Here is a 569694-nt window from a genome sequence, read left to right as displayed (position 1 = left end):
GCCAGATGTCTAAATAGAGAAGGGTTTTACTAGGATATCTGAAAGATGCAGTGAGCAAAAATAAATAACATAGATCCGATTGCTGCCCTCCAACAGAAACCAGACAGCTTTTAGCTCAAATTATCCCCAAAGGCAGTGATAGGAATATCGTTCTCTCCTGTACAACAGATTCTATCAGTTCCCAAATCTCAAAGTCAACCCCTCCTGCAATCGACAGACAAAGCCAGTATTTTTAGGAATGAAAATACAGATGCAAAAACAAAGGCCAGCTACCAGTCTTAATAAATTCACCATCAATTCCAAGAAAGCCTTTGGCTATGTATTGAATGGACGAAAATTAATACACTAGATTTGTCAATTGGTAGAAATTTAATACTGGATGTAAACCCCAAATCTGTTCACTGTACAGAGTTACTGATACAATGCAAGTGCCAGTTTCACACCCCACCGCATCAGTGACATTCCCATGGGCTTCAGAGACTTTGAATGAAACCAGATGTACTATAGTACTGTGGAAAAAAGAGTGAGGAAAAAGCTTGCTTGCTGTCATTCTTGAGATTCATTCCACAGCTGTAGCCAGGACTCAGTGTGTTTCTAGTGCCAAAACTTGGTCATATTTTCCAAATAAACAAATTGCTAGAATTTGGTGCAGTAGAAAAAGTATGGCTCTGAGGAAAAAATACAAAACAAAAGACATGCTTTCAGTGCTAGAAGCGTGAGGTAGAGCCAAAATTCCACTTCTTTCCACTTCCACTAGGTTTTCCTGATTATGTATGATGCTCTGGGCACAGGAGCACAGAACCTTCATTTTTTTAAAACTCAGGCTGAATTTGCAGGACCAGCAGTTTTGAAAAATATTACAAGACTGCGCAAATGTAATAGAGCTCATTGAGGAAAAAAAAGGTGGAACACTGTGGGATGATTTTTCTATTGCCTTTTTTTAAAAGAACTGCACACGATTATTTTCTTGTTTGATTTTTTTTTTTTCTCAACTGAATCTAATTCTTCTAATTTGGGATCATAAAATCTAGTGAAAAAAAAGAATTCTAAATTACCAAAGGCAAGAAAGAAACTTTATACTTAGCTGTACTGGTTATAGCAATTTCCATAGTAATTATGTTATGCACATCATCTAATACCTTGTCTGGAGTGAATTCTCTACTTCATTTTAGTACCATCCTAGGAACATATATTTAAGAAGTTATAAGAAGGAAACAATTGCCTTGGGGAGTCACACTTGCTACTGTGTTCTAAATTCTAAAACAATACTTCTAAGAAAGCAGATTTTCTTTTATGAGCAACATTATTAATTGAAAGCAGGAAACAAAATATGAAATCTTTTATTAGTCTCATCTCCTAAGAAGAGGCAGGTACTGTTTGTGCCCTCTGTCCGCCCACACCCAGGAATTATTGAACCTGTTGGCCAGTTTAATTTAAACTCAGCAAAAAGTGAGACATTCAAAAAGATGCTAAGTTCCTACAAGTTTGGCAAGAGTAAACATATATAGGAGACAGAGTCATACTAAGGCACACAAAGAAAAAGAGAAAGCACCACAAACTTTACTTAATAAGAGAAGATAATACATCTAGGGGGGGCAAAACCCCTCCTATTCCTATTCCTGTCCTATGCAGATCTCTATTGCCTAATGTAATTCAGGTAAGAAGTCAGTCAACCCAACACAAAAATTTGTTCACTATATCCATCTTGGCACCTGGTAAAGAATACAGAAAATGCGGGTTAAAGATGATCCATGCTCTCAAGCTTAGAATCTAGGACAATGATTTACTTAAGACAGTGTCATGGACCTTTTTCTGTCCCTAGGAATGCACAGGCCAAATGTGCGTGGCTTCTGCCGTGCTTTGTGGTGTTGTGTTCTTGAATAAGTCATCATTGCTTTCAGTCAGCCATTCCAAATATCAGTGACCATGTGGGATGTAAAGAAGTATCTTGGTGATTTCCATACTTAGAGCCTCCCAAGGGCTTGTCTGCAGTGCCTGCAATGGGACCTTCCGTGGAGAAACCTTTTCCTGTTCTGCCTAATGAACAAGGCATTGAAACAAGTAAGTTGTACTGAAATGCAAGCTGATTAGTAATGAATTAAGTTTGTGATCTCTGATTGTTGTATAGCACCTCTTAATTTCAGTGCACTTTCACAGATTTGTCAACAATTACTCCATCTAGGGAAAAAAATCCTCAAATAAAGTAAAAAAACATATAGCTTCATGAGGAAGCAAAGCTAGTCAAAGGGCACAAAGAGCTAGTCCCCCCTCGCTGCACACTGCTGAAAAATATTTTACTATGTTATTGAAACATACGTTGATACATTACCTACATAAATATGCAGCTGCCTGACATTTTAAATTATTAGCAGAAAGGACTTGCAGTGACATAAGGCTCTATCCTGCATTTCTGACAGATTTCCAGGTCTCCCTGTGATGTTAAAAGGTATTGGAACTCCATAAGAAATGCAGGATCAAGGGAGCGCTGGCTTTGTCTTTAGGATCTCAAGTCACATTATACACAACTAAGTCTGAGACAGAGTCCATACCATGGGCTCAGCCTTACTGTCATGCAATAAAAGCATCACTGGACTATTTGTGCTGATCACTCACCTGTTTTCCCAAGCCCTTTTTGTCTTCAATCTCTGTTCTCTGAAAGAGAAAAGAGAAACATGCCTCTAAAGACTGGTGGGAAAGAATCACAGCTGTGAACCACAAGCGAGTAACATTTCCACTATGCACACAATGTACCTATGCAGCAGTCGTTCCATGTTTCTGCCTTTTGCTATGAAAAACAGAAAACAGATCAGCATCCAAGGTGCTTGTTTGAAGTGCTGGACACCCAGCCTGAAGTCCAGCATGGCAGGGACTTGGACGTGAACCTGCCACCTTCTAGCCAAGCGCCACAGGTTCACCAGCTGCTTAGAGATGGACTTAGCTCTCTTCCAGAACCATGCTGTGGTTCTGAATAATCTGCTCCACCAAGTGCCTGTAAGAGACCTTAAGACCTATGCATTTGTCCAAAGCAGGCCATCAGATCCAGAACGTGGTGCCTGACTCCCAAACTCCTTCCACCGGAAGCAGGGATGGCACCGACTGCCTTGCTGTGACCTTTTGGAATATTAGAGCTGCTCATCATTACAGAGACTCATCCCCAGATCAAATCAAAACGACTCAAGGGTGGCATTTCTTCACCATCAGATATCATTACTGAACCTAAGAAATCTTTTAATAAGAAGCAAAGCCCCATTGTGTCAGGTGCTGTTCAAATACAGGGGACAGCATCTGCAGACGAAAGTCAACAATCTCAGCAGATGAAGCAGACAGGAGCCACAAGGAGAAATAACAGCATAAAGGTGAGTAACGTCCTTAGGGTTGCAGTAGAGAAGCTGGATACAGAACCCAGGTGTCCTGGCTCCCAGCCCTGCGCTTACAGCACCACATCACTACACCAGGCACACAGATGCTGCAGTTTTCAGCCTATCAGTCTTCATGTCAGGTGTTACCTCAACTAACATGAAGTAAAGCTGCCATGGTAACTTCTCCCAAATTTCTCTACTTTTTTTTGGCTTTGCCTGTCTCTTTAGAAAGCAGTCCACAAACACTGGTGCATTGGGACCTTTCTGTTTGCTCCTTTTCTCAGACCTTTTGCCTCATCTTATTTTACTACATACAAACAAACCTCATCCAATTACAGGTGAATATAAACGCACACACATAGCAGTTTTAGAGAGTGTTACACCTCCCCCATCGCTCCCAGCCTTGGGCTATCCATCAAGGACCATGCTAGATTGTTTCACACTCAGATAATTTAATTTAGTTCAAAACTGTCCTCACAGCAAAACATGACTTTGAAAAAACAGTCAGCACGCTGTTTTCAGGAAGCTTACCCGAAGTAACTTCTACTTCCAGGCTGCTCCCAAAAGTCTCTCTTGACTCTGACAGCCAGCTGTACACAAGAGGAAACCAGCATCCAGAGAACATGGCTAAAATCAGAGAGGAAGGTTAAGATGAAAAACAGCAGGAAAAAAAGATTAGTTTAACATCCTAGTCTTCAAAGGCACTACTGAGTTACAGGAGGTCTATAAAAGCTCTTAGATGCTCTCTGAGAGAATAGGTCACTGGGAGGTTAGGAAGAGGAAGAAAACCTGATGAAAGATCAGCAAAATGAAGGAGGGCTGTAATTTCACCTAAAAGAGGCACTCTGAATTTGATGGAGTTGCTGGGGCAGACACTACCACCCATCAGAACTTTTCTTCTTCCCTGCGGAGAACGAGCAGATTTGTAAAAGCTCCACAATCTTCAAAAATTGTCTCCTAATAAGGCACAACAATATCTGCTGCACAGCCAAGAAAGCAAGAGTTAAGGCTGTCACAGTAACCTCCTTCTGAGATGTTACGGTAGGGATTTTTCACAGGAGCTTGAAAGAGGAAGGGGCCCAAATCACACAGATAAAAAGCAACGGGAACTGAGTGCCTCACACCTCCCAGCTTTCCTTGAGGAAGGAATCCAATTAGCCATCCATAATAGGTTCATCTGGCCTTAGTCTATGAAGAGCCCCAGCCAACTATGTCTTGGCCTGAATCCTGCAAGGACTTTCCTGGTGGAGGCAGCAGCTGAGGGGCCTCTGAAATCTGCATGGATTTTTCTTCTGCGCCAGACTTTGCAAGCTTGGACTGCAAAGTTATATTCCTTCAACAAATGGACACAGCCCAAACTCTCAGGTAGGGGTATGGCACAGGGCCACCACTAAAAGAGGCCTGTAATTCTTCAGTACTTTAGGGTCTTTAGAAAGACCACGATTAACTTATGACCAGACACAAGACTCACCAAAGGCTCAGCTTCTTCCTCTCTTCACTGGCTACTGTATGGCTGACCCTTTAAGCAGGATCTTAATGAACTACAGAAACTCATTCCATCCCTCTTTCTCTAGAAGTTTGCTATACAATAAAATAAGTAGAAATCCAATTTAATTAACTCTTCTTCCCACCCTACTATTGCTTCTTTCTCACTCTTTTCTCAATTCTTTTTATTTTAATTAAGCATGTCTGATATAGAAAATGAGGATGAGGCTGGCAGAGAGGGACTGTGATGGAAACATGCTCAGGTGACAGAGAAGCTCTCTAAGACTCTTCCACACTCCACCAGAAGACAAAAATTCAATGCAGACACCTACATGTTCCATGTATTCCCAGGCTGAGACCTGCAGAGTACAAACTGCCTCCCCACTGGCCTTGTGGAGGTGAGATGCCACAGGGACTACTTACACTGTCTTGGCCCCACTTGAATTCTCCTTATCAGAGAAGACCTGTAACTGACCCCAGTGCCTGAGCTCTACAGAAGAGCAAACAGCTGAAGACTTAACCTGGCACATAATATTCCATAACATTCATTTATCCCTCACTCTGCATGTTGATCTGCACACAGCAATTCAGGCAAGAAGTAAAGGGTTTATTTCAGGTGTATTTAGTGGTCTATGAAGACCTCCTACCATCACACTATACTTTATACATGGGCAAGAGGGAGGTAAGAGTACAGAAAGAGTGGGAACAAGATGCAAGATCAGGACTTAAGCAGTGACAATAAAAGCTAAATGAGGTGAATGTGCCAGTGCAAAGAACATTTGCTTTACTCCAAGGCTGCAGTTCGGTACCTTCACAGCAGCACAGCATTAAGTTATTGTGGCCAACATCAAAACAAATTAAACCACAATTTTTTCTGACAAAATACTATTACCATGCTTCACTACACAAAGACCCAACTGTACATCCCCTAGACCTCTCCATACTCAAGAGGTCTGGATATAAATGAGGGCTTACGGTGAAGCCCCACACATCTACACAGGCACCATCATTTGAAGAAGTGATTCTCTGTTTTGATATTCTAACAAATGTTCTTCCCCTAAAGTGCAGGAAAGACACATGGTGAGGAACTTGTATAGAGCATATGGTGCTGAAATAGCAAGCTGATAAGTCTTTAACAGCTTTTGACAGTGGTAAAAGATCAATTATTGCACCATAAATATTAAAAAGTTCCTCCAGCCTTTTGCTGGAACGAATGTATATTTAAACATCAGTGTTTCCCTTTAATAGCAGCCAATTTGCCTCAGAATCTGAAAGTTATGCAGCCTCACAAAGTTAAATTAAATGCTTGATTTCTGTATATTTACATCTCCAGCTGCTAAAGAACAGGCCTAGCATTTGCAGCACAAACTCCTGAAGCCACTGAAGCTGCAGGCAACCTGAAAATGGCCCTTGACCCTTTGTTAAAACTAAAGGGTAAAATGGAATTGCCATTGCTTTCCCTTCCCTCCCTGTTTACATGGGTGTACAACAAAAATAACCAAAGATGCCCCTAGAGAGTATTAGGTAAGAGGGGCCGATCTCCCAGATTGTCTACTGTGCCAGCAGAGATGCATAAGTGCAATGGCTTTTATTCTCTGAATTTCTTGACCCATGAGATTTCTGCCTTGGATTAATATACATATGTGTGTATATATATATATATGTGAGTATATACATATGTGTGTGTGCATATAGACTCACACTCTTGCAAGCCTTAATTTTAATCATGAAGGAATTGGCAGCCCCCTTTCAACAGTTCTCTGTGGAAAGTCACTGAGGCTAAACAATGATGATATAGGTTTGCTGCTAAAATTAATATTATACATGGCATTTTTATGGAGATTTGATGACAGAAACACATGTAATGACCCTGGGGACCAGTTCAAAGCAGCAGTAAATGGAAGTTGACACTGAGCTGCACAACTTGGGTTTGGATCCAGAGCTAAACTGTCCTATTATGGTTCTGAAATTATTCATATGGATCCACTGTTATTACTTAAGGGCAACACACTCCAGTAGCACATCAACTTCTTGCTCTGGAAAGCTTCCCATCTAAGGCAAGGTATCTTACCATGCTTTGGGCTTTAAAAAAGTGCCTGTCTCTGCTGACTGCTGTAGGTAAGGATGTTAAAAACTGTATGCATTATTTATACCAGTGGGATCATACAGGGATAGCAGCGAAGGTCAAAGCTCTTTTGTGCACCAATGGACAGACACTCACTTGCTGTGTGAACAGACAAAACCAACAGAGAGAGGGAAAAGGATACAAAGGGTAATGAATTCGTAAGTCCCGGCACAGCACTGCTGAAAAACAGAGTGGACTTTCCTTACTCCCAGGCCAGTGCATCGCCTGCCAGGCCAAATCACTGCTCTGCTTCTCACACGTTTCAGTACCTACCCGTATTTGACCCTATATGATCCAGGTTCCCAACATGGCCTGAGGGCGTGGCCAACCCTACACACAGCAAATCACCTCAAGCACAGGTATTGTTTTCGGTGGAACATTTCTATCCACATTAGTGCTCTATATATGGCCACAAAAGTCCTATAGTTTAATTAAAGCCAAATAGGCCAACCAAAAATATTGTATTAAGAATAAAGAAAAAAAGCTTAGGTCAAATCCAGCATGGAACAGTGTGAAATCGCACCAAAAATGCCATGTGTGTCACTGACTCATACCTCTCCCACATGGGAATCGCCTACTTTCCTCTCTTGATTGTTCTAGCCGGAAAGACACACCATGTCTTCAGGTCTTGTCCCCTCTCCCTTTTCCACCCATACCTTCCCACTTTACACTAATTGAAGTTCTTCAGCCCACCTCATTTTCTGCCACATCCAAGGTGCAGTGCTCAGGGTGGTGGCCATTGTCAATTGGCTGGATTGTCTTATCTTGGATGAATAAATCTAGCTTCCCCTTTTCTCTGTGCTCTTTTGAGTACAGATCATTAGATAGCACAAGCACAATAGCTGTTGGCCTTTGCATCTTACCACCTAATGGCAGTCTTGTCCAGCAGTCTTAAGTGTTCTCCTTTCTTAGCAATTGTACTTCTCTTGGTGGGAAACGCCACTCTGACGTTAGATCTATCTGCTCCTAAGCATCCTTAGCTCTGCAGCCTTCTGTTCTTACCTTCAGGTCAGACCGGAGCCAAGATTCAGATATGTTCTAGCAGACTGCGATGATAACAATTTATATTGTTTTTTAATACCTTCAGCCAAACCTGCTGGGGAAATTAACCTGCAGGGCAAAGTCAGAGAGCACATGGTTAAAGGCAGAGCTACAGCAATCACTAGCAGGTGGTAAGCTGAACAAAAAAGGAACTTATGAAGAAAATTTAAAAATCATAATGGTGCCCTTGGGAATACAGTGGCATGAAAAAGCAGAGCTGACATCCTCCTTCCACATCCAACACATGTTGTCTATACCATTTGCATTAAATGACCCCTTCATTGCACAAGGGGCAATGCATGCCAGAAAGAACACCATCTGACTGATGGGCCGGTCAGCAGAAGAGAACAGAATGAAGCCAGCGATTGTCAACCTGCTCCAGCCTGGGATGACCTTCTCCATGAAGGGGCTACTCACAACTGGTTAGGGCTCAGCCAACCCAAAGATGAGAAGGGTGTTTGTAGCTAGCCTTCAGCAAATGACTGCTTGCAGCAACTACGGTGAGGTAGAGAAGAAGCCCTCCCTAGTTACCCAACAAAGCAAGAAACTGAATAACGTAGGGAAGGAAGAAGAGAGAATTCCCCAACCACATTCAGAACAGTGAGAGAGGCAGTCTGGAGGCAGGTAGCAAACATGGTATCCGTGAAGCTGCCTGGGACCATGCTTGGCTGAGCCTAAGTCTATTATCAGAGACCCTTAAGACGAATTCTCATTTCTTCAAAACTAGGCACTTTTTCCCCTTCTGTAACATTTGTGTCATTTTAAAAATGTTTATGCTTGTCTAACTCTGGGTAATTTATTTCCGCAACTTGGCTCTGCCTCAGTCCTAAGGGTATTTTTTTGTTTGTTTGGGATTTTTAAAGAGGATTTTGTGCTCACAAAATATCTCAGATTGACAACTCAAGGAAATAAAAGCTCCCATTGAGCAGAGTGCCTGTGTCAGCCATGACAAGGCAAGTACCCTGCACCATCTCGCCTCTGCTTCTCAAGGTGAGCCACAACATCCACCAGAACAGCAGCCCATGCTGTTTTCTGGTGTAGCAGACTACCGCTTTGCTAGCGTGAGCCAGGTCTACAAAGCGGGTGGCAGTGCCAAGGAAACCAAAGGGAGACCAGTCACTATGAACTGACATCCCAACCAGCAGACATGCTAACTGGCAACTGTGATCCCAAAAACCCAGAGGTGGAAAACATCTCACAAGTTTTGATGTCAATCAGACAGATCCTGTGTCGATTAATCACTTGCTATAATCTATTAGCAACACAGGTTAAACCTCAATTAAACCCTCCTTCATAGTTAGCCACAATACAATGGGAAGGGAATAGAAGAGCTCACAGAGTGGGACAGGTTCAGGGCTCAGGGCTTACAAAGCACTGGAGTCCCAGTTTTAATGGATTACAGGAATTTACCAAACATCAAACTCAACAGACAAAACAGACCACAGACTTATTAATTATGAATACTCTTTAGTCGGTGTTAACCAACAGGTTTGATAAGATGAGCCAAGAAGGAGAGAGAAAGACAACATCAGTTCAGGAACAATATTTCTTCGTTGTCCAAACGTTAACCTCCATTGAGTTTTATACCTTAATACTCTCATTCCATTTCATATCACTTCACACTGCTATATTTTTCTTTTATGTTCATTTTCTTTACCATTTTGGATACCTTCCAACTATTCGGGCTCACTATTAAACACTTCTGTCTGCACTGTATGTGTTTTTATTCCTAAAGCTGAAGAAATAGCAGGTATCTCTAACTGTGCAGAATGCAAAGCGTCCCCCCTACCCAGTGTCCCTGTTGGGGCTGGGGCCCAGGCCTGGGGAGCTGATGGAAAGAGCCAAGGAAATTCTTCCAGAAGGTAGGCAGTCAGAAGAATTTTTTATTCAGGACATTCCCAGTGTACCTAAAGAAAGTAACTGCAGGACCTGATGGAAAACACGTGCTTTGAAACTTACTTTAAAGCTAGAACCATCTTCAGACCAACTTCAGAGCAAAGAATTGCAACGTTCAACAAAAAGCCCCTTCTAGTGGGCCATCATCTTTTAAAACAGCATAGCACAGGGAGGGGAGCAACTTCTCAGATGGATGAGCTACAAGAACAAGGTCAATACCTTAAACCCCACCCAGAGAACTCTAGACAAGTAACACAGCTCATGGGCTATTAGTGTTGCATCAACCCAGCAGCACTGTTACCTATTCAGGTACTAATCCAGGTTAGATACTGATACCAAAAAGCCGGTTGAAGAAACTCTCTAAGACTCATTTTGGAGTTTTAGAAAGCAGGTATTCTTTATTGCAGCGCTGGATGCACGGGGGATAGTTCCACCTAGCATGCATACCACAGCTTTAGCACTAACAGGTTATATAGAATAACTAATTGCATATTAATCAGATTAGTATACATATACATAAAAATAATTGCAGCTGATTATCATAGTACTGCCTACATCCGATCATGCGCAATAAAGGACCCATTTGAGTCGAAGGGCTGCTTTTGTGACCACCAACCCATTTGAAGTTCTTGCTGGCTGTCCTTGAAGTCTTTATTCTTGTCCTTGTTCTTTGATCTTGAAGCTTAACGCAGTTTCAATCACATGTGGTTAGTTTCAACATTGTTCTCATCTGGCGTGCAGGAACATCTAGTCATAAGAGCAAAGAACTGCAAAACTTATGAGTAACTACCTCTATTAGTTAATTGCTTGGCTATACTTTTGTCTATTGTTTCAATCATAGTGTTAGTATAAGATTTCTAATAATTATTTACCAAATCTCACTTTTACAGTCACCTAGCAGCAAACCAGTTTCCACAGCTGGTACAAAATATTAAAACCATCAAAATATTTAGACATACCATACAGAATGTATGGAAATATGCTATCAATACCTGTGGTAACTCAGGACCTGGATGCAAAGCAGCAGTGGGGCTGATCAGCGCAAGCCCAAAGACACTTGAGTGTCTCAAGAGCCCCCACTCACAAGAGAAAAAAAGCACATACATCTTCAAATGAAAACAAGATCTGGGGTGGATTTTGTTGGTTTTCTTGGTTGTTTTGTGGTTGGTTTTTTTAAGGCTGACTCCAGCAAAAGGATGCCCACTACAGTGTTTAGAAGGATGGAGGGTTCACTAACGCAGTGCCACACTGTTACTTGCTTCAGTTTCTGGACTAACTTAGGCTGCAGACCAAAAAGTGAAGGCAGCAGCAGCATCTCCAACGAATGAAAATACAAATGATAGCAAGGAGCACATCCAAGGACATGGCTGCAAATTCCCGCACAGATCGAGCAACACCTGCTTAGCAAGAGCTACAACGACTCCACACAGCAAATTGTCATGTCCTATGGCAAGCGTCCATCTTTCATGGCAGGGCAGAGAGAAATCTTGCCATTTCTAGTCTTTTCCCCAGCCTCCCAACAACATTGCAGGATTATCTACATGACGCTCCAGCCAACTAGCTCTTACACCTTGCACACTGCCAACCTCTGGCGTTGGTTCAAACAAAGAGGAAACAGAGGTGAAGTAATCAGTCTTCTAGTGACTCAAACTGTTCTGTGCAGCTATGTAACTTCCTAGAAATACTCAGTGCTGAAACCGTTGGAAGGGGTTTTTTGTTGAAAAACACTACTTTGATCATTTAGGTAATTTCAATTGTGGCGGAACTACCAACTTTAGCAAATTGGAAAAAAATAGACAAATCCCAATTTTTATTTGGAAAAAATTCCCCATTTCATATCATTTACAGTACTCACAAAGTTATCACTTCCAGAATATGAGGTGTCATATTATAGTAAAGGAAATATTTTGATTTCACACCTTAAATCATTAGCAGCAATTTTGAAACACCTTATCAAGATAACAGTGTCTCCTCCTGGGAAGAGACTGACAATTAGTGAAGCATTAACAGGGACTATTACTAATGTGCCAGGCAACATTCTCTAACAAATAACAAAATGAAAAAGGAAAACAGAATAATGTGCAAAATACTATTTAATAACTCCTTTTCAATTATTTTTTTTAGTGATGAGTTAGTGCCTTCGGCATACACTGCAGGCCAGGCAGTTGGTGGCGTATGGTGGCAGCTGGGGATGGGTAGCATGTCTTGAGGTTGGCATTGGAATCCTTCAGTAACTTATGAGAATTTAAGTCAGCCTGCCATTATCTGCCAACCTGTGAACAGTTTCCTTGCTTTTTGTCATTGGCAGGGATGTCTTTCATTAAAGATTGAAGCTCATAACTTTTAGATTCCAAACCACTCAGCCAATATCATTAACATTGCATGAGCCAAAAGTAGTCAAGCACCACCACTTTAAGATGTTTTCTGGGTGTTTTTGTTGTTTGGGGTTTTTATTTGTTGTTTGTTTGGGGTTTTTTTAAATAAGCTGTGCAAGCATGTCCAGGAAAGTAAGAAATCAATATCTCTGCCTTGAACAAGTCAGGTGAAGTGCAGCACCTGTCTGTTCAGACATTTCAGTCTCAATTGCAGGGCTACAGTTCCTGACCTTCCCTTTAGCTCCAGCTGCAGTATGTGCCAGGCTGCACATTTCAGATGGGCACAAGTGGAGATGATAATTTCATGGAAACCAGACTTTGCAGGTCACCTAGCAAGATCAGGGCAACACCTACATTAATGAAAGCAGAACTGTTTGTACCACAACCTTTAATTCTTAAAGGAATCTAAAATATCGGTGGAAACATCCGAGCAAATAATATAAAGCAGAGAAGATGAACCCAAGGCTGAGACGAGAAGGGATTTCAAGGAAAAAGGTCCACTGGAAAGAAATTTTCCCAAAACTAGAGCAGGTTTGAAAGCAATACTAATACTAATCCTAGAAATGGCACACAGCGAGGTAGACAGAAACTTCCCGTAGAAACCAATTTCATCCAAAATACTACCAATGAAGTCAAAATATGGTTGTCAAAACAGGTTTGACTGACTTTGGACAACCCAGAAAGAAGATCTAGTGATTAAAGCTAGGCTGCAATTATTTGCAGAGGTACGAAGAACCTGCTCAGTGTAGTCGTGGCCACAGAAACCAAGGACCATGGCAAGGCAAGGTGACACTGAGTTTGCATGCAGAGGATGGGCCTACGTTCAGGAAACCAGAACTCGTTATCACAAAAAGGGGTCCTGAATGACAAATGGGCAAGACCAGAGCCAACCTGAGTAAACAAGGGGAGGAAGGGGAGCAGGGGAGGAGACGGAGCAGGGCAGCCTCAGCCAGCAGAGGCGCTGCCTTGACTCGTGCCCGGCAGACACCGAGGAGCCCGTGGGGCCCACGGCTCAGGGCATGTTGCACGGAACAAGCCCCAGATCATCAGACCCCCAACTACTCCTGCCTGTCTCATGACTTCTGTCAGCAGTGGTGATACCAAAAAAGAGAAATGCATTTTGCCCAAAAGCAGTGTGGGCCAAGAGGAGTAAATTTACAATGACATATTTCAGCATTTCCAAAATGATATTTTGCCAGGATATCCAGTTCACAAGAAGTGTCAAAATATTTGGTAGCAGTCTCATTCAAACTGACACAAAATATAATTAAAAAAAAAAGTTGTTTTACAACATGGAAAAATCTGCCTTTTGGCCAGCTCTAACTGATAGCCCAGTGTCAGCTCAAAAAAACTAGGCATGTGTTACTTCCTTCAATTTTTCCCTTATTACATTGCACAACTGTAAGAACAAGGGGGTAGCTTGCCTGTTAGATTTCATCTGGCTAATATGAATCTGTCCCCCATTTTCAATCAAGAGAATTAGCAGTCAATCGGTCAGGTTCTTTCCCAGCATCACTGCAGAAAATGCAAAAGGTTCGCATTTATTTTATAGTTTTACAGCAGCTAGGATACCTTTAGAAATTTATGTCTTGCTTTCATGCTTTACAGCACTCTTTGAAACATTAGTAATATCATCTAGGCAGGAGCAATAAAATGTCAGGACCCTTTACCACATGCAACTCTGTCTGACACCAAATCAAGTTTCTCAGGTGAACTACAGATTGAAGAAAGAAGTAGTGTGAGGAGCGGAATCCAATTCATCTCAGTTATACTCATGCCACTGATGTCAATATATTACATCCCTACCAGGCTAAACCAAGTGTTTCTTCTGAAAGATGCAAGAGTAGAAGTATGGCTTTGGATCTGAAACTAAACTGACACAGGGCTCTGCATCTATTTTTAATGTTACATAGTCTTATACATTCTAACTCTGGATCAGCCTTTTTTTAAAAATAATAATTTCTATCTTTTCTGTTCAAAGCCATCTAAAAGAAGATTTAATAAGACTGTACGAAATGTGTATAAAGGAGGAATAACAGATTGATTTTAATCCTACTATTAGTCAATTAAGAGATTCTAGATTAAAGGCTGCAGATAACCTAACAGTCTTTTCAGTCTCTTTCTCCAATTCCCCAGATCTTGTGGGAGAATTAAATGTGAACTGCAGCCACAGTCTGGTGATCACACTAGATATTAATTTTCCAGACACTGTTGAAAAGAAACATTTACTTCAGCAGACTTTACTTCTGTGGACCTCTGTGCACCAAGTTGCACCAAGAAAAGACCTTCTCCTCACTCAACCTAAGACACTTCATGTCATTCTGACAATACTAAGACCACTTAATATGAACACACTTTGTAGCCTCTGACATGCTGTCAAAGAAGGAGAAAATACTTTAGTGTAATTGAGAATCGAATTCACAGTGTATTAAAACAAACAAGAATGAAATCAAACCACCATCAGAAGAACGAGTCACATAAAATGCCTAACAGACAGAACTCAAACATTACTCAGAGTGCTGTTTGAATGCCGTGACGTACATGCCAATCTCCAGCCTTCGGGATGGACCAGCAGCAAAATATTTGCCGCGTTGCCCCTCTTGAAGATTGTTGCTTGATGGCAAACAGAATTTTAAGGCTTTTCCCCGTTACACTGTCCTTGACAGCTGTCAAATAGGAGCCACCTCCTGCCAAGAAGGCTGTCCGAAAGGACACACTGGTCAAAGCATTTTGTCCTTAGCTCACACTGCCACTTACTGCCTAGTGCTGTTCAGTTACTTGCTCTTGTAAACCCCTCTTCATTCTCACAAGTTAAATCACTTCTTCCTTAACACGTAGAAGTCCAGGGGACCAGAGCTCAGTGTGCCTCCAAACAAATACATTTATTAAGTCATACATTACTTCATTAACACCTAGGTTACAAATTACTGGTCATCTATACCAAAAACCGCACGGAAAGGGGGCCCCAGCCTTCCAGGAATGGTGCCTTCCAGACACTGAAATGACAACTTTATAATGCAGAATGAGGTCTGAAACACAAAAACTCCTGTCCGTAAGAGGCTCTGCTGTGCCCTAGCTGTAGGGCTGATGAACAGATCCAACACGTCGCATGCGTTGTGAGGCCAACCGCAGGTCCCTGGCTCCAGGGAGCTGTGTTTTAGTATTTAGTGAGGTTCACAACTGCACACTCTCCCCCAACCCAGAATATCTGACCAAAAGCCTGCCTTTCACACGTCCAACTGCCAGTGTCCCCTGTCACACTGGTCAAGTGATAATGAGCAACAGCACTTGGCTGTTGATGGAGGCATGTTCTAGGTGGGCTACGGTGTGCCCATCCCTTACGTGGTTAGGCATCTCACCACACATGCAGCACAGGGTAGAGGATATCAGTGTTTAGGAAGAGATATAGGCTGCCATGTAAGCATACCCCACTATGTGATTAACTGCAGCCACCAGGCAGGCTCCGCAGCACATTTCCCCCCTGAACAGGCTGTGAGCTGGCCCCACAGGCTGCCTTATGGCCAAGCCTTTCTGCAAACTGAGAAGCTCACCCAAAAGCGAATACTTCTGATGCTCGGGGCAAGGACTGACAAGGCAGACTACTCCCAAGAGACTTCACTTTGAACTCATGCATATGTAGGAATTATGTTTTGCCCTCTCTCTGTGCAGTGGAGATTGAGAGATCACAGTCAGCATGCATTGCTTTTTAGAGATCATCAGTGACAATGATTTATGCTTTAATAGCAAATTCCCCGTGAGTGCTTAATAATACAGATTAAGCCCTAATAAATGTGTTTCCTGCAGGTTTAAGTGACTAACTCTATGATCTATTAGACTTGTCTTATAATACATACAATTTTTCTTGGTAACCGTGGAAATTTCTAAAGAATTGGCAGCATCTGTGCCTGGAGTATTAAAGAAATCTATTTTTTACTGGAGGACTTTTGTACAAATTAATGCCAGCCTTGGATATAAAATGCTAAAATTCATATTCTCTGTGAATATCTGTTAGAAATATTCAGAACAAACACTTATAATCATTAAGAAAATTAACTGTTAAATACTCCTCAAACATTATAACGAATCATGTCAAGCCACAGTTTTATATTTTATTTTCTATCTATTTTGTCTGTTTCAGTTACACATTCACAGCACATAATATATTCTGTGTTATTCCTCCCAGTTCCTAGTACTTTTATGTGTTGATCACTAAAGGAAAAGTTTTAGCACACAGCTGCTTTTAGTTAACATCTGTCAGAAACCCAAAAGATTAATGAATCTGGTGCTGAGTAGCAGATCCAAACTTCACATAGCTCCACTAATGTTTTGATCAGTCTGGAGCAAAAGGGTATTTAAGAATCTCTCTGACAGCTAGAGGGAGGGAAATAATCACTTTGAATGAAAAATCCAAATTCACTCAACTGGTAATGAAATTGCACTGAATATTGATTCAGGGCTCTAATAAGCTCAGAAGTTCAAAGCAAGCACTGGAAGGCAAATATTCTCTCCTCTTCCTTCAGACAAATCTGTAGTAGTACCACAAGGTAGGATTTCACTTCGTTCTAAATATATAGGATTATAAAAGAGTTTTGAAAGCAGTCCTGCAATCTCTCCCTCTCCCCCCACCCCCTGCATTTTTAAGCTGACAAATTTAACAACAACTAAATTTCAACTGAGAGCAGCACTTTAAAGTGATTTACATCTAAATGAATAGGTTTCTGTCTCCCTTTGGTTTTCAGAAATTATGCAATTGCCTTTTTTTTTTTCACTAAACCAGACTAATCTGAGATTAATGTTCAGCTAAAGCTCATCCTTCATTCCTCCCAACCATGCCAGAGACATTAATGACAATGTTAGGAGTCGGCTTTGCAGAGGATTTCAGACACCACAGCACTGGAGGAGAGTTACTCGTGAGCAGTTGAAAGGGAAGTCTTCATATTTTTGTAAATCACTTACCAAATTGTCTTTCCCCAGCAGAGGGAGGGACAGGCTATACTAAGAAAGGGAAGGAAGAAAGTCTTTTGGTGAGAGTTTTGCCTAAGTAAGGAGTTGCACATATGACATGATGATCAGAATGGGGTTTCTAGTGGTTTGCTTTCCAGGTTGTAGCTCACAAGAGATGAGAGAGCACAGTGCCTCTATCTGCGTTAACTCTGGAGACTTCTTGGTGGCAGCAAGGAGACTGCCCCTCCGCCTGCTCAGACAACTACCATTTGTTGTGTGCAGCCTCACATTCTGCATGCTGGATAACCCAAGAGGATGCCATGCCCTTAAAACTGAACTGACCACCTATTTAGCAGTGCTGCCACCGGGGAAGTGCATGGGACCGGGTCTGTGGAGGTCAAGGCTATAACCTTGGCTATGTTGGTGACCAGGAAAAGCATCTTGCTGTTTGACATTTGAATTCTCTACCTGTAAAGTAGGCATGAAGTCCATTGCAAAGCGCTGACGAAAACACTAGGCACCACCTTGGAGTCTTCAGCTGCAGTTAAGTGCCACGCTGGCAGCTCACAGACTGATTTCAGGCTGCCTGTGCTCCTCTCCCTGACTCCCTGGTCATCATACAGTGGGGACTTCATGCTGCTTTAGATCTGCTGCTTTTTTAGTAAAGTGTGTATTTCAGGCCACCACTGCTTGAAGTCCAATTATCCTTACCTTTTACCAAACACCCACTCCCATCCCTCCAGCCTCTGATGTGACAGATACCAGCCTCAGCCACCCCATCCTCCCCAGAGGGCACACACGTCTCTCTTCATTCCACCCAGAAGTTGCCACTCTTCCTGAAGAGCAGGGCACTTGCTCTCTCCTCTTTGAGACCCCATCTCCACATACAAATCCCTCATCCTGCCCTGTCTGTTAGGGTGATGACCTGCCACTACTCAGATCAGCTGCCCCAACTCTGAAGTCTAAAATACTATTCGGCAAGGAAGATCCTCGAGGCAGGGTGTGAGGAGCACAGATACCACTTTGTAAGCAACAAAGCATGATGGAGCTCTTCATATCATTCAGGTCTCTGGCCATTAGGTGTAAAATAAATAAGAGCAACAATGCATGCCTCTAGCACCCTCTTTTCCTCCCACTTTCATGCTCTGTGAGGCTGTCTGCATCCATCATCCAACCAGAAAGTCAGTGTCCTGGAAAAGATAAGCTGGTGATTGAAGTGCATGGTGAGACCTTCCCTGATGACACTGAATGCCTGTCTCAGAATGAAGCCTCAGAAATGACTTCTCAGAATATACCAGATAATTGACAGGCAATTTAAAGCTTTTGCCCCTGTATCTTCCTTACGCTGGTGTAAAAGCTCTATGTGCTAACAATTGCTTCATTATTCTCTCTCACAAAGAAAAAAAACCTAAAGATTTCAAAGGGAAGACAAGTCCTCTTGTTACAGCTCTGCCCAATCCAGCCAGGTGTGACAAGGCCAGTATTTCAGCAGATCATCTGAGCATTGCAGAATTGCTGACTGTTGTCAGAATGCCTTTTTCTCCATTCTGCCTCCCTTTCTCTCCTGCGGTAAAAAGTCTGATTGTTTTCAATTGGCAAAATACTAAAACCTGCAGCTCAGTCTCTATGGGAGACTCATTATGGCTGTCATTAGATGGTCTTTGATCTTCAGGAAAGAGAGAGGAGAGCAGAAAATATCTGGACTTATGTGCTTGTCATTAGAGCATCATTGTTGCATGTTACCAAAAAGGAGGTCAGATTGGCTCTATTATTCTCTTCAGTTGAAATTCAGAAAACAAAATCCACACTAAGTGTGAATAAACGCTCCTTCCTTTGTTCTTTAAGGGACTGAACACATACACAGAAACGTATGTTCTTAACCTAGATCTCTCAAACAACGTCCTTCATACACCTCAAGGTAGTAACCCTGACAGGTGATCACTTCCAATTTTCCCATATCTGAACATCATATTGATCACTTCCTTGTGTACAAGTGCAGATCTGTATCCATATCTACACACACCTGAAAAAAGAAGGGAGAGGAAAGCACACATGACAGAGCAGCAGGAAGATTTCATTGGTACGCACTCAAAAGAGTCACATTATTTATAGGCAGCAGACCTGAGTGGATTCTCAGGAAATGTTTATAACATGCAACACCCTCATGTATTCTGCATTTGCATCTGTGTTGGCAAGAAGACGCATGCATGATGCGTCATACCAGTGCAGACAACCATGTCCCATGAACATTCCCTTGCAGGGTTAAATTTACTAATGCAGATAGAGACACTGTGGAGGGGCCACTGGCACCAGTGGAGTTGGAAGAAGGAAGCAGTAACCGGGTGAACTGCCGCACCACTACAACTGTGAAATGTCAGCAGCTCTGCCCAGAATAAAAGTTAGCAGAGGATCTGGGCTTGGGAGCAGCAAGTGCATCTCAGAGTGCAGCTAAACATTGTTCACATGGATAAAAAGGGCTGTCTCTTCCTCTCCACCAAGTTTTTATATGACAAGCAATCTGATTCCAAAAGCGCTCAAAACTCCATGACGAGCACATAGACCAGAGCCTCTTCAGGGAAGTTTTGTTATTTGCTGCTCAGAGCTGGCCAGATGTTCTTTGCAAAACATCTATTTAAACTCTGCCTAGCTGTTGCAGCACTATTAGGTTTCATGGTCACCAAGCTCATTCATGTGAGTCTGTTAGGCACGTTGGCTACTTTTCTGTCTGTGTGCAGAGCTGGGTGCTTTAACAAAGCATTCAACTATGAAAAAAAATCCAACTATTTCTTACTAGACCACAATCAGCAGAAAGATTGGCAGTAGATGGTTAAAGGTCCTCTGTCCCAAAGGATTTGGCCAATGTTTGTGACTCTGGGCTGGAGAGGGGGAAGCACTTTCCCACCATGGCATCCTTACTGTCTGGGAAGCTTTAGAGTTGACATGCGTGTCCAACTCCTGCTACCTTCTGTCCTCTCCTGGTAGTCACCATGTTTCACACTGCAGACTTCAAACAGACCCTGGTGATGCAGTGCAGTCACACCTTTAAATCCAGGAAGCATCAGGCTTGCCTCTGGCTGCCAGCATCTCCCTCTCTGCACAGCATGACATACCTTGCAGACCACCACATGGTTCCCAATGTCTATTATTATAAGTCACAGCCCTTTGTGCATCAAGGATGTCACAGGATAGAGCAAGTGAGGAGACTAGACTATTGAATTATGTTTTATGTCATGCACCGAAACAGGATATTAATTATTGTAGAAGACGCAGCAGGGACTGAGATAAAGGACTGAAAGGGACAGTTGGGTTATTGTGACCCATTCCCTGCTGCTACTGGTACCTTGTCACATCTCTTTCTTCATCTGGACAAGCTCTATCTCAAGAGTAATCAGACTCTGGGAGGGCTGAGATATTTTTTGGGTGCATTTGCCCAAATACACCAATACTGCATAGCACTGCCACGGCAAATTGACATCTATGGATGTGCCTTGTACCTGGTAAACAGCAAGGCACACAGCATGCTGCCAACCGCATATGCTTTCTCCGTATAGATCAATATAGTCATTGGGAAAAAATACTTGCCAACTCCCTGGATGCAGCATGAATATCAGGGTGAAAATGAGAGGGAAGCACTACCCACATAAGCCAGGCAGAAAGCATCCCCTTACATGTCTGTTAATAGACGTAAAAAAAAAATCTTACTGCTAGGGCTATCACAGGTTAAACCCTACATGCACATTGGACAATGACTGTGTCTTCAAGAGTTAGATGTTGTTTGGACAAATACAGACCTTGCTTCGTAATGTCTGCTTTACTCTTTCTCACAGTCTAGTTAGCTTCAGGATCCAGCCTCAGGCTTGAACTTCACAATCAGCAATTTCCAGTCTAAGTATCCTAGTAAACATTATGGTGCATGGAGCTTAGAGGAGGAAAAGGCATGTGTGGGCAGAGCCCAGGAACCAAACAATCCTGAAACTCAGTCTCAGCTCAGATTCATTTTCAGATTTTCCTTTACAATGTCTCATCTGCTCTATATTATGAGGGGTGGAGGAATCAATTTAGATAAGGTCCAGGATATGGATTAATTGCCCTTGATGATAGGCAGCATCTGGCATTTAAAGAACAGTAACTCCACCTATGAATTTGTAAAGCCCTGATTGAAAGGACACTATCTGAAACAAAAACTAAGCCATGGTGTAACAGTTGGGCATAGGAGCCAGAGATGTCTGTCATTACCACAGCAGGGGTTTTTTAATTTTAACTTCTTGAACATTTCATTCTTTGTTCCTGCCTTGCTTGAAACAACCACTTTCCTCTCTGTTTGTCCATCTGCAACTTTGCAGAGAAAGAAAAACGATGAGCAGCTTTTCTTCATCACATACTTCGCATGAAACTAACTTCTCTGAATTCTCCTAGCACATACAATGTCCCTGCTGCTGCAAGATAAAATGTGTCACTGCTCCATCTGCTACTCATTTGCTGATGAGTCTGTATGGCAACATGCTGCTAAGCAGAATATTCCAAAAAAGAAGAAACTGTGCAGCCCAACAGATCTGGCCTCAACAGAGCTAGGGCCAGGTCTCATTAATCATTTTGCTGTGCTGCTTACAGTACCTGGTGGAACATTAGGACTGCATCCCCAGTTCAGTATTTCATGGTACCATCATACACTAGTTAGACAACTCCTCATTTGGTGCAGGAATGGAGAAACAGAGACAGCGGGAGGTATTCAGTGCTAAACGATTCCTTATTTCAGTACTGCTCTGATATTCATAAGCAAAAGTCCTTAGTTTTGGGGCAAGGAGTGATGACAATCCAGGTGCAGAATGTACCCAGTTGTCACCCTCCTCCGTACTGCGTTAAAGCTATATCAGAAGATGCTGAAATTGTAAGACGCACAGTACTGAGGCATTGCCAGCTACTTTGGATTCCTGCCCAGTGCCTGCTTACCAAGGGGAAGTCTTACCCCATGTCTTGGAGAAACAAACTGCCCCTCAACATCAGCCACGGGGCAAAATTCAGAGGAACATGGCAAGAGATGTGCAACCTCTGGCCACTCTCAGTGGAGGCTTCCCACCATGCACAGAGATTGTGCAGGAGACTAGATGGATCTACCACTCTTCTAGCAACAGCCAGGGAAATCTCCTGGGGACCAGCTCTGCACCAGAGGAGAAATGTTTGCTGTCTCCTCTGGGCTTGCCCTGCTAGGGGCTTATTCACTAATGGGGGTAGGTATACCTAAAGAAGCTGGGGTGTCCCATCATCTCACAGTCAGGTACACAGGCCACATTAACATCACCTGGAATGTGAAACATCTCACATCACCCTAAATGTCCCCCACGGAAATCAGCCCCATCAATGTCCCATTGGCTCAGATTAAAAAAAATGACTACGACACCTGCATCTCCTCCCCTCTTCCCTCTCCCACCCTGTTCAGCACCAGGGAGGTGCAGGGTCCTGCCCTCCTCTGGCAGCCCAGCTCACTGCCCAGCAGTCCTCTTATTCCACCCTCCTTGTTCTCACCACAGCACCCCTCACCCTCACAGCCCCACCACCCCTGGGTGTCCCGAGATGTCTGAACCTACAGAGCCCTTACTCAGACCCAAGAAGTGTAGGAGAATCTCCTTCTCCTCCGAGGGCAGATTGGAGAAGCAAAATAAATAGTTTCTTCCATTCAGGTCATTCAAGTCTGACTGACTCTCCAGCCAGCTGCATCCCAGTAAAGACTGCTCCATTACTTAGGGCCTGGGGAGGCCTCTGGTATCCCAGGAACTCTTAACCTGTTTTTCCCTGCAAAGGCAGCAGTACACCCAGGACTGTGTCCTCTTTATATCGAATTAACCGGAAGCCACACATTTGAAAAAGTTTCTTAATAGCCATGTCTGTTTAAGTATATTTTTAAGATTTAAAAACAAAAAAGTCAATCTCTAAAACATAAATGTTATGCTATTTTTCAAAATAATTGAGGGGAGGAAATGATGATTATTTGCATTTCATTTTTCAAACCAGCTGCAATCAAAGAAATGCCTGATCTCTATTGAATTACAATCTGCCTTTGAACTCTTAATGTACAGCTCTTTCCTGTACTTTACATAAATAATGTTGTTATAGTACATGCCCAGTCACAAAGGATACACAGACAGACAGATACAAGCAAAGCGAAGAATCTGAAAGCAAGGTGATAAGATTTTCAAGGCAGAAACACATTTTTCTACTTATCATTGCCTAAGGATAACACTATTTGGAGCACAAAGACATGCAGCTCCTCATGTTTGATGAAAAGGTTACTAAAAAAGAAGAGAAGAAGAAATTATGACATTTCCCCCCACTCTTTCTGATTTGAGTCAGAGGAGAAACCAAACATGCCTAAAGGGGAAGCAAGGCAGTTGCCTTAAGATACTTTCTGAAATTCAAGCTTTTGCTGAACAACTATGTGGTAAAGTTATAGTCCAGGTTGAAGTTGATAACACAGGATCCTTAAATTTAAAAAGTCAGCTTTCTAAGATACCTGGGTAAAGAAAAGCCCTAAAGGGGAATTGTCAAAGAGAAGCTATTACAGTATACTACAATATCATTACAAACGTGACGATCTGACAAAGGCAAACATCCCTCACCAATAGAGAAGTGTGAATAACTGATCTTTTTACATCAGTAGTTCAGCTGGGAAGAGAAAAAATACTTTAGGTAGACCTGAAGCAATTTGTTAAAAAAAATATATATATATATTTTAATATATTTTTACATATATATAAATGTGTATGTGTATATATATTCAATAAATGGTAACAATTTGTTTTGGCTTGAACTGCTCATTTCAAGCCCAAATGATTTTGTTTCACTTTGCAGTATTTCAAATAACAGCAAAAGTAGAAGTTGCCAGCTGCACACTATCACAAAACCAGCAAGACATCATATCTGCTAATTCAGCTAGGGAAAGAAAAATCTAGAAAGAAATGAAAAATCTGGAGACATAGCCTTTTTCTACCCAGCTCAGAACAGGGTTTCAAATCTGTTTATCAGGATAGCTTTTTAAGCACCAAGATCTCTCCGGACCAACTCAGTTCTGTTGAAATTGGTCCATTTTGTAATCAACACTAGAAATCATTCCTCAAGTCTGCAACATTATCAGAACTTCCCAGCTTGAAAATTCTCTTTAGTTAAATTTAACTTGATTCAAAGCAAAATACCTATGTATAAATCCTGGGCTTTTGAAATGGCCCCACTGCTGTCACTATCCATGGAGTTACTGCAGGACAAACAAAGGAATCTCCATCTTGATCCAGAATCAGGACCACAAGCCTGTTTTGCAGGGCCTTGCCATCCCAAAAGCGACCTTGGCCACAGCTGGAAATTTAGCTCTACCCTCCAGTGAGGACTGATACCATAAAGTTAGTCTCCTTATCCTAGATCTCATGACTGCCTCACTGTGCTGCTTCCAGCTCTTCTGCAGTCATACTGTGATTTAATGAGCTCCTCCAAGGCAGCAAAAATCTAGCAGCAACTGCCTGAAAACTCCAAGACCCCATAACAAGGCAGGAGATAAGGCTAACCCTGGTACATTGGACGAACCAGGGCAAAGAAATAAAGCTGCTCTGCAACTCCAAATTGTTCATTACCAAGATGCAAAGGAGAGCAAATTTGGATGGCTGCAAGCAGAAATCTCTTGTTACTATTCCTCCAAGCAATCACCCTTAGTCTTACTCGTGGTCAGCAATTACCACATCATCCTCACCCCCTGTGACACTCCCCTGGGAACTCATGTACTAACCATGCTTTCAGCCACTTCTTAAAAACTGCAGATGGCAGCGAATTTTGTTGGCTGGCCACTTAGTGTTTTTTTACAGAGAAGGGAGATTCTGTAAAAGGAAGTCTTTCAAAAGTAGGAGAAATGAAGGGTGTTTATAAAAATAACCAGAATCCTTCCCCAAGGCGTTCTGAATAAGACATTCCCAACAGCCTTAAGGTTCAATGTAAGCAATGCAAGGGTCGATGAAGCATTGAAAAGGCACACCCCTCTCCATAATTTAAGGGTAACTTCATTTCTGATGACTTCAGTGAAGTGACAGTGAGTACGTGATTAACTCAATATCCAGAGAACAACACACACTCATAACATCCCAGAATAATCAAGTGCTGACAAGGTGGAATGAAGGTGAAGGAAATCCAACCCGCTGTTGAAAGGATGGAAAAGTTACTGACAATTGCAAGCAGAGTTATACAGTGAGAAAAGTTGGGCAACAGTAAAACCAGTGATAATACTAACCTGCCAGTGGATCTAAAAGCATTTTAGGTTGGGCGTGTGTTCTGGCACCAGCTAGTGAACCCCTTGGTCAGTGTACTGTTTCCCCCACACTCAGCATCTGCTATTTGTTTCTTCTCCCCATCCTCAACCACAAATAATTTCTGGAGACAAGCCTAATCAGTCTCTGCTGTCTTTCAAAACCCAGTGTCAGCTACAGACATCTCAATGGTTGGGATTTATAGCAAAGAAACACCTCACAAAGAACAAGATGGGCTTCTAAGGAATAAGGCAGAGATGCTGTGCTTTAGTTTAACAGATTTTTTGAGAACCCTATACAACATACAGTAGCCCCAGCATGAATCTGAGCTGCACGGGTTACTACTGGTATCAGGAGCCAGGCATAAATTTGGGAGACCTCTCTAAAAAAATACTGGTGAACAGCTGTTTTCACTCTGGAAGTTAGTGGTGGGGTCCTTTTGTACTCAACTGATGAGCAATCCCATCCAAGAACTTCCCCCAGCAAAAGATAAGTTATGTCTGTAGTGAAGGTTTTATTCTCTCAGATATTACAAGCCCAGGACAGTGAGAGTTCACCTCCATGGAGCCTGAGAACATCCCCTGCCTGACAGTGCTTAGGATCCTGCTGCTTGCCTGCAAAGTGCACATCAACATCCCAACTTCAGGCAGAGCTGGGCTGGAGAAAACCATTTCACAGGTAATGGACCCAGCCAGCCCTGTAGCTGTGTCCTTAAAGACTTCCTGCCCCAGCGGTGAAAAAACTGTCTCCTAGTAGCAGTACTGCATTCACAGAAAAGCGCTTTTTTTTTTTCTTCCCTCCAAGTCTTTCTAAAAGTTCAAATTCTCATCTAGTCCTCAATCAGAGCTATAAGAGCTTTACAAATCCAAGAGAGAAACTCTTGCTTTTATATCTAAGACAGATGGCTTCCAAACCTCACAAGACCACTCATGAGTCTATTTGTTTCTCATCCTCCCCAGCTGGGATACATCGACCTGCTAATCTTTCAAGCTTGCAACAGCCAAGGCAACACAACTGTACTTTCACCAAATTTAACACGCTCCTTTTGCCTTGGCCACAGCTTACATCAGCTTTCTTGCTTCCTTCCTGCTTTGTCCATGCGGTCCTTGAGCCATCCTCCCACAGGGTCTCACTAGCTTAATAACTTTAGAGCAAAAGAATTCTGTTCCTGCAGGTTTTGCTGAGTCTCCCTGGTTACACACAGACCTTGAAAGCCTGGACTCACAGAAGAAATCCCAGTCATGACATGGAGCTTCAGCTTAAATCAAGGAGAACAGCCAGTTGAATTAGGAACATGTTCTTTCTTTCCATACTAAACAGACTTTCGTCCAGGGCATCACACATTCCAGCTTTCCAGCAGGAATAGCTGTAGTTTAGGTCTGGATTTCAACCCCAGAGAGATCTCCAGCTCAGCCACCACACATCCACACATTCCTACCAGAGCCACTGAGCCATGTGCTAAGCTGTGCGGAATGCCCTGAAGTCCAGTCTTTTAGGAAGCCTCAACTTCTCCTCTGGGGTGACCACACGTCTGAACATCCACAGCTCAGACATCCCCATGCCTGCAGTACATGAGCACTCTGCTCTTGCATGTCAGGAAGTCTGTCAGGCCTCAAATTCTGCTCGCGGTACCCGCAGAGGATCTCCGTTCAAGAGAAATGCCTGCATCCTGATGCTACATGAAAATGCCACCCATGCTCTAATGCAAAACACAGGCTCTGGAGAGTCAGGGTCCCCTTGCTACTGTGGGGCTGAAAGGGCCTGTGCTCCACCAGGAGCTTTGGGCAACAGAGCAAGCGGAGTGGTCACCATCTGCTCCGCTCGCCTCCTGCCCTGGGCAACTGCACGCTGCGCCCACGCCTGGGGCCAGACCTCAGCAAGCCCCTTCCAGGTCTGGTTCTGTTCCTCCCTTCTCACAGGCTTGTGAGGAAATGAAATCTCAGCTGTCGGGGGGTTGGCGAGAGGAGCAGGGTTTCTAGGTGAGAAGAACAGGCCAAATGCTCTCTTTCTATCACCCTCCAATGTGCCAGCTTCACAAACCTGCTGACAGTCCTTGAGAGCTGATGACATTTCTCAAAACATTGACAAAAATAGACAAGCGCTTCCCCCCGCCATTGAAAAAACTCATCAACTATTTCCACAAGGCCCTTCTGCTCCCCACTCTCTCTTTGACCACCTTCACAGCCGGCTCTTCTCTATCAAAACATTTATGTAGACTCACCCCATTCCATAGTAAAAAAAACCTGTCTTCTAGGGAGCAACTGACACCCCAACCCCTTAAAAGATGCTAACAGTTTAATGGCAACTCCCATACTTTGTAAACTCTGGTCCTGTCCCCTTACACAAGAAGAACTCCTAGTGACTCCCCAAGAAAAGATTTGCTTAAGTGAGAGTTTAATGTAATGGTTTAACGTAATGTAAATTAAGCCATTAGTACCTGTAACTAACACTGGAAATAAAGTTAAGTGCTCATTGAGCTCATAATTTCAAATTAAAAGGAAAAACAAACATGTTTTTAAAAACATAATTTGTAACTTATTGCTTATATCTTAGCTTGCTGTTAAAATACTTTTGTGGTTTACGTCCATTTCAGTTTAGCAACACTAATAAATCAATATATTTCTGTAACCTGAGTACATACACTTGCTATATATACAGCATCCTTTGGCAATATGCAATAAATTGAACTGAATAAGTGTAATACCGACATTTTTTTTTCTTTTTAAAGATATATTTATTTCCACACTTCTTGTACTGATTCTTTAAAACCTATAATTAAGCCTCTGTTGGATGTAAATGTACCAAGATATTTATTGTATAGGGACAATCCAAATACTTTACATAAGCAGGGATTAATATGCTCAGTCTGAGCCATTAGTTGGCCTTGGAATAAACTTGCAAGATGGGAAGCATTTTGGCTCTTATTCAACTTGAATTTAATATACTTACATTCAGCATATGCCTAAGTCCCCTGCAGAACTAGAACCAAAGTTGTTGACCAGATTATGGGCATGAAATCCAGCATCTTGAAAGATCAAACTCTCACAGATAAACAATGTTCTTGTGGCAAGTACTGCAATATGCATGAATAATGAGATATCACAAGCAGAGTAAAACCACACAGTTCTACTAGAACCCAAAATCCAAAGCAATTGAAACTGAACTCTTACAGGGGCTAGGTCTGTTTCTGAAATACGGGCCTTCTTCCTAAAGTCCTCAGAAATTAGCTTTGCTTTGTGCGGTTCAGATCTTGAAGAATTCCTCCTGTTTCTTATGTCCCTCCATATCCAAGTAGCTCTGCTCAGGCAAGACCTAAGTGGTGTAAGACACACTCACTCCTTGTTCCCTTTGCTAACTAAAAGCTCACCATGCTAAGCCAGAGCTGTACAGAGCATAATTCTGTAGAATTTATTCAACACACATGAATCCTGCTGTCCCACTGAGGCAAATGAAGCTTTAGAAGCCTCCAAAGGCCTCATGTCCAAGCAAAGGATGATGTCAGCACTGCAAGAGTTACAGCTGAAGTGCAGTTCTGCAACCTGATAGTGTCTTTGCTTTCCTAGGATTAGCTCTATGTACTACCTCACCTGCTCCAACAAGTCCAAGAACATGCCTAAATCATTGACATCATTATCTGTCTTTAAAATAAAAGGTCACAAATAAAAGCTATCCATGCTGCAAGCTCATAAACCTCAAGGTAACATTTTTCAACTCCACATGAGCTGGTACCATATTCTGGAACTAGGGAAAATAAGGAAAGTCATGTTAGTGACTGAACAGTTACGAAGCTGGGTAGTCAAGGACAGCCAGGAATACACCAATATTGTCTTTTGGGCTAGAGAGCACTGGCTCCATTGGGATTCAGCTCTCAGTGCTTTATTTGGTCTCATTGATATTTTGGTAGGTTTCTCAATATCATTGTATTCAGCTTATGTTGAATTATATCTGCTATCACTCCCTGTTCGATTCATCTACAACTGAGCAACAGACTCAGAAGAAGGGAAAGAATAAAAGCAGAGAGCTGTGATGTAGGAACATTATGATGCACAAAGTGTCATCATATAATTATTACAAGAAATACTTGTAAAAAACAGTAAGTTAATATAAAGATTTTCTTAGTTGGAAAGAAACAGCATGAAGTTAACACCTGGTCTCATTAATATGCATGTCAACCTGCTTTCAAGATAAATAACAGCATTCATGTAAACCATTTAACATAAAAGCAATCACACAGAGACATACACGATCCAATTCATGCCGAGGTTTTAATTTAATGTTTAGATCACAATTTTCGCTGTTTAAATTGAGCATCAAAAATAAATAATAATCAAACATAAATGCTTACTTTAGATTGGGTTTCATCTTCAAGAGATATATGGCCTGGCAGAGGTGGTCAACAATTTGGGACACATGGCAAAAATACCCCCAAAATCCCAAGATTCTGTAATTTGAAGAACTGTCTCCTGTTTATTGGAAACTAGATTATGGCTTCCACTTCTTCCCTCTTTATACCAAAACTACCCATATTTTTGTGAATTTCTTAAACTTCCAGGATTAAGAAACTCTAAATATTCTTAGAAGTGGTACCCCAGGAAGAAAATTTAGAAAACTCAAGAGATAAATCATAAAGGAGGTCCCAGGTCTCAATCAAATAAAAGCTTCAGACATCTTCCACTATTCAGTTTGGACTGACATTCAGACTATTAAGACCATAGTCAAGATGGACATAGTACTGTAATGTAAGGCTCAGTCTGCCCCCAGCCAAGCAAGGACAGACATGGACAAGAAAGGAGACACTCCATCACTGAGACAGGGCTTGCACCAGACTTTGATTACAACTATAGATCTTATTGTTCCATCCTCAGGTAAATGCTGAGCATCAAGAACTGCCAGAAAATCCAGGTGAGACCTAGAGCTATGGGCTTTGTCTTCAGGTCCTTGGTAGTTCAACCCTCCATTCAAGGAGGGCTAATTTAATCAACCCAGTGGGCAGCCAGTGAGATGAGAGAGACAAGCGCTTCTGACTACTCGTGATATTCTGACTCAAGCAGAAGGGAAGCACTGTAGGTGTCAGGCATCCCTCCATTTCCAAGTCCTATCGTAATACGGCCTAAAACCACAGAGGATGGCAGTGACACTGAATTGGGTGGACCCACACCCTGCTTATATTTCTCTTTCTTACCTTCTTTAGGGATGCTACTTTCAGTATCATCTTACCCCTCTAGAGACTTTTCCATGGGAAGGACAACCAGTCAATAAAAAAGGAAAAAGAATACATGTTGGCTCAGCAGATACCTCCAGAAAGGCTATTCCTACTTCTACTCTCATCTCTTGGACTCCCATCTCCAGTGGTAACATCCCGACAGCCTCCTTCAGTTCTTTGAGAATAACCCCTATTTCCTGTAACTACATTGTTATTTCAACAGAGTAGAAATGAGTCCACTTTCATAGAATCATAGAATGGTTTGGGTTGGAAGGGACCTTAAAGATCACCTAGTTCCAACCCTCCTGCCATGGGCAGGGACACCTTCCACCAGACCAGGTTGCTCAAAGCCCCATCCAACCTGGCCTTGAACACTCCCAGGGATGGGGCATCCACAACCTCTCTGGGCAACCTGTTCCAGTGTCTCACCACCCTCACAGGGAAGAACTTCTTCCTTATATCTAATCTAAATCTACCCTCTTTCAGTTTAAAACCATTACCCCTTGTCCTATCACTACACTCCGTGATAAAGAGTCCCTCCCCATCCTTCCTGTCGGCCCCCTTTAAGTACTGGAAGGCCGCTATAAGGTCTCCCCGGAGCCTTCTCTTCTCCAGGCTGAACAATCCCAACTCCCTCAGTCTATCCTCATAGGAGAGGTGCTCCTTCCCCCTGATCATCTTCGTGGCCCTCCTCTGGACCCGCTCGAGCAGGTCCACGTCTTTCTCATGCTGGGGGCCCCAGAGCTGAACACAGTACTCCTGGTGGGGTCTCACGAGAGCAGCGCAGAGGGACAGAATCACCTCCCTTGACCTGCTGGCCACACTTCTTCTGATGCAGCCCAGAATGCAATAGGCTTTCTGGGCTGCAAGCGCACATTGCCGGCTTATATTCAGTTTTTCATCCACTAACACCTCCAATCCTTCTCTGCAGGACTGCTCTCAACCCACTCATCACTCAGCCTGTACTTGTGCTTGGGATTGCTCAGACCCATGTGCAGGACCTTGTACTTGGCCTTGTTGAACTTCATGACGTTCGTACTGGCCCACCTCTCAAGCCCATCAAGGTCCTTCTGGATGGCATCCCTTCCTTCCAGCGTGTCAGTTGCACCACACAGATTGGTGTCGTCACCAAACTTGCTGAGGGTGCACTCAATCCCACTGTCCATGTCACCAACAAAGATGTTAAACAGCACCAGTCCCAGTACCAACCCCTGAGGAATGCCACTTGTCACTGGGATCCACTCGGACATCGAGCCATTGACCACAACTCTTTGAGTGTGACCATCCAGCCAATTCCTTATCCACCGAGTGGTGCATCTGTCAAATCCACATCTCTCCAATTTAGAGACAAGGACGTCGTGTGGGACAGTGTCAAATGCTTTGCACAAGTCCAGGTAGTCCAATGATGTCCATTGTTCTTCCCTTATCCACCAACACTGTAACCCCATCGTAGAAGGCCACCAAATTTGTCAGGCATGATTTGCCCTTAGTGAACCAGTCACCTCCTTATTTTCCTAGCATAGTTTCCAGGAGGATCCGCTCCATGATCTTGCTGGGCACAGAGGTGAGACTGACTGGCCTGTACTTCCCCAGGTCTTCCTTTCTTCCCTTGAACTCCACCATTTCATGGTCACTGCACACCCAAGGCTGCCCTTGAGCTTCACATTCCTCACCAGCCCCTCCTTGTTGGTGAGAACAAGGTCCAGCATAGCACCTCTCCTCGCTGGCTCCTCTATCACTTGGAGAAGGAATTTATCATCAATGCATTCCAGGAACCTCCTGGATTGCCTATGGCCTGCTGTGTTGTCCCTCCAACAGATATCGGGGTGGTTGAAGTCCCCCATGAGGACCAGGACTTGTGAATGTGAGGCTGCTCCTATCTATAGATGGCCTCATCTGCTCGGTCTTCCTGGTCGGTAGCCTGCAGCAGACCCCCACTATAATGTCACCTGTCCCTGCCCTCCTTTTAATCCTGACCCATAGGCTCTCGGTCAGCTCCTCACCCATCCCCAGGCAGAGCTCCCTGCACTCCAGCTGGTCACTGACATAGAGGGTGACACCCCTCCTCATCTCCCCTGCCCGTCCTTCCTAAAGAGCCTGTATCCTTCCTTCCCTTCCAAAACTCCAGTCATAGGAGCCATCCCACCATGTCTCCATGATGCCGATAAGATCATAGCCCTGCAAGTGTGCACACATCTCTAACTCCTCTTGTTTATTCCCCATGCTACGAGCATTTGCATAGAGGCATTTAAGTTGGGCTGATGAAGCTGACTTACTGGCTGGAATTCCTTTGTGCTGCTCTTCAGGTGCTCTCCTGCTGACCTATGATCCCTCTCCAGGCTCTGAGCATCTATTGCTGGCACTGGCATCAAGCTGGTAGGAGTGGGATGGATTGAGGTCCCCCCACCCCTGGCAACTTTAGTTTAAAGCCCTCTTCACCAGCTTGGCAAGCCTATGACCGAAGATGCTCTTCCCCTTCTCTGACAGCTGGACCCCATCAGCCCCCAGTAGACCAGGTTTCTCAAACCACCTAGACCCTCTGCTTCTGCTATGAACTTTAGCTCACTACAACTTGAGACAACATCAGTGTCGTGGTTTAACCCCAGCCAGCAACTAAACACCACGCAGCCGCTCACTCACTCCCCCCGCATCCAGTGGGATGGGGGAGAAAATCAGGAAAAGAAGTAAAACTCCTGGGTTGAGATAAGAACGGTTTAATAGAACAGAAAAGAAGAAACTAATAATTATAATGATAACACTAATATAATGACAACAGTAGTAATAAAAGGATTGAAATGTACAAATGATGCGCAGGGCAATTGCTCACCACCCACCCACCGACACCCAGCCAGTCCCTGAGCGGCGAATCACTGCCCCCCCCTTCCCAGTTCCTAAACTAGATGGGACGTCCCATGGTATGGAATACACCGTTGGCCAGTTTGGGTCAGGTGCTCTGGCTGGGCATGAGAAGCTGAAAAATCCTTGACTATAGTCTAAACACTACTGAGCAACAACTGAAACCATCAGTGTTATCAGCATTCTTCACATACTGAACTCAAAACATAGCACTGTACCAGCTACTAGGAAGACAGTTAATTCTATCCCAGCTGAAACCAGGACAATCAGCCATATTTCAGTACAAAAACCAGTCATCTCCAACCTTTGGTTTTCTCATTTACTATGTTTTGACTACAACTGCGTGGATTTCCATGACAGAGTCAGTGAAGACATGCAGGAAAAGTCACAGCAGATATTAATCATGTCATACTTAGCAGTTCGTTATGATTAAAATTCTATATTAAAAAAACCTGTCCCACCTTAAGGCTTAATCAGAGGACAGATTTTATTTGCCTCCCCAAAAGGCACCTTGAATGCTTTTTCACAAATTCTGACTTTTTAGTAAAACAGCCTTCTCCCTCAAAATAAAAAAAAACCCTCTCTCATATAAATAAAGTTTATTTTCAGTGCTTTTGTGTTAAGTAACCTCAAATTAATGACTTGTATACTGGCATAACACTTAACTGTATCCTGCTCCTACATACCCTGGCTCTAATATTTCTATCCTGATGCTTACCATAAAATTCTTCTCTCCAGTTGAGTAACTCAACAAATTGCTGTGATGTACATAACACAGGTAATAAAGAGCTGGCAAACTTCACATTCACATTAAGGTAGCCAGCTATCTCATATGCTTTTGTTCAGCAATGATTGATAGACCATTATTAACAAGCAGAAAAAGATGCTGTAGCAAGTCATTTAGTCCAATTCCACTCATTGCTTATAGACATTGAGGAAAGATGAAGATCCATGGAGCACAGCTTGTCCATAAATAAGACTGCTTATATGAGATTAGAAAGCCCTCATTAACACAAAGCAAGCCATGTAATTCCAAAATGAGCAATCAGAAGAGAAACTTCTGTGTGTGTGTTCCTGCACTGGAATGTTTGCAAATGGAATGAAAATCATCCTTGAAACCTCAACTCACCCAAAAAGAGTCATAACTCACCACCTCCATGGAATATTTTTACAACTGTCCAGTTAGGTAAGACATTGCAATAAGGCCAGTCAATAACAGCTGCCATGACAACAAATGGCTGAACCTATTCAGAAAGTTTGGGTAGCTCTTCAACATTTTAATCGATTCTGTTTGATTAGCAAATGTATCACTTTCCCCTATTGACAAACTTGGCCTGTGCATGCTACCAATCTGCACTGGGAAAAACACCCCCATCTCCATGCAGAGGTGGAATGAAGCAAGCTGGAAACAACACTAACAGCACCAGCAGTAACTTAGAGGGGCCAGCCTGACAGAGGCACAAGTGGCTATGCATCCGATCTTCTTATGGCTCCTAATTCTCCTGTCATACTGTGCCTCATCATCACTAAACATCAAACACAGTCCTAGTATAAACACTTCTCATGTACGATCAGAGGCAAATGGTCTGCATTTGCGCACTGGGTTTTTATTTTCTTTTCCAGTTCCTTCACACCTCATTTCAGTACCACTTGTGTATTTCTGTTACTGCTCTTGGAGCGACATTGTCCCTGTGTGGTGCTATAGCATCTAAGAATGATCTGTTTGCTCAGCCTCAGGCCCTTAACTATGGGAAACAGTCAGATCCATTTGATGTACTAGCTAAACATTGTACTTCTGAAGTCTGCATTAAAAAAAATTTATGGAAATCCCATTACATTGGATACCTCGGAGTACTGCAATGTATTCAGTGCCAAGTGCTTATACACAGAAGAACAAGCAGATATTGGCCTAATTCTTGGCATTCTGAAAGCTGAGATACTCACATACATTCTGAGCATATGACACTGTGGATTTAGCTAGTGAGGAACAGCTCAGGAATAAGCTCATGAATTTAGGTCTTTTGCCTGGTCACAGTCGTAGTCAGGCACTATATTTCACTCTGCACAAACAAGTCCTTATTTGCTCACCCAGGAACTTGAAGAGAAAGTTTACTATACTGGATATTGCAGTCTATTTGACTAAAGTAGATTCATAGATTTCAGAGAAGCAGAGATCTTCTGTATTAGCTTTTTCTTACCAGTCTGTACTTGATTTGTGACGTGGACTACACAGAATTTTCACTGTTCTCACTATTTTTTCCTTCAAAATCGCAAGTTTTAATGAAAGATACAACATAAGAAAGGAAGTTTCCACTAAATTTCCTATCTAATTTTCTGCCCATTCTATTTCCCACCCAAAACATACCCAAACATAGTGTCAGAAAATAGTTGGAAAACATTATATGTTCACTGCTGAGAGGCTCAGAATTGTCTTGTGTAAGAGCACATCTTTATGTAGCAGACAGATGGATCTTGCCTTGCCCTCGAGTACGCAAGCGCTGTAACTGCTACCAGCCCAGCAGCTGGAGAACCTCAAGAGACAACAGAGGAAAACAGAGGAAGGCAGAAGAGAGCTCTGGAGGGTGGCTGCCTTCTTCATAAGTACTGTCAAAATCATTAACTACTGTGTTACACCACAGATAAGTTCTTTATTCAAGATTGCCAATACAGTCTGTAATCCATGGGCTAGGGCAGTCAGGCTAAAGACTGTGGCAGAGAGAAGGATGTATCCAGACCACATTAAAACTGCAACACCTTAGTTTTTGCTAGAATTTTGCCTTGGGTTAACAGTATTCCTGAAAAAAATAAGGCTGTGAGGAAAGGTACTCTCATCTAAGCTGTTCACAGTGATTCTTCAGGGAGATAGATAAATGCTTAGAAAGGGAGAACTAGAAAACAGCTGGTCCTTTTACTATAAAACATGGAATCAAAACTACTGCAGCTATGGCTGAGGAAGTAATACTGGAGGGCAGCGATCGTACCTTCTTTTGTGTGTACCTCCCAGCCAAGCATCTTATTCCTATGCCAGGATGGTTGGCCATAGATCCAGCCCGCTGTGCTCTTTACAGCTTTCTGCATCTCCACTGCCTAGGGACAGAACAGTCCCTGCTTCCCACAGAGAACAGAGTCTACAATTGTCTGTGCATAAATGGGACAAGGGAGAGCTCGCTTGTTTACTGCGGGCTAACGGGAGAATCAGGCTGATGCTGGCCCTAGTCTCACAGGCTGCCTTACATGTATAAATAGCGAAGCCCTCAGAAGATGCCCGTTATTGCTCAGTCTGGAAAGCAGCTAATTTTAGTCAGTAGCAGAGCTTTTAAAACAGTCACAACCCTTCACTGCTAGAAGATAACATCTCTTTCACCTCAAAGACAGACTTACATAGTTCTGTCTTTCTGGTGACACTAATGAGTTACTGCTCTGGGGATAGTTCACTCGGATCCCTCGAGCTGGCTTGCTTTAAGCTGTCAACTGCTGGCTGCACCGTAACTCCCTACGACTGAGTTAAATCCTCCAGGGTGGCACGTTCTCTATACACTATGCTTCCTGTATCTGCTTCCCCTCTCCTCAGATCTTAACTTTATTCTCTAAACTTAGACCCACCACAGATCAGGCCATGAAGTGTCAGAGAGATCCTTAAATATGAATTCCTTTTCTTCCTCCCACATAACCCTCACCTGCCATCACCTCCCTGAATATAGTTACCTTCACTCTGTCTTCTCAATCCTTTACTCACACTTTGGTCTTTTACAGGCTTAGTAAGATGCAGATCTACTTTGAAATGTGACTCCTGACATTTTTCATAAGATTCCATGCTTGCTGTCTCTGAGTGACTCCAGATCAGACATGTTCAGTTCATAACAGGGGTGGGGGGAAGATAACCAAACTCGGCAAAGTTTCTGCCAGCTCAAGAGTTTGGCTACTATCCTGCCTTCCTCAAAAGGCTCTGGAGGATGGAGTGTGCACTTTGAACAGCTCCCTGCAGCAAAAGTACAACTGTTCTCTAACCTTGTCCACAGGACTAGAAGGGCCAAAATCCAATCCAAATTGAGTGCATCGCTAATGCCATTGTATCTGATTCCATAGGCACAGCGAACAGATCCAGTGCAAATAATAGTCACATATTTACCAAAGTCCTCATGCTTTAAACTCGCAGGACCTAAGCCTTCTCTTTCACCCAGTGATTCTCTCACCTTGAGACTAGCTCCTAATCCCATCCGTCTTCCCAACCTTTCAATGATGTTACCAAAACCAGTGCTGATATTAAAAGCTGTCTATAGATAAACTCCCCTCTGGCTTCCATATCTGGTACCTACGTCTTGCTCAACCTGCTCCTTTCTCTCCTCTTCCTTATCTCCTGTGTGTCATCTTCCATCAGTGGAGGCTACTGTTTTAGTGGTACTGCCTGCTAAACTGCCTTCCAAGTCATTGAGCAAAGCTGTAGGAGAGCAGCAAACATACAAAGTTTTCATAGATCTTCACGTGAAAACTTAGCTCTTTTTTCTTTTGAGTAATGTCAAGACTTGGACATTGCATTTTTGCAATGCTAAGGGGTCAGTGGGCCATTCTGAACATGAGATCATGATCTTGTGAGATGCAAGTTCTTCATACTGCTAAGCTGAAAACAGTTTTCCAAGCCACTGAGAACTAACCAAATCGGATGGAAACAAGAACCGCACAAGACTCTCAGGGCAGACAGAGACAAGTGGCTTGCAGGTTCTGTGGTGTGCAACTATGTGCAAGAACTGTTTTGGGCTCAAAGGTAACGGCATAGAAGAAGGACAATACAGACTGACAGAAAGCTATAAAGAGCCCTAGAGGCATATGGACACTAAAACATCAGGCACTGATGACTGGCAAGACTGAAGTTATCAGCTGTGAACAAATGACAAGAAAAGCAAAGGGGTAAAATAAATAAAAGATAATGCAAGACGTTCAGACAAATAATAATAAAAAATTCAAGTCCAGAAAGCACATGGGGTGCTATGAGTGAAGCAGCCTGAATGGCTCAGAGGGATACAGCAGCCAGGCTAATTTATCGAGATAGCAAAATGACATTTTCTAAAACAAGCTAAATTAATTATTTGCCTCAGTGCTCCGGAAGGAGAAAAGAAGCTGACAGAAAATGACATGTCATATAATTCTCAGGGTGACAAGGAGGGGAAGTAGCAGAGATGCAAGGGTGGAGGCCTATATATCCCTCCTGTGCTACTTGGCTGCCTAGGGCAAACCCTTTAGTTGATGAATACAGACAACATACCAATGACATGCCAGCAGTGCTCTGTGATGGGGAAAGGTGCTGTCTGATCATTTTCATGAAGCTCAAGACAATCTCTAGGTCTGACCCTCCTTTGCCACAGCCTTCATGTCTTCATTTCTGCCTGCACAAAGTGACTATGAAATTCTTCCAAATAAGAATTCTCCTTTTTTCTTGGTGGCAGCTCAACACTCCCTGTTCACAGGTATAAATGTCTAGACAAAAAGTGCAACAAAAAACTTCAGGCATGAACTCATGTCACTATTCACAAAGGAAACAGGTCAGAAGCCTTTTCCAAAGTCATGTGAAATTAACAGTGGGGAGACCTGGCCCTTGTCAAGCTAGGTGGAGCCTGTGTAAGCTCTTGTTGCCTTGATGCAGGGTGAAGGGGTTGCTGGCTTCCTGACATCGAAGGGACCTCAATGTAAGATAGATTTCCAGAAAAAAATGAAATTTAGATCAGTCAGTTTTTCTCTCAGCATCAATGTTAGGTCCATTCTTTCCTTTTCATAACTTACTTCCATTACAAAATAGCTCCCCTTAGTGACTGAAGGCTCCCATGCACGTATCCTGTGCAATGTGTTATAACTACTGTTACATGAATACCTAGAGACTAGTGACTGCCTCCAAGGGCCTCACTCCATCCCCTAGCCTCCAACCAAGTCAACAGCAATACTCCCATTGCAGGAAATTGCACCTACAAGGACATGATATTAGAGGATTTACTTAAGTATAACCAACTGACCAGAACTAAAACTGGGGTAAATAAACTCAGTTTTATTAATAAAGAGGGACACATCAACCCACCAAAAAGCAGTTTGCGAAATTCTTTGTCGTGCTTTTCCAGATTTTAAGAACTACATTAATATTCAAGGCTTGAGATAAAAAACAGTAATTCAAGACCTATGTATACTCTTGGCATTACTGTTGTTTTACTTTCCATAAGCACAGAAAGACTTTTGGATACCACGGTACCATCGATATGAGATTGCAAGGTGTAATGTTTTTTAGAGTCATTAAGAAGTGGAATTACAGCCAAGCCTTATCAAGATCTGTTTAATAGCATAGGTAGAGAAATCTTGAAGAAGTGATAACATACTTGCAGTGAAGCTCTTCGAAGCTGTAATAATCCAGAAATTGTCTGTTATTCTTGCACAAATCTGACCAATTCATTTGTCAGCTGCACATTTTCTGCCTACAGTGAAGAAAAACACATTGCATAGTATTATCACCATACACAATGCAAGCAGGCATAGTTATATAGAGATAGATGAACTTAAGGCAGGGGAGGGGGGAGAATAACAGATAAGCTACAAAATTCCGTAAATACATTTAAGCAAAAAAGCCTGAAATGAGGCTGTTTGAATTCCCTCCTTTCAGATGTCAGTGAGTTGGAAGATCGTGGCAATTGCTCACTTTAGACACACTCGAGAAGGTAATCAATAGAGAAGAGAGAGTAATAATGCAATTTAATTTAATATAAATAGACTAGGATAATAAATCTCTCTCTCCAAGCTAAGAGATAAGTCCTTTCCCATTATGCTTCATTCTATGCTTCTAAAACAGCATGTGTGAGAGTCTCTGATGAGATATGAAAAGCGCAAAACTAAGCTACAGGGGTTATGTGTAGAAATACATGTGAAATGCTATAACTAAGCAAGAAGTCATGCATGGCAAGGACAAATTTTTCCTGTTGACATTTTATAGATGTTCTTTTAGCTTTGCAGAAGCTGAACTGCACTACAAGCTTCACACAGAAACCGACACACCTGAATCTGTGATATCTTAGAAAGATGCATTTTGGGGCATCTGTAGCAAACTAGTAGGAGACGAGGATGTCATTGTGATTCCAAGTGACTGGAAACAACCTAGATGAAAGCACTTGTGTCAGCATGTAAATAATTACTTACTCTGGCCTAGTCCAAAGACTGTTGTCTTCACTGGAGGACTCTTGTCAAGTCATGTTCTGTGAGTATCAACACAATTTCTAAATTCCTGTCCCAACATATCAAACACAAGTAACATTTTCTGGGCATGGTCTCTAATAATTATGGTTCTGGTCAAGAATAAACAAAGTGGGAATAATTGTAGTGCAATGCAGAAAAATCTATTGCTTGGGGGATAGGAAAAAGGAAACAAAGTATATCTTCAGTAGCCACAGGTTCCAAAATCCCTAAGTCATAAGTAACAAAGAATGTTTATATACATATTACATTTCAGATCTGTGCTTACACCAGAGGCAAGTGAAGCTGACTCCAATATGTATCAGAAGTTCGCAGGTATAGGAAGGGCTAGTGATCTCGAAAAAGAGATTACTCTTACTCTGAGGCAGGCTAAGGAAGCAAAGAAGCCACACTTCAACTGCACTATGTACAATGTAAATCATTCCAATACAAAAGGATCATTCAGGGATGAAGAAAGGACAAGAGACAGCCAGGGCATAATACAGGAACACTGAAGTTATTGTTGTTTTAAAAGGTTTTAGGAAATAAGAAATTAAAATTCTGCTCCAAAGAGATGCCAGGCCATCCTGGGGTCCAACATATCCAGGTACCCTACAAGATCAGCAAAGTTTTGCATGCTCCTGGCTGCTGCAGATGGTACCGAAAAATCATTGTCCAGGGAAGTGAGGTAGCTCTTTTTCCCAAAGAGCAAGAAGACTCTCTGAATTGATGTTTGTGCACAAAAATAGCTCTCAGCACAAGATCAGCTGGACCCCAGGCTAATCAATAATTTCAGGATGGCAGTATGTAAGGGCATGTTGTGCTGGAGAGAAGAGTTGATCAATGCTTCATTATACACTGGTACTTGACATCAGATGCTGCAGGATGCTCCTAGCTGCATGCATTAGAGCATGGTGCTTTTTGCCACAACACAAAACTCTCAGTAAAAGCCAAGAGGAAACAGGGTCCATGGGTAACCTACTGGTCTGTCAATGATTCTTGTCTTTGACATCTTCTCCGAGCCCTGTTGCTGTTTCAACTGTGCTAGCAGCTGCTTTGTGGCAAACCAACTCCTTAAAAACACACAGTGGCAAATTCTGGTCCTAATATTCCCCTCCAGCTCCGTCTTGTGGATGAGTGGAGCAAACAAGGAATAAAACACATTTTGGTTTTGTTCTAACCATCAGTGAGGAGTCATGAAGTTAAAACCTTGGGTTTCTTTCTCATACAAATTTAGAGCTCTGATTCATAAGCACTTTCAGGCGGGTTGTGGCAGCTGAAGAGGTCAGGTATAAACAAGCAAGTAAGGTTATCTCTACAGCTGTTGCAGCCAGTTCCACACAGACTGTGAATTGGAGGTTTTGGCCACTGCAGCTTCCATTGTAGCATGTTCACAGGCTGGAATCAGTGGTGGCTTAAGTTGCAAAACAGAGCTGTGAACAATGAGGGCTCAAGAATTGAACCATTGCCTGCTTTGCTACAAGTGATGCAATCTCTGCAGAGGAGCAAGGGCTGGCTGGAAGTATTATGTCACACCAACCAGCACAAATTGCTGGGGTCACGAGTCCTCAGCATCCTGGATTCCTGCAGCAAGTCAAAAGGATGATGAGATCTTGACTTCACCTTTGAAAATAAGCCGTGTCCTGAAATGCACAAGGATTTTTGAAAGTGGATTTGATACACATGCAAAGCCTCTTGTGCTATCTACAGCCAGATGCTTCTGGGATTCAGAAGTTATTTCCTACCCTTTGAGTCTGTTTGGTGGATGCCCAATGGGTTCACTCTCAGTGTAAGTTGTCACCCCTATAAGAGCTATTCACATGGTCCTGTTAAATTTTATGTAAGATTCACACCTGGATCCTACTAGACCAGTTATTTTTGCCTTTTTCCTCCTTGGACTTTCTGTAGAAACCAGGTAAAACATAGACTGAATAACAAGGTATTTAGATAGGGAAGGAAACAGAAGTTCCCTTCCTGTCCTCTGGGCATTTACTCCTGTTTTTTTCTTAGCTACAACGGATATATGATGTCTGAAACAAACTAATTTCAGCTGCTTTCCTGGGATGCTGCAGAAAACAGTAACAGAGTTTCTGGAGACTACTAAAGCTCCCACAATCACAAAAAAAAAGCAGGTGCACAGTAGCACCGATGATGATTTTTTTTTCTTTTTTTTTTTAACGCAGCCAAAATACAAACCTACCCGCAGAGCACCAAAAGCTCTGCAGCCGGGCGGGCTCCACAATTAAGAGGAGGTGGGCGCACGGGGGTCTCTCCCTCCTCCCTGTGGCACCGAGCGGCGGCGGCGGGCGACACCCCGCGGCCAGGGCAGGGAGACGGCGGCCCGCCGGGACGGGAGAGCCGAGCCGAACCGGGAGAGCCGGGAGAGCCGAGCCGGGAGAGCCGGGAGAGCCGAGCCGGGAGAGCCGAAGGCTGCGCTTCCCGCAGCTGGCAACGTGCCTCCTCAACAGCGGCGGTGGGGAGCTTGGGCTTTCTGAGGTCTCCGTCGCCTGCCTGCTGTCACCGGTTAATTCACGGGGAAATCCACACTGAGGTTTCGTTATCCATCGAAGCCCTGGTACTAAGCGAAGATCTCGCAGCTCTCCGGTGCTGGCATGGCGTTAGTGAGCTACAGAAAGCAATCGCCTGTGAGCACAGAGAATCCCACTCCAGCTCCCACCCTCCAGCCAGTATGACCCTTACCCTTTCACTCCACAGTGCCTCCTTAAAGTTGCCCAGCCTGGAAGTTAAAACAATTAAGAACTCCAGTTGCCCCATGGTATTAAAAAAGTAGGCGCTGATTTATTGCAACCCATTCTCTGCCAGGCCAACAAATGACCCAACCCATCAAGCACCTATTCAGGCCAACAATATTCAACAATATTTCTTCTTTTCCCTCCCCTTCTCCCATTACAGGAGAATTGGAGAGGGCTCTGCACTTTTATAGCTGTTTGACAACTAGAAGTAGCTGATCTGTGGCCATTGCCTTGGAAGTAAGAGTTTCCATGCCAGTCCTTGACTTTGTGTACCTCAAGGTTTACCCTGCACCTGGTTTGTTGCATTCAGGCTGTTAAATTCAGTCAGCTGAATTCAGCTGATCTCTGCCTTTACTGGTGAACAAAAGCATCCTCATATTCAACACTTTCATTAAATGCAATAGAATTCTCCAAGTTCAACTCCCTTTTCTATGCACTTTCACTATCTCAGAAACTATCTCAGTGTTGGTCTCAAACACCTGCAGGTAGTGTTACTAACATATGAGAGAGATGTTGTGTCTCTAGTAAACTTCTTAGGGCTTCCCTGAAACAGGAGCCCTGCCCCAGACAAACCTGATCCAGTTCTCCAGACCAGGACAACTATTAGCAAGCCCTGGAGAATCACAGTATAACAAGACTGGGCAGAGCAGGACAAGGGCCAAGATGAATGAAGGGCTCAGGCGATTGTGGACAGCTGCCCAAGCAAGAGGGAGAGAGGCTGTGGAGCCTGGGGAAGGGAGAAACCCTGCTTAAGACCACATGGAGCTCTCATCTGAAGGCAAAGGCTGTCCCACTCACCCCATGGAACAGTGCTAATGCATTGTCAGACCCAGGGGACAAAGGATCTTTATAACAGTGTGGTTGTGCTTGTTCAGCTGAAGATGGAGAGGTGCTGGCACTACCCACAACATACATGCCTAATCATGACAAGGAGGCAGGAGGGAAGGCAAAGGAAGCTGGAACACAGGCTGCGTTTGAATTGGGTTAGCTCAAAGCCTGTAACTATGTTAAAGAAAAGCCACACTGAAAATTCAACTGCATCCCTAAAATAAAAGATAAGAACTGCTAGAGTCTAACTCCAATTGCTGAACTTCAAAGCAAGGGGATTTCCACCTTGTTTTAAGTGAAAAGTTCAATAGGCTCAATCCAGCCACTTCCATAAACCAAGCAGTGGTTTAACCCATCTCACAGTGATGGATAAAGCTGGCTTCTAATGAATCGCTGTCCGGAGATCAACTGTCTCCAATCCTTGAACCCACAGTAAATGCTGAATGCTGCGTTGGAGCCCACAACCAAAGAAGTTCAGACAGTAAATCAAAAGGAGAAAGTTTAAACACATCTTTTATTTTTATCAGCCAGAGGTTCAGCAAAATTTCTTCAGTGACATTTAAAAAATGAGATCTTTGTCATCCCATCAGGGACTGCAGAAAAGTGCAAAAGCAGGTAATTCCCTGGGCACAGAGGCACGTGCCACCACCTGAGCAGGAAACGCCTGGCTCCCCTTAGGGTCTGTTCACTACATCTGCAAAGCAAGGACCAGCCCTACCCCTGGCCTGGCTGGTACCCTGTGTACACCTCCCAGGTAGGCATCAGGGAACTAACCCACCAGTGACACACACCCCATTTTCAGGGATTTCTTACTGGAGGAATGAGCTTTCCTTCTCCTGTACTACATACCCTGGGCAGGGGTGGCCTTTCAGGAAGTATTTTGATTTTGGGGTGGTTAGGTTTATGCCACGTATATCTCAGTGGTCACTCAGCTGGCAAAGGATGGCAGACGCCTGGCTACAAATCTCTGTAACGCGTCTGGAGTCAAGCCACAATGCTCAATAGAGGCAGGCTGGCTAGCGGATCAACTCCACTCACCTGGCGTGCAAGATGGGCACGTGCAGGGTGGGTTTCAGCCAGAAGCAAGTCATGTCTTCGAAGACATTCACTGTAATATTTATGTGTGCAAAGATTGTTCCAGCCCTCTGCCACTCTGTCCCTCCAGCTCCTGGACCTCCCCTGCACCCAAGCACAACTAAGCTGCTCAGGGTCACTGTGAGTCGATAGGACTGGGCAGCTGAGCACACGTTGCTGCTACCACCTCACAGCCCTTTGTGGGAATCTCTCAGCATCAGTACAATCTGGTTTGGGGAATCACTATTTGTGTGCTGGCTTGCTTCCCTCCCAAACATTGTTCCATTTCAGAGGAGAGGGTATGTTTTTGATGGAGGGGTGTAGTTGGATTCTCTCTTAAAATGCCTTTCTGTGCAGGAATTTATTCACCTTACTAATCTTGTAGAATAAAGTAGCCTCTACAACTCTTGCACCCATCTTATCAGTTGGCTCAAATAAAAAAAGTAAGCTTTGAGAACTTAAGCCCTTAATCATAGGGAACCCAAACAGCTTTTCAGGAAAATTCATTTTCTTGTCTATTTCAACAGAAAGTCTTCACATAACTGAAGTGACACATCTGTTTGATGGATGCTGCCACAACACTCAGCCCTTTCACACTGAAGATTGATTGCTCCTAGAAATAGGTAAATATCATTCACCTAAGAACTGGGACTCCAGCTTCAACGGATAAACAGACCTTTCCTGCATCTACTAACTGCTGAAGCATTTCCTGGGCACAACAGACTCCATCAGTGCCAAAGAGAGAAGGTCACTGCACAAAGAGAATCTCAGAGCAGCAGTGGGTACTCGCAGTAGTCAGCTTTACTCACAGAGGTAAAATGACACCTCCTAGAGAGAATCCCTTTAATTCCCTCAGGTCTGGGATGAATTTTAATTCAGAAGAATGGAGCAGTCTTTATAAAACAATCACAGCATTGAAATTAACGGGGTTGCTCCTACACACAGCAGATTTGCAGAATCAGAACCATAACCAGTGACTTACTTGGAGAGAGTTCTGAAAGGGGCAGGTTATTTTTCTTAGTGCCTGTCTCTCTGTTGTTAATCTGCCCCTCATGTCTCAGCACTACTTCTACATTCATCAGCAAGGCCAGTTAAAAATCGCCTGAACTGCCATTTGGCCAAGTGCTTATCTGCACAACTGCACAACCCATACCATCAGTTAGGGAAAAACAATTTCCCCTGGCTACTAGAGACAGCCTAATTACCTAATCTGACAGGTTATTAATGGTTCAAGTCAACAAAAAGTATAATGGATGCTGATAAGCACAAGCTGCCTGGACATTTGGCACGTACAACCCAGCTAGAAATCACTGCTGTGAAAAGCTGCCACTGGCCACAGAACTAAATTGTCTGATCTCTCAGGGTTTCATTTAACAGGTCTATCAACATGATAAAGAGACAAACTAGCAAGTTTAGTCCATTAATGAGGACTGTGAAACAGCTTAACAGGACAAAAGATATTTATGCTGCTGGTTAATATAAAAATAAATCTCTGCTTCATTTCTCTAATTACAGTACCCTCCCCTTTTACAATGCTGCTTTGGGGACAAAAATCTTGCTATTGTCCGTACTAGGAAGGAGAGCAGTACATCTAAGTGTTCACAAGGAAATGGGCAGCAAGAGTCAAACAGAGTCATTTTTTAAAGCATTGTCAACTCTCCCATAACTCACCAGAAGTGCTGCACTATTTCATGGGTCTGTTTTAAAGACCCAATTACTAGACTCACATGATCCCTTCAGAATCTCAGGTTTTCATTTTAAAGAGGAAAAAGAGACATATCCTTCGCAGTAACTGAGAGCAGTGCACATATGTGTATCCAGAACAGCTCCAAACCAGAAAGCATACAAAAAGTTATGCTATCAGTTATTTATTGTAATCTCAGGTTTTTCCCAGACACTCTTGTAACCATTTGGCACCTTTCTCCTGAGGTATAAATGCCTGGAGCTAGTAGGATTGAGTCCATTTAAGGATGAAGAGAAATAAACAGATTTGTCCCATAGGCTTCAACTTCCAGTTAGCACATTCCAACATTGACCGTCACTGGAACAACTGCACCACACTGGCAAATGGCAGCTCATACCTCCAGTGTCCACGAGATAGGTTTTTCACAGAAAACTATTTAACTTTAATCTGGTTCATTGGTTTGTTGGGTTTTTTTAAATTAAGTAGAACACTTTTCATTGTGTTTTGTTGTTCCAATTCCCTGTGAGGTCTTTCATCCACCACTTCTGCATGTAGTTCACTTCTCAGTGTAAGTATCCATCTTCTATTGTTCAAGCAATGAAAGGGCTTAAGGGGACTACTTGAGCAATCAATACTCCAGTAGATCTTATGTATGTTTTGAGACCTGTCCCATCATTAAGCAAAACTTTACATCACTGAAATATTTATCTCTGTTTCTCTGCAGATCCCCAGCAACATGAAAGCAACACCTTGGAAAAATGAGAGGAGACACCTACCAGCTTAAGTGCACCCTGGATAACATGTTTGACTGACACATAACATGAAGATATTTCAGTTCAGGATGTTCTACATTTACAACAGCTTGTACTCCCTGAAAATAAAAGTCCTGGTGGCTCATTTAGTGCTTGCATTGCTTACAGCATGTTAGGCCTAAAGCCCAGCTTCTAATCCAGATAAAGCAACTATTGATTTCCTTGGATTTTTTGTTTCTATGCCAGCAGTAAAACTACAGATATCTACATGCTCATTCTGCAGCAAACTCAAATTATTTAAACCACAGCAAAGGGAAATGCAAAGCAATTTTGATTGGAACTGCCAAGAGAACCACATCAAAATCAGAGCATTTCATTAATGTTTAAAATCTTTCACCACCTTCTCAAAATCACAATACATCTAGCCAACACCAATGGTTCGTATTGTCCACAAGACTATTGGTGATAGTGGAGGTTGCAGACATTGAAGGGATATAATTACAGCCAACAGAGAGGCCAAGTCATAATAACTTGCAGGATGTTACTAGCCTGGGATACTACTGTTTAGGCAGTGGCAAAGGTGGCTTCCCTGTTCTAACATCAGGCAAAACAAGATGCCTCCCTCCAAACACTCCATAGGAAGTTTGGAACTCAGAAGGCTCAAGGAAAATAGTCCACTGCTGCCAAGCAGGTCCATCTGGCCAAAACACTTCAAGCAGAACAGCTGCCTGTTGGGGAAACATGTTTTCACACCCTGGACCATACATTTGACCAGTGCAAAGGAGGCAGCTGACACTAAGGCAGTTCAAAGAGGGTCTTCCCCTACCACACAAGGCTGCAGGGTTTTTTTTTAGTTACATGAAAAAAATTAGGCAGGGATACTATCGTTGCTTAACACTTAAACTATTATTGGGCCAAAAAGGCAGTAATTCTGTTGTGTTAGATTCTGTATAAATGAGCTAGATCTGTCTCTCCTTTGTTATAACTGCATAACACAAGTCATCAGCTGTAACCGCTATGTAACTGCTCACCTGTCTGACATTCCTCACTTGCCTCTCAGTATCTTCAAGATTAGGCTTTGTATCAGTTCATTACTGCAGAGTATCTGGGGGTCTTGGAGGCTCTGGACACTCCCACATGTATGCATGCATGCAATAAGGCTGCAGCCCATGACGAAGACATGAAGCTTACTATGCACTGCCAGTGAAGTCCCCTTCAAACCAGGCTCCTGGCTCCACCGATGACACTGCATATTACTTCACTACAAAGAAAAAAAAAAAGTAAATTCTTCTATAAGCGCATAAACGTTTCCAGAAGAAGAAAACCCACCATCAAAAAATGGTATCACAAAGCCCAAGAAAACACAGCAACTCTACACAGCATACAGTAACCTGCAGTAATCTGGGGTCTTGTTCTCTATTGCTATTCCTTTTCTCATTTCTAGGGTAATAATGCACATAATTTCCACCAATGGGATAAGGATCTTTGAACTTCTATCCAAATGTTTTGTACACTCTAAGGTCAAGAAAGCTGACAGGGCACAAAATGAGCACATTTTCTACTACTGGATTACAAACCTACAGAAGACTCAAGACCATATAAAGGAAAAAAATACACCAAGTGGCATGAAGATCTGCAGGAGGTGGCATAAAAACTTTAACCAGTATTAGGCAAATAGCCCTAAGCTGTTCGTTGATGTGCATATGTAAAAATTGATCAACAGAGTACATACATAACTGTATTTCACCATTCTGCGTTCCCTGGCTGTTTGAAAGCTACAATACAGTATAGCATTTAGCCTTGCTTTAAAAAGCTGTTTGCTTCAGGGCTGTGTTCTGATCTCAGAAAACCTTTTACTTTCATGCCATTTGAGGTAATGTCAAAACTCTCATTTAATTCTGTCATAGGATGCTAAGGAAAACGTTGACGCTCAGCTTCTCTCAGTGTTACAGGCAGCTTTTCCCCAAATTTTTTTCACAGTTCTACATGTACCACAAGAGGGAGCAAAGAGTTCACCTTCCCTAAATTCTCCGTTCCAAAGAGAGGTAGAGATAAGCAGCTCGATGTTGTCATTACCTATGACCGAGTTCAGGCTAGGAATTTACAATGCTTTTGTAGAGCACGCAGGTCCTCAGACAATTAAAAGGGCCAGGTTTTTTGCCTTGAGAAAGGTGTTGCTTCACATTCACACTGTGCAGAGCTCTCTCCAAAGCCAGCAGATGCTGCAGAGCTCACCTAAGGAACAGAGACACACAGAGTGGTGCTACAGGCTGATAAAATCAAGACAATCCTGATGGAAAGAAACCTGCAGCTTCTTCACAGCAGTGTGAATAGCTTCTTTGCATGAAATTGATAAGCATTTCCAACCATATCAGATGGGGAGGGAGGGGGGCAGGGTACAGATGAGGAAAACTACACACTTCTAGCTGCATGTACTGCTTTTAACAGCAGTGTACTGTGATTTCTCATTAAAACACTATCAGAAAGTAGCTCCCTAAAAAAAAATCCCCCTAAACCTCTTCTTCTGCAGCATACACGACCACAGAGAGGAAACAAACTCTTTGTCTAGGAGGATATCCCTGGTCATTCCTTCCTTCTCTCTCTCTCTCCCCCTACCCTTACCAACCTCCCCCCAACCATCAAACTCTTTTTAGATTCTACTGTTATGAAACTGAATAGTTATAATGATTAGAAATTAATCTTAAATCCAGGCAGTTACAGGTTGCTGCTGAAATATTATGACACCACTGTTAAAAGCAACAGCTGATATCCCATTCCAGCACAGCAATCAAGCAGGTGCTTAAGGCCATTGACTTCCAATCTATAGCAGTTCTAACTATGCCATTGTTACCACTGGTATCAAACGTAGCAAGTAAAATATCCTTACACATTGCTGGATAAAGATGGACTAAATTTAGATGCAGATTTTCTAGGAGGAGTTGAAGAGAAGAAAACCAAGTCCTCTGCCTCACACTTACCTTCGTCTCAGATAAGGTTACTTGGCTGTAGCTATCCAACTCTCTGCTCGGATCGAGGCTGCATTTGTGCCATCATCCACAATTAGTTTCCAACATGCAGATGAGGAGTTTGCTCAGTTCAGGTCTTAGCCACTTAGTTGTTTCCTTTTGATAATTCAACTCCATTCCAATTCCACAAAGCTAATTACAGATTAATTTTATACAGCCTTTGCTGTTCAGAACTGGTTCATAAAATAAAGAAGCCAAGTGACTAATAAATGCCAATATCTCTTCCATGCTTTCAATCTGCGGAACCAAGTCAGACTCTTCACAATTTAAAACAACAAACAGGTGCCCTTTTGTTTCTAATATCCCTGTGGATTCCCAAAAGGTCAGCTTGGCTGTAGACCAGTTACCTCCCTTGATATTGACAGCAGCTGTGACAAACACCATCAGTAGCAGACTCCAGGTTCTTGCTATTACCAAGTGTGCTACAGTTCAAAATGGCGCATTTTCAGTTGAACACAGACCAAGCCTGATTCCCCTTGCACTTGCACCGTTAGAAGCAGAACTGCTGCAGTCAGAAAGGTGTGCAATAACCCCCCATGCCCACTCAGACTCCTTAATCCAGCAGAAAGAGTTCTCAAGTCACCCTGTTATCAAATGCGGGGCTCTCCGATCCTTAAAAAGACAAGAATGAGTTAGAGAAGCAATCCACAAAACAGTGCAGGAATGTCATTACAACTACATCTGTTTTGTAGTAAACTTCTCAGCTGTTAAGGAATAGCCATGAGCACACAAGCACACTAAAAGAAATGTACTACTACAGACTTACACCTATTGATAGGCTGCTTCACTTACAATTTTGTCAGGAGAACAGATGCAGACACTATGGATTCCTACAGTTATGCCTACTATAAAATTTTTAGTGTATTAAAGTGGGTGCATTAAAGGATAGTCTGATATTTCAGTCAATAAGGATGAACATGGGCAATCACTTTATATACACAGACTAGCCCACCACCTTTCCTACATCATTCCATCTCTCCATGCCTCAGCTCCCCATGTAAAACAATGGCAGCAGCAAAAAGTGTTACAAAGAAATAGGATGAAGCAGCAATCACTTACTCCAGTTGTGGAACAGTGAGACAGAAATAACACAGAGATTGTAGCAGAGCCTCCCTTGCACATTACTAGAGAGTTCACACTCTTCAAAGTTTAGTGACTTTGGTCCCTGTCTGTAAACACTGAAATGAAATATCTCCATGTCTGCATAAAGGTACCCTGGAGGACCTCAGACATACTGAAGAACATATCTGGTAAAGACTCATTTCTAAAGTTGTCATGATAATTAACTCACATAGAGGGGAAAAAAAAAACTCAGAAAGATTTTTCCGTGCTCATTTTGAAGCAAACCCAAGTTTATATTTAGGGGTTAAAAAGGTAAAATGCTAAGTGTATATTTCGTGGGTACAACCCATTTTACAATCATAAATGGGTAAACATCAACTATGAAGTATTTTAACCACACGCAGCTTTCCCAGAGATAATTTATTAGCAAAGTCCAATACTTAGCAAAGACAGTAAGACTATTCCAATTTTACACATGAATAAATGAGGCAGAGATATAATGATTTGTCCTGGTGGGCCAGCCGAGGAACCAGGAACGTGGTCTTCCAAGTCCAATATTCTGTCCAGTTAGCCCCTGTACAAAGTAATTTGGAAAAAAGAGAATAATTTTCACTCTAGGAATATGCAACCATGACAGAGGACTGACACCCCTCAGAAAGAGTCAAAAAGGAACCCTTAAACAGAGATACGAACTAGCTTGTTAATCTATTATCTGGGACTTTGTCTTAAGAATGGTAAGAAACAAAAAATTAATACTGAGTTGTTTTTATTTATCCTTGGACTTGCGGGCCCCTAGGCTCTACCAGGTTTTTAAGTTTTTCTCCATAAATGCAAAGTCTAGAAAATTTTAGAAGTTAAAACATACATTCTTTACCTTCTAGAAGAGACGAGAGCCTCATGTAATTGTGAGCCCAAAAGGGGTGGCTTTAGCAGACCCAGTAAATATTACAATATCATAACAGCACTGCCAGAGGTACCCATGCAGCAAAGAGCTCTTCACTTTTCACCTAGAGGGTTTGAGAAATAGTGCATTACAGCAGCTGCTGAAAGAACACTTAGTGCAGTATGTTTAGGTTGTTCAAGGTCTCTCTCACAATACTTTATCATATAATTTTCACAGGACCCTCTTACAACCTCTTACATGCCTGCCCTTCATGAACAATATCCTTCAAGAACCAAATGCACAAAGGGAAGACTGAGGCTCTTACTTTATTTGCCTGCATAAAATAAAAGGCCTACAAAGGGAGAAAAGAACAGATCTGAAATTAAGACTGCAAACAGATTTGCATGGGGACACAACAGAAGGGCATCTGCTCCATGCTGGTCGGTCAGAATGAGCACAATGACAGCAGTGTCTGCCATCTCAACACAATGGCTTCTCCAGTTAATCAGCAACACCCCAATTCTTATCTCATTTGTTTTCCAACTAATATTTTCTTGTGCTTTTGAATAATGCAGCACAGAAAGGGAAGCTGACTTGCCATGTATTGTACACACATTTTTTTCCAACCAGTCAGGTATGCCTAATCAGCAAAAAGCACTTACATTATTTTCAGAAGTTATTAACTGAAATGGGAAACCAGCATACTGTGATTCCATTACAAAAGAGTTACTGCACTCAAGTGCAGCTGGTATAATAAGTATCAATCGGCTTGAGAGAACCTAGCTATGCCAACTAAGGCTCTGTCCCACAACATTCAGTCTTGCAGTTCCCCAGTATTTACAGGATTGCCCCACATAACCTAGATCTAAACCCATAAAAAGAAAGAGAAGTGCTGATCTTCAAGTTCACCTAGATCTTCAGGCAGCTGCGTAAAACAGAAATAAAATGAGATACCAATTGTACTAATAAGAATATAAAACAATCTGGACAGCTACATGGGCATTAAAGATGTTCAGCACCTTTCCAGGATCTGGTTCCTAGAATATCAACCAAAGTTGACTCAGAGCTCTCATCAGAATCACTTCTACTTTATCCAAGTTCTGCACTTAAATCTCTAGTAAGCAGTCATCTTCTTTCTTCAAACCAATAAAGATCCATGCTGAGCTGTCAAACTAACTCCTTGGACTCTCTTCAAGAAATTTTTCCTGTTAACCTCATCACGTATTTTATCTCAGAACGTTGTTTCAATATAAATATAGACAGGCTTTGTTTTCTAAGCCTAAATATTAAACTTAATTAAAATATGTGTGTATTTAAAGCACTATAAAGAATGCTGATGCACATAATCAATGTGCCCTTAAAACAAACCAAGAAACATTTCAAGCACAGCAAACAGCAGTCCCCCTCATGCAGTTGCAATTCTGCTGTCATCCACAAACATATCATATGCTTCCTTTCATCTTTCAAACACTTTGTGAACAAGGTGAGCTTTATGATTCATCTGTCACATTTTACTTTGTATGGGAGCCAAAGAAAACCAAGAAAGCAGTAGCAACAAGGTTGGTTAAACATGATATGATGAAAATGTCATTTAGATCACACTCTTTTAGGGCATTTTTTCAATGGCATTAGGCAGCAACTACAACACAGGTTGTTCAGCTCATGACAAGGCACAATACAACGCCAAAATACAAAGTCCAAGTCAGTCAGCAGTGTAAGTGTGACTTGCCTGAGAACATCCAAAAAACACACATGTGTGGTGGGCTGACCTTGCATGGACACCAGGTGCCCACCAAGCTGCTCTACCACTCTCCTCCTCAGCAGGACAGGGAGGGGAAAAAGTAAGATGGAAAAAACTCGTGGGTCAAGATAAAGGCAGTTTAATAGAGCAAAAGCAAAAGCCATGCGTGGAAGCAAAGGAAAACAAAAGATTTATTCTCTACTTCCCATCAGCAGGCGATGTCTGGCCACTTCCTGGGAGGCAGGGCTTCACTGCGCATAACGGTTGCTCTGGAAGACAAATGTCATAATAACAAATGCCCTCCCCTCCTCCTCCTCCTTTCTCTTAGCTTTCATTGCTGAGCAGACACCATACTGTGTGGAATATCCCTTTGGTCAGTTTGGGTCAGCTGTCCTGGCTATGTCCCCTCCCAAGACCTTGCCCACTTCCAGCCTACTGGTGAGGGGGGAATGTTGGAGAGACAGCTTTGATGCTGTTGAGCACTGCTCAGCAGTAGGCAAAACACTGGTGTGTTATCAACACCTTTCTAGCTATCAATACAAAGCACAGCACTATGACAGCTGCTATGGGGAAAATTAACTCCATTTCAGTCAGACCCAATACAGTCTTCATCATTTGCATCATGCTCACACTCCACATAATTTAATACATACCTATATATCTTCTAACCATCTCATTGTATTTAATTCTCACTACTGAAATCTTATCTTAGCAACACTTACTTACCTTACAACTTATACTACATACTTAAAGCATCTTTATACCCAACATACAGATCTATACATTCTCATTAACTACTATCCCTTGTCCTTTAACAGATACATATTATTCTCCCATTCCATGGGCTTCCTCCACTCCTCCAAGAACAGGCTACAACTTGAGCCCCATCTGTTAAGGTGGGTGCTCAGGACAAGAGAAGCAGCATATTCGACTGTTGGGCACCAACACCGGCTTGGTTTGGGTCATCATTGCACTCATCCAGTTCCTTGAGAAACTCACTCTTTGTCAGTTCAGGTTGTTCCTGCTACATCATTTCCTACAACACAGAACTCACATCACATTATTTTTCTCCCCAAGGTTAAAACTCCTTGAGGCACACACCAGGTCTCCCCATCCTTCCACACTACCCACCAAGTACACCCAGGTCTTTGAGCGAAGACAGTCCCACAAATGGGTTTGCTTTTTCCCAAGGGAGCAGCAATCCACACCACCTTCCCCAGCCACTTCCCTATGTGCACTATGGGGACCTTATCTCCTCCCACAGTATATAGGGGTTTTGTCTGGGCAGCACCAGGATAGTTAGTAGATCCTCTGGTGTTAACCAGCCAAGTGGCTTCTGCTAAATTTATATCCCAATGCTTCCATGCCCCATTGCCCAATGCTCTCAACAGTCTTTAAAAATCCATTATATCTCTCAGTCTTTCCAGAAGCTTGTGGGTGGTAGGGGATGGGATACACCCACTCAATGCCATGTTTCTTTGCCCAGGAATTTATGAGGTTATTTCGGAAATAAGTCCCGGGTGGGACGTATTCCACACTTATTCCACACTTATTTCCAGTGTGGCCTGGGTGCCACACTGGGTGCTAAAAAAGGACTGTGGTGGGTTGACCCTGGCTAGACACCAGGTGCCCGCCAAAGCCACTCTATCACTCCCCTCCTCAGCTGGACAGGGGAGAGAAAACATAACAAAAGGCTTGTGGGTCGAGATAAGGACAGGGAGAGATCACTCGCCAATTACTGTCACAGGCAAAATTGACTCGACTTGGGGAAGTTAATTTAATTTATTACCAATCAAATCACAGTAGGATAATGAGAAAATAAAACCGAATCTTAAAGCACCTTCCCCCCACATCTCCTTTCTTCCCAGGCTCCTGATTTCTCTACCTCCTCCCCTCTCAGTGGTGCAGGGAGACAGGGAATGGGGGTTGGGGTCAGTTCATCACATGTCGTCTCTGCCGCTCCTTCCTCCTCAGGGGCAGAACTCCTCACTCTTCCCCTGCTCCAGCGTGGGGTCCCTCCCACAGGAGACAGTCCTCCACAAACTTCTCCAACATGAGTCCTTCCCAGAGGCTGCAGTTCTTCATGAACTGCTCCAGCATGGGTCCCTTCCACGGGCTGCAGTCCTTCAGGAGCACACTGCTCCAGCATGGGTCCCCCATGGGGTCACAAGTCCTGCCACAAAACCTGCTCCAGCATGAGCTCCTTTCTCCACAGGTCCACAGGTCCTGCCAGGAGCCTGCTCCAGCACAAGGTCTCCACAGGGTCACAGCCCCCTTCGGGCATCCACTTGCTCCGGCATGGGGTCCTCCCCTGGCTGCAGGCAGATATCTGCTCCACTGTGGACCTCCCTGGGCTGCAGGGGGACAGCCTGCCTCACCATGGTCTTCCCCACGGGCTGCAGGGGAATCTCTGCTCTGGCGCCTGGAGCATCTCCTCCCCTCCTTCTGCACTGACCTGGGGGTCTGCAGGGTTGTCTCTCTCACATCTTCTCACTCCTCTCTCCACTGCTGTTCTGATGCTGGGGGGGGGGGGGTGTGTGTCTGCCTTCTTAAATATGTTATCCCAGAGGTGCTACCACCGTCGCTGATGGGCTCAGCCTTGGCCAGCAGTGGGTCCGACTTAGAGCTGGCTGGCATCAGCTCTATCGGACATAGGGGAAGCTTCTGGCGTTTCTCACAGAAGCCACCCCTGTAGCCCCCCGCTACCAAAACCTTGCCATGCAAACCTAATACAAGATGAAAGGAAGACTACACTGTATCCTAGAAATAATGGTTATAATATATTAATCCTTGAGAATTTCCAGGTGTAATATTATTCACTTAATCATAAAACAGGAAGAGTCCTAGAAAACTGCCAACTAATAGAACGAAGCACCTTGGCGTGACGTGCAAAAACACAAAACAGGACTGACCTTTTCATCCAGCCATTTTTTGATTAAAAAAATGTATTTTTATCTCAGTTTCAAAAGAGGAAACACCAGTAAAACACAACTGTAGAAAGAAAAACAGCTTCCTAATAGACAGCTCTGCTGAGGGTGATGCAGGAAAATACTTTTTGCAAAAATCAGCCTGTGTGAGATGGCTGTTGCTGAACAACTAGCAAGGAGATAATGGTGCTTTATCTGCTGTTCGGGCTGTTCTTTGATTTGGTTCGTTTGGAATACAAAAGTAACAAAACTTAAGTCACTTTTGGCTCTGGGAGATCTCATTGGAGTTCCTGGGCCTGCTCTCCAAGATTCAGAGGCTCCTCTTCGGGCAAAGACACATGTGCAACTATAACCTGGGAAGGAAGCACATCACAGGGTATTCCACAACCAATAGATTCCTCGATAAGGTTCTGACAAAGCTTCTTGTGGCCAGAGGAAATTAGATCGCTCAAACCCTGTTTCCTGGAATTGAAAGAAACTGTATTACAGACATTTGGCCGGTAGTATGCATAGAACCACTGTTCTTTCCACCACAAGTTAGTCCCTAAGCCTTTGAACACAGGTAAGGTCTTCGGTACGTGAAGTCAAAAGCTGCTAAAAATACAATGGCAAGCAGAGAAAACCCTAAGATATTGAACAATCAGGGAACTTGTTAGAAAACAAGTGTCTAGAGAATTCTTGCAGGCACATAAGGGAGACCAGGCAGGGGACCAAAGACCAAAGGCCCATTTTGGTCAAGGAACATAGCATAGACAACCACACACACACATACCCCATGTCATTCTTTAAAAGACAGAACTGAGCATAGCTAGTAAATTTTAGTGACTTAACCTAGACTTGTGCAGGACTGGCCTATGACCTCTGTGCTGTACTACTCCCAGACTACACCCCAATGCTCCTGTGATACACTAGGAAATTTTTTCCAGTATCCATTATGGCTGAATTGCATCCCTCCATTATTGCAGGCGACTGTGCATAATCTGAAAAATATATCATTTAAAAATGCTAAGTTTATCTACTTTAGTTTTTTATAATTCCCAAATGTTCATTTCTTACTGTAAAAGCTAACACTTTTGAAGCACAAAACACACCTACCTTTACCAATGATTCAGAATGGTTTAGCAATAAACAGATCAGAAGCAAATGCAACAACTGAAGAAATGTCCTGGGATCCAAATTCAAAAACTTTTGCACCTAGCAAAAGCACTAGGGATACGATTCAGACAGGAGATTTTTCAGCCATTCTGTGGACAAGAAAGCCTTACAGTCACTCCCAAAAGGCAAAGGCAATACATGTACAATGCTTCCACTACTTATAGCACACACATCCTAGTTACCTGTTAGTAAAAGCAAATTTATGGTACGGTCACTTAAAACCATAGGAAACACACACCTGACTGAATGTGAACATGGAGAAATTAAGTATTTAATTTTGTTGGATCCGTATGGAAAAAACTCATGTATTAACATGAGCTCTTCTGTGTGAAGCAGTGTTGGGTTCTCTCAGCCAAAGGCCCACACCACCCAGGGAATTTATGCAGCAGGAAGCCTTTGTCCGTAACACAGGGTATGCTGTTTTCCTTCAGTATGCCAGGTAAACTCGTGGCAGATGGAGAAGACTAAAGATTTTCTCTCTCCAGTCTGAGTTTAAGGGGTGCACATGCCCAGCCCCCTGCTCCTCCAAAAGGCTACAGACGGACCTTGCGTTTTCCACACATATCTTGAAAAGGGACGATGACTTCCAAACCCTATTCCTCTAAAATGGCCCCAGCTGAAAACTACTGTCATGTTTGGGGATGCAGGAGGTCAGTTACATGACCTCTCTCTGCCTTCCTGGTCTCCCCTCAGCACTTACCACTACCTTATGGCTCTGCGACCCGAGTGCTCCTCTGGTGATGTGCTTCTACAAACGTAAGTAGGACCTTACAAAGCCAAAGAGAGAAAGGGCAATCTGAGGTTTGAAGCTAAGGCTCAGGATCTGAACAGCATCTGGAAACAGAATCTGGAAAAGGTCAAGAAAACTCTATGTAACAAAACACTTTCTGTAAATGTTACCCTTAAATATAGTCATCTCTCATAAAGGCAGCCTACTTTTTCAAGAGTTAGCATTGGTAAGTGCTTTCCCAAAGCTTCTCATGGAAGGTGCCGCAGGAATGGGTTCACGAAGGTATTGCTTCAGGCCAAAGGCAATTTTTGCATTGAAAGGAATAAAGTTGAGGGCTGGCTCAATGAAGAAAGAGCCTTGCAGCAGAGCAGGGAGACAGCAAGAAGGAGGTCTGTCAGTAACCAAAGATAGAAGCACTAAAGCACTCAGCCCCAGTGAGGTAAGAGGAGAGGAGGACAAAAGAAAAAAATCATTTTTTTGTGGACTACAATGCCAAAAGGAACCAAAAGATTATTCAGCCAGACATCTGGTATAAGACAGGTCACAGATTCAGGACGCAACTCCACACTGACAGCCTTTATGTCTTCAGTTAAAATGTAAACCATCCAGCCTTGATGCAAAGACAGACAGAGAACCCGGAACTTCACCAGCTATGTTGCTTCAAAGACTAGTCATACACACGCAGATTTTTAAATCTATTCCTCATTTCTAATCTAAATTTGTCTGGCTTCAGCTTTCAGCCACTGGTTTTTGGACTTTATGTTTCTAAGCCCTTTGCTGCTGCAGTCTTTGTAAGACTCTCTAGAAACTGTTATTTCATTCTCATCTCCCAAAATCTAGACCTCAGAATGAAGTCATTTTGTCGTCTAATTTATGTCAGTCTCTAGCAGTACACCATAGCAAGATCACAGAACTGCTGGAAGTCTCTCTGTGTAGGAAATAGTTTCCAGACCTCCCGTTGAGGAATCATTGCTGTAACAGCAGCGACAACAGAATTCTAGCAGGAGCGGAATTAAAGATCTCCAGGAAAAAAAGGCTCAATCTTGCACGGTTTTGTGCGTTTTCCCAGCACTTGTCGGCACAGAGCACTTTGCAAGGTCAGTCTTAAAGAGCTGAATTCAACAAGTTCAGCTAGAAGCAACAGAGAGCCAAACCCTAGCGACCCTTCTCCTTCTGTGCAAGGCAGCGAGCTCCCCCTCGCATTCCTTGAGCTCAGGCAGGTGCTGTCACGCCTTGCTCCCTTCTCCCCAGCAGCAGCGCGGGGGGGTAAACGCGAACCCCGACCCGACGCCGGCAGCAGCTCCCGACGAGCCGGGCGAGGCTCACCGGCATCCCGGCGGGCAGCGGCCCAATTTCAGCGCAGCCGCTCCAAACCCGCGCCCTCCAAGCGGGCTTTAAAAAGTTCTCACCGGCCGGCCAGCCCGCCTGCCGGCAGCGGGCGGCTTCGGCCCAAGAGCAGCGCCCGGCCCTGGGGCAACCCCGACCGGGGGAGGGGGGGGGGGAGAGACCGCCGCGGGCCCGGCCCCTGCCGCGGCGGAGCGGGGCCCGGCAGCGTCCCACCCCCGGCCTTGACGCCAGCGCGTTAATGAAATGCTAATGCCGGGGCGCGGAACCGGGCGCTGCCCGCGCCAATAAAACCCGGCGCGGCGCCGGGGCCCCTGCCCGCCGCCAGCCCCGCCGCTATGCAGAGCGCGACCCCCGCCGCCCCGCCGGCGCTGCACCTCCTCACCTCCTACTTCATCGACAGCATCCTGGGCCGGGGCACCGCCGCGGGGCGGCACGGTACGGTGAGGGCCGGCGGAGGGGGCGGCACGGTACGGGGAGGGCCGGCGGAGGCGGCGGCGGAGGCGCTTCCCCGCTCGCCCCCGGTAACTCCCCGCTTCTCTCCCCTCAGGCGAGGAGCGCGCGGCACCGCCAGCGCCGCCGCCGCCGCGGCCCGGCCGAGCGCGCGCCCCCGCGGAGGAACCGGTGGCGCCGGGGAGGGGGGAGCGCCCTCCCCCCGGTGAGGCGCCGGGGCCGGCGAAGAGGAAACAGCGGCGGTACCGCACCACGTTCAGCACCTTCCAGCTGGAGGAGCTGGAGCGCGCCTTCCGCAAGTCCCACTACCCCGACGTGTTCACCAGGTTAGCGGCCGCCGGCGGGAGCGGGGCGGGCGGAGAGGGGCGGAGGGCCGGGGGAGCCCCGCTGAGGCGGCGCGGACGGCTAACGGTGTGCTGCCCCCGCAGAGAGGAGCTGGCCGTGCGGCTGGACCTGACGGAGGCCCGCGTACAGGTGAGTGCCGGGGCGCGGCGCGGGGCTGCCCCCACCGTAGGGGCAGTGACAAGGGACACCCCCCCCCCGGCGGCCTCCCCGGGGGCCGTCAACCAGCCCACGAGGGCTGACAGCAACTGTTAGAAATTAACGATTTATCCCCCCCCCCTTCCTCAGCTGGGCGAGAAGTTAATAGCGGGGGGGGGGGGCCGTGTGCCGTTCGTTTCGGTTAGTTCTCAAAGGACGGAGAAATGGGCAAGTTACCGCAGCGACGGGAAAACAAACAGCGTCTTAGAAACGTTCCCGGATTGCACTTCGCCCTCACGTTTGCTGCCGTCTTCATGGGTCTAAAGGCAGGTACTGTCTCCTGAGTTTTGAGATTATAAAAACAGCATTAAAAAAAAAACAAATAACCGGTTGGTTTACAGCAAGTGAGGGGTTCTGCGGGGCATCCCAAGTTATTTACCCAGGCTTCAGAGGAGCTTACACCCTTTTCTTGCTCTAACTTAGCTCAATAAAGCAGTCACACTTCTAAATGACTGGTTAAAACAAATAAAAGATTACTTTGACATTCATAGGACAGTCAGGCGCTGCCCGGGAGAATTTTATGGCCTAGCTGGGCTGTAATAATAGCAACACCCGTAGAACTTCAGCATACAGAAACAGACACTAATCATCTTGTAGCCTGCAGTTTGCTTAAACTACAAATGACCCTAGTAGCTTTTCCTGACTCTAAGCACTCCTATTTAACAATACCTCTTCAGAAGCAGTTTCTTTAGATTCATCTCTTGTATAAGCTAGAAATCCTTTTTATACAGAAACGTTAGCTTTCAAAAAAAAAAAATGTTGTTTCAAAAGGTGTGATGGCTTTCAAAGTATTTTTAAGCTCAGAATGACAATTGGACTAAATTTGGCTTGTGCTGTACATCAGATATGACTGAACTACTGTTCCAGCACAGCTCTGGGTATGTGCATACTTGTGAGACTGAGAACTGGTGCAGCTGCTCAGTGTGACAGCCCTACTTACTGCTGCATAGCTTTGCTACTGTTGATGCCAGATCGTTGTTGGTATATGTTGTCATTACTTCAGTCACTGGATCTGCGATTGTTCACACTAGCTAACGTCTGTAAAGCTGTAAGTTTTTTAGCTTTTTATTTTAATATGCACTATCTTCAGAAAAGGCCTTAGAAGTATTAATGGTACTTCATAATTGACTCATCTGAGAACACCTAGATGCGCTTTTCATCTCCCTATTGTGGACTTTGAGGAAATTACATGCCCTCCCCTCTCCCCACCACCAACAATCACTAAAACCTCCGGTCACTGAAATGCCATATGTAACTGCCAGATATTGGGTATCTACCAGTGGAAAGGATATGGGCAAAAAGCTGTTAACTTACCTGTTACTGTCACATTCATTTTGTGGGGTGCTTGCTCTGTAGTCCATTTGACCTGTGAAGGAATGGCACAATGGTAGGTGGCAAAGAGGAACTCTTCTCCTAATGACTCATCTAAAAGAACTGTTTAGGTTTGATGGAGTCAAGAAGGAATTAATAAGCAAAATAGCTGAGTTGATGTATCCATAGTGGATGGAAGGAACAGCAGAGAGCTGTTTCTTCCACCTTCTTACTCCTTGTCAGATCCTAACACAAGTCTCCTGGGCATGAGCACACAGCACAGTTTGCTTAGGGTGAACTTCCAGTGCACAGTGCCTCTGCCTGTGTATGTGTCCTTGTCTTGTGGTAGATGCAGGACAACTTACCCCAGAGGGAAGAGGATGTAAAGGAACACCTATTATATAGATGGTGATGTACTGTACTTAACAAGCTATCTTGATTCTGAAATACTTGCCTCATATGCCCATGCTCATAGTTGCTCTGTATGGTGTCCTGTGTGAAATGAAGACTTCCATATCTCTCCCATGGTACCTGGCTAAACCAGCTGACATGAAAAGTGGTATCTTTTTATTTACTCATATGTAAACCCAGGAAACTAACCTTGCCAAATGCAATCAGTCCATTTCTTCACTTCAGTGTGTTTTCAAATTGAGGTCTGCTCCCCTGGGAGAACCCTCCGTCAACCAGCTGAAACGGGTACCAGCCACTACACTGTTCCTCAGTCTTGTATTTTGAGTCTTACATGAAAATGAACAAATAAGAAAAAAAATTGCCCATGAACATATTCTCATTTCAGCATCACTTCAAAGAGTTCCCCTCACCCAACCCTCATTATTTTCTTGTATAGAGGAAAGGAGATGGCAGCAAGAATCTTCGTATTCTTCCTTACCTTAGGAAAGGGGTAGTGTGAAAGTCTGCAAAACCTTGTCGTAATCTGAAGCCATGTTGGGATGCTCTTCAATAGCATTTACATCTGTTGTTGCCATTCTGCTTCTCATAATTCATATTGTTAGGGTGGGAGGAAAATAAGAAAAAGGTAATGGAATATTTTATTTTCTTAGTGTGAGGAGTAAAACATTACTTGGCCATTTCAGTACTATAAATGGCATCAGTGTTAAAACATCAGCTTACAAATATAACTGATTTAAGCATCCTTGTGATATTTTCTGATTATGATCCTGTATGCAGCTACAGCAGAAGCGTGATAGTTAGTCACACCTATGTGTCTTTTTATCATTGTTAGCTATTACATCAATTAAATAGGATACATTTTTAAAGAAAATTACAGCAAGAAAGCCATCAGATTTTACACGCTCACCTTTTTTTAAAAGACCTAAATCTCATTTTGGCAGATATGCGTGGTGCTAGTAATTACAAAAAAAATCTGGGTAGTATTTAGCATACAATTCAAACTTGATGGTTTAAAACTCATCATTGAGTATTAAGTAATGCATTTTTTCCAAAGTACTTTACCACCGATACAGTCATACCATAAAAATCTTAAGACTGGTATAGCAGTTTCTGTTATGTTTGGTTTGGCACTTCAAATGTGTCTGAAAATAGAGTAAAGGCAAGTTAATCCTTTTATTGGAAGCAAAGGAAAACTGCTTAACAAAAGGTTCAAGATGACTAATCTGAATGTTCATGACTATAATGTGCGCACTAAATTTTGAAAGCTGTTTGTCGTGTCAGTGTAAGGTATGAGGCACACCTTTGCTGCTTTTATCACTTGCATTGATGAGTTTGTACCAGTAGGGAACTGAAAGCCAGCTTTTTTCTGAAGATAATTATTAGATATCTATGCTGGTATTTCCTTCCAGTTTGAGAAATACAAAATCTGAGAGATGACTAAGTAAGTTTGGTTGTAAACCCAAAATCACCTGTAACAGTAAAAAAGTTATTTTGCCGTCAAAGTGCATGTCTGAGTGATCAAGTGGATTTGCTTTAGGACAGAGAAAGCAGAAAAGCAGACATCTCATTTTGTGTTAGGCTTCTTTATGAAGAACAGATTGAATAACAATGCTAAGATTTAGTAGGGAAATTAATACCTTTGCAGCACTTGTTTTATCCTTTTTAGGAAAGGCTTTATCTGTGTATCTGCAGTGTAAGACAGTTCACTGCCTTTTTAATCAGATTTTATTTTCATAGAAAACGCTAACACCTTTGAGTTGGTGGTCTTCTCCTGTGAGATCTCAGCTAAGCTCCACTTACAAATATTTGGGATTACTGGTTAACAGCAACTTAGTCATCTGATCCCATTAATTGAGTTCATTTTTCTTACCAGACCCCTGTCTTGGACTAACACAGACCAAGTGTCTGGTCTTCACTGTTGTGCAGGCATAGCCATCTGGTGTTTCACTGGTTCAGATATTCCTTTGTAAGACATCTGATCATTTAAAGCCTGTGGTTGCTGGGGAAATGGCCAAAGAATGAGTCAGAGCACTCAAGAATTTGGAGTACCAACTTCAAAATTTTGACGTTCTGACTTCTTCTAAGGGCACCTCCCTCTGCTGACTGCCTGTACAGTGAGACAATTCTGTGTTACGTACGTAACCTGAGGAGTATGAATCCCCCCTCCAGGAGGACAGCAACTTCCCAGTGTAAAGATAATATATGCAATGAAAGGAGTAGAGTAGTAATTATTCAGCTGGCTCCCAAGAACCCCATAGCAAGTGCTCTGAAAGAGTAAATTGTTACTGATGTATATAGGAACAACATCAAACTAAGGACAGCAAGGTTGTGGCAAGCTACAGCCTTCTGGTTTGGGTATCAGCACCCTAGTGTGTGGAGGACTTTCCTTTCAAACACACTTAATATTACTTAAGTACCTGAAGGTAAGTCACATCCCTGGAAATGGTTATATGGCATGTCTGAGATTAAAGCAAGCAGTGAAGCTGGGAACCTGCAAAACCTGCCTTTTAGATGTTACACAATAGAAATTTAAAACTCTCTGAAAACATTTTTTGATGGAAATATAATTGCAGATACAAAAAGCACCTATTTAAAAAAACATGCATCTTCTGCATCCAAAGATTTTGTCATAATACAGATTTCTATAGAATTTTACTATTTCAGAAATACTAATACCAAAAGAATAATTATTTTTAGCATCTGTTGTAGTTTTTTTGAGGCTTGAATTTTTGCAATTTAATTTTATTATTTTAGTTTGTTTTAGTGGCTTTCCTAGGTTCTTATTAAGAAGTTATCTACACTGTATGGTAAAAGAACTTCATATTTGAAGTTTACCTTTGTCCTAAATCAGAAGTAAATTTCAGGAAGTCGTAATTCCGTACAAGACAAAAGTTGGTCTTTCCAACGACTTTTGTTCCTTGTGTTACCACTCTCTACTAAATTTTCAATCCTGATTAGTGCATTCAAGTATCGTACATAGAACTTGCAAGTTCTATACATAGTGCTTGCAAGCAGCTCACTGAATTTCAACAGCAGTCATATACAAGACTGCTGAATGAGATTATGGGCCACAGCTAATGCCTTTCTTCCAAATCCAGATCCAGTTCAGAATCCACCTTCAATGGTCTCCACTGCAGAGGGGGCTAGAAGACCTGAGCAGCTGAGTACCTTCGGATGTTAAGTGTTCAACCTTGGCAGCATCCATTTTTAAATATCCTTGGTTTAGGTCCTTTCTCCCTTGTTTTAGAGCTGATGCTTTTCACTCTACTCTCTACTACCATCCCGGGTCTGAAAGTTTCTGCTCAGTGAATGCCAAAGAGTAACAGTGTGAAGAGTCAGTTTTCTGATCTGTAGATTCAATTGACTAAAGTCTTTAAAATATGTTTAATGGGCTAAAATAATGACTAGTCAGGCTTGAAGAGACAATATACTCAACAGCTTACTACACAAAACCAATACTAGCTAAAGCCCTTTTAGGAATAGCTTGATACCCTGTTCTAATACTGCTTACTAGATTTTTCTAGTTTAGTATTGGCTTTCACTGCAATTCAGTTAATCACTTTCATGTAACTATATGCTGTTTGCATTCATGGTAGATAACAAAAGCTTCTCATTTTACTTTTGAATCCTCTGTATAACAATGTATGCTCCAGCTATCAAGATAAAAAGCACACACCATACATTTGGCCTAGTTACTCTTACAGTCATGATTAAGTTGCTTCTTGACGTATCGGTACAGAAATAGCCACCTCTTGAATGGCTTTGTTGAAGTTTAATTTTCAATAAATAGCTTATGAAAGGAAGAATGATCACTTTTACTAGCTGATCATGAGTTCTCAGGTGATAGGTTTATATATTACAGTGGCTTTAAAACATATGGGACTATTCAGTCAGAGCTAGAGAGTAGTCAAGTTTACAGTATTTATAACTGATTTATTTCTTAATAAACCCACTAAGGCACTTATGAATGGATCTTTAATGTTAAAGAAGTGGTTTTTGGTTTAACAGTAAATATTTTGCCGCCTGTATCACTGCATGCAGTAGTAGCTGGTAAGACAAACTACAGAGTAAGTTCAGCTAATGCCTTTATAATTTCTTATTGAAGGTCTGGTTCCAAAACAGAAGGGCAAAGTGGAGGAAACGTGAAAAAAATGAAATTCTGGGGACTGTTCCAGGAATCTCCTTAACGCACCCACTTGGTCTATTTTTGGATGTTCCACTGAGTCATTCTCCCCTCCTAGATCACACGTGGAGGTCAATGCCTCTTTCAACATTGGCTGTGCCATCCATGTCTCCAGCCTTTAGTCCTTCAACCTTAGGGCCATTTGGCCTCAGCAGCCTTACCTGGACTTCTCTCTTCAGAAACCCTATTTTAAATCCACATTTTGGAAGGTATAGAATTAAATTTTTTTCTAAATCTCAAAACTGTTAAAAAATGCTGCATTTTTATTAGTTTGATACTCACATGTTCTCAATAAACGTGCTCCCATAGATAAATAAACTTACTAAAATGGGGTTAGTTCCTGTGTAGGATCACTTGACTAGGAACAGCAAGGTTTAGTTTTAAGTCTTGCTAGTAAAAACTTAACATATAATTGCTCTTTGAAGAACAATTGTGCATACTTACTGAAATTTAGGTCTCATTGAACTTTAGTCTTCATATAGACTGCTGTAATCTAGGTGGCTCCAGCTCCATCCTTATCTCACAGACTGACACAGATTATACTCCATAAAGATGTGACTGCAGACAGACATGGGTTGTAGATGATTTGACAGAATAAAGGTATTAGACATTTCTTCTCAGGAGACCAGGAGCCTGGCTACATATGAAAGAGTGACACAGCTCTAGAGAGAGACAGATTGAGAGAGAGAGAGAGATCTTCCTGATTCTCGCATGCCCTACTAAGAGCCAGTCCTTTTCCCTTGGCAGGTGATGTGCTCTCACCACATAGAACAAGCCCACAGCTAGCCTCCTTTTCTTTGTCTGTAGTCAGACACCTAGAACTCTGGGAATTCATTTCAGCTGAACCTGCTGTCTGGGCTTTCTTGCCTGGTAACGTGAAATTTATCAGCAGAATGCTGCTGCTGCTCTCGTGCAGCCCATAAGAGGAAAAAAGCATGTGCGTAGTGTGTGTGTGTGTGTATACATATAATAGGTGTGTAGATAGATATATATTTTAAAAAAGAAGGAAGGTAGCGCTCTCCTTCTGCTGAAATTAGAGCCTGTATCATAGTTCCACATTAACAGAAAGACAAATGCTGCTTTTCACATGGAATAAACTTGTCTGAACAAATCGGCTGCATAAACAGTCATATAAATTGGTCTTTTTATGAGGTGGTTTATTGCTTTCACAGAACAGGCTGATCTACAGCATCCAAGGTTTGTTTAGAAAAGATTCAGCATTAGGAGTTGCTGTTCTAGGCATCTGCATGCCATGTCTGATCATCTCACTTATTTTAGTTAAAAATGTTTGGATTTTTGTTTGGGGTGGAGTTTTTTGGGTTTTTTAGGGGCAAGACACTATACTGCAAAATAAAGCTAAAATACATTCTGGAAAACAATGTACCTTTGGAAGAAATTGGAAATTTTGGCACATTTTTTTCTAATACTTTGGGTGGGGGAAGCTGCAACTCAGTAAGTACTTGTTCTCCAAAACAATTCTTAATTTGGATAATATTGACTTCTTTCAAATACAGGTTTCTCAATGCTTTAAATCCTCTCATGACAACAGCTTCAGTACTAATGAAAGCTCCTGGACCCCCATCAGACCCTGCTCTTACTGCCTTCACTGATCCAGCAGCAGTTGAAAGGAAAACTTCAAGCATTGCAGCACTAAGACTCAAAGCGAAAGAACATTCAGCACAAATCCCTCAATTAAACCTCATCTCCAGTCTTACAAACACTAACAAAGAACTTTGTTAGGAGCTCTCCCACAGACTACAGCCATGGAGAGGAAAGTGAATGCCTTCTCCAGTAAGTAGCTCCTGTTAGAGACACACATTTAAAAAAGAAAGAAGAAACACACACAGAGCTGTAGTTCCTCCATCTTCAGCAACGGACTGAAAGGAAATAACCCTGCTAAAAATTGATTTCCTTCATTACAACATGAAATCAGGTAGTAAATTGGCTTGTATCATTTCTGACACGACAGAAATAGAAGCAGGAACTATCTCATCTTTGTAATTCAGGCTAACATGAATCTGAAGCTTTGAAATCCTCAAACTCACCAGATGCTAGTCCAAGGGTTCAAAATTCTTTGTAGGAATAACTTCAGTTTTCTAAGCAATTCTTAACTCGCTTCTCAGGAGGAACTCTTACATGCAGTACTTGAAACATAAGAATCAGTACATAGTTATTAACTTTGAGGCCATGCTTCATGTTGAAGTGCAAATGCCAGTGAAATCTCGCATTTTAGACGGACTTAGCAGGAACAAGATGGGGACTATTTTCAGTATAGGCTTTTGATTCAGAACTAGGTTTGTATAAAGAGTACCTTGTTTCAAACAAAAAAAAAAAAGTTTGGTTTATGTTCAGGGTGGCAATGTTTTAATAATTAAAAAAGTTTAACCTTTGTATATGAAAACTGTATCCTGTGAAACTAGGCTATCAATGTCCAGTAAATGGTGTGTAGTTCTCTGTGTATGTATATACGTATCAATAAGTAGCTCATAGCTGTAAATATGAGGTTGCTGAATACTTTTAGCATGATTACTGGCACATCTTACCAGACCAGTAAGTTAACAGATTACTTGTACATTTCCAGACATTTCATGCCTTGAGTAGATTCAGAATTTAAGTGAAAACTAAATGTGAAGTGTTAAATTTTTCCTTGGACTCATGTTGGAATGAGTGAAAACAGAGACCTTACTGAGCAGGAGTCTACAGTTCATCAAAATCCTGGACTCCCCTTCTGGCCTCAGGTCATTTTAAAAATTTTTGCTGAATTTCCCCCTCCAGGAAATGGGACTGAGAACAAGTGTCTCATCTATTAGGTCTGATGCTTTAGTGTAAAGTGAGGGTAAGTAGTATCCTCCTCTTGCAGCTCACTTGCCTACCTCACAGGGCTGTTGTGAGGATTGATTAAACAAACATGACGCTGTGCAAATGGTAGAGTTATACAAGTGCTAATTGTTGCTTAGCAATTACAAAAGAAAGGCCAACAGCTGACAACACATGAAGATTACCTTTCCCACATCTGTAGTGGTGGTCCAAGCAAGCTCTGTTTCTGTGGGTTCATGGGACAACATGGAGCTCTTCCACTGATGCTGCCTGGTTCCTCAAAACTATTCTCAAGCACTTACATTTACACTGAAAAGATTTTGTGTATTTTAGAACTTCTTTCTCAAGGCAGTTCTGGGACTCCTCTTAGGACTACACAAATGTTTCTGAGGCTAGAATTTTGAGTGCAGAGCTCCGGATACCTAACTGCTGCTTCTGTAGACTCCTCTGAGCTTGTACTTAGGTACATGACAGAGAAGACACTTTGCTGGATCAGACAGATTAGTTTCCTCTGAAATACTAACAGCTTTGACTGCTCTTAAATCATAGCCTACCGCAAGACTAGAAGTATTTCTGGGTTCATAGACCTCATTGTTAGCACAGCTAGAAGAAGGTGGTGGTATTTTACTGTTAGAAAAAGCAAGCTTTCTACCCAAGTTACACTAGGCCTGCACTGTGGGTCAAGCAGCAGGAAACTTGGGAAGTGATGTAACCAAGACCTCTCACACAAAGTTTGAGTGTGTTTCTTCCACAACAGCTATTTGATTCCACCAGTCCACTCTCATGGCCCAGGCTGCCAACTGGCAGCACAACACAGTATCCACTCAAGTGCTGAGTTTGTTCCAAATTAGCCTTTTAAGTAGGTTAATGGCTTGAAAACTATCATTACACAACTCATGTTCTATTCTGTACAAGCTTCTGTGGCATCTTTCCTTGCCATGAGTGTCTCTCTCTTGCAATGCAAGGAGGTTCTGCAGGAAAGGAGACTGTATCACTGTTTCATTTAAAGTAGCAGAAACTGTCTTCCATTTGCCATGAGCCATTCGGAAAACAACTGCAATAAAAATAAAACCTAGGTATTTTTGCCAAATTATATTCCTAGACAAATTCACCAGAAGCAGTATCTGCAAAATAACTGCTGAAGGCTGTTTTAATGCATTGCATGAAATAGTAGGCCCTATGTAATCACCAAAATCTTCATCATTGACCACAGGACCACAGAGATCTCACTTGGGGGGGGGGTGCTCACAACCTAAAATTCCCTTGATTTCAGCAGTTACATCAGAGATAACTTTCATCTATCAACAAAGTTTTTCCAATAGCTATGGACAGAAATCATTTCAGGAACAGCAATTAACATCACTCATTTGCACTATAGCTCATGCCAGAGCTAGGAGCTGTTACCTCTACCCAGCACACACAGCCTCTTCAAAGCTACTCTGGGAACTGTAGGGTTGGACAGCAGGGTTGGCTCTTAAACCCTTGTCAGATTGACCTGGTGTTGCTCTTTCTAATCCTCCTTACAAGAGGGCACCCTTCCTCCAAGACACCCTCCTCTCCTACTAAAACCACAGCCAAGCACCTGCTTGGTACCACTCCCCTGACACCGCAAGCCGTGTCCTCTGCGTCTGACATCACGCTGAGGCAGGGACAGTCTCCACTTTGGTGTATATTTATGCATGGCTCTGTGGCTTCAAGCTACTGTGTCCTATTTGATATATGACAGAATTGCAAAGTAAGTGCATTGCCTATTTTGTTACATTACTGATTAAATAGGAGCTGCCATTCCTGTGCCATTTGTGCGGAAGATGGTGTCTGCAATCATTAGCATTTCCCAATGGGTACAGGTAGAGAATGCAGCTTACTGATGTTTCATCTGGTTTTAGTTTGCAATGCAGAGAGGTTTTCTTTAAGCTGATTTCATTTTTTCTGCTTTAATGAGTCCTTCCAAGAAATTTTCATTCTTTCATGTGAATTGAAAAGCCAGCTGTGAGAGCTAATGATATTATGAAAATAAATATGCAGGACAACACTTGAAATCAGCTTAGGAATCAGAGTGCATCAGTAACCAAAACTCAACAAGCTTTTTATGTTAATTATTACTATCTTATAATGAAATATTACAACAAGGGAAGAAGATTTACTTATTCAGTCTATTTTAAATTTAAATAAAGGGGCTTAATTATAAGCTATTAGGGAGATAGTATTAAAATTACATTTAAAAAACGTAGGGGAGCATTTAACCGAAAACCCTTCAGCCCAGTTTCATAGCTACACATGGGTCAACACTCTCACCAGGAATCAAGCAGGGACATTTACTTTCCTAGCTTTTCTCAGGGGCAATGAGGAAAGCAGTATCCTACATTCTAAACAGGCCAGCCATTTTACAGAGTTTCTCACACTGAACATTGCAATTATTTCCCGACACTTTATCTTGCCTTATGCACTAAATTCTTTAGTCCTAATTTAGGCAAAGTGTGCACTGATCTGGATTAAGACTGCAGGATTTGACCCTATGCCTCTCTTCTGAATAAAGAACGGTTGCAGCCTAATTCTTCTCTGGGTGACATCAAGATGGTTTCCTGGCATAGGTTTCAACTGAAGCAGGTCTGGAGCCCTGTTTGTTTTCTTGGGTTTGTATGGTTTTCCTGAAAGCAAAAATGTAGGGGAGGATTTTCAAAGCAGCAGAGAAGATCTGAATACACCATCCCCATTCACTTTTTACAGCCCACTGTGAAAAAAACCTCAATCTCCAAATTAAACCTCTTGACATTACCCTACATGTCACAATTTTTTTGAGGTGTTTTATTGGAAGATTCTGCAGCATATTGGTATCTCTTCAAGAAATGTTCACAAATATTTCTATTGGACTGCTCACATTTGGCTAAATTGTCAGGTTTGTTCAGTTTGTTCTCTGCCCCAAGTTCAGTTCTGATAACATAGGACGTTGGGTAAATTTCTGTATTTCCAGTGACATAATATCATCAGAATCTTGCCTACAAAGAAAGAGCGATTTTGTTGGGGGGAAAAAAAGGAGAATAATAGGCCAGGTGTTTGAAGAAAAGACAAAGAAACAAGCACAGTAGGGTGTTCTGACTCACAAATCTGTATTGAGAAAGAAGTATTCATGAAGAAAATTAATTTAAGAAGTATGTAGTTCAGGTTTTGAGCCCATAAGTTCCTTTCAAAAACAGATTAGTGATTAAAAACTTTTTTAGTCTAGCAATCTCTTAAACAATTAGCACAGTAATTGGAAAGGGACTACAAATTCAAATCTAGATGGACATAAAAGAGTTTCCCCATAGAGCTTTGCCTTGGTTTTGTGGGTAACTGGCATGCACCTGCCTTTACCATCAGTGGGGTTGAAATACTGAAGAAGTGCTCTGAATAGGGATACAAATGCCCCAAACAGTAATGCCATACAAATTACTTAATTCATGTAAAGTAGAAGTAATTGTATTGATTATGAATGTGTGAGTGACTCCTTTATTTCAAGTTATATGAGATGTAAACCACCAGCTTGCAATGGGGTCCTCACTGCAAATTTGCCAGCTATAGGGTGGGATGTTACTTTTTTCCTTATTCTGAACAATAAATCTGAATGCACTGCCACATGGAAATAGAGACTTTATTCTAAACCAGGTAAATAAGAATTTCTCTCTAAAAATTCTTTTCTCCTCCAGCCAGGTAGTAATTTTGTTCCACTTGTTCATCCTGAAAAAGATGCCTGAAATCAAAGGAAAAGGCAGATACAGGAGAAACATCCTCAAACTTCAGATGTTTTTCCCCAAGGCAGAACTTCTTCTTTTTCTTTTTGCTATTACTGAGATTTTGAACAACTTGTTCATTTGCAACCCTGTCATTAAATGCCATGGATCATAACTAGATAAAGCCTAGACTGCCAAAAGAAAAGAAATAAAAAAGGAAGAGAGAGATTGTGCGTAGTGTATCTCTGGCAATGTAATTATACTTACCAGCCAATGTCCTGAGTTGTGGCTTCCCAGGAAGCTGTATGAACAAAATACACATAGGAAGAAGCATGTGACGATATGCATGCCACCTGTACGTCACTCACTTGAGCTATACAACCACCCAAATTGCATAAAAGGCAGTTAGGAACAGGGCATTTCTATAGACCTTATATTCAAGCAGCTCTACGTATGGATTACAAAGGAATCAAGGTCGTGGTTGTGTTACAGTCCGCATTGATCTACACAAAACCATCCCCTGCCCCGGCGTGGGCCCTCCATGGCTGCCGTTCCCCTCAGGAAAACCAGCCCCCGGCCCGGGGTCCCTCCACGGCCGCAGGGCCGTCCCTGGGGGGGCCTGGCGCGCCTCCCCCCACTCCTGCCCGGCCCTCGGTGCGGCGGGGCTGTTCCTCACACTTTGTCCCTCACCCCTCGCCGCCCGTCTTGCCCTTTCCTCAACACGCCTTCCCCTCACGGAGGGGCTCGGCTGTGCCCTGCGCTGGGGGAACCGGACGGAACCGGCTGGAACCGGCCGTGTCCGGCACGGGGCAGCCCCTCGGCTCTCCTCAGAGGGGAGCCCGCCGCCCCGCTGCCAGCGCCTGCGCGCGGTGATGAGTACTTACGAGAAGGGACATCTCACAAGCTCATCCTTGCGCCTAGAACTGCCCCATGGCTTCAGAAATACCTGACTTGAGCTGAGGCTGTTCCTTCTGCCCACGGAGAACCTGCCCGCTCGCTGCCTCTACGCCACCCCCAGGTTTGGACGCCATCCCGGACAGCCCTCCCACCCCATCCATCCCTGAGGATCGGGCCGTCCCCGCCGCAGATGAAGGAGGCGCAGCACAAAGCAGCTAACGCGTTACTTCGCAGCAGCGGCAGAGAGCCCGCGAGAAGCCAGCTCTCCCAGCTGCTTGTCCTCTCTTCAGCCCTTGGCCATGCTGTCCCCCAGCCCCTAATGTCCTCGGTTTACTAAAAAATGCGAGGTTAACCTTCAAGGATTGAAGATGTTCAGTCCAAGCAGTACGCCAAGGCACAATTCCTGGAAGGAACATAATATTCTCAATTAACTTCATTTGTTGGCTGCAGCAACGTTTCCAATATTCGAGTTGGAGAATTGCTCGGCGGTGGCTGGCGGGAAGATTGGGATGAGCTCACAGTCACACTGATGGAGTAACAAAACTTTTACATTAAAAATATATACTGAATGGGAGATTGTTGTTTGGTGGGTTTTTTTTATTTTTGAAAACCTACCTTATCAGTAACGATCTGCAGAAAAACTAGGACAAAATACCTGATGTAGCTGTTACAGATAAAAACTTAAGTCTTTGGTGTGAGCAGCATAGTGACATTATTGTGAACTAAAGCAGAAGCAGACAAGACAGCTTGAATTACAGTTTCATCTGGTTCAAAAGGGTGGGTGCTAGTAAAATGTATTTAGGTGATCTGCTAAAGAAAAGAATACATTGCATTTTGTAAGTACCCAGTCACAGCTAGAGATTTTGACAAAAGTTGACTTTCACACACAATTAAACAAAATAATTTCAGTTTTCTAGTTTCATAGAAGCTGATCCACAGACTGCCCTATCTCCAGGGTTATTTTGTACTGATAAAAAATCATGGGATTAATGTTTTTGAAAGAAGACAAGAAAGGACAGCATTATTATAGCCTTATTTTCTATATATCCCAAAGTGAATATAGGAAGAGAAGTGAAGCAGGCTGCAATGTTAATGTATGAGAAGAGCCTGGAGACACTCTCATCAGTAAGTTATCAGAACATCTAAGTCTTACCTCTGTTAGTGCTCTCTCAAACTGAACTAGTAGAGAAGTTGCTGACTGCAACAATAAAGTTTTCAGTTGATGTTTTAAGCAGTGGTACTGTAAGCATTCACCACCTTTGTATGGAGCTAAGCAAAGAGAGAGCAAAGGAGTGAGGGGGCTACATTTGGAGGACAGAGGAACAGATGGAAGACATTCATACTCAGTTCCCAGCTCCACGGCAGGGTTTCTGCTTTTGGACTGTGGTGAGCGCACTGCTCAGAGCCCAGCGCTGGACCTAAAATAAATAACCCTCCCCAAGCAGAGTGGATGGCAAGTGCTAAGGACTGCCAAGACATGGCCTTGAAGACAATAAAAGAGCAGCTCCAGGCATTAACAGAGCACGCACAAAATTCTCAATTTTAAAAAGAACTCAATCTCCATCTCAATTTCTCATCCCAAGTCCAAGAGAAGGCAGGAAAGAACCTCATTTATTGTTTCCAGCACAAACATGGCCATTACTAATGACTCTTACAGAACTTTACCTTATGAACAGTTATTCTTGAAAACGTTTAAGACAAAAATGCTTGTCTGTGCTGCAGTCAAATAAGTGAAATTATTCACAGCCTCAACACTGAAGCATTCAGCAGTTTTGCTTGTGGAAGAACACTTTGATCGGAGAAATAAAAAATAGTGACAGCCATTCAGATGTCTGTACAAATCCCAGATATGCATGTCTCACAGGACTAAGGATAACATACCTGACAATGAAAGGAAGCTTTGATTATTGTAGCAAATCTAAAAGCACCCTCAAAACACCCACTGTTACTACTTAAAAGCTAGTTATTCACACCCTGCATTTGACTAGGTGGTCTCCATTCACTGTTAAATCTTCTGGCATCCCCAGTAAAATAGTGCTTTTTATAGGAAGTTCCGATATACTAATAATGGTCTAAAAGGAAGACATATTTCTAGACTGGAAAACAAACAAACAAGAAAAACCAGAAAACACCTAGCTCCATGCATACCAGGCATCAAAGGCCTCAGCCCCCTGCTGAATAAGAGCCATGGATCACTTTAGTTAGAGCTAAACCAGCTCCATCTGTCAGCGAGAAGCACAAGAGAAGATCTAACCATACTGAAGTGAGTCTTTCCGGTCTCACTGATGTACACTGTTAGCAGTACAGGGTTCAGAGATGTTAATAGTTACCACCATACTTGTAGGAGCCACAAAGTTTGTTTCTTTAAATTAACATACTCCCCAAAATTTAGAAACTACTATTCACTGTAAATATCTGTTTCCCCTGGAAATGCCCTTGTATCAGGAGACTAAGCCATGCTAGAGAACTCAGAACATTACCCTTCACTTCCAGAGCTTGCCAGCATTATTTTGGGGTTCTGGTTGTTTGGGGTTTTTTAAGTCCATTATTAATCAGTTACATTATGCTTTGCAACATGTATTTTTGTAAGTTATTTTCATAAACACAACTCAAATGAAATCATGGCCGCATACTAATAATAAAACAAACCTGCAAAGCTACAGTCTTAGGTAATTCCTACATTACCTACAGGGGAGAAGGATGGGGGGTTGTAATAACAGAACATCATTTCTTCTCTCCCGTTAAAGTTTAAAAGGTGTTACATACAGACTTTGCAGTTTGGTGGCTATACATCAAAACAGACAGAAAATATTCTCTTCTCTGCTACTATTTCAATATGGAAAGGTCTCATACACAATGCAATAGATTCACAGCAGGTCCTTAGAAAATATTGTACCTTTAGTGCCTTTGAGTAAACAGGGGACTTTAGAAGGAGAAAAATGAATACAACAAGCAATCCAAACAAATTTTAAAATAATTTCACGAATGGTTTCCCTTTCAGTAGGATAAAAAACTCTGGCTACTCTCTAAAACACTCAACTGATAGCTTACTTATTAGACAAAAATTAGTGTCCACTCAACCATGAAAAAGACAAGCCATTATATGCTATAAGAGAGATCAAACTGACATCAGCTACTGTACATCTTGACACTTACTACATAATCAAAGTAAACTTTGCTATATGTGACTGATCTAATGTACCTGTCAGTTATCACTGTCTCTGCTCAGATGAGTTCGTGTGTCACCTATATACATGGGACAAAACAAATAAATAAATTGCAATGTTATCTCTTCAAGCTGCTCACACAGTAAGGGGAGAGTGCTTAGTATTCCGTAATGGAGTTAGGAGTAATTTACTGAGAGATAATTTCTTTTGGACCTAAAATCTCCTGCCTCCTGTAGAGCAGACAAATAGAACTATCTAACAGGAAATGGGGCATGATAATACTGCTCTTTAAATAGAACTAACAAAATGGAAATACAATAGGCATTACAAAATATACAGCTAACAGTTATCAAAACCTTTGATGTTTTTATAGCTACTTACTGCAAGAGACTGTATTAGCTGCTCCAGCCCATTTTAATACAAGAAAAGTTTAACACGTTTTTTTAAAACACTTTAAAAAAAAAAAATTAAACCTCTGAAGTAGTACTCTCACGTGTCTGGGGAAACTTAGTATGAGGAGGGAAAGCCACTTCGTTGGTGAAATAACAAAGATTTGGCAATCAGCTCCAACAGTGGTGTACACGATGGACTACAGTTGTAATAGCACTGATGGCTTAATCATCCAGAACTAACTTTCCTGTATCTGAACAGAGATGCAGTAGGGTGCGGAGGCCAGAACACTCACCTGGGACTTGAAAGACTAATTCTACTTCTGACTCTACCCCTGCAGCTCCACTCACCTTAGGCAAGACATTTCATCCTTTTGCCTCACTTTGCCATGTCTGCAAAGCACAGTCTCCTTAGGGAGAGCAGCATCGCTCACCCTGCCGCTCTAGTGTCACCAGGATCCTGAGCCTCAGCACTGCTGTAGCACAATCCCCAACATCAGTCATTTCAGCAGTGATTGCCTGGGCCCCCTTTCAACTTGTAGGACTGATCTTCCCTGGCAAAGCTGGGAGGGGCTGAGTCAGCAGAAACAGCAGAACCAAGACTCCAGGAACCCTTCTCACAGCAGTGTCGCTTATATATCATCTCTTTGCTGCTCTGTGTGAAAAGTCACAGATTTCAGAGAGCAGTAAGCTCTATCATGGCATTGCAAATCTGATTGCTAAAGAGATCCAGTTCAGCTCACTTCTTTTACTGCCCTTCCTGGCATCTTTGCAGGGGATGCAGTCCATCTGCTACTGCATAGCCAATAAATGACACAAGTAGGCATTAACGCAGTAGGTATCCTTACTGTAACAGGGGTCTTTTTTTTTTTTTTCTTACCTTCTCTTTAAGCCATACTTTTAGCACCAGTTCCTGAACTTTAAAAGGAACAAACCAAGTCTGGAGGACTGGGAAATTCACCATGGCTTCTTGCTCAGAGTAATGTTGTGTTTAGGTTTCTCCCTCATAAGAAGTCAGCTCTCTTCCAGTTTGCCAAACACAACCCTTCAGCATAGCGCGCCTCTGCCCCTTGCCTGCAGCCTCAAAGACAATAACCAAGGTCTTACTGGACAATTGAATTTGTCGAGCTGATTTTTTGGGATCATTTTACCTTTTTTTCTGCTTGAAACATATAAATTCCTTTCATTTTATTCCCTCTTGATTGCATCACTATACCAAAATCATCTTGGTTCTGGCCTTTCTTTTGTCTTTTCTTTTCTGTCCTGGGCCCAGTGATACCTCTCTAAACTGAAAAGATAAATTATCCAGGAACAAAACTGTTGCTATAGTACAAAGTGAAATGACTGCAGCTACCCAAACCCAGCTTCACTCTGCATCCTAGGGTCAAGTTGAATCTCCAGCCACTAAGAATGCTGCTTTATAACAAAATTTTCAGGGCATTCTGTGCTAAGCTTCTTTCTAGAGCATCTCTTTTGACCATTTGGTCGGTGCTGCTTCCCTCTCGGGGAACTTTTTCAGTACAACAAAATATTTATCAACGTTGAATTCTCTGTGAAGCAGAAGAAGTGGAAGGATTCTCTTCAGTGGAAGTTACTTTAAATATTTCACTTTCCAAGTAGCTTTGTGAATATAGGGGAGAAATACATAACTTAAACACAAGCAGTTACTGACCCAGAAGTGATTAGCATTAGTGTAAAGCTTTCAGACCCTTTTTCATCTTATTGATTCTAAGCAGAATAAATCCGTAAACGATAATAGGGCTCAATTTAAATTACCTACAGCAAGTGCTGCTTTTCAGCTCTCATCAGACAATCATGCTGTTCAATCAGCTCCATTCTGTATGTACAAAGCAAATTAATGTGTATAAAACAGTCGTAACTCAGGCCAGTTTTCAACAAAAGAATCTTTTATATAGCACACAACTGCCTTTTATTGACATGCTTTTAATTGAACCTATAATGCTATGTCCATATTCTACCTAATTATAGCAGAAAATACATACATCTCTGGAAATACTGACCATATCTTTCCCTTTGTAAAGTTTCCAGAACTTTACCAGGGTAGAGAATGATGATCTCGGTTAAGCCCAGATTTGTTTAGAAACACTAAACAGGCATGAGAAGACACTTCAAGCATATCGCAGCCAAGCAACATCTCAAGGACGATTACACTAGCACACTGAATCAGCAAGGCCAGTTCCTCACTCCTTGAAGCCAGTCTGTAAACATGCCTCTCAAAATCAAGTCAGAGGGCACTACAGTATGTGACATTGATAGAGAAGCCTGCAGTCTGGAAGAGTTGTTTAAGCAACTCATTTTTGTTTCAAAAGGGATCTTTAGTGTGTCTTTCTTACTTTATTTGTGTTGCTCAGTTTACCAGGGAACAAGCAAGTCCCAGGAAGCCAGGATACTACTTCTTTAAAGGATGAACTCCTGGGACAACAGAAGCAGCAATGGCAGAAAACAAAGAATTAAAGGTGAACCCTGGCAAATACTTCTGAGTCAATTCAAGACATTTGCCCAGTGGGATTATCTTTGTGAGGGCAGGGATGCCAGGGGCAGGGGAGGTTATCTGCACTTGTCTCTGCCATTTCAGCCAGGGTGGCTTAAAGAGAACTAGTGGGGGATTCTGCAGAGGTGAAGGAAGAGGACAGAGCACCGGCCTTTTATTTCCATTTTGACGTTGCCAAGTCCAGCCCTTGCTGTGGGTAGGAAAAATCCTGTTGACAACTTCCATAGCCTTTACAATAAAGCCTCAAGCTAAGACAAGAGCACATATTCTTCTTTAAGAACACGCATGCCATACCATGGTTACCAGCAGCAAAGAGCAAATAAACCCAAGGCTAAAATCAACTACACTGTTGGTGTCGATTTTAACATGGGTAGCACTCCATCTCAAGGATGTATATTGACAATTAGTCAATTTTATTGCCAGGCTCTTCTAACAGGTCCGTGCTTCATTGACACTATGCATGGGACTCCTATCTAACATTTTGCTTTAAATATTCTTCCTGTTAACCAGTCACCCCAAACATAGATTAAGGTGAATGACATGAATGCAGCCAGTCTTACATGCACAGACACAGCAAGTAGCTGGGAACACCACACAGAAAGGCAAGTTCTTTAGCAGTAGACAAATGCTCCTGATCAACACACACAAAAGAAATCTGTAGTGTAAATGATTCAGCTACGCTTCCTGCTGTATGAACACACCTGCCTGGCATTCAGATGAGCAACTGAAGTGTGCTAGCCAGTGCTCCCGCTCAGCGCAACAGCTCTCTACATGAGTGACCTTCCCTTCCTCTTTCTTCACTTTTTGTTTCCTGAGAAGTTTGTCAGGCACTGCAATTAAAAGTCTGTGAGCACTAGTGGAGTTAAAGTAAATGGATGTTTAACCTCTCTGGGGAATTATTTAAGAAGTGTACTGAGATGTATTTACTGAAGATTTCACTAATTCAAATAAATCAAGTTAAAATTACAGACTAGACTGCCTACTGTCAGTTTTCTGAAAACCCTTCCATTCAAAAAAAGCAAATAAAAATGGTAAGTTCATTTGTCCTTCGCTTTTTAACTGGAAGCAGAGCTGACATTGATGTTGTGGTGAAAGACATTAGTATTTAACTACTTGAAGAAATTCACATTACCACAGTGTCCTTTTAAATTGCTGTACTTATGTTCGCCACATAAGTTGCTATTAGCAACTGTAAAAAACAAAAAAAACCCCTTATATTACTGCCTTGAACATAGCAATGGTTTATTGTACTAAATTCTTTGGAGCTTTCTTTGCTCAATATTTGAAATAAAATTAAAATGCTATCCCTGAGAAAGAACTATTTCTTCCAAAGTATATATCTCATTCACTGTAAAAACAGACTTTAAAAACTAATGTAGCTGACAAGTAATCCCCAAGTTTTATGTCATGAAGTAAAACAAGTCCTTGTGAGAATATTGACTTGTCCCTTAAACTTCACTTTCCAGCTCTTAAGCTAAATAAAAGCACATTGCTAAAATCCTTATATTGAAGTGATTTTGATTTCTCTGAAGCAGATGATAATTCCTGTTTGCCCTCCAACTCTGGGTTGGTGGGGTTTTTTGCATATCACTTCCAAATTTGTATTACCATAAAGATCTAAAGGAGTAGGGTTTAGATGCTATATATTTAAAGGTAAAGCAAACATTTTATCTAGGACAGAACAAACACTTTAAGATATGCTGTCGTTAAATATTTAAGTAATGCTTCTCTAAGAATGAGTGAGTCCACTTGAAGTTTACAACAAAATTTTTAAAATGTCTGCTTTACTAACTAGAAAATGTGTCTAACGTTCAGATTTGGTGGACAGAGCTTTTCATTCAGTTAAACAACATACTACTGAAATACCAGACAAAATACTTGTTAATGATGAGTGTGACTGTTTCAGGAACAACACAGAGTGACAACATGGCTCAAATAAAAAACTGGCAACATGCCAGTAGATTCTCATTTACCATAGTCTGTCTTTATACAGGAGGATCAAATTAAGAACCCAAATGAAGAAGAAAAGGTCCAATCTGGTAGTACTGCAGTATTAGAGAAGGAATAGATAAATAATTAAGTCAGGAAGAAGGCTGGAGGGTCCTGCTTCCCATTCTGATCAACATGTGGCAGGATCCTGGCTAGGTCACAGCATCTTCTTCAGTTTTCCCCTCTATGAACTGGGCAATAACACCTCTCGAACTTGCAGGAACGAACACAGGATCAACCAGATTTGGTACAGAAGCAGCTTTAGTGCTCTATGTGTGCAACATACTTAAATACACCCACCTAACCCTATTTAAGTAACACCAGACAAACAAAAGCTTCAAAGGATGGAGTTCTTTCACTGATGTCATTAAGAAACACTTATCTCTCTCGCTGCCAATTTATATCTAAAATTTAACTAGTCTCAAAACTTCCCTTTATGAAGTTTAAAGTTTATTGCCCTGCACCAGCACAAAGACAGAATCCCTTGCACATGTTTCATTAGGCTCCAATATCAATAATATTCTTTATGGTATTTTAGTCAGTGGGACACAGCTCTTTAATAAATAACCATGGGTAAGGAACAAGGTAACAGTGACAAGAAAAGTCAGCTCTGAATGGCAGGAAGTTGTTCACATCATGTGCATCTAGCTAGGTGAGCTTATCAGTTTGGAAGGTACACTTCCCTCATCAGTGCCAATACACTTCACTAAAGAAATGGAGTTACATATGCCTTCAGGAATGGGCTGAAATATTGCTGAAGTGGGGCTTTCAGGTCTGACTTTAAAGCATCAGATCCTAATGTATGGCACTAAACAGGGACCAAAATGCTTTTTTTCTTCCACAAGCACTCTTACCTAGGCCACCTCCAAAAATATTAAAAAAAAAAATAAATTGTAGCTTGCCTCAGATTCTTCTTAACTTTTACTTATTTTCCTGGCAGCACTGAAAAAAAAAAAAAAAATCTGCCTAGATTACTCGATCTTCCTGCTTAAGTTAATTTTTCTTGTCTCAGCAGAACAGATCCTAGATTTTTGTGCTTTTCTGCTTGTAAAAACTGTTGTTTTCTTCCGGAACAGAGGACCTTGATTTAGTTCAGTCATTACATTCATTTTTCTAATGCATTCCAGGTCTCTGGAGACAGGTGGTTCAGGATGGAGAGAGATAAATATAGCTGCTTCTCCATGGAGCATTCTGTTGCCTCAGGTTTCCAAATCCAAATTAAGTAGTTAATGATTTGTGTATACACTGAGCATTAGCATCTTTGTGCCGCGTTAGTCTTCAGATCACAAGTGGCTCTAAAGAGGCTTTAGTCAAACAAATGAATATTAGGTTGAATGATTCAGCTTACTTCAGGTAAACAGTTCCAGCATGTTCACATTGATCATCACTAAACTGCACAGAGGCGGGCAGTCTCAGTTGTAAAGTTAAAGGAAAAAAGCACTACCACAGAAGCAGCAACGAGTCCTTGGCTCTTTTTTAAATTCAAGTTTTATCACACTGATATGCCCTTCTCCAGATGTATTATCCAAGGTTGCAAGCATTCACTGTAGGTAGTGTTTTTATTAAAGCTTCACTGATGCATTATGAAATTGCAAGACTGTGCCTCTTCCTTTAAAGATAACTTTCAGCTTCCATAGTCACAAGAAACCCTGAACACATACCCTCTAAATCCATAACCAGAGGTCAGCTGTATTTATGCATGCATGCAAGTATTAATGATTTTTTAAAAGTAATTTCCTGGTGCAGAGATCTAACTCAGACTTTTTAGACACTGAGTAGGCAATACAGGGCAGGTGTGAATTCTTCAGCCTCTCGAAACCTTCTAGTTGTACATATTGCTCTTTAAACCAAAGTTTCCTCTGACAGTTGTAGGGTCGTTTTTGTTTTGTGGTGGTTTTGGTTTTTTTCTTCTTCTTCTTTCTCAGATCTGATACTCAACATGAATCCTCTTATCACATTAGCAATATACACAGATCAGCAAAAATATCATTTTGGATAAGATAGCATCTAGCTATATCAGTGTTTGTAACTTAACCTTTTTCGACCTTCAGTTACAGAGGTGGCTTGCTCTGCATATGCCAGGTTTTGTTTTGCTAAGTATGTCTCTCTAGAGTCCCAAACAAAATCAACAATCTTTGTCTAACGAGCAATTACATTTTTTTCTTTTCAGTACTGCCCTACATTATGCAGCCTGTTATTTCATTTTGATATTTCCTACATGTCAGAAAACATGAATTATACTGTGCTTTCTGCCTGCTCTACTATGTGGCGCAAAAACAGCTTAATTATAGACTATATAGATATTTCCCCAATATTGGAATTATCATCAGTGCTACCTAATCAAGGCATATTTACCCCAGAAAAGCCTTTTGGGGCTTCTGTCACAAAACACAATATCCAGTTATTATAGCAGCAATCATCCAAGTCGAAGTTTTGTTTCACTGGGAACCTTTAAAACGTTTTGTATTCTTAACACCCCCATGCTTCTCCAGGCACATTCACAGCAGGCATTTCTATTATTGTGAAGCATGGCACAAGTACGACTCACCTTTGCCTTCAGTCTTCACTTTTGCTAACAAGCAAAGGCCCTGGTTAAGATTGTAGTGCTGCAGAGAGAAGTCTGAAGAAAGAAGATTCACTTTCAACACAACAGCTGAATAGTAAAGAGGAATAGCAACAAAGCACACTGTCAAGAGATAGAGCCAAAGAACAAGACATGAGCCATCAGATGTTATGCATCTCCTTTCCGTACCTAGTGCTCTCTTTGCTGCACCAAGGAGGCAGATGCTCGCCATTATGAAGAAAAACCCCAAAACCTAAACAACAAAAAACCCCAACAAAACCACAAAAAAAACCCCAAACTATAAAAAAAAAAAACCACTAACATGTTGATTCCTGTTCTTGAGCAATGCAAGTCTTAGCAAAGAACAGTATAGCTCCTTTTAGACTTTTTTCTCCTGGAGGAGGGGGTGCTGCAAGGGTTTACTGTTTCTTAACACAAACCAATTAATAAAAGTTTTCTTAGACAGTGACTATCACTTTCCATAAACACTCTTTAGCAGTGCATTTTTAGAAAACCATGCTGATGGCATCCAACTAGAAATACAGTGCTAACATGGCAAAGCCAAGCATTCTAGTAATGAGCAAGGGTTGGGTTTACTCTACAAAACGTATAGCAAAATTGTCTCAAAGTAGAGTTAAGAGTACTTGTTAGATTGCAGAGAGAGCCTTCAAAAGAAAAATTCAGAAGCAACTAGAATAATACTGATTTTCAAGGTTAAATTAGTTTTGGTTTGCAGACACAAGATCATTACTGCAAATGGTTTGGCTTGACCAAGTAGAATAATTAAGTTTCAAGGAAGGGAATGGTTACCAAAAAAAAAAAAAAATTTCTTTTTCTTTTTTTCTGTACTCTGCTTTAGGTAAACTGACATCATAAGTCCTTTAACAACAGTACTGTTCAGCTGTATTCCCAGTCCTGCATTGACAACAAGGCAATTCTCTGAATGCAGAGAAGATAAATGGAGTTAATGCCACTAAGCAAACATGACATTTTTGTTGTACTGTGATCACAGATGAGTCACTAAGTAAAATGATTAATCACAAATCAATGTTACTAGGCTCATTTAGAGATGATTCTCCCTTTGCAAAGCAGGTAGAAGCTCTAAATTTATAGGCTAATGCGTTTATTCTAGCTGTAGCAGTCTCGTTATTGGTCTTAAGCATCAGAGTCTGCAGGAAATTTGTGCGCAATTAAGCTAAAGTGATGACCTCCTTATACACATTTTGGCACTTTTTTATCTGATAGTCTGTTGTGCAAATATATAAATGAATTGAAGCATTACATAGAAATTACAGCTAATGCAATACTAAGAAAAATAGACATATACCAGAATTTTAATACATATGCCAATAAGGTATCTAGACCATAAATTACACTCATTTTATCAGTCTGCAAATGGGTTTATCAGTCCACAAATGGGTTTGTACGAAGATTTTAGACTGCTTCATTTTCGGTTGACTAACATTTGTAAGTTCTACAAACAGTTTTATGATCTAAATTGTTTCAGGAGGAAGTGCATAGATTTGTTGAGCAACATGTTTATAAGTCATACACACACTGTGAATACTTTCTATTTAGTAAATAAATTCACCTTATTTAAATATTAAGCAGAAAAAAATATTCTTTCAAACTTCATAAATGCTTGCTAGCACCATAATGCTTTTTTTCTCACCATTAATTTAATGAAATTAAATACTCACATAGACTCATGCACATATCTTTATCTGCCTACCTAATCTGCCAATACAAATTGTTTCTGGAGTGATCATTTCCAACCTAACCAACCCACAAAGGGTCATTTTACAGGGCAAAAGATTGTACCAGTCCTAGACATGATAGGCCCTGGATCCCTGTACTACCAGACAGGGACTATTTCAGAGCAGAGCTAGCTGAATATCAAACACGATTTAAAGAAGATTAAATAAATACATGACAATTTGATCAACTTTCAATTATGCTTTCAGAAGGGAGTCATCAGTTGAATATAATAAATATACTCTGACTGTATGGTGAAAGTCATATAGTCAGCAGCATAATTCACAAGTTTTTAGACCCTACTAACACACACAATGTTTTTGCTCCACTCAGCAGTATTTGTAATACTAGGAATCGCATAGCCATCTGGAAAACACAAGGTTTACACTGACACTGCAGTTAGATTCTCCACAATGTAGCAGTGTTAATGAAGGGATGTGTTGGCGAGGTCCCCAAGCTGGTCCACATTCTAGTAGAGCAGAGAGGAGCTGCCAAGTAGAACCATCCAAGAGTTGTGAGGTCCTAAGCAAAAATAATCTATAGTAACTGCTAAGCAGCTCACACTGCTCTTGTCAGAAAGTACCAGCCAGGTAGGGAACACACCACTGTGCTCTGGCTTAGGAAAAAGGTCAAGTACAAGATCTTCGGACATGCACAAAACTGTCCTGCATGTGGAGCATTTATTGCTCAAAGAATACACCTGTCATTAACAGTTCTTGTATCCTTCCAGTGCTCCTCAAGATAGTAATTGATGCATTACACCTTTAGAGATCTCTTGAATGCAGGAGATATCAAACCTACAAAGTGATCTAAACTATGTCTGAAAGAAGCTGTCCATACATGAAAATTGACCAGCTATTAAAATGAACTTGTCTCAGCTCTTCCTTTGCTCCTACTATGCACAATGGAAGGTGAAACAAAACCCTGTGACTAACCTATTTATTTCTGCGTTGAACAAAGAAAGCAAGGACTAAATCAACTGCCTTTTAACTAAGAATGGAAACAAATACCAAGAAATGAGAATTACCTAAATAAATACAAGGGTCTACAATGATTTACAAATATCTTTTCAGCAACTCCTATGATGAACTGCCATGTTGTACTTGCTACTTACTGTTTTCAGGAAGTATAGACAGAACTAGGCGACAAGAAAAACAAGTTAAGAAAGCTATGTAGACATTAACAGCTATATGTCACATTTTAAAGCTCTTTACTCTGCAATCATAATTTAAAACTTTAGTCCCTCCTTTCAAGATTATTTGGGCACACATTTTCCCTCAGGGAGATATCCTAGAATTAATGACGTAAGAATCTGCTACTGAGAGCCTGAGCAGGAAGCGTACCTTCACAGGAACCACGTTACAGACTAGCATCTATGCAGATGTTAAAGGGCTATTTTGAACTTGGCACTGCAGCTTTCAGACCATTTGCTCTGTATTTTTCCCCATTTACAAGCCAGCAATAAGGAGGGATAAGCAAAGCATTCACAAGAAACTTTATACCATGGTCACAGTGGAACTAACAACCCTTCAGATCAGTTCCCCATTTTCAAAGGAAAAGTGCATTTGAGCACTGAGCCATCTCAACTCTTCCACAGCAGAAGCAGCATACTGCTGCTAGACATAAGGCAACTCACATTCTGACGATATACTAGTATAATGCAGCTCATTAAACTCAGATGGCAATATTCAACCAACTGATATGGTTAGGAGCATGCTGTCTTCTTGCAAGGCCATGCTGTAGCAATCAGGAGAAACACAGCGCAGCTGATGAAGTCCAGAATTTCACAAGTACTAGGTCAATGACATCAGTTCTCCCAACACTGAAGAAACAGCAGCCAAGTATGCTACAAAGGTGAGCATTGCTGGGTCACAGGATTTGCATGACAATGCTTCTGTGAAAAGAACTTAGAAGATACTGCTTTTTCTAAGGGGAGTGTGGCTAATGCAAGGACCAGACACGCTGTTTCCAGCAAGCGCCTCAGATCACCCTGCAACCTGCCAGCATGCTCAAGGCCTGCCGACAGCAGTTTCCCAGCTGAACGTGAGAAAGTATCTCTCTACTATAGTAATGCGACAATTTTAAACCAAAGACCTTATAAGCCATACACTGAGCAAAGATTTGTCTAAATAAGTATTTCACTTGATGACTAGAACTTGTACATCGTGTTTTGTTTTTATGACAGCCACTGACACAGAGATAGAAGAGGATGAGTCACTAGTGTATCTGCACAATCACACATGAGTGCTCAAAGCCTTCCTAATTCTGCGCAGGACCATTAAAAGCTTAACTTCCAAGAATGAACCTGAGATTCCAGGGAGAACTCCTCACACGTTCTCTGTGGTTATAATATGCATTAGTAAGCTTTTTTTAAAGCTGGCAATAATTGTCGGACAAGGGGGGGGGGGGGAAGACTTAACTACAGAACAGCTCCCATTGAAGCAGTATTTTCCTTTGCTCCAAAGGAAGCCCCAAGCCCTATTCAGAAGTTATCACTCCAAAAAATAAAGGTAGTCAAGCTACATCTTCTCTCCCCTGCATCCCAAGGGACAGACAGGTGTCTACACCATGATACTTAGCACATTAAAAGCTGACTGCTTGTTCTCTATCATCACCTAATATTTTCAACTGCAAAATTCTCAGCCCACATTGAGGAAGGCTGAATTTGAAACAGACCAGGAAATTTAAAGCAGCAATACAGTATGCATACAAAAGTTAACATTAAACAGGAATATACTTCCATCTTTCAATTGCAATAAGTAGTACCAGGCAAGAATTGGCAATCACCATGAACAGAAAAAGCAATTTTCCTTAGTCACTGGAAATGTTATTATTGTAAACCTAACTCTTAACAGACACACTCCTCTTTCAAAAACAGCATAAGAGGAGAAGCAAATCCCCCTAATATTTTTTTAATAGGACATAACAGAATAAAGGAAAGTGTTTGTAGCAAAGCAACGTTGGCAGCTGTAATCTCAAAGGCGAGTAAAATGACTACAGTGCTCCCTCTAGTGGCAATATACATGGGAGACTGACTTGCCTTCCGTTAAAATCACAGCAAATCGGTGGTCAAACTAAGTTTCAAACTTTGTGGCAATGCAGCAGGTACTTCAACTGAAGTAGCATTAGACAGACTACAGCCCAGGTGAATTACTGCGCTTCAGCCTCAGGAATGTGGTCTACATTATGGGAAACAAGTTTTTACACTAATAATGCTGCCAAGTACAAGCCACTGCAGCATGCACAAAAGAGCATGAAATGAAGTCTCAGATCAGAAATGTGGATTTGAATTGAAATTCGATCTCAGACCAGAGAAACCATTTACAAGGAACGAATGTTCCAGAAGGAGATGAAAAAAAATGTTTTCTATCCAGTAGAACACAGGATACTTTGGAGCACATACAAAGCATCTCAGGTAACCAAATTGTAAATATTTCTGTACTGGGAAATGTTTGGATCAAGTGTACACTTCAGGCCAGTAGTTACGAGAGGGCTGAGGACAGCATGGTCATAGCCAATGACATACTTCCCTATCAATTTAGTAAAGGAAGTTTATCAAGTTGTTTTGCCAGTGTGGAAATTTTGGGTTGGCCTGTGCCCAAATAGTGTTTGGCCATCAAACAAGGCTTTCTCATTGCAGTGAAACTTGATACACTTGAGATAAATGAAGAAACACTTAAGGAGGCTTAGTAAGAGATCCATAACAAGCAGTGTTTAGTTGTGACCACATGACCTCACTTGACAGATAGGCAGCTGCTTGCCAGAAGGTTTAACAACTCATCCATGCAACTGTTACCTCAGTAATGAACTGCTGCAACAGGACTTACTGGGAAAGTTCAGAAGTCCAAAGCAGGGCAGACCAGCTCACTGAGCTCCTGTGATTCAGAAAGCATAAGCATCAACTTCCCTGCTCCTTCTAGGTGCTATCCAGGGAGCAGTAAGTCCTTACTACAAGCGACCACCACAACAGATCGAGGTTCTTGGCAACATTTCAATCTGTTTTGCTGCAAGAGACTCTGCACTGTCACTCACCTTTGGGTGAAAACGAACAAAAAACACAAGCAGGTTGCTGAAGTGAAGGCAAAGCATCCCAAGAGCAACAGCTTCTGCAGTTACATTCTGCAGCCTCCCAGTCACAGACTCCACAACAATTAAAGGTCTCTGACAGTTTGGCAAGACTTGCTGTGATATGCAGTGTTTCTGCCCTCACCTGTCCCTCTCCATCCCGCAGTATCTATAAAAACAGGCTGGGATGGTAACATTTGGTCACTTTTAACTTCCGTAAGCATTTGATGAGTCCTAGCTGGGATGAACAAGGCATTTTACATCCCTGAGGTGCTGCAGGAGACTTTCTGAACACTGAGGAATACATCCTTATGCCAGCTATTCTCTTCTCAGGTTTTCAGGATTTTTGTGCTGGATTCCAAGGGAAAAAAAGGAATTTTCATAATACTACACTTGAAACTTCAGTATTGCAGAAGGCAACAACACAGAATATACAGGCTGGCAACTGTCCTCACTGGAGCTTACTGAAAGAATGGTGATAGCAAAGCCACGGCCACTGCCGTGTCCTCACTGGTGCTGCATGTCTTGGTGTGCATTACTGCAACTTCTGGTATCCCCAAGCACACCTGCTTCTGCTGTAGCAAATGAGATCTGGATTTACAATAGTGCCACACAGGTGCCTGCATGATGAACTGTAAGAGCATGGTAGGTTGTCAGCTTGTTAGGGCTTTTAAACATCACGGTATAGGTCATGGTTTGATGGCTATGGGTACTGAGGGTGACAGCAGAAGAAGATTCAGAGTTATTGCTGGCAATAAAAGTGATTAGACTTCCTATGCCCACAGCAACATAGTATATAGCATATATATAAAAAAATCCCCTGGCACAGAAATAAAAATTAAGGACAGATGGTTTTCAGTACAAGATCTTGGGTTGTATCATTCACAACAAATAATTGTTTTCCTATGAAACAATTCTGATCAGATTTTGTGGATAACAAACCACACCGGTTAAAGAGGGACTGATTTGCTTTCTGTCAAAGAACAGTTAACGTGCCACTTTATTTGTACTTTCTACCTGAACAGTGAGTATGCAAGCCGTATATATGAATGCCCCTGCTCTGAAGAAGATGCCACATAGTTTCATCAGAATAACTTTGCTATGTCATCAATTTTAATTCCAACCTGTACTTCAATATGCACATAACTATTTTCAAGTACAATGAAAACTTAAGTCAACAGCATCAGTCACCAGCATTGCAGCTTTCAGTAAATCCCTCACAACTTCAGAAAAATCTCTATAAACATTGTGTAAAGTAGGTACAGAATGTACAGAGGACAGTTTTCTATACAAAAGTGCATTTTAGCAATACAATTAGCAGAGAACCTGGGAAAAAAACCACTCTCAATTTAAGCAGTACCATATGCTCTAATCTATACCTCCCATCTCTCCCCCAAAACAGAAAAAAAAAAAGAAAAAAAAAATTCACAAAACCCACTTTCCCCTTGCTTTGGTTATGAACTACGTTCAAGGCTTCAACATTACAATTATTTTTTTTTTAATTGAAGAATTTATTTGTAATTTGGAAATGTTTTAAAGTTAGCCAGATGAGAGAATGCAAGTATGATTAATCAGAGTTAAGAGTCAAAACAGACAAGCTTTGAATATTACTATGATTTTCCCTTGATAGATTAATAAACTATCTTTGCAAACCTTAAATGGAAAATCGCATGTTGACTTGTCTTTTCTATGCCCAAGAACTGCAAGATCAGTAAGCTACAGACCATTAAGCCAACAAATCTAACAACATTTTCCATGAAAATCTGGCTTATAAGAATGAACTTCAAGAGCCCCCAAAACAGTCAGGTTTATTAATATTTATAGACCAATGCATCGACTGATTTCAAAGCTGAAAAGACTGTTAGGAGAAAAGAAATGGCTTCAGGCCATTCAGTGTAGATGCACAGTAAATATTGCCATTTTTGTATATTTCTATATTGTATATGAGCTCTGATGTAAATGCGTATGAGTAAGTTCAAGCAGGCTGGTTGGTTTGTTTTTTCCCCAGAGAATGATCTTCACAGGTTTCAGACCACAAAATGAGAACTGAAAGTTAAGCCCAGGAAAGTCGTGCAAAGACTTCTCTTGCTCTTCTTAGTAAGCATCCCATACTGAGCATACTATAACCATCTTTTAATCAGTTTCCCAGATAAAGAAAAATAGATATTATCTTAACAGAGACAAAGGATGACATTAGATACACACACAAAAATTAGACAGGTTTGTCAGGAAGCTAGCTTTCTTCCTCATATTTAAAATCATATTAGAAAAGAATGTTCTCTATTGTTTACAGTCCTCTTGCAATCAGACTTTCAGTGCTCCTTCTAAGCCTTTTTAGTGAAAAAGTTACCATGGAAGCAAACCATTAATGTTACAGAGTGTAAATTGATTACATTCATATTACAGTGGGTACAAAGCACCTAGACATATAGCTTCAGTACTATGGAGCCATACAAGTATGAGCTTTTTCTTGTTTGTCTCTTATTTTGCTTTTAACCTTGACATTTTTTATCTATGAATAAAAAGCAGAGATTTGATTCTTTTTTGAAAAAGCACTAATAAGAATGCATGATTTTGGCAGTCTGCTACTCTTCTTTATCTATCTGAAGCCAATAATCTGTAGATAACTTCTGTAAAACAAAGTGGTAACCACAATGGCCAACACTCGAATCAGCAAGACCAGGTTTAATTAAAATTCCAACTGTTTGACTAATGACAAGGATATCCAATATAAATTCATAGAATCATAGAAACATTTAGGTTGGAAAATACCTTTAAGATCATCAAGTCCAACCGTTAACCTAACACTGCCAAGTCCACCACTAAACCACATCCCTAAGCACCGCATCTACACTTTTTAAATACCTCCAGAGATGGTGCCTCTACCACTTCCCTGAGTAAGCACACAGCATGTTGCAGGGAAAGACAAGAATCTGACAAAAACACCTGCCCCCTCCACAAAATGAGTGTGTCACTAGAACTCAGAAGGATGAGAAACAGGAAAAAAATGCAAACATGTAGAAGTATGTGGGAACTCTTGAATCCCACAGCTACTTCAGGCCTGAACCTCTGAGATGCCAAGTACTTGGCAAAGACAACATTCAGGTAAGCAAGATGTTATTCTGCAGTCTTATCAGAACATTCAGAGTTTCTTAGGTTATAAGCATCCTGGGACTACAAGATTACAAAGCTATAAATTATTACCGTGGAACCCCTGGAAATCCACTCTCTTCTATTGTTTTAACTGTCACACAAGTGACTGAAGTACCCAGCTGGAGATGACATACCACAATCAGCTACTGTGGCACCCAGGACTTTTTCATCCAATGTAACAGATAAGCAAATGGACCCATCTAACCACTTAGATTAATTTATACTTACATGCTCACGCTAAGATCAAGATGGAAATACTATCCTCCCTCATTTCATGACCTCTGGAAGCTAGTAGACAGGTGATCAAAAAGAACTGTACCTCATCAAAATGAGGGGGTCTTCTCTCAACAAAGCCTGAAAGATTTTAAACACTGAAGAGCTGCTGAAACAGAATAAAGCAACACGCTTTCATGTTCCACCACGCTGATATCACACCTTTCTTACAATTCATTTCAGTGTCTCAGTACTCTACAGTATTAAGTGTGCGTTTTTCATCAGTGTCCTGGTTTCAACTGGGATAGAGTTAATTTTCTTTCTAGTAGTTGGTATAGTGTTATGTTCTGGGTTTCAGTAAGTGACACACTTTCATGCTCCACCACGCTGATATCGCGCCTTTTTTACAATTCATTTCAGTGTCTCAGTTCTCTACGGTATTAAGTGTGTGTTTTTCATCAGTGTCCTGGTTTCAACTGGGACAGAGTTAATTTTCTTTCTAGCAGCTGGTATAGTGTCATGTTTTGGGTTCAGTACAAGAAGAATGTTGATAACACACTGACGTTTTCAGTTGTTGCTAAGTAGTGTTTAGACTTAAGTCAAGGATTTTTCGGCTTCTCATGCCCAGCCAGCGAGAAAGGTGGAGGGGCACAAGAAGTTGGGAGGGGACACAGCCAGGACAGCTGACCCAAACTGGCCAAAGGGGTATTCCATACCATGGGATGTCATGTCCAGTATATAAACTGGGGGATCACTGCTCGGGAATTAACTGGGCATTGGTCAGCAAGTAGTGGGCAATTACACTGTGCATCACTTGTTTCGTATATTCCAATCCTTTTATTATTTTTGTCATTTTATTATTCTTATTATCATCATTATTAGTTTCTTCCTTTCCGTTCTGTAAAACTGTTCTTATCTCAACCCATGAGTTTTACTATTTTTTTCCCCTGAATCTCTCCCCCATCCCACTGGGTGGGGGGGAAGCGAGTGAGCGGCTGCGTGGTGCTTAGTTGCTGGCTGGGGTTAAACCACGACACTGGGGGGAGGGGGGGGCAGGAATCACACTTCAAAGTCACTGCAAAAAATAAAGGTTGTACTGAACTGTGACAGTGTACACACAGCAAAATGTTTTATGATGAATTCATCCATTACAGCCATGGTAAGTTGCAAGAGTTCAACAGCTGCACCCTGAAATTAGCTGAACGGACAGCAATTCAATTTTTTCTTCCAAGATATTTAAAAGAAGCTCCCGATTTATGTCAATCTAAATCCTCAGTCACTTGTACACTGTTAAGAAGTTTGGGGTATTTCTTCTAGAAGGGAGAGCGCCATCAACCAGCTCTCATGCAGTACAACCAAATACTGACAGGCAACATTCACTTCTGGTTAGTGGCCAAATAACTGGTCATATGGGATAGCTAACACTCAAGTTTAAAACAACATTACATAGTTTTTTATCAGTCGATGGCCAAGTCTGGGTACCTGTTGTCTAGCAGCAGTAAGAGTGACTAAGTTCAGACATACTAGTTTGACTATGGACCTCATTTATTTCTTATTGAAACCCTTTCAGAGGCCATTCTTCAGATATTTTACTGGTCAGTTTAGTTTGAGGCTACAAGGAATGCCACTTCTGAAGGAAAAATACTTCAGCTGTCAGGGCTAAGTCTGTGCAGGACATGCAAAATGAATGTGAGGGGGCCTATATAAAGTTGATCATGCAATTCTGCAGGATTGGGCTATATCCTGCAATTACAGGCACCTGTGGCCCACACCAAACTGCCAAACTCCTTAATTCACAGGAGCAAAATGAAAGTAATGAAGGATCAAGACAAAGAAAAATTACTTCCTAAACTCAGAACTAGAAAATATTTTTATACTCCTTTAAGTTTCACACTGAAATTTAGAAGTATGATTTTTCTCAGCTGGGGGGGGAAGGAGTTCTGTAACAAGTAGTTCCAAGATAAAGACAAAAGCCACCTAACAGATTGTCAGAATTAGGAAACAGGTTAAAACTACTTTTACGTTCCTACATGAAAGCCACAATTTTACCTCATTTTCTTAGCAAGAGAAATTTCAAAAGCAGATAGACAACAAAAGCAGAATTCTGAAACATGTAATGGTGTAACAACCCACAGAGAAGACACATCCTCAGCTAAACATACAATTAAAAAGCACAGCTGCATTAATTAAGTTCTCCTGCCAACATGAATCTAGATATGATTCTGGGGAAAAAAACCACCAAAGTTGTGTGCCACTTGTTTTCACTTCTGTTTCCAGTAGCATTTTTAACTATTGTAGTGTCCTAGACAACTTAATTGCAGATTAGTGTACTTTCAATGCAAAATGATGTTTGTATTTGAATCTTTTCATAGCAATACTAGGGATGTACTGGTCAACCATTAGTAACAATCATACTATAAGATATTGAGCAGCAAAATAACTTTCTGAAGACTAAGCTTGCAAGTTGTTGGTTTTTTTGGTTTTTTTAATTCTGCTTCCTAAAGAACATTATTAGGTGTTATTTGTGTTACAGATTCCCTGCATGAGAAGTTCTGTTTCTTGTTTTCTATGTAGTTTGAGATAAGTCCTTTTCTAGAAGTTGCTCTTGGATCATACAAAATCAAAGTACTGTGATAAATCGCAAGACAAAGAAAGCGCTATAGAACTAAAAATTTTTTTCCTCATGCTAAACAATCTTCCTAATAATGGGAAAGGAAGACAGAACAAGCTAAATGTAACATTACAAGTTGGAAAAAACAAAAAAGCTGAAGCATAGTAATACATGTTTAGTGTCATCCAAATGCACCCCTAGACTTAGGCCTTGCAAGTAAGTTAGCATGTTAGACAAGTTCAACTTTCCTTAAAATTGTATCTGTTCAGCAGCTTTTCAGAAGACAATTAAGTTTCTGAAGTCTTTGTTGCAAAATTAGTCTCAAAAAGCTGAAGTTACTCAATACTTAAACCTTCTTACCAAAATTACACTTGAGAAAAGATCTGGTTTATATTGTTAACACTAATGAAATTTTGGTCAAGAAATATATGTAAACAATAAGGATAATACATTTAAGGCTTAGAAAGAACACTGATAAATTCACCCCTGTCACATCAAAACATCCACATCTCCTTCATGGTCCTCCTCAGTCACTTTTAAAGATAGCACTTCTTCATTAAGAAATAATCCACTCAGTCTTTCCTTACGAGCTTGTCTTTGTTCTTTCAGCTGTCTCTTGCGTAAGGCCTTTTGCTGTAGTTTCCGTTGCTTGGAACGTTTCTGTCAAAAGACAAAAGACACACACAAAAAAAAAAAAAAAAAAAGATTTTGTTCTGTAGATTAGAAACTACCTTTAAAGCTGGCAAATATAAGTTAACCTCTGAAATAATGTCTGCTCTGAAAAATAACTAAAACGAATTCTCAGAGGTGGTGCAAACATTAATCCAAAATCGTATCTAGTATTATCAAGACCATTTACCACGTCTGAGTTGTGAGGCACAACATCACCCTGTGATGTTGCATAGCTGAACCTTTGATCAGAAGAATCTTTATTGCAGGGGAAATATTACTGACTTACAATAACAAACTGAGATGTTTAAGAGCAAGCAGGAACTGCTCTTCTCCTCTACACCTGAAATTGAAATTATGGAGACAGGACAAGTGTCACAGTACTACTTTAATTGAAACATGCTTCGACAGGTCACTCCTCACCAAGTAATCTGATGAGACATGTTGGAAGAATAAACTGAAGAAGCTTCAAAAAGCCTGATGCAACTTCTGGTTGGGAAAAAAACCCCAAACCCAAGATAGTCTTTACCATCCAGAAATTATGCCTAGATTAGGTTGATCAATCTTAAATTTTGGGGGGGTAAAACTGTGTGTTCATTCAAAGAATTAAGTTAGATGCATAAGGCCATTTTCAACCCGCACTCACCGTATTCTAAACAAAAGTAATGAGAAGATCTACTACATACAAACATCAGGCTTTCACTTAGAAATAATGGGAAGAGCACAAGGTTAAATTCCTTATGGTCATGTCAGAGGAAACAGTCAGCATTGGTTTAGCTAGATAACTTCAGCAGATCCTCAGTTACTAACCATAGTCCTTCAGTACAGATATCCCAGTTAAGATCACATAAGCAACCTTAACAAGTTAGACAGCTTAATACACATGTACATAATGAGAAACTTTACTTTTGAATCCCGGATTCTTTCTGCAGCACTTGTGGACAAATTACTATCACTGTGCGCTCGACTCATGTTGGCACTCGAGTTTGAAGCGGAGTTAGCAACACTAGAACCACTGCTGCTTGCTGAGCTGACCATGCTGGCACTGCTGCTGCTGGCACTAGCACCGCTCACACCACTGGTACTTGCACAACTGTAGCTACTCCTCTTCCAGCCTTCCCTTGCAGACCGTTGACGAGGTCCATGTTCCTTGATATAGTTTCTCACCTTTAGAACAGAGGCAGCAGAATTACTAAAGCCTGATAAATACTGTACTGAGATACTCCTTTTCATGGAGTATTGCCTGTTAATAATGATCAAGTTATTGGATCAGTTGTCTTTTAAAACATTTTTCTGTGGCTGCTTAACTCCCAAGCCATCTGGCAGTCATCAAGAAAACTTAACTAAGAACTAAATTAATATTTACTTCATTATGGAAGGAAGAAAACTAAGTAATAAGCTTTGGGATTCCCCCCCCCCCCCCTGCCCCCCAAGTTTTCTACTACATAACAATAAGTTATACTAATAACATCAAACATACATACATATATAAATATATATCAGTCAAGTTCAACTGAACTAAGCTGTGTACCCAATGTATCAAAACCCTTTATTTTGCATATATATTCAAACAAAAGTGGGTGTAAGGCAAGCAGTACTCTTCTACTTTAAGAAGATACTTATAAAATGTTTGAAATATGAAATAGGCCAAGCCCGTAAAAACAGTGAATGTTTTCTGTTTTCAATCTTTATCTTCATCATAATCACAAATACAAAGTAACACTGAGGAGTTCAGTTTGGATACTGCATCTTTTCCCAACAACACACCACAATAGTACAAAGACTAAGACAACAGTAGCATATATCTACCGTACCAATCAGGTACCCTTCTTTGTTATAATCTGTATTTTGTACCACCTTTAAAACACATTTTTCTATATCCCTTTTTGAAATTTATGGTCTTCCCCAATGAACTCCAGTCCTTTAGGAGTTTTAAATACTAGTTTATATACAGTGAACAAATGAAGATGCTCAACCAGCTGATGGTCATGAAGTGGAATACACTTTGTCATAAGCAGTACTAGGCCCACAGCATAACTCATTACACGCACACCAGCTTAGGCTTAACGTGTATTGAGAATATATAACCAGTCTTTCATATAGAGGTTTAATACATACAACAACATGCTTTTGAACTGTTTTCCCTCATTGACAATATTATGCTCTAGTGTTATCTCCCTATATCTAATGATTATGTATAAAAATTGATCACAACTCCATAAGAGATTTTGCAAGACATATCAGATGCTGAAACCCTGAAGTCAAATGAACAAACCTTAACTCACCTGTTTCAGTTTTTCATCTGTGAGACAGTTCAATTCAATAATGAATTCACTATCTGTAGGCGATATCTGAGCAGTAGGATCAATAATTTTAATAATATCAAGTTGCTCTCGAAGGCCCATCTCTGTACTGACTTTGCGACTCAGATATTCAATATATTCAACCTAGGACCCGAAGAAAGGCAGGTCATTTTAAAGTATTATTGATTCTAAAGGAAAAAGGGTGGACCAACAGAATAAAACGTACTCAAATATCACATATCCTATGATTCTAGCCTCATTGTGTATCCTCAAAAACTCAGGGTGAAAGCTTGAGTACACGTTAAACTGCCTACTACAGATGCAAAAGACAAGAAGATTTAGTTTCAACAATCAAGTAGTACTGCATAGGTCTGCATTTACACCTACAGCAATCTGTATATCTTTTAAGATGTTGCACCGATTGACAGTTCTTCTGTATATTACAGTTCTCACATAGCAAAAAAGTCAATTTCACCTGTTCATCATTTGTCATTGCACTCCATGGAAGTTCATCGAGATTCCTGTGCTTGTTTTTCTTTTTTGGAAGCAGACAAGGAGAGCTTGGAATACTAGGTATAACATCAGAAAGTACATCACTCCCACTTGTAATGTCACTGCCAGGCAACTTGTAATATGCAAGAGAAAGAACAAAGCCTTAAAATACAGTAGGCAGATTTAAAATCATTCTAACACCATTAACAATTCAAAACACACCATCAAATTAGCAAAGCATTGCTTATCTATGTACTCTAACAACTTTTTAATAATTACTCATAACCCTGCAGTACTCCTTTGAACCTTCCAACAAACAGTAAATACAGCAAACTCAATTCACACTATTCTCTACTTATGAATCCTGTTTTTAAAAATTTGCATTTAAGAGAACAGCAGAATCATGTGGCATTTCAACTATTTCCTTTCTCCATCAGTGTAAATTGTCCATTACAATCCAAACCTAAATCTAAACCTCCCATTTTAAAGCATAAGTCTAAAGAAGATAATTTCAAAGCAGGTTTGCAATTCATACCACACCCCACAATTACACAAGACAATTCAATTAAAATCGCTGTCATTTTGCTAGAAGCAACTACAGAACTTTAGCTAGCTTCATTTATACAACTGACATGTAATTTCTGAGTGCACTTCCAGTTAAAGTGTGACAGTCGGATTACTCATGCTTAGATTCTGCCAGATAACACCATAAAAAGCTACAAAAAAGTCTTTCCAAAATTCTGCAAGTCCAATCAAGTATGTCTCTTAAGAAATGCTTGTTTTAAAAAACAAAGAATCATTTAAAAAAGCTAGTTACTAATCAAACATGCTGTCAGCTAACTAAGACATGGGAAATTGCTTCTTTTCAAAACAATCAATGAGTTTATCAGCCAATTAAAATTTCACAACTCAGTGAAGCTCTGAATCTTTGGGATCCAATGTGAGTTGTTCCTACAGGCTGTGTTATACAAATGCACTTGTAACTTCTGTGATATGATATACATAGCGACTAGCTGTTAGACTAAAACAGTAAGAAATTCAGAGCTAATCTCAGTCCATGTTATCTGAAGTTCATTTGCATCTTCTGGAACAGGATGGGAACAGGATGTGCGCATTCTTGAAATCAGTGTTTTCAGTCCTTATTCTGCATTTAGAAGACTCTGTACATGCTTTGACTAAGCTTTATGACAAAATTTAAAAGTATTCCTCTGTATATTCTGAAGCACCATGTTTCCTGTTTCAAAGTTATGTATACGTTCACAGTTGATTTAAGTCTATAACGTAAAAAGTCAGTTTAAGTCTATATATATAAAAAGATTTGCATATCACAATTGAAAAACTGCTGAACAAAGAAGACTACCACAAACTGGAGATACCTGACCAGGACTACATCCAATACAGACTAAGAAAAAGGAGGACGTGATTCACTTTCACACTTTTCCTGGTGAGACAAAGTGAGCTCTGTACTCTTACTTGGCCCAGAAAAAAAGATGGAAATAGGCTATGGCAAGAGCTTCTACACTTTACCTAGGTGCCAGCGCCATTCCAAAGGAAGATTTAATACAACCAAATCACGGGAAGCAGACATCTATAATCAGATTTCATTACCAGGGCAGATCCTCAGTACAAAGGATCTAAGCTCATGGCTACAAGACACATGCTGGTCACTAAAACCAAACTACCATGATATATAAGCATGTCTCTTTGAAGAGCTGACCTTCAGTGTCTCCTCCAGATTAAGAATACTGGAATAAAATGGAACAAAACATTTTCTTTATCGCTGAACATTCAGATATCTGCTCTTACATTCAGTACTTACCAAAAAACAAATGCCAAGGACTTTTCAATTAAAGCTAAATCCAGCACTTAATAGTCTATACAACATTTTACATTTACAGTGGAACTAGTTTACCTGCCATTCAAACTCGCTGTCTGACCAATCCCAGTACGTGCTGATAGAAGAGGAGACATCACTGCAGACGCTACCCTCGGGGAACAAATCAAAAGAGGTGAACTCCTGGTCATCCAATAGAGAGTAACAGTCATCTTGATCACCGACTGAAACCGATGAGAACAGCTCCTCACTGCACTCTGAGCTGGCTACGCTGGTTCCACAAGACGTCAAGTTCCACCTGCAAAACAGGACAAAACAAAGAGAAAGCAGCAAACATTGGCATCATGTGTCCTGAAAAATTCTTTTAAGCCTCATAAAACTATCTCCACTTTGCCTGTCAGTAACATTACACATTGATTTTATTGAACTAAGTTATAATTATGTAAATTGAAGTATTCCATTTTAAAATATTTTTAAAGGTCCATAAAGAACACCAAAGGGAATTCAGCATTAAAAACAGCAAGGTAAAAATGCATAAAAAGTTCATATAATTACACCTTTATTTTACTATATTAACAGTTTCCAACCCAGAGCCATGATTCCTGTAGTGTATACATTGCCTTTTTTTTCTTGTTGGTTGGTTGTTTTAAATACACTGAACTAAAAATATAATTTCCCATATGTTGGGATATTTAAAGTTCCATGTGAATTGAAATAAGCAAAACTAAGAAGTAAATCAATTGGACTTCAAGACAAATAGGAGTCAAAAATAAATTCGAGGTTGATAATCCCCCACAAAACTAAGGCTTAGTAAGGAAAGACATTATGTATATAACCAAGGCTCCATTATTCACTATTTTCAACTGTGAATGCCAAAAACATTGGACATGCTGTTGCAATAAGACAGTGCAAAATGGGAAAATTACCTGTGTGAAAATGCTACCATGCCAGAACTAAGCACTCTTTTCCCCTCAGAATTTCATTTAACAAGCTAGTTAATGCTGCTGCTAAAGGAAAGCAATTGAGGACTCAAACTTCACAGAACAGGTTTTTCTAATCTAATGAGAGTAAGCCAGAATTTAACAAGCTCATGAAATGAGTCTCCATATCTGGATTTATTTTACATATTGGTAAAAAGTAGGTCGAGACAACCATGAGTCAGCACAGCACTGCAATATGGCCAAAACAATTTGAAAAGGGCTTCTAAAATTCACCACACAAACCCACACAATCAACTCCTTTTCCACCAGCCTATCCACTTCAGCCTGGCAAAATTAGAAAAACATTCCTCTACCCAACTGCAAAAGCTGAGCAATGCCATTACCCAGAAAGGCTGGTCCTCACCGTCGTTATTTAAGCTGCACACCAGCTTGGCTAAATATGTTTGTGATGGACTCACTCCCACATTTATTTGGCCAGCAGTGAATTAATCCAATGTTAAATACATTTCAAAAACTTTTCCTTTAGCAGATTCAGGAGATCTTGCCCTCCCTCCCTTTCTGCATCCCTTATACACATGCGATGTTTTACTGGCACAGACTTTTGCGGGCAGGGCAATCAATCAGTACAGAGTAGAATATGGTGACACACACATGGCGACACAGCATGCCTTTGAACATTAACTGCAGCTTCAGTATTCATGAAATAACAATGAAAGGAAAGGTAGAGTAGACAAAAGTTTCCAGACCTATCAAAACACAGGATGAGGTACAGGGGCTTTACCAGCAGCCAAGTACGCACAGACACTCCAGGTATGCAGTATCATTGCAGGTATAGGCAGTCAGCCCTCACGTTCTCATACCTAGGGGGCCCTGCTGTACTTGTTGGGGTGAACTGGATTAACAAGAAGTGGAAACTACATTAAAATCACTCATAACTTTAAAAAACAGAAAGCCTTATGTGAACACCACAGATTGAACTGTGCATCTGCAATGGCTTCATCAGTACAAGACATGGCATGTCCTTGCCCAAAGGAGTGAAATACCCACTCAGGAAGCCTGGGTTACAAACCTGGGTTTATAAAATGAGCAAGCCTGGATAACACACTCGGGAGTAAAAGACAATACAAAGAGAAATGTATGATTTGGTGAATATCACACATTTATGTTACAGATATGCTACGAATACATCTTACTGTTTATGTCACAATTGGGTCTTAGGAGATAAGAACTAGATCATGGAAGCGTATCATATTTGATCGAGGCCCTTCATGCTGAATCATTTGAGAATCTATAAGTAAGGGCTTGCTCTTGTGAATGACACTTTTAAAGTGTAATATCCATAATTTCATACAAATTTAATTGAAAGATTACCTTATTATTCACTCTTCATTACCAGCAAAAGTATCTCGCAGCTCTGGAACAGGAACTAAAACTATCCCACACGTACGTTCGAGACTGAAATCTCGAAAACCATTCTCAAAAAAACCTATTGCTATATTCAAGTTCAATGCTGTGCATAAATAATAGCAGGAGTAGCTTTTTAGGTAAAAGCAGGACTGTAGTTTTAATTTTATAAGCACAACTGGAATTTCTTTGGAGAGCTGCACTTGCATTTTCAGAATAGGCCTTTCCTACAAATTACAGACAGAACAATTTGCCCTTAATTAGTAGCATGGGATGGAAATGTTTCTGCAAGAATCGCTGCAGTTACCAAGCCGCCTGACTCATTCCAAACCCCTACAGGTTTGCTTGGTGTCCACGCAAGGCCTGCTTTTTTTAATTACTGTAAACGCACCACTCTCCAGCTGCCCATCCTACGGCGCTCAAAGCTGCGTCTGAAGAAACTCGGAGAGGAATAAACGCATCTTAAAAAACAACCAATCTCACGCCAACAACCGTACCCTTACCAGCCAAGACCGGACCAAGCTCATACACAACCCTGCCAAAGCGAAGCGCAACCCAAGCCGGGGCGGGCGGGCGGGCTGCCCGCAGCAGCCGCAGCCGGAGCGCGGTCACCCCCTCCCAGGCCGGCAGCGGGCAGGGGAGCGGGGGCAGGCAGCACGGGCAGCCCCGACCCCGCCGCTGCCTCACGGGCAGCCCGACGGGCCCCCGGCGAGGGGCGGCAGCCGCCGCCGTCGCGCCTCCGGCCGCCTCAGCCTCAGCCCCGGCCCGGCCCCCGTCACCCCCGGCATCACGGAGCCGCCGCGGCCCAGCCGCCCGCGGTCCGCCGGGCCCCCCGGAGCCGCGGCCGGACCTGTTGGAGTGGAAGCGGTGCAGCGGGTCGGTGCGGTGGCAGGACGAGAGCTGGCAGCCGAAGTCGCTGACGTCCAGGCAGCCCTCCTCGCTCAGGCTCAAGCTGCCGCCCCGCGGCGGGTGCTGATGCGAGAGCAGCGGGCACGGCTCCTCGGGGGCCAGGAACTTCTCGTACGGCTCCTCGGTCATGGCGGCGGGAGAAGGAGAAGGAAGAGGGAGACGAACGCCTCACGCACGCAGCGGCCGAGCCGCCAGCGCCGCCATCAGCGGCCGGTCCCGGGACGCGCCTCAGGCTGGCTGCCGGCGCGGCGAGCTCCTTCCGGCGCCGGCCCTCTATGGCGAGACGACACGGCGCCCCCTGCCGCGGCGGAGGACGGAGGGCGGCCCCCAGCACGCGGCCCCGCCCCCAGCACGCGGCCCCGCCCCCAGCACGCGGCCCCGCCCCCAGCACGCGGCCCCGCCCTCCGCCCCGCGCGCCAGCGCCAGCCGGGGCCGCGCTGCTATGGCGGCGGCGGTGGCGGCGGGCAAGGCCGCGGCGGCGGCCTACGGGCACGGCGAGAGCGGCGGGGGCCGCGGCGGCGGCTTCCTGGGGCCGCGGGTGCCGGCCGAGGTGGAGGCCATGGCCCGGGGCGTGCAGGACGTGGGGCAGGAGACCTTCCGGCGGCTCCTCAAAGGTAGGGCCCGAGCGTGGCCTGTCCTCGACACGCCGCTGGGGCTCGCCCTGCCCCGGGGCCCTCGCTGCCCCGCCGCGGAGGGACGGGAGAGATTTCCCGGACAGACCCGACGGGCGGGCGCCGCGTTCCTCGAGGAAGGCAAGGGCAGCCGGAGGGGGCCTGCTCCGCTCTGCCGCGCGTGGGCAGGGCCGCAGGTCTCCTGGGACGCTTCCCGTTGCTTTTCCCGGCGGGAAGCTAAAGCTGAGGGTTAAATGCAACGGCGGGTTTCCTTGGTTGTATTCCAAAAGGCTGTAAAATCCGTGAGAATGGGGTACGGACTTTTGCAGCTGTGGGCGGCCCCCGGACTGACACTGAGCGCTGTGAAAGTCATTCCTCCCTCATCCCGGAGCCAGCGGTCGAGTCGCTGTCAGGGCGTGTGACAGTCAGAGACCCCACGGGTGTTTTCATAACGTGCAGGAGAAAATAAAGGAACCTCAAAGTGCAGGTGTCTTACTGAAGGCGGGGCTGTAAGATTGAAAAAGATTGATTTGATTTTTTGTTTGGGAGGCTTCTCACAGCACCTTTGAGCACTAAAATCGGAGTTACTCGGTTGAGTAAATTATTGTATGCAAAATAATCACAGAGTAATCAAAGAGAAAAGTTGATTAGCGGGGTGAAAGCACGGCTTGTTTGTGGCTAGCTGAGAGGGGACCGACTGCTGCACAGCACAGCGTAGTGCTGCAATCCTTAACATGCTTGTTCTCTCAGCTAACTTCCTTTCAGGCTTTTTTCTTGATTTGAGCCAGTGAGGACTCAAAGCATCTGGTAGCTGGTTTGTCCTTAAAAGTGTTGCTGCACAGTGTCAAAAATGGAGCGATGTATCCAGGGTTGCCTTATAATAATTGAAAGTAATAAAGCTACGTATAGGCAGAGGCATTTGGGACAAAAGTAAATACAGATGTTGAACCATATTTGCTGTCTAGTGCAGGAACAACGGAGACTGAAAAGTTACATCAGTGTCAGGAAGCCTGGCGGTCTCCTAAACCCCATCTGGGTTTAATTCCGGTGTAAATTACCGCCTGCATTTAAGTGTGCAATAAATGCATCCTACCGTAGGGGGAGCTAACAGCCCTTCGAAAGCCCCTGCAGCCAGGGCAGGTGCCTGCCGCGCTGATTCACCCAAGTGCCCGCGTCCCCCAGCGGATGGAGACAGCGTCCAGGTGATGCAGAGCTGGCAGAAATCTCCCGTCATCTTCTGCTCTTGCTGGTCTGTGATTAACAGTTTGCAGGACAGCGGTTTTTCCTTTGAAGGTTCAGTAGTCTCTGAAGACATGATGGATTTCAACAGAGTGTATCTAAATTGCTCTGGCACTTGCACCAAGTTAGTTTTTTGAGGCTGTCGCTGTTACTTTGTTGCTAAATAATATAAAACCCCAGGTACTGCTTCATATGCCTCCTCAGTTCACAATGTAAAAACTGCATATACCATTATCACAGGGTTATCCAGCCAGTGTTATTGCAGGCTCTGCTAAACTGTAGGTGTAAGTTTGAGACCGCAGGCATCATCTACTAGGCACGAATGACCCAGCAGTGAGATTTTCTTGGGAAGTGTTTGGGTTATTCTTTTTTTTTTTTTTTTCCCTCCCTCAGATTGACTGTTGGAAATGTTGGTACAGCTGATATTTCTGAGTTCCCTGAGCTATACTGAGTAAAAAATCTTGTATTCTAGGGTAATGCAAGTAGGTTATAAAAGAAGACATGGATTTTTAAGCAGTTGTTAGGGTTCATCAACAGAAAGACCAATACTGTCATTAAAGCTGTCTAGTTAAAAACTATAAGCAACCTGTTGTTCTTTGAAGAAAAAGATCAAAGTTGTATTTAAGTAGGTAAGTAGACAGCAACCTGTTTCCTGCTCTGTGCATGCCCTAATAGACAGCCCTCAGTGCTGATCTGTATTTGGCCTTTCCAGTAGACTCTTTTCAAAGTCAGTTTTGTTGTTGTAGAGCAGAGCCTTTTTCAGACAGGTTGGTACTAGCACCTTGCACATCCTAGCTACTCTGTGCAAAATCTGCCATGCAGAGAGTACCAGACAAATTGAGTCAGCCACATGAATGATGCAAGACTTGCCACTGAATTTGGTGTGCATTTAAAAATGTGAAAAGCAAAGAGAATTTATCCAGAATTAGAAGATAGTAGCCAGCAGAACTCACCTAATACCAAAAGGAAGGCTGGCAGTATGATTAAAACTTTTCCTTTCCCCTCCCGCCCCCCAAACATTGGTATTAAGCTAATTCTTAGTGTTGGCTTTCAGTAACACTTGGTGAACATTTTTAACTTTTCTTGTTTTATTCACAGCACTAATGTGGCTCATTATGACTAATCTAATGACGCTATCCTGCAATGGGATTGTGTCAGTAACCTTTTTTTATCCACAGTGGGGCTTCCTGTGGCTCCAGCAGACCATCCAGACTGATCAGAGTGCAGGACAGAGGCTGACATGACAACAGAAATTTATATAAGCCAGTGCATATATGGAAAAAGGAAGAATAACTGAATGATGAAGATTGAGATAAACACAGACCAGTTATTAGTGTGTAATATTGCCACATGGGTTAACAGTAATTTTCTTTAAAGTTTTTATTATCAGCAGTTGTGCAAACTACAAGACTTGAAGGTTTAGTTTTGCCTCCTTGCTCATGTAATCCTGTCTCTGCTGACGTTGCAAGATAAATGAATTATGTAAAAAGTTGGAGAACAGTGTTGAATTGTTTACTCTTCTCAATCCTCTCTTATCCTGTGTATCAGAAGTGTAATTAAGCTGTAAGCAGACTCCTGATGTGAACAAGCTTGCTGATAGAAGCTCAAGTTGGATTTGTACTCACGAGCGATGAATTTTTTTACCTTTTTTGCATTATCCCACTGGAACAAATTTCAACAGGGAAAACAGCTTCAATTTTACAATGCAAAAGCTTAATCCATTGAAGTTCTCTTGGTAAAGTGTTTTGAGACTGACCTGTGGTGGTGGATGATCAGATGTATTTAGAGAGACCTGAAGTGATAATTTCACATCAGGAAAAACATCAGTACGTTGAGTCAAGTAAAATCATAGATGTGTTTATGTTAATGTTCAAGGTCTCCAGGTCTTCCTCTTTTTAAAGCGATCTTGCTTTTCTTTCTTATTCACAGTCACTGTTAATGCATTGGAAGGAAAAGACTGCAAGGAATCTGTCAAGCTGATTGCAGAAAGCACTAATCTCTCAGAAGAGCAACTTGCTTTCCTCATTTCTGGCATGTATACCCTTCTCCGAGAAGCATTGAGACTCCCGTTATCAACTTTCAAACAAGAAGTAAGTTCTGGGAATACTTGGAGTCCTGATAAGTTAAAAGCTGTGTCAGACGCGAGTTACCATCTAAACCCTATTTGCCAGGGTGGGGAGCTGCACGTAAAGATGTTGCTCCAAGTTAAAGTGGTTGGAAGAAACCGATAAAAACCTAGACCATTTTATTTTACTTGTTGCCTAGATTTACAGTGAGCTCTTTGGAAGAGTACTTAAGCTTTGGGAAAGAGATTTCTGTATCTTTTTCTGCTTCAGCATCTTGTTTACTTTGCATGTTTGTTTTCACTCTTAAATTAAAACCCCAGAAGAAACCATTGCAAAGTCTTATTTCATTGGCATGAACTCTCTCTTACCCTAACTGTGCATTCACACATACCACTCATTTTGTCCACACTTACAATTTCTCATATTTGTTTGCCTGCCTTTCTTCATACTTCTGCTATAGAGGAAGGAAGGTCTTATGGGCAGAACAATATAGCGGAAATTGGGAGAAAGTGCTGTTTCTGCTTATGCTATGGATGTTCTGTATGAATATGTATGCATCTGCCATGTTCCAAACCCCTATCCCTTTTTCATGGCTATTTTCTTTCCTTTTCATGTTACTTTACCTTACATTTTTTCTTTTCTTCATTTTATTTTTATGTGAGTGAACCACTTCTGGGCTTCCAGCATCTCTCTCTTGTTTAAGATACTGTTTTCATATTTACCCAGGCATACTGGAAAAGCTCATATATTTCAGGAGACTTAGTGGAAGTATGCTTTTAGTATTCAGAGCTTATCTTTTGCCACTTCCTTTCTGTTGTCATAGTTTAAACAAGTTACTGCAAAACATATTTGAGAACAAGGGCACAAAATTACACTAAAAGAAGAATATGTTATGGATAGCTACATAAAAGAAATGGCAGAGATGTTGTTTTCAAAAATAAAGGCTTCCAAGGGATTTAGATCTTTAAGATCAGTTTCTCACAACTTGATTGAACACTTCTGGAATTTCTTCTAGATACGTAACCCGTAATTTCAAAACTACTGGCACTCGAGACTAAAACTTTTGGGGAGAGATATCAAGCAAGTAACCACTATTAATTCACTAGGTAAGAAACGATCTTTCAAGACTACATCCTGTAAAATTTCACCTTCCTTGTCTTTCTAGGTTTTTAAGGAAGACCTAAAGGAGCTCAGGTATGGCTGTTTATGCCTGTTTTTTTAATCTGTTCGTTTTTTCATAACTTTTATGTAACTGCTTCCCCAAATCAACTTTTCTACACAACAAAATTGGTATAAAAATTACCTGTAAATAACACATAATACATCTGTTGCCAAATGTCATGTGAAGCCAGAGGAAAAAAACAGGTGTTGTGTAAGACTTGACTTAGCACTGAGCATGAGCAGTAAATTTCACATGCTGGGGAGATTGGTCTAATTTAGTTGTAATGTAGGTTATGCAAATGTGAGTGACCTTCTCTCTGCCATCCCCACCTTGCCCTGCAGTATTTTTTAATGTGTTTGGTAAGACAGTGGTAACATCTCAGAAGCTAAGAAACTGCCCTACTTTTTTTCTTCTTTGAAAGGCCAATGATATAACACTCATGAAATCCTACCACCTTGTTCAGCTATGATCTCTCCTGCCCGTCATCCAAGATAACATTTGTTACAGACTTAGTCAAACTCTGTATCAGACTGTTCAGAGTATCTCTGAATAGAAGTTCATATCCTAAAAGCTAGACATCAGATGCTAATAACCTTTATAGGTTTTCCCTTATTTCCATATTCAGTAGCAATGAGAGAATAACAGCAGTTGATGTTTTCATCTATAGAGAAACCTCTGCACCAAGGCTCAATTATTTTAAAATGCTAATTTCCCATAATTCTTAGCATTCTGATTGCTGCCTAGGAGAAATAGATAGATATGTTTCTAATTCTGTCTTTTTTCATCCTTATTTGTCTATTAACCTGCACATTGGCTTTCTCCTCGGACTGTTCTGCAGACTTCTAAGCATAATTTACTTTATGAGCAACTTCAGGCAAATTAAAGCTGCAGATTTAGACATGTAATTGGGATGTAATCAGTGAAGGATGTAATTGGGGCCATGATGAAAGGTGCCTTGCTAGTTGATACAATTTTGTCTGCAGCTCAGTGCTGGAGTTCGGCCTGCCTTTTGTCTTGTGAGCTAAAATGCAAGCTGCTTCCTCTGCCACGTCATGGAGTTTACACCCAGGTTAAAGTATGTCAGTAAGAAACCGATGAATTGCTTTTGACCCAGTGGGAGTTGGTGTTCCTTGAGGTGCACACAGAATGTGTTCAGTGTGATTAAGGAGTAATGAAGAGTACTAAAAGCTCCATGCCAAGTTCTCTGGGGATGGGTGAATATTCCTCTGTTGAGCAGTAGAGAAAGCTGGTATACAGGAGGGCCAGATGTCACTGGTTGGGCCAGCTGTGTACACTGGCTGTATCTGGAAATACCGACTCCCAGGCCCCTGTCCTTGTCATTTGACCGCACTTCAATGCCTTACACTTTTGTATATTTGGCTTTGGGTTTTTTTTCCTGACTTTATGGTTTATGCATGGAACTATGAAGATGCTTTTCAGTCTGGGTGATCTTTTTTATATCTTTTGTATCTGCATAAATCTTTTTTATCTTGTTCTGGTTAACATGACTGATATAGCAGCAATAGTTCAGGTAACTGCATTTGTGTTGCTTGCAGACTTGTATGTTTTATGTGCTGCTCGTTGCTGCTATGCTCCCATGATTCTCACATTGTTGGGACTCTTCCTGACTTCCATCTCTGACAGTCTTATTTCCTGTGAGTAGCTCTCTTCACCTTGTGGCTAAACTTTTAGAAGACTAAATAGCTTATTCTACTCTCAAGCTATGATACTTAGTAAATTTGGTAGCACCTTTAGCATCTTTGATTCCTATGGGAAATGTCACTTCCTATGTTTCCCCATGCACTTGGGTTTGGAGATTAAATACCTGCTCGTTTTTAAGGCACCTACTAATTACATTCAGACACTTGTCCTTCTGCAGTGACTCCTGTAGGTCATCCTGTGACCATGTGCATGAAGAACACATAATTGGTTGAACAGCAGTGTCTTGGCATTATTGGCACCCAGTGTTTGGGCAGGTATTTTGCATTTTAAGGCAGAAAAGGCTTATTTCCCTTTTTTTTTTGTGTGTCTTTTAAAAGTTTGAGCTCTGACCCAGGTTACCTTTTTTTCACCTCTCCTGCATTCCATTTTGTTTCCTTCAGTGAAGCTGAAGATTGGACTAATTCCACTCATATAAAGTCTTGTAATTCTCAATTTCCTGGTGATGCACTGGTCTTAGCTTCTAGTTTTGGTGGAGACAGAGGCTGGGAGATATGCCCACTTCTGATTAATTAGATCAGTATTGTTGGTATCACAGGGTTGCCATTCTATATCCCCTATTTTTTGGCCTGACTGGCTGAGCCAGTGAGAATAAATTCACTCTAAATTGTGGGTGCTGTTTTTTCCCTCTCCTCACAGGTTGTTTAATAACTTTGTCTCAGGCCAATAACGTGGGATTGAGACATCCTCACACCTTCTTCCTTGCTGTTTGAGTCCCTTCTGCAGAATGTTCCTTTGAAAACTGATTGCCAACTGTAGCTCAGGCCTGAGCTGTGCCATGTTTTGTGTCTGATCTGCTTAGCGTGTGACAGGCCTCATGTAAGCTGCTTGAGCCAGGAACAGAATTTTCAGCAAAATCATTAACTGCACAGCAAAAATAATGCAAGCTCAAAGGTAGCATTAATGCTTCTGTTTCAGTAACACTCTTGCAGTCGAGCAAGCATTGTGATAGGTATCATAATAATCATATTGCAACCCACTGTCTCCAGCTATGCCACTACATACAGAGGATATTCGGTCATCATCAGGATGGGTTAAGTGATACACTTGCACAGAAAGTATAAGTAATGTTTGCAGAAATAGTCTTGTCTCTTCTGAAAGAAAGACACATGGAGCCAAAAAAGCACTGTCTAGTTCCTCCTCCTCGCTTCCCAGTTTGCCTCAGATAACTACCTTGCTAATATGAATTCAGTTTTATCCAAGCACCATTCAAAAATGTGTTTTAACCCCACTTCTTCCATTAAGAATTCAAGCTCTAATAACTGCTGTTTCATCTTCCCACTGTGTGAGTTGATGAGTTGTTTTTTCTCCCATCATTAGACACTGTAAGCCCTTTAGGACAGGTAACTTCCTTGTTTGCTTTGATTTTTCTTTGATATACCGCTGTGTATCTCTAGCCACTGGTGAGTAATGTCTCTGGGCACTGATTCATGTTGACTGCTGGATTTAACTGGCAGCACAAATGGTTATTTCTCCCACTTGTCTAACCTGCCTCTCTGTAGGAGGTTACTGTCCCTGTGACAAAGGCAGCTGAATGGATAGTGTTTGCTCTGCAGACTTTGCAATTCACAGCCTGATATATTGAACTGAAAATTAACAGCAGCTTGTTCGTAAGGCAACAACAGTGTCGGAGGAATGATAAAGTAGTGGAGAGGCATAGGGTGGGTGTAGTGTGACTTAATCTATTTGACGAGTTCTCATGGTCCCCATCAAATTTATGCTTGTCCTCCCCATGTTAGATATGCTCCTTTTGTAAGTAATCTTAGCTACAAGGGCCTCTGTTTTTACTTTTGAGGGAGCAATCCATTCTGTCTTCTTTTCATGACGCTTCAGGTGACAGTGAAATGAAATGTGTATGTTTAGGATTTTTGAAAGTATGCATTGCTGGCCTGCCTTCTGCACTTGTCAGAGCCATCAGTAAAACTTTTCTCGACTTTACTGAGGGAAGTTAAGCAAGTACTGGGTTCTTTTGAAACTCACTGTTGCCATGCTAGGTAGGACAGGACTGAAGTGCTTACGTAAGAGCTGATGGCAGTTTTAAGCAACGGAAGATGGAAAAAGTTGACACATTTTTTGTGTTCTATAATAGGTTGGGTCTCTTTTTTTTTTTTTTTTTTTTTTTTTTTTTTTTTTAGCTAAGGCCATATATTTGTGGTTACAAAAAAACTTAACTCTTTTGTATGCTTTTCTCTTTAAGGATACCAGAAGATTTCATTGTGGACTTTTGCAGTATAGTCTTTGGTAACAGGTTAGTGTCTTCATGTATCATGCATTGTGTAACCAGCAGGGTTGCACAGAGCTCTGCTGACAAAAAATCCCAGACCTATTGAAGGAACAGCAAAATTCTCTAAATTGATGAGAACAAGATTTGTCCCATTATTTTGAATCAATATAACCTGATGTCCATCGTGCATGGCTATATATGCAGTAAGTAGCTTTCATGCCAATTTTAAATTTTTCTGTGATCATCACCCATCAGTTTTTATAATGTTCTATAGACTCTGTAAGGTGCATCAATACCTACAGATAAAAAATGTGGTGCAGAACTAAGCACTTTTATCATCATCATCACAAGTTAGAGCAAAAGTGAAAGACTTGCTTTGTTGAGAGGCAAGCTACATATGCCTTCTACGTGCTGTGGTTCGTGGAAGCTTTCTCAGATAGCATTTAATCAAGTCTTAATGTACAGTTGAATTGGGAATTCACACTGGGTGACTTGACACCTATGCAATATCAACTGCTCTGCTAGCTGTAATTAATTTTCTAAGCAGTATATGTCAGTAGCTCCAGAGAAAGTATTAAATCAAGAACTTTTTGAATCGCATCTCTCTTTTGTCCATTCTAGGGATTCGTTTTTTCTATATGGTTCTCTGCTCAGCCATATTTAGCTTATTCTACATTTAGAAATTGCTTGGACTTTCTGCATATGCAAAACTTTCCTTCTTGAAACTTGAGGTCACTCAGCACATAGCATCACTAACCCAATGCTGCTCCAGATATTCTGCATGGAATCCTGATAATCATAGTTGTGGTATTTCAGTTACCCTCACAAGGGTCTGAATGCTGCTACCAAAGTTAAAAATATTTTTCATTTCCTTGGTTAGGAGCTTGGCTTAAAGCTAAAGGTTCTTGGAGTAAAAATAAATTCAGCCTTCTCATCTTTTCTTTGCTCTTCTGTTTGAATTATAGGTGTTAAGAATGCAAAATTCATGGTTGCAAAGTGGAAATATTGTTTGCAGTGGAGAAAGAGGATAAATTTAGATGTCATTTGAAGCATGCATGATTGTTTTTTACTGTGAAATCACGATGCTGGAAAATTTAGCTTTTTCTCATTTCGAAAGCTGTGATTATCCAGTGTAATCTTGCTCTGTGTTTTGAGACCAGAGAAGAGCACCTCAGATTTGATTTCTAGACAGATCTGCTTTTATAATCTTAAATGTAACACTGAATCATACATATGCTTATTGAGTTGTAAATATATATGATTGTGATGGTAAGTGAAGTATTAGCATCTGATCAAAAATTCAGTATGAGCTAGATAACTCAGAAAAATCCATTTTCAATACTTTTCCTGGCATCTTATCCTATTTTTGCAATTTTGTTCACTAAACAACAGCTCCAAAGTACTGGAAATTTGACATTTGTATTTCTGTGTCCCCACAGTTCCATCAAGCTATGTAGACTGAAACGAAACAAAAACTTGCCACACTGACACCATCAAATAACTGCATGAAAACTCCTCTCTTTTAAGGGAAAGAATAAGCCTAACTTCCCCCTCTTTGAATGTTTGTAATAAATGTACTGCTTTTTTTTTTTTTTTTTAAATAGTGTAGCTTTAGTTTCTACCAGGAGGGTGCGTTCTGTGTGCCATTTTTCAGCATGTCATACATACTAATTTATTCATTCTCCCTGTTCAGTGGCCTGCTAGGCATGTCTCGTTATGTGCATAGGGAACCATCCAGAATTTGTCTTTACTTTTGATAGTTAGGTCAGCTGCTGGTCCAAATTCTCTAATCTTTCATTTTCAAGTGCTCTTCTGTTGCATCCTTTGGCAGATGATGTTCTTGTCACCAGGTGTATCATCCTTTCCACGTATAATTTGGGTGGTTTCTAGCTGATCCGTGGTGGTTTACTTCTTCTAACTTCTGCCTTCTGCACTATGTGCTGACAGTATATTGCAGCTGTTGGCACAGAGTGTTTACAAAATGTGATTATAGTCTATAGGTTTTGGATATAAGATCCATTGAGTCTTTTCTACTCCATTTTGCTGTTCCTCTTAGAAATCAATGGCTTGATTTAATGGCCTGTATAATTTCTGTATGTATGTTGGCCACTATGCACATTCTGTCATCCTTACAGGATTCTTGCAGTTCCAGCTGTGATCTCGTCCAAGCTGGGAAGGTGCTGACAGAAGCTTAAACTAAGCTATAAAAGCCACAACTCTTTCTGAGGGAACGGTACTGAAGCATAGTCCTGACCAGAACTAAAGCTTTGTGGTTTGGCCACAGAAATGCCATAGCTTAACAATATTCAGAAGCTTCACCTCTGTTTGGGCATTGCTGACCTTTCCCACCACTGCTAACTACAACATCTTCCTGTTTACTCTTTCTTCCCCCAAAATGCTGGTGCTGCACTGAATGGATTATCTTACATTGATGGGAGTTAGCGTGTCTTAAGGAAGCGGTAGCAGTGCGGCTATTTTAAGGCATTCCCTAAATTAAGCAATACTCTGGCAGCAGCTTGCCACTAAGGGAAAGGCCTGTTCTTATTGTTTAATCCTGCTAATGACCATTCTAGACTCCAGCTCCTCATGGTTGCACCCAGCTGTGGTGACCTACTTCCTATCCAGTAGTTGACAGTGAGTAAGAACCACCTGATCTATTTTTTCTGCTTATTCCTTTACCATACTATTAGGAATATGTGTCACTTCTGACACCATCCAGCACCCACCCCCCCAAAAAGGATGAATTCTTTCTTATGTTGCCGTGGGTAAATGCAAGAGTATTGGAAGATCTCGGCCTGTCGGTCCTGTGTACTTTATCAAATCATTAATCTTTCTGGGCAGTTTCTAAAGGCACCAGCTAACTTGCACACAAGAATCTGAGTAGGGATGTTAGACTATCATTCCTACAGTCCTGTTTTTTTTCAGAGAGGATTGCTTTCTGATGTAAAGTCTGTAATTAGATTATGTCTAGCACCATGGATAAAGGATGTAATGTTTCTTATCCTGCCCTTAGCGGGAGTACTGGAGTAGCTTTGAAATGTACTGTAAATAACTTCCAGAGACATGGGATGCTTAGCAAAACAAAAGGGTAAGTAACACAGAAGTCCAGACTATCTCCCAAATGGACCAGCCGAGTGACCCCATTCTGAAGATATTTCTGTATATATATCTAAAAATGGGTGGTTGTTATGTCTTTGTATCAGATTTGGGTTGTTTACTTACCCAGAGCTTAAGAAGCTGTTAAAATTTTAAAGATTGTCAACCATCTGAAGTTTAATTGCTGTCAACTGTATTTCCTCACAGAAATAAAGCGAGGCTTGATCAGCCTGATTCTTCCTGCAATATGAGTAATAAATGAAGTCCTTGGCTTCTTACACATTAGACTAGACAAAACATCTTGAAGGTTGTGCTGGGGTTGGCAGTGAACGTTATGTGAGGAACTTAGAGTTTGTAAATTATGTTGGATTAGCAAGAACCACTGTGTGATTTTTTTTTTTATTATTTTTTTTTTAAAGTATGCTTCAAAGTGCACTCTGATACTATTCTATTTTGAAACATTGCTGCTCGCTAATACTAGACGCTTTCTGCTGAAGGAGCACAGTGACCTTATTCCAACTTTTTTGCTCAAGTCATCTGTCTCATTCCTGGTTGCTTGTTCCTGTTGGATCTGCATGAAGGTAAAGATATATTTTGCAGATCCCTTTCTATGCCTCACAGTTGCATATAATTGAAATAATAGATATGCCAGCCACCACAATGACATTTACTAAACTTTATAGTGATGTCAGTTTACTGGAATTACACAGAGTCACTTGGTCTCTTTTTTTTTTTTTTTTTTTTTTCAGCATGGACCATAGTTGAGCATAGGAAAAGTGGGTAGTGAGCACAGCTGTCTTAAATACACAAAAGCTCCACTCATTCAGACCTCTCTAAATGAGGATAGATGTAGGAGAGAAACAAGTTCCGGACAGGTTTGTTCTGCTCAATCTTATTTTCTCTTTAGACTGTTGTTTCTTTTATGAATTTGCATTTCAGTCTCCCACTTCTGATTTACTCTGTAGGCGTCCTGCTTCAGAAGGCACAGCTCTGATGCAAAGAAGTAGGCTGCCAAGTGTCCAGGACTTAAAGTGGAGAGTGGACGTAGCTATATCCACAAGGTATAAAAGAGAATCCTGCATGACCCTAGAAATTATTTTGCCCAAGGTTAAACTGACTTCTTGTGCTGCTTAAAAATGTTAACAGTGTTAAAGTGTATCTTGCTGTTGGCAATTGGCAAGTAGCATTAAATGGTAAGATACAGAGGGGGGGTTTCTGAACAGTGTAGAAGTCAGTTTATGTACAGGTTACTGCTGTTAACATGGACCTGCCAACAGGCTGCTGCCTTCATATTCTACTAATGATACTTTTTAGGCTCCTCATTTGTTTTGATCGCTAAAGCTAGAAACATTTCACTCAAAGTTTGAGTCTCTCTTTCAATATTTTAAAACTTAATGGAGCTGATAAAACTCCACAGGTCCTTGGAGATGACGGAATAAATTAGATGGATTTTGCTTCATGCAGCCAGCCAAGCTCTCAGTTTCACTGGAGCAAGGGAGGGAAATCATCTATTCAACTTCTCAAGTAGACTATTATTTGTATGTTGCACATGTTAAATAAAATGACTTTCCATCACCTGTACAGTCTGCTGTAGATTCTACAAAGAAAGGCTTCAGAACAGCGCTGCCATAGTTATGCAACTGGTTGTTGATCTACCTCCTAGTTTCTTTCACAAAACAGGAGCAAAGGCCTTTGTGATCATCCTGCCTGCAGTGAAAACTTCTTGCCAGCTGCCACAGCAGAGGCAGCTGGGGGATGCATCTTTGGCTACAGCCACAAGGAAACAGAAACCTGTTGTCTGTGCTGTTCCTGGTCTTTATCTAGTTCTAACCAAGACAGACCAGGGTGAAAGAAATTGGAAGGTGATCCAGTATTAGTCAGTAGCGCAAATTGTTAGTGTGAGTGACTTTGTATTGCATTCATGAATACCTGCATCCGAGGGAGAGTGCAGTGTCTTTGCTGCCATAGTCGAGAGGCCCATGGGTAATCAGGGATAGTCTTCCTGAAATCAAGAAAAAAAGGCTCCTAAGTGAAAACTGTAACAGCCACAAGGCACTAGTTCAGGTGACTCTGAGATGAGCAGTGCTGTAAGCACCACACAGGTATCACTATGCAGAAAAAATCTGTACCTATAAGAGAGCAAAATGGACAGATAAACATCCTCAGGCACAATGCTTGCAAGCTGCAGGCAAATCCTATGATTTGTTTTCCAAATAACACAGGAGCAACACATTATCCTTTTCTATTTTCCTTCCTCTTACTTTCCTTTCCAGTCAACCTCTTCCCCGGGATTTCTTGTTTATCATCCAGTAACAGCCTCTGCAAAGAGGTATGGCTTCTGGCTGTGATGCCTGTCAGTAACTGAGCAGGCTTTGGCAACATCAGTTGATGGAACCTGCACAAGAATGACTCGTTTCCCCTCTTTGGGTCATCAAATAAAATAACAACCCACAAATCTAGGATGAAGACTGGAAGAGCTTGATTCCCCAAATGAGGTGGCAGTTGAAAGTATGAAGGGATGGAAAGGGTTAATGCAACATGATAAACTGCATAAGAAAACTGTGCATTATTACTAGCAGTACTTGGTCAGCTCTTATCCCTATCACAGTTCCACTAAACTGATTATTATGTAAAATGAAAATACTCCTAACTTGCAGTTACTAAACTATATTAAAAAAATTAGTCTCAATACACAAATATTAGTCTCAAATACTCTCAAATTGGACAGGACTCCTATGTTCATGAGTTGCCAGCCAGCCAGGTACAGAACTCTGTGACTGAAATTACTCATGTTCTATTAAAAGCCTTCATGAACATCTTAAATTGTTAATGTACAATGCTGTACTCGTCACACTGCTGATGTCTATTGTTGTAATACTAATAATGTAAATAATTTCAGTTCACTGGCCCGTGCACTTCAACCATCCATTCTAATGATGATGAAGCTTTCAGATGGGACAGCTCATCGCTTTGAAGTAAGTCTGATTGCCATAATAAATAAAAAAAGAAACCACTTGAAGTTCTTTTTAGAAAGTTGAATTACTATGTAAAATATTAAAGCTTTTGTAAACAATGCATTATCATTGGTTGGTTTGCTTTGAAATCCTTCATGTTCAGTGTAGCCACATATATATAATGAAATGCCATCCAAAATAATTTTGTACCTTGTTCCTACACATATTTTGCTGAAACTTCATTTGTTAGAAGAATACTAATTACTGAAAAGCACTGTTGCATAATATCTAGTTTGATAAAAAATTATGGTTTTGTTATCAGCTGTAACCTTCAGACCTGATGGTGGCTCTTGAGGGCAGAAAATTTACTGGGGTAGTTTATATAATGTACGATATGCTTCTAAACCTCCTACATTTAGTAGAGAATGGTAACGTTCTCTTCTATGGCAGAGGTAGTTTTATTCTTTTTCTTCAGTACAGTTCTTGCTGCTAGAAAGAAAGTGAAAAAACCCTCTTTGCTTTTTTACCTCAGAATTAGTCAGTGGCAGTATTTATGATACTACATAAAGGCTTGCCAGAAGATGGCCATATTTTTAACCTTTGAAAAGGAATGCTATTTGTTCTATAAATAACCTGGTGGTGCATGCAGGAATTCAGTGCACAGCAGGCATTGTTACTTTTGAACTCTGTAAAGATTTTGGCTTCAGTTCTTGTATTAGTAGTAGTCTGGAGGAAGCACCAAAGCACTGTGGGTTGAAAGAGGTGGACTGATTTTGCTGTTACAATGCTTCACAAGGCGGCAGCTATTGAGGAAGGCACAAACTGTGTTACGCTGCAAAGTGTTGAGGGTGTGACTTCACAGGAAATCAAATTCACCCCTCTGTGGACAGTTCAGCTCAGAGCATCCCATACACTCTGAGGTCCTCCATGGAACTTAAATGATGCCATGGACTTCAGGTTAGCCCTTGATAACAGGGTAAGTTTCACTTGTGCGAATAAAAACAAGTATATATTCTTTACTGTTTAGGTTTGGGGCTTTATTTCCTGGTATATAATGTCAAGTCTTGGTCTTTCTGGCATTGTTCCAGGTTGGTTTGGTTTGGCTTCAGGGTTTTTTTGTTGTAAGACTGTGGAAGACCCTTTGCTATTCTGCAGTGGAGATATGTCAGTGTGCCTGTCCAGTATGCGCTGCAGTGCCGATACCAGATAGCAAACAATGTGCTTCTCTTAGAATCAGCTCTTTGCTGCTGCTGCTTAGATCTGAATGCCAAAGATCTGGCTGTAAACATGATTTCTGTATCTGATGAGTGGTCTTCCAGCAGTTAGTAGCTCTTTGGGATAAACCTATGTTTTCGTTTAAGGTACCATATGCAAGTGTCCTGGTTTCAGCTGGGATAGAGTTAGTTTTCTTTCTAGTAGCTGGTATAGTGTTATGGTTTGGATTTAGTATGAGAAGAATGTTGATAACACACTGATGTTTTCAGTTGTTGCCAAGTAGTGTTTAGACTTAAGTCTAGGATTTTTCAGCTTCTCATGCCCAGGCAGCAAGAAGGCTGGAGGGGCACAAGAAGTTGGGAGGGGACACAGCCAGGACAGCTGAACCAAACTGGCAAAAGGGGTATTCCATACCATGTGACACCATGTCCAGTATATAAACTGGGAGGAGGAGGCGGGGAAGCTGCTCGGGAACTAACCGGGCATTGGTCAGCAAGTGGTGAGCAATTGCTTTGTGCATCACTTGTTTTGTATATTCCAATTCTTTTTTATTATTATTATTGTTGTTGTTGTTGTCACTTTATTATTGTTACTATTATCATTATTATTTTCTTCCTTTCTGTCCTATTAAACTGTTCTTATCTCAACCCACGAGTTTTACTTTTTTTTTTCCTGATTCTCTTCCCCCATCCCACTGGGTGGGGAGGGGAGTGAGTGAGCAGCTGCGTGGTGCTTAGTTGCTGGCTGGGGTTAAACCACGACAGCAAGCAAATACAGTCCTCAGCTCTTCAGTTTCCTTTCATTCGGACACATTCAGAATGTCCTGCTAACTAACAGGGCTTATGTAAGATGGTAAGTCCAGAAGATAATTCCATTATGAACAGTTTTAAAATGTGTATGCTGCAGGAGGAAGTTACACTCTTTGGTCTCTTGGGTTTGGTTTGGTTTGGGTTTTAATCGCAGCGTGACTTCTGACAATGAAGATTTTTTAAAGAGCAATGGGAATTGCAGCATTTCGAGTCTTGTATATATGTCAAAAGTGAAAAGGACACGATGCCTTTTTATGCATTTCTGATGCATATGGAAAATGCAAATCAGATGTTGGATTCCTCTCACATAATTGATATCTCTGCTACAGTAGGCAGAAGGATGACAAGGGACTCTGTCAAAAGAACTGCATGTCTTCAGTGTAGTCAGAGGAGTAGAGTAAATTAGGCAGTGCTCTGCAGAGCAGCCTGGGACTAGCTAGACTGCTATTGCTACTCATGTGAGCACATGCATTTGTGTACTGCACTGATGTTAATCTGTGTCACCCAGTCTGTGCCTGTGCTCAGATGTGGTTCTCTGTCTTAACAGATAATAGATTTCCATCCATTTGGCTTCTCAGGCTTGAAATGGTAAAGAAAAGTCCATTAGTCTCCTGCACAGTTGAAAACATTTTGTATATTTAATCAAAATCTTTTGCCTTCCATGTATAGGCAGTGCCATGTCCTCTTTGCTCTTGAGGTTGCTGCCCGGTGTTTTGCTTTGAGGCTCAATTCCTTTCTCCTGCAAGTTTGGACAAGGAGAATATCTGGAATTTGTTGCTTGAGAATTGTGTAGGCTCCACAACCTTCCAGGTGTCTCTGTCTTTCCTTCCAATCCATGACTCTCTTATGACTCTCTTACTTCACCACAGCAGCCATCAGTTTACATTCTGGATTACTTCCTTTCTCACATCAGCCAGTATAGAAAATGTACTACATAGCTGTTATTTCTAGTTTTCCCCCATTCTCCTCTTCCTTTTCACCCAGATGATTTAGTTGAATTAACTGACTTTTATTAACCTCAAATCCTTTGTCTTAAGTTTTAAAAAAAAAAAAAAAAAGTATTTTAAGAGAGATTGGGCTGACACTGCGGAATGTTCCCTATCCATAGGCATGCCCTAGTTAAAGTTCCTAACATGTTTCATGTTTTCTAACCTGAATATTCTGTTTCAGGTGCCAATTGCAAAGTTTCAAGAACTGAGATACAATGTTGCCCTTATACTGAAGGAAATGAATGATTTGGAGAAAAGGAGCATACTGAAGATCCAGGACTGAACACTTTTAAACTGGGAGTTTATAGAACAGATCTGAAGCCCTCAGCATGTTTTGCGAATGGCAAAGCAGGGGACCATCACCACTTTACCTGTCTGAACTGCAGTGTAGCATTTATGATGTCTGCTGTAAATATTTTTTCAATTCAAGTGTTAAAAGCACAAGCTCTTTTCATAAGACTTAGGAAAACCAAAAAATAATCTATGAAAAAGTATAATGCTGTTTGTGAGCATTTTTGCATGATTCATCAAAACATTTTTTAAATAACTGTCTTAATAGATGTAAGAGTCATTTATTTCTGATTATGATTCATCACTCTAATTATTTTTGAAAGCCTGCTACCGGAAACCCTGTCAATGTGTATCATAAGAGAGCTCTGCACTATCTCCAATAAAAAATAAAAAAACCACTCCTGCGCTCTAGTATGACAAACGTAAACTTGAGTTTTGCATAAGTAAAATTGCTGTCTGCCTTCTCACTAAGTGACTTGAGGTACAGCTACAGATATTTAAAGGCTCATTTTGAAGAAAATTGGAAGTCTGTGGATCAAGAGAGAAGTATTGACTGAGCTTCCAGAACTAATACCATGGAATTGCAGATCTAAGTCTTTATCTGGTTGCTCAGAATGGGCTAAATAGCACTAATCTCACAGATTTCTAACTGGAAATGCCTGGCTCTTATTTCATGTATTTTCTGTATGTTTGATGTGAACAGAATCATCTGGCTTATTACTGGGCAGAAACCTCTGGTACTGTGATGATAGCAAACAGCAGGAGGCAGTAATCTTGTAGACCACTACAGCTATATACTCATTAATAGAGCAAGTCAGACACCAGGATAAAAAGGCTACGTACAGCCTCTGGGATGAAAGTCACAGGTATGAGGATATCCAAGCCCCCAGGTCAAGAAAACAGTTAAGCATGGGCTGAAGTTCCCTGAATTGGTCAGGCAGTTGGACTAGGTGATCATTGTAGGTCCCTTCCAACTGTTCTGTTCTGTTCTATTCTACTCCTTTGCCCCATGAATAAATCTTGGAAGAACTCCCTTAACTTGAAGCATGTGTTTTAAGTCTCATTTAAACACCATGGAACCACAAGTATGTACCTAAGACTTTTGCCAAGAAGGGATGCATTCATCAATCACTGCCTGAACGAGTTTTCCCCCAGCAGCAAAGATACAGAGGCTGTGAGCAACAGCCCAAAGAGCACAGGCCATGGACCCTAGAACTATAGGATTTATCTGGCTGTCAAAGGCAGTTTAGGAACCACATGCCACTACCATTGTTAAGCATTGTCTTATTCTAGCTGCTTTCAGGGTTTCTACCTCAGTAGTACCGCCCATAATTTTCTCTCTCATTTTTTGTGATTGCAGAACTTGCCTTTATCTTCCTCACTCCCTGCAGAAAACTACTGAAATTAAAATTGTGGATTCAGGAGGCCTTTTGCACTCCCACAGATGTTTGTGTAGGAAAGGATGACTTGGCTCTTGGATTTTAAGAATCACAACAGGCATAAAAAGACTTCATTGTCATACTTTTTAAGAGAAGACTTCTTTGACAGCAGTCCATGCCAATCTAAAGACAGCTAAATAGTTGTGGTCCAGAAAGCTTTTAAAACCTGTGCAAGAATGTGTCCTGTAGTTTCAAAGAAACCTATCAGCCATGATTTCACACTGTTCAAAAGCTGCATGTTCCATTTGCTTTGTAGGCTACTCATCAGTAACTTCCAGGTTTGATCCATGCTGCATCTTAACTACTGTGTTCAGGTCACACCAAAGCATATAAAGAGGAATTCACTCCTATAACTTCAAGTGGACCGTAGATTGCATTAATGTCATGTTTTCTTTTTGGTATTTACTTTGTGAAGCTTGTTCATCTTCTTTCTGGAATTAAATTATCACAAGCTGTGAAACAACCTATGTTCTTATGTTCCTTGTTATAACCTTTCCCTTCTGAATATTTAGGTTTATGTGGTTTCAAACTGGCAGGCTATCTCAACTGAGACTGTAAGTGAAGTCTTTTCAGACAAATGGAACACTGCATGGGTGTAAAATGACCTATTGCTGAAGACATCTGCAAAGTACTTTTTACTGGTCAGAGTAGAAGAATCCATAAACACCTTCACCTTCTAGACAGCATATATTCATTCAGTTGTTCTCCTGTAACAGCAATTGCCCGTGTTCTCCAGAAATGGAAAGGCTTCCTGACTGTTTTCCTCATGTTCTCTGCAAGAGGTGATGGACCTCTTAGTCTCAAGTTTGTCTTGCCACGCATTAAGCAAGAGTTTGCTGTAACTGGAGGTTTACCATGCACACTGAGGGGTACTTAAACACTTGGGATTTTCATTTCTCTGTACTTAACGGTTAATTTGGGCTTTCCTTCTAGCAGATTAGCTTTCCAGTAAAACAGCAGTTGTCGCCAAAATGGCTAGTGGAAGTGGCTAGTGGATAGTGCCTCAGTTTTGATAAAATATGAACCTTCAAATGATTGTTAAGTTTCTCAGAACTTCATGGTGAATTATGTGTTAAATATTTGTTCAACACTGAAATACCATCTTACTTCACAATTAAAATACTCTGGGATTTGAATTCCACTGAATTTCTGACTGTAGCCCTTTCATTCCAATAGAGAACAAAAGTAACCTTCTAAGAATCTGGGTATGTCTGAACAGAAATTATTTTACCCAACTCACTCTAGGTTTGGTTACGCTTCAAGGACACACTGTGAATCTCCCTTTCTGTATCACACGGTGAAAGATACAACTTGAATAGGATGCTCGCTTTGTCAGTCCCGATGTCTTGTCAAGCTGATCGCTAGTCAGTCATCAATTAGGAAGGCAGGAGGTTTGCATGGGAAGGGCACTGGTTTTTTTTCTTATTACACATGTTCATGGACCAATAGGTAACAAAGACCTTTCACAGGTTCTATTGGTAGTTTTCCCTGAAAAACAAACCCCAGTGATCCAGTTGGTTTCTCTATTTGATGGTGCCATGCATTTATTTAAACTGGATAATGTATTTGTGAATGTCTTAATTCTAGCGATTTCCTAACCATTTTCTCCATTACACCTTTTCTTTCATTTCCTTTATAGTATATGGAACATTATGCTTTTTCTTTCAAGATTAGTGTGTCAAAACGTATTTAAAATAGAACTTGAACTAGATGTTTTTTCAGTGTAAATCATGTGTGTATAATAGCAGAGATGCCCAGTGCATGCAGGAGTAGTCACAGTAGGCAGAATGCAAATGGAGAGTCAAAGATAGTTGTCAGAAGTCGTTCAGAGATTCAGTGGCAAAATAACACAGAACTTCTCACACGTCTTCACTTCCTGTTCTCTAACTGTAAGTTAGTGCAGCTTCCTGATGTAATGGTCAGACCTCCCTCTTTTTTTTTTTTTTCAATTGGCTCAACTCCACAGGCCATCAGTCCAAATTTTTTCTTGCCTATGGACTATTACAGTGTGTGCAGAGCACTTGAAAGTAAAAAGGCATCTGTGGCTGTATTTGTGATGTGACTTCACATCCCTGCTTCCAGTAGAGAAGGAGCTTTGTCAGCATGACTAGTAGGTTGGAATTTCACACTTGGGTTAGTTGTGTTTGAGAGGGGAAAGAAACAGGTTTGTTGGTTGGTTTTGTGGTCTCAAAGTGTGATGCAGATTGTAGCTCCAGAAGAAGGCTGAAGAATGTAGTCATGCTCTCATACTGCCTGTTATGCCAGCCATTAACTGCTGGAAGAAGATCAGTATTGTGCTCATTGTCATTAAAAGGAAGAAATTAAACCTCCCTTTGTAGAAAAATCATACAAGGGAGACGTGCTTTTGCAGAGTGAGTCACCTCCTAGCTTTAACTTCTTCTGTTTAAGTGAAGGATAAATCCGCTCTTGATCTCATGAACAATGCAGGTAGGTAGGGGGTTGCTTTTTTTTTTTTGCTTTTTGCTTCTTCTTTTTTTGCTTTCTAATCAAGTACACCTCATGACCCACTGCTGCTCCAAATCCATGAATATATGTATGAATGTATGAAAACTCTGTGCTTTCAGGACATGTTATATAAAAACACCCCAGCATATCTAGATTGAGTATGTATATTCAATTTACACAGCTGTTTTTGCTAAAAGAGTCTTTGCAGAGCCAGGCCTGATGTCAGAATCAAATATTTTGTAGTTGTTTGACTTCTAGTGAACAGTAAATTAGCATGTTGGCTTTAAAATATTTTGCTGCTAGTGACTGTACAGCTCACTCCGTACCTGTCACACCCCACAAAGTACTAACATTTACCAAACACCACACATACCAGGAACTAGCAGAGGCAGAGCCAGCTTGTTTCTCCCCTAAGAAGTCACAGAGTTGTTGCCCATAGGCCATCCATGATAAGGTCTTAACTGTTTTCTGGCTTTGGATAAAGGTCTGTGTTCTGAACCCTCCTAAGCATACAGCTTCTACCACAGGAGTAGTTAATAAGCACAGCTGCCCTTTTCTCTTGAAATGTTTCAGCCACCTCCCTGCTGGCGTAAGAGAATTCCCAGAAGTACATTTCACAGTGCTTTTTTGAGACTCATTTCAGTCCCGAGTGATCAGACTGTCAGCTAGCCCTGCAGATGCTTTCATACATTGTAAATAGAAACCGTGGAAGTTCCTTTCAGAGCACAAACGCTGACTACATTTTCTATGATAATCTATTTCCATTCCCTGTCTTGAATTCATGTGCTGCTAGAAACCCTCCCTTTATACCATGACTTATCTCTTTAAGTGTCTGCTATGTAACTATGTAAATCCTGGTGGCGTATCCCTGATAGAGAGATTGTCATTGCATTGCTACTGGTAACCAGTGGTTATGTCACTTTCCCTCGCTTGAATAGGCTTTGACTCATAGCGGTTTTCAGGACAATGGTTATAAAATAACACACTGAGGGGTTGCCGAGACTATAGTTTTGCAATAGAGACAACTGTCGACTCCAAGGGTACAAGAAAGCATTTTTCTTTTCTTTTTTCTTCTTTTTTTTTTTTTTTGTTAAGGGTTTTGTTCTTCTGTAGCGTGAGTTGTTCTTGCATGGAAGTTTGGAAAACCAGAATTCTCTGTTAGCAAGATTGAGTCTGGTGGGAAAACCCCATTACTTCTGAGCACAAACGTTAATTCTTTCTAACTGTTCTGAAGCATTGCTTAACTGAAATTTTAAGTGCTTCAGTTGTCCTACCTTTCTTTGAATTATTTGATGGCAGGCTGTGCTATATTTTGGATTATTGTCTGACTAAAGTGATGGCAGAAAGAATTACTGAAATGAGCCGTTATTCCATTAACCTTTTTGTTTTTCTAATTAAAGGACTTGCCTGGGAACAACAGTTAGATGTTGAACTTTTTCTTTCTTTCTTTTTTTTTTTTTCCCCTGAAGATTCAAGAGCCCTCGAGACAGAGGCCAAATTTTTGGAAAGTGCAAAATGTCTTAGCGTCATAGGAATTAAAGACAATTGGAGGGTCTGATGGCTGGCTTCTGCTTCCAGGTATATATCTGACTTTCTGTATAAGCTGAAGGATTGCCTACACATGGACACATAAACATCACAAAATTAGCCCTCATTATTAATTTAAAGTGTGTATTATTAAGAGTTAAGGTCAGAATTTAAGTGGCTTTAAATTAGTTTTTCACTTTAAATCTAAGTTCATCTAAAGTTTCTCAAGTATCCTCTCTGAACAAGGTCTTACAAAAGTCACGTTACGTCTCCTTTCTTCCATCTTTTGCCCTGTCCCTTCAAACCCCATAGGCAGGGCTTGTCCCTTAATACCTGCTTAGCTTACACAGTCTAAGCTGGGGAGTCCAGACACTTCTGTAAGTAAGAAATGGGAAATGAATTCCTTCATCCCCTCTCTTGAGCTTTGTGAGGAGGCCAGTAGTATCAGTAACAGGATATCCTCAGAAATGTCAAATCCTGCAGTGGATTTTAAGACAGTGTGAAAAGTGGCCTCTATTTTTAGGGTATTTGAAAATGTATGTATATATATCATGGACATTTCTAGAAACTGTAGCTGTAGATCTGCCTAAAACTGCAAACAAAAAAAAATCAGACAACTTCTTTTAAAACAACTGCTTCTATGCTATGGTAGCACGGGTCGTTTTCTCCCTAGGCTACATTTAGCACAGTTACACAACTAGTGCAATCCTTTCATATAATGAAAATTGGTGGGAACATGCAGATTGAAGTGGTCAATGCAGCTGGTTTTAACTCAAAAAAAGCCCATAAGGCATGTGCTTTTTTACCTAGAACCCGGCATGGACAGGTGTATCTATGCAATATGCCACACGGCGTGACCAAATAAACACGACATTAGGAGGAAAATGTTCTGCTTACTTGTCCTAGAAGCACGATTACCTGACATTAAAATAGCTTCACTACTACGTAGATTCGCTTAAAGGGAGCGATTGACTGTGTAACTACAGCCTTTAAAATGCCATTTCCAGCAGGAAACGGCATTCTCGTTTCTCAAAATCGCTTTGGACTGCTCTTCCTTTTGTATTACCGTAGGTACCCAAATCCGGGGGTGAATTCAGTTTCTCACCGTGGTGTCCCTGCAGACCAGCGGGTCAAACGTAACTTTCGAGCACAGTTCCCAGCTGGGTGCCTTCACGGGGAGCACAGCTCTGCCGAACCCGACAGCCCCCCGCGGAGAAACACAGCCCGGGCCGGGCTGTCAGGGCGGCAGGCGGGCGAGCGAGCGAGCGCCGGCTGATTTCGGCTCTGCCCGAGACCGATCGAAGCGGACGGCAGCAGCGGGCGGTAGCGAGGCGGAGCTGCTCCCGCTCCCGACGGGACTCTCGCACCGGCCCTGCCCGCCGCTGACTGACAGGGCGCCCGCCGCTGACAGGGCGCCCGCCGCTGACAGGGCGCCCGCCGCTGACAGGGCGCCCGCCGCTGACAGGGCGCCCGCCGCTGACAGGGCGCCCGCCGCTGACAGGGCGCCCGCCGCTGACAGGGCGCCCGCCGCTGACAGGGCGCCCGCCGCTGACAGGGCGCCCGCCGCTGACAGGGCGCCCGCCGCTGACAGGGCGCCCGCCGCTGACAGGGCGCCCGCCGCTGACAGGGCGCCCCGTCCCCTCGCCTCGGGCCCGCCACAGCCCCCACCCTCTCCGCGGGGTCAGCCCCAGCTGTCCCGTCCCCCCCCCCCCCGCCGCTCCCTGCGGGACCTCAGCTGCGGTTCTACGGACGCCGGCTGTCGGGCCCGGGGCGGCGGCTGACGGGCCCCCTCGGCGGGCCCGGGGGCCGTTGTCGGCTCGTTACAAAACCGCCTGGTTTTGTAACAACCTGCGGGCGCCGCCCAATGAGCGCCGCCGCCCGCCGTCACGTGCCCGCCTTTATATAAGCGGCGGCGGCGGCGCGGGGCGCTCCCGGCGCGGGGCGGCAGCAGCAGCATGGGCCGGCGGGGCCGCGCCGCGCCCGCGCCCCCCCCTCTGCCTCCGCGCCCCGGCGCCCCGCGGCGCCCGCCCTGCTGAGAGGCCGCCGCCGCCATGGGCTCGCACCTGCCGCCGCCGCCGCAGCAGCGGCCGGAGCCCCAGCTGGTGCTGCAGCTGGCGGCGGGGGCTCTGCAGGCGCAGAACTTGGAGCTGTCGGGCGGCGGCCTGGGGCCCGAGTGGCAGGTGCTGCTCCGGCGGGCCGACGCGCTCGCCTACGGCGGGCGGCTGCACGAAGCCCTGCCGCTCTACCAGCTGGCGTCCCGCCACCAGCAGCTGCGGGCGGAGCAGCTGGAGAAGCTGGTGGAGTGCCTGGCGCAGAGCGTCCGGATCAAAGAAGGGCTGCCCGCCTCCGCCGGCAGCGGCCCCCCGCAGCCCCGCGAGTGGGACGTCTTCAGGTGCCGCAAATGCCAGGGCTTCCTCTTCGAGCCCGTTTCCTTGCCTTGCGGACACACGTTCTGCAAAAAGTGCCTGGAGAGGGACCGGGCGGCCGAGTCCCGCTGCGTCCTGTGCAAGGAGGAGGGCGGCGCGGCGGCCGGGCAGCTCCTGCGGGTCAATGTCATCCTCAGCAACCTGCTGGCCAAGTGGTTCCCCTGCCAAGTGAAGGCTTCGCAGCTCAGGCACGAAGGGAACCTCTTGTACAAGGAGAAGAAGCTACAAGCCGCCCTCCAGAAGTACAACGAAGCGGTCAGCCTAGGTAACGGCTCCCTGCCCCCGACCGGCCCGGGGGACGCGCTCCCCGTCGGCCGCTCCGGTCCCGCCGAGCCCCGGCCCTCCGGGGCGGGGGAAACCCGGGGCCGCGCGGCCGGGGGTGGGTGCGTGGGGGAGCGGCAGCCTCCCGGGCCGGGTCCCGGTGGAACGGGTGGCGGTGGGAAGGGTCCGGGGTCTCGTCGGCCCGTGGTGAAACTGGGTCAGGAGAGCAGCGGTTGCGTAAGCCGGAGCCCGCGGTCCCGGCCGGGCTCTCCCCCCCCCCCTCACACACACACCCCCCTCCCGCCCCGGCCGCCGCCGTTGTGTAACCGGCGGAGCCGGGAGGCGGCCGGCCGCCTCGCCCCGGGGGAGGGAGGCGAAGGAAAGCGGCCGGGAATCGGGGGGGCGAGGGGCCGGGGGTTGCGCGGCCGGGCGGGCTGCCTCGGCGGCGGCTGGCTCCCCTCACCCCGCCGCGGTCAGCGCCTTCGGGCCGGGGAAAAAACTTTGGGTGCCGGTCGTGGTGCTGGAGTTTGAGGAGAAGCGACTCGCTCTGCGCGCAGAAAGTGGAAACGAAAGGACGAGGTGCTACGGGGAAGAGTTTCTTCCCGACGAAACAAAAACGTGCTGCCTTAGCCCGGTACCGCGCTGGGTCCTGACGGCCACCACACGCCGTAGGGCGAGCGATCGCTTCACCTGCGCTGCTGTCGCGTTTTTCCGAGTCTTGTAGCTGCCGCTCGTTTTCCTGCGGTCAGCTATGGCACGAAAAGATCTTTATGTGTCATTTAAAAAAACCTGGACGAGAAAAATTCTGAAACTCCGCCCTGCAGCGTGACGGTGTTCCTCTTGCCGCCTTAAATGTCTCCGTTGTGTTTTTATCGACCGTCCGATCCTCGGTCAGAGCTGGTAATTTATTGTGTGAGCGTCTCAGCATTTATTTATGCAATGTCCCCTGCAGTTATATAATACGTAGCTGACATTTTGTCTGGAGATGCCCAAAGAGGTTTCCAGATTTCATTTAGCGCACACTTAGTTAAAAACTGGATGTTTTGTGGGTTTGTACAACTTGGAAGCGTCAACGTGTGTTTTTTGAAACAAAATTTTAAAATTAAGGAATAAAGCTTATGTAACTAATTTTCTACTTACTTCGATCAACCGATTTTTCTGTTTCCTACAGCTCCAAATGACCACTTACTATACAGCAACCGGTCCCAGATTAACTCTACTTTGAAAGCTTGTGAAGATGCGTTGCATGATGCAGAAACAGCATGCAGACTCCAGCCATACTGGTTGAAAGTAAGTTCTGAATCCAGCTGTACTTTGTTTTAAAACCTCAATACCACCCTAATAGAAAACTGTTAGAATGGTCAGACAGCTGAATCTGAGGGAGGCTTTAAGTCCTGTAACTTCTTGGACTCCTGTGACTCGCAGACATTTAATCATGATATTCTTGAGCTTTCCTGGGGTGAAGGAAGAGAGTGATAATCCTGGAGGATGAGCTGAGGCTATTGTCTTTGACCTGGATGAATCTCAAGTTCATGAACTCTCTCTAAAAATTGAATGCTGTGCTTACATCTTTCTGTAAGGATATAATGACTATTTTAGGAGATGAATGTAGGGGAAGCAGATTTTTCCAAGATCTCTTGGGCTCAGGTGCTGTGAGAATCACACTTACTTGAGTTAGAGGACATCCCAGTTCTGCCTGTAAGAGTTTTCAGGACCACTGTGGTTAAAACCCCAGACACTGGTGGTGTCTAGGTGTAAGAGATAGTTATAGTGATTCTCCCTGCCTAACTTTTTCTTCTCTGGAAAGATCTTTTGTCATTTCATCTTGGTTTTATTGCATATTCTCATGACAAAAGAATAAAAGCTGCAACAATGGATATGTTTCATTGCAGGGTCACCTAAGGAAAGGACAAGCACTAGCTAATCTGGGGAAAACAGAAGAAGCTTTAAGAGAGTTTCTATTCTGCCTTGCTCTAGATACTGGGAACAAGACAGCCAAGTCTGAGGCACAGAAGGTGAGTTCCCTAAATCATCTGGAACTGCATTATTGTTTTCAGTGGCCTTTCATAAAGGAGGATAAGAATTTTTCTCTTCCCCCCATCTCTCTCATTACTGCAAAGAGCTGGATGGAGACACGTATCCAGACTGTTGTTCAAATTTGAGTTGCCTGTATTGCTTACTTGAAGATAGGGAGGTAGCAAGAAGACATACTCAGCAGGCACTATGTGGAAATGGTTACTCACGGTGTTAGCATCAGCAAATTTGAAGTAAAACTGAATTGTTAATAATTGCCACCCACAGACTATTGTGTTTCTCTATAGTCAAATTTCTGATCTGTTTTCTAGCTTGGCAATGTATTGCCAATGACAGAGTGCAGAAGAGGGGGAGTTGCTATTGAATATTGTATCAGGCCATTGACTGCCAGAATGCAACACGCACCACCCGTCAAACTCCACTTGGGAGCAGCAGCTCTCTTCCTACCACCAGTCGTGCTGCACTGAGTATCAGTGTGTGAAGGAGGCGTGAAAGGAAGCAGTCAACAAAAGAAGAGCTGTTTTAAAATAGTTTTTAAAGGTTGCTAATAATGCTAAATAAGCAATAAAATGGACGTGCAGTGAGGCTTTTTTCAATAGCAGCTTAAGATGTGGTGTGTGGGTTCTTAAATAACTTTTGTGAAGACTGCTCTGTTTTGCGTACCCCTCAAACCTCTGATTTGTTGGGAATCAGTTTTTTGACATTTGACCACAATGTTGTTGTTGTAGCTGAAAGGCTTAGTGTCACAGTGATAGCTTATGGCAATAAAAAAGTAATAGTTCTATTTTCCTTGTACTGAATTTTCTTTTATGGCAGTGCATTCACGCTTTTCTCCATCACTGGTGGGATAGGAACTTCGGGGTTTCTGTGTGCTGAAATACGTAAGGCTTTCTACAAGCACAGTAGAATTCTTACAGTAAAGCACTGTTCATGAAGGTAACTGAGAGTGTAACCTGGATGGCCATAATGCAGTCAAATTCTTATCTCATTTTGTATGTGGTTGAGATTTTCATCTCCTGTGAGTTTTTTGTCACTGGTATCTGGGGGTTTTGTTTGGCTGGTTTTTTTTCCCCAGCGGGCTCCATGCAGTCTTTCACTGTCATTGTGTCACGATTTGTTCTCATAGTCATGCTGGGAGACTTCCTGTGCACTAGAGCAAAAAGAGCAGGAACAAACGGATATGTTTCTAAATTCTGACTCCAAATAGCCTTATCCAAGACACCTAATTTCTGAGCAGTGGGGTTCTGAGAAAAACTAGGCTTCTTATGACTCAAAGAATTACTCGTGCACTCATCAGACACAGAGTTCATCCATGGTGCAATATTCTACTGGGTCATTTCCAAGCCTGTTTGCATAACAATGACATACTACATTTTACCAAATTCTTTGGGTGCAGCTGTGATGTTCTGCTTGTATTAACTGTCTGTCCATGTTAGTTTTGACGTAGTGTGATCCTGTGGAATCCTTTCTGGCTTTAAAAAGAAATCTCAGCTGTTATGTGGCTTCCTCAGGGATCAGCAGGATCACCTTAGTACTATGTTGAAATTAGTTTTTGAAGTGTGAGTCTTCCGTTCAGCTCTGTTTCTTTCCTTAAATGATCATCTGATAAGCTGTGCCATACAAGTGGCTATAAGCTGCTACTTGAAACAGATTCATTTATGTTCTGATAGCAAATGAAGAAACAGCATTTTTCTACTGCCTACATTTTTGTATTCTCAAGTAACTGAATTAAAGATAGCTACAGTTTACAATATCAGAGACATTTACTTAACTGAACTTGGATTAAGCCTGTGAGATGAGTGCTCTCTGTACTAGTAAACTCCAGTGAAAGCTTCTGATGTGCAGTAAAAAACCCCATATTTAAGATGTTAGTAATTTCTGGTGAGCTCTGAACTGCAGGACAAAGAGGACAAAGGCACATGTGTGTCACATCACAGAGAATGGTTAAAAACTTTATGGGCTTATTTAACTCTGAAAATGTCTCTTGCTGTCTGTTTGGCCTATATTGCATTAGCTCTTGCACTTTTTGTTCTTACCCTAGTCTAAAGGGCTCTTTAAATGGTTTGAACAAAATCAAGGATGCTTCTTTCAGCTATTCCCTTACTTGCTTTTTCATTTAGAGGTTGCAAGGAAGGAACTAAGCAGTGAAGTGTTCTGTTTTATATCACAGCTTCTACTTAGTTTGTTTTCACTCATCCCGGGAAATGCTCAGGAACACTTACCCGATATCCTGCAGCTGTTGTCACATCACTCTAGATTAAAGGGGAATCTCCTAAATTCAGTGGGATCTGGAGGCACCAGCCATAACCTACAGAGGTTGCTCAAGGTAAAGATCAAGTCTGATGTGTGGTTCTTAATTTGTTGTGTGTTTTATGTTCACATTGGGAAGCCTTCTCTCCTTTTCACCTCTGGGAGTTAGGAGGATAAATTTTCTCAGATTTTTACTGAGTTTCAGAAGATAGAAAACAATGTTGATGTACTGAAGTCTCTTTCTCTGACTTCTTTTTCTTTAATGGAAGTCCTCTGTTGTTGTTCTGATAAATTTTATGCCAGAGTTGAGTGGCTTCTACTCCTGTAACTGTCTTTAGCTCTTCCAAGTAGCTGGTAGTGGGAAAGGGCCTCTGAAGGTTGGATTGAGATACCCTCAAAAGCTGTGAAATGCCAAAATCTAGGGTTTCAGCTTGAACTGTAACTGATGATGTCAGTGACAAAATCATCCTGCATTCAGATTCTGTACACTCTGTAGAGGTTATTGTAGAGCCACATAAGATACATTAGCTACTCTGTAAGTTTGGTTTCCCAGCCATAGTTTTGTAAATGGCTGTAGAGGTTCACATTCATGGGTTTGTAAGGACCACTTTTGCTTCACCGAAACCTGAACTTTGAGGATAGGTTTTGCACAGACTGTATATGTAGGAGAAAACTTCACTAGTCCTTACAAACAAAAATGGTAGGTTTTGAGCAGCCTTGTTGAGACTGATAAGAACAAACAGTGACATTGCCTTCTGGAAAGGCTATTAGGATATTCTGACAAGAAATCCTTTTGTATGACCCTTTCCTGAAGTCATTTGAGGGGACAGTTCACTTATCTTTCTGCATGTTACACATCACCACAGCTCCTGATCACAATCCACAGGATCTGCTTTCAGGTTCATCTGGGAAGTTGATGTGACAAGCTGATAGGTGATGTCCTGTGTAATGGCTGCTCACAGGTTGTTCTGTAGCCATAACAGGATAAAGACTGATCATTTTATCCTTTGCAAAAGAAATCTGTCACACTAAGGGAAGCTCTGTGCATCTTCTCTGTTAGAAATTGTGTGTGTTTATGCTGCTTCCTTAAAATAAACTTGCATTGTTTTGGTTGTTTTGATGGTTGATACCATCATTATGATATGAGCAAAATGTATTTTTCCATAGGTTAAGTGATAACAATATATTTAACCTGAGATGTAGTCACATTTCTGCCTCAATCAAGTTTCATGACCAAGCTATAAATCCACACATAAGGGCTGAAAATATTCAGTGCCATAGTAGGGCTGGGGAGGGGAATAGTTAGCTTTTTTTTTACTTCATTAAAATCAGGCCCTGACACAGCAATTCTCAAACTGTTGCTTCTTGACCTACAAAGTCCTTTCTGGTGATCCATAATATTAAAGATTTGTGACAGGTTTGGGGTTTTTTTTCCTTACCAAGTTGTTAGAAGATTGATCTAATGTCAGTCCTCTCTTCACACAGGTAAATGTGGAACAGAAAAAGGGTTTTCCCATTCAAGAGGAACCAAATGTAACTACTTCTGGTAGTTTGAGGAAATCTGTACAAATTACAGAGAGCAAAAAGGACTGCTCAGAGGAGGAGAACAAACTTACCTCCACGCCAGAGTCTACCTTTCTCATTTCTGAGAAGTGCAGCCTCCTGAAAAGGAAGCGCCGCTCAGAGGAGATGCGAAATGCTGAGGTAACCTGCAAACTGATGAAGAAAGGTATGTTTAATTATGCACAGAATAAGTCCCAGGGCATGAAAGCAATGGAAATTTTGCTTTTATAAAACTCAGAGGAAGAGAGTCCAAATTACACTTTGGCTTTTATATTTTCTCTTTAGCCTAATCAGGGCATGATGTGGAATCTTTCTTGTGTGTAAAAAAACAAAACAAAAGCCCAAACAAAAAACTATATTAGTCTAAAAAGGGGGCTAGGAGGGTTGGGTCAAGTGCTTGTTTATCAGCAGGGCTCTGAATCTTTTAAGGAACATCAATATCATACATCGTCTTAGCCCTTTCTGCATCAATTTAAAAAAGATTGTTTAAAAGCACAAATTCTGTTTGTTCGTGATATCTGACCTTGTTTTCATGCTGTGGGATGTATTTACAATGGTATGACAGAAAAATTTGTCTCACTTTAGACTTCCAATGCTAATAAAAAAATGTTTTGACATTAATTGTTAATGCAGGGCTAAATTCAACCCTCTGTAAGTGGGTATAATGTCACCAAAATTAAGGGGAGGTATGCTGATTTGTGCCAAGGCTGAATTTGATGCTTTGCATAGAAATTATTGTAATGATGCTTAATGGTTCAGTAACTTGCAAGTTTATACAATACATATTTAAATATTGGATGCTGGTTGTAGATACGTGGAATACCATTGTGTTTACATAGTTCTGTTCAATTACACTGTAATTTTTTTGTTGTTATTGATAGATACAGCTGATACTAAGGGAAATAGTACTGGACAACATATTCCATTTGAATTTGTGGATCCATCAGATCTGGACTGCTCCCTGTGTATGAGGTATCCATTATTTTTTATAGATATCTCTAGCTTTCAAGCTGTATCTCTTTCCCTTTTATGACCTAGAGATTCTCTAGCTTACTTGGTAGTTATTTTTCCCTCCAAACTGAAATTAGTTTTTATTACAATTGTTGCTCCAGTGAGGCATTTCTAGACCTTTGGTTCTGAACACTACTGGTGAATAGGAACTCTTTGACCTGCTCTAGGCTAGTGATTGTTTGGAAAAGGGCAGGTAGGGTCGTGTGAGGGTTAAGTGTGTTAGTGAAGGTGCCTGAAGATTTCCTCTCACCGCTTACACGTGTCCACCCAGTGACACACATAGTGCACAAAACCATAGTTTGTCCTTTGGAATTTGTAGAGCCATGTACGATAATATATAATGCACAAAATAGCTAAAGAGACCACATCCAATGAACATTCCAAGTTTGCATGTAAGATACTGTGTTGCTGCTATTGCAACAGGAGGTTCTTGCAAACAAACAGCATGTTTTTCCTCTATTGCTTAAGAGATGTGTTCCTTAGTTTACTAAGGCCGTCATTCCATTTGCTTGATGATCTCTTCTTCCAGTTAAACAACAGTTATTCTTGGGGACAGCAATGACTTGATAAAACCAGTAGGGTTGTCAACTACATCTATTTTGCTACTTGTTTTGCAAAGAACATTTTAACTTTGGCAAATATACATGTGGGGTTTTGTTACTGACTTAGAAGGAAATATTGGGAAGGTGTTTCACAGGGATCTTGACCTCTGCAGTGTGTTGCTTAGGTTTGCCTTTTTACTACCCAGATTTATCAATAATGCATGTTGGGGTTAGTTTTGCACTATATTTTAAATTCTTAAATAGCAGATAGCCTCTTCGTGGATTTATTTCTGAAGGTCTGTGCTTTTGAGAAATCTGGCTTTGCTTTGTTTTGGTTTTTGTATGCACAGGGTGGGACTTCAATTTATTTCAGACGAACTGAAACCTTTGGAGGAACAACTGCTGTGTTGTTTGATTTGCTTCTTGGAATAAATCAGATCTGCCCCCTCTCCCTCTGTCTGCTTACAGCTGAAACATGCTCCAAAAGTTTATACAGCTGTCAAAACACTTGATACTGCTAAGAGCAAAACTTTCCTCTAACAGAAGGCCACACAGTTAGTCTTAGCTGGTTTTAATGAGTCTGCATGTTTATGATCATTGTGTCCACAAAGCATTTTTCAGGGTTTTTTAATAAAATTAATTAGCCATACTTCCTCATCCTCTCTGTAAAATCAGAAACAGCCAGACTACAATCATTTGTAAAGGAATTAGCTCAAGGATTGCCGATTCCCTTACAGTACAGAGGATGGTGATGCTGATCTTGTAATTGCAATCACAAATACAGGCCTTGCATCTAGCTGTCACAAGATCTTTTTCTTGCTATTAATGCAGATTGATTATAATTATTTCCTGCCCTGTTCTTCAGAAGTATTTCAGGGATTTGGATCCTGAGATACTTTGGACTAATTACCTGGTAACCTACTGACCTGTTCACAATTAACTGCAGGAGTTGTTATTAACCTATTTGTTTGATGGAGTGGCCAAAATGTTACTGATCTACATTCACTCCAACAGCAGGCAGAAATAAAAAGTAATAGTTAAAGCAACATACTAGTGAGAAATGAAGGAGCATTACTCAGCAGGAGTGAATATTTAGTTTCTTGCTGTTACAATAGCTTGAAATGATGTCATGAGAAATGTTGGTATATAGTGTTTCTTTCTGCAAGTCATGAGGCTTGGTTCAGGTCCCCTTAGAGTCGTTAGGAAAAAGCTGCTGCTGGCTTCCGTGAGAGCTGGAGCAGAATCACGCATTTCAACAGGAATTTCTTGTCTTTATGCTAACAATTCAGGTCAAGTAAGTCACTATTAAATAATTACATATGCAAACCAATGCTTACTGAAACATATTGTAGAAGTCAGTATTTTACACAGTTTAAAGCAATAAGGTAGCCTTGGTGCAGTGAGGTTTCTGTTCATGAAACAATTAACAAGGGTTTTCAATTATACAGCCACGTTGCAATAAGATAGGTGTTGTATTTTAGATACTTCTTCATATGTTCCCTTGCTTAAATGTCAATATTTACAGTAAGTAATGACATGTAATATACTGGCTATGGCAATCTCGTTAAGAGCCAATTATGTTCTTACACTCATCTTGTTTAAAGATGCTAATAAACACGGGTTTACATATTTATAATTTCCACATGTATAACAGAACTTAGTGTACTGTTTTGATAAACTTTATTTTTAAGTAAACTTACTAATTCATTTAAGTTATAATTAGACTAATATTTGAGACCTTAAAATGCTTAGACACTATGTTGTAAAATATAGCTTATGACAAACAACTTAATTTCTAGTCTTGAATGTTTTCTATTAAAACAAAACAAAAAACTTCCATATTATTTACATCTCCTTAAGGTATTTATTGGTAAGGAAACATCACTTTGCAATATCATGTAATCATAATAAGTAAAAAAATCCTTACATGAAAATAAGTGTCACAGGTACTTGAAATAGGTAAATATTAGATACCATGATACTTTGAAGACCTGGCCTCATATATTTAAATTTTTTTCTAGATGAAACATGAACCTAATGTCACTCATTTTCCAGAAAAGCAGTCATTTCAAGGTTAAAAACTGTTGTTCCAACAAACTGCTTTCCAAGTCACATTAGAATTGGCAGTAATAGTTTATTGCAATCACTTATGTGGGCTATTACTGCAAATAGCGATTTTGTGCTTAGCTCTACACATACAAGTAATCACATGATTTCCACAGTAATAGTTGTGCAAGTATTGCTCAATTTCATTAGAAAAAGTCAGATGGTCCAACTTCTGCTTCTATTTATTGCTTACATAGAGGAAAATTAAATCCTGGCTTGTTGGAAGTTAATGTCAATACGCTCTCTCACATTCACTGAAGTCAGAGTTTATGGGCTGCCTTTCATGTTAGGTGGCAATAAGAAAGTTTGTAAGCTGAATAAGTACAAAAGTTGGCTGAAGAAATTAAAAGCAAGGAACAACTTTATCCCTGGAGTAGTCAGTAGTTAAATTAGTGAATGAATACAGGGGTTTTTTTGGTAGCAGCTTTTTCTTTTACTTTGGTACTCAATGTTGTCTTTTTGATTTTGGATTTTCTAATCCAGGCTCTTCTATGAACCTGTCACTACACCTTGTGGACATACCTTCTGTCTCAAATGTCTTGAGAGATGCCTGGATCACAACCCAAAATGTCCCCTGTGCAAGGAAGGGCTCTCAGAGGTAATGACGCTTGGATTTTCTCAGCATGAATTCAAGGGCACAGGATAGGATCAAGCAGCACCTTCAGAAACCTTTGATATTTCCCAACTCAAAAGAAATATTATGTATCTTTAAGAAGAATGTGACTTTTAAAATGCTCTTGTGACTTACAAAGCATGGATAGTCTCCCCTGTTCAAACCTTAGGGCCAGACCTGTACTTAGAAAATCTGTAGGTGGTTTTACTTCCCAGATTTCCCAAGACAATGCCCATAACATAGAGAACAGCTCACTAAACAACTCAGTGGCAGTGCAAGCTTAAAAGATCATTTTGATTTGTTATAGACATAAGAAAATGGAGATAACAGATGACTACCTTGTGCATAGGCACCATACACTTTGAAATGCTAGACATTATCTATAACTGCTTGCGTGTGTTTTTACTGCAGTGCTTGGCTATGAGGAAATACTGTAAAACAGTACTAATGGAGGAGTTAATAGCTAGATATCTTCCAGAGGAACTCACCGAAAGAAGAAAGATTTATGAAGAGGAAATAGCAGAGCTTTCCAAGTATGTAATCCATTTATATAAAATCCAATCTTTAATACTACTGCTGTTAGCTAGTGAATGGCTCCTGCTGCTGTGGAAAACGAGCTAAGATGCTGACAAAGGAGCTTCTTTCTCGGTATCATGTGATTTCAAAGACAACAGGGTCTAGGTGAAATTGTGCTTTGAGTTAGCATAAAAACTGGACACTGTGCTAAACAATAAACAGAAGTAGAAGAAATCCAGAAGGTTGCTTTATAAACAAAGTATAAAGCAATGTGGTTGCTTTTAGTGGCCCTCTGTGAAAGCCACAGAGTGAGACAATAAGGTGGAAGTAGTCTCACAGGCTGGGGGTTGGAATGTACTGTGTAGGGAAGAAATGGGATTAAGGAAAATAAATAAAAGCAGTAACAGGGATTCATTAATGCTCTCACTAGCAAAACCAGAAAGCATTAACTAAAAATTCTTCTGCTAGCAAGTGGTATATGACTTTCCATAATATCTAGTCAATTAAGGGGAAAAATAATTTTAGTTTTTACTTGCTCCATTAAGAATTTTATTCTAAAGATGTTATAATCTCTATTTAAAGATACTATAATTTTAAAGCATATGTTATTGCATAAAATGTATTTTATACCTTGTCAGTAGTTTGGTAAAATGTCACATCTGATTTGTCCTTTCTTTCTTACAGCCTAAATAAGAATGTTCCTATATTTGTCTGCACAATGGCTTATCCCACAGTCCCATGCCCTTTGCACATTTTTGAGCCGTGTTATCGCCTGATGATTCGAAGGTGCATGGAGACTGGCACCAAACAATTTGGGATGTGCATCAGTGACCCTGTAAAGGGGTGAGTGAGCAGCATGCTTGGACCATGTGATGTATCCCACTTAGCCTGGAGCAAGTCTCTTTGGAGAGGTGGAGAAAGGTCCATGGCTGTAATATCTGTGATAGTTTTCCAGCAGAGAAAGTTTCTTCCTAATTATGCTGGTTAAAGACATTGAGAAGACTGAAATTTCTCTCCTGAGCACTTAGATTCTGACTAATATGACTGCCCATTTTTCTTGAAATACACATAGCTAGTGTGTATTATACAAAATTGAGCTGCAGATCTCTTGTAATACATGAAAAGGAAGTGTATTTTCTACTGTTTTGAAATCTGTTGAATGCTTTGGCACAAGAAATCAAATTGAAACGGCAGTAAGGTGTGTTGGCGGGTTTAGTTTTCTAAATTATGAAAAGAATAGCTAAGCTATTGGGATACATTTATATCCTCACTGTTCTGAATATAGTGGAGGCCACAGAGGTACAATAGGACCTTCATATGGACTGGCTGAGCATTTACACTGAGCCATTTGCAGGCAGTCTTGGGTAATTTGACCTTAATGTCTGTCTCTGTATTTAGCTTTTCTCCCTTCTTTTTATGGCATATCTTACAGGGTATGTATACGCCATAAAAAGTATGATGTACACAAAATACACACCTACAAAGTAAAATCTGCTGAAATTGTGGGAAAACTTTTTTCTTTATATTGTCGTCCTTCCACAGTTTTCTGAATTGCACTTGTTCTTCTGTACAAATTGACTGAACATATTAGGATTATGGGGGAAGTGTGCTTCTGAGCTGTAGAATTTTCAATTTCATAAGATCTTCCCTGTATTCTAAAACATGCAGTTACTGTTAATCAGATTAGACAGCCTGAATCTTCCTGATAGTTTTGAAAACAATTGTGGAATAATTTGAACTACAGCAGGTCAGTACTATGAACAATAGAAATGAGCTGACACTGGTAAATACCTTTGTGGTAGGGACTGGCTGTACGGCAGTTCTGTGAAACTAAGGTTGGAGAGAATAAGACTTGTTTACTTGCTTTTGTTCTGATTTCAATAGGTTTGCAGATTATGGCTGCATTCTGGAGATAAGAAATGTTGAATTCTTTGCTGATGGTCGCTCTGTTGTAGACAGCATCGGCAAGAGGAGATTTAAGGTGATACAGCACAGCCAGCGTGATGGCTATAATACAGCGGATATCGAGTACATTGAGGATCAAAAGGTAAATTTAGGAATATTTCAGTTCAACTGTATTACATGTGAAATTCTAAGCACATATGTTTTTAGTCAGTTCTTTTTTTTGTAGAACAGTTTCTAGTAAAACAAATTTGTGGTATTTACTAACCACTCATGGTTAAAGATGGGAAACATAATAGTTACCACAAGTATGCACACACACTACCCATATACTGAAGAGTGCTTTTTCCTAGAGGTTTTTAGCAGAAGACAAAACTAAGTGAATCCAGGATGAGATCTTGCCACTCTTCTGAACAGAGTAACTGCAGTTTATAAGGGGGTGGGAGGGAACCTGCCTCCATTTGCATGGAAGCCAATTAGAATACTCCCATTCAGGTAAGAAGGAGCAGGATTGGGTCCACTACACCTTCAAAATTATTTACATTAATTCTTATTAAAAAAAATATATAATCTAGGCAGTCAAAGTATTCTGGGTGATATATGAACTTTTGGTATATAATGGGAAGATAAAATGTCTACTCTGAGGAGCTGTTAATAATAAAAAAAAAAGCTTTGCATAGTCTTTTCTTCTGTGTTGTATGATGTTTATGTAAAGGTGTTTTTATATAGCAAACCAGGAAGTACTTGTTCTGCAAACAGGTGTCTTTAGTAAGAAAGTGAAGGATTTGATAGATGGGGTGGGAGGAAGCAGAATGGGGGACACCAAACTAGCTTTCAGGATTTATCCCAGGTATCTCTTGTCATGTTTTTCTTTCTTTTTCTTTCCTCTACCCACCCCAGAAAATCCCCAAAATTAATGTTGTGCCTTCCCCAACATGCAGACTGAACTAACAGTAACCTTCCACCTCTCTTTACTCATTTCAGGTGCAAGGACAAGAGTATGCTGCATTACTTGTTCTCCATGACTCTGTCTATGATCAGGCATATATGTGGTTTAACTCCCTCAAGCAAGCACTCAAAAGTCGAATTCTCAGTCATTTTGGTCCAATGCCAGCTAAGGATCCTGACCCACAGGTATGTAGAATCAGTAGCTTATGTAACTTTTAGAGACAGAAATAGCAGGGATATCTGATAAGCTGGGAGGCATTGTGTTTTAAGATGAAAATATGAATACTCTTCATTTTATCCTGCATAAGCTAAGTATCTAAGTTATTTTGCCATATACCAGTGGTAGCACAGTTGTGAACAAAAAGCTTGTATTTAATGTTGGTAACTTCCTGAGACTACTTAACCAACTATTAATCCCAGGAGACTTAAATACCTTTTTGCCTACTCTACTTCCCCAATTAAATGACTGAGAAAATAGACAAAAGGAAACCTGGTACTCTTGTTCAAGGACTGCAAATTGTAGGGATCCTAAAATAACAGAATATAACAACAGAAACTAAATATGAAGTAGTGTCTTAAAGTATGAAGAAGGGAGGCAGGAGTCCCAAAGAACTGGGTCAATAATAACATGGGAACAAAATCCATTTAAAAAAAAATATCTAGAAGGTCCAACTTCTAAACTAGAAATAGAAAGATTCATCTTGTTTCTGCCTTCAACATCCTATTTTTAGGAAAGGTGCAACTTGGTTGTAATTTATTTCAAGCCAGCCTGTAATCACAAGCCATTAGGTTGGCATTGAAATAACGTGCTTTGCTAGATTGCTGTCAAAATACCATGTTTTCAAAGGTAAATCTTCAAAAACAAGACCTTACCATCTACGTGTATCCTAACCTCTATTTTTTTCCCCTTACTGTAGGCTAACCCTAATGGGCCAGCCTGGTGCTGGTGGGTCCTGGCTGTCCTTCCACTTGAGAACAGAGCTCAGCTCCCTTTCCTTGCCATGAAATCCCTCAAAGACCGCTTGAATGGCATCAGACGTGTCCTTACATTCATGTCTCGTACAAGATCACGGTGATGGTGAGAAGGAGAGCTGTGAAGTCTCCCACAGTATTTGACTGTAGACTGTCTCTTGTAACTTCATCTAACTGCAATAATGTCTTACAGATTTGAGTGTCAGGATGTTTCAAGCCTGAATTTCAAAGAAAATGAGTTATAAAGAGCAAGGGATATTGCATCTGGAACTCTGAGATGATTATTGAATTACTGCACTGCTAAATTAATAACAAATGTGATAGAACAAAAAGTGATCTTGTTTGCCATAAACCTTTCAAAAAGCTTAAGGGGGTTTTTTAATTTATTTTTTTTTTTTTAGTGGATAAAGGATAAACTGTGCAGTTTAATGTGAAGCAGAAATAATAATGCATTATTTCAGTGAACTGCAGTCTTTTATTCCAAATGGTTCAGGTTTTATATAGCATCGTGTAAAATAATGTTCACAACTTCCGTTTGATAATTTATTTTTGCACTATGATTTTTGTTTCAAAATGTATATTATTTATGTGTTCATTCTCTAAAGGAAAGTGAGCTGCTCTATTTATTTATAGTGGTTTTACCCTGTATTTATGACTGGGGGCAAAATGATGATTCTAGCAGTGCACAAGCAACTGCTTTGATAATTTTTCAGGTATTTGTGTTCAAATACTTTGAATGTTTTTCTACTTATCCCCAGTTCTACTGTAGCCTAAGAAGGATGTTTCCCCCCCGCCCCCACCCCCCCACCCCGAAACAGCCTGCCGTGAAGTCTTTGAATACACAGATTATGTCTGAGAATTCAAGCACAGTTGTTGGAGCTTGATCCTGTGCTTGCAACTAGGTTCCTGATATCAAAAAAAACATGCTTAACCTTAAGCATGAGTGTTTAAGTGCTTGGGTAAATTCAAGTATTGATCAGTTGATGTCAGTGGGAATTGGCCATAGTGGTGACAGAAGGATCTATCCCCTAATTTTTCAAAGAACAGAGAATAACTTGGAGTTGAATTTATATCTGAACTCTTTCTTGCAAGAATGGAGAATGGCTACAAACAACTGCGAAGAAATACCCACAATATATGAAAAGTGGCTTTTCCTAAAGAAAACTGGAAGTACTGGTATCATTTCATTGTAGGTTACTACATAGATTTTTTTTTTTTTTACATCAACTCTTGTTGCTGTTAAGATCAGTTTTATTTCTTTTAATTGTTTGGTGGGATTTGGCTTTGGAGTGTGTGTATGGGGGGGTAATTTTGAACTGTAGGACTCAGAGGGCAGTCTGTGTCACATGAGAAGGAACGTGTTGTAATAAATGCTATTTATTTCACCCCAATCTTCAGGTTTCTGTTAGCTTCAAATCTCTACCCAGCCATGGCATTTCTCTTAAGAGCTTGGGTAGTGTTGCTAATAATAGCTAACTCCCAAGGAAAACAAGTGAATTTTAGCATGATTACTTCTAGCTATAAAGCAGGTAAAAATAGGGCAGAAATGAGAATAGGAAGTATCTTTGGTTTGACTTTTTTTTTTAAATCAACAGTTCGTATACTTGTTTTGCTGCTTTTATTGCTTTCAATATACCACTTTCTGGGACTGATCTTGCCTCCATCTGACTTTAACTTTCACTGATTTCAATGTGAGCAGAACTGGGCCTTTATTCTAAGCTACTGTTTTCCTTTTCAGTTGCAAAAAATAGATTGAATTGAGAATGTTATGGAATGCTACAAGTTTCATTGTTATTTTTACCCAGGATAGCACTCTTTGCCATTCCATGCCTTTATGAAAAAATGCAGTAGAATTTAATGTCAATTTTCCATGTGTTTTTCCACCATCATCTCATCAGAAATATTTATTAACTAAAAGTAATTTTCATCTTAAGTTTCCATAAAACTACCTTTGTTCCCCCTCTTGTTAAATTCTATAGAAATTTTCTATAAGGGTACCAAAGAAATGAATGGAAGACAAACATGTTTCAACCTTGTGATGCAAATGAAATATGTATCCTGTGTTTGCATTAAGCTACTCTAGAAATGCTACAACTTCTTTCCATACTGCTAGATTGTTGCACTTCTTCCATAGGTGGTACTTTACATGCTTCTCCCTAAACAATGTATAGAAGTACCTACATGTTCTGAACAATAACAATGTGTATGGTGGCTTACACCTGCTATGGCATTTGTCTTCATAAGTCAATAATGAAGTGATCTCTACTTGTTCGGAAGTGAAGCTGCATTAAGTGCAATTCTTCCTTAAACCATTATGTATTATTGCATAACATAAGGGGCCCATATTGCTCCCACAGAAAAAAGTTGTCACTTTGTTACTCTTATTTGTGAGAAAAGGACTTTAAATACCTATTTTAAACTGTTTTCTCACTGATGTCACTATTCTTTTTTCCTGCATGCTATGTCTTCTACATATTCATATTCTGCCTCTTTTGTTGATTTAGAAATTGGCATGGAAAGAATCCTTGATTTTAGAAGTGAATACTGTCTTTTCTATTAGCTTTGAGTAAAGCTGCCAGAATTTCCTAAGCAGAAACTTGTGTACATGCCCTATATCATAAATGCCCAGTGTATTTGTTGCAACCTGGAAACACTGGACCTACTGCACGTAATGCATACAGTTGATCTGCATATGCACAACAAATCGAATGCATCAAGAAAGTTCATCTGTACATGTACAGTAGCATTCTGTCTGGGACTGCTCGATGGCCACACATCCCAGATTAGTGGCTAAGGTCTGCAAATTCTATCAGAAGAAAAAAAAATAAAAATTGAGAAACAGATTTTCTAGAGAACACAAACCTGTCCAGGAAAAGCTGGACAAGGAGTAGCCTTAGCCTTCAGTGAATTGCGATGGTAAAGTTTCAGTAATGAGGTTTAAAAACAAAAAAAATCTTCTAGTTATGCCACAGCATTGCTGATTTTTTTTTCAGTTGTATTAATTAGTACAAGGATGTAAATGCAACGTTTATTACAGGCATGAATAAACAGCTGAACAGATTTAAAAATACCCTCACTTTAATTATAGAAACAGCATTGATCAGATAAAATACTAATTGGGGGAGTGTTTTATTTAAGCCTCTCACATTTTTCTAGACACCAAATCCAGTCCCATAACCAGTCTTGCTCATCTGTTAAAAAAAAAAAAAAATCATGACTCAAACTTCCATTTCCTGTGTGGCCGAGAAGTATTGATTAATCTTTTGTTGCGAGGGCATAAGTAATGCATAGGCTTCTTGCTAGTTCTTAAAAAAAAAAGTCAATTTTCATTGACCCTAGTGATCAGTCCCCCTTTAAAAAAGCGGGGGGGGGGGGGGGCGGAATAGAAAAAGCAAGTCTTCTGTAATGGGGGCAGAGAGGGAACCAAGATCAAACTATAGATCAGACTGTAACTGAGTCAGTGCCAGTCTCCTGGGCAATATCACGTAAACATCTCCCAGAAATTACTTGCATCTGTAAGATATGGGTTTGTTAATCTGAAATCTCTTCACTTTGCTGTAAATGAAGTATTTAAAAAAAATACATTAAATTAAATAACAAAGACTGGCTGTATCACCTTTCCAAATCTTTGTACAGTCAGAAGTTTTCTGCAGGAAGTAATATTAATTTTTCATTCTCATATATAGACAGACTTATGACACTCAAAATAACTTTGCTTTGTCTTATATGCTCCTTTGTATAGCGATAACTTAACGGCTATTTTCATGGAAATATATCCCTTTATTTTGGCTAGCATGACTTGGTTGAAAGTAAACCTGAGACAGGACTGGATTAATTGGGGAAAAATCATGAAACCTGACAATGAATTTGGACACAGTTGTGGAAAGTAGTTCAGTAGTTTTAATAATGAAATGATAAAATGGTGTAGTAGGCCATTATCATGCTAAGTCTTAAGTGACATTCTGGTGTTAGTTGTAAAAGTTTCTCTTTTTTTTTTTTAATTTTAAGTGCTGATATCTTATCTTCCATTACCTTGTAGCAATAAGAGATACCAGCTGTCATACTGAATGGTCGACCTATTGCTTGGCCTATCCTGTCCTGTATGACTACTTACTAACAGAACACCTGAACCATGGATTTCTTAATCCAAAGATTATGTTCATCTAAAAAAAAAAAAATCACGTGGATTTTGATGTAGCAAGTCTGGCTTAATCTGTGCTTAGAGAAAGAGCATCTAAAACAAAACTTAATTTTATAAAGGTCTTTTCATAGAATCATAGAATACCAAGTTGGAACCTCAAGGATCACCTGGTCCAACCTTTCTTGGCAAAAGCACGGTCTAGACAAGATGGCCCAGCACCCTCTCCAGCTGAATCTTAAAAGTGTCCGATGTTGGGGAATCCGCCACTTCCTGGGGAGATTATTTCAATGGCTGATTTCACAATGAGAACAAAGTTTTCCTCTTAATGATTTCTACATGGTGCTGAAGTTTTACTGGTGTTTAAATTAATGACAGACAGGAGCTATATTTAACTGCAGTGTTTAGGAATGGAGAACATGTTCACAAACTCTTATTTTAAAAAAAGTGTAAATTAACCACAGGTTTTCTGTGCATAAAAACCCAACGGAACTATATGCACTTAGGGTAGCGCTCCCCATTTCCCCGAGTCCTACATCAGATGAACTCAACCCCTGCTTTCAATGCCTGCTTTAGTTATTTAATTTGTCAGCTTCATAACCTAACTTGTAACTGGTACAGCACATAGTTTAGGATCTGGGGCTTATTCCAAAGCCCAGTAAATCACTGAAAGTCTTATAGCTACAGAAAAATGGTAGTTTCAGCAAAGACACTATTTTGAAACACTTTGCTAAATAAATATTGTCTGGGTACAAGAAACTAATCTGCTTAGACAGGATTAAAATGGTGGATAATAAAAAACTGAACTATTACATTGACTTACTCATCCAGGTATCATGTGAAGTGCTTACTAATGTTGGAGTTTCATAAGGTCTAAAGTAACCCTCACATAGAAGTGCCTGTATTCTGTTATTGCCATTCTTGAGCTTTTTAATAGAGTCATAGCCATATATTTTATAAATATAAACATATGCACCTTTAAATCTTTACATTCAATCTGCAGAACAAAGGTTTACAGAGCAGAAGTGTAGCAAAAACAATGTAATAGCTTCTATAATTCCCTGGTGAGGAACGGGAGAAGTACAAAAATGAGGAGCAAAAGACTATTCGTGTAAGATGTCTTAATTTGGCACCATATACTTGTCCAATTTAATTCCATCAAGCTATGTGGTTACAAGAGTGCCAGAAATATATCTATCAAGCCATTTTAAATAAAAAGTTTTGTGGACTTGTATATTCCATTTGTTTGTAAAACATCCTTTTGTGCACTGTAATGAACTTGAAATGAAACTTAAGTTATACTCTCATATCACTGAACAGAGTACTGTTCAGCTACCTCTACATAAGGTTGAAGTAATTTGTTTTTTCCAGATTTGTTCACATTGTCATACAAAATATATTTTAAAAAAATCATAGTCCAAAGAACCTGTATGTGTTTGTAGATGTACTTATAACTATGTTGTACCAACGAAGTCTGTGTGAAGAGTTGTTTGCTAATTAAAATTTTTGTGTTCTTTACGCTTTGGCTTGCATAAAAAAGAACTACTAAGGTGAACAAATACTACACGTGAGGTGCTTTTTTAGGTATTTTAGATAAAGGAAAAAAGAACAACTCTTAGATCCTGCAGTCACACAACACTGGTTGGTATGAAAGAACCAAACCATAGAAATGAAGTTGTCCAAACCTCATCACTTTTGTAAAGGACAAGAAGTGTAGTTTTTTCCTCTTTGCTGTAGTAAACTAAGAATAATGGGAACCAAAGAGGGCCTGGCTTACAGCACCACTATCTACTTCCCTGGTACCTCTCCTGCATTACTGTTTGCTTTACAGCTTTCTGTGATTTAAAACTATAACCAGGATACCTTTTCATTTAGTCTCAGGCAAGAATGAATCCTAGCTGCATTTAAGCTGCATCTGTGAGGCAATGAAGGACTATTTTCAGTGAAGACCCCTTAACAAGAAGTTCTATAGGGTTTTCAAAGTCCTTATCTTTATAGAAAAAGCTAAAGAATAGTTTTATTCATGAACCTAACATTGAGAGAAGTGACTCTATATCTTATTCTACTAAAAATGTCAAAGTTGCCAAAATCTTTAAAAGTTACATATGTATGGGCTGCTTCTTTTGCCTTGTCATTTAAGCAAGATGTAGCATGCTTGTGACTTGCTGCCTAAGTCCCAACCACCTCCGGTATCAGAGATTGGCTTGCTGATCTCTTATGTAAGCTTGTTCAGGCCCTGTATTTATTTTAGAATCCAGGGCACAGGCTACGACTGTATATGGTAAGCCAACAACTAATTATGTCAAGACGACTGCTGTTTTCTGTAACAAAATATATTTGCATTTGAGTAAAGGAAGTGTTTTGGTTTAAGTGCTTTTCCATCAGGAAATAGTAAATAGTCAAAACTGAAGGGAACATGTTGATTTAAACTATTCCTTTAAAGTCATGATTTTAGTTTTGAAAGCTTTAAGAATGGTTATGAAAAAGTGGTGTTTAGATGCAGTATAAAGCAGAGAAGATTTAAACCAAATATAGGATAGCAAATTATTTCCCAACTACTTGCTCACTGTGTTCTCATTTTATAACACTGTACCTACACAGATTTATTCAAATGATATTTGAAATATTCTAAAGTCATCTACACTTACATAATGCTTCATATTAAAATTATCATCCCAAACTGCTAATGATTTCTATCATGTAAAGCAGGTCAAGAGAAGCTACTTATTCCAGTCAGCCTTTGCTTCCCAGTATAGTTCCCTGACACAGGAACCTGCACTGACTTCACTGGGACTTGGATCAGGACTGTGGGCCATACTAAGCAAAGGGAAGGGTATGTCACACGATAGCTCCTGGCTATCAAAGCCGTGCCACAGCTTTGAAAATGTTGCCATTCAGCTGTAATGTGCTTTTATTTCGTGAATGAGATGCCACAACATCCTGGCACATCTCTTCATGTGCTGTGGTTCTCTGTATGACTGACTGAAAGGTATTGCAACAGGTTTATCTTCAACAGATGTAGCTGACTTCTTAATTGAACAGTGATTTAGCCTCTGCTACAGCAGTCATGGATTGACTGGTCTTTACTCCCTACTACTCACAATCAGTAAGTAACAATGTAAGGTTATGTGATCTACCATCCTCTTGGCCACATGTACAGCTGAAGAAAGACTAGAAACTGCATTACTAAGCTATTGCAGGGCTGGGCTTGTTTTTTTTTTTTTTAGAATGTAGTTCTAATTTTCAAACAGATTTTTATCAGCAGTCACTAATACCAAGTTCTCCAAAAACTACTCAACAGAAGAACAGATTAAGTGGTGCTTACTAGTAAACAGTAATGTCATCAGGCCTTCTTTACCAGAAATGTTACGTTTTTAACTAACCAGATAAATTGTATATAGATACCAAAAATCAATATACGGAGGCTACCTGAAAAACAGAGCATTGACATAAAGAGCAAGATTTGCTACAAAGACTAGCCCTCAGCTGCCGCATACTGAACAGTTTACATCTTATGATAGGATGGCTTTCAAGTTGTTAAAGCAGAAAAAATACTGGCTGAAAGAATCTATATAATGAAAGCCTGCACATGCTGTCAAGACCGGTTTTATGCCAGTGTAACATCTTTTGTTTCAGTAGATCTGCTCTTGATTTATAATGCCATAAATGAGAGGAGAATTAAGCTATTTATGTAAGTGACTTTATTTATATAACTGACTTATGCTGTATTATGTGATGGAAGAGAAAACCAAGCACATGCCTTTTTTGTGTTTTCTGTGAGCTCCAGAAAGATTTTGTAAGAGTAATGCTAGTAATAGTTTTCTCTATGTGACATATTAGAAATTCAATCTTATCCACATGGAGGTTTTATCATGAGTAGAATACATGGTAATAGATGACACGATAATGTAGAAGAATTTTAGCAAGTCTGCAGACAGTCTAGAAAATGTGAATGCTGAACATCACGATTTAGACTGTAAGTTAGTTCAACAAAGCAATTGTTATTCAGGCTCTTCCTTGGATGAGTCAATGATTTGTACTGTGACTATTAGTACTGAATGTACCATCTAAAATTCATTTTGAAAGATTACTGAAGCATTAATGATTTAAAAGTGGTTGCTACAAGTATTTTTTATCAATGAGAAGCCCAAACACTATTGAGGCTAAAAAGCATACACAAGGATTTTCAACATAGCGGAATTAAGTTTTTTCACATGCTTTTACTTTGTTTTTTACTCCTTAGTGAATGATGACTATATAATATTTAGGAAATCAGGGTCAGTAGAGTAAATGTTTCTGTAGCAATTTGGCAGACACACCTTTCATAACTCATAAAGTCACTACTGGAAAGGCACAACTGGGTCACAGAAGTGCATGGTGGGATGCTGCTTTCCAGTTATGCAACCAGGGTAACTAAAGGTTAGAGCAAGCACTTGAATAACGAGCTTTTTGCCAGAAAGAATAGAACAGAAAAACACAGTGTTTTTAAATGCTGGCTTCTGAGCAGCAGCCGCCTAACGTGTCTAGTTAGGAGTCATCAAACCGAAATAGAACCGGATGCGTCAGAACTTTGAAGAATGGCAGTTCAACATCCCAAAAGAAAAATACATCTGCTTGTATTCCAAAAGCAGATCCTACCGGTTCTCTCATTCCAATAGATGATACTAGAGCCATTTGCAGCATGCTGCTCAGCTTTTTCTCCCAGCCCACTGTAACTGGCTTTCTCACTCATCTCTTGTCTTCTTACTTTCTCCATCATCCAGTAACATCTCCAACTTTAAGGAATTCCACAGTTTGCCTTTGTTCTCTTTCCTGCTTCTACGTAAATGTTACTGGATTACTTCTAATAAATATAATTATTGCAGAATTCTTACCTAACTTCTGACAGAGGAAAGAAGAGAGAAAGGAGGTTTTGTTTCAACACTATAAAGACTTTCCAAGGTTTAGAGGGCTAAGATCATAGCCCAAGGGCACAAATTATGACATTAACTAACGAATAACTCCCATCAAGTTTGGGGATACTAGTTACAAAAACTGAACACTATCGCAAAAAGACTAAATAAAATTATGTTCTTTCAATCACAATTACACCTCCTGTTACAGCTGCACACCAGATAAATATATTAATCAAAATGACCTCATTTTAGGCATGCGTAGCAGTGTGTTATATAACCATGTTAAGTATGCTATTTTATTTCCCTCTTGCCAAGGAGAAATTGTGTTTGTCTTACAAGAGTTCCAAATAAGTCTGGTTATAAAGTGATGGGGAAAAGAACAGGAGGGAGAGACGAAAGTGAGAGAATTAATAAGCAAAATGACTCATTCCTTGAGTGCAGAGGTGATGTTGCACTCCGCTTAAATCTCAGTTGCTCTATAGGAAGCTAACATTGTCACCAGCAGTCTCAGTATTCCTAACATGCCCAACATTTCTCAGGATGGGAAAAACTATAGGATAGAAACTACGTCTTTTCAGACCTCACCAGTTCACAGCATTCCTGTTTTGTTTTCAAAGCTGTTTGTGAAGGCTGCCTCCATAAACAAGGAGTTTGCGGAATCTCCTGCCAGTCTTTTTGTTGCTCACTTCTTCGGTGAAAAGTAGCATTCAATTAATTCTTTTCTAGTGCTACTAATGATGCTTTAAGCAAGCTCAAAAGCACCCTTAAAAGTAGAATACATCCCCACACACTCATAACAAGGCTGAGACTTGTCTAGATTTATACTGCACTACAGAAAAAAAGGACCAAGAGGCGTACATTTTTGCAATCTAAGATCACTCAGCCAGAGAACTCTGATAAGTGCTGAAAATGTGAAAAACAAATGGCAGGGTATGCATTTCCCATTTGCTCAATACACACACATAAAAGAAACACTGTGTAGGCTTCACTGCAGCATACCAGTGCATCCAAAACTCAAAGGTTAGTTACATAAATGATAAGGCGTGGGCTTAAATGCTTCATTCAGCTTGTTAATTACTTGCTTTGTGGCCTGAGCCAATGTTCTGAAACAGGTTCATCCAATATTGTGTTGCTTCCTCTGAATTTTCATTTAGTGTATTAAGCTGAAGTGCTGGGAACAATTTGTTGCAATACCTAGGAAGAGTCTGTTTTCTTTTCAAGCAATTTACAGAACGAACTTACTCAGACTAATCCACAGATGCTCTTTAAATGTCCTCACCATTTCAGAAAATTATGAAATTTAATTCTTAGAGCATTCTCATCAAATAAGGGAACTGCTGGCTGCATAAACATGTATGTATTATTGGCGTGTGTTTTGAGGGTTCCTTCTTTGCGTTCGTTTTAATCTACACATCCAACGTGGGGAAATGAATGGTGGTGTGTTAGAAAACTCTCAAAATAAAATACTTAGCATGTCTCTGGCAGAAAACTAGTAGAAGCTATGTTTTAATAGTAGATGGAAATATTTCCACCTTCAGTTCAGTTAACTGGGATACCTAGTTGATGAGTCAGTTTAATACCATGGCTATGAACAAGCCTTCATTATTGAACAGCCTATCCTAAAGACAGACAGACCACCTATCTATTTCACGAGATGTGCAAGCAGAAATGGAGGTTTAGAATTCCTTATCTCTGTGGAAATAAATCATATTGTATTTGGAGCAAACTGTAGTTTTACCATGAGATATCTCATCAAAATTGTACCTGGGAATCCCGTCTAAGATTCACTTCAAACAACAGAATTTGTTTTAAAAATAAAACTGCATAACTTGCCTTGTTTTCATCAGTGTACACTTGCAGACATCTTGATTTCTAACTACCTCAGACATGGGCTAAGCAACCTATTGAGACCTTAAATTTAACAGCTACAGTGAAGTGGAAGCAAACTGAATGCAAACATTTCAGAAGGTTTTGACTACCAGCATTTTAAGACTGTAATGAATATCCTTCAAACCTCACCTTTCTATTTCTACATGAAGGCTCTGTCTTTTTCCTCTATGATAAGGATGCCACTTAGAGATTTCTGAGTCACAAATGCAGATTAGCATTTGGATTTGAATTACAAGTCAAAAAAGGGAGGTTGACTGAAACAAAAATCTCATCTGGTCCATTATATGGACCAACTGCAAAATATAGATTGCAGCTGCAAATCTGGGCTGAAGCTATCTGGCAGTATGCACTGCTGTGTGAAAGATGATGAGATTATCACATTGCCACTCTCCATATAACCTTCTTTCTACATTGTTCTCCAGATTTTTCAGGAATATTACTTCTGAGGTTGCTCATTCCCTTTGGTTCTGCATTTCGTAGTCTCTACCCTACTTGTACTGGCTTGCTTTACTTTCCACATTTCGTCATTTCCTGCCCATGGGCCATATCATATCATATCATATCACTTCATCAATATTTCATCAGAATGACTCCCTGCTGGAATCAGTATGGATTTCTGCTTAAAAATTGATACTGCAATATGGCCCCACATTTCTATCCTTATGCACCTGTTCCTCTTGAGTTACAATCCCTCTATGTCTTAATACTTCCATTCTTCATATTGCTCAGAACATCAGCGTATTCTTAACTATACTTAAACTATCAGATGAATACAATTTCTAAGTTAGAACATGTATAAAAATGCCTTTTCTGTTAGCAAGTGAGAATCGACCACGCTATTTAGCTGATTTCACTACACAGATCACTTTTGTCTTCAGGGTAAACATTGTTTCTTCAAATTGAAGATGAAAACTGCAATTAAATATAGGCCACAGATGTTCAGGATGCAGACGACAAAAATATAGGTTTCATAACTTGACAGTTATGCAACCAGTTGCTTTTCACATATTAAAATGAACATTTAATTTTATGCTCTTATTTGCCCTTAATCTAAACACAAATAAACCTATAAGGGGTCCTTAAAATGGTGAGATGTTCCTGATCTATTTTAATCACTGATAGTACTTTCCTCAAGTTGTTCATTGTTTTCTAATTTAAATTCAGATCCCAAATACTCAGACATCCAGTTCTCCATTGCATTAATGAGACACCTAAATAACTTTGAGGATATCAACCTTAATTTTGTTACAGATCTGGTAAAGGCAAGACTATTTTAAAATAAGGTCATTTTATATATATATATATATGTATACACACACACACACACACACACACATATATATGTTATTTACCTTACCTACTGAATCTCATTTAAAGTGTCTACCCTGACAGTCAAAGTCCTCTCTGGGACTGGCTGCATGACACCCTGCAGCAGTGAAACTCTCATCTAATACAGCACAGTCATAGACGCAAGAGCCAAAATTTTTATAGCGGCTGAATCTAGACCATGGAATTTAATCCCTTAGCAGATAAAAATGATCAGGGGACTAAGCACTTTCTGTACTTACATAAAAATCCTTTTCTTCAACTTAGCTTCCCGCTAGTAAATCACACATACTAATTCTCTCACGCAAAAATAAAGAAACCAACCGAACAAGTTGTTCTGTTTGCTGACTGTAAATGGAGACAGAATGGAAAATGAGAGAATGTTCTTACAACTGTTTATACTTTTAGCCTGGTTTTCTACGGAAGCTTCACTCACAGTATGATACTGCCTGTCCATCATCTCTGGTAAGTTTTGAACCAGGTGGCTGGTCACACACACACGAGGCGGTGAACTTCCAGGTTCCTCTGGACTAGCTGCAATGGGGAGTGGACGGCACAAGGGATGGGGGGGACAGATGCATTGTGAAATATGGAAGAGAAGGTACACAACTCTGTATGGGAGCAAACTTCTTCAGTTTCAGCATTCACAAAATTAACTTCTTAAATATTCAGGAGACACTTGAATACTTTGGCAGTGTGACCACAGTTCACAGAATGAGAAATACAAACTGAAAGGCTTGCTATGCGTTTAGTAGGGTTTTTTTATACTAAGGCCACAAAGCACTAACTTAATAATAAAAACAATAACAGCCAAAAGCAGAATAGGAAGACAACAGGTTTGCCCAGAGTCAAATAAAGGCAGTCATTCCCAAAACAAGTGATTTTTCATGATGAATGATATAGACCATGCAGATATCTCAATTTGTATTTTACATCACAATGTGAATATGCAGAACTGGTATGCTTTTATTTTTAAGCTAAAGAAGTTCAATTTAGACATGACACAGAGCCTCACAATACCATTTTGCAGCCATTTTAAAAGCAGAATTGCAATTTGGAGAATGCAGATAAGAAGAGATAAAAGCCTAAGATTTCTTAGAACAAAATCCATGTAAACATCTAGAAGAGCTCTTGACCCTTTTGCAATGCCTGAGGAACCGGAAAACTACACAAACAAGGCACTTAATAAACTTGAATTACAGCTGCTGGTATAAAAACCTAATGTGTGAGTCTGTTCATTCTGGGTCCCCACAGCCTTGCAAAGGCAGAATCAGCTGTTCCCAACCCCTGAAGAAAATCTTCATTAATCTCTTCTAAGAATCTGACACAAGTCAGTTGGGTTTGTCAGGTTCAGCCAAGCTGCATGAGTCGGGTCACACGAGTCAAGAATAGAGTTTTACTTGTAACTCAGAGAAAGACAGAGAGATGGTTGTTTTAAACCCCCTATAATAGCCCGTCTGAATCTGGCAGGCCAGTTCCTCTCCACAGCACAAAGCAAGCTTCTCACAGTTTCTAAATGAAGCACAAAGTCCTTAATGCAGTTACTAAATGAGAAGTGGCATCTCAGTGGGCTGCCTCAGTGGATTAATTTTAAATGCATAATTCAATATAGACCCACATAAACCTTTATGAATAGAAATCGAGGTTATATAAGCATGTCCTTACAGCATATACTGCAAATTTAAAGGCCAGTTTGAGTATAAATCAACTCTGTCTTTTATTAATATTTTCACCTTCCCATTGGTTCATTTCTCTAGCAAATGTGCTAATCAGATTACTTTCCCCACTCATACATTGAGATGCCTAAAATAAAAACAGCATTTCATTGCCAGAGACCAACTTTTTTCCTCAATCCTTTAAGAAAAGTTTACGTCGGGCTTGTTCTGTGGAAGCAGGTTGCATCAGTGATGGTTGAGCAAAGGCAGTGAATGCGAAACCTTCGTTTCATATTGGTCAAAGTTAAACATCCAAAAGTCCTGCATGGACCTGCATGTCTCACAAAGTCTTGTCTCACAAGAGCAGAAAAGCTGCTGGACAAGCTTCTGCAGAAAGCCCGTGCTAGGAGGCAAATTTACATCCCTTTTATGTCCCAGGAAACATCCTTGGGCAAGTTTAACAAGGTATCAGGTAAGAGCAAAGTGGGACATCTCCTAAAAACAAGACAAAAGCTCAATGTCTACTCCTTGCCTTCTTTGGAGCCAAAACACACACACTCTTCAGGGAAACCAGAATGGAAACCAGCCTCCTATTTTCAGCCCTTGCTAGCTAGACAAAATTGGTCTGCCAGCTTTAGACACACAGGCACTTCACTACTTCTGCTACAATAAATGGTCACAGGTTCATCAGTTTAGCTATAATTTTTGTGCTTTAAGCATAGTTGTTAACTGATCAATTCAAAGACTTCAGAAAGCCAAAATGAATTAAGACCTACCTCAGAACTATTTTTCACGTGGTAGATGAATCATTTCCCATAAATCAATTTCTTCCAAACCAATAATGGTATACTTCACTGCACTACGAAAAAAAAATTAAAAAGATTAGTTTGATGATCCCAGAAATACAAAGATAGTCATCTTTTTAGCCAGGGATTAACACTGCCTTCAAGCAAGGTAAATCCCTAGCCCACTGAATGCCATTTTGCAAAACAGATTGGCAGCTTCACCAGTTAAAAAAATATGTCTGTTACTACAATTTATTATTAAACATAATCAGATTAATTAAAGTCAGAATGTCAGGCTTGGGCTATTAATACAAATATTTATGATTACATGTTGATAGCAGCAGCTATTCTGCTATTAGGCTGTACATTAACAGACTGAGTCCAAAACGAACACAGTTTGTAAGAGCTAGAAAATTGCATGGGTTTAAAACCAAAAAAAATCCACCAAATATCCCCAAGCTTTGAGAGAGTTCAGATCCCGATCTGGACCAGAGCAGCTCATCTGAATTACAGTTCCACAGCGCACAGAACCAAAACCTTAATCATATACTTGCTGAACTCTGGAGAACTTTATGTCTAGCTCAAAATGTAGCTTTCTATCTTGGGTCCACCATCAATGTAAACATAAATTAAGAACATTCTGTGAATGACTGTGGAAATGCCTACACTGTGTTTTGCAGGGAGATGCAAGTTTGCTCTGCTTTCTCTCAGAGTCGGGCAGATGTCAGTCGGTTCTAACTTAAAAGCCACTACGCCACAGGCACTGCGTTACATCAGTAATACTGTACAACAGACGACACGTGGTGGCACCCAGTCTGGTGCCAACTCACATCCCCACAGCTTTGAACGTGAACCAAGTTAGCTATGGTCCGCCTGTGAATTCTCCCACTTTGTGAAAGTTCAGTGGAAGAAATGTCTGCAGTGACATCAAGGAACTCAAAGAAACCAATAAAATAGTATTTTTAATAAGAAACAGCTATTAATTACAAGTCAAGTTCTGAAAGGGCTACCTAGGAAACACATATTTATTCAACCATTTTTCACTGTAGACTATCAGACAGTGTGAATTTGGGGCAATTTCCTCCAACTTCAGCACAGTTCTGGCATAGCCAGGAGGAGACTTGACCCCAAGTTATTTACTGAGATTTATTTTTGAGCAATGCAGAAACAAAAAGGCCCAATTATAATCTTATTTAGACCAAACTAATTCCACTGGCTTTAGTAGATTTGTTCCTGACTGACAGAGCTGTTCCCAAGATCTGAAAGAAAGCCCAAAGCGCCACTTAGCACTGAAATCCTTCTTGTTATTTCACATTTCTTTGGAAAATTGCATAAAGTCTGTTGTTGTTTAAGTCACTCCCTGAAAGAAAAAAATCTTTGATTGCAATACTGTGGTTACAGACCCATACTGTTAATAAAAACAAATGCAAAAGTCTAGCAAAACTATCAGTTCTGTCTGGAAAATTGTTGGGTTTATCTGCTCAGTCAACACAAAAGTGTGTGTGCACGCTTCTGAAATTCCCTTTATCAAGCACAGTGAGAAGACTGAGAAGCTGCCTGTCCAAGGCAAAAAAATCAGATGTTCCAGCAACTCTGACTCTGGACACCACCAGCATTGCTGGCTCAACTTCTTTCCCATGGCAAAAGCTATGAGAAATTCATTTTGAAGACCAGGTTATTATGCAACGGCCTTGGTTACATCAGCACAGCCAGGGAAACACTAGGGGAGAGTATATAAATGTCAAGGCTCTGCGCCTGCAAGACGGCAGCAGCCTGCAGCGTGCCTGCAGGGAGCCAAGCCACTGATCTCAGCCAGGCACAGGCGCTGCCACCCTCCCGCAGCCGCAGAGCTCAAGGCTGGACGTGCCAACCCCCTGGTTCACTCCGTTGCACCCAAGCCAGGTTTCAGCACTACTGGCCAGGGCAGAGAAGGTGAAGCAGGGAGGGGAACAGGCTCTGGCTTACCTCAAGTCTCCACAGAGGGGTCCAGGCATCCCACTGCTCCATCCCAGCTCCCTCTGCTACGTCACTAGCTTTCCAGGGATACAAACTGTCTTTCTAAAGGAGTGGCATGCTCTAAAAATGAATTAGTCATGGCAGTAGGTCTGTTATCGTCTCATTTTTGAGCCACTGCCTTCAAAGGAGAAAGCCATAAGAAAAAGGATGGAACAAGATATAAACCAGCATTAACAAATTACATACCCACCCGATTCCAGTCAATTCCAGTGACTTTGGTGAAGTTGCAAATGAGACTGTCGCTACATGTGAACTGAAACTATTGGGCCAAATCAGTGGCATGCAAGTCATAAGGCCACCTGTGCTGCAGGAAACCCACTGAAATAAATTAATTAAACATACTATGAGAGACACCAGAGATCACATCTGGACAACGACTAGCAGCAGCTCACTCATGAGAGTCCCTAAACTGAAGCTGCACAAATATTTCTCTTGCTGTATTGCAGTAGGGAGCTTCTGTCTGAAAGTAAAGCAAAATGTACTGTAGAGCGGGGTGCCTGTTGGCACAGATGCAAGCACACTGCATTGAGCAGCTACTCTTCGTCTGGATTTCAAAGACTCTCAGAAGTGACTTATCAAACTTGGCTTTAGGGGAGATGCATTTGCTTGGAACTTCTCATTGATGCCATGAGATCCTTCAAGTAACACCAACTGGGGGTGCATTACCCAGGAATAAGTGAAGACCTTCACACCCAGCAAGTCTAAGCCAAACACATGTCCTCGAGGTGTTAGGCTGATGACAGCCCCAAAGCCACACCAACCTGGTTACCAGACCTGGATTCCCAGGAGCGAGTGGTAACACCCAACTTTTCCCCCATCCAAGGGTGGTTGGACTCCAGATTGCGACATTACACTTTGTCACAACAGCCCATGCCATCTTAATCCCCAAGTTAGATTGCTTGAATTTGCATGACATGATTGACTACCAAAAAAATAACACATTTTTCTGAAAGATTTTGTTCCATTTCGCTTAAACATCTTAAAAGGGGCCAAATCCAATTTCCACTGTGTCCAGTCAACAACAGGACTAGACCTGTAGTCTACTTTTCAACAGGCCACACATGGTCAGTACAAGCCTCAGCCCATACTGATCCATGCTAGAGTGCTTTGCAGAATTTGGGCTTTAGTAGCAAGTCATGCTCTGAAACTATTAAATAAATAGCAAGTAAAAAGTGATGTTGATTCTTCTAGCATTTTACATGCAATGTACATATTCACAGTTATTATTCTACCACAATATGTAGTACTTCTCACAGCCAAAGTTCTTGTTTTATAAACAATGTAAAGTAAGGAGACATTTTTATAAGGGATCATACCATTAAGAATGCTTATGTAATAAATTGTCCTGTCAAAATGGAAAAAAAAAACCACCAAAACATAAAATGAGGCTCTATTCTGATTTCCTTTCATGCAAGTACAGATCAGGTCACTCATCTTTGGGTAAAACTCCCTTTACCAATTAAATACTCTGCTAAAACAGATATATATTCCTCCTCTTTGAAATATGTATGATTCAGGATCCAAACTGAGTAAACGCCTCTTGTCTTTAAAACACAGCTCTAGTTTAATGTAGTTATATCCCAAGTTGTACATCTAGCTGTGTCAGAAAAGTCACTTTTATTTACTCCTGTATGAATAAAACATACTTCCATAGCTCACAAAGTCCAATGAAATTATTTCATCCCACATGCACAACTAGTAAAATGCTGCACCTTTGGGGGGCACATCACCCCTCCATTGCTTCTTAATGACTGTCACTTTACTCCATTTGCCCACGTCACCAATGACATAGGTATTTATCAAAGCAGGAACAACGTGTTTGCTAGGAGCCAGCCAGCAACATCTTCTCCTGCTTTGTTAGCTCTCAACGGTGCCAATGACATCATTAGGGAAGGCTGCTGCATGTAATTTAAATGCTTTGGAAACACAACACAGCCCTAGGACTTCGACCCTTTCCCATACCTTGCTGCAGTTGCTACAATGAACTTATTGTGTAACTTGGAAAAACTTACCTCAATGCCACAGAAACATATTCCTGAGCAATGTGGAAAGCTTCTAATTTTAAAGCAATCAACCTCACCCTTCTGTGTTGGAAAAATACCTGTGAATCAAAACTAATTTGCAGCCAGAATAGTATAATAGGAAAAAATGTAATGAAGTATTAGCTTAACAAAGTAGGCTAGGGTGAACTTTGAACAAGGCAGCATTGCCAGTATTGATACATATGTGATCTTGGATTTGTCAGCTTTTCATCAGATTTCTGTAAAATATGGCTGACTACAAAACAGGTTAAGTAACAAGGGGTTTTGAACCCACAAATGAAAAGTAAGAATGCTTAGAGAGAGAGAAGCTATGGTTTTTTTAACAGAACTATTCTGAGGCAGATAGAAGAAAGGCTGGAACGAGAGTTTCAGGTACCAAAAAACCTTTTCCATTTAGGTTATTTATGTCAATCAATCCCTTCTTGCTGCCTTTTCATTTCTACATCATATAAAATTATATCAATTAAATACTCCACACCTCAGCCATTTTCATACCTGTTTCTTGTTTAGTGACTAACTTGGTTTACAGATCAGTCAAAGAATTGACAGTTAATAATCCTGTTTAAATAATCTGCCTCTAGATCTTTCTTCTTTTAACTGCCTCTAAAAAATAAACAGCTATTGAAATAGCTTATTTTTAAATCTCTCCTAGCACAATAAGAATAATAATAGCATCTCACATTTTCCACAGTCAATAATCTGCCCCTCAAGTCAGGTGAAGCTGCTAAACGTTGGCTTCGCTCACTTCTGAGAAGCTGAATTTTTAACACACAGATCATACAGCAGTTCCATTTAAAGTGCTGCACTGCTGTGGATTTGACCAGCAAGTCACAACATGCTTTGATTTGCAGTGCAATCAAGGTACTCACCTGCTTAATGTGGTTCAAATACAGAATGAGGTCAGGTAACAAAGCGTTACCTCTCCTGGACCACATAAAGTGGAAATGTACGGACTACATCAGATGAAAGAAGAAAAGAAAAAAAAAGCTGTGGATGGCAGTGAGCATCTTTGATGTACTTCCATTCATTTACAAGAACATATGAAGTTCTGCTTCCCCGTGTGCAGAGAGAAGAGACACATGAAGAGCTTCAGTACTTAAAGGCCCCTTCCAATACCTTTCCTTGGGCTTAAACACAACCCACTATGGAAAAGTAATTTGAATTGTAGCTTCCCACTCTAAGCCTTTTGTTTCTCAGCTTGAACTCTCATTCTTCCCTGGTCATTCACCTTCATCCACCCATGCCCCTTCATCCATCCAGCTGGAAATACCTGAACAACCTTTTTGTTCTGGGAAGACGCATGGTTTTGTGTTCCAAGTTCAGAATTCACAGTTTATTTCACCTGCCTACTTCCATAAAAGACATTAAAAAACATTTTCAATGAAAACCAGAGTTTTCACTCAACCTCTGCACCAAGAACGAACCCAGACCATAACAACAATAGCCTGTAACAAATATTGATGCTTTGGGTGCAATACTTCCTGACAACATAGAAGACACAGAACTCAACAACTACAGCAAGCGAGAAATCAAGGTCAGAATCCTAAACAGGTGCTCAGATTCCCCAAATATGAGAGGTTCCACATCATTATTACTAACATTTTGGTGACGGTTGATGAGACAAGTTTGTCAAATCTTATAACCAGGATAAATCTCTAACAAAAACACAGGTAGGCTAACACACTAAAGGAAAAGACAGAGAGAGATGTTTGCCTTATTTATTAGGCTGCTAATCTCATCTCTCATTACCAGCATCCTTCAGATCTATCACCTTCCAGTAGCAGCTCTAAAGGACAAAGTGTCTTCACAGGCTAATATCTCTCCTGTATTGATCTCAAAAGCACTTAACAGAGCAGGTGGCACAAACTCAGGAATTACAGCTTTTCTGAGCTGAGAACTTCTACTGTAATACCTCAAAACAAACTGCACTTAATATTTTAGACTACAGCACTGAAAAAGACATAATGTAATCTTAGTTAGGGGGTCCCTCTCTATCCAAACTTTCTAACATGAAAAGGGCTAGTGTTTAGTGTTTTCAATATGGTTAGTCTTTCCTCATTACTCTAAGACTTTCCTTCTACGTATGGTAATTGAAATGAGTATTGGTTCCTCAGTTATATCTGAATTTTAGAACTTGTTCTTTGGGTCTCTTTAAGGAGATGTGTATACAAGATTCTCATAATAAAAGTGTTGTCAGAGTTGTGCTAGAGCAGAATTGTGTAGCTTTGGAAATTTTGGAGTCTTTTTCCCTCATTTAAACTGACTCATTCCCTCTTGTCCACAAACCCACTTAATTACCAGCTGGATGATAACATAACAGATTCTCTTTTGGCCCAAGTCTTTACAGCTCACTGTTACAGCAAAAGGAATCTCCATAATCTACAGCTAGGTGCTTGCCAAGTTGCTGTTTGTCTCTCTAACCTCCTCCATAAAACCATCAGATTCTACACCTGGCTGGGATGAAGATCAACCTCCAGCCAGGCAGCTGCTGTTCTAAGCAACAGCATTAAAATGCCAAACTGCAATGATCTTTTGGGACATGTTCACGTATTTTCCTGCATGGCCTCACTGCAGGACTGAACTCACCATGTAATCCACCTCTCCCCATCATCGTCACCAATTCTCAGGGGCTTCTTGTAACAACAAGGTAAAGTTTTTTTCCTCACACTTTATAGCTCCAAAACCTCCATCAAATCACAAATAGAAACAGACCTCTCTTTCAGAGAGACCTCTCTGCATTAATGGAATAATGCGTAATTCTCTGCATTAATGAAAGCCTCCGGTCTCCTTGCTGTAATAGCGCACATATAAATGCATACTGAAATCTGCTTTCTGTAACACCGAGAACCCTTCAGCGCTCCTGGGGGATAGCACTAGCACCCTCTGCTGTCACACAGCAGCACCAAGGCCAGCTGAAACCCCACTCACTGTATCGTGTACAGGGAATTTCAGGGACAGCTTTGTACACCCTCCACTAAAGATCCTGAGCCATAAAACCTCACAGTGACATTCTGCCGTGAACTCTGCACTTCAAGACAGCTTATTTTCAAAGACAGTGACTATGTGTAGAAATAATCACCCAAAATGAGCTTATTAGATTAGTTATTTGCACTGATCGAACACCTAAAAGCTTACACTAGAACGACAGGAAATCAAAGCCATGCTAACAGAGCTACCAACTTCTACAAATGCATCAATAAATCACTGATATTTCAACGTTTATCTTAAAACCCCATCTTCTAAAGTCTTGTGATTACATGAGGCTCAGTTTTGATTTTTTCTCTACGTGCTTTTTTTCTCTTGGTTGCAGAGAGAAACTTGAAAACATTGATTTCAGAAATCCAGAAGGCAAATAAATTTCAAATGTAACACCACATGATTCTCACGTGTTCTTTTTTAAAGCAACCCCAAAATGTCTTACAGCAGCTGACTAGCAATACCAAAACACATTCAAACCAGTATTTACAAGGCTTCCTGCGACCACAAGTGCTAGCTTTCAAGCCAACCCTGTACTGAAAGAAGCAATAACTCCAGAACAAAAGGAGAGCCATCAGCTCTCTGGTGATGTTTTCAACTTTTAAATAGCTAGATTTAGAAAAGTCCATTAGTCTGACCAGCTGTCGTGATCAGTCCTAGGCCACACAAAATCATCTCAAAACAAGATCTATACAGTATATCCATATATAGAGTCTATATTGACCAAAGACCTCTTTTTATTTTTTCCTTAATGAATGAAGGCCATCTACCATTCTCCTTTTCCCAGGAATTATATCATCATCACTGGCAACAGCATTTAATTGTAAACCAAATACGGGAATGGAATACAAAAGGGGTTTCATCAAGACAAGGATTACAAAAACATATATACATACCAAACATAAAAGACAGAAACAATACTAAGATCAAAAGCAAACACTGGGAAAGAGAGATTATAGTATAATTTGCAGTACTTTGGGTGAAATATCACAATCCACACTAATAAAAAGAGAAGAGAGCTTGCTGAGTATAGAAATGCACATATTTTACACAGGGTCAGTAAGCTTGTGATGGGATGGCAGCTGTATAAAACTTCAGGAATCAAAGCTGAGTGTGTTCATTTACATTACACTCAAAAGTTTCAGAGAAATACAAATGTTTCAGTTCTTTGTAAGAGAAGATATGCTTCCTAAAATAGAGAAAAACAAGTAGTAAAATAGGCATGGATTACCAAGCCAACGTGAAACTCTTATTCTGTCTGGTGTTAGTACAAAATAAACAGCATCTATAGCTTCAGTGAGCCTACTTGGGTGAGTAAGTTTTCACCTATACAGAAAAAAAAAAATCACAGTCTAGCTCCTAATTAATACTTCTTTCAAATTGCAAGAGCTACATATTAAATTCAGGCCAAGACTGGAAGATTAAAGTCTTGCTTGAGCTGATCTGAAACCAAATTTTTTGTTTTGCAGTTAACCCTATCAATAGATAAAATTTTCCTTAAAAATACCTACCAACTTCCCAGCTAAAAACTGGGAACTGAACTCCATCAGCCAAGTCAGCCTTCAAATTTTGCACTGACTGTAAACAAAAACTACATAAATGTGCAATGCTGCAAAAACTGAAAAGGACCGGTAAGTGCCACTGCCACGTAAGCCACTAACATAATTTTACAAAGCTTCTTTTTCAAATGTCTGCTTCCTTCAAAGTCAATAGCAAAACTTCTGTCAACTTAAGCGACTGCAAGGCCAGGTCCTGAGAGAATAATCTTTTCCCAGCTGCACATTCTTAGACTGATGTTGAGTTACTGGCTAAAGACTGATGAGGCAAAGAGGAAAGCAGATGCCCCTTTTATCACTAATATTAAATACAACTGACTAAATACACATCCACATGAACATGGAGAGTAGAGTGGCATTTGCTGAAAACAAGATGCCACCTTCTAGGTAGCAAATAGTTCCCATCCCCAACACACTCTTTAAGAGAGACAATTGGCTGAGGAATCTCACAAAAAATAAATCACTATTTGCCATAATTAAAGGACTTTTTATTTTTGGTAGAATGCCCAAATTATCCCAGACTTCCAAAGGTGTAGCCAAAAGCAGAGTATAGGCTAGAGTGTGGTGGTTTTCCAGTGCATGGGAGAGAACAGGTATGTGGCTCTGGGCCATTCCAGTGGGCATCAATGGGCAAAGCACAAGACCCACAGCGTTGTGACTTCAAACCACCCAAAAGCAAGAATTATTCCAACTCACAATGCTGTTTAGATCTTATAGCTATCACAAAACAGATCCATGAACAATCAGAAGCAAAGTCAGATTGCCCGTCCCAGAGCACTGGACAAAGAAATGTGATGACATCAATGCCCATGAGTCATGATGTGTCAGTGCCCAGCATTATATCTATTTTATAGCATACATTAATTTCTTAGCCAAAGCCACATTGCACAAAATACTGTATGGTCTGTGGAATCTTTAAAAACATGTTTTGCAAGGGAGATGTTTCAAAAGCCTGAAGCATGTCTTCTTAGAACATCACTGTCAGATGTGTAAGGATATAACAAATTGACCAAGTTTTCCTAGTATTTGGTAGTAGGAAATGCTCAGATTCCTAATACTTGAAATTAAGCCTATGATGGCATTTCTTCATTGTGTATTTACATACAACAGTCTGATCAGAAGTTTTAAGGCTCTTATTTCTCAAAAAAATTGTCACAGTAAAGAAGGGATTAAATGGAGTTAACGCAGCTATTGGCAATACAAAGAAAGATGCTTATGTCATTTGCTATTGTACAATCTGGGGCATTTCACTCCATGCTTTGGCTTTCTTCTTGGCCAAGGATAGCCACGGTGGTTCAGCAGGGCTGCATGGTGTCATTGGCAGGTTAGAGGAGTGTCTTGCTTCCTTTTCAACAGCAGGAATCACAGATGCTTCCTGAGCAATAGGTCCAACTTTACCTGCCAACAACAAGATATCCATCACTCATCAGAAGGCTAGAGACTTAAAAACTCAGTTTCTGCCAATATTTCCTTCTCTCTAAAGCAATTGTTTTACAGCCCAGAATGTTTGTGATTCAAAAATAAGTCAGAGGAATTATTAAACTGGGTATCGCTAGCACTATCTGGTCCAGCTACAACAATGGCAAGGACTAGCTGTTGCAATGGCAAAATAGATACTAATCTGTTAGTGAATAATCTGCCCATAAAAGAATCTTCTCCTCAGTCCCAACAGCAAGTGTATAAGCCCTGATAAATGAAGAAGTTATTCAAAATTCTTCAAGCGTGTGGAGACTATAGCCCCAGGTATTTTTATAATTCATATTCTTGGCTAACTCATTTCTTAATCTTTTCAAACTCTTCATTTCCATGACAGTGCACAGCAAGGTGTTCCACAGGCTTATTCTGCTCTGTGAGTGCAAGAGAATCTAGGAATAAGACTCCTGAGTATGCAGGAAAATGGAAACAAAATATCTGCAGGGCAAGGATCACCCCAGGCTTGCTGTGAGGTTAAAAGTAACTGGTATATGTTTTTCAACACTGAGAAGTCTTAAAGATTTTTTTTCAGTCTTCACTGCCAGCACAAATATTGCTCCAGCAATATTACTAAATACCAGGTAGGGATTAAACCAGTGCTTTATGTTCTTGGACTTGTAAGCCAAGAAGGTGGGATTCTGGTGGGGCTAAGTGTTCCTGTTCATGAAGCCTGACACAAGCCTGTCATCCTCACAAAGGATGGAGGAATACAGATAACAATCCCTGTATGGCTTTCAGTTACTATTTAGAAAAGGCCTCTTCCATCCATCTTGTTTGAAAATTTTCAAGATTAATGTCTTCAGACAGACAGCCTGGAATGGGGCTTCACAGAATACAGCTCTGAACAGAGGCAGCTTTCTCATTTCTCAAGACATGGTTCACAAGTCTTTCAACATCATGCTCTCTCCATCCATTTCAACCCAGGCAGTATCTCATTTCTGTGTGTAAGTCACACTGAGAAAATTCAAATTTTTTCTCATACTTGATTACTCTGTGCGTGGCATGTGGCAGGCATGACGAGGCTGTTGTGGTCCAGCACAAGAACAGAGACCACATGGGGACTTGAGCAATGTTAAGTACAAAAAGCTTGAGCTTGCTTGCACTGAAATCAATGGAAAATGTTCATCAGCTCCATCAGTCACAGCCCTGAGCAAAGCCAAAGAAGTTCCCTATCTCCACTCAGGAGGTCTCTGGTCTTTTAAAAATCCTGGCTCATTGGTAGTTCTTGCAGGAGGCAAGCTATAATTAGGAACACTGGAGGAAGTATACTATCCATTAAAAGCAGGCTGCAGCTCTACATATACAGCAAATTTTTCAGAAGTATCTAAGGTGATGTATGCATTTAAGTGTTACTGAAATTTTGATTTTGGAAATTAATTTTCACATTTTAGGAGACTTCCTTCTTTGTAATAAGCAAAAATGAGTCTAAAGCCCTTTGCATGCTCCCAACAGCACAAGGTAAAACAAAACCCAAAAACAGTAGCTCATGCCTTTTTGAGGAAACATAGGCTTTGGGACAAACCTTACCATGCTTAGGGTGAAGTGGGAGAGAGAAGAGGCAAGCTAAGTAATCTTCCCTTTCTTATGACATGGGCTGCCACACAGCAGTAACAAAACAGTCACACGCAGTAAAGTAAGGATCTGATTTCTTGGAATTCTATTCCAACTTAGCTGACTCTGAGCTATCCTGGCTCTTGCTGTTGTGTGCAGGATGTATGCATTGCACAGAAAACCTCAACCATCCATGAAGAAAACTGCTAACAGTTAACATAAGCCAAAAAGCATGATCCAAATTAATAACTGCTCTGGATATTAAATCTACATCCTTTCCACGACCAGCATCTTCAACTAGACAAATTGCTGGCTGTGCTAATGGGAACCAAATCAGAGGAGAGTTTACATTTGGGATTCCCAATTTCCTACTCATGTGCTGACGGTGCTGAACATTTCCTAAACAATAGGGCATGGTTTTCTGAGCAGTAGAGGAGTAGTGTTTTCCTTAAACCTCAGCACTGGTCAGAGCTCTTTGTGATATTCAAGGAGTGGGAGACTAGAATATGCCTATAAATACTGTTGCTGGAGGGGGGAAACAGTCATTGGATGTCAGGAAACTAGGCCAATTCTTGGGAAGACATGATGCAGAAAAATTTGTAATTCTGCTGCAAAGACCACAAGTGGTGTAAGTTCTAGTAAACAAGTAGCAGAGTACTTTGTGGAGTTCTGAATTTTGACTGAAGGCTGCTGGGCTTCCAAGGTTTAGATGATTCAACACACAGAAATCCAGTCTGTTTGTGCCAACCTTTCAAAGGAAGACCTTATAATCTAAGCAAAAATCTTGGCCTGTTTATGTTTCATCTCTCACTTTGCACCTAAAACCATAAGACAAAGCTGGCCTGTAACAGAATCCTTTTTAAAAACTATTGTATTTTAATCACACACACACAGTTAGGTTGGCAACTGACATCAGACCCTCTATGTTGGTGCACATCCTCAGCTGGTCAGCTACCTGTAGTAAGGGAGAAAGCTTATTTTGTAGGACCTGTAGATTCAAAAATGGGTAACAGCTCTATAAACAACTACTACAGGGAGCAGGCACCGAGACATCCCCTAATATCTCTAATACAACAATTCTGGATGCTGGTGGATTATAAGGGGAAAGTGGCCAGGTGCATGCACTCTCTCTAGACAGCATCTCTTGCTGACAGTGTCAGCAACAGGAACCTGGAACGGAAAAGCCACTGCTCTCGCACAGTGGGGCATTTCTTATCTTCTTAGGCAGTATCTGAAATCAATAGCTTTCAGCTAGCAAAATATGCTTTTACAGCTGAAGAACTGGCTTATCTATATCTAGCTGGATCATGCCTCTGAGGTTTGGCACCACACTGAGTAAGCAGGGAGGGATAAGCTGCAGCCCAGCAGTAGCCTTGGAAGAGGTATGTGAGTCACGATGTCTGAGTCACACTCTTTCCCTGCATCTTTCTCATGGAGAATCACAGCTCACAGGGCAGGAGAGGGGGCACCGAGCCTTTGTGTTCACCTGAGGGTGGAACTGACTCTACCTAAATTATTCTTCATACATGTTTATCTATTAAACACATCCAGCAATGGAAGCTGCACACGCTCTGTAAGCAACCTATGCTATTCTGCACTTCACCACTCTTTTTGTTAGAATTTCCTAATGTCTAAGCTAAACCTCCTCTGATGCATTTTAAGCTTATACAGGGCATAAAGACTAGTCTTGTCCTCTGCAGCAAATTAAGTTGTCTTCTCTAGACTAAACAACTCCACTCCAATCAGTATTTCCTGGCTGACTGGAGATCTAGAAGACCTGACCTTTTTTGCTGCTCTCTTCTGGACACTCTCCAACTTCAACTCCTATTCTTCAGTACTGACCTTTGCCAGTAATAAATCACCATACTGTTTATATGCCATTCCATGAACCGGCAGTGGAGATAAAAGTTCCTCACTTGCTTTCTCTGCTGAGTGAGCAAGCCGATACAATGACTTATACACAGGCTATAGTCTGAACAGGTCTTACATAAAGTCTGCTGTTTATCGAAAAGGTAGATGTCTCTCCCAATTACCTGCCACCCATACCACTTACTGGTGTAAACTGTAGCCACTATGTAAAGATGTAAAGAAAGAGAATACCTGCAGCAGCAGACACACTGGTCTTCATTTGCATTTTCTTGTCCTGAGAGCTCAAGCTGGAAGGCATATTCTTCTTCAGTATGTTCTCCCTAGCACAGACCTCTTGCTACAAAACGAGGAGAGGAGAGAAGGAAAGAATGCAACTAAGAAACCTGCTAGCCACTGGCACTCATAAAGCTCACCCTGGCAACACCTCTAAGCCTGACTGTGGAAATCCAGCAAAAGCCAGACAAGGATGGTTGGGGACATCCTGTGGGAGGGAGGGAGAAGGCAAGAAGGAAGACAGCTGCTGCAAATACAGAGTTACTTCACATGCAGGCAAGTTACCCTCCCTCTTATGGATGGGGAATTGAAGAACTTGTCCAAGCTGCACAAGAAACTTGTGCAAGAGTCAGTGGAAAAGCCAAATGTTCAGTATGCAGTCTCCAGAGCAGGACAGTGAATGTGGCCTGTAGGTCACTAACAGTGAGGAAGCTAGTGCAACTCCAAGCAGCTCTTGGGCTACAGAAATACATTCTGGGCAACGGGCAAGCTCTGAAAAAGTTCAGGTTTGAGTAGTGCAAAGGGACATATAGGAGAAGCCAGCTCTAAAACTAATCACTGTGACAGTATAGTCACACGTGTTTGCTCACATGCACCAGTTGTCTGTCTCAATACGTTTTAGAGGCTAGTCCTGAAAATCTCTCTTTGAGTAGTGCTCACAACGCGCCTCCCAAGAAGATGATACTGAACAGTTTGCAAAGGTAGTCATGCAATCTGGTGCAGGATTCACACCCATAGAACATTACTTGGTACTCTACCTCCTCTTGATCCACTTTGGTCAAAGCTTTGTCTTCAGCTTTATGTTCTTTGGCAAGAGGGTGGTCCTGGAAACCCTTTTGTTTTAGTTTTGCCATGGAGACCCAAGCTGGTTCAGAGGAAGCAGTTTCCAAATGCAGAGAGGAGACTTTTTCTACAAAAGAAGCATTTTTGAAGTAAAGAAGGGATTTAGGTCAAGTCAGCCTAAAGCTAGTGTTTTGTGTTTTAAATCCTTCAGCATCTGTAATACCCTTTGAACACTGGGGAGATAAAATTACCTTCCCTGATGATTTTGTCCTTGGCAGTAACTGTTTTTCTATTTATTCTGGAGTTTTTGACCTGACTCTGCTTCCGTTTAAGTCAATGGCAGAACTCCCACTGAGATCATTGTGAACCGGATTTTGCCTTTGAAACAACATCCTTACGTTGCAGATTAAATGAGCACCATAACCATTATTTTTTCATGTAGGCAGTAAAATACAGGCTGCCTTTTCACTTTTTAAATATTTTAAATTAAGTAATTGTAGAAAAAAAAAATCACACCTAATGCAACTCCTATTTAAGGTTTGAGCTGCTGCAATTTGGAAAATTAACTACAAAAAAGCAGCAAGTTTTAAAAAGCCGTGTTAATATTCCAACTATATGCACAAGTAGGTTGTACCAGAAATGTTTCAGAGGCCCTTAAGCTATTACTCTGTTGTTATTCTTGCTGGAACACACCCCTCGTTAAGATAAACCAAGAATTCTCTTGACTGGCCAAATCATCAAGCCAAGTAAATTATGGTGCTGATGAACTCAAGGCTGAATTCGATCCTCGTCAAGAGGATTTTTATCTTTTGTTTGCCACTCTGCCAAGGTTCTTACACAACCACTGTTTTCTACAATGTTTAGATAAAAATACAGCATAAATACCTGAAGGTTTATGACCATTTTGCTTCTTGGCCACTTCTTCTGGTCTTGTCTTGGGAGAATTTTTGTCTTGTAGGAGATCTGTTTTTTTAACAAATGATTTTGTGCTGATAGGAAGGCCTGGAGGTGGCTTCCCGGTGCCCACCGATTTCTGATCCTCCTTGACTGAAGCAGAAGAAGCAGTGGGAACAGCAGAGGGGATCAGCTTTGGAGACTCAGCACGGCTTTCATTCTGGTATTTTAGTAAAGAAGATGTTCTCCTTAGTCTGACCCCAAACGGGTTTTCAACATTTTGTGCTTCATGGTCCGCCCACTCCATAGAAGAATTCAAATGCAAATCACTGTCCCTACAATCTCGATCAAATCTATCTGAGTTGGTTTTTGCTGATTCCTGGGTGACTGCATCAAAATGTGTGTGTTCTTTTGTCATTCCTTCAAACAATTCTGGTCTTATAGGGGATGTTGGGGAACTTCTGGTATAGGAATCTTCCTTTGAATTTGAACCCCCTGAGAGAGATCTTTGCCATGCTGGTGCAATGGTAAATCTGACTGGTTTAGCAGAAGCAGTCTTCAGTGGACTTTTTACATTTACATCTGAAGATTGGCCATCTTCCACTGTTTTTCTGTGAGAAGCTGTACTGCTTATCTGGTACTCCTTACTGTCATCATCGGAAGAGATATTACTCTTCAAGCCAGCCAAACTTGAAGAGGCAAGACATCCAATGGAAAGTCTTTCAGAATTGTATGATGTGTTGGCCTGTCGACTGCGTTGGTTACCCTTCGAAACAGAAAGAGTTTCTGCTTTAAGACATACTTCCAATTTACTGGGAGGTAGCATGCAACCTGCTTCCAAGACCAATGCAACAGTGTCTATTTTTTTTTCTGCATTGCCTTTGGATGACTGAAATTCTGTTATTGCACAAGTTTCTTTGTCATTTCTTGTTACTGAACTGTTTTCAGCCTTCAAAACAGCCACTGTCTTGATGTCAGAAGACGACTCTGAATCGGCTACCACAACCTGTGAAGTGCTTCGTGCAGTATCTGAGACAGCGTGGTTGGAATGATTCTCAGTAGTACCCAAGCAGGCTTCTACTTTGCCAGTAAACAGTGGATCCCCCTTTTCCTGGTCCTTGGTGTTTGGGTCCACAGAATTTACTGAGGACCTTTGTGCAACATCTGCCAATATATTTATGCCCTCTGTTTCCACACCATTGCTAAACAAGTCAGCTGCTGGTATGTCTGGAAACACAACAGCTTCTCCTTGAATTTGTTGCAATTTTGGAAGTGCAGATACTTCAGTATTGGTATTTTGCTGATGTAATTTCAATTCATCAGCAGATTCATCTGAACAACATGACACTTTTGCACTATGGTGTTCCTCCAGGTTCACTAGAGAAGGCTCAGGTCTCAGAAGGGGTGCAGCTGCTTTATAGTGATGGTCCCTGTCTGAAAGGCATGCATCCTCTTGCAGCAAAACACAAGAGTCTTCTGCCGCAAGTGTGGAATCACGAGAGTCACAGACAGCATCTGTGGGACTTTTTACTTCTGGCGTCTCCTTAGAACTGCCTCCCTTTGCACAATATCCCACCTGGGCTGATAATCCTACATTAAACAGAGGAGAAGAGTGTGCACTTAAGGGTTACAATTCAAGCACCATCTGTATCAGTAATTCATTCCAGACAGTGCAGTCATTTAGCATGAGTTCCCCATGTCTGAGCACCATTGCCTAGAGCTCTCAAAAGTGAATTTAGAAATCAGTTGTCCAACCGAGGAGACTAATAAAGTTTTTAGTTTGAACATATCTAATCCCAGGAATGACTGAAAGTTGTTCTCTGCTTAAGGTGTACCAAACCAGTTGCTGTTTAGTTCTTTTCGGTGCATGTGCCTAGTTGTAACCCTACTAGCCAGGTTTCCCTAGACATTTTTTCATGTGTATGCCTAGAATGTCTGAATGATCTGGAGGATTTTCTGTATTTATGCAGAACATCTCAGCATCAGGTAGCTTTGCTTCCTGCAGCTCCAGCAGGGCTGCTGAATATCTGGATAGCTTAGATGTGTCTGCACACACAGTAACTCTGATGTGTGACAGCATCAGGTCCTGAGTCTGCCCTGACAACAAAGTGCCAACATTCCCACTACACTATAGCATTACCATTAGCCAGTGCATTTGTAATGCAGTGCTAAAGAGAAAAGTCTTCAGTGCTGTTTTGGAGAAATTTCATTTGTTATTACAATTAATACAATTACAATTGTGTTACCACTGGCAATTAGCTATTATTCAAATGATAAGGGGGGAGGTGGCAAAGGAATATCTAGTAAACACAAGCCAATTAAAGTCACCTTATACACATAGCAGATATAACACTGCGGTTAAGGTTTTTCGGAGTTTGAAGGAACTCGGATCCCCAGTCAATGAGATCTAGCCAACTGTGTAGCACAGGTACTTCTGAACACAGTACTTTCACCTCATGTATTTTTTAATGCTGCCCTCAAAGTTCACCATTTCAGCACCACTGTATTGAGTGGAGTACAGGACTTTTTCCATCATAACACTTTAGCAGCCAGGATTGGTTTTATGATATAAAACCAAAAGATGCCTAGTCTGAAAGGACTTACAATTCAAATAGGTCCTGTCAGCCTTATGTAGAAGAGTTCAAGCACCCAAAGTAGCAAAAAATAAGTCCTCGTTACCTTCCCAATCACTTTTATGCTGGTCACTCTCAAGTAATTCTGTTGAATTTCCCTTCTTTTCTGGAGTTGCAGGAAGACATGTTTCATTTTCCAGCTGTTCCACCTAATGAGGTGCAGTAAGATCTTTTAATTAAAGAATAATGGACAAAAATTGTATTTTATACACAGACATGTTTATCAATACTCAAAACATAGTCACAAAACCCTCATCCTGTAATTTACCAACACTGTGGGTAATGTACTATTCCAGTTAAAAACCTAGAAATCATTCATCTTTAAAATGTCAAAGGCAGCCCATTGATCTCTCTTGAATCTGAAACATTCTGGGACTGACATATTCTGAGAGAACAAGTATGTTTTTAAGACATGGCTTGGTATAGAAGAGACCAAGCCAGAGACATTATCATCAATTCTGATATCGCTGACTGACACTCCACAATTAGCTTCTCTCCTTCAGCACTGTAGTTGTACCAGCTGCAGCACAAAGAATATCCAGCAAAGATGCTGTAGGGCCCAAGCTTCCAAGAAAACCTCATTCTGTATTACACTCATTCTGTGTTACTCTTTATTTCTGCCACACTCCAGCTCAACAACCTTTTCTATCTGGTGAACTTCAGCTTCACAACATGTTTCCTAGAAGGCAGGATGAGAAGCATCTCATCCTAATTTCCCACATGCAGAGCCACATGCCTTCCCAAAGTCCTTCAGTCTTTCCTCTGACATATGAAGAATTAAGTTAAATCTAATCTGAAATTGTAGAAATAGACTTAGGCTTCTTTAAAACTGAAAACTAGCTTTTCAAACAACAGGAATGTTTTTACAAACAAAGTGTAATCCACAACTTCTTTGGCTAAATAATGAAAAAACAAAGTTGCACTTGTCTTCAGCTCCCATGATACTGAAGTCTCCCAAGTCTTTTTTGATTGGTTGGTTGATGGAAAATAGGTGGTTTCCCTTCTTCCAATGGAAAAAAAAAAGTATAGGAGTGTGGATAAGAGAGAAAAAAAATTTTAAAAACCCTTAAAATAATAAATAAAAATTCATATCCATTCCCTTCTGTGAGGTGATTCTTTTCCAGAAAACACTCACCTGGGGTGTTTGCTGATTCTTGTTGGTAAAGCCTTTTTGTTTCCGGGGGTTTATGGCAATCCTGTGCCTGGCTGCTGAGGTGTCCAGGCAGCCAAGGGGACTGGCAGGGATGGTGAAGTCAACGGGAAGGAAGCTGCTGCCTCGTGAGCCGGGGGCCCCCGGAGTGGCAGAGGATGAAGGACTGATGGGCCTGGAGGAAGCTCCAGAAGGTATCTGTAAAAGACAAACACATCACTATACATTTTGCTTGGCTTCCCCACATCTCTGAAACAATTCCTTTGCTAGTTCATTCCATTTCAGAAGCCTGAAATGGCTGTATGTTTGGACATAAATCCTCACTTTAAAACGCATGTCTAATGTCGTCTCTGCGTAGAGATTACTTGGTTCTGTGTGTTCAGCTGTATGTTACACAAAAGTGAGAAATACCTGTCTCTCCCTGTCCCACAGTAAGAGCCTCAGCTTGTCCTCTTCCCAGTTCTTATCTGAAAAACCATTTGCAATATATGTATGCACCAGCAGGAGACACTGGTGCAGTTTTTATAGCTGCCTTTTCATCCCAATAATGTGACACATTGCAGGAATATGTTATTAAAAAGCCACAAAAGTAGCATGGATGCTTGCTCCTCATTATCCCTATTTCTAAGGAAGTTACCATAGCCACTTTGCTCTTTTAATGTCCACTCTCCCAGGAAAATCAAATGCTTCCCTCCAACAAGTATCCCAGAACCATCTTTCAGACAGTGATGTGGATCTCACCCTCGCAGGAATGCTGTTCTGGGGAACTAAACAGCAGTAACCTTAGATTATGCTATCAAAATAAAGGGTTTACATAAGTGTTTGTAGAGAAACCCCTAAACATGCAGTTTGACTGGTTTTGTTACTGTTTTGAAACGTAGACCAGACTTTCTGGAACACTTTCAAAATTTCACAGACATGCCAAACAAGCTTCATTCAGTATAACATACCTGCTATTTTGGCTTCAGCCATAAAGCTAGGTGAAACACAGCCATTTAACTGTGCATGTCATTCAGATTTTAGTTTTGTTTAAGCTTAGGATATAATACAGCATTGGAAAAATGTGTGCTGATGAAATTTTAAAGATAATGAAAGCATCTTCCCATCTGATCTACAAAAATTGTCTAGGTACATTGCTTTGTGTTTAAGGTAGCTAAAATTAATTTACTTATTCTCCACTGAATTTTTTTAGTTCCTAGATCTGAAATAAACCACAACAGAACATGGTATGACAGATACAGACTCTTCTCATGAAAAATTTACACATTGTGAAAGAGAGAAAGAAGAACACATCTAGTAAATAAGCTAACTATTGTTATAATTCTACAAGAGTAATGATAAAACTGTCAGGATCACTAGAACTTACAAAAATAGTAACATTGTTACTCATTTCTACATACAAGTTCTTCTGCCTTTCAATTATATAATTACAGTTGTGCTTATTTAATATAAAAACACCTGAAGCTAGTATCTGAGCTACTGCTGTACATAAATGGCAAATTCTCTACTCCACTGAAGGTTCAGGGTATTTTCTTCTCTTGAGCACTGACAGTTGGTATCTTCTCTCAAAGACAGTGGAGCAGACACAAGATTTCCACATCAGCGTTTAAGTGTAAGATAAATTTGTTGTTTGTTGGTTATTGGGCAGATGCAGGAGCCTGCACAAGGAGACCACTGCAGCCAGGAGGTCCATTTCCTAAAAAGCGCTTGTGCCAAAACACTGTCCTCAGCCCCACAAGCTGACACCCTGTTTTGCTTTTAATCAGTCCGGGTTGACGATGCCAATAAGGAAGTTAGATTTCCGTAAAGGCTATCTGGCAAAGGCAGGGTAATGTGGGTTAATGTCTGTGAAGTCACTTGCTGCTTGCTTTGAGTGATAGCCTCACATTTAGCTTTAGATTAGTCAGAAAGTGGGTATTTATAAGCGTGGAGGGCACTGAGAAGTTACATGGGTGACATATCAGGGTTTCACACAGAGGTGACAGCAGCATGAAGCTCTTGGAAATCCCAGTGAAGCAGCACAGGGCAAAGAAATGAAGTAACTATCATCTGCAGCAAGATCAATACCATAGTAAAATGTAAACCACTACACTGTGTGTAACTTCAGATTGCTTAGGCTCAAATCCTCTTTTTCCTTTACTAAATATACAACACTGTTAAATGGAATAGTTGGTGTAGATTTCTTGGTGCTTTTCACAATTGTCCTCATCTTTGGGATGAGGTTATTCAGTTTAACAATTTGTGTTCTGCTAGCTCAAATCCTGGTATTACATAAATAGTTTCAAAAGTTACTGATAAAAATGATGATTATTTATGAAAAGTTTTTTTATTTTAGGCAAACATACTGGAAAGATTTCTGCTAAGCCAAACTGCTGACTAAGAAAAATATTTGGGTAAAGGAACATACATCGTCCTATAGAGAAGCTAGCCAGATTCCTAGTGAGTTGGGGAGAAAAAGGAAGAGCCTTTAAGTGGGGAATTCTGTGCAATAAGAGAGAAAAAAATTTCTCCTGTCCCTGTCTTTCCTTCTCATAGGAGATGAGGTTGTAAGACTGAAAGAGCTCAAAGACTTCAGAACTGCATGGAAAAGGGCTTTTTGCATTGTAAGGAAAAAACAGTATGCAGGCTTACAAAATGGAGCATTTTAGTCCAAATATAAAATGGGAGATATGTTGATAAAATGTACATTGAAGTAAAGATAAAATATATACAAGAAGTTATTAAAAATAATGACAATCCAAGTTACCTAGATCACTTGGGCCTCTAAAGTTGTGTAACTAGTAGTGTGCTACGAGGGGGGAGACATTGCTTTATCTTTCTGTCTCCAAAGCAAAAGATCTAGAAATGACTGAGCAGGAGAGTGTCTGATCTCAACCACGGACAGGGAAGTTTAGCTGGTCTTGCCCAAAGATTGCTCTCTTCCTTCTCAAAGGCTGGCCCAAGAGAGAGCAAAAGGGAAAGCTTACCTACCAGTAGTGTTGGCACTAATTGTTTGACCCTCAAGATACTGCTCTGGCTCCTTAAGGCCCTCTTCATCAGGAAGGAATCTTCTAAGAACCTTGCTACCTCCTCTTTACTTGTGGACTATTCTCAGTTTCACAGAGGCTTAAATCGTGTTCTCTCTGGTAAGCTTCTCAAACAGGGATTCTGTATGGAGGACTGCAAAGGTTGGGCCAAAATAGCCCGTAGCTGTTCTGGACCCATAACTATTCCTCTTCTCAGCTAAGTGGCAGATTACGTTGCTTATACAATTGCTAGGGCTATCCCATGAATCGAATCAGTTCTGTTGGAGTGGTGGCTGCCTCTGTCACTGGCATTTGAAGACCCCATTGCCATAACTGTGGTCTGAGTGGTCTTTCAGACATTATATTAACACTGGAGAAAGGCAATATAAGCAAATCTTGCAGGCCTGTCTTGAAAGCGTGAGATGGGCAGGAACTCAACTCAGCTTCAAGCAGCAGGGTCAGTCAAGGTAAAGGTCCCCTAGGCTCCTCTCTAAAAATATGACCTCCATAAATTTTTCCAAGCTGGTCAAGGAATAGACTGGGTTGGTCTGACAGCAGAACCTGCTGCTTCTGATGGTCACTTATCATCCAAAGAAAACTAAAAATTAACACAGACCTTTTCCTGCGGAATACCTGGCATCAGAAAGGGCCAATCCCGCAATTATTTCCCATGATAAGAGAGATGCAGGGCATTGCTCACAAGCCACTGCTGACAGCCAGGTTTTATTAAGCTGTTACTGCTGTTGGGTATTGTGGCCCTGGGACATGGAATTGGAATTGAAGTGCTTTGCCTTGTCCAATTTTCAGTTGTGTAACTTTACAGATTCATACTGTGTCACAGAGCTGACTGCTGTTCACACAAACCACTTACCAGTAGATTTCTGCCTCTCTTTATTTGGTTCTTATTCAAAACTCTGTGAGACGTACATATTCAGTATCATTTGCATCACTCTGGACTGTTTATTAATTGTTTGCTAGGATACATGATATCCAGAATAGATTAAAAGAAAAAAAAAAAAATTATTGTACTGGCTCCATACAGGCACCACACATGCTGTCTCAGGGAATTTTATTAGCAGGAAAAGTAGCTATTTACCTGTTCATCTTCACTGTCTGTCCCGCCTAAACTCAAAGAGCTATGACGCTGAACAGGGTTGGAAGACTGTGGGATAAAATAAGGAAAAGGGTAAGTCAAGGGAAGTATCACATTGAACTATCTGGGACTGGATATCCAGTGCTAATTATGAGAAAACACAAGAGGAAAGATAAAGGAAGGGTCACTGCATCCCTGCCTCCCAGAGTAGGTTTCATTTGTTCACTGGGGATCAAACATAAAGTAGGGGAGCTTTATTGTGCTAGGAGGCATGCCATGAAGGTTGGCCACATGAGGCAATACATTTTATAAAGTTATTTTGGCTTATTGTTTTAAATTGTTCAAATTTACAAATGCTCACATGCTCACTCAAGTCCAAAATCATGCATCTGTTGTGAGAAGGCAATTCCTAAGAAAGAAGATAACCCAAACCCCCTCTAAGTCCCATCAGGACCTGTTCTCCTCAGACTCATAGGATTGTCTCTTTCCTGTCAATTTAACTAATATTGCCCTGGTTTTGAGCTATTTCATTCCAAAACCAGTAATTGTTTAAGATTCTCTTGCAGTCCCCATTATTTCTGTTTTCCTCACTGGCTTTAACACACCCAAAAACACCTTCCCCTTTCACGGGTGCAGGGAACTGCCAATCTCTGCAGCTCTTTGAAGCTGGAAGACATGGGAAGTTCATTTGTGCAGTGTGAGTACCTCAGCTTGTTCTCAGACTGGAAGTGGAACAGTCACAGTAACACAACAATCACCCGTGAATAATTGACTTGTTATGTTTTCTGCCATACGGACCTGCCAGGAGAGACTGCCTTGCCCAAAGGCACTGAAAGTTGCCATATCAACTGAATTTCTCTCCTCTTTCCCTAATGATATAGGTCACAACTGCCCCAGCACTGGTTTACATAAAAGCATAGAAAATTGTACTCAGAAGGGGTATTTGTAAGGCCACTTCCTAAGCACCCCTCACAATTACAAGTCCACAATCCACCTAGGTAATTTGTTCTAGTTCTGACTGATCTGTTCCATCAGACTTTATCACAAGCAAGCAAAAAGGTCTTCCCCTTCTCCAAGCAGATTTTACTTTTTCTGTACAGGTGGTCACTAAAGTGTCATAACAATTATACCTTGCTTGGTGAATCTGTCAGAACTTCATGAAGGGTTGAAATTTCAGGAGGGCTCCTAGGTAAACCGTCATCTTCAGAAACAGCACCTGCATCTTCCAGTTTCTTCCCAGTTATAACAAGAGGAGGCGAACCAAGTCTGATGTTCTGCTGCAACTGAAGCTGTGGTTGAAAAGAAATTTAGAATATAGACTTTCAATGGCATTATTTATAGGGGACATTTTGGACACTTTTACCCCAGTTGCTCCCAACAGGCATGCAGAATCTCTTAGTTAACAGAAATACTTGAAGAAACAGACCATTTACAGAAAAGAGCCACTAATAAAATTTTATTTAGTTACATTCATCAAGGACCCATCATTAGAACTAGCTTTGGTACAAAATTAAAATCAAAATCAGTTTTATTCAGTAAGTTACCACAGACAGAAATGTCACCATTCCAGGAAACTTAAGGCAGTTTAATTTAGGATTAAATTTAAAACTTTAAAAATCTAGATTTAAGTATTCTTTAAATAATTACATGTATCCAGATGTCCCAAATAGTCATACAAAGTATTGTCAGTCAGCAGTTCCCAACCCCAGGTTTATGTGGTCAGCTTTCCTTCACAAAGCCCTTCCGAATATTGAGAGCTTGTCACCACCCTCTGCCGCACAAGTAGCTGAGTCCCACTTTTTATACAAAGAAAATTTAATTCAGTTTCTGGTCCCCCCTAATGAATTGCTTGTTAATTTTCCCCAGCATCACATCCTGGTCCTGTCTACAGCAGGAACGATAATGGCAGCCAGAACAACTTTGTTTGTAAAGGAGTATGGTGATTCTTTTCCAAGATTGCACAAAAGAATGCTCTGGCAGGCCCTGGCCCTAGAAAAATAAAACAAAGTCTGCAACCTCACAAGCAGCCAGATGTTCCCTCAAACTAAAAAAGTTCAGATCTCAGGAAACACCACTACTAAAATTCTTGGCTTAAGTCTGTCGGCTATGTCAAAGCTGGAATAGAAACAAGCCTGAACAGAAACTCTGTCCTTCAACTAAAAACATCTCAACTGAATATTCCCAAGAAAAATATGCAGACCTGGGTTTTTTTCCTGTTTCTTTGCTTATTAAACCAGATTGGGAAATTCTAGGCCTAATTCTGTGCTCTTCTGCAAGCTATGCATTCATTTATATCTCTGTAAAATAGATCTAAATAGCTGCCATTCTTATTCAGTAAGATTCACTTGGAATGTAATTCCTATAGATCTAACAGCCACACAGGGTAGCACAATGTCACCCTTTAATCCACCAGTCCCCCAGTTCAAACAGCTTTCTTGCCCTTTTACCCACAACAATCCAAGAAGTATCACCAATACGATCTGCAAAAGCAGGACTGACGACAAACTGCACAAAGATTGCAATATATGGGCAAAACAAGACATACAGCACACTTGTGCACTTCATGGGAAGGAAAATACAGGAAGTCAATTTTGTTTTTCTCTCTTTTCACAACTTCCCATCTTTGATTTATTAAATTTATTACATGCAGACAGCAAAGTGTTGTGGGGGAAACTCTGAATTTACAGTCTGTCTTCTACTGGTAGAAGTTAATTTACATTGCTAAGAAAATAACAGCTTTTATTAGTGCTTGGCTTTTATTCTGACAAGAGTGAAGCTCACAGAAAAAGGCTGTCTTTTACGGCTATAAAAACAGTACTGGCAGTATTACGTTACCATGCAGGATGATGGATGGATGAAGAAAGGCCACAGTGGACTGGAGATAGCATGAAAAGAGCTTTTTTTCCCCAACAAAGGTCTGTCATATATAAACATGATCTCTCCTGCTACTCCTATTGTTATACAAAAAATACTCTGAATTGAAGCTTAGCCTATTTTGCAGTCTTATGGAGGAACAAGTCCCTCTGTGCATCTTCTATTACTTAACATGTGATGCAATTGTGTTTTGCAACACAAAGTTCACACTGAGCAGAGGAAGAATTTCAATGGCCTTTGGCTGCCTTATCAACAGTTTGTTTTCAGTCTCTGGAAAAACCTTAAAATTTTATCTCAGTGCTCTGAGCTGGGCAGTTATTTAAATGCAATTAATATAACCAACAGTTGATAATGGAGCTGTCAAGGAGGGTTCAGTATGTGCCTTGGAAGAAGGAAATGACCTAGCAGAATACAGTATCCTTTGCTGGCAGAGATCAGCAGAATAATGACATAAATAAAGCTGTCACTAAGAGTGCCCTGACATATCCATCATCCCACACACTTACACAGCCGCTGGAGCTAGCATGTACAGTGAAAACATCATAGTCAGAATTTCCAGAAAGAATAACATATAAATAATATATAAAGAATAACAGTGTAAGGGACGTGCTACAGTATAAATAAATGGCCTTAACCCAAAAGCAGTAGCTATGAAGTAAAGAATGGAAATCCCATTGGAAGAGGACATGCTCATTAAGGAAAGTTTCCAAGAGTCCATGAACTGGATTCATGTCACTCACACACTATGAGACCTGGGAAAGGCTTAAAGCACCGGAACTGCTCAGAGATCCAAAGAGCAGCTTCCAAGAGGCAGAATAGATCCAAAAGTAGTAAATCTCGCTTTGGACACTTTAGTCAACAAAGTCTTAAAGCACACAGCAAAGGAAACAAGCAACAGAGTTTCCTAGGAGATAGCTAATACAAAGCAGCACTGTGAATGAGGGGAAGATGTTCTCACCTGCAAAGTTTTCACTCTTCCAGGTATGTTTTCCTGAGACAACGTGTCACCTGCCACACTTCCTGGTGCAGACTCAAAAATGAAGACACTGTCATGGGACAAGGCTTTGTTTCCCATGCTTCCTTTGGGGCTGGGAAGGAAGGAAGAGTTGTCAGTGCACTGGGTACAGCCCTCCAACACTTCCCTGCACTACTTCACCAAGGCAGAGGGATCATAAAGAGCCCAGGGTAGGATGCATCTCGCTTAACTTCAGATTTCTGCATGTTAGCTGTCTAAAGTAGTCACTGCTATCTCCTTTTATACTCAGAAGCAAGGAAGAAACACTTTTGAGGATGCTGATCCAATGCAGGTGTCTCTTTTCAGATGTACTCAGCATCTGCATTGAACACACAGGCCAATCTCTGTGGACTAGAGAGGGAGTCCAAGGTGATTAGGTCAGATGCTGAGATTTAATTGGATGCATGCCACCCTGAGAGATATCTACAGCATCGAGGAGGGCGACAGGAGTCCCCTGCCCTCCTTTGGTGGGAATGTGGCTAGCACGAGACATTCAGGATACAACCTTTGCAGCCTGGTATGTATCATACCTGCCAAAGATTGTGGATTATTTTTCCCCTTCTTGCAAATGCAGGCAAAAAATGTAATTCCACTATATTAACAAAGTTGATTCAAACCCTCTCAGGTCCAGCAATAAAAACAGTTCTGTTCACCTGTATCATGAACATCGCCAGATCCCAAGCATATTAAAAAATGTAGACAAGACAAGTGTCCGTGGCCACAGTTACATACCTATCCACGGCCAAGTTAAAGTACCTAGATGAGATACTCCTGCCCTGCTTCTGTGCTCACTGGGTGTTCAGCCCAGCGAAGCACTGATGAGTTCCCACAAGAGCTGTTAACTGAGTTGTAATCAACTGAAATTGATTGGGGTTGGGCTATTAGGTTGTGCAGGGCACATTTTGCACTTGAGTGGCACAACAAGGAAGGCTCCAAACCTTTTATTCACCAAGTTCCACCAGCATAAGCAGGCACTGTCTGTATATTACTTTGTCAAAAAGACCATGAGGATGGCCTCCACCAGGATTTCATTCTAGCACTTAACTGGAAAACAACAGAGAATACTCATGTTGTTGGCTGTCAGCCTTGTGACCCACAAGTTACAAGGATTCCTTGGCTCAGCTGCAGTGCAGGCAATGCTCATTGCCTCTGCAAGTTTGACTCTGGGTAACGGGATGATTAGGAACAGAACTCTGACAAGGAAAACCCAGTAAGCCTAACACTCTTCTGCAAGGAAATCAAACAGAAAAGGTGTCCACTGTTTGCCTAACCCCAAATTCTCTCTTTATTTAGAAGCCCTGAAGGACTGTGAACTTTCATAAAGTAAATACAACATGTAAAAAGCTCCAAACAAATTACTCTTTTTTAATCTCCTGCATCTCCCTTCTCTACATCTCCAGAGACAACATCTTCTTTGTTGGCTTGACTAACCCTCCTGTTGCCCCAGAGGTGTAGTCAATCAGTATACAGTTATGCCAAGTCTGACAGTAGGGCAAAATAATTTTGCTCTATGTTTATCTTGTGTCGAAGACAATCTGAGCTCTTTCTCTCACAGCACAGGTCAGAGTTCATGCTTCCTCCCATTATATGTAATAGTTAATGTCTGTGTTAAGTTTACGGGACAGCAGTTCTCCACACAAATAAGGCCCATGACTTATTTCATCATTAAAGTGAATGAAGCCATCCCATCTTTTTGTGTGTTTGATTTTAGCATCCTTTTGAACATGAAAGACACTCTATATGGGCAAGACATAATTTTACTGCATTCAGAAAGACAATGTTATGCAAATTTTATTTACTGTAATGTATATTCATTACTAGTTGGCATATTTTATTTACTGCAAAGAATGCATGTGCATTAGGATGTATTAACCTTTTTAATTGGGGATTTCCTCACTTCCTTTACTTGGAATTCTTTAGCATTGAGACCTGAGGTTTCCTTGTTCTTTGGACTGCCAGTACAAGATCTGTTTCTTTCTTTCTCTGCATATGTATCATATGTGTTTGCAAGAGAATTACTGTATTTTCTTCTATTTGCAGTCACAAAAAGAGCATTGGATTAAATATAGAATTAACTGCAGCTTTGGTACAGACGAGTCTCTTATGTGCAAATATACATTCATTTGTAATTCCAGGCAGTGTATTTATATTTGCACTGAAGCTAAAGATGCACTGTTAGCTAAACCCCCAGCTGTTTTAGCCACTGTACCTCCACACTGATTTCCCCAGACAGATGCTCAATTCATTCATGTGTAGCAACACTTGAGCCACCATGACTGAGGAAATGATGGGACTCTACAGCCAGCAATAAAGCCACTCCTAAGTCATCATGGCCTGCACTATCTTCCACTTATTGTTGCAACCCCACTCCTTTTATTAGTGTTTGAGGTAGAGGAAAGAAAGGTGACACACTTCCTTCAGGCAGCCACTGCCTCAAAAACAACTGCAGCCTGCCAAAGGAGTGAGTGTTCCTTACAAAGACCGGGAAAATTTTACATGTTGCCCCAGCAGTTTTTCCTGCTCAGAGCTTTTTAATTGGAAGAAGACTATTTGGGACCCAATTTTCCTCTCTGTAAGGTCTTCTATCCTTCTGATAATACAGAAAAGATGTTGTCCATGGCACATGCTTTAACTTTGCCATCAAGGTTTTTCCATTTCCATTCAAAACTCGTACCTCTTGGAAGATAAAGAGGCAGCAGCACATAGTGCTCCCTTCCCCTTCACAGATGCCCAATCCCATTGATTCCCTACAGCACCTTGACATCTGGGCACATCCCCTTGGCTGTTACAGGAAGCATTTGGCACATCTGGGGGCTTGGTCTCTGGTTAGTATTCAGAAAAGTTAAATTTTAGAAATATTACATGGTTAAAAAAAAGGGGGGGGGAGGAAAAAAAGAAAACCAGTGCTTCTGCCTCAAGAACAAACAAACAGCAGCATTGTTCTAGGATTGGTTTTGATATTCTGCATGCCAGAAATTACAAAGCTCAGGGTCCTGCTATAAACCCTTCACAAGTTTTATTCCCACTGGCTTTCAGGATCAGGTTTTCGAAAGGATTATGTTGTCCAGTCTCTCTAGGCACTTACAAAGCGTGCTTATGCCATGCAGGGTCTGGACATGATGGGGTTTTCAAGTAGCACAAACATAGCCTCTAATATTTTTTGGATAGTCCATCTAATCCTATCTCTAAGGGAAGAAACAGAAGGGTTTTACTCACTTCCTGATCTCTGATCTTGCAAAACAGTTCATAATCACTGGAGGATAGTGCTGAGGTAAACAGCAATTGGACATAAAGTACTTGGTTAAGGGCAAGAGAAAGAGTTCGCACCCACACTGCCTCTGGACCAGACAGCTGATTTTAAGCCAGATCCCTCCTATGGGCTGATGGGGTAAGCTCAGCTGTTCCTAAGCTTTTTGGACTGGGTTATCTGAGTCACTCTAATTACCCTTACCCTAGGGGACTGGTTGTGTGGTCACTTACTCTGTTGCTGTTACGCTAACAAACAAACTAAAGAGATTGTTGTTTCATTCACAGATCATTTCCATGATGCAGTTGCATAAACACAACAGAGTGAGGAAAGGTGGGGCAAGAAGGAACAAACACCCATGAGAAAGTAACATCTATAAGCTGTTCCACCAGAAGAAATGTAGTGTCCAGCTCCATCTAATGCCTTATTTGATGATACAAAGCATTTGGCAGCAGTGCTGATTTCAGCATGTCCCACTCTAGTCCACCTATTCGTGCCCTCTGCCAGTGTCACACCCGTCCACTGTACCCTCCAACAAAACACAGCAAACCATAGGATGTGGCCGGTGTTTTGTCACACTTTGTTAGTCTGCAGTTCCACAGCCTGAGGCCTAGGGTAATCCAAAGAGAGGCCTGGCTGAGGAGCTAACAGGGGAGTATGATGAGAGTGGGGAGTTGGAAAACAGCCAAATTATAGGTTGCCAGATACTGATCCATGACACCCCTGGCAAGAGACACAACCATGTTCAGAAGGTTGTCCCACCCCAGATTCAGTCAGAGACATGCAGTGGAAGTGGTGTGTAGCTTGATGGTCTAAGGTTATCAGTGAAGCAGTGTTAGCAGTGCAAGCTTATAGCTTGTATTAGACTAACTGCAAAAAGGACAAGTTTTTGAACTAACATCATTCAGGGATCTGAGAATTGCTCCGGACACACCTTAAGAACTTGCAGACCTCACTTACAGCACTTCACGGGTAACTGACACAAAACCAGAGGCCTTCAGTTGTCATCTATACCTAAATGACTATGTAAGGAAGTTAAAGCAGCAATCTCATACTGATAACACACCAAAAATACTTCTTTGCCTTTACCCCAGCCATGATGGAGGGCACCATTTATGCTAAAAACCAGCAACTCAACTTCACACATATTCTCTGTACTAGCACTACTCAATCATCATCCTCTTGTAAAGCTGCTGCTGATCAGACCTTCCAGGACAGATTGCAAGCACTAAAACCAATCAAAACAATCTGGGCTATCTGCAGTTTTAGACTAAAAGGTTGGATCACCCCTGCCCCTGGCTGCTCTCCCCCTCCTCTCCAGGCTGGCTTTTGAAGCACTAGCAAAGAAAGAGGAAATTCTTGGAATTCCTTCATCAGCATTAGGGCTTGTTTTGCACAAACTTGGACAGAGGTTGCTCCTAAGGGGCCAACTCACACTTTCATCCTACTGCTGTGAGAGGTCCGCTTTTATTTATTTATTTTCCTTCCCCGCCAGCTTACCCAGCCTCCTTCGGTGAATGAAGTGCAGTAGTGTCGAGCACAGAGATGCTGACATCGCTGCTGGACTGGCTAGGTTTTAAATTACTCTCCCCCCTGGGAGGTGGAGGCTCTTTCCTTTTCTTCTTCGCAAAGAAGTTCTTGAAAGTCTGAAATTTGGATTTTTTCTTTCCTGCAACATGAGAAAAATGAAAATTTATGGAAGTTGGAGGTGTTTCTTAGCTTGGAATGTTATCTCTTAAATTCTGGAGGAAGCCTCGAAGGTAGAGCAGCCCATTCAGTTTTAGTCGGCTCCTTCATAAATAATTCAGTGCTGGAGTCCAGTGAAAGGTGAAGCTGCAGTTCTTACATTTGCTGCTTATAAAGCAACACTGGCATTAAGCTGACAATAGTGGTGCCTACTTAGGTTCCAGTTTATGAAAAATACACCTTATATAGAGAATGTATCTACCTACAAATGAATAGTGATCATGCCAATCATACTTGATATATTTGCAATAAAAAAATTTATGTCAATGTTTTTAACTCTTATTGTTCTTTACTCAGCTCGGTTTAGTTCTGCTTTCTCTTTACTCAGTGCTGTAAGAAGAGAACACCTGAAGGATATTCAACATTTGGCAAAAGATTGAAACTGGCAAAAGAATTTATAAACTGGCAAAAGAATTTATAAACTCTAAACCCCAAATATCTGTTTCCACATTAAACCACTGCCCCAAAATAAATCAACAACTCCTCCAAGGACCACGGAGCAAACCTAAATTAAGACGCTGCCCTGCAGGTCATGAAACCCCCAAACATAGCAGCCCTAAGAACACAATTAGAAAATTGTTAACCTGATTTCAGATTTTCCATTGTCCAAATGAAGAGAAATACAAAAAGAACAAAATAAACTATACGAAACATCACTGACTTCTTTCATTTTTAATAACCTAAGATACTTTAACATTCTTATTTATATTTTCTTTCAGCACACAAGTGCTGCATTTTGTCACTGACCTTTACATTGGTCAGTTTGGAGTGGTTTGGGCCAAACTATTGTACTAAGACCCCTGTGATTGACTTAAATACATATGCAGAGCAATAACATCACTGTATATCTGAGCCAAATTCATTGTTCAATTAACACTTTACAGCAGTTGGCATAATAAATGCCCACAGCTGGAGGATTCTTTCATAACCAAGGCATTATTTCAACACAATTATTGTCTTCTCCCAGCAATGATTTAGTCGGCGATGCTCTGTCTCAACGTGTGCCCTGTACGTGTAGGGATCTCTGCCAATGAGCCTTATCTGGGCTGAAACTGTGCCACCCGCACAGCTGCATCAGACAGTAGCCACTTTGAGAAATAAACAATGATACTGAGATCTACTCACCCTGTCTCCTCCCTGCTCTCAAGACCAGTGCCAGCACCATGTGTCAGGACATACAAGGACACTGGTACACTGTCCGGCACAGACTGGTGAAATGGCTACCTCTCTGCAGAGCAGTAGCAGCCACGGAAGACCTGCACCTTGCTTTTCAAGTGACTTAGGCTGTCACTGAGACCAAATTATCTTTCAAACCATGTAGAGCAAAACTATCAATGGAGTCCCACTCATCTGAATAATAATGGTATGTGGTGCTCCCATGGAGGGTTTATCAGCGGGAGACCGTTTTATCTTCCACTGCTGCTTATCAGGCAGTAAGTGAATGAGATAGTCACGCAAAACATACAGGTTATATTGCCTGCCCCAGACTACAGAGCTGACCCCAAGGCTTTTGGATTTGTTAATACTCTCATGGGGCTCAATGAGTTTCATGCTGCGCTGACAGCAAGAACTGGTAAGAGAAGACAGGTCACAGAGCAACCAGAAGACCACAGTGCCTCTCAAATAAAACAAGTGTGTTGTGTCCTCTAGACAGTCTTTAGAAATGCCTCCCAACCATTACTGCCATTCGTATCAGCAATTAGACAACGTATATGATACAGGGAACTTGTCAAAGCTGAGTTGGTTTATTTTAGATGAGCAAAACAAAAGGTTAAAAAATTTCATGAAAGCAGTGCCCCAAAATTATCAATTCAGCAATGTCTGCTAACACAGTCCAATGACTCAAAGAACAAAGTGGCAGACTTTGCTACATGGAGAGAGCTCTGTGCAACTTAAAGGCACCCTACATGAAAAACAAGGACATTGTCATGTACACTGGTCAGCTGACAGCGGTATGGACAGAATGCAAGTTCGATTCTAGTGCAAGTATTACTGATGAGCTTAATTAGATGCTGGTATTTCCAGAGAACCATGGGAATGTTTAAAAAAAACCAAACCACAACACAGTAACAACAAAAAAAGAAGTGATCCTAAGGACATTTAAGAGAAACAGACATAAGTCCTACCACAAAGGATAACATTGCCAAGGCACTACTCCAAATACTTGTTTAGATCAGAAGTGGTGCTAACTTTAGAATGGAGCCTATGGAAAGGATTTGCAAACGCTGCCAATGAGTAAACCTCAGCTGGCACAGGACAACACTTGGGTATCATTGTGCAACAGAGAGTTCTCTGATGCAGACACATCAGTTACTTCAGTGCATTCTCTAGCCTCTAATTTATTACTGATGTGCAGGATACACCCCCTCTAGCAATAATTCCTCTTCAGCCATGCTTTGCTCAGCTGCATGCCTTCAGCTGTTGCAGATGAATGTGAAAACACTAAGTTTCCCTACAGTCCCAGAAGATGGGCACTTGCCATACTACTATGCAAAAAAAGATAAAAGTACTACTAGACATTTAGAGCTGCATGCAGATGAAAACTGGGACTGCTCTGTGTGAGAGCATTTGGCAAAAAAGACACGGTTCAGAAAGACGGTGTTCATATTTGTTTCCTCCTGTGAACAGTTGTGCGCTGGTTTCGCACAACACCGTTAAGAGGATGACACATTTAATTTAAAGGTGCCTACATTTCAGTGCACCGTGAAGTAGCCCAACATATCACTAAATTGGTAGAGTGCTCTATGATACTTGAACTAGTAATATACAAGAGGATCTTATTACTTAAAATGGAAAAAAATCATTGCATAACAAAAATCCAGTCAAAGCAAGGAGAGAAAATCCAAGCTCAGACAGCTATGCCTATATCCCTTTCACCCACTGATGAATAATGACTCATGATTTTTGAATTCTTATGGTTACCAATCTTCAATTTTATGGTATTAAAAATAAAGGGTTAAATTTAAAGGCTACTGCCCTAAAAAGCAAAAGCCTTCCCAAAAATTAGTTGCTTATGCTAACTATGATTTACCCCACTATAACAGGAGCAGGAGTAAGTATTTTGCTTTCTCTGTAAAGTTTGTTTATTCTGTATTTTTTACTGTTTGTGTACTGCCTATTTCATTGTTTCTCCTGTGCACAGAGAGAATTAATGCACGTCTTTCTGCTCTTTGCATGGTTCTTCCTGACAACAAGATAGAAGAGAAAAAGATGCTTTTTCCAGCGCCAGATTGAGACTGTAAAAAGCACAGGGAACATCTGATTTGGGAGCTCAATTATCATATTTAAATTAACAGTTAATTTTGGGATCTTCTATGCTCTCTAACTTCCTAAGGTGTGTTCAGGACACATTTTCCACTTTTTCCTCAAATCCAAGGACTAGATATTTCACCAATAAAAACACATGATCAAAAAACCCCACAGACAAGATTTCTGAAAATACCATGATTCTTCATAAAAAATACCTGATATTGCCAGAAAGGCTATCAAATCATGGAATTCAGTAAGGCTAACTAACATTGGGTGCTGACAGTTTTTGGACAGTGACCTGGTTACTGCCATCAAGGAAGAGCAGCATGCACTGGAAGCCCTCTACTGACTAGTCAGACAGTAAGGTAAACACCAAGAAATTAATCTAATTGACAAGACTGTGAAGGTTGAGGATTTTAGCCACCTACAGCTTTTACATCACAAGCCAATTAAAGCTATGAGGAGGAAGAGGTGACGCAATCCTACATTACATGGGAAGTAAAACATCCTAAAATGGCTTTAACCAGGTCCAGCCAAGTGTCTCTTGAATACTTCAGCAATAGCACAGCAGGCTTTAACTTTTCAAAATTTTGGTTCAGTTAGAGACAGAAATATTCCTGGTAGTTTTAGAGCCAACACTTAAGACAGCAAGCCACCTCCTGCCTTCCCTGTCACCCAGGTCAGAATTTGATCCATTTTCTGAACCTTCTAGTGAACCCGAGTACAAAATTTGCATGCATGGGTTTCACACAAGTTCACCAGTGTGCCATGGATAGCACTGGACTATGTGATAAACTAGATTATAAATTTAAGAAACCAGCTGCTGCTGAGCATCCATCATTACACTTTCTTCACCCCTATCTATCTGCCATGCACAGTTGAACTAACAGTCACTTTCTCATTTACTTCTCTGTTCTACCAGTATTCTGATGGTGGCAAATGTATTTCTAAAGGATAAAGCAAGATGACCTTTGAAACACAAACATTTAAGATGACTGTGAGACATAAGCCAAAGAAAAGAAATAATATGAAGCAATATGACAGCCACTTCTCCTGAAATGCCTCAGCCATAATACTATTCTTCATATTCACCTATCTCCTCAGGAATAGTCTGAACACCGGCAAAGGGGATCTCCTTTAATTAAGACAACTCTTTGGCATAAGTAAGATATTTTCCTTTCTTGACTATTATGTCATTCCTTCATGGCTGTTTCCCTCAGTCCATGCCACCAGAATAAAGAATAAGTAACAAATGGTTGTCTGTGGCCAGAAGCAGAGAATGAGGCTGCAGTGGGGGTACTGATACGGCTCCCACAGACAGAGGCTGGCTAACAGGCTCTGTAGGATCCATCAAAGCAGGCATAACAATCAGCCCTTCAAGATCTAACGTCCTGTTTTTGAAAATCCAAGCCAGAATAGGAAAAGAATATCCTCCATCAGGTTACAACCCTCCAGTACTGCACATTAAAAGATCTTTCCCATAAAATTGCCAGCTGACAAAGCCACACAGAATTTTTTTTTACACTACAAAAAACAAAAAAACACTGCAAAACAAGTCATTACAGACCCCTCGACCTGAAGCAAATAAATCTTGACTTTCAAATCAGCTATGCATTTGGAAAACAACTGCTTACCTGTGCACTCTTCAACTGTCTCTCCTGTTTCAGGTGACTGTATGACGTCTGTTGGCCCCGTAGCCATGATATAGTCACTGAAATAGAGATGAAAGCATTAGATAAATTTTAGTCCACCTTCCCAGCTGAATACAGTTCCACCCAGCATGAAGAAAGAATATGGCTGGATCCTTTCTGAAACTGCATACCCAAATGCTTATCACAAACATGGCTTGCACACTTTTTTGCACTTCAGCCACAGAACTTCTCCTCATTTTTCAGTAACACTTATTTCTCCAGCCAAAACTTAACCAGTGTAATTTCTTGCCAGTACCTCTCTCTTTTTAGGAAACCAGGGTCAAAGTTTGCATTAATGAAAGATGTCATTAAACTTGCTTAGCAAAGACTGTAATACTTCCCAGTCTCAGAATAATGAACTTTTATGATTGCTCTTTGCTAGAGTGACAGCTCCATGCTATTGTAAAAAACATCTTAAGTAAGTGCTTTGCTGCCGAGGGTTCATGTATTACAGTATCCTTACAGCAGGCACCAGGCTAGTCTGTCAGCGTTATTAAAATTAGTTAAGCATCAGCACTGAAGCATCGTCCTGGGCTATGCTACATTTGTGGAAACCAATAGATCAAATTTATTTTGGACTCAGTGCAATCAGCTTTTAGCCACAAGCTTTGAAACCTTATCGCAAGCAGGGCTATTGATCAACCAAATTAGCTGATGGCATCATCTTCCTCCCTGATGAAAACAAAAGTTCAGCCTAGTTTTAAGATCATTCAATGGTAACTGGCTCCACTTTGTATTTTCCAAGACTGCTAAATGGGTGTCTGTCAGAGACAAAGGAATTAAGCAGCAAACCACAAGAGTTACAGTACAAATGTCAAGCAACAATGGAAATGTGACAGTTTAGCAGGGCAGCTTATAAATAGTGTCCTTCGTTAGGGAAGATACCTAGGTGATACATTTACACAGTTAGCAGTTCCAATATGCTGTGTCAGAACTTAAAGATAAGAAATCTTTACAAACAAATGAAAATACCCAGAAACAAATCCTGCTCCCTTTTCTGCATAGACCTCATCTAGCAATTTTCCACCTCATAGTGGTATAACAATGCTGCCAAACTACGTATCTCAACAGCAAGCAAGATTATGGTTCCATACTAATTTGGCCAATCAGTAAACTATTTCTTCTGTATCACCCACAGATTCTATAACCTGTCATGCCCAAAAGCACTGGGACTTTCCTGTGAGCTCACCTCCTCAGATAACCTTAAAAGATAAGTTGCACAAAACTAGAAGCAGAGGCGATGGGACTGTCAAACAAAAAAAAGGGGGGAGCAGACAATCAAGGTAAAAGAGGCAGGGCTCCTGTGAAAAAGCAGACTGCAGAGTAAGCTTTCCTTGTACTAGCAACACAGATGTGCAAACTGCCATGCTGCTGAACTGTAGGTAGAAATGGAGGAGATAGAGTGCAGTTTTCTTCTGTTTTATAACAGATCATCTGTGAGCAGTGAACACAAGAGTGCGTTAACACACTGTAGTTCCAAGCAATCTCATCTCAACTTGCTAAAATCAACGAAGAAGTCATTGCAGCAACCAGGACTGATTATACCTTTTCTAAATAAGATGCACTGAGGATATTTTGAAACAATTGTTAGACAATATTGAGAAGCAACAAAAAATAAGACTTTTAAGATTTTCCCTTTTGGATGATCATAACCATTCAACTCTTCTCCATTTTTTCCCACATCTCATCAACTATCCATGAAAATGTCTGGATTTCCTGTGTATTTTGATTAAAGTGGTCATCAGCAGACTTTCTCATAGACTCTTTCTCTGTATTAAAAAGAAATTCGGTTCCAATTTTTCCCCTCAAGTTTATACACTATGCATATTGATTACGTTAGATTTTTCTTGAGGGAAAGGGAAATGCATTTGAAATAAAACATCAAGAAAGTACTCAATGAATTTACAAGGACAAACTGGCAAGTCCCCAGACTTGAGCTTATTTTCACAGAATGTGAGTGGGCCTGACATTTGGCTCATTTAGACCTCTAACTTCTGCTTTACCCACCTTCAATAAAATCAAAGAGAAAATGCTACTTTCAGATCCAGCTTTGTTTTCACTGGCTCTACATTTATTTAAATTACTCTATCATCTCAGCTGCTCACTCAGAATCCTTCCAGCCTTTGGAGGTATTTTGACTGTTGTGTTTATTATAACTGCAAGCATTTATTTCCAGTTGGTATATCTTTTATACAAGTAGAACTATAATTGCAAAGCAGTTCAGCTCCGAGGCAGTGTCTTCACAGCCAAATCAGCTCCAGCATTAACTCAATTTTATAGCTGAGTTCTCTGGGGCATACGGAGATCAAGTGTCAATTGCAAGGGTGCATCGGTCGTTTGCAAATGTGCCCCATTTAGGACATAATGGTCTGGTGCCTTTGTATACCTCATCATGGCATCATCTTTTTCCAGCGAACTGAACAGTGACTTGACACAAGGGAAACCATCACAGATTTTTCCAAGCTTTAAGTTAGCAAGTATTTAAATGATTAAAAAAAGAAAAAAAAATTTACAGCAAGGTGTAAGTTCCATCATTAAAAGCTTGATGACATACCTGAAGGAAAGTTCACAATTAGAGGACACTTAGACTTCAAATTCTGGTGGGAGTGAGTTGTACTTTACAGACAACAGCTAGCAAATGTTCTGAGCAACAAACCCTAGCCTGGGGATCAATGTAATAGAGAAAAAGAGGACAAAAACCCATCAATACAAATACATGCGAGTGCACAGGCATTAACTGATCGAACTTTCAGACATTCACCACTTCCAGGCCTTAATGACAGCTGACAGACACGGTGTCAGGATGTATCAATACCATGTACGTTCAGTTCAATCAGCTGTGCTAACCATGTGCACCCTGCGAGATTTCCCACAGCATTACGCCATTAAAGACAAAGTTTTAAACAAATACTGTGTGCATATTGACTTTTAGTGATAAAAATATCAGGTTAAATAAATGGCCTTTTAGAGCAGTATTTGTGATACTCTTCAGGCTAGAAGATGCTAGAGGACAGGTGGGAGAAGGAGCTCTCAGAGGGATGAAGGAGACTGTCTCCTCAGGGGGGAGCAGTCAAGGCAGAGCAGTGACAGATTGATAGCTGCTGACCAAGGTAGTAGAGTGTCAAGTCCCAGCTACTGTTTGCTTCCCACAAGAAGTGGAACAGTGGGCACATTTCGCCAGTCTACAACTTTCTAATCACGTTCTTAATCCTCTCTCAAACAGCTTTTGCAATCCCTGCATATGCACAGGCCTCTTGCTGCAGAGGTACAGTACAGACAAGATGCTGAGTCTCTGCTAGACACCTTAAAAGCCAGGCCTGGCCCTGCCCAGTAACTCCACTGCAGCAATTCCTGTGTAAGGCCATGGAAAAGACTGAAAGCTTACTGAAAGCAACAAAAATTGACTACACAGTGTTCACGTCTCCTCACACAGAGTGATAGGCTGAATTATTACACCTATGAATTAATGAATTACTTGCAAACTGTGAAGTAGCTTCCTATACAGATGCAATCACAACAATTAACCTGACATTACTAGACCCTATTTGCATTGCCAGGGTGTATTTTAAAGCAATGAAACTCCTACAATGTTGCAGGGCTTACCTTACTTTCAAAGCAGGCAACGGGACCTAGTTAGAAATCATCACTACCCTCTCCTGGTTTGATGGTTTAGATCTAGGCTCCCTGCTATCCCATAAAAAACTTCCACTAATAACCCTACTGTGTTGCATTCACTTGGAGCTCTTCAACTCATTAAAGGAACTAATGAGTCTTAAGACAAAAAAGAAATCTCCAGGAACAGGAGAAATATCCTTGTCTCCCTTTTACAGGCTGGGGCAACTGGACAGATATTTGGAGTGCTCTATGGGAGGGCAGTGAGAGGGCAAAAGAAATAAAGTCCCAGGGTCCATTCCCTTTTCTCAGCTAAGGACATTACTGAATATGTGTATCATGGGGTGGGGGGCGGAATGCTAAAAGAAGAAAAGACAATGCCCTTTCACTGCTTGGTTTGTGTATTTAAGGACTCCTGGGAAGTTAACATCATACAGGACTCAAGTTTCCTGCATTTAACAAAGGCCCAAGACAAACAGAAACGCTTTCTGCTCAGCCTTAGGAAAGGGACACAGCCTCCTTGCTGTCTCTCCAATGGAGCAGAAGACTTGGAGACTGCAAGCAAGCAAGCAAGCTCCTACCCCATCTTCAGTGTCTCTTCAGCTTCACTCCCATGCTTCTGTATAAGCATTCTGGAAGGCCTTATGACAGAGAGATCAAAGGAGATGCTGAACCCTGAACAGCCTCTTTCCTACCAAATAAATGCTTGAGGAAATAAAGACTCAAGAATATGAGGCACTGCATTCAGTTAGCATCTTCATAGCCTACAGAAGACAGACAATGGCAAGCAGCCAAGAGAACGAGGTGAAATTTTTGCCTGGAGCTTTTAAAGACCAATTTCCTTCATGCTACAAAAATTATTTGAAATCAAGCTTATGCTCCAGATTTCAGGACACACACTTTGCACAGAAAGACGGATTAGTATAGGGAAATGCATGCCCCTCATCTGGTCCTCTATGCCACCACTCTGCAGCCAGCCTCCCCCCAGAACACACTTCAAGCTACTGCAGGACCTCAGAGAAAGCCCCTCTATTTCTCTTGAGCACCAAGTTTCAAACAAAACTACAGAATGCAAGACGGTTTAGTATTCAGATTACGTTCTGCAGCAAAAGGAAACCAACAGGTTAAATTTTTACTCTGTCTTATTAAAGCACATTAGAGGACTTTGTTCAGATGGAATGTGGTTGATTGCTTTCCTCTCTGGGAACCCTACAAGCTAACCATCAATGAACTCGTTAGTCCAACGACAGTTAAGTGAAGTAAAGTTTACCCTCTGCAACTCCACGGAACAGGATTTCAGAGTCAATCATAATGCAATAGCAGAGCCAGCAAGATTTTTATTCAATTTTCATATCCCTTGAGCATATCAGAAACTCAACAAACAAAGCTCCCATTGCTCTCCACGTAACAAGCCAAGCGAACTGCACTTCAAGGTCCACACTCAGGGAACATGCCGAAAAGTGTGGGATCCCACAAACAACTTTGCTGAAACAGGGTACGACCCAACATGACAGCAGGAATTGAGATCTGACCTTGCACAGCTGATCCCATTGTACTCTTCTAGGGCACAGTATTTCTAGGATGAAATTCCCAGGGTTTTTTTGCCAGCCCATAGCTAGTATGTCCCTAGCCAGACTGTGACTGTTCTAGGCAGGCATAAGAGAATAGCACAAACAGCAGTTTACATTAGGACTCTTGCTACTGCCTCTACTGATAACAGTGAGGGGAGTTTAACAAGTTAATGAATATTGCTCTTGTAATTTTCATGGAAGGAAGGAGAGTTTAAGAAAGTTTAAGGTGCTTTTCCAAGGATCACAAATAATACAGCAATAGTAGCCATCAAGAATGCTGGATAAGCAAGTAGATAATATTTAATATCAATAAAATACTCTCCCAGGATCAAGTAGGGGGTCATAGTTCCCCATAGCAATAGACATCATTCAGCTCCTACCCTTGACGAGATATCCAGAGCAAACAACTGTTCACATAAAGAGATCTATTCACAGCTTTCACACTTCGCATTCAGACAACACCCCCTTCACCGCCCTCTGTCCCCACACCTTGGCTTCTCCGAGAAGGCTTGCCAGAAGACAGGTCCCAATGTGCTGAACTCTTTTTACCTACAATCTGCTTTGAGAAGCCTCTGTCTGACAGCGTTTCTGAAGGATTTCTGCTATTCAGCAGTGCCTGAAGCATTATGTGCTGCCCTCCTAGTGAGTGTGTGTGTAACACTAATGGAAAGCAGCTGGTGGGCTGAAGCCGACTTGAAAAAAAAAAAGTAACAGGAGGAAATGCCTTTCATACAGTCACACAGGCTCAGTCTGTAATTGTGTGAGAAGCCAAAAGGATAAGAAGGGGGGAGGGCAAAATGAGACAAAAACATTCATAAGCTACTACAGAAAACAGTGGAAATGCACTCTGTTACCAGTCCAGGAACTGAGAGTAAATGCCTCTGTCCCCTGCATGCTGCCCTGTCTCCACAGACCCACTCCCTCTCAGCAGTCATGCCATTTGCTAAATCACTGCAGAATGGTCTCCCTGCATGGGGGGACAGGACTGCAGCATACATACACAGGCCTGTGTTACCTTAAACCTGAGGCAGGTACCAGTAGCAGACCAGCTATTAGTTTATACTCAGCTTGAGAGGCCAAACTGAAGTCCAAGCTACCATAGCTTTGCAACACTTGGCACCAATGCCAGACAGATTAACCTGTTTTGGACATGCTGCTTCAAGCTGCCCTCATACACCTAATTACTCTGCAGTGCTTTTTAGCATGACCTTGTGTAGTTGCTGTCAGTGTGAGGATCTCCACTGCTCAGACAATAGAGCAAATAGCTTTTGGCAAACAGGTAGATAAGTAAAACGTTTCTGAATAGCCTCTCCCTGATAATAATTTGTCACACAGTTTTTCCAGTGCATTTTCTGGTCTGTACCAATCAGGGGAAATGTGACAGAACATTGCTCAAATCAAGACTGGCACTAATATAGTCATGATCTAAGCACACGCAAGAGCTCAGCCAATATTTTGGGCCCAGACTGCCTCCAGTTTAAAGGAATGTACATTAAATGACCCAGTTGAATTGCACCATTTGGCATTAGCATAGGAATAAGTCAGTGCATTTCCCATGTGGTAATTCTTTTTCTTCACACTACCACACTGGGGAAATTTCAGGAAACAGCTGGAATGAGGATCTTCTTCCACTCTTTCTAAAAAGAAGTAAAAGAAGCAGCAGAGTCATCCAGCAACCATACTAAGGAGCTAGTACATTGGCAGCAGTAGAAGACACTTTCAGATCTACTTGATGTGGATACATTTGGAGTAGTTGGGAAGGAGGGGGAACATGCCTTTAAACATCAACAAGGATGTAACCAAAGTCTGCCTTTGCCAGTTAGGGAGCTACACCCAGTAAGCATTACTGCCTTTGGAAACAGTTTCAAGAGCAAAGCAACAGGAAATGTCAAGCCACTATCACTAAACAGCAGACATGCCTCATGCTAGCAGAGTCAAGATGTCAGAGAGTCAAGTATGGGAATAAAAGTAAAGCTTACTGTCTCTGCCTCTCCATGTGGCAAATTCAACAAATACGCGTAATCTTCCATCGCAGACCTGGGTGGCGGGAATATTTGGCCACTGTTTTCTAGCTTGTGTGTGTGCTTTTTACCACCTCTCCAAAGTCCTAATTAATTTTCTTCCACCTGTGGCCTCCCAGCATAAAGTGAGATGACTGATACCTGACCTGTGGTGTGCAGAGCCCTGGGAGTCCACAGGCTTCTTCACAGGGATCAGCAAAGGATAAAAAAGGTAGCTAAGGAAAGGAGTTTACTGTCAGCTGGCTTCAACATGCTCTACAGGGACTTGAAAAACAGCGTGTCTCAGAAAACTCCATGGAAATTGCCAATATCTGCAAACTGTGAAGGTGACAATTATTAGTTTAGACAGTAAAATCTTTGAGACAGAGCTCATCTTTTAAACATATCCTAGCAGACAGAGACTACTGGGCTGGGAGTTGGGAGAATTGGCTGATTTTCCTGGCTCTATCACTGGATAACAGGGCAAATTACTGGATTGCTGACAGTAGCCGAGTTAGTTATTGCTCAGCCTTGAGTTTCTTTACCTGTGGAATCAAGATGGTCACACTGAATACCTGGAAAGCTTAATGAGCCACATGGAGGAGCTAAGCACTACCTCTGCTATGGGAGACCAGCATGCTGGAATCATACCAATTGACACTGCTATCATGTGCTACCACTACACAAAAGATAGATAACAAAAACCATAAAAATTTGCAAGAGGAGCCTGCATATCTGCCATGCCCCTGTATCTGAGTCTCACACTGATTTCCAAGATCTTATTCTCACAAAACATGAAGAATCATTACATCCTGGGCCTGAAAGAAAGAGTCTGGAGACATTTTTACCAAATTAAGCTGTCTGAATTTTGCAGGGGAAATGAGGCTGAAACAATAGTGAACTGAATGCCAGAACTGAAACATGGGACTTTAGGCTATGTCTAAAGCTTTCTGGTTTTTTAAGGTTTTTCCAAAACAGTCACTTATCCCTCAAACTTGCTGGTTAAAGAGCAGCTTAAGGATGAGAAAAAAATAAAAATAAAAAATCTTCAGATAGATCAAACTTCCCAGGACACATTTCTTCCAAGAGGAGATAATATAGATATTTAATGCCCAAGAATTCAAAGTGCACTGAAAAAAGGGGAGGCTAACAGAAATTTCCAGGGTGAACTGTGTTACAAATTTTCACTCTGAAGATCAAACTGTCATAAAAAAGTCAGCCATCTTTTGGCTACAAGAGAGCAAATAAAATGCAGGCTTTGTGGTCTTGGAGGCTGCCTTTGGCAGGAAGCTCAGGAAACCTCTCTTCATGTGAAGTCCCAAAACCTAGTTGGGGCAACATGTACTGCCTGTACATACACAAAAATAAAAACATGGCCAGCTCCTTCCTATGTTGAAACATACTGTGGCTGGCTGGCTAAACCCCCTGAGTGTGCACTGCCTGTGGGTATTTCTGGAATTCAGACCCCATTTTAGCTCCTAATCAAGGAAGGCCTGGGGCGGCTTCCACACTTGCAGAAGGAGCTCTTCTGGAGCTGTGTATGAAGCTTGAGGGTCTCCCTTCTTTTGCTCTAAAGGAAACCTCCTGCTGTCCCTGCTCTTCTCTCCTGGCTGCTCTCTCTGGAGCCTCAAGTTAGGCAGCTTCTGAAGTGTACTTGGTCTTGAAACACATGGAGAACTGTTAGAGCCAAGGGAGATCAATGCATGTGCTTAAAGCAGTCCCTGAGCCATTTCTGTCCCAAGGGCATCTACTGACTTTTCTCTTTAGTATGAGCAACCACTAAAAAGGGATCCTACTTCTCTGGGATTCCAGACACAAATACCTCTCTAAAACTGGATCATCTAAAATAAGATTATCTGAGCTAATGTTGTTTTGCACCAATGGAGTATCAACCTGTATTCAACTATGTTTTGAAGAAGGCGGTACAGTAGCATCAGGAAGCAGAGAGGGAACATGACAGTAGAAAAACCCAGGAGGGTGACACCAAAGACAAAGACAACAAGGACTTGTAAGATGGAGCACTGACAAGTAGGCAATGGTGGGGGTGGAAGGGAATCAGATGGGGACAGACATTCTGGAAGGTCTTCACAGGCCAAGGTGGTGAGAAAGGAAGCAGTAAGACAATTTGTATTTTTTGAAAGAAAGCAATGAAATTTCAACTTCTGAAACATTCTTTTCACTAAACTAAGACAATGAAAAGCAGTTTGATTGCTAGAGTGAACCAGCAAACAATTCCTTTTCACCTGTCAGATATGTATTTTCCAACGTACACAGATAGCCTGATGATTAACACAATGTCTGCAACATAATTCTGAGCTAGAGCATTCAAATACATCCCATTTGCATCCAAACTACTGTGTGGATCAGAACTGTGTTGGTAGATGAGTGATACTTACAAGCCCTGGCAAAGTGCAGAGTTACATATTTCTGAGAATGAATAAGCATAAATGAATTCATCATGAATAAAAGTCAAACATTTAGTTCACTAATTAGCACCAGATCCTTGAAACTCAGCAGCTAAAAGAAATAACCACCACAAAAATTCGAAGCTGGAATGCCGCCTTAGCTCTGGCTAGATGGTTAAAAAGCAAAATCAGGCGGCTTTGCCTGCACAGCCAAGTTACCCTGCTGGGATTGAGAGTGCTACAATCCCCTCTAACAGTCACAAAGATACCAATGTGCTGCAGCATGGTGACAGGATATGATAGACCACAAAATACCTTGGCACCTGCAGAACTACAAGCTTGGATCACATTAGAGTAGAGCACCTTGTGCTCAACTGCTTTCTTACAGCAGCAACCCTTAGGAGATATTTGGGGAGGAAAAAAAAATTCCAACCTTGGAATTACCTTGGGGGTTTTTTCCTGTTTCCTCACAGACAGACTTATCTCAGATTTTCCCATGTTTGGCTGGTAACCAGCTCTAGCTGCCCTACAGCAGCTCAGGTAGGTTACCTACTGGAAGTACAGTTTGGACCTACTACATTTCTGTCCCACATATCTATAGCCAGATTTCAGCTTCTAAAGCAAATTCTATGCCTTCACATCACAGCTATTAAACTTTCCAGACCTCTGTACAAGGAGGAAATGACAAATTAATCTCTCCAGTTGTCTGTAAGGGTACAAAGCTAGACACTTTGAGCAGCAGAAGTTTCTGCATAAGAAGAGAACACAAGGCAAAATTATGACAAGATGTTTTCATGGCTCAGTCTGGCAAAATAACATAGACAAAAAACCTGACAGCCAAATGGTGCAGAAGAGTGAGAATCATATTCAGCAGATTGTCCCAAACCAAGAAGCTTCTGCTCCAGTGCGAGAGAATTAGGACGGGCAGCATTAGAGGTGCACATCTGTCAAACACTCAGCACCTTGGTGATAGGGAAAGGGTTGTTATACTGAAACCAAGCAAACGGGCATGCCTGCTTGGAATTCCTCTGCCTACAGCCAGCAAACACACCACATCACTGTGGCTGCTAAAACAAACACCATCCAGAGAGAAGCACGAACAGAACGAGGAGGACTGGGAGATGTGGAGTGACTCACTGGTATATTAAGCCAGAACTGAACTTATTGCACAGAGATGAGTCAAATGGAATGAATCAACAAAGAGAAATAGTTGATCTTTTTGTTAATAATACAGCACCATTGTACTAGCGGCATTCAACTGCCTGCAGTACCATGGTTCTGCCACCTCCTGACTGCTTTTGTTCACCCTCTCTACTATTCTTGAGCAAGAAAACAGGACTTAAGCCTCCACTCATTTAATACCAGGCATAGCACTGAATAATTCCTGTGGGCTGAAGACAAAATGCTCACAAATGTCCAAATACTCTGTATAATTGCCACGTACAGGAACATGCTCATAGGTTTTTTATTGAAAGATTCCCCTGAGAGACTCACGACGCCTGGGGAGTCCTTTCACCTCAGTTCACCCTCTCTGACTTGGCCCCAGCTGGGAGAGCTCTCCACTTTCCACAAAAGCACATCCCTTCTCCTGTTCAATGCTTTGCCTCTTGCACCCTCCGTAAGCTGTTTCTTGAAACCTGGTATTGTCACCCCTGTGTTGATCCAGGGATTGTCTCTGCGCTGGTGAACTTGCTTCACTGGTCAGGAACCACCTTTCACCCTCAGCTGTTTTCATCTCAAAAAACCCACTGAAAAACTGTTAATCAGTGATTCTTGCCCTTGTTGGGGAATATTGTGTGAAAGTGGTGTACAATAAAGACAGGTAAACAAACATATTTCAGGATACCAAAGTGTTCACGGGAAGCATTTCACCTCAACAGGATTCATCAGCCACACGGACAGACCCCCCAGATCACCACGGGACCACGGCACTAGCTCTGCCACAGCTCCCACGCAGCACGCACTGACTCCAAAGCCGCACAGCCTCCTGACAGCTCCCAGCCCCACTGAGCCTACGGACCGCGGCTGAGCCGAGCCGAGTCCAGGTATGCTGGGGGATGCCGCAGGCATGGATAGCCAGGGAACTCAGTGTCTCACTTTAAACAGCCTGTGAGTCCTGGAGAGATGCTCCATGTCTAAAATTGCACCAAAGAGCAAAGCGTCATGTACTGTGGACAGTCAGTAAACACAGCTACTTAAATCCCATGGCGATTATATGCCTCCAAAAAGTGAGAGAGGCCACAGGAGGCTAATGAGCTGATGACAGAGAAGAGCCAACAGTTTTATACTGCCCCATTCCCCACAGTGCCAAATTGCTACTTCAGTAGCTGTTGGTGGAGCTTTAAACCACTTCCAATTCACTTGCTAGTGTCCAAGCTAAAACAGCAGCTGCTTGCTGTGGATGGGGAACCAAAGGCTCTAAGGACCTCACACACGTATAAAAGCTGTAAAAAGTGTAGTATGCACCAAGGACAAAAGGACTTCTGGCACTCCTTCCACTATCCCCTATGAGCCTCTCCAACAAGAGGGCTTGCGGCGAAGGTGTGGTAGGCAGTGAACAGACATCTCATCTTAGTTGGTTATCCATCAGGTGGACAGCACTATACCATCTTTACAATAATCCCAGTAAACACCAAAATCTCTTCCTGACATTCATCTGAGCAGGCAACAATGCAAGCTACAGCAACAGAGCAACAGCACCCAATCCAGAAAACACGTTTTACTCAATTTCATGGTTACAACATCATTTTACATCTGCAATGACTTTCATCTCAAACAATCTAAAAATATATTGAAAATTATACTCATACATCCCTTGATTAACTTGCTTTACCCAAATGCTGAACTTCTTTGCAGAATAAGAGTGCACATCAGCATTTTTGGACAACTTCGGACTACAAGAAAAGAACACAATATCCCACTGGAAGTGCGGAGCTTGGCATAGCAGAAGGCATTCAAACTGAAATATGTCCATAATTCTGGAATTGCTTGTGAAAGGCACCATGAAATCCTGAGTGACCACATTAAGTACAGACCAGTTAAATACATTTCCTTATAGTCTGTTACAGAAACCAGTTCTGAGCTGGCATGCAAAGCCTTCAGCCAAATATTTTATATAGCTTCTAACACACTATATTTGTCTTTGGAAATTGGCAGTTTGCATTGACCATCAGTGAACCTTACTATTCAAGCAACCACATTTTCAGCTCATAACTATGTATTTGGCTAGTACCAAAAACTGAGAGATGTATGAAAAGATTCCTCTACAGGCTTTAGAAAACTTCATCTTATCCGTCCAGGTCTAATATTTTTTTCTGACACCATGCTAGGACCAAGCACAACAAAACTTTGCACCAAGGATGAAGAGGTATAAACTTACCAGAAGAACAATTTAAAATTATTCAGGTTGCAGATGCTGGTTAAAGAGAAATATGAAAGCAATCTCCAACTGTGGAATAGCAGCCAAGATTGGGGCTGTGATGAAGAATTACCTGGATTAGGCTTTGGGCTTTTTTTTTTAAGTGATATTTCATAAAAGAACATTAACAAAGCACAGGGACAGGACTCCCTGCACAAAGATCAGATTCAGCCATACATTATTGCAGCGTACCAAGGCAGAGTGTTTGCTTCCCCTTGCAAAATGTGGGGAAGTGAAGGTAAATGTGGCAGCAGCACAGGAGACCACTACACAAAGCAGTTTTTAAAACAGGCCAGGTGCTTTAGCTGGACCCAGCAGCTCAAAGCCCTGGATGGACCGCTTTCCCAGTGTCAGTGACAGGTTTTATGGCCTGCACTGAGCTCTATTAATGCTTTGGCCAAATCCTTACTGGTACCCAAGCCAATTGTTTAAAACATAAAACTCATTTCATTCCAGAATAGCTTTCATTCAGAAAGCAAACTAACTGCTACAAGTCGAATGACCATATGAGGATTCAGGGAGGCCGTTCCAATGACCCATTTGTCCAGAAAGATAAACACTGCATGTCAAACTCCAAACAAATTTCATCCAAAACCAATCTCAGGCTAAAAAACATCATTGTTACTGCAATTGGTGTCTTAGACTCATTTTAATTGCCAATAATCACAGCCAAAGCAGCATATAAAATTTGTAAAGACTGCAAAGTATTAATAGTTGCACTAATCCGCTTGGGAACACATCACAGGGCTGAAATAACAGGTTGAGGAATATAATCTGTATATATATATCAAGTGTAGAAACCTAACTGAAGAGTAACAAGAAAGAAGATTTTGTTGAAGAAAAAAACCCCTGTTCCTCATAAATCAGGTGGATATACACCAGGAAAGAAGAGATCGTACGCCACATGGAAGAAGCTTCATCTGCCCAGCCTTTATAGCCTCTCAGACTTCCAAGTTTGTTTTAACTGCACTAGATGCTGAAGGATTTGGGGGAAAAACAACTTAGCATAAATCAAACAATGTAAACTGATTTTTTTTGTCAATTCAAGTGCCAATCCTCCCACCTTCATCAGGACTCACTCTTAGCCCTTTTGCTAGTTCTGATTGCGTCCTCCCCCTTTATCTAAGGCAGAGTTACTTTCCAAATATTAATTCCCTCTCGTGGACATTGTTACAAATTTCAAAGGAGGGAAAGAGTCAATAGGGATGGAAATGCTAATGGAAATCTAGCAGGAATTGTGTGCCTTTGAAAATGCACATTTCCACCAGACTAATGTGAGACAAACCGCTGGTATGAAAGGTACAATCTTTAGGAGAGGAAAAAAGGAGAAAGAGTGAATTGTCAGCTTCACTTTTGAACTATTTTTTTTCCCCTCTGCTAACCAGGATTTACCCATACATTTAACTATCAGCATTCACATCTTAAGCCTCAAGGTACAACTTTGCTTGCCTTTCACTGTGCATTTTCACTTTCTGTAATCCCATACTGTATGCAAGAATAGAGCCCTCTACAGTCTGCTGATGCAAAACATTATCAAAAACTGCTCAGTTTTTGCAGCAGAAAATTTTGTTCCATTCCTTAGCAGGGAGAATGTCAAAGGAAAAACAGAATGTATCTTCATGGTGGTTTAAAGCACAAATACTAACATGCATTGTCCCATTCTACTCTCCCTTTATAGTCTGCTCCAACAGAATACGTCAGTGAAGCAATAAAAAATATTTATTTTAAAATACAACCAAAACTCTCAACAGGGAGCAATTACAGAAACAAACCTCAGGTTGCTTATCCAAAAACTGAGCACATCAAGTTCTCAAAGAGCATTTACTGCCAGATTTCTAGCTGAACGTTTTTTAAAAGCCAATGTGCACTTCTTTATTGCTCGTTTTTATGTGTTAATATATAAACAATATAACTAATCAATAAGGAAGAGGACATTTTTCCTTTTACTATAATTAGGCAGGAGAAGGTTCTTAATTCCTTTTTCAATATTTCATGTTTATACCTCTGAAGGAAAAAAAAATGACCAATTTTCACTGATTTGGTATTTCAGCCAGGATTGATTTTTTGCACTTGCGTACTCAGAATGGTACTTCAGTCTCAAGGCATAAGCATTTTGTTCAGTGCTGCTGCTGAAACACAACAAAGACAGAATTTCAAAGTACCCACTAGACTCAGCTCACTTTGGATAGGTGGAGGGAAGGGCTCAGCATGGCACTTACTTTTTACTTTTCAGGCAACCGTAGAATCCAGCCATGGTCCTTCCCGGGAGGCGTGTGTGCATTTAATTCATCCTTGTGTGTGGATGCCAGCACAAAGATTCTGCAGCTTCGTATCCTGCTCACCAAATGCCCACACACGCACACAAGAAAGCCAGCATGCCGATGCAATTACTAGCCAGATAAAGTTCCTGATCTGAGGCCCTCCGACTCTGCTGAACTGGGTCCAAGGAGGGCTGTGCCTGTTCCATAAATGGTTATGAATTGTTAACTCCCCCTTTTCCTGTCTCCTTCCAGCACTTGGTAAGCACAGCATCCTAAGTGTAAAATACCATATGGCATTTGATTCTGTCTCCCTGTGGGACTAATGAGAAGCTTGGTTGTAATTAGGATGTGAAGAAGCCCTGAGGAGATTAATTGTTATTGTTATTTTTTAGACAGAGAAAGGCTAAGGAAAATACTTGCAACATCTTTGAAATAACCACTAAAAACTGCAGTCATTCTCCAGCACATAAGGGGTGCACGGGACCTTCCAGAACAGATATTATCCCATCTCACTGTAAATCACAATCTATTCTAACAAGCTATTCTGCACATTAACAGAAAAATTAAAAAAACAAACAAAACAAAACAAAACAAACAAAACCATCCATGCAATATTGCAAGGTCATGCAAAAAGCTCTGGAGTTTAAAGTAGCCAGCACACCCATATAAGAAAAATACTGCCTGGTGGTGCCCTCTGACAATACACTAACAGTTGTTACTCACTAGCACAACTAAGGAGGCCCTCACTGGGTGTGGAAGGAGGAAAATGTCTATGGTTTAATGCTGGGGAACATAAACCTCAAGCAGCTTCATTCACAGGGGTGACCCAGGCCCTGGGGACAACATAACTGCACACATTTCTGACATTACATTGCATTAAATTCATATGGAAATGAATCTGCATCATGGCTGTCAATGACCTCTCTTGAGGTAAAATCAGAGACGTGAGGCAAGACATTGCTTGTGCTGCCTGCACAAAACTAGGTAGTATCAGCAGCCAGTAACAAAGTGTTAGCCTGTTCCTGCAGTCGCATGTCTTGGTAAGAATCTCAGCTGTTGATTAAAAAAAATGCATGCATATTAAACGTAGTAAGTTCATAACTCTCATAATTGCAAAGGAAAGATTTACACTCATCCCTAAAAGATCAGAAGAAAACTACATTTATTTGTATATCTCAGCTGTACATAATATTTGAATACTTGGTTCTGGCAGGCCAGTAAGAGGGAGTATTGTATGAGTATTTCTATATGAGTTCCTCTTAAAGGCGTTCAGTAGCAAGACCAGATTTAAGGTGGAGCGGTTCTTCTGGAATACTAGTATTCTGGAATACTACTTTAACACCTTTCCCGTAAGAGAGACATGAAGTTTGAGAAATGCACCTCTGGTGAGGAGTCCCATAACTGACTCAGCTACGGCAGTTTCATTACAGTGCAGAACTTTGAAATCTATGAACAGACAAATCCATTTCTCTATTTCTATAAAGCCCCCTAACAAAGGAAAGCCATGACACAAATAATAAATGACAGCAAGTGCAAGGGCCATCACAAACAGGAACCAAATCATATTCTAGTCTAGTTTTCCACTTAGCAGCAAAGAAAAAGCCTCCACAAGCAGTCAACTTCAATGCCATCCACAGAAAAACTGCAAATCAAACCTGACCTCAAGCAGATACACTTTCTGTCCCCTGGGAAAAGAGAAAGAAGCAAAAATACAGTAACACTAGTTGAAGTTTTACCCAAATGAGTTTCACTGTTGTCCTGAATTACTGCACTTGTCACAATGACTTCATGCTGAACTCCTAATCCTAACAGAAAAAGGCTAGTTAGAGAGCATTAGTCTCCACCGACCAGAGAAAGCCCACAGAAAAAAAAAAAAGTCAAAATCAAGGCTCTAGTTATTGGGTAACAACCACTAAGAAGGAATTCCTGGAGATTACTGGAGAAACCTTCTGACTGGCTTAACGTACAAAACCTTGGACGTAGGATTGCATCTGAAATCTGCCCGGCATTTAGTTCAGAAAATGCTGCCAACAGAAACATTTATAGTAAGAAACGAAGGAGACCTCATGAGAAATTCGCATTTGTATTTAAAAGCAAGAAAGCTCAAATGGCCTTCCAGTGGGAAAGCCCAATCCCTAAAGCCAGTGGAAGGGTGTAATCCTGATGGTTTTGGAAGAATTTCATCACTAACTGGTGTAGAATATGGCCCACAAGCTTCAAAAGATCAGATTTTTTGCTAACATGAAGCAGATTTCCTGTCTCCCAACCTCCTCAGATGGTTTGCCTTCAGAATAGGTTTCCTTTCATTATTTTTTTTTCTTTCATGTATTTTTGTCTTGAAGTTACTTACTTGAACATGCAAATCTTCATCTCTTGGGTTCCATTTAGGTCAAACATAGTCCTGTTCCCAGCAACTAGCAGTTTAGCAACACACATTGCACCATCTAGAAACTCCCTTACTTTCCAAGAAGCACAGACTAGTAAACAGTCATTAAAAATAATTACCCCACCTCAGGATTTAATACTTTTTGATTCTCTATCTTCATATCAGTCTCGAAGCCACTTCATGGTAGCATTTATTATTCACTGCTTTGCCTCTTTATCACTAGCACAGTTCCAAATGGCCACACATTGAGCTTTTTGCTTAGAGATCTGAAATCTTAGATGTTGATAAACATCATGGCTCTACATCCACAGGTAAATCAGTGTAAGTAAGCAGTTATGTACTGTACCCCAGGTCTGACAGCCAAACAGTTGCTGAGCTGACATCAGCTCTTCACCTGTCAAGTGCTAAAGCGAATGGGCTGCTCTACTGCCAGTCAATTAATTAAAGCTGTTTTCAGCTTGGAAAGTAGATGAACACAAAATAACCACAGAATATAGACTTTGGCAGAGTAAAGATGGTTCTTTAAAAATAGGGAAGACAGCAAGTTTAAACACCTGGAAGTTGAATCAGATCTGGATTTCCTCTAAAGTTCGTGGCTTGGCTTGATTGAAATAGCCCAGTCTAGGCTCACTTTCATTTGAAAATTATGGCCTTTCCCATTGACTTCTTCAAAATCACTGTCACTGCTTTCCCTCAACAGCCCAACATTGCACCACCCCCCTGTGATCACTGCACATCCAAATCCGCCTTGCTTCATCTTCTGAGTCTGCAGGCAGAACAAGCAGTCCAGGTGGCAAGCTGCCCTCCCGCAGTGGTACCAGCAGCGATGAAGAGGTAGCACCAGAGCTCCCAGTGCCTAGTAAACTTCCCAATAAGTTTCTTATTTTCTCCAAAGGGAACCAGGGAGGCAAGTCTGAGCAAGGCCCAGCAACCCAATCATTGAGAAATGCTTGCACCAAAATACAGCTCCTAAAATCAGCGAGTTACTTGTTTCACAGGCACTTTCACCTGTGTCATTGCAAAAAAGGCCTCTTCAACGTAAGTAACCAACAGCAACTAGTAATCCAATGGGGGAAACTCAAAGAGAGCTAAAAAACACTGGCATGTTTCCACAGTCACTTCCTACACATACACACGGGTACACACCAGCAGCCTGACAGCAGAGGTGTCAGGAGCTACACACACAACCAGCAATTCAAAATATGTTTCGTGTCGGACAGATCTACTGCTTTTCTTGCAGCCTCTTGCAACTAGATCTCTAAGGGCTAACCATGTCCTTGCCTCCCCGGCTCTCAGATAGTGAACACTTCACACTTCACAAAATGTCCATTCAAAGCTGGTTTGCATGCAATCAGGACACATACACAGTGCAAAGCAGCAGGAATGGACCAGATGTCACACAGTTAGGAAATCCCATGATTCACAAACTGTGTTTAAATGTGGATGTTTGATTATTATCTTTTTTTAATTTATTTTATTTTCAGAAGGGGACAAAAGTTTCATGTGAATTTTTCACCAAACAAATGTAGGGGCAGGAGTAGAAATCCTACAGCAAACTAATAGACAGTAGCATTTCAGATTTCCTGTGTATTTTTGGTGTCTCTGAAGTGACTCCTTGTTAACAAGGCAGACTTTGGTCTCTCACCCTTAGCCTTTAGCCTCTACCAAAATCCAATCTACCTCCCTCTCTCCTACTCACTGTAACAAAGTCACATTTTGACTGCATTCCTGTAGTAAATTTTGCTGTTGCGAAAAACACAGTGTCTACCAGGTGAGAATTCACTGAAGGAGGTTTGCAGCTCCCCCTATCACCATTACGATGGGGTGAGCTGTCAAATACTGATCTCCATGCACTTGAATTTTATATAATGAAGATTCTGTGTATTTCTTACATGTGTGTTGCATTTGTACCCCTAGCAACATTTTGCACTTTTCAGTTATTTTGCCTCTTTCCACCTTTCCCAGCTACTGTCAGCCTGAGCACCACGTGCCCTCCTGCACCCCGTAATGCAGCTGAAGCTACGCAGGTGCACAGACCCTCCCCTCTTTTTAGGGCAGGGCTGCATACCCTCAAACAACTGACATTTTCTATTCATTTGTTTGACTCTGGAAAAGTAAACCTGTCAGTGTCTGGACATCAAATGAGGTACTTGGGAAAAATGCAGCAGAACCCAAGTCTAGTTTCCAGTTCTCGTGTCTTTAACATTGAGCAATGAAGCCTAGGTTAATCAAGAACTCTCAGACTAGATTTTATGCTGCACTTAATCTTGCCCAAGTGTTTATAAAAAGGTGCCGTTCCAGCTAAATTGCATGTAAAGCACTCCTTCCATTATAATCTAGAATAAACCCTGCACAGAAATCTAACCATAACATTGCACTCTTCCCATACCACAGTTCTCTCTGCATTTGGCATGTGGATTGTTTACCTGTGTGCTAACATAAATGTGACTCTCGGGAAACACTTTCCTGAAGCAGAAATGCATTCAGCTTTCTTATAAGTGAGATTGCCAGGCTGGCAAATGGGCCTGACTTGGAAATTTTCAGTGAAAACCCTTCAATACTAAAGAAACAACTAAACATGCATCACTATTAAAAGCTGCAGTATCAGAGCTTTAAACAAACAGGGTTGGAATGAAACACAGTACTCTGCAGAAAACAAAGAAGTGGAGATAAGAGGATTTCTGCCTTGCAGAGTTTATACATCCATCTGTGATTAATATTAGGAGGAAAATGAGGGTCAAAGCCTATCTCTGAAACTGAAAGTAGAGAGTGTAGTGAGGGGCCTCTAACTATGCACTATATCAGCTTTTTATTCATGCATATAAGCCTGAAGAATTTGCCATGATACTTGCTCTGGAGTCTAATTACTGTATATTGCTCTAATTATGTCTATTTTTACACTTTGTGTACAACGTGTGGGATTTGGGGGATTTTTTGTTGTTATTATTCCCTGTTAAAAGGACTTCCTGCAAGCTACTTCAAAAAAATGTGTATTTCAAAGCAAGCAGCAATACATATAATCTCTTCGATTCCAGTGTTTGGTAATTCTGACTCTGAATCATTTCTTGCAGTTTACCACAAAACACACTGTCTTCACCTCTGAGGAAGGAGTGAAGACGAACTTTGGTGTGGCGTATCTAGTGCATTACTGAATTCTAAAATATGGCCAAAAAGATATTGGTATGCTAAATCTGTCCTTTGTGTCCCCACAGTCAAATGTGAACTCTTCCTGGATTATCTGGAGATGAAGGTCAGGCCATGTGTCATTCAAAACGTAATTTCCCCTAGATTTGCAACAGGATCACAGATGTAACCTCAGACTTCAGTGTCAGAAAATATCAAATGCCAAGCAAATAATACAGATAAAGAGAGAGAAGTGTTTGTTCAACATTTTACAAATCTAGAACGATTGATTCGCATATAAATATGTAATTTATTTATAAAGAAAGTAACAGCATCCCTGTATACTTAGACAACATAGCCAGGATGTGCTGCCTCTCATGTATCTGCTTTTTTCATCCAAGATCATAAACCTAAAATCTAAGATTTTAATGAGTCTGAATGAAAAGCAGATTATTTTTGACACACTGGAAGAGCTTGGTATTTCCTGTGAAAATACTAGCACGGTCAATATTTTATATACTGGGAAACTGTAGTTCTTTTGTCTAAGGGGGGGTAGTGCAGAAACTGAACAAAGGAGCTCTATTTCTACACATTCTGACTTAAGAAAATACCATGTTAAAAAATATTAAGTTCCAACAACACAACTTTTCCTTCTCGGTGTCCAGGCAGGCACCAATATACAAGACCATCTGGAAAGAAATATGAGAACACAGTATGTAGCTACAGGCACATGGACCAGTGCCTAGTCTAGATGTCGAACATCAGAGGTAACAGTTACTGAGTCTAAACAAATATCCTGAGACATGTGAATAATGAATTGAGTTTTCTACACCCCATTCTTCCCAAATTCCCCTCTAGGGATAGATCCAGTCAATGTCCTTGCAAGACTCTTGCCAAGCTCCCTTGGAGACAGATCAGAAGGACATTGCCACTAATGCTTGTGCTGTGAATAGCAATCAAGTTTAATGACTTCCCATGTATATTAGTTTTGCACTAATGTAGGTCCACCTCTTCAACAGAATTACTCCTGCTTTGTTTGTACAGGTATAAGCAAGAGCAGAACCAGGGACTCACACATCTGGAATAATATTCCTAAAATCAACAACATCCTGAATTTCAACTGCGACTGAAATAAAAATTCAAAAGCGAAGGTCATCTCTGATACCATCTCACTGGCTGTCGGCTGAAGTAATAATACGGGAAATCACGGAATTGCAGCTCTGGGGAAAAGGCTGTCTGACTCCAGTGCCTGCAAACACAAGGCTAAAGATAAAGTGACCATTAACCTTCAGAGAAGGGCAGTGAGGTCCCAGAATGTCCTGCCTGGAGGCTTTACTGCTCCAAGGGGAAATGAACAGAAAAATAAAAGTCAAAACTGCATACTCTTGACATTTAACTCAAATTAATAGGCAACGGTAACATCGCGCTTTCTTTGCTGGCTTTCCTCTGTATAAAGGCATGAATACAGTACCTGGTTCATTCCACAAACTGTAAAATAAGTAGAAAGTATTGAGTAATAATAAATTTATTCCCACCACTTGATTAATCACAAGCATGATTAATCACAAGCACCAGACCTGTGTCCCTCTGCATAGGATATAATATTACCCCATACTGCAGATACAGCTGGGAGAACTGAGGCAGAGTAATTCAGTGACTATTCCAGAATCCATAAACTGCAACTGAACCCAAAGTTTCTGGTGCCTGGAACGGTGTTTTAGAGTCTTTCCGCATACTCCCTAGCTCAATAAGGACAGCCAGAAAGACCCTTCAAGAATAGGCACCCTATAAATATCCAAGATAACTTTAAGTTCACTAGCCAGCCTTCAGCCGTGGGAACTCTTACGGGATCACTGGCATCAAAATGCTGACTTAAATTAGAAATCAATGACTGCACTACATGATTTGGCCCAGCCTGTCCAGAGTTTCAAAATCATCACATAATAAAAAATACCTCATACTGAGCCAATTTCACCAGAACAGACCCATAGCACAGCAGAGTCCTTACACAGCAGCCCAATGCATTACTCAGATTCAAGTTCTGGGAATCTTTAAATATCCCAGTGTGTTCCCAATTGTCTCTTAAATATGCTGGAGCTGTTCCCATCATAATGGGAAGGGAAAATATCTAATAAATATCCAGAGGCAGGAAATAAGCTAATTGCAGAAGAATTTTACCTAAAACTGTTGAATAAACTACAGTTCTGTGTCACTAAGTCACATAATCACATGCTTAAACTGGATGTCTCCTTGGTTCTTCTCACTTCAAACAGTGCAACCACAGATCTAGGCATACACTTAAGTAATGCACTGAGCTGATGAGTATCATCCAAGGATCAGTGGTATCTGAAAAAAGCTACAGTTAAGAGTCATGACAAACTTAAGTTCATTGCTTTAGTATCTTTCTGCTTTACCACAGAGATTAGGGGATACCTACAGCTTTCCTAGGACAAATGCCACTCTCTGCCTCACCACTGTGGCCCTTATTGCTACCCTTTGAACACGACATACTTGAGATCCACTGGTATTGGCTTCAGGTATTGCACCCTTGCTAGTAAGCAGTTCCTTCCATCTAGGAAATTTCCATACAGTGAAATACCAGCCGATGCTGCAGGTCCGAACAGGAAGAGGAGCAGCCATCACCATGCACCATGTAGCTGAAAAGTCACCTACTCCTCTACAGGTTTTATCAGCACCCACACAAGAACACAAACTCAGATCCTCTCATGAAACAGCTCCTTTGGATATAACATAGAGGCTAATCTAACTGATACTGTCTGGCATGGTACTAGTTGAGTCCTCAAGGGACTCAGTGTACTACCTGGAGATAAGCTAGTATGAAGACTAAAGATTAGCTATGCTTATTCTCCACTCAGAGAGCTCCCTTTGGTCACGAAAATACTAAGCAAGACCTCCATCTACTGAGGACTATTTATACATAATGTGTATAAGACTAGGTAGTACTTAAAAGCAACTAAAGGTTGATGAGCTAAGTTACCAGATGGATTTGACCTGCTTTCTTGATTACACAATACCTATATTGTAATATTTTCTCACTGCGGATGAAATTTAGTATTTCATGAAGGCAACTGCAACCAAGTACAAACACTAAATGGTAATAAGACTTCTGAATTTTTTTCCTAGTTTGTGCAAAGTTTTCTTACCATGAATTCACATGTAATTGTTAAATATAATGGGATGTTAGTAAAAAACATCCAAAGGAAATGTCATTGAATGTTGCAGAATAACCATTGGTCATCAGTAAAAATGGTATATTGATGGTATGATCAAGCTATTATTTTGATCAGAATCAGTTGCAAAAACAGCAAATACTTTATCTCTGAAGAGTCCCATACACACTACAAATGTCACACACCTTCAACGAAAATGAAAACCTGTTCAAAATCTGAAATATTTTTCCTTTGGCGGAATGAGGGGACATGATTGTGCTGATGCTGTGTAATGTATAGTAGAATAAAATCTAAGTCATACGCTATGACTGTTTTTATCCCTCTTGTAACTGCAGAATGAAGAGCAGTGGCAATAGCCATAGTTTAAGGGCCAGTAGAGCAGAAGAAATGTGATCACCAGAATCAGAGCATGTAAATTGCTTGTATTCCTTTTTTTCCTCTAATCCAATCCACAAAAGTTGTGGTGGTATCGTTTATAACATAGTTTCTTCCGACTCATCACAATAATAATGGCTGGTTTTCTCCTTTTTTCCCCTCTTTCCTCTATTTAACATGATTTTACACTGCTTAGCATTAAATAGATAACATAAAACCTTTTGCATAGCCTAGAAGCTTGACAAATCAACTAAAGCAAAAACTTCTGAGATAAATGATAGTCTTTCCTTGACTCAGATTTCTTACTTTAAGCTGATTTATTGTAAGAACCTTAACATTTTAATGTATTTTCTTGTACAATAAGATATCATTTTTAATTATTGCAGAACCCACAGCTTTAGGAGTTTAACTCTCATTAAATCCACTCTTCAGTCAGCACAGTAGCAACAAAGTGATAATGCACGAAAGATAGATCCAAAAAAAGAAAATAAGTGTTAAAAAAATAAATGCTTAAAGCAGTACATACTCGCAGTTAACAACATGTATAAACAGTCTAACATTCTTCTGCTCACTCTATTACTCTTGAACTCTTAAGAGCACACAAATGCATTGCGGTTTTGAAATTTTTTTCTGATGTGGAATACCTGCATGCTACGTCTCTTTCAAAGACCAAAATCTTTAAAAATTTAAAGGTTTGTGCATCTGTAAATAAGGTCTTTCTCAATATATCTGCAAAGAAAGAATGAAGGATTTTGGAAAGAACTTTCATTAGTATTGTACACAAGGCAATTCTGAAATGGCATCTCCAGCTGAGTTTACTCTCCTAATGCACAGGAGGTTTTCTATACCCTATTCTCTATAACATTGTGTTGACATCTCCCTTTTTTTAAACTAAGATTTAAAGAGTCAATTATATAAATCCACAAGCTCCCTATGAGGTGTTAAATCATTTGCTGGCAGACTTGAACGTATAGATTGAAAAAGCAACAAAATCAAGCAAGCACCATTCACACACACTCCCTGCTTGTAGCATGTTCCTAAGTAATTATAGTATGGCCCTATAGTTTAAATTTATAGAGAAACTCTTGGACCATTTCTCAAATGTCAAGTAAACCACACAGCCTACCTCCCCTGCTCTCTTTCCCTCGCCCTTTCACTTCCTCCTACTAAGATAATGAAATGTATCATATAAAAAATCAGAGGGTAAATTCAGGAGAACTCAGAAATTGTGACACTGCTTTGAAAGAAAACAGGATGACAGAATGCATCTTCTCTAAACCTTCCCCCTCCTGTCATTACCAGTGCTTAGGAATATAAGAAGTTTCTTGAACCATAGGGATAAAATTTAGCCTGACATTGTGAGAAAAAGCCTTAGACCCCTGTTATCTGGCTGCAGTCATCTGTAGCAAGTCAGCAAAAGGCCTGGGAAAAGATGCTGGTTTACCAGATACCACGATCCAGGGTAGACAAATGTCCCCAGATCACATGGTAAGGGCTGCAGCTCCAACTCTTCTAAGCTACAAATCTTCAAAGAGAAAAAAAAAGACGTAAAAAAGAAAAAAAAAAGTGAAACAAAATCAGCAGCATTAACCCCTTATGTGCTGGCAAGTATCCTTCCCATATAATATAGTGGAATACAAAAATGGTCTCACAAAGTGTAAATTGTGAGAAAGGAAAGGACACATTTGACTGCAAGCTACTGTAACATTTTCTGGCAAAATTATAGCAATAATATTTAACAGATTTCTATGAATGATGACAGCCTCTTCTTACTAGTAAATATCACTTAAATTGAAGAAATGCATGCTCAGCAGAAAGAAGAAAGGGCTGGAACAGCAGACAAAAAGCCAAAGAATGGCAGTGAAAGCAGGATAGACTGTATAACTCCTTGACATACCATTATGCTGAGGTTAGCTCTAGAGAGGGCATCAAAGTCGTGAGCAAAATAAGTATGTGCACTAACCTCCACTTTCCCCCACAGGCTTTTAAGCAGCAATTCAAAAAGAAGCTGTGAAATAAGATCCTCATTACTTCTTACAGTTTTAAGAGCTTAGAGTAGGGAAGCACCCCAGATTCATCATTCCTGAGTCAGCAAAACTGTGATGGTTTAAACAAGTGGGTCTATTGGAAATAATATTTGGTGCTCTCTTCATTTTCAGTCTCTGAATTATTAAAGATTCTGCTTTCAAGCTTTCTGTCCCAGTATGTATTTTGGCAGTTTTGCCTGGTTTTGGTTCATCAGAAGAATGTTCAGAGACTTGCATGATTGCTTGGCTGTACGAGCTATGACCTGATGAGATCTCACGAGATTTATGCGGGGGAACTGCAATAGTCAGCAGGAGTGTGAGGGAGGAATAGTAGTTAAAACGATCCTTGTTAATAACATCAGCTGCAAATCTCAGTGTCTGCTGCTCGCCAAAGAGGTGGTTTCAAGTTCTAACCTGTAGCACTCCTTCCATTGCACATATAAGCTGTCAACCAAAGATATGGAGATAAACCTCTCCAGATGGAGAAAAATCTATTCAGCTTTATGCTTAAACTACACAATAGATTGACCTTAAACAGACAGAAGAATTGGGATAGAAACTCATTTGAGGGAATGATGACAGGACAGGACTGCATTTCCACTAAAACCAATGTCAAGTAACAAAATCTCATGCTATGTGTTTGAATTCATTTAGAAGAAACTGATGAAATTCAAATGGCATCTATGCTTGTGGCATTGGCATTCCTTTTGAAAGCTATTTTAAACTTTAAAAGGATGTATATGTATCTGTGTATGCATGACTCAACATGATGCTGGTGGCATTCCAATAAAGTCAAGCCACCGATTCTTGAGTTCGGGCCATATCCAGAGCTCACTAAAATCAATGACAGTCTTTCCACTGAATTTAACTCTTCCTGTACATCAGACTGCAAGCCCAGGCTATGACAACAGGGACTACAGTCACGCTGCTTTGTCCCCTGTTTGACTTACTGCACAGCTTGATGTTTATGTTACATAACTGAAGATACTCAGACCAACCACACCACGTACACCGTCCACAGTACAAACATAAGGATTACTGAAAATCCTCGGGGGGAGGGGGGGGGAATAAAAATCAAGTCCCCAGTTTGCTAAACCAATGTGTACTTTCTTTTCATTTAGAGAGAGAGAGGGTTCATATAAATAAATAAATACGAATGAACCTCTAACACACTTCAACAGTATCAGATACAGTAAGCATTCTGGTCCAAGTTGTAGTGGATTTTAGCAGAGATTAAGCAGTTAAATCGGTTAACTGTTAAAGATGTGTTTGTTGGTATTAAACGTATTAGATTCTCTCCCACGTACACAAAGTATTGTTCACTGAGTGCCCATTTTCACAGCTGTTCAAAACTGAGTAACATCTTAGCCCTTCTCTTAACGCTTAGGCATGATCCCAGTATTTGCACTTGCAGCTAGTGCTTTCTTCTGAAATATTCTAGTAACGATTGATCTCTAAATAAATTTATTTAGAATTTAAATAAATAGACCTGTATTAAGCAGCTCTTTGGACCAAGTACAATTTCTCTTTTCTTCTTTGACTGTCATACATCTTCTGGTAAAAGAAAACATAGCTGTGCCTTTGTCTGCAGCAAACTCTCTGACTGGTAAATTAAGACACATTTCAAGTGGAGACAAATACTAAGTTTGAAACAGAAGCCAATGCCAGTAAAAATTCTTAAGTGGTAAGACTTAACTTCTTCTGCTGCTTAAGTCTGCACTTACTGGCTCCCAGAAAGACTAAAAAAGAAGTCTAAAAGGGGATCTACTTCTCAAATGTCTGAATACAGCCAAAAACCTGTGCTGTGGGTTCCAAAGGAGAAAGAGTTTTGAGTCATCAAATCTGCACCGGGCATATTTCCATCTTTGTGGTCACAGGAATCTGTGACATATCATTTCCAGAAAACTTCCATCAAATCTTTGATGAAAACACAAGCGAACAGCTTAAGTGGAAAAGTCCTCCAACTCACAATGATCTAAAAGGAGGAGTTTACTTTTGATTCATGTAACATCCATGTAACGTGGTTTTGCTTAGTAGAAAAAGCATTTATATACATACATAATCGCATAAATCTATATATATATGAAACTTGAGTCAGTCATAAAGTCCAGGGTAAGACATGCTTTGCACTTTCTTATACTATAGTGAGTAAGAACCAAGGCAACCTTGAATTTTGCAGATATAGACCCAAATTCTCTGCTGGGCTGGATAGTTCTGGAATCCTTGCAAACCTCACACCCTACCTGTGCAATGGGGCTGCATTTTTTTATGACTATGTAGGAGCTCAGTCTGGAGAAGTGTAACTGTGTTGATCTTATGGTAAGTCATCTACTGACATTCGTCAGAAACAGATGAGCAATTTCACTAGGTCAATGTCACTTTTCAATTGCAATATTCTTCAGGAATTGGCCTGAAGCACTAGCAATGTAGTGGTCTGTACATTATATAGCTAGAAGTCCAAACTACAAACAACCGATCAACCAAACAGTGCAAAAAGTGATTCCATGCCCATGAAACCACTGGTTTAATTTTTCATTGTATTTGTTTTATAACAGCAAGACAAATATATATTTGCATTTCTCATAACATATCTGCAAAGGTACTGGAGTCCTAATTATCATTTATTATATTGTGTGAGAGAAAAAGAAATAGAAAACTCATATTCATGAAGCTGTTAATAAAAGATAAAGCCACCAAACTTGCCTTTCTGTTTTAAAGGTTCCTAACAGTATGCTTCAAGTTACCTGTAACCTCCTTCAGTTTCCACCAAATATCAGAAGGACAATACAAAGTGTCAAAGATCTACGCTGACTGTAATCCCAAGTGGCTCAGAATCTGTGCACTAGGCTACCTCCTTCCAACTCCCCAGTCTGCTACACCAGGTCTGAAATTAATAAAACCCCACGCAAATCTGCATCAGAGAAGCTCTGCTGATTGCATGGGTCTAGGCAGAGGAGTCCACTCACAGAGAGATCTCCGTAGGAAGTACTGCAAGGACACAGCACAATGGCTGGAAGGGGAAAGGGACTTTTCAAATGACATTTCCAAGAAAGCAGTTGGACTAGACTATGGAAAACACTGGAGGTGGTTCACTGGGGATCTTGGATACTCTGTGCTCATACACTGCCTGCAGCTTGTTACCTTGACTAAAGCACTTGCCCTTCCATGAGCCACTCCTACTTGCACAAGGATAGTTATCATAGGAAATTCATCAAAGTCGCTATGTGATCAAGGCTTTTCTCCTGCGTACAGTTGTTTGTAAGATCAAGCTCTTAAACTATGGAGTGTATCTGCAAAATAATCATGAAAGAAATGACACAGTGGTTGTCTTTTCATTCTACTACAGGTTATGGTTCCCATCTGCTCCCTCTACAAGACCCTACCACTTCTCTCACGCCACCACTGCACACTCGCTCTGAGACCGCACGGATTCTCCCAGTCCCCAACACCAGCGTTAGGGCTTCACACCTGGGAGACCGCCAGCAATTCCACCAGCGATGCAGGAGACAAAAAGTCCGGCTCTCGTTAATAACTGCGACTACTCCAGCTAACCAACACAGGTTAAAAAACTGTGTTAGGGCATAAACCGCAGAGATCTGACCCTGAACGACTTCAAGTCCGCAGGTTAAGGGCGAGGATGCCAATCCAGCCCGACAGACAGGGGTGCGGAGACGTGAGCCAGCAGCCGCTGAATAAAGCGTCCGAACAAAGAGCGCATCCCAGCCAGCTCACGCCGCTCGCGTTATTCCGTTACCGCCAAGCAGAGGGCTTCGCCTGCGCAAAGCCCGACCCGAGGAGCCCTCACCGGCACGGCCCCGCTACGCCGGGAGCCGCGGGCAGGACTCTACCGGGACAGCGGGTACGGAGCTGCCCGGGCTGGGGCCGTGCCCTCTCCCTCCCCGTCCCCCGCCGCCGCCGCCGCCACTCACCGTCCGCCGCCCGCACTCCCCCGCTCCGCTCCGCTCCGCACCACGCCGCTCCGGGGCGGCCCCGGCCGCGCGCGCCCCGCCCGCCGCCGCCGCCCAACGGCACCCAGCGCGCGCCCCGGGGAACCGGGTCTCGTGCAGCAGGTAGCAGGCCCCACCTCCCACGCACCGGGGGGGGGGGGGGGGGACGGGAACGGCCCTTCGTGGGAGCGAACGGAGCAGCAGAGACACCCCGAAGAGGCCGGGGGAGCGGCGGCGGGAACGGGCTTCCCCACGGGAAGACGGGTCAGTGTCCGTGTCCCCCCCCCCGCGGAACGAGTTCGGCTCCGCCGCGCTGGGACCGGCCGTGGGAGTGGGCGGCAGTGCCTCTGCCGGAAAGTTGCGCTTGGCCTGGGAAAACCACCACGTTTAAAGAAAACGGAGGGGTTTGATACGGCAGGAATTTTGGCTCTTTCTCTTGCCTTTGCGGGAGGGGAAGTCTGTGCTGTCTCTGAGGCTTCCCCACGGGTTTGGTGTCCGTGGAATCCTGCAGACTCAGACCTGGGAGAGCCACAATAATTCAGCGGCGTAAGGCAAGCCTACAGCATGAAGGTAGCGGGCGGTTCTGCGGCCTCGCTCGCAAGACACAACTGCTTGCGAAAACATTAAGCTTGACCTAAGACGCCTGCGTTCAGCGCATGGCCTAGAAGGTTTGGGGCACGGTGCAGGGCGTCTTCTCAGCATACGTAATTCACGTAACATCTCTCGGGCTGTGGGATGACTTTGAGGCTCTGAAGGATTTTCTCATTGAGGACGTCGCATAACTACAACAGCTGGAAACGCGTCAGGCTGGGAAACTGTCGGGCTGCTTCCTTAACGTGTTGAAAACTGGATTCCACTGGATCGCTATTTAGCACTCTAACTTGGTGTCAAACCAAGCACAACTGAACTATCTTCAATGGTTTAATAAAATCAGAAAGCCAAAGATAAAAGGAATCATTTGTGGAACAGAGAAATTCGGCTTGCACCTGGAAATGTATCTAGTCTAACTAGACACCTAGATGATTTGGGAAAAAAAAGCAAGTGATACTCCTTCCACATGCCTGTCTGCCTACTGCGGCTTGCTTCTTTTTACTCCGTCACCCCCTGTCTTGTCTGTGCTGCTTTGGATTTGACGACCTAACTAAAGCAGACCAAAGAAAGGCAGTGAAAACCCTCTTTGTAATCAGGTAGGGTGTCAGAAGCAGATTTCAGCTAAATAAACGCAAACCGAGATGAGAATCCTTGCCTATCTTGTTGCATTTCTGCAACTAAAATGTTGCAAGGTTACACCTAGAAAACTCTACCATCCTAGATTATTGATACCTCCCTTCTTCTAACCTTTAAATCTATTAACGTTGAAGCTGGTTGTCAATTCACGTTTAAACAGAGTGATCTGCTCTGTAGCAGAACTAGCACTCCATCATAGCGGCAAAGAAATAACAGGCCCTACTTCAGGGATATAGTGACATGAGTGAAGATGGCTCATGCATTCCAAAATGCAAAGTGAATGTCTCCAGTGTAAGTAAAAATTGGTCCTTGTGAAGAACACATGTACATGCAATGAATACCATTTCCCTATGCGACGCTAACAGAGCAGAGATAACATTTCCTACTCCCTCTAACAGCGCTACCGATTTGACTCAATCTGTGAATGCACCCAGTTTCCTTCATGTTATCCAGTTATTTTTGATACATAAAAGCCTCCTGGTTCATCAGACCTGTAAGCAAATCCAAGGAGCTATTGTCAGAAGTCAGGGATTTCATTTACTCTTTCAGTGTCAGTCAGCATGCTTTCTAGGGATACTGAGTGTTACATTGCAAGAATCACAGGCAGACTTATGTTTTCTTTTTTCCTTGTCTCTTCCAGAAGTATCTACAGCTTGTCCAGATTGTTTTTGACATCTGCTGCCTTTCAAAAAAGGAGCCCATACTGAGAATTCACACATGGATTTTCATCTACAGTTAAGAGACAAGACATCTCCAAAACTTCCTAGTGTAGTTGCTGTACGTACTGACCAAGCAAGTTTTCTTGTCACGGTGACTGTCAGTCCTGTTCGGCATGACTGAATTGAAAACCAATGTCCTGGCAGCCTAAAAGACAAGCAAGCAAGGGGGAAGATGAGGCGGGGGGGGGGGGGGGGGGGAGATTTTAGTCACGAGCTCACATCACTATGTTTCCGAGGAAAGCAATTCTCCAGCATCAGCAGTCTGCCTTTCCAACCCCCCTCTCTGACACATTTTCTAAAACTTGGTAAAAATTCCCATCTGGACCTGCTTTATGCTGCAGATGTTTACACATATATCTGCAGGAATGACAGGATCTTGATAGCCTTCAGCATAGTGTCATCTTCACATTGCAAAGTTCGTTCTTCTCGCACTTAGCTGGATGAAGAGCACAGCTAGAAAGTCAGAAGATGCAACTGAAAAATAAACAGAAATGTGATGGAGATGGAAACAAAAGCTAAAAAAAAGGAAGTCCAGCAGAAAGATGGTCTGTGCTTTTGATCTGAAGACTAGATGTAATTCAGGGCATTCCTAGGTCAGGTACCTGCTCTGCACCTGGAACAGACCCACTCTAACAACAGCTTAATATAACGCCTGCTGCCAGCATTAGGATAGTACATTTGACCTACTGGACTGTTTCAGTTTAGGGAGGGGTTCTGTTTTCTTGGCATAGGTAGTGACTAGTCAGTAAAAGAACAGTGAGATTACAGCATCTCATCATTCCTTTCTTTTTCCTTGTTAGTAAGTTAAATTATTACTGGGGGTGCGGGTTGAGGGGGTGGGGAAGAAGAAAAAAAAGAGGGAAAAGTAATAGCTGTATTACACCAGCTGTGAGAAACAAGCAGGCACGATAGAGCTTGCCTACGTAAAGGTATCGGATGGTCTCATATAATATGTTGCCTCTGTCTCGAAGGCTTGAACTCCTTGTGTCCTTGCAAGGCACATTTAATCTTGCTTTTTAGTTTCTTTACTTAGAGAAGTCTACAGATTCCAAGAGGCCATTGGACCACAAGGCAAAAACTTCTCTCTATGGCTGCTACTTGATGTTACAAGCTGTTTGTAATGCAATCCTATGGTACGTTACTGAAGTCTCTCAAATTCTCAGGTGGGAGTTACAAATCAGACTTTAGGCTGGACAGTACAGATCTAACTTGCCAGTGGTTTTATTCGTCGCCAGTTCTCAGTAAACACAAAGACTAAGATACCTCATCTGTATATCAGAAACCCTGGGTCCTTGCAGGTCGAATGAAAGCCAGCAATAGTTCCAGGTGACCAGCAGCTCTGGGAATCTACTCACAAGTAACGCAAATTAGGCATCAGTATCTTTGCAAACTTCTGAAAAGTTTCTTGCAGTCATAGTTTGAATTAAAATAATCAATCAGGTAAGTCAGAGAAAATAATTCCTGTGGCAGGCTTCCAAAGGAACAATGAGAGAATGTGAGGACCAAAACCAGCTTGGCAACAATGGTCCCCATGTACTCAGCCAAGGTAAAGCATATCATGGGGAACCTAGGCAAGGCACACTTTGTTTAGAAGCATTAAATATGCTCTAAAAATTCATTAAATCTACCAGACAAGTTCCAAAGTGGAAATTGAGCAGTAAGAAGAATGCTGATGTGTAGTAGAGCTACTTTTTCTTCATCTCTAACAGATTTATGCTGGGATATTAAAAAAAAAAAAAAAAGTAGGAGTATTTTAAAACTGTTTGAACTACTCTGATTTGCAAGGATATGAAAGTTATTCGAGTTCCAATGCTTTCATTAATAAGAAGACAGCATTATATTAGAACTGCTTTATCAAGCCATCTCATAGATGTTGTTTAACAGAATGGTTTCAAGGAGGAAACTGTTGTTGTCTCTAGAATGGAGAGGAAAACCTGTGTGGGAGCATAGCTAATGCCTGTGGTCTTTAACTGGAGCTGGGGCCAACTCTGTTCTCACTAGAACCTCAGTTCCATTTAAAGGAATTGCCAAGTAAGCTTGCTAGCGAGAAATGTATAACAAAGGGTTCATGAATTTAGATAATTCTGACTCATGTATCATAATTTTATTTATGCCCATTTGTTTCTAAATATCTGTTCTTATTTTTTTTCTGAAGTAAGATGCATTCTAAGGCATATGAGTATTTTTTTATATGCTGCAAGGTAAAAAAAAAGAGCTTGAAGTTGGGCAACTGTAACTTGCAGTACCAGTGCTCGTGTGGCAGATAACCTGAGATTCTATCAATCTTGGCAATGTTTCCTGGCCCATCTTTATCTAAGAATGAACTGTTCTTGGATGGTTTCTGTAGGATACTAGGCATAAACAGAGCTTCTTTTTCCCTCCCTTCAGTGTCTGGTTCATGGTCAAATTCAGGGTTGGGGTTGTTTTGGAGTTTGGGTTTTTTCCTCTCTCTTGAACAAAATGTATTATAAAAAATTAAAATCTCCCTCCAAATTTCTGTTTTTTCTACATCTATTCCTCTAACATGTTATATCAAGACAATGAAGTGTAATAGTGTCATGTCTACACTGAGCAGAATTAACTGTCATCTAGGTAATACAGTTCCTAGTTTGAGTAATTCTAAAGTTTTGGAGATTTATCTAGTATCCTAAATAGGGTCAAAACGCAGACCTACTTTACTACCAAATACAAATCTCAGTCATCAGATCAGTGAAACAATGAGCTTTTCAAGTTACACAGCAGGTGGAAGCAAAAGTCAGTGTATACCGTAAATGGACAGATCAAGGTCCAAGTGCTGATCAATAAAACAAGGAGCTTCCCAAATCAGACAGCAGGTGGAACCAAACATCCTACCTTGCAACGGCAGAGCCAACACGTTTAAACACCATAGCACTGAGAGGTCTTGAGCATATCCCAAAAGGCAAAACTCTATTGGTAGCCCAGGTGGCCATTTTCCTAGCACTGAGAATTAGAAAGTAAATGAAATGCACTGCTTTCGATTTTATTTAACTAAGTGTCCCAATGGTAGGTTCAGTAAAAGCGGCCTTCATCTGCTGAAGCAGGGCTACAAACCACCTGCCAAGGTACAATGCAAGATCAAGGTTGGTACGCTGCATTTCTTCTCCACGTGCACCCTGAGTGCCATTACTCACTTGTGTAGAGGGAATGACAATATTCTGACTGGGCATTGGCTTGTGGTCTTTTTGAAGGATGGTGAGGACACAGTTTGCAGAGACAACTGCTGAGACCCAAAACACCATTTCTGCTTTCTCACACCTGATACTAAGGGGCAGATGACAGCAGTAGTACTCACCTGTGTTCAGGGCTCCAGTCGCTCCACGTGAACACCACATCGAGTAGGTACATTGAGTTAGTACTTCCTTCATCTTATGTTTTACTTCACCAAAATTTCCGTTGAAAAGGTGGCCAAATAAAGAAGCCCACGACTGGACACTTTTCTTTTCCTTAATAGTACCTTGTGGTTGCCGCTTCTGTGGTTTTGGGGGGCCGGGGAGGGTATTACCCGAAGGGGAAAAACCCAGAAGCCTGGTAATTTCCTCCCTTTTCTCCCACTTTGAGCTTGGCACGACCGCTAGCCAGCACTGCGAAAAGAAACTGCCCGGTCAGCAAGGCGGAGATGCGCCCTGCCACAGGAGGAGCCGGAGCAGGGCAGGGACCGGCTGGCTCCCCAGCTGGCCAGCGCGGCAGCTTTGACACGGGTCTAACGCCACGCCGAGGTTATTTTTGCCAACATTTCTGTGAAACCGTGTGCCGCGGAGCCGACCTGACCAGACCCGCTGCCGCCTCGGCGGGGAACGGCGGCCGGCGGGGAACGGCGGCCGGCGGCGCCCCCCGCGCAGCCATTTCAGGCCGGGCCGCCATCGCCTGGCTCACACCACCACCTACTGTCGGAGCCGGGTTAGCGGCCGGCCGGCGCCGAGCCCGCCTCAGACTGAGGGCGGCAGCCGCGCCCGCGCCTCAGCTTCCTCCCGCCCTCGGTCCCGTCCTCCCGCCGCCGCCGCCGGCCCCACACGCCCGGGGCCGCCCGCCGGCCGCGTCCCGCCCCCTCAGCGCTGCCTGAGGCGGGCCGGCTCCTCCCGCCCGCCGCATCGCGCCTCAGAGCCCGCCGTGCCGGAGCGCAGCCGAGCCCGATGGCCCGCGAGGAGGTGGCGGCGGCCGGCGAGGAGGCGGCGGCGGCGACCGAGGGGGGCGGCCTGCTGCTGGAGATCGTGGGCTCCCCGCTCAACCTGAGCCTGCTGGGCCTCTGCCTCTTCCTGCTCTACCAGATCCTGCGGGGCGAGCGGCCCGCGGCGCCGGCGGGCGAGGCGGACCCGCCGCCGCTGCCTAAGATGAAGCGCCGCGACTTCACGCTGGCGCAGCTGCGGCCCTACGACGGGGTGCGCGACCCCCGCATCCTCATGGCCATCAACGGCAAAGTCTTCGACGTGAGCCGCGCCAGGAAGTTCTACGGGCCCGGTGAGGGGCCGGGCCGGGCCGGGCGGAGGCCGGCGGCGCAGGCCCAGCCCGGGAACCCCCGGCTCTTTGTGCCCGGGATCCGGCCGGGGCCGCTGGCCGGAGGGATCACGGCGAGGAGGTGGGGGGGGGGGGGGCTCGGCGGCTTGGCCCGGCTGGGCCCCGCCAGGGGGGCCGGTGCTGGCGGGGGGAATTTGTTCCCTGCGGCCCGGGGATCGGCGTGCTCCGCCTTAATGCCTAAGCCGCCTCCTGGCCTGCGGGATAAACGCTGGGCTAAGCTGCCCGTGCCCTCTCGGCCCTGCTCACGATCCGGAGATTTGGAAAGCGTTCGGGTTGCTTTAGAGCTGGGAAGGGTGCGCGCAGCTCGGCCTGTGACAAGATCCCACAACCGGCAGCGCTGGGGGAGACCTGCCTCCCCGGGTGAGGCGGAGGGCAGGATTACTGCTGTCGCCTGGGCGCCGGTGTCGGGCCTCGGTGTTGTAAAAACCCCGGCTTTGCCAGCCTACGTTATTTCTTATTGCCTTTATTTTCCCAGGGCAGGTTACCTGCACCGTAAGGGGTTGTGCCGCTGTTGGGTTGGGTGGCTTTGTCAACCTCGGGTGCCTTTGGCTGATGCCGGGCAGCAGAAGCGAAGTGTTTACATTCCATTCCCAACTTCTAGTGGACATCCGTCTATTGCATAATATATATGCTAAATACCTAACCATTTAGATTAAGCCAGCTTCCTGTCAGGAGTGCAGGCAGTTCAAACGTGCAAAGATTGAATAAGCTATGCAGAGACTTACAGAGCAGCTAGTGATGAGGTGGGTGGGAGTATGTGCACCCAGGTGTAAGAATTTAATCACCTCTGCTAGGGCATAGGTTTTTATTTTTAACAGAGGCGCTCCTGTTAAACAGCCTCACTGAGGCTTGTTAATTTGTACCAGGATCTGTCTGGCATAACCACTCTTGAGTTGTGCAGACAGCTGGTAGCTGCTGTAGTGAGCTGCCAGTGCTACTCAGAGACAAGGAGGCTAGTGCAAGAGACACCACGTCTTTGGAAGCATGATGAAATTATTACTTTTGGTCCAAACACAGACTGGAGACTGTCGTGCAATGGTGCTGGACTGTAACTTTGCATTCTGCAGCAGTCAAGATGATACATACAGCTGAGTTAGGTGTGCAGGTTTGTATTTGTGCAAACTAAAACCAACTTGATTTAAGGACCATGCTTTGGATACTACCTTCCTTGACAACAGTAAAAGCTGCCTGTTGTATCCAATTTGGTAATTGCTGAATGGTTCATCACAGTGTCTGGCTAGTTTGGTTTTCATTTTAACGGAAAGGTAAGATTCTTCTGATGAATTTAGGAAAAAGCTCACTCTGGGAGGTGTGGAAGATGGTATGCTCTCTACAGTAACCAGAGTTCACATCTAACTTCTTTAAGCTCCTTTAAGAAGAACTTTCAATGTCTAGTTGCAACATGTGATAACTCCGTTTTCGCCTTGTCATGCAAGCAGGTTAATCATTAATGAAGTTTAGCAAGGGTCTGTCTTGATAAGATATCTCTGATCTACTGTGAGTTGCATGTTTTGATCATTTGAGTTCATCTTGCGTCTTCAAAGTTTTAACAGATATTTCTTCCAAGTTGGTAATTTCTAGTATCTCCACCACATTTTCTGCAAGTCATCCTTTCAGCTCTTTAAGTCAGGAGCATCTCTTAGAAAACTTCCCTTTCACCTCAGACTTACAAATTACAAAGACTTCCTCTGTTCCTCTTTCTAAGGATGTGCTTTCCCAATTTGTATGCGTATTCTTACCCTGTTCGTATGTTCCATGCACCATTGTGTGGTTCATTGTCCTGATGTTTCAGCAGACTCAGTATCTCTTCCCATGGTTTTGTTTCTTATCCTCTTCCTCTGTTTTCCTTTATTACCAAGAATAAAACTTAAAAATGTTTCAGAAGTTTGAGGCACCTCTGACTCACAAGTCAGGGTAGGAACCATGATCCGTTTCAGTCTGGGGACTCTGATCCATGGAGATCATACAGCATCCATTACCTCTGTAATAATGCTGCTTATGTTTTTTATTTTAAAGAGGGCCCTTATGGGATTTTTGCTGGAAGAGATGCATCCCGAGGTCTTGCCACTTTCTGCCTGGATAAGGAGGCTCTGAGGGATGACTATGATGACCTCTCTGATCTCAACGCTACACAGCAAGAGGCCTTGAGGGACTGGGAGTCACAATTCACTTGTAAGCAATTTTAAACCTATTTACAAAGAAGTAGCTAACTAGTGTGTAATAAGGGAAGCAATGATTAAAAGGCTGTTACCAGCTGGAAGCATCAGTCTGGAAACTTACTTTGAGTAAATACCTCAGTTTACTAAGTATTACTAGAATTACTGTTACTCAAAAGAATCAAGGGAAATGTCAGATTTTCCTTCTGCGTTCTCCCTCTCTGCTCCTTAGAGAACAGTAGGAGAGATGAAAGCACTCTGGCATAGGATAGGATCTATAAGACCACCCAAAAAGTTGACAGGAATTGGAAATTAAGAGCATGTTTTTGATACAGGTAAGAACCTATCTGTAGAGACGATAAGATTTTAATGCTCTGAAAAATGAAGCTTATGTCCTGTTCAGCTTCTCAGAAACGAGTTATATTTGAATTACTACTTCTTGGGTTTTTTGAGTTTTGAAGTCTGTTCAAGCTAGGCCTTTTCCCCTTGGAGCTCTTGATAAAATTTTTTTTAACTCTAAATAAGTTACTCTGCATGGCCTTGCTGGTGGCTTTATCAGATTCATGGACAAGTGTACCCCGCTGACTTTCTCCCCTAGAAGGTGATCAGGAATGGGCAAATGCCACCTCTGTGCTTGGAAACAGCCTGGTCATTACCATGCCAGTGATGGCCAGAATGGCAGAAGAAAAAAGGCAACTTGCACAGTTGAGATGTTTGTTCTAAAATTAACGAAGGAAGTAATTTTCATAGTTGCCTTGTTTTTCTATGCTTAGTATTAAAAGTGTAAAAAAGGCAATTCCAACTGTTTTGTGTTGTGTGCCTCAAGTTGCTGCTCAAAAAGGAGAACTTCAAACCACAGTTTTATGGAAATTCCTATGTTGACCTTGTACCAGGGCATGCCCGCTGGTATGATTGTTTTTTTCTCCTGTTGTATATCTTGTTGATGAAAAATAATTCCTCCATATCTCATGATGCCTTTTAGGCAAGTGAACACCAAAGGGATTATTTCTACTCCATTAAGACAAAAAGTACATGTATCAGTTGTTTGCCTTGGTGAATTTTACAGGTATATATATGATGGAAATTGCATATACAAAAAAGTTGTATAGTGGAAATCAAATGGGTTTTGGTTTTAAGTCTGGTGTTTGGTATTAAAGATTTACTATCACTAGCTAGAATGGAGCTTTCCTCCACATAATGTCGTTAGAACATCTCGGTTCTGACCTGATGTGGCCCTACTCTTTTGGCGCTCTTCCTGTCTTAAGACTGTTAATCATGCCACACTGAATGGCTGTGTTATGATGCTAACAAGTATGTCACAGAAACCAGAGCTATGCTACTAAATACCTGACCTAAACGAGTGTTTAAATCTACCTTTTCAAGAGGTGGGCATCAGGACTGACAGTGAACTGCACTCTTTTTATTACTATGTTTCTAGTAAATTTGGCGATTAGTTGCTTTAAATTCTTAATTATAACAACAATGCTAGTCCGAAATACCTGTAGTCAGAGGCATCTTTTGCTTTGTTGAAGTTGACAGATGGGCAACATAGCATAGCTCTCAGTTCTTACATGTATATGGTCTTGGTGTTTTTACATGTTCAAAAAGATATAAAATAAGGCAGAGGCTTAGCTGCATAATCGGATAACAGATCTGTCTTTATCTTTGGAAGAAAGGATCTTTATTCTGTCCTATTGGATATTTTCAACATATATTACAAAAAATAAAAACCCTTGAAAATTGTGCACATGTGTGCATGTGCGTGCATGTATAATATACAACGTAAATATTCTAACAATGCCATTGGTTGAAAACGAGCTTTGACATTGGAAAGAGAAATAATCTAATCCAGGATTCTGTTTCTTTTGCTGGATGAGTCCCTCAGTTTACATGTGTCTTTACATTCATTTACCTTTTGGCTTAGGCAATAGGAGGTTACATGCACTTTGCATGTTTCTTACACTTACTACAGCAGTAATAGTAGTTCAGGTAGTTGATTTTGGCTTTTCACCTTCCCCCCAGTGTTTGCAACAAGTCGCTGAGAGCTGTTTCATTCTAATATAGGCATTTTGTTAATTCAGGAAACAGACATAGGAGTTAAAAAAGGTACATCTTCAGGGCAGAATTATGACTTGGATTCTTTCTTTTTCCCCAGTTAAATATCACCATGTTGGTAAGCTGCTGAAGGAAGGGGAGGAACCCACTGTATACTCTGACGAAGAAGAAAAAGATGCCCAGGATGCAAACAAAGACTAGAGAGTGCAGTGAGGACCAATCTATTTTTGAATCGTAGAGGATCATTTGTAACATTCCACTTCTGTTTTACAAGTTGCAACAGCAGCAATGCTTACAAAAGGTCCAGAGTTACAGTGAATTGTTTCTTTTCAAAGGTTTCCTTTTCAAATTCAGTGGTAAACTACTAAAGGTCTAAGATTTGTCTTCCTTTAAACCTGCTTAAACTGAAGTATGCACGAAAAATGTCTGTGCAAAAGTAAACTGCAATTTTGGCAATAAAGGACTATTACTGTTTTTCTTCTATCACCATTTAGTGCAGAGTAGGTTGAAATCACGGTTTTTCATTAACAGCCTAGCACTGTGGACACAAGCACAAGAGTTAACTTCACATATGCAACACAAATTCCACTAAATCCTGTTTTGTGTTAGCTTCTGCAGGATCTGGGCCTTGGGTTGTAATTCTTTTAGAAAAGGGACTATATTTAATTTGTCCATGAAGCATCGTACTCATTTGTGGTGCAATGTAATTCAATATCATGGAAGATAATTTGGCTTTTAAGGAGTTACATAGCAACTTACAGATGAAACACTAACTGCTTTAAAAAAAGGTAAGACATTTTGAGAGGTTAAATCACTTTTAGATACTTAGGAAGTTAATAAGGACTGATGAATACTTGATGTATTCAGTCATGCATAATTATGCATGGATTAATATTCTTTGTTTACTTTTAAAGCACATCTGAAGTATTACAAAGGTTTAGATACTGAGTGTAACTAGGCATTCCTAAAAAACAGGTACACCATGAAGTGTGACTTGACTGGACTACTATTCATTCACTTTCCACTTAGTAACTCTTCTGTGAACTTTAATGAAATGATATTAAACAGGGAAGACCAGCTGCTATTGATTCCTAGCCCTAAAAAAGGCTTGCTGGTATGGCATGATTAACGAGTGCTCTTGTACATGCAGCTTTAACTAGCAGACAAATGTTACCAGTCAATGTAACTTACACAAGTTCCCTGTACAAAATAAAATAACATGGTGTAAGCCATTTCTGTATTGAGGCCTTTGTTGCTTTGGAATGTTGCCATTAAAAGAAACGGCACAATCATCTCATGCATAACCAGCAATGCTATACCTGGGGGACCTGACCTTTGAATTTGCTCTCTTAGCTCACATCTCTCTGTAATTACTAGGTTTGTTCTGACTATGTAACCTAGTCTCCTGCCAGAGGGGCCTGGGTAAATGGATCTGACCAAGGACAAACATAAATGTGCTCCATCATCCAAAATACTGCTGCAAAACCTTCTCAAAAATTCGGAGATAAGTAATGATTTGCTAATCACTCATAAATGTGTTTCTTGTCCAAGTGATTCAGCTTGGGTGCCTGTCTGGTATAGTTCCCCCCCTATTTAGTTTCTCTGGTTCGGCTGTCGGCTGTCCGGACGAGTTCTTTCCATTTGGCAACAGGACAAAAACGATGAACCGAGTCCTGAGTGGGAAGGTGTAAACTAGGCAAAATTGTTTGGAAGTAGAGTTCATTGTGCAACAGCAGCTTTCATAAACAAGTTGACACAACATGTTAAAGTGCCTGAGACCATCTGTGGTGAGAACGAATGACTTTCCCTCAGTCCTAACACTGTCATGGCATTTTCTTTTGGTTACACCTGGCCTTCAAATGAAGCGTGTGGTTGCTTGAGCCAGATAGCTTGCGTAAAGTGGTACTGCATGAACTACCTAATGAAGGTCTAGAGACGAATGTAAATCTTGTCATGACCTTTGTGTTGCTATTTTATTTTTAGAGACATTTATACTCTGCAAACTACTACTAATGGTTTACCTCAAATCAGAAATGTGCTTTTATTTGTTTAAGGCAGAAAATAAAATACTCTTGCATAATGGTGGTGTTTGTTTTTATTTACTGCAACTAAATGTGATACTTAATCCCCCAGTGTTTCTGGTTTTATATCGTCTTTCTCTAATGTCTGAACGTTATCCAGTGCATAGATTGAGTATAACATGTTCTAAGTGAATGCCTGTAAATGCAGTTCTGCAGTGTAACTTTAAGAGAATATTAAATATAGAACACGTTTATGTTGTGTAGTATGCTTTGCTGTTGCAAAAACAGAGTTAGGCATAAAACGGTCCAAGTAATTGTTAACACTGCAAAAGCTGGCGCTTTGGAAGGCTGTCATGTAGTGGAACTAGGCTAGGCTGTAACCTACCCTTCAGTGGACCCAACCATCTGACTCTTAAGTTAGTCCATAACATATCCTGAGGAACTGAACACTATTTTAAGTATTAATCTGTACATTACAACATGATGCATCACAAAGAACAATAATAATAAATACAAAGTACACAGAAAACCGGCAGTAACGCAAGAGAAAGCTTAACATTAAGCATCTGTGCTTCTTGGGAAGGAAGTATTACACTTTGGTAAGACCACTGCTTTTTCAGAGAAAGCAAAGAGAATTTATTGTGAAAGGGGAAGAATCAAGTTACAAAAGCAGTGCTTTCATGAAGCAGCACGCACAAATTTTATTTTTTTCTAAACAGCTGGAGAAAATGGATGGGTTTTAGCTTCTTTTTTACTCTGTTCATTGCCACTTGATCCCTTCCTTCAACAGTGACTGGCTGGAATGATGAAGCAAAAAGAACTGTGCCAGGCAGCTTATCAGACTGTACGTTAACCAAGTAGGACACGATGACCAACAAAGAGCAGAGACTGTCAGCAATCTACCTCATCTGAAGTGTCCAAACACCCGTTACTTGTGTGTCTGTCACGAAGGCATACTTGAGAAGCTCTGGGACAAATGAAAACAATTGAGTAGTATCTGATTTCCAGCCAGTTCTGGCATACTGCCAACTGCTTTGAAAAATTCAGATATTCTTTTATCTGGACTCTAACTGCTCTTAATATCTTTATTAGCTCTTACTTCATGCTGTTTCAGTTAAACAAAAAAACGTTCAGTAATGAATGCTTATGTCGAAAGTTACATAAGGGGTTTTACAAAAGGTGAGGCATTCCTATGCATTGCCTGGAATCTCTGGATTAAAAAGAAAGGGCTTTATATCATAATTGCTGTATTCTTGCATTTCAAGCAGGTGGACTGATGTAATAATGGGCATTGTGTATTTCTGCTTTAAAAACAGCCCGTAGGATTTTGATTTCAGCGTTCAGCATGAGGTACAACCAACAGGCCATGTATTTCCAGCTTAGTTCAGACAGCTCCCCTGAGAAGACTTCCATCCTCACTATCTCTATTAGGAGGCATTTTCATTAGTTCTGTACAGAAAGTCAGATTTGATTGCAGGATCTGCAGTCTCAGGGCCCTGCTTCATACATGCCAGAGTAAAGAGTGTTGCCATAAAACAACCTCTTGAAACGCCAGCTGGGTACAACAGCACACACCAGGCTCAAACTGAAAGGTGTGAAGTTATGCCAGCAATGTTACACATTTCCGTTGCTGAGCTATATAAATGCTGCTTTTAATGCATCTTTTCACCTTTTAAATGTTCTAATTGTCTAAACATTCTGTAGCTTTCACACTTGAAATGTGACATTTATTCCTCTATTGAAATTTAATCTACAAAGCTACGTATTTTAAAAGTTTTAAAGCAAACTGTTTTATGTATCTTTAATGATCAGCCTTCAGGATAATAAATAAAACTATACTGAGCAGCCCAGCCTATGAAAGGATAGGGCTTAAATTAAGTGTGTTGATAGAAAAAGTAAGGCATTAATATTAAAACATCTGAAAATAGGTTCTAAATAATGCCTCCAGTAAACAAACAGGAAACACAAAAGTTCTGTTTCAGTATGAAGATTACAATGGTGTCTCAAATTTTAAAGTGCACATGTATTTTATTTACTAACAATGTTTTACACAGAATGAGGACTTGGAGATAGAGGATTTGCTTTATCAGTTTCAATCAATATAGGTGAACGCAAGGAGCAATTACAGAACTGGTGTATTTATTTGTTATTGAGTATTGTGACAACATATTGATAAAACACTAGAAATTTACACCAAAGGAAATCTTTAGTTCCTGCTCCCCCGGATTAACAAAAAGAAATACTTCCTCACCTGTAATCGAAAGGCCTGTCTCATGGGAAATGGGTACTTATGGACACAGAACGGTCTATAGATTGACAGAAGGGGAAGTTTTGTCATCTTTAATCCGCAAATATTGCATAGAGAAAAAACACCCTTGGTATGTCATATCAGTGCAACTGAAACATTTTACATGGTCAACAAATACAATAGTTGATCTTCATTATAACTGTATAAAATACTAAAAAGGAGACTTAAGAGGGGCATAAATGTTCTCCAAAATAGAAAATACTTCTGTCAAGAAAATAAGATCTTTTTAGATAAAAGTAATAGATTAACAGTACTTTGAGTAGCAACCATTTGTCATTCATGACCCTGAAAAGGCACTCGGCATCTGAACATGTGAACAGAGAAGACTGATAAAACCTGGCTTAGATGCCTGTAGGAGTCGCCAGTATTGAACATTGGAGGAAAACCTAGCTACGATGAACAATTACAATGAATTTTTTTATTACTATTTATTAGAGCAGAAGTTACAAACATGGGTAAGATTCTATGTAATGAAGGCAACATTATCACATTAACTTAGTATACTGACATGTAATAAATAAAGCATACTAAAAAGAAAGCTGAAATAATCAGTGTATTGAACTTAGTAGGACTGGTCCTCTATATCTTGCTAAGGGACTTTGTCCAAAAGCAATTGCGGCTGTCTTCTAAATATAGCCAGCTGAATAAATATGGATATAACTCAAGCTCCTAGACTGCATTTCCACATTTTTACCTACATGCAGCACAAATCTGACAACATTTCACAATTCCTCTGGAAATTATTTGTAAGCAAACTCATACTAAATAGCTATCTCGCTACATGTGCCTTCAAAACCTTGTGAACAAATTTTCAACCTGCATATATATGGGGACTGTCAGCATGCTGACAAGCATTGCCCTTTTCACTACCTAACATTCAGAGCTTTGCTTAGACAATCATTCAGATTCCTGGAAGCACTACATCTACTACAAGCACAAGTTCAGTGAAATCCTTCCTCCCAAAGACCAGCAAGTTTTCAGAAACACCTCTAGAATTGTGAATAGAAAACAAGCACTTTTCCAGTGTGGGTTTTACAGAAGATGGGATTTTTTTCATATTTGGAAATCTATTATTTCCCGCAATTGAGTATAAATGTCCCCCACACCTTCCAGTCCCATCATTTTAACAGTCTGATTGAGGAGGCACTTCATATGCTTGCTCTAGGATTTCCATAACTATGTTTTTTTCCAATGACTCGTTATTACTAAATATTTTACCTTTGATATTTACATGGTTCCCTACATTTAATCAGAGTATAAAACTGCAAGATCTCAATCTGTACCCTTTCAAATTCTTAGCAACTGGTCCATGAAAGTTTGTCTGGTCCTGGGGGAAGTTTTGGTCCTCTGTTATCCAAAAGGCAAACACAGATTCTGGTTTTGTGGCTCACTACACCAGTTAGATATTCTAACTGAAGGAATTACCTAAGCAAAAATCCCCCAGTATTTCGTATACCTTTTAATGGTCAAAGGGCTTTCTTCTCTCACTTCTATATAAAAACTTAAAAGCTATTATATAGTAGCTGTTCAGCATCCTCTTCTGGGCTCCGCTCCACAGAAAGTATCTGAGCAGGGGTTTGTCTGAATTATCTCAAGAGGAAATAGAGGGCATCCTCTGACATCTGCATCCATCTCTCTTCTCAACATTAATTTCCTCTCATCTCCTGTAGATAAGTACATTAAAAAGTTAAAATTAGTTTGTCAGTGGGCAGGGAGAGAAAGGGTATGGGGAGGTAGCTGTAAGGTATCCACCAAGGAACTGGAAGCATAGTAAATTGTGAAAGGGTTGTAAGTAACAACAGCCAGAAACGTAGCAATCCTGTATGGAGATCAGATTACTACGTATATATAAATTCACTAACTTCAGACAGTACTTCCCACCCAGATGTACCACATATTGAGTTGCCTAACGTTTTGTCTAAAGCCTGTTCAGTTGTTAGCATGCATGTTACTAACAGAATAACCACCTATCTGCTAACTAACAAATACTACTCTCCAACTGCAGCTGTGTGTAGTGTTTCTGAGCTAAACTGAACAAACTTTTAACTGCAGAGAAGTTGCACTCTTTTTTTATGCCATGTCTATACTTTTTAAAACTCTCTTTAAAAACACTCTACCCTTCATCACTGTAAGAACTGTGGCAGCTAACCTCACCTGCCAGAGACCTGTCAAATTCAGTCACCTTAGTTCTGGTGTCACTCTCTCACCTGTCCTCTGGAGGGTCTCCTGAAGTGGTGAGCCATCACGAGGGGTAACATCTGGTGCTGTCATGGTGGTGTGAAGTGTCTTGAATTTCACTTTTTTGTGGAACATTTTCTTACATTTTCTTTGTATCTTTCTGAGTGACTCCAGCTGCGTGCAACTGTCCATCTCTGAAAAGCCACATTCATCAGATAAAAGATTAGAAGAAAGCTTTTTTCGCTTTTTCTTCATTTTGCGAGCATTTCTCTCCTCTTCCCTGGATTGTCTCTCACCTTTCTGTCCTCCATGTCTTAATTTACTACTAGACCTCTTGCACGACTTTTTAAGCTTATGTTCACACTGCCTTGCCAAGCCCTCATGGACAGAATCAGAACAGAAGCTACATTTGCTGCTTTCCTTCTCTTGACCTTCCAGAGTTACATTTTTAAGGTAAACCAGTAATTTTCCTTCCCCGGCTCTTGCAGGCAAGCACCCTGTATTACAATTGCTGTAAATTTCTTCACACCTTCTTTCTGTTCTCTTCACTGAGCTGCTACATGACTCTCTAAAGTACTCAGAATCACTGATCTCTTCCAACAAATCCTTTAATCTGCAAGCAGATCTATGTGTTTTGTGTGGTACAGTACCTTCATCGCTACCATCTTCTTGTTTGAATTCCTTATCATGAGTAACAGCAGTGCAATCCAAAGAATGATTCAGTCCAGCACGTGGTAAGTTATCAACAGCGTGTGAGTCATTCCTCTGCACTCGCAACTTTTTTGCAAGCCTAACCCCATAGGCCTTGTTTTCTAACACCGAGTCTGTTGATTCAAGTTCCGCAACAGTGATCACCAGTCTATAATTATCATCACTACTACAAATTCTCTTGTTGAAGTTTTGTACAGGACTCACTTCCCTGAAGTGCTGACCATGTTTGTTACTCAAGCTTATGTCAAAACCACTATTATCATCAGACACCACTCTCTTCCACCAGGACTTGTTCGCAGTGGTTTTTGGCTCTAAGCAAACACGTGCATAGCCTGGTGTCTGATAGTAGTTTAGTAAATAATGGATGAATTCATCAGTCTCATAAACCTTTTGCTTTTTGCAACTGTCTTCATCAGACACTGTCTGCGTGTGAACTACGTTCAGTGTTGGGCAGTCCCTTCCATCGAGAGATTCGATGACCCTGCAGTCTTGCGTAACTGTAATCAGTAAAGATCCACAGCCAAAGGAGTTGTACACATCTCTGCCAGGCAATCCATCAGAACTCGGGGCTGTACAGGGATCATTTAAAATCGTCCTGACTATATGACAAGTAGATGCATGGAAGTTACTCACATCTCCTTCCTCGCTACATAAGCTGCTACCTTTTGGGGTTAATGGGCACTTAAATTCTTCCTTATGTTTCAACTCTTTGTGCGTATGATAATGGGAGTTAACCAGTTCCTGATGTATGCCTTTTAATGCTGTTTCAGAAAAGGAATCGTCCTTCCTTACGACCAATGAAGGATCCACTTTTTGACTTGCCAACTGCACAAAATCCTTCAAATAAAAAGTCAGGAAAGTGATTATGTACATTTATTGAGCGCTATAACGAGTGCTAACTGCAAACTCATAAGCAAACAGTCCCACAGTCAGAAGAATCACATAGGTGAGGGATAAGTTTGGCTTAGTTCAGAGCTCGATTGTACAATCTCACTATTCCTCAGTTAGAACTACAGATATTTCATCATCTCCAAAAGCTGCATTCTCAATTAAATAAGAAAGTGGTCCTTTCAACCAATTCATCTATCTCACTGCAACTGCATAAGAAAATATTTATTCTTTGTTTGATCACAGCATCACAACAACTAGTATTGCAGGCAACAGTAAAATTACTACGCTTTTGCAGATAAAATATTTTATTTGGAATAAATTGCTTTATTATAGATTGTTTTAAATGGGTCCAAATGCAACCAATCTAAAGCTTTCCAAGCGGTGAAACCCAGGAAATGGGAGTTTATTTAACACATCACCTTCATAACTTAAGGTGGCCAATGTCAGATGTTATGGGGCCCTAAAAGTCATGCAGAATAGCAAGGCTAGCCTCTGACTTGAACTCTTAGTAAATTATAGTCCTTTAGAAATCTTTAGCATTAAGGATTGGGGAAAACATACACTTGTTAAAAGCTGCAAGCAAATTTTTGCTTAGCAAATAGTGAAGACAAAGCCATGTTAGCAGCCCTGAGAAATGAAAACCCCTGGTTTTATTTAAAATTTTCTTTTTTTTAGCCCAAAGCACCAAAATAAACCTCCAAACATTAACCTGTATGAAAACACTCAGATTTTTATCACTCCTCTGCTGACTTTCTCAAGACATTAGCTGAATCAAACTGGAATAAAACTGATAGCTTAGTCTCGGCCACAAAAGAGAGGCTATTAGAAATGCAATTGGCATAATCTGTGCCAATTTAATTCTCTCACTTGCAGACATGAGAGCAAAACAAGCAGAGATAGCATCATTTGCATCCCCGCCCCGAAACTCCTTGTTTGCAATGCTGGATCAAGTCTAGTAGAGCTGATACAGCCCTCCCAGCCCTATTTTTATTCAGTAACGAGAAGGCCTCAAACAAGCATCAAAGGCAAAGTTTCTGGGTGGAAATGCACTACCTTTGCTCTCAGGGCAAGACTGAGAGCAGACTGTCACAAGACTCTAAGTCTTGACCTCAGGCCTTCTCAGCGTTCGGTCGGTCAGTCCCCAAGGCATTCTTCTGAATTAGCATCAAGACATCAAATGTCTAGCGAATTATTCAAGCTCTAATAAATGTCCTTCAAAATTTAAAATATGTTTTAAAATAGTCTTACTTTCACACGGTTTAACAGCACTGTAAGCAGTCTGACAGACTCCACTCTTCTCTGAGCTAGCAGGGATTTCCTTTCTTCCCATTCAGGCATATTCTCTGGCCACTGCTGTTCTTCAGCTGGTACCTTCTGCTGCTTTGGGGGATGTTTCTCATCTCCATCTATCTGCCTCTCTTCTCTCCTCTCGAGCTTAGCTTTCTTTTTTCTCTCTTGAACTTCTTTTCATCACCACGTCTTTTTCTAGGTAATTATCAATATGGGACAATTTAGATGACACTCGTTTTACATTCCGAGTCCTGGGGAATTGGATGCAAGTCTTTGAAGTCCTAATAATAAGCAACCAGTCGCCAACAATCCACGTGTGGCTACCAAGGAATCTTGTTTGTTAGAATAACATGTTTGAAAAAACATGGCACATAGATGACATGCATCCAACTGATGCACATATTTAGAAAGTTCTTTGTCTCTTCCAATGGTTTATACTCTAGGGTTTTCTTTATAAGCACAGCCAAGATGACAGAGTGACATCATCATTTGTCTCCAAGGACACAACTAGAGACTAATCATTTGGATCTAATTCTTTAATTAATAAACCTCCCCTACAGATTAGTATGAGGGTCCCATTTAAGAGATATTACAAGACTAATTCAGGGATGTTTTCATTATTGCTGAGCAGTGCTTACACAGAGCCAAGGGCCTTTCTGCTCCTCACTCCACCCCACCAGCAAGGAGGCTGGGGGGGCACAAGGAGTTGGGAGGGGACACAGCCGGGACAGCTGACCCCGACAGACCCAAGGGGTATCCCAGACCATAGGACGTCATGCTCAGCATAGAAAGCTGGGGGGAAGAAGGAGGAAGGGGGGACATTCGGAGTGATGGTGTTTGTCTTCCCAAGTAACTGTTAGGCATGATGGAGCCCTGCTGTCCTGGAGATGGCTGAACACCTGCCTGCCCATGGGAAGTGGGGGATGAATTCCTTGGTTTGCTTTGCTTTGCTTGCATGTGTGACTTTTGTGTTACCTGTTAAACTGTCTTTACCTCAACCCATGAGTTTTCTCACTTTTATTCTTCCAATTCTCTCCCCCATCCCACTGGAGGGGAGTGAGCGAGCGGCTGTGTGGGGCTTAGTTGCCGGCTGGGGTTAAACCACCACAAGCTGTCACTACTTTTTGGAAACCTTGTCCTGTAGAAAGCAGATCTACTGAACAACCAACATGACACATCACAGAAAACTCCAAAAAATTCAAGGAACAAAGTGTTCACCAAGTAAGTGTTTAAACTTTTTTTTTTTTAATTTTTGAATAAGAAGGTATTGACAATGGAAGCATAGCAATGCTTTCAGAGACCTAGCATTAGAGTTGCTATGCTCCGCATTCTAAATGTTGGGTTTTTTTAAGATATGAAGGTGTGTAACATGCTTAATTACTAGTGACAGTTTAGGATGCTATCCAAACATATGATCTACAGAATTAAAACTTCATTATACTACTATTACTCATATACAAAATGTAAGAATGCTGCCGTAAAGATAACAATGAAAAAAATGACACGTAAAAAGGGGTAGAGGGAAGGATGAAAAGGTGTTCATCTCTAGTTTTTGGACCTTCCAGTCAACTGGAAGTCACCTATAAATGTACATTATATTCATTTTACTTCAGGGCATAAAGACATTAATTTGTGATGTTGCAGCACAGAGCAATACAAAAAGCCCACATGCAGAATCTTAAGCAATCGAGCTTCAGAGCAATTTGAGAGCAACAGCTCTCCAATTTCACTCCAGGCCTGCAGAATCCTAGTATAGCCCAATCTGAAAGGGACCTCAGGATGTCTTTAGTCCAACCTTTCTCATAACCCAGACCCCTCCATCTGATGCCTTACACACAGAATTATCATGATGCTTTTCTTTCTAACAGTTACACATAAACTGAAAACTACATAGTACTGCCTCAAGTTCTCTGACTCCTGTTTCCTCAAAGCCTGGATTTTTACAGTAGCCACTCTTTCTGGATTTTATTTGGTATGAGGTAGTGTAACAAATCTCAAGAAAATGGGACATTCTCTAAAAATACACTCTCACCTTTCAACCCCCTCTCTTTTTTTCCCCCCTTTTTCGAATGTGCTCCTGTTCTTGCAGCTTTAGTCTTTCCAGGCTTCTCTTCCTTGTAGCTCCTTCGCTAAAATGTCTGGTTGTATCAAAAGTCACCTGTCACAGAAGAAGCAGAATCAGACTTAGCAGTCCAGTTTGCCGTGTATTTATACAAACACAGACAACCTGCTGAGCAAATGAGACCCCAGGTGACTACCAAATACTACTACACTCGTGAGAACATCTCTCCCTACCCTGGCATACTAGAACATCTCTTCTCAAGTTCGCACTGGGTTGTCAATCAAGCTCAAACACCCCACTCCTAAATGTCTCCTCCTGCTGTGACATCAGGGGCTCACAATCTGACATCATACCATTGGCCAAACCCATTCCTGGCATGCTCTTCTGAGGACTCAAAGTTCAGTATGTTCAGCAGAGCATTCCTAACTGCAGGTTTCATGCAGTTCTGCCAAAACCAGAGTTCGCTGACTCTTAGAGCAACGTCTTTTGGATCAAATGTTTGCTTGCTTAAAAATTGATGAATTATATTGATGTGTGCTGCATTTAATCAGCTTCAAATGCCCAGATATGAGCACATTAAAAGAAAACACTCAAGCAAATTGCATCAAGGTCTATCTACACTGAAAAAATAAGTAATATGAAGTGTTATTTCCAGCACAGAGGTATATTTTAGGGTCAGTTTAGAAATTACCTGCTGGGAAAAAAAATATCAAAACAGGGTACACCCTAATAAGTACTTACAGACGTAAGCTATCAGGCTGCTGAAATTAGCTTACAGATTGCAAGTTTTCTTTAATAATGCCACACTAAGCATAGCACTTCAATAGATTCATCTCTCAACATACTTAAGCAAAAAGGTACAGATAAGAGAAGAGAAAGGGTACCTACCCTTTACTAGCCAAGAACCACCTAAATTAGGGTAGCTACTTCATGCTTAACAATAAGAAACCAAGTATCTTTCAAAGGATCTTGCCAGCTCCTAAGATGATCTCCCAATTTCAGTGCCAACCACACTGAAAATATTTACAACTTTTACCTTACCCACATCAATTTTTCAGGAAATCAAAACAGTAAAATGCCATTTTTTGATTAAAGGACTTAAGTTCCGATACATGAACTTCATATAGCAGTATCTCTATACCCAGTACAAACAGGATAATCATAAGGGTTTTTCCCCCCTCATATGCTTAAGTGTCCAAAAAGCTTACAGAGAGGCTTCCAGTGGTTAGCAAGGACTTCTCAGGCCCAACTTCCAGGAAAAAAGAGCAGAAGTTGGCAAACCACCATCTGTGCCAGTTTCTTGCACAAAAACTCAGCAGTTAGTAACAAACAAAGGTTAGTATATTTTAATGCTGTCCATATGCTATATTTTTCTTTCTTTTTAGCCACCGCTTTTACATAAATACAGACTAAACCAAAGGGGGGGGGAAAGATACATATACACAGAGAACTGCAGGAGTGCCACATAAAAGCTTCCATTGAGGCAACATGATAAAAAGTCTGTAAGATGGTTGTCACAGGTTAAAAACTATACTGTCATTACTTGAAAAATGCCTGTTTGCCTTCAATACAGGAATCTACAGGGAAAGACAAGTGCAGTGCAAGAAGCTGTCTGGTAAAGAGGGTGACTATACTTTATTCAGAATGATGAAGAAAAAAACAAAACATATGTACTGAAGGAAAAGCTAGTGTAATTAAAAAAAATAACCAGGAATCTTTGGAAGCAGCAGCAGCTACAGCACAGACTGCAGCACTGAATCGCTCCTGTTAAGGAACTGCTGCCAAATGCACTCAGAATTAACCACAACTTTGTCAGGCAAGGCTGAATAGCTCAGGATTAATCTCTGAATACAGCCATATATATATATACAGACACACCTTCAGTATCTCATATAAGCAAAGCAGATACACCCTAAGTACTTACTACAAAATTGAAAAAGTGAGTAGTCTCTAGAATCCTTTCTGCCCACCATGCATTAAGATAAAGAGCTTCCTAAAGCTATCTACAATGTTACTATCAACTACACTTTCTCCATCACACTAAGATTTGAGGTGCAGCAGCTTCAAATGTCCAGGACATTGGTGTTGAAACCTGTAGAGACAGGAAAGTCAAGCCTGAAGAAGAGCTGGTGTACCCAAAAGCTCATTCTGTTTTGCAAGTACATCTTCTATTAAACCAACTGATATCCTGCCCTTGCAAATCTTTCTGCACTTACATCCTTACACCGTCATGGCTGCAACCATATTCCTATTACTGTAATAAATCACCTAAAAGTAAGCCCAAAAGTCTCTCCATAGAGTTGAGTAAGCTCTAGTGGTTTGCCAGTGCAGACCATCATCCTTGCTCCTCCCCACTCTTCTTCATAGCCAGGAGCTCTTCAAGCATCAGAAATGTATTTCTCATCACATAACTGTGTACAAAGCACAGAATTATTTACCGGCTGATCCACTGGCTTGCTGCTTAGCAGCATGGCCTTTTGGAATCAACCCCGATATATTAATAAGCTGTTAACTTTAGGTTTTAACTGTTCCAACTGACAAATCACAAGTAATCTGACATTTGACCCCCTTACCAAATTATTATTTCCTTTTAGCCATTCTGCCATGGTTATAACATCAGGAACACATTTGCCCTTGCACTAGGGTTTACTACAATAACTGCAGGCTGTGAACTGTCCTTTGCTACCTGCACGCCTTTCTTCTGTGATCATATGTTCTCATAACCTTGAGATATACTCAAAATTTAAAAAAAGGTGCTACTTAAATGTATAAAAAGCAACCAAGATACTGACCTGGGAATCTACAGATCTGTGATCAATTCCCAGCTCTGCTGAGGAATTCCTGTGAAACCCAGCAACTTCCTATGCCTCAGGGGCCTAAAATAATACAGTATTTTAGAACAGATTCAAGATGATCAGGACCGCAACAGGCTGTTAGACCACTTACTCTGGCCAGTGCAAACCATATTTGGCTGAAGCATCTCTTCCAGGAAGACACCTGGCTCTGGTTTGAAAACACAACAATACGAAAGCCTGACACTTCCCACAGGCAGTTTGTTCCATTCCTCACTTATTCGCCACTTGAAATGGAAGCCACTTCCACATATTGATTTTTTGTAAGCCTTCCTCTACTAGATTCACATCCTTTTAGCATCTATGTGGTTTTGTGGGTTTTTTTGCTTTTTTTCCCCTCTTACATGCTATAATCCAGGCACCTCTTGGTCATCTTTCTTACACAAAATACATAGCTTGAGCTCTTTGAGAGCTCTCTCATAGTCTCTCTGCACTTTCTCCAGCCCCTGAGTAATTTTTGTTGCAATATTGTAACACTCTCCAATGTAAAACAGATGAATCCCAAACCCACGCACAGTATTAATTTGGTCAGTGCCGTACACAGTGAATTAACTCCTTTAAGCCTACTTTCTATCACCACTTAAATATCCTCCCCACGACACTGCAATGGAAACCAAAGCTGTTACTAATGTACTACAATAACCCTTTCATAGCCTTAAAGGAAACCACAATGATAAATCAGTAACTCTGAAATGATTTTCCTGAGTATCTGCACGATCCTTTTTACATCAACTAAATTATCTTAGAACACCCTAAAATGTGTCACCCAAGTTCATATTTTAAAACAAACTTAGACTTTAGGGAAACATTAACAGCCTGACAATCTGTAACCTGAAACACCCATTTAGTCCGTATGAACAAAATGCAGGTAGTGAGAATAATTTGATCCCAAGGTGCCCATCACATTTGCTCACAGTACCGCTAGCTCAAACAGCTCTTACCACCCCCGGTTTCCCAGCTGGTCACTCATGCCAGGCCCTGGGTCATCACAACTGTTTCTGAGACCATATTGGCAACTGGGTCAGGAAAGAGATCTAGCTTAGAGGGGAGAGGGGAAAAAAAAAAAATCATTTTTTGCCAGGTTACTTTCCAGAGTTGATTTCCCTGCCCTCGTGCGCAGCGCAGCCCCCGAGCAGTCCCACCAGCAGGGCTGAAGGAGAGCTCGAGGCAGAGGAAATATCTTAATTCCGCAGAGGTGGGTATGCAAGAGCACCTATGAGCAAATGGCAACGTGGCAAGTGTTTGTATTGATCTGTAGTCGCAGAAAGAGTTTATCACACAGGGAAAAGCGTTTACCAGAAAGAGTCACTTGGACAAGAGGTTTAAACAAGAGGTTTAAACGCATTTTCAACAGACCAGACTCGTTTATTCAGCTTGCTCTGCGCAAAATTAAGTGAGAAGCAGGGACGATCAGAAGTGTCGCTGCTCACACAAATATTGCAACAAAAGGGGCGTTTTGAAGCCAACGCTCCTAGCGTCACTACTTCGTGCTGCGTGTTTTGAGGTGGGGATAAAGAAAACCGCAAGCCAACCCCATCTCCATGGATGCAGCTGCCGAAAAGGCCGCGGTCCCCTCGCTCGGCGGGATCCCCCAGGCACCGCAAGTCGGGTTACCGCACCGCCGGCCGAAAGGAGCCCCGCGGCCCGGGCCCGGCCGGCGGTTTCATCGCAACCGGAGCCGGCGGCAGGGCCCGACCCGCTCTCCTGCCCCGGCAGCCGCTGCGCCCGGCTGCCAACGCCGGCGGGGCCGCGGGGCGGCCGACCCCCTGCCACCCCCGGGCCCCGCTCCGGGCTGCCGGGAGTCGGGAAACCCACCGGGCCCAGCCTCCGCGGGGGAGGCGAGGGGGTGACAACATTCCTCCGGCCGAGCCCGCCGCGGCCCCGGCGCCCGGAGGGGAGAGGAGGGGAGAGGAGGGGAGGGCCGGCCCGCCCGGGCCACGGCCGCCGCCGCCCGAGCCGAGCCCGACACCCGCCAGGAGCCCGGCGGGCGCGGGCCAGGCGCGGCCCGCACGGAGGGGAGCGGCGGCCCTCCGGCCGCGGCCCCTTCCCCACACGGGCCGCCCCGCGCCGGAGCCCCCAGCCGGGCGCCCGGCCGCCGCGGCTGCCTCCCCCGAAAGAGCGGGGCACCGAGCCCAGCCGCCCTCCCGCCCGCCCCGCCCCGGCAGCGCCTCCCGCAGCGGCGGACGCCCTCCGCCGGCAGCGCCCCGCTCCCACAGGGCCGCGGCGGGCCGGCTCCCCTTACCCCTCCGGCCGCCGCCGCAGCCGCCGGCCGCCCTTCCCGCCGCCGCCACCCCGGGGCGGAGCGCGGCGCACGCTGGGCAGCGGCGGGGACCCGCCTCTGGGGCGCGGCCCGGCACCGCCCGCTCCTCCCGCCTTGGCGGAGCCGGGCGAGTGGCGAGCGGGCCGGGCCGGGCCCTGTTGCCTTCCCGCCTCGACCCCAGGCGCGGGGGACGCTGCGCCCGCGGGGGCCATTTTGTGGAGGCCAGACCCCGGGGCGTCCCGGGGCGGCGTGGCTGTGTGGTGTTTGGGCATTTTCACGCGTGTTTTTGAGGAACGATTCGCAAAGCGGGGCAGGGCCGAGCCCCAGGAGGTGCCGGCGGCTGTCCGGGCCGAGGCTTTCCCCCCTGCCCTTCGCCCCTGAGGGCCCGCACAGCGGAGGCCCCTGGCTGTCGTGCCTGCCTGCTGCCGGGCGGTCATCGCGTGTGTGCGTTGTCTTAAAACAACCCCAGAGAAAAAGAGTTACTCTCTTGGCAGTCGCCTCGCTTAAGCGGTGCAAAGGCCTAGTTACAGGGGTGTGGTGCAACACCGTGTTTTTCTTTGTCCTGTAACAAAGGTAGCCCATCCACCGCTGCTTCGTCTGAGTGATATTGCGTAAGGATTAATATCAGCTTTTCCCTGTTTCTATACTAGCTTGTATGTGTTTAACCAGTGGAAGCACGGTGCCTGTGTCTCAGTACCGTACGGCAGTCGGCTCCCCGCAGCGGAGCAGCTCCCAAGGGTGTCAGCGCCTTGACAGCACGATCCTGAAGGTACTGTCCAGGCCTCAGCACTTGGCTGTTCTTTCTTCAGGGTCCCCAGGGAAATTCCGTTTAGGGCAGCCACTCACTCAAATACTGCTTCAGCTTTCAGTAGCTTTTTGTCTCTTGTGATCTTCCAAGCACAGCTGTAAAACATGGGACATTTTATATCCTTTGTCCCCCTTCTTAAAAACAGACACCTTATTTCTTCCCTTGTGGTAGGTAGTACGGTTGTAACTGCAGTGGTCGGTGATAATAGGATGCAGACAAGGCTAGGCCCACAGGCAGAGGTGAGTACCAAGCACTCCTTTTCTCAGATGCTTTGATTGCTATCTATGCAATTACAACCTGAGAACAATTGTTAGGGGCGTATTTAGCGTGGGAGTGTATTTCTGTTACAACTTTGTGTGCCAAAAAAGCATGTATGTGTTTTCTCACTATAAAAGTTGATACGATAAAGATACTACATTTACCTACAAACATTTTTGGGGTCTAAGTTGCCTTTTCCACGGCTGGTTCTCCTTGTATTAGGAAGGTTTTCTAGGAGTCTGTTATACCCTGACATTTGTTTGCATTTTTCTTTATCTTAAGGATGTTTTGATGGTACAAAAGGTTAAATTTCAAAGACACTGTCTCTAAGCTATGTGATTTTTTCCTTTCTACGTATGTTTTTCCAAACCCAAACAGGCAAACTGGAATTCGAGATCGGTTTGCAGCTGCAGGGTCATTGTATTCATCTACTCCGTACCTGCTGCTTTTCCAAAGATGGAGTAAGTTGAGAAGTGTTTCAACTTGTAATGAAAAAGTTTAATGTAGCCATACAAAGCTATTTCTTTTAAGATCTGAGGGTGGGGTACAGAAATAGGAGATAAGTTCTACACCTACTAATTTAGGAGACAGTGCTGTTAATATTTTGGTTTTCCTATTATGAGGGGAGCTATACAAAAAGTACATTTCCGTTTTCTAATTTAATTGGCAATTTTTCTGTAATAATAAAGTGACAAACAATTAATAGTTTAAGTTTGGGGTTTTTTATATTGAGCTCTGTTAAACTCTGCCACAAATATCTATCATTTTCTGCTTGCCAGTGCAGTGGTTTTGAGGCTTTTCATTTAATTTTCTTAGGCTTGTGACTGGCATAGGAATGCTCTCTTCCTTTTTAAGTACAATGTGTTCCAACCCAGCATTGTCTCACATCCTAGCACCTCTGCTACCAGAGGTACTAACTGACACAAATAAATAAAAACCTCATACTGTGCCTCCTGGTTGCAGAAAAAAACCCCAAACAGTTTCTTATCTGTAATTAAGCAAATAATATGTAAATACAGTCTATTTTATATTATGTATTTCAGGGAGAAAACTGCTGCAGACTGTAGTCTTTTGCAATTGTGGAATATCCTGCCTATTAGGATCGTGCATGTTGCTGTAGCAGTATGGTGAGTTACTCCATGAATGAACAGTAAGTAAGTTGTATTTCCTCTGGCAAAGGAGACAGGGAAAACTGATGTTAAGGAACTCACTCTGGCAATGTTCTCGTGTTGCGAAGAAGTGCCATATCATATTAATTAAAAGTGCCACATCCAAAACTGATCAAAGGATGACTCACTTTTACACGGTGGATGACAGAACTGATTCACTTTTACACAGTGAATAATAAAATTATGGAAATTATTGCCACAAAAAATATGGGAGACTGAGCACCTTGCTTCAGAAGTGGATTTGATGTTTCTAGAGGCAATAAGAAAATATGGAGTTGTTCTGCAGATACGATTTTGAGCCAGTATTAGCTATCTTGTTTTATGCAAAAGATATAATTTCTGAGACATTAGAAAGAGATCTTGAGTGGCGTAATTATCCCACATCTCCCTCTTGCAGAATAGTTACAATTTGCTCTGCAACCTGCAGTTTTCTAGGCTTTATCCCATCTGTTAGCTAGTTAGATTGTGCAGACCCTGGATTTGCCCTACTCTTACAAAAACCTTCTTCTTAAAACTGGACAGCGAGGAAAGGTGAAACCCTGCTTGTGCAAGTCATGTGATGTCATTGAAAATTACTTTAGGCAAAACTGGTGCCAAGGACTGTGTAGAGCCAGCTCTTTTGTTTATTCTGGGTTCTCATTTAGCTAAAGTGGATTTGAAATAAACCAACTTTAATGCACAGGAGCATTCACGCAGAGATTGCAACATCAAATGAGTTTAAGTTAAAGTCAGGCAACCAGTGCACATAGACAAACTTTCTCTGGGAGCTTCAGGAACAGGCTGGGGCGGAAGGTGGTTGGAAGAAGCTTTGGGCATAAAGCGCATTTAAGTACGTGCAGGTGAGACTCTTGGCTATGGTTCTGCTTGTGGCTTGGTAACGTCATTCCAGGAATGATGTCTGGATGTTAGATACTGCTCAAGTAATTTAAAAGCTAAGATAACTTTCCATATTGAGACTATGTATCTCCCTACCTTTAGATTGTACAGTCGATAGGAAAAATCAAACCTTTGTCTTCTATTTAATTTTGAAATAACACCAAAACCTTTTCCAAGGGACAGTAGGAAACTTGCATAGTTTTGTTTCAGAAATAACAACGACACAACCTTACTTATTGCAGATGGCTGTCACTGCAGGTTTGACTCCTGAAACTAATTTGTGGACTGATGAAATATTCTTTCCCTACATACTGATGTGATCAGTTGCTGAGTGAGAAGCAGCTCACCTACACAACCACTTTCCAGCCAGACACAACTAAATGATGGGTTGAACACTGCCATCCACCGGCTGGCTGCACAGAAAACTTGTTGCACTTAAATTTCTTTAAGGTAATATGAAAAAGTACCTCGTGGTGTTTTGTTTTCTTTTTTTAACATGTTTAATTTCCCTGTCAGGACTTGCTAATCAGCCTGTATGATGATGGGTTTAATCTACAACAAGGTTACCTCAGAAATACTTTATATATAAGTGGGTGATTGTGCTTAGAGACTATTAAAAAAAAAAAAAAGAAAAAAGTTCTTAGCCAACAGATGATAACTTTTGACTGTAAGGAAAATTAGTTTTCCAGAACATAAGCTGTCCAGCCAGAGGAAATACACGAATTTATACAGAAAGTGCAGGATACACAATCCTTAATACAGTTCTGTTTTATAACATTTCATGGCTGTGCTTAGAATGTGCATCAGTGGCATTACTTCTAGCGTGAGCTTTTTGTTACAGACAGAGATTGAAGAAGTTTCTTGGTTGCTTCCTTTTTCTGAAGTCTGCTTTACAGCCTACAAAGCCAGCTGGCACTGTGAATCGCTCTTAGTACAGAAAGGCAGGCTTGTGATTAAGTCACAGGAGTGGGAGTGCGAGGTTCTATTTTGGACTCGGCCGCAGACATCCTGGTTTATCATAGGCAAATCTGCTAATTTTCACTGTCGGTCATACGGACAACCCAACTGCTTGCTGGAGGGGCTTCTCCTCCCGCCACCAATGAAGGAATGGAGTCAGAGCACGTTGCACTCTAGCAGTCTCCAGTGAATGTCCTGGAAAGCAGTGGCAACTGAACACCTCTGAGCAGTGCTAAATTTAGAGCTTTTCTAACTCGTATGTGGGGATGGCACAGGCAGAAAAGTGGGTTCTTTGACAGCTTGGTTCATTCTGCCTCCCTGATCTCAGAAGTTTCCCGTGAGACTTTAAACATATTCTTGTTAGGTCCTGATGTGCCTGAGGAAGACAGTGTCAGAGTAGGATGGAATTTAACTTAGGAAATGACAGCAAGATCCAACACCATCTTTACTAATAAAAACCAGTATGTGACAGATTTCAGTGTTGTGCCTCATTCTGATGTTAGCTACAACTGTATTATCCTGAAGCAACTCATTGATAGTGACCAAACTATTTACAGAGTTAAAAAAAAACAAAAACAAACCACCAAAACCAATCCAGAACTTGTTTTCACTGCAAGGGTGTCTGAGGCAAATTTCAAAGATGGTGTGATCAATTAGAAGGTGTATAGTAATGCAGGATGATGTCAATGTAGGAATGATTAAAGAGCCAACTAGTAGCTACTTTAAGGACAGTGGATGTTGTTCTTTATTAACTACGACTATGCGAGACAAAGTATAAAGAAATACCGAGCGATCTTCTAGGAAATAAAAATTATATTCAGAATAGTTCTTACAAAGGACTTGCCTGCATAAATTTATGTTAAATGAAATTCACTCTCCAGCTGTAATAAAAATGTATTTTTGTATGAATAAGAAAAGAAACAAAAGAAAATAAGTTCCCTCAGAGGATTCACTTGCTCTGTTGTTTTTGCAGTGATAGCTTGTGAGATACAGGAAACATAAACAATATAAACTTGATTGGGCTGGCAGAAATGGTGAGAAGAAGGTGCAATTTTAAGTATTCATTTTTAGTAATCTTAGATCCTGCTAGTGACATCCTTTTTTTTTTTTTTATGACTGGTTTTATTTTGGCGGGTCCCTTTACACAGGAGAAAAAATAACAACAGACAAACTCACACCAACCACCATCTTCTCCAAGGATTAGACTGTGCTGTGGAACGCTGATGTCATCTGCTGATTCATTTTATCAGCCAGAACAAGGACATAAAACCTCGTTCAAAAATGAGTAATGGACCACGGGAAGACTGGATGGAAAAAACCTGTGCTCCGGAAGAATCTTGAGCTGAGGTTTGTCTTGTACAGACAAGCAAGAGAGGCAAACGCCTAGAAGAAATGTCACTCTTTCATGGTTAGAAATCTTCTGTTTCCAAGCAGTATTAATGTATACCAAGTTTATACCCATTTGTTGTTGTTTCGAATTCTTCCTTTAAATAGTTGATTTTTCCCCCCCTCCCTAGCAATTAAACACTTTCTCCTCACCAAGGAGATACAACACTGTAAATAGTTGAGTTACAGACAACTAGAGAGATGTCTTTTAGCTGTTTTACTGATTTGAGAATACAGTATTGGATCAGCAGAAGAGCATTCTTGCCAAAGATGGGCTAAGGGCATCTTCTTACACTGTTTTGTTGGATGCACTATCAAAAGGTACTGAATGTAGACCAATTAAGGTTTCAGTCTGGGGTTTTATGTTTTTGGGTTTTTTTATAACAAGAAACAGCAGACATCCTGTTTTGGAGCAAACCACTGCTACTGCCTTCTTACTAGCTGTTACCTCCTCGCTCCATAGATCCTGGTCACTGCCTGTATCTCCTTTCCACTTCTTTCCCCTCCCCATGCCTTTTCTCCCCTTTTCTCTGGTAGCACATCAGCTAAAGCCTGAACTAATTGACCTTGTAAATCTTGTTAATGATGTTCACTCAGTTCCTCGCTTTCAGCATCAACGCACAGGGCCTCAGCAGCAGAACTCAAAGTTAGGAAGCAGTATTTTTGGCTAGTAATGCAGGAAGTAAGCCGTAACCAACAGACGCATTTGATCGCTGTGGAAATATGTTTCGCTTTAAAGGGAAGCATCCTGAATGCACCCAGGTCGCTGTTGTGCGGGCTTTTTTTTTTTTTTTTTTTAATGTTACATAAATGCAAATAATGTAGTGCTACGTGAATCTGAGTACAAGCGGGAGCAGCGTGCACTCCGCGTTCCCCGCCGCCCCGTCCGCCTTCGCACAGACCCCCTGCAGGCCCGGCACTCGCTGTCCCGTTCCCGGAGGGTACCGGTACCAGCGAACTATCCCGGGACGCTGCCAACCAACCGAAGGCCCGTAACGCTCCGGGGGAACCCAGCGGGGCCTCTCCGCCTTCCGCCCTGAGACCGAGCGGGGCCGGGCCGGGCGGGGACCCGCCTCACAGCGCCCTCCGGCGGGCCAGGCCGGGCCGGGCCGGGCCGGGCCGGGCCGGGCGCCCGCAGTGCCGCCGAGCCGAGCCGAGCCGAGCCGAGCCGAGCCGAGCCGAGCCGAGCCGAGCCGAGCCGAGCCGAGCCGAGCCGAGCCGAGCCGAGCCGAGCCGAGCCGAGCCGAGCCGAGCCATGGCCACCTGGCGGCGGGACGGCCGGGTGACCGCCCTACAGCGACTGGGCTGCGCCGGGCTGGCGGGAGCGCTGAGCCTCAGCCTGACGGCGCCGCTGGAGCTGCTGACGGTGCTGGCGCAGGTGGGCACCTGGCACTGCCGGCGGGGGCTGCGAGGAGCCGGGCAGAGCCTGTGCCGAGCCGAGGGGCTGCGGGCCCTCTGGAAGGGGAACCTGACCGCCTGCCTACGGCTCTTCCCCTACAGCGCCCTGCAGCTCGCCGCCTCCCGCCGGTAAGCCAGCGGGGGCCCCGGGACGGGACACGGGGGTCCGCGGGGAGGGGGTGTTGCTCTCCCTCCGGCCTTTCGTGCCTGGAACGGGAGAGGAGGGGAGGAGAAGTGGAGGCGCTTAGTCCGCGGGGGCAGCGGGATGTCTCTGGCTCGGCTGCGTGGGTGCCCGGTTGCGCGTCCCCTCTCCCCAAGGACGCGTACCCTGGCTGGTCGCTTCGTTTATTTCGCTTATTCGGCAGGGAGCGAGTCTCAGTGCCAGGCGATATGCCAGAAACCGCTTATAGAGTCGGAGGTGTTCTTCGGCTGATAGTCTGTTAAATCGCTTCTGCTCTGCCCGATTCCTTTAGAAAGGAAGTTCCAGCACTGCCCGCAAATGCGACTGCGGCATCTGTTCTTTGCAGCCAATTTATTTCATTCATTTATACGCTCTCAAGTACTTATATCGTCCGTGGCAAAGAAAGTGACAGCAAAATCACGATTCAAAATTTTCACCCTGTTATGAAAATTCGATCGGGTTTGAAGCCGATCTGTGACATTATTTGTTTTAAGACCTTGTTTTCGGTGGTACACAGACATTAAATTAAGGTAAACACTGGAAGGACTGCAGCAGGATCAACATGGAGCGGCGCTGCCTGAGCTCTGCCAGCCCGCGCTGTTTCCTAGGATTCCCTTTTGCTGCCTCTATCTGCCAGCCTTGGAGAGGAGCGCCTGACTGCTTGCACGCACCAGCATGTTTTGCCACTTCCAGGGTTGGGTTTGTTTCTTTTTTTTTTTTTTTTTTTTATTAAGGTCAGCTGTGCGCACGGTATGCACTTGACATTTCCGCCCAGCTGGGCGATGGGTTATTCCAGTTCGTGGGCCGTGCCGAGTGGGGAGAACCATGGGCTCAGCCCACGCTGGCCAATCCGGCCCGCTGCCGCCCTGGCCCGGGCTGACGCTGCGCAGCCTGCTGGGGTTTGTCACTCATCTGGTGAGCAAGAGTCATCCTCCCGGCTCTGCCCGCGCCTTTTAGGAAATGATAGAGGAGAGCGACCCTGGAACCGGGCAGCTTTGTTGCGTCCTTCTGCGGTGGTCAAACAAGGGGAGGCGTAATGGCAGCGGGAAGGCAGAAACGGTGATTTAAACGTAAAGTTCCCAGAAGAGTCAGTGGGTTGCACCAGTATAAACCAGTGGCTTTTGAGCAAAGTAACTACCTTAATTGTTCGTTCGGCTTGAAAGAGTGCCTTCCCTTTGCAAGGCTGTAGTTTGTCTCTAGTTTGCACACCGTGTTCTTTTGAATTACAAGTGGAAGTAGGCTACCAGGAAATTAAATAAAAGCTGCCTACACATTCTTCTTGATACCTTATTTGGGGATTTTTTTAGTGTATTTTCTAGTGGGAGAATGGTGTATATAAAGGCAAGAAACACAAAAAGAGAAGTGTTACACGGTAACCGAAGTAAATAGTAATGCCAGCTGCAGAAGGACCTGGGCTGAGCACAGTCAGCAGCCCCAGGAACGGCGCTGCGGGGGGAGCCGGCTGGGGAAGGGGGGGTTTGGCTGACTCTGCACTCCCTCTGCGGTTACTGTGCACAGACTCTCTTTCCATGGCAGTTTTAAATGTTATCTGGGTAGTGCCTAGAGACACCCCACCACCCTCCCCACACATCTGTGCACGGACAGGAAAATCAGGCTGTGTTGCTTTAGGGACTGTACAAGACACACAGGAAAAAAAAATTGTATCCTTTCACTTCTGCTTGGCTAGTCTTTGTGCTCTGGGCTCTCTCCAGGGCACGAGACAAGCAGATGCAGGGATCTGTCATGCGGTAGAAAATGCACGCTCAGGTGAAAAAACATCAACTGAGCAAGCAGTGACTTGTAAATCTTTGCAAATTATTTTGTTCTGGACGTGGTAACACTGTGTAGTTTAAATGTAAATCTGCTGTTTAGGCAGTTTAGTTAATGCTTCCAAAATAGAATAATAAGTTTCTTTACCACGAGCTAACAGTCTCCTCTCAAGTCTCTTTACTTGCTTCTTGCTGCCTCCATGACACTTCTTCCTGATGTAGGAGTGCCTTGCATACATAGAAAAGTCCTTCTGTGCATCACAAATGCGCGAGTTGTAGGTTAGCCTTTAAAACTCTGTGCTTCAATTTCAAAATCTCAAATTTAGACTTAACCTCCTGAGCATAATAGTGCCTGGACAGAAGTCTTCTCTAGAGAAGTATCCCTGCAGACCTTTGTGTCTCAACATAAGCAACTGAGGAAGGTTCAGTTGTTCTCGGAAGGCCTGTGATGACGTTATCTATGTATTTCTTCTTGAAATGATAACTTTGGGGGGCTGAACCAATGTATCTAACTGATGACCGATGATCAGAAAATTTCTTGCACACGTGTTTTAAAGTCATGGTAATTTTCATCCTATAGATGGAAATATAAATGAGGATTCTGTGGTCAAAAATTACTTTAAAAGTCTCTTGCAAAGCAAACAAGTAAATAATTTGAACAATTAGTCTCCGTATCTTTAAAGAATTTTTTCATTGTTGAACTGGTGCTCTGCACCTCCAGCATGGTACCACAACTCAAGCTATGTGAGCTTAGTCGGTGCCGAGAACTGCGGTGCAGGTAGGGCTATGCAAACTGCCTCTAAAAAAGGCCTTTCAGGTACTGGAAGTATTTTAGGTCAGTAACACTAAAATCAAAGCAAATTCCATTTGCAGAGGTTTTTTTCCAGTCCCTGGCTTAATTGTTAAGTATAACTTTTGCATTTCTGCACTTATGTGCAGCATGGATTTACCCAAAATCTCTTTGGGCTCTTAGGCATGTTTTTTGGACTCTGCTCATGTTTGTCTGTTCGCATGTTCTGTTTCACAGAGGTTCTAATGCTTGTGTGGTGTTATATATAGTAAGGTCTTGGATGAAATACATACTAAACTTTCAACTCCTGCTGCTGAAGGGGCTTGTGGGAAGAAGAACAATTACAGTGAGAATAATCTGCCTTAATTTTTCATGTGTTTTGTTTGTACTGTCATTAATAGTACCTCTTTTATGTGTTTACTCTAGACTTGTTATACTTTTCACGGATGAGTTGGGTCATATCTCCCACTGGAGAGCCATCATGGCAGGAAGTCTGGCTGGCATGGTTGCAACCATCGTGACTTACCCCACTGATGTAATTAAAACACGGCTCATTGTGCAGAACCGTCTGGAACCATCTTACGAAGGAATTCTTCATGCTTTTTACAAAATTTATCGTCAAGAAGGACTCCTTGCACTCTACCGTGGTGTTTCACCAGCTATATTAGGTAAAATAATAATGGGGAAAAATCACTTCATTGCACATTGTTTATGGCAGCTGTGTAGTTCTACATTCATTTGCTCACCTGATATCAAAAGCAGATAGTAATGTTCTTCTTTAGAAGGTGTGTAGATTTACAAGGCACGACAATACTGACTACCTCTGCTGCAGCTTTATTGCTTCAAATTATGACCAAGTGCATAGCATTTTATGTATGGTTAAGTGTTCAACAAAATACTCTTTTCCTTCTTTTATAGATGATCTAGTTGTGCTCGGATGCAAGATTTCAGCCATTTAACTCTTTTTAAAAAAAAAATATATACACACACACACAGAGTGTTCCTAATTCCTATCGAGGTGTGAGAGTGTCTCCGTAGCTGTTCAGTGAAACCGGTATGGGCAGTAATATATAACTGATGTGAAAAGATTAGTGATAATCTCTCTTTACATTAAATGACTTCTTAATTATTTATTTACTCTCCATAGCTTTAAAAAAATGCCATTTAACTTTGAGTCCACTCTTTCACAATATGACATTATAAAAAAAAAGCATAATAACGTATAATCCCACTATAAAATTGATGAGAGCATGAAACAAGCAAAAGAGGACAGAAGTATCCCGTATCAGCTTGACTGGAGAAGCAACTCTGTTTACCCATACAACTGCTAGGGTTGGGTTGGATGGGAGAAAGAGCTTGTCAGAAAAGAGAGAACCTGGAGAAAGAGCTGACCTGTCATGAGGCTAAAGCAGCTAATAATTCTGACAACATGCATGTTTTAATATGTAAATATATGCTCCTATCAGCACATCTAGATCCTACAATATGGGTGTTTGGTGGTAAACCAGTGACAAAAAAGTAACATTCTTCAAAATATTGATTGGATTTGAGCAATGCGAGGTGTAAACTGGCAGCGTCTCATCCCATCTTTCTAGGTTATGTGTTGAGCAGCTCTGTTTTCTTAGTGTACAGTGTGTTGATATAAACCTGTCTGGTTTGCTTTCTAGGTGCTGTCCCATTTTCTGCGGGCTCATTCTTTGTTTACATCAATCTGGACAAAATCTGGCGAGAACCCATAGTTCATTTCACTCCTCTTCAGAACTTCATAAACGGCTGTGTAGCAGCTGGTGTGGCACAGACACTTTCTTTCCCCTTTGAGACTGTCAAGAGGAAGATGCAGGTACAGAGCACTCGTGTTATTAGTACTTTGTTATAGGTGCTTGTTGCAGGAGCCTGGGATAAGACTAGCCAGATGATCATGAGTGCCACTTTATTTCTCTTGGCAGTAGGCTACAGAGACTTTGTTTTAGGTTGGTTGGGGTTTGGGGTTTTTTGGTGGGTTGGTTTGTTTGTTTGTTTTGGTTTTTTGTTTTTTTTTTTAAAGTCTGAAAATTATTGTTACAAGTGTGTTGTTACACTTTTAAGGTGGGTTCGAGTACTATCATGGGATATATGTATACTCTCAGGGGCTATGTCTTTAGCTTTATTTATTTTCTTTTTCATAGCAATTCCATCAAATTCTCGCAGTTCAGAATTGGCAAACCTTCAGGCAAATACAGGCATTCATCCCCCTCGGTGGCAGGCAGGATGAATGAGATCCATGTCAATTTTCAGAGCCTGTGTGTCTGCCATTTATGCCTGATCTACATAATGGCAACCACAAGAAACTTGCACAGCAGGTATTAAGTCTGAAGTTTCAGAACTATCCTCATTCTTATTTCTGACTCCTCTGGTTAACAAGTGACTTCCCAGTTGCCAGTGCTGCTGCTTTCCTGGAGCATCAGCAATGTGAGTTACTATATCAAGTTACTGTATCGTTTTATATTATCTTGCTGATCCGTTCTCCTGAAAGTTGAGTAATAATGATCTAAAAAAACCCCCAAACACAAAACAACCACTGCCCCACAGCTTCCATCTCACTGACATAATTCATTTGATGATGTTGACTTTTCATTAGAACTTCATCAGTAGAGTGACAGTGAATAGCTGTCATCATCTGGTGGCTCTCTGGCTGGGGCATATGAGTTTGTTCTTTCAGCTTAGTTCATGGGACTGCAGATTTATAGGAAGCTTTTGTGATCTTAGAAAAGCCGTCATTTGGTGTGGCAGCATTATGTAGGTCCCCATCCCACTCATCAAGTGGTAGCCTGGGTGATAAGTCACAAGCTAGCAAAAGGTCAGTGAAACTGTGAATTCCCCTCTCCAGCTCCCTGGGTTCCCTCTTCAGACGGGGCTCAGATCCAGTGGCACAGAAGCCTTCGTTGCCCTCTCTCCACCTTGTAACAGAGGACCTCAGCAGGAGGAGTAATGTCTTTTATTAGACCAGCTCATGTAGCTGATGTGTCCAGAAGTCAAGCTTTAAGCTGAGCCCTTTCATCAGGTATCTCATAAAATGTCTCAGGTGAGAAGGAGATTCTGAGTATGAAAACTTGATCATTTTTTCCAGCTGTATCAGTGGGTCTAAGAAAAGCAATTACTCCATACAAGTCCTCTTTTTCTTTGTATCCTTAGGCTCACAGCAATACTGTTGCCCTAAAGAATAAAGAAAAGACATTTACAGTGCTGTTTCCCTTTTAATATTTTCTGTCAATACATCTGTTACTTGAACATTCAGTTTTTGTAATCAGTTCAAAAGCAACTTTCAGCTGTAACTGGTGTGATGTCAAGTTCTGTGTCAAGCTTTGTCCTGACAGGCAAGTAGAGAAGTGGAACAGGCCCATCTTTCATTTTCCCACCACTAGGCTGTACTCTTTCACCAAAGGGATGCTTAAAACATCTGATTGGCACTTCTAGAAATAAGAAGTGAACTGGATTTATTACCTAAATATGTAGGAAGTGGATATGCTAAAAATACTTTGGACAGAAAAAAGGCTTAACAACAGAGAGCTTTTTTTTCCTCATAGGTACATTGCAACAACTGAATAGTGATTTTCCAAGCTTAGAGGAACACCTGCTGTTCAGGGATTTATTCTGAAGGCAAGGGAGAAGGCAAGGGTGTTTCAGAAGAACTAGCTGCCTAGGTGTGAAAGCCTAGTTTGGTAGGAACTTGTTTGGAACTTGTTTGGTACTGGAAGTTGCGTAAGTCACAGAGGCCTGTCCAGAAGAGAGACCTGTTGAAAATCACACCCAAGCTGATACTAAGAGCTCACTGGAACTCATGTAAGCTCATCCAAGAAGTTTGTTTTTCACAGTTAGCACCAAGGTATGGCCCAGCTTTGCAGGGATCAGCTCTGCTTTGTGCTTACTTGCTGTCCTGTTCGGTTTGCAGGGTGGTGGTCAGAAGAGAGAAATGTCTAGGACAGCACCAGAAAAGGTATCATGAAAGGGACCTAGAAAGGGAGAGAATAAAGAAGGGGGAAAAAGAGCTTCAAGACATTTCAGTGTTCTGTAGGAAACAGGGGAGCAGATATTTCTGATCACAGTTTTTCTCGGACATCATATTCCGCTCAGCCTCCATTCAGTGATTCACCTTTCTAGCTGACAAAGAGGGGTGTACAACGCCTTCAGCTACCCCTGGGGCTGGGGTGGGTGCTCTGCAGTGCACGTAGGGAAATGCTGGCTTTGTTTGGAAGCAACGAACACTGGTTTCGTGTACAAAGAAGAACCCAGCACGTTACGGACATAGGTATCGGATTCTTCTTCCTTCCCTTCTGTCCCACTGATCTGACAGATGGAGACAGTATATTGCCAAAGAAGACTTTTCCAGTGAATCTATTGGTGATGGTGAACCAGGGAGTTGTAAGGCAGTCTCAGGAGCTTCAAAAACTGAGAAACTAGGACACAAGGCTGTCTTCTCTGATTCTGGGATGGAGTACAAGCCTGAGACCAGAACATCCAGTTCAGATCTTTACCTGACATGCTAGGCAGTCTTGGAAGAGTTAGCTCCATCCATCTGCTCACCTAGACAATGCTTGAATTGTTTGCGCAGACTAGAAAATGAATTCTGCTATGGGAGGAAGTATAAGGTATTATTTTTAATCTCAGTTGTAATAATTTTGTTTCATCCTTTCTCATTTTATATATCTGAATCCTACACTTCTGATGTCAGCAGCTTCTGTCACTGACATCTGTGGGAGTAGGAGCTGACTGTCAGTGAACAATTCTTCCTCTGTGTTTTGGTGATGATTTATGATGTCAGATTTGCTCTGTAACCATGGCTTCTTCCCCCTCTGCCATTAGGATTATCTTTATCATGTTTACTTTTTTTTTTTACAAAGACGCTGTGTTGCTAAATATACTTGAACATTTTTCTTAAAAGAAATGTTAATTAATATGAGTGAGTCTTACTGAATATGTGAGTTCTCTATGCTGTCCTTATCCTAATTTTATTCCTTTGTCTTCCTTTTTTCACTTTGCTCCTGATTGGCATGTTAGAGAATGAAGAGGTACTGTATGCATGTTTTGGCATGGAAATATGGCTTTTGTTGTGCATCTGTAGAAGGGGATTAGTGAAGGAGAGGGTTATTCAAAGGGATATTCTATATCAAATGCTTTCCTGACTCACTCTTATGCTGAACAAAAACTTACTGATCTTTATATCCTTTTGACTGTTATTCTTGGCTTTCCTTCCTTACCTCACAATATCATGATCTTTGTTAAATCCTGTATCTAAGCAATATTCAAGTACTGCACTTTTACCTTGTAGACTTGCATACAAGAACACTTTTTTTTTTTTTTTTTTTTGTTATCCTTAAGCAGGGAAATACTTGCCTATGGATGAGTCTGGGTCTAAGGGAAGCACTGGTAATATTTTTCCACTTCCCCACATCATTTTTTTGCCTATGATGACCTTCATGAGTGCATATTGGACTGAGCTCTGGCATTACAGCAAGGGAAGATGAATTTAGAGCTGTTATATGCCATACAGAAGATTATTATTAGAATGACACTGATCCCAGGCTATGTGTGGAACTGAAAATCTACAAACATGCAAATGGTCAGCACAAACCTAATACCCAAGTTTGGCGCTTCCCTCTGTGCACATGACCCTCAGAAGTAGGCTCAGATACCCCTGGCTGGTACTTCTTGGCCTTCGTTCCAGATTGCCCCGTGACTTTGGTAGTTTTGTTAGGCAAAATGCACAAAGATGACCCTAAAGTTTCACAGATACTCTGTCAACTGTACAGTTAGTCCTCACTTGCTTACATGAACAAATTTTGTATGGCTTGCGGAAGCTCAGTCCTGTCCCCATATTTTGATGGGATAATGTGTTTCAATTTCTGTGACTAAAACTTGTCTGAAACTCCTTTGCCAGTAAATGCTACTCAGGTATAGCTTTACCATCAAACCCTTGTAATATAGAATAAGCATACTTAGTATACTGCAGGATTCAGCACATTTTTGGTGTTGACTGCACAGCATCCTCAAGTTATGAGGACATCTCTCCAGGGAAAGCATTGTTCAGTAGCAATCTTTCTGTTTTAAAATCCAGGCTCTGAATTCCCTTCACTGCCTTAAACAAACAGGCTCGCTGTTCTTGGTTAGTGTAGACTGTTGCTGTGCATCACGCAAGAAGTGGCCTCTCTTCAGTGACAAAAGTGAATGGGTTAGGTCTCGGCTGCCTATAAATCTGCAATGTGTTTGGGGGTTTTTGTTGGGGGTTTTTTGGTTCTTTGGAACACAAGATGCTCTGCAAGTGTGAAATCTGTGGTAAATTACATAAATGCTATGAGATCTTAGTAACCTGGCGAAAACTCAACAGTTATTCCCTTTGTGAGGTGGCCTGTATAAAATAAGTGCAATCTTGTGCCCTGTTGGTGCATTTCTAGTCTGTTAAAAGAGCAACTGAAGTCTCTCTTTAAAAGTGATACTGTTATTTAAGTATTTATTTAAAATTAGTCCCCTAACTACGTTCCTTGCATCGTAAAAGTCAGTCTAGCAAGAACCCAGTGGCTGGGTTATAAACAAAGCTTTGGAAAAGAAAATTATAAATGTTCGTTAGAAAAGCACTTTCTCCCTGCTGAAATGAGGAGATAGTGCTCCTGCATTGCTTAAACCTGAGTAACTTGCGGAGAGTGCTCTGTCACTGGAGATAGTCACTGGTGCTGGCATGGGAGCCTCTGAAAGCTCTCAAGCTGTGGTGTCCCTGCTGTTTGTGAGATCTGTGTTCTGGTCAGCTGGGAATATGAAAGTTATTGGAGTCATGACCTGGTTTAAAAATAAGAAATCCTTTTTGGGTCATGTGGTTCACACGACATTTGGAAAGCATATGTGCTCTGAGACTTTGTGCAGGGAGACCCTTTAATAGTGAACGGCATGGGAGCCTGAGCCTTGACAATTTTCAGAGGTGGAGCCACCTGAGTGCACAGAGTGGCAAATTCCATAGTGTGGAAGCAAATAAGGAGCAATATTACTACTTCAGCCTGATTTCCTGTGGAAGTAAGGCATATATGGTTGCTAGCTGTCTGTCCTTGCCCCCAATAACTTTTGATCCTGCTGTCCAACTAAACTTGACAGAGGAGTGGAGGTTTCAGAGATACTAACTTCCTTCAAGTGTTATGAAAACAAGTGCACAGATAGAGATGAAACTCCCAAAATATCTCACCTGAGGGGGAGGCTGCAGTGTGAGTTCTTACTTTTCTTACTTCTCCGTATGATCTCATGCTCCCCTTCTCTTTGCTGCTGGGGTTCAAGCATCAGCCAGGACCCCATGCCCTGGGTGGTACTTGAAATTAGGACCAGCCTGGCTCCTCTGATTATTAGCAAATAGGTAATAGATGTCAGATTCTGGTTTTGGTAAAATCCCTTCCTTCCTTCCCTTTTTCCCTATGTCTAAATGCTTTGAGCTACCAGCATTTTTTATTGTTTCATTGATGTTACTATAAAGATATTTTATACCACTTTCTCTGAGGCTGTTGCAGAATAGTGCCCTACTGCCTTGGGAAGTACTTGGTCCAGTAAAAGGTTAAGACAATGCCTGAAAAAAGCTACCGAGTGTAACATGTGCTTTGCCTTCTGTAACAGCCTAGATCAGCTTTTGTGCATCTGAACAAACCTCAGAAGCATTTCTCTTAGATCCCCAGACTTCCACAGGAGAGAATCATGAAGACTGCCTGCCTGTGAAGTTGAAACACGGAACAGTGTCAGTGGAAAAACTGGTTAAGAGGGAAAAATGGTAAATCAAGAATCTGAAGGAGGACTGGGCTGATCTAACAGTCAGGTCTGCCTTGTGACAGCTCATGCTATGTCTAGTGGTCTTTAACCCTGTTCATCCAAGGAGCTGTGGTGTGATAAGTATGTCATACTCGTTCTGAGGTGGACTACAGCAGTAGCTTAGCACTGCAGCACAGTGGTCTGCTGAAGAAAAGCAGGAAAACACACTGTACCCGTTTGAAATGCAGGATGTCTGAGGGAGGGCAGAATGCAATTCTCTCCGAATGATTTTCCCAGACACTGAAGTGGCCTCGATGCTCCCAGTCCTAGATTTGGTAGTGCCAGCTGAGCATGGCCACCAGCCTCTTACAGCCTCTGCAGCTCTGCGATCAGTGTGGATCTCGCTCATAAGCGAGAGCTCTTTAATCTGCTTTGGGGCAAATCAGATGGGTTAACTCAGCCCACCTTTTTAAACTTGGTAAGCTCACCCAGCTGATGCAGCCTGAGACAGGTTAGGGTACGCTGCTGTGTGCACACAACTATTATAACCATAATTTTCAGCAGGGAGACAGTAATATCTCCAGAGTGACAGCTATCACAGTTACCCCTATCATGAGTACTTTTGCATCAGTTATACAGGAGAGCCTTGTATCCATTTGTCTCTGTTTAGAATGATATGTCTGTGACATGTAAGGTCATTAATTATGCAAAATACTCCATAAACAGGAGCTAAAACTTTGTGGACACTCTATTCTTTTATATCTGATTTATTTTGATTTGGTGTAATTCCTTACCTCATCCACATACGGCCAATGGAAATATCTCCTCTGTAAAGCCCCAGTCCTCTAAAATGTTATTTTTCTCCTCAGTTCCTACACAGGCAGCAGGAGGTGCAGGAACTAGCATTGCTATTCACTGTGCGAAGCGTGGGACCAAGCTAGCCTTCCTAAGGGTTTGCTCCATTAAATAAACTAGTGTTAATGTGCATAAAAATGGTGCACCCATTTGTAAGGATTGAGCTGAACCATCATGAGGCATTCAGAAACCACCCAGAGGTGTCCATGCAAGGGGTTTGCGCTGCCTTGAGGGAAAAACCCCTCTATATTCCACATCAAAGATTTCTTCATGCGGCAGGTGTTAAAAGCTTAGGTTCAGCAGCACAGGAGGGATTCTGCAACAAACCATGAAGCCTCAGGGAACAACAGGCCTGGGGATAATGTATTTAAAGTTAAGAGTCAAAGTTTGGAGCAAGCAGTAAACTGTTCTGCTCATTCGGTGCCATTGATCTCAGAAAGGCGAGATGATTTGGCCGCAGTTCAGGTTACAAAGTAAAGGACAACATGTTCCTAGAGTGCAGAAAGCTGGAGGTCAGCTACTCTGCCCTGCTACTCTGGAACCGATTGCCTCCTGATAGCTTGTTATGGTTTACCTTCCGACATGCCTGAATACCTTTGGTGGACTGTAGCCAGGGGTAGGTCAGCATTACCAAACCACTGACACGGGAAAGGTGACCACCACGTAAGGCTGTCCTCCGGGTGAAACGATTGGTTAGCCCAAGAGAATGCATGCTTTTGCCCCCAATATTAATACTCATTTACATTTTAATTCTTTCTTATTTGAGTGGAATGAAATACTCTTTCAAGCATTCAGCCTTCACTTGAGTGAAATTTCTGTTGACTGGAGTGGCATCAGCTTGAATGAAAACTGCAATCTTTGTCCTTCAGTTTCCTTTGAACGACAGTTACGCTTGCTCATTGCATGTGTCCTTATTAACCCAGACTGCAAAGACTTCTTATTTTAGCTTCCAGATTAAGAGTGTGAACTCTTGAGCTGTGTTGTAAACTGCCTTCCTGTACTTTTTTTTTTTTCTAATTGATCAGAAGTGTACGACACCTGAATCTGTTGAAAATATATAAATAACAAGCAATTTTACTGTATCTACCGTCAGGATAGCATACCACCTATGGCAGCTGTTCACTGTTAGTTGATCTTTCATACTCTGTGCCAACAGTACTGCATGCTCAAAAAGTAAATAAATACCAAATCTTTGCAGCAACAAACTTTATGAACACCGAAGGGGGTAAAAAAGTACATGTATTGAGAGAAAAGTATTTCTAAATAGCCTTCGATCCATGTAAGTTCAGGTAGTTGCAAACCAAAATGACCTAAAGCGCAAGAGGGAATTTTTTATCTGCACAGCTCTGGGCTCGGGCTCCAGTGGCCCAACCACCGTGTCTGCCATTTCCTGACTGGGAGGTCTCTGCTCGGTCCCTGTGTGGCTACTGGGAGCCTTGGAAAGGTCCGAGTGATTGATTTTGTGATGGGCATGGTTCCCACTGCTGCTGCGGTGAACTACATCCGTCCTTCGATCCTAAGAGAGGAGGAGGAGAGGGGCTGGGGGAGGTCATTGAAGGGCTAATCTTTATAAGGGTCTGTGAGATTAATTCCCAAAATGGGACTGTGTTGTTCTGGAAGTCACCTTGTGATGCAGGCAATGGGAGGGATGGTGTCTGAAGAGTCTTCAGGTAACAATTAGCTTGAGTTTTGTCATGACACTTCACCCTTATTTTGTTTCTATAAAAAAATGTGAGTGCAGGTAGTTGTGTTTTGGGGTTTTTTTAATACGTGTCTCTCTTGGGTTTGGGTTGTTGAAATAGAGTGCTAACTTTGGGGATGTATCACAGTGATTTACTAGACTTGGTGGCCTCTGGATACTAAAAGACGGTGTTTGTGAGAGGGCAGATGGAGCCAATTCTGCATTTGATGTGCTTTAATCATTTAGAGAACCCATCGTCCATCAGAGGTAAAAAGATTAGCAACTTAGCCCCGCTATTACTATGACTAACAACTTGGCACTCTGTTATCAGCACAGTGAGCTGTACGGTATCTCCAGCCTTCTGCAGTATGAGACAGCCGTAACTGGGGGGGGAGGAAGTCTTTAAAAATGTTCATAACAAACAGGTTTCCATGCAGCAGCCCATAGTGTCAAAGGGTGTCAAAAGAAAGGAATTCAAGCTGCTTTGAGGTGCATGGTGTGAAACATCTCTGTCATAAACCTGAGCTTTTTGGCATGAGATTAGCTGTTTGATTTGTATGTCATAGGAGGTTTCTGCAAAAAAGGTAGAGAAACTAGTTTGGTCTGTTTCATTACTTCCATTTTCTGGGTCTGGTGCCATAAGGCGGCTGTGAGAATTGCAGTGTTGTAGACATGCTTAGATGATGCAGAACCACCCAAAACCCACAGCTATTTTTTTCATTAAAAGCAATGCCAAATGAAATGCCTTCCTAATTTTTTTCTTTTATTAAAAAATTTTAATTTTGTTTAGCTGTGTTCCAAAATACTGAAGTCTTAACCACACACAGTTTTTAGTTTTCCTTTTGTAGTAGGTGATTCTGAGATTCTGTGGACAATTGTTGCTTAAATACTGTGTGTAGGGTCCTAGAAACATGCTGCTCCTGTAAAGCAGAAAGACTGGCAAAGCATACTTCACCCCACAGACTGAAATCTTGAAAATGGCTGTAACCGTGGTGAATGTTACTATAAATAGTCTTTCAGTAAATCTCTTAAGAGGTCAATGTCTGCGGGCAAATTAGAAGTCTGGGGGTTTGACTTACCTGTTCCTTTTCAACTGTCTTCTGGATGTGTTTACTGTGTGCAGAATCTTACTGAAATCTGCAGCGTGCTTGTCGCCTGTCTTGGTAGTGTAGGCAGGAGTACTGTAATCAAAACCCTTTGATAAGTGCCTTTGCAATGTATACAGTAACGAAGGGGATTAAGTCAAACTCATGCAGTTAATTCTGGCAGGTCATGCCCTGCCTACCACAAAGGGACTTAGAAAGGAAGGGAATCACATGTTAACAGCATTCCTGCTTTCCTGAATGTTTTAGAAACCTGTCCCTCTACACTGCTTGGCTGCCTGTAACTTCCTTTACCAAAAAAGCTTGTGGAAACTGGCTGACAGTCCAGAAAGTAGAACAGGTTTTGAATCCAGCTCTCCTATGACTGCTGCTGCATTTTTAAGGATACTTGCATCATTTGAGTGCTCTTCTAAGCATCCCTGGTGCTAATATCACCATTCTTCGTGGAACTGGTCCGTGAAGTCTCAGCACTCGGCATCTTCTACAGTACAGTCGTGAGAGTCTTTGTGCAGGAGTTTCTCAAGTACTGTGGATTAACACTTGAAAAGTTATTTCTCTCTTTCTCACTGTTGGATCTAGCTACTGCTTTTTAAACCCTTACACCCCTCAAGTAACAGAGCTGAGCTTCTTTGTAGCAAATGAGCATAAGTGAACATGTGCATGTCCCTGGTGTACCAGACTAGCTCTGTTACCTGAACTACTTGTAAGGGCAGGGCTGGTAATACTGTAAAATCACAGCAGTTAAATCCCGTAACGTCTGCCTCTCTGAGTCCTAAAACAGGAAGCTGTGGGAGCTTGCACCACAGTTAGGAATTTCGGAAACAGCTGTAGCCCCATGAAGTTAGCAAGGCCAATGTAGATGCAAAGGGGACGAGCAATTAGAACAGTTGAAACACTTTCTTCCCCACAAATGTGATCCCTCTTTTACAGATCAGGTACACTGTTGAGAAAGTTCAGAGGGAAGCAAATGCTTCTGTTCTCCTTAAAGTGTAAAAGACCATGGATTAAATCCTCAGCCCTACTCTTGTCTGGGGTAAAAGAGCCAGGACATGATAAAGGGGATCCAAAAGATGACAAGTCAGGATGTGGTTGCCTTCTTTCTCAGTGCAGACAGCTACTTTCCCAAAATCACCTCCCAAAGCCCTGTCAAAAGGAAACTATGGTTTTGCCTGTTACCTGTCATCAGAATTATTTCACGTGCATTTCAATCATGCACAAAAGTGAGAAAAAAAATCACGATACGTGATTTTCTTGTAGATGAAGACTATGCAGTTGGTGTCTGTGATGATTAGGGGGGTTTTGTTAGCCTCTAAATTTTAGCAGTAGACTTGCTGGTAATGCAAGGGGATGCAACAGCATTAAAACTATTTGATTAGCAACTTCTCTTATATACCTGGAGCATGAGTTTTGATCTATTTCCATTCCCAGCACTTAAGTTGCCAAGTATTTGAAATGCTATAGCTGGGGCATCTAGAGAATGTCATTACCACTTGCTGATTTATGAGAGGCTTGTCATAGGCTTAGCAGCTCTGAGAGGCTGTAAATTAGTCTGGCCAAAGTCTGCTACACCACATGGTGTTTCAGATCAATGAGGGGATAATGATATCCATATTCGCCAATCGGTTAACTGTACAAGTCCCATTTTTATCAAACTTCTGCCCTGTGGTGATCAGCTTGCACGCACAAGTCATCAGCCTGTGTCCTGGGGTCCCCACACACTCCTGACTGAGAAGTGTCATTGCCATGTGTTTGAGTGAAACCCTGATTTGCCAACGCAAAATAAACCCATGGCTGCATGTGCACAGACGGATGAGGACGGGATTATTCAAGGTCAGGTTATCCTGTCTGTGCTAACGCAGTAGGAGATTAATGAAGGAAGGATTTTGCTGTTAAAAATGACATACTACACTTCTTCCATGTGAACGGACACTATCTATACTGCAGTTGGAAATGTAGCTGCAGTCCAGCAGGATGCTCCCAAGCTAACTTTAACCAGTCCGGATCAACTAACCACGTAGCAAAGATACAGGAGCACAGGCACCAACTGCTCCCCTGCAGCCCTCGGTGGACTTGCACAGCCTGGGCTGAAATCTCTGTTTTTCTGTTTCTGCTGTGCTGTTGCCACTCAACCCGTAGCATGTTTTGCCCTTCTCATTGCTCTGTGGACCCAGCCTCAGCAGCCAGACTCAAGCCAGCACGTTCTTCTGCTTTGATCGGAATTACGGGACGGCAGTGTAGCATCTGGGGCCAGCCCCAAGCTTCCCTCTCGTAGGTGCTCCACTGCCGGTGAGGTGAAATCCCTCTCCCAGACCAGAGCAGCTGGCAGACATGGGGCTGATGCGTTACGCGGCTCTAGTTCAGATGGTTTGTCTTCACAAGGGTGGGATTTATTTCTCGTGGCGACGTGGCACAAGAGGAAGTGCTGCGTGAAATTACTGCTCTCTTTCTCCTTTGTACCTATCAGAGAGTAAATTCCCTCCCTTTTTAGTTTGTATTTGAAGGCAAAATAGCTGATTCTTTTGGGTTGATGGAAGAATCCAGATCAGTCTGTTGAAACCTGGCCTTAAGCGTTCCTTACGTACCAGAATGGAGAAAATAATGATCTTCAATTACTTTAGTTTTCCTTTGCTTGTTCTAAATCCCCCTGGGTGTCTCTTGAACAGGCCCAGAGTCCTTGGCTTCCCCACTACGGCGCAGTTGATGTCCATTTTACTGGCATGGCTGACTGTTTCCGTCAAACTGTGAAGAACAAAGGCATGCTTGGCCTTTGGAGTGGGCTCACACCCAGTCTGCTCAAGGTGAGGTTTTGCTTTCATCCTAATCACAGACTATCCTGAAGTAATCAAGACACACTTTTGGACAGTTGGGGTTATAAAGCTTATAACAAGGGTTATAAAGCTTATAACATGCCTCTGTGCTTATTAGCAGCTTATAGATGACAGAGTCTGTGACAGAACAGGCATAACTTCAGGCAGGTTATAAACCAGCTTTGGAACTTGGTTTGGTCATGTTTCCCCAAATGTAAGCTTGGCTTCTAGATGTCACTACTTTCAAGTTAATTTGAATGTCTTTAGAGAAGGGAGTGGTGCTAATGCACAAGGCAGGCTATGGATAGGGGATTGCAAGGGATCCACTTACGACAGCTAAACAAGTTCTACTTCTCAGCTGAGCTCCAGTAATTTGACATGTTGTACCGAGCTGTAAAGAAAATTGGGCGCGTATAAGCCACTTCCCCAGAAGTCAGAAGTAGTACTTTCGAACAGCTACTTAATGCATGCATATTGGTTACTACAGCCCTTGCCGAGTTGAAAGCACGAAATAAAGCATAGTAGCTTAAACAGAAGGTAATTTGTTTTACATAAATACATTTTATAGTGCTGCGGTGAGGATTACCTACATGGAGTACTACAGGTCAGCTAATGAGCGGTAATTGAGTGACAACGTGATTGTGATGGCCTGCCTGTGCCTGGCCCTGCCTTGGCTGGTATAAAGCCACCTGGCACCAGAGCTGCTGATTCTGCGTGGGGCAGAAGAAGAAAATTGTTCACTCACTCTGCTGTATTTAGAATAAATCCCATATTTTGTACCGGGATTTGCTGACGTTGCTTAGGATTTGCTTAGTTATTTGACAAGTTGTGATAATCTATAGGCTAGAACAGACCTTGTTCCTCATAATATTGTTGTAATTAGTTATGTACCAATAATAAACTCCTACTTTTAGCAGGTGCTAGCCTAGTTTGAGGTGAGACTCTGATTTTATAAAAATGGGCACAGGTCTATTAGCAGATCAGATCAGATTTGAAGTCCTAGAAGTTTCATTTTTTAAAACATCTAAGCTAAGAATGCTACTACTGAGTCTAATATTGCTTTTTTATCTTATGTTGTGCTTTTTTTTTTTTTATTTTACCAGATTGTCCCATACTTCGGTGTTATGTTTAGCACCTTTGAATTCTGCAAGCGGGTCTGTCTTTACAGAAACGGTTATATTGAATCTCCTTTAAATTACAAGCTAACTCCCGGCGTGGACCAGAGTTTACAGCCACAAGAACTGAGAGAATTAAAGCTCCTCCGAAGGGAAAATTTTGAGCCAAGGAAATCAGCACTTGAAAACTGACATCAGAGTGTCCATTGCAGATATACACAGTACCTTTCTCAAGGACCTTTGCAAGAAAGACACGCTGAACTTACAGGTACCAGCGTCTCAGCGGATTGCATGGTTTTAGTACTGAGACATCAGTGCCAGGAATGGATAAATCTTGTGTCTAATTTGCTGAATGGATATAAACAATATGAATAGCAAGCACATACTGAAGAGGAGAGATGCAACTAGTCTGAAAACACTATGCTATTGGAACTTGAAATTACGTTATTCTAGGTGCTTTTCAATACTGAATAGCCATTTTGAGATAAAACCACTTGCAGAAAGGCAAGAGAACTGAGATGAGCATATAAATTGTATCTTCAAAAATATTAAGAAAATCCAAATGGATTTTTTTTTAAGTAATCTGAGATACCAAGTCAGCCAAAAATGATAAACAGACTGAAATACATACAACATGCAAGAATTTCTACTGAAATCTTTTTTTTAGTGATACTGTGTGGACGTGGCATTCTGCGGATGCAGAATTAGTCTCAGTTCAGTCACACTCCAGAATCCCCTCTTCAGTTCTTGAGACTTACTTGAGAATAATAATTTTGTATGAATCCTTGGCGTAAAGATGAAAATATGCTGCTGCAACTGTGCTTTTACTAAGAGAGGATTGTGATGTGCAAAATGAACTGTAATACACTGGAATAACAATCTTGGAAACAAGTGCATACTAGAAAATCTTCCCCCCTTTCTCCTGTGTTGTTACTGCATGGATGTGAATTATTTCAGTCTTTGAAAAATAGTTTTTCCTGAAGTTCTCTTAACTGAAATATTTCCTGAAAAATGTAGTTCTTAAATGTGTTAGAAATTTCAGAGCCACGAGCCTTGTCATGTTGTTTTGGTATTCTTAAAGCTCTATTTTTATATTAAACTGCTTTTTAGTTCCTGTGCACAGGCTCAGGCCTACTGTGCTGCTCAGACCTTGCCAGCAGAATAGCGCTGTGCACACAACCTGTGATTTTTCCACTTTAGCTGCTGTGATCCAGGAGCCACAGATAGTTTCTGTAGATAGGAACCTCTCAGCAAGGCCACGAGGCTATTGCCGGTGCCAATGCAATTGATGGGCATCTGAGCAGTCTAGGGAGCTTTTGGACAATAAAAGATCATCTTGGTGTTTATACCTGAGGACCTGGGGTATTGCTCTGGTTCCTTTGTAGAAGTACAGCTATGGAACAGCCCCATCCTAGTGCCTTTAAGAAAACCGTAAACCCCGTATCCACACGGGAAGGCGGCTCTGCCCTCTGCCGCATGTCCCACCAGCCTCAGGCTGTGGCAGTGCGTGAATCACAGCAGCTCAGTAAGGTGTGTGCACCCCACGCCTGCCCTCGCTGCAGCAGCCTGGGCTCAGCACAGGATTTGCCCGGTGGTTTACACAGCTTTATGCGTGTGTGTGTTTTTGCACTGTTTATGTCCCTGCTGGGTGTAAGTAAGTCAATCTCAGAAACTGCTTGGTTAGGCCAGGTCACAGCAGGGTGAGGAAATGGCAGATCGATGCAGAGACAGTCTGTGACTATGGAGAGAGATTTGCAGAAAGATTTGGGATAATTGTAAGGTCTGCCTTGCACCTAGAACTCGGCGTTGATGTACCCTGCAGCTGAGGCCTTGCAGTATCTCTTAATGGGCTTGCTCAGTTCTGCTGCAGTGGTGCTTCATACTGGTTTTCTTCTCGGAGAAGAAATGCAAGCATTGATAGCAAAAATTAAGACGGTAGAGAGCAGATCGGGTGGCTCGTGCTTCACACTGAGGCTGTAAGTGCTTTTGTCTCTCTAATCAGCCTGCCTAGTGACCATGTTTCTCTGTGCCTCGGTTTCCCTCTCTGCACAGCGCAGGTAATAATACTGAGACTTACTTGAGATGTATGAATAAGGAGATGTAACTTGTGAGCGTATTGGGGAGGAATGGATTTCTAAAGAGTGCCCTTACCTTGTCCAAACATACCTGTATGTTTTTTACTAACATTGTATTTCTAAATAGATTTTAAAGATTGAATGATGGGTGCATATGAATGTCTGATCAGCTCTTCAAACCTGGTAAGAGTCAAGTGAGTCAAAAAGTTAACCTCTAACTTGTTTCTGATATGCTGCTAACACCTTTGTATTGTAATGTACTCCTGCGATCCATAAATCACTCACTAACCTTTTATCAGCTGAGCCTCTACTTTGCGTAATCACGTCTATGCATGAGAACTCCCCCAAAAGGTAACACCAAAATACTTAAGACGGCACCGAAACGAAGGTGCTTCAGAAGCGGATCGCTGTAAAACGGTGTATGATCACAAAGAACTGGTTACTAGCAAGGCTAAATGGTAGAGACAGCTCTTAGGTAGGTGAAGTGTAACTCGGGTGACGTTTGGAGGCCGCCGTGCAGTGGAGGTGGTGGGTGGGTGGTGGGGTACGTGTCTGTCCCAGCATCTCGCCCCACCTGAGCTCTGCGTGCGACTGATGTCGGGAATCCGTACGGTACTTGCGGCTCTGTGACTCCCGGAGCAGGGAGATCGTAAGGGGAGAGGTCTCGGAGTGGGAGGGGGGCTCATCTGAGGTTCCGTGGGCTCGGGCCCTCACACTGCACCCCGTCCCCGCCTGAAGATGGAGGAGTCTCCGCACCCCCCCCCCCCCCAAACCTGGCCTAACCCCCCATCCCCGCTGTCCGCCCGGCCTCCTGCGCTGCTGCCTTCGTGATGGCACCCGCATTGAGGGGCTGGGGGGGGGGAACGACACACACTGGACGGACACGACACGGCCACGCGTGTGCCCCCCGCTGCTGCGCCGCCGCTGCCCCCCCCCCCCCGCACCTCACTGCCCCTGCGGCGGCCACGCCCTCCCTCCCGCAGCCAATAGGCGAGCGGGACGCGGCGGCGCGGCGCGCCCCCGCCCACGTGTCCGCCGCCGCCCCTATATAAGGGCGGCCATTTCAGGCGCCCGCCCCCCCCCTCAGCACCACCACCCACCGGCTCCGCCGCCTCACGCCTCGCCCGGCCTCGCCTCGCCTCACCCGCCGCCTCCCGCCATGACCGATGCGGCCGTGTCCTTCGCCAAGGATTTCCTCGCCGGCGGGGTGGCGGCCGCCATCTCCAAGACCGCCGTCGCCCCCATCGAGAGGGTCAAGCTGCTGCTGCAGGTGAGCACCGGGGAGGGAGGGAGGGAGGGAGGAAGGGGGGGGCCCACCGGGGCAAGGTCGCCGCAAGGAGACGGGGTGGTGGGCCAGGGGGGGTCGCGGAGCTGACGGCGGCGTCTCGGCCCCCGCAGGTGCAGCACGCCAGCAAGCAGATCGCCGCCGACAAGCAGTACAAGGGCATCATCGACTGCGTGGTGCGCATCCCCCGGGAGCAGGGCGTCCTCTCCTTCTGGCGCGGCAACCTGGCCAATGTGATCCGGTACTTCCCCACCCAGGCCCTCAACTTCGCCTTCAAGGACAAGTACAAGCAGATCTTCCTGGGCGGCGTGGACAAACGGACCCAGTTCTGGCGGTACTTCGCCGGTAACCTGGCGTCCGGGGGTGCCGCCGGCGCCACCTCCCTCTGCTTCGTCTACCCCCTTGATTTTGCCCGAACCCGCTTGGCAGCGGATGTGGGTAAAGCCGGGGCCGACCGGGAGTTCAGCGGGCTCGGTGACTGCCTGGTCAAAATCTTCCGGTCGGATGGCCTCAGGGGCCTCTACCAAGGCTTCAACGTCTCTGTCCAGGGCATCATCATCTACAGAGCCGCCTACTTTGGCATCTACGACACCGCGAAGGGTAGGTTGATCAAAATGGCGCTAGAAGGGAGACGCTGGGCTGCGGGAGGCCTGTGGTGCGTTTGGGCAGGTGCTGGTGGCTCGCCTGCCGTTCTCACCAAAACCTCTCTCCCGCAGGCATGCTTCCAGACCCAAAGAACACCCACATCGTTGTCAGCTGGATGATCGCTCAGACCGTCACCGCTGTCGCTGGCTTGACCTCCTACCCTTTTGATACGGTTCGTCGTCGCATGATGATGCAGTCTGGCCGTAAAGGAGGTAAGTTTCTGTCTCCTTGCGTAGGAAGCGTTGGGCATCCCTGAATCAACAGGTGGTGGTGGAGCTGAGGTGAAGGCAGAGTGGCTTGGCTTTCACCAAGCCGTGTGGATATCCTCATCTCTTGTAAACGGCAGGGCGTGAGAGGGGCTGCAGAAGTGGATGGCAGGCTGGGGGCACGGATGGGTCAGTCTCTGCAGCATGCCTGTAAGGTGGCCTGTACCGGTCAGATATCTGTCAGTAGGTAGCAACAGCAGAACGTCCCCAAGGATGTTGCAAACTAGTGTCTCTGGGCCAAGAAGAGAGACAACCCTGGTAGCAGGCACAACCTGGCTGACTGTGCAATAGCTTTTGGGTCTGGAAGTGTTGGTGTCAAAGCAAACAGTGTCTGCCTTCTGCTCGAACCGGTCCTTCCAGTGTCTCCCAGGGGTAATGCAGCACAGCAGCGTATCTCCTGGGTGATCTTGTCCTCTGATGCGCTAATACTGGAGAAAGTCAGTCAAGAAATGGGATGCACTTGAGATTATGAAGCTGGCACATACGTTAGGCCATTTCTGACCTGGATGTTGGGGGTCACAGGCATCAGATTCCTAACGCTGTCTGTCTCCCGCAGCTGACATAATGTACAGTGGCACTATTGACTGCTGGCGGAAGATTGCCCGGGATGAGGGCTCCAAGGCATTTTTCAAAGGTGCATGGTCAAATGTACTCCGAGGAATGGGTGGTGCTTTTGTCTTAGTCCTCTATGACGAAATCAAGAAGTTCACATAAGTTGTTTCCTGTTGTGAACTGGCATGTTGTTCTATGTAGTCTATGACCGTTCATGGACTGGTTTGAAAACCGTCTAGATACTAAACAGTGACGGCGGATGTTTATACAGGTTGGCGTGGGGCAGGAGCGACTGCCTGCCCTGTCTTTATCAAGTTATTCCTCCCTGAACGGGACTTACCATGGTTTCTATTTCAGTCACTCCTGCTTAAAGAGTACAAAGAAATAAAAATCTGAAACCAACTTTCCTCGTCTCGTGTTTGTTCTTGCAGCAGCTGCAGCGTGAGGGGCTGGGGGTCTCTGCAGTGATTGCAGAGAAGGAGGAAGGCAAACCACCTCCATCCTGCACGCCTTGCTGCCTGCTAACTACCTGTGGCCTCCAGCAGGTAAACACGGCGCAGGCTGCCGAGGAAGCTGTGTAGTGTTTCCTCCCCAGTGGAGGCCAGTGGTATGGGCTGGAATAGGGACTGGCAGCTCGGAAGGACTCACCCAGCTGATCTCCCCTGAGACCCCGGTAACCAGAGATGATGCGCTGGCTGCGTGCCACCAGTCCTGCCTCTGGCCCGTCTGCTCCCTGGAGCTGGTGAAACCTTGTTTTGAGAGTGCCAAGTGCCTAAGCCTTCTGCAAAGCACAGCCCTCGCCATGGCGCTGAATGCCTGGGAGGCTGGAGAAATGTCTAAGGGGTATTTGCTGCTGTCCGGAGGAGCAGAGCTGGCATCGTGTACTCTGGCTTAGAAACTGAGCTACCTACTCGGGCATGTTAAAACCCAGCCAGAGAACGTAAGTGCAGGTAATTGCTGCTCTTCTCTAGAGCCCCTGGCTAGCCTTGCCCTCGCACGAGGTGGTGTGCTGTGGGGATGTAGTAGCTGAGCAGAGACAGACAGCTCCTGCGCCAGGGCTGTGCTTGCCAGGCAGGGAGCCACATCCCCAGGCTCATCCCTTACCCCTGGAAGTTAAGCTTGTCCCAGACCCAAATTCTGGGGGAATGGGGAAATTTGGGAAAAACTGTAAGACTGGGCAATGTGTGTGGCTTGGCCTTTGCTCAGACATCTCTGTGGGTCTGTGAGCTGCCCCAGTGAAGCTGCCTGGTTTCTGCCTGGGGGGCTGGGGCAGTGAGTGGATGCTCTCCTGGTCCTCTGCCCTTCAGATCAGCGAGTCTTTCCTCACTGCCCCCATGCCTTTGGTCCTTTCTCGCTGCCCAGGCCTGCTGGAAGCAGTTGATCTCAATCACTGAAACCAATCTCAACCACTGTCTGAGGCAGCTAAACAAGCCCTTGTGTTGCAAAGGGTGGTAGTTGTTTTTATTGCTCAAATCTAAGTGGGGCAGCTGGGCATGAGAGCGCAGCACCGTCCCGCCGCAGACGGCATCGGCATGCTTGGGTCCCTGTGAATGGGTGTGTGTGTTCGTGATGGGAGATGGTCTCATGCCACGCTGTTGAGCTAAGAGCCTTTGCTGGTGCTTTTCAACTGCCCCTGGGCTCTTGTGGTGTGAGATTCCCCCTGCTGCAGAAATAAAATGGGCTGAAAGTTTCCCCGTGAGAGGTGGAGCAATGCCACAAGCGGTAGGCAGCGTGCTGGGGGAGCGGGCAGCAGCCTTACCAGGGAGCCCTCACCTACTGCACAAATGCAAGCTAATTAATTAAGGGCTCTTGGCTCTTACTGCCTCCTGCTGCTAAGCTCTCCTGGATTTCAAGGGCTGTTCTGGAATGCTGCTGGTTGCTGAGCGTGGGGCATCCTTTCCTTCCCTCCGCAGGGGATGTGTGGCTGGGCCGTTAGCACAGGGAGGTAAGTGCATCATTTCTTTCTCCACATGGTGGTGGGTGACCGAGCTGTGAGCTGTTCTGCCAGGCTGCAGAGGAGCTGAGCTGGGGGACCTGTAAGTCCTTAGACCTACAGCATTTCGCATCGGGCTTAGGGTGCAGGGCTGGCACCGAGTGAAAGGGGTTGTAGCTACCTGTGCTAGTTACTGCCTTTGGGTCTCAGGGAAGAAGCACATGTTCCACAGGTGTCTTGAGCTCTGGTGGACAGGAGACGCAGGGCAGAGCCTGCAATGGGTTTTCCCTGCACTCTGCTGGGGCCTCCGGCCCCCTGGGGATGTAACCCCCCCTCCTGGCAGCTCTCCTGGGAGCAGCTTTATCTGCAGAAGCAGGTTGGGGGATTCAGCTGCTGCTTTTGCCACCACAGGAGCACATTGCAGAGGAATTAAGGGCTTTGTTCTTGCAGGGAAACTGAGGCACGGGAAAGGGACTGGGGCCAGCCAGTGGCAAGGCAGCGAGCTGAGCGCAGTCCCTCCAACACAAGCGTTTTGTCTACCAGGCTGTGCTGCCCCAAGGATGGCAGGGATGGATTTTCCTTTCAAGCACGCTTCTCTCGTGGGGAGTACTGAACATCTCGTACGTTATGATTTCCTCCACGGGAGCTGTGCCCGACCCGGCGTATCGGCCCTTTTGCTGGCGGGGAGGGGTGGGCGAGCGCCTGTAACGCCGCTTTCATCTCGGCCCCTCGCCCGGCGGCCGTAAATCCCAGGCTTAGGAGCTGTTGACACAGCACGGCTGCGCACGGGATCGTAGGAAACACTTGTCAGTGGCTGGGGCAGGTGGCTAGTGGTCCTGGAGGTTTGGAATGGCTCGGTGCACACCAGCCCCCCCGGGCTGGGCTGGCTGTGGTGCTGGGGGGCTGTGGGACGGGGCTGCCCTTGCCCCCTCGCCGGCTGGGCTGGATGCTGCGGGGACCAGCCTTCACCTGGAGGTTTGGGTGGCAAGCAAGGTGAGGCAGGGGCAGCTGTCCCCTTCCTAGGTGTCGTGGTTTAACCCCAGCCAGCAACTAAGCACCACGCAGCCGCTCACTCACTTCCCCCCCATCCAGTGGGATGGGGGAGAAAATCAGGAAAAGGAGTAAAACTCCTGGGTTGAGATAAGAACGGTTTAATAGAACAGAAAAGAAGAAACTAATAATGATAATGATAACACTAATAAAATGACAACAGTAAGTAATAAAAGGATTGAAATGTACAAATGATGCACAGGGCAATTGCTCACCACCCGCCGACCGACACCCAGCCAGTCCCCGAGCGGCCAAAAAAAAACTGCCCCCCCCCCTTCCCAGTTCCTAAACTAGATGGGATGTCCCATGGTATGGAATACACTGTTGGCCAGTTTGGGTCAGGTGCCCTGGCTGGGCATGAGAAGCTGAAAATCCTTGACTATAGTCTAAACACTACTGAGCAACAACTGAAAACATCAGTGTTATCAGCATTCTTCACATACTGAACTCAAAACATAGCACTGTACCAGCTACTAGGAAGACAGTTAACTCCATCCCGGCTGAAACCAGGACACTAGGGGAATTTGAGAGATGCTAATGGTGGCAGAGATGGGAGCAGGGCTCTGGGGCTCGCCCCGGGGTGGCAGGAGGGAGGTGTGATGGCTGAGTTCTCCTGCTGTCTCCTCTGCTGGAGATGGGTGCAGGGCCAGGCAGTGACCGGGGAGAACAGCAGTGTCCCCCAGCCCCCATCTCACCCCACATCCAGGCTGAGCTGTGGAGACTACAGGGGAGCATCACGGGCAGGGTGCCCCAGGGGTGGCGGGGGAACAGAGGCGAGCAGGCACGCACGGGCAGGAGGGATCTTCATCCACCTGGCGCAAGGAGGGAACAGAAGCTCGGGGTTTGCCCCGGCAGGGAGGTGGGCAGCCCCAGGCTCGCTCTGCCTGCGTGAGGCCACGTTTCTGCCTCGTGTTTCCACGTTCTCATCTCTGCCTTCAAAGTGTCACTGAAGCCTGACCTCCTCCAAGCCGTGCCCAGCACTCGGGGCGGTTCAGCGTAGGGTCTGAGCGTGGCAAAGCTGAGCCCCAGCGCCAAGACGCCGTGGCTGGAGGAGAAGCAGCAGAAACCAGTTGTGTTGCATGGAGTTAACCTGCTCCTGAGGAAACAGGGGCTCGTCTGAAAGCTTTCTCCAATGCACACCCTGCACCTCTTGCTGCGGGGGGCTGGTGCCTGGATCTCACCAGGCCTTGCAATGGAGAGCATCTCACCCCAGGGACCTGACTTGCACAAGGCCAGCACAGTGCCAGCTCATCCCTCCCATCATCCCCTCCAGCAGTTGTTGAGCTGGCCCAGGCTGTGTCTCTGGGCTTTGGATGGAGCCAGGAGTCCCCCTGTCCCCATGTCCTTGTCACCGTGGGCCAGGCATGGCCACAGCATCCTCTATGTGCTGCCTGCGGCTGGAGCAGAGGGGCAGGGGAAGGTGCGATGCTTTGTGTCGCGCAGGGTAAAATCGGTTGTTCCCATCAGGGTGGATGTGTTGGAACCACCTGCGGGACTGATCCTGCCACTGTCCAGCCATGCGAGGTTGTCCCCATCAGCTGCCCAAAGCAGGTGGGTCGGGCTGCAGGGCAGGAGCTAGAGCTGGTGTGCCCGTGGGGACACAGCCCCGTTTCTGCACACCCTGGTGCCATACCGAGCTGCTGGGGGGGGGGCGGTTTTGGGCACACTGAGCCCTCAGGAGCTGCCAAAAGCCACACCAAGACCCGCAGCATCAGGGAGGTTCTGGACGGTGTTGTCCTACCAGGGGTTGCTGGTTGTCGCTGTCTGATCCTGCTGGGGTTGACAGAAGTTACAGCCTTGGCTGCAGGGACAGGGCAGTGTTTTTCTGTCTGACAAGCAAGGAGAGATTGGCCACTCGTGCCTTTAAATCCTCCCAAAAAGCGAGCATGCTGTGGCCAGCTAGGTTCATAAAATCTCCCCAGTGGAGAGCTACAAGGTTTCCTCCCCCATCCCTCGGAGCCCAGCCCTGCAGCCTTTTAAACAAGCCCGTAATTTTTGTTTTAGATTTTTAAATGCTTGGATGTGGCAGTGCCCCACGGACCTGTGGGGCTCTTTAGGGTAACACCAGCAAAAGCTGGGTCTAGTTTGATTTAGGCTGATCGGTCAGTGCTGTTCCCAAGCTGATCACATTGTCATACACCCCAAAAAAAGTTAGCATGCATTTATTAATATTCATTGCAATAGTCTAGGGAGTCAGAGTGAGCCATCTATATGCCAGTCTAGCAGGTGAAATAGCAGAAACACAGAGCACAGTGCAAGGAGAGCTGTAATAGCTGACAAGAAATATTTGCCTTCAGGTTTCGAGGCTGAGCTCTGCACATGGTCCAGCCACTTGGTCACATACCAGCTTCTGAACAAGCCTTGGTGTTATCCAGCACCCCGGAGCCTCTGTGATGGCACCAGCTGCGTGCAGGGAGGCAGGCGGGGAGGACCCTGTGTTGCTCCCCAGGTACAGCTGCAATTAACACCGACGAGGTCAGATGCACCATTCTTCTTCTTTTCAGTGTTTGCAAACTGCATGGTGTTTTTTTGTACAGGTTATGAGGAACAAGGCAGCATTGCTACACATGGAGCTATTCTGACATGGTAATTCAGACTAGGTTCTTGCAAACACACTTGGAAACTGGACTGGACTAAGCCATGAAACACACTAAAGTAAGTCTGGCCATGTGTAGCAGCATTTTTGGAACAGATCCTCTCTTCCGCTTTTATTTCACATGCTACTTTGCTTTGCAATACCTCTGCATCTGGACAAGTTCTTATGTACAACATAGTGCTCAGTTAAACAAACAAATCTATTCACTTACCTATATTTACAGATTTATAAAAACTAATGTTGGCTTTTACAGTAACACAAAATCTGACTTTTCTTTGGTCTGAACACTGCTGCAGATTACCCAGTTGCTACCAGGGTGTGGGAAACTACAGAACGGCTAGTTTTATCTATTATAATAGGCCATTTAATCAAGCATTTGAACTAGGTGCCTCTGCTTCCTGTTGCTGTAGTCAGCTAACATATTTTAATTCATTTAGATCTAGAAATGAAAAACCCAACTTGATTTAAATTGTTGTGACCTAGATCTAGTTAGGGTAGGAAATACATACTTAATAATATATTGGATCAGATTCTCTGTGTTGGAGTTGTTTTGGCCACTGACCGCATAACTAGAGTGTATTAGAAGTATCTCAGTGACTGCTTGCGTGACAAACTACATACTCCCCTTTCCGACTGGGTCCGTGAGCAAGTCCTGAGCCGAACTAGGCAGATCTCTGACGACAAGAATGAAAAACATTGACTGAACATGGGCTGGTCTTCTAAAAGCCAGAAAGGAGGAGTGCTTGTGCTGTGAATGCTGCCTCAATGCTCGAGGTACACAGCTGAGGGAGTTGATGGCAGTTGGTAACTGCTGCTTTAGACAACTTGTGCTGAGCTGTGCACTCACTGCATTTTCTTTGTGCCTCACTGAACTGCAAAGTTGGTCCTAGCCCCACCTGGCAGCCCCACATCAGCTGAAGCCCTGTGTTTTGTCACTCCCAACCTTAAAACCCCAACTGTAACTCACACTGTCCCCGAGTCAGCTTTTGTTCTGGGTGTCACTTGAAGCATGACCATACTTCATCCTTTATTACAACTGAAGCCAAAGCAGTCCACATCCCAGCAGAGCTCACATGGTTCACAACCTCTTTTCAAATTCCAAAGTCTTTGACTCCGGCTTGGAAAAAAACTTCCTCATTTTTATAGAGACCAACCTGCGGTTCTTTGGAGCTTGGGTCCCTTCCGGAGGCACCCTGGGGCCCTCACCTGGCTGCACAGTGCTACCACACTTGGAAAAGGGGTTTGTGTAAGGGAGTTGTACCCACTCATCCCTCCTGCCCTTCCCAAGTATTACACACCACCTTATAATTGCTTAAGTGAAGAGCCACTGGGCGTAGCCTTCTGGAAATAGGCCTCAGATTAGCAGATGATCAGCAGGGGACAAGATCAGTGCTGCGTAAATTAACCTGAGCACTGCTTACCCAGCCTGGCTTTAAATTGTCACAGGACTGAGAGACACATCCCAGTCTGCCAGCTCTGGGGCAGAGTTCACTCCCTCCCTTACACCTTATTTTCCCAAAGAAAGGAAGGATACATCCTTAGGCTAAGCAGACCTGAGTTTTCCCAGCCAGGGTTACAAAGCCAGATAGAAAATCTTTATTGATTATAGAAAGTCTTCCATGATAATCGTGGGAGATGAAGCATCTTCTTCATTGCTCATGTTATCTTACGATACTTGGTAGAGTAAGAACACCCTAGGAAAAGTATTTTAGTTGAAATCCGTAACACGGTATTTAGTCCCAAGTAGAGCAACAAAGACATGGGCCATAGAGCACTATTACTATGTCACATAAGAGACACAAAATATTACTTCCCAAACAAGGTACTTTACACACAAATTCTCAATATTGTCTTTATCCAAGTCCTTAGTGGTCAGTGCATTCAAAACAATTTTTCCTTCTCCTTCACATTTTAGAACTCCAGATACTGACAATGTTTTGCAGAACAGGTTAGTTCAGATGTGCAGTTGTATTCTACATTAAATAATCACCAATCGTATCAGTAGCTTCCAACTATATATTTGTACTTGTTAGTGGCGTAACACGCAGGCAGGTTTTGTTTTCAGTAGTTTAAAACTGGGTTGGATTTCATGTTCTTGTATCGGACAGTATCTGTTGGGACAGTGTAATTCTGTACAACTGCGCCTTTCCGATGGTCAACAGGAGCTGAGACTCAGAGCTGCAGCCAAGCCTGTGCATGTTTTGGACACATTTAAAATAACAAAATGAACAACAGGCAGAGCTTACTTTTATAACGATTTCTTTGTTGTACAGTTGACCTACTCTTCTAATACATTTATGGAAATCTTACACATTTGAAAACTACCAAAATAAAAAGACAGGTATCTAAAGGTGCACTGAACTCAGGAAGGCACCCAGCGAAGATTCTCCCAGAAGTAAATATTCTGGCTGGAACAGCTTGCTCGTAACACTGGGTCCACAGAGAACTGCAGTTTCAGCAAAGTCTCCAGTACCACTGGAGTAATTACAATTGGTACCAGATCATCAGTTAGGACAGAGAGGTACTCATCCTCCAAGCTGGTTGCAGCACGTTGCCCTTGAACATTGTCTGTTACTTCTGCTTTGTTGACAGAACTGTGATAGCTCCTGGTAGCTTTCTCCTGTCTCTGAATACCCAGCAGATGTGCAGCGTTTCATTTGAACTGGTTATCAATCAGAGTTCCTTTCATCTTGGCTTTCTTGGCTTCCAACTCAGCCTGATTAAGAAAATTAAGACAGAATGAAATAATGTCTGGATACATTTCCCTTCAGTGCTCCAATAAGGTTTGGTCTTGTCTGACCACTGCAAGCTTTTCACACCAGGAGCAAGAGTAGCTCAAGTTCTTTGCTGACTCCCTCCTCCCTGAGGTACAAAACAAGGACCACCTTTAAAAATCATAAAAGGTCCAAGACTAACTGCACAGGAGACAATTTCATACTTTCTATCCTCAGGTGGAAGCTACACATTCCCCCTACCCCCATCTACTCCTCTCCTGTCACAGCAAGTAAGATCAGCTGTGATGTTCTTGCCATTAATTCTTCAAGTGACTCTTCTGCTAGCAGCTGAGCTGGCAGGTCCTCCACATGGGCCTTAGCTTGCCCTGACACCTCACGGCAAAGCCCTGCTCTGCCAAGCAGGCTTGAGAGCACAGCATTAGGGGTGCTCTGGTTGGCAAAGCCATGGCCTGGTTTCCCCTTCCCTCGTTCCTCATCCAACAGGTCACATAAATTCTCCCTGCAAAAGCTCTGCTGCTGCTCTTCAGTTAGCTCTATAGGTAATTGCATATGATTTTAAGTTCAGGAGGACTAGAAGAACATCTCTATAAAACCTGTAAAGGAAAAAGTCATCCTCACAGAGCTACAAGTTCCCCATGACTGTACCAGGACCTCTCTGTACTTGTAGTCCGATCTGCAAGACAGTTTTTGCATACAATGCCAACAGATCTCAGGGATTTGCATTCAACACCGATGAAAACACTCACCAACTCCTGTAGCCTTCTTTTGCTCATGCCTTTGCGTTCCAGCTGTTTCTCAATCACTTTTGCATTCTGGGCATAGGAGTCTGCAATCTCCCTCTGAAACACATACAGTGTCATTTGCAACAGCAAACCCCAAAGTAACACCTTATCCAAACGGTGAGACGATCACTGGTTCTGATCAGTGTCTGAGACAGCTGCCCAGTTCAGGTGTGACTGCCACTAAGGGCAGACAAAACTCACCGCTTCAATCTCCTCCTCCTCTTCATCAATTGTGGAGACTGTGACAGAACTGAACTTGCCCATGTCTTTGGTCCGTTTGGTCATCATCACCTGGGTAAGAAGCAGAGTATTTTGTTAAACCTTGGCAACAGTTGTGCCGCTAGGGATCACTTCCCCCTCCAAAGCTTTTAAGTCATCTCTTGCAAGTCATTAAGATTACCTGAACTCTGTGGGTGGCAAAGGAGAATTATCCCCAGTGATTTCTGGGCTTAGAGCTGTCATTAATCAGAAGCAAACTCACTGATATACAACAGATGAGCCAGATTTTGAGAATCACTGTGCAGACTACCAACGTGACCTAGTTGCAAATGGAAACTTTCTGGTAACTAAGCCTAAGCATCAGGCACAGTCTAGATTTTCAAATTTATTTTGCTTTCCCTTAGTGCTAGGACTCCAAAGTGCTCTGTAAAGGAAAACTGAAGGCAGATGGGGAGAAGACACCAAACTGAGTAATTGTTTAGAGGTCCTTTTTTCTTTTTTTTTTTTTTTCTCTGCTCTGCCCCTGCCATTAAGGGATTTTACTCACCATACCCTTCTGAAAAGCAAAGACAGCCTTTTTACTTCTCTGAAGCCGATTACCTTTTTGGGAGGTTCTTGTTTCTGAGTATATATGTTTGTTTTCCCAAAACCCTGGCCAAATTTGACCACAGCGCCATCAACAATAAACGTCACGGGAGCATTTTTCTGTTGGTGTTGATAAAAGAGCAGCAGTCCACACCTGGAAACAGAAACACACTGTAACTGGGGGGGGGGAACCCAGGCTCTACATCCCTATGGTTACCTCGCGAACGGATTCTAGAAGTCACTCGGGAGCCACGGCGGTCACTCACTTGCCACACTTCTTCCTGAACTGCCGCTCTATGCCTTCGGGCCTGGGGGAGAGAGGAAGAGCTTGAGGGGAGCGCGAAGGCGCTGGTGGCTGGTTGATGGGCCCCAGCCGGGTGAGGAGGCAAGGCTAGACCAGGGTAACCTCTTCCCCGAGGCCGCGGAGGGGGTCTCAGAGGGACCGGGGGGGGGGGGGTCGGTGGAGGCCTGAGACCCTCTCCTCGGCCCACCTGCGCAAGAAGACGCTCTCCTCCTCCTCGGCGTTGCAGAACTTGTGGGCGTGCTTAGCAGCGTCCATCACCCGAGCGCGGTCCCGCGGCCTCATCGGCAGCTTCTCCAGCTGACAGTCTGCGGGACAGCGGCGGCCACGGGCTGGCGGCGGGACCGGGACCGGCACCCACACCCGCCGGGCCGGCGGCCTGTATCCCCCCCCCCCCCCCCCAAACAACTCCCTTCACGGCGGCTCACCCAGCACCAGCACCATCTGCCCGCACAGGCAGTAGTAAACGTGAAGCGGCTTCTCTCCGTCGTCGTACTCCTCACGGTCCCGGGTGTCGGAGCAGACGACGGAGCGGGACACCACCTTCGGCATGGCGGCGGCGGCGGGACCGGCCTCCCCTCAGGCCCGGCCTCCCTCTCCTCAGGCCCGGCCTCTCCTCAGGCCCGGCCCCCGCAGCAGCTCGGCTCCGCCCGCGGAGGTTTTTGAAGGAGCTATGCCCCCCGCTGGGGTGTTTTTGGGTTGGTTTGGGGTTTTTTTTTGGACGTTGTCAAAGGGGAAGCGAGGGGGGTGTTGGTGGGCAGCGGAGGGGGTACAGGCGCCCCACTTCCCAGCGCGGGATGGCACGGCGTGGTTGCGCGTTAAACGCAAATGACAGCGGCAAAAGTCAGGCCTCGGCGTCGTTCCTCTTAACGAAGAAGCGAGGCTGAACTCGGCAGGGAGGTGCTCCGAACCGTGGGGAGCGGGGAGCCGGTTACAGCGTTTCCCTTTGCACCCCGTTTCGGGCTCTGCCCGCGCCTCCGCCACCGGCTGGGTGATGGGAATGTCTGTCTGTCTGTCTTGTCTGGGCAAGGGGCACATTTGTCTGTCTTGCCTGGGCAATGGACACATCTTTCTGTCTTGTCTGGGCAACAGGCACATCTGTCTTGCCTGGGTAATGGGCACGTCTGTCTGTCTTGCCAACAAACGGGCACCTCTGGCAAACCGAAAGGCAAGGCGCAGAACAAAATCTCTTCCTGAGAAGCGCCATGAGCTCATCTGTTCCTTATTGCGCAGGCAAGAGCGGGAAGGGTCAAGGGCAGGAGCTTTTCAGTGCGGCCACGAAAAGCGGTGTTTTTATTATTTTCTTTCAGCTTCTGCGAAAGGCGGTGGGTCTTCCTCCCTGTGTCTTTTGCTGAAGCCTCCTGCGTGCACGGCTGTATTACATGAGGTTACAAGCGAGGATGAGGTCGAAAAGCAGGGCCTATCCCGTCTGCCCTAGGCAACAGCTGAGAGAAATTCTTTACTCCCAACGGCTATTAAAAAAAAAGGTAGAAAAGAGGTTATTTCCCCTCGGAAAAAAGCTCTCTGTGGAGGCAGAAAGTGCAGCGTAGCGGGTTGTGCTGGTCTTGGCTGGGGCAGAATTAATTTTCTTCGCAGTCCCTGCTACTGAGCGATGTTTTGGGTTTCTGCCCTCCCTCCGTGACGTCACAGGCCACGTTCCACTACCCCCCCCCCGCCACGGCCGTTGGTACAGCCCCCCCCGCCTTAGGCACCGCCTCCTCGCCCCCGCGTCGCGGTGGTAGAGGCTGCTCCGGGGGCTCAGCGACATCCGGCTCCGCCCCCTCTCCCCGCTCCGTTGGTACGTCCCGGGATCGCCCGGCAGCCGGCGCAGGAGTCGGTGGAGTCCAGGCCCCCCCCCCCCGTTCCCCCCCCCCCCGCGCCAGCCTGAGTGGTAGAGGCCGCGATCGCTCCTGTTCGTCAGCGCTGCCGTTGCCTCAGTCGGAGCTCGCTGCCGCCGCCGTCTCTGGGCGCCCCGTGCTCCCTCTGATAGTGTATGAGTGATCTATAACCCTGAGCCCGCCATGTCCACTCCGGCCCGTAGGCGCCTCATGCGGGACTTCAAGAGGTACCGAGGCCGCCGGCTGAGGGGAAAGGGGAGGGCGGGCGGGAGGAGGGCGACGGGCCCGGCTGCTACCGGGGGAGGAGGGGGGCAGCACAACATGGCGGCGGGGTAGGGCGCGCTCCGCTGATTGCGTAGCGCCGGTCGACGGCGTCCGCCTGCGGGTTACGCTGTTTGCGCAGGGGCGGGTAGCTACCTGCCTGGGTTACGCTGTTTGCGCAGGGGCGGCCGCCGGCCGCGCGGGGGGCGGCGGCGGGGCCGGCGCCTCAGCCCTCCCTGTGCCCCGCAGGCTGCAGGAGGATCCCCCGGCCGGGGTGAGCGGGGCCCCCTCCGAGAACAACATCATGGTGTGGAACGCCGTCATCTTCGGGTGAGTCGGGCGGTGGCGGGGGGCCGGGGGCGGCAGGCGGAGGGGGTCCGCCGCTGCCGTTCTGCCTCCCGGGGCGGGTGGGGGGGTGTGAGAGCCGGGCTGCCCGCGGGGTAACGCTGTGCTCTGCTTCTTCCCTCCTCTAGGCCCGAGGGGACCCCTTTCGAGGACGGTAAGTGCGGGGCTACGTACGGGCCCGGTGTTTGGCTTTCTCGGGGTAAACTGCTGCAGCTTGCCACGGCCTTGGTGTGTCCCTGCCGTGGGCTTTGCAACAGGTGTGGGCCTGGGGATGGAGAAGGGGCACGGGTGTATATTCACCTGACCACGCACTCGTATGCTGGACTTATGTAAATTTTTTTATTATTTTTTTTTTATCCTACTCCAGGAAGGGCTTGTGGGTTTATATTGCTATGTTGATTTACAGAAACGTACAAATTGGCTTGGAGGGGCTTGCTTGCAATAGCTAGATCTGACTATCCTGAGCCTAATTTAATGTACCATTTTAAGGATCTCCAAGCTTTTCTGTTGAACCCTGGATCATGGTTTTAGGGACACTTGTATTTGGAGAACTGTCAAAAACCTGGTATAGGACCATCGTTGTTTGGTTCGAGTTCTGTTTTTTCTGATGCTGGAAGTGCTGTGCGAGTAAGTCCTGACGTGAGTCAGCTGAAGTAGGAAATGGGCTGAAAGTCTGAGGAAGTTCAGAACAGATTTTTTGAGTTGTTTTTTTTTTTTCTTGGCATCTACTTCATTCTGCTACAGTCGGTATCATTCAGGGTTAAAGATTGAAAGGACTTTCTAACTTCAAAAGCTGACTAAATAGGTCGTTGTAACATACCTGTGTCCTAGTAGTTTCTGTCTGGCCTTACTGTGTTTTATAGCTTTACTGATGCTGTATGAATACTTCAGCATCTTTGTGAAAACTTGTTAGACATGAAATACTGTCTAACTGAAATCAGTGATGCATTTTTTTAAGATACTTTCAGTGCAGGCTATAATTAATCCTAGATCTCCATGACTCATGACAAAAGCATAGGAAAAATTCCTTAACTCTTAATGTTGTTCTTGGCTAACTCCTTTGTCTCTGTTTATCCTCGGAGGTAGCACCTGTGGGCATGCCTATAAATTGCAGATTATTTTTTTTTGTGAAGATTTTGAGGATTTTAAGTATTTCAGGCCGAAGAAAACTCCAGAGACTCCAGTTACTTCTTTTAACGTATTAGATTAGTTAATAATGTTTAGAACATGAGTATTCCATAACATCGCATAATAGAACAGATACACTAAATGTATTCTGTTATCTCATCTTGTAAAGTCTAAGGGCTCCCTTAAACTTTTGTGAGGGTTGCTAGAGGTGCTTAGCTTCTGCCTAAGCACTGCCCCTAATAGAGTGATTCACTGTTTGGAGGAGAAAGCCATCTCCTTGCAGTGTGCTAAAATGGAGATTGTTTCCACGTTCATGCTCTTCCAGCTCAGTGAGGGGTTAACAAATGCTATAAGGGCTTTTTTTCATACATTTTCATTTAGTTGCAGAAGGTTGGAGACTGCTTTTGAGAGCCCCGACATCCTGATTTCCTCTGTGCTTTCCACTGTGGCAGCACTGTGTCTTTATCTCGTATACTTAGGACATGTTGCACTCACAGCAGTTTGAAGTTCAAACAGATGCTTGAGTCTGCTACTGCTGTCCTGCTGCTTTGGTTGATTTAATAATATAATCTCAGTGTGTGATGGATTGCTCTTTTCGTAGCAAAGTGTGCGTTTTCACAGTATGCGCTCAGGAAAAGATATATCTTGTGTTGCAGGATATGCTTATCTCCTTTTCTCTGGGACATATCTTGCATTGTGCTAGATAACAGAATACTAAGTGGAGCCCAGAGATATGGGTGTATTGGTGCCTCGGCTGTGCTTTTCCTTTAAGTGAGTAGAGTAGCATAGTTCAGATGCAGTTTAGCTTAATGTAGGTGAAATTAAGGGAATTCTTATTTAACAGTATTGAGCTATTAGTTTGGGCTTGCTTTGTAACTGTGCAGGCCCTTATGAGTCAGAGGTATGCTGGAGCTCTGTAATCCTTTTCAGGAAGCCTTTGCAAGGCAGAAGTTGCTTTGTACTTTTGTTTTTAGGCTCTGTCACTTCCTGGTGATACTGTAAGACTTCACATACCTTGGTTCTTGTGAAAGTAGCCTGTGAATTTTTTTGTGGTTGTTGTTGAACTAGATGTGTAATAATTTCAATAATTTTGTGAGAATTACTGTTCTTCATCCTCATTCGGGTGAGGCCCTTCTCCAGTCGCAGCTTCTGAGGTTTCTTAGCTTTGACTGAACTGAAAACCTTAAGTTCAAACATGTTTGTTTACTTGCTGTGCAGCATAATGCAGCTAACAACGCTCCCTCCCCTCCACCCCCAGACTTTAGAGGGTGTTTTCACAACTCGGCACACAGGCTGACTCGGCCTAGGAGCAACTACTAATTTAGATCAGCAGCATAACTTCCATCTTCTGGTTTAAGAGGATTCGATTGCAGGTGTCTGCAGTAGGACCCCGGGGATATTTATCCTGCCCTTCACTATATTTCTATGAATCTATATGTGTGTGGCATCTAAAGTGGTAGTGCTGTCACAGTGATGGAAACCCAGGCTCTCCTAGTCCTTCAGACCTGTTTCTCTGAAACTGGATGATACTGCGGTTAGTACAGGATTCCTGGCTTGGACAGAGTTAAGTTACACAGCTATTGTAGTATCCTGCCTTTCTGTGATGGTGGAGGAAGCTTGAACTGAGAAAGCAAGGCATTTACCTTCTGTATGGTTGGTTTGTTGCTTATGGAATATGGATTCTGTACTCTCACGTGGGAGAGGAAGAAATCGTCCATGCTTTATGGACAGTGGAACGGAGGGGGCTGCTCTCCTTCCTTGCTGCGAGAAGGGCCTGGCAGGAACGTGGGTGCTGCTCTGGCGGGGGTTACTCAGGCCAGCATACAGGTCGTGGAGAAGCCTCCCTGTTAGCCACGTGAGAGTCTCACGTCCTGAGGTAGGAGAAAACAGATCAAACAAGGTAAGTAAGTACAAGAGAGAAAAGTGAATGTTCTACTAAGATCAGTGATGATCTTAATATCAATAATGGCAATGAATATGGTAATTTCTGTTTTAAAATTGGCTGTCTAGGGTAAGTTGCAAGGAGTACCAGTTGAAAGCTTTAAAATTAGTGACAGAAGAGACTGGATGCTGAAGGCAGTGTGTGTCGTGATACCTGTTTCACTCGTGTGGACTTTTAAGTGTGAGTGACCCTTGAACTTTGGTTCATTGAATCTCTGGATTTGTCCTTTCATAAAGCTCAGCAATGAAGTGCTGTGTACTGTGGAGCTCTTTCAAAGAGCCATTGCCACTCTGGGTCTTGACTTGGAAATCTGAGTAGGTAGATGCTCCAGTTGGAAGCTGTCTAACCACTCGCTCAGATTTGTGTTAAAAGTAATGCTGTCCTGTCCCTCGTGGGACAGATAGCTTCCCTTTCTTTCAGTAGTTTTAAGTGGATTCTAGGAACAAACTACCCTTGTTACCGCTTTTTGGCTATCGTATCTGTCCCCTCTGCTCCCACTTCAGTCAGTGTTCTAGAATAGCATTCATTTTCTCAAGTATGCTTCTTGAACTCTGCTATTTGATGGTTTGTGCTCAGTTTTCAGCCTACTGCTTGCTTAGTCACTCTTCCACAGCACAAAGCGCCTGCTTTCCTACTTCATAAGGAGGCTACTGAGAACCAGAATTGGGGCAGGGAGAGCTGGGAATCTTTACGATTTAGAATCAAATCTCTTAAGTGTTCAATTCTAAAGGGCCAATATTGCTTGGGATCGTCACTGTGTAGGGAAGGAAGGGTAGTCCTGAGCTGATGTTCACAGCTGGTAGAAGTTGTTACTAACTTTCCAGTGCTGGCTTTCAAACTGATCTCAGATCTGGCTCTGTGCCTCTGGATTAGCTGGAGTAAAGCTCTGAAGCCCCACTGCAGACTTGGGCTAATTTGAACAATCTTAACTATACTACTCTTGTTCCTTTTGTTTTACAGTAAGATAGCATGCTGTTGGCTCTCTGCTCTTACGTTCTTAGGCTGCTAATAATTAACAAACATGCAAAACTTATTTTTAGGATGTTGAGACTTCCCACTGCTGTACAGAAAAGCTCTGAAGCATCTGTACTGTATGCAACTGGAATGTCAAAGCAATGACCTTCACTTCTTGTAACTCAATGTTATAGTTATTTCCTTATAAAGGAAGGAGTCCCTGGGAAATACTGCAGGTCCTTGCTGATCTGAAAAAAAGAAAAATCTGTTCTCTGGCCACCAGCTGTTGGTACATGTTAGCCAGCCAAACAAAGGACTACATTAATTATAGTAGTGCTGGAAAACTCCCTCACAGTAGGAAGCAAGGATGAACTTCATATCAGCCGCTGAGTTTTAATTTGGGCACTGAGTGTTGCAGGGGGGAAACTTGTCACTGATAGGTAAGAATGCCTTTTCAAAAAAGGTAGTATGTCTGCCCTGCCAGCTTGTTACAGCTATTACTGTAAGGTACATTCCTTTTATAGGAAAGCTCTATAGGAAGGTGCTTCAGATATTTCTCTCTGGGCATACCCAGGAGCTTCATGAACTACCTCCCAGATTGGTTGGTCTGAGGTGATAGCACGGTAAAGAGAAGCTTGCATGTTTCAAAGTGGAGTATGTAGAGTTCCTTAGTTACTGATCTGAATCACTAGCAGTGCTTAGTCCCTTGGACCCATATTTATGCAGTTTAGTTGACAGACTTCTTATTCTCAGATTGTCATAGCCTGAGGAGAGGGGCTAAAATAACTTATGTTGGTGCAGGCTGTCAAAATGATTGGATTGGGACTTAACTACAGTTTTCTGTTTCTGCTTAATCAGTCTTTCTCAAAGACAGACTAGTTAGCGTGAAGTAAATGATCAGATTTTGATTTTAAAGTGTCTGATTTGGATGCTGCTTTCAATATTACTTTTCTACAATAAGACCTGATTACCTTACAGTTGCTGATAGAAATGTATTTTCTTGAAATTTAAACAGGAAATAAATAAGAAGGTCCTTGTCATGATAGCATGTTCCAGTCTCTAGGACTTACTAAATCATGGCCTGTTACACAGCTGGTTATACACCTGCTTGTGTTGTTTTTGCAGTGCCCTGGGATTAGGCTTTGTGGAAGGGCAGATTTATTTCCTTACACAAACCTTTTGACTGGGGCGGTGGTTTTGGCAGTAAAGGTAAGTAAGTCATAGGAGAAACCCTCGTACCAGTACTGTCTAGGACTTCAGAGTTAATGATTAACTCCAAAGAGAGTAGAAGAATCATTGTAGGACTGAGCAATCCGTATTCCGTATCTAACATGCATGTATGAGCACAATAGTATCAGTTTGTGCTTGTGGAGGGATGCTACTTACTCATCCCTTGTGTAAATTCATTCTGAATAAAGGTTACTTGTCTCTCTTTCAACTCCAGGAACTTTCAAACTCACAATAGAATTCACAGAAGAATATCCGAATAAGCCACCTACTGTTCGATTTGTCTCTAAAATGTTTCATCCCAATGGTAAGTACTTAGACAATGGTTTTTTTGTTTGTTTGGGTTGGTTGTGGTGGTGTTCTTATAGCTTGCTACAGTGCTGTAAAAAAAGGTCTATTTATTATAAAAGTTTCCACTATCTAATAAGCTAGCAAAATTCCACTGTGGTTCTGTGTAGGGTTGGTAAGGATGAATATGTGAGCAGTGCTCAGGCTTGAAGTGAAAGGGGCAATAAAAGGAGCCTCTTACCTTTCAGGTGTTACAGCACAGTATTGATGAGACATTCTTCTCTCTCTACTGCCTGTTGTTAAACCTTACAGAAGAATGTTTTGTACTTAAATAGCAGTGCCTTGCACTTTGGTCTATACATATTACATACATAGCATAATGACACTGCTGAACGTGGTTGTCTTTTATTACTTCCCAAAAATGACTGTAAGAATGATATACCTTGAAATGTAGTGCTAGTTTCCAACTATAACTATTGATAGTAAGATCATTTAATTAAACCCCCCTCCAAGTAAAGGTTGGAGACGTATTCCTTGCCTCCAAACAAGTAATAAGCTTTGTGAAGAAATACTGGAAACTTTAAAATGTAGTAAGAAAACATGTGTGGGTAAAGTGCACTGAGGGAAGGTTCTTCTAAAGCTGCCCTGAGAAGGGTGACTAGACACTGTTGTAGATACTTTCTGGCAAAATCTTAATATGTAAAAAGCTTTTTAGTTGTGTTCTTCATTTGGTTCGCTTGGGGGTAGTTTAGATTTTTTTTGCCTTAAAATCTATTCATGGTTTTCCATAGTGGTAGTTACAATGTCACAGAGAAGCTTATGTTGAAGAATAAGCAGGGGTTGAGTTTAAACACCTCAGGCAGCTGTTGGTGACACGCTTCACCTCTTCATAGCTACAGGCTTGTTTGCTGGATTTAAGTCTGTCAGACACTACTGATTTTGGTAGCGTTTGCCAGTGTGTAGGTTTCCAGAATCACGCAATACTAGTAAAAAACTGAGTAGCTCTACAACTTCTGTTTTAAGCCATTCTTCTTGAACCTTTTCTAGTCTATGCAGATGGTAGTATATGTCTGGATATTCTTCAGAATCGTTGGAGTCCTACTTACGATGTCTCCTCCATCTTAACATCCATACAGGTAAAAAGAACTTTGCATGAAAAAACAGAATGAAATTAGGATGCTTTGACAAAAACAGCTCAGGAAACATGTTTGGGTTTTTTGTTTTCTTTTGTTTTTCTCCCAATAGCCAGTATAACAGCTATACCTTGATATTTGCTAAAGTATGAATACTTCCCAGATGGAAATTGACCGCACAGTGACAGCAGGTGGTCACTGAAAGGACCCATCCAGCCATTGCACTGCTTGGGTATTGCTGCCTGGCTGTCACTTAGCTGCACTGCTAAGATAGAGAAAGCTTCCAGTAACTTACACCTGGAATAATGCAGTGTACCTTACCTGTATCTAGATGAACTTCTGCACTCTCACTAGGAGGGATAGTTTAAGGATTATGTTGGAAAACTATGCATACTTTCCAGTGCCTAAGAATCTTTTTCTCTTCGTGCAGTCTCTATTGGATGAGCCAAATCCTAACAGTCCAGCAAACAGCCAGGCAGCTCAGCTATACCAAGAGAATAAGCGGGAATATGAAAAACGGGTTTCTGCAATAGTAGAACAGAGCTGGCGTGACTGTTGACCCAGGATGATGCAAATGAACACTCTGTTGATGAGGAAAATAAACAAAGTGTCCGAGTCATCTTTTTCCTCCTAGCATTTACTTTGAAAGCAGAATAGCTGTTGTGCTGTTGCCACCCTCCCTTGCTGAAGCTTCTTCTCCTTGGACATCAGAAAGCACCCACTTTGAAGTCAAGTGTTCTGTACTTGGGTTACTTGCAAAAGAGTTACTGATGCTGAATTCATTTTCTGTGGTCCCTCTCCAGTCTTAGGGCAGTATTGTGCATTTCTGTAGTGTACACTAAGCTTTTAATTGTAATTGTGTTATACACAGTGATGCTTATGTGTAGCTTGATAAAAGGGATGTTTATATACATACACATTTTTTAACTGATATTAACTAAAGTGCTGATGTGTCCAGGCTGGTCATTTACCTCTATTGGTTTAGACCCCACTGCATTTGTAAGTACTGAGTGAAGAAATAACCTCTCGTTTCCCTTTTGTATTGGTTTATCAACTCCTTACTCATGGAAAAAAACCCAACTCTTAAATTGACTCCTATTCAAATATTTAGTAAGACTGTGGAATGCTAGTTACTTCTGCACTTCTCATGCAAGATTTATGTACAGATATACATAAATCTCTACAGTTGTGGTATTTTGATCTTTGCTGAGGGTGAGAAACAACCCCTCCCCCTTTTTTTTTATTATTTTATTTTAAAGGACATGCCTACAGAGACTGCTTCAATAAGTTTCTATAGTCCTGTCACTAAGGCATTACTGGACAAAACCAGGTGGAGCTGTGGTACTCTGAGCAAAAGTCCTTCCACATTAAGGAAGAGGTAAAACCTGAAGTGTTCCAGTGGTGGAATTACTCTCCTTCAGCGTCTTTTTCCTGCCCCTTATCTTTAGCTGAGAAAGATAAGTTCTTTGGGATCCAACTTAGCCTTGTGGAAAGTTTGAATAAAGTACGGGGTAGGCACTTGAGTCTCTGCAGTTTCTGCTCTTTGTAGATGACTGTGTGGTTTGTGTGAGCTACTGCTGCATGCTTGGGTTAGTTTCCCTTCAGTTTTATGAAAGTATTTTTTCAACTGAAAAAAACATTTGTAAGTCCAGACTCACTTTTTTTGTAAGGCTAAGTTTGTACATTTGGATACAGTACCTTAAGCAGCAGTGTGGGATGAAACCTACAATTGTGTTGTCCACTGTTCCAGTGTCTTTTGTGTGCACATTGGTCTGTTAGTTGAGAAGTTTAACTTTGCACAAGTAACCCATGTAAGAAACTGTACATTTTTCAAAAGTTGTAAATAAAGTGTAACCTTAGTGCTTATTGTATAAATAGGCAAGAGGTGTATAACTGTGGTTATTTTAACTGGGAGGGTAGGAGTCTGCTGTGGGATCCAAGCTCCAGGTAGACTCTTTGCAGCAGGATGGTGAAATACTTCCTAACCTTCTGGGCAGGAGTTGTTGTGCTTGGGCAGAAGCTCTGCCAGGGGTAGTGCAGGGAGAATAGACTCGGCCCTTCCAGCCAGAAGGAGGTGGCAAAGGAAGAAAGACAGGCCAGGATCAACTAACTAGCAAAGAAGTGGAGAAACAGACACAAGTCTTGGCAAAAAAGCACTTGCAGGAAGCTCAGGGCCACGTCATGCCTACGAGTGAACCATTGACAAAAATGGAGCCTGCGATAACGTGTTAGTTACAGCAACTTAACAGGTGCAGTAATGAATTGATAGAGGAATGATGTTTATTTTTTCTCCTGTCTTATAAGGAGGAGAACAGGATTTAAAATGACTGACACATAACAAAAGCTGGTACTGCTGCTTAGCAATTAAGATAGAAGCTGCCAGGCTCTTTCAAAAAAATTAAATAGGGATTTATACCTGCTGCAGTAACAGCTCATACCCCTGATCGGGCCTTTCATCTTACATGGAGCAGCCTTTTACCCCTGAAGTCCTACCTAAGGTATACTTGCTCATTTTCTTAAAGGACAGAGTGTCTTAACTGGACCCTGATAACGGCCAGATGTGGCAATCTCTTGGGTGTGCGTGGAGAAAGCGGGACAGAGTGAGTCTGCCTCAAGTAATGGTCTTTTTGTTTCTTAAGCATTCCCTGGGCAAGACTTCCCCAAGTCAGAGCCAGTCAAGCAATGAGCACCTTAGCTGTGCCTACTGTTATAGACCAGTGCAAATAAGCAAAACCCAGCCCCACCACCTGCATTGATAGGGATGACTGAAGCCAACCAAGAGTATCATCTCAACCATCGCCCCTGTACCAGCCAAGCTATTGCGAGCAGAACCCTTTCTGAGTGCTCCAAGTCACTCTAACGTCACTGAACCTCTCCTCAGTCCCTCCCTTTTTGTATTTGTCCTGCTAGTCACTAAAAAGGATGGAGTGGGCTCTTAAGGCAGCCAGAAACAAGCAGCACCGATCTGCAAAAACCCCACCTCACCTTTTACCCCTCTTAAGTAAGGCCTTCATCCACAAACGTAATTTTAAACCACGTACTGGCTCTCTAGAAAGCTTACGGCTACATAACCACAGCAGAGATGGCGAGGCTGGCAATTCTTTAGCTCAAACAGGTAACACCCAGTCATCCAACCCTACAGCCACTCACCAAACAGGAAGGCAACAGACAGGTCCTGCACAGAGGTACTGCCCTTGGCAAAAACAGGCACCCTGGAGAGGAAAAGCAACGCCCTGCACAGGCTCAAGCCAGACACCTAACCCTGTTGAGACACCATTATGTTTAGCCAGCCACCCCCCTGCCACCAAAAGAGGCATTTTTTTCATCCCAAATACTGCAGTGGTGCTCTTGCTGCTTTTCTCAGCACCACCACACTTTGAAGACTTGCTGCATATCCAAGTTAGGGAGGGGGCAGCTGCACTCCTTCTTGCAGGAATATCTGCCTAGAAAGGACCAGGCTTCTTCCACACCTACATCACCATCTGCTAGAGCCCAGCATGCAGAAGTTGAGAGAGGGAACAGTGCACACAAAAAAACCCAAACAATAAAACCAACATACTTCCAGAATTAACTGCCAGATATTATTTTTCTACAGAGACAGCAGCAGCACGTTTTTATTTTGGAAGGCCAGGCTAAGCAGAAGCTGTGCTGCAGCCAGCCAGGCAAAGAGAGGAGGGAATGCTCCTTCTCTTCTTCCTGAGCAAGTCTTACCTGCCAGGGCAGCCTCTTCCTTTTCACACTGTGGGGATGGAAATGCCTCTGACTGCACATCACCAGGATATTCTGCTTCATCAGTAGAGGTCAGTCACCCCCTCCTCAGTGCTGAGAGCATTTAGAAAGAGAGCAGGAGGTGGGAAAAAAGCTAGAGGATGACATAAAAAGATGGAGAGGCAAATACAGGCAGCAGAAAACCAAAAGCGATAACCAAGACACAAGGCAACAGAACAGACAAAAAAAAGAAATACTTCATTAGGACCAGCTTTGTGCTAGAGTCATCACCCTACTGGTGACAGAAAAACCCAGCGCCTCTAGGCACATCTCACTCTTGGCTCTTCCGAGGTCAGTTCCAAACCTCTATGTTTTCCAAGCACGAAGCGAGCGTTCCTCCAAGGCTCACAAAGCACTGTGTCCTGCAGTACTGCCGGCGGAACAGGGCGGAGGTCGGACTCTGCTTCCCCGGTGAGAAGCGCTCCGGCCTCCCGGCAGCGCGTGCCAGTCCTGGAGAGACGTCGCACTTGCATCACGCATCGGAGCAACACCAGGAAGTTTACTTGCGAATCGCCCTCGACGTACACAAGCACAGGTACAGTAATGGAGCAGAGAAATAATTAGGCACAGATTTGACTTTGCTCAGGATTAAAGAGCTTATATTCAAAGTAAAAAAAATAAGTTATATAACAGTCCCCACAAGCTACACGAGCATCTTTGAGCGTGGGCTCTGCGTTTACCTCCAGTTTTTATATTTCACACTTCACCATGGTATCTGCACATGTCAAGCAGTGCTGCAAGGTAAAAACGCACTGAAATTATCTCAGTCGGATACATTGATGATTAAGGTGCATTCAGGAATTCTCAGTATGGGAGACCCAAGGTAGAAATCTATGAATAAAACTGTACTGTTAAACTGGTTAAGGACATCTCTCTACATACGTACAAAGCAGAGACAAGACCTCACTATGCATATTTCTCAAGAATAAACGCAGTTTTCACACTTTTTTTTTAATAAAAAGTGTGACAAATCCTGGGGTTTTTTTCCAGAAATAAAACTTTATTTTTATTGTCATTAATACCAACTTTACATACAGGTTTATTCCCCCACACTGCATTTTCTTTGCTTTTTATTATTTTATTTAAAAAAAAAAAAAGGCTTTTTTTTTTTTTTTCCTTCCTTGGTCAAGAAGAATAAGGGAACTATAATTTTAAATGATGTCAAATTCCTTCTCGTTGGACATGTGTTTTTGCTATTACAAAACTATTAAAATGTGAAGGAACAAGTAATATCAAAGACACATACAGTAACAGCACTACTGCTTTTGGGTTGTGCTAATATACTTGAACAGAACCTGGTCAGTTCTAAACGTCTAACAACATTTTAGAAATTATATTAACGAAGTGAAAGACTTGAACGTTAATATAACCCACAACAAGAAAAATGCAGCATCTCTTTCTTTAATCGAGTATCTAGGAAGCTCAGTCTCCGGTAAAATGGGACATCTAACCTCAGTTCGCTTGAGGCATAATAAGCTCGTAATGCCCAACCTGGCCTTCCTGCTTCAGCTGGTCTAACAGATCCTCCTTGCGCCGCTTCCTGCTTACCACCAAGTATCTGTTGTGCCCCTGCCCGTGAGATTTACTTTTAAGACCATATTTTTGGGCAATCTGATGTATCTGCTTCCGCTCATCCATGGTCAGTTCTCTAGAGAAAGTCAAGTCAATGTGACTTTCTGAGCGTGCATAGTTTCGAATGATCTCTTCAATATCTCTTTTAGCGATTTTGTTCACCCTTTCTACATCAAGCCCAAGTCCTTCCCTTTTAAACTGCTCCTTCACTGAAATAGGCTCTCTAATTCCTTCACCATCTTTCCCTAGGCCACCACCTGTCCAGCCCATCTTTCTTAAAATTTGATTCCCAATATTGTCTTCTTTGATTTTCTGTTTGAAAGCCTCTTCCGCTGATCGACCCCGAATCTCATTTCTGGAGATGACGTCTTCGACGGTGCCTTTCTTCAGGTTATTAACAACAGTTGGCTGAGTCTTTTTGAGGATTTTCACGGCTTCCTCTGCTGCCTCATGCTTGACAGATTTCTTCACTCCAACTGCTTCTGCGATGAATTCATCTTCAAGCAGCACCTTGCATTTCCATCGCATGCCAGTCATCCTTTCAAAGACATACTCCACCGTCATCTTGTTGAACTGGGCGGTGTCATTCAGCGTGCACACTGGATTATTGGAGTTCTCATAAACCACGAGGTCCTTCAGGTCCTTCTTCCTTCCGGAGCCCCGCGATGAGCAGCCCACTTTCTGAACCTGGGTCACTTTGATGGCTGCTATATTTGACTGCATCTTCTGCAGAATTTTCAATGCCTCCTCAGCTGCTGCGTGCTTGCTGGTCTTTTTAGTGCCAAATCCCTCGGCTAGGCAGTGATCTTGCAGATACACTTGACAACGCCACGAGCGGTTGGGCATTAATTCATATTTATATTCAACAGACATTTTGTTATATGAGGCAGAATTGTTAAGTATTCCTATTGCGTCACTGGCATTCTCTGTGAGGACGAAACTAGTCCAGTGTTTGTTGGTATTAGTGGAACCTTTTACAGATTCAGTACCAGGCTGCATTGGGACACAGTCCCTGTTGGCAACTACGAACTCCTCATGAGGTTTGAGAGCAGGAGGGAAATCTGGGCGACTCACGCCTGCCTCGCACACCACCAAGTCTTCATGATAGGTATGCTTGAACTTCCGCTGAACAACTCTAACTTCCACAGACTTCTTCAGCAGCTTGACTGCCAGCTCCGCAGCTCGATCCCTGGATCCATTTTTGCTGCCGGCGTAACCGGTGGTCAGGTAGACATTCTGACATCGCACTTCACATGCAAAGCCATCTGTTAAGAGCTTCTTGCTCTTGGGGAGGTCAGCAGGGGCAATTTCTTTCAGAGGAACATAAATATATTCAGGATTTGTCTTGCATGCCTGAATTGAACGTGTCAAAAGATATGTATAGTTAATTTTATCGGTCCCAGTGTTTGCATCTGGGTTCGCAAGATTTTTCCAGATAGCTGCTGACAGTTTCTCGATAAAACTCTGCTTCAGCATTATAGCTGACGGAGGGAAAGTCTCTGATGCAGACTGGACAGCTGCAGGAGAAACTGCCACCTGCAACACGCTGCTTGTGGTAGAGTCCATACTATTGACAGCCTTCTTGGCTGCTGCTGCCTGGCCTGCAAAGCCAAACCCAGCTGAGTTGGAGAGCTGGGGATCTGCCTCCCGTGCACTCGCAAAAGAATTTGTACAATTTTCAGCTGGCTGCGCTATGCTGTTTGTATTTGCCTCCTGGTTCACCTCCTGCATTTGGTTATCCAGAGAATCTTCCTTCTTGTCATCCTTCTCAGCACTGGTGACAAAGTGTATGGGTTCAAAACGTGGTCGCACCCGGAACCTGGGGACCATCTTTTTGGGCGGCTCAGGAATCTCTTCCAGCTCTGGACCTACAGAGTGAAAGAAAATGACAAAATTACCAATATATGCTATGACAGGGAGACAAATGTTTTCACAGAGTAATCTCCAGGAGGAACCTGCAGGCTCTGAACACAAGATTTCCACTTCTTTGCCACAAACCAGAAGGTTTCTTTCCAAAGATATTCAGAATTGATCAAATAAGACCATTCATTCTTGCGCAGGTCACTACAATGGTATTTCCAGCTCCACAATTACCACACAAAAATCTCTACGTATTTAGTTACATGGATTCTAGGTCCGAATTGCTTGCTCTGCCCCCCAACACTGCCCACTGAACCCATCCAGTCATTTCTGAAGTTAATCCATTCAAAGCTACTAACACAAGTAAATACTATGGCCAATAAGACAGAACACCTGAGCGGGACTAGAGCCTCAGCTCTGACTCTGCTGCAGGCTTGCAGGCTGATCTCAGATACACTACTTTACCTTCAGGTCTTCTCATTTGATGGAGGAACGCAGTGATACTGAACCCTCCTTTCCAAAACACAAAGGGCTGTTAATGGCAGCGTTAATAGAAGCATATTTTCTGTAAATGTAACTACACTTGGCTAAAGGACACCAAACATGGAGAAATCTGCCCGAGCCTCAGGTGACAGCTGCAGTGGCTGGGGGGGGGCCCATTACACATCACTGGTAGACCTCTTGTTTCCTAGCCAGAAGAAATGCAAATGAGGCAGAATATTCTGATATGCACAGCTACTGCAGAAATTGAGAATCAAATAGCTGATAAGCAAATATGTTACATCTAAAAGATGGTTATACAAGACTTCTCCTGTGAAAGATGTAGCCCCCCGAAGTGGTACATGTGTGTAATTCCATTAGGGAGCAAAAGGCCACCTCAGTGCCTTGGAATGAGCTGCCTAATCCAATGCCAATATATGCAACCGTAATATAGGTCAGGCAACACATCTGTCTAGACATCACACTACCATACTGTATTTATCATAGCCTAGTTCATTGCAGATGAAAAAACCACTTCGCATACAGCATAAACATATTTAAATCAGGTGACAAAGCTCATACACATGCGTTAAATCCTTTGGTTGTCAGTTTTCATGAATTATGGCAAGGTTTACATTTCTTGCTCCGTTTGGTATTTTGATGATTACACTGCAGCATCATCTAAAGGCTCTCACTAGCAAAACAACTCTTTATGCTGTCTGTGTAATGTGCAATAGAGAACGCCACCCCTCAGAGCTGCTGCCTGAGAGACAGACAAAACATGGGAGGAAAGCAGCATTTTCCTCAATTTTGCAGCTGGCCCACAGAAGCACAGAAAAATTGCTAGGTGTCAAAGCAAGGGAAGAAACTTTGGCAGAGCTAGGGATATATCCAAGCCTAGAGGAGTCCTGCGCTGTCTGACCATTTGTGCTTTAAACAGCCAAACTACTGACTGACGCTGCCTCACAAAGCAAGGGCCTGCCTGCTCGCATCCACAACCTGCACCTGCACACCTCCGGAGAGAGGGCAGGGAGCTCTGAAGGTGCTGGAGGAGAGGAGCCAGCGGATGGAGCCACTGAACTGCCAGCCCTCTCTTCCTGCTGCATTTCCTCCACTGGAAAAAGCTACAGCTGGAACATCAGCCGCTGAGACCGTGGGACTGGGCTGACATATGCAGGACTCTTCCAGGCCCAGTAGGGAGGAGAAAGAAAAAAGAAAAAAAAAAAGAAATTAAACCTCTCCCCGACAATGCTCCCGGCAGGTCATAACTCAAAACCAGTAAGCTGAACTCCACATCTCCATGCACATGTACAATCCCTTCTCAGGTCAGAACATCGCCCCTCACTACAGTGAAGAAGGGCAGACAGATATTTCATTACATAGATTCAATTCCTACCACTATCAGTGTGGAAAATCAATTACTTGGTAATTTCAATGAAAAATTATATTTTCTTAAGCATAAAGGGAACTCTGCATGAATTATGCACACCCCACAACATGGCAGAAGAGGGGAAACAGCTGCAGTCTAGCAGATTACATCATGGTTGCTTCTCTTCAGTTTGCCATGCTGGCTCTCTCGGAGGCAGCTCCGTGGCATACTGTTGTCCCCACGCTCCCAATAATGCCCACCAAACAGTGACAGGGAAGCGTCTCCTTTGACACACGGGCAAGTATACTCACTGTCAGATGGAGAGTGGTATCTTTTTAGCTTCCTGCTAGGGACCAACTCGTATGTCCTCACTTCCCCGATATCGATGCCTTCAGCCATCTTGAGAACCTTCTCCATGACCTGCAAGCCATATCTGTATGGATTCAACAGCAAACCACTTTAGAGCTGGTCCCACAGGGGCAACACACACACATGCACACACAAGCTTTATGCAAAACAAGAACTAAAGCTGCCCGAGATATAGTACCTGGTGCAAGGGAGATGCTCCCCCTGATTTTTCTGGCGTATTAACACGGGACCTGACCGCCGGCCTCATGCCGTAGCTAGTTTCAGTGCTAGCAGACAGCTTGCACACCAGCTAACAAGCTACCTGGCTCTAAGCGAACCCATTTGTGAATAACAAACCATGCAGCCACCAAACTGACAGCGTTTTAAACTTAAATACATTATCTGTCAAAATATAACATTTGGCAGAGCTACTAGGAACACAGAGGCATGGAGAAGGAGGAGTCTCCATGGGCATCGCAGCTTCAGTGAACTAAGCGCAGGAGAGACTGACTGACACCCAAGTCTTGTCTGGGTCAGCAGCCACAGACTGCACGTCACCAATACTGAAATCGCAGACGTCAGATGACAAAGGCACTGCTCAGCCTTTATCGACCACTCTTTAAAAAGCCATACTAATTTCTAGCTTGGTAGCTGTAACTGAAACGTTTTAAATCCCTGAGCCAGGACAGAGGCGAGGTGGCTGTAACCAGCTCTGTGCAATCCCTGACCCTGCTGCAGCACACTCGCAGTTCCACAGAGGCAGGACACACACTGTACAGCCCCATCCCTCTTGGCCTTACATCCCTAACCATCTAAGTTTTCCATTGCTCTGGGGATCTCTCACATGTTTTCAAGCCATTTGCATGCTGAAGCTGAACAAGAAAAAAACCCAAACCTTTCTAACCAAGGAGAAGCTACAAACATGGCCTGAAACTAGCCTCTGACAGCTTTGCACTATGGTTCAGGAAGAAGAAAAAGCAATCTTGCACCTGTTCCATGGTGCGCTCACCTTCAAAAGTCAAAAGCATCAGGTCACTGCCCACAGACAGGAGTCCAGAACCGTTCCAACAGCTAGGGCTGCAATAACTTGCACCAGCTGTTGAATACTACTGTTCCGAGGGCTCTGGAAATCCACTCACTCTCCACTCAAGAAATGCCCTTCCTGTTCCTGATTCAGAGGGCCAGGCAGAAATTAGATCCATTTGAATTACTAGGCGAGAACTCTAAACACACACTACTGCAGTCCCTGCTTCACCTGCAGGTACCGAGCACAGCTCAGCCCCCAGCAGAGAGGCAGTGGAAGCCTGCATGGGAAGAAAACGCCAAGAGGGATCAAAGGGAGGCGGACAGTGGTGATCCCCTCATCCTCCTGCAGCCAGAAGGGAGAGGGGTAGGAATCTCTATTCCTCTCTCTGGCTTACAGGGAGAAGAGTACATTACCTGTGATGGGAACATGAAGGACGATGCCCTTTTCCAGCAGGGTGCAAGAACAGCATTAGATTTGACATGTGTCACTCTTCTTCACAAAGGATGGAGACGTTTTGGGGCTCAGATTTCTGCCTGGGGGGAAGATCAACCAGTCCCAACATGTGTTTGTCTAACCTGGCCTTAGAAGTCTCAAGCTGTGGAGACTGCACATGGAGGCAGAGGAATCCCATGCCTCCAATGCATAATTAAAGTCTCCCTGGTGTGACTTAAATACATTACCTCTTATTCCGATCCCAGTAGCTCTGGAGCATAATGCTTTCCCCCCATTTTGCAGCCACCTTTAACACATCTGAGAACACGTGCATCTTCTCTCATCTACCCCTAAACTAAATGAATCCTGTTACTTAACTCCTTCCTCATAGGCCATGCTTTCTAAGCCTTCTGGGCATTCTCCCCAGCAGAACACTCCCTCAGATTACATCAGCAAAGACTCTTGATTTGTATTTACTCTGACAAACAGGTTGTCTTTAGCTAGCAAGTGATCAACATTAAAAAAAAAGTAAACAAAAAAACCCCCACCAAACCAAAACCCAACCAACTTAAAACAACAAAAATCCCCCCAAATCTGAAGTTATTCACTTGATACAGCAACAACAGCTCTTCCCAAGCAGCAAAAGGCAGTTCCAGAAAGCTGTTACTTCCCCAGACAACTCTTAAGTAAAGCTGCTGACTGCTCTTTAACAGCACAGCGTGTTCACCGTGCCTGTGCAGTGTGTTCACATTCATGCGCAACACAAGCTTTGGGGAAACATCCTCACTGATAACCGCTCTGCACTGCATCATGCCTAAATCTATTGCTTGTGTCTCCCTTGAGAGTTGGAGGCAGAGGTGTTCATCAGGGAAAGTATGTGCACTTACAGGCTTAAATTGTATCATATTTTTAGGATTTGAGAGCTTGCCACATAGTTCTTCACTTCTGCTATCAGCACCCTCTAACCATATTATTGCATTGATTCCCAAAAGCACTATCACAAAGAAGACACTCCATTAAGACAGCGTGTAAACACATTAAGATGAGCTAATGGACCAAAGAGACTATATCTTAAGAAGAAGATATGCTCAATTTTAGTGTACTACTCAAGCTTTGGAACTTGAAGCTGTTTTAAAACTACGTTCAATTTTGGTGCTTGCAGAGCAGAGTAGTTTAGTACTTGGACCAGAAAGAAATAAGAAAACGTGCAGTTCTACATTTAAAGACGTTGACTCAGCTCTGTACAAATGACACAAAATAGTCCCCAACAAAGCTGTGGGATAGCCACTTTAATAAAAGCCGAACTATACCTCCTTCAGTGTTTACAAGCTCCTCTGTCACTGCACAATTTGCTGAAGTTAGTCGTTAAGCAGTTGCTTCTGTCTTTAAAGCCTTACGTCCAGTTAAAAATAATCACAACAGCAAAAGTGTCAGTCAGGAGACGGGTGACGTTTCTGCAGATCTCCACAACCTTGCTAGTTACAGTACAGTAGTTTCTGCACGTTAGGAGTAATCCTAGTGAAGGGAAACCTCTTCCATTCACCAGGCCTATTTCTCTCAGAAAAACCGAGCTTCAAGGCGATTGTATCGGCTGCTTTACGCTCAGAGGGATACCTTCTTCTCGCTTAAATTACGAAAAGCGTACCACCACGTGCCGAAGGCGTCCTCGGGGGTGGGACATCAAGAACTACTTTCAAAACACACGTACACTTTTTCAGCAGCTCGCTCCCCTCCGCGTACAAATCCACGCGTATCCGAGCAACGAAAACCGCCCAGGAACCCGGAGTTCTCCCGCACCGGCCCCTTCCGAAGCCCCAGCTCCCCCGAGCGTTACTTTTTAAAAGGATCCAGCCCAGCACCACCGGGCCACGACGGGACCCCCGGAGACACCCCGGGGCACCCACACCTGACGGCGAGCGCCGGGCCCCGGCAGACAGCGGGGCCGAGAGGCCGGGGACCGCCACGGCCACCCCGGGCGGCCGCCTCAGGGCCCGGGGCCTCCCTCAGGGCCGTCCCCCGGCGGCCCCGGGCCCACCTCACGGCCTCCCGCCGGCCCCGGCAAGCCCACCCCGTCCCGAGGCAGCGGCGGCGGCCCGGTGCTGGGGGACGCCCCGCCGGTCCTCACCTGCAGCCCATGAAGACGTGGTTGGTCCAGAGGACGGAGAGGGAGAGGAGCTGGTCGATGGCGGCGCCGGGGTAGCCGTGGAGGTGGCGGAGGATGAAGCGGCGGCGCAGCCTCCATTGCCGCTCGGTCTCGTTGTACTGCCGCCACTGTTCCAGCACCGACTCCGGCACCCGCTCCGGCTCCGGTTCCGGCGGCGGCATGGCGGGCGGCTCGGCGGACGTAAGCCGCGGGGCCGTCCCCGCCGGTGCTCGCCGAGCCGCCGGGGCACAGACGGGCGGCGGCGGAAGCGGCCCGGGCGTGACCGGAGGGGGAGCAGGCCCCACGTGCGGGAACTAGGCCGCGGCTCAGCCACCGGGGACCACCGCGCACCGGACTCAGAACCCACCCAGGCCCCGGGCCCGGGCCCGGGCCCCGTCCACGCCGCGCCCCGTTCCCGTGAGCGCTGTGACGGGAGCGCTCCCCTCACCCGCGCGGAGAGGAGAGGGGAGCTGAGGAGCGGAGCGGCCCGGCCGGCGCCGCGTCACGTGGCCGCGCGTCACGAGCGCGCGAGACGCCGCGAGACGGGCCGCCGGCCCGCCGCCCGCCTCAGCTCCGCGCGCCCCCTGGCGGCCGCCGCGGGGCAAAGCCCGCCAAGAGGCGGCGGCGGCCGGTAGGAACGGCTCTGGGCGCCGCTCCCTGCGGGTCCTCCCCGCCCGGCACGGGCTTGGAGGAGCCCGAGGCCTTTCCTCGCCCCTCACCGAAGGCCCCGGGGTGTGTGTGGGGGGGTGTCTGTCGGCGGGGCTCGCCACAGGTCAAGCCTCCCCCCCCGGTCGCCTAACGCTGGGTGCGGAGCCGCGGTTACCGGGACCGCGGGGGTGTTTCTGCCCGGGAGGTGAGGAAAACCGTCCTCAAAACCACACGCTCGCCCCAAAACATGCCGGTTTGGGGTTTTTGGGGGGTTTTTTTTGCTTTTTTCTCCTCAGCGACCACCTAACGGTCTTCTGAGAGAGCAGGCCCAGCCGCTGGCTGACCCCAGCAGAGCTCACCTTGGGGTGCGAGTTCCCTCAGCCCCGGGCCCGAGGCACGGGCCGCCAACACGACAGCACGCAGGCAGGCTTTCGTATTTTTTTTATTTAAAATTTACATTAAAGTTAGAAAGGTATCAAGCTAAACAGCGCCGGTTCTTCAGCGTTCAGTCGCGTGAATACGTAACTTGGTGCAGTTCTCACACGCTTCCGTGTGTAAAAAGGAAACAGAACCAGGAATGGGGAGAGAAGATCGGAGCTCGGAAAAGCATGCAGTGAGCAGACCAGGGCAGGACGGACGAGCGAGAAGTGCAAGGGCTGGCTCCAGCACGCTCTAAGGACACTGCACCCTACTCACAGGGAATCTGCATGGATCACTGTTGTTATTGTTACACCAGCTGTCAGCATCACCTCCCCCTCCTGACACCGCTGACTTTTTTCTAACTTTAAAGAACAAGAGGAGGTTTAGTTGGGAAGAAAAAAAAAGTACCACTCGACCCACATCCACCAGCCGATGGAGCTTGTTTAATAAGGTGGGGGGACACAGGAGGACACCAGTGAAAACACACAGTTCTTCTTACTTTATTTCTTTGTTAAAATTAAATATTTCGTGGCTGCCAACAGAGCAAATTGCACCATGTTTGTATTTCCTTTGACTCTGAATGCACGGTTTCCAAAACCAACCAAACAACAGCATACTGAAAATATTCCTTAGGCTTCACACCTCATGGAAGCCCATGACATTTATATTATTAAAGACAAAATTAGAAAAAAAATATGCCCATAACAATGTTTGAAAATGTATTCGCTACATCGTTAGTCCAAACATCTGTTGCTCTTCAAAATTCCAGGTAAACAATCAGTTCCCCCGTATTACCCTGTCTTGTCACACAAATCACAAGACACTTCAATTTTAGGTACCATGCAAGTCAGTAAAAGAGCTTCTTTCCAAGACACTAACACTGAAGATTTGTTCCCCCCCTCCCCAGACATAAGACCCTTAAACTCTTCTAGAAGTGGCAGTCTTCTCCCTCAGACCCAGTGCAGCTGGCGAAGACAAATTAAAAAAAGCTACAGAGAGAGAAAAGGGAAAAAAAGAGAAAAAACCAGAAGATTAGCAAAAAAGAGAAAGACATTCAAAAAGCAGGAAAAAGAGATGCAATGTGAAAACAGCTGACAGAGGAGAGATGGAACCTTGTGGTACCTCAAGTACTTCAAGGAAATCACACAAGTAAAAAACCCCTTTTTTCTTTAAAGTCTTTAAAAAGACTACATAACTTTAAATGACATTCTCATAAGGCAAATGGTCAGGAAGAACAGCCAGTGACCTGCAGTATAGTTAAAAAAAAAAAAAAAGCCACATTAAATAGTTCATCTAGCAGATAATCTGGAAATCACTGACAGACCAATACTGACTGGTTTGAGGAGCAGGCCGACATTCGACAGTAGAGGAAGAGGTAAATACTCAAATTATTTTAACTTGCTTAAAAAATAAAACAAACAACAAACCACAAAACAGTCAAAGACTTTTATGGGAAATAAAATTGTATTTATGGTGAAACAGAATACCTGAGAAAATACATTGCAATCAAGAGTTTTAACTGCTTTGATTGCCGGAAATGGAGGCCAGACTGTCGTTTGATCTGAGTTACTGCATAAGGTTTGCTGCTGCTGTGAGCAGCCAGCCAGACCAACGCGTTGTATGCAGAAACTGTTCGTGAGGCTTTAGCATCATGCAGGCTACCTTTCTATTAAATTCTCAGCAGCAGCTCGCACTAAAAACAGCATTACCTATCATGGCTAGGTCTGAGGCGTGCTTATCTTCCAAAAACCCAGGATTGGAAGGGTTTTTGTTGAAACTATTTGGCAGCATGCATCCTGACCTTTCAGCAGGGTCAGGACGTGTGGATTCACCCACCTACAGAGAACTTAGCCTGCACACAGTGCGACTGAAGGATCAGGGTCACAACAAGCAAGTCTGAAATGGAAATGAGGATTACATGCTAGTCTTCAGGCAGCATGAATTAGCAAAAGAAAAAATAAAAGCAAATAAAAAAAGATAGATGATGTCACAAAAATTACACCAAGAATAAAGAGAAAAGACGTTTTTATCTCTCAACTATGCGATAATTAAACTAAGGCGGTGTTGTCATTTTAACGTCACCAATAAATACATTTAAACTGCGTTGTTATTTTGCCAGCAAAAATAACTCACAGAACTTATTTCCACATCCCTTATTCATCTGGGTGGAGAGGAACCAGGAGAAAGGGGAATCCATTAATTGTAGAGAAAAAAAATATTGTAGTATTTAAGGTTGCAGCATCCAAAACCTTGTTAGGACTAATTTTACATTGTTTAATAAAAGCAATAACCACCAGTACATAGTAAAGACAGAATCACAGTGAGGATATAGGAGAGAGCAAGGGTAACACCATGGAAAGGTCACAGCTGAAATGCTGTCACGTTTTATTAGACCCTCCGATTTAACAAGTAAATGAAGGTCCATTCCAGCTCATTGTATTCAGGGGTAATTACTCAGTACAGAGCCATGGGTTACTGTAAAAGAAGGGCAAGAGAAAACAAAAAAAAACAAAAGTAGTAAATGTTAACCAGAATTCACTGTCTGATGAAGTCTTTATTTAAAAACAAAACTCATCCAGAAATACACAGAGAAGACACCTGCAGGCAAACCACAGTTGCACTTGGCCAGAGTGAACTCCTGGGCCCAGTGAGCAAAACACCCTCCTTTTTAGTGCAAATCTTGCAGTAAAACAAGCCTTTTGCTGAATAGAAAATATGAGAAGCAACCTGCCAGCATCTGTACACTTCTAAACAGATGCCAAATAAAAAAAATAAAGGTAATACTTTTTGCATTAAAATCAGAAATTGTTGGAATCACTGAGAAGAAAGTCAAAGAAACATCATCGTCTTTCTTCACAAACACTGATATGTACAGCAAGGTGACCAGCTTTCCCTGAGATTGGATCCAGGATGTGCATCCAGGCCAGCACACTGAGAGGGAGACAAGGCAAGAGATCCTTCGTGACCCCTGCAGCATTCAGAGAACACTTAGTTGCAAACCGTGGATCCAAGTTTGAGAATCCCCCATGCCTGGGGACTAGAGGTCTGGACTCAGGCCCATGCCTGTGAGGGTGTCAAGTTTTGCAAAAAGTCCTTTAAAATTATTTGAGTCACACACGGCAGCACAGAAGGGGGTAATGAGGGGTTAGATACAGCCAATTAAAAAGGGGAGAGGGCAGCCTGTCTCTTGAGACAGCACGTCCCACCCCACGGCAGCCTCGGGTTGCATTCACAGCAGTCCCACGACAGGAGCTAAATGCACACCACCAAGCAGCCGCGCTCTCTTACCATGCAGCCCTCGCACAAAACAGAGGGAGAGACAAAAAGCCAAGCAACTGAGAAGAGGGGACGCTAGTCCTACGAGCACTCGGCAGCCTGCTATTGCCCAGAGGGGAAGAGGTATCAGCAATGAGCATCTCTTGCCAGTTCCACGTAGGCTATTGCCGAGTTCTTCACAAGAACAACCATAACCCAGAACAGCCAAGGGTGCGGACTCTTGCTTAAAACAAAATGGTGAGCGCAGGAAGGGAGCAATGAGTAAAGGTGAGCAAACAGGCACAATGGCATAGCCGCGTGTTAACCGAATGTGGGGGCATTGGCTTCTGATGTGAAGGGAAAGGTTCTACAGGAAACCCGAACTGAAAATGAAAGAAAAAGGCAGATTAATGGTTTTATGGATTAATAACAAAAAACAAAATAAGAATATAAATGTTTCCTAACACACACACACACAAAAGAAATGTTGCTAAGTGTTAATAAGGTTTAATTTGATTACAAAACGTGCTTTATGCAGACACACACATGCATACACACGCACGCACACTCAGCAGTGGGATGAATCAAATTTATTTTCTAAAACAATCCTTTCACAGTTTTGCAAGCTACAGGGCTCATCAACTGTGACTTGTCTGTGTCCGTGCAAAACAGTGGAGCCCTGCAATACTTTATGGATCAATATGGAGAGTATTTTTTTGAATTCTGGAAAAGTACAATATATACATATTTAATTTAGCAAGGACAAATGCCCATTGAAAAAGGCACTGTCTGCATTTGTATAGTGGGAACAAAGAACTTCATTTGATTCAAAGCTCAGCACACAACAGTGTACAGTTATGAGGACTGCCAAAAGCAATCCAAAACCAACAAAAATCAGTAATGTTCACTCAAACTGCACTTTAGCCGTGCCTTCGTGCTCAGCCCCAGAATGAACACTGTTATTCTTTGAGCTTATTTTTCCACATTCAGAGCCTGATAAGCAGAGAATTGTTCTTTTTATTGTTTTACAGTTACTGTTGGCAGCAGAGACATTCATTCAACCGGACTGCTCAAGACGACTGCAAGCTCCAGTTCGAGTCAGTGCAAGACCCTTCTGAAGCTCTTCTGTTAAGTGGAATGTCCCATTGAAATTAAATTCAAATGCCTCTCACTGACAGCGTAATGTTTACTTGCTTTTCCATTTCCCTTGGTGGAGCTAAGAGGGAAGGAATCCTGGAATCAGCTTTTCCCTATTTAAGGGCAGACTGTTAAGTTAGTTTGGACTGTATCCTGGAGAGAATGTAAATCCTAGCTTTGTCTGCAGGGAAGTGTGGACTCGAGGCTGAGTTTTTTAGGGTGTTTTATAGTTAAGTGGTGCTGTACCAACAGGTCGCTTCTCTGAGAGACCTGCCCACCTCAGCCTGGGGTGCTGTCACCCTTGCCTTGGGTAATAAGTATCGCTGGTCTGTCAAGAAGCAAGACATTCCTGTGGGAGCTTTCTTTTTCCTCTCACCAGAGAATCAACAGCAAATTAAAAAGGCTCAATTAAACACACTCAACCTAGCTATAAGTAGACCATTGTTATGAGCGGTTTAACCAATAACCCTAATGAGGATGCTGCTCTCCTGCCAGGCAGGTGCAGTTCTTACACATCTTTGTTTAAATGAGCCTTCATTTTACAACACCTCCTGGCACTCTGCACTGCAGACACTTGCTTTTGGCCAGGTTTGTTAACCCTTTCAGGCAACCTTATCTGTTCCAGAAGCCTGCCCGTGACTATGTGGCCACTTTACATCCCTGCTCACATGAAGGCAGAGACGCTCTGGACAGAGCCACAGCAACTGGAGCAGACCAGACTCACACAGCGTAACACCACTGACAGGGCTCTGCTCCAGTGGGAACTTTCCACGCCATGGCAAAACTCCTCGGAAGCTCGGACGCTGGCCTTATTCAGGGGCAAAGCGCACTGGTTGGCTTTCAGGACACACCTGGAATACAGCCCTCTTCTAACTGTGGGTACACTTGGCATGGCTCCCAGGTGTATGGGTCTGTGTCTGTCTGCTACACCTGAACCTCCAATCCATGGGTGACCCATCTAACTGTTAAAAACGTCATAAAGTCTCTCAGTTTATCTTCAGAGCCTTCATTATCTGCTAAATGCTCAGCCCATCACTTCTTGCAGTTTTGGACAATCAACTATAATTGGTCAGCAGGTGAATATTGGTTTGGTTACTTGGCAGTAGCTTCTTTAACGCCCCCTCGTACTCACACACACACACACACACACACACACAGAGTTTGGTGATTCTCTGGTGCTTTGGGACAAAGGAAAGCTCTAGGTCTGGCAGATTTTACCATCTGTTAGTATGTGAAGAGAAGGATAGAAACTAGTCTTGCATCTACCTTCACCTTCAAGTTAACGCTACAACTTGGGGGGGGTGGGAGGGAAGGAGGAGAAGGGGAAAAGACATTCTTATGGCTAGCTAGTTCTATCATCAGCACATCTCCATAGCAATTGTTGCCATAGTATCAACATGGCCTACGTTAATTTATTTCTAAGGGTGACAGAATAAAGAAAATGGAGCCACCAAAGTGCTGGGAAGCTCTAAAAGGCAGAGAACCTAATCCCCATTTCTCTATATTTCATGTCCTAATACTGAGTCTCTCTGCATTTTAATTTGCAGAATCTTTAGACAAACTTCATTGCATCCTTTTTCTACAACTGCATATGTAGAGAGAGACTGGTAGAGCATGTATAGTAAGGGTGAAAGCAGAGGAAGGCAGAGATAATACTTATAGGCTTCTGGACTTGCACAGATCTGCTTTTTTAGGAACTGTAACTGATCCCACTGTGAGGTCTGTATTAGTTAATGACGCTTACCAGGACAACGTGCCTCATGCACCATGCAGTCAAACAGCAGCTAACTGTAAAACAGCATACACGTAAGAGCTAATAATGATGATAATGATGTAACAACAACAACAACAAAGAAACCAAGTCAATGATTAGTGCAAATTACAGAGCTTGGGTTTAAAAGAGTCACCTGTGAAAGAAAAAGGCTAGTGTACTGCCAGCCACTAGTAAACAAGATACAATTAAGCTACAGCTTGTGAAATTCATGGATTGTTAAGAGATATTTATAATCTAAGTACTGAAATGTATTATTAAGGACAATTGGAGAAGTTACAGAGTAAAAAAAGCAGCACTATTTCTAACACAGCTATTTTCCTGGAGGAGAGAGAGAAGCCTCCTAATATCTTCCCAAGCCTTACTCAAGCACTGACCTATCTCTTTCATGGAGTTTTCTGTGCCTTTCTGTGTCCTTAACTGACAGAGGTACCAATGCTTTTCCATATGAATGCGCTTGGTGTCAAGGAGCTCTTCTGAGATCAGAACTGCTTCTAGGAACAAGAGTGTGACTTGGGCCACAGTGACTAATTGCTCATACTATAGGCATGTCATCTCCCTTTTCTGCATTCCTGACCCTGACTGATCTCAGGGCTGAAGTCTGCAGTCCTCAGTGTGCAGATGTCTGAGGGCTCTAGGCATAAAAGAACTCAGTTGTGTATTCCTCACACAGTCCAGGCTGGGGAGAGATGTCTGTCCCCAGTCAGTCTCAGGTTCCTCAGTATAAAAAGATATTAAAAGCCCCTGAAGGTAATTCAAAAGAGCAAATCAAAATATGCAGTGGAAAAAGGAATGGACAAGCGAGAAAAGGGCAGCACTAATTGCTCATCGCAAAAGAATGTTGACATTGAAGCAGCTCCAGCTCAAAACTAAAAAGACTAAACCAGGATCTCATTCTGGTTATTGGGTTTTTCTTCTCTTGTCTCACTTGATTCCAAGCTTAACAGTCAAGGGCTATTCTCCCTGACAAACAGTCCTGTCAGCTCTTCGGGCATGTGCCATATTCTTCGTATTAACAGCACTTCTCCATGTATTTAAGATTGCGTAGTGCAGGCAAGATTTACTCTGGATTTGCCCCAGGGATGCGCAAAGAGGGGATTATGGCAGTGGTATAGAAACCAGACCCTTGTTTATCTGTGCACCGCTCTTTGTACACACGCTAAGGTGGCACAGCACTCCATTTCAGGCAACGTACCACAATGAGAAGAAAAGGAACTGCTCATTGCTAGGTGCACCAGGAGAACTGTTTCAGCTGTACAGCTGGTTTCTCTTGAGCAATGGCAGAGCATTAGGAGCCTGGCATGGGCACTGCCAACGGCCCAGATCATAGGACTCTGATGAGGGGCTGGATCCTATCACACCAGTCCCTGGCATGGGGAACTCCTGCTAAAGCCATGCAGTATCTCTCACTGTTTCTGTGGAGGGCAAAAAGCTGATTTAGGGCTGGACAAGAGTGCTAGCACTAACAAAGAGCTATGACCTGTCCCCTCATTTTGCAGCCTTACATTTTGCAGACTCCAGAATTCAAGACTATTAGTCTCCCTGAATAATTTCCACAGTATAAGCTTTTTCCCAACCTAAACAAATAAGAACCTGAGACAGGACATGCTCCTCTCTGCCGGTAGCGGGACATCCCTGCTACCCACAGCCTAGCCTTGGCAGCCAGTATTTTTCCACTTCATTACAACCACTGACAGACCAAGGGAGGAGCCGGGAATCTCTCCATCCTCTCCCATGCTGTCAGCAAGCAATGAGGGAGGTTAGCACTGCTCCCTGCTCTTCAGGATGACAGTTAAAGGTAAAATGCTTCCAGCTACTGCTCAGCCTTACTAGGGATTAAACCTGGCTGCAAACCTTCCCCTGATAAGAACTGGCTAGGTTGGGAGAGAGAGATGAACACCCAGAAAAATAGTAAAGAAGAACCATTACCAAAAAGCAAATACCACTGGGTCAGCAACTTACTTTTTTCTTTCCTTATCTCTTTTAAGAGTTTGCGATCCTCCAGCCTGCTGAGCCTGAGATTGGAGCAATTCAGCTGCTGTCTTCCTTTGTTTAAATGCATTTACTTCATCATCCAGAGACTTCTTCTTATCCTCTAGCTTCTTTTTTTCATCCTGATGTAACTTCTTCAGGCGATCAAACTTTTCGTGCAGCTAGAGGGAAAGGAGAGAGGTGAGCAGGACCCAGCACTACCAGATATTCTGTTCACAGGAAAAAACGAAGATGGAAGGATCCCATGAGATCTGATCCTGCAAGTCTCCGTTGGTCTCTACATCATTTCTAGCCCCCTGAGCTGACACTGCATAGACAAAGGGCAGGGAACAGTCTCCTTCCACAACAGCTTACAAACCAGGCACTGTTCCAGTGAGGCACCACTGCACAGACTAACAGTAGGGGATTGAAAGAGTATAAACATAAAAATATTTTAATCCATTTCCAGGGGTGTCTGCCTTTTTCTTCTATAAAGGTCAGTAAATTAATGGATTTTTCACAATGCTAAGGAAGTTGTATGGACATATTTTTTATATAACAAGCTTATATCAGGGGCTGTTTCTCTCCTTGAGTTTTGCCACACTGCAACTCTCCATCAGAATCAAGACTACGGGACTTTCATGGTGCAGTAAGTTGTACAGTACAAGCACTGTGATCTAGTTTTGTCCTACAGGATGAACACCTTAATGTCCCCATGACCCCAGGTTAAACTTTAGGCTTCTTGATAAGAAAGTCCTAAACCACACTCTGCAGAAAGTGCTTTGGCAGCAGCTACCTACTTGGAAGTGGATCTATCACTCACAACCATGAAGAGACAAGTACTGCAGTCTTCACCTCTTTTTCAGCCTCCTTCAGCTCAGCTTCTTTTTCCTTGACCCTCTGGACAAACATTTGCCTCATTGCCTCTTCCTTTTTCTGCAGTTCCCCCAGAAACTCATTTCTTTTGGCTTCGTAAGTTTCTTGTAAGCTAAAAAGAAAGGAAAGTCCAGTGATATGACTTCGGACAAACTCTGCTTCCCCTGAGCCTCTGAAATCAGGCCCTCACCAGGAATATTGCTTGCCCACAGCACATTTGCTACTCACCCACCCACGTGTGCCCAAGGTCGTCTTCATCCAACCGTTTTTGAGGTCTGTAACCTATTGCACTTTCATGTATGTTGAATGCTGGACAATTCAAAGAGCTCAGCTGGCAACAAACACTAGTTCAGAGGGACACTGCTGTATCCCTGCAGCACACACATTTCTACTCCTATACTTGCAGTTTCACAGTCAATCCTGCACACGGTCTCTGTGTTTTCACCTTCTCTCACTCAGCCAGCACCTTTGCTGAAGTCTGGATTTATCTGACCTGGCAGGTTTTCTTGCTACATTGGTTTTTTACATGCTCTCTCAAGGACACACACATACACACACAAGTGCAGTGCATCCAACAATGCCTCTCTTGAGCTCTCCTGTCTCCTCCAGGGTTCCCACCTGAAGGGTTTGCTGTCTGGATCGGTGTCCTTGAAACCCATCTCTTCCAGTTTACATCGCCGGTACAACTCATAGTGGCGCGTGTGGGTCTGTTCGCGAAGGTCTTCCATGTTCACACGGATCAGCATCTCCCGCAGCTTCACAAAGTCGCAGTGAGCTTCATTCTCCACTGTAAGAAGACATGATAAGGAGTAAGATGGGGGCAGAAACAAAGGTGTCTTCCCACATTCCCTACTGTCTACTCCTCCAATAGGTTTAACAGCCCTTCTGAGCAGAGAAAACTGTCACTATAGGCCTGACACAAGGATTTAACAAAGGACAATTCCCAGTGAGATATAAGTCCAGCAGGCCCTTGCTCCTCTTATGAGAGCCCTCTGCCTCCTGGCAGAAGTGTCACCATTCATGCCACAAAAATCCCAGGGCTCAACTCACCCTGCACTGTGCCCCAGGGGTACTGACGAGCTTTCATCATTTTGTTTCCTATTTTCAGTTCCTCCGTGCTCCCGATCACTGCAAACGGCAAGTGGGCCTGGAACACATTTAATGATAGCCATGTTAGTCCCTCTCAACTCTGGCTGACTGGTCAGCACACAGAGATTAGCACAGCCACTGAGCAAGACAGTCATTATGTACACGCTAATCTCGGGGATTCTAGTCACTGGCCACTAGCCCAAGACAAGGGGGGAAAAAGGAAAGGTCCTTTTTCGAAACCTTGTTAGCGCTACCACTCTACATCCTCTACCTGGCTGATCCTCCCAGCCACAAGGTCTCAGGTGAGATGAGCCAGTGCAAGACTAGCATCAGAACGACAGCTCGAACAACGTGCTGCGCGGCTGTGACTGCGGTGCTGTCCCGGGGGCTTGCCGTGGCTGAGGAGAGAACATCTGCACAAGCATAGAAGCAATAAAAGAGGTCTTGGAGCCTGCTTGATTTTATCCCCCCACCACTCCCTCAGCTCACACTGGAGCACAAGACAACTCGCCCTATCGGATCATGAGATCGAAGTCCCTCCTTCACAACCAGAGTAACAGCTCTTTCCCCCCTGCTTGCTTCAGCCCTGGTGAGGAAGGGCTGAACAGATCCCTGCACTGGGTCAGCCTCCACATCCACGTGTGCCCTGGGGTCTGCCCCAGGCTGAGCTGGAAAGGACTCTGCATTCCCTGGGGCTGTGCTGAGCCTGCCCCCTGCTAACACTCCATAGTGCCTCATGCTTCCTGCGGCTGTGTTGGGGCTCAACCTCAGCACCCCCCCTCCTTCCCAAATCCCACAGCACTTCTTTATCAAAACTGGTTCTGAGAAACCCAAAGGGGTGCCAATGGCTTTAAAAAAATCCTCATGATGTTGATGCTACGTGCAACCACTGCTAGATGGCTGCATAGCTAGAGGACAAAGCAGGCCAAATCCAGGGATCACACCCATGAGGAGGGATCCTGGGCACAGCAGAGCAGAGCTGTACCGCTAGCTCAGCTGCGCCTTGTTACGCTCTTCAAGCTCAGACACACTCCACAGAGTACAGTTGTTACAAGTACCTGAAGGCTGACTAAGAACAAGAGGGATTTGCTTTTCAAAAATTCAGAAATAAAAAATAGTCACTTCTTAGTAAAGAAGGTACTTTTTGTCTTCTGCAGAGAGACTAAGAGACTCGCCCAGTGCAAGCTCAGCAGAGTTGGAACAGAAACAACTCCCGACACCTCTCTAGGCTCAGAAGACTTCACCTTACACTCCCCTCATTCCCCAGACTCAAGCAGCCAAGCAAACCCCCCCAGACACTGCTATCATACTTTGCTGCATTTATCTGTTGTGCAATAAGCAAGATCCCTCCCCACCTCTGCTTGCTCCTGGTAACTGTACTGCATTCTGCCAAGCTGCAAAGAAGTCAAGCGCAAGGTTTCAGCACTCAAAAATAAAGTTGCCAGCTCCCTGCACCCACCCCTTCTGCTGAGTTTTGTGCAGTGACATTTGTTAGCTAGAGCTTCTGAAGTGCACTGAGTTCTGGGCAATTAAAAGGGCCCCAGGAAGCCAACTATATGGAAGATCAGCGACCCTGGATTGCTCTCAAGAGCAGGTAGTGAAGTTTTAATTCCACAGGTTATCTGAAAACTTGGATAAGTTCATGACAGCTGGTACAACCAAAGTATTTCAGAGATGATGTTTTCTGCTCTCAGAGTGTGGCTCATACAGTCAAACTGCAAATACAGCAAAAGTGCCTGCAAGCACTCACAAAGATGGGCTCTTCAGCCTTTATTCCTTGGCCTCCCAGCTCTCGCACAGGACACACGCAGAGTAAGTGGGGCTGGTGGTCAGTCTGATGGGGCCACCCTGGGCCATGCAGAGGCTCTGTGCACTGGGGCCTCCTGGGTCACTCTCCATGCCGAGTTACCTTTGCAATCATACTGACGTGCCAGCGCCTGGAAGGACACAGGCCAGCATGGAGCTGTGCCTGCTCTGCGCACGGTAAGTTCCCTGCGGGAGAGGCCAAGCAGCAGAAAGAGGAAAGGGGTCTCCCAGGTTGAAGGATTCTGATTTTCAGCAGAAGACTGTCTAATCGCAAAGGGCAGAGGATACCAAACACTGGAGGGGAAGGAAACAAAGCTGTCTCAGCTGAACAGCCTCCATACTGCAACATGAGGGAAACTCCCCTAGCCAGCTTACAAAGGAATAATTTGCTGCCTCATTTCTACAAGCTGTTGTTTTTCCGACTTCAAGACAGGCCACGCACAAGCAGCAGCACTATCCACAAACGCTTCTGCAAACAGAGTCAAGAAGACTCATGAATGGTCCTTGTGGAGCAGGTCACTGCCTCTCCCCTGGCTGCAAACAGGCCTTGCACGTCCCGTGGCATCCCGTTGTGCAGCCACTGTCAGGCAGCCTGACAGGAGAGAGGGCAAGCAGAGACCCCAGGGCTGAGCAAGGGCCACATGCCACCTTCAGCTGCTCTGGGAGGAACCGGAGACATCACACCACAGGGACATGCTGGCTAGTGCCAGGCACTGGGTGTGCTCTTCACCTACTGCAGGTCAGGCTCCTCACTATGGGATGCACTGGAACTGGTCTGTACCTGTGGCCAACTGCTGAAACTCTGAAATGCCCCAGTTACTAAACCCCACAGAGGCTACAGCCTCCTCTGCAGGTAAGCACTGCAGGTCTACACAGTGCTATTTCCAGAGGAAAAGCCACCGCAACTCTGTGGCACCTGAGGTTTCAGGCCAGCCACTCCTCCAGGACAGAGGATCAAGCGAATGCTCGCTAGTGGCAGCGTGCTTCCCACCGGTGACCCTCTCCTCCACAGCCCACCAGAGCTGCTCACTTCTCTCCTCTTCCCATCCTGCCACTTCTGGGTGAGAGCTTCCAGACCTCCCTGTTGGCTTCTTGAGACTGTCTATGAGGAGCATCCCATGGTCAGCTTCTCCCACAGCTGTTAAAGCTTTTTGTTTGCTTCATATCCAGGTCTCCGGGAGAGTGAAGTAAGGGGATTTCCAAGGGACAAAGCAAGCGATGGGAGCAAGAGGAGCAACCTGAGACAGTGGGAGAAACACCATGCTATGGCCACACAGGCACAGCCTGAACCTCAGCCGTCCTCAAGGGCAGTTACCCTCAACAGCAGAGACACTTCCTCCACTGGTACCAACTGTTTGGCTGCTGTCTTTGACGGGGAAAAAGTGCTGGTGATTTTCTTCCTCCATCAGCAAGGAAGTTCCAGCTCCCACCATGTGGGACAGCTCATATAGCTGCATGTAGTTTCATTTAACTAGCAGGTGCAGGGAGAATATTTTCTTCAGTAATTAGACTAATTCATTCAAAATGGAAAAGCCAATAGGGAGTTGAAAGAATAGGAGAGCTTGTTTTTCTTATTTGATTTAAGAATAAAATCCAGATGGGAAGAGATCTAAAGGATTTTAGACAGTGTCTTCTCTGAAATTGTAAATATATGCTTGGTGGGATTCTCAAAAAGACCAAATCAGTTTCAACAAAAATCAGGCATCTTGTTCTGAAGATGTGTTTAATCTGATTATTTTCTAAATACTTCACTTGACGCCTTTGTTCATGGTTAAATACTTTTGTTTCTGATCATGATGGCACAGATTTTAAGTCCTTCAGTTAACCAATTCCTGCCAGATCAGGCAATATTTTCTTTGTTTAGTAAGCCAATTTGGAATGCAAAATACTCTGGAAAAAGATTCCTAATGCACCCAACACAAGTGGATATAATAAAGTAAAATGCATATGAAATAGTGAGTTTGCATATTTTAAAGCCTAATTTTTACTTTTCATGCAAAAGACAACTAATGGAGGTAATAAGCAAAACACTAAGTAATCAAAAGACCAGTCTCAATTTTCTCTGTAAGAAAGAAAAGTAACTGATCCAGAGAAGCTGCTGGTCAGCAAGAAGCACTACTTAAGCATGAAGACTGCATTTATAAACTTTCAAAGATATTGATCTGTAACAGGCAAAGACAACGAAGCTTTCTGTAGAGAAGTACAAACACAAAGGTTAAGGCAACTGATCTAAATCAAAGGTTCCCATTCCTCAATTTTAAACATGACTAAAATGGCACTTTAAGTCACAAACCTAAATCAACCCATCCTGGCTCTTTTACTGGTCTCAATCCCTCCACAAGCTCATCTCCTGACCCGAAGCGTAAGCTATTTGTCTTACATGGTTAATAAAATCAGTATTTGGAGGCAAGTTTTCCAGGTCTGCAAAATTGCCTTGATCAGATTCAGATTCTGGCCTGCTTAGTCCCCATAAACCTGGTAATTATGATTTATATCAGTTTAATGGAGGATTTAAAGAGTTGATCTCTCTGTGAAGCAGCTGACACAACCTAGAACGTCTATGACCCGAGAGAGCAATTCCCTCCCAGGAGACATGTAAATGGCTGAAAGGAAAGATGAGCAGAGGTTTACCTCCACCCTCAGAATGGCCAAGGGGGGAGGACTTCTCCCCTTGTCATCACACCTCTGGTTCCTTGAGGATGGAGTGATGTTGTATCTTCATTTCCAGCAGTAACTGTAATCCTACACAGAGCACTAAGCACTGAGAAAGATGCCATCACAAAACTACTCTGACCGGGAAACCACCCCTGACAGCTCTTACATTAGGACAAACTTCATGTTTCTTTCAGGCCTCTCCACAACACTCTACAACTGTTAATGTTAGATCAAGAGACGACATAAAAGCATGTCAGCTAGACCTGTACTTCATCAACAGCCGTTAAGCAAGCAGCTTCCCTTAGTTGCTTTCCTGTAAAAAGCCTTCTGGAAAACAGAAGCATGGTCAGGATGCGCTGCCAGAGGAGCCAAGGGGCAACTTGCTCTGTCTTCAGGGAGCCACAGGCAGGCACCCACAATGCTGGGAATGCTAGAGCGAGTGCCTGCAGGCACCTCAAGACATGTTTGGCCCAAGTTGTGTACTGTTTTTCACACGTTGCTGGTTAAGCTGTGTAACTCCTTGCCACAGGATCCTAGAAGTTTGCTGATGGGGGGTGCATCAGGTGATGCGAGGGACAGAAATCTAGAGAAACCCTTGAGCTGAACGGGGTTAGATGCTGGGGAAGTATCTGGGGGAAGTGAAGCATCATATACATTCCCTCTCTTCTTGTATACTCCAAAAGTGACCAAAAGCAGATGTTTAGGGAAGAGAAGGGCTGGATGGGCCTCTGGTCCCACCCTTGTGTTTTATTTCTCACATCAGCACTTGGCTGGATGTAGCTCAAGGGAAGCCACTGCTCTAACCAGCCTCGTTGTATCCCCCTGTGCATCTGTTCTGGTCAACAGCACCAGAGCCAAAAGGCCAAACCAGACCAAGAACCTAGCTAAGTAACCTGATCAATATTAAAACGGCACCTCAGTGCAGACAGGAGTCCCAGAGCCAGCCAGGTGAAGGGGCAATGCTGCAAGGACAGCCAGAGGCAAGAGCAGACATGCATGGAGGCAGGGCTTTGCAGGAAACATCAGCCCAGGAGAGCAAAACTGTTTGGTGCAAAAAACACAGGGCGAGGAGCAGAGAGGTGCACGTCTGTAGGCAGCCATCACCTCACACCAGATGGGTAATACCCATCTGATTAATTCATAACCCAGGACTGTCCCTGCCCTGCACAGCCAGGTGTCTGTCCAATTTTCTACATGTCCCTCAAAAGATATGCAATAGGACAAGGAAGGGGTTAAAAGTCTGGTTTCTGACTAAAAGAGCCCACCAGAGGCAGTAGGCTACCACAAGGTTCTGCTAGCCTAGGATGACACTACAAGCATGGGATCCCTGTGAAATCCTCTGTTTTTAAGACACAAAATAAAAAGGAAAGTGGATTAAGAAGCACCCCAGTATGGGTCACCAACCCCTACAGTGACAGCACGGTTCTGGGAGAGGAGGAAGCACTTACATTCATTGTCCCATTTATCTCCGCCACGGATTCATCGTCTGTTGGGAACTGGTAGATCTGAACCCCGTTACTGACCAGTTCACTTGTGATTTTAATTTTAAATTTGGTCAGCTCACTCTTGGAAATGGCATCAGATTTGGCAATTATGGGAATGATGTTCACCTAGAAAGGAACAGAGTGTTAAGAAGTTCTCAGCTTTGCTCCAGGGAGTTTTCCCAAGTCTGCAATACAATTTACAAAAACTTAAAAGTGCTCAATAAATCTACAGGATTTATCTGCCAACCTAGTCATCTGCACTAGCATAAGGGCTATTCAAGATGGGGAGATGTGCTCTGGAAAAGCAGCAGCCTTTCCACCATGCACATGGCGAACCTGCCCAGTAAGAGTTAAACATGCCTACCTTGCTGTCAAGCTTCTTCATTGTTACCAAGTCCAGGGATTTCAGCGAGTGGCCTGTCGGAGCAATGAAGTACAAGCAAGCGTGGATCCGGGTGTCATGGTAATTGTGCAAGACCCTTTTTATCTTCAGTTCTTCTTGCAAGTAGGCTTCAAACTGAGCATCAATGAACTCAACGATGGGCTTATAGCTTTGGTGAAAGGAAAAAAAAAAAAGAAGAGTTACACCGTAAGAGAGGTAAACAGACAGCGCTCCTTTGCTTGCTTCTAAGAAACAAGCTGCTTGTTAGATTTCACTTCCCAAGACCAATCCACCCGTAAGAAATTTTAAAGTTGCACTACTGTCAAGGAGATGTGGTCCTACATCAGACTGTAGCAGCCTGTTTGACAAACACAGTACAGGAGATTCAGCAGAGGACAGGAGACACACCATCCTCTTCAGGGAAAGCAGACTCTCATACTTTGAAACATGAAGGTGAGAGACTTTTAAAAGCAAGAATAATGTAGGCTCGTTCGCATTGCATAACCCTTGCTTGCACTCAGGGAGCAAACGGCTTGCTGCTCTCACAGCCCCGAGTCCTGCAGATGGAAGACACATCTCCATTCAGTGCTACCTTAGCCCAGCGCTCTGGGGCAGGAAATCCCTGCAACTCCCTTGCACGGTCATCTGAAATACAGAGCCTGTCAGACTCACAATGTAAAGGACATCAGTGCATCTCAAACAAAACTAAAAAGAAAATCTAACAGATTTACAACAAAGCAAAACTCATCAGCAATGTCTCTGGGAAGATGCACCTTGGAGATGGTCTGGTGGAATCGCACACCCCTTAACTGCCACGCTTCAGCCACGCTGGGGTGTGAGCTGCCAGAGATGCTTCCCCAGGGTATCTCACTGCACATTTATCGTGCCTCCTTTGGCAACATGGAAGAGCCCTGCCAGAAGTGGCTGTTAAGCCAAGTGGTCACTAACCCATGCTAGTGGTTTGGTCAGTAGCTTGCGTTCAGCACAGCACAAGGAAACAAGCACAGGTGCCTTGGAGCTCTCCGCTCTCCCCGCCACATGAATTTGGGCAGAAGGCTGCCAGCAGGCCAGATATTGCTCTGACAGCATGAAAAAAGCTGCTTTGATAGCTGGAGCAGTGCTGACGCACCACAGCCTCTGTCCTCTCATCTACCTGTCCCATCCCAAAGAGACGACATGGACAACCAGTAAGAAGGAAGGAGGAAAACTTTACAGCACAGTCTGGCCCAACTAGGGCACAGGGGGAGACCCTGGATGAGAAAACCAGGTCATGATACCGCCTCTCTACCCCTTCACTCACCTGTCCTCTTTGTTGATCTGATCCCCAAAGCCTACTGTGCTCACAATAGTCAGTTTGAGGTTGACGTTGCTCTCCTGCAGGTCGTAGGTATTGGATTTCAGCTGGACCCCGGGCTGTGAGTGAGATGCTGGGTCACCTTCAAACTTGGTGTTGAAAAGCGTGTCCATGAGGGTGGATTTACCAAGGCCAGTTTCCCCTATTGGAGAAAAAGAGAGTTTAAATGTTCTGTTGAATATTAATATGGCTTGGCCTTTCAGCTTCCAAACATTAACAGGGGTGAAATTGTAGCAGATGAAAGCAGATCTCATGCTCCAAAGGGATCGTCTGGCAAGCAGAAAGCCATGTACAATGGGAGGTCTGTATTCCAGGCAAATTACATTTCACAGTCTAATGGCCATTAATATCGTTAGAAAATAGAGATGAAAAGAAAGAGTTGAAAAGGCAAAGCGGAAAGCATCATTCAGATCCTGCGTAAACCCACAACTACACTAGAGAAGATGCTGTTTTCATTAAAAAGTGGGAAGGGGAATTGGGCTCATTGCCGTTTCCAAAAAAAGATGCTCCAGATCAATACGTGTCTAATAAGCAGTCACTGAAATAGCCTTCTTCCATGCAGAAACACTGTGAGTTGGTTCCAGTCCTACAGCAAGTTGTGTGGTTGGTTTCTTGTACCCACAACAGACCGAGTTGAGACATCAGCCTTCTAGACTGGTAGGGGACATTTTCTGTAATATCTGGTTACCATACCTTAGAGGCTACACAAGCTATACAATACTCCAAAATCTGCTTCAGAAAGTTCTGCAGCATTGAACTGCTATTTGGATTCCATCTATCAACAGGGAACTATTTCCTTGTCTGGAAGGAAGAGACAAATCCCAGAGGCCAGTCTTAAATTTGGTTTAGATACATCCCAGGAAGAACAAAACAAATCCCTCCACACACTCATTCCATAGGGCAGCCTGCCTTACCACGCTCTGACAATGGAGCCAGCTTTCCAAGCTCAAAGGATCTGACTTCGTGCTACACCCTTAAGCAGTGTGGTTTGCTGCCCTGTGAGGGCTGTTGTGTTTTGGGGAAGCAGCGATTTCTGAGCTGCCCAGCTGGCTTTTGCTGAAACTTGAGGAGCCAGCCGAAACCCACCTACTGCGAAGGCTGCTCCTCCAGCCTGCTGCGGGACCACAGGGAGACTGTCTGGTTGAAGCAGCCTTCCCTTCCCTCCCCGAGCCCTCAGCTCCCAAGCGAGACAACTTCATCATTTTCCTACCCTGCCCAGAAGAAAAGAGCTTCTTATTTTTGTAGGTTTAGAGCTCTGCAACAGATCCAAACTTGCATGAAATGCCCAATTCAACAAGGGGAAACTCCTCCCCGTCCTCCCCCGTCCAAATCTCGGAGCCTCACCCCTGCAAGCAGCCAAATTCCTCTCTTGGCCCTAGAAAGGACTTCTCTCACTCCAGGCTGAAGTACATGGCAGGCAGGGCAGGGCAAACATCCACTGCTGTGGGAACTGAGCGGTCTCTGATTGCCAGGATCGTGTATCAAGTATCTTTCCAGAGGCAGCAAGATTCATTAACATTTGAAAGTCAATGTACACCTTGAGCTGCAGAGCTGCCTGGGAGCCAGCTAAGAGCTTGCGCTCCATCACTGACTGATGCCAGTTACGGCCAGAACAGCCACAAGTCCAGTTGCTCTTCGCTCCAATCTCATTTGCAATCCGAAGGGGAGAAGAAGTCAGCACCAGGAGCTGGCACTGCTGCAGTCCCTTGTGCTACGTCACTGCATCAGCTGTATCTACAACGCTGCTGACCGGAGTGCACCGGCAGGAAGGAGGGAGGGGGACCAGCAAAGCACAAGGTTCTCTCTGTGGCTGGAAGAATGAGCTGGACCATCCAGAAGTCTCATGGCTGATCACAGCAAGCCCTGCATTGACTTGGAATCAAAACAGTCTGGGCTTTTGGGGTACCGTTTGCCCCAAATGGGGAGCAGGTGCACAAAGCACAGCAGACCAGAGCATTGGCACGGTTTGGACGGGGATTTTGAGAGTTAACAGCAGACAGCCTGCACAACCTGCCAGGCCTTTCTCAGGGATTCCAGGAAAACAGCAGTGTAAAAAAACCCCAAAAATCTAAACAGCCTGAGAAGGCTGCAGCATTTCCAGAGCCCCTGCCAAGGGACGGGTGGGACAGAGCAGGGAGTTGGCTGCTTGCCTGCGAATGCCAAGATCCCCGACGGGGCATCTCGGGACAGGGGAGCTTGTCAGCCCTGGGGTGCAGGAGCATCACCCACACACCAGCCTGGCAAAGTCTGCTCCTGTGCCGCTGCCCCACGTTCTCTGTCCCACAGCCTGGCGGGCCCCAGAGCAGGCTTGGATCCAGTACTCTGTCCCTCAAGCTTCCAGGGCTGTAGGACAGGGTGACAGGGGGAGCAGCAGCAGTGACCAGGGCAGGGAGCTGCTCTCTGCAGTGGATACACAAGGTTGTGTGTAAATCACGTTGGCTTTGGGCAGACAGAACACCCTGTAAGCCACCTCTCATTTCTGCCTCCCTCCTTCTTTAGGGCGAAAGGTGTTCATGTGAGGCCAAGATTACTGTTTAAACACATCCTGAACCTGCTAATCATTGTCTACTTTAAATCAGTCTAATGTGTTGTTTTCAGCAGGAGTGACTTTAACTGTCAGAGGGGCCAGGAGAAGTGCATAAGAGACGCAGGCAAATATTTAAGACAGAACATGGTTTTATACTCCATCTCATGCCAGCTACACAGGGCCAGCAAAGGCAACTTCGAATTTACACACTGAGGTTTTCCTTTTGGAAGGGGAAGATCTGAACTGGTACTGCATTTTTCCATAGGTGGGAGTTGCCCATCCAAACACCTACAATTTTGTGTTTAAAACACAAAACACCCAGCCACTAACACAGTATCTTAAATGTGAAGTCTGCACACCAGAAATTACATTCAGCCAGCAGATACACCCATCCCCACACTGTGTAACCCACTTACACGGCACGGCATTAAAGCCTGCCAGGGAAAAGGAGGATGGAGGAGAGAGGAATGGACATCTCAGCTAAAAGAAACATGATGTTAACACTGGTGGAGTGACATGAGATGGCAAAAGATTGAAGATGTTAATAAAGTGCTTTGCTGTGTTAAATATGACCAGAGCTAGGGAGCAGTGCTACTTTGAAGGGCAAAACGACAGATTTCTGAATCTCCTGGGAGTTTCTGCCTCACACAGAGGCAACTTTCTGCTGGCTGGAAGATGTAAATGGTGCCAACTGCTTCTTGTAAGGACAGGAGTCCAGATGGAACAGATGGTCTGATGAAAAGGACAAGTAGTCTGTGCTTGTTCCAGCCGACAGCGCTGGAATCTTCTCCAAAAAGCAGAAACGATGAATGGGGATTAAGGGAGGCAGAATTACTGTGGAAAAAGCAGCGGTGTATGCAAACTAAGAGGAGTCCTTGGCAGGGAGATTATTTCCTGATGTCAGGCTTATAGGCACACATGTGATTTCATCTCCAAAACCGTACTTAGGGATTATGCAACTCGGCAGTGGTCTGCTCTCCTGAAACAGGGCTGACAAAGCGCTGTGGGGAGGACAGGGCAGGGAGGGTGACCTTTACTGTTAGACTTCTGCATCAGAAGCTCTGACAGCTACTGAAAAGGTGTAGCGTTGTGCCTTTCATCACGGGATGGATTTTAGCTGTTAAGTCTGTCGATTTTCAGATGTGAAAAAAAAAAAAATGGCAAGAGACACCACATCAGTCAGGCTCTGGACATGCAGCAACCTTACACCAGCGCCCAGAAGGCAGCATCCACAGTTAACACATGACAGCCTGCCAGGCTAGAGACACTGTGCCGGGCTCCCCACACCTCCTTGCCGTCTCCTGAGACACACTCCCTGCTCCAACTTCACATGCACGCAGCATCTTCAGTGGTCTATGGAAATGGTTCATCAAATCCGTCATTGACAGAGCAGTGGCACCACTTGCAAAAACACAGCTGGGACAAGACCCACTCACCTCCCTTCAGCTACTCCACAGAAATCCTCTGCTCTGGGACCAGACTGCCCTCCCTGCGTGGCCTGGGCAGGACGTTGCTCACGCTCTCTGGAGCTCTCCAGCTGGTGACCAGGCAGAGCCCATGCCAAAAGACAACAAGCACCAGTGCCGCAAGGAGTGAGTGATCCAGACATCAGCACTGCAAAGTGACACGTCATACTGTGCAGGCAACCAACACAAGGGCTACCCAACACCAGCTACTCTGGGTGACATGGAGATGAGGTGAGAGGTGGAGGTGAGGTGCTACCATACCCATTTCTGACACTAGCCAGCAGCTAAGGTGGAGGAACAGAAGAAGCTGTGCCCACAGCAAATGCTTCTTCCTTTAGGAAGCTCCCGGCTTCCCAAACCAAAATGGATATCTTTGTGCTGAGTTCATCTTCGTGGCTTCATCCTTGCACAGAAATTTTGGCATCCTAAGCACCTTGCAGCAGTAAGCTGAATTATACACCACAGAAGTTGTACCTCCTTTTTTGTGGCTGGCAATTTAATTTGCTTTTCCCTAGTACATGTTAAGTGAAACAACAAACAACTGCTCACTGGCCCCTTTCTCCACATCACTCAGGATTTAAGAGGCCCCAGTCCTATCATCCTCAATCAACTCTGTGGGAGGACAGAGGAGCCCTTGGAGTATTTCTCTGTTCAAAGGCATGGAGCAGCTTTCACAAGAAGACCCTTTCACAAGAGAGCAACACCTGTCCTTCATGAGATTAACAACCGTGGCTCCAGATATCAAATAATTCAATCCTAAAGAAAACGTATACACATGCACAGCCCTTTCATGTGAAGAAATAGGAGCTAATCCAATGTAGCAGGTTTGTTGAGACAAGCCCTGAGGCAGCTCAGCCTGATAAGGCCATCTCTCATGAAGAGAGGAAAAAATAGTTCTTTTCATCCGACAGGCGTTCAGAGACACCACACGATTCACCCGTCACAAGGCAAAGGCTGGGCTGCAGGAGCAAGAGGAGCAACACGGGCTCACAAAAGATGCTGAAGCACCTCAGAGGACTACCTGGCTCCCCGCCACTGCTGTCCGCCCCAGGGGGTCAGTGGCGAGCAGGCAGAAGAGGGCTGAGGAGATCGATGGCTTTTTGGTTGAGGAAACCCTGTTCTCTCCTCAGCTGGTTGCACCAGTGACCACAAAAACAACCATTGGGCAACTTCCAGGCTGTACAGCTCATCGCCCCAGAGAAAGCTGCCTGCTGGAGAGCAGACGGCAGCTCTGCACGAGGAAACCTGCGCACATCCCTTCCTTCCCCAGCCAGCAAGAGCTCACACACTCCAAGGGGCTCGTTTGTTTGGAGACCTCAAGCAGCTGGGGTACAGCCCCTGGGAAAAGAGAAGGTATTCCTGCCACAAAATAGCTGTTTCACATTGCACTGAATAGGCTGGTTAGAACAAATCCCCTGCAAATCCCAGGAGAGAGGAAGAGGGAAACTCCTGCTTATAAGGGGATACTAGTCTAATGCAACTATAATCTACCCTGGGCAAAACTGAGGAAGTTTACATCAAAAAATATCTGCCTATTCTTCCTCTTTCTTTCCCCCATCTCACTGAGAAATACAGTCAGCACAGAAGGTCTCAGCCGTTAAATACTTCTCCAGCCTTTGCACTGAACTAAGAGGAAACTAACATTTTAACACGGAAGCTTTAGGAAGAAAGTGGTTGTGCTGAGGAACAAAACACCAGAGAAACCATCCACAACCCCTAACTTCTTATGAGAGGTTTGCTCATTTATTCCATCTTTGGCTCTAATCTCAAAGGGGAGATAGCTTTCAGCATGAGAAGAGCTAAAAATTGCTCCACTCTGGACGTGCTGCTGAGAGCAATTTCTGAAGCTTTCCTTGGCTCCTCCATCAGGAGCTGGAGGAATCGGTGGCTCAGATCCAGTATGGTGCAGAGCAAAATTGTCATTGGATTTTTCCTCCAACAGACGACACACACAGCTGAAAAACGGGGGCAATGAAGTGCCTTTCTATCACGCTTAGTGGCCTGACTATGGGATCAGTTCATCTATTTGTTGTTTTATTGGCTCCAATCCTCATTTTCTCCCTGTTCTTTCAATTTTTCACCCCAAACTCCTGCTGTACAAGTGAAACCCAACAGAATAACTTACAGATGGACTCTGGGACTTTTTGTTTTCTTTCTCCAGGATGTTTAAGAGTTTAACTTTGTTACCACAAGTTAACAGAGGCACCAGACAACTCTCAAAAGACACTTTAAAGCCTGACCTCCCCAACTCAAGATTTGTAGATCTTTTTCTAATGAAACTTACTGATTTTTTCTATAAAGTTTCTTTATTTCAAGACTGACCATGTCTGTGTTATTACTATTCATAAAAGACTGACATTAATAATTGATGCATATTGATCTGGGCAAGTCCTTGTTATTCAGATCAACAAGCGATTAATGCATTCCATTTCTGTCCTGCAAAGAGGAAAGCAGAAGCATTCAGCTCCTCTCCACACATTGAAGTGAACATATAACCACAGGAGGCATCCACTGCCACACCTATAACTCGTAGAAGAAAAACACAGCAGCTCGGTAAGTGCAAAAGGAAATACTTCAAGGCTTCAGTCTTTGGGACAAGGGTTTCACTAGGTCATATCACATTCACGTACTGTGGAATCACCTAGCCACTCAGCCTGACAGTGACCTCCACTTGTCAGCAAAGTTTATCATCTCACACGAATGCCACTGTCAGGGAAAGTTTTCCTCTCAGCTCCATTTAGCAGGGCTCAGCTCCCCTCTCCTTGACCTACAACTCTTGTCTCAGACTTAACCCTGTCCTGGGCAAACAGCAGGTCCATACCATGAGCTGGATCTCTCATGGGAGGGGACAGACAACCTTTGCGCAGGTGCAGAGCTGACCACCAGCTGAGTCCCCAGGAGGTATCCACAGCTGCAGCTCTCCCCTCTGTCATGCCAGGCACTGCTGGGAGCATCTGCAGACAGGGCTTACTCTGAGCAGCCATGGCCACACAATAACCTCTTGCTCCCAGAGGCAGGGCACTGGCATCAGTACAACAAACTAATTCTCCTATCAGACAACTATTAATTCCCTGTTATTAATTTTCTTATCCACCTTACCAAACTACTGTACCAAAGTCATACAAGACTTTACTTCTGTTACCTAGGAGCGCCGAGGAGGAGGGACCATTTGGGATCCTAACCCTGGGGAAGACCTGTGAGACAGGCAGACGCTGCAGGGACAGACACCAAGTCCTACTACAGCGCCAGACCCCAGCTGAGATCCATACCACATGGCAGCTTGGATGATTGTCTGACCAGCTAAGGCTTGGCCAGACACTATTTTAATTCAAGTATGCACAGAAGGGAGGAGAAAAAAAATAGCTTTTAGGATTTAAGAGGAGCATGACTGGTATTTTGTTAAAATAATTATAATAATAATTCAATACCTAACCAAACAAGACCTCAGAACAAAGTTTTCTGGCATGAGTACCTATTTTCTTTTAAAAACATTTAATTCAAACATACTAGGAAAATAAAGATCATCATAAAAGCCTGGGATTTTAGGCATTTTATTTGTATGGTTCACTGCTTGGTAGAAAGCCATACTGCATAACCCCAGCAAGGATTTCCCAGTGCACCAGTAAATCTTGTTCCTGAAAACAGACAGAGCAGTTGGGGAAATTTAAATCAAAGCTACCTTGTTAACGCTGTCACCTACAAGCTACATCCAGCTGCAGAGAAACCCTTTTCAGCAAGAGAACTTCCCAAAATGGAAATACTCACCCACACACAGGATGTTGAAACAAAACCCATGATTAACTGATTTATTAACCAGCTGGTCAGGCAAACTGTCAAATCCCACGTGTCCAGAAAGCGGGACAGTACGACAGCCTTCACCCTGAAATACAATGAAATAGTTGTGTCATTTTCAAGCAAAATACACTTTTCTGTATAAACCCTTAAGACCTCCCAAGCAGAATCAACCGCACAGCCCAAGCAGAGATTTGCACGTATACTGTAAATCATATACTGTAAATCGTGTCAGTGTGCTTCCCTCTTCTCCAAAACAAATCCAGACAGCACAAATAGAACATTTCATATGCTGCACATTAGATGGTAGCCCTGTCAGAAAAATATTAAACTGTGCAAAACATGTACCCAAACACAGCTGCTGAAATAAAGAGGTGGCAAAACATTTGTTTCTTCAGAAATTATGTAGACACTCAAGTCTCACCTTACACTGAACACAAAAAGAATCCTCTGTGCAAAGGAATGTATTAATGATGCCTCCTCCTATGAGCCTACTACGATTCACTTACTGTGAATTGTAACTCGCACATAACTCACATTCACAGCTGCAATTATAGAAACTAGCTAGAAACAGTTAGGAAATCTGTACCTACATCTAGTAATTGAACAACCCAAACACACTGCCTCTGCAAAGCTCAAGTGCTGTAGCACAGAAACAGCAGAGAATAGCCTTCAAGCTATCAAACACAGCAGTATCTTCCATATTGTTGCGAAGATGAAAATCTCAGACTGCAAACGGGAGTCTGTCCAAATCTTTAAAACGCACATTAGCACCAGAAAATCAGGGATCACTGAAGGAAGCTGCAAGGAAGATGCTTGCATAGGCAGGAGGCCAGACCACGCAAGGTAGCAGGTCTTCTCCAGCTCTGAGTGTTGCTCTCCGAGCTTCGGAGCATATCTTTCAAAGCTAGGAACTAAACAGGAAAAAAAAAGCTGAGAAAAAGTGTCCAGAACTGAGCTGCTCATAACCACACAGCCCCATCAGAAGGGAGCCTGCACAGGGGTTTGGGAGTGGAGGTACCCAAACCTGCCTGCTGGGGGGCATGGGCTTCTCGTGCCCAGCCACCCAAACGACTTCAGGAAAAGCTGCTCCCACGCCCTGCTCCCTCCTGTGCCCAACACCACTAACCCAGTGTCCCAGGCCAGGCGTCCCCTTTCTGTCCTGGGAAGCAGAACGGCCGACCTCCAACTCCTGCTCACGCTGTGCTCCACACCCAGCACGGCTGCTTGCTTCTGGAGGGGGGGGTCAGAAATTTTCACCTGGCCATTGCACAAAGGCCTGTACGACAAGGCACTCTGGGTTCCAAACCTGCGCAGCAGACAGTAACGAACTACACGCAGAGGCTCAACCTCAGAAATGGCATCATGCAAAATGGAGAGTTGGTGCTAACCCCATATATTTGTGCATACTGGAAAGTTTCCCTCCTGCAGCCCCTCAAAAAGGTATTTCCCTCTCTGGAGCAAAGGCTTTTCTTAACAATGTATTTTAGTGTCAAATACAGAAAAGTCCCCTCTGGCCTTTCAGGGACATCATCAGTTCACAAGAAATACTACAGCCAAAAGGCAAGAGTTTATAGGGTGTAATTTTTAACTTACTCTTTCAGAATCGTGTTTTCACATATCTTGAAAGCCTGTTTATAGGGACGGCATACTGGTTTTCCCTCTTCTGTTAATGGCACTGGTATTTTAGGCTAGGAAAAAATCCCCACGGACTGCATTTACTACAGTAGCCTCAGACTACGATTACTTGCCTTGTTACTGTTCTGCCGGTGTGGGTTTTTTTCCAAATATGAGGCTCCAAATACACTTCAGCCATTAACCATATTTACCACCCTGTGATGTGTAAATATGTTTCCCCTTAGCCATATTTTGTGTATTAATCTGACTCTTCCTGCCAAGATGTTCACCAAATATGGCGTTTTATTAATTCCTGAGCACCTTGCCTCCAAACAACATGTTCATCAGGAAGGCGCTCAAGTTCCCCAGCAAATTCTGTTTTTGCCTTCTGAGGATGCAGCTCCGAGGCTCAATAATTCACAAACAAACAGCTAAAGCAGAAGAAAGGGAGACCGTCAGGCATGCAGATTTTGTGACAACACACCTAAACTCTCCTAAACTGCTTTCACCAAAACAAAAACCCAGCACTGGGGTATCTCATGATCTGCAGCAAGACAACCATGGCACCAGTGCAGAACAGATGGGTGGACAGAGTCCACAAAGGCGCGCGTGAGAACCGCAAGCAGACTCCTCCTGGGGAAGGAGAAATATCAACTGTATTTTTAATACTCAGCCTTAAAACTGCACCGTTGGAAGGCTGTTTGAACACTACCCTCCCCAGGAAACGTGGGAGGGAGTGTAGGCTCTCATTAAGAACAAACCTTCTCCTCATCCCTAAATATAAGTGTGACCCAGATGGAACAAAATAAATGGTAGAAGTTAAGCCGCTCTCGGCTGAGAGGAGGCATTTACCGTTGCACAGAATTCAGCCTGCAAGTCATTTCCTGTAGCCTCTTTTTCTAGTCACCTGTGGTTTCATAATGCAGTTAAACCATACTTCACATCTGCTACAGGCCAGGAAACAAGTACTGCAAAATCTGATTTCCAGTCACAGCAGCTGAGCCATCATGTTAAGTAGGCAGCCATGAGGTATACTGTGCTACCCTGGCTGAAAATCCAAAGCCTGCTTGGCCAAGGCATCAAGGAATCAGATGTGGTGAAAAAAAAATAAGAAATAATGTTTTAAGGTCAGACTGGTTTTGACACACATCAGAAAGTTGTCAGCAATTACCAGACCTGCAGAGAGAAAAGGAACATTTTCTATCTGATCCACCAAAAAACAGTGCAAGTCACTAGACTTCACGCACCAAGTGGTGTCTCTGTATCCCAAATACTGCTATACATAAACAGCACCATCATAAACAACATATGAACACAGCAATTAGTCATCCTGCCTGTACATTAAATGTAGATTTGTATTACCTTGTTCAAAACTGAATGAAAATATGCTAAGCTTATAAGCTTTTTGCTGAAAAACTGTTCAAGAGCTATCTTCCATGATTTATCTTCAAAAACAATCCTTCAGGGCAAATTTAAAACGTATAAAGAGGTACCAACAAGGTAAGCAAGGTTTAACTATTGTCTGTGTGAAGGCTTTTTCCACCAGCATCAGTGAGCACTGGATGGCTGAGAGTCCTTCCATACTCTCTATTTTAAGTTAGCATCTTCTTGGAACGAAGACAAAGATGGGATCTCTGGGAAGCCAGTGTGAATACTGGCACCACACCAAGACACCAGATGCCTTTTTTTTCCCCCACATACACAGAGTGACCCCTTAGGATAGAATGGGCTGTTGTTGCTCGGGAGGAAGCAAAGCGTGTTTGCCACAAACAAGATTAAAAGAACAAAAAGAGCAACACGCTCTCTTGCTGCATTACCAGGCGGGGCTATTGTGGAGTGAAAGTAAAGAGTAGCCACTTGGAGAGGTTATTTTATTTTTTCCCTGTCTTTGGAGGATTTACACACCTTTTGTTAGGGCTTTTCCTTGCCACAGAAACCACCCCTCCCTACTCTGATTCTTACTGAGAACTATCAGAAATGTATGGAAAATACAAAGATGTTATAATAAATTACCCCAAGCCTGAAAGCACTGCACATTAAATATCAGTTTACACAAAATGAGAAAGATTTAGACTCCAGGTGTTTGAATCACTCCAGAGTCCTCAGGATGAAAAAACAATTAGAGGAAAATCTTGCTGAATGTGCGTCTCTGCCTTGATCTGCCTTACACAAGTAGGTACAGTGCTGTCACCTCCCAACGTCCTCGGAGCGCCAAGAGGCTATTACTGCTTTGTGGAGATAAAGCAGAGCATCCTCCCCGAGACACACAACGGTGTTGTTCATTGCAAATGTCAACACTCCATATTCAGGACAATTTCTGGTGGCCTGGACTAAAGGAAAAATGAAAAAGGACACCAGGGCAAAGGAAAAGTCTCCACTTGGCAATATTCGGGCAGAGCACAGCAAATAAAGAAAGCTACAGCTCTGAACCCAAGGGACCCCATGTCCAAACGAGGCCCGTGCAACAAGAAAACGCTCCCAAAGACTGCAGTACAATACTTCTTCTGCATCTAATTGAAAAGAGTGTTTCTGTTTAGGACGCTGACAGCTGACATTTAGTACTTCCGATGCAATTTCCCACCTCTCCCCAGATGAGAATCACTTCAGATGCCGAGGCCGTGGAGACTTTCTTCAGAGGATTTCCAATCGGCTGCAACAAACACAACAGCACCATCCCTCAACAAAAACAAATTAAGCAATGCTCACAGGGTTCCACGACCACTGCCGATGCTCACAGCACCCACTCTCCTGCCCCTCTGCCACCCCATAAAGCTGAGACCTGGGGGGTTAACCCCTATACCCGAGACAACTCTCGCACAAGAAGTCAAATGACAAATCACAAAGCAAGGCAGAACCTCAATTCAGGTTTCCACACCACAGTTTTTCACATCATCTTTAAGCCAGAACAACATCAGATCCCTTCTCATGACCTCGGTGTTATGGCATCCACTTCCCCAGACTGCATTTGGCTCTGATTAAACAGCAAATTAGAACAACACTTCTACCAATTACTTCTCACTTGTACAAGTGTGCAATTCTCTTATGCAATGAGAGAATTATCCAGCAGACAGTACAAACATCCTTCATGAGATAAATGCAAAGCAGGAATGTAAAGTGTAGATAAAGACCTTGTATTTCTTTTCCTTGCTTGGCTGATAACAAATTGTCAGGACACATATAAAAGAAAAATAACAGGAAAGTGGAAGAGAAAGAATTCTGAATCAGCCACCACGGAAAGCAAGAAACATCTCACCAAAGCTCCTGACCACTGACCACCCTCTTCAGGCGCATTGCATCATTCAGCCATTCAACATTCACAAACACTCAAGTGCTTCCGAAATCTCAAATTCTGACAGCTCTTAAGATTACATTTCTTTATGCCCCTGCCAACGGGCTGCAGAAATGCCATGCTGTTTGGATACGTTCCCAGAAGTCTCCTCCAGCAATTAAAAAAATACGTATCTATATCAGCAGTCTTAATGATTTTTCTGACCTGTACTACAGAGATTGAGAGTTAGACAGTGCCCGGCAAGCTGGTCCTCTGCACCTGTCTACCACCCACGGGGAGCAGAGTGGACACATCCCCTGTGGGTCTCAGCATTTAAATCCTGCACCCAACCATCTCCACAATAAATGCTGGTTTAGATCAAGGGTTTGCTGGGACAGAGGCAGGGTGGTGACCCCAACTCCTCTACATACCCAAGCCCAGCTCTTGCACTTGTTTAACCCCGTCAACACAAACGCGGCAGCCCTCTGCATCACCAGGATGTTACGGCTGACTGTTCCACCAACCCCAGCCGCGACCGGATGCCGAAGACCTGGGCTGACAAGTCGTCTGTCTGGAGAAAGACATTTTCAATTTGCAGCACACTAAGTTCACATCCGTCTCAGAGCTAGCTTTCCCTTTTGCCTCCAAAGAGAGGCTGTGCTGTATCACAATTCATTCCAGGCCACTAGCAGATGTCTGAAACTCCTGTGCATTATCTTAGCAAAGCCTAACGCTCAATTTCCTTAAAAGACAGGGGAGCAAGTGAGTCACTTTACATACCCTGGCAGTCACATACAAGGCAATGGGTATGTCCAGGAGGAAATAACATCACAAACTGGCAAGGAATGGCTACATCTACCCGTTCAACAAGATTTGGTCCATGCTAAAACCTACTGCTTTGAAGACAAAACGGCAAGCATTCATCTCGAGTATTATTTCTGTACTAACGCACGGACACAAAAGTTGGAAGCCCATCAAATCGCAGACAAAACGCTTCCGCATGCAAACGCGCTACAGATGCCTCCTTAGCATTTCTCTAACAAACGCAGAGGTGGCTCAACTCCCTCTGCTCCTCTTCTGGATAATTCTCCGCAGGCAGGCAGAGAGCTTTGCGTTGCGCTAGGAAGGCAGGCGAGCACCGGCGGCGGCAAGTGTGCCCACGGTGCACCGGGGGACGACACCGTGGGGGGACCCTCGGGGACAAAGCGTAGCAGGGACGCGGTGCCGATGTTCGGCGAGGGCTCCCACGGTTCCTCCGCGGCACACGGTGCCGGACTGACGACCTTCTCCGCATCACGCCCTAACGAGCACGGGATGACGGTTTCTCTGGGAGGAGAACAGCATCCCTGGAGAGATGGGGATGCCGAGGAGCGCTTTGCCCTCCACCACACCCTGGCCTGGCAAGGGGTCCCCAGCCCAGGGTAAGGGTGCAGGATGAGGCCTCACCAGCACGGCGGTCCGGCCAGCCCCGGGCTGCGCTGCGGGTCCCTCTGCGACCGCAGCGGGGCCCAGGGTCGGAGGAACCGGCGGGGCAGGACCCCCGGGCCCACCCCGGTGCGGGCAGCCCAAGGTCGCCGGGCCGGGCTGCTGCCCCGCAGCCAGCAAGGGGGGGGACGGACCCCAAACCTCCTTTCCCCCAGGTAACCCCGGCTCCCCTCAGAGCGGCCCCCAAACCCCGACCCCCCCCCTCAGAGGCCGCCGCCGCCGCCCGGGGCCGAACCCCGGAGCCCGCGGGAGGCCCCACGCCGGTACCCCCGCAGCCCGCGCCCCACCCAGCGCCCCCTAACCCAACCCGGCCCGGCTCGACCCGCCCCGACCCGCCGCCCCGGCCATGCCAGGCTCTCCCACCGGCCGTCCCGGCCATGCCCGGCCCGCAGGAGGCCGCCGCCGCCCGGCGCCCGCTCCCACCTGCCGCGCCACCTCGGCCGCCGCCATCGCTGCGAGCCCGCCACAGCGCCCGCCCCGGCCCGGCGGGCGGCTCCGGGCGCGCCCACCGCATCACCGCGCGGGGGGGGGGGCGGGGGGAGCGAACCCGCCGCGCCCGCCACCGCCCCTTCGCCCCGCCTCTCCCCCCCCCCCCCACTCCCCCGCCCGGCTCGGTCCCGCCGGTCCCGCCGCTCCTCTCCGGGAGGCGCGGGGCTGCCGGTCTTCCCCCCCCCGCGGCCGCCCGCGATGGTGCAGCCCGGACTGCGGGCGGGGCCGCCGCCACAGTATGTGGCGGGGCGCGGGGCCCGGCGGCCTGAGGGGGCGAGTGGGGCCGGGGCGGGTGGGAGCCAGAGCCCCGGCCTCCGCAGCCCCCGGAGCCGCTGACCAGTGCTCCGCGGGCTGTCCGGCGGGCCGCTGCCTACAGTCCGGCCTCCCCCGGCCGGGTGATGGGTTCCCCCCGCACTGGCTCCTCAGGGCAGGCCCCGGGGGGGGGGGACACCCTGCCCCCTCCGGTAACCCGGGGCGGCGCACCCGGCCAAGGCTAAGGGCACGGCCGTGCAGTGCTGAGCCTGGGCTGGGGTTTACGGTTTGGGTCTGAGGTCTCCCAGCCTCAGTAGGTCACTTGCTATTGAAAATAAAATGTCTGTGCGCTTTTGCGCACTTTGCCTGAGGTCCGTCGGGACGGTTCGCGCTCGCTTCGGACGCCGATTGATGGTGGCTGTGCCAATTTCTCATCCAGTGGTGGTACAGCCCCTTCCCCGGCCCCTCTCGGCCTTGGATGCAGCCTCTACTCCCCGGCCCGGCGGGCAGGGGCTGGATAAGCCCATCTGCTGCTTTCAGGGTGTAGCTGGTGCCACTTGGGTTTCCCTTCATTTGATGCCAGCACAAGCATCAAACAAAGGCTGAGAGAGAGGAACCTCAGTCCTTACCCAAAGCAAGTAACTTTCCCAGCCCCTGGGACCCCCTAGTAAAGCCCACAGGTTTGGCACCCCAGTTTTAGCCTGATCAGAGCTCACCAGTGCGACCAGTCCCTAATGCAGGCACAACCAGCGTGGCCCTAAAGGGGTGCTTTGCTTTGCACCGTCGCTGCCCTCGTTTCCCTCCTTGTTTTCCCCAGTTGCCACTCAACAAGTGTTTTAAACCATTCCCCAGGATCCCACGGCTGTGTGGGTCAAGTTTGCTGCCTCCGTGAGCCCGCAGAAGCCACCAACAGCCAGTGACAAAACCAGGCAGCGCCAGAAAGGGAGCAAGGGGACAATTATGTTTTCACCACCAGTCATTTGGGCTTTGTGGGATGACACCGGCTCCCCACACATCCCAGAAAAACTGGTCCAAGTGGTTGGAGAAAGGCAAAGCTCCCTCCAGGGCTGACGACCAACCTGGGGCAGGTTAGAGCAGGGCTAAAGCTTAGGGAAGGCAAAAAAAAAAGGGTTGAAGGGGCTGGCACGGCTCTTAGCTGTCAAATCAGTCGCAAAAACACCTGGTGGCAGTTCAGCCATGCTACGGGTATCTGAGGAGTCACGGATAAGAAAGGCCTTTGGAGAAACAGGACTGGGAGCTTTTGGGGCAGAGGAGTTTGTCCTGATTCCTAGCAAAATTAGGGTACAAACTGCTGGTGGCTGCAGCTGCCAACAGTGCGCGGCACGGGGCCTTGCTGGGAAGTGAAATACAGCAAGAGAGGAAGGCCAAAATGCTGCTGGGCTGAAACATCAGGTGGCAAGGGACCCAAAACACCACCCTGGGCTGGGTGTCCCTTACAGCATGGAGGCCCACTGGTGACTGGGAAAGCGGCCCTGTGGGGCAGTACCCTCAGCCTTCCCGAGCACAGCACCAAGGAGAAGCATTGCAACGGTGGGGGGCAATTTTTGGGGGGAGCTGTAAGGCAGGTGCCTCAGCAAGGCACCCGGCGCTTTGGGGTGTCCCCAGGACCAGTGTTACAGATATACACACACCAGCCACCGTAACAGGGTCTGAACCCAGGATCCTGCTGAGAATGCCAAGTCCAAGTGAAGGCTTCCAATTAGTCTTGTATTAGTTCTTTGGTTACAGCTTGAGCTGGCTGCCTCTGGAGAGGGACCCCCACCCCAATTCACACCTCCCAATTATACCTGTACCACCCATCACCTGATCCCTAAGTGCAATCACTTAATTCTGGTCGGTGGTCTCTTGATTTCTTACTGGTTTTCACTGTCGCTGGGCTGGCCTTCTTCTGAAGTTACCTCATTCTCCTGGAATCGTCTCCTTGGTCCTCATCTTCTTCATTCCGCTCGTATCCACTGAGTTCTTTGTTAGCAGCATCAGTTTTATCAAAAGTTGACGCTTGGTCAGCTCTCACGGCCTAAGGCTTCAGCTACTTCAGCTGCTAATGCTAAGCCACTATTCACAGAGAAAAACCCAGTTAATCCAATTTCTTCTATAGCCCCAGCATCGGGCTACCCAGGACCCCCCCCCCCCCGCCTCTGCCCACCGCATCGGTGCCGCACGCACACCCGCTCTCCCTCTGGGATACCGCAGGGGAGCAGACGGCCCACGGCTGCGTCCGTGCCCGGCGCCGGCGGCAGCCGCAGACGTAGGATGACCAAAGGTCGCCTGCACCGCCCCGGTAGTGTGGCAGCGCCGCGGATCCGCCGCCATGCCCGACGTACCCTCCTGCCGTGCAGGGTTGGTTCCTCCTTTGCCTAACGCCGAGGCAGGAAGCGTGGGGTGAGAGCTGGGGAGCACGAGCCGCGAGCTGTGCCTTGCCGGGGAGCCGGCTGCCGGCCAGCCCCGCAGAAAGCACCGGCCATGGCCCGGCGGGAGCGGGAGCGAGGCCCGGCCGGGCAGAGGGTAGCTGGCATCGTCCGGACGTTCACCTTCCTGGAAGCCGGCCAGCCCCAAGCGGGAAGCCTAGCCCGCAGCTCCCATCTCTGGCCGGCCGCCACGGGGACCAGAGAGCGTTTCCATCCGCTGCAGAAGATGGACACCAACAGGAGCGCCGGCTGGGGCAGCCAAGGCCCGGGGAGCTGGGGTAGGACTGCAGGCAGGCTCTCTGTCAGCCCCAGCAGTACCCGGAGGAAGGAGCTGAAGGAAATCCTCCTGCAGAGCAACAGCCCCGGCAGCACCATGCGGTTCGCCACCGCTCAGAAGACGTCCAACAGCAGCAGTGTCCTTGCAGGGCCACACCAAGAGCAGAAGCCTGAGCAGAGCCCCGAGGTGCTGTCCCTTGCTCTGGATCCCCTGGAGCACGAGTGGCTGCTGACGGTGGCCCAGGGCGATGCGGACAACATCGTCAGGCTGATGGACCTGGATCCCAGCCTGCTGACCAGGAAAGACTTCGTGACGGGCTTCACCGCTCTCCACTGGCTTGCCAAGCATGGCCATCATGAGAGCTTCATCCAGGTCATGTCCCACGCCCAGAAGAACGGCTATCCCGTCAACGTGAACATCCCCACCGCCAGCGGCGGGCTCACCCCCTTGCACTTGGCTGCCCTGCAGGGACACGAGCTGCTCATCAAAGTGCTGGTGGGAGCTTACGGGGCGGACACCAGCCGCAGGGACCACAGCGGGCGCAAGGCTTGGCAGTATCTGAGGGCAGACACCTCCAGGGAGCTGAAGGAGCTGGCGGGGGCCTTGGAGGAGGACTTGGTCCAGCTGGGCTCTCACAACACCAACAATAACTGTAAGTCATCCGGAGAGGCCAGGGCAGGGTGGGACAGTGTGGACTCCGGGGCCAAGGGGAAAGCCCAGCGCTCCTGGTGCTTGTCAACACTCCGGGCCTTTGTCAGACAGGCATCTGCTTTCTTCCAAGAGCGCTGAAGCTCCCCTGGTCCATTCGCCTCCAAACCCCAGGTCTCGCGTGGTCTTTTGGGGCTGTGCCAGCGCGAGTGTGTGTGGAGCAACCACAGCCATCGGGAGCACTGCCTGGGGACAGCCCTTCCAAAAAAACACCTGTCCCCGGAGGGGGTTTTGCCCCCTGCCCCTGCTGATGGGGACTCCTTGCTTGCAGCCCAGCAGAGCCCCGCGGTGGGGGCTCACGGGCCAGCCCTGCTGCAGGGAGCTGCTTCTCCGACACCCTGTGTGCCCGTGGGGGCTTGCTGACCCACTACGGGAGGTGGTATCCCGTGTTGGGGGCCGGGGATGGACGTTTGGGCTGCCTGTCCCGGGCTGCCGGCAGACTTTGCGTGTGACTGAAGGTAGGTCACGCAGCAACTCGGTGACTTGGTTCTCCCACCTGTAAAATGAGGCTGTCAGCACTGCCCTGGCTCCCAGCAATGCTGTGAGGTTGGACTGGTCATGGTGCCTTGGGTGCCTGGATGGAGACACTGGCAGAATATAATTAAATATTTCACAACCATACTCTGAGATGCCAGAGGCCTGGCACTGGGCTGACAATGGAGAAGAAAGTATGGCTTCAGAAACAACCCCCCTCCCAAACACTTTTTTATGTACGCTTCTCTGCCGGCAGGGAGAGCGGGTACAGACAAGCAGACCGTGCCACTGAGCTGCAATCGCTTTCCAGCTCCCTGTGAGATCCCCAGATCTCTGCCACATGCGCCTCCTCTGGGTTGCTGTTTGTTTATGACAGACAAAGCTGTTTCTCAGTAAAGTAAGAGCTGGAGTGCCCGTTTGCCAGAGGAGGCCGGACCCAGAGAAGTCTTTCAAAGTGCAAGACAAGTCCCCCTGGCAGCCCTTCCCTGGGGACCCCCGTCCAGGGGAGCCTGAGACGCTCAGCCCCACTGGGGATGGGGGCCGGAGTGGAGGAGGCAGGAGGGATGCCCAGTGGGGTGGCTTGCGGTGGCTCCTGCAGGGACTGGAGTCCAGGAGCAACTCTGGAAAGATGATTCATTGCTCAAAACCATGGAAAAGGTATGAAGGCTGTGAGATTATCTTTGTTGCTACTGAGGTTATGCTCAAAAATTAAACTCTTGATAAACATCCCTGTAGCAGCATAACCCCACGTGTATGTACTGGTAACTGCATTAAAAGGGCAAAGCCTCTGCTCGCCTGTTTGTGTTTTGTTCACCAAATGGAACTCTGCCCAGCTGATTTCAGCTTGCTTTTCACATTCTTGAAGGCCAGGGCTGCTTCAAAATATCTCCAGAAAAACAACTGCCCCTTCCTCTTTTTCATCACCATGAGACCATTTCTACCCCCTTAAATAGCAGTCCCATTTGAGAAGTGACTCTCAGACAGCAACTGGGGAGTTTCTGTTCCCCATCGCAGAGCAGCAGCCCTCATGGAGACACCTCAGATGGGAGTCGTGGTTAAATCTTTCCAGCTGCCTTTCTGGGGGTCTCCAGAGGTGACTGAGGGACTCAAAATCATCTCTTGCCTGGCCGCACAGGTGAATTTGCACCTTGATGCAAAATGATACGTGGGTAACTCGCTGTGGAGAACTTGAGCCTGTGGGTTTCACAGACCCTGAGCAAACCCTGTTTATATTCAGACTGTGCTCTGAAATGCTGCTTGGACACTGGGATAACCCAGTCTGCAGTGGACGATACATGTGTCCTTGTTTCAGCTGAGAGAGTTAATTGTCTTGCTAGTAGCTGGTGTAGTGCTATGTTTTTGAGTTCGGTATGAGAAGAATGTTGATAACACACTGATGTTTTCAGTTGTTGCTAAGTAGTGTTTACAAGAAGTCGAGGATTTTTCAGCTTCTCATGCCCAGCCAGCAAGAAGGCTGGAGGGGCACAAGAAGTTGGGAGGGGACACAGCCAGGACAGCTGACCCCAACTGGCCAAAGGGGTATTCCATACCATGTGATGTCATGTCCAGTATATAAACTGGGGGGAGTTGGCCTGGAGGTGGATCGCTGCTCAGGAACTAACTGGGCATCGTTTGGTGAGTGGTGAGCGATTGCACTTTGCATCACTTGTTTTATATATTGCAATCCTTTTATTATTATTATTGTCATTTTATTACTGTTGTTATCATTATTATTTTCTTCCTTTCTGTGCTATTAAACTGTTCTTATCTCAACCCACAAGTTTCACTTTTTTTTTCTGATTCTTTCCCCCATCCCACTGGATGTGGGGGAAGTGAGTGAGCGGCTGCGTGGTGCTTAGTTGGTGACTGGGGTTAAACCACAACAACATGGAAGAACAGCCTCCAGATGAGCGGACAGTGATCCAGTGACTGGACAGTGTCCAGTCCAGGTGACTGGGTGGACACATAGATGTGTCTGGACATCTTTTTAATCACTGAGGTCAGCAGCAGAGACATACAAAACACACTGGGAATGGATGTAATGCCTGATCTACACCGGTTTTGTAATGCTTTAATAGATTAAAGACTATGGCAACATAGCTCCTTCCAGAACTTCTCTGGCCACATCAATGCCACAGGACAGCAGGCTGGCTTCTAACAAGTCTGGTCACACCAGCACAAACTCCATGAAAAGTTCTGATGTCAAAACACCTGCAATCTTTAGTTCTGGTGACCAAAGTGCTCTTGGGAAGATAGGTGGGTGCATGTGTGATGAAATATTTTTTGACCTGTTAGTCCTCTGTCACCCTTTTGCGGCAGCACACTGCCAGGGAGAGGGCACGGGACTGCTCTTTCATCCTCCTCTGAGTAATAAACAGAGTAAACAGTGGAATTAGTGAGAATTCCCTGGAAGGAGCTGTTTCCTTGCCATTTGTACCTGCAGCTTAGTCACATGCTACCAGGAAACTTGGACTTCAATGTTCCATTCGAGAGTAAAGTTTAACTGGCAAATGCTACCCTTAAATACGACTAAAGGATTTTTAGTGCTTGCCTCCCCTTGACGGCTAACCAAAACCCCCTAAAGGCAGCTTTTTCCCCCATCTTTTGGTTTTGGATTTGGAGCTGTACTCTGCTCTGAGGCAAATTAGGCAGGCACTTCAGAAGGAGCAAGACCACAGCCCTGCTTCTCTGGGTGGTGTTACAACACACTCATCAACGCCATCCCCTGCCTTAACTGCCCTGCAAGGGTTCCTCTCCACAGAGCAAAAAAAAGGATCTTCTTCAAATCGCAGTACCCTTCAAATCGCAGTACCCTTTCTGCTGCTGTACACTGTTTGCCCCAAACACCATGCCACTTCCAGTCACCCACCCCTGTCTCGCGCAGTTTATTTTCATAGCTACTGAGGGGCAGTCCGTTGGGAAATACAGACAGGTTTAAAAAATATTCCTCAAGTGTACAATCAGCTCTAACTTTGCTTCTCACTTGGAAAACAAAAGCACATCCACCCAAATTAATGGACTAGAATATGCAAATTATTTAGATTTTTTTCTTTAACGCTTCTGGTGATGTCTGTTATCGCATGTTAGCCCAGTTCTGCAGAGATCCCTGATAGCCCTCGCAACTCTCACAGGGAAGGAGAGGGCAAAGGGAGCTGCCACAGAAACAACAGAAATAATTTGAACCCAGAGGTATTTCTGTTGCTTAAGGTTCTGCAGATTGATTTTAACCCAATTTTAATTTGTACCAAATTTGCTTCGTGCTATCCCTTAATGTCCAATTTGAAAAGCAGATTCAGTCAAATGGGGAAAAATAACAGAAGGGGTTATTTTCCAAAGCAGCTCCTTGGTAGAAGCTGCTTCCATCTAATAAAAATAGCATAGTAATGATAGTAATAGGGAGACTTTCTAGTAAATAGTAATAAATAGTTCAATCTATTGCTCAGGAAAGCTTTCCCAGAAATGCCATGGAGAAAACTGTCTCCTTCCATTCTGAAGTCCATAAAATTACTTTTTGCCTCCTCAGCCAGGTCCTCATAGACACAATTAAAGAGAAAGTCTGCGAGCAGCTTTGCCTGCCAGCAGTGGTGACGAGGAGACAGGGGGTGGTTCGCAGGGCTCCAAGGCTGATCTTTGATCCTCAGCAGTGCTGTTATTTCCCAAACACTTGCTTCAAAGAGAAGAGCACAGAAGAGATTTAAAAAACATTGGGGCAAAAGTGTTTGCAGCACATGGGCCTCTGTTGAAACATCTCTGGCAATACTGTTTGCTGCTTTCCTGTTGCAGTGACTTACTGCTTCCCCCTGATAATGAAGCAGAAACTAGACTCTTAGCAGACAGGAAAAGAAGCTAGAAGATACTTCTGAAGTGTCCTGAAGTTGGTAAAAATCCCAGCCGTGCTCTCCTGTGCTCACAGAAACCTCCAGCACACCTTAAGAGGGAGAGACTGGCATGAACTCTGAGCAAGGTGTGTATTTGTTATGCATTTATACATGGCTTGGTACATGCTGCTGCCCAGCATTATTTGCTATGAATTGTAATGCGAAGGAGATAAATCTACGTACCTTCAACATGAAAAGCAGCAACACAGGTGTGGTAGCCTGAAGCTTCCTCAGGAAGCTGCCACCCAGGAACTGAGCCACCACAGCAGGCTGAACCCAGAAAACAGCACCTTCGCAGCTCTGAGCGTCAGGATGGGCTTTGCTGCAGCCACATCCAGCTGACCACAGCATCTATCCCAGGTCTGCACTGCAGAAGGGAAAAGAGCAGCAGCCACGCAGGACTCCGTGCTGAGCCACAGCCACCTCCTCCTCCACTTCCCTGCGGTGAATATGTGATGTTTCACAGACCCCAGCAGAGAATGCTGGCATCAGGGAGCTGGAGTGCTCACTACTCTGAGCAGTTTAATCCTTTCTTTCCTCTCTCCCCTTTTTAAAATAGCTGCTAACTCTTCCTTTGAGCAACATCTTGAGTTACCACCCTTCTGCTGAGAACGTTTTAAATTAAGCTCCACCTATGGCTGGCATCAAGACCAACTTGATCAAGCCAACGCAGAGCTCCAAACAAAACTCAGGAGGCTATTACACGTTCTAGGGAACATGCAGACATTATGTACTACAGCCTATGGGAGTATTCCATTTTATAGGAGACAAATCTATCCACTGCCCTTGCTATACTCTTCCCTTTCCTCCTCCTCCTTTGTGAAACTTTCTTTCATTTGATTCTTCCACTGCATCCAATCCCCAGCCAGCATCTTAACCCCAGGCTCCAAGGGCTGCCCTGCCCCATGTCCTGCCTGAGAGCAGCTCCCAGTGCTGCAGGCGCAGGGGCCAGACCCACGCGGGGTAAGAAGCCGCCATCCTCGGCCGACCGCAGGTGTGAGGCTCACAAGGAGCCACCCGCAGCTAACACGGGGGGGGGTGTTCAGGGGCAGCCTTGGCAGTACGCTGCTCAGGCGCAGAACGGGTCACCTTGGTATTCAAGATCACTGATTGTTCTCAGCTCTGCGTTCTCGCTCCCTGGGCAAGTATTTTTATAGTACTTCCGGGCATGTAAAAATGTTTTCCGACTCACCAACAGGCCTAGCTACACTTTACTATGGGGTCTACCCTGGATGTTCAAAAGGGCCACGTGGGAGATTAATGGCAGAGTTGAGAATCTGCAGCTGTGGCAGAAGCCACCCATACAGAACATACATGTATCCAACGTTTAAGCGTAATGCAAGAGAGGGAGGTAACCAGAGAGTGACTTGGTTTAGCAAAAGGTTTTGTTAGTTCAGATCCCCCTCACCTACCACAGCACACCTCGAACGGGAAGCCACCTTAACCCAGATGAGTGTTTTCAGTGTGCTTTGTTTTCTGGCCCCATAAAATGCACCCAGCAGCTATACAGACACATCTTTAGCAAATTCTGACAACACTGTTTACTTTTCTTAGTAACATTTAATAAATCTACCAGAAATCTAATCCAGAGTCTTCCCTGGGGTTAAGTAATAAGAGGCTGACACTCCAAACAGAGTTACTGTAGCCACAGTGGTCTATGGATCATGAAGTAAAGTCTGCCTTTTTCAAACCTGCCTCTAAAATACTTTAAAAAAACCCCACCAAACTATCTCAGTTTGTCTAATAACAGATTTTCTTCAAATTAACTCCTCTAAAATCAGTTCTGATTTCTACCCATTTTCTTTAAAAAATTGGTACGTCCGGCTCTCAAATGTTTACAAACTGGTACGTTTACAGTAAGTGAAAAGGAAGACACAGCCTACTCCATCTGAAAAGAGCTGACAAGGTTTCTCACGCTAAGTGACATTATATGCACAGTAATGTTAGTTACTATCCCACCATATATGTATGAGAAATAATTTCAACCAAGTCATTCAGGTCCATATTTATTAGTAAGCCTGTACACTGTCAATACTCATGATGATGCCTGAAAGAAAGAACACTAATAGAACACAGTCTTCATGTTTCAGATGCAAATTACTTCAAGATTTTCCCAGTTAACATCAATAACCCAGACTAGCTCATAAAAAAAACAGAAACTGGGGATTGAAGTCCAACACTACAGAAGGAATTGCTTGGGGGTCGCCGAACAGCATACGGGTGTATCAATCTGACGCAGAGAGACACGTGTTTTATTAGAGTTCCCAGGAGACAGCCTCTCTTACAAGCCCAGTTTGGTCCTTCTCCAGTGTCTCCTTTTGGAGTTGTACCTAAGACAGAAGCAGTGTAAATTAGCAAAGTGCATGCACACACACGTTTGAGGATCCAGGCAGACTGAAAACCCCTTGAATTAGCTCAACAGTAAAGGACAGAAATCTTTCTTATGTGCTATAGTGGCAACAATAATCAGCTGTATACTTATTTTTTTAAATTTCCACCTCTGTTCACTTTCTTCATTCACTAACCAACTAGCACCTTACTGCAACAGAAACTAAACCTCAAAGAGATAAAGATGCCCACAGAGATACATCAGCAGTGGCGTGTGAATATCCTACTTCTTTTTTTGGAGACAAGACCTGTGATCTTATACTGACTGTCCAATGATAATGAAAACTATCCCTTGAATGCAGCTCATAGTCTAACACAAAAAGTATCATTTTTGTTCAAAATAGGAAAGCACAGCAGCATATGGAAAAGGCCCTCTTCCAGGAAACTATATTCATTTATGAGTACATATTTGTACATGTTAAGAACAAACAGTTTCACCACCGTGTAGGTGAAACTGGAGACAGTGTTTAACAGAGTTACTTTCAGCAGGAAAATGGCAGTACTCCCACGGAATGAAGCACTGTAATTGCAGCCTGCTTTAGTACACAGTTTGGATAAAACTGATGACCGTGGAGGTAATGAAGTGTCACAAGACAAAAACTCATGATTTTGCCCTTGCCCCATGACAAAGTATTCCAAAGTACTGCAATTTAGCTAAAACAGAACCCCATTCTGAGTTGGTATCTGGAAGACAAGGATACAGTCTGGGGCACACAACACTGATTTTTCCTAGAAATAAACAAGTTAGGAGAAGTAACAGGAACAGAACCTGGCAGTTCCGTGCCGTTTCAATGCCTGAGCCAGCCACTGCTACTGTCACTCTCCTCACTACTTAGGACAAAAAACAATCTGGGAGAAAAAATCCTGTTCCCTTAAGAAGTCTACACAAGGGAGTATATGAGATAAAAAGATAGCTGCACAGCGTGAGTGACCGAACTATACTGGCTGAAGCTTTTAACCCAGAGGGTTCAGATATGCACCACCTTCTGCATGCCCCACATTTACCTAGTATTCTGCAGTACTCTCTCATTGCAATTTCCTAAATACAATGCTTGAAAATAAACACTATAGGCAAACAAAAAGGAACTATTGCAAATTAATTCTGCAGCTGTGTGCCAAGGGCCTCATACTATCAATTTTATCTCCCAGACACCCAACAAGGCCTTAGCTCCCTTACGCACAATCTTCTGTACCTTGGAACACCCACGCTCAGTAAGGTATTGTTCCTTGAAAATGCAGGAACCCAGAGGGACAGCTATGAGAGAGGGGAAAGGTGGTGGGAAGGGGAACAGCAGAAGCACAGAGGCTACCAGGGTACAAATCCTGGAATAAATTATCCACACATACGGTTCACGCTTTCACTTTACACGTGCCAGGACCCAACACCTGTGGATGCTTGCAGAGCACTGGAACGAACTGAACTGCAGCAGAAGGAAATGGCATGGAAGCCCCACACCGTCTCAAGAAAACACAACGGGCCGACAGCATCGGGTGGAGTTACGTATCTGCACTAGCATGCTTGTACAGTATTCACGGCCACAAAATCGCGCTTTTGCTTGCACGAACGCCTTTAGACAATCAGCTTCTGCCTTCAGTCCCCACGGCACAGGCAGCCTGATTGACACTAGTGCGGCTGTAGGCTGCGGCTCCTCACAAGACAACCGCTGATCTTATTACCTGATCTTATTGCCCGTTTTCATGCGAATCCACTGCGGGATAGGCCGGTTCTGCTTCTGCTTCTTCGCGAGGAAGCGTTTGATCTTGAACGTCTTGTGAGACGACTAGAAGAGAAAGCAGCCGTTACTCCCGCACGGCAGCCCCCGCCTCGCAGCCGGCGGAAGGCAGCTCCGCCGGGCCCGGGCGGGCCCCACTGCGGGCGCTCAGCCACGCCAGCGCGGGCGGGAAGCCCCACAGAGCAAAAGCACCGGCACCCCGCGCGGTGAGGCGGCCGGTGGGCCGCCAGGCCTCGGCGAGGCGGGGACGGGAAGGGGAAGGTTACACCCGGGACCCTCCCGCTCCGCCGCGGCCGCTCCGCCCCGCCTGCCGGGAAGCCCAAGCCAGCCGGCGGCGGCGAGAGGGCTCGGGAAAACGCGGCGCGGCGACGGATGGCGGCCGATGGTCTCACCATGGCGCGGAGCTGCCCGGCGTCTCAGCGATGGCGGCGGTGGAAGAGACGGAAGGGGCGGGGGAAGGCGGCCAGAGAGGCGGCGGCGGCGCGGGCTCCGCCGCCACAGCGCCCCCTAGCGGCCCGGCGGGCCCGGCCCGGCGCAGACGGAGCTGAGTGAGGGACGGCGGCGGCACGAGTTTCTGCGAGTTTATTGGTTTTAGTACAAAATCGCTATGGCTAAAATTCGCTAGCTGAGGAGGAGCTGCTACTGGTGAAGTCTCTTTCTGGGCTGTAAAACAATACTTCAAGTTATGATGGAAGATGAAGCAGTACGGAGAGGGCAGGAGTTAGGAAACGTTTCGGACGCTCGAGAAAGGAGGATGCTGGAAAAGAACAGGATGCTCAAACCAGCTACATTTGATTAAGAGTAAGCGTTTCAACATAGGTAGACTTTACACGAGAATTTGTCAAGAAGTATTCCAATATTAAGCCAGCTTATTCATACACTCCAACTTAGTTACTTTATCCAGAGAACCGCTAAGGAGGAAGGTCTCTCCCTCCCTAACATTATTACTGCAATGCCAGATGTTCTCCTCTTTACATGCCAGAGGGCTCCTGTTCACTCGTACCTCAACAAGCCCAGCCTGCGTACCTGTCTCAGTGCTAGACTGAGATAATTTAGCTATCGCTGCCTCAGGTCGGAGCACCACACAACACAGCAACACCTGTGTTGGCTCCGGGCAACTTCAAGCTCGCTCTGCTTAAGTGCGTCAAACACACTGTAAAGCTGTAAAGCTCTGGCTTGAGATCCAGGTGTCATCTCCTCCTGACCACATGACTCATTATCATACTTAAGGCCATAAAGTCTTTCTACTTTGCAAAGATTCTCTTCTCTGTTGTAGTTAGATGCTGGGAAAATAAATTCAAATAACTGAAAAGACAATGAGAACACATTTCAAATTCCGAATCTACAGCTGAGGTTCTTTAACCAGAAACATCCAACAGCACAATGCCCCCTTTTCTTCCTTTGTTCCTTCTTCACTTCGAAGGCACTTCTGGATTGCGTAGTACATGCTCTTTGGCTGCACAGACAGTCAGAACACATAAGGCTTGCATGCTAGTCACTCCTCTTCCTTCATATTACTGGTCTCACTCTCTTGTTTCTTATCCGCTCCCTGATCTGTGGGCTTCGCAGCACTCTCTTCATACTGACACAATCTGCTTCGGCTTCGGGCTCCTGGCTGGTACAGCTGCATTGCTGGACGATCCTGAAATAAATCAAAACTATTTAGACTCTTTCATAGCCCCATGCTATCATGGTTATTATGGCATCAGTGATATTAGAAATGGCTCAAATTCAAACTTTTCAAGGTGTTCTAAGTTAAATTATTCCACCACAGTGGCAATGTAAATTCAACTGTCTCAAATCAAGGTTGTCTCTGTTGTAAGGCTCCATCCCTGTTCAAGCCTCAAAGAACACTGCACATAGTTGAAGTTATTTGTAAAGAGTTTCCTCTCGAGACGAGTACAGCTGACCCTCTCTCAGAATAGAGGCCAACTTCAAAGCTTCTTCAAAACCTTGAGTTTCATTTGTACCCAATAATGCCTTAGGTGACATGGAAAACTTGCATACTGACACTGCAAAGGGATATTTGCAGAGTATATAAAACTAAACTCAAGACATCATTTCTTGAGTCTACAGGAGATGTTGTCATATTCTGCATGTAGCAGTCTTGTCCCTGTTTTGCAGGAACCTGTTCGATCACACTCCCATTTTGAGATGTATTTTCAGGCATGTATAGCATCAGCAGAGATACAGGTAGATTACTGATGCTCTACCAACACCTTAAAGATACAGCCTATGGCATAAGTCAGCAAATGAAAAGGGATCAGTGTCTTTACAATTTGGCCCATGTTATCTTGGCTTAACTCCTATACAGTGACACGAAATATCACAAACAGTTTAGCAAAGTTTAGTGGACAAACGGGCAAACTTTCTAACAATGGCAGAGTTTGTTACCAGAACAGGAAGAAGTTTCAACAGAGAAATCACATGGTTCTTTCCTTGAAGTGCTTTTAGCCTAAAACCCACAAACGGGTCCCTATGAATCAACATATTAATTTAAAGAAATCCAGCACCTTGTTTCTGATACGATCCCTCTTAATTGTATCCTCTTTTTTATCGTCTTTGGTTACTTTCTCAGATTTGTCCGTGCTGCTGGTAAAGTCTGTAAGATCACTTTTCTTTCCCTTTTCTCTGAGTAAGTCTCTCTCCTTTTTCACCTCTTCCTCTTTTCTTCTAAAAACCTTCTCTTTATCAAAGCGCTCTTTCTGCCTCCGACGCTCCTCTTCTTGGCGTCTCAGTTTCTCCCTCTGTGCTCTCTCATATTCTCTGTCTCTTTCAAAATCTCTATCTCGGTCCCTGTAGTCCTTTACACACTCATCTTCTGATCTGTATGAAAACAAAACTGAAAATTAAGCTCAAACGATTCATCAAACAGAGCTGGGAGATCAATGTAATACTGGTGTAAATGTGCAATACGAAGACGACACATTGGTAGGTTCTAGGGAGCTTTTGGGAAGCTGTAATAACCTGAGTCATGCATGATAACCAGAGATGACACTGACTGCTAGCACTTCCTAGCCTTCTACTTGCATAGCTGGCTGAGTCTCCTCTGGCTTTGGAAAACACCCGAATTTCTCTGTCTCATCTCATTTCTCACATGGCAGAACTGAATCTTGAACAGATCACAGAGACGTTGAGAATTATGCTTTCCGCTTTGACCTTTTACAAGACTTAAAGGGACTAGTCAACTGGAGTACACCTCTCCTCTTGCCATGGTTGTAATTCTCTCATTGCAACGACAGTGCTCACAACCTGTTGCAGTCACCTACACCTGGGCTTCTTTTGCAGAATTCCTACAGCGAGTTGCAAAACTATTAAAATTTGTCCACTAGTGAAGACTTGCCAGGTAATTCACACAGCTTTCTGTACTCACAGGGATGCGTGTTGCCACAGAGGACACATCCCGTGCCTTGTATCAGAAAAATAATTTGAAAGAAATTTCAAAGCACGGTCATGGCAGAGCAGCCTAAGCCTTGGTACGATCAGGAAACAAGTTATATATACATATATATATTTATAGCAAGTACTAGAATACTTTTTTGCCTTCTCTTCTTTTGTCTCCCCATCAGATCGTTTGGCAGATGCACTACTCGCATTTTTTTCCTCCCTCAGAGTCTCTTTTTCCAGTTTCTTGGATTTTTCTTTTCTCTCCAAGTCTTTTTCATCTTTTTCAGGCTTCTTAAGTAGCTACAAAGAAAACAGAAGTCTCAACTAAAAAGCTCACTCTAATACATATTGTCTGGCACAACACCGAAATTGCATCAAAGGAACTGTAGTCCAGTAAGAAACAAGCATTAAAGTAATATTACTGCAAATCGTAGTATTTCTAAAAGCTGGAGTGTATGAGTAAGCATAAGCCATACGGCTGACTAGGATTTTTCTCCTAAAACAGGCCATTTTAGAAAGCTTAAAAATAGTCTCCATTCCATAGTGAATTCACAATTCTGTTTAGCACAACATGTACAACAGTCACATGACAAAAGCTTTAAATATTACTATGAAGCATTACAGCATGTAAACCTTTACAATGCCTAATATTGAATATTACAAAAGAGTGGTAATTTACTAACACCAAACTCATGTGATTCTTCACACAATACTCAAAGCACATTTTGAGAGACTGATATACAAATAATAGGGGAAAGGGAGCGTAACAGTTTATAATAAAGAACTGTTCTAGACCTTAATCTTTGGTTCTTCTTTTGATCTGTCTCTTTCTTTTTCTGGGCATCTGTCTACCTTCTTCAGTTTTTCTGCTTCTTTTCTCTTCCTTCTCTCCTCCTCTTTCCATTTTCTTCTTTCTTCTTCTCTTTGTCTTTTTCTTTCCAATTCTCTCCTCCTCCTCTCCTCTCTTTTTTCTTCTCTCAGTCTCTGTGTGTGTAAAAGCAAAGAGAAATAGTGTATTTCTACACTAGAAAACATCCCCTTAAGCCTCACACGATACCCTGCCACAAAGTGATGAAGTATTTCATCACCAAATAACTCACCACAAAACCACCCCTATTATAAAAGTCCTGTTGTCTCTATTGTTCTATTGTGAACCTGAACATGTTACAGCAGCATTTCTTTTTTTGAAATCTCGCTCATAAGCCTTGATTTGTACTGTCTTAAGAAAACCAAACACAACGCTAGCCTCAGCCTTTATCGCTCTAATTTTAATTAAATTTGCCCCATCTGTGATTTTCTCCATCACTAAAAGTTAAAAGGAGATTGTGTGCTAGGAGAAAGATCATCTACAAGGACCTCAGCCATAACTGCATTAAAAATGAAAGCATTAAAATGGAATCTGGTTTGGCAGTGCCACAAGAGACATTTAGCTGTGACCAGAATGCACACAAAGCACCAACATTCCTACAAAGGCCAGCATTCTAGTAGTTTAAAATATGTGAACCAGATGTTAACAAGTTGGGTCAGAAGCTGCTTCTTCAGGAGGGCAGAAACATATCAGTATATGCGTAGCAAAATACACACCCATGCTTTAAATGAGCAAATTGTACACGCAAGCAACAAGAAGATTCTGGAGATAAGTCTTACCTGTTTATTTTTCAAGAAGTTCAATAAAGGAGTAGTCTTTTTAGCTAGAGAATATATAAAACAAATGTAAACAATTTGCCTTATCCAATACTGCAATACCTACAAGACCCTCTATGAAATGAAGGAGCCTTATGAATGATCCAGCCTATCTCCTCTCACATACAGCAATACAGCAGTGGAACAAGTATTCCAATCCTATCCCTGAACAGTGGCAACTATTAGGATTCTATAAACTTCTTTAGGACACTAATACGATAATCCAGTACACCTGTCTGTAAAGGGATATTCGGTCTGCATTAGGCTTTTCCCAGATTCTCTTGCTTTGAAAGAGATACCTGTAACACACTTAAAAGGAGCATTCTGGTCATTTTTGTGGTATTTTACCCAACCACACTATCTCTCAACTCGTGCCTGCGCGGAACGTCACTGGTCACAGCATTTAACATTAAACATCACTGCATCTCGCTGAAAGGCAGCCACTCCACAGCCTAGTCTGGCTAACAAACATCTGATGAGCAGCTTAAAACAGGAAGGAAGGTTATCACATGAAACTTAAACCTAGAGAAGAATTTAGAGCATGGGAGCAAAATAAAATACACTGAACAATATTAGCCTAAAGGCTTAACAAACACCAAGCAAGCACACAAAAGAACTCAGTCTCCTCAAGGCTGAGAAATCACAGCTTCAAATTACACCACATACATTTCTTTGTGCTCTAGGAAAAGGTAACTATAGTACATAGATTTCCATACCTATTAGCTCTTTGTTTCTTGCCTCTATTTCCTCCAGCAAAGTTTCAGGAGTGGAGGTTAATTTTTCATCATCTGCACTGTAACTTTCCAAAAACTTCTTGTACTCTGGATCTACAGGGGAGGGGAAAGGGGAAGAAAAAAAAAAAAAATACACTGTAGCATGAAAAGAATCTGCATTGCGCACTGCTGGAATTCTGGGTTAGATTTGCATAAGTTGTGTTGTTTATATGTCACCTTTTCATAAGGTGGCAGCTCTCAAATAAGCTGCTGCATTATGTTTGTTCAGGACAATCATATTTAGTAGATTTGCAGCTGACAAAGCAGTGCTAACAAGCTTCCCATATAATTAAGCAAACATTCTACTGATAAGCTACAGTGTCACAGCAAAAATATTATATTCAAATTATTGCTAGGACTTTCAAGCCTACACATGCAAAACAAACTAGCTAGCTGCTATACCATCTTCGATAGTTCCAGTTTTGGCATCCTTTTTCTTACTCTTCTTTTTTGCAGCTTTTTGGAAAGGTGCAAACTCAACTATGGCAGCATATTCCTGACCTGTTAAGAGGAGAGGGAAAGATACATTAAAACAGAGATGAAACAGATATAAAATAGCGTATATTGACCATGTCTAAAGCAGGAGGATAAGCCTCAGAAGAAATATGCAATACTAGAAGAGACAGCATTAAAAAAACCTCTTGTATTTTGAAAGCCATTTAATTAAAAAAAATTTTAGAGACAGCAGAATTCATGAACTAAACACTCTCACTATGTTAACAAAACAGCAAATTCACAGACTCACAACAAGAAGGAAACGTTAGCTTTAAGACTGCCCTTACTTGTCAGTTCAGCCACCTCAGCTACACTGCACCATGTAATATCCTCATCCTACAGACTGTGCATTCACTGTGCAAGTAGAAGGGAATATTTTAAGCTAATGCAACCGAGGCAAGTCTCAATTTTTGGCAAAATACAACAGAATGCAACACATTACAAGCAAGCTTTAAAGTTTCATCTTCTGACAAGAATGCTACATTTATGGCTGCATAAATCCAATATTGCTGTTGGGTATGGCAAATACAGCGTGCTGTTACACTGCAAACCAGCTTACTTAAAAGATCTAGGTGTTTTAGAGCCTCATCGTGCAACCCTCCTAAATAAGGAAGATTCTTGTGGACAGAGCTGTGTGTCACATAAAACACCTGACTGGATGAAGCGTAAAACACGTACTTGAAACAAAGTTCAAGGTGAAATCCTTAGCCTACCGAAGTCAACAAGCAGATTCTTGTTAAAGCTTTTGCTAAATATGTAAATGTCAGGTCTATCAATGAGAGACTAACAACTTCCAGTGTTATCCAATGTAAGCAGTTTTGAAATGCAAAATCTAAAAACCTGAGATGTACCAAATACCTAACATGTATTTAGAAAAAAGATAAGTGACAACTAAATACTTGGATGTTTAACCAATGAATTAAACAAAATATTTGTTTCCTACAGATTAATGTCTTCAGAGAGCAGTCACTTTCACATCTTAGACTGCAAGGAACAAGCTGCTCCTTTTATCAAATCAAGATGACTCACTCAGTTGTACATTGGAACAAGTAATAAACTGAATTAAAAACTGACCAAAAAATAAGTCCTGCTGTTAGAAGCATACAGAACAGGTGAGGGCAGTAGCAGAGGGCAGCATCGTTGACCTCAGCTTCGTTTAGTTTGGACAGCGACACCACCTACCCACTTTTGCTTTTCAGACTTTATACTTGGGTATGACAATGCAAGTACTAACCTCAGTAACGTGGCAACTGGTTTTATATTGATACTGCTACTACCTTGACGTATGCTTAACTGGGTTTTACACGTAATATACAAAACCAGTTTAGATTAGTTTCCACAAAGCGCAAGACGTTTTCTTTGTTCTGCGAAATGCTGCGTGTCATTCATTTAAGGCACTAAACCCAAACAAACCTGAAGGGGCACGCTAAGCTGCTGACACCCATCCCTCTCAAATTCAACCAGCCCGCTGCACGCACACCGGGAAAGATGCAAACGCAGAGCCGAGCGCCCTTCACTTGCCTTTGTGATCGACAAAAACATAGCCGTCAAAGCGATCCCTGAAGAGGACTATGTCTTCCTGGTTTTTAAAGTTGATGTAGGCTCTCGAGAACATGTGAGGGTACAAGCTGCAGAAAGACAAGACCCAGAGACCAAGGATGACTTCAGCATTGGCGGCAGCTCTGAGGGCCCGGCGGGCCACACCGGCGGCTCTCAGGAGCCAGCCGGGGCGGTGCCTGGGGGTGAGGGTCCGGCGGCCGTACCTGGAGTCATTGGCGAAGAACTCGAAGTAGTCGTGCTCGGGCAGGGGCTGGAGGTGCTCCTCCAGCTGCTCCTTCGTCAGGCTGGGCGGCAGCCGGCGGATCACCACCTGCGGCACGACGACGACGACGACGGCCGTTAGGGCCGGCCCCCCCTTCCCACCGGGATCCCTTCCCTCCCTCCCCACCCCGCGGCGGCCCCCGCTCTCCCCTCAGCGGTCACCCCTCAGAGGCCCGCTACCCCCGGCGCCGAGCAGCGCGCAGGCCCCACCTTGCTGAGCGTCTCCTTCTTGTCCTTGGGCCGCTCCAGGCGGTCAGGCTCGGCACCGCCGGCCCTACCGTCCGTACCGGTGGCGGTCCCGCTCCCGGTGCCGCTCCCCGTCCCCAGCAGGGCCGCCGGGCCGGCGGCGGGCCCGCGCCGTTCCTTGGGCCTGGCGTTTTCCTTGTCCTCCTTCATCCCGGGCCGCGGGACAGCGCCGCGCGCGCCCCCGCACGCCCATTGGCCCGCCGCGCCTCTCGCGCGACTGCGCCTTAAAGGGCCACGAGCCCGCGCCCTCGGCCGGGGCCTTCCCCTTCGCCCGGACTACGGCTCCCGGCGTGCACCGGGGCAACTGCCCGGACTACGGCTCCCGGCGGGGAACCGCGGATTCCGGCGGCGTCGGCCTCCGCGCCCGGCCGCGGCCTCGTTTCCCGGCGCTACCGAGGCGCCGCGCCCCCCGCCGAGCTCCCCCGTTCCGGGCTTGCCTCGGTAGTGACGGCGGCGCGGGGCAGGCCGGGAAGGGGCGCGGGGCAGGCCGGGAGTGTCCGCAGCGAGCCCGGGACAGGCCGTGAGGGTCGGCGCGGTACCGGCGGGATGTGGTACGAGATCCTGCCCGGCATGGCCATCATGGGCATCTGCCTCAGCATCCCCGGCCTCTCCACCGTCTACATGCACCGCTGGTGCAACGGCGGCAAGGTCAGAGCGGGGCGGGGCCGACCGGGCCAACCTCGCCCCCCCCCCCCAGTACCCCCCTTACCGGCCGCCTTGCCCGCGGGCCGGGATTCCGGGGTCCCCCTTCCCACTGGGATCCCTTCCCTCCCGGGCTCCCCTTTCCCCCTAGGTCCCTTCCCACTGGGATCCCTTCCCTCCCGGGCTCCCCCTTCCCCCTAGGTCCCTTCCCACTGGGATCCCTTCCCTCCCGGGCTCCCCCTTCCCCCTAGGTCCCTTCCCACTAGGATCCCTTCCCTCCCGGGCCCCCTTCCCTTCCCCCGGGACCCCCCTTCCCCGCGGGCCATAACAGGCAGCAGTGCGGGTGCCCACAGGAGAAGAGGATCGCCCGCTATCCCTACCAGTGGACCCTGATGGAAAGAGACAGGCGGGTGTCGGGTGTCAACAAGTACTACGTCTCCAAGGCAGGTGCCGGGGGGGCTTCGGGCTGGTACCGCTGGGAGGGAAGCGGAAGCCACACACTGCTCCCCACGTCCCCAGGCTGGGGGCTCCCACGGCCTCTGAGGCGGGCACTGGTCACTCTTGGGGCTGGTGGAGCTCCCCCTGTACTTGCAGCTGGCCTGCCTGCGGGGATGCGCATTTTAATTTTATTTTTTTTAATTAGGAGTCGGGTACTTAAGCAGAGTTTGAGAACCTGCATTTTCAGCTATGCCCTCTTGCCAGTTAGCGTCAAGAGTGATGCAGATACAGCTGTAACTTTTTCTTTTTCAGGGTCTGGAGAACATAGACTAAGGTGGTGGCACTTTGAAGAATCCACATATCTATATAAAATGATTTAACTCTTTAATAAAGATATACATGTATTCAACCCTTTTATCTGTGTTGCTGTGGTGGGTTGACACTGGCTGGACACCAGGTGCCCGCCAAAGCCACTCTATCACTCCCCTCCTCAGCTGGACAGAGGAGAGAAAATATAACAAAAGGCTTGTGGGTCAAGATAAGGACAGGGAGAGATCACTTGCCGATTACCATCACAGGCAAAACTGACTCAACTCGGGAAAATTAACATATTGCCAATCAAATCAGAGTAGGATAATAAGAAATAAAGCCGAATCTTAAAAAACTTTTCCCCCACCCCTCCCTTCTTCTCAGGCTTAACTCCACTCCCAATTTCTCTACCTCCTCCCCTCAGTGGTGCAGGAGGATGGGGAATGGGAGTTGGGATCAGTTGATCACACGTTGTCTCTGCCGCTCCTTCCTCCTCAGGGGCAGAACTCCTCACTCTTCCCCTGCTCCAGCGTGGGGTCCCTCCCACAGGAAACAGTCCTCCATTAACTTCTCCAACGTGGGTCCTTCCCACAGGCTGCTGTTCTTCAAGTGCTGCTGCAGTGTGGGTCCCTTCCACAGGCTGCAGTCCTTCAGGCACAGACTGCTCCAGTGTGGGCGCCCCATGGGGTCACAAGTCCTGCCAGCAAACCTGTTCCAGCGTGTGCTCCTCTCTCCACAGATCTACAGGTCCTGCCAGGAGCCTGCTCCAGCACGGGCTTCCCACGGGGTCACAGCCTCCTTCAGGCATCCCCCTGCTCCAGCGTGGGGTCCTCCCTGGGCTGCAGGTGGAGATCTGCTCCACCGTGGACTGCAGGGTGACAGTCTGCCTCACCATGGTCTTCCCCACAGGCTGCAGGGGAATCTCTGCTCCGGCGCCTGGAGCACCTCCTCCCCTCCTTCTTCACTGAGCTTGGGGTCTGCAGGGTTGTTTCTCTCACATATTCTCACTCCTCTCTCCACTGTTGTTCAGGTGCTGGTTTTTTTCCCCCTTCTTAAATATGTTATCCCAGAGGCGCTACCACTGTCACTGATGGGCTCGACCTTGGCCAGCGGCAGGTCCGTCTTGGAGCCGGCTGGCATCGGCTCTGTCAGACATGGGGGAAGCTTCTAGCAGCTTCTTGCAGAAGCCACCCCTGTAGCCCCCGCCCTGCTACCAAAACCTTGCCATGCAAACCCAATACAGTTGCATATAAGCTTTGGACAGAATGGTTTCCCCACTTTATGCACTCTGATACACACTAGGCAGGTGTCTGCAAGAGGAAGAAAAGGAATGCCAAGAGGACTACCACAAAACTACCATTATGGATGCATCTGTAATAAGTACTTGCAAAATGCAGAAAGCAAGCAGGACTGATCCTGTTTTTGCGCCCACTGCTGCGGACCTGCAGTTCCCTGTAGCTACCCTGCTGACTTGTGTGGCAGTCTGCACAAATAGCCAGTGTCACCTCCTGCAGCTTGCAATTCTTCCCTCCTGGCACACTAATACTCAGCAGTTTTAACTTACAATACAGCCAAAACCTGCTTCTCCTACATCCTAAATCCGCTATAAACAATGACTCTTGTCTGCTTGTTAAAGTATGGCAAAAGGGAGAGTAAAATGCAGATCTTGTGTCACTACCATTAACACTGATTCACTGTGAAGCACGAGGTGTGGAACAACCATAAATAACCACGTAGAGTGAACAAGGTGCAGAGTCACATAAATCAGAGAAATTCCTGAAAGATTTCCAGCCCTGTGACTGGATAGTTACGCTTACTCAGCTGGATGGAGACTACTGAAAGACCAGCCAGGCCAGCAGCAAAATATCCTTTTACTGTTCCGCAGCCAGCGAGAGCTGAGGATGCCCAGCAGCACCAGAAGTTGTTTCCTGCTGACTGTAACCAAGTCTGTTTCTCTGCTCTGCACAAGTGTCTCTGTAATATAAATCTCTCTATTTGCTTGTAGCCATATTGAAAAAGTAGTAATATTGCAGAGAAAGAAAATACACTGACATAAATAGAATTCTTCTGGATTTACATCAGCATGAATAACAGCAAGTTGACACAGAAATTTGCATCTGAATTCCTCTGCTGATTAGTTGGGTTGGGATGAAGTGTTTCTGATAGTCTATCAGTAGTCCTGAGCCATAACTTACAGCCTGTGTCACTGAGCACGGACAGATACGTCTGACACTTCTCCGTGGCACTCTGTGTCCAGGTTCTGAGACAATGTGGTTAAATTAAGCTGTCCAGCTGCTCGTGCTTTCTAGATGTGGTCGGCCTTGGCTCCTGACAAGCTTGTCAAGGTCTCAGTTTTCTGAAGGGCTAAAAAGAGCTTGGGAATCAATGCAATACCAGCCCAAAGCACTTACCACCAGCTAGTCAGCTACAGTGCTGTCTGGAGAGACAGAAGAACTAGCAGGAAGAGAAGATCAGGAGGACAAGAAACGAGAGGGAAAGACGTGGAGATCAGGACAGGAAGCAGAGGAGGAGACAGGCTTCCAGGGCTCACACTAGCCTTGAGCTCCTCTCCCAAACTATACAGACAGCTGAAAAGCAAACCAGGGCTGCTTTAGCTAGGGTTTGCTGTAATCCTTGCAGATACCAAGGGGCCTTGAACAGCTCTTGTGAAACTTGTCCTGCCTGGGTGAGTGTGCCTCCGTGGAGAATTCTGGGGGTCAGAAGAGGCCTTTTCTGTCTGACACCATGCCTCGGGCCGTGCTCACTGTACAGCATGTCCTGAGCAGCAGCTGGAAGAGGCTTCCTTTGTTGCTTGAGATGCAGTAAACAAGTGGGCCTCATCTGTCACACACACGGAGCTCTTCAGGGGTCTGCATCCTAAGTCTTGCCTTCCCAGCAGTTCCAACACAAGACCCTCCCATCAGCTGCTAAGCCATCTTCCAACCCGTTGACCAGTTCCTCCTCAGATGCTTCCCTGTACGTTGGCACAAGTCCTACACCAGAGTCCTCAGGGTCTTTTTCTCCCATCTGTCTTTCAAAGCAGACACCTATGCTGCAGTTGCTCTTCCCTATTTTGTTACTGAGGGGACGAAACCAAATGAGGAAAACTCCCATAAGAAACACAGAACAAAGCGCGCCAATGAGCAAAGGGAAGTTTCACAGCGCTCTCTCACCCTGTGATACTACCTGTTGATATTCATTCTCTCATCTCGTACAAACCTAAAGCAGCTTCCCACTGCCCCCACTACCTCTTTTCACCTTCAAGCAGTAAGCACCTCTGTCAGACCACGAGGACTAGGACCTACACTCTGCTCATTTATTCCTCTAGTAGCTGAATCCTTGTAACAGCCCCTTATCATCCTGGAAGAGCAGCTGCTGGGAATTCAGCACGCTGCGTTCTGCTAAAACATCTCTGGCCTCTCTCACATAGTGTCCACAGTCCTTTCCCTCTGAACGGCTCCGTCGCAAGTGCTGGTGTTCAGAGCCTACAGCACCTCTGTGCAACAGGCTGGACAGAGTCTGTGTTTGGCAGAGCACAGAGTGGGAGGCTGGTTTAGTTCCCAAATTGTGGTGACTGGCAGAAACATGACAGAGAATCTGGCAGGATCCCACATCTGCTTTCCTGCTCATACCATCTTCCCCTTCCAAGCAACAGCATTCACTCTGGGCAGCTGTAAGGCTGAGCAGAGGCAAGTTATGGAACAAGGCATCAGTAAGGGGAGACTGGCCCGCTGCTCTTCATGCTGTCTCAGAACCCTTCTCCAGATTGGCCTGAAGTTTGTCACCTGTATAATAACATGTTGCAGCTCAAGAGAAAAAAAGAAATAAATTGCACTATGTAGACTTCTTACCTCCAGAACCTGTGCTTAGTCATATTGAACCTTAGCTTTTCTACTTACTGGCTATGGATCCACAAGTAGCAGTCCACCGATGTCATGGTTTAACCCCAGCTGGCAACTAAGCACCACACAGCTGCTCACTCATTCCCCATGTGCCCCCCCCCAGCCCCCTGCAAAGTGCAGAAGTGAGAAAACTTGTGGGCTGAGATAAAACCAATTTAATAATTTTAAAAAAGAAATAGTAACAAATTGTAAGGAAAAAAATAACCAGGAGAGAGAAAAATAAAAACTAAAGAAAGACAAATGATGCAAATGAAAGCAATTTCTCACCACAAATCAACTAATGCCCAGACAGTCCCTGAGCAGCAGCCCCCTACCAACCTCCCCCCTAGTTTTACTGCTGAGCATGACATCATATGGTCTGGAATACCCCTTTGGTCAGTCAGGGTCAGCTGTTCTGGCTGTGCCCCCCCAGCCTCCTTGCTGGTGGGGTGGAGTGAGGAGCAGAAAAGGCCTTGGCTCTGTGTAAGCACTGCTCAGCAATAATGAAAACATCCCTGTGTTATCAGCACAAATCCAAAATGTAGCCTCATGGTAGCTACTGTGAAGAAAATTAACTCTATCCTAGCCCAAACCAGCACAACAGCTGTAGCCACTGGTCAGAAATCTTACATTGTAGCACAAGCTTAAAATTGTAACATACGAGTCTTTGCCTTCACAAGAGAATACTCAGAGGCTTTAAACCAAAACTATCCTAATCCATATCAGAAATGTTGTACAAATACACAGGTTATATTTGAAGCAGATAGCAGCTCTCACCTAATTAAAATGTCTGCTTTTGAGGGCCTGTATGTGAACTCTGCCCTCTCTCCTCTCTTGCAGACCTTGCTTGTCAAGGTATTCTTCACTCTGGAGTCCAACAGGCTGATTCACAGGTAAATGTTATTACTCTTCCATCACCGACACAACTCGGGAGGTTCTAGCAAGCTTTTCCATGCCAAAAACAAACAGGGAGTTTGATGTAAATAAGTTTGCAATAATAGCAGAGAGGTAGAGGAAGCTGTCAAAATCTTGCTCTGCAAACCCAAACGACCCTGCTTATGATTAGCTTCACCACAAGCATGGATAGCCACCCCATGAGCATCTGCCTTCTCCATACTGGGTTGACACCGGTCTAGGTGGTGTTCTTTTTTTCAGCAGATAGGCTTGCCCTGTGAATGAAGGCCAGCTCTCAGCTGGCCAAATGTGGATTCAATATTATTCTTACCATTCACTCTCTTTAGTCTATCCTCCAGGCCAGAACAGTGTCAGTTTAGAGAAAAGTGGCTTAAGGACATCATTGAAAATAAAAGAATCCTCATGGAAAGACTTACTTTCTAATGAACAGTTCCAATTCACCATCACCAACGCTCCGTTGGTATTTTGTGGAGAATCAAATAAACACAATGAGGAAAGAATGGCTCTTCCTTACTAGCATTTCTACTTTGTGGATACATAAAAAGCATTAAATCTGTGCAAAAATCAACTATGGCCTGACGTGGCAGCTGGCTTTAAATGATGGTCCCTTGCAGGTATGAGTGGGTACGGCCGGACAGAACCAGGTTCCAGACTGTAAATGGGAAGAGGCAGCTGGGCTGGACTTGCTGTTTGTGAACACGTCTGCAGAACTCAAGGGAAACGCATTATAGGACTTTTTATTTTCTTCATACAAACATACAAGACATCTCTGCTGCCAAAATTACCACACAGAGATTTAGGGGAACAAAAAAAACCCTCTAGAAAACACTCTGTTTTTAAAAGCATTTGAGAAAAAGAAGGCTAAGGGAGGTATATCTGGCAATATGCAGTTGAATCAAAGATAACCACCACAGAAACACTACCCAGAGTAGGCCTCTGAGTAGAGTTTAAAGACAGCCATGTAATATTGCTGAAACAGACCAAATTAAAATACCACAGGAGTTAAAATAAGGTTTTAATCTAGAACACTTCCATAGACAAAAGAATTTCAAATAAATTGAAAGATACATCCTTGTTACCACCTATATACATCCGGGGGTTCCAATCACTGCACCCCACTGCTCTGATACCTATGTATAACATAGGAAAAAAAGAAGCAAGCAACTTAGTTCTTCACCACGGGCTTTGGCGGATTGAAGATCAGACCCTCCTATTACTGTTACTTTATACCCCAGTTGCGATCTGCTTGCTTTAAAGTAACTAAAGCCCATCTGTATTAAATTACAAACTCATTTCTATTTACAAGTCTAGTTTGAACCACAAACCAACCTCAACTGTTTTGAGAAAAAAATAAATCTAAAAGACTTATGAAAAAATACCTAAGTGGACAGTCTTAAATCTTAAATGGGAATTTGGGAGTTCCTTCATTTTTGCTACTGTTACTAGTAGCTTGCTTCTAATGGCCAGTCGACTCTGATTAATCAAAATAAAGGGAAAATTGCACTTATCAGCATCAGGTAACAAAGCCCTCCCATGGAATCCTTCTGCTTGTCCGATTCAAAGCAAGCACACAACATTGTCACCTCTAGTCTTCCCTGCTTGTTCCTGCCTTCCCTGCCTCGTAGCCTTTCACTTTATGGGGATTCCTTGCAGATGGTGAAAAAAATCATCCAAGAAAATCTGACAAAAGTAACTGTTTCCTTGATACAAGTAATCCACTCCTGAGGCTTGGCCCTGTTGAGTGAAAGGCACTGCAGCACTTGCAGCTTTTTTCAAATCATGACTGGAACAGGTTTGCTGCTGCTTGGTAGAATCTACAGCGTACAGTTCAAATAAAGAATTATTTTTCCTCTTTGCCCTTCGTCTTTCTGTAGACCATCTCTCGAAAGCTTGCAAGGATCTTATTCTCTCGTTTCCTCCTCTCCTCCTGGTTGAAGGATGCCAGAGCTCTCTTTTCATCTGCGCTGTAAATCTGGTTCTCTTTACGCAGACGCACAGCTTCCATTCGGCGATGTCTGCAGAGGAGAACATTGTGTACATCAGCATGGGCCGGGGGATGTAATGCCCCGTCACGGCTTCCACCCATCAACTGGCCTGAATGTTTTGAAGGACTTATAAATGAAGATACCCACACTACAGAATCCAAACTGCACACAAACCTTCCCAGGAAGGAGCGTGGCAGAGCAAGAAACTGAATTCTGGGGGTGTCTGCTCTCAGGCAGTCAGCTGGAAGCCCCACCTAATCCCAGGACATCAGCTGCCAGCTCACCAAAATTTAGGTGAAGTTCCTGTTGAACTTGGAGAAAAAAGTGCAGCCAACCTCTCACACTTTGATTTGTCTCCCACTGAAGAGCCAGCACATCACCACTGCTGTCCAAACACACCACCTTTGAGCCACCTGACACAAGCATCTCCTCATTTGAAACACAAGATAAGTATATTACCTGGAAAGAATTTTTGCTCTTGAGGAGAATGCGTCCTTAAAAACCTCATCATTTATAGCAATAGGGACTTCAGCGTAGATTATTAAAAGCACACAGAGAACCTTCTCTTCTGTGCTTTCAACTAGAGCTTGGAAGAAGTTTTCCAACTGGCCAACAGAGGAAGCAGCTCTTGAAAATTTCACTGAACCATTACCATCACCAAAACGGTACCTGCTGCCACTCATGACATAACCAGAGCTCTCAAATGATGCGATCTCTTCGCTGGTCAAGCCGATTTCACCTCTCCGGGGTATACGTTTTCCTGCTTTTACGTACTCTGCCATTGCTGCACCTTCACCAGGCAAGAGGGCATGTCCATAGCTTAAAAAAAAAAACAAAAACCAAACACCACAACAAAAACCCGTTATTTCAAGCAGTCTCAAATAGAGAGAGCCTGAGCTAAACATCCAGCTTCCCTGTTCACTACTTGCTACAGCTGCATTTTTAAGCACTCTCTTGTTCTTTTCCACACATTGGCCTGTTTCTTCCTTATGGCTAACACTAGCAACAACATCTTAAATTACCAATTGTATCCATTCTGATTAAACAGTAATGAAAACATTATAAAGTCACAATACTGCAGAGCCTTAGAATAAAGGCATCTTACAATTGATTTTCTAGGAATTGAGGTGAAAAAGCATAAATCAGACTTTTCTGCCTGAATTCAGGCCAGGGTAAAGGCCAGCACCACTAGCACTTCTGTCTGTGAGTTTCTGGCCCAGCATTTCTGTCCGATACATGCCACATTGTTACAACAGCCCTTTTGAACAGTAACCTTCATGCTTGATTCACTGGATTTGATCAAAGTACCCTTAGAGCTGGCTACTCACTTCAAAGGCCTGTCATCCTGAGATGCATGAGTTTTGGGTGCTTCTGGTCCAATCAAGCTGTCAGCTTCTGTATTTTCTGCAGCAATCAAATAATGAGGAAGATTAATATTGTGCCCATTGTTCTTTGTTATTGGAACAGTTACAAAGGTCAGCAACACCTAACAAAGAATTCACGAAAAGGACACCAAGAAGTTTCAATCCAAGTTTAAAGTCAGGTGAACCTACTTGATCTCTCAATCCAGAGATCTTCCCCTTGAAACGTTTCGTCATCAGAATCTTCACTACTTGAATCGCTAGATTCCTTCCTGCTCTTCTTATTTTTCTTTTTCTTATACTTCTTCCTGTAATAAAGTCAAAGACAGACATGCCATTTACCAAAATTTAAGACGAAAGAAAGTGCTTGGAATCATACTCAAGTCATTAGTTTCTCAAGGCAACTTCCACCTATGGGAAGATGGGCTGTCTGCATATAGACTGTTGTTGTTTCACAGAAAATGCTTTACAGCAAAACAAAGACAAAATATGCACTGTTGTGCCTTTCATATAGCGTTAGAAAGTGGCTCCCTACGTTTGCAGCAAGTTCTCTACACTGCATAATTCTGCAGATTTACAGAAAATTCATCAAATTAAGATTTCTCGACAGCATTTATAGCCCTAATTACAAGAGTGCTCAGCCTTCCTCACTATCTGCCAAGAAAGTGGTGCTGCCCTCTAGTCAAAAGCAGATAGAATTACACACAACAACCTGGAAACTTACTTTCTGTTCTTCTTTTTCTTCTTCTTGCTTTTCTTTTTATCTTCATCTGAAAAAAGGAAAGTGTACATATTATCAAAAGAGAGATGATTAGCTATAATTAAGTAGTTTACTGCACTGTGAATAACTAACTGAATGCCTTAATAAGCACCAGAATGCCTTAGTACACAGCTTCTCAGACGTGATTTGTTTAGGTACCAAATAATACTGACAAAGTCTTAGTAGAAAGCTACCTGCAATATTGTTCAATACGAGAACATGTTGATTGTATCTCTGGCGTGAAATACCCAATGGATGCTAAATTCAGAAATCCTGTTTCTTGAGGCCAGAACACAAGCACTCAAGGAAAACGCACTGCAAACCCAGCAAGATGGTGAAAGAAAATACCAGCGGATTGATGTTGCAGCTCTAACTTCAGAACACTGCAAGCTGTTCTGGTTTCAGCTGGGATAGAGTTCATTGTCTTCCTAGCAGCTGGTACAGTGCTATGTTTTTGAGTTAGGTATGAGAAGAATGTTGATAACACTGATGTTTTCAGTTGTTGCTAAGTAATGTTTAGTCTAAAATCAAGGATTTTTCAGCTTCTCATGCCCAACCAGCGAGAAAGCTGGAGGGACACAAGAAGGTGGGAAGGGACACAGCCAGGGCAGCTGATCCAAAGCGGCCAACGGGGTATTCCATACCATATGACGTCATGTCCAGTATATAAACTGGGGGTAGTGGGTGCGCGGGGATCGCTGCTCGAGGACTAACTGGGCATCGGTCGCTGGGTGGTGAGCAGTTGCATTGTGCATCACTTGTATATGCCAATCCATTTATTATTTCTACTGTCATTTTATTAGTGTTATCATTATCATTGTTAGTTTCCTCTTTTCTGTTCTGTTAAACAGTTCTTATCTCAACCCACGAGTTTTACTTCTTTTCCCGATTTTCTCCCCCATCCCACTGGGTGGGGGCGGAGTGAGTGAGCAGCTGCAAGGTGCTTAGTTGCTGGCTGGCGTTAAACCATGACACAAGCATGCAACAAAAGCCAGAAGCGTCGCTTTGCCTTCAGAGGAGCAGAAGGAGAGCTCTCATGCCACGCATATTAGCCAAAACTCTCTTTTCTTACCACTGGAGTTCTGCTCAGACTCCGACTCACTGTCGCTGTCCTCAGAATGTTTTCTGCGTTTTCTTTTGGATGCCTTCCGCTTTTTCTTCTTTCTTTTCTTCTTCTTTTTCTTTTTTTCCTCTAGAATGTTTTTAAAATACAACATTAGAGAACAAAGATCATCTAGCTCCATGTTTTTCCCGATCTTCCCAAAGCAATGCTTTCCTTTGAACCGGAGCCCACCACACTCACTTCCACCCATCAAAGCCAGTGAATCTCCTGCAAGCGACAACAGCAGATTCTAGGCTTTGGTAGCTTCCCATTTTCAAAACAAGCTGTGTAAGGAATGCAAAATACCTTCTGAGCTGGAATCTGAGGAACTACTCTTGGATTTTGCTTCTTCATCTTCTACCGGTGTATGCTCATCAGAACTGAATAAAAATTAAAGTTTGCTATTTAAAATCTATTTTGTAGTATTCAAGATCAAAGGTACACACATGACCAGACACATGCTTGCAGATTCTGAGTCGATACTTGCAACAGAGTAAACTATTAAACAGCTAATTTGCAACATGGGAACTCCTTTCAGATCCACAACACAAAGGTCACCTGATCTACAATGAATCACATCTTGCATAATTGGGATGCCAGAATTATTTGGGACAAAAAAAAACCCCAAAAAAGAACATAAAAGTAATAACCGCATTGTGTTGATTCAGAAATCAACTGACACAACGTGAATTGCAGCAAAGGGACTAGTGTAGGGACAAGACATTTTTGTAAATTAAACCAACGCACAATCAGTATCATACAAACTGGAAGGAAAGAAGAAAGACTATGCCTTACTCGGGGTCAGGAACCTTTGGTGACAGTCCCCAGACTTCAGGTGCGCCCAGTTCCCCAATTCTCTCTCTCTCGTTGAGCCTCCTGTAATGGAAAACACCTTCACTGAAGGCCCGTGTGCGATCACCAGCCCATAAACATTTTGAGTCCGGCACCTGTCACCGGTTCTAACGGCCCAAAGCAGCCATGCTCGGGAAAAGAAACAACCTGGGAGGCCGGACGCAAACCTCCGCGCACCGCGGAGCCCCGGCGGCTAACGGCCGCCAGCACCCTCCCAGCAGAGCCCCGGCGATGCCCGCCGCAAGGACGGGCCGGAGGGGCTGAAAGCGCCGGGCAGCGCCGCCGCACCGGGACGCCAGGCCGGGAGAGGGCCCTGCAGAAACAGGCCCAGCCGCCCGGCACCCTCCCCTCCACGGGAGCGCCAGTTCCTCCGAGCTGAGGGGAGGCCGGGGAACCGGCACGACGGGCCCTACGGAACGCCGCCCGGGGCCGGCGCTCGCCTCTGCCGCAGGATCTCCTCCTTCTCCTTCTCGTAGTACTCGGGCCAGGCCTTGCCGTAGTGGTGGCCGTGGTGCGCGGCGGAGCGCGGCCCGCCGGGGGTCCGCTCGCGGGAGCGGGACCAGCTGCGGCTCCGCCGGTGGCTCGGCCGCTTCAGGCCGTTGCGCTCGCGGGAACGGGACCGGGAGCGCGACCTGCGGCCGCGGCGTTCGGGGCTGGCGGCCGGCGGGCTGCGGGAACGCGACGCCGGCGCCATGGCGGCGGGGCGGGCGTTGCCGATGAGCCGCTTCCGGGTGGGGCGGGACTTCCGGCGCCCTCCCGGCCGGGCGGGCGGTGGTGGTGGCGGAAGCGGGGCGGAAGCGGAGCGGAAGCGGGGCGGCCCCGCCCGCGGGGCGCACCGCCCCACCCGCCCGTGCGGCAACACGGCGCCGCGGCGGCGGCGGCGACGTTCCCGGCGGCGGGTCCCTTTGTGCTACCGGCGACGGGACAACGAGCCCCGCGGCGGCCGGGTCGGGTCCCCCGGGAGCCGAGCGGCCGCCCGGCAAGTATGGACGTGCGGGCAGCGGCGGTGCCAGGTAAGGCGGTGGCGGCGGTGGGTGGCGGCGGGCTGGCGGCGGGGGTGCAGGCCCGGCCCCGCGGCCGGGAGCTGTCCAGGGCGGCCCCGGGAGCAGCACTGCCCGGCGGACAGCTCACGGCCCGCCCCAGCCGGCGGCGAGGGTGTTGGGGGGCGGCGGGGGGGAGGTGAGGCGGGGAGTCCCCGTTATTCACCCTCCGCCGGAGCCCGCGAGGCGGCGGGGGTCCCCCTTCCCCGGGCACAGCCTGGTACCTTCACGGCCGATTTTTTGGAAATTAAAAAATACGGGAGCTCCCGGACAGGCCTGGCACGGTCTCGGTGGCAGCACGTAAGGAGCAGGCGAAACACCAGCGATCTGGGGAGAAAATGACACACGTTCTGTATGAAGATCAGACGCTCGCTGTCCTTCTCTGAGCGTCCTTCCCCTGCAGGGTGCCAGGTTTCGGCACCTTGCAGCGGTGCTTTCTTAAAAAACAACCTGGAGTTTCTGCCCTGCCCTGGGAAGTGCAGTGTAACGTTGCTGGGCTCCGGTGAGCTCAGCATGAACGGGGCATGTCAGACGGCTGCTCCATCCCAGAAAGCCCATGTTGGTTTATGCTGTCTAGAAAAGATGTCGGAGTATGTCAGTCTCTTTTCCACAAACGGAACACTATTTCAGTTCCCAAACCTATCACAAGCAGCATAAAAAAATCTGTAAGGAGGAAGCCTATTTAAATTGTGTGTTATCTTGGTGCATGTAAGCGCATGCAGAATGGGGATGGAAAAGATGTTACCAGAGGTTGGCATATGTGTATGGTGTTACTCTACCCTGTGTCTGTCCAAGGTATCTCCCTGCTGTGGAGCTTTCTGAATATTTTGAGTATCAGAGACTACTGCTTGCCTAATTAAACCAGATAAGGCTATCTTTTAAAAGGCTGTTGTTTTGATTGGCGGTATGGTCATTTGAATGAGACAACTGGAAGTGGCTGTATTTTTGCCAGCTGAATCTATACTGCCTGAATCCAGGCTCAGTGATTTTGTCTCTCTGAGCTTGCAGTCTCAGGAAGAACCTGAAACCTAGAGTGATCCGGAGACTTAGCAGCCCGTATCCACGCTCTCCTCACAGGCTGCCCCAGTTTGTTTACCCCTGTGGTATGTGAGGTCAGATGTCCCCAGGAAGAAGTCCAGGCCACTATGTTCTCCCAGCACTGGTTACAGGAGGTCATGCCACCAAGCCCCGAGAGAGATGGAAGCTGCTGGGCCAGACACGTAACATAGGGACCTGTCCACGTGGCAAGTAGATGTACCCCTGAGGCCTTCATGAGGGCACGTGGCCTTCCCTAGCTTCTCCCCTGGGGTTCCCCACAGCCAGGGCTTGGGCTGCCCCAGAAAAGGGGTGGAAGACCCTGAAATGTGGCCAGCGGCAACGTTCTGTGCACTGGAGCCAGGGTCTACCATGTGCTGATGTGGGCTGACAGGGAGGCGAAGAGCAAGGGGGTTTCAGAGGCACTGAGCACTGCAGCGCTCGGCACAGCTCGCAGCTGGCTACCAGCCTTTGGTAGCACTGAGGCAGCTCTCATGATACAGCGACTCATGTCTGCACCCGAGGGTCTGCCTTGGCCAAATGACAACTAAAACATCTACCTCTCAGGAGCATGCAGCACCTCTGTTACTTACTATTGTAAAGTGGTTTGAAGTATTTTTATACACAGGTTATACAATACACATATATGCAGTACGTAACAGCATCTAAAACAACTACTATTGTCAATAAAAAGCATCACTGGACTTTAAATTTGGTTATGTGAGGCTTTAAATAATGGGATTGACAGGAAAAATACTCTCTGAAAATTCCTCAAAGCACAAATAGTGGAAATTGGTATTCTAGAGTCCTTCAGAAGCAGTGGTATTTCATCTGAAATTCCACAGTGGAGTAATATTTCTGTCCCTAAAAGTAGCCTTAGCTAGGATAACTGTTGCACTTTGATTTTACTGAAGGCCCTGAGGGAAAATTCACTGTCCTGTTTATCAAATTTAAATTATTTAAATGTAAAATACATTTTTTCATGACAGAGAATGCTTCTTTGTCTCTCAGATTTGTCAAGTCTTTAGAAGAATTTTCTGTTCCCACAAACTGTATTTTTAAAAAAGAAGAGAGCTCTTCAAATTGTTTAACTGAAATTTTGTCACTGGATTGCATATTTTTTTGTCTTCTCACAAACGCCTACATATCACTTCTTCAAATTTGTACTTAGTATTTTCAAAGCCTCCATCCCAGAGGTTTTTTGGATCACTCCTATGCATCAAAATAAAAGTTGCTATTGTGTCTCCTATCTATTTTTCAGTTCCAAGAACACCACGTTTAGGTCTATGTTCTAGATGTTTCTTGTCAATATCTTAGATAAAACATCTCTTTTCATTTGTCACTATGTAACATTTTATGGGAGTCAAATCACCAACCGCTTTCGAGGCTTATAAAAAAATAAAAGAGAAGGAAAAAATCCCCCAAAACTAAGAGGTGCATGCTAGACAAAAAAAATATTCACACTGAAATTCTGCATTCCGGTGCAGGAGGACTGAGTGTCAGCTTCAGTAAAATTTTTTAAGATGGTCAGAGCATCAGCTCTGCCCTGACCATGGCAAGGTGACAGTGGAGTTCAGATTTTATACCTGATATAAGAAGTTGCCATAGGGAGAAGCTTCTGCGAAAAAGTAAAAGTCAAGGAGGTGGTGCAACTCTCACAGCTAGACCAGCATCTTTTAAATTAGCCAGCATTTCTGCGCCAAAGGGTAAGCAGTTCAAACCTGATTTTTAAGAACTGATGATGCTTCAGGAGCAGGGCTCTTTCCAGATCAGTGCTTATCTTTATCTGTAAATTTTCCTGTTAGTTATTTAGAAATGAGATAGGCAATGAGGGGAATAAAACTCCTTAAAGCCAAAGGAAGAAAGGCTAAGAAATGGTTTAATTTGGACCATCAGACATTTTTGGAGGAGAAAAAAGAACACTGGATTATACATTATGAATTAAAACAATTATAGTGTTATTTTCATTTAATATAACCTCCTCTGTGAAAATTACTAAGAACCTATATCAAAGGAGAAAACTTAATTGAAGGGTTATATGAGGAAGAAAAGCCTACCTTTTCCGCCGATTATTCTTTTCCATTATTCTTCTTCACTGAACTCTCTGGAAAAACCTGTAAATAAACAGAAACTGGCTTTGTAACATTTCAGATCTGAAGGCTCACTTCAAAAAGGCACTTCTGCTACTAGCTATACAAATACTGGGAGCACGGCAGGTGATTTTCTGGCTAGAAGGGCTCACAAACCTGGGTGGGACCATTTCATTGCTGATACACGCAGTGAGGGATTGCAGTCATTTGTGCCAGTGACTGTGGCCTGTTAATGTTTTTGGTCAAACTTGATAGAAGGACGTTTGTTCTTGGCAAAGTTTTTGAATCTTACGAAAAATCAAGAACCCCCGTGGTTCAAGTCCACAAAATCCATAGGAAAAAGAAAAGGAACAGATCAGTAACTGAAGATGAAAAATATCTTTCATGATCTCGGTGTTCTTTGAGCATTCACGGACAGTGAGTTTCCAGGAGAGCTCATTGTGGATACGTCACTTTGATGACAACATGCCGAATGTGCCGAAGGCCGCGTTTTATTAAAGGACTTAGGTCTGTACAGCTCCTAGCAGAGTCTAACACACGCCACTGTGGTGCAAAGAATATGAAACACGTGATCCTGCAGCGCGAGCGTGGGTGTTCAGGTTTAGGTTACCGGAGATTTCCTCGCTGTTGGGTGGAGGTGCCAGCTGCGTCAGCCGTTGGCAGAGCAGCGCCAGCCCGGTCTCTGCCCCCAGGAAGGAAATGAGCCGCAGTGGGAAATAACCTGCTGCCATCACATCTCCACAGCCTTATCCAACGCGGTCAGACGTAAGGCAGGCGTTGGGGGCCTTACTGCGAGCTTAGCCTGGGGCAAGGAGAGCGGGACAGGCGGGAGCCTGGCAGGAGCGGCCAAGGCCGAAGCGAGGCCCGTGTGCTAGGCCCTCGGCTGCCCAAGGCCCTCAGTGGAGCAGGGCCAGGGACCGGCGAGGTGCGGAGCCCCCCCCCCCCGTCGCCAGTGGCCAACACACGGGGCCTTGAGGCCTGTAACCGGCCCTCGGCGCACCTGAAGGCGAAGGGGCGGGAGACCGACCCGGGCGGTGCAGCCCCAGGCGGCCTCCGGGGGCTCCTGGGAGCCTCCGACCGCCTCAGCCCCGCTACACCGGAACCGCGGCCGAGGGGCTCCCGGTACCGGGAGAGGGGTGGCCGGGCCGGGGGCAGAGGACGCCTCGGCCGGCCCCGCCTGAGGCCCCCTCGCCTTGAGGCGGCCGGTGGACCGCCCCACCCCGCCCCGCCCTCCGGCCCCGAGCGCGGCCGAAGGTTCCCGAGGCCGTTCGGCTCAGGGAGCCGAAGAGTGACGAGGGCGCTCGGGCGGAGCGCCACGGCCCCGCAGGGGAGGGCAGGGCGGTGCAGCGCCCCCTGGCGGCCGCGCAGCGGGGGCGGCGCCCGAGCCCGAGAAGCGGCGGCGGCGGCGGCCGGTGCCCGTTGTGCGGAGAAGGGCGGTGGGTGCTGGCGGCCGGAGCGCAGGTAACGCGGACCCTCGCCTTCCTCCTCCGCGCCGCGGGCTGCCTTCTTCCTCCCGCTGCCGGCGGGGTGGGGGCCCGGCCGCGCTCGCCTCGCTTCGCCTCGAGCAGGAAGCGGCGGCGGCGGGCACGGCCTTGGCCGCGCGGAGGCGGCGGAGGGGCCGCCCGTCACCTCCGGCTGCCGCCGGGCCGCTCTCCCCGGTGGTCCGCCGCCGCCGCCGCTCCGTCTGGCCGAGGCGGGGGTCGCCCGGCTGCTCTTGCCCCGCCCGGGGGAACCAGCGGCGGGGCCCGGCGGCCGCCCGCGAAACACCTCCCGTGACGGTGCCCTCCCCGCCGTGGCGTGCGGCGGCGTCTCCGCCTCGAAACGCTCGTTTTCATGGTAAACTTCACCGGGAGCTGCGGGGAGCGGGGAAACCGAGGGGTTGGCCTTGGAGGAGGGAGAGCGAGGAGTCCGCCTTGCACCGCGGCTGGCGTGCCGCGGCCGCGATCGGAGCGGGGAGGCGGTCGGGGCGGTCGATCGGCCTCCTCGTCTGGTCCTGCCCTTTCCAGGCGCAGGGGAATAAAGTTTTAGGAGTAAAACGAAGGGCTTGGAGCCTTTCCGTCGCTGTTCGTGTGGGTCGGTGTTCGTTTTTTTTGCATGGGGTTTGGGGGGGGGGGGGGCGTCAAATGGGATCGGTGGATTAGTTTGACTTTACAGATCATTTTTGTTACCGTGCTGACGCGGTGTCTCGGTTTCAAACACAAAGCAACCTTGCAAGTACATGAGGAGGGGTGGGGAAAAAAAAAAAAAGTTTCTTTTTCTGGGCAAGGAAGTGAAGTATCAATAGCATTTTCATTAACCTCGGTTAACTGGTAGCATACGGATGCAGAGATTTTGTTGTCCTGCCCATAAATAATAACCTGGATGTTATCGGGCTTTCTCATAACAATTTACAGAATATTTTCACAACTAAAAAGAAATCTCTAATGACGTTTAAAGCCTTTTGAGGGACCCGAATCTCGCATCTTCCCGGTTTTCAAATTTACCTTCTTTGCTGTTGAATCAGCTAAGCAGTTGTTTCTCTGTTCCTCACCTTGTAAGAATAGAGGATATATTCAGAATTGCACATACCTTGTGTAGAAGGTGAAGGGACAAATAACAATAAGGATCAAGTTTGCAGAGTGCTATAGCATATAAGCTTATGAGTAGTACCTCAGATTTGGGTTTTCAAAAGAAGGAATAAACAGTAAATGTGGGAATATCATGCAGTTAAAACCGTAAATTTGTGTTTTTACTGATGATTTGATGCCTTTTATTTTTTCTTTGTAGGAATGGAGGGGAAAAAACTGATTTCTGCAACAGACACACAGTATTCTAGTGTGCTCCTTCAGTCTTTGAATGAACAACGTGGCCACGGACTTTTTTGTGATGTTACTGTCATTGTGGAGGACCGGAAATTTCGAGCTCACAGGAACATCCTTTCGGCCTCAAGCACATATTTTCACCAGCTTTTCTCAGTGGCTGGGCAAGTGGTTGAACTGAGCTTTGTAAGAGCAGAAATTTTTGCAGAAATTCTTAACTATATTTATAGTTCCAAAATAATCAGCATTTCATCCGATTTACTTGATGAACTGATTAAATCAGGGCAACAGCTGGGTGTTAAATTCATAGCTGATCTGGGCATACCTCCGTCTGAAGGAAAAAACATGCCAAGCGAGGGCAAAGATGGTGCTTCAGAAACTTCAACTTCTAGTCCAGGACAAAAGGATGCTGAAACACAAGTACCTGTAATAAGGCCAGAGGGTCAAGAGGTAACGGATGGGATGCCGGTGATAACACAATCATTCTCTTTACATGGCATAGAATATGAGACTACAAAAATTACAGTGAGTGATTCGGATGATGAAGACGATGATGTAATCTTTTGCTCTGAGATTGTTCCTCCAAAAGAATGTACTAAAGATAAAAATTCTGCAACCCAGAACCAGCCTTGCCCAAGTCCAGCTGGAGTGGTTTCTGACCAAAAATCAGGTGGTAGTGGTGGCTCTCCCCATTTGACGAGCACCACAGCAGCTCAAAAACTCACTTTGTCTGCCAGTCAGCTAAGCCCAAACCAAACACAATCAAGTGCTGAATCACTTGTCTCTGGAACACCGCAGCATTTGACTCCCAATATCATTGTGCTAAATAAGCCTCTACTTAACTCATCGCTCAGTGCCAGCTCCTTGCATCAAACACATGTGACCCCTACAATTAATTTAGTTGAGGAGAACCAGCAGCCATCTAATAATGGCTCCTTAACTGAAGTGGAAACAACTGCTGTTGATGATGAAGAGGCTGTTGAAGATGATGTGGATATCATTAGCTCCTCTAGTCCTGGTTCAGTCAGCAGTAGCTCTTTGGTTCAGCAACCTTCTGTACCCAAAGCAGCAACCACTGAAGGATCAGGTGTGCAGAAAAAACAGGTTGTTACATTTTCACAAGAGCCATCTTCTAAACCTGGAGAATTTAAAATAAAAATCTCAGATGTCCTTACTGGAAACAACAAGGAATTAAGTTCAGGTATAGCATCAAAGCATGTGGCAGAAGGGCAGAAAATCATAACATTAGATACAGCAACTGAAATAGAAGGCTTATCCACAGGCTGTAAGGTTTATGCGAATATTGGTGAGGATACATACGACATAGTCATTCCTGTGAAGGGTGATTCCGAGGAAGGCGAAGCCAAGGCTGATGAAACACCTAGAACGTCTGGTGGTGATTCTCCAAACAGGAAACGCATGAAAGTAAAGCACGATGACCATTACGAGCTCATAGTGGATGGAAGAGTCTACTACATTTGTATTGTGTGTAAGAGATCCTATGCATGTCTGACCAGTTTACGGAGACATTTTAACGTTCATTCCTGGGAGAAGAAGTATCCATGTCGATATTGTGACAAAGTTTTTCCTCTTGCAGAATACCGTACAAAGCATGAAATTCACCACACGGGTGAGCGAAGGTACCAGTGCTTGACGTGTGGCAAATCTTTCATCAACTACCAAATTACGGCCTCCCACATAAGATCAGTTCATAGTCAAGACCCTTCTGGAGATACCAAGCTTTATCGATTGCATCCTTGCAGGTCTTTGCAGATCAGACAGTATGCGTACATTACTGATCACTCAAGCAGTATACCAGTAATAAACGAGGGTGGAATTGTTTATCGTGTTGGCACAGGGAAGGATGGCACTGAAGGAACAACATCTAACCCTCCAGCCAAACAAATTACCTGGGATGACATTTTCATTCCGCAGGGAAATGAAGCAATTTTTAAACAAAATCCATCAGAGGGAAGTACTGAATTTGAGTTTGTAATACCAGAATCTTACTGAAATGCATTAAATGCAGGAAAAAGGATTCAGTGCAGAAATACTGCAGCTGTTTTAAGTGAACTGTTAAAATCACTGTAAAATCAGATGTTAAAGTGAAAACAAGTTAACTTGTTCTACCAACTCATCAAGTGGTAACACTTAGATGGATCATTAGTAGCTGCAAGCGATTTGTGGAAGTGATTCATCTGGAAGTTTACTTGAATAAAGAATAAGACATTTCCAAGGAGCTGGCAGTGTTTTCTGGTATGTTAATTTTGATCAAAACGTGGGGATTTGTAGCTTGAAAAGGTACAATTTCTTCTGAAGAGCTAGAAATCTTTCTTCTAAAGTAATTGAGGTAATTCCTGTACCCATACTTACTATGTAAACCCTGTCTTTCATGTTAGCACTTTAATGCTGAATTCTGTTTAGATGTTAACCAAGAAAGTAAGATTTTTTTCATTGTAGTCTCTTGAATATGGAACCATTTAAAAAAAATAAATCTCAGAACTCATACTTATTTTTGTGAACAATGCATTACTGCAAGGGTCCAAAATAACTGATCCAATAGTTTGGAGTAGTGTATTTTTGAATTAGCATCTTAGTTCTGCTTTTATAAGCACTATGAATCATCTGTCTTCATGCAAATAGTCTTGCCAACAAGAGATACTCAGTTAGGGCTAACTTGAACAAACTTTATTTATACTTGGCAGTATGGTGAGCAGAGTATTCAGTGTCTGGACCATTGTATTTTGCTCTTTTTACAATGGGGAAAAAAAAAACCCAAACCCACAAAGCTCAATAGTGAAGAAGATGAGAACACTTAGGAAGGAGAAAATTTTGCCTTTTCAAAGCTTGAGGAATAATGTTAGGTTTTCTTACTACTGGAAAAGATGCCAGTAGTTAGTTTGGAATACAGTGCTGTTCCTTTTTTTGCCGTTTAAGAAGAAAGGCTTCAGTCTGGTATTTCAAAAAAGGTAATATGATAAAATTAATCTTTTTTTTTTTAGCTGAAAGCTTTGAAATTTGCTTCTCAAAACTATGAAATAATCTAAGTGCTGTATCAGTTTAGCACCAAGACTGCTGAGGATCTTGTATGCCTATTTGGCTAGATCTTTAAGTGAAACAGGGATTTGGATTTCACATGCACACACGCACTCACACATGCACACACATGTGCGCACAGACACACACACACACACACACACACACCCCGCTTTTATAGGGTGTGGAAGCATGAGGACTAAACCAAGAATCAAAAAATACCCTCCATCCACTGTAATCCAAAGTATCATTTTTCTGCAGTTGACTAGTTGTCATATATTTTCAGTTTTGGGTTTATTACATTGTCCTTTTTTCTCCTTGCAATTGGCACATGTTTAGGCACTTAGAAGACAAATTAGATGTCCAACTTGAACAGGAAACAGTAGATCTGAGAAAAAACAAACAGCTGTTTACAGGAGTCATAGTTTAGCATTTCAGATTTAGTAACTTGTTGAATTTTTGTAAATGGTGATATGAAAACTGCTCAAGTTCTAGAGGTGACTGAGAAAGATTGTCGTGCATAGTACTAGTTAGTTATTGTAACCTTTCATTGCTTAAATTAGCGTTAAAGGTTTTTCTTTTCATGTTTTAAGTAAGCATCTTGATCCTATGACCTTCAGGGTTAAGGTTTTAGACATATAGTACTCCAGACAGAAAGACATTTAAATGGTGAATGGTTCAAATACAACTTGAGCTGTAAAAAAGGGTACCAGAAATCTGTATGAGTAATGATGGGAGAAAGAGGAGGATTTGTTTACCTTATGCATGTAACACTCAGCACTTCTGTTTTGTAGGCCAAGAACACAATGTACATGATTATTTCCAGATCATATTGCAGACCCTTTTGAATATAGTGGGGTATGCTTTCAAATGTTACAGGTTGGATGTTACCTGAGGTGGCATTTCAGCAGTCAAACATAATCCTCACAAGACATAAGTATTGATTGTCTGTATTAGCAGAGGTAGCTTTGACGTAGCTGGCTGCGTGCTATATTGAGAATTCCTGAACTTTTTGACAAGAAAAATACAATGTTATTTTTGTTACTGACATGACACATCTGGAATTAAGCATATGTTGCAAAGTGTACCTTCAGTAATGAACATAATGGCTATCAATATTTGCTGCTGATGTATTTAAAACCTTAAATTAAACTGTGCCTACTAAAGGTCTCTTTTTGGAGGAAAACTGGAAAATTAGGGCTTTGTAACTATTTTTGCTAGAAGACTCGTGCTTGCATGTGTCTCAGGGTCTTCAGTTTTCCTTGGAAGTGATTTTTGATATCCAAAGTCCAGAGGTCATGTAAAGCATTTTTTTAATTTCACTTCCAGTATTTATTGGTTTGGAAACATGTTAAATCCATTCTTGTAAAACTTTTTATGGGGCCATGAGCTTTTATATTTAGATTTCTGGCTATTGCACTTATATTTGTTTTTTTGTTTGTTTTTGTAAACACTTAGCTTCCAGTTTAACTTAATGAAAAACCTTATGTAAATATTAAGAAATTGGCTTTGGGGTAATGGAAGAAAAAGAGTGAATCTGAAAAAGCATTTATATAAAAACTAAAAATGTCAACAGAGTATGGTAGCAAACCTCACAGTCATTTATATGGATATAAAAACATTAACGGATCTGCTGCAAAATATGATAATGGTGGCTGCGTCCTCACTGTGTGGTTTCTTTGGGGATTCATACCATAGCATTCCAGTATGTGAATTAAACAAATATTGAGATAACAATTGACTGCTTATTTATTTTGTACTGTTAAGGCATGCAGCTAATAAAAAGATGCAGAAGCTGACGACTATATACATTGAGTTCTACAGCTATTGCCTAGGAACTGTTCCATGTGAAACATTTATCATTTTTGCCAGATCTGTAATGTATATAGTTGTACAGTCTTTCCTTAACATACTTTTTAAAGTTGTGTTCTACTTTTCATTAATCAATACTTGATATTAGTTCTTAGAGCTTTCTATGGCAAAAATAAAAAAGTTTAATTCTAAAGATGGATGTAGCATATTTCTTTTTAATGACAACTTCACCTTCTACAGTCTAACATGTTAGATTACCGACAGTTTGTAGCTTCCTTTTCCAGGTCTTTGGGAATAGCAGGGAACCCCGTGGGGTCGGGGAGGTGTTTTTATTTGGGGCTTAGGTTTTTTTGGTGGGTTGTTTTTGTTTGTTTGTTGGGGGGTTTGTTTTTTGTTTGGTTTTTTTTTTTGGTTTTTTTTTTTTTGGTTGAGCATTTCCAAGAAAGCAAATTAGCTGAAAAACTCAACTGTGTATTGTGACCTGAATGTTGTGATAGATGCTTACTCTCAGAATAGGCGGAGCTGCTGTGGAACAGCCTGTCCAACTACTACCCTACCATCATTGCAAATGAGCTAGAAATCAAGAAGAACATACATAGTGACCCGTGCAATGCATTTCAGCTAGCTTACGGGTAGGGCTCCTCTTACCAGGTTGCTGACTAGTTATGATTTGGAAGAGTTAGGTTGTTGGTGAACCACGGCTAACTTGGAGAAAATTAGTTACTTTATGTAGACCTCTTATTACAGGTAAGGAATGGAATTTAATAAGTAACATACCAAATGATGTTTTAGATGCCTTTATCTCCTTGGCATAGGGCTTCCACCTACTTCTGCTAACATCAAAGAGCAGCTGACGTCATCAGGACAGAATTAGGCCCAAAGTAATACAGCAAACATGAAAGTAAGTAAAGGAGACACACTGCATTGGCTGGATTATTCGCCTCTGTGTTAAGCAAAAAATCAGCATTAATGACTTTACAGTGACTGAAGTCAGGGCACCCTGTTATGTGGGTGGAACTGCAGAATTATGAAGTGTAGGGGCATCCGGAGCTTTTAAAACAACTTAAAAAAAGGTGTCTCTGCCTAATCCTGGTAGAAACACCAGTTTCCAATACAGCAAATGCAGTTTTTTGGGGTTCGTTTTTTGGGTTTTTTTGTGTTTGGGGTTTTTTTAAATGCATGATGCTATTATACTGGAATTCCTCAACTAACATTAAAGATGCTTGTAAAACAGGAAAGTTGCTAAAATGTAAAATGCAATTTATAAATGTTTACAAAAGTCACACAATTTTATTTAACTTTGGTAAAGTAATAAAAGGGTACATATGAGTCACAATCTTGACATTCTCATAAGAAATGATGAATATACAGTGCAGAATGTTGCATTTACATTAAACTCTTAGTTTTACTCAAGCAGAAGGAAATGGGTAATCAACAGAAAATCCCACCAGTTATTTTTTAAATGTGAAAATGGACTTGTCCTTTTATAGTGAATTTAAAGCAGCAATGTAATTTCTCTTAAATATTCCTTAGGAAAAAAAAAAAGAATTTGAATATTTCCTAAGTTTAGTATTTGTCAGCTCAAAATGAATGACATAGTCATTTCCTAATTGTTTCTCTGCCACTAAGTTATGTCCCCCTCATAAGTTTCAGTCCTGTCCTGTAGTGTCCCCTAGTCCTTCTAGCCCTATTTAGTTGACAGGCACAAATGGTTGAGTGTGTGTGTCAGAAGTGGAACAGGACTGTTAGCTTTTATTTCAAAGATGGAGCAGTAAAATGTTTTCTGATACTAAATTAATGTGCCCTTCTGATTCTAGTTTTGTGGGGAGTTTTAGCAGGAGAAGTACTGTCTATTTTGAAATTACCCATAGTCTCTTTATCAAGATTTAATTCAGGAAAATGTAATATAAAATGGATGGCGCCCTAGTATATAAGTTTATTTCCACTTAATTTACATACACTACTGCTTTAAATCCCATGAGTTGTATTCCTTTCTCCAGCCATTTATTTTTCTTTGTTACTGGAGAAAAGTTATGCTTGCTTCTGGATAAACAGTGTCATCCTTCAGCTTATTAATATACTGAGTAGTATTTGACAGTGGAAATGATAAGGTTAACACATAGCCTAGCCTAAAGGCTTTGCAAATGCATAGGACTAAAACCAGCATTATAAAGTGTGGGTGTACTTCGAAACGTGAGATCAGAGACTTCAGTGTTTGTTTTCCATGTTGACAGTATTTCTTTTAATCTAAAAAAACCAAACCAAAACAAAACAAAAACAAGTAGAGAGATGCCACAGTTTAAAATCCAACTGGATTCCCCCCCCCCCAGCATGTATTCCACTTTTAGATTCCGAAAGTCAGATTTAGCTTTTAGGTACCTTTTTGTCTGCATCACTTGAAAGTAAAGGTAGACAATTGAGGATTAAGGTCAACAATCTGATGCCAAGGAAATTAAATCTTTAGGAAATAAGGAGTAAAATGTCAATACTTTATTTTTATCCCTGAAGTAAGCAGTTGAGAACGCTCAGGTTGAGCAGCTCAGATCTGAACTTTGTCATCTGAAATCACTTCCTGGAGTAGAACCACACTTTACAGGACAGTGTGTCACGTAACAAAGCTGACCTTCTCTTTTTATGCAGGATGCATGCAAAATCTGTTGGAATCTAGATCAATCAGCACAGTCATCGGCTGAAGACTAAATGAAAGTCACAATAATAATTGCAAATTCCTATCAGTTTCATCCTATATTACAGGGTGTTGAATTTTATCCATGTGAGACTTACATCTTGGAGAACTAGTAGTGGATATTCCTTATGTGCAGCCCATAATACAGTTACTAAAACAGTGCTTATTCAGGGTGCTGATTCAGTCCATTAAAAAAGTTAAAAGTACAAGCTGAAAAAAAAAAAAATCCCAACCAAACAGATTGGAAGAAAAAAAAATTGTTTTCACTGCACTGTTTTAGTGACTTGTGGACAGTTTCTGATGCTCTTTATAGGAATACAAAGAAGATTTAGTCAGTGCAATCACCCAAACTGTTTGACTTCAGCATTACTTACACAGAATTCAGAGAGAGACAAGTCCATTTCACCTTCCACCTTAAGAAGCATCCTGAAATAAAAACAGCTTGCCTATTAAAGCTTTTCCCCTCAAAAAAGCAATATTCCGATTGTTTTGCTGGACATACATGAAAAATATCCTATGACATTTTCATTAACGCTAAAGTCTGAGACACTGTTGTGGTTCCCTCCAAGATTTTTCCAGTGCATAGGCTGTAACCAACCAACAAGTGACACGAGCTAGGTTCTGCAGCCCCAAAGAATCCCAAGGCCAAACAAAACAAGCATCAAGTCGAGGTCTCTGCAAACACTCTCACCTTAAAGAGACTGATACTCTCCTGCAACTATCGATCTTGGCTACCCTTACTTCAGCTTGGCACAAGATGTAGTAAGGCAGACCAGAATCTACCATCTGTGTTGTACCGCTTTATTAAAAACCAAGGACTGCATGAACCTCGCAGTAAAACAAGGAGGCTGGAATTTAGGTCGCCTGCTACTCACCGACACTACAAAACATCAGCAGCATGTCCCCTTCCTCATACTCCGTTGTTAAACCTCTGAAATAAGTCTCGCAAGAAAGAACAGTCCAATCTAGTATTTGTATTTGCAATTATCTTCTGTATCTATCCTCCTGCTCCCTCCCACAGTAAAATATAAATACAAAATGTTCACAATTATTTCAATGGCAAATATGTTTTTCTTCTTTCCCACATTCTTTACGGTGTATAAGGTGGTGGCTTTTCAAAAGGTGGAAAATACGGTGGCGAGTAACGAGGCGGCGCATTAGACGACCACATATAGCTGGGAGACGGCGACACTGACTGGGGGTCATCGGAGAGGCCGGAAGGAGTGGAGGCTGGAAACATGCTGGAATGCTGCAGGGAGACAGCAAGAAGGCTGTAATGTAACCACTTCTTAATGTAAAGGAACCTGGCAAATTGATACTTCATTACCAAGTGGTGCAAGATTAGCATTTCAAGGTTCACTTCTGCAAAACATATGTACATACAAATAAGTATTCAAATAACTTGTTGCGTTCAAGGTAAGCACAGCCTGTGAGTAACAGTTTTGCATAATGAGACTCCTTAGACCTCAAACTGAAGAAGGCATTTAAAAAAAATAAAAATCTCTCTCACCACTTCTGTGTACCTACTGCACAGAGGCCAGACAACTGAAAACTGATGAGTCCCTCCCACATCTTGGGTTTCGCACATCAGCCAGTAGTAACAATTAACAGGCTGCAGATAATTTGTTTTTACACTACTTTTTCTCTTCATCACAAATAAAAAGCGCCCAGAAACTAATGATAACAAAATAATTTATTCCTTCAGTAAGTAAAAAGCTTGAAAAAGCGGAGAAACAAAATTTGTGCATGCCTGAAGATTAATTTCTGCTCTCCAAAATACCTTCCTTATCAAAAATACCTTAGGTCTAAAGCCTGAAGTCATACGGCGCTGGCACTGTCAGAGACCTGCGCACAGGCTGCGTCCTGTCCAGAAACAGGCCAGACAAGTAGGCAATGAAATAACAGTCGCTTGCGTTCGCTCCTCTGGCCGCTAACACACCGTGGTTTTATCCCCGACGGTCACGCTGAGCCCCCGCAGACCCAGCGGTGCTGGAGGGCGCTCGGCCACACCGCCGGCACCACGCACCCCTGCACCGTCCCTGGGCTGCGGGCACGGACTGCAAATCCCAAACATGCCCGGCTTAAGGCCCCGGCAGAGATGGAAGCGCGAGGAGGATCGGCGCTGTGCTGCAAAAGGGGTGCGGGAGCGCGCGGTGAGGCTGAGCTGTACGCAGTGAGGACAACGTACGAGGTCAGAGGCGACCACGTAGTTTTACCTCGGTGGGTGGAGGGATGACGGACTCCGCAGTAATAGCCGGTTGTTTTCAAACAGCGCCTTTTCTGTGTCACTCCCCTAACACCAACCGGTGATGGTTTATTAAGCGGATACACAGACCACGAAAGCCCAGCCTGCTCGTCGAGGACCTCGCAGAAAGCCGCACAAACCGTTCCCGTTTCGAACAACACAACAGCCCTTCCATCGCGCCCCAGTTCACCTAAAGCCCAACGGGTGGCAGCCCCCCGGACCGCAAGGACATTTGGAAGGGCACGGCCGCGGCGACACAGCGCCGGCGCTCGTTAGCAAACGCAGCCCTGGGTTTTCACGGTTAAAAAACGCCTGCACCCGGCTGCCTCAGCCACACGTCCTGGAGGAGAGCTGCTGTAGCTGCAAGCGAGCCTGGCTCGCACCGACTGCAGGCAGCAGCCGGGCTTTGTTAACGAAGCTGGCGGCTGGGAAGATGGCACTAATTCCACTTTCGGCGGGATGAAAGGCAGAGAAGGCCAACGCTCGCCTGCGTTCTCTCGTCAGAGCCAAATGTGGCTCAGGGCCTGCAGAAGTCAAAACGCTGCAGGACTGAGACTTTCTCACCCGATGGCCCCCAACCAAGCACACGGAATGAGGAGTAAGATACCGGCACTACTTCTACCAGGGCCCTTTCCTCCTGCCCGGTTCCCGTCATGGCCCCCTGCAAAGGCCTGCTGCCTTCCTCACCCTGACCAGCTGGCTGGAGCGTCATTAGCCGTGGCACACGTGGTGGCCGCTGCAACACCCATCGACTTGTGCTCCCCCAAAAACCAGAGAGCTGGATCTGCCATTTTGGAGCTGTGTGTGAAAGCCAGGCTCTTGCAGGGGCACAGGCTTCCTTAGAAATTCTGGAATGTTGTTGTTTTTTTTCTGTGAAAGATGTGTGGGATGAGTGGGAGGCACTGACTCGGCAAATTCTTGCACCAGAGGGAGTGCAGCCTTCAAAAGGGATCTGAGAGGCAAGGCTGGGCTTGCTCCGTGTGCTGTGGGATGGCAGGGGAGAAGGTGCCAGTGTGGTACAGACACTGCTCGGGTCGGAGTACGGCTCAAGGCGAGAGTCTCCACAGCCAGAGGCTTCAGCTAATGCTTCATGCAGGACCTCAACTTCCCTGGAAGATAAGCAAGGCTCAGACTTGGAACTGCATCTGAGAGACTTGGCTATTTTAAATTTGGATTACCTCAATTTATTCCCAGCTTTCGTGCTGGCTCCTAAACCAACACCTGTGCTCACAGCAGTGAGACAGAGAGAGACTTTCATCTGTCCGGCTGAGCTGTAAGCATTAGCACAGCCCCAACAGTACTTCTAGTTGAAAAGTGGGGCAAATCCACCCATGCTGAGCTCTCTGCTGGTATTGTGGCTGCAGTATGGACAAACCCTGAGTCAAACAGCACTTAGCACCAGCCGAGCGGCTGAGAAGAGGACTTCGCAGCAGAGCTTGGTTTAGTATGCGCTGAGGTTGGCATTTGTAACCGTAAAGAGTTGCACAACACTATGACTGTTCCAGGTTGCATTACTCTCAAAAATGAGTCACAAATTTGTATAAATAAGTCCTAGAAATTCTGATGTAAGTGTTCAAATACTTCTAGGAAGCCCTGACAACAGTGTTGTCTAGTGGCACTAGCAGTAAAACCAGAAAAGTTTAGATTCATGTTATCTCTAATGCATGGCTCTGGTGAGGGAGATGGTGGCTATCACAGGGCACACCTCTCTGTTCATGTCCAAGACCTTAAGCTCTTGTTAATAAAAAAAGTCTCCAACTCTGATGGTTGCAAAGAAAACATATCAAGTGTTAAGTTAACATCACCACTGTGGTAACATCCACCTGACAGAAGAGCCGAGGAGGAAATGTGCTCATCTGCTTCAACGAATCAAAGCTGATATTGACAGCAAGGTTCACATGAAATCACCATTTCCAACAGCACAGCTCCATCACTCAGAAGAGGAAGGGATGCATTGCAGCAGAGGTGATGTTTGCAGGGACCGTTCTTAGACCCGCTTAAGCGTGTGGAAAAAAACCACAACAGAATAGCTTTTCAGTCAGTATGTGTCTTCAGGAGCTCAAATAGCTTGTTTCCAAAAGCTCATCTGTTTCTCTCAGACATAGCAGTTGGCCTAATAAAAAGTAGCACCTAAACACTTCGCTTTGCCTCTATGCTCAGTGCATTGCAGGTGCCAGAGGCAATGCCTCTTTCTTAATGTGGCCTCTACCAGCGAACAACGGGGGAGGCAGGCAGTAGGTTCTGTTGCCTTTTATTCAAGGACAGCTTTCAGGAAAACACTGCCTTAGAAAGAGAGAGCACTGCCAAGGACCAATGCCTAGTACGAAAGATTTGGTATTGTCTGCAGGAACAGGAAAATTAAACTGTGTGAATGACGGGAAGACATGTCTCCAGAGTCCTGCAGACCAGCTGGATTTAACCTTGCCGCTAAACAAGAAAACATCCTGTAATGTTCCCTACCTGAAAGTCGTATGCGGAGTAGGGAGGCAGGTGAGGAGTGCTGTGGTAGTAGGTGTTGTAAGATGTCACCTGCGGCCTTGAGTAGTAGGACACCGAAGGGTGTGCATTTTCAACCGTACAGTTCAGCGTAGGGAGGGAAGGAGTCTGTTAAAACAAACAAAAAAAAGAGAATCTCAGGCTACTAACAAGGTCACAGAAAGCTGACAGCTGAATAAAAGCAGAAGTGATTTAAAGGAGTCCTGTGTGTCTTTAGAGCTCAACTTTGTTGAATTAGCAACTGGCAATCTGGTTCCCTCTTAGGCAGCAGGTAAGTCCAGAGGTCATTTCATTCCTCAACCACCTATTGTTTCCCCTCAGATTCCACAGAAGCTGGCAATAGCCCAGTGCACGCCAGTGCTCAAACAAAACAACTGTTCAGGTTGCACCTTCACAAGTAGGAGAAAGAATCCTTTAATTTTGATTACTCTATGTTTTAGGGCATTTTGAGATCAGCATATTTCAATTCTTCTTGTACTGCTGTTCACAGACACTTCTATACATCTTTATTTGCAGAGGTTTACAGGCTGTCTGGTGTGGATCAAATTTCAAAAGGCCGCGATGCACAGCTGGGAATGTGTCTCCTGTTTTGTTTGCGAAGACCTTGGTGAGTCTGCAAAGAGTGCAGGAAAGTTCAGAGTTCTGAAATAAGGCACCCTCAGTACAGGGCCCAAGAATTGTTTGTAAGAAAAATGTATTGCCAGGCCAACAAATGCTCTTTTCTGGGTGCCTCAGTTTGAGTTATTCCGAATGAGACACAACAGACTGAAAAACCCCTCCAAATTTATCTGTTGAATGTTCAGTTCTCTCCACTGAACTGTCCCCTGCAGAACAAAACTGTGTGGAAGGTAACAGGCAGCCTGGTTAAGTGAGGGTATTTCAAAGCTCATGTTGTCAGAACAGCATTTTTTTTTTCATTATCTGAAGTTTGCAATCTTTCACCTGGTTTTGGTCCCCAGTTCACCCTCTCAGATTCTGCACCATGAAGAAACTAGATGGAGAGTTTCAGCCTAACACGGTTGCTTAAACAGCCTGTAAAGCTCAGAACCCTACTACTGCTATAAAATCATCATTCATGAGCAACCACCACACATTTCCTTGTAAAAAGTCAATGCTATGAAAAGGAATATCAGTTTTTAAGGAAGAGCTTAATTTTATTCATCCTGGTATTGCCAACACCTCTGAGAAATTTCCTTTTGAAATTACAATCTCCCAATTCTGTTCATCTTTTCTAATTGTGATCAGGTGGTGACGCTGAATGTACTTAAGAAAAGATGTACTTGAGAAGTGATGTACTTAAGGGGTGATTTACTTAAGAAGACCACAAAGGTCTTGTGAAATAAGAGATCCTTTGTATATACAAGGCACGCCTTGCTAACAACTGGGCCCCTGAAGGAGAACTAGAAGACTGATAAGAAGGGAACATCCTACCCCAGGAGGCGCCAAGAAGTTGAAAAACTGCTAATAGGCATGAAGTCAGCAAAAATCTTTGATAACTGGAGGAAAGATAAAGGCAAAAGGGGGAGATCACGACCACCGACTCAATTCAAGACCAAAAGACTTACCCTCACCTCTCCTTGAACATGTGCTGTAGAATAAAAGAACACTGTACCTTTAATTCAAAGCAGGGAAACTTTAGCCCAATAGAAACTGTGCTAGATAAGCGACTACCAGTAATAGTTTTGGGGAAAAACTTTGCAAATTGAATATGTATAACTGAACTGTGTACAGTGCTTGCCTGTTTAGGCATGAGGGGTGCTAGCTTTGTGGATTACCACCTAGCCCCCATCTTTGCGCAAACATGAATTGGAATAAAATACCTCTGCTCTGTGTGTATATTGGCATTTTGCACACTGGGTAAACCACCCCGCTTGTGGGATAACAACACCAGATCAGAAAAATGAATCATTTCCACTTTCTCCTTACAGTTATTTCAAACCTTTCATTCCAGCCTGACTGCAGTGATGCATAGATCATTTGCATCGAAACGCCAATAGCTGTTTTCATGATTATATTTAAAAGGCAATTTGCCTGATTTGTTTTGTTTAATGCACAGATAAATTGGTACCATCTTACCATGTCTTTGAAGCCTCCAAGTATTGCTGCTGTAATGATCCCTAGGAATAGTCCCACTATGTTCAGAATCGTTGCCGACCAAAGCAAGTGGTAAAGGTGGATGATGTCCTGGCAGCTGCTGACATCAATGTATTCATAGTAGCCTCCAGAAATCTCTACTCTGCTAGATTAGGAAAAAAACCCAATAATAATGATAAAAAAATGCATCACACATCATAAAACCTAAGCACTTCTGCTGGACAGTAAAATGCATTCTGCAATTTAATGATAACCTTAACCTAACTACCAAGGGAGTGGAGATAAAGCCTGCTAGATCCCACGCTTGTGGCATCTGAGATCTCCCTGCACAACAATGGCAGAAGACGGCTTGATCTGTTGTGAAACAAACAAGTCCTGCAAGGCCGGCACATACCCAAATGACCTTGAGCCTAAATCTGCCTCTTACTCCTATCACCTGAAATCTCCACAGATCCTGGAGGCTTCCCAAGGACAAACTGGTCTTGGAATTACCCGGAGAAGTCAGTCCATGCCCCTCAGGGCAGCACTGGCTCCTCACCACCACAAGATGGGCACAGGACAGCGCAGCTGGGCTCGTCCAAAAAGCACATCCAGCTCAGCTGCTCTGCTCCAGCTGCCTGCGCATCGCGGCTCTACAATGGCACGGGCTGGCAGGACCCCCAGGACCCTGGCAGAGAGAGGTCCTTCTGCTCACATTTTTAAGCTTTTCCACATGCAGAAAAGAGATGGGAGAAAACTCGGTTGAATCCACTTCGGTCATTGTTTTGGAAAGGGAAAAGCGGCTCCTGCAGCATGTGGGCTGGAGTCTCGCAGGCGGGATTCTTCAGTAATGAATTCTCTCTGATCATCGCCTGGGGGAACAGGCTGGCCTTTGGCGTAGCCTACCAGATGTCATGGGCTACAGCAAATTCCCCTTGAGAAAACATATTTATTGGGGACAAACAATACTAAGGGCTTACGAATTACTTACCTCCCAGCTCACACACAGGGTTAGGCTCAAACTGCATAAGGGCTTTGAGAAAATGGGGAAAAACAAGCTCACATTAAAGGCCAGGAAGCAGGAGATCTAGGCTCAGCTCCTCAGCAGACTCTGCAAGGCCTGCAGGAACCTGTCCCCTTTCACAAGAGCCGCCCTCCCTCCCTCATTACTCAGTTTCTTCTTTTCCTTTTTTCCGTATCTTCTTGTAGCAGGCCACAGCAGCAGACATTGCAATGAGGCAGGGATTTCAAGCACAATCAAGGCAGAGCATAACCACAGGTTGTAAAAACCTGTATGTTAGCCTGCATGACCTCTGTATAACCTGAGCACATACCATGACTGCCTTTAACAATGGGACCTGTATGTACTGTTTGCAAGAGCTCGTTCCTATGGAGATGTGTGAGAATGTAAAGCTCTCAGAGAGCCTTGGTTTACCACCAAGAACATTTAGCATTGTACAGCATGTACTTATCAACGGGAAGGGGATTGTCCGCTGCGGACACAGCCAGGGTTCCCAGCATTTGGAGGAATGCAAGACTACTGTCATTTTTTCTATAATTTCCATCCTTAGTATGTGAGCTAACCAGCCTTGAGCATCCATGGCTTTCTTACTGAGATCCCAAAGGAACCAGTACCTCCCTAGTGCAGAACACTTGTGTGGTACTAAGCAAGACTGAGATGATAACAACTGATATCTTATATCAGAGAGGGTAAAATGGGTCAGAGGCAAGACCCTGAACCAGTCTGACTGCTGGGAAAAAAAAAAAAAAAAAAAAGAAAAACCATACAGAAAAGTTACAAATTTTTCTATTCCAATCACTTCTCTGTGTATTGCTCTCTTCAGCTAGTAAAAACGGATCGCGTTCTGTAAACTGTCACATAAATGTGTGAGCTTCACTCCCTTGCAGTGGCTTCCACAGAAACAAAGTCCTACCGAGACCAGGGATTACCCTTCCCAGCATGTGGAACCACCCTCTCCCAACAGCAGCTTTTGATCTTCCTCCACCACAGTCAATGATTTAAGTGGGGGCCAGCCCAACTAAGTACTGTGAGAAATGCTAAGCCTGAAACAGCCCTAGGCAAGAGCCAGCACTAAAAAAAAAAAAAAAAAATAAAAAAAAATCCATTTATTAATCACTTGCTGACACACATTAGGCAGTCCAAATGATATAAGCAGCACATGCTGTAAATTAAGTTGGCTTAGGCACAGTAGCCAGATCTAATGATGGTGTGATCACCACGCAGTAGCTCTCGATTGGTAACCACCCCTCTGACTCATCTTTGCCCAGTGCTGGTACACCTTCCAACCTCTTGTGACCATGAAAGATATTCACTGGGCAGAGAGGAGACCGATTTATGAACACGCAGGTGGCACTGGCCTGCAAACTCTCCTCCCTGTTAGCAGAGTGGGGAATGGAACAGTGACAAGGTGAGGAAGAACAATGTCCCAGTTTTTACATCTTCAGGCTTTGAAAACAAAATAAAACCCAGCGAACAAGCAGTGCCAACAGAGAAGGAAGGTATTAGGACAAGCGACACTCAGTAGGGGAAAAACTGGGGAAAGCACCAAACATGGAAGTAATGGAAACTCCCACCTTCTTCATTTTTCCAGCTGGGCTGGCCCAGAGCATGCTCACCCGTAGCTGGAATGGCTTGAGTGTATTTCATACACCCCTTTACTTGGTTATCTTTTGCCTGGGATTCCCTGTGGCTAGCAACCACAGCTTAAGATCCCTTCCCACAACAGCTGTCATTAGCTGATACTTTGCTCCTGCCCTATCCTGGCCCTTCAGACACCTGCAAACCAGCATGACCACTGCTCACCCTTCCCATGGCCAGGAATGGTGTTTTTAGCTTACTCACTTTCCACAGTTATACAGGTCACAACAGAAGCAGGTGTTGGTTTTTATTTTCGGTGTGCAGGGTGCACGGCGCTGTGGGTGACAGATTGCCTGTGTGAATACAGAAAAAATACATAAAGCACATAAGGACATAATCACCAAACATGGTTTCTGCTGCTAGTTGGCCTGCTCTACGGGTAGATTTTGCACTGATCTCCAGATTAGCCTCAGGCAGACTTTTCTTTCCTTATCTTGCAGCACAGCTCTTACAAAGTACACAGTTATACTGGAATAAAGACGCACTAGACTAGAACAGACCAGCGTTTCCTTTCACCATGGGGAAGTCATAGATAAGCATGTGCCTGCATAGGAAGGGGGGTTGTGCAAGTCTTACAAGCAGCCAAGACCTTGCTGAACTAACACGCCTGACCACACAGCAACTCAGAGCAAAGAGTTGTCAATAGGGTGATAAAAACTGAGAGCAAGATTCCCATATTGGTGAATAACTGACTAACGCAGTTAATTGTCTGCCTGTGGGTAGTAACACCCAAGCTCACACGGACGGTCCTTGGGCTGAAAAGCAAATGGATCCCACTACCCCACTGGGTAGTATTTACTTTGCACCTTAAGCAGGCATTTTAATTTGGAATATAGTGGTTATTCAAAACTACTTGGGAACTTGTGAGGAAACCTTGGAGAGACTCTCAGTGCACAGCAAAGGCAGCCAAAGATGTCCACACACGCTATCAGTATGTGGCAGGAACATCCATTCCCAACAGGCTTCTCTTTGGAGAAGAAAATAGACTGCAGAGGTGCAGAGGCTGGTATATGTTGCTCCTATCCACAGAAATTACTGCTGTCTGAACTCTTAACCCGCCACCCTGCTCCTGTAATGAATGCACAGCTGAAGATCTAGAGAAACATGTCTTTTCCTACCCCCCATCCCCTCCTCTCAACCTGCTCCTTCACTAATGTGGCAGTACCAAGCATGGAGGAATTCACTTCTGGAGTCCTCCCGGCACCCCGCTCCGGCCCCAGGCCCAGCCTCCCACCCCCTCCTCGCTTCGCAGACCTCCGGGACACCGGAGCACCCGCCTGGCAGCAGGTTCCTCCACCTGCACCGTGAAGCTGGTGCCTTCGTGGACACAGCACAGCCAAACCTGATCTTACCTCCGGTGGGGTCGTACTCTTGGAATAGTACTGACATCGCCCCGCGTACAGCGGCCTCAGGTCCTGCCAACGAAAAAAGCACCAGGCTTAGCACCGCAAAAAAATCAAAATCAGCTAGCTGGTCTGGGGAAAGGGGCCAGGCTTTGGAGAGACCCTGCTCTTGCATCAGCACCTCAAGACAGTGGCTGTTCTGCAGCATCCCCACCCACAGCAGCCCCCCTGAGCCCCCCGTGATGTTTAATCCCCATCCTTGGAGGCATGTATTTGTTGCAGCTCGCATGGGAGGAGGAGCAGGCTTTTAAGTCGGGCTCATTTGGGTGAGGGCAACCACCCTGACCTGAATGATTCATTCCTCATCCCCTCAGACACAACCCAGGGCTGCCTGATGGCGTTTCCAAGGATTCTTCATGCTGAATCATTACACTTTCTCATTTGTTGGCAAATTTGTCTTTCTGGGCTCTTGAGTGGCTTGTGCGAAAGCTCGGGAGGATTACCAGTGGCTCAGCCTAAAAACATGCATTAACGTCTCACTTTGGGGCAGCCTGGTCCCCAGGGCAAAATGTCAGGGAAAGCAACGCTGGATGCGTATCCACACCAGTGAGCCCTTCCCAGGAGCAGCCGGACCTGCTCTCTGGGCATCTGGTTCAAAACTTGGGGTGGCAGGGCAGCGGCTGCGGCAGGCGATAGGGGGAACGCTATGTGCTAGCATGGCAGGAGCACGTCTCCAGCAAGACGGTGACATCTTTGGACTGTTAGGGGGTGAAGCGAGGCCAAAAGCACGTCCGTTTATCAAGAGGCAGAAACCAGAGCCCTTGCTGTCCCAACTGCTCAGCTCTGGCTGCCTCAGACACGCAGACATCCCCAGGGCCAGACGGGAGGAGGTGCCAGCTCATGCCATCGCCCGACCATGAGGTCAGCACCTAAAAATCCCAGAGCGAGTCTGCGGGGCTCAGACCCACATGGCCAGGATCAGGAGTCGAAGAAGCTTCACCTTTTTATCAAAGCTAATGCTTTACATGCCCTCGCAAGGGGGGTCAGGGATGGCCAAGACTTGCTGGTTGCATCCAGACAGACGGAGACCTATCACGCAGCTGAGCGGAGCTGCCCTTTGCTCTGTCAGCAAATCCTGCCATCCAGCCGTCTTTCTACCATTGGAACACTCAGGGGCAGGAAAGGGGAGCCGGCTTTACAAGGAGAATAATGAGCCAGCTGACACGGGGAGTTTCCACTTCATGGGTAATTCTGACCTTCTGAAATTCCTTTCCATTCTGATCACAAATAAACTCCAAATTGATCTTTTTAATTCCATTTTGCCAAAAATTTAAAAAAAAAGTCATCAAACTGCAGAGTTGCAGGACAAAAATCTGTTTGCAGTTATAAATTTCATTTAGCAAGTTGAAATGGAATTGTGTTTTTTCATTTCTATACTAATAACTGAAGCTTTTGCACGTCCCACTGTACTAGCAATTGGTCATGACAGCAGTAGCTCGTATTTTTTAAGTCATCTAATGGAAACTGAGAACCTACTGCAAGTGCTTCCTGTTTATACTGTAACGCTTTAACGAGCTTCGTATCAAATTGCTTAATTCTACTACAACATCCAGTGGTTTAATCAGCAATAAGAACTACCTCCGCTAACGTTTAAAATACAATAGATGTTACTGCTCATATATTGTCTCTTGGTAATAGCTGTAATTCACATTACATCTTACAGTTTTGAGACTCAGTAAACACATAAAGCATACACAAAAAAACTTAAGCAAAGTTTTAAGATCTTAATGGTTGCTGCTAATTTCAAAATATTTTTGAAAAACTGATACATTTTTCTAAAGTTTATGATTTAAAACAACATTCAGCACATGACATATATATATAGGGTTTGATGTGGCCTGATATGGGATTACGGACACCATCACTTGTTTTCCTAGAGGAAAAGCATCGCAGGACCTGTGTTTTCCTGGAAGCACTTACTATATGTCTGGCAGCAAAGACACCGTCTACTATGGCACAGCAGAACGCAGCAATGACGCCAAAGCTGATGAAGACGATCGATGCAACCAGCTGAGAAAGGAAAACAAAGCAAAGTATCATCTGCCGCTCCACAACCAAGCATTTTGTGCCCTCTCCGCAAGGATACATAAACCACAGTCAATAAGCCCTCAAGCAATCAATGACCCAAATGTTTGCCCAGGCTGCACAGACTGGTCTCATTGAAGGCAATGGGATGTGCGTCTCAAAGGAGAGTGTCCGCTCCTGCAAGGCGGCAGGAGTAGTAGCCTTGTGCCAGACTGGTTCTCTGGGGACTTGATATTGTAATGCAAGTTTTTCCGTGACTCCAAAGCGCTAAACTTAGGCTGAGGATACGTTTCCTCTTCTGGCTGCTGCTGTCCTTAACTCTTCCCTGGAGAGAAAGAAGTGGATTTCTTCTCTCCCCATCCTGGAGTGCTGTGGGGAGCTGCTCCTTGTGAACGCTTCCCAGGCTGTAAGGACACAGAAGACTGCTGTATGGAAACCTCTCTGGTAGGACTACGCCTTCAGGAAACAACGCTTTCATGCAAGCATAAACACAAAGCCATGAGACCAGGAGACAGGTGACCAGCCCACGCCACTGGTGTTGTACACCCTCACGGCAGCCTGACTGGGCTCCTCAGTGCTGGGTTGTGGGGAACGCAGCCCACAGGTCCTCATCCCGCCTCGGAGCTGCAAGGAGAGAGATCTCCACCTTCAGCTCAAGGAAGAAAGTCAGACAGGTCTGGTCCTCTTCCACTGGCCCCATCCTGCCCATTGTTAAAGTCAGGGTGAAAGCATTCAGAAGGTAAACCCGAAATACTCAAACCCCAACCCAGGTATGAGAAACAAAGTCTCTACTCCCGCTACACCACTTCAAACGCCATCTCTGCCAAAGTACCAGTGCTCAGCTGGGGGAACCACGCAGGAGTGCTGACATGACCCGTCTCTTTGCTCCCGAGCAGCAGCTCAGCCACTGCCAGCGGGCTCCAGACCAGTTCATCACACACAGAGCTCCCAGCACCGACCCCAATCCCCCTCGCCAAAGCACATCGGCGATATCAACAGGGCCGCGGAGGAAGGGCAAGCACGGCATTCAAACAGACAGGTTCACAAAGTCATAGCTTGGGAAGCAGCAGTATTTCCATTTAAAGAACTGAAAGCTTTATTGGGTTTTTCCCTAGTGGTTTTCCACTCCAGCGATCACAGCCTTCAAGTGTTGGTCGCTGGCAGCTGTTAAAAACCTGCTTCCCCACAAGTACAAAGGTGACTCTGGTCATTGGGAGCTTTGAGCAATAGTAAAAATCGCTAATAGCACAAACACAAATGTAACAGCTTGGCCAACACCGACAGATATCTTGGGTCTCCTGGCATGGGGATGTATGTTTTAAAGCTCCAGGTGCTAAGTTTGCTTGAAAACCTTGGTTCCTGCCACTGCACCAAGATCCAGTTCTCAGAAAGACAAGCGAAACCCCTTGACAAACACAAGCCAGAAGGATCCTATTTTTAAAGTATGTCAGGATTTTTAGGTTAATCACACTGTTTTTACCTAAACCTCCTTCAGTGAAAACAGACCTTCCTCCAGCAACATCCACATGCAGACCAGGTCAGCTTGAGCAAGGACTGGAGATGCAGGAGGGCTCACTTTGGACAGTTGAAATGGTCCCTGTACAATTACTTACTTCAGTTAGCTTCAAAATGAGAGAAAATAAAATGGTTTTCTAGATGAGGCAAGTATTCAAGACGTACACTGTCCTACCGCAGCAGTAGACAGAGCAGACTGTGAAATTAACCCAATGACCATACAAACAAGCTGTTACTGAAATATTAGATGCTGTGCCACAAAGTACTTGCAGATGGCAGCAGGTGACAAGTTTTCCAGGATCAGGTCCTATGCTGGGATCCTGTTTCTGTCAGCTGGAAACACCAGCATGTCCTCCCCACTCAGACCCACACCATCTCCACATCTGGATCACAACTTGCACTGTCCGTTACAGCAGTCACACTGTTTCACTACCACAACCAGTGAAACCACATAAGGGGAGAAAGCATGGCTTCTTACAGTCTCGGTGGAAGAAATGGGTTTTATGGCTTAGGTTATTTCATAAAGAGTTTAGTTTTTCTCTGTAGTGCCCTTTGTTTCATACATACATGCAGGAGGATATTCTCCCTAAATAGCATGACCCTTGGAGATGGGAAGTGAGCCAAACACTAAATATATACAATTAGGGTATTTGTCGGTCACCCCTGCTTGCAGATAGGAGCTGCTAATATAGTTTTTTAAAATAATACAAGGTTAATGATGATACTTTCATAACAGCCCTACTAGGATATAAGGAACTGGTGTTAGAAATTGATTTGTTCACTTTATTTACACACAGTTTCTCTCAGTTGGAGAAAGAAAAGCCTGAAAACCAAACACCGAGAATTTATGATAAAGAAAATCAAACAGCAAATAAAACCATACAAATTCATTTAAAAAATCCCACGGTTTTCAACAAACCTTATGAATTTCCAATAAGATTTTTGATTTGGTGTTGACAATACTGTTACTGTAGCAAGCAGAAGTCCCTCTCAAGAGCTGTGTGATATCAGTAACTGGTCTTCACTCATCTAACTCCTGCCAAAGTCAGCCACACGGAGTAGCGTTTGGACACGAAAGGACAAACTGGGTTCAGATAGTGCAGGAACCACGAAGCAGAAGTGTCCCGGGCTGAGGTTCCCTTCAGGCCACAGTCCAGCAACACATGGGCTGTGAAGCTGTTGGTTATTACTTTTCCACGGCACGGCCGACTCTCACGAAGGCACGTCAAATGCTGACTCCTCACTTGAAAACTGCTGAGCGGGCAGCTCGGGTGTAAGTCAGAGCTGCCTGCGGCGCTGGCAGGCGGGCGATGCTGGCAGGCGGGCGGGCAGTGCCGCCGGGCAGCTGGCCCTCCCCGGGGGGACGAAAGCTCTCCCTTACTTTGACAAGTGGGAAGCGCAGACCTGCGTCATGAAAGCCAATACGCTCGGGTGGGAAAAACAAGAGAGGTCTATTCCTGTCGGCAGGCTGGAGAGAAGTGAGGAGTGCTGCTTTCAGGTTAGCTCTCCCCGTCAGCCACCCTGGCGTGATCGACTCCTCGTGCTCCCCAGCCACCTTATGGGCAGAAACACACACAAGAACACGGCAGCAGAAGTTGCTTTTAGCTCTTCCTGCCGTCACTGAGGAGCAACGGCGTAACAAGCAACACCAAGACTGCCTTTTAGCAAACTAGGGAAGTTCACAGAAGATAACAACAAAAAATCCTGCACTGCCAGTGGTATTATGGAAACATGTAATGGACAAAGCTGCCACCGTAAAGTGCTCCTGGGCAAGGAGGGGATGTGACTAAAGCACGGGGACAATAAATGACAGCTACTGCATGTCCTCTCTGCGGTCAGAGCAGAGACATGCTAGCTGCCAACCAGTGACGCAATCCCTGCAAAGCTGGGTCATGCGTGCCTTTTAGGACACAAAATGATAGAGAGATGAAAAGAATGAACACAGGCTACCCAGGGCTCTTCAGAATAAACAAACAAGTCAAGTCAGAGCCACACTGTCACTCATGAGCACTCCTGTGACAAACGCAGGACTGGCATAACATGGCCATTGCTCAACCAGACTCTGACATGCTGCTAATACATGATGAGCAAGAGGCTTGGAAACCCTGCTAGGACAGAAAGAACAGGACATGTTGCTCTTGCAGAGCCAGGGTGAAAACAACAAAAAATATCCACTGGGAAACCCACCTCCCCTGCACCCTGTCTGACTGTGGGAAAGGCAGTTCTCCTCTCCTACAGCGTCTGCCTCACTCTCTCCCTCCTGCTCTGCAGGGAACACGCTATTTGCAAAGCAAAGGGCAAGGCAGCCCAGCCCAGCCTCTGAATTAGGACAAGCAGGAATTTCTCCCAGCTCCCTCTGCAGCTTGGCAAACATGCCTTAGCCTTGGTCAGCAGCACACCCTGCTAATCTGACCCCTGATTCCCCCTGCAGAGGCAGCTCCATCCCTACAAAAACAGGCAGCAGCGCTGGGCCAGCGGCCCAGGCTGCAGGGACGCCACGATCCCCCCTTGGCCCTCTGCAACCTCCTACGAGGAAGGCTGGAGGGATCTCGCTGCCAGAGCATGGGGCAACCACGGGGGAGGTGGATTGCAGCCGCTCTCCCGGGAGAGCCAAGCGGAGGCAGGAGGCCGGCATGTCCGCAGGGCACTCCAGGAGCTGGACTACACCACCCCACGTGCTGCCTTTAGCCAGCCTCACACAGCAAACAGAGAAAACAGGCTAGGAAAGATTGAGCTGGACAGCCTGCCAGGACCGCATCAGATACCAACTTCTTTTGATCTCTCTCTACCCACACCTTTTGCCAAATTCTCCCAAAAGAATTCCCCCCAACCTAAGCCCTGTTACTGACACCTCCAAGCACTACAGCCCCTACCTTCACGCACAGGCTGAAGTTTGTGAAACAGCATCTCCAAGGCATGTTTACAGGCCATGAAAGACCCAGCCAAGCCCACACAAGTCTCCTGTGCTTGCCAAAGGGAGTAATCTGGGCCAGCTCTGTCCCCACTGCACAGAGAGACCCCTCCCTCCTACCCCAACACAAGCTCAGTTGTGATCACGTCTTATCAGCAGCGCTGGTCTCATCTGGTTTGTGCTATCTGCATGTTCACTGCCCACCTGCTCTCTTCTGAACGTTGCTCCCATGGGATGGGACACCAGAGACCTGCCGACAGCGGCCACCCAGCCCCAGCACACAGAAGCCTCCTTGCAGCACAAGAAGGGAACCAGAGAGCGCTGTGGTCCACGCATCTGGTCCAGCCAGCGTCTTCTGTGCTTCTCAGGTCCCCAGCCGCTGCTTTACAGCATGCAAAGTTTCTTGGTTTTCCTTCCTACTTGAAGAGGTGTTTGGAAATGAGGACCAGCAACATGCATGCTAATCGGCAACACTGGAGAAGTTGGTTGCGTTTCAATTACACCAGTCTTCATGCTTTTTGTCATGTTGGTATCTCTAGTGACTTATTCTCTAGATGTATCTAGAGCTGAAAGCTCTGAGCACTCCTGTCCCCGGGAAGGACTTTCTGCTGGGCCCTCTAAGGGCTTTCACCTCCAGTCTCCGGGCTGGCTGTTACACCACCTGCTTGATCTTCTCTATCCTTTGCTTAGAATAGAAAGTGGCCAACAGCAATTTTTGCAGAGCCCCAAGCCTCTAAGAATTTATTTTAAGAGATTTAAAATAAATGTACTATGTTTGTGTTATTTACCATAGTATGTATCACATACTGTGACAGCTCAACCGAAAAAGCGCTGGGCATGAGTCTGTGAAGCACTGACTATCCTGAAACTCCAAACGCTCAATTTCAAGCCCATTAAAAAATTCCCACTGAGTTCAATGAGACTGTGTATAGTCACTTTGTGCTTCCTTGAGTGTGCTTTTTTTTTTTTTTTTTTTTTATTTAAAAATATCAGGGTTAGCAGCCTTGTTCTCCTGGGCTGTCAGAAACCATCTCTAGTTCTCAAGAGGTATGCAACACTACCCTGGAAGAGTCAGGAAAAACACTAATACTCTTTACATACAAAATTTGAGTTACTGTCATTTTTTAAAAAAAGTTTTTATAATGAACTTACCATTTGCCTTTTGTTTTCTATCAAGTTTGATCCAATTATTCCAAGAAACGACCCAAAACCAAGCTGAAAAACAACATATTGTTAGCATTTAGATCAGGATGATATCCAACATACTTCACATACAGACAGAACACAATTAAATCCAGAAGCAGCAAAAGAACATACTGCGGATGTGTGAGCACTCTTCCTTCAGCAAGGAATCAGTGGAGTCTCTCACTAGCAGGAGCTAACAAGTGTATCCCTTATATGACAGTAAAAGCGTGTGTAGAAACCAAAAGGATGAGCTCTGAATTCCCTCCCCAGTGATGCTGAGAAATGGCTGGTGGATGAGGATATGCATTGCTGTCTTGGAACAACCCTACAAACACTACAGGAGCCTCCAGATGCAAACCTAGCAGGACCACACCACTAGCATCTGCAGGACCAGGCTTTTGTAACCTCACCAAGGGTGTGAGCAATCACCTAAGTTTTCAACTCAGAGAGTTTCCTGATGTGAAGTATGAAATAAGGGAGAATTATACTCGGGAAGATTTAGCAGTTTTCTGCCGCCTTCTACTCCTCCCTCATTTCCAGGGGTAAGGATGCATCAACGAGGGTCTTCTACCAGAAGAGCTCACGCCAGCCCAGCCAACAGAATAAGCTACTCCAGCAAAAGCATCTTTTCTTGCTGCCATAACTGACAACACTGTTCTTATTCCAGCTCAGCGAAGTCAGCCAGGAGTGCAATTTCCCACCTCCTTTCTCCATAGCCTTAAGCTATTTTGCTACACTAAATAGAAGTTTCTAGGACAGAGCACACCTCAGCCAGGCCAGAAACAGGAACTTCAGCCAGGAACCACAGACTATGGGGGGAGATGCAGAAGTACTTCTGTGTCACACCGAGAAAGGTCTTTGATCGGTGGAGAGCATATCCAACTCCACTTCTATGGGTTGGCAAAACGAGAAATGCCAGAAGAGTGCTACAGTTGGACTGGTCCTATTAAGCAGGTACAAATCCAGTCAATAGACTAGGGGGGCAGTGAAGATCTGGGTGAGAATGCCAAATAACTGGCCGGCTCCTCAGGAAGCAGAATAAGGCATGAGACAAGCTGCAGTGATTCAAGAATGAGTCAACTAACCTGGAATCGATATTTTAAGATCCAGGAATAGAAAACAAAGGCTTAATAAATCCGATACTAACAAGTAGAGGCACGTGCAGAGATTAGCAGACACAAACGTGATGAGAAGTTGGGCTTAAATCTTCCCCCGCTCTGCTTAAACCCAGTAACATTTGGTGCAGTGCCGCGGGCAGCGAGGGCTGCTGGCTCAAACGGCAGGGATTAAAGCGGAGCAGCCGATCAGGCTGCTGCTTCCCGGCTACCTGCCTTGCACTCTGGGCTCTCGGAGACCCTTGTCCCCACATCAGGGACAAACTACCATGGTGGGAAGCACAGCAATGAAGCCAGGTGGTGCTGAACACTGGGGCAGCAGGCAGGCAGGGCAGAGAGCCAGGGGCACTGAACTGCCCCACGCTGATCTGCCAGTGCTTCTGGGCTTATTATTTTGCTCGGCTTGGGCAACAACCCCTACCTTCCCCAGGTAACAGGAGTTTTACAGCTCAATTCCAAGCCCCAAACCTGGGAGATCCAGGCATTATTTCCAGTCTGGTGATGTTTAGCAGCAAGGAAGTTGGGTGGCAACACACACCTAAGGCAAATAAATGCTCAAGAAAAATGTTTTGTGCTCTTTGAGCGTGATCCAGCATGTTTGAGAGGAATGTCCATGTGGTGTTCCAGAGCAGCTTCAAACTAGAAGGTGAAATACTTAAGATAATTAAAAAAGAAGAAATTAGAGCAAGTCTGTACATCCAACAGGTGAAGACCAAATAAATCAGTAGATTCTCATTAATTAATGGGAATTCTCATTACATTAATGGGAAAACCACTCGTTCTTCTACAGATGGGACAAAGAGATCTTAGTAATCTGCATCAACTGCATCACTTATTTGCTGGTAGATATGATCCCCTGAGATGTCTGTCTGAAAGGAGGACAGGACAAAAAATGAACATGCTTTTCCAGAGTAAAGCTCCAGGACAAAATGCTTGACAAGGAACCATTACAGAAGAGGTTTGCCAGTCAAAGCCTGAGAAAGGTCAGTCCTTTACATAGATGCTGGAAGCTGGTATAACTTGGAGACAACACACATATCTCACAGAGCCTCACTTCCATAAGAGTGCTCGCTCTCTGCACCCGATCGTTACTCTTGTCTGCTGAGCATCGCTGTTACACGCTGGGGTTCCTGGGCTCAGGTCAGTCATCCAGCCACAGGTGAGAATATTTCCTACAGAGGCAGAGCCAGGGTGTTCACAGATGTAGTCGCGGAGGTGTCAGTGGTCACAGAAGAGGGTGAAGGCTGCCTGGCTACAGGACATGTCACTGCACCCTCTGCTGCAGCTCCTCCGGTTGTGTCAATGAGGAATTGCACCGTTTGGGGGAAAAAAACCCCAAACAACAAAACAACAAGCCCGCCAAAACCCCAACCAAACAAAATCCCACTGATGCATGGAAGGTCTCCAGCTCCTGGTGCTGTCCTTCCTCAGGAGCAGAGGCCTGGGAATATAATCCCCCACATCAGACAGCCACTTCTTTGCATGTTTCCTCCTTGCACAAGAGGTGTTTGCCCAAGACACACAAGTTAAAGGAGGAAAGAACGGTGCATTAGGCATGGCAGCAATGAGACATCTGATGTCCCATGAGATGATCCCATCTATCGATCTGGTCCACACACGGCGAAGTCACCCAGCACACAAAGAGGCTTCTGGCTCCGTCTTTTCCTTACCAATGCAGGGTACTCAGGGTATGACTAATGGTGGTGCACCACCAACGGTACACAGAAATCCCTGATGGAGATGCACGCAGGCCTAACATCCGTGTGAAGTTCTGGATGACAAGACCTGCAAGGAGCTGCTTCTTCAGGGCTGTGGAAGCCACCTGCTCGGGGGCAACTCACTGAGCACTCACGCACCACAGCAAGCCCTTTCTCCACAGTAAAGGGAGAAATCCCAGCTTGTTACGAAACATCAGCTATTTTAAGCACCTGCTGAAGCATCCAGCAGCACACTGAAATGTTTTCCTGTGCAGGGAGACAGGCGAGGTCATCACACATATCTGCACAATGAACTAACCGAGGGGGGGAATTTGGTGACAAACACAAACTGTCAGGGTGCCTTTGCATAATGTAACTCAATGCCCTTCCCAAGCCCAGGAATTCATTAATTCCTTGAGTAGACTGAGTCTTAGAAAAGCGTAAGCGATGCTGACGTTCCCGGAGCATAAATAGCATGGGAGATGGCAAGGGGACGTGAACAACAGCCTCTACCCATCTGCATCAGTCTGCAGGACCTGCTTTGAAGCACGAGGTTCAACTCAGGCTGACAGAGCGTAGGCTAAGTGCGGAGAGTTTGAAGCCAACCTGTCACCTCTCTCAACACCTTCCCTTCTATACTTCTCTTTAAAAAAGATCAGGCCTAAATGCAGGAATTACTGGGACAAAGCCAGAAAACCAATGCTAAACTGAAGGGGCCCAACACGGTCTGTAACGATGTTCCACACTAACGGCTGTAAAGAGGCTTTCTTCAGTGACAGAAGAGCTTGTCCACAGAGAAGTATACACATCCCTGACACCAGCAATGTGTGGCAAATAAATCAAACTGCAATAAGACAAGAACGAGTCTCCACCTAGTTGTCTGGACTGGCTTTAAGCCTCCAACTTGGAGGCTCCAAACCTAAGCACCCAGCACTCCACAGCTGTTACACCAGCAGCCTCTTGCTGGGGGCCTGCAGTTACACTCCACCTGCTAAGACACCTAATTTGGCTGCAGCTCAGTCCTTTTTGTGCTTCTTTTTGAGCATGTCTCAGACATGCACAGGAACAGACCAGGACTTGCCTTCCAGCTTGTGTTAGACCTCTGCTCATGCCAGGAGGGGCATGATGTACTTGCCCCTTATGCTTCTGCAGGAGGTTATACATCTACTGGCAAGAAGGCTAGACACCAGCGGTCTTCTCTAAATTAAGCCATTTGAAGCTACAAGATTGTCCTTTCCCATTTTCATCTGTTGATAACAAAAAAGAAGAAATGGATGTGCTAACTGCTTTGATGTGCAAGCTCCCCTGGCAAGCTGCCACAGCTATTGCTAATGTGTTTCTCCTCATTCAAGGACTCCGAATCGTTAAAACACTTCTGCAAGTGAACTTTATGACCACAAGTTCACGTGAACAGTATTTCAAGACCTGGTCTCTCAATAGTTCTTGGCACCTATGGTCCTTCTTTGCCTTACTTCTGCCCGGGGTTAATGTGATGTATGCAAACAAAGAAGTTCTAAGGTTGCTTTGACTGACATAAGATCTATTTATCTGTCTCACTGTCAGCTCGAAAGCATGTTATTACCTAAGCTCACAGGAAGCTGCCACTTGGACGGGATTTTTGCATGGGAATGAGCAGCAGGTGCAAAATAATAATAAAACAAATAAATCAAATGGCAATGAAGTAGCTGAGCATAATATTCAGGACAAGATCACCCTTTATAACATTGCAGCATTACAAGGGACTTTGTAGGCAATAAGTTTTCTAGACCTACCTAGGAGTTCTATACTTACAATAACCCCTGGGTAATAACCTCCAACAGTCACATTTTGGGTTCTTGTTGTAGCAGCTAGGCCCACCGTTAGAATTAATACTGACACAATGAGGAGAGTCACAGTTACGTAGAGGGAATTTCTTTTTCTTCTATTGAACGACCCTAAAAACACACATACACAACAGAATTTGCTGATTCCATATGGGGACAGTCACGGTACCGCAAATTTCTCCTCCCACCGCCAACGACATCGTGGTGAATTTTCTTCTAACTTGAGAATATTTTTGGGTTTGGCTGTCACTTTTCACCTTCGCTAACATGCTTTATCAAGCATTACTAGGGCATCTGAATTCACATTTACTTATCATTGCTCTGACGCAGATGAAAAGAGCCTTAAGAACTGTAACTTTGCAAAGCTCATTTGGATACGTTGGAGGCTCCCAGGCCCTCTGCCCTGGGGCAATTGAGCTAATGAGAAATATTACCATTAGGCATTTATGTATTTTCTGATCTGTCTACTTACATCAAGCTAAATAACCACACTGTATGCCACTTGTTTTGAGGGGGGAAACCTTGGCTGCAATCATACCATAAGGCATGCACAATTTTCTATGTAAATGAGACATCACCAGTAACAGCCACTTCTCCTCCTCCTGTAGTATCATCCTCTACTTTCAGCAAGGACCAGGTATTTTTAGATGCCTGAATAATGAATTTGTGGATTAGTAAAACTCATCTACAGCTGCCTGATTATGTTTTTTTTTCTTTTATATATTTATAGATCTCCCAAATGAGCATAAATATAAAATAGTGATTCCATCAGCCAAAAGGAAAGCTGGCTGCGATGTTACGCTCAGCAACATCTTCAGGCGTGTTTGTTCAGCCTGTGCTCTGCCATCTTTACATCACTTTGTGGAACAATCCTTTTGATTATATTTCATACATTATGTAGACATAACCCAGCACCTGCGAGAGCGGCTGGTAGCATAATGGACCGTAATGGTCCCCTGCCACCCTCCCTGGGGGCTGCTGGGGCCACCCTGAATCCCATCCCCGCAGCCTGGGGCTCTCCAATGCACGCCGGGAGCAGGCAAAGGTAATTCCCACCCCAGTGGCTCCCGAGTGACGTGCATGCTACCTGCACTTCTCGGAGTGTTTCAGAGAAGGGCAGGGACATGTCCCAAGAGCAAGGAGCTGCTTCCACCATCACTGAGTGTATTCGCTAAAGCAAACCACGTTGGTTTGAACATCTGAGGTGTTCAGGGGCTCTCTGACAGCCTGTACATGGCAAGACAAAACACCTGCAGAAAGGCTGGGAGGAAAGACTCAGCCAAGCCAAGCACAACCTCCTTGTCCAAATTTTCCAGAGAGAGGAGCACACCAGGCCTCACTGGGCACCTTTCTGTCTTGAAGATGTACACCCCAGGTGCCCACAGGCCCTTCTTGAGGGTCTGCACATACTTGCAGCACAGCTAGAGAGATCTTTTCACCCTACCAGCTACACCGATGAAGCCATACGGACACACACTGGTACAAATTATCTTCCTTCCTCCGCAGGGACAGCTCTCCCCAGGGAAAAGCACAGCAGCTCCCCGCTGCTCCTCCACACCCACTCCCACCGGACCCACCAGCTGTGCTGCTGGCAGGAGCGGTCCCTCTCCATGCTGGTCCATGCTCTGGGCTGGCACGGCTGCCACGGACATGGGGCTGGGTCATTTCACCCACACCAACCAGGGGAGCTTGAAATCACAGACAAATCCTGAACTTGGGGCCTAAAAGCCCAACACAAGGAAATGAAAGGCAAAAGAGGTTTATAAAGAAAAGCAGCATCCTTTTTGACGGACCAGTGTCTCTGGGAGGAAAGCGCTCTACCAACAAACCTGCTCATGTCCCGGAGCACAGCTGTGACCACACCACGGGGACATCACCGGTTCTAACAGCAAGGACCTTAACAGTTAGTCCTTAGCTGGAATGAATAGCTACAGTTACTAATTTCAGACAAAATAAAATTAAATAACTGCTAGAGAACCCTAACATCCAGGCTGGATCTTTTATCAGTGATCCTTAGTTTTTCATGCCATTTTTTATAGGATGGAGATAAAGGTACCCAACTGTTTGCTGCAGGTTGCATTTGGGGTTAATATTTTTATTCTCCTAAGTCTGCCAAACAAGTTAATAATGTAAAATCTAGACTTTTAAAGCGTTCAAAATTCATCAAGATATCAAGCCATTCTGTATGTATTGCCTCCCAAATACTGGGAGCTTGTGCCATGCTCCAGTTCCAATGTAATCATTTAAATGCAAGTGTCACATAAATGTCTTAAAATTCCAAAGTACTGGGACCAAAGGTTTAGCTGAACAAAACTTTAGAAACGGGAGAAAAAATTGCTACTTCTTACATTGGTTAGTTCTGAAAGGAGGGAAAGAACGAACCTGTCTTGCTTACACACATGGTAGATTACCAAACTTCTGATTACTGCTGCAGTCTGGCTGGTAAATGAGCAGAAGATAAGTAAAACCAGCCGTATGTTCCTTACACAGTTTGAACTCTTTATGGTTAGGCTGTGTGGGTGCGCAGATGTTTGCGTGCCATGCAAAACCACCCTGCAGAGCACATCTGAGGGAGCGTCGTGGGTACACGAGCGTGACATTTAGGGTACACGAGCATGACATTTACCCACACAAACCAGTATTCCGGCATTTCCATCACAGGTGCTTCAAAAAGTTACAATGAAAAGACCTGCAAAATGTGCTCCTTTGTTCAAAACCAGAGTATTCTATAATAGCATTTCTGCAGGAAAACAGTCTAAAAGCAGCAGCTTGAGACATTGTTTATGGATTCTGAACTTGTTTCAGAACCACCATGTTTTCTACTCTTACATTTCTACATTGTTTCCCAGCTCGCAACTGGCACACATCAACATGCGATACAGAAGTGAAATGAAAGGTTTCCAACTGGAAAATTTCTGAAAGCGTTTCAATATTCCTCCTAAGATTAAAACAAACAAACAACAAACCAAAAAACCAAACAAAAAAATGCTTTTATTCCAAGTCCTGACAAAACCAACCATAATCCTTTAACTTGATACTGGATAGAGAGATGCGAAATTGAAGAGATAATGTGATTACCTCCACTTCAGCTCTGTACTGGGACACTAATTCCATTTTTCTTTCTCTGAAAACACGTTTTGTTATGTGTATATTGAGAAAGTGTTTCTGTATTTCTGTAAGGATGCCTGCAGCGGCTTCAGCATACATGGACGCATACTCAGTATCTCCACTGATAGCTGCTGAAGGGCTGCCCTGGCAAAATCCTCTCTCTCAACATTAATTTTTGCTGAAAGTACTCCCCATTAGATCATTTTCCTCTTTGCTACTGAGCGAGGTACAGCTTTACACACAGAAGTGGAGCTACGACAGCTTTGCTATCTCTGCTTTTAAGAGACAGGAATAGCCTTTTCTCTGTGATTTATCCAAATTAGAGACCTCCAAACTTGCAGTGCTTACCTCGATGTGAGTATACAAGGTGGTTTGAAACACTGTGCTTAACTCTGTGAGCAAGATGTAAAGAAATTACTGCTACCTATAGTCTGGCTATTTCGTTTGCTAAAATGGCACTCAGAAGGTGGACAGGCTTCAGAAACATCATTTTTATTTTAAGCCTCAGAAGCATCTTCTTATTATGGTTGCCATATAAAAGCCCACTATAAAAACAAGGTGGTAGCAGGTTTTTCCAGATCACTTTAGAAGTTTGCAATAATACGTATCTTCGTCCTGCCCCTGATTTACTTAAGTTTTTTCCCAATTATCGGAAGAAAACAGACAAGATGGCACAGAAACAGCACCGACTTCTCCATCTTGTTCTCTGGGAGGGGGGAAAGCCCCAAGCGAAGAATAAATGCAAAGTAATCCGAGGAAACCAGCTTTAACTTCCACCCGAGGAGAACCGGGGGGGGGGGGGCAAACAGCACCGAGCCGCTCTCCTTCCCAGCCCTTCTCCTTTTGTGCCACTTCTCTGCTAAAAAAGCATTCGTGTGCGAGCTGTGACCCAAACCGCACTCGAATTAAGCTCGAATTAAGGGCCCTGCTGGCAGGTCCACGGGACGTGGGGGGGGGGGGGGGGGGTGTCTGCAGGCGTCTGGGTGACTCGCCTCCTGCTTGGATGGCTGGGGAAATTGCAATTAGCGGCCGGTACGAGGGAGTCTCTGACCTAATTAGGGAGAGTGCAGGAGCGGTGCGAGGGGAGCGGGCACCCGGGGCAGAAGGATGCTGCGCCACCCGGGGGCTGCGTGGGGCCGGCGGCTGCCTCCACCCCACTGGGGGGGGGGGGGAGAGCGGGCTGAGGTGTTTTTGGGGGGGGGTTCTTCTGCCGCAGCCCCACACCACGGCGGCGCGACCCCCCGGGGGGGGGGGGGTGGCTCTGGGGAGGACAAGAGGGGAGCGGGACCGGGGTCGGGGGGAAGGTCCGTCCCGGGGGTCGGCGGGGACCCACCGCCCAAAATGGCCGCGCAGCCCCCGGCCCCCCGCGCGTACAGCCCGTAGCGCATCCTCTCCGTGGCCGGCGGCTCTCCCCCCTCACCCCACCCGCGACACTTACCCACGGAGTCGGGCAGGGGGACGCCGCCCGGGCGCTGCTGAGTCAGGGACTGCCGCATGTTCCCGCCGCCGCTCCCCGCCGCAGCCCGCCGGGCCACGGCGGCGGACAGAGCCCCGGCAGCGGCTCCGCCGCGCCTGCGCGTTGGGGCGGGAGCCGAGGGGCCGGACCGGACCGGACCGGACCGAACCGAAGCGGGGGGAGGGTCCGCGGCGGTCCCTGCGGGTCTCGCCGGGAAAGACTCTGGCTACGTGCCCGTTCTTTCCCAAAATGACTGCCTTACCCCCCTCCCCGCGGCGTGACGGGGTGCGGCGTGAGCGTAGCTGGTGCCGTTCGGCTGGAAACCGGCCGAGTGGTTGTGCCCCGGGGGTGGGTTTGGGGAGGGGAGGGGGAGAGGTCTGGCCCCATCTCCAGCAGGTTCCCGGAGTTGGGCACCACCCCCCCCCCCGCCCCGCACTCACCAGCAGCCTCGCTGGTTTGGGGTCTCCCCTGCCCGCTCCCCGTCTTTCCCCAGCCCCTTGGCACCCCAGCAGCTCCCACCCCACCGCCAGCCCTGCTGCTCCAGGCCGTTCTTCGCCAAAAATCTCCCTGGCACCTCTCGGGTGTCCCCCCCAACCTCCTCCCTGCGGTGCTGAGCCCCAGAGCGGTGCTGGTGGCACTCCCCGGCAGCCACCCCACCGTGGCCACTGGCCCGGTTTTTTACTTCTCGGTGCTCTGGGATCTCTGCTCCGGTGGCGATGCCTGTTGCTGCCCGTGCCCCTTCCCATGGAGGCAGCACTCCCAAGAGACCCTGGAAGACCCCCACATCTCTGGCCAAGGAGCCGGGGCAGGCCCTCAACCTCGGTTTTCCATATCGTGTCTGTAAAATGGGGATAAAAGCATCTTCCCACCAGGCTTCATAATTGCTTGTAAATCACTTTAATGCCCTGGGCCGAGAGGTGCTAAGTGCAAATCATGTAGTTATTTCAAGCCAAGGCATATTTCATCAAGTTAAAAGAAACTAATCCTATCTCTGCTTCAAAAAACCCCACACTTTTATTGGATAAGAGCCTAATTACCAGCTTCTCCCGGGAGAAAAGAAAAAGCATACACTGACAGCGGTGCAAGAGGCAAGCTACAAATGGCCAGATCAATTAACGGCAAAGAACCCATCACCTCCAGAGAAAACAGCGGTTATTTACCTTGGATGAACTAGAGGAGCCCAGTGCTCACTGCCTGCGCCCCGCTCCGTGCCAGTGATGGAGGGGACGGGTCTCAGCTTCATCCTCCGCTCCGTGCCAGGGCCGTGATGGGGTACCTGTGCCCCCAGGGAGCTGCTGGTGCCCCACGATGGCCCAGGCCGTGTTAAATCCCTGCGCCCCATCGCAGGTCCTGACCGTCGGGCAGGCAGTTCTCCGGCCCCGAGGCCCCAGCCCGGCCAAGAAGAGCCAGCCATGAGCATGGCTGCCTGCATGCCCTAATGCTGGCACTCCTGGCTGCGGGCAGGCACCGGTACCGAGCCAGCCCTGCCTGTGTACCCGGCAGCAGGCGTGCGGCAAGCCCCGGCCAACTCGACGCAGACCGGGGCAGCTGCCAGACCTCTTTCTTTCCCGCTGCGCCCATTTATTAGCACAGCCGGTGAGCGGCGTTCAGCCAGGCTCAGGAGAGGAAAGGGAGAAATGGTGCTTCGCCTGCTTGGACAGGGCGATGTAGCCCTGTGGGAGCCCGGGACAGATGTCCGGGCAAAACGTCAGCCTGCGGCAAGGCAGCCTTTCCCCGCTGTTGAACGGGGCCTGGCTCTCCCGCGAAGGGAAGGGTCGCCAGCCCCACTGGAAATGTGCTGAAGAAATGAGCTGGTGGATGGTGCCGAGTTCCTGCTGGGACAGACGGTGTAAAACAAGTCCCGCTGTTGCTGGAGAGCTGCACGGGGGCACGGCCAGGGACGGGCGGCCCTCGCACGCTGCCATCACGCCGCTGGAGCCATTCCAGGCGCTGCCGCACGTGCAGCAGCAGGCAGGGTTTTGGGGAAGCTGGCCCGACACCAGCGTCCCGTCCCCCCGCTGCCCTCCAGCACTCCCACCACACCGGCCCCTCGCAGCTGTGGGACTCAAGCACACACACGCACCCCTACCCCATGCCCCTAATGCACCATCTTGTGCCCATAATTCATTGGGGGGGAAAAAATCTGATATTCCCCAGCCCCAGTCTGCAGGGTGTCACAGCAAGGTGTCCCTCTGGATTTTGTCTCGGTGGCTGTGGCCGGCTCTTACAGCTGCGTCAGGGAAGCCGACGCTGTGCGCTCCTAGCTGCTGTCTCAATTCGAAGGGATAAATATAGACCTGCCCCTCGCACTACCCCTTCACTGCAAAAGAGGTTTTGCAAGCATTAACCGTGGCCCCGCCGTGACTGACAAGCACATATTGACGGACACATGTGGCCATCGAGAGCCCTAGAGATTTGCTAATGTTTATTAACAGCTCCACGGTCTCGCTGGGGCAGAGAGCTTGGCTTCCCCATTTAGGGCGCTGGCTGGCATTGATGGGGACTTGGGCGCGGGGCAGGATGCTGCGAGGGTGCTGCAAAGGGCACCAGATGCCGGGGGGGGCTCGGGATGGGATCCTGTTGCGTTGAGCTCACCCCTCTTAGGAAAGCAAGTTATTTTTTGATCCACTCCCGACCGCTGAAGTCCTGCGGAGTAGGGAGGGAAAGCAGCGTGGTTCACCGCAGACAGGCAAAGGTCTTGGCGCAGCCGCGCTCACTCAGCCTTTCTGGGGGCTGGGGAGCTGTGCTGGGGAGGGGGCTGTGCCTGCGCGTCCCTGAGAGCCGGGGCGAAGTGGCACCCATGATGGGGCTGGTGCTGCTGGGCTCAGCCCCAGGCTCCTGCGGTGCTAACGCTCGTGTTTCTCTGCATTTCCCACCCAGGGATGGATGGAAACGCCAGCGCTGGGGACATGGAGGGCCAGCACGGGACCCCCCACCAGAAGGCGGTGAGTCTTTTGGGGGCTGCTGGCCACCCTCCGAGAGGCTAAGTGGGGGCGGCTGCCTAGGACTTGCTTCATGGCTGATAAATATAGCTACTTTGCTTTAGGAAATGCTGCTTTGTCCCTTAGGCAAAGTGTAAGCACTTTGTACGGAGAGAGGAAGGGGCAGCAGGGGGTCTGGCTGGTGGTCCTGGGCAGTGAGGGGGCTAGAAGGGATGGGGACACCTGGGCATGGGCCACCCTCTGCATACCTGGCTTTCAGCAGGAGGAAACTGCTGTTGAGAGCTGACCTGGTCCGGGCTGAGGATGGGGGAAAGCCCCTGGCCTCCTCCAGGACACCCACAACCATCAGCACAGCGTGATGCCACCAGAGATGGACCTCAGCTTTGCTTCGCCACCCGGAGTCACCCCAATTTCCATGGCAGGCAGCAGCCTGGGGCTGTCCAGTGTCCCGACTGGTCCCACCGTGGCTGTACACCCTCCTTGCCCCAGCATGCTCCTATCCCAGCTCCTGCCCCTTGTCCAGGTGCAAGGGACTGCCCCGAGACCATCTCTGGTCCTGGGCTGCAAAGATAAAACACCTGGGAGTGTTGCAACCCAGACCTAACCTAGCTCCCTAGCTCAGGGACCTCTGCCAGGGACCTGGCAGTGGGGTCATCCCATCTTGTCCAGCTGCCCCACACAGACCTCCCTGCCCATGGGGAGAGCTCGGGGCCTCCTCAGCTTTCCCACGCTGCCACGGAGCCCCCGCGGCCTCACCTACCCGGCAGGATGGGACCCTTCACCGAGTGCTCGATAAGAAGCATGGAGCCAGCAGAGCTGCAAACTTTTCCCTCCTTGCAAAAGCCTTCTGCAGGGCACAGCTGTGGGGTCCCCCAGGTGGGAGCCCGTGGGGACCGTCCCCGTGTCCCCCCACAGCTCTAAGCATCAGTAGCAGCTTCTGGGTGAGGGCTCTGCGTAACAGCCCGTGTGCTGCCCTCACTGCCTCTGAGCTGCAGCTGATGTGATATCCAAAGGGCTTTTCCCAAAGCAGCACTAAGCATCAGTGCAGAGTCCCTCCGAGTAGTCCCCACCACTCTGGCAGGCTAAGAAAATGTTTCCAAAACAGCTGCCGGTAGCTTTTTTATTTAACAGGGAGGAGAGCAGGAGGAAGGAGAACACCTCCTCCTCCTCTTCTTCCATCGCTTGCTCCTCTGTGGGTGTCCCAGCAGCGGGCAGCTCCCGCACCTCCTCTCCCATGTCCCTGCCGGCGACTCGTGCGGAGGCTGCTGCTTCCCTGCTCTGAAATCCTCTGGTTTCATCAGCCTTGCATGGTACAGGGCTGTGGCCATGCAGGAGCTGGCTCAGGAAGGGCTCCAGCCCGCGGTGCGGGACCTGGGCCAAGCATTGCATTGCCTTTGCTGTACGGGCAGCCGTGGGCATTTTGCCGGCAGCAGCGCTCTGACGCAAGCGTGCTCCCAGAAGAGCCCCATCGGGGCTTTAACTGGGTCCGTTCGGGGCGATCAGTGCGATGGTGATGGTTTACAGCCCCCCCGGGTCTGACTCAGGCTCTCCAAGGCACGAATTTGGGCTTTGGAGTCGGTACTCTCCCCCGATTCTCCCTGTTTTGCAGTATTTGTGTGTTTGAGCAGAGTTTAATCCCCCCTGCTATTTGAAAGTGTTTCCAAGCCAGACTGTCAGCCAAGCTCTCGGCTGCTTCCCGGCTCCCCTGGGGCGACCCGCGGGGAGCCGATATCTCGCTTTTTGGCTCTGGCTCCAACAGGTGCCCGCGGCCGGTGGGTTTCCATGGCCCTCAGCACAGACACGGGGTGATCGTGCTGGTGCAGCTGCTGCGGGGCCACGCTTGCAGCGGGCACGGTGGCCTCAGGGAGACGTGGCCAGGGCGGGCGAGCGTGGCCCTGACGCAGCCGGGAGCGGATCAGCCCTGCAGCAGCGTTTGCGTTAAATCGTGGGGAGGCGATGAACCCATCCAGATCTCAGCATCAGCCCTTCTCCCCAGTGGTACCTGGCCCAGCCTTGCCCCGAGCTCAAAGCGAGGTCTGCACCCTTTCCCACCTCCCTGCCTGGTTTTGGAGATGTAGAGCGTGCCCAGGTTGAAGGGGAGTTAGGGACGGCTGCCGTGTCTTGTCTCAAGCAACTCTTGGCCAGGCGCAGGTACAGAGAGATTTGTGTTCCCGAGCTCCAGACAAGTGAGTTTTCACCACCGAGGCAAAAAGCAAACTCTCACCACCCGGGAGATGCTATTCCCTGGAACTTAGTATAATTAAAAAAATAACAACACAGGGATTTCTCCAAAGACTAAACACTTGCTCACACGCCAAGAAAAACAAACTGGATGACCTCTTAAATAATGCCACCTGCTGTCATCTGTGGTAGCACAGAAAACGTGCACTTGAGCTCAGAGATGTTGCAGAGGCGTGGGAACAACCCCGGCCCTCCCAGCTCACAGGTTTTCTTTGGTCATGTTCACGTAGGTGGTAAAAGATGAGTTTCTGTAAATGCGGGGACAAAGAGACAGTACCCGGTGTGACAGCAGTGATGTACGTGTCATGGAAAAATGGATGCTGGGATCTAAGCTATCTTGAGTCAGAACAGCCAAAACTGCCTCTCTTTAACTCAAGAGTGATGATGGGAAAATGGAAATTTGAAACATTTCCAGCTATTAAGTGCTTTTGCATTTATTTTTGGCCAATGAGATGTTCAGCTTGCATGTGGGGGTTGTGTCCTGTAACTCTTCCAGGAAAATAAGCATGAGGAGAAGGTCCAGGATCCTGACAGAGGGGAGGACGAGACCAAGGCAGAGATGGGGAGCAAAACCTGGGCAGACCTGGCTGGGGAGATGAAGACGTTCGTGTGGAACCCAGAGGAGAGAACGTGCCTGGGGAGAACAGCCAAAAGCTGGGGTAGGTCCTTGCTCGAGCCCCGCTTTCGGGGATCGTTGCCTTTTCTGCTTCACAATGGATGCACTTGCCTGCAAACACCCTCGATAGCTTGGACTGACCACCTCCGTCCCACGTTTTCAGGGTAGATGTTTCTAACCAGTGCAATAAAGAAAGAGCGAGGAGGACAAGCAGAAAACCTTGGGAAAGTTACCCTTGGTCTCGATGCTAATGTTTACTGAGAATGTGAAAGCAAAGATTTTGGGCTGCCCAAACCGGGTACCGGGAAGAAATTAAGAGCCTGAGGAAGTGCAGGGGCTGCAGGTCGGTCTGCTGCAGCCACGCGCCCCTGCTGCCGCCAGTGACCCGGCTCCTGCTTGTACAAGTCAGGAGCCCGTGGGGAAGTGACTTTGGGGTCATCGGTGTTGGTGGGGAAAGAGCACCTGAGCTGTGGGACAGGGGTTTTGGGGAGGGTACACGCTGCAGGGCTGAGCAGCCCGTCCTGCCTGTGTCTGCCCTGGCTCTGGGGTGGGAAGGGCAGGTCATCGCCGTTGTCCCACAGCTTCCCGGGGTGTGATGTGGTGCCCACAGCAGAACCCGCGTGGGCTATCAAGGCTGGTGTGCTGGAATATGCCAGTGAGGGTTTTGAGCACCCTATTTTATCCGTATCCATGTGGCCTTCAAAGATTATAGCTGAGGATGGAGGTGCCCTGGGTGGTAAGAGCAGCCCATGGCTGTGGGGTGAGCAGTGCTACAGGCTCGGTCTGAGACCAAGGTGCCACAGCACACGCGATGCCGTCCACCTTTGCAGCTCTGTTCTCCTGACAGCACATAGCCCACACAGCGGAGTGAAAATCCCCAACCTTAGCCCAGCGTCACCTGCACATCCACACCACTGTGAGGCTGAGAATTACTGGGGGCTGCTGCTCAGCGTTCCCAGACCCACAGCCTGCCCATGCCCCTGCCAAGCGCCCTGGGTCTCCTGCAAAGCCTGTGGTGACAAAGGAAACTGCCCACGAGCACCAGAGGAGTCTGAAAACCCACAAGCATGAGTCTGGGGCAAGCCTCAAAATCCACGTTTGCTCCCCCGTGCCCTTTGCCAGCCACGGAGGCAGCCCGGTTTTGCTGCTCCTTTGCTGGATGGGAAGGGTCGCAGACTGAAGTGTGGGACCAGTACAGGGGTGACAGTCCTTAGGGATGCAGGTTTGGGTTTCTGGAGGCTCTGCCAGGTGCTGAGAAAAGCCCTGTGAGATGACTGGCTCAGGCTGGTGTGCATGTGGCCCCAGCTGGCTATTGCTGGAAGTTATTTATTTACAGTCTCAGGGAGGGTGCAGTGGCCTCCTGCACCCTGGGAGCATCAGGGTGTGCTATACGGCCCCACTACCCTATGGACACACATACCCCTGGCTGCACATGCCCGTACGGGGAGGGCAGGAGAGAGGCATTGAAGCTACTGTGAAAATCAAATTTTCTTTTAAAATGAGAGCATTTGGAGGTGAATGGAGCTGAGTTTTCCCACTCTCATCTCATGGGTGAGGAGGAGAGAGTTTGCCCAGCCTGGGGCTGCTCCCCTGCCCTGGTCCTGAAGGTGTTCCCCAGGGACTGGGGGCTTCAGGGGACTCGCGCTGCCAAAATGCAGGAAGCCGGCTGGCCACAGGGTCAGCACTGGAGGTCCCAGCCCCTGCGAAAAGCTGCACCCCCGGCTCTGCCGGTGACAACCCTTCCTGCTGCATTGCAGGAAAAAAGAACGGGAACGGTATCAGCACCACATCCCAACACGCGTCGGCTTGGCATCCCAGTGGCAGCTCCGGTCCCGCCAGGCTGGTGCAGAGGCACCGTCCCAGCATCGTTGTGGCAGGGCTGGATGTTGTCCCTGCTGTGCCACCAGCGGTGGTGATGGTCCCATTCTCCCCGGCTAAGCCCGCAGCAGGACACAGCCCCGCAGCGGTTCCCAGCACCGCGGCCCCGGCAGGAGCGCACATCTGCGTTCCCAGGGCTCCCTCCGAGCTGCCGGCACGTTTCTCCTGGGAAATGTTTGGGTTAGGGCTTCACTTTGCTTTCTGAGCCGCTGGGTTTTATTCATAGGCCGTGGCCTCTTGAGACATCCTTAGCCATCAGCCTGGTCCAGAGGAAAAACAAACCTATTCCCTGGACGTCAGGGCTACGAAACAGCCAGCGGTGCCGCAGCCCCCGAGCGACGCCGCCCGCTTCAGTCCCAGCGCTGGGGTCCCTGCCGCGCCGGTGACAGGAATCGGGACAGGAGCATCGCCCCGCAGCCCCCATCGGGAGTTTGGATGTGCTGAAGCCGCTGGGTGCCCGTGCGTGTTATCGTACCAAGAAGGGGTGGGAAGGGCAAGATCCGAGGTGGGGTCTGTCTGTCTGTCTGTCGGAGAGAGCGGAGGCAGGTGGGGACACGGACCTGGTCCTGACCCAGCTCTGGGAAAGGCCACGCAGCAAAAAGGGGTTCAGAGCCAAACGGCAGCTGCCCAGGGCAGGGAGTGTGTCTGGCTGAGAGTCCTGCACCCAAAACCACCAAGGTCCGTGCGTGGAGGGGGTCTGCGAGCTCCAACCTCCACGACGGACTCAGAGCCGCGGAGGACGCCGTATGCTGAGCACGGCTGCGCATCCCTGCGGGACGCAGCCCATGGGACATGCTCTGGTTGCGTTAACAGCAACGCGCCCTCTCTCTTTTGCAGGCTTGATCTTACTGTTTTACCTCGTTTTCTACACGTGCCTGGCGGGAATGTTTGCCTTTTGCATGTACGTGATGCTGCTCACGCTGAGCCCCTACACACCCACGTACCGGGACCGTGTGTCTCCGCCGGGTACGTACCCCCGCCAGCCCGGCCTCGGGCACCTCTGCTAGCACCGGCCCAGCAAAGTGCTACCAAAATGGTGTGGCAGGGCCCTCCAGTAAAGCCCTGCTGGGGCTGTACGCTCAACCAGCCCTCCATACCACTGGAGGTGGTGTCACTTACCTCAGGGCACTGATAGAGCTACAGGTTCTCTACAGAGGCTCAGGCACCTTAAAGAGCCCCGTGTGAAGCATTCATGCTAATTATACTAATTGTTATTCTAATTATGCTAATTATCAGGCTAATTATTCTCAAGATAAATGAGGAAGTTTAGGCATTTTGTAGGTGATGCCCATTCATTTCAGTTGCTGTTCTTTTATACCGCATGAATTAAAAATAAAATGCAACTCAAGAATAGCTTTTATGCATTATTATTTGGGAGAGTCCTGGCAAGATAATGTTCAAAACATCTTTTCCCTTTGACAGAAGCAGCATTTTCCCTGTGTTTTTGTGTCGGTGGGGAACACGAGGCCCGGTCGCCCCACTCCCTGCATGGGGAACCCCTCAGCCTCTGGGTGTACCCCCAAGCCCATCTCTTCCCTGCAGCACTGCTGAGACCCTCCAGGTCTCCCATGTTTCCTGGGATATTTTGACGTGCATGGTGTTCTCTGGGTGTGAAATAGAGGTGAGGGATCAGCGGGTTGAGGAAAGAGTTTATTTGTGAGCTGGTGCAGCTGCTCTCGTGCCTGTGCCCAGCCCCAAGCCCAGCTGCAATGCAACCAGCCCCTGCAACACGCGCCCCAATCTTGTGGCCGGTCCACCCGCGCCTGCTCTAACAGGGTCCGTCTCCTTCTCCAGGAGTAATGATCAGACCGTACTTGAACGGGTTCACCATTGCCTTCAACGTCTCTCAGCCCAGCACGTGGCAACCCTACGTGGACAGCATGCACCACTTCCTAGCAGGTAAGCTCTTAGGCACCCCAGGAGTTGTGTCGGCAAGTTGTTTGCATCCACGAGCACACGCACACAGTGCAGGGGTCTCCTCCTGGGGTGCAGATCAGCTCTTGGCATCTCATGAAGCCCATCTAGAAAGGGAGGCTCGTAAGGTGGTCATGGGAGCTCCCGTGGGAGGGAGCTTTGCCTTTCCACGTGGGACTCGCTAACTCCCTTGACATGCTGATGTACCGTGAGAGCCTGGGTCTGTGCAGGTCTCAAGAAGCGTTAACGAGTCTCTTGGTTCCCACCAGCTTATGATGACAAAGTTCAAGAGGAGAAGAATATCGAGTGCATTTCAGGACAGTACTTCATCCAAGGGGGCAATGAAAGCGAGGAGAAGAAGGCCTGCCAGTTCAAGCGTTCACTGCTGCAGAACTGCTCTGGCATTGAGGACCCGACGTTTGGCTACTCTAAAGGCCAGCCCTGCATCCTGCTGAAGATGAACCGGGTATGGAGAAAGCCGGTCGTCCTAATTCCTTCCTTCAGTGTAATCCAGTGTAATAAAGACCATGCGGGGACTGAAATTCCTCCACTTTGCAGGCCCAGGGAAAAAGGGAACTAGAATCCCAAAACCTGCTGGCTCATACCCACTAGAAAACATAAAAAAGAAACACTACAAAACTTGCTCGATTTGATTTGTTGAAACCTGAGTGCTTGGAGGGTCTTGTGCCAGGCCCCTGTGTGGGATGAATTGAGATTTAGGGATACACCTCAGACCCCAGTCTCTTTATAACGGGATCTGCTTCTCGGAGCACATAACTGCTGTCCTGAGCAACGTGACTGGCACGAAGAAGAGCTTAAGCCCTGGCGAAGGGAGGCAGCACGCACTTGGCACTGCATTTCATATAAGCATGGATGTCTTTTGTTTTTTGCAGATCATAGGCTACCGCCCTGGTGCTGGGGTTCCCGTGAGCGTGGGCTGCAAAGTGCAGGTACTGCTTTCATTCGTGCTGGGCAGCGTGGTGCGTAGAAGGTCAAATGTCTTCCTCTGATGGACCCCACCAATATCTGTCCTTGTTTTAGCCCCAACCACTCACAGAACCCAGCGCTGCCAACACCTCTGGGTGCAAGCGGGTGCCAGTCTGCTGAGAATGAGAGAGACCACCGGTCTCCTGCTTCTCACCCTGGCCCTCACCCTCTGAGCGCTGCCGGCTCCTGCCAGCCTCACCCTGCAGGGCTGGGTGCCAGGGTGCCAGCGGGACCCTGGAGCTGGGGGGGGGGGAAGACGCAGGAGCTGCTCACATCCATCCCCACCTGCTCCACGGGACCCTCGGTCCTGGGCAGCACCCTGCAAGCCAACAGCAATAGGGTGAAGGAAGGACTCCTGTTGCCCAGGCAGCAGCTGGATCGTACCTTTAGAGAGCAATAAAGCAGAAGGCAAGCGCGGGGAGGGATGGACAGGCAGCAAATTCTGTAACCCTCACGTGTGCCTTCGTGGCACTGTTGTGCTCTGGCTCGCTCACAGCAAACACGCTGCAGGCAGGCAGGCACAGCTGAGCCCTGATGTGGGTTTGCAAGAGATGTCTGTATTAAAGCTCCTTCACCTTACTCTGAAGGGAGCTATATTTTGTGTCCCATGTGCTATGTGTGTACCTTTTTTTTTTTTTCTCTAATCACAGAAAGGCAATGAGAGCAATCTCAGATCAGTGGACTTCTACCCTGGAAACGGGACGTTTGATCTCATGTATTATCCCTACTACGGCAAGATCACTCACGTAAGTAAGGACTCTGGCATCTTTGTTATGTCTCCTTGGGAAGGAGAGGGCAGGAGCTGCTGCACAGAGTACAGATGTGCTTTCTGGCTATTTTGGGCAGATGCAGGCAGGAGGGAGGCCATGGGCACTGGGATTACAGCACTCTATTTCTGTCTCTGACAAACTGCGGAAAATCCCTGGGGACTCCGGTTCCCCCTTGCCAGCAATGGGAATGATTACATTTATCATCTGGAGACTAAGACTGGCTTTGCTAACTCCCAGAGAAGGTCTCAACACCAGCATTTTCCCAGGGCGTTAGGGAAGTCAGGGGTTAGGTGACACAAGACAAAAAAGGATGGGGCTTCCATCAAAGCTATGACAAAACCACTTGAGGCTGGGTGGTTCAAAACAGAGCAGTCCAACAGCAGTAGCTATTTCTGAACATGCTGGCCAGCACTGCTTTGGTCTGGGCTGGGCTGAACAACCGTTAGGAGGTGTCGTGGTTTAACCCCAGTCACCAACTAAGCACCACGCAGCCGCTCACTCACTTCCCCCCCACCCAGTGGGATGGGGAAGAGAATCGGAAAAAAAAGTAAAACTCCTGGGTTGAGATAAAGACAGTTTAATAGGACAGAAAGGAAGAAAATAATAATAGTAATAATAAAAGGATTGGAATATACAAAACAAATGATGCACAATGCAATTGCTCACCACTTGCTGACCAATGCCCAGTTAGTTCCAAAGCAGCAATACCCACCCCCCTCAGGCCAACTCCCCCCAGTTTATATACTGGACATGACATCACACGGTATGGAATACCCCTTTGGTCAGTTGGGGTCAGCTGTCCTGGCTGTGTCCTCTCCCAACTTCTTGTGCCCCTCCAGCCTTCTTGCTGACTGGGCATGAGAAGCTGAAAAATCCTCAACCTTGTGTAAACACTACTTAGCAACAACTGAAAACATCAGTGTGTTATCAACATTCTTCTCATACCAAACCCAAACCATAACAATATACCAGCTACTAGAAAGAAAATTAACTCTATCCCAGCCGAAACCAGGACAGGAGGTAACGCACCTTCACAACAAAAGCTGAAATGGAAGATGAGGCTGGCACTAGACTCCTGTTGTCATACTGCTGCTGGCTGAGGACGAGGAACAGCCCCAGGTGCCAGGTCTGCACGTCCTTTGAGCGCACAGATCCGAGGAACAAGTCATAGGTCGCTTTTTAAAACAGCAGAAAGTGTTTGAGAGTCCCATTATCCAGCCTTACTTGTCCTGGCTAATCAACCCAAGTGGCACGGTGCAGCGCAAAACTCTGGTGTGATCCCGTCCCCCTGAGGCACAGGCACAGAAATACTCAGCTTCAGCATCCTGAGGCACTAGGATGGACATCAGGCAAACGCACTCAGACGCCTGAGAACTGCAAACCAATTACTAATGGTTTTTACTGAACATGAAAGCACTGCCTGCTTTTCGGCTCCCTCAAAAGTTACACTTAAATCTCCCTTCTTTTCAGGTCAACTATACATCCCCACTGGTGGCTATGCACTTTACAGATGTGAAGAAGAATCATTTGGTTCCTATTCAGTGCAGTCTGAATGGGAAAGGTATTATCAACGATGTTAACAGCGACCGCTTCCTGGGCCGAATCATCTTCACGCTCAGCATTGGAAAGTAGCCACCGCAAACACTGGGCACTTAGGTTAAGTCAATCAGAGGCTTTTTCCTTTTTAAAGCATAAAGCCAGCATTTTTTCTGCTAGGAAAAACAGGCACAGGGAGATTTTTGTTAATTTATTTTTGTTCGTAGTTAGGAAACAAATGAGATGCAATGGAGCGCGGAACCACATTTTTCATCATCTGATGTAAATGATTATTAGTAAAAATTAAAAGTTACCTCCTGGGCAGAGAACCTGCAAAGGCATTTCAGTTTTGATTAAAAAAAATCTCTGGTATCTGAATACTATTTTCATAAGGTCTTTTACGAGTGACCTCTGTGGAATGAATTTTTCCTGGCTTTAAATTTTAATCTTTGCCATAGTTTTATGTGTGTTTCTCAGGCAAAAGCTAACAAGAGGGTAGTTTATTAGCACTATTCTTGTTAAAATAATAAACAGCAAAAAATCTGGATTATGCCTGCAATGACACAGTTAAAAAGTGAAAATGGCAGATCTCAAAATGCCTCCTAGGGTCTTCATCACCAAGAGCATCTTGATGCAACATTTTACACTGCTTGTTCAGCACACCCCAGGTGTTGGAGCAAAGGCCATGTAGAAAATCATTTGCCCTTGAACCTTTCCAACTGTTCCTTTCTGAAGTGGGAAGATTAATGCATTTCTCCCTCCTCCTCCTCACTCCAGTACTTCTCTCTGCCCCAGGAATCCTCATCAAGTCCATTAGGCAGGGACAAGTGAAAGGAGCTCCTCTCTGCCTGTTCAGGTTCGCAGGTTGACGGCTGCTCCTTCCCCTCTTCAGGCACAGAAGTGCCTGTGAAAAAGGTTAGACCCCCCCCCCCAAATATTTCAGGCCTGTTCTCCCCCCTTCCAGAGAGGTCACAGCTATAATGCTGCAGAAAACCACAGGAAAACGCTTAGTCCTTTCATCGCTAAGGGGTCAAGGCTGGTATTGGCGAAGTCATCAATGTATCATCCTCAAAGCCCTTTGGAGCACGCTCGCCCTTGTCAGAGAGCAGTGCCGCTCACCGCAGCAACCTCTGCTGCGCGGCAGCGTGACCCCCCCGAGCCGTCAGCGTACGGCCTTCGTGTTTGACAGAGACGAACGGCACTCGGCATGTTATGAGCTACGAGAACACAGCAGGACAGGACACCTTAGGATAATGTACTAGTTGGAAAGCACACTTACTAAAATTACTGACTGAACAAGAGCATTATGGTATGTTTGTCCTACATTCTAGTCCAGGTACTTAATCTGCCATCATTTCCTGATCTATATAAGTCTCTAAGAAGTCATTTTTTTGTATTAAAAATAAAGCAACTACAGTAAACTTAACTCTATGGTACCATTCTTAAAACACTGATGCAAGAGATGCAGTTTGTGACTTAGCTCCCTGTGCTGGCCAGTTGGGACTGAATTTCAGAGCAGCATGTAATGTGATCCTTTAATACTGAGCACTTGATTAATTTTCTAGGGCCAAAGAGTTCAGAAGCCCAGTACAATAAGACTCGCTATACCCTAAGTATCACAAACAACCATCGAGCAAAACCTATTTATTAAGAACTGTTAAAAACCTGAACCAGAGGTAGTTTAGGAACTAATTTTGCTCAGATGTGGTTGTCCATAGGACACCGATAGAGCTAGGGCAACACAATCGTTCCGCCTGCACAACTTATCTGAAAGGGCATGTTCTGATCAACAGAAACCAGCTTCTGCCAAGGAAGATGCTGCCGTGCTAGCGGCTCTTCCATTGACATCAGAAAGAAGTTAAACCCACAAACATTTCCCTGCCTGGCAATTGCTTTAGCTCTTTTAAAACATTTCTGTTTCTGTAGGATCCTGAAAGGAAACCAAACCCTTCATGCTTCAGGCCATGAAATTAACAGCTCTCCAGCTAGCAACAGGACAAAACTTTGTTTATATCTGTTCCCTACCTGCCTATTCGAAGGATTCATGAAGCAGTTGGTCCTTTAGCAGATGCTGGACCCATGCTTGGATCCAATCAACAAAGAAAGATCAACTAATTCAGATGTAAATGTGTGAACAGCTTAGAAGCAAAAGTTTGTTTCCCCACCAACATTCAGATCCAGGCACGCTGACAATCCCGTTGGAAAAGTTCTCGGAAGTGGCACGCGTGTTTACTTACACTAAAACAAAGCTTTATAAACACCACAGTCAACTTTATTTTCCATACACATATTCTGCTTTCGGCATATTTGTACAGTCATTTCAAGATTTAGAGAATTGTATACACCACTCTTCATGCTACCACAACCTTAAAGTGCTGGCTGAATTTTCGACTTCTGTTGAAGCCCAAAATAATAGCTTATATGTATATATCAAATATATACGTATGTGCATCTAGGAAATTGCCACATTTTACTAAAATAACCTAGCAAAAGTGATGCAAAATACTTGGATCTGCAATCTGAGCATGAAACCATAGATTGAACCCATCTGCTGGCAGCAGAGAAGCAACACACTCTGACAAGCAGGTGTTATTCAGAAATTGCCAGTCTCAAAATAACTCACCGTTTACCACTCTGGCAGGGAAATCAAGTATTGTGAAAGCAAAGGTACAACACAAAAGACCAAGACAACCAAAACCAAAGCACACGGTCCAACTCAGCAGCATTAAATTACACTCTTAAAAAAAGACAACTTGGTTCAAGAGCCTATTTGCAATACAAAAATCAGTTTTGTCAGATTCAGGTAAAGCTTATCTTTGGTCACAGTGAGGACAAGAATAATTGAATGTACAGGTATTTCTCAAACATCAAAACTCTATAGAAATCTCCCTTTCCTGAATATATAGCTATTGTGAGTTTCTTAAACATCAGTGTTGACTGTCTCCTTTGTGCATGTGAATTATTGAAGGTGCTTTCCCTACAACATAGATACAGGCTCGGTGCACAAAGAGATTAAATATTAAAGAAGCTTTAGTAAACACTTGCCACATCAGACAGAAACTTTGTGTGCCATCAGTAGCTCTCTGCAGACCTGGCAGCTCGTGCGCTGTCCCACAGCTGGAAATCGGGGTTTACTAGCTGCAAAAGGTTTTTACCAAGCTGGACCAAAGAGGCTGAAAGAGCAAGAGGCTTCTTTCATCCTATCAACATGAACCTGATGGGAATGAAGCAGAATACAACCACAAATGACTAGCTTCTATTTTGGTACAGCTTAGATATGGAACACAGAACTGCAAAAGGTATGGCATCAACAAAGAAAGCATCTTCAAACAAGGCAGATGCTCTTATTCCTTTGGAAGTCCCTTTCTTCACTAGATACATTCGCTTCAGCTTTATGATCAGCATTCCTCATACTAGAAATTTTGTGCTCTTACACTATTCAACTGTTGTTTGGGAGAGCAATAATTAGGAGGTTAAAGGCAGCTTAATCCTATCAAAACAGACCAGTTTTATACCTTCACTTGCATTCCCAGATCACAGCTTTTCAGTGACCCCGTTAACCCACAAAAGCTGTCCAAAGGAACTGCAGGAATCTCTGAACAAGCTGTGTTCTTAGTAACTCTTTGAGAGCTCTCAAAATACTCTTGAGCCTCACATGGACCCGTGCTGAAACATTGTGTAATTTCTTTTACGTGCACAGAATCAAAGCTGAGACAAACTGCAGGCAGTGAAATTCCAGCCTCCTGCCCTCATTTCGCAATTGAGCGCAGAACAAAAGGGAAAACAGTCAAACAAAACAGCACAGGATGCATTTCCTTTAGCAGACTGTTGGCTTTTCCGAGTTGTGAAAGTTCTCCAGGACTGAACCTTATCTTAGTGAATAAAAGACATTAAAGACATCACGCTAGCACAAAGCTATTTAACGTACATTAGCAGTCAACTTCTCCGTACTGATGTTAAACAAATTAATTTACTAGAAGAATCAGATGTTCTTCTCATATTATGTTAGTTTATTAGTGAGATCAGGTACTACCTTTACATTCAGAAGGAATAGGAAATTCAGACTGATTCACAAGAACAAGCTGCTAATGAAGAAAGACAACAGCCGTATGCCAAGTTCCCAACAGAAATCTGTTAAGAGCTTGGTATTCATTTTCCCATAGCACATACAGTCCCTTTCGACATAGCATTCACACCTTTAATTATGGTTTTAGGTTTAGCATTATCCAAGATAAGCTGTATGCAACTAGAAATTTTCTTGTATAAAAAGATAAAGAACAGAAATAAAGTTTCATAGATGTCTTCTTTACTCAAAATAATCACATTTCTCATGTGGACATGCATCAGCCCTACTCAATTCTATGGTCCTCAGAACACTTACTTTCTCTAAAATCGTACAATAGCTTCAAGTAATTCTGCAACTCATCTTCTGACTCATGGCACATTATTCTGTCGTGAATTGGTTTTTAAATTTTTTTTTAAATAAACTATGAATTCATTTGTTTTTCTTCTTTTTAAAGAGGCAGATCAGGGAGGCTGGGAAAAGGAGAAGGGCAGGAAAGGCAGCAACAGAGACGGAATTAAGAGATTATACAGACTGATAGCCAGTACGACTTTTTCTTCTTCCAATGATGTAAGATATAAAGACAAGAATGATAAGGAAGCCAAGCACCATGCCCACTGCGATGGGAATAAGAAAGTTCAGGTCAGAATCAGCAAAGCATTCTTCGGCTGCAGAAAGAAGAAAAACAAAAAAAGCAAGGGAGAATAAATTAGTAAAGGAAATCGAGCATTAGAAACCAAAGCAAGCAAGGAGCAAACAGACGTTTTTGAGAACTTACACTGTATTAGATACAATAGTGCATCTAAAGTCAAATCAGTATTGATTAAAGTATTGATAGAAAGACTGATTTCTTTCAACATATATACTACACACATAATTTGTATTGGTAACATACTTCTTCTGATGTGTATGTTTACTGAAAATGACAAGAGACAGCCGAGATACATATGCTGAAAGCACTGAATGGAAAACACTGAAAGACTCTCTCTTTGGGTGGTTAACTTTCTTTATTTTCAATTCAAATACAAGATAAAGGTTATCAGTTTCAGCTGAGAACTACGCAGACCTTACCAAAATCAACATAGGAGAAATAAAAAAAAAGAGACAGCTGTAATGCTACAGTAGTTTTTAACATACAGGTTGTAAGATATGTGATGAACTCCTTGCAGATACAAGCACTCATGCAGGGATTAGCAAACACCACTGGGAACTGAATTCAAACTCAGTGATACACCTTAGACGTGGAGGCAGGGCTTGGCGTTCCTCCCGTTTGTAAAGAGAGCAGAGCTCCGCCTGCGTGGTGCCGAGATGAGATGTTTAGTAAGATACCATATGGTGTCTGTGTACTGCTTCAACACTGCAAGGGTGCTTGACCTACATGCTTTTAATAAAGCAGAGCTCCTTATAAAACTTTTTTGCTTGAGTTTCTATTAGAACAGAGTTAAGTGTCATGCACACATTCAGTGCTTTATCAAAAGTTAGCTACTGTTTTAAGCGAATATTTAAACCATTTGAACCTCTAACTGCATCAGCCTTAATCATGGGAAATTTACTGTCTTGATTTAGCTCACTACAGTCCAGTAGATGCTTGCCACCACCCCTTCACAAAAGGCTACACAAAGCCTTTGGCTAAGAGGAAAGAAAACAACACAGGGAGGTTCAGCCCCTGAAAATACTAAACTCGGACAATCTGAATGCACCTACTGCCCAGCAGAGCAACACTTGGGAAGGAAAAAAAAGAGGAAAGGAAATATGTACCTTATGCAGTGAGCTATTTCAAAATATTCTGACTACTGACAAAGTATTTAAGCATCTTAAAAAGAGAACCGCATTTGATATTTAGTCATCTTTGTTCACTGAACATTAACGTACACAATTTAACTACTACATGCTGGATAACGGGTCATTAATACTAAACATAAATGAATTTGCTAGGGATGGAAGGTGCCCAACAGACAGCTACAGAAATTCCCTTTCTCTCTTCTTTAAAGGAAGGAGATCACCGCAATACACATCACACTATGGCACCTTACGAGGAATTTCCAGGATAAAAAGAGTTTAAAGTGTCATACCAGGAACATTCCATTCTTTACCTCTCTCCAGTTTGCCACTGTTGTTGGCACACATCTATCCATATATTGTTACTGTACATTGGTTACGAGCTTCAGAGAAGTGTCTTCAAATGCAGAACCTGGTAACTGTACAGCACGACAAGCAGACTCCACATTCAGGCCAGGAGGAATGGCTTTTTTGACATATTTGGTTGAATGTGTCTCCATTCAAAATAATCAGAAATTTTGGCCCCCAACATTTTTAGCCCCAGTATAAAAGGTATCTTCTGTTTTAATTCCGATCATGAGATGCAACCGATAGCCCAAATTTATGTGTTTTTATTGGTATATGCTATACAAGAGAACACCGCAGTTAATTTAAAATTAAAATTAAAAAAAGACGTTCATTGGCTGGAAAAGCTTCTTTTGCGTACTTTTAGCATGGCATCTTTAAGCTAGAAGATCAGAAATCTTTGTATCTTCGAGCACAATTGTAATATTTAGTAAAATGTATATAAGGCACAGTCAATAGTAATCAAAATAAACTGCAGTCTATGATAGATGATACACATTAATATTCAACATCCACGAGCACATACAAGTTAAATGCCATTTCCACAGACCAGAACACAACTATTTTTAGTCACATAGCACCACTGCACGTCTTCAATATTTTTAAATTAAAAGTGTAGTATTTTTGAGGAACTGAAATTAATTCACTGATTGATTATGAACTAGAACATATCTTAAGTTGTTAGGTTCAAACATAAACCATGACAATACATTCTGTAACATTTCTTAATCAGGTTTGTTTTTAACAAACTGTTTGCCTGACTTGGCAAGCAAGTCATCTTTTTGAGTTCAGATTTTTATTTTTTTTTATTAATAAAAAGTTAAGCCTTCCCATTTTAAAACTACTTGTATCCAGCATTACAGTGTTTCTTGTAATCAACAAATTAAGTCACCAAGTACTAGGACAACTAATCCTCCCAAAGCTGCTCCTACTGCTATAGGTACAATGAAGCTGTCTACTTCTGGGATGCAGTCTTCAGCTAAACAGAAAGAGGGCAAGTTTGAAAAAGAAATGCATTTAAATAGAAGTATTTAACATTAATCTCCCTGTAATTATTTAAAAGTCTTATGCCTTTCCCCAACAGGACATCAGACAGTTATCCATAAAAAACTGACCTCCCCCTGTCCCCAAAATATGATAGCAATAGTTTTCCTCACCAAACATCATAACTGGCTCGTCAGTCCATCATACACTTCCTTGACAAGCGTGTATCTGTGTATTACTGTAGATTTACCATTATTGTACACCACAGAATCCAGTCTTCCAGTGTCTAGATACTGCAAGTCTCCAGGAGAGACAATACTGGAGATAGAATTACAGTAAAACCAGTAACGCTTTGACCAAAAAAAAATAAAAAAAAAATAAAAAAAAAATCCAAAGTCTTTATACTTACTACAGGACAGCAGTAACTCCTGCTTGTTCCAAGTTTTGTCACAGACTCTTGCAGACTGATTTGTACTGATAATTTGACAGAAATTTGATGCCTGCAGTCCCACTGTAGTTTAAATTCACTTTGACTGATTTACATCCTTAGGAACCCCACTGTTAAGCTCTTTAACAAAAGCCTATCAAAATACTTCTGTTTTTCTTCACAGTACAAAAAGCTTGCACTTCAGAAAGGTGCTAACGTTATTTTGACTTTGTGTAGCAGATAAGAAGGTAGCTTTAACATAATCATTATGTAAGCGGTGCAGGCTAGAATCAAGAAGAAAGGGTAAAGGATCAGATCACACTTTTTCCTCTTATCTTGTGAACTCCGTGGTCATATGACAGGCCAGAAAGAGGTATGATAAAGGGAAAGCTAGCATCTCTCTTGATGCAGAATAGTATAGAGTAGTAGTGTTACCCAAAGAACTGTCAGCACAGACACAATCAACACAGCTTCTACCATAGAGGATGAAGCTACTAACCAATTCCCAGATGGCTCCCTAATGCTTTCCCACTTCCGCTGAATGCAGAGACTGATTTTATTTTCCAGGACTGCAAGAAGAAACCAAACTGTTCACAGCTATACACCAATTTAAGATGGTGAGCAAAATCAATCATAAAGCTATCTTGTCTGGACAAAGCTACAATTGGCAAAAAAGTTTACAAGCAAATATCTAATGATGAGCAGATGTAGTGTCTCAATTGTCTTCTGCTAGTGGACTGTGTACCCAAGCACACTTCAGCATATGCTGCAAAACAAAACATTAAGACACAGACAACAGAGGACGCTTCAAGGAGCATCTTCACCAGCTATGTAACAGAATCTGGGATGTAGACTAATTGAAGTTGACCTTACTCATTTAGTTTATTTTCTTTAAATAAAGACAGTACAAGATGTCTGTTTTCAAATCAGTTAAAAAATGTGAACAAGTTTCCTTAAGAAATAGAACAATCTTTATTATTTAGAGCACATGTTGAACAGGTTGACAGTTCCCTACGGAGCAATACATAGAGGAAAACTAGTGGTTTTATAACAACAGGCAGCCAGGTGAAACTTAGATGTTTTTTGAACCAGTTATCTGCACGTCAGTCTAGGAGTATGTTAATCTCTGAGCCAACATACTTGCAAATGAAGATTAAGTTGCAGGTTTTTGCAAAGATACTTCTAGTATTGTTGAATTTTGGGAACAGTTTGCACTCATCTTCTATACTGTCACTTGGAAACCGTACACAGTCCAAAAATTTACATGGTCAGATGAATACAGTGTGGTAACTACTCCTTAACAGAAATGCATGTGTAGCTGGTGCCACTGAACATCAGTCACAAAAGTGCTAAAAATCTAGATGAACTTCTGCATTTGAGGATATATTAATATGAAAGTCATTAGATCCACTTTTTTTTTTAATTAAAATGGAAAGTCTTGAAGCCTATTTCAGGATTAAAATTATAGTAGTTCTCCACTTTCATTAAAATGAATTTCAGTAACTGATGCAAGACTCAAGCTGTAGACTACAAGCTCTAGTAAGCATTATCCACCCAAACTTGCTTCCTTGGCAAGAGTAAACCGTTTTTACAAAAAAAAAAAAATTACTGAAAGAAGTGTATTTTATGATTTGTATACAAACATGCCACAGACATTTCTACAACCCTAGAAAACACTAATAAAACACTAAACCGGCTTTGATGCAGGTTAAACTCATTCTAAAGAGGGAAACAACGTTATGTTCATTAAATAACTAGTTTAGGCAGCTCATGTTATGACATATGCAAAAAAAGCCACACTTACCTAAAAGTCAAAAAAACTTTTTTTTTTTTCCCCATGCAGTAAAAACTATGTATTACAGCACAAGTAGGCCAGAGAAAAGTTGTGCAGCAAGGGTTAGTCTCTACAGAGCTGCAGTTTAAGAACAGTCCAGTTGCGCTGCATTTTTTTTAAGCTAGTTATCCTTTCCATACAGCAAGGAAAAACAGGTGTTGTGGGCCCATCTCAGACTTGTTTGGCTTTTGCATTCTTAACATTAATAAATGCTACATAGCAAACAATCAAACACAAACTACATTAAACATTCAGAATGCCAATGGCGGGCAGTTATAATGTGAATTTTGATTGGCAGAGAACCATTCAAGATGAAGATTTAGACAGCTCAAGCTGCAACAGCAGATACTGGCTCATTAAATGAAAGCATCTTTAAACAATAGTCATTCAAAGCAACAAGACAGACCAGTTCTGTGCAGAGTATGATATAAAGTTAAGTGCACTTTAAAGTTCTGGAATATTTAGAAAGGTTATTCCCTTTAAACTGATGCCAGCAAAAAAGCTTGCATTAATTTAGCAGAACTCTGCCTCAGTTGAGTATTTTAGATGATTGCCAAGGTATAATAAGTGATGAAGAATTCAGTGCCTAACAGTAATATATATATTTTTTTAATGCATTTGGAAACAGCACTGAAGTCTTCCTATATATCCACCATTTGGCAAGTATAGGTTACTCATTTTGTTTGTACAGCCAGGGTATAGGAATGATTCCTGAAACTACACCAAGGCAGGAGTAAACTACTCAAATTCTGGTAAAGCTAAGTAAGTTACTGCTGCCATTTCAAAAGATCACTTAATCACCAGCCTAAAGTTCAATTCTATGAAAAACGAAGTTGTTACTGGGCATTGTACAATCCTTGTTAAATACTATACGAGTCAACATAGTGACTAATGCTGCCAGCTTAACCCACAATTATGACAACAACTAAGGAACGCACAGGAGAAGCAAGTACAAATTCTATGCTATTCTGGGAGTTGCCCAATGCACATCAGTTTAGAATGTGTTCTTGTTTCAGGCTACAATTTGTAAAAAGCAGAAATAAATCCTCAACACTTCAGGGTTTTTGCAAGATAAAATCCTTAGCCTAGCAATTCTTCCAGTATTTGACATCTTCAAAACAGCTATGAAACCCACGTCGTCTTCTTAGAGCAGGAAAACTAAAAATGTAGTTCTGCTTCATCTGAGAGAAACATTCTCCCTTTGTTTCTGAACTCCAATTAGCTGTGGCTAGTAATTACTCTTAAGTTTTGGGTCTTTTTTGGACTTCAGAACTTGCACTTGCTTTGTTTAGAGTGAAATCAGAACAGGAATCACATTAGATTCACAAAGTTTGATATCCAGCATAGCTTTTTCTTCTGCCAATTATGTAAGCAACCACTATAATGGCAATCAAGCCAGCAAGTGCAGCACCAACTACAATTGGGATTAGAATGCTGTCATCATCCAGCGAACACTCCTGGGCTGTAGATGAGAAAAAGGTTGCAACAAGGAATAAATAAAGACAGAATACTTGCCAAGTGTGGTATAAAAATCTGTTTTCCTTAATATGGTGTTAGAAAAAAAAAAATCAAGTACTATTACATCTTTAAACTAAGAGAGAAAGAACTGAAGAGGTCTCATGGGTATATCTAGCGTATAGTAAGCATTATAATCACTTGGAATGTTTGATAAACTATAGTAAGCTAACAACGTACAAGTTTTCATGTGCACAGGATCTGTACTAGTCAAGCCATTCTTCTACTTTTAAGACAGAACCAGGCTTATTTCATTCTTAAAGCAAGTCTGGTGCTTTTACTCATTAAGAATAAAGTGACCTAGATTTGGTATCAAGAACCTATCCAGAATGGATACATGTTACAGAGAAATGAAATAACTATAATTAGAAGAAGCTAGCTGCAGCTTGAACTAGAGTGAAATGGGACCTTAACACTTTAGAAGGTATTATGATAAACACTGTTTACCCTTCATACATTTGGGGAGTTAACTTACCTCTGCCTAAAAAAAGTCCAAAAATCTGCACCCAATCTATTTGTCTACAGATTAGTCTAGTCTAATAAGACTGTGCTGCAAGTATTATCATTAAGTACAAAGACCAGGTTACACTAAAGATTGAGGTCATTTAAGCCATTCTAGTTTTCCCCAGACAAGACCAGGATAATGCAGTAAAACATTTTAGAATCTTTCTTTAGGTCTGGATATTCAAGATTGCTTCTGAAAGAAGCTCTGTCAGTTCATTTTTTTTCCCCAACACTCCTATACCTTAGACTGACAGGTAAAAAGAAATGAAACACCTAACGGTATCACTGAAGTCCACTTCTACTAAAGTTTTGTCCCATTTTCTTATATATTTGAGCTACAAAAAGCTCTATGTCAAGATGATGTCAGATAATTTCTAACCTATTCTGCAAGGCAACACTCAAGTCTGTCTTCAGCGTCTCTAGCTCCTTCAAGTTTTGTGAAGGAGAACCAACCAACATACCCAGCAGACATTTTTTTAAGTGAGAACAAAGCTTTCCTTGAACTTGAATGTCAGTCTCCTAACTTTTCTTCATTTCATGTGTAAATAAAACCCCACACCCCCCCAACAAAAAATAATGGAACAAGAGTTTCAAAAATAAAGCGCTTGTGCCGAACACTGGTGCTTTTTAGCTACTAAGAATTTTGCAAGCATTGCAAGAATTAACAAAAAAAAAAGAACTCTTACCTGTAGAGAATTTATTTGCCTTCACAAGGAATGGCTGAATCCATAGATTAAAAGTATGTACTTGAAAATCTTCATTAATCTCAAGAGTTTGCTCTTTTCGGCACATGTAAGAACTACCAAGGTAAGCATCCCACTTGCTGAAATTGTTGTTATCTGCATTTGAAATGACTAAACAAAGCAGGGGGGGGGGGAAAAAAAAAAAAAAAAAAGAGAGACGGGAATTTGTATGCCCACTTTAAATGCAAGAGAGTTGCCAATACAGTCATAAGACTAAGGAGCTGAATCTAGATGGGCCAAGTTTTCGACACTGACTACTCTGAAAAACAGGGTAGTCTGAAGCGTGATTGACCCGCTTAACAAAAAGTAGTCAGGCACTGAAGTTATTTGAGTACTTAGCAGTAACCTATCCTCCATACGGACATGACATTAGGCTTTCCTTGTACCTCCACTCATCCCACCATTGCAGAGCTGCCAGTGTTTTAGCTTTAATGCTCTTTTAACTGTAGTAGCCGTGACAAGCAACTTCAAAAAAAACCCCAACAAACATACTTTCGATTTGGAAAAAAGCATGCTTTTGTTTTTGAAGGACTGATATCTTTTCCCAGGGAGAATTAAGTAGAAGTGGTTGGAAGATACAGCAACATCTTCAATCAAAGAAGACAACAGCTGGTTTCAGAAAAACAAAAAGCTTCAGTTGGTACAACTGTTATTATACACCTCAAAAAACTGTGTTACTGAAAACAGTTAAAGAAGTCCTCTTAATTTATACACATTTATCACAAAGTAAGAGACTCCATTAGCAGAAGTTTCAGGAAAAGAGAATGATCCCCCACTGCTGTTTAAAGTACGTCTTATAGCCATTTCTGCTTATTACTTTTGTTCCTACCAACTTAAAGACTTAAAGTAAGAAGTAACAGTAAGCATGAACAGCATTGAAAAAGTCACAAGTATTTGATTAATACAGGCATTGAATAAAAGCTTACACTTGCTTTAAAAGCAGATACTATTTCTTACCAGAACCATTCAGACGGTTGAGCAGTGTAACATTCACCTCTTTCAGATAAAATTTTTGTACACTTGCACTTGCATTTTTCTGTTTAAGAAGCAAGAACCAACTGTCAGTGTGCAATTCCACATTTTTAATAACACATGCTTTACAAAGGCTAACACATTTATCACAGTCTTACATTTTCTGTAATTTTAACCCAATTCTCCATTTGTCTTGAGGCAGTCATCTAGCCAGTTCCACTTCCTACGTGGGAACAGCCTACCACCAGCAAGCGACAGAAGGATTTTACTATGAAGGATCATCATGCAATACTGTTAAAGTGGCAACTTAGTTCAAAATAAAAGAAGTTACTTACAACAACAAATGTAAAACTGATCAGTGTGCTATTTCCATCATTCAGTTTCAGAGTAGCTGTTGTGTTACCACATGTACCATCTGCGCTAGTTGTCTTTGGATTGATGTTGATCAGAAGAGGCTGAAATACAGACAGAATCACATCAAAGACATTCAGCTGCCATTTGGAATCCACTGTTTCACTCAGTAGCAGTCTTAGGCTAGAAGAACTTGTCATGAAGATGACAGCAGGAAGATTGAGCCTGGCTACTATTGAACCAAGGCTACTTGAGTTAAGTTTACATGCTGGTAATACTGAAGCAAACAAATTGCCCAGTGAAGCCTGATTTTGTTGACCTAATACAACAGGTTAGCTTTGGCTCCCTCTGTGGGGAAAGACACTATCTGCAAGGACCGACAGCTTTAAAAGCTAGGAAAGTTCCAGGCTTTTAATAATGTTAGAGGTACTCCTAGTAACAAGTTACCCTGAATCCACGTAAGGTTTTGAAGCTAGATATTATGCTACAAAACTATTCTGATGTCAGAGAGGTGCTACGTACAATACTTAGAAGCAGTTCTGGACAGCCAACAGAGTACAAAGCAAATAGCCTGCACTCACATTTCATACCAAATAACTACAACAACCTTTCTACTCTTCTAAAATAGAAGAGAAGCACCTTGTCGCGGGAAACATTCAGCTGCAGCCCCACAGTAGCCAGAAGACAAGTTTTGTTTCCACTTTTGAGAGAATAGTTTCCTGTGTCTGGATTCTCCACAGGTTTGGGAGCAGTGGTTGGAGCAGGTGATAAAGTGGTGGTAGGTGCAGTAGTTACATTGGCAATAGTAGGCGGAACAGTAGGTGCAGAAGTAGGTGTGTCAGCACGACATCTAGACTCTGAAAAGAAATTTTAACCACCATTTCAGTGCTGAAATTTTATTAAAGTCTTAAGACTCGGAGGTCAATTCAATACAGATACCAATTTCTCTGTTGAAATCTAGGCTCACTAGGACTCTGCTCAGCACCAAGTCAGAAGTCTCAAACTCAGCACTATGGCACAGTATTTCAAACAATTTATAGCTACCATTTATTCTCAGAAATTATGTGAGGCCCACAGTTTTAAATCCATGTAGCATATGCAGTACTACTTACCTCTGACACACAGAAGTGAAACACAGGGACAAAGACAGCTAAGTGGTTACAGCAGTGTGCTATGTATTTGCTGTAGACAAAGTAAGCAACCCTATGTAGCAGGGTGATGCGCTCATCTCATTTTGAGTAGTTGAGATATGAGATGAGACAACAGGTTCTGAACTATTTAAATGAAAAAGCAGAGGCTACCACTGAAAATGGAAGGTAGTCTGTTAAAAAACTTGAATCTCAAATGATCTCAGTCAGCAACAGTAGTTCTGGAGTGCATATTTTTAATACCCCAATTACTGGAATACACACTTTATTAGACTACCACCATGGCACAGGAACAACCTACATTACTATCTACTGCTAAATCTGTTCTACTAATCTATTTTCCAGGAACAAGGAAAGACATACTAAAGGATATTTACATGAGTATTATTCAACACAGCACATCTTAGAACTGGTGGATTTTTTTTATTATGGGACTTTGCTCCCTGCACTGAGGTGCAATACAAAAAAAAGCTCATTCACAAATTGAAACGCTCACCTTTTTTACTGATTGTGCCATTCTGAACAAAAGCCTGCACAGTAACATTCCAGAAAATCTGCGTTACGTTCTCTGCTTCAACAAAGTCAGTATTATGACAGACGAAGACGTTATTCAGTTGAACTGGATGCATAATATCCTTTACAACAATAGTAACTGGTCCTAGAAATAAGCACAAATATTTTAATGCCTGATGAACTACAAGAACATTTATAGGTAGCATTATGTTTTATGTAATTCCACAAGACAAAGAGTAAGAAATAATTAAGTTTAACATTCCTAACCTCTCTTGAATGTTTTACTTGTGTCCTGACCTGAAGCGCTAAGTAATGTGGAGAAATAACCAAGCTTCCAGAACTATACAAGCCATTAGAAAGGTGAACCCTTTTACTTAAGTTTTTATTTAAGGAAAAAAAAAATAATCCTATTATTAGTAGGTATTAGTACACAGAATGCCTAACACTGTATTGCTTTGCTAGGTGGAAGGTCAAGTAGGGCACACTAAAATTAATCTGCTGTATGCCTGCTGTCTACTAGCAGCACCTCACTGATCAAGGCTGTTCAAATAGTTAATCTTCCCCTTCTGCTCCGCTTAAAAGAATTATATGCTCTGTGAAGCTAACCAGTCTGTATTCTTATCCAGTAGGCAGGTATGATGAACAATAGTTAGGGAGTATATGACATAGAACTCATTAGGTACATTACTAGTCCTTCTAACTTTGAAAAAGCCAACAAAGGTCAGGTACAGGAGATCTGACACTGATGGCCGAGATTGTTTTGTAATTAGGATTCTGCACTGAACATTACCTTTTCTTTTAGCATCAGGAAATACAGCAGTATCATTGGTGTTGTAGGTAAAAGTGATGAAGTCCCCCTGGTAAGTTTCATTAGTTTTTGTAAAGTTAATGCTCCAAGAGTGACCTTCTCCAAACTGTACTGCCAGAAGCGCAGCTTGTGTGTCATTGCCACAGACGCTTCCATTGTGTGTCACACTGGATGACAAATGCAACGTTGTGTTTTTCTAGAAGAGAAGGGTAATTTTAAATGTTTTCACAAATAGCAGTTCTTCCCCATGACAACATTATAAACCTGCTTGAGTTAGATGGAACCTTGCACAAGGTTAGCGAGATTATTTTAGGTTATTCTACAAAATTATGAAAAAGTCTCCATGACATCTGAATTAGAAAGGAGCCATATCAGATTCAAGTCCAGAAGTACAAATCTAACTTGGCTGTAAATCTTGACTGTGCTGAGCTGCAATTTACATTTACTATTTGGGCTAAGAACATTACTACACTGATACACAAAAACCATCAAGCGTGACCAGTGTGCCATTTAAGTAAGTGCAATAGGGCACCTTCACTTATTTGTATTATTGAGAACTTCTGCTTTGTTTTAAAATGAATATTTAGGAATACTCTTAACAACTGACTTAACAACAACAACAACAAAAGTAAAAACCCAAACATCCTAGGTAAAAGAGTACACTTAAACTCTTACCCCGGACAAAAACACAGCTCTCAACAAAAGTTACCTCCAAATACTTACGTAATCGCTACTGTTTGTTTCATATGTTATCAAGAATCTCATCATCCATTTCGCATACAGGCACGTAGCATTAGAGGCATCCTTTACATCTACTTCCACTGCATAGGACTGGAAAAAGCCTATAACATATGATTATTAGCTATTAAGACATTGCTTTTACTTCATTTTCTAGAGCCACTTAAGAGGACAGCTCATTACAAAGTAGTAAATTATTTCAGGACTGGATTCAATTTGCCAGACACTGAAAGAGTAGCCAGATTTGTAAAAAGTATTAAAACTAGGAAGCATATTGTGAAGTTATTAAAACTAGATAAAAAAATTGAGAGAATTTATAGTCCGTTTACCTGACAAAGACTAATAATCTAAATGAGCGTTAGCTTTCTGGTGACAAACAGAGTAAACTGAAGTGCATGAACACAGCACTTAAAAGAATGTACTGCTTGCAGACCAGGGTCTTCCTGTTATCTGTTTCATCAGTGGTATGACTCAAGCTGACCTCTGAGAGATGAGATCGGGGCGCCTTCATCGCATGTCTGCAATTTCTGGCTCACAAGGCAGGGACGTTGAAGTCCCTTTACGTTTTTAGGGAACTTTTTATAGTTGCCGGATCGTTACCCCAGTGAATCTCAGCAGAGGCGTTCCCCACCCCGGCCAGTTGTGACCGCTGACCCCCACGGCTCTGCCCGGCCCCTGGTGAGGAGGCCTGACGCGACCCACACCCTCAGCTCACCCACCTCCTGGAAGCCCCGCTCCGGCAGACCACCCCGACGGCCGGGCCCCTCACTGAAACACACGCACCACCCGCCCGGCTTCCACCCGTCCCTGGGAAAGGCGCCGGACCGGACCGTCTCTCCCCCCGCCTCGGCCCGACGCGGCCACCCCGTCAGCGCCACCGGCAACGGGGTCCCGCTAGGCCAGCGCGACACGCCTCGCCCCCCCCCCCCCCCCCCCCCCCGCTCCCCTTCTGCGGGTGACAGGGCGGCGGCGAGGGGGGGGAGGCAGCAGCTCGGCGCCGCCTCCGCTCCGGGGAACCCGCCGCCGCCGGGCTGAGGCGGCCCCGGCCCCGCGCGCGCCCGACCGTTGCCCGACGCCGCGTCACGTGCGCGGCGGAGGGGGAGGGGGGGCGCCCGCGGAGGCACCTGCCACCGCCTCCTCCTCCTCCTCCTCCTCCTCCCCCCCCCCCCCCGCCGCCGCTGCCGCCCGTAGGCCCAGCGCCCACCCGCGGGCGTGGGGACGGCGGCCGCCCCGCTCACCGGAGATACCGAGGAGGAGGAGGAAGAGGAGGCAGGAGGCGCGCGTCTCCATGCCGCCGGCGGCGGGCGCAGGGGCGCCGAGAAGCAGCGAGTGGCGAGCGGCCGAGGCGAGCGGGCCCGATAAAAACCTCGCCATCGGTCATGTGAGGGGAGGGGCGGCGCCGGCCGCGCGCCGCCAATCGCCGCGCCGGTGCTCGATTCGATGGCTCGCGGACAGGACGCTCGCCGCGTAACCGCCTCGGGCGGGCGGTGGTTCGGTGGGGCTCCGCAGGCCCAGCGGGGCCTGGCGGGGGAGCGGCGGAGTCCGCCTGCCCCTGACCTGTGCGGGCACTGCGGGGTTACCGGCGGCTTGCCTTGGCCCTCGGCAGCCTTTGCTGCCTCCACTGGGGCCGCTGTAGGTTGAGAAGAGAAAGCCGAGCAGAGGTATGCGTTCAAAGGAGTGTAATACAGAGCCTTTCACTGCCAAAAATAAAGAATGAAGATATTCTCCGTGCTCACCATAAATAAAAAGGGGGAGAAACGGGCTAAATTGACCTAAGTATTCAAGTGGGTGGTGCAGGAGCGGCAGAGCACTGCAGGGGGTGATCGCGCAGGGTCAGGGGGTGGGCAGGCCTGCCCTGGCAAAATGGCGGCCTGAGGTGTTCTGCAGGTGTCCCTCCTGGCTGACACGACTGTCGTCGTTGTCCGTCCTCCCGCGTCGCCCTGGGCCAACCGGGGATGGTCTCGGCCTCTCTGGGGGCCTGTGTCTCCGCCGTGACTGGGCAGGAACCTTTCCAGTCATGGCCTCCGTGAAGCAGGGAGGGGGAATGGCACCAGCACCGAGAACCGGAATGCTTTGCTGCGTTTTGGCTGGTGCTGGAATGCAAAACATGGGGCAGAAAGAAGGTGGGAAAAAGGAGCTGCTTGGTGCAAATGAGGGAGGAAAGAGCCAGTGGGCTGGAGTGGGGGAGAAGACAGGAGTGGACGGGAAACCTGGTGGATCTGAGACTGGAAGGATGTATAAAATGGGATGGACGTTGGGTTGCAGCCTGGAGAGTATTGATTGGGAGGGGGGGGGAGAAAGGCTGGCTTGGCAAAGAAAGGGGAGATGGGGAAGAAGAGATTGAGGCTGGGAGACAGCAAGGAAAATGGCAGGCAGATGCTCAGCTGCCTGAGGCGGCAGGAGCTCTAGCCTCAGCGAGGAAGGGCCCTCTTGGAATAACATATTGCTGTTTCTGATGCTGTGGGAGAACTGCAAATAGTATTTTGAATAATAAGACGCTAAGAGACATGCGCAGTCATGGGGGGAAGAAAATGAAAGCGCTTGAAGAGGACAATAAAACACATTGACCTGATATAATGAGACAGTGGGATTGTAGATGGTGTCAATAAGAAAGCAGTTATGAAGTCTTGAGGAAGTTGAAATAATGGAATATATGATGAAATGTCAGTTAAATACTCTCAGTTGTATACTTGCAATACCGTACTTTTCCAAAGAATATCACAAAACCAAACCGGGGAAGTCAGGACCACCACTGAAACCAGCGCATCGTACAAATGGGGGTTCCACACACAAATGCTTGCGTGATCAGACGCGTTCACTGCTTCTTTGCATTTCTTTTTGTGCTTAATAACTGCACCTAGAACCGACTTAGAATACATACTACATACCCGCACATGCATCTGTCTAAGCATTGTTGCATGTGAATATCAAAATACATGTCATTTCCAAATACTTAGAAAAGATGATTTTTTTCTTTAGCCTTTGGGCTTAATTTACTGAAAACTTATCCAAAGAAATAAAATTTATATTTAATAACTGAGCCAGCACTTGCTGTAGGCTGTGGGGCAGCGTCCAGTAACAGCAGCACAGACGAAATAATGAATTCTGGAAGCAGCAAGTCTTTTGTCTTTCTCAGCTCCACTGCAAAGAATGGGGCATTTCAGTGGCTAGGGAGAGTCCTGCTGCTGGGGCTTTTACATTTCTGCAGGCCTTGCTGTTTTAGTACAAAGTCCTGTTTTTAAAAAGTGATCTCTTGGGGAGTTAGGAGCAATTACATTAAGAAGATTTGACTATTAGGAGAGAGACATTGAATTAGGCTTTAATTAATTGGAGGAGAAGAAAATGATTGGTATGTTCCAGGCAGTTTGTGTGGTAGAATGTCACCTTTTGTATCAGCTGGAACATTTACTTCAGGACCTGTAGCTTTATGTATAAACACCAGTATGTTCCAACACCCCCTTGTTCTGAGTGAAGAGTCCTGAATATTTTGATCTCTTGCTTGCACATAGGATATAGACTGTAAAATGACTAGATGTTCTGCAGACATAAAAGGAAGACTGATTGTGTCTTTTACGCCAATTTAGTGAAGCTTGAAATCAAATGGTAGCTATCATAACCAGCAAATCTGTTTCTGTTTAATAACACAGAATAAAAGTAGCAACTGGTGTGGGATTAAAAGAACTGTATGGTTTATATAATTTAGCATAATGAAAAATATATTGTTTTGCACCAGAAATATCATCATTAATAGCAGAACACAGATTAATCTCTCTCTTTGTTTGCACCTGGTTGCTTTGCCCGCCCTGTATCTCCGTCCCTGCCATATAACTGCCTTCTGTGGGCACTGTGTGGTATTATGTGATTTTACCGTGATCTTAGCAGGCGCACTTTTTATTCAGAGGTTTACTTCTTGCTTTGCTGTATGTCGTGGTTTAACCCCAGCAAGCAACTAAGCACCATGCAGCTGCTCATTCACTCCCCCCCACATGCAGGGGGATGGAGGAGAGAATTGGGGGAAAAAAGTAAAACTTGTGGGTTGAGATAAGAACGGAAAGGAAGAAAATAATAATGATAATAACAATAATAAAATGACAATAAAAATAATAAAAGGATTGGAATATACAAAACAAGTGATGCACAAGGCAATTGCTCACCACTCGCCAACCGACATCCAGTTAGTTCCTGAGCAGTGATCCCCCAGTTTATATACTGGACATGACGTCCCATGGTATGGAATACCCCTTTGGCCAGTTGGGGTCAGCTGTCCTGGCTGTGTCCCCTCCCAACTTCTTGTGCCCCTCCAGCCTTCTTGCTGGCTGGGCATGAGAAGCTGAAAAATCCCTGACCTAGCATAAACACTACTTAGCAGCAACTGAAAACATCAGTGTGTTACCAACATTCTTCTCGTACTAAATCCAAAACATAACACTATACTAGCTGCTAGGAAGAAAATTAACTCTATCCCAATGAAAACCAGAACACTGTATCAGTCCTAAGATAAATGAGAGGACAGTTCCTCCCTTGGAGCTATGGAAAAAACATGTATGGGCTAATCCTGCTTTCGGTTAAGTCAATGCCAAGCTGTCTGTAGGAGTAGCTTAATAGAAAGATGAAGTTGTATGAATTCAGAGACTGTGAACCTGTGGTTTATTTTGATTGTCACAGAATATCACAGGAGAGACTGATGTGCCTGTGATGTGTGTACGTCAAAGCTGACCCTACTGACAACGTGGGAAGCGATGAGGTGGCCACAAAAGCTGCCCAAAGGGTTTTCTGCCCTTGCGTGGAGTCCTTGGGGAGACCAAAGGATCAAATTCACCTGCAGGGAGTTGGTACAGGCACCTTGCATTCATGTACGGGATGAAGTTTGCCCAGCAAAGCCCACATGCTCCAGCCATCTGAATGTGTTAAAAGCTTGTTAAAAACAGTGTACTTTTGCATTAGCACAGTGATAGTCTCCTCTTGCCCAGCCAGCTGACAGAAGCTTGGTTTTGGCACTATTCTCCCTAAATAGAAAATTTCTGGGCAGTTCCCAAAGCCTATCTCCTGTTTGTAGCTCTGGAGGGAGCAAAATGAAACTCCATTCCTCTCTCATTTAAGAAATCCTCCAGCTTTCCTTAGAAAAAAAATTTAGTGGTTAGGGTCAGATGTTGTCCGATTCCTCTTAAATTCCATGGAAAGCTATTATATTCAGTACTCATAGGATTCAGCCTGTAAGAGACATCCACTGCATCTTGTTTATCATGAGTAATTTCTTTGTTGATTGTGGCAGTCTTAAAGAATGGTAAAATTTATGCAATAGACCAAATTCATACGATCAGGTGTTTTCCTTTAATGATAGGAGTGTGAATGATTGTTACCATGACGCAGAGAAAACACCTTACCCTTTTGCTTATTAGAGAGAAATGGTTTTGCATTTGGCATGATTTTGGGAGCCACTGATGGATGGCAAGCTGATCCTGGTTTTCTAAGACATTCCTTATGTTTATTGCTGGATGTGAAAATGAGGACTGTAATGTTTCTGCATGGCATTACATTTTTACTGCATGTTATCCTTAGTCTGATGTCAGTAATTTTAAGAAGGTATTGACATATACTGAGAACAAATATGCAAAACCTTATGATTTCTTTTTAAAGCTTTGGTTCATCAAGGAATATAAATTCATGCCTAATTTCAAATGTATAACCTGTTCTGTGCTTTTCATTCACATCATATTCCTGATGTCCAGCGTATGCTTAATCCTTTGTGAATCCTCTAGCAGTTTCAGCTGGTTAGATATTATATCTGTAATCAAACTTTTCTTAACCCTGGGACTTGCAAAAATTGATGGATGTGTGTGGTCAGAAGCTAAGTGTCCAGTGTTTAATGAAGCACTGAGTAACTTAATGTTTCTGATCTCTGGTGCAGAAGACATAGACCGTGATAAAAAGAAGAAAGAGATAATACCTAGGACATGCAGTAATCACTACTTTATTCTAATGTCTTTTATTCATTCTTTTAGATGTCTCTTTAAACAACAGGGCATTTTCTGTACCTGGAAACCAAGGACAAGATTATGGCAGAACCGATTCCTTTCCAGGAGGCAGAGGAAGGATTTGGTACCATTTCACATGGGAGGGATGGAAAGAGGAAGAGATTAATGCTGGCCAGAGAGGTCACAGATTCACTTGGCAGAGGGGGATGAACCAGAGGGACCCTCTTGGGACTGTGCCAACAACTGTAAGCGTTACAGCTATTCACCGAAGTTTTCCTTCTCGTGCAGCCCCAGTCTGTAGCCTGGGGAATAAGGATTTGCTGTGATCTGGCCACCATAATGAAGACCGTGCTTTGTCCAGCACAGCGTGCCATCTGCAGCGCTTCAGCTGCGTATGCTGGCCTGCCCACTGGTAGAAAAGGGATGACTCCCGAGAGCTCTGCCGTGCCAGCTCTGAAAAAAAATGGCTTATTATCTAAAACGAATTATCTAAGCGAAAGCTGTGGTTCGCTATTGCTCCGAGCAGATGGCAGTGTTTCTGAGCTGTCGGGTTTCTGGAGGAGGTGGTGGTAGGAAACCAAACCATTAAATGCTGCTGCAGGAAACTGCTGAGTCAAGACTGGGGCAATCACGTGAAATGCCAAAAAAAGAAACCTCGGTGGGGAGGTGAAGAGATCAGAGAGCAGGTTGCAGGAGGCAGCTGCAAAACTTCCTGCAAAACCACTCTGCGATTTCGTGTTGTGGCACAGCTGGAAAAACGCATTCCCAGCTTAGCAGGAAGAAGTCGAGGCAGAGGCGTTTCGTCACAAGCCTGTTACACAAACATTAACTCATATACATGCAGCTTGGTTTATATACGCTGGCTGCCTGGGGAGGTGAAAGCGTGGCAGGAGCTGGGCTTTAGCATGGTGCTGGCACAGCCGGTGCTCCTTTGCTGTCCCACTGCCAGCATCCCCAGTGCTGCGGGATGCAGGGTGAGGTGGGGGCATTGGTGTGGGGTACCCCCTCTTGTGCTCAGAAGCATTTCCAGCTGCTGCTGGATGTGTACTGGAGCACTCAGCAGCTGGGTTAACATGTGGCAGCAGATGAGATTTATGCATTTTGTGAGTCATGCCAAACTACTTCCAGGCGTAGATCTGTTTAATTTGAAAAAAATTGTTTGACTGACAACTCAACATATTCTTTCGGCTTGTAACAGCGAAGTAGAAAAATGTCAATACTCTCAATTTTGTGTTTTTATCAACATACATTGCTAACTTGCTAGAGATATATCTGTCAGCTTCAGGGCAGAAATTATTTTGTGAAAATGACTGGCTCTGCACATGAGGCACCTCCCACTTCCAACTCTTACGAAACGTGTGTTGACTGTAACTTGTTCTGAAAAATTTCAGCAGGAAAGGAAGCTGTATCAAAAATACAAGGCTGGAAGGGAGACTAGTATTATACAGTCATTTTCATATTGGGATATTTTAACTGCAGGACTTCAGTGCTACGGGATCCCTTTGTGACCTAAAATAACATTAGATCCCTTTTACAGAGAGAACATCAGGGCAGATGATATATGTAATAATGATAAATGTAATTAGTTTACAGTTTCCAGCTCTGACAGAGGTAGGAAACCAGGTCCGGTCAACCCTGAGCTAATGCCTGTTCACTGCATTGTCCTGAGCAACAAAACTCTTCTGGGGAATGATCTCTCTCCAGGTTGAGGTTGCATGTCTGCTTCATGCTTTTGGAACTAGGATTTGAAGCAGCAGCTGCTGCCATAGGAATAAAAAGGCGGAAACTGAAGGGATATGCAGACAGTGCCAGTTCTGCAAGTGGCAGAATCGCAGCCCTTTGGTTGCAGAACCAGTTCTCCAGAGGAGTGAGCCCGACCTACTCCCTGGCCGCAGCCAACAAGCAAGCTTTACCTGCACGGTGACAAGGCTCCAGCTCACCTCTGCAGAGACTGTATTTTGTAATCTTTGTTCCCATCTCACGCCTCAATGCTGTACCGCCTTCCCAGCACGCACCTGGCAGAACTTGGTCTGCACAATGTCGTGCCCAGCCTTTAGTGAAAATTAGTAGGGCAGCCTTGCTTTGAGCCTCCAACTAGCACCAGTTGAAAGATTTTCTTGATATAGTTAAGGGACTGCTTTTGAAAAAGGTATGTTTTTGACCATGGTAACAAATTGTTCTCAGCTTTACTTCAAGCTTCAGAGACTACACAAGGGTAAAACAGAACATGCATTGTGATAATTCCATATGAGGTTTGGTCTGGGAGGGGAAAAAAGCTACATACTAAGTGAACATCTTGCTAGTAATCCAGCACTGATATTTCACACTCTATTAAAACTATTTACCCCTCCAAATGGTAAAAATAAATCCATTCCATATAACCTTAGATGCAATTTACTTGCATACTAGCCCCTCTCTATTTGCAAAGTCATAGTGATTAAGCTTTGCAAAGAAGTGCTGCAACCCTTGAGCCCTGCAGCGGCCTGGACATTATCAGTCTGATGCCTGACCCTCTGCGTGCCTTAATTGCATAAAGCATCTAAACATTGGATCTACTGGAAAAGCAGTTACTGCAACTTCCTCATTACTGAAAATATCATTAGATGGAGCAGAACTTCTAGACATACACTTTTTGAAAAGACAAAATTACGTAGCAAAAGCAAGTTAAGATTACTTAGGTATTTTAACACAAGTACCTAATGACATCCCTATTTGCCTCCAGCTCTAAAATACAGGTGTTTCAAGCTGACAAACAACTGATTGTTTTGAGGAGTAAGCTAAAGAACTATCATCAATATTACAGAAGAAATTTGATAAACTGTATTCTTCTCTGTGAATAGTCTCGTTTAGCACTAGTGGCTTAGCATTAGCAGCTGAAGTAGCTGAAGCCTTAGGCCGTGAGAGCTGACCAAGCGTCAACTTTTGATAAAACTGATGCTGCTAACAAAGAACTCAGTGGATACGAGCGGACTGAAGAAGATGAGGACCAAGGAGACAATTCCAGGAGAATGAGGTAACTTCAGAAGGCCAGCCCAGAGACAGTGAAAACCAGTAAGAAATCAAGAGACCATTGGACTTAGGGATCAGGTGATGGGTGGTACAGGTATAATTGGGAGGTGTGAATTGGGGTGGGGGTCCCTCTCCAGAGGCAGCCAGCTCAAGCTGTAACCAAAGAACTAATACAAGACTAATTGGAAGCCTTCACTTGGACTTGGCATTCTCAGCAGGATCCTAGGTTCAGACCCTGTTACAGTGGCTGGCGTGCACAAATTCGTAACAATCAATAAAAATTTAGTATTTGCTGGATGTGAACCACTTTTCCTAAGCTTAAGGAAAGGGCTTGATCTACAGTGCTGCAATATCTTCGTGATTTCAGAAAATTAACTTTCAAAGTTACTTCTTTCGTTTAAATCCTAATGCTTATGTCCTGTAAGCACCAGCAAGGCAAGTTGTAAGGGTCATTTTAAAGATGACCTTTTATCAGGAAACAGTTACTTAACCAGAACAACCTGCTCCATTATAGGTTGATCAACATCTGTTACTCCTCTTCACAGTTAACTCCATATTTTACAAGATACCCTCTGCACAAAGTCCAATATCTTTCAACCCCTCAAGTTTTGAGGTGTTGATTTTGTAAATACCGCAGTATGTCCACAAGCCCTTGCCTCTTTAAGGGGGGGAGGGGGGAGGTAAATCCAAAGCTACCATCTTAAATTTGATTTGGCACCAATTTCCCTGGAAATCAGGAGAAAGTACAGTAACATATATTGCACTTCATACAGTAACAGAAATTAAAAGTATCTACTGCTCTCTGGTATTTTTCCCTGAGTAGATTGATAGATCTTCTATTTCCAAATACCCATCTGCTTCTGTAGGATTTTTTTTTTTTAACAACAAAATTCTGTAGGATTGTGGAGAACGTAGGAAGTACAAAATATTCTTTAAGGAGAAATTCTTAGTGGAAAAACCATCCCATGCATTTAGATGCCTCCAAGCTGTAACAGAGAAAGCAAGCACCTGAGCACTGTTAGCAAAAGACATTTACCATACCTATTTAAAACCACCATGCACTAGGAATGTTTTGCGATTACAGCAGCGCTCTGCAAGGTCAGCCTGCCTGCAGCATATGCAAGCCTTCAACAGAGAGCAGTTTGGAGGATCAGCACTTGCTTTGCTACAGCTATCTGTGTTTCCAAACCACCCCTCCGGAGCTCAGAAAGTAAAATCAAAACACTCTGCCTCCCTTCTCCACCAAGTCCTCAGAGCACCTGCACCAGGAAAGGCCAGGCTAAAGATACTCCTGACAAATTCTGCTCAGATTTAGTCCAGCAGTCCAAACAGCTGAAGAAAAATTAAGAGACGGCCCAGTCAGCCATCATCAATAACAGGAGCAAGTTCCCCGTCTGGCCCTGTCCTTTGTACTTCAATAATAGTACCAGAGCCATTTAAAAAATTAACTGTACTGGGAGACAAGGAATAATCGTACAGCAGGAGAGTAGCCTCCTCTACCAGCAACAAGCCACCACCTTTGGTACTTTTGTATCATTTCTGGCACTTCTACACATTCTAATCCCAATTCAGAGTTTGCGAGGATGCTGATTTCCTTCCCCTCCAATAACCTTGTTGAAGACTTAATAAAAAAAAAAAATAAAATTCAGGAATGGAAGCCACTTAGAAAACTGAAGGGATTTTAATGACTGAATGAAGAAGGAACTACTTATTATTATATTTAAGTAGCAAACAAGTATTTTGCTATCAAAGCACAAGCTAAAGAATTTAAAGCCACAAACATTAGTAAGCCCAACATACAGAACTTTGAGTAAGAAGGCATTTTACACACAAGAGTTTATCAACACAAAACTGTTTAATATTTATTAAATGACACAAAATACCTAGATAACAGACTCACTCTCTGAAAGGACATGTATTTACATTATTTACCAACTTAAGAAAGACTCTCTGTACCCATATCAGACTTATGAAACATAAAAAAGGTTTTGCTGCTTTTTGCATCGAAGGATGCAACGGTGATACATGCCCTGTTTGCAAGTCTGCATAAACTATAACTTTTTGATGCAGTGAAAAAGCACAATTTCATATTCTGGTAGCCAAGGGAAGAGGCTTCTGAAAAGTAACAGGGTTAGTTTTTTCCCCCACTCCAGACATACTCTGAAGAACTGTTATACAAAAAGTATATTACATTTTTGAATGCTGCTGTACTCTTACAGTTTTAGTGTAACGTTTCAAAGAAAATATTCTTCCTACTATATGAAATCACTAAAAAAGTGGTATTTGAACATTTCTTTAGATGCACTTTTTTTTTTTAAAGAAAGCATTAGGGCAAATGATATGTCTAGGAAAAAATGAAAGGCTGACAAAAAAAAAAAAAAAAGACCAGAGACCAAAATATGAAGAACAGCTAAAGCAACTTAACGATTTGCTAGGGTTTGTTTTTTTTTTTTTATTAACTATTTACTTTGGCACCTTTGTGTAAACTATAGAACAAAACGACGTTTACAACACATTTGCAATTACAGCATTTAAACAAAATGGTCACTTTTTAAACCAGCCAAGACAAAAAAATAGTCCATTTATGGGTATAAAGATTAAAAAACCTAAAATATATATTTCTAAGAATAAACTGCAATTTCTTATGAACAAGGTGCTATAAACTGCATGCAAGATTCAAGATTAAAAATGTGTGGCCAAACAGACAGGCTGTGTTATAGCCAGATGAGTTGTGGTCCAAGCCCACTTTAATTTTTTTTCTTACAGAGATATATATGGCTCAATAGGCAGGCACATGATCCCAGCAAGAAGTTGCAGAGTTGTACGGCTGGACGATAAATCTTGGCTGCAGGTTTGTCATTAACCAGGAATGCGCGAGACCTTAGCAGAAGAGATGGATGAGTTCTTGGGGAAAACCCATGAAGATACAAGGAGACGCCTTCTCCCCTCCCCTCTCTCACCCCCTCTCTCAGCCTAGCCAGGGTTCTCAAAGTCCATTCTTTGGGTTGCTTTAACTAGATTGCCGCTTAGGGTCTGCCTCAGATCGTGGAAGTCTGATAAGATTTGAGGACATTTTCTATGTAATATTTTCTGCGTTTAAGTTACTGAAATGGATGGGATAAAGATTAAATAAACCTTCAGACCTTTCCAGTTAGTTTGACTGAATGCAACACACTTGTCTAATGAGGGAGGATTTTACCAGAATAGGCATTTTAAACACGTAGTGGTGTTAGATTTATATGCTACAACAGACTGAATGGAACCAGTTCAATACTGATACTCATCATCTCCTGTCTCCCAAAGAGTTAAGTTTTATGCTCCTTCTACAAAACACCTTTTTAAAAGGAATCTTTTATTGGCTAAAGATACAAAACACATACAAGAAAAAGGAACATTGAATGCAAAATACAGAAGTTTTTTTTTTTTTTTTTTTTGGGGGGGGGCATTCTTTCCTCCCTGGTGGATCTCTATTTGAACTAATACTTAAAAGATTTGCAGGAGCAGTCTTCAAGTTTCTTACCAGATAACTCTACTGTTAGTATTTTTCTTACAGAGGCAAGGGTGGTCCTGGATGTCTACCAGTGGTTATGCTGCAATAGTGTCAAAGGATAAGGTAGATTTTCTGCAGATCACAAAGAGCTGTATGACAGTTAGTAGAGGGTGACAGCAAATAATTTTAGTGGGAGAAAAAAACATCTGCTTCATCTGTCAGCTGAGGACTGCATATAAAAGAGCTTGAGAGAAAACACAGCTGGAGAAAATACGGAATTAAACAGTAGATCAAAAAAGCAGTAAGGATGGGATGTGTCAGATACAAAATACACGCACTTACACTCTCCCTCTCTCGCACATGCATACCCCTGAATGTGGGATCACAGTGATAAAAGTTATAGATCATAGAGAGCTAAGTTACACTGCCATTAAACAAAAGTAACATCTTGCTTTCAAGAAATATCTGGTATTCCCCAGGACTATCAGTGCCTGAACGAGGATGAGGTTTTTCACTGAGCTCTGCAACACAGCTGATCGTAGGTCTAAAGCCTGGCTGGGTAAGGAAGAACTGTTATGTGGAGGAGTTCCTTCTCTGCTGACACTTTTTTTTCCCATATATTCCTGGCACATGCTGCTATAGCAATAAAAAAAAAAAGCATTTTGTTGAAACAAAGCTCTACATTCAAGTGACTTATTCTCCCATGTCTTATAAAGATGCAAAGAATGCTCTCTGGTCATCTAAGAAAATATATTTTAGATGCCTTGTAGCAATACTTAACTTTCTATATGAGAGGTAGGCTTCTGGGTTCTAGGAGGCCTGCCACATCTAGGGCTGAGTTCTTAAAGCTTTAAGTTAAAGCAATCCAAAGCAGGGCAGTCTTAGAAGAGCTGCCCTGTCTAAACCTTGAGGTTAGTTCAAGTTTAGAATGTTGCAAAGCAAAACAAGTATTAAAATCCATTTGTAATTTTTGTTCTTACAGCTCTACCACAAGAACAGTGTGGCTTTTCATAGGTATCTGTAGATAGATTCTCTTTTCTAGAGTATTGCTGCCAAGAGGTGAAGGCCTCCTACCCATGACTAGTAAAAACTGTCACTTTTTCCATTATGGCTGTTTTATGCTTAAAATTCCCAAAGGCGAACACTAAGTCTTATAGGCAAGCCATATAAATCTAATCTGAACTTGTTGTAGCAGTTATTTAAGAATGGTGTTTGTATATACAGTACACATGCCCACACTGCAAACTTTATACATCATTTTATATTGGTACCATTTTGTCTTAATTGCGACCAAGAGTATTTTCCACTAGATCAGCAATAAGCATAGCTTGGCTTATTCCCCATTTTCCCTCCCTCAAGGGAAAAATCCAAGTGTGGGCATCAACCAAACCAATGGTATGTTACTAACTGAAATGCATTCTGTACAGTAAATTAAAAGTTTGCATGCAGTTTAAGCATTTTAAAGGCTATTTTCTTATATTAATTAACCTTCTGTTTCCATTTAAAGGTGTGAAAGACATCTGTCATATATCAAGGGACTCTTCTTCAGACCCAGAGACAAATGGAATCACAAAGACCAGGTACTTTCTTTCAGCTTTCTGCACATCTTACTAAATAACATGCAAAGAGTTCAACAGCATTCTTCTTAAAATGTAAATAGTACTCTTTAAATGGGCATGTTAACCACTGAAAGAAGTCCACTCTACTATACTTTTCCATTACACTGCTTTCATTCAATCATCGGTAGTATAAAAAGTCAATTAACAGGATCAACAGGCTAGTTTATCCACTGGCAACTGTGTATGACACCAAGTGTGCAGTAAAACAAAGGCCAACGTATGTTTATGCAATATAGTTGTACTGATTTGGGTTTTCTTTATCTCTTTCCATGTAGTCCCTGTCAATTAAGGATTCTATTCTCTTCTTAAGGTCAGCAGGCTGTAAAATAAAGCAGATGTCAGCATTATTACTTTGCAGTCAATGTTTCTTGGTGCTTTCTTTCTACTTAAGCCAAATATCCATACTGTTTAAGATGGCTGAGGAAACAGGAATCACAGTTTAAAAAAAATAAATAATCCCTTAAAGCATCAAAGCTTCTAAAGTCTGCAACATATAATTGATGGAAGAGAAAGTTACAAAATTAGCTTGTTGCCTGCAGCTAAGCATAGACCTTTTGACAGCAAGGAAAGATATTTGCTGCTGTTTAAACTGAACTCTCATGCATTACGTACCGAAGTGTTTCTATTTCTGACTTTTACCTGGTAAAAGATGGTACAAGTTTCATTTTATCTTGATGCGAGTGAGTTTTGCAACAGTTTTGGTGCCCTATGATTTTGTTGGATGAAGGACTTTATAAAAACATCTCATGATAAAGAGTGATGAAAAGCATTTAAATCATCCATTATAAACCTGCAAAGCCCAACTGCAGTTTTTGCAATACTGACAGGCCTGCAGGAACTTAACATGGTAACAAAACAGAATGAGATGGCAGTACCTTTTATTTTACACTTCCATTTATAGAAAGCACTGTATATTTGAACTTGGACAGATGCATAACTGTCTATTTGAAAATCCATTTCTATTTGTATACAATTAGTAAGCTATTCATATTATATTGCAACTGTGGGCTTCTTTAGCTTTGAGACATTCACCAATATCTACTTTTCTTTCCATATATATGTGTGCGTGTATATATATTAACCAATATAATGTGTCTGGAAAAAACACTGTACATTTATTGGTTACTAATTTATTAAAAAGTATCAACCAAATTAAGAATCAAAACCAATCCTGCATTACATATCTGAATAATTTTTCCCTCGTCCCCAAGAATGCATCGTCAGAACACTTAAATGCAAGAAGAGCATACAAGGAGAACTAGCTTCACAGTTACTGCTTACAGACTCCAGTTCTGAAAGCCTTTGGTAGTAGGTTTTATTAATTTACTAAAAGCCTGAGGTAATATTCAGATACATGAATGCAATTGGCACTTTAAAAATTCCTGAAAGTGAGTATTTGTCCTTCCTAATAGTAAAAAGATGCATGTTCTAGACAGAAGCACTGTTTAACTGAGGACAGGCCAGGTAATATAGAAAGAAATGATAAAGTTTTAGAAGAAGAAAAATCAGTACTACACCTTTACTGGGAATTTAAGCTGGTTGTAGACCTCTGACACAAGCAGGTTATGACTCAGTGTCTTGCGCATCTTCATGATTCGTACAATTGCAGCGTCAATCTGGTATTGCCGGTCCTGGAATACTCTCTCTGTAGTGCTTGCCTGTTCCTCTACCTGAAGGATCCATTTAGAAAAGTTTTAAAGAGAACACTACAACTGTCAAAACAATTCTTCTTTGTATCTCTAAGACAGTTCTCAGTGCAAGACAGTAAAATGTCTGTTGTCAAATATTTGACATAAATCCTTTACAAATATGAAGACCAATTGCCTATTAAAAAAAACAATTGTACAAGGAATTAAAATCTTTGCACAGATTCCCCTGGCTGTCAGGGAAAATTCACTGTGAATTTGTTTCTATGTTCACAAACCATTCAGTAAAGCTCCAGGGAATGATCAAGGGTGAAAAGAACATTCACTAATTAGAACTTCCCTTAAATAACCTCATTTAGAGAAATCTAGCATCACTGGTGTCTAAGTTTGTATGGAAGCACACATTTAAATCAGCATTGTTAGGTATGTGCTATCATCCAAATTATACGTATAACTTTTACAAAGATATAAGCATGTACATTACAACCCAGAGGAAAAAAGCTGGTAGATGGGCAGGCAACAAGATACTTAATCCAAGGATCTAAACCCCAGAGGATCAAGAAGAATATACCGTTTCTTTCATCTGAATTTGGTTGATCTTTATCCTGAAGAGCTTATGTCTGAAATCATCATTACATGTGAATTTATCACCATCTTCCACATCTTTGCCTTTGGGGCTTTTGGTCAGTACTCTGGCTTTGCCACAAGCCAGAGATTGAAGTGTCCTTCTCAGCTCTCCGTCCTCTACAGCAGAAACAAGATGTTGAGGGTTTTTTTTTTTTTTTTTTTTTGTAAGAACACTAGGAATTAGTCAGCTGTTTTCAATACCAACCTATCCCAGTGGCTTGCTTTATCTCCTCTAAACTGAACTCCTCTCCTTCATTAAACATGAGCAGCACCAGTGTCTGGAACAAGGAGACCTGAAGTTCTTTTTTGCCCTGTTACAAGGGAAATTAACAGACATCACTAGACTGTTTTTTTGGAGGTTTTTTTTGGGGGTGGGGTGGTGCAAGGAACAAGTCACTCCTGTATATCAATTATTTCACTTAAAGGATGTGATTGTTATTTTATTCATTTGGGAATATGAAAGAATAGAAGTTACTGGTCACCTTGTGTTTACTATAAAATGCAAAATAAACTAGAGGTCAGAAGGTTAGACTATTATATCCAGTGACAAAACTCACCCAAGATATGTATCAACTTACTAAAGACAAATCTCAAAGCACTGAGTGCTTAAAATTACAATTTGAAAGACCTTTAAGTCAAAGTGTAATGCAAACATTAGTTTAAGAAACACAGTATTAGGAACTATAGGATCTTTGAAATAACCAAGTTCGATAATACTTGTTTTACCATTAACATTTTTCTGAAAAATACAACTGGTAAGCATTCCTATTCCAAGAAAAATTTTCTTGAAATCTATTTGTGCCCATGAAGAAATGCTGAAGAGGAATAACTGGAAGCCCTTTAAAAACAGTTGTGTTCTTGTACAATCCAAAACTTTTCTTTATTTCAGTAGTGAAAAGCTGACTGTAAAGATGCTTAATGCTGTCAGATGAAGTAAGGTCATCTATGGAACATGGCCCCCTTTTTTTCCCTCCCCAGTATAAAAATCAGTGCCATTTTTAATATGGAACTAAACCCACTGGATATTTTCCCCAAGCAGTAACCAACTTTTTTTTTTCTGACCAATACAGAAATCGGATGCATCTTCTTAGACCTTAATACATCTATTTCAGAAACTACCACAACTCCAGAAATGATAGCAAGAGGTCAACAGTTAAAATTAATTGCAAAACCAGTGCTGTTTTCCATCACAGCACAAAAAACCTTTCCAATATATCCCCAAGGTACAACTCAGAGTTAGAATCAGCAAAGCAACAGGAGTCAAGAGAAACAATACACTCACCTCTTTAAATTCTGCTTTTAGTACACAGTGTCCTAGTGTCGACTGCCACTGAAGTTTCCTACCACTGTGTTTTCCTAAATAAAAGGTCTTGAAGATCTCCTGCAGTTTTACCATCTAAAAAAAGAAAAAACCCAAAACACTAAAACACAATTCTACTTTAAAAGCATCCTTCCCTCCTCCACAATCAAATAAGCCTTAAATAAAGGCTTAGAAAGATGAAGGGAATTGCAAGGAAAACAAACTTTATTTAAAAAAAACACATCTGCATTTCTTTCTAGAGATTATATGCATATTTAAAACCAAGCTGCAGGTGATATCAAGATGCATTACTGATACTTGGTATAATAAATCTATGTTCATTACCTCTGCGGGCAAATGGACCTCCATAGGCACGTAGGTTGGCCAATAACCCATAGTCAGAATATTCACTGTTAGTTCAATGTTACCAGGTACATTCTGATTTTGCATATACTGCAGAAGGAAACAAAGTAAATTTAAATAAAGCAATGTTTATTAAACATATTTGGGATAGAACTGAAAAGTTAGCTAGAACAGGCATTATGAGACCACAGAAGACAAGTAACCTTACGATGGTTTTGCTATTGTCATGGTTTAACCCCAGCCAGCCACTAAGCACCACACAGCTGCTCGCTCCCCACGCCCCCACCAGTGGGATGGGGGAAAGAATCAAAGGAAAAAGGTAAAACTTGTGGGTTGAGATAAGAACAGTTTAATATAACAGAAAGGAAGAAACTAATAATGATAATAATAACAATAATAAAATGACAATATAAGGATTGGAATATACAAAACAAGTGATGCACAATGCAATTGCTCACCACTTGCTGACCGATGCCCAGTTAATTCCTGAGCAGTGATCCCCCTAGTTTATATACTGGACATGACATCACATGGTATGGAATACCCCTTTGGCCAGTTGGGGTCAGCTGTCCTGGCTGTGTCCCCTCCCAACTTCTTGTGCCCCTCCAGCCTTCTTGCTGGCTGGGCATGAGAAGCTGAAAAATCCTCGACTTCTTGTAAACACTACTTAGCCACAACTGAAAACATCAGTGTGTTATCAACATTCTTCTCATACCAAACCCAAAACATAACACTATACCAGCTGCTAGGAAGAAAATTAACTCTATCTCAGCCGAAACCAGGACAGCTACATAAACTGTAAGTTACACACAAGGAAATTAGGATAAGAAAAAGCACTTTTCAGAAGTTCTAGAGGTACTTCCACACAGAAAGAAAAGAGCGAAGTAAGTGTTTTAGCAGGCTGATGTGAAGATGTACCTAAGTATGTGTGAATGGAGGAAAGAATGTTAAAATTTTCTTGTAATCAAGACATTACAGAACCACCAGAACTAATGGGCAACAACTTACAAGCCAGTCCATCAGAATATAGTGGTGTTAAAAATGTTTTTTAACTGGTGTGAAAATGTCTTATAAGTTTACAATTCTTCTTTTATTACTGTGTTGTTTGTTTTTTTTTAAGGAGCTTCTTGTTTCAGGTTTTTTCTTTGTTGTTCAGGAAAACCATTAATAAATTCAGTAAAATTTTCAAAAGCACAGACAGCACAGAATTAAGAAATAGATTCCAACTGATTTTCAGCAGAGACTGTTTTCCCAGTTGGGCTTTTGTCCACTCCTTTTGAAAGCAATCGCCTATAACGTCCTTTTCTCTGTAGTGGAAGAACATTACAGACAACTGGAATAATTCAAGAGGAGTTTAACACAATTACAATAGAAATGTTCACAACTGAAGACATCATGCACCCTCTTGTTAGGCTTTCTGAGAATAACTCATTCAAAAAGTGAGTAAATGAAGGAGCCATGGCAGGCTTTCCCGCAGTACCTGTTTAAATTGTATCATTATGTCTTTTGAAAGCTCCATATCTTTAAACATTCCTTCAAGTTTGCTGGTGAAAGCAGCTCCACATTCTGTAAAAAAGAACATGTAAATCTTAAAAATTAATCTTGTTTATTTTCAACACCATAGAGTAGTTATTCTAAATATCAGAATGTACTCTGAAGCAAGACAACCTATTTCAGCATATGTTCTTACACAAAGACCTGGATTCTAATTAAGATACAGAATAAGGTTATAAACAAGAAGGGGGAAAAGGTTTTAATGTGGCAGCTATTTTGCAACCCAATTGTTTTTCCACATGGACATGACTGTTCATCCTAGGACTCTACTGGCAACCTGTCACTCAGACAACAATTCTAATCCCTATCAGTTGCCTGCCAAACTTGTCTCTTGGTGGCAGAACAAGATCAAGTTCTAAACATCTTACTCTTACCACCCAAAGACTCCATCCTATGAAACAATGAAAACCAGACTAGAAGACTGCTAGCTGGCAGCTTCATGTTTCAGACATTATATTAGTGAATAACAAGCAGAAGCCAGCCTCAAGTTCTCTGAGCATATCACTGATTTATTCAGCAGGGAACCTCGAATCTATCCCACAGGCCAAGATACACCATGCACTTTAAGCTCCTGGTTTTTGGCTATTGCTGCTAGAATTACAAAACTATAAGTAAATGAGTCTCAAAACCCACCAGTCATTCAAGACTTGCACATGAGGTTTTTGCCCTCACGTAAAGGGGAAATACAAATAGCACTTCTGGGAAAGCCTGTTAAAACAACTATTTTTAAAAGAAAGCAAGCTGATAGATATTTACCATGTTTGAGTTTGGAAAGCATAGACTTTTCAGCATCTACTGATGCACTCTTCCCAACTAATAGTCTCTTTGCTAGATCTTTTTTATAAAAGGCCTCAAAGACATCTTTTCCTGTAAGAGATGAGATTTGACAGTGATCACAAATCATTGTTTGTTTTAAACAACCGTTACCTACAAGAGGCCCAATTCAAAGCTCAGTAAAGCTAACAAGGGCCTTCCCATTAAGATTTCCAGATTCCAAGTCAGGTCTTATTATTGGCATTTTAACATGCAAACTAGTTAAACAGCATTACACTAGCAAACTGCATCTACAGAGAATGAACACTTTAAAACACAGACAGACTGCAAAAATTATTTTGAAGTATCTTTATGTTAGTGATTAAACAACTGTATCCCCACAAAAAACCCAATACTTACCATATATGAATCTAAATATGATCATAATTTTATCCAGCATTTTTTCAAGTTCTTCATCAGTAGCTTCTTTGTTGCCTGCACGAAGCTTTGAATCTACATATTTAGCTAAAAGAGTGTTGAGGAATAAGAAGCTCAGCATATGCTTAGTATCACAATGAAATAATAATTTAATTAAAAAAAAATCCAACATTGTGAAATCTGCTGGAAATGTAAAGGATCCTGAAATCACCTTCAAATCAGTTTCATCACAGCTAGCTTGATATATTTTCATAGAGGCTATAAAGTTATAAAAACATTATAACAATCTCTTTTTTTGGATAAGCAATTATTGCATCTTAACTTTATTAGCATACATAATGTTAAAAAAGATTTTCGTGTATGTAAAAAATCCTGGTCCATATTACAATATCAAAGTAAAAAGTCACTATCGCTATAGATTGACATGGCTATAATAGAAGCAAAGAGATCAGATGAAAAATATGTAAACCAGTTATTTAAATGTGTTGACTATACTGCTGAATTTCTCTAGCAGATTACTGTTTAATTTCAAATGGTTTGGTAAGCACATTACAGTTAGTGAATTAATTTAAAAAAAGGAGGGCAGAAAGCATTACTCCACAAGCCTAACAGCACAACAGATTGCAAAGCAGGTATTATTCACTGTGTGGGGAAATGATTAAGGTATTCAAAAGTGAAGAGTCAGGCTTGTAATGCATAAATCTGTAAACAACATTCTTTGCAAACTACAGAGGCTCTGTCCCCATAACATGAGAGGTTAACATCCCCACCTCTCTTCACTTTTAATATATTAAAACACAGATAGCTCCTAATAGTTCTGTGTTGGTGGCACAATTATGTAAGCCTCTGAAGAAGTCAAATTATTAGCAGTATTCTCACATCTGGACACCAGTCAATTGCTGGAATGCCTAAGTTCTAATGTTCTTCACTTTTCTATAGCCTAGCCAGTGAACTGATGAACAGAGGTTATTCTTAATGTTTAATGCTATCCTATCAAATAATTCACTTGCATAAGGTGGCACGGTAGATCCCCAGTTTGACAATGCATTGTACATAATGTCTTTTAACACACAATTCCATCATATTCCATCCGTAAGCTGCATCAGCAACTCTCTCTTGTCCCCCACCCAAATTCTCACATGGGAATAAACTGAAGAAAAATACCTATGAGTTCAGCTGGCTTATTTGGTCTTTTGTTAATGAATGTTTCAAAGGCTTCTTTCATGGCATTTACAAACTTCTCATTCTTGAGAAAGCAAATATCAATAATGTGGTCAACTTTGTCTTTAAAATCAAGTAGTTCTTGGACCATGGTTTTGTCTTTTTCTGGATTAATTACTATGGTGCTACCAAACGCCTGCAAAATAAAACACATCTTTCAATTAGCCTGAATAATGAATTTAAATGATAAAGACTTCTAAAAGCCTAAGTTACCTTTGTAATGTCTTGTTTCTGGTATTCATATTAGTTCCACTAACACAACAGAAGTAATGGCATTGTGAAGTATTTACTATATAATAATTTCTAGACCTTGTATATTGATTCAAAAATCAATCTATGATTAACTAAACAGATTCAGAACTTTTGTCTGAAGAAATAAACATGGCAAGATTAACACACCCTGTTTAAACATCTATATCCTCAGGTTTTACACAGGTAAAGCTTCCACTAAACTCAATTTTATTTACAGTACTCCTATGCCATTACAAAGCCTTCCTTCACAACAACCATACTTTCTGTGACAACATTTTCACCGAGTAATAAGATTAAACATCTTAAGTGATATTCAAGTGCTGTTTGAACTTCAATTGGTTGGTAACTTAAGCTACCACTCATTCGGACAAGAAATTTTAGCAGGGAGAAGACAGAAACATTCTGCCATGACCAAAATGGCTATTGGAGAAATATAGTTGTCCCCCACAACTAACTATAAGCAAGATAAAAACTCCAAATTTATTTGGAGTTCAGTAACTCAACTGAATGTTCAATATTTTCTTCAATAGGGCTAGAACAGTTACTCTACTTTTCCTAGTACAGTTTCAAAAGCTGCATATTAAATATATGTTTATAAGCAAGTAGTCTTTTAATTCTTAGAAAAATGCAGTAGTTTATAGACATGACTCAAATATCTGTGTATAAACCCCATTGATAGAATAGTGGTATCTGTTCCAGAGTTCTAGGAACAGTACCTTTATGTACTCAATCCAGTGTTGCAAGAGAACCTGTACTCCGCCTCTCACACGACTGAACAACTGATATAGAAGAGACAGGTCTTGAATTCGGTTTTCATCAAGAAGGTGGTTTAAACCTGCAAATGAGAGAATTTAAATTGAAATTAAAACCAGAAGAATCCAAAGAAAGCACAGCATATTATTACAGTAAGGGACCTCTTCAAAGCTAGTATTTTTTAATCAAGCAATTAGTGGTGTGTTGTTTTTTTGGTTTGTTTTTTTTTTTTTTTTTTTTTTTTTTTTTTTTTTTGTTGTTAAGCTACCTAATTTAACAGTGAAACACAGCATGGCTACCTGAACTGGCTCAAACCTTAAAATCCTTGTTATCATACTGGATATGCTAGGCTACATATACTTTACATAAAATACTTAGCACAACACCTTTGCTTACTTCTGCTTTACTATTCCCTAAAGATTTGTAAAGTTTACACTCTACTGATCTGTAGGAAAGGTTCCTTGGCAAGACAGAGCTCTGAGTCTCAATTCCAGCTATAAAATAAATTTTACAGATGTTCAAAGGCAAGCAGCTTCAAGAAATATCACCACCTTTCACTTTTTACCTTTTTGGCAGAGAAGGCCTGATGCTCCACAGCAAGGTTCTAAGAAAGCAGATGGGCAAATACTGCAAACTTGATACTTCTCTCAATAAAGAGTCTGTTACAGATGTGCAGAAAGATGCTCACATACCTGTTTCATCCAGAACCTGACTAGTAAGGACTTGATCATTTTTTTTTATTATGCAACTCTTGTTGCACCTGTATCTATTTCCAGACTATCCCTCAGAGCAACAGAAGGTCACTGGACTGCACAGAGACTACTGCAGAACCGAAGCAATGTACTTCATTGCTCAAATTGTACTAAATTTTTAAAACAAGCTGCTTTTTGTGAACAGCAAGTAATCACTGTTTCCCCTTTCTGATACAGCCATAATTCAAAGGCTACTCCTTTACCTCTTAGTCTTCAAAATGCTACTTAACACACTGAACTCGAATCCCCTACTCTAGTTTTCCTTTTGCTTTGCTGTGTATCTGAAGACCTCATTGTGTCTCCTTACCTCTGACAAGGAGAATGGTACTTTCCCTCTTGCAAAATGGTCAATGCTATTTCATGAACTGAGTAGCAAAGGGCGTTAAAGACTGATGTAGTTTGTGTCCTCCCCCAGCACCTGAATCTGTCCTTTCTTTTTCAGCACAGGAATTGAAAGCCCCGAAGCAGTAATTAGAAACATTTCTATAAAGAAGAAGGATTACCTTTCTGAAGAATGGCTGTTAAATGTTCACCTAGAAGTTGCTTTTCTACAGTAGCAATTAGTGGCTTCCTATAGAAAAAACGTTTAGAATTACTTTTCCTTTTTTCCATTATTGACAGTTTTAAATCCTTTTGTTGAGATTATGTTAACTACACTTGTCATTGGGAGTGCTCTAATTATGTGTGGCCAAGGACCTAAAATAATTATACACATATTTATCCTTTTTCCTCCCCAGTAAGCAATCTTTTTTTCTGTTTGCTGACTGAGGATTTAATTCACATAATAAGCCTGTTGTACATGACCTCTAGGCAGCTGGACAGTGATTCCATCAGTGAAGAAATCAGGCAAAAGTTTGTCAAAGAATATACCTCCTCCTGTTTCGTGGGAGGAGATTCACGTCTTGGGAGACAAACCAAGAAGAAAAAAAATACCGCATGAGTCAAGAAGTATTAAAACAAAATAGGGAGTTGGCCACTAATAATGGTGTGGAAGAAGGAAGCCACTAAACAGCTAAATGTTTTTAACAGCTGAAGGAGGAAGGAAATAAAAATGTATGCTGGTAGCAATAAAACACCTTCCTCTCAGAGAGATCCTCTGTATCTGCTCTTAAAGAAGTTGCTACTACTTGCTTGAAGAGTTTTGTTATATTAGTGACCTACATTTTCTCTCAGACACGACAGCTGTGGCTTTATGTTAGGAGAACGTTTCTCCTGTCCTACCAGTCACGACCTCCCCTTGATTGTATTTGAGGAAATCCTGCCTCTAAGTGGAAAAGATTTAACGGTGTTATTATTCAATAATTTCCCAGACTCCATAAAGAATACGCAAATATTTTTATGTAAATATTCAGAGCCTTTAGCCTGAGAATTCTCTATCCCGCTTCCTGTCTTTTTCAGGTAGGATGACAGCTGATTAACTGTGTTTCAGCAAGAAAGAGATGTTTGGACTGGGGATGGCAGCCTATTTTTTTCCAACCAAATGCCCAACAATGTTTACGTTAGAATAACTGGTGGCTTAGAAGAAAAGGATATTAGCTGTGTGAGCCAAGACAGTGCTTCATTTTAAACAAGGAATTGTGGGAAGTGAAAAGCGTTTGATGGTCAGTCAATAACTGAAATAAGCTGTAGCTATTAGATGGCCCTCAACAGAAGAAGAGCCAAACAGTTAACACCACCAAGCAAAGAGAGATTGCACTTACTGTGTGCTCTGATCTAAATAAGTGATTATCCTGTCTGCTTCTTCTTCCAAGCGCTTGTTGACATGGTGAAGATACTCTGGAACCTGAAAATGCCAGAGTAGTTTTGTATGTTTGAAAAAAATCAAGGGTGGGGGGGTGGGGTGGGGGGGAAGACAGTACTGGTCTGACAGCAGCAGCAGCTCCAGTTTTAAGCAGAAACCATTAGCACTGTGACTGAAGGCAACTGCATGTGAATTTCCTTTTTCAGAGTACTATAAAACGTAAACATCACATTATTGCCCTGTACACTGGCTAAGGCAGCAGAATAGTTCCTCTCCCTGACAAATGCTTTGTCATTAGGCATAACAAACATTGTTAAACATTCAAAATACCTCTCGTTCCTGCATAAGCCTCTGTCCCTCTGCTGCATACAGTCGGTTAGTCTCTTCCAAGAATCTATGTTCGAAAGAGTCTTGATAAATCTAGGGAAACAACACAAGAGCAATCCAGGGTAAAGCTTACTGAGCACCAAGTAAGAATCTGAGCTGTTCATTGATTTAAAGGTGAAACAAGTTTACTCACCTGCAAGTCAGAAAGCATGCTTAGCAGGCTTCGCAGTAAACTCCTATCGATAGCCTCACCATTTCTTTCCCTCTCAATCAGCAGAAGAATGCCATCAATAGTTTTGTTCTGAACCTTCTGATCACTGATTATATGAGTTCTGAACAATTCTAGCCCCATATCCCTAAAAAGAAAATAAAGACTGTTCAATAAATTGTGTAAGAATCAACCCCAAATATTCTCTATTAATAAAATTTGATCTAGATCAAATAGAGGCCAATAAATACTAGCATTCTTCAAATTCCTCATCCCTTTGCCCCCAAATCACTCAAGATGAACAAACACATAAACACTAAAATAAACCATGACAAAGCATCAACAGTAAGCTACAAATTTTAAAAAGACCAAAGCATGTTTTTTTTCCTAAATAACCACCTAACTTTTGCAGCTTCTTTATTTATCACTTGGTTGGCAGGATGATGGAAAGTGAATGAACAGCAGCCTTTACGAGAAAAGGATAATGTCATCCTGGGTCCCACTTCCATGGTTAAGCTGTTGGACAACTGTTTTTTGTCCACCACTTTCTAATCTCTAATTCTTAGGCAGAGCTAAGAAGAACGCAGTGATGTGAAAGACAGGGATCTCTGCTTTGGGCATCCCAGTTAAACCTTTCCATGAATTTGAAACTGTGGGTCTCACACTTTTAGGAAAAGCCAGGCCCTCTACCCGCCACTCCTTCAATCTCTGGCAAAGTAATTCAGGTAGTGCCAAAGGCACCGAAGGGCATTTGCTAACTATTGAAATATTGGAGGGTGGAAGTAGGGGAAGGTTGAAGTCCAAAAGAGAGTAACTTGCTTTTATTTTAGGTAACTTTTCCCTTCAAAAATCCTTATGGAACTTTGAATACTATGCATGTTAAAGCCAGTAACTGGGCAACCCAAACCCTCGCACTTCAGTTGTTGAACAAGCCCTTTCCTTTAACAGTGCAAACCGGAGGCTGATACCTACTTAAATGAAATTTGCTATCACAGCTACTCTAGAAGAATCCTGTAATTCATGGCAAATAAATTAAAACTGAAATCTCCCTTTGCAACAAGCACGTATGCATTCACCATCTAATTTACAGGTCACTACAAAGTTTATATTAAAAAAACCCACCTGAAAATCAGCAAGATACATGTGATAATTTAAATAATAACCCCAAATAATTTTATTCTTTGTGCCCTTACCAAATAGATGGCAGCATTGAATTCTGAAGTACGTAAGTTCGATCCAAGAACAAAAAGATACTTCTAATCATAATCTGTTATGAGAAGGAATAAAAAAGCCACAATCATTTTACTCTTAATTGAAGAGCAATGCAAATTATGCTCAACAACAAAAAAAAATCCCACTGACAGTTTCCAGGCAGTGCTTTCTTAGACAGTGTTGCTTTGTTTAAAATATTCTGCCAATCTCAGCAAGATGATCAATGCGACATTTAGCATCTTTCTGTATAAAATAATAGCTCCTTTTATAACAGGTATAAGAGGAGAAAGGCTTGCATAGAAAAAACAGTTAGGAGTTGGGGGTGTGTGTGTATCCAAGATCAGACCAATGTGTCAAGAAACACACTACAGACAAGTATTTTCAAGGCTTGATTTCTAACAAAGTAGATACAGTTGTATTTCACAAAGAAGCCTTATATAAATTTAGGACAACATTTCAGAAGCACAGTATGTTTGTAAAGGAGCAAAGTTAAGCAAAACATAGACTGACTAGGCAACTGGTTTTCTTTAAAAAGATAAAAAACTTACCATTTGTCTGCAGTGATCTTGCCAACATTTGTCTATTTTCTTTAGAAAAAGGACACTATCCAATGAATCCATGAAGAAATCATTAAGAAAATTATGATTAATAGGTAGTGTTAGCAATGAAATGAACCAACATTATTATTATTTTTTTAAAGACACTTAACAGAGCACAACAAACTCACCTACTCCCCAAAAGAACCAGTTAACTTCTTGCAACATGTTTGTTTATATTTTAATGAGGGCCCTTGTGTTAATAATGAGAAATCAAAATTATCTGAATAATTAAAAAAAAAAAAAGGATCTAAATACTTTTAAATGTTTTGTCTAATGCCCCATCCCTGGCGAGTGGAACAAACATACATATCCCCACACCTCAAAACCCAACAATCCACAATACACGTAAGGGCCCACCACTACACAGATACTATAATTTCAGCTCATGTTAAGAGATAACCTCAAAAGATAAATTTTGTCCTTGAAATGTAACTTGTATTCAGCCTACTGCATAGTTCTGGTACTAACTAATATCCACTTAACAGGATCTTGATCTGATGCCACTCAAAACTTCTGAAAAGAAAACATTTTGATCCTCAGAACCACTATCATTGTATGCTGCCAGACCACTAGCACTTTTCAAAAAGAAAACAAGAGCTACTTCTTGGAAGACTTTTCTATTTGCCTGACCATAGTGAGTTCAGCATATAAAAAAGCCTGAAGTGATATCATCAATACAGCCTTTTAAAGCCTTGCTTTAAGCCTAATATGAGCTTTTGTAATATGTCAAACTCTTTAATAAATACAATGAAACTTTCTCACAAACTTTCAAATGGTCACAGACATAAAGGAACTAGTAGTGTTCTCTGAGGTCCCATAAAAAAAAAAAAAAGACAACCAAAAAACCAAAAACAAAAAAACAGACCCAATTATGCAAAAACTAGGAATTCAGATTACCATGGCCTAGTGTCATGAACTAGTCAAAGAAACCCATCACCACATACTGGCAGGTAAAAGCATTTTGGCTTGTCAACAGCTAAAAAAAGGATATTCTCTGAATTGGTGAATTTGTGCTTTAATGTGGTCTTCACAGATCTGTCTCAATTGTTTGTACAAGTTTGCAGAAATCTTGTAGGAGCAGAGATTTTCAACAGCCTGAAGTGAAGAGAAACAGATACTAAGAAATCTGTTTATGTTCTTATATGTGGTTTTACAAGGAAAGGGGGGAAAAAACCCCAGAACAACCATGAAATTCTTCTGCTTCTCACTCAAAAATCTACCAGCTTAATTGTAACATAGTTAACAGCTGCATGCAAAACATCAGAGAGAGACATGGCACTATATATGGTACCATAATGGTAATAAGAGAAAATGGAAGGCCATGCCCTGAACAGCTTACAGTTTATTAATTTCAGTTGGAGTACCAGTATCTCATAAGGAACTGCAGGGCTTGCATCTCTTAAGACCAAGGATGTTAGTTTAATATGTTCTAGCAGCTTGCTGGGTTTCATACTTCAGACACTTAAGCTTAATTTTATTAACTGCTGTGCTCTGCAAGTCACACTGATATTGGTAAAGCACTGCTAGTGTTATTTGCTTTTGGAGTTCTTTCCTTGATTAAGCTTCCCCCAACCCCAAAAGTACATACATATACATATTTTATATACATATATATCTCCATCCATCAACCCCTTGCCTGAATTATTTAACATCCTGAACAATTTTTAGTAGTGTGACTACATTCCAGATGTTTACAGTGACAAATCACAGATTTCTGCATCATAATCAAGTATTAGAAGAATTGTTGCTGTGCTTCACAGCGAGAAGCGAAAAGAAGTTTAATGGAGACATGTCTTGGAGATTGATCAAGCAAACAAGCATTCTCAAGTCCGTAAGCTTTAAGTCAATACTTTACAAAATTTATACCAATTGCCCAGATTTGGAAAGCAACCAAGCAACTTTAACTCTTTGCAGACTGGTGAAAGACAATATGTGATTATTCTGTAAATAAATAAATAAATAAATAAAATATTCTGTAGACAGAAGAGGTATATATGATTTTCAACTAATGCCTCTTGATTTTATTTATTTTTTAAAGGAAATACTTCAGTTGTCAGTACAACCAAACCATAGGAAAAAAAGGACTGGAAGATCAAGTTTGTACCCCAGCAACCACAGGCAACCATGCAGGGACAGCTAGTTCAGAAGTATACAGATGTCATGGTTTAACCCTAGCTGGCAACTAAGCCCCAGCCAGCTGCTCACTCGCCTCCCTCACAGCGGGATGAGGGACAGAATCAGACGGGTAAAGGTGAAAAAACACATGGGCTGAGATAAGGACAGTTTAACAGGTAAAGCAAAAGCCGCACACGCAAGCAAAGCAAACCAAGGAATTCCTTCACCACTTCCCATGGGCAGGCAGGTGTTCAGCCATCTCCAGGAAAACAGGGCTCCATCACGCCTAACAGTGACTTGGGAAGACAAAACGCCATCACTCTGAATTTGTGTGTCCCCCCTTCCTCCTTCTTCCCCCAGCTTTCTATGCTGAGCATGACATCCTATGGTCTGGGATATCCCTTGGGTCAGTCGGGGTCAGCTGTCCCGGCTGTGTCCCCTCCCAACTCCTTGTGCCCCCCCAGCCTCCTCGCTGGTGGGGTGGGGTGAGGAGCAGAAAGGGCCTTGGCTCTGGGTAAGCACTGCTCAGCAATAATGAAAACATCCCCGTGTTATCAGCACTGTTTTCAGCACAAATCCAAACCAGCCCCATACCAGCTACTGTGAAGAAAATTAACTCTATCCCAGTCAAAAGCAGCACAACAGAGCAGATCTACTCCATTACAGAGTATTTCCCAACAGTCCAAATAGAAGCCACCAGCAAACAGTAAGCAGCCACCACTAAAAGCACAGCAACAATCAAAACAGCTAAACAAGGAGTTCCTCAGTTTATCCTAGGATATCAACAGTAATCATTCTCAGTATCAACAGTAAACAACTCTCTAGAGCAAGTTCACTACAGCTAATACTGGCTCTAGGACACAGATGAGTTAAAAAAAATGTCCACAAAAAAACAGAAACCCACAACAAAATCCTCCTACACAACAATAACAACAAAAGAAAACCAAACCTGCATAAGCTTACTGTCAGAAACAAACAGGTGTAACAAGAGAGTCAGTGTGCCACTTAAGACTAAAACAGGTCTGAATGATGATTATTAGGAAAGCCAGAATTATCATTGAAGTGTACATATCTTAATACTTGGAAATATCAACAAATTCAACTCTCAGCCTTAACACTTAAGAAACCGCAAACAAATACAATGATATGATAGGAAAACATATTCTACAGTTCACACAGTAGGTTACAGACACTGCTCAACTCTATTCTGCTATTGTACACACAGGGTCAGGCTCTAAATGAAACAGCAACAAAACAGGAAATAGCTGCTACACTTGATTTCAGAAGAAAAAGGGGATGGAAAACACTAAGCTTGAAGAGCCTGATGAGGCCTTCAGCAAGTGCAATAAAGTGGTTTCTTCTTTTCTCCCACTTACTTTGGAGAAGCCAGCTGAGAGCTGGGAAGCTGAATGTTTTAGATAGAACTTGCTAGTCACCGCCTTAACCACTGCTAGTCTTGCTTCTACCTACCAGCCTAGGACACCAGTGGCCATTTTGCTGTACTTCTGGTCAGTTCATCCATCTCAACTACCAACATTTTTGTAACTGCAGTCTATCAAAACCAGTACTATTTAACCATGCTGCTCCAAATCCTTAAAAGAATTTAGCCTCTGCACTGTAGATGGACAAACTCATACTATTAACTCTTAGGGAAATAAGTTAAGATACATTAATATGCACTTACTTTTAAGCAGTGTTCATATAAAGCCATGCTTTTGCATTTGTGTATCAGAAACTCCAAAGTGTTAAACACGTCTGCTAGTATTGAGTATTTGAACATCAAGTGCAAAACTCCTGCACCTTCACTGATAACATCCACAGAAATGTTTTAATTTGTGAATTCTGCTCAAATTATTACTATATATATTTTTTTAAGATATTAAACTGTCTAAGCACATGAATACAAAACCTTTTACTAACATTTGCTCTGTGGAGCATAACACCACTACTGCAATATTATGCTTTGCAAATTTAATTACTGGCATTACACAACAATAATTGTAATCTATCAAAATTTTCCAATAACTTTAGGGGCTCTAGTTCACAAAATTATCTTGTTCTGAATTAGTGGAATAAAATTTTCTGATCAGGGAATCTGTTCCCTGAAGATGGTCAGAACATCTGAAGGTGAAGCATCATATTTCCTTTGTGTAACATACATTCTGCTGGTGGTTTTTGTTGTTTGTTTTTTTGTTTGCCCCCCCCCTCCTTTTTTTTTTTTTTATTGCAGCATCCACACCTGGATTTGTGTGCTGGGCAAAAGTAGGAAAAAGAACTGAACACAGCTCTGATGAGAGAAAAATCAGAACTTTCCAGAAGTACTTAACTCTGCGACTGATTAAAAAAAAAATTAACTAGGGATCTGGTACTAAAGATCTCGATGTCTATTTTCTGGTACTAATCTAAGGAAATTTATTCTAATAAAGCAGCTTTTCTAATAAAGCGATCAAAGATTTTTATAATTTCTTTTGCTGGGGAGGAACAAAGCAAGTACGAAGCCAGTGTCTCACAAAGAAATAAAGCCTCAAAATGTTTCCTCAGTGGGATTTTCCAACAGACAAGAGTTAAACCAAACTCAAGAAGTGTAACTCCATTAAAAAAAAGTATCATCTTATTTTGAGGTGTGCAGAAGAACATTTGCAGACTCTTTTGCAATTCCCCTCTATGCTTGGATAATAGTGTCTGCCAAGGCATATTTGGCATCAGATCCATTTACCAAACAGCTGTTCAGAAATGACATTAGTTTAGTTAGCATTTAAAAACACTAGTGATTCCTATTACTATTTTTAAATCAAGACATTTATTTTTAGATTTATAAAAAAAATTTCATACTTGATTGCACTCTATTTCATTGAAATGTATGTAAGTTATTACAATGTTAAAATCAAGATTTAAAAGAAAAAAAGCGTATTTTTGGTTTTCTGAGCACAAGCAACATTCAATTAAGCCTGTGGTAAAACTGAGCAGAAATTTAAGTGATAACTGTGAAGCAGAAGCAAGCCTTTCAATAGAACTTTGTATTTTTAAATAATTTTGGATATCCTTCAAGTATTTAATTAACAGTTATTGGCTCTGTTGCTCAGTCCAGAGTAAGTAATTTACAATACCAACCAATACAGTGGGTTGTAATTTATTAGCTTCACCAAGTTTTGCAAAAGTTACAATACTATATATTATCCTGAAAAACTCAAAAAAAGCTCTTTTTAGATTAATTGAACATTATAAAAAATTATAACGAGCTTAAAACCACACTGGACTGAGGAACCTGGCCCATGAGGTTCTTGGTTCCATGAGGAATGGCAATTTATCCTTCTCTAAATCTGTCCCCAAACCTTGTTCAAACAGTATTTTTCTCCCCAAGTCTTCACAGAAACCATTTACATACAAATGCAACTTTTATTGAAAAGGGGAGGGCAGGGGAAGAAGAGACAGTAAAAACAGATGGAGAGAAGCCTATATACATGCAGAGGAACAAATCAAACAACTAACCAGGTAATGAAGGCTTTAAAAGTAGAGTAAAAAGTCTAAGTGCTTCTTAATACCTAGCTAAAGCAGTACTGTTGCTAGGCTGCTAAAACCACAAGTACCACGATGTAAGCAGGGAAAAGCTGACGAGGGGGAGAAGTGTCCGTAACACATTCAGCCGAAAAAGCAGAAGTGGAGCATATTAAAAAAAAAGTTAGGAAATGCAGTTCAAGTCTGATCACTTCCTAAAACATTTAGGGCAAAACAATCGGAACTGTTGCTGGGAATAAATTTTGATTCTCAGTTGTTAGAATAGACAGAATGCTGAATGATAAAAAATTTCAATCAAACCAAAATAATACAATTCATGAAGAAAAATGGTATTCTATGTTTTAAGAAGTCAAATAAAAAGTTTCAGTTTTTAAATGATTTATGATCCTCAATCATGAACAGACACTGTCTTCAGAAAACAGATTATATTTTAATAAAAATTGTCTTTTTCTTACCTAAACACCAATGTTTTAGGATTTCACATTTCTCCTCTAGCAGCTACACACCATAACCCCCAAAACAGTAAAGGGTATACAGCTCCTTGCCTTATTTAATTCTTGTCAACTGTTGTAAGGGAAACCATACTTTGAATTATGTTGTGGCAAGTAAAAAAAATTCCCGAGTTCAATGTTAGGTCTTGTGAAATTTTTACTGAGGATTTTAAAATTTGAGAAACTATTTGATGAAAAGTTTTTCAATGACAAAAGCAGCTATCAAGCAAAATGTCATTTTCTTACCACTGTATCAGAATTGTTTTAAGAAAAAAAAAAAAGCCAACAACAAAACAAAAAGCCCTACCCCATCGCTTTTACTATAAGCACTTACCTGATAGAGCTCCTCTAAATTGTACTTAATTGAAGTACTGTTCTGGATAGCTTCTACAGCTTCTTTCAGTTTTTGCCAGGTTTCATCTGTGTAGTTTTCAGGCAATTTGGGTTTATCTTTAAAAGAAATTATATAGAGTTTGAGAAAGTATTTAGAAAAAGCAGATCATTTTACCTTTTACAGAAGTGAAAAATGCAGCTTTGAGAGGAAAGAGGTATGGGCTGATGCTCTAGATTTTAATTTATACTTACATGAAAAGAAAGCATTCGTGTAAAAGCAGTGTCTTATTTACATTTGAAATAGTAACACATTGTAAAAATTCAGCATTGCTCTTCATATACACATCACAGCATCTGTAGCCCAAACAGTAGGTGTGATTTATAAAAATCACAGTACTGTGTCTGAGCAGCTCAAGAAGGGATAAAGGCTAAAACCCAGCAAGACTAATCTACATCTTCATTACAGTCTTTTTCACTACCAGGACAGCACAGCTAAAAACGTGAACATAAAAGCCAAAAATGATGGATTAAAAGATAGAGTTGTGTGTAGTTATTTTTTTTTAATTTACTGCTCATTAATTCTACTCTGTATCAACAATTGGAAAGAAACCCTCAAGAAACATGCATGGAAATACTGTAGTTGTAATACAGGCTTTATGGTCACAAGGAAAACCTTCCTATTTTAAAGTAATCCAGTTACATCTCTCTTGGGTTTGGCCAGTGGATATTTGTTAGAGTTAAGCCCTCTCTTAATGTTCACATAGCTCAAGCTTTGCAAATTTGACTCTTTGCGTTACAGGGTAAGAGAGATTCCCCAACTCACACTCTCAGAATACCAGGACTATTTTACAATTCTGTGTGTTCTCATAACTAGCTAAAATGACCACTTCTGTCTCAGTAAGCATGTTCCCAAACGGAGAAGTAAGGAGAATAAAATTTAGGGAGGAAGACACCATGCACATCCATGCCACCAACCGGTGAAACTGGCCCAGAGTTTATATTCTATTAAAATCAACTTTTACATACCTAAAGATAAAAAACAAATTGTAAAGCTTTGTGATTTCTCTACAAGTGACAAACAGAGAGAAGTAATTTTTTTGTGCTCCCAAGCATTTCCCTACAATACTGGCAATATCCCAACATCAGCTGTATCGTAAGAATCTAGAGAGACAGCTAACTACAAGCGAGACTTGCCTATTTTCACCAGCAACTAATAAGTATGCTACTCAGCAGAAAATACCAAGATTCTGGATTTTAGGAAGTTATTTAAGTTGTGTAAGATGTTATTGCTATCACACTAAGATAAAGTATTAATAATACTTTAAAAATAATCTTATTATTCAGTTTAGCACCTGAGAGTAAAAATAAAAAGCAAATCTGGCAGATTCCTGAGGCATCCTTTTTAAGCAAGTGATTCAAATACCAGTTCATAAGCAATGATGATCACAGCACCATGCAATCCATGACGTTTAGCAAATATTTTAAACATGAAAAGTTGACTTCCCTTAAAGGTAACAGTGTACAAGCAACTGAAGAGTGGCACTTATTTCTCACTATCATGCAACCTCAGTATAAATTTTAAAATAATCAGTCAAATTAAATGATGATGATGTGATGGGCGGAGAACATTTTTGAGAATTAGGAGGACCTTAAAAGCAAAGTTACACTGTGATCATCAATTGCTGTAAAACATTACAGTGGCTGAAATAATCCTAATCCTTACCTTCTGCGGCATCTCTACAGAACATGTGTATCAATTGTGTATTTAGAAATCAATTTTAATTTAAGTAATATCTTTTACCTCCCCAAACCCCAAACACATAGGGAAAAAGAAAAACAAGCCAAGGCAGCAAACTATCAGACTATTTTAGAAGATAGCAAGAGGCAGGAAATGAGAAGGCCACTATTTCTCCATCTTTACAGGGAAAAAAATGACAGAATTTTAGCTAAGCTTTCTGCCTACACCTATTTATATTTTTGTTTACTAGAAAATGAAGCAGCACCACAGCAGAAAAGTTTCATTTCTCCGCTTCAGTTGGTCTCTAGCAACAATAATCAAGAATCCCAAACACATCTTTCGAGAGATTTACAAAATAACATAAGCTTGCAAAGTTGAGAGTATGTTAAGACAAGGAAAAGACGTTGAAGAGTGAAATAAAAATTACAGCAAGGAAACTGCAAGGAAAACATTCAGCAAAAATCTCAACTACCTACTTCAAAGACAAGTGTGGAAACCAGAAAGGAAATCCGCCATAATAGCCTTATAATCACCTTAGTTTCAAAGTTTAAAACTAAGCACAGGCAGATTAACCTATAAACAGACAACACGGATAGAGGCAAAACAGGCCCAATTTAAAAAGAATGCATTCTGTGCAAAGCCATCATGAACTGGGCTAAAATATATACCAAGCCCTGAATCAGGATTACTAGAAAAGAGGTATCAAACGTTAAAAGTTTGAAGAAAGGTGATTTACACACTTATGTAGTAAAACCTTTCGTCTAACATGCAAGTTAAGGCCTTCTCAAGAAACAGAGGGAAAGTAGTCTGAAAAACAATTCCAAGCAGTGAGGTGTAGCTCAGGATGTGTACATGACTGGGCAAGTATGCATCATAAAACATTATTCCCTCTTTACATAAGTATAGAAACATTTGCCACAGAAAAGCATTTCCTGTAAAACTTGGAGCTATCTGAAAGCCAACCAGTTTTCATGTTGAAAACAAAACACAACAGTTGAGCGTCAGCTCCCCATAGGTCGTGACAAATTACGGCCTGTTACCTTTAAAGTTCTTGATCACTAATTTCTTAGCAGAGCCAGGTTTACTGTTGGCGAAACTGGAAACAGTAGAGGAGGCAGCTTTGGTCAGGCCATTTGCATGGTGCCCCACAGCCACTGACGAAATTAAAAGGCTTTTATTTTTGAGCTGTTGTTGGTGCTGCTGTTGAGAAGAGGCAGCAGGAGAGGAAGAGGAAGACGACTCTTCAGCCATCTTCACATCGAGTCCAATAAAATCCACGGAGTCCTCAAAGCGGAGCTTCTTCTGGAGGTGATGGTTAGAGGAGGCAACCCCTGAGGAGGAGCACGAGGAGGTGGTGATGACAGAGGAAGATGATGAAGAGGTGTTTTTGGAAGGAGAAGAGGCGCAGGAAGAAATGGAATCAAATTCTTCTCTTTCAGAATTGCTGTTGCTGCTGTTATTTAACTTTCTCTTCTTGCAGGAGGAGCTGCTGCTGGTATTACCATCAGTGGCAGGTCTGACCTCCTGGGCTGCAGCTGGGGGGTTGGGGGAAGAGAAACCTGTGGGAAACATGAACACACAGAAGTGAACAGGCTGAGGGGCATCAAATCCTTGTGGTGTGACAGAGAGAGAGAGAGAGAGTTTTAGAGTCAGTCTCTGTTTGGTGTCTCTCGGGGGGGGGGCGTCTTTCAACTCCTCTCTCTCATCAGTGGAGTCCTTCCGTGTTCCCTCTGCTTCGCCGCCTTCTTCCTCGGAGGAATCACTTTCTCTCCTCTCTTCCCCTTCTATTTATTACTTTGTTTCTTCTCGCAGTTTGTCTCTGCTTTCCTGCTTTTACTCCTTTCTCAGTGCAGCGTCTCCGTGCCTGCCTCTCGCCACCCACCAGTTTCTCTCAATTCTTCTCTCCAACGCCAGTATTCCCCCACGGCTGCTCGCTCCCCTCCTGCTCCGGCCGCCTCGTCTCCGCCGAGCAGCAGCGGGGAGGGCTGAGCGCGGCTCCCTCACGCCTCGGCTCCAGCCCCCTCGCCCCACACGCCTTCCCGCTCCCTCGCCGCCGCCCGGCCCGCTCTTCCCCCCCCCGCGGCCCGCTCTCCTCGGGCTCCCGCCTCCCCCCTCTCTGCCTCCTGCTCGCGTTTCCTGAGGGGGGGGGGAGGGACACGGCCCGGCCCGGGGCTTGTTATTGTCAATACACGGCAGAGAGGGAGCCTAAAGATGGCGGCACATCCGGTCGCCGTGCATGCTGGGGCGCGGCCGCCCGGAAGCGCGGCCGGACAGCCCGGGTAGGCGGCCGGCCCCACCTCCGGCCCGGCCCGGCCCGCGCGCCCTGCTCCCGCCACCGGCGGCAGCCCCCCCACCGCCCCCTCCTCTCCTTTCCGCTGCCCTCTGACCTACCGGAAGTGATCATGGTTGACCGGCCGCTCCGCACGGCCGCTCTCGTTATTTCCTCCTCCCCCCCCCCTCCTCCTCCTCCTCCCGCGCCGGCGCGAGGCGCGTCGTGCCGGGCAGGGGGCGTGGCCGCCGCCTTCCGCGTGGCGGGAGCGCGGAGAGGGCGGGGCTTGTCCCTCGTCGCGCCCCGTAGCGGCCCCTCAGGCCGGCCGGAGCCCGCGGGGGACGTGTGGGAAGCCCGAGTCCTGCTTGTCGGTCACCGCGTGGGCCTCCGGCTGAGGTAAATGTGGTGTAAAAGCGGGTTTAAGTGCGACTCGGACGCGGCTGCCCCGCCGGCGAGCTGCAGGCTTCGGCCCCTCAGCTTCTTTTGGAAGTGTTTTTTTTTTTTCTTACTTTTATTTACAAACAATTCGTTTAGCGTCAGCTTTTTGAGAGGGTTCTAATAGAGACGGGCGTGCGTTGGGCTAAAGCCTAGGGTTGTTGCTTCTTGGCATTTGTTGTAATTTTGGAAGCAAAACCAGAAATCGTGGACCTTTGGTGTCTCTTTTTTGATGCTGGCTGGTATCTGTTACCAACGGGAACGTGAACTCTCCAAGAGTGTTGTTTCGATTCAATCACCGGTAAGAAATAGCTGCAGAAAAAGGAACAAAACAAGGGATGAGGTTTTGTTCCAGAAGAGACCCTCCGAGGACTTCAGCCAAGAGCTTACACCTGCCTTCCTGACAGCAGAGCTCCTCGGGGGAAGGCTCTTGGCAGTTCTGTGTTTGATAGAAAAAGATATGCTAACCTGTCTTGACAGAAACTGCGGATCCCAGAGATATGAATGTAACTTTACTGAGGTTTTTCTGGAGTGTATTTTCTGTCTGAGTAACTGGCAGAGGGCTCCTGAGGCCTGAAGTGTAATGCTACTGATGTGTAGAAAAGTACTTTTTCCAGATTAAAAAACATACAAAGTTTCAGTCTGTTTCTGACTGGCTTGAGAACAGGTTGTATAGTTCCCAGGTACTAATAAGTTACATTCCAAGTCAGACATAACAGAAATGAACAGCTCTGCTAAGTAAATAAAATTATATGATTACGCTGTCTAGTTTTCCTCTGTTCCTAGTAACTGTCATGTTCACTTAAGCCAAATTAGGCAAGAGGTGTAGAGATGTAAGAGATCTTAAATTTCTACAGATCCTTGGTTTGTGAAAATGATTGGATTTATAGAAGAGGAGACATAAGTAAGTGTCCCTTTTCCTGGAGGAGTGGGAGGGTTGTCCTCTCCATGCAGTCATTCACGTGGGGAAGAGTCAGTGACTGTGTCCCATCAGAACACGCAGCTCCTGACCAGCCATGGTCTGGGATACATACATGGGAGAGCGGGTGAAAGTAAGGTAAAGTGCTGGGGAGCCAGGAGGAAGCAAGGTGCAGTGCATTTTGCCCTTTTCCCACTGAAACGTGTGGGGGGAGAGATTCTAAATCCTTTCTATTTAGCATATGATCCCGAGGGGTGGTTTCTGTAGAGGCTGGAAGGGTTGTAAAGCTATTTGCTGGATGCGCCTCTTGCTTTCTCCATCTTATCCAGGTACCATGCTTTTAAAATTTTGTTACTTAAAAGTGACACTGAAACCAGAGCAAATGTCTCCAGTTTTTTTGGGGTGAGGCTGAACAATAATACTGAGAGCTATATTACGAAATTCCAGTCTAGGTGCTCGGAGCCTTCTTCAAAAATCCTTTGTATGAGCAAATTTAGATTGGGTAAGCAGTTAGCTGGCCTTGCAGTCATTGTAGCTACACCAACAAAAAAGCATTTGGAAGAGAAGATTGAGATGTTGAGACCAGACTCAAGGTTAGCTCGGCCCTGACAGGAGCCAGTGGTTCAAGTGCTTTAAGGTAGCAGAAAAATGGAGATAAGAGCTCCCTCTCGACAGATGCTATTTTTGAAAATCAGGAACTAATCTTGCTGTTTTAGGCTAGCATGAAACTAGTGGTTCAGATAGTTTCAGTGAGATGTGCCATATTTCTCAGGGGTTATTGAGGGTAAAAGTTTACCTTATGTTTCTAACATTCGAGGTGGGAGTATAATGAATTTTTTGCTACAGTTTTTAAAAATGTGAGCACACCTGCAAGGATTGTTTACTTGGCAAAGTATTATTTAATAAAAGTTATTCTGAAGAGCACAAAAAAGGTATGGAATAGTTTGTTGGCGTGATAAACTGTTCTCACTTTCTAATCTGGGCATGAGCAATGCCGCTGTGTTTCAGTTAAAATGGAATTCTTGATTATAGCTTAGTATTTTTAGTGATGCTACAAAGTAGGTGGAGGTGGCGTTCATGACTTAAATGCCTGAATATTTATATAATGCCATAGTTCATTCCTGTCCTTTTTAAAAGTTATTAGTGTGTTCCTGACTCTGCATTTCACTATTTGAATAAACGATACCATGCATAAAGGCTTGATTTTGCTTTGTATGACTGATGTAACTCTTAGGTATTAGGTTTTGATTAGTTGTTATAGTATCAAAGCTGATTCATTTGTTTTGTATGAAAAAGAGAACTTGGTAGTTAGCATAAATGATGACCTGGCCTTTTATGTCCTCCCTCTTATCCCCTTTATGCCAGTGGTAGCATTTCCACTACTCTAAAAAGAAACAGGGCAGTCACCTCTATGTGTGCTTATATAGCAGCTACCTGCCTAAAGAACAAAACCATGGATGCCTGCCCTTAAAAAGAGTTAAAAAGCAGTAAGCTAAATTCCCTCTATCTACGTTTTTCTACTAATGCCCACAATTACTGCAGCCACCACCAAGCAAAACCTAATTTGATCCTGATAAACACTTTGGAGCATGATCGTCTTCGCCAGAACCCGTCTCTCTGTCTGGCAGTTGAGACCTTCGCTGCAAGCCACGTTTCTTCTGTTCCTTCTCCACCCTGAAGGATGTGGCACTGCCGATTCCCTGGCTGGCTCCAGTATCTGCTGTTTGCCAAGAAATGTCTTCCCCGCCCCCCCCGCCTTTTTTTTCCCCAGAATGCTGTAGACAGGATCTTGTGTCCTGTTCTGAAACTGGCGGGACGACAGCTCCTGCTTTGCTGGTGTGAAGGCGGCTGTGTTTTTTTCCTGTTAAACGTATTTTGTGTTTAAACGATGTTAGTAGTTACTAGCGCTTTTTCTTTTGAAGGGTTTATTTTAATGAAAAGTGATATATTACCAGGGAAAACGGAGCCGTGTCTGCAACTAACTAGCACCTAGTTCTTGGGAGAGGGGAACGAAGCCGCTCTTGCGCAGCGGGCTGCGGTTCGGCCGTAGAGTGGGCCGAAGACGGTGAAATGAGGTCACTTCTCACCCCGCGCCCTGTATGCGGGCTTCCTCTGGCAAACCTGGGTTTCACGTACGCCTTGAAAAAACAACTGGCAAAATGTCTTTCATCCACCTGAATCCTTCGAAGGGGTTGTGCTGGTTTTAAGAGGCGGCTTCGGTTTATGGAGCTGCAGTTCGCCCTTCCCGGCCCTTTTGTAGTTCAGAACGACGTCACGTTGTTCGTAGTCAGCAGCACTAGACTGGCAATGCCGCACCAAACCGGAGGGGAGCGATAAGAAGGACCGGAATGCCGCTCCGCAGCCGTCCCGGGGCTCGCTGGCCCTGACCGGAGCGGCCCGGCCCGGCCCGGCCCGGCCCCACCGCCCTGGCCCCCGGGCCCTGCGCGCCGCCCGTGCGCATGCGCCGAGGCCACCGCAGCGCCCTCTGGGAATTGTAGTCCCCGCCCGCCCCGGTGACGCTCGGCGCGTTGCGTTGTTATGGAGCGGCGCGACAGGCCGTAAAGCGCGCCGACTCTTCCGGCTGGTGCGGAGGGGAGGCTCGGGAGCCTCGTGTGAGGGAGCGCGGAGGCTGTGGGTGCCCGCGCCGCCGCCCGCCGGCCCCACGCACTCGTCCGCCCGGCGCCCACCGCCCCCAGGATGTTTAAGAAGTGAGTGGGGTCGGGGGAAAGCGGGGAGGGGTTGGGGGAAAGCGGGGCCGGGGCGGGCCCGGCGTTCGGCCCTGCCGGCCCGGTCTCAGCGCGGTACCGGCACGGCCAGGCCCCGCTCGGGGGCTGGGGGGGGGGATGCAGCCCTGGAGCGGCCGGCCCCACTCCCCGCCGGCAGCCCCGGCCTCCCCGGGGCGCGCCTTCAGCCCGCGGGGGAGCGCTCGCCCCGCAGCCGTCGGGTTTGCCTTCGGGCGCGCTGGCCTGGGCTGTTCGGGCGCTTGGTAGTTACAGAGGGAAAAAAACTAAAAAGTAAGCCGGGTTATTAACTCGTCTGAACTTTGGGGTAGTGCAAAGCGCAGTTCGTACGTCTGCGGTAAAGATAAATACGTCTAAACAGGGCTGTAGGCGTTAGTGTTACCAGCAAAGTCTGCTCTACGAGTTGAGTGAGGTAATGCTGCATGCCAAGGTGTATCTGTGGGACTAAAAGCATGTTTCGTGGATGTACGCAAAGTTTAGGGGCAAAGACAGCCTACTAGTGGCGACCCCCCGGCCTTCCCCCAGCCCAGTGTTCCCAGGGGACAAACTGAAGCCTCATAAAATCCGAGATTTGAAAGTTGGACAGATGCGGTACTGCTAAGGTTTTACAGTGAGTTCATAAGCATTTCCAAAGAATGTTGCTGAGATACGGCATCTTTTGGGTAGCAAATTGTGCATTTCTGAAATACTTTCACTCACTTGGCAGATTTGATGAAAAGGAGAATGTATCAAACTGCATCCAGCTGAAGACTTCAGTTATTAAAGGTATTAAGAATCAACTGATAGACCAGTTTCCTGTCATTGAACCATGGCTAAACCAAATTATGCCAAAGAAAGACCCAGTCAAAATAGTAAGATGGTAAGTTTCTTTTCTCTTAAACTTTGCTTCTGAGGTGCTAGGATTGCTTCCTTTACATGTTTGTTTTATGTAGTAGACGAACCTAGTGTTTTTAGAAAGCATCTATCATTTCTTAATAGGTAATAGTCCATGTTCTGGCCCAAGCAGAAAGTTTGTGTGTGCTCGTCACGCTCTTGAAGGCATGCTAGTAGGATGTGTGAGGAAAACAAAAATGCTGCCTAGTAGTGAATGTGCAGTATATTCAGGGACTCCCCAGGGATCAGCCTGTTGTTGAAGGGAAGCATTCAGCTTTATGGATATGGAAGCTCAGACTTGTTTGGATAGTTTTCAGTAGCATTTTTTTACTATTTTTGGGCTTCCATATACTATCTGGATTATGGTCTTTTTTTTTTAAATAGAGGGTAGTGTATTTTTGCTGATTCCTTCTCCTTGTCCACTCTTTGTATTGCGTTTAAAAAAACCCCAAAGAAATGCAGTTTCTGACTAGCTGGATATTTGTCTGTAGGTTTTGTTTTTTCATTTTTTTCTTTCTTGTTTTTTGAAGGTGCAGGAAGTGTGCAGGACGCCAGTGTTGAAGAAAAGCCATTTAAAAAAGAATATTTTTAGTTTTAAGTTTTCTTGCTAATTGGCTTTCTTAATTCTCAGATGCCAAGATAGACCATAGTCTGTGAAGTGAAATACTTCATTTAAACTATAAAAGGGTTAAGTAGCTATTGGAATAATCTTTTTTTGATCTTGCAGTCATGAACACATAGAAATCCTCACTGTGAATGGGGAGTTGCTGTTCTTCAGACAAAGAGAAGGGATTTTTTACCCGACGCTAAGGTTGCTTCACAAATGTAAGTTTCTTGGGGATGGTAGTGGTGGGGAGAGAGGGGTGAGCATGTGATTCCACAGGACTTCCGTAGAACTGAATTAAAAAGAACTTAGTACTTACGTGCATATACTTATATATATATATTTATATATTTTCCACAATAGATCTTAAAGATATAGTATACCTTCTCAACTGTAATTTATTGCTTTGCTAAATTAGGTGCCTATATGGGTTACTTCCCCCATAATTACTGTAATGCTCTTTGTTAAGCAATCTGAGCTTTGATTTCTAAGAATTAAATTGTGCAAAGCTCTGCAAAAAATCTTGAGGGAGGTTTCCCTAGGACAGGGATCTAAATTGCCTGTTGTTAGTCCCTATCGTTGTTCTTTCAAGTCTTCCTTTAAACCCTTTTTGCTTCCTTCCAAATACTTGTAGGTTCTTAGTAGAAAAATATTCTTTAATAATGAGTTTAATGCTGCAATGTATTCTTGTCTCTTGTAACAATTTATGCTGCATGCTTTTTACTTCTTACAATTTACCCTCACGTTATTTTTCTTGTTGTTCTCACTGTTCTGCTTGATTGTGTTACTCTCATTTGGCTGAGTGTAGGTGTCCCTAAAAATGTTATTCGGTCAAATCTCAGTGTTTGCAATACTTCAAGAAGGTGCGTGCACTTGAAGGGTGGCTTGGAGAGCTGACAGCCTTCATGAATTTTGTCCATCTTTGCCTTTTTTGTCCTGTTAACGTTGAACTGTTTCTTCTTCATGTAAGAGGTTATACATATAATTTGGGGGATTTAAGGCCCCTTGGTCTTAAGAGCTCTTAGTATATGGGCACTTGCATGATTGTTTTCACCAGGGGAAATTGTTAAAATTGTTACTCAGTATATGAGTATGCAGGAGGCATAGGCCTAGTGTTGGATTACCCTTTGGTTTTTGGATAAAAGATGTGGTCTGGGAGAACAGTACTTGTGTCCTTTTGGGACAGTACAGCCCAGCAGGAGCTCCGGTAATTGTTTCTCAAACTTCCTACCCTTGCAGCAGACTATATATCTAATTGCCCCATCTAAACTGACTTGATAATGAGCTATTCATGTTGTCATCGTATTAATTGTAATGCTCTATCTTTCCCCTCCTAGACCCGTTTATTCTACCACATCAGCAGGTTGATAAAGGCGCCATTAAATTTGTACTAAGTGGAGCTAATATAATGTGCCCTGGCCTGACGTCTCCTGGAGCAAAACTTTACCCTGCTGCCGTTGATACTGTTGTTGTATCCTTCTTTAATGATGAATTACTGCTTGCTGTGCGATGAGTTGAATTTCTGTTCTTGTGTTCTCAGATGATCATAATCTGAATTACTTTGGATTTTAATGATATTTCATGGAATAACTAGTGTTCTGAAAAGAGCTGCAGAGGTTCAGATGTTATTTGGCAAGGTTAAAATTGTTCTTAATTTTTTTTTTTTGCTTACTGTGATGTTCCAAACCAAATAACGATTCCTGCTGTGCTGTTGGGTGGCATGCTGTTCATTAAGCTAATTGATAAGTGGAGCTCCTTTGTGATTTTATGCAGAACTGTAAAAACAGATGAGGCACAGTGTAATTTGTCCCCTGCCTCCATAATCAATCTTGTATCTGTTTCAGTTATAGAATAGTTTGCTCCTGTTCCTAGGGAATTTGGAAAGATGTTTAGGATCAGCTTTGCTGTAGTCAGGACTTGCTCTATGTGTCTGATGAAATTAGCATATGTAAAATGAGGAAAGTATGCTAATTCACTCCTGCTCATGATATTACTGAGAAAGGAACCCTGAGCAAATACAGCATTAATAATACCAAGCTGTGGTGCTTTTGTTGTTAGTTAGATGCTGTACAGAAAGATCAGCCGTTAGCATCATGTGTTGCTAAGCTTTGAAAAGAACACGTCTGGTTTCAGTACTTCTGGTTTTCTTTAGATGTGTCTCAATTCTTCTGTACCTTGGAATCTAAAATGGCCCCGCAAACGTGCAGTTTTGTTCCAGAAAGGATGAGGCTGTCATCTCTTAGTGTTAGACACAAAGGAAGAAATGGAGTGTAGTGCCGGGAGATCTTTTTCTGTAATTGCTGTTTGAAGTTCATAAATACATGCTTTGTTCTACACGCTGTGATTCAGTTGTTAAATGCAGTGCATTGTTTGCTTATCTTTAAGAGCTAGAGCTCTAGAATTACTAAAAGGGTGAAAGTTCAACATGGGATTTTGAAACTTTTTGGAAAGTTGTTTCCTCATATTGCTTTTACTTTTCTGAAATAGTTTTTTAAAAAATCTGTTTTCCTTAGTGGCAATTTGTAGGCAATAATGGCAGAGGGAAAACAACATGCATTATGTGTGGGAGTAATGAAGATGTCAGCTGAGGACATGTAAGTGTTTTAAAAATGGAAATATAACCTGTCCCACGTCATTATTCCTGTGTTAGTTTGGAATATAAGCACTTCTGTCAAGGTTACTGCATCACTGTTGCAGCACATGTTGTTCAAGTACAGAATTTTTTAAGATTTCATTTTGATGATTAATATTCAGGGAAGGTAGAGGAGGCAGGGAGTATCTTCCTGTTGTGGTTTAAGCTTATACTTAAGCTTATATGCCAGGACACTTCCCTACTCGCTTGTTTACCAAATGGAATCAAAATAGTTCTTTTCATGTGAATGCGGATTTTAAGACGCAGAACATCAGTGCTGCTGCTGAATGTTAGTATTTCTTGCTCTCTGATCATACTTTCTCAAAGATCTTGCTGAACAAAGAAGTATTTGTATAGAGTACTTGCTACCTGGGCTGGGCAAGAGATGTAATTTGGATTTGAGGGGTTGAAAATGTTCAAGTGATTTTTTTTTTTTGTCTGCAGGGACAGCCGAGACTAAAGTCCTGCTGGTACTTGGCTGACCAGCTGGGCTTTACTCTGTGGCCTTCTCTTTTTCTTTACCTTGTACCCACATGCAGCATTCCTGCTTTATGTGCTTACTAGCTTAGCTGAGCTTCTTCTGAAATGTAAAGGTCTGTTCAGGGGATAAATATCAACTGAAAACTCTTTGGGAAGGAAAAGAGACAGAAAACGGAAATGGATGTTAGTTGTTCTTAGCATTCAGATAGTGCTAAATTACAAGTAGCTAAACCACTTTGTCATTTTAAGTTCTATAATGTCTTGCAGCAGGATGTAAGATGCACCCAGCAGGTTTGGGCTGTGTTGGTTCCAGCCCTGTCTAGTACTCAGGTGGGTAAGGAAGCTGATTTTGATGAAAACAAGTCATTCTTTCTTGTGGGGATAATTCTCAGCAGGATCATCTTACGAATTTCACTCTGTGATCATAAGTTGTGATGGCAGCACAAGGGAGAGAGGTGGGAATGTGTTACGGGGGACAGGGATAGAGTGGGACTGCAGCAGTTTGGACCTGCTGTAGCTGTTGAGGAATTACATTCCTCAAGATTCTTTGTAGTGCCTTCAAAAGATTCCAAAAGTAAGTAGAAAGAATAGCTACTTTTGTCCCAGTCCTAGATTTGCAGTGATCTGCTGCGATCGCTGCAAACCAAGATTATCTGTATTCCTAATCCTAACTTCAAATTCAGCAGCCTTGCGGCTGAATATCCTGTTCCTGTGAGAAGCAACATGAACTGGGGAGGAAAATGAAATGATACTCATCTATACAGCCCGTTCGCATGTTTTTTTGTGTGATATTGTTTAAAGCAGAAAATTGTGAAACTATGATTTCAGTCACTTAGTGTGATTATGATCCATGATGTGTTAATGGAGTTAACATAGCAGTATTTTCCTTCCTGATTACTTTTGGACAAGTCTTATAAGTAATGGAACACTTAGTGTAAACACAGTAAATTATATTCTCCAGAGGAGTGAAACTTGTTCTGAGTCCTCAAATGATGAGATTTGTCTTGTTTATTGTGACACTAGATTTTTTCCATGGAATAATGTAGTGGAAAAAAGATTAACACCAATTCAATGCAGATGCAAACCCCAATCATTTTTAAAAGATGACATGACTCAAAAGATACAGAAGGATAGTATGTCTGTAACATGCTGCAAGTGCTTGGATCATAAATTAATCATTTAAAATTCTTTATTAAGTGGGTAGATGTCCTGCAACTAGCAGTGAAGCAGCTCACCTGCATTTGCTTGTGTCACTAGCACACTTGGAACCAGAACTTGTCAAATTCCATGTTCCAGCCATGTTACACCACCTCCTGTGCTAGGAGGGGGAGGGTCACTTAAAACTGCTGTGCTACTTTGATAGAGAAATGCTAAAATTAAGAATAGTAGCAGAAGTGTTGTCTGAAGAACTGCCTTCCACAAAGAAGTAGTTAAAAATATTGTGGAAGGTTGTTGACGAAATGCGGAAGGCAAATATTGTCCTCTTATCATTCACCAATGTGGGTACGTGTAATAACAAATATTGTTTCTTGTCCACCTGCTGTTGAAGATTATGACTTTGTGGATGATAGCTTCTCCCCTTCCAGTTGACAAAGTTTGCATTTTCTACTTTAAATGTTGTATTTTGTACTGCTCTAATATTTAACTTAGCTAATACTTCTGTACCTTTTTCCTCCTCCTGCAGTGAGAAGGTCAACAAAGGGATTGGTATCGAAAATATCCACTATTTAAATGATGGCCTTTGGCATATGAAGACATACAAGTGAAACAAAAGGAACTGTGTTACTCCAAAGGAATGCACTTAGATTAAACGTGGACTGCTTTGTAATTCCTTGGTTTTAATGTGACTGAATGTACAAATTACTTTGTTCTGTGGCTATGCTAAATAAATCAAGTGAATGCGAAAGTACTGTTAGGCTACAATAGTTTTCTAGATTTCTTCTGATTGCAGTTCTTTTGTTTTGTCTTAAACCGAAGTCTTCAGTGACTGAAGATATATGATGGAAAGATCCTGCATGGACTGTGAGTAGACTATTGCAAACAAAAAGGAGGAAAAAGCCAAGAAATGTTTACATTTTTATGCTCTTCTGAAAGAGTAATATACAGCGTATGTGAAATATAATTAATACGGTTTATAAAACCTCTGAAACATTTCAGATTTTTTTCTTCTGATTAACATCTTGTTAGTCTACCTGTGTCTTGAATGTGGAGAAATCAGTTTTTTTGACATTTATTTTTAACTTAATTTATTAACAGCATTAACTTCAATATTTTACTTAAGGAGTTTCTCTTTTTAATATGCATTTATCTGTATAGGATTTATGAATTTAAGACTGGTATGTGGACTAGAAATCCTTTTATGCTAGTTCATATCTGAAGAATATATATATGTTCAAATTTCTACCTGCCAACACTGTTTGATATTGCTTTCCTTATAGTGGAGTTTATAGTAATGGTGGGCATACTCCAGATGGAGTGTGTGCCAACGTGGTGCCTGATGCTCTACTCCCTGTTTGCCTTCTTATTTTAGGAGCAGAAACAAAATCACTGTTAACAAAGTCATGATAGCAAAACATGGTTATCAGTGTAGCCGGGAGCAACTTCTTCAGGTGGAACTTCGAAAGAGATCTCAGCTTGTGCACACTGCCACATACATGTACATCTACAGAACGAGTTAAAGAGCATTGTGTATTAGGAAAATCCGACTCTTTGTTCAGCAACTGCATACCCAAAGCTATGCCTATGGAAAACAGCCTGTGCCATGGAACCATTTAATAAACCAAGGAAACTTTAAGGTCTACCACTCCTCACTCTGTCTCTGGAAGCATTTATTAATATTTCAAGTCTCTGTTCTAACACTTGTATTTTATAATGGGAGAACCTAATTTTGTATGCAAGTGCCTTGTCTCAGTGCTGTTCTGCATGTTTGGTTTCCCCACCCTGGGACCTTTACAGAAGATAGTGGCAGAGGTGTTCTCCATCTGATTCTAAAGTCAAATTAAGACATGGGAGATGGAATGTGTTACCTAGTATGTGCTACTTTTAAATGTCTCCTGTAAAATGATTTACAAGATCGTATTTCTGAAAATCACAGGGTAAATCTGAAACTATTTATTAATGTAGGAAGACAAAAATGAAGGTGATTATTATTACAGCAGCGTTGCAGAAAAAATTTTGGTCAAACCTCAACCTTCCCTTCGGAATGCTAATGGACATTTTTACGTATGGGGAATCGGTTTGTGCTTCAGTGGTTCTTTTTTGCATAAGATGAGCTAGTCTTGAGTTCTGTGGCTTGATTTTCCCCCTCCCATCCTGTCTCCAGTTGTGTTACAGTACCTCTCAAATCTGTGATAAATTATATTTATTCTGGTTTGAAATGTTAACTCCCAGTCTTTTTCCTTGACTTGCCCTATGACTGCTGTTGTTGCAGTGGGGTCAGAACTGTCTTTAATATCAGAAACACCACTGAAATCAAAATTTCACTTTCTTTGTCTGGCTTTGTCAGAGTATTCCCAATGGTGGATCTAACCTTTCAAAAATGATTCTGTAAGAAGATACAAGTTAAATCATGCTTAAATTATTTTGTATACCAATTTAGAAGAACATCAAAAATACTAAAGTTTTATCTCTGTTTTGGCAGCAATCATGTACGTGTTTGTCTTGTTAGGTCAGCTGAGCTCTGACTGACACAGAGGAGGAGAATGTGCAAAAGGTGAGACAAGGTGCACCTTCTGAAACAGCTGAGCTGTGGTAGCTTGCTTGGGGGTCTGAGCAGTTGTCTTACCATGCTTGTCAAAAATGAAGGCCTTGATGCTTAAAACAGAAAAGATGTGGATATTCTTATCACCTCTGAAGCAGCTGTTTCACTTCCCCACCTGCCTCCTTGCAGCTGAGAATAGGATGAGATATCACAAATAGTCTGTTAAAGAAAGGTGAGATAACATACTATCTTGTCAGGTCTCGTATGGATATTGTAGTACCAACAAAGCCTGTGATAGTCCTAGATGTAGCACCTTCTTTAAATCTTGAAACATCTGGGTCAGGTCAGTGAGTTCTAAATGGAGTAAATATTGAAGTGCTGTTTATTCCCATGTGCTGTGACTGTGAGGGAGTGTGACCTGGTAACTTGTATAAAACTCATTGCAAGTGCACTCAATTGTAAACCAACAAAAAACCCCACAAAACCAAAAACCACCACACAACCCCCCAACCCAGTATTGGGGAGGTCTGCATATTGCTTTGTTGTGCATGTAACCTGTTTTGTGTAATATTCAAAGGTTGGGAGTACAAGCACGTGTTACTCTTCCTGCATCTTGGCGTTAAACAGTATCTATAAACATATCTACGCTACATTTGAATTGACAACCAACTTTTTCTAAATGCTTAGCACCACTAACAAGAGTGAAAATAATACTGAACCTTTATTCTAATACACTTATGTATGAAGTGAAATTTTAAATGAGCAATTACTCTTGTGATAACAGGCTATGTGACCGTGTCAATACTTACTCAAGTACAGTTACCTCTTTGTCTGCTTAAAAACAGCAGTCCAGAGGTCACTTAATATTACTCTGCTGCAACTTTCTAACAGATCTCTTGTCAGCTTGCTTCTTACAAATTCCTTACTGGGTTAGGAGGCTGTGCATAAAGCAACAGGTGCTGCATAAACAGCCTAACTCAAGCTATTGTGTAGCCTAGTGTAAAGGAAATAGCTTAAAGTTAGTCTTTGAGACTGAAGGTGTAGTCAGTTTTATTGGTACGTCTTGGAAAGATATAAAGACATTCTAGAAATGCCTGGAAGAATTGAAAGAATCAAAGTCTTGCAAAAATAGATTTGTAATAGTAGACTAAAGTTCATTTGAATTTTCATTAATAAATATTTACATGTACAAACCCCCCATATAAACTTAATTTCCTTTTACCATAAACATTAACAACTTCTTTATCATTTCATTGCAGCACTGTCAAAAGCCAGAATCATTTCTGTATAAAAGATTTAGAAAAAAGTTCTCCTTCCACTTTTAAAATTAAGAGCTTTACCAAACCTCAATGTGCAAAAAAAAATTGTACACCAGTACCACCAGATACAAAAATCCAATCTGTCAGTACAAATGTGTGTCATGAGAAGAGCTGACTCCATGGTTCCAGGTGTTCTCTGGAGAGACATCAGTCATTGTCTGAGCCTGCAGGTGGCAAGAAGACAAGTGCATCATTGTACGTGTGGCCGTAGGGTCTCAGCCTGTAAACACCGTACATCATCACGTGCATGTGGTTCGGGGCCAGTCCGCTGAAAGTGATGGCCATGTCAGAGCAGCAGCCGTCTACCACCTGCTGAGGGTGAGTAGACATTGCTTCCTTAATGAGAGCACCAACTGATTTCGTGTTAAAGACGTCTTTTCCTTCTGCGTCTTCCGCATTCTCAGCAAACACTCCAGTATACTTCAGGCAGATTGCTAGCTGTTTGTCCTCGGCAAGTTTCCAAATCATGCCTCCCTGCTCTGGACACTTGTCAGAGTCTTCAAGAACACGGGAGAGTCGTGTTAGTGATTCAATGCTTAAGACAATTCCTCCCTCGCCATCTACATACTCAAGGTCACCAGATTTCACAGTGTGGCCTATATAAAAAGGCTGCGAGGGGTCTTTTTTCAGTAAGAAATACTTGAGATTTTCAATAATAGCGAATGTTGTTGGATAGGCAAGGAAGAACCAGCTGAATTCATCTTTATAGCGTTCATACGTTATCTTGTAAGCTTTTCTCATCATCACCCATAAGTCATTTGTGTTGAGGGCTACAGAATCAAACACTTTGACGTTTTCAGAGCTGTAGAATTCCACCTTGTCGCAGTGCTTGCTCCACGTCTCTTTCACTGCAGCCCAGTGCCCCAGATCTTTCGGTTTCACAAGGATGATACAATAAACACGGATACTTTTACTAAGCTCCATGCGTTCGCCTTCTGAAAGGTTTAAGACATCTTCTTTGTTGGGAGCCTGGATGTGGTGATGCTCATGGTGATGTGCTTTAGTCCCGTGGCCCACCTTAATATGTCCGAGGAGCGTAACCAACATGCAGAAGGCTCCTCCGAGCACCACTCCCTTCACGAAGGAGCTGCTTTCGGAAATCATTTTCCCTAGAAAGGAGACATTCCTGTAAGTTCTTACGGCGCAAGTTTACTACTGCAGATTCTGTATAGTTTCAATACGCTCTTCAATTTCTAAACCCAGCTGCGCTTCCCTTCGCTCACGTATCACGACAACGCTGGTGAAGGAGCGGTACCGAAAAAAAAAAAGGTCCCCCAGCTCGGTTCTCGTTACTGCTGACGGTACGACAGACCCCGGCGGGAGGGGTCTCGGCCACCGGACCCGCTCTACCGCCGTGACCGCCTGGCCCCCACCGCACCGCTGCTCTGCTCCGGCCCCGCAGCCTCCCCGCCCGCCCGGAGCACCGCGGTACCGGAGGCCCGGCCGCTGCCGGAGGCCACGTTCCCCCGTAGTCCCGGGACCCTGCCCGCTATCCCGCTAACGGCAGCTCCCCCCCTCCTCCCCGAGACACCCGGAGCGCCGGGAGAGCCCTACAACCGCCGGGGCTGGGACCGGTCCTGCCTCCCCTTGGCCTACCCGCCCGCTTACCGGTGCCGCCGGGCCCTCCCGCGCCCCGGAAGCGCGCCGCCCCGCCTCACCGCCTCTTCCTCTTCCCCGCCGGAAGCGCCGCCCGCGGCCTTTCTAGGCACCGCCCGCTCGTTGGTGCGGAGGCGCGGCCGCCATCTCGCGGTGCGCTCCCGGTGCCGGTCCCGGTGCCGCCGCCCTCGGCCGCCGAGCCCCGCTGCCCGCCTGCCCTCGCCTCTCCCCCGTGGCCGTCCTTCCCCGCTCGTTTACCTTCACGGCGGCGGGGCCGGAGGGGTGCCGTCAGGGAGGCCGGCTCGCCCGGCGGCTGAGGAGAGGAGCCTCGGGGCCCGTGTGGTTCGGAGGAGCGGAGCCGGCCGCCGCCGGTTCGCCTTTAGGCAGAGGCTGGAGGGGCCGGGGCCGGGGCCGAGCCGGCGGAGGAGCGGCCGGGCTGGCGGGGCAGCCCCGCCATCTTGCGGGGAAGGGCCGCTCGGCCCTTCTCCCCGGCCCAGCCCGGGCTGGGGCGGCGTCGGCCCCGCGGCGGCTCCTTGGCGCCTTGTTCACGGTGCTAACCTGAACCGCTTTGCGGAGGTTTTTACCTGACTTTTGAGTTTCTTCTAGCGCGATCTCGCTGCTTTTAAATCGGAAGGTAGGCGAATGGGGACGGGGCGGTGAAGGAAAGGCAGAACCGGCTTGAAACCATATCCAGGATCACATTTGCTGACGCCGATGGGATATACTGCCCTAAATTTCCAAACTAATAAAGTATGGTGTGCTGGAAGCATAGTACGTTTCACTTGTTTTCCTTTTCCCTGGCATGGAGCACAACACACACACGAGATCAGTTAACATTTAAAGAGTAAACCCAAAACGTTTTTCTTCTAACATAACTTTTTCTTTCCTTTAGTGGTAATTATTCCCGAGCTCCAGATTGAAAGAGGCATGCCAGAATCACTTTCTACACATCATATCTCAAGAATTTAGGATTGACACCTGATTTGAAGGAGCATCACTGAACAATAGTTAGCTCCCTTTTTCCACCAGCCTCTTGAGGGATAAAAAAAAAAAAAGGTTTTACATATTTTATCTCTTTATTAGCTGATCGTAGTGTACTGTTAGACCAACATAGTGGTTAGGATAAAGTCCTAGGTAGGTTTTCCCTATATTGTAAGGTTTGCCCTGGTTGGCTGCACTTGGTGGGTTTTATTTAAGTCGATTTACAACTGAGCTGCTCTGCATTCTGTGGCATCTGGCTGGGTTCCCCAGATGCCTCAGTTATTCAGGTAAATTTTTTTTTTTTTAGGCACGTGGTTGTACTGTAGACATCAAAGCTTAATGATGTTACCTTGGCAAAAAGATCTGTAAGAATATCGATTGCTTGACTCTTCTGGGCCTGGGGAATCATTGCTTGTGGTTCAGGTAAAAATGTTACAAAACAGTGTTTTTGGTTGGATCACTGTATGTCCAGATTGGCTCCATTCAGTGGAGCTAAACCCCAGTTCCACGCTGTGATAGGATAATACTGTCAGTTAGTATGTTCAGGTAGTTCTGTTGCCACACTAAAGGAACGTCACTCGTCCTATCTTTTCCCACCTGGCTGCCTTTAAGGTATAAATAGGTGGACACTCGGGTTGTTATCACATACCAGAGATTAGAGGTCAGCTCAAAGTTTGTTTTACGTATCTCCTGTTTGCAGAATCAGTTGTGGCTTTCAGGGCTTCAGCAGTTGCCTGATCGTGTACTTCAGACAGATTTGAATGAGTTGCGATTCACTGCTTCAGCTGATGCTTCGGCAAATTGTTTTCCTGCTTGACTTCAGTGAGGTTCTTTCCAAGGCTCTGACAGAATGACTAATGTAGTTACAGATCTTGACTGGTGCTTTAATACATTTTCAACATTGCTTTTATCCAGCAGCAGATCAGTGAAGAGAAAGTTTAAGCAGCATGTAAAACATGTTACAAACCTGAAGAGACTCTTCTGCCTTCTGCGTTGCTTGAAACTGTTGCTTTGTGTTAAAAGGGCTAAAATGGTATAGTAATGCATAAGATCTCACAGCAGCCATTGTTAAGTATTCTGAAGCTATATTAGAACTCATTTAGACATACATGTACTCCTGTAAACTATCCATCTCAAATTACTACTGTTTTTAAAAACTGCAGGAGATGATAAGTGTTTGAAGCCATTCCACCATGGGCTGGGAACCAGTCAAATGTCATAAGCAAGGAAGGGCCAGCCCTAAGATGGAGGTTGGGTGAGGAAAGCCAAGGGAGATGCTTAGCCACACGGTAGGAATGAACCAGGAGAACTGACTCCTCCAAGATCACCGCAAATGGCTGTGCATTAGTTTTGTATTAAAACATGCAGTTACATATGCAGACAGAGTATCATCGGCCAGATTTCAGCTTTGAGCACTGGCTTGCTGTGCATTGAGATGTTCATTAGCTGCAGCTTCACCCCTTACTTCCTACCGATCCTTTGTAGTAATCTCTACCACGCTCTCAAACAATAGTGGCTTTTGAAACTACAGACCTGTGCCAGGATCTAAACTGCTGACAGAGCTGAATTGCTCCCCGGCTCGTTGCTTGTCTCGACAGACAGCTGATCCCCTGCTGTTTTCTGTTTGTCTTTCCTCGCTGCCTGCAGCTGCATTTGCCTTCTGATGCTCTTTCTTGCCTCCAAGGAAAGACATCAAACATAATGTTCTCACTGTGTGGTCCGAAATGTCCATGAGAGATTGGCTATTATCAAAACATATTTGATAGGAACTTCATTCCAATTAATGCAAAATGTTTCAGCTGACACATGAATTGTCATCTCTTACAGTGACTGCTTGTTAATGATCACAAATGACTGTCCACTCTCTTGGAAACAGACTCATCTGTCTCTCTGTTAGGTAAGTGTGCAGCAGAGAGGCTGGGCTAGAGCAGTGCAGTAACGTTCCGAGTGGGTAACCAAAGTTAGAGGTGAGCTATTGCAGACTTTTCTGGGCAGTTAAAACACCAGTTGACCTATATGCCATATAGAAGGAACCACTAATCAGAAGATACTGTTGAAATAATGAGCAATGCAGAGGTATGGTTGAACTGGGACAGCTGACTTTGTTGTCGCATCATCCATGTATTTATGATGCTGAAGCTGCTGGAAAACACACAAGTTTTACCCGTCCATCTGACTCCATCAGGAGAGGAGGTCAAGTGTGTTTATGATCTGAAGGTTGCAAACTCTTACCTCGAATAGCTGAACTCCCATTGATGCCAACAGAGACAGTGCAAGAAAAGGGCTTTTATGAAAAGGTCAACTATTACTGTTCTGTTACACACCTGGCACTTCCATTATTTTATTCAGCCCATAAAGTGCGTAATTGAACAAACTTGTCTGCTGAGATCTTCAATCCTATTGTTGGAAAAGGTTTGGGAATCCCTGTTGTAAAGTCATAAAATAGTGAGGTGGAGATTTTAGTTCACAGGTAGGTAAAGCCAGATTTCTTCATTCACTTCACAGGGAGCTGCTCAGCTGAGCATTTCTTTTGGAGAAGGATAGATTCTGGAGCCAAATTTTAGCCCCCTCATTTGAAAATTTTGCCCTGCATCCTCTTCTTCACTTTAGTTTCACACTCAAAATCTGGAATCTGAAAAGACGTGGACTCTTCATAGGTCGTGTGCATCTTGAGCAAGCGTGCACAGCCGCATCGGACACCAAAACCTTGTCACAGGGGTAGGCACTGGACAAAGGAAGAAAATTTTAAAGCCATCAGGAGATACAGTGTTATATTTTTAATACTAATTTCAAAACTGGGGTTGAAGTATTTACCTCTGAAAAAGTGTTCTTTCCAGTTGTCGGACAAAATGCTGGAATTACAAGATGAAATTGTATAGCCCACATTTTATAGGAGATAGTGCATAATATGCTCGTTTAGCCTTGAAATCTGTTAAATTGATTAACTATGTTAAACAATAGTTTTAAATCACTTTTCGCTCTTCTTTCATCCATGAGCACTGTCAAGGAAGAGCTTGGCATTGAAATAGCCATTATTTAAATGGTGCCCTCAAGCACAGGAAGATATATGAGATGCAAAAGATGTGTGACTCCAAAAGAACTTACCAACTTTGGACTGCTTTATAATTTCTTCAGTTTTTAATGTGTGTAGCTGAATGCAAAACTCATCTTATTCTCTGGGTATGCCAAATCAATCAAGTGAATGCTAATGTCCTGCTAGCTCCAGCAATTCAGCTGGAATTGAACTAGCAGAGACAATGCCCAGAGCTGAGCTGACATAATTGTGAATGGCTCCGATGCACAAATACAACAGAAAGAGAATAGGAACTAGACATTTTAATGTCAACTCTCTTAGAAGCACAGGAAAAAAAAAAAGTCATCATTGCTCAGATAGAAACAGGAAAAAAAAAAAAGCAGAGAGAGAGAAATCTTATTTTTCAAGCTCCCGAAGGAAAAAAAAGTGGAGATCAAAATAGAATTCTATCAGAAAGAATGGGTTCTTAATAGTCCTTTAAACTAAAATGCATGAAACAGTGATGAAGTGATTTTTGCTGCATCTTTAAGGAGCTTGCTTTTGTCAGTCTGAGGTTATTTGTAAAAGGGCCTCTGCAGAAAATTATGGTCTCAAATTATGTTTTTTCAGGCTCAGATTGCATGGGTAAGAAGCACCATTGCGAGCAGCAGTGACAAAGACAGCCCCGTGGCACACAGAGAAGCCAGAAGGGGAACGCTGCTCTTCAGGCGCTGCCTTGATGTGATTTACGGACAGTTTGTGGAGCCTAAGCACAGGACTAGGTTTGTGGCTTGTTTTACAGGAGTTCTGCTCCAGTGTCTTAGACAATCTTCTTTAGGCATTGCCTCAGTTTGGTTACCTGCAACCTGGAGATACGCAAAAGCTTCTGGCATGGTATTTATTGTAAAAGGGGTTATGGTGAGTAAATAGTTATTGTTACTAGATGGGAGGATCTGTGAAGTTCTGTTGATGCTAGCCCAATAAGGGAAGAGGAGGAAGAGGAAGGATGGAAATAGCAGAGCATTTGACAGGCCTGAATGTCAGTAGCTTCCATGAGATGCTTTCTTGTACCAAATGTTGGCATCCCTTTATTTTGTCAAGGAAATCGAGGTTTTAAAGTATCAGATTTTCTCCAAGCAGACATTTGCTTTCCTGTACTGATGTTGAAACAGGAGGCTCCCAAGCTGTGTGTGCAGAAGCTGTGATTTAGCAGAGGGGAGATGTACCACGAACGTTGTACGTCAGGTCCCGGGGTGGGAGAAGAACCGTTTCATCTTCACCTGGTAGCTGAGGACCCATGAAAGAGAGAGCTTGTTCTGTGTAGGAGGGGATGCTGTCACTCTGGCACCGCGATCAGATGTAGAAGCTTTATGCTTTCTGGTGGAGCAGGGATGTGAGCAGTGCTAATAGCGCGTGCATGTGAGCAGGGAGCAGCGTACAACTGCAGGCAAAAAGAGGAGAGCGCATAGGGTCTGAGATATTGCTGCATTTGAGATCAACGCGTCAGATTTTAGCCTCTTTCTCTTTCAAAGGGATGTTGACAGCATCGAATTGTCTCGCAGGGCCTCAGCTTGGCCAGTCCTAGCGTACTGCCTGGTTTCTTCCAGTTTAGTTTGTAAATAGCAGGCTGTATTTAGACTCCTGACTTGCCCAGCCTTCTGTTACCGCAGCTACTGTGCTGCAGCCTGTAGCAGAGTCACTGCTGTCAACAACTAAGCCACAGCACTCCTGCGCTCTGCCTTTTATTGGCCTTTATGGATCCCTTTAACAGATACAGAAATGCAAAGGTGCCACTGCTCCTTAGCACCGTGGTAGTATCTGCTACCGTGTGCCAGAGGCGTTAATCCTATGGGAGGGTGTCCCAGGGGAAAAGCACCTGGGGGATCCCTGACCCTGCGACGCTCAGCGTTGCTCCTGCAGTGCTGGCATCGAGGACGGCCGTGGCGCGAAGCGAATATTTGCTCTGTTCACACCAGCTGCACCTCCTGTCAGGCCTTTGATGGTAGGGAACAAGGCTTGGGGCAGCAGGTACAGATCAGGCGTCACACTTCCTAATTCCCAAGGGAATGAGGTCTCAGGTGGTAAATACAGTGGGGTCTGTTGAGGGGCAAGGGAGGGGATGCTATGTGCTGCAGGGTCTTCTCTGTTCCCCCCTCATTACTATAGAAAGCTTCCATGTACTTCATACTCTTTATGTGGGACTTTTTTTTTTTTTTTAGTATGTGCGATATCTAACATGCTCATAATTCTGAGACTACACTCATAGTTTCAAATGATGATATGCTGGTACATGGATAACGGTGCCCTCGTTCCCACTCATATCTAAACGTCTGCCTTCAGGTAAGAATAAAGCAGTAGCTGATTGTTACAACTTCTTTCATCGGTGCTTAATTTTGCTAGCTCATTATTCTGAGGAATTTTTCTTGAGAAAAAAATTACACATGTTTAGGTCAGTTATATCAGTACAAGAGGCTGTGAAGCTGCTATGAAGGAATAGAAAAATCTTTTTAGGAGCATGAATTGTCAGTGATGTACAGTATCTATTCACACTCTAAAAGATTGAATTAAAAGTGATAATTATGTGCTGTTTTTGCTGCTTAAGTGGTTTAATGCCATTATGACTGTGCTACTTAATGGAAAAGCTTAGAATCAGACTAGCATGGGAATACTAAAAATTTTAATGGATTTTTGCTCAAGTCATTCTTCCTATTAGGAAACAAACCCACCAAAATATATAACTAGGTCTTTGGATTCAATTATTAATCCTCTCTCCTAATTTGAAGAGCAAAATTATCACTTAACAGCAGTTCTCTGAAATAGAATTTTAATGATACTAGTCATCTCATAGTTGAACATGATTTTTCCCAATCAGAACAAAGTTAGATGATTCTCAGTGCTGAATCAGTTTTAATTATTAATCCTAAGCAGTTAAAATATATACTGTCAACAGCATATCTTGAACATCTGTCAAAGAAGCTGTCAGAAATGTTTTCAATGGCTTCTCATGTGTCAGCTGGCTTCTCTGCATGTGGTGAAGGCTTTGGAACATGGTAATTGGAATGGGATTATAGAAATAATGTATAGGAAGAGAACTACGCCATACACTTGGAAGGATTCTTATGGGCTGATCCTGACATTTTATAGTTCTAAAACAAATCTGATGGGCTTCATCATAATGTGATCCTGTCTCCCCAAGGAAATTTGCAGAAGTTTAGGTGAAGTGCTTGTTTTGACCATGAAATGAGAAGAGAAAGCAGGCAGAAAACTGAACAGTTATGGGTCATCCTTTTACAGGTTGGTGCTAAAGCAAATGGATTGAGGTATTGAGGTGGTGTAACTTGTGCTACTTGAATGTGGATGGAGATATTCATGGCTTATAGGGACGTGCTATTGGTTACAACTGCTATTGCAAGTTCAAAATCAGAAATAATCCCTTGTAGAAGCTCTGCAAAACTTCTCCAGGAGGAATACAGATAAAGGTGGGAAGACCCAGTTCAAAAACCCCTTCTCTTTTCATCATTAGCCACATGTTTCCAGTTGTTCATGCATTGATTATTCCCTGGGTTTTTTTAACATCCCCTCTGAAGACTATATAAACTCAGGGGAGAATTTTCCTCTGTGGTGTTAACTACCAAAGTTGCTTTCTTTCCAGTGTCTCATGGCAACTCTTTGTGCTTTTTGATTCGTAGCCTAGAAAACTAAATTAGCAATTATTCTACAGAATGCATGTTATTTGGGGCAACACTAATTTGCCAGGAGCAACTTCCTGACACATCTGAAAATCACGTCACCTCTTTAGGCCAGCAAAATGTCAGTCCTTTCTCACTGCTAGTGTTCTGGTGTTTTATACAACATGAATCAAGTTGATACTGACCAAGAGGCTTGTTTGGCCTGTTGGCAGTAGTAAACTTCTGGGCATTCGTGACAGAATACCCAGTGTTACAGCTTGCTGATCTGTTTAGATTATTGCATATTTTTCATTTTCCATGTATCTGTATTTTGTTTTGCCTCTTTCCAGGCTTTAATGACAAATAAAAAGGTGTAACAGACTCATACTGTATGTTTCCAAGGTCTTTCTGATATAAGTATTGGGATTTCTTTACAGTTGTACTCAGTTTCCCTGATTTGCAGCAGGACAACAGAGCAGAGTCTTACAACTATGAACAAATACTGTGAAGTTGAATTTCTTTCCCTTTGAAATTGAGAAATCGATACAAGTTGGCAGAAATTCTCATATGCAAATGAACGTCTTGAAAGGCTGACTCCGAAGTTCACGAATGCTACTGGGATGCAGGGAAATATTGCTGCTTCATTTTCTGCTATGATCCCAAATTGTCTGTCAGCAGTACTAGGCTGATTGTGGGAGTTTTCTTCTCTGGTTATTTTTCCGGTTGGAAGTCCATCAGGAATACCACCATGATCAACATTAATATAGGTCTTTATACCGCTCCCCCTCTTCAATTTGAAGTGAAAGGCAAGTTGGAGTGGAGGATCAAGCCCTTAATTTGTTACTTACATTTGATTTGAAGCTTAGTGTCCAAGGTCGAGCTAAAAGGGTAACGGAATAACTCAGGCCTGTGAGCAACTTATCATGTTAGACAGAAAGCAATTTGGTCCAAGGCGCAGCATGTTGGAAGATTGCCACTTCCTTTCTCTTTCAGTACCGTTCTGTATTCTCACTCCTGTAAACAGTCTCTTCTTCCCTTTCTGTGGGTAACTGGGCTTCCTTCCTGAAACCTTCCCAAATTCAAACTGCATTTGGCAATAATTTTGTATTTGTGTTTGATACAAAAGTTTTCAAAGCAGCTTCACAGACACTAATCAGGGTAAAAATGCAAATCTAAAATCTGTCTTATTCTCATGTTTCCTTTGGAAACCATTTAATTTCTTACAAGCGCACTTGGGCAGATGATGTGGCCCTTATAGTAATAAATCACAGGAACATAAGACACTTCACTGCAGCTGCAACGTGGCTAGTTAGGATCCTATTCAAGAAAAAGGCTTAGGCAGTGTATTTTCTTTCCTATACTCTGCTGTACCATTTCTCCTCCTTATAGATCAAGTGAAAAGACTCTCAGAATGCTCTTATAATTGTCTCCTTAGAGTTATAATCTGCAAATGCTTTTTTCCTAAAAGATAAAAATACCCAAATCTTAATGGAGCCTTTTTAAATGGCACATCATTAACTCTCCAACCTCCTTCACGGTTTTGTAAATCTCTTTAATAAGGGTGAGAAGAAGCTTAGAGAGGTCTCTTTGATTAAAGGTTTGACCTGGAATTACTTTGAATTTGTATTATGGAGTCAGCAGGTTTACTGTGGTAGTCTTAACAGAGAATCTTTTGAAGTACTTTGCAGGTAGAGCTGTAAAGAGAGTAAGTATTATATAAAACTTGCCAAAAAAGCAGCAGAACCAGTTAAGCATCAGGGCACTATGTTGAAAAGGTGTATCCATGGAGCATGGGGAACAAGCTACCTTGCTACTTTAAAGCCTGAATTTGCAAGTCTTGTGAGTGGGATTATATGGCAGAATTTCAAGAAGAGGAGGCTGGATTCAGTAATCCATGAGGTCCTTTCAGTCCTATGCCCAGGGTTCCTGCAAGATTATAATCACTAAAAAATAACAGTTTGAAGAAGTGACTCAAATCAGCAAGAAATATAGCCAGGACAGTGAGTTTCATGGAACTTGATGTGCTCAGTGCTTCATCACCATGTGTGCTGGTTTTGGCTGGGATAGAGTTAATTTTCTTCACAGTAGGTGGGATGGGGCTACGTTTTTTGTGCTGAAAACAGTGCTGATAACACAGGGATGTTGTAGTTGTTGCTGAGCAGTGCTTACCCAGAGCCAAGGCCCTTTCTGCTCCTCACCCCACCCCACCAGCGAGGAGGCTGGGGGGGCACAAGGAGTTGGGAGGGGACACAGCCGGGACAGCTGACCCCGACTGACCCAAGGGGTATCCCAGACCATAGGATGTCATGCTCAGCAATAAAAAGCTCGGGGAAGAAGGAGGAATGGGGGATGTTCAGAGTGATGACGTTCGTCTTCCCAAGTCCCCGCTAGTTGTGCTGGAGCCCTGCTGTCCTGGAGATGGCTGAACACCTGCCTGCCCATGGGAAGTGGTGAAGGAATTCCTTGGTTTGCTTTGCTTGCGTGCGTGGCTTTTGCTTTACCTGTTAAACTGTCTTTATCTCAACCCACGCATTTTCTAATTTTTACTCTTCCGATTCTCTCCCCCATCCCACCAGGTAGGAGGGAGCGAGCGGCCGCGTGGGGCTGAGCTGCCGGCTGGGGTTAAACCACGACACGGTGCATGACTTGGCTCAAAGGAAGCGACCAAGGACACAAAAGCCTGTGAAGCCTTTTAACCCCGCTAATTTTGAGTCTTATGGGTACAAGTTTCCTAGAAGGTGAAGTTCCCCTCAAGGTCACGTAAATCTCTGCTAACAGATTTGCTGTATTTGTCAATGATGGCCCCATAATTCTGATTAATGGAGATGCTTCTCTGTAGGATGGGTGGCCTCACTTCTCCCCGCTATAACTTTTTATAGGTTCTCTAAAGCTTAGGCAAAACTTTCAGTATGGGGCAGTGAGTCTACACTGGATTTATTGCACAGTATTTAATGTCTGACTTCAGGAGTATTTAGGAGCAGAACCATCCAACATCTACAGTACTCATGATATGTCAGAGTCTCAGAAAGGTCAGATTTTCTTTGGCAATGTCCCCTCCTTTAGTTTTTGCTTTCACGGTTGGACTTCTCGGCATGAATATACTGACAACATTCCTGTATCTGCCAGCTAAGGACAGGAACTTGCAGCTTACAGAAATCAGCATTGCAGTATAGGTAGCCTTTGCTTTGGAGAGTCTGTTTGCTCGGCCCATATGTCAAATGTCAGCGTGATGGAGCATGCCTTGTATGTAGCCAATTTTGCAAGACCCATAGGAGAGCCATAATGTTGACAATACCATTATGAAGTCAACAGGGGAGGTCGATCTTAATTTCCCTTGCTTTCCCGTTCTTCCTGGTTTTCGTACTCTGCAGAAATGCAGACAGCGTATGCAGAGCAACACGTGTGCCCGTTCGAGCTCCCCTTTCACTGCACGGTGACGGGTGACGTCAGCTGAACTTCCCACAAAAGCAACGCCATCTCGCTAGCAGTGATGATGTTTTTCAACCTTTCAGACAGGGTGTCAGGACCTTCCCTCCTCGTTGCACCCAGCCACCACTGGCTCTGCTTTTGCCAAGGTGTCGGGACGTGTTCTTGGAGACATGCCGTGTGCTGGGGGGAGCGCTGGTACTCCGGTCGTCTCTCCCACCCGCCCCAGCAGCTCTTCCCCCGGACACACAGGGCAGCTCCACGCTGGCAATTTGCTGGGCAGAGAGGGAAGTGCTGCTGATGGGGAAGGGGAAAAGATAAGAGAGGAGGGTGGTTTTCCTCTCCCAACTGCTAGACCAGAAAGGCTGTTCAAAGGGGACCTGGATCCGGAGAAGGGAAGCAGGGAGGATCCCCAGAAGGAGTGGGCAGAGCAGAGATGGTGAAAAATAGGACATGAAAGTGGCACTGCAGAAAGCTCTTTTAGCCTTAAAGGAAAGCGAAAGGTCTCTGTAGCTCCTGAAGGAAAGCCTTTTCAGTGGCTGTGGGGAGGGTTTTTGTCCATTTTCAGACAATGTTGAAAAAAGAGACTTCTGTTGCTCTGATAAAATGTTCTTTCCCCCCTGCAATGATAGCATTAAAGACATTGCAAGTGAATTATTAGGCTTTTGTGTACGACACGTGTGCATCCTACCCCGGAACTTGGTGGCTGAATGTAGACAGTTTTCTCTGCAAGATATTCAATGGTTTTAATCCCTCCTGAGGGTGATGACAGCAGGCTTCAGCTCTTACCAGAAGCCCTTAGCTCCTATGAAAACAGGATGAGAGTTGGGTTTGTTCAGCCTGGAGAAGAGAAGTCTCCGGGGAGACCATATAGCAGCCTTCCAGTACTTAATAGGGGCCTACAGGAAAGCTGAAGAGGGACTTTTTGCAAGGGCATGTAGTGATAGGACAAGGGGTAATGGCTTTAAACTGAAAGAGGGTAGATTTAGATTAGATATAAGGAAGAAGTTGTTTACTGTGAGGGTGGTAAGGCACTGGAACAGTTTGCCCCACAGGAAGGTTGTGGCTGCCCCATCCCTGGCAGTGTTCAAGGCCAGGTTGGATGGGGCTTGAGCAACCTGGTCTGGTGGAAGGTGTCCCTCCCCATGGCAGGGGGGTTGGAACTAGGTGGTCTTTAAGGTCCCTTCCAACCCAAACCATCCTTTGATTTGCTTAGAATAACCCTTATTTCTACAGACTCTGGGGAAAGTGAGTGCTGATCTGTTTAGTGTGATTAGGTGGCAGAAAGGCTGAAATACTGTTGAGGGAAGCATTGCTGCAGAGTTGCTTGATCGAGAAAAATATCTAAGGTGATTCCAGAAGTAGCTGGTATTCAAAGCACAGCTCAGGTGAGTACACCCAACACATCTGACGGGACAGGGTAGAGGACATGGTAAAGCACTAGCAGTGCTGCATTCAGAGAGCAGTGCCAGACGCACTGCAGGCTTCCCGAATGCCTCAGAGTTTTTGGATATTTGAAGTTTTGTTACTGTTCCTTTTGAAGAAAGATAGTAGGTATAAATTCCTTAAAGCGCAGTAGTGTAGTACCTCCCTCCATATGTGGCCAAATAGGATGGTTCAACAGCAAGTTGAACAAAGTAAAGCATTTCACTGATTTTGCTGTAGTTCTGGGACGCATTTAATTTATGACTCCCCAGCAATCTGCATACCTCCTCCTGAAGAGAGAGAAGTGATTATTCCTGCCTGTGACAGCCTAGCCTTTTTTGGAAAGAATACTGCAGTATTTTAGTCTACTCAAATGCTGGATGACCTTAGTCTCTGTGCCATGCTGATATAACTGGTGGGATGGTCTGATGGTAATGAGATGAAAGGGCTCCAGGTCACTGTTGCCCTTTGTCTCAGTAGGGAATGCTGTCCTTCATCCTGGGTTTGATCCAGCTCCAATTAATATGATGCAAAACCACCCACAAACTTTTCTCTTATACTGTATTTCTATAAAGAAAGATCAGATCCTTAGTGTTTGTTGCTGAAGTATGTGGTGGTACTTGTGCATTGTCTTCACAGACATCAGCAAGAGCAGAAGGTGATCACATCTCGTTAGAAAACATTCAATGTCTGGGGAAATGTATGTTCTGTGACTTATGCTCCACAGACCTAACATATTTCTCGTGTGGACCAGCCAAAGGCTGCTTGAACCATTCTGTAGTCCTCAGCTGCCCGTGAGATCAGGCGTGTGTAAGAAGGAATACGTGGAGCCATGGATGTGACATTGCTGCGGGGCGTTACGAGTGTATGATGACAGGCTGGGGCTAAGCACGCACTGCTTTTCCCATGCTGCACATCGGGGAGTTTGCTTGTACTAAGCTTTCTCTCATTTTTTTTATAGCGTTTCAAAACAGTAGCAGAGTATCTAAAGGGCTGGTGCTGAGGCAAGTCCAGCTGCTTTCCAGGTGAGGGGATTATTCACCCCTTCCCTGTTTTAGGCATGTAAACTTTCGATTCTCTGAATCATCACCTCTGTTGGAAACACCCCCCTCTTTCACCTTGTATTCTCCTGGGGGGAATACAAGCTCCCATCTTTGGATACTGTGTTGAAAACCAAAGCAGGCTCTGTGTGGGCCCCTTCATGCACAAAAAGCGGAAATAGGAAAAATAAAAATATTACCTTCTATTCCTTGGAACTCTGACATCTGTCTCCTAGTCTCTGAGTTTCATACTATGCCATTTCCTCATCTGTTTTACTGGGAGCGTAGGAGCTTTTATTGCTTCCAGTATTTAGATAGAATGAAAACTATTGCTTAAATGAATAGCTCCTGAAATTGTTTCCTTGCTGGGAATCGTTAATATGCCATATGGATTCAACTCGTGCATCTGAGCTAATATTGCACCCAGAATTGCTAAAACTATTTCTTTTGAACTCTTAACCCTTTATTGGATAGGAGAGGATGATTTTTTTTCCTTAAGTAGCTGAAGTTTCAAATGTACGTGTGCTGCAGTCATTCAAGATGTCACATTTGGGCATCTCCTTCTCCCGGAGTGTTATGTATCTTATTCTCTCAGCAAGGATCTCAGGATGTTTTGCAAAGTTATTCTCAATTCAGATGTGAGGAAAAGGAGGCATAAGAAATGTCAAAATGTCTCTTGCAGAGCTGAGGATAGAGCTGCCTTCTGGCTTCCTAGGACACCCAGCAAGCCTCTTCACTTCCCTGGGCTGGTGGTCCAAAAACCTGTATTGCTCAGGAATACATGTCTCTCCAGCACTCAGAGGCCAGTGGGAAATTCAGCAGGAACTGGCCGGAGCAGTCAGTGTTGGGAGAGTTGGAAAAGGCTGAAAAGAAAACGTGGAATAAGGACAAGAGATTGCAGTTGATGGAGGTTTGAAGGCAGGTGGCTGTAAGTGGTTGACAGTGCTCTCTCAGCCTACTACAAATGCAGAATTAAACGTCCTGGCTTTAATCACCTTCCTCAAACCTTTCTGATGTTTACCTGCTACATGCAAGGAAATAGTCGCTTGGGCTCAGCTGACAAATGGTAGTTCATTAGGATATGGTAATTCGATTGCTTGTGATTGCCTTTCTCTGCTCTTAGTATCTGAGAAAGAAGAGTATTCTAAATTGTAAGGGAAATAATCCATCCTGATTTATGCCACCAAAAAAAATCCCAGAGGAAGATTAATTCCAAGAAACAAAAGTGTCTATTAACATAAATGACTGTTAGCTATAGTGAGCATTAAACTTAAACGTATCTATTCTCTCCATGTGGCGCCACGGTTTTTAGTGTAGAGGCTTGAGTGCTACATTAAGCTGAATGAGGAATAGTGGAAGCTTTATAGCTCAGCTAGGCATTGAAATGGTACCGGTTCGGAAAGCTTGACAGATGAGACAGGCTTGAGAAAAATAGGTGAATCAAAGCTGTAGTTAGAAAACCAACTCAGCCCCAATACACCCATTTCTCCTATGGTTTAGTAACGATACTTCTGTTGATTTACTTGCCTCACCTTGTCTCAGGAGATGAGATCTATAACAATGATAGAGAGCTCCCTTTTGAACTTGCGTGAACTCGCTCAACAAGGGGATGAAAATTGGATTTCAGCTTAGTAGCTCTCGTGTTGTGTAGCATCAGGAAGCGTGTTGCTAGCAGGATAGATATCTTGCCTGGTGTGTGCCTGGGTGTCCTTGAGTATTAACGCGCTACATCGATGCCTCCCATTTTTAGGGCAGGGTTGCTCGGACCGCAGCTTGAAGACCTGTTGTGGCTGAGACTGTCCCTCTGTGAGCCGTCCTCGGGTCAAATGGGTCCTGCTGGTACCAGCCCGCTCCTGCTCTCTGCCTTCGCCGTGTAACTCTGCTCTTGGCCGTGGGAGGACAGGGCTGTGCATTTGCAGTCGCCGTTCTGTGTGCTGGCAGGCAGCCACGGAGTTTGCGCCTGCCCGCGCTACTTCAGCTCTGCAGTAAGCCCAGCGCGTTCTCCTCAACTGTAGAAGCTGCTTTTCTGGGCTTGCAGAGCAAAACGCGTTTGCGTGGGAGGCGTCAGGGCTGTGGGTGCGTGCCCTCAGCCCAGCATGGCGGGAGGAGATGTCGCCGTGGTCCCCGGCCCTTCTCAGGCTGAAGCTGGGGAACCGACCCAGCTAACCAAAGATGGGGTAGTCGGGTCCATGCTGCAAGGTGGAGCAGTCTTACAAGGAGGCTTTGCACGTTGAGCTCTGTTTCCTCCATTTACGTTGCTCCGGCACGTTGTGCTCACGCTGGGTTGATGAGGGCTCGGAGTCAGGTATGAGGGATTATTGCCCGGTTGCAGAACTATCAGTGGTTGTAGAAGAAACGGGAAAAGCAACAAAAATACCCGAGATAAGCAGATGCGATAATGCAACACTAATCTAGACAATGCCAGAAGAAGTGGTGACTTCCACAATTAGCCAACCTCCATTTTTAATGGGGACAGAGTCAAAACGTTTTGCAGATCTGTTCTGAAAAAGATACTGGAGAGGCAAGGATATGAAGGTGTCTGTACTAGGAAGTTAAGGCCTGGTAAAAAAATCTGGAGCCTACTGCAGCTGTTTAACAGGCAGCTGTTGGAGGAAACTGAGAGCTGGGGACTGTTCTGATCTGATGAAATAGATCCTTCCTTCAGGATTAACTTTGTTCAGGCGAGCGGGGCAGTGACTGCTTCTTCCTCTGACTGCTACAAAATCTTCAGCTATGTGGTTACCTCAGTTGTCAATCCTGCACCAAATCAGAGGCCTGATTTTTTTTTTTTTTTAACCTGAAGTGTCCTTTATCTTCATATAAAATACATGTGAGAATAGCCCTTGAAGTATTATCCTGGATGATAACCATTTCTAACAGCCTGTTCAGAAAGGAATAGATTTTTACTCCATCTGCCAAAGATCCTAGCTCCAGCCCTTGCCTGTTTATTACTGTTGGAACACTGAATAAGAGTAAGTGAAAGTTCAGATCATTTGGTAGTTCAACTTCATCCTGGTAGGAAAAAACTAGATGAGGCTGCAGAACAGCTGCCGAAGAGGTAGCAGTGTTGCTATCGGAAAGCATCTCAAAGCAGAATATATGCTTTCACCACAGCTGGCAGAACTTACGGAACACAATTTCCTTGGCTTGAAGGTGGTCACTGTAGTGCTGAGACATAGTAAAGTATAGGGGAAACGAGTCTGGCCAAACAGTGTATTCGTGAGGCTATTCCATGGATCATCCTTGGTACCATTCATCCAAAGGCTGGCAGTTCTCTGCATTGGCTGTAGCTGATTCTGAGAGCTGTTTGCTTCTGATTCTCTCCACTGGAGGATAAAGTAGATATGCGGAAGAGTTGCTACTGGATCTGCTTTTAGATAGACTTAGAAACTGAAGAAAACAAAATTTTTCCTTAAATTGAGGTGGGAAGGCTAATGTGCTGGGAGATTGCTCGCTAAAGCTGAGTTGCTTTCCATCTGACAGAGTGGTTGGTAGACTGGTGTCTTGATTGCATTTGTTTTTAAGCAAATCTCTTTCTGAAGCGGGAAAGTAAAATAACAGCCAGCCAGCTTCACCTCAGTAAAAAGAGTGCTGCTCTTTCCCGAGCTTGCAGTCAACACCACCTCTTGTCTGAGCCAGCCCCAAGAGCTGGATTAGTACGCTGTTACAAGCCCTTACAACATACAGGCAAAGCAGACCCCAGAGGAGCTGACTGTGTTTTGGGAGAGAAAGAACTGTCTGAAAGCTTCATCCTTAACATCCTTCATGTTAAGGTATATGTTAGTCTACTGCCTGTCATATTTTAACTCCAGTTGCCCTTTAAGCACACATCTAAACTCTTGCCAGTAAGAGATCTTGTAAGCCATTTCCTTCTGACTGCTTGATACCTGCTCTTGAAAGACTGGTGATAAAATCCCATGCATTAAATTACACTGGAAAACTAGCAGCATGATACAGAATAAACTGCAGCGTTGTATGCATATGGCTGTGGGCACAGTATTAGTTTTGGTCTGTGAGGAGGATTCCCAGAAAGTAAATGAAAAAAATGGACAAAATTTCCCTATTCAAAGCATTTATTCTACCTCTGTCAGCTCTGCAGAGCTCTTTTCTAAAAGACCCCAAACCAGATCTGTATATGGCACAGCTGAACAAAAGCAACTGGGGGAAGACATCTTGTTAAAGAAAACACTGGCTGTGTTAAGCCTTTGCTTTAGTGCTTGACTGCAGAATAGATAAAAGGTTTGGGAGTAAAAAGAGAAACGATGTTTTTTCCCATATCTCTGTTTTTTTCCCATTTCTCTGCTTTTTCCTGTATGATCACTAGAGGCAGAAGTGCATGCAGGATTGACCCTTTGGCATGGTGAGGTGCAAACAGGTAAGTGCTAACTCCTGGTTTACTCTCCGAAGGAGAAGACGACTATACTGCTGTACTGCAGGAAGGGAAGAACTCCTCCTGCTCTGTAGGACTGGTGCTACTCCTCCCATTTCCTAATCATGCAATTAGAAAGAGCTAATATTGGACTACAGTCCCTGAGCCTGGCCTCTTCTACATCTTAAAAGGAAGGCTTGGAAGTGGAAAGGATGAGGGCTGGTTTTCTCGCTTTAAGACGTTTCTCTTAACTCTAGAGGCTGAGTTGCAAGTTGCGTGGATAGAGGGGCTGTGAGTGACAAAGGATGACTCTATTGGTGGGGCTGGACAGGAGCAATTAACCCAGGGCTCTGCTGGCTCCCACTGGTCTGGTTTGCTCTGGGTGCGTTGGGGAGGTGGCAGAAATGATGTGCACTCACAAGACACAGTGGAACACAGTATCCTATTTTAAGAACAAAAGTCATATTTTTCTAAGTACAGCTAATGGACTGGATGTTTGAGGTAGAGCCCACACAGGTCACTCAGTGAAGCTGAAATAACATCATGAGCATTAACACTGAACAGCTTCCTGGTTCAATAGCAGCCCTGGAAATAAAAATCTGTCCTTTTGAGTTCTAGTGAGTGCCAGGCTGCATGCTGTGTGCTCTCGCAGCACCCCACTACCAGAACAAGTGCTCTTTGGCAATGGGATGGGGTGTTAGGCTGTGAAAAGTATGAGTAGGAAACCTCTCTTGGCCCTTGCTTCCTTTCTTCTTGGCAGATCAAACAAGTAACCCTGAGGCTTGGGAACACTGTACAGAAAATAGCAGGTGTGTATGTGTGCATGGGTCAAGACTGACTATTCTAGATGGAGTAGGGACTATCATATTTGACTTAATTTTTTTCTTTCTTTTTTTTTTTTTCTCCTACACATGGGGTAATTTTGTTTTGACTCCAGTTATATTCACATCTGTTTCTCAGCAGAGATGTTTGTTTTTCAACCTGGGAGCTAAGGCTTTTTGTAGAAGATGAGTTATAAAGTGCTTAATTAGGAGGGTGGAGAGCAGCTTGAAATGAAACCTACACCTTCCCAGTGAGAGCGACATTGTGCTTCTCAGCTGTAGAGGCTGTATTGATTAATGCATGCTGCCTTGAAATGCTATTGTGCTAGTTACCTTAGCTCTCGCAAATGGTGTTTTTATAATGAAGCAGAAAGGGTTTGAAATAATGAGACACAAAAATAATCACTGTGGTGGAGCAATAGAAAACTCCATCTTCTTAAAAAATGTACAAAGCGTCTTTTCCTGTGTGGTTGGTCAGCGCTATGGTAGGGTGGCACATCACAGTGACTGCTCTGCTTTCTTCTATCTGAGATGATGGGGAGAAGGCAATCTCTAAAATGCAAATGAGAACACAATGAGGGTACTTGAACTACTCCAGACTCCTTGATCAACATGATGAGTAAACTTAGACAGTGAGCAGTGTATCAGAGAAGCATACAGATTATGCTCTGCTTGAAGAGGGATGAGAAGGGAGCCCTTGTTTACGCCCCAAAAAACCCACACCAAAACCAAGCCCCCCAAAACCTGTTGGCCTATTTCTTGGCTATTTTGAAAGCAAGCAATCTAGCATGCATCTAGCTCTAGTAGGCTGTTTTCTAGGGGGAAGGAAACCAAATCTCTTAATATTAGTGGAATAGTATCATGGGCATCTCTATCCTGTGGCATATTCGTTGTAGGAAGAAATGGAGCAGGGGAGAGGTGGAACAGGAAGGAGACTCTTGTCCTTGACAATATTCTGGTTGTCTATGTGAAATAAGTTTGTGATTGAAAATATTTATTTGAACTGAATGCAAGACAGGATCAAAACGATTGTGTCACACCCTGTGAATAAAGGGGGCGAAGGAAGGGTGTTTAGGTACAAAGATTTCATTGCCTTTGAAACAGCATTTCCTATAGCAGCAGAAATTGTCGACTGCTAGCCAGAATTCTTATTTGCTTTTATATAAAACAGACCAAAAAAAAAATCTCTACCACTTTAATGGTTCTCAATGTTTATGCATCATCCTCTATTTCATACCCACCAAGTACTTCTACAAGCTCCGAGTAACTTCAGCTGGCAAAACACCAAAAAGTAGTTAATAGTATTTGCTCCTTACAAATGGGATGGTCTCAAGCCCAGTTAATTTTGAATGTTAATCCTCAGAGCTGTTGCCTTCTTATATTCCAGTTGAAGACAAGGGTAGCTGGAGGAGCTTCTTGTAAGAGACGATACAACGGGATTAGGTTGGGTGTAGTGCTGTGCTGACACAGGTAGAGCCTTCAGCAGTGGAGTTGTTGAGCGGAGAGCAGGGGTAGGAGGCTTTGCCTCTGGCTGCACCTGCATTTTCCAGAAAGCCCTAAACGACTTGCCAGGAATAGAAACCAGGTCTGCACAGTGGTAATGAGCTTTCTGCTCTCTGCGTGTATTTTTTGAGACGAATACATGCTAAAACTAATCTAGTAGCCATAAAAATCAGTAAAAATTACCCTGCTTGAAATAAAAATGTCAGACCCACTTGTGATTATTTAAGAGGAAAAAAGTCATCATGTGCTGCATTAGAGATGAGGCCTGCGCGGAAGAGGTTTTTAGGAGATTCTCAGTGCAGCACTGATGGCTACTCTGGAGCACAGCTATTTAAAATAATAGTTTGATGACTTCATTAAACTGTAAGTTTCTCCAATATGAAGTATGGTCCAGAGGGAAATTTTTTTTAGTACACTCTTAAAAAGTCAACAGTCCATCCCTTCCTGATGTATATACTTGACTGTGAGAACAAATGGTGCTGTAACTAGTCTGAGTCCCATCCTTGTTCAAAGACGCAAAGTATTTATCTAATTAAAAAAAAAAAATAATTTGGGATTATTGGTCTAAACTTTTCTGTGTAACCTGAATTAGAGAACTGTGGCTTTGGGTCCCAATGTAATATGGATGCAATTGCAAAAATCAATGCATAAAACAGAGCCCAGAAGAGAATTATATTTAACAGGAGACAGAAAATCAAAACAGATTCCAAACAAATTAGAAATTAAGACTGCAGCAGCTTGAGCCGAGTTTGCCTTATGGGAAAAGCTTATTAATGTAACTAAGGTGATTTTTTTTTTTCCACCTGAACTCCCCATCAGTAGTATTTGCCCGTGTCACGTCTCTGCTCTGTGACTTAATATAGTGATATGGGTAGCAGATCAACAACGGTAAAATGACAAGAAGATAATTAAAGATTTACTTTACAACATGTTGGAACTTTAAAGATATTAGAAGGTGCTGATACAAATTCTGAGCACCTGAGCTGTAGCAATATCACAGAACAGAAGCAATATAGCTTTTAGTCTAGAGAAATATCCTGTATTTCCCAGATCTAATAAAGTATATTGGATCCTTAATTTGTTTTAGAAAAAGATCCAAGTGCTTTGCATTTGTTTAACCTAATCCAATCTTAACCATTGTTAAAATGAAAGGGCTCTGTCTTGCATGTCACACAAAGAAAGGTCTACCAAATGTGTAGCTTTTGGAAGAGAATGGTCGCTTGTGTTTACAATAGTAACCAAAACAATGAGAAGACCACCCTCTTCCATGTAGGTTCATGTAGCTTAGAAAGCACTGGAAGTCTTATAACTATTCACTAGCTAAAATATTTGGAGGAGGAGAAGGTTCACGGGAGACCTTATTTCTGTCTGCAACTGCCTGAGCGGAGAACATGGAGGAGGCAGAACCAAACTCTTCTCGTAGGTGCACAGGGACGGGATGAGAGGCAACGGGTGCAAGCGGGAACATAGGAAATTCTGGTTAATTATAAGGAAAAATCTCTTTTACCACAATGATGCCTAGAGAGGTTGTGGGATCTCTTTCTGTGGAGATGTTCAAGCCTCAGCTGGATGGGTCCCTGAGCAACTTGCTCTAATTGACCCTACTCTGAGCGGGACCTCAGGAGGACCCTTCCAACTCAAATTATTCTGTGACAAGATGATTTTCGAGACTGGAGCTGGGCCTTTAACTCTTGAACTAATGTTTATTATCTCTAGTAGTACTAATATAGATATTATCTCTTGACTGTCTGTAGCAGCTGAAATGACTTGAAGGCATTTGACTTGACGTATAGCAAAATCACTTGCACCTGGGTCAGTATGTGTCAGGCTGTTTTTCAAGGAGTCTGGAAGTAAAGAAACAACCATGGGATTGTTTCTGTATTTCCCAACGTCAATGTCATTGAAAATAATGGGAGTTAGAATGCTGACTTGTGCTGAAAAATGAAAATTGGAAAGATAAGCCTGTTCTAATTTAAAAAAAGAAAAGAAGAAGAAAAAAAGAAACTAATTCAGGATACAGCAGCATAATATGAAGTCGCTTATGAGTCAATGCTATGATAAGAGTAAGAACAACTTTTATGTTACAGATTGACAGTGGAATATGTTTTATCCTGACTTTACATTGGATTCCAACACAGATCCAGGTGTTTCCCCAGTCCTTTCCTTCAGGTAACCTGTGTTGTAATGGCAGGTGTTTTATGGACTGCTCTGTTCCTGTGCCCAGTTCTGCTGCTCACCTTCCCGATCCTACACCATTTCTGGGTGCTAGTGTCAATTACTGAGGACCATGTGCTTTTTTATCTTTACTGACAGATTTTTTTCTGTCTGAAGCAGGTGAAGAAGCTCGTACAAGGTCAGCTGGTTATTTACTGCTGTCCAGCAGTCCATTAAATGTCTGCTCTGGGTACCTGAGGTCCATGGGTCCATTTGGATGGATACTTCAGAATGTATTTAGTTCACTTAAGCACCACTATCCCTCTTCTCCCTTGAGTTACTGCAGCATTCATTAAGCCTCCCCTTTGTTTAATTCTTCTTGCAAAAGAAAACATTTAATGAGCTCCACTCATGATTTTCCAACTGTTTGTCTGGCTGCAAACTGTCATTTCCAAGAGGATATATTAATGGTGCTGTTTTCTCTTGATCATGTCAATGTTAATGCATGTATGTGCTGTTTCTGCCTTGTTCCCGCATAATTACAAGCCTGTGTTTGGCAAATGAGGATATGTTTGCTTTCTTGATTAAGAAGGTTCTAAGAAATTTTTGCATGCTTGGTAGGACATAACTTATGGAAAGAGCTAGTTTAGAAGAGAAGCCCAGCAGTAGAGATTCTTAGCATTTCCCTAATACTTTCCTCTGCTGGGCAGAAAGCAGTTTGTGAATGCTAATGAAATCAGCTTTGCATTACCCCAGTGAAGTAGCTGTGTGTTATTCCTGTGAGAAGATGGAGGCACAGCATGGTTAAGTGACTTGTCTGGATTCATATAGCTGCTGGGATTCCAGCATTTGGTCAGGTGTTGGCTTTTACCACTAGATCCAAGGGCCAAACCGGGATACAGTACAGGCTTGGTAAAGCATTTTTTTGTTTGTTTGTTTTTTGGTTTTGTTTTGTTTGTTTGTTTTTTTTTTTTCTTCTGGAAACTGCTATTTTGTGTCCTAAAAGCTAAACTGTTGTTTAAACTCAAATGGCTCTACTCCTTATGGTTGGGAAGTTAATATTCAAAACATGAACTGTGTGTAATCAACGCCTTATTCCTGCAGTCAGCCTGAAATAATAAATATTAGAGAGAAATGGACTGCAGGCGTTTCTCCCATGATGAGTTAGTTCAAAAGTTTGTCACGAAGACTTGGATGATGCTAATGAACTGTTTCTCCTCCAGTCAGATGAGACAAAAAAGGAGCAGGGTGGGTGCATTAATGTGCTAGAAGAGACTGTACACATCACATCTTCCGCATCAGAGGGAATGGATGTTGGGTTGTATACGAAACCCCATTTCTTTCCACTCTGATCCCTGCCTGGGTCACCAAGGGAGGAGCTGTGTCTTAGAGATGATCAGTGGTGCTCCATTTTTCAAATTCACCTGGCAGAGGCCATAATTTAATGATATTTTTTTCTGATGAGCCTTCCGATGTCCCTTCATAGGTCTGGCATTGTCAGGATTGCATGTTTCGGACTAGGTGCTTCTACTGTACCATTTAAAAGGAGCCACCTTAGTATATTCTGTCTTATTGTATACTGATGATTATTTTTTACTAAAGTTGTTTTAGTAGCTATTGGAGTTTTACCTCTATTATATTATAATAATATTTGTCTGTATGGTCTTCAGAGTTTTTAAGCTTCTCTGGAGGAACTGGGAACGTTGGAAAGAGTTGGCTATGGAGGGCCCAAGCCCTTTCTTGATGTACTTATGCACTCCAATATTTAAACTGAAATCAAGTCAGTGAATCTGGTCAGGCAGCTTGTTGACACGCGGGGATGGGAATATGTACAGGGATCTGTTGGCTAGGTCCATGTCCAGTCAGGAAAGCTGCCGAGATCATCCACTGGGTGAAACAAAGCCACTTTCTTGGAATCGGTGGTGCTGCAGCTGCTTTCCCAGTGTTGAATCCCAGCCAGCTTCAGAGCTGATACTTCTTTATAGGCTACCCAGCAGAGAATGGCGTGAATTAGAGCCTGTGCAAGGAGGCCAATAAACAGTTTAATTTAGTGGTTGGTAAGTACTCCTGATTCCCATGATCCTTCCAGGATCTAATTCTTTAAGCACCTTTGTCAGTAAAATTACTATTAACCCTTAGTTTACTGGCAGGGTTGCTGTACCTATTAACTTGGGGCTCTGGCAGCAGAGAGGTACATGTGATCTCAGATATTTTTGAGTGGACAGAAGCAGTCGGTTGAATGAGAGGCTGGACTGCAATGCAAAATGGCCTGTTGTGTGCTAAGCCCGGTGTGAGAAATGAAAGCATACTTAAAAGGACCAGCATGCCAGCAAGCAGCAACAGGAATGTGTCTTAATGCTGGATGGCTTGCTATGGGATGAGGAGAGATGGTAGATGGTCTCCTTCATCTGGTGCTGTTGTCCTCTGCGCTGACAGCAGGGTCCCTGCCACCAAAATCTGAAACTGAGCTCATTCCTGATGCTTTGGGAAGGATTTCTGTTTACCCAGACGAGAGGAAAGTGAGCAGCTTTTGTCGAGGTTAACGAAGCAGCTGTCTGAGACCGTGGAACGGAGCTGGCTGGGTTGTTGGGGTAGAGCTCTGCAGTGCCTTGTCTCAGGACGGGAATGCAGGGATCAGAGCCCGTGGCCCAGTGGCTGGCAAGCCAGCTTCACCCACCCTGGATCTTGGGTTTCCAGGGGGCTGCACCCCACTCCGCTGCCCTTCCACCTCACTGAGTCCAGTAGCTTTTGCATGAAACTGTGCCTGGAGCCGCCTGCCAATTACTGTTCATCTAAAAATGGTATTAACAGGTGATCGTGTGTGTGTGTGGTGGGAACTGGAGAGTAAACAGTCCGACACCAGCTTTTGATTTGGGCTTTGGGGATGTACAAGCCTCCACAAAATGTGCTTTTTGTGATGGATAAGCAGTGAGACGCATTTATATGGCAACTATTATTATGGTACATGATGGAGACTGAGGACATGCTAAATTTTTTCCTTGAAAGGCAGCAAGCTCTAAGTTGCACAGAAAGAGCTGGGAAATTTAGGAATAATCTTCTATGGATGCAAGTTTGTTTCTGGCATAAGCCTCTCCTCCTGTTGCCTGGTCTGCTGACCTTAAAATTTTAGGTCAGCCTCAACTAATGAGGACCTGTGCACACACAAGCATTTGACAGAAATTGGGTCATGTCAGTCTTCTCACTATTGTAAAAAAATACCTTAGTAGTATTAGTGAAAATTGCCTCTTTTTTTTTTTCTCCTTTTGTGACAGAGGGGAGGCAAAGAGTACTTTGCTGTCTTAACAGCCTCACCCCTGGCAGAATCAGTTCAAATGGAAAGTTATTGCAGCGTGAAGATCAGAGCAAAGACGCTGACAGAGTGCAGCTGGTTCAAATCAGCCTTGATTAGTCCATCATCTATGATTGAAAATTGGTGGTGTGAAGTTGTCAGGGTCACTGCATCGGGGATAAAGCTGATGGTGGTTATTCCTTGAGAGGCTGGGCTTTCACCCACATTTACAGCAAGCCCTAAATGAATAATACTTAAAAAATGAAAGGAGACAGTGGTGCCTAGCAAAGGCTTATTCCCTTATTTCTGAATTTACTTAGGCTTAGATCCTCAAGAAGGCAGATATCGGACAAGCTACTACTTTTGGGACCTGCAAGTCCAAAATTAAAATCCTTATAACTGTATTAACCTCAGGGGAGCCCATGTCTTCAGGTGTATTTGGTTTTTGTTACTGAAGTGCCACAGGTGCCTTAAATTCTGCTGCTTCGCTCAGAGAGAGGTAAATCACACCTGTGCTGGGTGGCACAGTCTCTACTTGGGGCTTTAGTCTCCTTGTGCTTCCCAAAAGGAGGTCTCTCTCTGCGCTTGTCTTGATTGCAGTCATCAAACTAATAGGGTCTAGGCAGGAGAGTAGGCTCTCTGTCATCCTGTAAAAGGGGAAAGTGGTATTATGGGAAGGCTAATGTTGTTGCCATCCTTTATTTAGGAAGATTTGAGCCATCTTCTTGGCCAGCACTCTGACTACTAGCCCGCGTCCCCTTTAGAGGGGGGAACTGCTGGCTGCTGAGAGAAGAAAGAGTGAGGGTGATGCTTTCACTTTAGAATTTGGGGGCACTGGGAGAGGGAAGGATTGGGAATCTGAATTTATACAAAATAGCAATAAACTGGGGGAAGGACTGCAATCCAGATTGCTTTCCTCTGCTAGTATACCTTGGGTACTGTGCTCCTCTCTGGTCAGTGATTGTGTAACTATTCAACGTGGAGTAGTTCTGCCTTAGTCTGTGTGGGTGCAAGCATTGCTTTCTCTCCTTTGTCCCCAGTAGCCTGTTGCCAGAGCATCATCCTTGGAGCAGTGTGCTTGAGTTTCCTCCGGCAAGGAGGGATCTGAACCTGTGACTTTCTGTGTACTTGATCCTGGGGTTAGATAGGCTTCTTTACAACAAAGCTGAAAGTCAGCGCGTTCCCAGTGATTCTGTAATTGCTATTTGCTGGCCAGGTCAACAGCTTTTGTGTGTCAGTAGAAAACATATTACAGGCAGCAACAACAGCTGGGGGAAAGGTATTGGTTAGCACAGAGAAGAGGGAGAGAGGAAAAAAAAAGCAGGGGCAATGGTTCAAAGAGACTTCCTTTTGTTCAAAAAGTTCAGGAGACTTTTCAAGGTGTGTGAAGAGGTGTATCTCTGCAGCTGAAAGAGAAAACATTTTGGAGAAATAGGCTTTCTGTGCTCTCAGCACTTCCTGCTGACAACCTTAAGAGGCTCCTGTTGTGTTCTTGGGAATTCCCATTAATTACCAACTGGAGTCAGGCTCATAACAATAGGGAGCCCTGAACATCACAGATAACTAATAAGCCACAGAGGCAAGAACACAGGAGGGAGTGGTGGTGGTATTTTTCTTCTGGGGTCCTTACTGAATAGTGGTGCTGGTCCTAGTGTGCATTACACAAGTGGGTTATGTTTCAGCTAAAGCCTTATAAAGCGCTCTGTGTTTAGCGAGTGGGCCTTTGTGGTTCCCCTTCTGCAGGGCACCGCATCGTTTGTAGGGTGCCCAGGGACCTGGGAGCGTAATTCGGATGCCACATGCTCCTTCACAAGGTAGAACAACACTAAAACATGGAGAGCTACAAAACTCTGCTGAGACATTTTGTGGCTGCAGCTTTCATTTCTGTCAAATCGGTACACTTCAGTACCGTGTTGAAAGAACACAGGATTGTAATTAGTTGAGCCCTGTTTTTCTGATAACTGCTTAAACTTTAATATACTGAAAAGCATGGTATTTTTGTATCAAAAAGAAAGGCTTATGGTCCATATTTCCATAGAACCTCATCCTCAAGGAGAAGTGGTGCATTACATAGAATAAATTTCCTGAATGTTTTTCAAGTACTTATTTGGTTTAGTAGAATCATTAGTACCACAATTACTTACAAAGAAAAATGCCAACTAACCAGAAAAATGCTTTGCAAGTCTCGGGCTGTTCGTATGTATAATGCTGCTACATGTTTTATAAGCAAGGTGATCTTTCTGTATTTATTTTGAAAGCTGGTATCATGTTAATAAGCTGAAGGCTTCCTTAAAGCAAGGCTTTAGGACAGTCAGATTCTGCTGAACTCCTAATTGGTATTTGCTGGCAGGGTCAACAACTTTCAGGTCTCTGTAGAATGCTGCAAGGTTACAAAACTATGCTATCCAAATACGGCTGCAAATATATCACCCTCTACCTCTGCTCCACCCGCACATCGTAAATAGCTAAGGGAGGAAAACTTCTACTGCTAACAGGAAGATTCCTAAATTATAGACATCAATAATTTAACCAATTATAATTTATTTATTCTTTCATTACTCATTGCGCTTTGGCTAAAATGAATGTTTTTGTGTTTTGCTCTTTTCTAGCAGTGTTACCATAAGGACAGGTTTCCTTTTTTTAGTCCTGCACATTCAGTGCATCTACAGGCAACAATTTATTATAGCAGAATGAACTAGTGTAGGCAAAGAACGGCAGGCTGAGAATTAGTCTGCTTACAAAAACTATAGGCAGACAATCTGCAGAGCATTCAGGACACGGGGGAAAATGTGCTTTTAGTTAGATAAGTAATTACTCACACTGACCATCAGGAGTTTTATTGTGTGTTATTTTTCTTTTTAATCTATAAAATAGCTGACCTAAGGTTTGTGCCTAATTCTGAGGAGACCTTGTGTAGTTTGCATAATTCTCCTTGAAAGCAGCTACTGAGCTCAAAATGTGTCATCGTAACAATTGCCATCAAGGAGAGGCAACGTGGCTTCAGGAAGCTTCTGTACTCATTAGACAGTCTGTTCGTTACAGCTTAGCATTGAGTAAAACCTAATTTAGTTTGTGTCAGAAGCTAGATACTTAAACAAAAAAGAGACCTGAAGATAGGGTGTTATTCAGGATGTTCAGGCTTCCATAACCCATTGTAGTAATATTGCACAGAGGGTATACAAAAGCACGGGCCCTGCTGTTGATATATTAACTAATGCTGTTGTAAAATAACTTAGGTTGGGAGGGAACCCTGGGGGTCATCTGTTCAGAGGCACTGGGGTTGAAGCAGGGCTTGCTTGGATCAGGCTGCTCCAAGTTTTGTCCAGTTGAATTTTAAATATCTCCAAGGATAAATCTTCCCCACACACCTAGCACCTGTTCTGGTGTTTGATCTCCTGCATGGTGGGGAAAAAAAAATAAGTCATGCAAATATCCAATCAGAATTTCAAACACTGGTCTCAGTTTGGTGTTGTCTGCAAACTTGGTGAGAATGTTGTCCAGGTCATTTAAAAAAGACTTTAAATAGCATTGACTCTGCTATCTGTCTCTGAGGGATGTTCCTTGTGGCACCATTTGGACTTGGTGCTGATGATGGCAAGACTGGGGGTTTTCACTTAAGCTGGTTAGGCTGTGTTTATAGGATTAGGGTGGTAGCTGATGACTTCTTATACATTTCACTGTGTTGCGCAGCGTGCCTGGATGTGCTTCCTCTCTTGTTGGCAAACATCCCCCATTCCCTCCCCATTTGAAAAAGCAAAGCAAATGATGTGTTGTGACTCGCGTGCCCCTTACAAGCCACACAATCATAACTGACGTTGATATATCTCAGAGAGCAGCATCTGGAGTTCAGCAGTGCTGGCCTAAGGGGCCCTTTTTTGGTTTTTTTTTCCTCTTTTGCAGAGCACCCATGAGAACGTGCCATTCTGTGGCTTGTACTTCTGGAGGAGCAGATCCTCAGAGCTTGCAGCTTGCATGGGTTTGGGATTAAAGTGTCGCTGGGCTGCTGCTTTGCTGTGTGCGCAGCACCAGTGGATCAGGGTGAGTGTTGGGGCAGGTGTGAGGTTGAGAATATCAGCAATAATATCCACCATAGCTCTCACGGTTTTGACTCATTGCCGTGACTGTCTCCTGCCCGAGTTCAACTACTGATGATGGGCCTAGGGTCAGAGTCGGTTATTGAGCAGGGTTTGGGAATAGTTCATATTGGCAATAATGTGCTTTAATTACAAACGAGCTGAGGTTACTTAGCTCCTGTTAATGCGAAGTGTAACTTTGAATACCAGGCGCCTGGGTAAACAAGTGAGATGTCAGGGAGCAGCGAGGGCAGGTGAGCTGGGAGCCAAGGGTGGTGCTGAGCCAGGCAGAGCTGTGACCTCCCTGAGCTTGCAGACACCTCCCGAAGCAAGGGGGAGAGGTCCCAGCCAAGACCTCTCCTGCATCTTCCTCCCCATGGCTCTTCCCAGAACTGGATCCCAGGTTACCGCTGTGCCAGGTCAGAGCAGGCAAACCCTGCCAGGGAGAGGTTGCAGAGCATCTCGATGCACTCGGACCCTTACGTTACAGCAGGAGATATGGATCTCTTTAATTTGTCCCTCTGATGCCTTGTAGGTGCTACTGAAGATTAACAGTAAGGCTTGTTGCAGGGTGGAGTGTTTTCTTATAGTTGATAAAGGGAATTAGGATCTGAAATTTAATGTGTTTTATCTAGCAACTTAATCAGCTGTGAGGCTGGCTGTGCAAAACAGATCATAGGCTGCTAATGAAGATTCCTCTGATAGCTGAAAGACATGAGATATATTGACAGCAGACAGAAATGAAAGGAAAATGCGTGTATTTCAGCTACAGACTTGGCAGGAGGTGAATTAGAGCGCTGTAAAGTTAGCCTGAGTGTGATGTCTGGACTATATTATATTTTGGGAACATTATTTCCAGACTGATATAATGCAAAAGAAAGGGGTTAGTATTTACAGATCAAGAGACTCAGATCCATAGCCTTGTCTCTCTGACTGAGAGCAGGACCATCTGTTCCTTGCTAGTGTTTGCAAGTGTCAGCTCTTACTGCATTCCATCTTCCTTGCTGCTCGGAGAAAATCACTTGCTAATTAATGAGGATGTAATAAATACAGAGACCTTTCTCTGAACCTTTTCAACTTTACTGAGATCTGTCTACTCTTCATATGGCCAGCTCTTACCAAATGATGGTATGTTTCATAAATAGCTGTTATGTCCCCTGTGTTATTACCTACTCTGCTCAGGAGAACTTGTTTGGAAAAGAGATGGCCTTAAGTCATGGTTCTGCTACTCTGCTGGCCAAATGGCAAGGCATCTCTTTTGCATTTATTGCTTTTCCAATATTTTTCTTGCTATGATATTTTCATACCAGTTAAAAATACTATGGGTTTTTTGCATTGCAAGTGGTTGTGTGGCCAGGCTTTCAATTCCAACCGGCTCCTCTTTTGTTCTATGCAATTACTGGTCACAAGTTTATTGTGCTACTTATTTGCTCTTCCAGATGCTTCAGCAGAAATGTTATATAAAATGGAGTCTAATGGTAACCCCTGTGGAAGCACACTTACAAATGCCTTTCTTGCTCAAAACTCTGCTGTCCAACGTTGCTCTCTGCTTATGATTTCCAGTTAACTTTCAAACCATCTGACAGTGCTTCTGTCCAAACCAATTTGATTCAAACATTTTAGTGATTTTGTGAGGCACTGTAGCGGATGTTTGATGAAAGTCGAGATATTGCATCTCCTGTGTTCCCTTCAGCTACTATTTTTTTGTAATTTGATCAAACAAAGCAATCAGTCTTCCTTGGCCCAATTTGTTTTATTGGCTATAGTGCCATCGCAAGCAGTAGCACACAGCGTGGGATCTTCATCCTGGATTGAAGGGGGAATGTTTCAGTGACAGTTACCGGGGTTGCTATCAGTTCTGCCTAGACAGACAGGCATTACCATGCAGGTGATGAAAACAGAAAAGACACAGAGATGACAAAAATGCAGCGCTATGCGCTGTGTCAGGAGGACAAGCGCCGTGTTGGTCCTGTTCCAAACTTGCCATGCAGATGCTGAGGCAGTGGTAACGATCCTGGGACTCAGCACGCACCCTCAACCTCCACTTTCTTGGGCTTGCCCATATCGGCTCCTTACGTGCATTTCTCTGGGCATTTCATACACCAGTCTCTGGTCTCCGACTCAAGCTCTGGGGCGCTTTTTCTGGGCAAAGGGGTTCTTCAGAGTTGTCTGAAGGATCCACGCTTCTCCTGGACTAAGAGGAATTGGCCTGGCTGAAAACTAACAGCGTAACGAACTAGCGACTACAATCCAAGATGCAGCAACTTTGCAAAACCTAGTGAAGGGAGCTTCTTCTCCCTGGTTGGAATACAGTCAGAATTATAACAAACCTTGGCACATACAGACTCTCTAGTGCTCCTGCTCCCTGCCAGCACAGTGACATGCTGCAGCCGGCTCTGTACTGCAACAATTGGCTCTGTTGCTGCCTGTGTAGATTCGTATCTTCCCAGCTAGCCCGTCAGCCGTTTTTCGGAGAAACCTGTAGCTCTGAAAGTGCTTAGACCTGCTATGTATCCTTCGCTTCCGCGTGCTTCAGCATTAGCACGAGGGAAAGGGAGAAAACGGGTTTGTAGTTGGCTAAACGCTCAAAGCTAGGAAAAGCCTTCACGTGTGGAAATGCCACAAGAGGAAAGCTTTCCAAGGTTATCTGCAGCTCCCGGGCTGAGAAAGGGTGAGAGGAGAATTAGGTTGAGCCCAGCAGCCTTCCACTGTGCAGCTGGAGCGCGCAGGGTGCTGCTAGTGTCCAGTTAGCGCTGCGTGCCAGCGTGCTCTCTGCTTTCCTGGCAGTACCGCCGTGCTGAGCAAGCTCCCCTTAATGGCTCTTGCAGTTGGAAATTTGTCTAAAAGCGCTTGCTGTCGCAGCTGTTCAACGTGCTGCTTTGCAGCCGTGGCCAGGCTGGAGATCTGTGCGTGTGTCTGAAATGTTTCCTGCTGGGGCACGAAGCAAACTGCTTTTGGTGGTGTAATGCCCCGACTTTGTGGGGAATCACTGCACTGCTGAGGTGGTGTGCTAGAACAGTGTGTATGTATTTTTTTTTTAATTTTTTTTCCTCGCTGTCTCTTGAAAGACAAGAGTTCCTGCTTGTGTCTTGTGTGTATGCTGTATAACAACCTGTCTGTTTGCAGCTGGCGATTTGCTGCAAGAGGACCTACATCACATGCAGAATTTGTGACTGCAGTTGAGGGGTGTATTGATTTTGTGTACTGTACTGCTCTTCGTCTCTTTGGGGGTCAGGATCATTACCGCTGTGCCAAGAGCTCCTGATTTCTTCCCCCTGTCCCTTAACTGGCTAAAGCAACCTAATACGCACAGTTTTCTGCAAAATCGGGAAATAGTGTGGAAAAACCAGCATGTGCTCAGAAGCGTGTCACCCAAGTAAATGAAATGGGTAATGTTGCCTGAGCAAATAGGATTTATAGCAATTTCAATATATGGGTGTGGGGAAAAAATACAGACAAGTGTAATAAAAGAAATATTGGTTGTTTTTTCAAGCAATCACTGGGTGAAATATTGTCCTTGGGACAGAAAAGTTACCTTGATGCTGAAATAATGCACTCAGCCTCTGCCTGTCAGTGTTATATCAAAGCCTCAGTAAATTTTTCATTCCCCCAGGCATTATTTTACAGCTGTTGTCCTCCATACCAAACTCCATTCATAACATGTATTTATAGGTGGAGTGATCTTTGAGATTCTTCATAATATATAAAAATGAGGAAGCTGCCACAAAATGGCTTTTGGTTTCCTCTGAGACTTGCAAAATAGATGTTAAAAGCAAATGATTTAAAACAGCAATTTTATTAAAAATGTATTATTGCCATTTGTAGCTTTCACAGCTATTCTCCAGAACTACCCCAGGCTTCCAAGTATGAAGTGTGAAGCTTTGAATCTGCAGCTTTGTTTTTAGTTTATTTTAAGCTTTGAGGCAACAAATCTGCTGGACCAAATTTATGCCAAATAAACGTGTGCCAGACTTATGCCAGTAGAGCTTCTGGTTCAGTCTGTCTCTGCCTCTCTCTCTCTCTCAATATATATATTCAGCTGCTTTTTCATTTCAATGGGAGACAGTCGAGACAGAGGAACTAAGGACTAGCTATATTCAGATCCTTAGTTATGCAGATCAATACCCAGATGGATTTACAAACGTCTAAGGAGGTTATGTGTTTCCTCGCCACCGGTTTTGGAAGGGAGTGACCTACTTAGGCCTGTCTGAATGCTCTAGTAAATACCTAGGTACCATTTGGGAAAACAACCCGTGGGCCAAATGTATTTTTCCAAATCACCCAGAAGCTGGGGTGGAGGAGGAATTTCCACCTAGATTTCCGTGTTCCAGCTGGTGCCTTCCTCTGTTTAGAGGCCAGGCTGCGCAGCTCTGCTTTGCTGATCTGGGGTCAGAATTTGCATATTGATCCAGGTCTCATTTAGCCTTTTATTTACTTCCAGAAGATCAGCATGTACCAGGCTGTATTTCACTGATCAGTCTGTTAAAGTGGTAAAAGTGATGGTGTTTAATGAAGACTGATTAAATAGGCCAGACAATGCAGCCAGCAATTAAGATACATAATTCAATAAGAAGATCATGAATCTCTGAAAGAAGTAGGAATCCACCCGATGTTATCAGTAAGAGGAGTGATCAGCACTCGTGCTGGTAAGTTCCCAAAGCGGCAGGAGAAGGCTGACCCTTAGGGCAATATGTCTCCATCTGATGTTTAGGATACTTGGCAAAGGGGGAACGCATTGGTAAAGACGGATAATAGTTTTGAAAAGTTTGAGATTTCAGTGTTTGCTGTGTACCTGTGCTGGTCCATATGCATATATGAATTATTTCATGGAGACAGAGGTCTTGAGCCAGAGATGAAACAGGCCTTTGTTAGTGATAGAGAAAGGGTTTCCTTAGCGCAGAACTCCAAGGAATAACATTGTCTCCTGCCTTTGCTGGAAGTACGTGTGGTTGGGGTGAAAGAGTTGCTGTCCTGTGCACCTCTTTTGCACCCCACCACAAAGAGGAGCTGGGAGAGAGGTTCATCTTTGCAGGCTGTAGGAGAAAGTTGTTGTGTGTGGTGTGGTTGTGGGCTTTTTTTTTTTTTTTTTGTTGCAGTGTTTGGCTTTATGTTGGTTTAGGTAGCTCATTTTTCTTTCCTCTCTAACAACTGAAGAGCAAGATAAAATATAAGTGTAGGAAAGACTTTGACAGTTGAGTATAACCTATTGATTAAGTTGACATTTATGTCAGCAGTAGTGGAAGAAATTCAGCTCAAGTTAGAGGGTAATGTTTGTGCTGCAAACCCTGCTTTGTGAGCCTATTTAGTGAGAGAAAACAGTTTTTTTTTTCCTCTCTAAACACAAAGAAGATCTTTACTGCTACATTATGGCATCAAGAAATTACATCATAAATTGCTATTTTTGTCATTAAAACTGTTGGGCATTTTTTTTAAACCTAAGCCTTCACAAACAAAACAAAATAGAGACATTAAAGCAGACGGGATATACTTCAAGGTACTGACTAGATCGCTGCTTTTCCACCTCCTGTTTTTATTATTCCTAGCTTCTGATAATAGCTTCTTTAGAGGAGGTTTTAAAAATGGATTGTCCATGATGTTCTTCAGTGTCAGATATAAATAAAGGAAAACTGCTGCATGTTATTTTGTTGAAAGCTTCTTGTAGAGCTATGTAATCAGGGCAATTATAACTTCGCCTGTAGTTTGTCTTGTGGGTTTGCTGTGCATACCAATTAAATCAGTCAAGAATTGAACATAATTGCCTGGCCTCCTTGTACATCTGGAAACTTGCTCAGAGTGTAGTGGTTTCTAAGGCTGATTCCCCTGGATCCTACATTATTTATGGCAGCAGTTTTTCTTATCCCCTCAAATCTATTTTGAGGGTGTTTTGCTTTTTGCATTTTTCTGCATTTCTCACTTCTTCAGTGTATGGATCATGGTGAATGATGTACATCTGAAAAGCCGGGAGCTACTGGTTTTCTGTTAATGGAAGGAAGTGAGAAGAAAAAGGCAGTAGAAGCTGGCCAGAGGAGGGGGGCAAAAAAGAATGACCCACCTGGAGAAGCTACAATGCTTAGGACTTCAGATAGTAGCTTATTCTCTGCTTTTCTCCCTCCAACCTGTTGACCATCCTAATTTTGTGAGCGCTCTCATAATGCAGTACACGGACCATATATCTTCCTTTGTGCGTGCAAGCTTGGTTCTCCTTTGGAAACATTGCCTCTGCAGAAAAAAAAAAGGTGAATTTATTTTACATGCTCTCTTGGGAGCGCAGTCTGCGTCATGCTCTACAGAAGTCTAATGTCCAAACAACTCACCTTAAGAATCTGTTGTTTCTCATGTACTCTTAGGGCTTCCCGTCTTGTTGCTGGGGAATTGGCCACCGAGCTTCAGGTTGGAAATTGCCTCCACAGGCTGCACCTCTGGGCAGGTTGCCCTGGGCTCCCACCAGCCCCCTGCGCACCAGAGCACCTTCGCTCCGCATGAGGGATGCGCGTCAGCATCCCTAGGGAATAGGTGATGGCTCGTGATGGATGGACAGGCTGAGAAATGTAGTAAATTCAGTTTTGAAAGGGATGCTTGAGGCTCTTGATGGTTATAAAATGTAATGACAGAAAAAATGAGGGAAGCCGACATTGCACCGTTGAGGGAACATTCACTTCTGAACTGAAAGCTTGAATTATTAAAAAAAACCCAAACAAACAAAAAAGCAAATGATTGTGGGTTCTAAGGAGTTCCCTATGTTCCTATCCTCTACTTTAGCACTGGGGTTGTAGGAGTAATGAAGAAAATAGGGAGTGTCTCTGCATGTAAAATACTTACGTTATGAATTGATTAATAATGATAAAGGACAAAGTCTTTCAAGAGTGATTCCAATCTTGTGATATGGTAGCCAGTGAACACTGAAGTTGGCATTTATCAAATTTATTGCTGTGACTCTGAAAGCAGTGGAACTTCTGCATTTTTTAATAGATAATTGATTTAGTTGATTTCACAGATTATAAACACAGCTGTATTTCTGCCAGGGGAGAGTGGGAATGAGTGTCTTGTTTGGTTATCTTATGACATCTGCAAGTGGATTTCTAATATCTTCATTCTCTTCTTATCTTCAGTTTTGTTTCCTGATTGTGGCAATTTGTTCATGATATTATCCAAGGAAAAAATTATTTATTAAAGGTCTCAAAATGGTGAAATGGGGAAGAGCAGTTGATGGATTTTATCATAGAAATTAATTGGTATGTATTGTGGAATATAGGCATTTTGAATAACATAGTAGAGTCTCTTTACTGCTAAGCATTTTTATATTGCTATATTGAATATTAAATACTCAAAAATTGGTTACAGTATTGCATGGGTTTTGGATGGTATGGCTACAGCTCGTAACACACTTATGACCCAATTATGGCTCAAAATCTAAGTAGAATCATAAAATGATGAATAACCTTAGAAGTATGTAATACTTTTACAGTTCTTTAGTCTTCAGTAATGATCAGTAGGACTAGATAATATATTGAGAAAAATAACAAGTATTTGGGGATAGAGCTTGAGGAGGTGTTAGGAGTCTTCATGTTTCTGACTGACTTGTAACTTATAAACTGTAGCAGTCAGGTGTCATTCAGTCTGGGTTTTTGATGTGGTCAGTCCTCTGTACTGAAGAAAGGTGGGCTTTTTTGTGTATATATTGTCTGAGAAATCTCTTTATTGCCATTAGTAAATTAAAGAACATGCTCATATATAAGGGATGGACACCTCATCTTTCAAATGGATGCTAAAAGGAATACCGGAGTCATTACGTATTCCAGGAACACTTGGTAAATTTAGGGATGCAAGTCTGCTCATAGCAAATTTCAAAATCATACTTAAGAAAATAATCCCTGTAAAATCTTATCAATGTATGATGTTTAGTTGGATTTGATATATCTATACAGTAAAACTTTATTACTTTTGCTTTACTATGAGAGGTGTTCTGAACAGGGTTTTATTTATATAAAACACTAGTGTGAGGAGAAACCAGGGAAAATGTCAGTGAACTTTCTCAACAGATGGGGAGAGAAGAAAACCTCTAGTGTACAGAGGGCAGCCAGCGAGGAGGAAATGTAATGTGGAAGGGCAAAATGGCTTCTGGGGTGGTGAGGAAGGGTTGGTGACTTGATCCAAGGAAGATGTTACAATCCTGCCTGGCAGATTGCCCATGTCCCAGGATTAACCTCTCATGCTTGTGGTCAATGGAAACACTAAAAATTGATGCAGTCTCAAAGATGTCTTTTGACTGTCACGGTGATAATAGTAATAGGGAGTATTATTGCTAAATGTGCCTGCCATTGTCTCTTAAATACATATAAGAACTAGCAGATGAGTTTCCATTATCATGCCATCGGTTTACTGAAACTAAATATTTAATTGGGATAGAGAAGCTATTAACGATCCATGTGAATATATTAAAAGAATAGGCTTTTTATGCTGCTGTTAAAAAATAATTGGTCTTTTTTTATACTAGGTCAAGTTATGACTCCAAAGTCAGCAAAATTTTGGAGTTTCCTGTTGCTTTTGGTGAGGTGAACTCTAGCAGTTGTGCCTGTTGGGTGCAGCTGGTCAGAACTGGGGGGCTATGCTGGGGGGAGTGGGAAGGGTTTGGGCACCTTTAGAGCTCCAGTAATCCCAGTGTTTGTCTCTTCTGGAGTTTCAGAAAAACAGCAATAGATACATTTGGGTTTAAAATACTAAAAGAGTATCCTATGGCGTGAAGGCAAAGCTGGATTTTTTTTTTCTCTTATGGCTGTTGAGTTCTGTATTTAATAAACGCTATTAGAATAACAGTGGGATGTGAAATATCCTGTTGAGTCTTAATGGAAGTGTTATCCATCTGCTGGCAGATCATAGTGGTGTATTAATACAGTGGCTGGGATGGTTTTTGCCACATCTGTTCCAAGCTTGGCTACACAGTTGTGGGTGATGTTGCCTTCTGGGATGATACCCTAACCACTGATTAGACCCTTGTGCTGGATTTATGTGCTTCCAAACTTAGGTGCAGGCAGAGACCGTTTCTCGGATATCCTGAGCAAGACCCTACCTGGTAACCCTTCTTAGGACTTGGTTTTGGGACCAAGTCTAACGTGTTTTCCCTAAAGCATTCCCAGTGATAATAGCTTTCCTATGTGTTGCATTTGTGTGTGCTCTGACTAAGAATGTAGCCCCAAGAGCACTCTAAAGGAAGCAATATGGAGAGCCTAGTACAGCTGCTGTATCAATCATTCTCTGACAAATTGTAGAAGATGCATACATCTGGGCCAAATAATGAAAACTGCTGTATGTGTAGCAGAGGTGAATCTCTACAAGTGTATCCTATCCACATGTGAGTAATCTGTGCTCTTGAACTATCCCAGAGACCTTATCCTAGATCCCACCCTCCAGCTCAGGGTTTTTTTTTTACACCAACCTTGTAAGCAAAAAGGTCGTTTGGCATATGCTGAGATACTTGGTTATACGAGTCTCGCAAATCAAATGGAATTAATTGTTAGCAGGATTTTTACCAGTAACGTTGCACCTCATTTGTATGATCTGTGAAAGGATGTCTGTGTTTCCTGCTCCTTCGACTACTTTTTGAAGTAAGATGGGACATGTCCGTGGAAGTGCCCAGTGCTGGGCAGGTGAAAAATCCAGGGACAGGAGGAAGCCTCGTTAGTGTTAGGAAATTAAGAAACAATAAACAGAGCTGGAAAACAATTGAGAGGGAAAACGTAGCTGCAATAGAAATAGAAGATTTGAAGGACAAATGTATGGATAACTTTGATCAAGCTACAAATGTCCCAACAGAAAAATCAATTAGCCCTCTGCCCCCTCCCCTGCAAAATTCTGCCCCACAGTCAAGTGAGAGTGGTGATGCCTGCAGGGCATCCTGAGGCAGCTTGAGAATTTTTCTTTCTCTAAATAGAAAGGCCTTCACCATAACATAATGAGAAAATATAAATAATGGTCCTTCACCTAGCATGATCTGCTGGCTTTTAGAGATGAGTAAAACAATTAGAACTTATGGAAATATCAGGAAAATTCAGTTTCTAAAATCTCCCATAATCTTGCTTTGATTTCTGATTGAAAACTAATATTTTTGAAAAAACTCAATTTTTGGCAACTGTATTTGATTGAACAGCCAATTAAACTTGAGATGTAGTAAAATACAAGTAGTTTGGGACCTCTTGTCTTCTATAAACTACCTGAAAATTCTTTACAATAAAAGCTGAAATGTCTCTTACTAGTAATTTGGAAAACTGCTTTTTTTGCAGAGGATGGGGAGTAGTGTCAAAATTCTTTTGCAAGGTAGAACACTGCATCCTATCCTTTTTCCTTGTTTCCATTAATGGGAACAAGTGTTTTTGTGTGACTTTATACGTTGGAAAAAATGGGAGGGGATGTAATAGCAGGCTTGAGATCACTAGTTGTGAGCAGATTCAAGCTCTATAATGGTCTCTTGAAAATTACTTTGTGTATACTTTTGCTGAAGAACAATATGGTGTTGTGTAATTATGACCATAAAAGTGTAAAACCTGTCACCCCCCAAGAATAAATTATAATGATATATGAATGCCCAGGTACATGTTTTGTTTCTTTGACTGATGATAGAGGTAGTCCAGGGATTTGCAGTTAAGAGTTTTCCTCCTCTCATCCTATGATTGCACTCCCTATCTACTGGCCTTAGCTGACAGTTTTTGTTTTCAAGGAGAAACTCTGAAAAATAGCTTTCTCTGTGACAAGATATGGTTTGGTATTAATACTGAAAAGAAACTTGTCTTTTAGCTTGTGTTCTAGTGAGTTGCATAACATTAATAAACTGAACCCAGCACAAATCTTTAAAGAACCAATACTCTAATACTTAAAATTTAAAGAAACAAAACGGATGGTTGTTTTTTTAATCCAAAGTACTCCATCACTGGTAGTTTAAAAACAGTCATTTGCTTTTCTTGCAAACCAAAAGTCTTGCATAAAACCTTTTCAATGCTACCATAGTTGGATTTTACAGGCAGCTATTTGCATCATCCTTCATTTGCATGTGTAATTCAAAGGTATGCTTGGCTCCCCCTGTTTGAGGGTGAAAGGACTGGGAGACTAAGGAACTGCAGCTTCTTGAGGACTTTGCAGAAATGACTTTTCCACTTAAGGGTTTCTTTCAGTGAGAGAGGATTCATGCACAGAGACTGGGGAGTAAGGGGATCAAGGCTGGCAGTTGGGGTGGGAAACCATAATGTATTCCAAAGAAATTCTTAAGAGATGCCATTTTTTAAATTTGGTTTCTCTTTGCTCTCTTATCTTTCCAGCATGTGATATTCTGGGTAAGACATGAGGAAAATTAGTTAATCATTTTGTGCGGCAAAGACTTGAAAGCAGACTAAAATTTGAGCTCTAGTCTGTGTTCCAATTTGAATTAATCCTGAAATATGGCACAAACATCCTGGTCTGTCCATTACTGATCTCAGAGGACCTGATATGCCCAATGCCCAGGACAAAAGATGGGAGCAAGGGCAAAGCAATATTTAGAATCACACCCCTGAATAGCAAGAGCTGTGTAGTAAAGGTCATGGAAATGTTATGCATGTACTTAGGACAGAACAGGAGAATACACAGTTTTGTATTTCAGTGGTTTTACAACCTTCTGCAGATCAATTCTTAACTCTGCTTGCTTTGTGAACCCAGGACTCTGCAGCCATTTGCCTGGGAGCGTTCCTGACATCCCTGCTAATCCACTGCTTACCGTCCAAGGACTGCTGCCACGTCATCTAGCCCAGGTGGTGCAGTGACTGGTACACAGGACAAAACCCTGGGCAGAGCGCAGTGGATGCTAACCGGATTGCAATGTTGGGATGGGAGGGTGTACAGGATATCATCATCTGGGGTCCCAACTGGCAGGACCCTTGGCCGTAAGAGCAGAAACCGTGGATGGAAAATCGCTTAACTTGCGAGATAGAGTTTTCAGACAAGGTGTTTATGAACCCAGATCTATTATCAGGTAATAACAGTAGGATCACAGGATAAATGATGGTGAACCCTGACAAAGGTTGCAAGTTTAAGCACTTCTGAGAAAGGAAAGAGCTGGTACTAAACTGAAACACCTAGATATTTTTTGATGCTGGTTGACCCTACTGTGACTTGCTCCAGTAAGAAGAGTGCAAATTGCCAAGAGAGCAATAGTTTTCCCGCATCAAAGCAGTGATCGTAAAGGCAATGTGCAATAGCATTGTTATAGACTAGCCTGGGATTACATGCCTGAAAAGAGGCTGGGAAAAGAGGATTTCCTGACTGTTTTAGTCAGGAAAATCCAGTCCACCAACTGAGAGGAAATTAAGGTAATAAACCCCTTTCTGCCTAGCAGGCAAGGGAGAAACAATAAAGCTGAGGGTCTGAGAGCTACATTTTTAATAGAACTTTCTCTAATGAGGCGAACATTACCTGAGAATAGATGAATGCCCTCCAATTCAGCAGAAGTTAAGGGTTTAAGCTCTTCATGGTAAGAGGCCACTTGTAACAACAACTTACTCAATTCTCTTCATCCATCCATGCATTTCTTCTCTCCTGGCCTTCATACTTATCTTACAGTTTCTTTTATGTTGTGTTTCCACATAAAAACTACAGTTTTGTCCTTTTCGGGTAGGAAGTACAGACTCTTAATACATGGGGTGATTTTTGTTCCCTTTCCCTGGTAGTAAGTGTAATTTTGTGAGTGTATCCCTCTGTGTATGGCAGGGATATCTTAACTGTTCCTCCCTGCTGCAAGTGCTGAGATTTCTCTTCAGGGGAACATTGAAGAGAGCATAATAATGTGAGCTCAGGTCCCTTTGAAGGAAGTGGATCTCTGAAGATTTAAAATTGTTGCGGCTGATCCCTTCAACATGGGTGGGCATTGACTAATAAAATCAATCTTAACAAAGCACAGATGAAGAGATGGCTTGAGTGCATGTAGACCATGGATGAGCAGCAGTACAGTGTCAGCTGCTGGAGTTTAGCAGGAGGGAATTTCTGAGATGGGTGATCCTCCCAGTAGTGTGCTGGAGTGCCAAGGCGAGGACTGTGGGCACAGCAGCCAGTGATCTGATAGCGGAGTGAAGATACTGCACGGGATGAACACACAGAGCCTGGGAGTAGCTGTTGCCCTAGACTTCTTAGAGCTTTATTTTTTTCCTGGATGTTTTAAAAAATTGAGAGCTTGTTCTGTAGCAGTTAGAACAGAAGACATGCAGCTGGGAAGGGTTTGTGCAGATCTGGGCATCTGGTCTCACCTGAAGAAAATTCAAGGCCAAGCTAGTGTTAATAATCTAATTTAAATATGTGCTCTGGCTGTAAATGTTGTTGTTCTTTCTTTTCTAGCATGAAATGTTGTTAAATTTATAGCTATCATCCAGTTTTGTTGGCAGTATTGCGGCTCAGGTACAATACAAGTTATCAAATTAACTTTTTTTTCCCTTTCAATTGCAATTACTGGTCTAATTAATAGTATAATTAAAAACCACACTACCCATTGGGAGCAGCAGAAACTGCAAGGTGTTTCCTCTTGTCAGAGTGCCAGCGCAGAGCAAACTTCAGTTGAAATTAATGGATGTTCAAGTGGCATTGAAAAACCAAGCCATGGGCCTGGTTTTGAGTTCTGCGTTTTTTTCCTGCCTCCTGATAGCAGTGTTGTTCTTCTGCACGTGTCTATCCTTTCATTGCTAATAACGAATAGTAACCCTGGCAGGTCTGATGTTGTGGTGTAATCCGTGACCTGCACAGCGAGTTTCACACCAGGTAGGCACGTCCCGTTCGTAACGAGTGTGAGTATGGGGCAATGCTTTCCAAAGGGTGCCTGGTTGGATCCTACTCCAGAGACAATCTTTTTCCCAAGACATGACTGTAGATGTCAGTGTTTAACTAGCGCACTGTTACTGACTGCCCTGCTGCATTAATTTAAGTCAACATTTGATTCTGGCTTTTCACTGCAATGGGGAAAAATGTGCTTTCTGAACTGGGACCTGGTATCAGAAAAGAGCGGTCTCCTTCAAGGAAATAGTGCTTGATTTAAAAGCCTTTTTTCCCTCATTCATAACTAAATTCCCCTCTGTGACCTTGCATCTTCCCACAAAAAAAAATCTGAATTAAGGACTTGTAAATACGTGCTGTTGATTTGAAGCTCTGTTTTGTTTTTTTTATGTGACAGGATGCCACGCAGCATTGCCAAATGGTATTAATGAGAAGCATAGAATAGTTCTGCATGCTTTTCAGTATTTCCTTGATTTGTAAATAAGTATTTTTACCGAGGACTTGTATAGTTCAATTAATATATGTTTCTTAATGGGACAACTGAAAGCTCCCATTGACAGCAGAATACTATAACCATATAACATGGCAATTTTTGCACAACATATGTGTTTTTTTATTATCTTTAATTGTATAATCTCATTAAGTCCTGATTTTTTTTAAAGTCTGATTTTAAGAGTATCGAGCATTTTAGACTCCTTTTTTGCCAAACCCAAAATATCTTTTGAAGTTGAAGGTAAGGTAAAATTATCAAATTTTAGAGCATCTGCTGAACTGTGGAGTTGAATTTTGTGTTACGTGAAGGCTACTGGTTAAAACAAACGTAACAAGTATATGTTGTTTCCAAATTAGGTATGCTGCATGTATTACAATATGAAATGCAGTTAATTTATACTCCTGTGTCTGATTTTCAGGATAACAGGCACTGCATATTTATAATGGGCTTCCAGGCAACTGCATCCGTTGCTACCCAGTGAAATCTTTTAGCTAATAGAACAATGTGTAAATAGGACTAGAATTCAACATGCTCTGATTGCCCGGTGCCAGAAGTAAAGCCTGCAGAGTGCTTGTTGCTACATACTCATTTTAGAGTGCTGCTTTGGCATTCTAGTTAAAATTTAAACAGGTGAATAATATTGGTTCTAGCTGTAATTGAAAGAGATGAGGAATTCCAATAAAAAATTAAAGGGAAGATTTCTTGTGAAAGAAATGAGATAGTCTTCTTCTGGATAAGAAGCTCTAGAAATGTTATAGGTGGGACAGGTAGGGCAGTCCTTTAATCTGTCTTGGTATTTCTATTCTTGGCGGGGAGGTAAAAAAAAATAAAAATCTGGTTGTGATTTTTGTGTCAAGGTTCCTAGCTGAGGAAAATTTGCTGAAATTTGGCCATACTGTGCTCTCAAACACTGCAAAATTCCAGCTGGGACAGGACTCTGCCACCTGTGTCCTGTCCAGTGTCCCCAGCGATCGCGGGACAGGGAACGCCGGCTGGGTATTGCCTCCCCTGAGAACCTCACTCTGCTCTCCAGAGACCTGTGCCTTGGGCGTGGAAGTGGTGGCTGGTGGCTTTGCATTTGGGGGGACAGGAGAGCAGAAAATGGAAATGGAAAGCCTGCAGGAGGCTGCGGGGTGGGAAGTGGAGACAATTAGAGTTGTATCAGTGAGAGCTGCTTCCAGCGGAGAGCATAAATGCTACTTAACAAGGACCTGAAATGATCTCTTCTGGAATATTGTATATGGTTCTGATGACCCGTGTCTGAGGAAAATAAACTGGTGCAGAGAAAGCTTGCTCATGTGATAAGGAAAATAGAGAGCTTACTTTACGAGAGGAGACTAGAAGAGGTTGGCTTGCTTGCTTAGCTTAGTATAACGAAGGCCAAGAGGGGATATGTTTGCCTATAAATATATCAAGGAGATAAATATCAGGCAGGGAGAAGGCTCCAGCTGGAGGCCAGCAAAAGCTTCGTTCCTAGTAAAGGCTTTTGCTGGCATGAGGACGAGGTGGTATAAAACACCTCTTCTTTTGCTGGCCATGAAAGTGAAGGCGCTGGTACTGCTGTCTGGGGGGGGTGGTGGGAGACGAACCACGGTGCTGAGGGTGGTCATCAATCAGCCAAGGACTGACAAAAGAAGGGTCCCGTGATCCTTCAGAGCGGGTTTCAGGGGAAGGGAGCAGACCAGCGCTTTAGCCAGACTGGTTATGATGCACAAGGACTTTCCCATCTCTGACAAATGGGAGTCTTTTGACTTGATCTTGCACTCATGTTTCTGTTGGTATTTATGGGCTTCAACACAGCTTGCCACAGGCAGGAGTGTTTGCCCATGTAGATGTCAGACTAAAGCTTGCCCAGAACCTTCTAACAGGAAGATTTTTTTCATTGTTTGCTTCATGGCAGCCTCCCATTTCTAATTAAATTTAAACTTGGTGGGGTTTCTGGAGTATGGGAAAGCTTTGGGGTAAAGCTGGGAATAACAATAGGCCTGTTGTTAAGGTACTGATTTGGCATACTACAGGTTCAACTCTCAGTCAGCCTGAACTGGGCTTGAGAACTTTAACTTGGCATCTCTTATTTTTGGGTGGGTGTGTTTAGTCCCAGTGGAGTCCTATTTTGTCCTCTCTCCTAGTCAGTTACAAAAATTTTTTTAGGAAATGTGTGTATAAACCTGTATTGGAAACAGGGATGTCCTAACCAGGGTCTTCTAGGAAAGCGTGTTAGAGGCAAGAACAGAGAACAGCATGTGCTCTGGGAGCTGTGCAGCTGGATTTTCCTAGAGTCCAGGTGGTTATTAAAAGGCTTTCAGGCTACCATATCTATCTCATTAATGTGAGGTGCAGACTGTTTCCCTATCATGCAAAGTTGCCTGTGTTTACTTAGAGGAGAAGGCAGCTGTTGGTGACTTTGCTGGATTAGCTGGTGTCTGAGATCCTTTAAAGTCAGTTCAAATGTCACTGTACTACTTGGACATAAAAAGCTGTATTTCATAGTTTATCAAAAATTTCACAGCATGCTTTGGGGAAAAAGGAACTTTTGCTGGCCATTTAGTTGACTTCAAAGATTAATTTCTATTCTTTCTGCACTTTCTCATTCAAGTGCATGCTAGGAAATGCCACTTATACCAGTAAAAGCCTGAGGCTTTATTAATGTAAAAATCATAATTAAATTTGCTAACAGAAGAGATTTGTCATCGTTTATATACCTTTATGGAAATATTTAGCCATGAAAGAATGAACTTGTAGGGCCCAATCGTGCTGTCTAAACATGGGCAGCTCAAGGATTTCTAAAGCAGATGGTTGTCTTTCAAAATGGACCATGAAAGACCCACCGGCTTTTAACACTGTGCAGAGGCTGTTCTCTTTCCATGCTGCTAATTGCCAATAATTTAACTGGAGTGGCTTTATCCTGTAAGAGGGCTGTCTGCACTCAGACACGGAGCTCTGCCTGCACCAAGGTTCTGTCACTGGGAGCCCTTTTAAATTGAAAGCTGACTTAGAGCTTTGTACAGAGCAGCTCCCATGGGGAATGCTTCACAGTAAAGAGAACAATAAAGAGAAAAGGCTTCCCTCTGGGAAGATTTTCTGGATTATATCCAAGCTTTGGACCACTGTAGATCCTGTTCCCAATAAGAAGCATGTGTCCAATTTTCCATGTTGGATTGAGATTTAATTTTAGCCTTAGCTTGAGGGTCTTGTGTACTTCAGCACCTTGCGGAATTACCTTTTTGCTTTGTAGAGACATTGCTGAGGTAACTGTGTTGCTGGAAGATGTATCTTGATCCCAGAACACTAACTGCATCCTGTTTGCATTGAAGAATTTGTTCTGCGTTTGTGAATCATCTGTGAGAGATGGTTGTGATTCAGCACCTCCTACAATCAAACCTGGTCAGGTCTCCATTTGTACAATCTCCATGACTGTCACTCAGCTGAAACAGGATCTCCTCTGTTGGGATCTGAGAGTCACTGTAACCCAGAAGAAATTGTTAGGAGAGTCAAAACCTGTGCCTCCCAGCAGAACTTGGAGGCTTAGGAACCCAAATAGCTCTGTACTTTTCTTGTCTCTTGCAAGAATTCGTATCCAAAGTTCATGTAGGCTGCATATTTTGTAAGTGTTTGCAGCAGGGAGAGCAAATGCTCTCTCTATATTTACATTTTAACTTGGATTAACAGTGTGTTTTTGAAATTTATCTCTGAACTGTCCTTACTTAGAGTATCTTTGCATCATGGGGCTGTCTTGGAGTACATAACCTGGATTTCCTTTGGATGAAACTGAACTGCAGAATACAGTCTAGGATTGCATCTAATCTGCTCCATTGACCAATGGGCATGTTAGTCTGAAGGGGAATCTCTCAGAAATGTGCATAATGCAAATATTGGGTCTTTAGCACCACGTGTTTTACTCTGTAGATCTGTTCCCACTGTGGTGTGCTAATTGTCAGAGTAGACATATAACTTGAGCCTTTCAGAGCTGATGGCAAAAAAACCTCTCTGAGCCAGAAATTCATTCGGTGTCAAGGAGATAATCCTATGGAATGTATGAAGATTGTCAGTAGACAACCATTCTTTGTAACTCCATGACTCACAGTTAAGACTTGGATATAGCTTGGTATTACGGACATAAGCTATGCTGCTTCACTGCCTGAACCTCAGCGTAGCACTTTAATATTTCTTTAATTTGCCTAACTTCAAAAAACAAATACTCCAACAAACGTAACCTGATTTTTGGAGCAGTCCTGGCAAAAACAGTACAAAAAGTTGTCTTGGGAAGCTAGACATTTTAACTGGCGAGATGCTCAGTGAAAGGCAGACACAGACATCTCTAATGAAATGGAAATGCAATCGTGCTGAAGCACTTGGTAGAAGGGTGCTTCCCGTCTGCTGACATACAGGTCTTCAGGTAGGATTGCACTCCTCTTGAAGTTAGTGTCAAAACTCCTCTGGATTCCACTGAACAAGACTCATGTATCTGTCAGCCTTTGTCTGACACAAGGCTGTGTTGCAGGGAAAACGAAACCTTTGCCCAGATCTGCATGTATTGCTTACAGATTTGAGTATTTTCCCCCTAATGTACTGTCCACCTTCCCAGGTTTAGGTATTTTGTTTGTTTTACTTTCTTATAGCAAAGCAGAATATTTCTGGGGACAGCAGAAATTGGTGACGTACTGATTTGAGGCTTTGTGTTGCACTGTTAAATGAAATAGTATCTCATGCTCTGGCGGTGGGTATGGTGGGGGGAAATGTTGTGACTCGCTGAATGTGTATGTGGCGAGGTCTGAATTATGATTCCTATCAGCATAGGGTTGTTAAGCGTGGGGCTTGGGGTTGTTCTGGGCAGAGTATTTCCTTTAACTTGATTTAAATCATGTCAGATCCCTAGGATCTGGGGAAAAGAGGTGGGATTGTGTAATTGCAGAGTATTAAAATCCTCAGGCAGGGTTAGTACAGAATATGAAAACTCAATTACTTGTTCCGGCAATTACTGAGACTTCACAGGCTTTCATGCTGCACACCACACAGTTTAAGAGTCAGATTCTAAGTTCACAGCATGCTACAGCCTTAGTCATTCTAACTTGCATCCAGCAGGCTTGCAAGAACAGTCTTATTTTCATTAACTGGAATTGTTTGTATTAGCCTTTACCTGTAGTACTGAGATCTGAACCACAGAGGTTGCATAATGTGAGACTTTTAGCAGAATGAACTTGTGTGTTTAGACCAAGGCAATTCATTGCATGCTGTAGCTTATTCCTGTAAATTTGTGTATGTATGGGGTCAGCAGTGGGAGCTGTTGCAGAACAGTGGGCTATATGTGGTTCCATTGCCTTAAATGTGTCAACTTTAAGGCCTCTCTGTGGAAGGTTTGCTTGCATGGGACTTTTTCAAGGCTTCTTAGGAAAGTTTTTTTCAGTGTTTGAAGTAAGTATTCAGAACACCTAGAAATAACATGGCTAATCCTCAGGAGTTGTGAAGGATGGCAGTGGGTTGCTCAGCAGAATGCAACACTTTACAGGGTACCACCCAAGTGGAAATTGTAAGATGTAGTTGCAAACCTTTCATTAATACAAATATCCACGTGATCCTGGGCATTCTCTGCTCCTTGCTTCTGTTCCTATTCCTGTCTTTTCTGCTTTCACCGACAGCACAGGGTGCTTTTCTGGTGAGAATTGTCTGTTGTTTTGTGGGCTTTAGTAGAAGGAGAATTTGCTCGTGGTTCGCACCTCTGGACGCTTCCGCAACGTACGTGAAAATAAAAGCTTTCACAGAACAGCGTAATTATTATCTTTCTAATATCCAGTTAGTTCTTTCACAGAATGTTCAAGACAAGCCTCTGAGCACTTGTCTGGGAAGCAGTGGGGCATGTTACCGTCTATGGAGTGAACAAGGTTTAAAGAGATAACCAGTGTACAGGCCGTAGAAGGGGATAAGACACTTTTTTAAGAATTAAGTCAAGGAAAGCGGTAGTGATCCTTTCAGCTTATTTGTGGCGAGGAGCTGATGGAATCCCTTTTTAAGCTCCAGATGCTCTCTTGTGGCTATCTACCTACTTAAAATCAGGGCTAAATTTGGACCTTTGTGTTACATGACAAAAGGTGATTATCAGTCTGCAGGTGAGTTGCCTGATGTTAATGTCTAAGAGGGAGTTTTTAGTCTGAGAGCTTTTCATAGCTTTGCTGCTGTATCTGCTGGTAGCGATGGGCTTGCCTTGTAGGAGCATTGGGAGGCTTAATGGTTGTCAGGTTCTCATCCACAAACGATCCTTGGGCAAAAGGCAGCCTGAGTACAATACATATCTTCAGAATGGCTTCAACCTTTTGCAGTTTGGATGGCAGCATGTTGAATGAGAATCTCCGTGACTGACAGTAGTGGAGTGCCTGCAAGCAGTTCCTTCTTGTTATATGCATTTTGAGTTTTCCAGTCATCTGTTGGAGTACAATCAGTCCCAAAGGCAGGCAGAAGAGCCTCTGAACTCATCGTCCTCTTTTTCTTTTAGTGCTCAACTACTGTCTTTTGCAACAAATATGCTCAAATGTCTTGGCACGTATTGTTCCAGTGCTTAGCTGCTTCTGCAGGGAAAGACTTCATCCTGAGAAGGTGGCAGCGGTAGCAGGCTGTCTGTTTAAACCATCCTCTTCCAGGTACCTCTGTCCTCTGAGAGGCTCAATAAATGTTTGTTTATCTGCAGTAAAGAAGTTGTGCCCTCCTTTAGGTTATCCTCACCGTGTGGATCTTGCTAAAGGGACAAGATCTTCCTTCTGGAATTATTCTCTCTGAATCCTGAGGACAATTTGTCCCTTCCAAGTGATAGGGACAGGCCAGAAATACAGCCCTAACCTGACTTATGTAGCTGGGTCAACTCTCTGGTAAGCAGGACAGTATGATGCAAAGCAGTGTTGACTTGACTTCACATAACATTTTTGTCTCGGCTAAGCCTGGACAGTACTCTTGAAATATTCACATACAATCTTCCCAGCTTTCTACAGAACTGGAACAATAATGTTAAAAGTTAAGCTAGTGGATAATTTTAGAGCTATGATGCTGATTTCCATAAAAAGAACTGCTAATTACAGAAATAATGTGTTGATTTGAACCTATAGACAAACTTAGCAGTTTCATGTGGCTTGCTCCTAGCTACCTTTAGACTTTTTTTTTCTACATTGGACATATATTTGATATAATATTATTAGACTTGCTTGTGGTAATCCTTAGGGGTCTGTAGTCTTGCTTTCCACGAGATCAATAACACTTTCCTACCAAAGTGCTTTTTTTGAAGGATAGTCATTCCAAATATGGTACGCCCAGTATAAAAACCTGTAACTGTTAATTAAAACAGATTGAAGTTTGCACCTTCTGTTATATAGCCATATTTGGAATGATAGAAAAGGAGACATTCTGTACAGGAAAGCTTTTTGTTCAGACATTGCAAATGTTGTATCACTCTTTGGAAATCAGTGGCTGCTGAGACAAGATACCTGTTTTCCTGTACATTTGTAGCTGGCAATAGTTGTGGTATGTGTCAGAAATTATTAATATTCTAATGACTGCTGTGGTGATGGAGAGCAAATGCTGATATAATCAGAGCGCAGGATGATTTTCATGCAGAAAAGTCCAGTTTAGGCATGACTCAACTGTTAGTTATTTGAATGCGTTCACATGCTTCTGAGTTTGTTGCTGGTCATTGGCCAGTAATACTGTAGTAGCAATGATTATATTGGAAAAACATGGTATGCAGGGGCAGGAGTTATCAACTTACCAGGTTACTGTCACAGTAATTCTCTCTAGAAGTTCCCTACTTTATTTTTTTTCCTCAAAATCTCTGCTCATGTAAGCTACTAATGTATATGCATGAAAAAGTTGATAGAAAATTGCTGCAAAATATAATTTTCTGAAGACTTTTGTTTGGAGAACTTTGTTGACTAAACCTGAAAAGCAGGTTTGCGGTGTTATTTCACGTATAGTACTTGAAAGAAAATATATAGATGCCTACATTTTTTAGTATTCAACTAAATGTAGGTACCAAGTTCCTGGTCAAAATGCATGTTCTCCAGAACTTGGGGTACCTGAAGTCCCTTAATTTCCAGTGGCTGTTTTGGGGTGGGTGGGGGTCTAACAAAGTATAGTGGCTGGCAGAAGAGCATGAGGAATATAGTTTCTTGGAGGCTTGGCCTCAAGAGAGGCAGCCTGCAGTGGTACAGTCTCTAGCAAAAGCATTTTTCTCAGCGTCCTGAGTTGAGAAAGCTTTGTTCCATGCCAAAGTGAAAATCCTGAACTACTTTCCCTCTAATGGATTGTCCCTTCAGTTTTCAGCTTTTTGAGATTATTTTTTTTGAGAGTTTAAATGTTTTGACACATTTGTTCTTGCTCATAAGTGGGGTTTGAATCTAGGAGTTTACCGTGAAGCTGCAGGAAAGAGAAATCATTCATTTACTTAACTTTCTGATCCATCCCTAGACCTTGGAAACAGTCCCTAGACCTCGGAAACAGTCCCTAGACCTCAGAAGGTCATGTGTGGCATAGACAGTCTGGTCATCTTTGCTTTCTGTCACTCTGTAATACTGAGAGTTAGAAACTCCAGCTGAGTATTTTTTTTTTAATTCAACTTCCCCTCTAAAAGAGGGTGATAAGTCTTTTAAAAACACCAAGAGGGAATATTGTGCTACTCTTACCACTTCACTGGTTGCGTGTTTTTTCTTTTTTGTACAAGTACTTACTGTATAATCTTTTCCTTTCAACAGTACTCTGTTCTTAACCTCAGCCTTTCTCTACTGTGGTGTTTAAAACAGGTCATCAGAGGGATTATACTCTTATATCTTTGCGTGTTTTAGGGACCTGTAGTGTATTCTCCTGTGTCCAATTCCTGTGTTTCTCCATCACTGCAAGGAAGTCACTTCTAAGGTTAACTGCAAAGACTGTTGGTGAAATGAAATTTTGCATGGTGGAAAAGGAAGCACCTTATCAAAAGGCACTGCAAGGACTGCGGTAGATGTAGTGTGGAGTGCCTAATAGTGCAAGCACAGCTTGACAGGTAGAGTGGACCAGCAGAAAATGTATTATGTAAGACCTAAGTTTGTGAATTGCAGGTTTTTCTTGGTAATAGTAAATGGAAATGGGGAGTGTTCAGCATAGGTTAGGACTGAGCCCTGACTGTTAAAAATTAATTCTTTAAACAAATTAAATAATCAGAAGACTTGCAAGATTGCATCTTTGTTTTTTCTTCCAGCCGTTTGAATTGGTGATGGGTTATTTGGTTTCATGCAAAGTAACTTCAAGTTTTCAGAGGGTTCAGTAAATGCTCGTTCTGCTTTCCATACGTGCACTCATTAAATGCTTTTGTCTCTAAAATGTTTGCAATACCTTGATTTCTATGCACTGCTCATGTTAGTACTTTTTTTTACCAGAGCTCAGCTTCTATCTACTGCAGGGATTTATAAAACCCAAAACACTCAAAAGCAAGCAAAAAGGTGTTTTCAGAGTTGTACAGAATGCCCCTAGATAAAGTGCAGGGCAAAGCAGCACAGCAAACTTTCTTTCCCTGCCTGTGCACAGAGGAAGAGCTCATACTGACCTGCATGTTTTCCTTGTCTTGTTACCTGTAGCATGTGATAAGAACAACACAAAGCTCTTGTTTCACTAATATACCTCTCTCTGGTATCACTGGTTTTGTGGGTGAATAGATTTTGGGACTGCACCCTACGGGCCATGGCTTATATACAGAGGAGCAGGGGGTGAAGGTGGGCTGCACCCTCCTGCTGTCAGCTCACAGCTCCACATCCCCCAGCAGATGCTTTGTATTCACTTGTGGAGGCAAAAGCAGCTGGAAAGTTGATTTTTGTTTCCTGTTTGGAGATTTTTTTTTTTCCAGCATAAGATTATTCCTGGGTGACACAAAGGCAGCGTAGCTGAATGCACACAGGCTCTGCTGGGAGCAATCCTGCTTGCTGGCCCCGGGCACGTGGGGAGGGATGAGTGTGGGTGTAAGGCTGTTGTGCTCTGAGTCCAGGCTGCTGGAATAGCCCTTTGCAGCCAAAGCAACTTGGTCAGATAGTGAATCCTTTAGGCTATTATGATTTTGGCCTGATGTGATTTTTCTTTGCTAAAATTGAACATAACCTCTTTTTTTTTTTTCCCCCCTACCTGAGAAATTGGTTTGCACGTACTTTTCTCGAGCGTGGAGGTTGTTGCCTTCTGTTGTTTGATCTAATAACTACTTGCCGAAAAGACACCTGCCGTGGTGCCTGTCGTATTTTTTCACTTGGCAAGTGAAGTAATATTGGGTGCTTGTGGGTTTGAGGGCTGTGCATCATAAAGGGCTGCCATGGTGTTCAGCTCAGAGGTGTAGTCTGTGAGGAAAGAGCACCCCTGCTTGCCCCCTTCATCCTCCTTTAATTTATTCCTATAAAGAAAGCAAATTGCAGAGGACCTAGTTAAACCTGTCTTGCTCTTAGTAACATTTTATCTTGCTCCTGCTGACCACCAGGAAGGGGGAGATGCACATCCTTGTAGGTACGTAGCACCTCTTAGATGTCTGATGGCATGGACCAGCGAGGAGGATGTATGGCTGCATGGGGCAGCCCCTTGAATTGGGATAAATATCGGACGTTCCAGCCTAGAAAGAGGCTGAGGTAGTTTGTTCCCAAGAAAGCTGTTCATCTGTACAATTACCACATGGCAATTGCCTCCAAGCTTTTGCCTTGACGTTGCCAATTGAGGGCAGCTTTGTTAGTACTTAACGTAAACCTGTCCTTTGTGGGTGCTAAAAAAAAAAAAAAAAGGAAAAAAAGGCCTAATTTGTGGAGATTATGCACTTAAACATCAAAAGAAGTTACTGGTGTCAGCTGCCTGTATTTATTTGGTGATAAGCTCTTTCTTTCCAACCACGGCTGTGTCATGGAAGTGGAAGGGGGTTTGCAGTGTGTTACTACTTCTGCGTGGCTGCGGCGGATGGTTCAGCCGGTCCTTCCCTCGCTGCTCCAGTTTGTATGTCACAACAGCTGCTCTGCCACGAGACCTGTGTGCTACTCCCTCTGTTTAATCTGCATTCTCCAAGGCAGTTATTTTGCCGCTGAACAAAAAATAAAGATGATGTTTACCGGACTTACAGTTTGCCCAAAGCCACCTTTTAAAGAACAATGTTGTTAGTATGTTTTAAAATGGTAAAAGCAGGGTTTGTGTTCCTGGTGCCCCGACTTTGCTACCTGAATTTTTGGGAAGCAAAATCAGAGACAAAATATTGTCAGTTCTTCATAACACAACCACCTCAACAGAGTTTCTTTTCACAGACACTGTACAAGACAGGCGGACAGTGCCTAGCCATCTTTTGGTTTGGAAACGACAGCTATTTCTGGGCTTTGAGAAACGTGGGCACCCAGAAGCCATGGGGGAGCCTGGTGTCTCTGAGCTGTGCTCCAAGGGCTTCATTCTGTGCTTCTTGTTAGGCACCTGTAAGTCCAGTGCCACCTTCCCTTTCCAGCACCCAAGGGCTGTGGATAGTTACTGTAGAGCAGAAATACAGTCTGCAATGAACTAGCTTTTTTGTTGTCCTGTACCTCTCTAAACCTTTGGGACAAACTCCTCTCTGCTGCAAACCTTACGTGCTGAGAAGCCTGACTGGGGATGACTCAGTGTGTGCATAATAAAAAGGTTAAAAGGGGTAAATGCTGTGAACTGTGGCTTCAGCCCTCTTTCGAGCTCTGGCTTTCAGGATGAAAGGCTGCCTCATGAAACACCACCTCCTGACTTGTTCTAGCATATGGTTACTGCGCCCCATTGACGCAGTATTGAATTTCTTCACGGTGTCTGATGTATTTATCTGCTTAGTGCTCTGCGAGGGACAGTGCTGCTAATGTCCCCAGGGGTGGGCCAGTGCTGCACGGAGGGACTTGGACTGCTCTGACTGACACCAGCAGTCCTTAGTGAAAGAATGATTTAAATCTGGGGGTCCCAGTAGGTTAGTGCCCAAACTGTGCATCTTCTCTTCCTTGCTGTGTCTCCAAATCCAGTTTTCACAGCACCGCAGGCGTGTAATTATTCCTTGGTCATTGCTGACCTTGGTAATTGTCTGGAAAACTTCTGAAATAAAAAACTCTCTAAGCCATTAAAAAAAAAAAAAAAGTGCTTTCTTGGATTATTCATTTTTCCAAGCCCCAGGGACTTCACTATCTCTTCCTTAACAGCCTGTTGCGGGAGATGGCAAGTTAGTGCACTTTTGGGACTGTTTCAGCTTACATTGTCCCTCAGGCCCTTGTGATGTACAGGGGGGTGCAAACATCCTGCCATTGGGTGTTGGAATGGGTAATGTTGACAATGCACAGTTTTTGATATGAGACAGTGCAGTTTTATGAAGGAAACATGGCATTGCATGTATGTTTCTGAACTCTTTTTGACTTGGTGATAATGGAGAGTCATTTGATCTAGGTTCAGAGACTCAGAGTAGTAAGACAGGTAAATGTCTTTCAGTGTAGACATGTGTTCCTAAAAAACACGTGTCTTCTGAGGGGTGTTTTTGACTATAATAAATACTAAATAGTGTAGTAGCTTAACAAGCTCTTTGTCTTTTGAATTTCCTGACTGTAACAGTGCGGAAACTTTTTTTATATATATATTTTTTTCTTTCTGAAAGGGTTTCTTGTGAGGCAGTTGTGATATTAAAAGTGGTAGGAAGTTTTTGATTGCGATTACAGTGTTGCTTTAATCTTTTTCTGGAAGTGAATGTAGAAAAGCAACCTATTCCTTACAATATAGCTGTGTTTCACTTAATGTGGTGGGATTTTGACCTCTGATTGCTGTGGATTGCTGATTTGTTGTATTGAGATTTCTCCTGAGGCTCCAAATGAGGATGGCTGATGAGACTTCACTGGTGAAGGAGAGTGACTGAATCCCTACAGCAGCATTAATTACTGCCTGGAGCAACTCAAGAGAGGACAGACAGGAGCTGGCGTGTTACTGAAATGTTCCTGTTGTAGCTCGATTTCTGTGGAACTAACAGAAGGAGAATGTAGTCCTCTTTATATAACATTTTGTTGTTTACTCCTAATAAGGAAGGACCATGCTAAAATGATGGTTTATTTTCATATTTACTTTTAATGTTCCTGTTCTTGAATTGCTTTAGATTTTTGTCATGCCTTTGAGGGATTTTTAAATGTAAGCACTCGTGTCAAAGGAGAAGAATGTGTTGTTGTTGTATGCTGTTGTTTTTATGTTGGGGAGATGTGAAATATTTCTGGCAATGCATTACAAATACAGTAGCGTGGTCCTCTGCACTCAGTAGTGGTGATTTGTGCTACTTGTTCTTAGAGGAATTTTGTCCTTAATTTCTCTTTCCTTCAGTAGTAGTTGAATATCAACTGTACTTAAATATCCTGAAGATCCAATGGAACAGAGATCCCTAAATAGCTATGTCATTATTTATGCTGTTAAAAATAGCAGGGTCCTTGTTTTAATGTCCGCTAGCTGTACCAAATAATGAGAATTCATCATGTTCACTGAGGTGCTGACAGGATAAGGGCTCAATTTTTACTTTGGAAGAACTATTTCTGGTTTAAAAAAAAAAAAAAAAGCCATATATTTGAAATATTTTGTGGTGAATAAGTGCCATAGTCTCCATTTAGGGCTAATCCATTTGACACACATGGCATGTTCCAGGCTACTCAAAGGCTGTAGATCTTTGTGCTGCTCTTCAGCTTGCTTCAACTCATGACCTAGTGCGGGTTGACTGTCACCGGGTCTGCTCACCGCACGTGTTAACGGAGTGGTTTGCCTGGTGGTTGCTCTATACGGAGCCCCTCGCACCCTCTCCGTGCTGTTCTCCATGACTACGCACCAGTCAGGAGCTCATGTATTCCCCCTTGGCCAAGGGGAGAGAGAATTTGCTGAGGTAGTGCTCTGTCCTGCCTCAAACAGTTCTCTGTTTCTGAAGAAGTGAGATATTCTCATACTTCTTCAGTAAATGAGCTGGGCAGCAATAGGAAGGCCTCAATCCTCCCCCAAGTTACTGATTTTTATGCAAATGCACAAGTATTGATAACCTCTGTTTTGCATCCATAATCACAACAGTTATTTCCAGGCACAGGTTATGGGCTTGCTTTTGCCCAATTGTCATATATATGATATAAAATTGAAACCTCCTGATGGAGCCATGTTTGATGTAAACTAGGACTTTAAAGCCTGCAGACTTGTCATGTGGTTTAGGGAGGATTCTAGTCTGAGCTCCCACCATGGACTGAAGATCCCAGTCTCTGTTTTTAGGCCTAGCAGTGAAAGAGTAGTCCGATGAATCCCAGTATATGTTTTTAGGGTAATGATAGAATCATTTAGTTTGGAAGAGACCTTTAAGATCATAGAGTCCAACTGTTAACCTAGCACTGCCAAGTCCACCAGTAAACCCTGTCCCCAAGTGCCACATCTACACGTCTTTTAAATATCTCCAGGGATGGTGACTCAACCGCTTCCCTGGCAGCCTGTTCCAATGCTTGACAACCCTTTTGGGGTTAATGTGTCCAAGGAGACGAATTCTTTCATGAAACTAGCAATATGTGAAGCATTAAATATGTACATAACTCTTATTAACCACAAACAATTAAATCTGCAACTGAAAGGACAAAGTGAGTAAAGCAACAGGCGTTAAGGCAGAGACTCTGCTCTCAAAATGGGCCCCTCTGTGGAGACTCAAACTCCCTCAATATGACACAGAGATGATAATACTTTGCACTTACATTGCGCTATACATGTTCACAGTGTTGTACAAACATTAGCTGTAATTAATTGTCACAATACCCTTGTGGGGAAGATAAATATTATTACTTAATCCTGTGACAGCATTGGCAACTATCACAGGTGGGCTACCACTGACTGGTTGTTGTTGTAGACTTTTTATGCAGAGGTCCTCAGCAGTTGGCACTTTAACCAGGATGTCATCAGAAATGTACTAAGTATCCCAGCTAGTCCCTATTTTTATGTGTCTTTGTAACCATGTGGCATCTTGAAGGCAATGTCCCTTTCCTACCGATCGTTTCTGGGCTGATACAGTCTGCCCCTTGCGTTACGTCCCTGCAGCCCACCATCCCCTCGCGCTCCCAAAAGAGTGTTTAACAGCGAACCAAGACGTCTGTGTTGTCTAAGAGTCATGAACAGCAATGATGTCCACGTTGAAGTGTTGTCCTGGGGATCTTTCTGTATGAATTTAACATTGTTTGTATGTACCACATAGGTTTTAAGATTTACTTTGATCACTAAATACTAATGCTATTATAACTTCACACCAGGGTACTTAACCAAACTTTAAGCAACCCAGAGAAACAATGATCACCCACCCGGTGATGCATCTGACTTGCACTCAGACTTCTCTGCTCCTATATTCACAGGAACTCTTGCTCTACATAGTTGTCCTTCGCAGCATTTCTATCCTGTTCATCGAGGGTACCTGCATGGTGTGTTCCACAAAGATGTCTTGTTATTATGGGGCAAGTTATTTTAAAGTTGTGTTGTCAACTCCTGCAGTTTAATTGTGAACCTGTTTAACTTTTAGTCTTACTGCCTATGGGTAAGAAACACAAAGGTATTGT

At 43.6% G+C, this 569694-nt stretch overlaps 25 protein-coding genes and 1 non-coding gene across 64 annotated transcripts; 12 read left to right on the top strand and 14 right to left on the bottom strand.

Moving 5' to 3' along the window:
- Positions 1–61060: 61060 nt before the first annotated feature.
- On the top strand, positions 61061–75170 carry ESX1 (ESX homeobox 1). The gene is made up of 6 exons (XM_075054555.1): positions 61061–61160; positions 61273–61501; positions 61604–61649; positions 67543–67829; positions 69135–69411; positions 75066–75170. The coding sequence occupies exons 1-5, from the start codon at positions 61061–61063 to the stop codon at positions 69358–69360; spliced, it is 888 nt and encodes a 295-aa protein (XP_074910656.1). The 3' UTR covers positions 69361–69411; positions 75066–75170.
- Positions 75171–92031: 16861 nt separating this feature from the next.
- Positions 92032–106244, bottom strand: FAM199X (family with sequence similarity 199, X-linked). The gene is made up of 6 exons (XM_075054278.1): positions 105952–106244; positions 102835–103054; positions 100906–101055; positions 100413–100574; positions 99034–99294; positions 92032–98118 (listed from the first exon to the last, which is right to left on the bottom strand). Exons 1-6 carry the CDS (start codon positions 106137–106139, stop codon positions 97948–97950), a joined length of 1152 nt encoding a protein of 383 aa, XP_074910379.1. The 5' UTR covers positions 106140–106244; the 3' UTR covers positions 92032–97947.
- Positions 106245–106414: 170 nt separating this feature from the next.
- Positions 106415–125429, top strand: COMMD5 (COMM domain containing 5). Its single transcript, XM_075054279.1, has 7 exons — positions 106415–106624; positions 109790–109950; positions 111092–111120; positions 115005–115055; positions 119093–119188; positions 121027–121102; positions 124276–125429. The coding sequence occupies exons 1-7, from the start codon at positions 106453–106455 to the stop codon at positions 124375–124377; spliced, it is 687 nt and encodes a 228-aa protein (XP_074910380.1). The 5' UTR covers positions 106415–106452; the 3' UTR covers positions 124378–125429.
- Positions 125430–131763: 6334 nt separating this feature from the next.
- On the top strand, positions 131764–152617 carry LONRF3 (LON peptidase N-terminal domain and ring finger 3). Of its 2 annotated transcripts, XM_075054422.1 has the most exons (12): positions 131764–132508; positions 133676–133794; positions 134397–134519; positions 136709–136864; positions 138274–138517; positions 139233–139323; positions 142494–142608; positions 143035–143156; positions 143824–143982; positions 145024–145186; positions 146026–146175; positions 146907–152617. In XM_075054422.1, exons 1-12 carry the CDS (start codon positions 131869–131871, stop codon positions 147063–147065), a joined length of 2241 nt encoding a protein of 746 aa, XP_074910523.1. In that variant the 5' UTR covers positions 131764–131868; the 3' UTR covers positions 147066–152617. The 2 variants fall into 2 exon arrangements, with proteins under 2 accessions (XP_074910523.1, XP_074910524.1); XM_075054423.1 differs by lacking the exon at positions 136709–136864.
- Positions 152618–169485: 16868 nt separating this feature from the next.
- On the bottom strand, positions 169486–229130 carry KIAA1210 (KIAA1210 ortholog). Of its 2 annotated transcripts, none has more exons than XM_075054121.1 (12): positions 229085–229130; positions 198730–198806; positions 193601–193769; positions 188797–188926; positions 186095–186253; positions 184968–185033; positions 180852–181064; positions 179763–179865; positions 177075–178673; positions 176165–176316; positions 175365–175470; positions 169486–171638 (listed from the first exon to the last, which is right to left on the bottom strand). In XM_075054121.1, the coding sequence occupies exons 2-12, from the start codon at positions 198794–198796 to the stop codon at positions 171466–171468; spliced, it is 2937 nt and encodes a 978-aa protein (XP_074910222.1). In that variant the 5' UTR covers positions 198797–198806; positions 229085–229130; the 3' UTR covers positions 169486–171465. The 2 variants fall into 2 exon arrangements, with proteins under 2 accessions (XP_074910222.1, XP_074910221.1); XM_075054120.1 differs by lacking the exon at positions 229085–229130 and adding an exon at positions 214012–214203.
- A 5916-nt stretch (positions 229131–235046) lies between these two features.
- On the top strand, positions 235047–241872 carry PGRMC1 (progesterone receptor membrane component 1). The gene is made up of 3 exons (XM_075054297.1): positions 235047–235524; positions 237598–237753; positions 239893–241872. Exons 1-3 carry the CDS (start codon positions 235200–235202, stop codon positions 239991–239993), a joined length of 582 nt encoding a protein of 193 aa, XP_074910398.1. The 5' UTR covers positions 235047–235199; the 3' UTR covers positions 239994–241872.
- Positions 241873–244520: 2648 nt separating this feature from the next.
- Positions 244521–257105, bottom strand: LOC142043298 (uncharacterized). Of its 8 annotated transcripts, XR_012653996.1 has the most exons (7): positions 256348–256410; positions 255047–255139; positions 254046–254129; positions 251224–251349; positions 249150–249386; positions 246329–246493; positions 245774–245785 (listed from the first exon to the last, which is right to left on the bottom strand). XR_012653996.1 is itself a non-coding variant. In XM_075054295.1 (4 exons), the coding sequence occupies exons 1-4, from the start codon at positions 256945–256947 to the stop codon at positions 245649–245651; spliced, it is 2154 nt and encodes a 717-aa protein (XP_074910396.1). In that variant the 5' UTR covers positions 256948–257105; the 3' UTR covers positions 244521–245648. The 8 variants fall into 8 exon arrangements, 1 of the variants encoding a protein (XP_074910396.1); XR_012653998.1 differs by lacking the exon at positions 249150–249386 and having other exon boundaries at positions 245746–245785; XR_012653995.1 differs by lacking the exons at positions 245774–245785; positions 246329–246493 and adding an exon at positions 247603–247847.
- Positions 257106–262148: 5043 nt separating this feature from the next.
- SLC25A43 (solute carrier family 25 member 43) lies at positions 262149–283643 on the top strand. Its single transcript, XM_075054296.1, has 5 exons — positions 262149–263346; positions 266384–266625; positions 267625–267797; positions 280012–280146; positions 281259–283643. The coding sequence occupies exons 1-5, from the start codon at positions 263075–263077 to the stop codon at positions 281460–281462; spliced, it is 1026 nt and encodes a 341-aa protein (XP_074910397.1). The 5' UTR covers positions 262149–263074; the 3' UTR covers positions 281463–283643.
- A 779-nt stretch (positions 283644–284422) lies between these two features.
- On the top strand, positions 284423–286495 carry SLC25A5 (solute carrier family 25 member 5). Its single transcript, XM_075054569.1, has 4 exons — positions 284423–284615; positions 284744–285230; positions 285347–285487; positions 286098–286495. Exons 1-4 carry the CDS (start codon positions 284505–284507, stop codon positions 286253–286255), a joined length of 897 nt encoding a protein of 298 aa, XP_074910670.1. The 5' UTR covers positions 284423–284504; the 3' UTR covers positions 286256–286495.
- A 7419-nt stretch (positions 286496–293914) lies between these two features.
- Positions 293915–296917, bottom strand: STEEP1 (STING1 ER exit protein 1). The gene is made up of 7 exons (XM_075054063.1): positions 296723–296917; positions 296485–296602; positions 296260–296301; positions 296009–296147; positions 295391–295480; positions 295154–295246; positions 293915–294388 (listed from the first exon to the last, which is right to left on the bottom strand). The coding sequence occupies exons 1-7, from the start codon at positions 296844–296846 to the stop codon at positions 294326–294328; spliced, it is 669 nt and encodes a 222-aa protein (XP_074910164.1). The 5' UTR covers positions 296847–296917; the 3' UTR covers positions 293915–294325.
- Positions 296918–298165: 1248 nt separating this feature from the next.
- UBE2A (ubiquitin conjugating enzyme E2 A) lies at positions 298166–307292 on the top strand. Its single transcript, XM_075054389.1, has 6 exons — positions 298166–298359; positions 298643–298723; positions 298867–298892; positions 304207–304296; positions 305325–305413; positions 305841–307292. The coding sequence occupies exons 1-6, from the start codon at positions 298316–298318 to the stop codon at positions 305967–305969; spliced, it is 459 nt and encodes a 152-aa protein (XP_074910490.1). The 5' UTR covers positions 298166–298315; the 3' UTR covers positions 305970–307292.
- A 2972-nt stretch (positions 307293–310264) lies between these two features.
- Positions 310265–318728, bottom strand: NKRF (NFKB repressing factor). Of its 7 annotated transcripts, none has more exons than XM_075054381.1 (4): positions 318392–318728; positions 314771–314892; positions 314104–314271; positions 310265–312618 (listed from the first exon to the last, which is right to left on the bottom strand). In XM_075054381.1, the coding sequence occupies exons 1-4, from the start codon at positions 318589–318591 to the stop codon at positions 310631–310633; spliced, it is 2478 nt and encodes an 825-aa protein (XP_074910482.1). In that variant the 5' UTR covers positions 318592–318728; the 3' UTR covers positions 310265–310630. The 7 variants fall into 7 exon arrangements, with proteins under 7 accessions (XP_074910482.1, XP_074910483.1, XP_074910485.1 ...); XM_075054382.1 differs by lacking the exon at positions 318392–318728 and adding an exon at positions 316248–318043; XM_075054384.1 differs by lacking the exon at positions 318392–318728 and adding an exon at positions 315817–316061.
- Positions 318729–319961: 1233 nt separating this feature from the next.
- Positions 319962–351925, bottom strand: SEPTIN6 (septin 6). Of its 9 annotated transcripts, none has more exons than XR_012654033.1 (11): positions 351836–351925; positions 345016–345130; positions 337204–337399; positions 335886–336072; positions 335486–335647; positions 329538–329634; positions 329106–329274; positions 328467–328599; positions 327603–327793; positions 321314–321952; positions 319962–320466 (listed from the first exon to the last, which is right to left on the bottom strand). XR_012654033.1 is itself a non-coding variant. In XM_075054486.1 (11 exons), the coding sequence occupies exons 1-10, from the start codon at positions 351860–351862 to the stop codon at positions 321325–321327; spliced, it is 1326 nt and encodes a 441-aa protein (XP_074910587.1). In that variant the 5' UTR covers positions 351863–351925; the 3' UTR covers positions 319962–320466; positions 321314–321324. The 9 variants fall into 9 exon arrangements, 8 of the variants coding, with proteins under 8 accessions (XP_074910587.1, XP_074910589.1, XP_074910586.1 ...); XM_075054486.1 differs by having other exon boundaries at positions 321314–321373; XM_075054491.1 differs by lacking the exons at positions 319962–320466; positions 321314–321952 and adding exons at positions 321959–323115; positions 325614–325657.
- Positions 351926–354334: 2409 nt separating this feature from the next.
- On the top strand, positions 354335–357085 carry SOWAHD (sosondowah ankyrin repeat domain family member D). Of its 2 annotated transcripts, XM_075054492.1 has the most exons (2): positions 354335–355511; positions 356298–357085. In XM_075054492.1, exons 1-2 carry the CDS (start codon positions 354638–354640, stop codon positions 356435–356437), a joined length of 1014 nt encoding a protein of 337 aa, XP_074910593.1. In that variant the 5' UTR covers positions 354335–354637; the 3' UTR covers positions 356438–357085. The 2 variants fall into 2 exon arrangements, with proteins under 2 accessions (XP_074910593.1, XP_074910594.1); XM_075054493.1 differs by having other exon boundaries at positions 354335–356424.
- A 4827-nt stretch (positions 357086–361912) lies between these two features.
- RPL39 (ribosomal protein L39) lies at positions 361913–364533 on the bottom strand. The gene is made up of 3 exons (XM_075054539.1): positions 364433–364533; positions 363985–364088; positions 361913–362249 (listed from the first exon to the last, which is right to left on the bottom strand). Exons 1-3 carry the CDS (start codon positions 364433–364435, stop codon positions 362201–362203), a joined length of 156 nt encoding a protein of 51 aa, XP_074910640.1. The 5' UTR covers positions 364436–364533; the 3' UTR covers positions 361913–362200.
- LOC142043422 (small nucleolar RNA SNORA69) lies at positions 362715–362847 on the bottom strand. The gene has a single exon (XR_012654043.1). It is a non-coding gene; the product is annotated as a small nucleolar RNA SNORA69 (small nucleolar RNA).
- A 73-nt stretch (positions 364534–364606) lies between the features above and the next one.
- UPF3B (UPF3B regulator of nonsense mediated mRNA decay) lies at positions 364607–372632 on the bottom strand. The gene is made up of 10 exons (XM_075054538.1): positions 372410–372632; positions 372142–372248; positions 371900–372006; positions 370286–370384; positions 369827–369937; positions 369075–369118; positions 368223–368411; positions 367576–367727; positions 366554–366866; positions 364607–365682 (listed from the first exon to the last, which is right to left on the bottom strand). Exons 1-10 carry the CDS (start codon positions 372593–372595, stop codon positions 365536–365538), a joined length of 1455 nt encoding a protein of 484 aa, XP_074910639.1. The 5' UTR covers positions 372596–372632; the 3' UTR covers positions 364607–365535.
- Positions 372633–372744: 112 nt separating this feature from the next.
- Positions 372745–373942, top strand: NDUFA1 (NADH:ubiquinone oxidoreductase subunit A1). Its single transcript, XM_075054540.1, has 3 exons — positions 372745–373093; positions 373441–373530; positions 373838–373942. The coding sequence occupies exons 1-3, from the start codon at positions 372992–372994 to the stop codon at positions 373856–373858; spliced, it is 213 nt and encodes a 70-aa protein (XP_074910641.1). The 5' UTR covers positions 372745–372991; the 3' UTR covers positions 373859–373942.
- Positions 373943–379349: 5407 nt separating this feature from the next.
- On the bottom strand, positions 379350–385415 carry NKAP (NFKB activating protein). The gene is made up of 9 exons (XM_075054218.1): positions 385131–385415; positions 384634–384714; positions 384145–384218; positions 383809–383928; positions 382701–382746; positions 382169–382284; positions 381944–382019; positions 381285–381434; positions 379350–380645 (listed from the first exon to the last, which is right to left on the bottom strand). Exons 1-9 carry the CDS (start codon positions 385382–385384, stop codon positions 380471–380473), a joined length of 1092 nt encoding a protein of 363 aa, XP_074910319.1. The 5' UTR covers positions 385385–385415; the 3' UTR covers positions 379350–380470.
- A 107-nt stretch (positions 385416–385522) lies between these two features.
- On the top strand, positions 385523–396225 carry ZBTB33 (zinc finger and BTB domain containing 33). Of its 3 annotated transcripts, none has more exons than XM_075054215.1 (2): positions 385523–385703; positions 391622–396225. In XM_075054215.1, the coding sequence occupies exons 1-2, from the start codon at positions 385676–385678 to the stop codon at positions 393664–393666; spliced, it is 2073 nt and encodes a 690-aa protein (XP_074910316.1). In that variant the 5' UTR covers positions 385523–385675; the 3' UTR covers positions 393667–396225. The 3 variants fall into 3 exon arrangements, with proteins under 3 accessions (XP_074910316.1, XP_074910318.1, XP_074910317.1); XM_075054217.1 differs by lacking the exon at positions 385523–385703 and adding an exon at positions 390231–390316; XM_075054216.1 differs by lacking the exon at positions 385523–385703 and adding an exon at positions 390353–390691.
- A 668-nt stretch (positions 396226–396893) lies between these two features.
- TMEM255A (transmembrane protein 255A) lies at positions 396894–427186 on the bottom strand. Of its 2 annotated transcripts, none has more exons than XM_075054220.1 (9): positions 426881–427186; positions 422303–422445; positions 417667–417729; positions 411984–412073; positions 410013–410075; positions 408865–408953; positions 406005–406164; positions 403893–404036; positions 396894–400436 (listed from the first exon to the last, which is right to left on the bottom strand). In XM_075054220.1, exons 1-9 carry the CDS (start codon positions 426936–426938, stop codon positions 400278–400280), a joined length of 969 nt encoding a protein of 322 aa, XP_074910321.1. In that variant the 5' UTR covers positions 426939–427186; the 3' UTR covers positions 396894–400277. The 2 variants fall into 2 exon arrangements, with proteins under 2 accessions (XP_074910321.1, XP_074910320.1); XM_075054219.1 differs by having other exon boundaries at positions 406005–406167; positions 426881–427185.
- Positions 427187–429404: 2218 nt separating this feature from the next.
- On the top strand, positions 429405–441204 carry ATP1B4 (ATPase Na+/K+ transporting family member beta 4). Of its 2 annotated transcripts, XM_075054262.1 has the most exons (9): positions 429405–429593; positions 429779–429843; positions 432578–432740; positions 435413–435541; positions 436370–436474; positions 436759–436955; positions 437383–437439; positions 438127–438222; positions 439717–441204. In XM_075054262.1, the coding sequence occupies exons 2-9, from the start codon at positions 429781–429783 to the stop codon at positions 439876–439878; spliced, it is 972 nt and encodes a 323-aa protein (XP_074910363.1). In that variant the 5' UTR covers positions 429405–429593; positions 429779–429780; the 3' UTR covers positions 439879–441204. The 2 variants fall into 2 exon arrangements, with proteins under 2 accessions (XP_074910363.1, XP_074910364.1); XM_075054263.1 differs by lacking the exon at positions 435413–435541.
- A 3629-nt stretch (positions 441205–444833) lies between these two features.
- LAMP2 (lysosomal associated membrane protein 2) lies at positions 444834–457901 on the bottom strand. Of its 5 annotated transcripts, none has more exons than XM_075054256.1 (9): positions 457745–457901; positions 456492–456610; positions 455751–455964; positions 454944–455105; positions 453939–454156; positions 453284–453403; positions 452934–453012; positions 451920–452087; positions 444834–450676 (listed from the first exon to the last, which is right to left on the bottom strand). In XM_075054256.1, the coding sequence occupies exons 1-9, from the start codon at positions 457878–457880 to the stop codon at positions 450537–450539; spliced, it is 1356 nt and encodes a 451-aa protein (XP_074910357.1). In that variant the 5' UTR covers positions 457881–457901; the 3' UTR covers positions 444834–450536. The 5 variants fall into 5 exon arrangements, with proteins under 5 accessions (XP_074910357.1, XP_074910359.1, XP_074910361.1 ...); XM_075054258.1 differs by having other exon boundaries at positions 457754–457895; XM_075054260.1 differs by lacking the exon at positions 457745–457901 and adding an exon at positions 457226–457400.
- Positions 457902–467772: 9871 nt separating this feature from the next.
- On the bottom strand, positions 467773–495043 carry CUL4B (cullin 4B). Of its 4 annotated transcripts, XM_075054047.1 has the most exons (21): positions 494930–495043; positions 493579–494097; positions 490802–490917; positions 485337–485440; positions 484295–484364; positions 483728–483801; positions 482520–482682; positions 482330–482419; positions 481959–482041; positions 480762–480829; positions 479470–479588; positions 478445–478637; positions 477263–477367; positions 476846–476956; positions 476016–476101; positions 474518–474625; positions 474155–474268; positions 473078–473183; positions 472817–472989; positions 472117–472269; positions 467773–470918 (listed from the first exon to the last, which is right to left on the bottom strand). In XM_075054047.1, the coding sequence occupies exons 1-21, from the start codon at positions 494940–494942 to the stop codon at positions 470823–470825; spliced, it is 2664 nt and encodes an 887-aa protein (XP_074910148.1). In that variant the 5' UTR covers positions 494943–495043; the 3' UTR covers positions 467773–470822. The 4 variants fall into 4 exon arrangements, 3 of the variants coding, with proteins under 3 accessions (XP_074910148.1, XP_074910149.1, XP_074910150.1); XM_075054048.1 differs by lacking the exons at positions 493579–494097; positions 494930–495043 and adding an exon at positions 490432–490540; XR_012653973.1 differs by lacking the exons at positions 467773–470918; positions 494930–495043 and having other exon boundaries at positions 472205–472269; positions 473078–473173; positions 474144–474268; positions 493579–494864.
- MCTS1 (MCTS1 re-initiation and release factor) lies at positions 494938–505398 on the top strand. 2 transcript variants are annotated; one of them, XM_075054055.1, is made up of 6 exons: positions 494938–495203; positions 499609–499761; positions 500503–500600; positions 501717–501850; positions 502906–502973; positions 505176–505398. In XM_075054055.1, the coding sequence occupies exons 1-6, from the start codon at positions 494941–494943 to the stop codon at positions 505255–505257; spliced, it is 798 nt and encodes a 265-aa protein (XP_074910156.1). In that variant the 5' UTR covers positions 494938–494940; the 3' UTR covers positions 505258–505398. The 2 variants fall into 2 exon arrangements, with proteins under 2 accessions (XP_074910156.1, XP_074910157.1); XM_075054056.1 differs by lacking the exon at positions 494938–495203 and adding an exon at positions 498712–498869.
- Positions 505399–506409: 1011 nt separating this feature from the next.
- C1GALT1C1 (C1GALT1 specific chaperone 1) lies at positions 506410–510854 on the bottom strand. 3 transcript variants are annotated; one of them, XM_075054054.1, is made up of 2 exons: positions 510691–510854; positions 506410–509619 (listed from the first exon to the last, which is right to left on the bottom strand). In XM_075054054.1, exon 2 carries the CDS (start codon positions 509612–509614, stop codon positions 508658–508660), a length of 957 nt encoding a protein of 318 aa, XP_074910155.1. In that variant the 5' UTR covers positions 509615–509619; positions 510691–510854; the 3' UTR covers positions 506410–508657. The 3 variants fall into 3 exon arrangements, with proteins under 3 accessions (XP_074910155.1, XP_074910152.1, XP_074910151.1); XM_075054051.1 differs by lacking the exon at positions 510691–510854 and adding an exon at positions 510365–510683; XM_075054050.1 differs by lacking the exon at positions 510691–510854 and adding an exon at positions 510119–510208 and having other exon boundaries at positions 506412–509619.
- Between the last annotated feature and the right edge of the window lie 58840 nt (positions 510855–569694).

This window comes from Buteo buteo, chromosome 22, assembly GCF_964188355.1.
Source record: "Buteo buteo chromosome 22, bButBut1.hap1.1, whole genome shotgun sequence".
NCBI classification, from domain to species: Eukaryota; Metazoa; Chordata; class Aves; order Accipitriformes; family Accipitridae; genus Buteo; species Buteo buteo.
Note: the sequence above shows the minus strand (reverse complement) of the source record. Positions and strands in the feature narration are given on the sequence as shown.

Coding starts and splice junctions, on each gene's coding strand:
- ESX1 (XM_075054555.1), top strand. CDS start 61,061: ATGCAGAGCGCGACCCCCGCCGCCCCGCCGGCGCTGCACCTCCTCACC. Junction 61,502..61,603: donor TACCCCGACGTGTTCACCAG/GTTAGCGGCCGC, acceptor CTGCCCCCGCAG/AGAGGAGCTGGCCGTGCGGC. Junction 61,650..67,542: donor TGACGGAGGCCCGCGTACAG/GTGAGTGCCGGG, acceptor TTCTTATTGAAG/GTCTGGTTCCAAAACAGAAG.
- FAM199X (XM_075054278.1), bottom strand. CDS start 106,139: ATGACCGAGGAGCCGTACGAGAAGTTCCTGGCCCCCGAGGAGCCGTGC. Junction 100,575..100,905: donor CAATGACAAATGATGAACAG/GTGAAATTGACT, acceptor TTCGGGTCCTAG/GTTGAATATATTGAATATCT. Junction 99,295..100,412: donor CAGATGAAAAACTGAAACAG/GTGAGTTAAGGT, acceptor TCTGTTCTAAAG/GTGAGAAACTATATCAAGGA.
- COMMD5 (XM_075054279.1), top strand. CDS start 106,453: ATGGCGGCGGCGGTGGCGGCGGGCAAGGCCGCGGCGGCGGCCTACGGG. Junction 111,121..115,004: donor GAAGACCTAAAGGAGCTCAG/GTATGGCTGTTT, acceptor TTTCTCTTTAAG/GATACCAGAAGATTTCATTG. Junction 119,189..121,026: donor GACGTAGCTATATCCACAAG/GTATAAAAGAGA, acceptor AAATAATTTCAG/TTCACTGGCCCGTGCACTTC.
- LONRF3 (XM_075054422.1), top strand. CDS start 131,869: ATGGGCTCGCACCTGCCGCCGCCGCCGCAGCAGCGGCCGGAGCCCCAG. Junction 134,520..136,708: donor CCAAGTCTGAGGCACAGAAG/GTGAGTTCCCTA, acceptor TTTATATCACAG/CTTCTACTTAGTTTGTTTTC. Junction 143,157..143,823: donor GAAATAGCAGAGCTTTCCAA/GTATGTAATCCA, acceptor TCTTTCTTACAG/CCTAAATAAGAATGTTCCTA.
- KIAA1210 (XM_075054120.1), bottom strand. CDS start 214,073: ATGCACACACGCCTCCCGGGAAGGACCATGGCTGGATTCTACGGTTGC. Junction 181,065..184,967: donor CAGACAGTGAAGATGAACAG/GTAAATAGCTAC, acceptor TGTCTTTTACAG/ATACCTTCTGGAGCTTCCTC. Junction 179,866..180,851: donor AGAATCAGCAAACACCCCAG/GTGAGTGTTTTC, acceptor GCACCTCATTAG/GTGGAACAGCTGGAAAATGA.
- PGRMC1 (XM_075054297.1), top strand. CDS start 235,200: ATGGCCCGCGAGGAGGTGGCGGCGGCCGGCGAGGAGGCGGCGGCGGCG. Junction 235,525..237,597: donor CAGGAAGTTCTACGGGCCCG/GTGAGGGGCCGG, acceptor TTTATTTTAAAG/AGGGCCCTTATGGGATTTTT. Junction 237,754..239,892: donor CTGGGAGTCACAATTCACTT/GTAAGCAATTTT, acceptor CTTTTTCCCCAG/TTAAATATCACCATGTTGGT.
- LOC142043298 (XM_075054295.1), bottom strand. CDS start 256,947: ATGGGCTACCTTTGTTACAGGACAAAGAAAAACACGGTGTTGCACCAC. Junction 247,848..256,347: donor CTGCGGCGGCGGCCGGAGGG/GTAAGGGGAGCC, acceptor TTTTATTTGAAG/GATTTTGTGCAGTTGGCAAG. Junction 245,786..246,328: donor GGAGACCCTCCAGAGGACAG/GTGAGAGAGTGA, acceptor ACTTATCTACAG/GAGATGAGAGGAAATTAATG.
- SLC25A43 (XM_075054296.1), top strand. CDS start 263,075: ATGGCCACCTGGCGGCGGGACGGCCGGGTGACCGCCCTACAGCGACTG. Junction 266,626..267,624: donor TGTTTCACCAGCTATATTAG/GTAAAATAATAA, acceptor TTTGCTTTCTAG/GTGCTGTCCCATTTTCTGCG. Junction 267,798..280,011: donor CTGTCAAGAGGAAGATGCAG/GTACAGAGCACT, acceptor TCTCTTGAACAG/GCCCAGAGTCCTTGGCTTCC.
- SLC25A5 (XM_075054569.1), top strand. CDS start 284,505: ATGACCGATGCGGCCGTGTCCTTCGCCAAGGATTTCCTCGCCGGCGGG. Junction 284,616..284,743: donor GGGTCAAGCTGCTGCTGCAG/GTGAGCACCGGG, acceptor CGGCCCCCGCAG/GTGCAGCACGCCAGCAAGCA. Junction 285,231..285,346: donor CATCTACGACACCGCGAAGG/GTAGGTTGATCA, acceptor TCTCTCCCGCAG/GCATGCTTCCAGACCCAAAG.
- STEEP1 (XM_075054063.1), bottom strand. CDS start 296,846: ATGCCGAAGGTGGTGTCCCGCTCCGTCGTCTGCTCCGACACCCGGGAC. Junction 296,148..296,259: donor TTCAGGAAGAAGTGTGGCAA/GTGAGTGACCGC, acceptor TTCTGTTTCCAG/GTGTGGACTGCTGCTCTTTT. Junction 294,389..295,153: donor AAAGAAGGCTACAGGAGTTG/GTGAGTGTTTTC, acceptor TTTCTTAATCAG/GCTGAGTTGGAAGCCAAGAA.
- UBE2A (XM_075054389.1), top strand. CDS start 298,316: ATGTCCACTCCGGCCCGTAGGCGCCTCATGCGGGACTTCAAGAG. Junction 298,360..298,642: donor CTCATGCGGGACTTCAAGAG/GTACCGAGGCCG, acceptor TGTGCCCCGCAG/GCTGCAGGAGGATCCCCCGG. Junction 305,414..305,840: donor CCATCTTAACATCCATACAG/GTAAAAAGAACT, acceptor CTCTTCGTGCAG/TCTCTATTGGATGAGCCAAA.
- NKRF (XM_075054381.1), bottom strand. CDS start 318,591: ATGCCGCCGCCGGAACCGGAGCCGGAGCGGGTGCCGGAGTCGGTGCTG. Junction 314,893..318,391: donor CACGTCTTCATGGGCTGCAG/GTGAGGACCGGC, acceptor GAATCCATACAG/ATATGGCTTGCAGGTCATGG. Junction 314,272..314,770: donor ATACCACTCTCCATCTGACA/GTGAGTATACTT, acceptor TGGGCCTGGAAG/AGTCCTGCATATGTCAGCCC.
- SEPTIN6 (XM_075054483.1), bottom strand. CDS start 351,862: ATGGCGGCGGCCGAGGTGGCGCGGCAG. Junction 329,635..335,485: donor AGATAAATGGGACAATGAAT/GTAAGTGCTTCC, acceptor AATGTGTTCCAG/GCCCACTTGCCGTTTGCAGT. Junction 328,600..329,105: donor CCAGACAGCAAACCCTTCAG/GTGGGAACCCTG, acceptor CTTTCTTTTTAG/CTTACAAGAAACTTACGAAG.
- SOWAHD (XM_075054492.1), top strand. CDS start 354,638: ATGGCCCGGCGGGAGCGGGAGCGAGGCCCGGCCGGGCAGAGGGTAGCT. Junction 355,512..356,297: donor TCACAACACCAACAATAACT/GTAAGTCATCCG, acceptor CTCTGCCGGCAG/GGAGAGCGGGTACAGACAAG.
- RPL39 (XM_075054539.1), bottom strand. Junction 362,250..363,984: donor AAAACGGGCAATAAGATCAG/GTAATAAGATCA, acceptor CTTCTGTCTTAG/GTACAACTCCAAAAGGAGAC.
- UPF3B (XM_075054538.1), bottom strand. CDS start 372,595: ATGAAGGAGGACAAGGAAAACGCCAGGCCCAAGGAACGGCGCGGGCCC. Junction 369,119..369,826: donor AAGAAACAAAGAGCTAATAG/GTATGGAAATCT, acceptor TATATTCTCTAG/CTAAAAAGACTACTCCTTTA. Junction 368,412..369,074: donor ACTTCTTGAAAAATAAACAG/GTAAGACTTATC, acceptor TTACACACACAG/AGACTGAGAGAAGAAAAAAG.
- NDUFA1 (XM_075054540.1), top strand. CDS start 372,992: ATGTGGTACGAGATCCTGCCCGGCATGGCCATCATGGGCATCTGCCTC. Junction 373,094..373,440: donor GCTGGTGCAACGGCGGCAAG/GTCAGAGCGGGG, acceptor GGGTGCCCACAG/GAGAAGAGGATCGCCCGCTA. Junction 373,531..373,837: donor ACAAGTACTACGTCTCCAAG/GCAGGTGCCGGG, acceptor TTTCTTTTTCAG/GGTCTGGAGAACATAGACTA.
- NKAP (XM_075054218.1), bottom strand. CDS start 385,384: ATGGCGCCGGCGTCGCGTTCCCGCAGCCCGCCGGCCGCCAGCCCCGAA. Junction 383,929..384,144: donor CTCAGATTCCAGCTCAGAAG/GTATTTTGCATT, acceptor AAAACATTCTAG/AGGAAAAAAAGAAAAAGAAG. Junction 382,747..383,808: donor GTCTGAGCAGAACTCCAGTG/GTAAGAAAAGAG, acceptor TCCTTTTTTCAG/ATGAAGATAAAAAGAAAAGC.
- ZBTB33 (XM_075054215.1), top strand. CDS start 385,676: ATGGACGTGCGGGCAGCGGCGGTGCCAG. Junction 385,704..391,621: donor GCGGGCAGCGGCGGTGCCAG/GTAAGGCGGTGG, acceptor TTTTCTTTGTAG/GAATGGAGGGGAAAAAACTG.
- TMEM255A (XM_075054219.1), bottom strand. CDS start 426,938: ATGCGGCAGTCCCTGACTCAGCAGCGCCCGGGCGGCGTCCCCCTGCCC. Junction 422,446..426,880: donor CCCCCTGCCCGACTCCGTGG/GTAAGTGTCGCG, acceptor GTGTGTTTTTAG/GGTCGTTCAATAGAAGAAAA. Junction 412,074..417,666: donor TAGAAAACAAAAGGCAAATG/GTAAGTTCATTA, acceptor TTCCTTTCTCAG/CTGGTTGCATCGATCGTCTT.
- ATP1B4 (XM_075054262.1), top strand. CDS start 429,781: ATGGATGGAAACGCCAGCGCTGGGGACATGGAGGGCCAGCACGGGACC. Junction 429,844..432,577: donor GGACCCCCCACCAGAAGGCG/GTGAGTCTTTTG, acceptor TAACTCTTCCAG/GAAAATAAGCATGAGGAGAA. Junction 432,741..435,412: donor GAGAACAGCCAAAAGCTGGG/GTAGGTCCTTGC, acceptor TCTCTTTTGCAG/GCTTGATCTTACTGTTTTAC.
- LAMP2 (XM_075054256.1), bottom strand. CDS start 457,880: ATGGCGAGGTTTTTATCGGGCCCGCTCGCCTCGGCCGCTCGCCACTCG. Junction 456,611..457,744: donor CCTCCTCCTCGGTATCTCCG/GTGAGCGGGGCG, acceptor CATATGTTATAG/GCTTTTTCCAGTCCTATGCA. Junction 452,088..452,933: donor CAACCGTCTGAATGGTTCTG/GTAAGAAATAGT, acceptor TGCTTTGTTTAG/TCATTTCAAATGCAGATAAC.
- MCTS1 (XM_075054055.1), top strand. CDS start 494,941: ATGGTTGACCGGCCGCTCCGCACGGCCGCTCTCGTTATTTCCTCCTCC. Junction 495,204..499,608: donor CGCGTGGGCCTCCGGCTGAG/GTAAATGTGGTG, acceptor CTCACTTGGCAG/ATTTGATGAAAAGGAGAATG. Junction 501,851..502,905: donor CTGCCGTTGATACTGTTGTT/GTATCCTTCTTT, acceptor GGCAATTTGTAG/GCAATAATGGCAGAGGGAAA.
- CUL4B (XM_075054047.1), bottom strand. Junction 482,683..483,727: donor TCAATGCTGCCATCTATTTG/GTAAGGGCACAA, acceptor TTTTCTTTTTAG/GGATATGGGGCTAGAATTGT. Junction 472,990..473,077: donor AAAGCAAGCCACTGGGATAG/GTTGGTATTGAA, acceptor TTTCTGCTGTAG/AGGACGGAGAGCTGAGAAGG.
- C1GALT1C1 (XM_075054054.1), bottom strand. CDS start 509,614: ATGATTTCCGAAAGCAGCTCCTTCGTGAAGGGAGTGGTGCTCGGAGGA.